This window comes from Aspergillus tanneri (genome assembly GCF_003426965.1).
Source record: "Aspergillus tanneri strain NIH1004 chromosome Unknown AapTan_9_pilon_pilon_pilon, whole genome shotgun sequence".
In the NCBI taxonomy this organism is placed as follows: Eukaryota; Fungi; Ascomycota; class Eurotiomycetes; order Eurotiales; family Aspergillaceae; genus Aspergillus; species Aspergillus tanneri.
The window spans coordinates 662,258-1,130,157 of NW_022984636.1; the positions used below are offsets into that span (position 1 = coordinate 662,258).

Sequence of the window (467,900 nt, forward strand, 5' to 3'; positions counted from 1 at the left end):
TTCATCCCGACTACTATTCCCTAGGCCCTCTGTCGTGGTCCTCGACTCCTTCATGCTAGTATATCCGCAGCACTCTTGGCTTTCCACTTCCACCTTTTTTCTAAGATCAGTCGTCTTGTACCTTTCTATTTTATGTCTACTAGCGCAGAGAAAACCAAACCATCACACATCTAGAGGCTGAGGCAGATGTGTAAGATCTGGTGGAAAGCACCAGGGAATAATATGATGCGGGTGGCAAAATTGAGCAAAACCTCCGTAATATGGGCAGGCTTGTTAGAAAACACGAGAATATTACCTGTTTGGTGGTATATCTATAAAGTAGAGTTTGCTCTAGTAGTTTGTTGAAGTTAATAATATATAAATATATATATATACATAGTATATTTTATAAGCGCTTAGATATAATACTTACTTATTTTTAATAATTTGATCCTCTTCCGATAAAAATGTAGACAGTATTATTATTCTTAGGTTAAGCAAGTAACAATCTACAGTAACGTTTAACTGTATTACAGGCTACGTCTGTCTATTGTTGCTCGGCCTATTTTTCTGGTGATGTTTTATATTAGGCAGCGCGGCAATAACTTAACGTAACCGGTAAGCGAGCCGGACATGTAAGCCAGCCGGACACCACTGTATGCAATACTAATTCGTGTTTTTTAGGACCCTAATATCTCAGCCACTATTAGAAATATAGTACTGAAGCTAAGTCCTATATATTATGTACATAGTACATGGTTCTCTTTTCTTTTATTTAAAATTTATAAATCATTCCTAGCCTACAATACAGATTTAACTTAAATACAACTGTATTTAAAATCCTTATATTGTAATATACAGAAATATGCACTATATACAGTTCTTGGTTTACTATCTATGTATAGTCCATTATATTAGTCTATGCAATAAAATTCAAGGCATCTCAATATGTTGTTGTTGAGATATTATGATTCTTGAATGTGGCATGTAATATGGCATACAGTGGTGTCCGGCTGGCTTACATGTCCGGCTCGCTTACCGGTTACGTTAAATTTATGGTAATATTGATTATTCAGCACCTTTCTCAGTCAAATGTTGTTGATGATCCAACATCATCGGATCGCGTATTTTCCTACATTAGTTAGTTTGCATTCTTCACCTCGCCTTTATAAATGCGAGATGTTTTGGTAGTTTAGTTGAATCAGAGACCTAATTCAATGAAGGATATCGCGATACTTGCGAATACGCGTATTATTTGCGGAGTATGGTTCACAGTGTTTTACCACTACCCGTCTCCTCCAGCTCACCGCCCGGCAGACCCCCTACGGAGGGTCTGCCCAGTTCAACGCAATTCCCGGCTCAACGCAAAAAAATCAATATATTCAAAACACCTTGTATTTGAAGCCATTCCCACCATCAAACCATGAAGTCAACTATAAAGAGAAGAGGCCATTGTTAAAGGCTCTACACGTGTACGAAGCTCAAAAAAAGAAAAATCGCGTACAAATATTGCAAAATTGCGCGTGATCATGGGATCAGCTATCACCGGCTTCATAGAAGAATTCAAGGCAAAAAGAGCAAAATCACACGGAAACCGGCTAACCAACTCCTCGATCCTGCCCAATATGAAGCCTTATTTGATTATATTGATCGATATGACGACGTTGGGGCTCCAATTAGTATACCTGCCATTCCAGATATCATGTGGTCGTGAGGGACTACCTCATCCTGTATGTCTGTTAGCAGCCCACTACAAGGCATTATGCTATGCCATGGAGCAGCGGATAGGGCATCAGTTCTTTCGCCTGAACCATCATGCGTGGCCGATGATTGTTCTTGGGCCGGAGGAGGCCCGAGTCTAGGTGTAACAGTATGGTCCTCGGTAGACGGGACGGAATATTTTCAATCTTCCTCTGCTTTGGGAGCATCTTAAATGCAGCGGAAGCATTTGCTTCGAGCAGGCAACGCTTGTCTGGTAGTTATGATGCTGGTGCAAGTGGAAAAGGAACAGGCCGCCGTAGTTGACGGGGATCAGAATGGGTGATGTTCGGTCTGATTAGGAGCCACACTGGAGAGTCAGGGCTCTGCTGAGGTGCAGGATCACTGCTGTCTCCTGCAGCTGCTTGCGTGAAGCCCATGTCTGTTGTATCCTGGTACAGTAGCAAAGCTGACAACCCAGTGGAGGATTATTTTTGACTTGCATGTAATGCTTCTTTATAGGATGGCATATTTATTTTCTTGCGCGTTGGGAAGAGACTGTGACTTGATTGAGAACCCAGCCACACGGGAAAAAATAAAAATAAAAATAAATGGAGGCCAAATCAGGTTAGAAAAGGAAAAAAGGGCCCTAGGAAATCGTCCGGGAGAACAATCATTTCAGAGAACTTTGCCCCTCGTCCATTGGCATACCGGCGGTAGACGACGAACCTTGCCTGTAGTGCAGGAGGGCACGGTGAGCGCCCTCAGATTCAGCAGCCCAGGGATTTCCATTGACTACACTGTTGCAGCGGAATGTCCCCCACCTGCAGTTTGGAATCCAGTCTAGTTTGCTACTGAACGGCATAGACATGGTCTGAACAGCCGCGCAGGTGTAAGATGGTATAGCCCGGTGTTAAATATTGGCATCTACACCCACAAAGCTCTCTTAGCGGTTCTTGTATGGTGTCTGCGCAATCCTCTTGCATCCAGAGGGCGGGAGAATCAGTTTTCTGCATGCCATCTGTTCCACTGTACGTATCGAATAGTTTATATGTACATTTTTAGGCTAACAATGGTTGCATGGTGCGATCTTGGGATGCTGAAAATTTTTCTTAGTCCACCATGATGCCTCTTCTGGCGTTCCCAGTCGAGATCCTCGGCTTAGTACTCGAGAACGTGAGCCGTCGAGCCCCTTCCCTCCTGACGAAGCGGAATCGCCCTAAGGCTCTGCACTGACGAAGCAGCAGTTGAATATTTGCGACCTTTGGAATGTCTACGACAGCTGTGAGGCACTCCGACTCTCCTCGGCGCGCTACCTCTTCCGTGCCTTGGAGATCCGCTTCGACAGGGCATACCCAGCCGTTCTGAACTCCCGGCCATTTCCACTGTCGCCCAATCGCCTATTGAAGATGGTGACACAATGGTCTTTATATGTTCGAAAGGTTGATGTCTGGGGCGACGAGGACTTTCTTCAACAGGAATTTCTTGACGTCTTGGCCACTCTTGTCAATCTCCGTACTTTCAGGTCAGTCTTACCCAAGTGCCCAAGACCATTGTCCGCTTGCCGGGGCTCATTATGCCGCAGTATCAGCTACCCCCCCAGCCTGGCCAGCTTTCAGACGCTTCTGGTGCGGCTGGGCGCGCTTCCGTCGTTGCGCAGCCTGAGTGTGGATTTCATGTCCCCGCGGATCTGGACGGTTCCGGTGACTTTTAACCACCTGCGGCAACTGCATCTCTTCTGCATCGAACACGAACCCGGGCTGTGTATCCTTCCGTCGCTTCCTGTCCTAGAAGCGCTGGCGTTGAATTTTTGCTGCTACTGTTTAGAGCGCCTGAGACATGGAGAGGGGCCCTGTACCATGCTCCAGTTTCACCAATTCCCGCAGCTCCACTCCTTGTCGATATCGGGCGCGCAGCGGGGAAGCGTCATCTGGCGCGGACGAGCTTCCCAGCTTCGGAGACTTGAAATCACCTTCTCCAACGGAATAGATTTGCATAGTTGGCTGACCTGTGTTGGAATAAATCTCGAGGAACTCTACATCTCTGACTGTGGGTTTGTGAAGGAGAACAGCCTGGCATCCTTGGTCGCGTTTCCTGCTCTCAGGCATGTGCGGATATTGGACTCTGTATCTGGCCTCTCCTCATTCTCTTCCTGCGCGGAGGTGCCATCGTCGACAGAGCTCTGTTTGCGGATATACCCTAACGATTTTGAAGACCTTGACGACTGGTCGCTCATCTGGAAGCTTCTGGCACGGAACCCGGTATTCCTTAGCTTAGCTGGCTCCCGGACCCTTCGATACCCGTTGGATCCAACTTCCCGTTTATCTCAAATCACATCACAGCCCCAGGTACGACTCGAGGGGCGTAACTGGCCGCGCAGTTGCTGCCAAGGCTAATAATCACCACGTAAGTAGACTCTTGTCTCGCTGCTGGGATCTAGCTCATAGAGGCAAACTTAAAGAGAGGGCTGACGAACACGGAACGATGGGCACCTGGGTGAGGCGTCGAGCCTGTATGATTGGACTTCGAACGCCTGATGTTGAGACCAATACAGAAATTGCGGTTGTGGCTCGCTTGACCGGAAGAGATACCTAGACACTAGCTTGTTATGTACTGTGGCGTGGGTTGGAGGGCTACCCAACCAGCTTCTCTCTTCAGCAGGCGGGGGTTGTGAAACAGAACAGATAGAAATATAGTTGGCTGCTCCCCTTGAGCTGGCTGTTTATAAGTACAGATATAAGAAGCATCTTTACACATAGAAAGATATCATGAGTTCGAGGTTGTATTTTGGTACTGCTCTGAAGATATACTATGCGTCGAGAACAGGGAAAGTTCTCAACCTGGTTAGCTTCGATGTTAAAGCTGCTTGTAACAGGGTGGCATACGATATTCTTCTCTTAATGCTACGAGAGAGGAGGATCCCAGAAGTAATGGTCCAGCGGGTCTCTAGCTTTTGCGCGGACCGCCGAACGAGCTACACCTTCAGTTTTTGGAGGAAATGCCGATCGAACACGCCGGACTACCACAGGGACCCCCACTATCTCCTGTTGGATATTCGGCTAGTCCCGAAGAGGAAAAAGAGCACGATCGGTAAAAGGATTATATTTGAACGTGTTGTGGAATTAAGGAGAAGTGGTGCGCAGGGAGCTATTCTATCAGCTACAGGCCAACTAGCCTAACTAGGAAGTAGATGTCCTTCGGTGGAAATACCAGGAATCACAGTATCTCAATCAACTGAGTCTCTTGCATTCCTATCTAGGTGCTCAACTAACTAAAGGATTGAGGGGTAGAATGGATCGGTAGATATTTCCGCACCGCCAAGTCGGGCGGATTATAGTGTTTCCGTAACAATTGCCTCCAGTTCCCTTGTGGGTCGGAGACACCGCCGTCGCACCACGACTGGAAGTCAAGCTGCTTGTAGTCATAATAGATAAAGAGCTACAGTTCAGATTGCACGTAGCTCTTGCAGCGAAAAAGGGCCTCATGACGGTTTTAGCGTTGAGGAGACTCAAAGACCTTACTCCAGCAGCGGCTAAGCAGTTATTTACATCTGCTGTGTTGCGCCCACAGGGTAGAGACTATAGCCCTACTGTGGGTGACTTCTGCCTTCAACATCATTCAAAGAACTGCCGCCCAATGCATCATAGAAGCATTCCGTATGGTGTCCGGCAGGCGGAAGCGGCCATTGGGCCAACGGACATCAGCCTTCAGAAAAGTGTCGTCCCCTTCACCTATCGCCAAATATGGAGACCATCAAGCCTTTTGCGCTTGGCCCATGGCAGCGGAGCCTCTCCTATGTCATGTACACCTCTGCAAAGGCGTCGGAGTCGCTGCAACCGAGGCGAAGCCATCGGGCTGATATGTTAATGTCCACAGCTCTAGCCTCCGAGGCACTGTCAGGAATGGGATAAAAGCCGTGGCCAACAAGGCCATCGTCCACTCGAATTTTCAAACAGTGGGGAAGGATACCGTCATAAATGTATATTTCTCCCAACTAGGCGCAATCTAGGAAGCAGTCACCCATGTGAAAAACGATGCTCTCCCGGATTTTAATGTTACCATCAATAGTTCGCGCCACCTCACTAATAACCGCAGTGTCCTGGCGAAGCCACACCACCAGAGCGGATAAAGTATTTTAACGGCTATCAGGCTATCACTCTCGAGGTGCACCACCTACTAGAGACCGGAATTAAACTTGAATTGCATTGGATACCTCCACATGCCACAGCAGACGATCTGAGAGAGTTCCGACGGCCCGCACACCGCCCAGCGACTCCCCCACTGTCCCAGCGCGGGCGCGAGTGCAGTTGAAATCAGCAGCGTGGCGGAAGACCCGTCAAAACATCTAGAAATTTCATGTGCCGGAGTTTGGGAGAGCAGGTAGCGGGAGATATACATGGCTCCTCGACGCCGCTTTGCCCGGGCGTCATAGTTGTTATACAACTATCTGACCCATAGAAGATGTCGATCTTGGCGCAGCTCCACATATGTATAAGCGCCACTCCCGACTGAACTCCTGTCAAATAATATGGCCTTTGGTGGACCAGAATCATGTGACTAGATAGGGTAAAACCTCCGCGGAGCACACAACGAAAACAACAGAGGAATCAACATAATCAAGAAGACCCAACCAGCTCAATTCATTCAAATAAGACCTCTTTACCAATCGTACTCTATTTCCTCTTCGGGATTAGCCGTATATCTGATAACTCCTTCCTCCATCGTATTCGAAGAGCGGACAGCGAGACCTGCGCTTGTGGCAACGGCAAGGTAACCGTGCAACACTTCCTATTTGAATGTAGGAAATGGGATCATCTCCGTCGAGCAGTCACTCGGGTAATGGGATCACGGGTTGGTGATCTTCGTACACATTGGGCGGTCGGTCTAGTCAGCTTCTCCCGGACGGTAAACTGGTTGATGGCGATCCACAACTAAACCTAATTTAGAGGTCATAAAAGCAATTTTAGAGATGGTATAAAAAACAGTGAGGTTGTCAACAACTCAGGATTAGTTCAGGAGGAAGGAAGAAATGAAGGAACAAAAACAAGTCATAAAATAAGACGACTACGCGGGGTTACTTTGGGAGAGGGATGCCTGATTAAAACTGTACATATTAACCAAATTGGTGTGCTAATATAGGACTCGTAGATATCACTGCTACTCTGGGGGCTACATGCAGCCTAAGGCCGTGAAAAGCCTGACGAATCAAGTCAAATCAGATCAGATCAAATCAAACCTACCGAACAAGGCTACCACCTAGCCGTGGCACCCACAGGATTTGTCGCGGGACACAGGTTAATCCGGAAGTAAACCTAACTCTTTCTGCTCGTCCCTCGGCCTAGCCTCGCGGTAGTTCGGTGGCGGTGGCCGTCGCCTTTGCCTCCCTTGAACTCCAACTGATAGCCTTCATCAATATGCCTCACAAGATAACTCTGGCAAAGGTAACAAACTATCCACTTTATTATATTGTATCACAGTTCCACGAATATAACAATCTGAATGGTCAATCAAAATGGCCAAAAGAAGATTGGCCAAGATAAAATCCAGGTAGGGATCCAGGTAAAACACCAGGAGCCCTTAGGAGTGATGGGCGTGGCTCAATGGGTGCAGAGTGTGATACTCTAGAGCCTTAGTGTGAGATTTGTCCGTCGCATGCAACCTGCTAGGTATTTCGGAATTGGAGGTGAGCTGCGACGACGGGTTCCTTCAGCAACCACATCCCCTACAGTCTCTGGGGCCTGATCCCGCGTCCACCCCGATGCGAGGCCAGCAGTGGAAGGACTCTCCATGTCAGCACACTTGATCGGTAAAAAGTCGACACATTGCGGAATGACAAAACGCGGCAGATGTGCGGGCATGATCCAACAGCTTAGGGGGACATCGGTTACGTGGGCCATTTCGAGAGTGACGTAAAGGCCCGCCTCAGGGAGCAGAACACAGTGATGGAGGAGGTAGAATACGATTCTCTCTCGGGAGATGCAGTCATGGAAGCGGTTTCTCAGTGAGAGATAGTCCATAGTGGCCAGGGACCTTCTTCTACACTTTTTCTGGTCTCAGAGCCTGCTAAGCGACAGCGTCTCGGGTTATTCTACGTCACTTTTTTGACTCTGGGTTCATCGAATATTCGGGGCATTTCCTGATGATCTATCTAATCATCCAAATTCATAGCCTCACAAGAGCTGTTGGAGAGTTACACGAAGAAATCCGCTCCGCCACCAAAACACGATTGATTACCTGTTCCCCCCCCTTCGCTATAGTGTCTGTTGAGACTGTTTACTCGTATATTCTATGGTTAGGTGTCCAATTCAATGGTAGTAGAAGCCAGAACCAGTGCGCATCCCAGTAGGCTCAAGAGTATAACAGCCAATTTTATCTTTATATAACACATACAGTATCTACGTATGTAGGAGAATAAAAGAATAGATGATGGTGGAATTGACCGGGTTTTAAATTGCGTCAGGCCCGCTATTACTCGGAATTTACAGCAGCTGCAACGTAACAGCCCTTACCCCTAGCACTTATAGTAGAGATATCAGTAGTATTTATGCTCCTGTCCTATGTTGAAACTTTTACTTTCTTTTCCGCTTTTTCCTACAGTATCCAAAAATAGAGTGCAGGTTTCCCTTTCTTAACCAGGCAGCTTACTTTAGCACGAACCAGAAGTTCACGGGCAAATACTTATTCTGCATTACATTTATAAGGTCACCAATAGGCCGAGATGCCCAAACCCAAATATATTACTTTTACGAGTGCGGACAATGTCGATATTACTGTCGGTAAGAGCTTAAACATTTTGACACTCCACCAGATCAGTTGATCGGTTTATTCCAGACTCGAGTCTTTGCATTGATGAGTGACTAATATCCAACTTCTGTATCCAGAGCTTGATACCGCGAAACAATCTCTTCTCATTAAGGATATGCTAGATGATCTGGGCAATCTGTGTGAGATAGAAGAAGCCATACCAATCCCGAACGTAAGGCAGCTTACTCTCCTTTCTCGCCGCTGTGTTCAATTTTGAAGAATACACGATGACATTCAATCATTCGCTCGCCACAGGCCAGTGAATCAGTGTTGAAAAAGGTCTTTGAATGGTGTGATTATCACAAACACGACTCTACACCTGACGATGTTAATGATGTTTACTGTGAGGAAATCAATGCATGGGACCAGAACTTCCTGCAGGTTGACCAGGAAATGCTTTTTGAGATCATACTTGTATGCACATGTTACTTTGCGGCAAAGCATCGGAATCGCCTGTTAATGCCAGATTTGCATATGATAGGCAGCAAACTACCTTGATATCAGGAAGCTGCTGGATCTCTGTTGCAAGACCGTTGCCAATATAATCAGGGGCAAATCCGCCGACGAAATCTGCACAATCTTCCATATTCCAAACGATTACACACTGGAAGAAAAAGAGCAAATCCGTCGTGAGAACGAATGGGAAGAGGAGTAAGTGAACTTATTCCTTACTTTCGATATAGTTATCACTAGCTGCCTGTCTGTGGAATACTTGTTGAAGCTGCCGTACAGATCTGATTACGAAAGTATTGGTAGGATGTCCTGACTCGGCTGTTCAGTAGGATGAAAATGCTAATTCGCATTGGGTCTACCTGGGATGAGCACTTTATTATAGGGTGTAAGCTTGTCTCGATTTTGTGTATATAAGTGTGATGTCAAATTCCCGTGTTTAGACATATATATCTTGGAAACCTCATTGTCATGCCAGCCGTTTGGATTAGCCCTGCCCTTCTAGTCTTGGTCTGCATCTAATGCCTTGTCGGCAAGGTTTTGAAGGCCCGACGTTTTCTTGCAGAAAATCTTGTTTGACACATCGTAGAGATCATCGCTAACCCCATGAGGACGATAATTGGGTGGTATCTTAGAGGTCGCCGTTACGAGTACTGCTCGTGGATATTACCGCGGGCTGCATTGGCCGGGAAGTACAAGAAACAGGGCCTCGTTGCTCAGTCATATTTCGCACGGTTTCCCCAGAGAGCAGCAGCAGCTCCTTTCTTGCCTATCCTGATTAGCGAATTGTCATTTCGATTCCTCTGCAGATTATTGGCATATTGGGCCCGTTTGTTGCGGCGGAGAATCCTGATACTGCGATCCCAAGTACTTCAGAAATTCGAGCAGGCATAAATAGTTGCAGTGTCTGATACTCTGTGCAAGAATATCCACTTTAGCCATTTGGCATAAATTTAGTGATTTGCGGTCCATACTGAGAATTAATGGAGAAAGAGAGGTGCCTGCTGTAGGAAGGAAAATGAATATGCAACCTAGTAGTCCTCAGAAATTCACGAGGCTTGACACTAACTTTTCAGAATTTATTTTTTCCGGGGCTTAATTTGCAAGCATATAGTTAGGATATATAGATGGAATATTGGATAATATGGTTTTATTAGCGAGATATAGTTAGTACTTGTCGACCATAAAATTATGCGTATCGATCCTTCATTGAATTAGGTCTCTGATTCAACTAAACTATCAAAATATCTCGCGTTTATAAAGGCGAGGTAAACAAACGAAAAATGTAAACTAACTCATACAGGAAATATACGCGATCTGATGATGTTGTATCATCAACCATTTGACTGAGAAAGGTGCTGAACAATTGAATATTACCATAATTGTCGACCGTACTTATAGTTAATCAAAAGTCGGCTATCTCGGCCACTATTTCGCAGTCAGATACCGTACCACAGGGCTATTATCCAAGTATTCTTATTCTGCTAAATATTATCAGCGAGCTATCTCTAAAAAGCCTACGAATATTGGTAGAATTTGTTCCGAGCGCGGTCTCCGTATAAATAGAAAATAAGTGGAATAGAGGCCAAGAGGATGCCAACGCATCCCAGAAGTGTACATGCCCACTCTGCACCTAGAGTTTCAAACTGCATCATTTAGTTTAATCTTTCCACTACAGGGTGCGCGGAACCCACCATAGAGACGGAGAAAAGTGGGAATGCAGCGCCAGCGATGGAGCTCAGGAATGCATGAGCCGCCAGCGCGGATGCAGCCCTGTGCGTTTCTCAGTAAGAACATTCCGCCAACAAGGACCATTGGTGATACCCACCTAGTTGGGTGTGTGTCAATCAAGTATGAGATTGAGGGAAGGAACATGGTCAGCTGTCCAAATCCTGTGAAAAAGCCGGATGTAGTGGGCATAATCCACGAGAATGTATGATCGTAGCCCGACCATCCTAGCCACAAAAGACCGGCGGCAAGGGAAATGGCCCCTGGGATAGCAATGGGAAGATGCCATTCAGGGGCCATAGCTTTATTTTTCTGTTTCAATTTGCGCGAGAACCATGGCTGAAATGCAAGTACCGCAAGGGCTCCGAAGAATTGGCCAACCACTATCGCGATATATGGTAATGCCCCAGTGCCAGGATTCATGCCGCGGATTTGCTGGAAAATCACATAGTACGCGGTCAGAAGCCAGTACAGCAGACCATACATAAACGACCCAAAGATGCTCATCCCCAACACGATAGGATCAAATGCTAACATCTTAAACGGCAGCGACAAGTAAGTATCAAGCAGGCTGCGGATGTTTACCGACACCTCATGCTCTGCGATTATGAGCTGGCTCTGTTCCCCTATCCCACTCTTGTGGCGAAGCCGGCCCGCTTTGGAAACCAGAATAATGGGAGGATAAGTCTCGTGGAAAGTGGTCATCAAGAGGAGGCTGATTGCACCGCCCAGGATAGCTGGAAGGAATGCCGTCCAGCGCCAGCCAAGGGCAGCATCCATCACTATAAATCCACCGATAAAAGGTGCAACAAGTGTGCTGATAAATGTAGTGACGCAGAAATTAGCAACTATTGCCGCTCGTTTCGGAAAAGAGGAGAGGTCTGCTAGAGTAGCACCAGCGAGTGTTAGAGGGCCAGCACCAAAGAGCCCCGCACAGTATCTGAAAATCAGAAGAACAGAGAGGCTTGGAGCAAGCCCGATTACGAATATGAACACGGTGAATCCAACCATGGAAACCACCAGCGGGGTGCGTCTTCCATGGAGCTCGGAGAAAGGGACCCAGCATAGTGGTCCAAAGGCAAACCCCAACACATAGAGAGAAATACCCAACATTCCAACCTCTCTCCCAACACCAAAGAGGACCATCACATCAGGTATTGTGGCGAAAAATATACTGCTTGCGATGATCACAGTCAGGGCCGCTACCCCCAGTAGTGCGAGGGTGTAGACCCTGTATTTATTGTTAGTAACTAGACTAGCTGCAAGCCATTATTCTCTTTTTATATTTCCCACCCCTTTTATTGAGCTTGGGGGCGACTTACTTCTTGGCCAAGGGCCAGTTCAAGGGGTTAAGGGGGTCATTTGGATCGGTAAATTCCACGTACTCGATACCCATTGTGCTATAACTGCAGGTATTTGCAAGTGTAGTTGGGAGTATCTACCTTTTGGAATGTGTATATTCAGGAGCATAGTACTGTACATACGTGTGGCTTAAATACCAGGCCTCTTTAGTTCTATTACGAGATTGCGGCAAGACGACATGTCATTAGAGGAGCATCTGCATGCGACACCAGAGGCTACGCTAAAATCTTAAATCGACGGTGGATGAATAACTAACGTAATCGGACACCGAGTGTCCGATTTTTTTCCCGCAGCATCACCAACAATTGCAGATTACTCTACACTATCCGCATTATCAAATGGAGGATATTCTTATGATAGGAGAATCCTCCTGGCTCTTAATGCACTTCAAAAAGGTCAATTTTCATTTACCCCAAAGGCAGCAGCAGCATTTGATGAATCAACGAACACTCCGAAGACATCTTAAAGGTGTCTCTGTATGTACGCGCAGATACAGGAGCAAAAAACTATCAGAAACTGAATAATCTACTCTATCAGCATGGAGTCTTTACATGTACTAACGTGGCTTGCCCCCGGGGCCTAAGATTGTTGAATATTTAGCAGGATTACTATTCTCTGCACGGCTATCCTCCTCCGAACCATCCCCAGCACCCCTTAGCTAAAAATGTGTAAACCGGTTTGTTAAGCGTCATCCAGAGCTTTGCTCTAAATATAATCAGAAGTATAACTATCAACGTGCAAGATGTGAAGAACCAGAGCTTATTCGGAACTGGTTTAAGGTCTTTAATGAGACCAGACAAAGTATGGGATTCTAGATGAAGATATCTACAACATGGATGAGGCAGGCTTCCAGATGGGCATGACATAAACTGCAAAGCTTATCTGCAGCTCAGAACAAGAGAAAGCCGAGCAAAAGAACTACAACCAGAGAATCGTGAATGGGTGACTTCAATTCTGTGTAATTCTACTAGATGGGATTTGCCTACACAGATTATCCTGAGTGGACAGAAACACCAAGCTCAGTGGTATTCCTCAATTCCACAAGATTTTCGGATTAGTCTGAGGATGGATGGACAACAAATGAGCTTGGTTTTGAATGGCTTCAAGAGGTTTTTGAAAAGAATACAGCTTTAAAAACTAAGAGACCATACCGGTTGTTAATTCTTGATGGCCATTCTAGCCACGCAACTGCAGAATTTGATTAATTCTGTACAGAGAGAAAGATTATTCCTTTCTATAAGCCTCCTCAATCTTCACATCTTTTACAACCACTTGATGTGAGCTGCTTTTCTCCATTATAAAAGAAATAAGGCCAGAGTATTGCAGAGATGACGCAGGGAGGGGTTCACTCAATCTGCAAGAATAACTTTTTACATCTCTAATATCCAGAGTGGATTTACAGCAACTGGGTAATCCCTCTTAATCCACAGAGAGCACTTTTAAAGCTTTCTATTAAGCTACAAACAAAAATACCAACACCTCCATCTACAGCACATAGTGATGAATTATTTGGCTCTGGGAAGGCATCAGCAGATCTCTACCAACTTCAACAAAAGAAGCGAATCAAATGCCTCCAAACCAAGCAAAATGAGATATTCCCCCCGACAATTACCCAGGCAGTTGACAAGATGATCAAAGGTGCAGAGATTAGCATGCAGGGGGAAGTTCTAGTACAATATGAGGTACGTACATCAGCTTCGGATACTCCAGCAAAAAAATGAATAAAGGAAAGAAAGCACCTCGGAAAATCAAGCTCTCTAGGATCGCCGCCGTATCTATTCCCCCAAAGAAATCATCTTAACGAACTGAGCATGCTTCTGAGCTGACATTGCCTTCGTTAAGCCCTCTGCAGGCATTCTCGCCGTCTCGATCCATTTGACTTGAATACTACGCGCCTGAACTTCCTGGCAAAGCCAGTGGTGATGGGAGTTCACATATCTTAGCTGAGCTACCAATCTAGGGTCTTCGTTGGTCAGGAGTCTGATCTTCTGCTGGTTGTGCATAAAATAGAGATCTTTTGTTGCATATCCAACTCACTTACGTTGAATACATAAGCCTTTCCACCAAAATACGTTCTTAGCTGCAGCTGAAATAGCTAAGACTTCTGCTTTAATGGTTGAAGTTATCCCTGTGTTCTACTTAGTGTTGCGCCAATCTAACTGTCCTCCATATAGCTGGCAGATATAGCCTTCTGACCTCTTCCGGTCTAGATTGTCTGCATATGCCGCATCACCTGCCATAACCAAACTCTCTCAAGTGCGGCTCAAAATGCCCGAATATTCGATTCCTAGGCTACCTGTCCCTTATAAATGCTGAATGACACTGTTAGTGGCAATAAAATGAGTAGGGCCAGGATTAGTTAGAAATTCTGCAAGCTCTGAGCAGGGCTTTGAAACATCTGGTCGTGTCATTGTTATAGGATATACTAGTAGTAAGGTTGATTCAATTGTCTAATAAAACGATAGGCTCTGTGCATTAGAGGTCTGTCCATAGTATGGCTCCAACTCTTCCAAATTCAGCATAGGTGACGCGGTATTTTGTTCGATTCTAGATACACGCGGTTGCAAAAAAGGTGCACGAGTCTGATAGGATTGATTGGTGAAACCGTTAGGCTTAGCCATCTAGGGACTAGCTCCCTTGTCAAGAAAGAATCAAAGACAGTAAGTCTCTTGCACCGTTTTTGCAACAGTCTGAGTATCGTTTAGCTATTGCCAAGGGCTGAGCCCGTAGAACCTATAAGATAGGTTATGTATAAAAAGGAATCGTTGAAGAAGGGAAGAAAGGAAGAGGAAAATGAGCGGTAAACAAATAAGTTGGAAATAAGTTGGAAAGTCACGTGACGTGGGTCGTGGGCCGATGGGCTAAAGGTGCTAACAGGGCTAACAGGGCTAATAGGGTTAAAAGGGACACTAGGGACAATAGGGACTGTTGTGAATCTACAGTAGGAATTGACATTGAATAGAGTGAACTAAGCCATTGAATTGGATGAGCGAACTTAGTTAGTATACAGGAATTTCGTCTGTGGGAAAACATCTATTAGTGGCGGACCATCTGACCACCCACCGCCTTTCCGCCGGCAGATGGTCCGCCACTAATATAAGCGAGGACTTCGCCGATCCTTCGGGTAATCCTTCGGGCCGATCCTATATTCATAACAGGGACAATAGGGACAGTAGGGACAGTAGGGACAGTAGGGACAATAGGGGCAATAGGGACAATAGGGACATTGGCCCGAGACGTCAAATGGGCTCCAGCCCTTTACAGTTATCTTCTCAATATATGCGCCCTGAACGAACCACAGCTTCCTTGCCTCGCGATCTTCTATAATTCTAACTTCAAGGAAGGTATCTGCCTCTCTGAGCTCTCGGGGCTTATATTTCTTACTCTTCTCCTTAATCTTCTGAACAATGTGGTCTACCTTGTCTTTTTGTTCTTCCATTATAATACCATAATAAGGTCACCAACGGAAAAATATAATAATCACTCGTTCACCTGGTTCAATCCTAAGGTTTTCCATGTTGCTGCAGGGAGCGGGGTGCACGCCGAAGGCCATATAAAGCTCTCCTGGCAAAGTCCGCCTTGTTTAAATCCATCTGGATATTCCACAAATACAGTCTCATCTAGTTCTGAATTTATACAGTTAAGGCATTCATAACATCATACTGCGCAATGTCTAGATCCCCCGCAGTCTGCGAGTGCTATTAAGGTACGAAACGTTTTCGCAGCTAAAGTTGCAGCTGACTTACCATCCCCAGTCACTCTCCGCAGGTCCCCCTGCACGTAAAGACTTGCCTCACAATGTTTAAGCACTTCGTTCACGTCAAATTTATATGCATATACCCATATAGGCGGCAAAATCTGCGCTGATTGCTGCGGGCGAGTCAATGATACAAAAGTGCCCATTCATCAAGCGATTGCAATTCTGATCGGGCTGCTTGCATAAACCCATTCCATAATGGATGGCTTTACATCATTTTCGATGTCTTTAGTGGTGAAGATCTTTTGCATTTTGTATAGGCTCTTTACTTCTCTGTTGAAATGTTGTAAAGAAGGCATGGTAATTGGCAGACACCTCTTGTTCATCATCTCATCATCTCTATCCTTTTTCTTGCGTGGTTGTCTATGATACTTAGTGGTCACGTAATCGTCTCGATCATTACGTAGTTTAGGCTGTCTTAAAGGTCTTCCATTGGCTCGAATTGCAATATCTTGATTGCCGGGCATCTGTCCGCCAATTGCGCGTTAGTCCTGCAGGCCCCAATCCTGCAATACCTCAGCTAATTGGCTCCCTATTTGATCATTCTCTTCGTCCTCATAATCATTATCATGACTTATCTCAATAACCTGACGTTGTTGAGGTGGTTCAGGTTCTACTCATGACCCAGGTAGTTGATGTCTCCGTGGTTGTGGTGTTGGAGTTGGATCAGGCGTTGGAATACGGTTTTCATATGACCGTTCATTCACTTCTTCAGTGCAGCTTTCGGTCATTTCTTGCATGTTCTGATCACCTGCGCAAAGTTCAAGCACCGTTACCTTGACCTCCGTAGTCACATCTCTATATAGGAGATCAATAGTTGGCTCCGGCTCAGCTTCAGGCATTAGCTGACCGGAATCAGCTCCTTTCATCGTTTGAACAGGTGGTTGCGGAAGACCTTTCTCCAGTAGGTCCTCCAGGAAAGGCTCATTCGGGCCATACAAGCGATCTTCATCAAATTCAACATTTCTTTCTTTATGGACTCAAGTCCTCTATCTTTTTAAGAAGTGCGACTAGATAAGATTATTAAAGGACATGAAATGATATGGCTCTCTACAAGAAGCTATTCTTGCACATGAAAAAGTGCGCGATTTACAAGCTGCAAATAAGCAAAAATCAAACTAAAAGCAACCTAAGCGGCAGACAGCTACTACAGAGTGTCTTGCTACTAACAAAGCGCTGTAGTATATGTATACAACGTCGGAATAAGCTCCAATAGCCCAAGATATCATACTAGTAGATGCATGGCCATCTACAGTTCAGCAATGCGTACGGCCACCAAAGTGTTCTGGCTGCAGTAATCGGGGTCATAAAATCAATAAATGCCTTAGGTATTGTAGTAAATTTTTTTTTATATACATATGCAGATTTTTGGGCGTTTTGCATGGCTGCTTTTTCACCGATCGTAGAGGTGCAGGAGAGATGGCTGACTCCCTTTCCGATTACGTTACAGATCAGACCCTCGCCCGAGTAAAAGCTGGATCACAAAAATGGGACTCTGGTGCTGTAACTCTCGTACGCTCAATATTAGCATTTATGGGAACCAAAGAAGCCCTTCCGGGCGTCATGGTTGGTGTTTGAGAAGATAAGGGTTTTTGACGCCGTTGACTCGACCGACTCCATAGCGCGAGTACAATTATTCAAACTTTGACCAAGAACTATAAATACTAACAAGAAATAGTAAGAAAACAAGAACCAAAACCCTTCCTTAGTCATTGCTGTTCACTCCATCTGTCTCGCATCGCAGCCTAGTCCGGATGTTTTCTATCGGTGACTGGGCGTTAAAGGGCCACTTGCACTATATCGTTTTTTTATAAGGCATATTATCATCTGCATAGAAGCAATGACCACGATGAGGATGAGTGCCAGTTGGTATGAAAAATGAACAGCGCCTTTCGGCGAGTTTAGAAACTCGCCATGGAGCCTGTCTACCTGTAGGTATGTGGTGTCTGGGTGTGTCGAACGTGCATTATCAGGGTTTTTACGCGGGGTGTCGTCGATGACACGGTGAAATACGGGGTTTTGCTCATCAACACCCGGAATCGGAGGACGATATTCTGCACTTTGCACGGATTGATCACTTTGAGCTTGTCCTTCAAGCCATCGCTCATAATCAGTCTTGGGCCTCCACTGCTTCGGAAAGCGTGATCTTTCTCCCAGTACTCGAGCCATTGTATAGCACAGCGTACAGTCCCCAGCTGGACTTGGCTGTAAGGTCGAAAAGTTAGCCTTCGGGTTCTAAGTATAGAAAAACAACACTTACTCGCTTCATTCGGTGTATATTAGAAAGTTTAGAAGCAGCTTGAAGTTTTGGAGAGCAAATATAGGGCATACGTTGACCCTCTTCAACTCGCCCTAAATCGCGCGGCAACGAACAGCAACTAAAGTCCGAGGATATTGATAACATTAGGCAACCAATAAAACTTGGACAGCACGGGCAGACGAACTTAGGGATTACTATATTGAGTTTTTGTCAGACCATCTAAATTATTGGTTAATATTAGGTAGGATAATATCGACCAAAATGGGTCTGGCATCCGCTCGGTTCGACTTTGTTCCTTTGTTTGATTCAGATAGTCAGAGACAATACTTTTCAATATAGAAAGATCCTTATCCATAGATCAGTGATACATACTAATTAGCTCATACGCGGATTCAGCTGGCCGACAACTAGTGTGACACATCCAGGTCACGCTAGTCAAGCATAGCATATGACTTAAGTCCCATCTTGGTGTAGTAAAAGTCCTTCCGAATGGAAACCTAGAGTTCGCGGCCACCAAGATTGGACAAACAGAAGAACTCTACCAATAGGATAATTTGTATCAGCCCAGGGAATGCGGCTTTTGTCACAAGATTGACATCACAGTGTTGATATGCCCCTTCATGATGTATGTTTCTAGAGATTTCTTGTCGATATAAATTACCTCAATTTGAGAGATTACACGTTTTCGCGCTCATATTTAACATATTCGGAAATCATTGGTGATAGAGAAACATCGGAATTCGCGACCCGATGACTCCTAGCGACTTGGCGAGCGCTCAGCATCATCCCACTGAATCTCTTCCATTTTCCTTTAGATAGAGAAGAAGTAGAGAGAGGAAGCACGTTGGTGAGCGCGTTGGTTGCGCAGTCAATACATTTATTACTGTTATTCTCCCTAGTAGACTACCGGCGTGTACTGTAGCTGGTATAGTGTTCTTCTGCCACTCATTCTTTCCCCTGAGCGAATGATCGTAACAATTGGTGTGGCGATTATCCTGCTGTCAAGCGAGCTCCTACACACATGTAAGTAGGCAAGACTTGCATAGTTTAGGAGATCAGCCCTTTATTATATCGATTTCAGATAGTCATATTATGAATATAATTGGTTGAATAGAATAGGACCAATTTCGATATTGACAGTTGTTCCTTTTTTGCCCTACAACTTCTTGTTAAATCTACACCTAGCTCTCAAATGACTGGGTATTTTTTTATTATTTATTATAAAGTCAATATCAACATTGGAATAATTACAGCTCTGATTCGGAGGCGAAATTTCACGGTTAAGTGTTTGCCGTATCCACAAGTCGTTAGGATTCTAATCCAACATTTTAGATCGCTTGGTGTCCTTAGATTGATGCGTACTCGGCATTTGTGTGAAGAACTTAATATAGTACCAAACAATTCATAAATTTGTATGTCAGCCATGCCATACGTATGCACTTGATTTTCTAGGCAGGTCAAACCCACCCCCCACCCCTTTTCCGTTTCGAGTTGCACTACGCTCAAATAGAGACTGTCGCCAACATGAGCGCTGTTGATGGGAACCCACAGAAGGCACCACCATTGGATAGTTGACTTTGTTGAGATGGAAAAACAGATGGTCGCTCAGACTTGGAAATAATACCATTCGTGACGGAATAGTTGGCGCCATGTTAAAAAGGCTACGGTTAGGTTAGGATCCCCGTTTAGTCATAAAGAGGCCAATTGATAGTATTATTGACGTAGGACGGTTGATAAGTGAGGACATACTGGGTCCTCAAGGAGCTACCAAAGTTCGACTTCATCGGTTCTCCTGGCTTACCAGCATCGCTATAGGTGAGCACAGTAGACGATTTACAGTTGATGACGTAACAGCGCCACCAACTCTAACTAACAACGTAGTTGTTAGATATATGACTAGTCCCGAAGAGGAAATAGAGTACGATTAGTGAAAAGGTCTTATTTGAATGAATTGAGCTGGTTGGGCTCTTCTTGATTATTCTTCTTGGTTATTCTTGATTGATTATTTTGTTGTGTGCTCCACCGGGGGGTTTACCCCGATCCAGTCACATGATTCTGGTCCACCAACGCCCATATTATTTGACAGTAGTCTATTACGTAGTTAGCTATTGTTGTGAAAACCTTGACAGGGTTCACGGTGCACAGGGGAAATGGAGAATAGGGCAGGAGAAGCTATACCAGCTGCACGCACGTAGCCTACTAAGGAGCGTATATATTCAACTAGATATATATCCAACGTCTCATCTAGATGCCACACTATCTATTCTCTTCTCTGGGATAGAGGATTCGGGGGTTGACACCGTTGTGTGTAGCCAAGGCGCTAGGGAGGAATCGGTCGGAATACCACTTCTTCAACAGCTATTAGTGGCCGGCGGAAAGGCGGTGGGTGGTCAGATGGTCCGCCACTAATATAAGCTACCACCCGATTGTATGATTGCAATTAGTGATAATGGCTGGACCAACAATATTCTCGGTTTTCTTTGGCTTAAAGAGATGTTTAATCAGCATACTAAAGCATCGGTTAAGGGTGTATACCGATTGCTTATACTGGACGGGACAAAGAAGTTACGCAAAGTGCAGAATTTGATTATGATAGATCGGGATCTGATGACTCCTCGCCGTGGCGAGCGCTCATCGTTATCCCCCTGAATCGCTTCCATTCCTTAAGATAGTACAGAGTGACTAAGGAGTGAAAGATAGAGCACGTTGGCGAGCGCGTTGATTGTGCAGTCAATACAGTTGTTATTGTTATTCTCCCTAGTAGGCTACCGGCGTGACGTAGTGTTCTTCTGCCACCCATTCCTTCCCCTGAGCGAATGATTATAGCAATGAATTTGTATTCTATTCGGGACAAGCCGGATATCTGACAAATCCGTTCGACCTTTTGTGACAAAATTCTAGGAACGGAGCCAGAAATCGATCTGATCATTAGCCTTTTTCTGGATCAGACGCAGGACAGATATTTCTCAGCGGATATGCCCTACGAGATGAGTAACTATATCAAGTGCTATATCTGTGCCGTCCCGTGACCCACTAGCGAAGGTACAAACTCCATTTTATAGTAAAGCCCCTCAAGTTTTACCGTGATAGGATATATTAATATTTTTTAGAATGATGTTTCTAATATATACATGCTGACATGTGCGAGAACGTCAAAGTTATGTCTATATCTTTATAGAGTTGTCGCATGTGACAGTGGGATTCTATGCTAAATCCTCCTTATCATCATCCTTGAGTTATTCTTTTCGTAATTTATATCGATGGGTTTAACCCCGGGAAACAATATGCTGCTTAAAAAGGGCCTCACACAATCCGGCCAATACTTTCCATCAGGAACCTAGGTTGCTTTTTCCACTATCTAGGAATGTTGAGATAGGGCCTAAGTAGAAAAGCATCATCCATTGCCCCAGTTGTCCACCACCAGCATTTGCACCCGGTAGGAACGACAGCCAATATGCCACCAAAATTCAACCCGAGTCCACCAGCAACGATAGAGTCGCTGCCCGTGGAGATCATCCAGATGATATATGTATGTGCGTTGGAGCCCAACCTTGCTCGGGCATCCCCTCTTATTGCCAAAGCGGTATCCGAGAAGATGTTCTATGATATCTTCTTGATGCATGCATTCTGGTATGATCCTCACGGTATTATTACTACTGGATCTCAGTCGTCCTCCACGCAGGGGGAACAGATGGCTGTAAATGCACGATCCGATCCTGGTGCTTTGCCAGATTGGTACCAACAACTCTCCTTCGATGAACAACGTCGACTGCAAGCCCAGGTGACCAACTGCCGCTGGTTCACTCCGAGTCGATTCCAGGAAGCCATTCAGAGCTTGTTTCAGTGGACATACCGATCTGTCACCTGCCATTCAATTAACCTGGATGCCAGACCCCTATCAACTCCGGCAACTGTTGTTCAATTTTGGCGGGAGTCAATTTGGCACGTGCGCCCTCTCCCAGGGCAGGGCGAGCCCCATACAATGCTAGGCCATGAAAAACTCCTTCGAATACCGCTAATCCGTCTCTTCAATATCCCTACCAAGATCCTTCGCGGCCCTTGGGATAAAGACCGGATCGACCTGCTGAGAACTCTCCATTTGGAGCTGCTCAGGCTGCTTTGGTGGCGTTGCACGAGGAGTGTTGCCGAGCAGCCGCAGTTGCCCCGGCCAACTTTGGACAAAGATGAATGCTTCCAAGGCATGGAAGACGCCATCATTGAGCAGCAGGAAACCGCGCTTCTTCACCTCCTTCGGTTTTTCGAACTTTTGGGATCCACCCATGACCAGGCCGGCCAAACCTACCGCCCTGTACTTCCGGAGAGCCTCTATCGCAGCGCCATCCTGCACCACCCAGCCGATTCCACCTTCCTGTTGCCACTCATTGAAGCTAGTGCAACCTCCTTGCCGGACATACCAGAGGTCCACTGCTGGGCAGCCGCCGCTCGCGATCGTGGCGACCCTTTAGGTGTGAGCGTACCGGAAATTTTGGAGTTAAATCACCTGCGAAAAGAGACCTCCTTGAACTACTGCCAGCGTATTTTGGGCCACATACTGGTAAAGCTGGTGCATCTACTTGGAAGCCTAGGCGACCGCTGGCGCCAAAGAAGTCGTTCGTGAAGAGTCTCTTCTAGGTGTTGGCATACTGTATCGCTCACATAATACAGTGTTAGTTTCCATTATATAACTACAGAGCAAACAGAGGTCATATTTATGTACCTACGATTTGATACTCCTGGCCCTAAGTATAGAGTGATCTACATGAGGAAGATAAAGATGGATTGTGCATTGAAGAACTAAGGACATCCTCCGTTCCCTAACGTTTACATACATTTTAAGATGGTGGAGTACAGCAGTAGTATAACTATGGTACGCATAAGAACGTTAAGGTATTGTACTGAAGATGCTCCTCCTTGTACGTATGGTGGAAGGTAGACACCCTGGCGGAGCTTCCTGCTTATGGCTCGTTCTCTCCCGCGCAGAGGGGAACTGGATCGGTCGTCCCGAGATAGTCGGCTTTATTGTTGGTGTCCGCAATAGAATGTAGCTTCCGGATTTCTTGCATTCTTATCATCAGCCATCCTTCCAATGCTGATAGCCTGCTAGACTTACAATGATCAATATAGCCCCTTACGTAACCTCTTGCTTGAGCTGATTGTTTTCATTGGTAAGTCCTTTAATTGTTTTCAGGGAGGCCTTGGTTGTTCGTTGGATGCCGTTGAGCTTTCCAGTTGCGCTACTCATGTCAGCAAGCGCGTCAGCCAGTCTCTGGCGGGCTCTATTCTCGAGTCGAACAGGCTGGTGGGATGTCGGGGGGACCTTGCTTGGATGTCTACGTGTATCAGAGGTGTGTAATATATCTCATGAGCTCGTAGCTATATGTCATTAGGATGCTAATCTCCCTAAACATGAAGCTCGGGGAGAAATAATCTTATACTGTATAAATAAAATGATGTGGCACGCATTAATCTCTCGCCCTCTGTTTTTTTCCTTTTCTTTTCTTTCTTTTTTCCTTCTTTTATTTTTTGATTCTCGCTGTTCTATATATATCTCCAGTTCTATTTTTTTTTATAATAAAGCTACGCCGGGGGGTCCGTGGAGAGTTTGCCAAAATGCAGTTTCCACATAGAATTACTCCTCAATATTGTGAATCAAGGCTCGATAATGTAGAAGAGTTTCACAATAGATTCTAGATCCAGGTGTTTATTGTGCATATAAATCCTCAAAATTTTCAAATGTGAATACGACAACTCAATCTTCCTCTGAATCACAACACTCAAATTGCTCCTGGCCTAGAAATACGTAAGTATTTGGTGGAAAATATGTTATATGTATGTATACGTCATGAGACCCGTACTTGACCATACGGAAATACAGAGGGTTATGCACGAAGGGTGGGGGATCCGCGTGATGACATGTACCTCACGCCGTACGTTTAAGTTATTCAGCTGGCCGAGAGATTTCTGTTCGATTTTCTGGGGGGTCTGAAGTAATTGTATTCAGAAGGATTGCCTGCCCAACCCCTCTATGAGAGATATTGGGTATATATTTCCCATGATGCCCCAATCTGGACTGGTTTAGCCCGTGACAATTAGACATTAAATGCAACACCTTTAAACCAGGTTTGACTAGCCAATTGAAATTCAGAGATTAAAATTCCACTGACACCCATGTTAGCTCCCTGGTCTCTCTCTTCCTTACCCCGTCTTGAGGCATCGCTTGGGGCATCGCTTGAGGCATGAACATGGCATCGTTGGGGGGTATTTCTTGCCTTGAGGCCTTGTTTGATGTTTTATTCGATGCCTCGTTCGGTGTCTTATTTAATGCCTCGTCAGATGTCTGATTCATGCCTGTTCGATGTCTGAAGCAATGTCTTGTTTGATGCTTTATATACTATTTGACCACCTCCCTGGTAACCCGAGGCATCCAGATGCCTAGACTAGAAATGGCATAAAAATATGTTCAGCATGTACAAAATATGTACCTGCTGAGGGGGTGTGTCAGATAAAGCAGATATACCATTATTATGTGCAAAATTGAAACAGCGCTACTTTTTCTGGTATAGTGGTATATCTGACAAATGTGTACAGAGGCAAGCTTACCAAGCTTCCAAGCGGACATCTTCATGGAAGCTTGAATCATTGTATTTAGTCTAGCGACGTTTATCCAATATATATACAACATTTCAAAGACACATTCCTAATCCAATATTGAATATTACAGAAGAAAACCGACGTTTTTATTAGCGTCAATCAAAGACAGGACCAAACAAGTGTTGTGTATCTTACAACACTGCCTCCACTCGTTGGCATGATCATGTCCAAGATGGATCTACATCACATTGTCACGATTCAGGGCAGTGGCATGTCATAGGTGCAGGGCTACTATCGCTAGATGCCGAGTTGGCTATATTTAGGTTTGTAGGAGAAGCATCTTCGGTTTTGCCACGGCTTCCGCCCGTTCCTGATGCAACTGACGCGGCTGGAGATGCTGGTGGCATACTCGGATCCATGTAGGGACCGCCGCCAGCCGGCAACGACCACGATCCATTATCGATCGGCCCAGAAGCTGAAGTCGTACCTATCATCGCGGTGGATGTACTACGGCCTGCCATGTTGCTCTGCCTGGGACTGGTAATATGGGCCGGCGTCCCTGTTGAGGCAGTTATTATAGCAGTCGAAAACCTGGAAGCACCTAACCGATTCCTGTAGTGATTCTTGCTACAGACCGAAACGATCCGGTTCTCAGTCACACGCGATATAACCCCCCGTTCGGACAGCGCAGGCGGGACGACAAGGACGCTATAACACGTCACATTGCTGCTGGTAAAGGTGAGTTTACCCGAACCGGTGGGAACATCGGGGCTGAGAGAGACCTGCTGGATTAAGTCCTCACCCGCCAAGCAGTTACCCGTATAGAAGGGCGGGAAGTTGATCATTCGGGGCAGGTCATCGAAGGTAAGCGTGGCATATGCCAATTCCGTGTCCAGTGGGGCCCGCCCTATCTGAGTCATTTGGCCAGGAGTGAGGACCAGCTCAAGGCCCGCAGTGGCACAATTCGTATAGTTAGCTCCGGCAAGGCCAATAATACCGGCAAGGAGAATAGAAAAGGAAACCGATTTCATCATGTAGGCTGAAAGTAGAGGAAGCCTCGAGTATAGTGCGGGCTGGAGATTACGGCTAAATAGTATCCTGATCGCTTCCTCTGCGGCTAAAAACAGATGCCGACTGCGTTGTTGCAATATTAGCTTAAGATCAAGAACCCTTACATTGAATACTAGAGATGTAACGCCAGATGGGCCAAAGATGCCTGGATTGAACGATCAAATCGATACCATGCCTGTGCATTATTTAGCAGTAAAAAGGCATATTCCCTCTAAAAGCAGCTGCGTCAGAGTTTATTGGCCGCCACCATCTGCATAGTAGAATCCCACCAGTATAGCTAGACTCGAGTTCCATGCACCGTATCTTCTTGAAAGGAACGTATGTATATGGTGGAAATAACAGGAAAAATCATGGCGTACTGATCAGAACAGACGTCTGATATTGTTTCGACCAATAATACATACTTGTTCTACTGTACCACTTTGCGTATTCAGCCCCACCAAATAGGTCTGACATAATGGTATTTAGATATGTCCTACGGTAAGCACAATCATAACCGGTATAGCATTTGCTATGGGCTCTATGGGCTATATATGCCTTTACCCCTCATCCCCTCAGCGGGTTCTTGTTCAAAAACCCCACTATAGGCAGGGGTTCCGTGTCGACTACTGCATGAATATATTTAGTAATGCCTTGCGACGATGTTCCAAGGTGCTAAGATGAAGACTTTTCTTAAATACGTCTAAAAACTGGAGCCAGCTACACATAGAACTGACTAAAGTCTAGATAGCTTGGGTTAACCGGTAAACTGGATACGCTGGAATAGTCCAATGATGCATGGTATATATTAAGGATACGACCGGCTAAGGTGGAGATGTTTAGTCCCGTGCCTACGGCGAAAGTGTCATTGGCACAAGGGCATATAGTTCGTATTGACCGTTCCCTGGGACGAACAACAACGATGGGCGGATATAATATCGCTCAGTAAATTTGCGGGATAGGAATATTAAGAGAGCCATCAAGTCCCCACATTGTAGCCAGAACTACCGGGGCTTGCTCAAAAAATCATGCGGACTACCTCTTGACATGCAAGTTGTAACAGATTTAGGCTTGCCGACTAGCAACGTATGTATGACTATTATGTCTAGTTGAATAAACCCTATAAATGGCCGTCCCAGACGTATATTACATCTACAGGTCTTGCAGAATGAGCCGTAAGAAATACTAATCAAGCGAATCCTATCCAAGTGAGATCAGGACAGTACCTTCAGAAAGCGATATCACGGATTGACGAAGAAGGCATATGAACTGGGGTCCATTGTGGTCAAGACAAATTTCCTCTTCGTGCGCAACCAGGCTACGGAAAGGGTTTGACTCTACAGACGAGCGTTTATCACAGATTATGCAGTAGTAAAATTAGCCGAGGAGATAGGCAGGGACCATTCGGCCCTATTGGCACGAAAATTGTAACCATCCCTCAAAATGCAGCGCTACAACTGAGCCTTCCAAAATAACTCGACGATAGTAGCCGATATTATGTAATTTCAATAGTCTTTTAGGGACAAGATAAGCAGTCAAAGCTCACTACGGCCCATATTCTATAGATATGCTTAGAGAGCAAAAAATAGTACTTCTGCAGGTTATCTATGGCGCTATATTCTGTGACGAAATTTCATAGCGTTTAACGTAGCCTACGTGCCTGTAAATAATGGATATTTCTGTTAAAATATAAGGAATTTTCCAGATTGGAATAGCCTATCTCAGCGAATGTTGTTTGTGGCCCTTATCATTATGTATAGTTAATGTCGACCAAAGTGAGCTAATATTACAATATTACTTACCTTTAGCATTCTCTCGGTCCGACTTTATTCCTTTGTTTTCACCTTTTTATCCAATTCTCCCAGATAGATTCAGATAGTTAGAGACCTCAAGAGACCTTATCCCTTTCAATACAGATCCATATTATTATGATCGGTGATACTAGCTCAGACGCGTATTCAGCCGACCGACATTAGAAATGTAGAGTTGGAAATGGTATGTACACAGCTATTTGGCCATTAGATTAGATTCCAGCTGAACAAACATTTTAGACTTCTTGAAGAGAATTTTGCATAGAAGCAGTACACTAAAAATGAGCAGTCCTTCCCATTTATTGACACAGCTGATTACGTTCGTAGTGTAGCTGAACATTGTTTCGTTCTACGTACAATAGAAACATAACACTGTTTATCTTGGGAACAGCGGGATTTATATAGCGTTAAAGTTAAAGGACTTCAAGTTCTTGCTTCAATGGTGAAGCACCTGCATAGCTAAACGCTTCAAAGTTGGGATGCAACAGGTTAATAGAACTTTGAACTGAATCTGGAGAACAAGAGCCCAGGGTTAGTTATTCGAACGCTACCCTTAAAAGATAGAATCAGTGACGTTTAGGGATGTTCAAATTGAATAAGGAAATCGATCGGATTAAAAACAAAGCCATAAACATAAGGCGACTATGAGATGCATCAGGCTTTACCTGGTCCGCTTTTTGTTGGCTTGCAAAAATGCTTCAGAGTACACCAATTTTCAAGACAGGGTAGAAGAGCCGCTCTAAATGGCATCCACTCTGATTTATAGTGTTCTACTGTGAGCAGGATGCTGTATGCTTGGTTATTTTGTTACTTCCAGGCCCCTGGTACGCATCTCCGGTCCCTCCGTCAGCATTAATTTGCCTAACCTTATAACACACGATGATTGCTATCGCCCACACTGCAGAAATTATTAGGATTGCCTCCGTCTCTGGAATAGCCTTACCCTGTCTTTTCGTGAATGGCGAACGGCTTGGTACGGCATAGTATAGCAGTAACAGGGGAATCAAGGGGATAAGAAATAACACTAGTATAATGACAGATGAAGCCACAGTTAAGCGCTGCTTCCATCGCCGTGGCCGACTGACCGTCAATGCTAGAAGGAGCAGGCCATCTGCTAGGAAGATAAGGCAAACACCTGTACACAGTGGCCCATTGATCAGTCCCGGCGTGATATATTCCGCAACGCTTATGAAGAAGCTCAGCTGGCTGCCCAGTGCCTCGAGGGCTTCTCGTGGGAGGATCGACGAGTCAAATGGCAATTGGTGATCACAAGCCCAGGCATTTTGATCCCCGCTACCGGAACAGACTTGCTGTGTTCCCAGAGAGAATCCTATTGTCGCGTTTGCTTTCTTGAGTGCAGATTGGGCAGCTGCCTCCATGGTCTTGACAGCATTTTGTGCTGTGCTGATTACAGTTTCTACCTGGTCCGCTGCGTGGCCGGCTGCTTCCTGTGCGCTATCTGCAATCTGGCCTCCTGTGTGTGATACATCATCTGCGACTGGAACGCTCAGTCCCTTCTTTTTGGTGGGATGTAAGAGGTTCGACAGATGTAGCTACGCTAAATGTTATTCCATGATTTCTCATCAATTCTTTTTATTAATCTTGTGAGTGGACACTACCGTACCGTTACAGTCACAATCCCAGATTTTTTGTTGTCATATTCTCCACATATCTTACATACTAACCCGAGGCATGCCAAAGTCGAACAAAGGACGAGGAGTAGAAGTATGACGAAGAAAAGGTCCGATATTTTGCGATTTCCCATGAACGCTAAAAGTTGGCCTGATCGCTGCACATTCACTCATTTATAATGGGGATTCCCACGTCCCTATTTTAGGCGCAAAACTGCCGTATGGATTTACCCTGGGTGTCGTACGCTTAAAGTAGACGTTGGTACACGCAGACTCCTTCTACCCCTGTTTCTTGCAATCGACTACAGGTAATCGTGCGTGCTTTTGTGCCCCGCACCGTTCTTCGGGGGTGTTGGTGCGCTGTAGCTAGGTGCCGATTGTGAAGCTATTCATAGTGCCAGCGACCTATATATCTCCTCCAGGATCGGTTCTGGAAACACTATAATCCGCCGGACATGGCGGTGCGGAGTATCTGACAATCCATCCTTCCCCTAAACCCTTTAGTTAGTTGAACACCTTGAGGTTGCGCACTGAAAACCTCTAGATAGGAATGCAAGAGACTCAGTTGGATGAGATACTATGATTCTTGTTGGTGTTTCCACAGGTGACATCTATTTCTTGTTTAGGCTAATGGTTGGCCTGTAGCTGATAGAATAGCTCCCTGCGCATCAATGGAGAAACATCGGGATTCGGGATGATCTGATGACTCCAGACTCCTAGCGCCTTGGCAAGCGCTCAGTATCATCCCCTAAATCGTTTCCATTCCTTTAGATAGTAGCGAAGAAAAGAGAGAGAGCAAGAGAGCACGTTGGTGAGCGCTTTGGTTGCGCAGACAATACATTTATTATTGTTATTCTACCTAGTAAGCTACCGGCGTGTAGCTGGCATAGTGTTCTTCTGCCATCCATCCTTCCCCTGAGCGAAAATGATCATAACACTTATTTATGAACTGCACACACAAAACAAATCGATTCCGCATGCCTCTGCTTGGTATTGTCGGCTCAACTGCAACTAATTTAACGTTTTATGTTGGTTTTAGCTTACAGTATACAAATGAGCGGCAGGAAGCATATGAATTCATTCTTTCATGTATTCGATCATTATATGCAAATTCATATAATTTCTGGCCCGCTACTTGTTAACAAGGATCAAGCGCTAATCCACGCAATTTCTCATATATTTTCACTTGCACACTGTCTTATCTGCATTTGGCATATACATAAATCAAAACATTTACGCTAAAGCGAAACCTCTTTTGCGCAAAGGGATCGCTTACGTTGACGATGATGAGGAATTTAGGCAGGCAATTGAAGCTGCATGGGAAGATCTATCATCTTTTGGTCTCTTGTTATTTTTGCAAAGGATTTGGATGAGTATCTCTCTCAATGGGATCAATTTCGTACTGAATATGAGCGGTTTCCCACCCTTATTCGGTATATTAAGTCCGAATGACTTAATACAGATACAGTCTCACGATTTCTTGCATGTTGGACAAACAGAGCATTAATTTTGGCAATATTGCTACGTCCCGTGTTGAATTGGCTTACTGGCTTTTAAAACGTGATTTAGATGCCTCTACTATAGACCTTCTCTCCGTGATTCAGTTATTTGAGCGTACAGTTGAAAATCAGAGTTGTGCAATTAATGAAAAGCTTCAAAATGACCTAATTAGAAAGCAAATTGCAATTCTAAACGTGCAGCCACTATCCGCAATGTTTTGCATAAAGTATCAACCTTTGCATTATACCAGGCATACTATCCACTAAATGCGGCCTAAGCCTAGCCCTGCGTGAAGCACCAAGACGTTATTCACTGTTGATCCACAACATAGTGATTTTCCCACATTTGCTGTACATACGATAGAATTCTTTCTTCTTTCTTTACGTTTGATTTTTCGTTAGATTGCCACCTTAGATATAATCTATCCATTTTATCAAGGTGTACCGGTTCATCACAATTAGGGTGACATCAGATCGTAGAGGGAAGCGAAATAATTTCGTCGGAAATGCGTACGGATTAGCCAAGTTATCCTTGCCAGTAGTGGAAATCAAGTTATCATACTCTATGTATTTGAACGTTCAATGTCGTGGCTTAGATGCGTTTCATGAGATGCTCATTGACTCACAAATCTGCCATGATGAACATATGTGCTACTTTCCTCCTGAAGTTTTGCCTCGTAGGTAGAACAGAAGGAATGATGGCCGCAATTCCCCGTTGCATTAATTTATGCCATCTGATGTTCCTCAGGGCGGATGAAAGCAGCAAGGTGATCGAACAGCTGCACCCAACCAGTTGCCTAATATAGGGAACGATATATCATTTATATCTTAGACTACTATACTGTAACTACCATACAGTACTTGCCGGTATGGTTTTCTCGGCTTAGGCAACCACCTAAGATGCAGACCATTACTTCCTCACTATCGTTTTATTTACATTAAGTGCATAAAGGGGGGAAATGGTGAAAAACTTTACGGGATATGATATATTGAGCCTACATACTCAGGCTCACCCCTCTGTTCAGGCCCTGCTCAGTGATAGTGATCAGCTCAGTGATCAGCTAAGGCGGCTCAGGGCATGCGTAGGTCTACTCAGTGAGCAAAAAGCAGCGAGAGGTGGGCACTAAAGTCTTCGAGCTGTGTAGAGAATCGAGTTCGTATATGTGTATATTGTGTATGCCTAAATAAAAGAGATATAGATGAAAAGACCTCATTTGTATAACTAAGACCTGATATGCCCATCATAAGAAGAATCCCCATCATCCTCATCATAAGAAGAATCCCCATCATCCTCATCATAAGAAGAATCCCCATCATACTCATCATAAGAAGAATCCCCATCATCCTCATCATAAGAAGAATCCCCATCATCCTCATCATAAGAAGAATCCCCATCATCCTCATCATAAGAAGAATCCCCATCATACTCATCATCATCATCATCCTCATCATCATTATCATCATCATCCTTATCATCATCATACTCATCATCATCATCATCCTTATCATCATCATCGTTACCAACTTCATCAACCATAGCATACGAATTATACGAATCATACGAACCAAGCTCCAGTCGCCATATGCCTGGACTAACAAATTTCAGTCCTTTAAAACCAGAAGTACCATATTCCAAATCAAACTTGTAGAGAAGGGCGTTGTTGTATCTCTTGTGGTTGCTGTATCTCTTGTGGTTGCTGTATCTCTTGTGGATGTTGTATCTCTTGTGGATGGCGCCTAAGACACCTTCAATAGTCCTCGAAAATATGTGTAATGGTTCAATATCCTCACCCTTACGATTGATAAGTATAACGGTTACGGGGCCATGAAAGATCTCTGTGATGAGTCTGACGTGTCTTTGTTTGTGTTCATCGTAAATATTGAGAGCATATCCGACGGTCGTTGCATCAGGGGGATCGAGGATATTCCATTCAATCCCCCGTAGCTTATCTTCCTTATCGCTCATGTAAAGATTAAAGTCAAACAGGAAAGGTTGAAGATCGGAGATGGGTTTAATTGTTTCAAGAAAGGAAACCCGCTCAGCTAGCAGTTTCAGCTTTTTGTCCAAAGCATATTCGGTGGTCTTTGCATCATCATCACTGGCATATTGGGCATGCCCAACGCTCGCCAGTAGCTTATCTTCATTATCGCTCATGTAAAGATCGAAGTTAGCCAGGACAGGTTGAACATCGGAGATAGGTTTAATCGCTTCAAGCAAGGAAAACCGCTCAACTAGCAGGTCCAGCTTTCCGTCAAGCTCGTACAATTCTTCACGGACCGTGGAATTTTGCATCCTGAGGAGTTGGAAAGGTACAGTAACCAGTGTAGTAAGGAGATTGGTAGTAGCTTTATAGACCACATCATGGTCGAGTGTTATATTCTGGTACACCTTAAAATAGATATTGCAATACCAGCTACTATTAATAAATTTAGGGACTTGGTGGTGCTAAGAATGAGTGCCAATCTAAACCTCTTATTCGATGGCAGCACCTTACAGTACTGTACATGGTTGAATGCACACCCTTAAGTTAACTATATTTGCAAACTAGCTTTATGCATATATCCCCAAAAATGTATAGTATGTATACCAAACCGGAAGCGGCGTGGAGGCGATGGGCCGAGTATAGTGTTCTTCTGCCACCCATTCCTCCCCCTGAGCGAATGATCATAATTCATAACACTATCCTTCAACTGACAGCTGCCTCCTTAGACTGCATTATAGACTGAAATGGCCTTTTATCCTGTACTGTACTGTACCTTATTCTTTTTCCCTTTTTTCTTTCCTCTTTTTCTTTCCAACTACATCTTGTACTGTACGAGATAACATGGTACTACGTTTCTCCCAGGCTAGCCTTCTATCCTGTACAGTATGACCCAAGAGTTACGAATTCAAATTAAGCCTGAACTTGCCCTCCATTAGCGTAAATTTCTGCCTGGATAATAATTTGCTACTCGACCTTTTTGTTGTGTAACATATCAGGTGCAATAATAGGCTCATTTGATATAGAGAATTCTGGCCAAGTAACAAACGAATCTATATCTACATTTGTACTATATTTTTGAAAGAGCAATAGAGATGGAGCAGTCGAAGATTGGAAAGCAGAATGTGTGGACATCAGTATTATCTGGGAGAGCAGATTGGTTTCCTCGAAGATGGACCGCTCATAATCGGGCCATCGTTCATGCAGCAATTCAATTCGAGGAAGGACGACAAGAAGGGCCAGCTGACCCAGATTTTGGAATTCCTGCGGTTTATTAGTGTTAAGCTTTATTTCTCAAACAAGAAAAGAAAAGAAAAGAAAAGAAGTATGATTAAACATTCTTATGCTTACATGCTGGATCAGGATCCTTGGATCCAGGACATCCTCCTCAGGTAGCCGGAAATTTGATCGATTCATACCAGAGTTTAGCGGCATAGCCTAAAAGTGACAGTGTGACTTGAATTTTGTGAGACAATACTTTCTTAGTGAAAAAACGATGGTATCTGTTGTTTGGCCAATGTTGAGGAAGATGGACTTGTTTGTTGGCAGGTCGTAAAAGTGAGACAGTTATAGGTGTTTTATATTTATTCGATGGGCTTCTGCTGAGGTAAAGAAACTGGACGTGGAGATGATTTGGCTTCCATATATGTGTTTTTTGGGGGGGGGGGGGGGGGGGGGAGTCTTTTAAGGGACGTGATCTAATTACCAACTCACCTCAGGTTCTCCCCCTCAATTTCCACCTAGTCCGAAAGAGGAAGAAGGTTTTGTTCGCAGGCCCCAAAGGCGCCTTCCCCTTCAATCGGATATTAAGCAATTGCTTCAAAAAAGAATATTCCGACTCCCCATATAAAATCGGCTAGGATCCAGCTAATTCATAGTATTTCTGGCTATTTTTGAACCAATCAGAGCTCGCCATTTAGAATTCAACACGACCAACCATGTACTACTCTAATCAATGTACTAATTTATTTGTCACCCAGCCACGCTGCTGGGCGGCCACGAGTACGTCTGGCTTCGCCGGAGGTCTTTACCTTCCTGATCTCCAGTAACTTCCTCATCTCCCTCGCTCTGTAACTGAATATTGACTTCTTCTTGAGTGTTACTAGTTACTGTACCGCTGGTCCTCCTCCATGTCCACCTTTTTGACTTGATTGATTTAACTGACTCCCACGACCACGACCACCTCGCTGTCCTTTTTTGACCAGGTTTATAGCCTCGCCCATGCGGTAGTTCTTCCTGAGCTAACACATACTTAAATGCCGATGGATCTCTAGTAGTTGCTGTATCTTGAGAGGCTGGCTGAGAGGCTGGTAGTTGAGAAGCGGCCCTTATCTGAGCTGGTGTTGGTTGATTGGTTGCCCCAGCTGGCCTCCCCTTAGCTTTCACAACCTGCGGTTTCAACGCTAGATCTTGTGGATTAAATGGAGGAAGATCTTCTCTGGGGTAGAGATACCACTGATAGTGGAACTCATGAATATGTAGTGATGATTTCATCTCATAGTGTTGCTTGATAGTATAAATACATGGCATTCCTAGTGTACGCTTGGCCACCCCAGTACACTCTGAATTAAATGGTTTCTTGCCTTCACCATTAACCGGGAGGTATAGATCCATCATCTTCCAAACCTCTGTGAGTGCGTATGTTGATACTGTACCTTGCCAATAACTAAAGGAAAAAGAAAGTGCATTAGTTGAGTAGAATTTGTTATCTTCTATCTCCTGCTGTACTTTCTCATGTTGGTACTTAACCGTGTTCTCAAACGCCTGTATTGCTCCTAGAGGATCATGCCGGGAGTTCTGAAGACCTTTCTTTGAAATCCAATGAGCTCCTTCATTCCTTGTAGTTTTCGGTCCAAGGTAAATATATTGGTTTGTATAACAACTAAAAAGTGCTGAGCAGTTTCGTCCTCCATACATTCTATTTAAAGGCAAATAAGAACCTCACTCCAGGTATTTGCGCTGTATTTAGCCTTAAATATTGCACATTCTTCATCCTTCTCCTCTGTGGGTTGGTAACATTTATAAAGTAGCTTAAAAAGATTTTCCATGCAGCTCTACCTTATTTCTTATATTGAGGGTCCTGGAGTGCTAACTCTGGTGTCTTATATTTATACTGTATAACTTCTAGTTGGAGAATTGGCTGTACATGCTCAAGGATGTTTTTTTGATATGCCAAATACAGAGTATTTGATTCCTAAATAGAAATTTTTTTGAAGACTTTGTAACAGTCCCTTATCTTTATCAATAACAAAAGTCCTTGGGTAAGCAATATTAACCTGTTCGATTAATTTATTTATACTTTCCAAAACAAAGTCATACGACTCTTAAAGTCATACGACTCTTCTGGTTCGGTAATCGGTATTTTGTTGTAGAATTCAGGGGAAGTATCACAGGCTGAATCTGTAACTTACTATATAGGGCGCTAGATGCGACTGATCTTCGATCAGTCGTCTTGTACCTTTTTATATGGTCAAGTGGTTTTATCTCTACTAGCGCAGAGACAACCAAACCATCACAGGAAGTGATGCGCAGGGAGCTATTCTATCAGCTAACTTTACAGGCCAACTAGCCTAACTAGGAAGTAGATGTCATTCAGTGTAAACACCGGGAATCACAGTATCCGAACCAACTGAGTCTCTTGCATTCCTAGAGTATCTGGGTGCTCAACTGTCTAAAGGATTGAGGGGTTGGATGGATCGTCAGATACTTCCGCACCGCCAAGTCAGGCGGATTATAGTGTTTCCGTAACACTCTTATTCGCTCGTTATCAAATAGTATAGAATCCTCAGGAGATGTTTAGCGTAGACTAATACCCAACATCCTAACCGGACATTCAGCTCCAATCACGCAGGCATGTTCCCTTTGCCAAAGATAAATTAGGAGTTACTTTAAAATATTGATCTGGTTATTGTAGTGGAGGAACACGGGGGAGTGGCACGTGACAGTTGTATTTTGTTGGAAGCGATTGCTTGTTCTATTGAAAGGGTGGCCGGATGGCCGCTACTACTAGAAGCTAGCTTACATAAATGATGACTAAGCGAGGTCGAAACCGGGGGCAGGCGCCCATGCTTGGCAATATGCTCTAACACCTTCCACCTTGGACGAGGTGAGAATTGGGGGGGTCGGTAGATCACGTCCCTCTTTTAATGGTAATAGAAGTCATGTTTTCATATCTCGTTACGTACATCGAATGCAACGCACATTTAAGGGTGCTTATATCATAGGACTTGATTCAAGCCCTCTTTACTAAAACTCATACCACACACATGGCCTGTGTGCTTTGCGTACCAAGTGACGGCTCAGTCGGATCTTGACACAACACGTTATGCTCTGCAAAATGGGTGAGCGTTCACTGCCAGTCTCTGGGAGTCATATTCATCTTCTTCGGGAACTGTATCGAGTCGACGTGTGTAACTGACAGTTTGCCAATTTTCCGAGGAACTAGAGCCAGATCCCAGACAACTTGAAATGCAGTCCATATATTCCAGCAGCTCGTCGTAGATATCCGCGATCTCGGGCCATTGATAGGGCTGTACCTTCCGGAAGACTCCCTGCACAGCGTTTAATGCTGTGTTTGAAATCGGTAGGTAGTCAGGCACCGAGCCTAGTCCATCCAATGTATAAAGAATGAAACCCACAAAAGACAGAAACACAGATTGAAAGTCCCTGTTTCCGTCCCATAAACTTGAGAAGGCTTTATCCGAACACTGTCCAAGGTGGGACCTCCACTTTGCGCTTTGGAAAAATTGGAGTTCTCTATCCACCACGCTCAACGCGAGTATGGCGAGATTTTTAAATTCGGCGGGATGATCCATTGCCAGGTTCTAGCATACTACACACTTTCAAAATTCCCGCAGTTTCTTTAGAAATGTTGTTTATAAGACCTCAGACACATGTTCCACGCTCCCAGCAACGTGGGTATGCTTGAGCTGCTATTTTCGTAAACAAGGGCGTTTCTATTGATAGAAGAGTGGAGGAATCTATTTTTAACCTTCTAGACATTTTGATTTCAGTAGGTGAGTGGTTGTTAGGCTGGCTAATACTGTATATCAAGATTGTTCTAGAAATAGATATGAGTAAATATTTACAGAAATAGGCTTATTCTTATTTAAAAACGTAGGTAGAATGGTTCACATACTACGTAGAAGTGCTCGAATGTACTAACCGAAGCATGGCATTAAAAGAAATGCTGGACGATAGAACACACAAAGACGACGACGATTCCTCTAACACCTATAGCCGGTTGGAACGCCAATCGCGATTATTGCAGAAATTGGCATCCTGGCAAAATTCCTCCATGTCGACGAAAAACCTGGAGAAGTATGAAGCCTTAAGAGAGGAAACTTGTTTTAACCTCAAATTAATGTGGGGGGACTTGTTGGGCTCCTCGTATGAAGCTCTATCTGGGGACACTAGCCGCTCAAGGCAGTGGGACTAAGTCATCTGTTCCATATTCAACATTAATGCTTGTTGAAGAAGTGGTATTCGGAACCGATTCCTTCCTAGCGCCTTGGCTACGCACAACAGTGTCAACCCCCAACTCCTCTATCCCAGTTAAGAAGAGAAGAGAGGAGTGTGGCATATAGATGAGACGTTGAATATATACGCTCCTTAGTAGGCTACGTTCTCCTACACTATTCCCCATTTCCCCTGTGCACGGTGGACCGTATCGAGTTTTTCACAACAATGCTCTATTAGTAAATACAAGTATTTATAAATCAAACTACTCTATTATTATATGCACATGTGCAGCAGTATACATATGTGACAAAGCATACTGTATGTAAATCAATCTTAATAGAATGCAATTCGTCTCTGGAACGACTGTCTACGTTGATACTGAAGTCCAAAACTAGTCTACAATATCCCGAGTATTTAGACAACTAGGTCTGAGTTGGAAAAGGAGATTGGATGGAGAGAATGAAAGTATCCTCGTCTTGTCTAAGACATGTTCACTCCTATACATAGCTAACACTGATGGCCTCACATCTATCAGAGCTGGCTGTTAAGGCATCTGGAGGTAGCCTCTAGGTGTAGCCTATAAGTCCTAGAAGGATATTGGCGAGTGCCTCAGAGCGGTAGGGCCTCAAACAACCTAAATCACCGACTGCTGCTCCATATTTTATTCTAAAAACGCATAAGAGTGTCAACTATGCCTCTCTTTTTCTCCTCATTTGTCGACTCTATTTTATAGTTACCCTTGCTAATTGTAGACATGGACATGCACTTCTGGGTCGTCTGTAAGATTGCCAAAGTGTTAGTTACCCTTGTAATACATATAATTTGGGGAGTTGCCCTTCTATGATACCTTTCAATTGTGGCTCATGCCACTAGCTATTTTCTCCTACTTTTGGAGTATTTTTGATGGAGGAAAATTTTTCGGAATACTCGTTCCTCTAATCTGATTTGCCTGACCCGAGGGTGGTCACCATAGAATGGCTTTTGGATAAAGGATATTGGCTTGCTGAACATAGCTTGACTAATTCATTTTACAATGAAATTCTCGGCAGCCTACCAAGTATTTAAGTTAGAAATAAGGGAACTTGCATGACTGATAATCTGCGAGGAACGCTATTTATTACACATCCTGAAACGATTGGATTTATATGTACATCCATACAAAGAATATATGGATTTAACTGTAATCACTAAAGGCAGACTTTGTGGATGAAAAAAAGTGCTGCCCATTTTCAGTGCAATATTGCATTATCCAGGGCCCTTCATCGGGCAGTAGTGTAATAAGGGCCTAAATTGGGCTTCTTCCCTGGAGAAATTGGCGGAATATTGCTTGCCGAAGGTTATAGATGTCCTGCCGTTGAATAAGTGAACTCTTACCCTCATCATGGAGTATTCGGAGTATTTGATAGTCCTTGATTTATTAATGGCTTAATTCGATTTTCCTTCCAAGTTATCTCCTTCCTCGGGTATATTAGATGGGTACTGGAAGAAGAAGATGCATGGTTATTGTTTTTATTGGACTACTAAAGTCCATTTGGTTGTAAGCGTTGAATATCCAATTAGAATGCTGAAAGGACATCCAATTCGTCGAGATTTGGCCTCTCGGATACCATTAGATTGGGAAGGGCGCTTTCCACCTCGGTCACAGCAAAGATAATGCATATTCAACTCCTTTTGGATTCTTATTTCTCCTTTGAATAACAACTGGTTGAACTGCAAATCCATATTGTTGTGTGATGGTTTGGTTGTCTCTGCGGTAGTAGAGATAAAACCACTTGACCATATAAAAAGGTACAAGACGACTGATCTTCGATCAGTCGCATCTAGCGCCCTATATAGTATGTTACAGGTTCAGCCTGTGACATGTTGGGCGTGTAATTCAGCAGCAATTTCTGCCTCCTCGGCAGTATTATATTCCCTACCAGATTCCGGTGGAGGAATACACTCAGTAGTGTTAGCCAATGGGGTCTTCGCTAGGTAGGTGGTCCATTTTGTTGCTTGTATTTTATTAAACTTATCCCTAGATTCAACCATTTTCAATATAACTAGTTATTTCCTATGTGGGATCCGGATATGACTAATACTACACAGGTGTAAATAATATTTGCCAAGACATTATATTTAACATTATTCCTACTTAGTGACATATGCAAATATCATATGCACCAGGCTTGGCAATGATTAATCCGAACATTATCAATTTGATTACAGTGATTTTATGTAAGATTTGTATTTTTAGCCTTACCTTATGCTTAAATACAGTAAAAGTTTATACTATAAATAAACATATTTTATAAGTACTATAAAAAAATAACTAGTTTTTATTCGATTACTAAATCTTCGTCCGGTTCATATTTCTCCAACGTTCGCTTCTCAATATTTTTATCATGTTTCACATGACCTTGTATCCATTCAAGGATAATTCCTGCCTGGTATTTGATTCTGATGATATCTGCACAGAACTCTAAGTTTGATACGTTTAGATCGAATGAGGACATCTCTTGAAGCAGGTTCATCGCATATTTCAGATTGGTTGTTTCAATCTCATGGCAATCACATTGTGTCGCTTTTTCCGCCGTACTTTTTGTAGAGCGAGGCTGATAATGCGTAGAATCTTTCATGCTGCGTAACCTATGGTTCTTCCTTTTCCATCAGTATTTGGAGAATAACAAGTATTACAGACTTACTACAGTACCTTTCCTCTTCTCCACATATGGCGTTTACCAAAGGGCGTTTTAGACTTCCATACCTTTCTATGAGATTTCTTCTATGGTAAAGTTAGGTATTCGGGGGTCTAAACATCAACTCTCTGTGGTACGTACCATTGATCGTGTAACTACAGCCATTTTGGGATTTCTATAGAATGGCTGTTATAGATAATGTTTGAACCAGGCAATTTACTATAGCAGTTAAGCTAACCGTCGAAAATAATACACCAGTGAAATGGAACTCGGGGAATGGTGATATAGCAAGACCCAGCGAGGACCAAGCGAAAGCCTTGGCTATTATTTCTCCATGGAACTTCTATGGAGACCGGTGACCGAATCGTTAGCAAAATAGCACGAGAATGTGACGTAGAAACTTTAAGTATTATTCCTTGACAGCTATATTGTTTGAACACGTAACCGGTCGGGTCCGTCGGGATAGTCATTCCCCATTAGACATGCCTGCTTCTAGCCTAGTGATGACAAAATTAAATTAGGTTACGTAAGTTCGACTGCCATTTAGTTAACTAAATAAATTGTCGGCCAGCTGAATACGCGTATGAGCTAGTATCACTGATCTATGGATAAGGATCCATCTATATTGAAAGGTATGGTCTCTGACTACTGTAGAACTGAATAAAAATAGGTCAACAAAGAAACAAAGTCAGACCAAGAGGATGCTGAATAATCAATAATATAGACCCATTTTGGTCGACATAAATTAATTAACTATCGCCTTCTTGAAGACTTATGTCATTATTAATGTTCGTAACACAGGTAGAATGCTGAGAACCTAACCAGGCTGGATTGCTTTATTTAGCTTATTTGTTCTTACGTACTGTAGAACTCAAATGCGTGCAGGTGTGGCCTATTTCAGTTAGAAAACAGAGTGCCCGGATCATGGTCGACTGCGCGCGTTTTATTTTTTTTTTTAAAAAAAAAACTTCACAAACCAGAACAACCCGTGCGTCCCTGCCAACGAGGTCCTATGCATATTCTTTCAAGTCCCTTCATATAGCCCAAATCCCAAGTGCCCGGTCCAGTCTGAATTTTTTTCGGTGGCCATTAACATATACGTTATTCAGCAGCGTCAGGTGACTCACCAATGGCTTCGTTGTCTCTTCGCGTTGCCATTGACTTCGGTACAGTAGCTTACCCGCTGCTACCGCATGGTCCGCGACGTCTCCTAAAATCTGAGTTCCACGGCTACCAAAAGACGAGTGAAGAGCTCTCAGCTACATGCGCACGGCTGAGGAATGGGTGGATTTTTGGACCGCATGCTGCCCACGGCGCCCAGGCCGGTATATTCTCCCACATCATGCTCGGCATCTGTGGTCGAGGCCCAGAATATGCTAGACCCCTCCAGGGCGCCTTTAGTAGAGCATCGAATCTTTGGGGAGCAAACGACAATCTGACCTCTTTACTGGCTGGTCTCTTCCAATTCATATTGGCGACTTTGGAGAAGGATGCCTCAAACTCTTTAGGCCATGAAATCGAGCTAGACGGAAGACGCTTTCAGGGTCTTATCAAGCAATGCTGGGTCACATACCCTGCCCGACACAACAAGGGACTGAAACTTGCCCAGGTCGAGGCATCCCTGAGCGCCAGATTCACGGTTGTTGATGGGCTCCCCGAGCCACTCACAACCGCCCATCTTGTCATTCTGAATGGGACAGTTAAAGGGTGTCCGGCAATCATAGTGATAGTCGACTGTGGTGGTGGGAGCTGCGTCCGTCGTCCTACACAGAATATGTATACGATACAGCGGCTAACTGCGAGGGCAGGATCCAGTGACAGTCCATGTCAACCGGGAGCAGCGCATTTCTCAAGTCTGCCCAACGAACGGTGAGTTTAATTGTTCCTCTCCCGTTAACTTAGCAGGGGTGCGGCTGACATAAGCTAGGCATTGGCAAGGGCGGGAAGGTAGTTAATGAGAGCGGGGTGGTTTGGCTGAAAACACTTTCAGAACTCTCCCCTGATTGGGAAGGCGTCTCAAAGGGTTTCGACGTTTGTAAGAAGGCATTTAGTGGGAGGAACGACCTCGAACTATGTCTCCAAGACCTTACGATCCATTTGGCCGCGTAAGTTTGATTAGGCCGTTTCCTGATATACCGCTACTAATGAAGTATATATTAGGGATCGGATGAAATATTTCTACCACATTTTGGTATCTTCTGTGAACCGCCTGGCCTTACATCAATGTCGTAGCGCGACAGAGGAAGAGTTTTTACCTGATTACTTTCTGCTGTGTGGAGGACCATCCCAGAATCGATGGTTTCGGCCAGAAGTGTTTGCACGGATTCAGGATCAATTTGCAACCACAGCATGTCACATAGTCCAGGAGTAAGTGCGGTTCTGAATGCGTTTTATATTGCTATTTTTAGTATTATTTTCCGACATCAAGTCCGCCCTATTCCTCCATTCCCTACCATCCCCTTCTCTGACCTTTGCCTTAGGCCTAGTGCTATTCCACTTGGAGCGTTGGCTTATACAGAAAATTCACTTAGTGCGATCGGAATTGCAGAAACTAATTTAGGACTTCTATACCTCGAAGACCAGACGCCCCAGGACCGAACTTTGAAGAGGCGGATGACCCTCCCAGCCACCGCCCGGGTTATTGAAAAGGTGAGCATACAATAACAACAAAAGATATTCTTCCCGGATTGTATAGCCTAATGGAACCTATGCATCCTAGGGTGAAGTCGCTACGCAGCAGAAGTCCGTCTTGTTCGTCAAGCAAGTATACTGCCATGGGGCGGCCCGACCGAATCGAGTCATATACATGGATGTTTATCAAACCAACCCATATTTTGAACGGCACAAGATGCTAGTAAATAGCAGAATTGATTGGAACTGCAAAACCACGCATCCACTAACCCTGGATAGGATTGTGATTACGAGAAATCTGGGGACAGTTGAGGCACATATCCCACACGATATTCTGTTTCCAACGGGTTCCAGCCACAGATATATAGAGGAGTACTTCTTGTGTTCAGTGAAAGTGATGGACCAACTTCGGAAACTAACCTTTTTCCTTGTGGATGCAAGGGGTGAGACACACGAGCTGCAGACAGCTCCTGTTGCGGCCGCGTGCCGGGGCGATCCATCAGAGATCAGGGGGAATGAAAGTCTGACCACTGAAGCGTACCAAGGCGAGGACCCCTATAAAGAAGACCATACTATGCTGCCTCTTCCTGGGAGTCATGAAAAAGCGAGGAAGCGTGTTCGCTTTCTGGAAACTGGGGGTGGTGATCCGCATCAGGAAAGGAAGAAACGCAGGCGACTACAAGCACGCCCGGTTGGTTTGCGTCAGAAGGCCGAAAAAGGGGCAGCTCAGGGTTAGATTACGACACTTTCAACATACAGGATAGCGGGCTCCGTCTGGCTGACACTTTCCCTCCTAGAGTTTGTTCAGCCCTATCGAAGAACCGCGCGCCCGGCTCTGGTTCCGCAGTCTGGTCAAGACAGTAGGCAGTTGGTTAGCTCCCTGAACAACAATGAGGACTTAGCCCAACAGCCCAACGATGCGAGTACGGAAGGTTGTCTCCGATTTCTTGTGCAATCTAAGATTCCTCGTGCTAATGGCTTTCACAGCCCGGCAGTTTTCTCAACGACTTGCGCCTTTTGCGGAACGTCCTCTCCAGGCGGATCCCTGGAAGTTGACAGCCATGCTGGTGCGGTTGGAAGCCGCAAGTGACGAAGAGTGCTGGCAGTTTCAAGATTGTGGAGTGCCGGAGCTTTTGCAAAGGCTTCGCTTCAGGATCCTTCCGGACGATGAGGCTTATTGTTTTACCTCGCGGCTTGACCAGCTTTTAAACCGATTCAGCTCTGCCTAAGATGCCCCGACTAACTATTGCTCACTAATAGATGGTCCTGTAGAGAATCAGTAGCACCGAGCACCACGGTGTGATGATCCTGTACACCTTGGTAAAATGGATAGACTATATCTAAGGTGGCGATCTAACGAAACATCAAACTTAGAGAAGGAAGGAAGGAGGAAAGAATTCTATCCTACAGGAAATGTGGGGAAATCTCTATGTTATGGGATCAACAATGAATAACTTCTCAGTGCTTCAGGCAGGGTTGGGCTTAGGCCCTGACACATAGTCTCAGCACGATTATGCGGTTGTTACCTGTTGTGAACCAACTGTAGGTCATAGGAATTGATATTAAATAGAGAGAACTCAGCTATTGATTTGTATGAGAGTACTTTGTCTACCAAAGTGGGCCAATATATTAACCATTACTCAGTATCCACTCGGTAACTACGACTTTAACTATTCCTTTGTTTTTCACCTTTTATTCAATTCTCCCAGATAGATTCAGATAGTTAGAGACCACAAGAGACCTTATCCTTTTCGATCCAGATCCATATCCTTATATGATCGACGATACTAGCCCATACGCGTATTCAGCTGACCGACATTAGTACGTATACAGGAATTCATCTATGGGAAGACATATATACTGTGGTATACCACAGTAAGCGCGTACTTCGCCGATCATTCGGATAATCCCGCGGGCCCATCCTATATTCATAACACTACCAACCAGCCGGGAATGGTCACCTCGGGTTGTGACAAATTGCTTAAAACATAAAATATTCCCTGTCCTACAGTTTGCAGGATATTGCACTGGATATCAGACAATGGATAGCACACTATATATCTGCCAGATCTAGACCTCTGAATACGAAGGATTTATCCATCCCATATTTGGAAAGCGGCACTTGGGAAATGCGTGGTGTCTAATGGGAATGCTCTCGGGTTTGACATTCACCGCGAAAAGATGCTCGCGCGCGCCAACGGCTCACTAGAGGCACTCAAAAGCATATTGGAATCCACTTGCGGTGGCTCGCTGGCCGCACTGCGCAGTATATCCTGCGCAGTGGTCATCCCCCAGCTCCTGTAAGTTATGGAGTGACAGCGTGGTATAGCCCGGTCACAAGGCGCATACCTGCCCCCGAGTTCAACAAGATCAAAAACGCGCAGCAATTGTTATCAGCGGAGTTTTTAAAGGTACTACTGCAGTGGCCTTGGACACGGAGCTTTACCTGCTCCCGATTGGCCTACAAATGCAACAAACATCGAAGAAGCGGCTATTTGGTTAAAAATTGGCCCAGCTTTTGCATGCCCAGAGGGCTTGAGGGTAAAAAGAACAACAGAAGAAATGCGGCACGGAGGTAAAACTCCCTTGGAAGCGCTTAAGTGGACGAAAACTACAGTTCTTGCACTAACAGAGTGCTGTAAAGCAACAGAAAAGTGGGAGACAAGAAAATCTTTTGTCTTAGCACCATTGGAGGCCTCGATTCGGTGTGTTATCGAGCCACACGAGACGGCGCTAAACGTACACCTCGGGCCAGGGAAGCAGGCAAGGGAATTAGCGAGCGTTGGAAACTCGCTGTCTACTATGTACGCTAGCACTAATAGTAGCGTATAGATTACATATGCTTAAACAGCTACCTCGAAATGGTCTGTCTTATCGACAGCAGTACATGTGGGTGTTCAAGGGATGGACGGTTGTGAGGGGAGACTGTCAAATATTCTCTCTTCTACTGTCATTTATGGGGGAGAGGTGAGCGAAGCCATGGGCTCAAAGCATGGAGACCTCTCATATGCACCAGGAGGAAGATCTAGCGAAACGTTACGAGATGGTCAATCAGTTGATATGTAAGCAAGAATCATGAAACCGAATTCGGAACTTAAGCTGCTGAAGCACTAGAAACCTAAGCTTATAAGTGAGCTACAGTACAGTACAGTTCCGTACAATATGAGACCGCGTCTGATTTCGCGTTTCACTAACTATTCTGTGGCCGGAAACAGATCGACGGCCAGTACTATAGTTATAAAACTTGTACAGTATACATACATTTTTGGGGATATATGCATAAAGCTAGTTTTGCAAATATAGTTAACTAGGGGGTATGCATTCAGCCATGTAAACGAGAGGTTTAAATTGGCATTCATTCTTAGCACCACCAAGTCCCTAAATTTATTAATAGTAGCTGGTATTGCAATATCTATTTTAAGGTGCACCAGAATATAACACTCGACCACGATGTGGTCTATAAAGCTACTACCAATCTCCTTACTACACTGGTTACTGTACCTTTCCAACTCCTCAGGATGCAAAATTCCACGGTCCGTGAAGAATTGTACGAGCTTGACGGAAAGCTGGACCTGTTATCTGAGCTCGTTTCCTTTCTTAAAACAATTAACCCCAACTCCGATGTTCAACCCCCCCGGAAGTGTGACTTTAAACTTTACATGAGGGATAAGGAAGATAAGCTAGAGGGGATTGAATGGAACATCTCCCAAACACCTAACAAAGAGACTGTCAAGCTTACTCCAAATTACACACTCAAGACAGATATCTTTCATGGCCCCATAAGAATTATGCTTCCCGATAACATGGGTGAGATGCTTGAATTATTACCAGTACAGGAGACGTCTATTGAAGGTGTCTTAGGCGTCATCTGCGAGAGATACAGAGTCCTTAATAGTAGGATTGGTGGTGCTATACATATTGGAGATCTGGTTATGTTTGAGAAACTGAAATATGTTTGCCCAGGCACATGGCAAGTGGAACTTACTCAGTAACTCCATATGAAATTGCACATACTATAGCACATGATGATATCCGGTCTTAGTCTTACGATAGTTATACAAATGAGGTCTTTTATCCATACAGTATATCTTTTAGGCATATACAATACATATACAAATGAACTTGATTTTCTACACTGTAAAGGGCTGGAGCCCGTTTGACCTCTCGGGCCAATGTCCCTGTTGGCCCTTTCGGCCCTCGATGTTGGAACATCGGGTTATCCCTCTGCTCCGGGTGCCGGTCTGCACTGTCTTAGTCAGCATCTGTTATGTAAAATTTAGTTATTTAGCCTAGTTCGTGGGTGCCTCCGTACCCCCTGAATCCCAGACTCCTTCATGCTTCCAAGTTCCAACACTCGATCCATGTCACGTGACTTTACCTTGTTGTTGGACTTGGAGCATTTACCGCCAAGCACTGGCGCCGTGCGTTCGACCTCGCTTAGTCATCATTTATGTAAGCTAGAATATATCTGTAGCGACTAACTAGTTACCGTGGCCACCCCTTCAATAGAATAAGCAATAGCTTCCAACACTTATTTTCCTCTTCCCTTATTCGCTTCCCCAACGATTCCTTTCTGTACATAGCCTATCCTATTAATATAGGTTCTACGGGTTCAGCCCCCCCCTGACATACACAGCTCGAAGGCTGTTCCTGTCAGTTTTATTCTAACCTCTCGCTGCCTTGCTCACTGAGTAGACCTACGCACGCCCTGAGAGGCCTGAAGCTGTATCCTTAACGTTCTCGGAGACCTCAACCTATGTACACCACCGTACACCCAAGCGGCCCAATATTACTCATTATTCAGCAGCCCCTCGGTGCGACTTTGTTCCTTTGTTTTTCACCACTTTATTCAGTTCTCCCATATAGATTCAGATAGTTATGTAGAGATCTAAGAGACCCTACATTTCAATATAATAGCTCATACGCGTATTCAGTTGACCGCCCGTATGGTACGCTAGGTTGGTCCACGTAACAGCCGTCTCGCAACCCCCAACATGGAGCTTGACCAGTGTACACAGTGAATAAGAGGGAAATGGTAGAACTCCGAAGGAGTAGGTCAAGGAAAAACTCTTAGACAGTTCGAAAGTTGTGGGCTCTGAGCCCACGAGTTCTTGGTAGGAGAGAAGACAACATTCCCTTTACAGTATGCAACTGCACTCTGTGGTCTGCAAGAAGGTTGTTGATTGTCTATTACCTCTTCGAACGAGGACTTAAGATAATAGTTATCCATACGAATGTCACGTACCAATCTCTCTAGTTCCTCCACTACAACAGATGTGACACGCAACCCCCCCCAAAAAAAGGCCTCACCATCTGCAACCACGCTTGTGTTGCTACGGCTGTAGCGGGCAGGGTCCGCAAAATGCTCGAGCCCGTATACTGGGCACTCGCGATATTGTGTACTGTCAAATAATATGTAGCGGGCAGGGCCTGCAAAGTGCTCGAGCCCGTACTGTATACCGGGCACTCGCGAGGTCGTGTAGAACTCCCCCGGTCACGTGATCTCGTTTACCTCGCACACACATTTACCTGTTCGGCCGCCGCGGCCGCAGATAGAAGCTCTTCAGCGAGTTCTTTTAGTCCAAATCTATTATATAGGTTGAATCGGCTACTAGCCCGTGACATAATAGGGGCGTTGGTGGACCAGGATCATGTGACTAGATCGGGGTAAAACCCCCGCGGAGTACACAAAAAAATGATCAATCAAGAATAACCAAAAGAGAATAATCAAGAAGAGCCCAACCAGCTCAATTCATTCAAATAAGACCTTTTTACCAATGGTATTCTATTTCCTCTTCTGCACTAGCCGTATATCTGACACTAACTTAACTAACCTAGCTTATATAAATGATGACTAAGCGAGGTCGGGGGAGGTGCCCATATATAGCCGTATGCTCCAACGGTGTCACGGAGTTGACCCCTGAAGGATTCCCTCCTTCCTCTCTTCGTGCTTAGTTTTCTTCCTAATATCAATCAATATCATCTACGGTTGATCCCTTACAAACAGGTTATTCGCTACACGTGATGAACCTAGGGTTAGTGCTAGAAGGTCTAGAGACCGAGTCATGCGCATGTTAGCCCTTGCAGCGCCATTCGCTAGAAAAATGCAATGGGAGCGTCACTATTTAATACTTGGCGCCTCCGGCAAATCTCTTCTCGTACTGGACAATTTGGCGGGTCTTTGTCGAAACAGGTCCGCAAGTTATCATCCAAAGTCTGCCCCTTACTGTCTACCGAGATTCGTGCACAGCTTTCCCGCAAGGTGCGACGCTGTTCGTCTTCGCTAATACGGAGGGCATCATTAGGAAACCAGATCACGACTCTTCCCACTCGCCATGCCTTATGCTCGAACGTAATGTATTGCTGCTGGGCCTTTGGAAATGCATCATGGGTCTCTGCTTGTAACAATGACGAGTTGGGAGAAAGCGGCAAATACTTGAGCAATGGATTCATCGCTCGGTTTAACGATATCTGATACCCGATGGTGAGAAGCAAGATGCCCGCCATTAGACCGCCTTGAACCTGGCCACTTGCAGCTCCCTGCTCGTCACAGACCAGGAAGAACATCCCTACCAGACATAACTCCATCACATATAAGCCGGTAAACAGCTGGTTGATGGCACGTGGAAAGAGGAGCCCACCAGTGTCGAGCCTAAATCGGACAACAAACAGGGTGTTGTAGCGGTACACTAGGAGGAAGAGCCCGAAGGTCAGGACATTAAACACCACAATGAGTGGAGCGATAATGCAGTAAATCAGGCCTAAATACCTAACAAAAAATAGACCGACAAAAGTTAACGTAGAGCCACAAATCAAAAAAATGAAGAAATGGGAAAGCAAAACGTCAGAATACGTTAAAGTGAGAAACAAGCAGAAAATAAAGCCGAAAATAGAAATTAAAATAATGATAAGAGTGGGACGCGATCAGGGCTCAAAACCACTCACCAATGCAAGCCAGTGTTGTGTAGAGTGGGAAGAATGTCCCCCACTGGACCTCGTTCAGTTCCCGGGTGCGTCTCCACTTCTGACGCGCTGTGCTGTCCCACAACGGTGAGAGAACTAGCCATTTAATCAGCCGGACAAGTTGCGCCAACTCACCGGCACTGATCGACAAGGCCTGGAGAATCATATAGGACAGGAAATAGTTGCTTGCCTTGGGCACATTCTGGGCTAAAAGAGTTGGCCAGCTGGTCACCTCGGTGGCACTCTGGTAGATCGTTGAGAAGCTGCAGGAGACCGAGACGATCAGAAACAGCTGGACGAAGAGGAAGCCGAAGTAATATTGCTGCATCATCAACTCGACCTCCGTTCCGGTAGCGAGACCCTGAAGACGGCATAGGCATCGGAGCAACATGGGTAGCAGCGCCATAAGGAGAGCCAGGCAGACGCCCGGCAGCAGGCCCTGGGCCGTGGATATGAACCAGGTCGGCAGCGTGTCGATCCAGGCCAGCCACGGAAACGCCCCAGCCAGATAGGAGAGCTGCGAAAGGAAACCCGTCCAGGCGACCAGGACCGCCCCGACTACAAGGATTGCCATCATCGCAGTCGCGCAACAGACCTGGCGCACGGAGAGCCCCCACCATCCAATGGGCAAGTTTCCCCAGATCACATCATCTGGCGTCCAAACTAGCCGGGGTATCAGCTGTTGTGGCCGGCCGTAGCCGACTAATTGGCAGGCCATATGAGCTGCCACCGGCCGGTTGAACTGGATGAATGCTGAGTTGGATGGAAGGTTCCTTTTCTGCTGCGCCCTGATATCGTCGGTCAGCCTCCTGATCTCCGCTCGACAATAATCAATTGTGTCTGTCTTCTTCCACGGCCGCCACCACCTCCACTGGCCATCCCAGACAGGAAACCTCATTCTCGGTCTATCCCCTGACCGGATGTAGGAGGACCATGCTGGTAATGGTGATGGTGATGGTGATGGTGATGACGATGGCAACTGGGTTACCCCGCTCCGATGCCTCCGAGAAGCCCGGTGACATTGGACGATCAACGCCGTCTCGGCAACCTCCAGCTTCTCTGCCAACCACGCACGCCGGTCGACCTTTTGGGCCAACTCATCCAAATAGTCACGGTTGACCCAGATCCTCCGGATGCCCCCGGGGAGGGCATCGTACAGCCGGTGCAGCTGGCCTTCGGGGGACTTTGCTCTGGCCATCCACTCTTCCGGGATTGCTGTCACCAGAATCGTGCTGGTGGCCGTCCGCGGGTCCCTCAGGTACGCATGCCGATGGCGGATGTAAACCCGGAGTTCCACGTAGAACATGATGCATGTCCCCACAATGGCAATTATGGCCAGGAGAAAGTGCGCCCAGTAACGATCCGTATGCCGAGGCTCGATATTCCCCCATGCCAGCTGGTCCAGGCCGGTGACATTCCAGCGAGGGCCACTGTCGCCGTCATCCTCGTGGTGAGTGCCCTTGCCCCCGACGGCATTCAACGGGAGGAGTACCGGGAGGAGAAGAACGAGAAGGCCAGCGAAGATCTTGAAGAGCATGGCCAGATATCGTAGGAAGAAAAAGGCGTCCAGGCCGCATCGTTCGATGATCTCCCTGTCGGAGATCTTCCAGAGGTGAGCCACCAGCTGAAACAGGTTCGTAGGGGGGAACTCCGCGCGCTCGCTTTCGGGAACAAGGTGTGTTCGAGGTTGACTTATCGGTAAGTAAGCATGCCATTGGAAGTGAAACAAAAACGTTACCTGATATCGAGCAGGTAGACTTACTAGATCATGCGAAGTCGATCCTTGCACAAGACGAAAACAGCGATCTCGGCGGCAAAAATCAAGGCGCCCGTCGCAATGGACGCGCCAAACGTCTTGAGGGTCATTCCCTCACTCTGGTGCGCGATGCCCGTGACACGATCCAGTCCATTCGCCAGGTTCGCATCCATGTATACGGGCTGCCAGTGTCTACTAACCCCGGGGGGTTGATAGGGGGCATGATTATATGCGGCAGGACAATCTGTGCCCAGGCTAAAAATAGCTCTTTGACTGAACTATACAGGTCATCTGCAATCCCGTAGTCCAACCCGGTTTGACCAGGGTTTGTTCCCCTCTATTGAAGAAACATGAGACCAAACTGCTCTGAACTTAACTATGCCGCCTCGGTGATAATTCGAGAGGGCGTTTTATAAAGAAATTCTTCGTCTTCCAGGAACTCGAACAGTGTCCAAATAGTCGATAACATATCCAAAGAGTTTTGGGGGTATTGTTGGATGAGAATAGGAGTGGTCGGAAGATAAGTTCTGTAAACGTAGGAATGGCTATAAGCTTCATACGTTCTTTCCCAGCCTTTTTTTTTTTAACTGTTAAGAGCCACTATTTTAGAAATAGAAATAACAGTTGCCTTTGCGCCCCACACTGCCCTTGTATCACAGGCTATGTAACCAACTCAGTCTATACATAATAGATTTGGACCAAGAGAACTCGCTGAGGAGCTTCTAGCTAGAGCCCAGGCGGCCGAACAGGTATAGTCCTTGGCCAAAAGTCCTCATAACCGCGCTAAGCATTCAGTCACGTCAACCAACGCGTAAAAAAAAGCCCTCTTTTTTGTTGAGAATCTCGGGGAAGAAGCTATGTCGTGAGGTGCTAGGATAGCGGTGACTGGATAGTATATTGAAACTATCGGTGCGATCTAGTATCGCATGGTGAGTATCTTCTTCTATCTAGGAGAGAGAGCGTAGATAAACGCTTCCTTATGTCTACGTGTCCCTTAGCCCCTTAGCCCCTTGCGTGTGATATGTCAGATGGCTTCAGGACTAGGATACCCGAAGGTGCCTTAGGCATCATGGTTTTCAACATTTTTTTAAATCACCAACCATGACCCCAAAAAGGACTCAAAGGAGTCCTTTTAGCGATAATATTAAGCGCAATCGGGAGCTGGATCAAACTGAGAGAGCTTATATACAGTGCATTTTACGAAGGAGGAGTACAACAAAGCGCTAGAATCGACCCCTCCAAACCATTTTATGCCAACGCTGAACTAAATATCTTCAAGGCAGGATTTCAACCCCCACCCCCGATCCGGTCTGCCGAAAATCTATATAGATAGAGACAAAGAGTTGATGATTCGAGTAATTACAGAAGATCCTTTATTGCCTATAAAGAGGTACGAGAAAAGCTTTGTGATTCCGCACCGATCACTATACCTAATTGTTAAAGAGTCTGGTTATAGCAAATGGAGAGCTCAAAAACGCCCCAAATTAACACCAGAAGTGGCCAGGCTGGTTTTCCATACACTAATACCCGTTTCCATCCATACTCGGTATGGATTATTATGGACGGTCCATTCTAATACCTATTCCATACCGAGACTACCACGGGAGGGCCTGAACCCCATCCCACAAACACCTGTCAGAATAAACTAGTCCAGATTGGGACATCATGTGAATATATATACCCAATACTCCTCATAGAGGGGTTGGGCAGACAATCCTTCTGAATACAACCACTTCAGAGCGCCCAGAAGAACGCGGAGCGGGGAGGCCTTCACGCCATCAGAAAGCACGGGTCGGGTTACTACCCGAGAGGTGTGGAGACTCGTCAGCACCCTGAAAGATATAGTTCTGTCAGATATACGGCTAATCCCGAAGAGGAAATAGAGTACGATTGGTGAAAAGGTCTTATTTGAATGAATTGAGCTGGTTGGGCTCTTCTTGATTATTCTTCTTGGTTATTCTTGATTGATTATTTTGTTGTGTGCTCCACGGGGGTTTTACCCCGATCCAGTCACATGATTCTGGTCCACCAACGGCCATATTATTTGACACACCCCTCAGATTCGAACCTTTCCTTCCAATTTCAGCAACCTTGAAGCTATTCCGGGTCGAATCTGACATTCAGTCATATCCGTTCAGTGTTTCCATCAATCCTTTTGACTCCAGAGATGTCCCGAAGTCCTAGCTGATCCACAAACGGCTCGAATTTCTGCCGTGGCAGTGCTTTAGTGAGTCCATCTGCCAGCATCTTGTCTGTTGGTGTGTAGCTGACTTGGATTCTTCCTTCCAGAGCTTCCTGCCTGAGCCAATGATTATGGATATCCACGTGTCGAAGCCTTGTCTGAAGTCGGTTTATATCTTTATGCACAAGCCGGATTGTTTGGAGATTGTCACAGAAGATTTGAATCCGTTGGTCCTTCTTTCTCTTATCCAGTTGAACTCCAAGCTCTTTAAGCAGTCTGCTGATGAATATTCCTTCTCCAGCTGCGTGGGACAACGCTAGAAGCTCTGCCTCAGTGGTAGAAGTAGTCACCGTTGCCTGCTTGTTGGCCCTCCATCCTACTACTCCTCCAAACAACTGCATTATATATCCTTGCGAACTCTTTCGATCCTCCTTGTTATCCGCAAACGAAGCATCGCTGTACAGGATGAAGTCATCTCCACCCCCAGTTGCAGCGCTAGGTCTTTCGTTCGTTTAAGGTATAAAAGGACGCGGTCAGCCGCAGCATGGTGTTCGTCGCTTGGATTGGTAAGAAAGCGGGATAATTTGGACACTGCAAAGGCTATGTCTGGTCGTGTGGTGACTGCTGTGTACATTAAGGAACCGTTACTTCTTCTGATAATCTCTGAATACTTTGGCGTGTGGTCTTGTCCGGTGTAGATAATAAGCTCATCTCTGGTTATTGGGACAGTATCTGAGGTTCTTGAATCCGCTAGGTTAGCAATCTTCTCTATATAAGAGGATTGACTTAGCCATATAATTCTTTTCTCCCGATCCCGGATTATCTCTATACCAAGAAACCACTGCAGTTTATCTCCGCCAGTCATCTTGTACTGGTTTTGGAGCTGATTAACAATTTGGTCCAGTATCTCTTGATTCTTGCAGCCCTTTTGGTATGCAAAGATTATGTCGTCAACATAGAAGAATACTAGAATACCATTTTTAATCATGCAACATGGTTCATGAGGAATAGGATTAAATCCTAGGTCTTGAAGGGATTTCTTGAAGTGCTTTTGCCATAGCAATGGTGATTGCCTCAGTCCAAACAGGGCCCTTTTAAGCTTCAGGATTATACCTGGCTTTTGGTATCCTGGTGGCATCTGCATAAAGACATCCTCATCGATATCTGCATAGACAAAGGCATTGGTAATGTCATATTGCACCAATTCCAAGTCAAATCTTGCAGCTGTAGCCATTAGGATTCGGAATGATTGTATAGCCAGTGTTGAAGCACGAAAGATCTTCTGTTTTCCTTTCTTGTTGGTCGCCGCGTACAACCAGACGGGCCTTGCACTTTTGCAGTCTTCCTTTCTGGTCAAACTTGTACGCGTACACCCATTTGCAATCCAGGATTTGCCTGCCTTTGCATTTAGGATTATGCCGGCTTATTTCTTGCCATGTACACATATCCTCATGTCCCTTAAGATGATCTTTTTCAGCCTGCTTGAACTGTTCGCCAAGTGGATGATTAATAAGATCTCTGTGGTGGACTGGCTTAGGTGGCAAATCTCTGTGGTGCAAATCCTTTTCAGGTTGTCGAAGTAATCGTTCTGATTGTGCCTTGGTTGTTCTCTCTCCGGGTCGTTTCGGTTGAATTAATGGTGCAGCCAAAAACGATGCTTTCCATGCAGCTAAGTGCGATGATTCTTGATTAGATCTAGCTGGGGAACCAATAGCTAATAGCGAAGCTGGTTGTAGATATTCTGGCGTCTCCGGTGGTGTTGGATAGACTAGGTCTTCAGCATCTTTCTGACCTATTTCTTCCGCCAAATCCATAGCTGATTGTGCCATATCCACCAGAAAGTCTAAAGAATCAAAATATCCAACTACTTGCTCTTCTTGTTGGCTTGGTGGCGACATAGACTCTTCGGGAACCTCAATATTCTTGATCATCTGGTTGAAATCTTGGATGGATATCTGCCGGAATTGATCCTGCATGATTGCTAGTTCGGACAGATCCCCAGAGAACTGCTCGTCTTCATTGAATATCACATCTCTTGTACGGATGACTCGGTTTAGGCGTGGAATCCAGATTCGGTAGATATTAGTGGAATCATATCCAACTAGATATCCAATATGCGCTCTTGGATTGAATCTCTGTTTCCGGTTTGACTTCTTCAGTGCTTCTGTGGTCATGGCGAAGGCTTTGCATCCATATACTTTTAGATGCGCTTGCTGAGGCTTTCTGTCATGGATTACCATGCCGTCTTGGTGCGCAACGTAGGTATGGAATCGATCGAAAGGCGTTTTCCAATTGGTTTGGTACTGAGGTGTTCGATTGGAAAGATAGACTGATGCACGTACAATCTCCGGCCATAGAAATGCAGGTAATCTAGCATGTTCCCGCATTGCTCGAGCCTTATCCTTTATTACACCCCTGAGCGCTCTGCACCACCGTTTTGAGCACTTGTATAAGGTGCGGAGGGCTCAATCTTTATAAAATAAGGATCTGACTGCAGAAAGGCTGCAATGCGAGGCTTTTGGCCCACAGTTTCATTGTCACATTCAATAACCTGAACCTTTATATCCATTCGCCCAAGTGTTCCAAGTAAATGCCTCAAAGCGTGGATAATTGAGTCAGCCGTTCGGTCCTCTAGGTAGTAATCCCAGATAAAACCTGACCACCGATCAGTTGCTAGCATCAAGCTTTTCCAACCACCATAGCCAGCTTCGAAGTCATGGAAATCAATGGCTAGGCGTTGACCCGGTCCCTCTATAAAATCCGATGGAATTCTGCTAACCTGACGCTTTTAGCTTTGCAATCCCGCAGGCGTCGCATTCCACTGTTGTCGGTCCACCTCTAATCCTTGCTCCTTTAGTTGAATTGACTAGATGCTCCAAGGTAAGAGGTCCAGGATGTCCAAGTCGAAGGTGCCATTGGTATGCATCTGCCCGTGCAGATCTTGGTGTAGAATGGAACGATGATTGAAAGCGGTTTCGGCGATTAAAAAGACTTCCTCTTGTTATATTCATGGGAAGGTATTCAATCACAAACTGGTCGAACTGGTCTTCAATCTGCGCAATCGGTCGATTATCTTGATGTCGGAGGATGTTTTGCTCTGGTCGATTATCCCACCATATTCCGGCCTTATGCAACTGGCGTAGAGACACTAAATTGCAAGCCATCTTGGGACAGAAAGCAACATCTTGGAGGTGCAGTATTGACTTCTTTCCACCTAATCTAACCTGAATATCCACATTGCCATATCCATGGATCTCCACCTTTGAATCTCCGGCCCATATAAAGTCACCTGGTTGTGCGGTTTGAAAGTCGTTGAATCGAGTGATTTCATTAAAGATATGGATAGTGGATCCGGAGTCAAGAATAGCTGAATTCTTTAATGGATAGGTATCCGGTAATGTCGCAAATGAAGCTGGAATTCTTCCAATCTGTCGTTCAAGTAGTCAATCTTGATTCCTCAAGCTCTTCCACTCTTCAACCTCTTTGGCAAATTCCTTGTCTGTTTGAAGCAGATGATTAATAAATCTCCTAATTACAGCACGTTCCTTAAATCCTTTAGGGGCCTCTTGAGGAAAAAGATAGAAACAGGCCTTCCATTCATGCATTTGCCCACATGCTTTGCAAGCTACCTTTGTCTTCTTGGCTATATTGCAGCTCTCGAGATTATTAGGCTTTTGCTTGCGCTTCTGGGTATAGCTTTGACCTTTTGGTGCGTGATTCAATTCCGTGCCTTCAGTCTTAGCTTCTTCAGCATCAAAGGTTGGACCAAATGACCCTTTGGCAATATTGCTGCTCTGTTGAATCAATTTGGTATCCAAACCTTTTCGGAAGTCTTGTGCTACCAGTCTGAATGTCAGGTTGTCTGATTCAATATCCTTACTCTTAGCAATCTCATATGAGGTTGCCCATACCGGGTTTAAAGTCCGTACAGCATTCAGGAAATCCTCAATCCAGTCACTTGTGGTTGCAGCCACTGCAATTCTAGCTTTTTCGGCCTTGTGCATTGCTTCTTCCCAATTGTTTAACCAGGTAAGTACATCCCGAGGTCTTGTGACAGGTTTAATGGCCTTTTATACGCTTCGCGGGCAAGTTTCTTGACTGTGGCATCATCAATTCCCACCCGTTGCTTTAGTTTGGCGTACCATTCCTTCATCGAATCCTCTGGATCGCAGCAATATTCATACACTTGTGGAGAAATAGTCTTCTGCATCCACTCCCGCAGTTTGCTTAGTTCAGTTTGTTGAAGAATATAGTCGTCACGAAGGCTTTTGTAAACAGTCCAAGCAAATTGTCGATCAGCAAGGGAGGTAGGATTTGTTGATCGTGTACTTCCAGCTGGTGGTGCCAAAGTGTCATCGGTAGGTGGTGCTGGCTTTAAAATTTCTTGTTCATCGCCAGTAATAATTCCCCATAAATTCTTGCCTCTGGCTAAACCTTCAAACTGCGTGTTCCATTCCTTCCAATTCTCTTGGGTTTTCAAAAGGACGGTATTCTGCGTGGACATTTCGTTCGGAGGAAATAAAGTTTCGACCGGTGGATAGCTGAGCTGTATAAGCCGTGGTTCGCTGTATAGGTAGTTTTTGAGCGAATGAGACTCTTAATTGTCAGATATACGGCTAATCCCGAAGAGGAAATAGAGTACGATTGGTGAAAAGGTCTTATTTGAATGTAATTGAGCTTGGGTTGGGTCTCTTCTTGTATTTATTCTTTCTTGGTTATTCTTGATTGATTATTTTGTTGTGTGCTCCACGGGGGTTTTACCCCGATCCAGTCACATGATTCTGGTCCACCAACGGCCATATTATTTGACAAGTTCTTAGCCAAAAGTTTGAATAATCACGCTAAGCTCCCGGTCGCGTCAACCAACGCGTCAAAAAACCTCATCTTTTCAAACACCAACCATGACGCCTAGAAGGCCACCGTTGAGTCCTTTTAGTGCTAATATTAAGCGCTATCAGCAGCTTGATCCGAAGGAACGAGCATATATACAAGGACTTTACCATGGTGGCAGAAAACCTACTGAAATTGCAAGGCTTCTGAACCGGCCCCTTCAAACTATTTACACTACGCTGAACCGAGCATCTTTAAGACAGGATTTTGAAGCCCAACCACGCTCCGGTCGTCCAAAAACCTATACAGATAGAGACAAGCGCCTGGTCATTCGTTTGATCCAGAAAGATCCGTTCATTACCTACGCGGATGTCCAGAAAACACTTAATTTAACAATCTCACGCAATACACTATACCGCATTATTAAAGAGTCTGGATATGGCAAATGGAGGGCTCAAAAGCGCCCGAGATTAACACCAGAGGTAGCTAAGCTTCGATATAACTGGGCAATGGAGTATAAATCACCGATAAGGATTGGGCTAAGATTATCTGGTCGGACGAGTGCTCGGTTGAAATGGGATCCGGCCACCGCCCACAAGTATGTGTTTCGGCTTAATCTTTTTGGTAAAAAGTGGAAAACCGAGTACATACAGCCATATAAGAAAGGGAAAGGAGTCCGCGTGATGGCTGGGCAGCTATTTGGGCAAAAAACGCAGTGATCTTGTTCGTTGGAGGGGATTTTGAAGCTAAAAAGAATGGCTATACTGCAAACTCTTATCTTGCTCTATTAGAGGAATTACTGCCATCTATCTGGGAACCTGGTCTTATTTTCATGCACGACAATGCTCGCATTCATTCAGCGAAAAAGGTTACAACATGATTACAAGATAATAGTATAAAAGTAATGGAATGGCCGCCATACTCTCCGGATTTAAACCCGATTGAACACATGTGGTTTCCACCCAAAGAAGGCGTCTTCGATGTGAATCCCAACATTGAATACTGCAAAGGAGCAACTGAGAAGAAGGAAGATATCTTATGGGACGCTTTATAACAGTCATGGAGCCAAATCCGCGAGGATATTCAAGATGCTTTAATAAAGAGTATGAAAAAGCGTGTTGAGGCGGTTTTGGAGGCAAAGGGGTGGTATACCAAATATTAACTGATTTTGGCGCTTTTTTTGCATATTTTTATAAAATTTGGTCATTTTTCTCAATATATCTATGCTCAAATTAATATAAAACCTCATGTGTTGCAAAATATATATATTTTTGTATGGGGGGTGAACCATGGTTGGGTTGCCCCGCGACCAAATTATGCAAACTTTAATTCCCGACTGTATTATCAATCACCAATCCAGACTCATCGAATCCACCAAGGCGGAGATCCTAGAAATCAAACACGACCAGAATATCCCTCCGATCAGAATGAGAAGCTCCAGGATGAAATCAGAGCCTGAGGGAGCGAGTTGAAACCCTGACGCCGGTGACCCCAACCAGGTCTTTGGTTGAGGTGGCGGCCACCGCCAATAATGGTTCTCTCCAGCCAAGCCATCAACCCGAGAAAGAACGATTGCGTCCGAATAATCACCCAAAGATCCTTTGTGGACCCAAGAGATAACGACAATAGTGACGGAAACACCTTCGGGCGATACCTCCCTACCGATACTGCCAACACCTACATCCGTACTGCGCTGCTAAACACCTCCGCCACGCAAGACGCCGAGGTCGCCGGCATTGGGACTACTAAGACGGGTTATGTTACTCGTTTCAAAGACCCAGAATCGACTGAAGCAGCCCGCAATAACACAGGATGGCTGAATGAACTAGGGAACAGCACGAAAATAGTGAAACCACGGTTTGGGGTAGTTGTCCACCGTACCCCGACAGAGGATTTCGACTTGGAGAACGTAAGCGCTTTGGCCATTGAGAAAATCATAGAAGAAAACAATCTGGTGGAACACGGCTTCCGGATCGAAGAGGTGGCATGGCTCAAGAGGAAGGACAAGGCGTTAGGGAAATTTGCATCTCTCGCTATCTGGTTCGACTCTGCGGAAGGAGCCGAATATATCTTGAATAATGGCCTCCTAGTTGGCCAGAGGTACATTGGCAGCGTAAGCAGCGTAGATCGCCGAGAGATCAAGAAAAAGAGATGCTTCCGGTGCCAACGTTTCGGACACCTAGCATGGTCGTGCAAGGAAACACCAAGTGTGGACACTGTGCCGGCCAACACGAGCGGCAACGATGCCCCTGGGGGTTAGAGCCCGATGCCTCGATTGCAGCGGCGAACACCCAACCGGTGATCGACAGTGTCCTACCCCGGGCTTATCAACGACCACCATAGCCAAAACCTGGATGTACAACCGTCTATCACCACCTATCAAACACACGTTAATCACAGCGCCTGGCGCCTATATCGACCGACCATCGAGACTGACGCAGTTCGGTTTCGTAGTCTGGTCTATGTTAATCGGAGAATCTCGACCTCATCATATTGGCAAATCCCCTGTGAGCACCCAGATTTAACCGCAATAAGATCTGGACGGCAGACTCCCAGATGCTTCTCTATTCAGTTTATCTCCCACCCGTCCCGTTATACACTTCCAACGAGGAGTCGGTGGAATCAGCACTCACAGCAATTCAGAACACAATAACCACTGCTCTCCGGGACGAGTATAGATCAACGAGCGTAGTCCTCGCGGGAGACTTTAACCGCCACCACCCGATCTGGGGTGGCGGCCATATTCAGCCGCAGTTTATTGAGGATGGAAGCGAATTAATCAATTTCTTCCAGGCGAATGGCCTACACAGCTGCCTCCCTCGAGGAACGGCGACCTTCTGGTCTCTCAGCAACCCAGGGAGGAACTCCACCATCGACCAGACGGTAACAAACCGGCCAGATCCACTTATCAAGTGCCATCTCTACCATGATAACTACGGGTCAGATCAACGTGCCACGTATTCGGAATGGAACCTGAGAGTCCAGCGTAAGCCTACCGCAAAGGCGAAGAAGGCCTTTGACCGCGCAGACTGGGACAGTATCGCCAGCGAGGTGCTTCAGCAGATGGGCCCGTGGAAAGAGGTGAAAATCAGACCGGCGCTAGACGAGGTAGTGGAAAGGTCCACGGAAGCGACTGCATCGACAGTGGACAGACACACCCCTAACCTACTACCAATACCATATTCCAAGCGCTGGTTCATGCCAAATCTCAAAATCCAACAGACCCAGGTTAATCAATTACGCCGGAAGTGGCAAGAGAACTGTGCAGAGCTCGGGCGAGAGCATGCACGCTCAGCGACCCTCTTTCAGGAGATGCAACAAAAACGACGTGCATGGACTGGAACGATTGAGAAAGCCAAAGCATCACATTGGAATCAGTTCCTGGACAAAGCCGGGGAAGGAAAGCTCTGGGAAGCGGCACATACATGAAACCACGAGAGACCTGGGGGTGCATTCCGACCTTGAAAGTGGATGCAGACGAGCTCACAGAGAATGAAGACAAAGCTCAGACTTTTCTGGACACTTGAGTAGGCTCTTAGTCGGTCGTCCTGTTCTTGACAATTCCTTGCCCTACTTGGCTTTTGACTCCGCCCTGACCCTTAGTTTAGCCGCCGATTGTAGCACGGCCAGTTGTTGTCGTCGTAAGGGTCACTGCGTGCCTGGCAAGCTGATCGGCTGCCTAGTTCCTAGTTCCCAGGCATCCACTGCAGTGTTACATGGATGCCTTGCTCTTCACATCAACGGAGCAGCTCCAAATATCTCCATAGGATATCCTGTCCAGAGAGTAACCGAGGTCACCTGATCGCTTTTAGGGCCGGCTGGCTGTCTGAGAATACCGGCACCCTATTGTAGAGGCAACTCGTCTAGCACTGCATCCTGTGACTGACACGGTTTCGTATCTCTAGTCTTATCTGGATACTTGGTAACTCGGCGTATGCAGTGGTCGTAGTTCCTGAGCCAAGATAGTTGGTTGTTTGGGTCAGCTAACTGCTGCAGCGCCAAAAAAGAATAAGCCCAGGCTGTAGGTTAAAAAATGTCACCTGCTTCTGGAATTTAAATCCCAGTGGTCAAAATAACGCGGTATCTTATAAGCGGGGTAAATAATAAAAAAATAAACTTCTTCAATTTAACTATAGTAATACTACAGAATTCCATAAGTGGTATGAAATTTTACAGCCTGTTAGCTATGTACGAGTATAGTGAGACTTTCCAATCGCCAATTGCAGACTCATGTCACCAGCTGAACGTGGTCTAATTCCCACCACTTGAAAGACGCTGGATCAACTTTCTCTGATTTATCTCCTGTACATAGGTATACCTCAATATACTCAAAAAACCTGCTTAGAACTCTACCGGGACCAGCTTGCGTGGGGAGTGGTCGATCCCGTTTCTTGGCTGCTTCGAAACATGCCAATAATCCTGTTCTGAGTATGGGCGTTTAAGACCCGTGCTTTTCCATTGTCGAAGATCCGAGCTGGAAAGTTGATGATTAATAAGACAGTTGACTGAGAGAGGAAGGCCGCTTATTTGGCTGCGTCTTCCATCCCCTACTTGGAGCTCGATATTGAGAGCCTCTTCAAGGCTTGACAGCATCACTGTGACTTGGAGCGGTGTGATGGTCTTATATTGCCAGCCGTGGATCCAAAAACAAGCGTCACGCAGGTACTCCTGCAACTGCATGGAGACAAGCACGTCGTCCTCCCAGCGCGAAACAACCGCCAATGTTACGTGGTACACGCCAGCCTTGTCATCAAAAATAGGTCTAGAAGTGATGATAGGGTAGAAAAGCGAGGAAACGAGAGAAAGGCGAAGACGTTTCCCCCGAGATACCTGTGTAGGATCTTGAGCCATCCGCTCCCTGGTCATACGTTTGAGTCGCGGTATAGCGGATGCATCGTCCAGAGCGACTACAGGACATGGGAGGGTTGGATTAATGCGGTGGTGCCGTTCCATTTCGAGATCGCTCAGTTGCGAGACAAAACGGTCGTAGAGAAGCTCGGCATCAAAAGTCCGGGAAACACATTTGGCCACACGACGCAGCCACCGTGGCACTAGGGACTGCCAGGAAATCCGGACAGTATGGGCATTATTGCTCTGTCCGAACCGGCCAGTCCCGAAGCTTGCGGCGTAGTCGGGCATCTGTCCTCTCGACAAGCGATTGGCCTCAATCCGGGCAACTGCCGAGGGGTTGTTGGCTACGAATCCGCCGTCTTGCAACCCCCTCAAGGGAAGGAAGTAGGAAGGGGCCGCACAGCTGGCGGCAATGCTGCATGCGTGCGTGCGCGCTATGCTTAGCCCGTGGACATGATAATCAGGAAGGGCCTCAGTACTTACGACTCTCGGACAGATTCGGGAGGGCTCACGGAGCTGGCCTGTTCCACACCAGTTAGTTTTGCTGGAGAATACGATCGTGAGAGCCAGAGCCGGCCGCTAAAGTCGGTGGCTGTGATGACAACCCGGAGGACATCAGGCGACTCGTCACAGTAGCCATAGAGAGGTGCAGAGCCAAATCCTCTCTGTAGAGCTGCATATAACGGTTCTTCACTATACTTTATACCTTTCCAGATCCGGCGCAGGGCTCGAGGGGCGATTGTCATAAATGTTAGTCTGTAGAAGACTTGACGGGCTGTTTTCGAGAACTCCTTGATACAGCGCTTCAGGGGCCATTTCCGAATGCCCAAAGCCGCTGCGATGATGGAGCCTATGGAGTGTCTTAGGTCAGCGGCAAGCCTGGGCTGGCCATTGTATAGTATGCACTTGACCTGGAAAGAGACTACATACCGGTGCTGGTGCCAACAATCAGATCGAAGTAGTGATGCGCCTGCAATTTCAACGGCAGCTCTCGGACAAGACTGTCCAAAGACACGAGAGACACAATGCCCAGCGTCCCGCCACCATCAAAGCAGGCGATGCGGAGCCCAGCCTGTGGTGGGCGCAACCGGACTTGGCGGTTGACGATTGCATCACAGGCCGGGCAGCGTTGGAAGAATGAAACACACTCAAAGGGATGGCGGCGGAAGGAATGCTTCCATGCATCCCGTTCGCACAGGCCGTGGCCGCAGCGGAGAAAGACAAGAGGCCGATCCCATACGCACGCACAGCACAAGGAGCGTTCCGGCAGATGTGCCCAGAGTGTTCTCACATGCTCTGTAATTTGGAGATCCCAGTTTGTCATTGCCTGCAGGATAGCATTAGAGAGTGCTACTGATGTGATACCTTGGGCCCACTCAGAGCGCTTGGAGGCCAGGCGGAGGCCTTCATCGCACAACGGACGATAGACGGCATGGAATGCCTCACATGCAGGAAATCCTTCATGGAGTATGTTAGAACTGTATTTTGGAAATATGCATGCATATGTGTGTTTGTGTGTGTGAGTGTATAAAAAGTCGTCACTTACTATGTGGCATCTGGCTTGCATCTTCTATAAACAGCTTCGCAAGGAGAGGCCCCATAAAATCACTGAGAGATCGGTCCTGGTTCCCTAGGCATAGCCAATCCCCAAGTAGACTTTGCTGGCTTCGTGATTGCCCAGGCCAGATATCCTCCCTCAGGGCGCCTACAAAATTAAACGATCCGCCCAGTGCTTCAGTGTGGCTGTAGAACTTTTCTACGAGGCGTGTAAGTGTCCTAAGGTTCCACAAGTGTCCACGGTTCTCCCTCTGTCCCCGTGCAAGTTGTAAGATGTCTAATGACTGCAAACAAGCGCTTAGTGCTACAGCTTCTCTTCTCAGAGTTGTGGCCCGGACATAGGTCCGCGAGAGTAATCGGTCTAGGGCTTTGGCTGTCTTCCAGATGGGGCCGGTGCATTGTTCCTGCAGCTTTTGCCAACATTGCTGTCTCGTTGTGCTCATTACGTTGTAGAGCACTCCGTCCCCGTCGCGTGTCGAGTCGCTATCATCAACTAAAATAACAAAAAATGGCCCTTCTTCTGGTGCGATGTGGTCCGTTAGAGTCCAGGCACAGATTTCGTCAATTGCCCAATGCAGGCTTGGCACAAGTATGCAAAGCACATCGCTGAAGACCCAAGAAACGTGACGGATAAAACTCCCCGTAGTTTTGCTCTCTTTCAGCCAGACTCTTTGCTTCTCCCGGGCTCTCCTTTCCTGCATGCCATTTGCACATGGTTCTGTCCAGCCTAAAGTATTGAGGACAATGTCTTGGTTTCCGCATTTCTCCAGCGACGTCCTTAGCTCTCTGGGCTTGATGCAGCGCTGAGCATCCTGACTATCAATCACTGTCACTACACCAGGCTTACTCCTTTCAAGAGAGCGCTCTTTGTCAGGCCCTTCAAACGGAGCATATATGTCGATCCAATCACCCTCCACACTTATCCAAGGTACTGGAGCCATCTGGTTACAACGTTGCAATACTTTCGGTAGAGGAAGTATTCTATATCCTAATTAATATTCCATTTCTCAAGCCCCAAAATTGCCTGCTCGTATTTTAGGTGACCTCTACTGCCCAAAATTATGGTCATCAAATATAGCGGCTCTTTCTTTGGGTGGGGAGACGGGAGTGCTCAAAAGGGGTGCAAAAGCCTCCTAATTTGGGTGCGTCCTTAAAGGGCGGCTTTGATTTCTCTTCATTTCTGAACATTTACATATCTATTTTAACCCTCCAACATGTAACTGAACATAGGGTCAATGTTGATGTCTTCCGGAAATCGTACAATAGCTAATTTCATGGAGACTATCCACCGGTAGAAATAATACCACCAGTAATTCGGACGTTTGTCTTCGTTTACATGTACATACATTTTTCCAGCGGAAAAGATTTTTTTTCTACAAGACATGCTCCAATACAAAGCGCCCGTATGGCTAGATTAACTAAACACAGCACTGAGCCTGGTACATTTCATACCGTGTATATCACTATGTTAAAAGGAACTAGCCACGGGAATATCTAATTTTAATTCCAACGTTCCGTTCCCGATTCCCGCCAAGTACGTCCCATCCTTAACATGTATGGTAGAAGAGGATGGAATTTTCGGGGGCAGTTACTGGAAGGTGCACGTACGTCGGGGCCCAGAAATCTGCTGTAGATGATGTATACAGGCATCCTGCAAGAACTCACCGCGCTCCGGTCGTGCGATCATGGAGGCCGATACCGTGGCCCATCCCAGCTGTTCGGCCTCCTTGACAGGGTCATTGGACAAGAGAAGATGATCAATCGCAGCCAAGCCAAATGTCAGGACGGAGAAGACCCACTCGTCTACGAAGGCGTTAGCTGTCTTAGCGACTGTACACCCCCGCCCGAACGCGGTACTGTCCACCACACAGAGGATAGAAACCTACCGACCACGTCCTCATCCCACGCCCGTGGGTAACGATCTCGAAGAAGACTCCTAACTTTCCACCGCAGTTGCCGTCGAAAAAGATTCCAGATCCACAGCATCATCATGGTTTCACTCGCGGAGAGATTACCATGGTTGCCCTTGCCGAAGCTCTCAGGTGCTAGGTCCAGGACCTCACTGTTCCGGCACCATTCCGAGATGGTGCAGCTGGGAGGGAGGTGCGCTCGGGCACCTCCAGCGAGCCATTCCTGTTGGCCCTCCAAGTCGCCCGCGCGGCCTTTCCCGCAACCAAAGATCCGGCAGAATGTCCAGATGCGCAGACATGCATCATGCACTGCAACAAGGGCTTCTTCGTGGTGGTAAAGGTAGTTTTGCTCTTCGGCGGTGAAGACCGCCCCGATCAATCGCGCCATTACGCAAGCTTCGTAGGCATAGTGGGCCAGGTAATTGGTGGGTGTGACGGTAGGGGCTGGTTGGTCCTTAGTGGTTATGCACCTCAAGTATTCCATGGTGCCCGGGCTGGTCCAGGGCAGGCCCATCTCACGAAGCTCCCACGCCGGCGGGCACATTCTCCACAGTGCTCCGCGGATCAGGGGCATGGCGTTGGCTTGGTAGGCCGTGTAGAAATCCTTGTTCAGGAGCCGGACACTCTCAAGCGTCTGCAGGTCAGGCACGGCCTCCAGAATCCGCAGCGCCACACCCGGAACGAACATCGACAGCAGTGTTCCTTCCAATGCCGTCCATACGTGGTCCAAGTCTGGACTGTGGTTCTGACTCTGGTCCCCTCCTGTCAGACAATTATCGATGCTCGTGAGGCGTAAGTTCTCCCAGCATCCGGCTGGGGTTTCCAGAGGCGATGGGTTCGTCCTCAGAGAATCAGCCTGCAATGTCACCGTGCTGCCAGCAACATTCCCCCATGGTTCAGTAGAGATATGATAAATATCTGTCTTATATTTTTCTATGCAATTGCTGCTAACATCTTGAGTGTTCTTGTGGGCGCTCCGCACAATGGGGGAGGAAAAAACATGGTCCCTCTCCCTCTGTGTGTGTTCACTATTCAGGGCATCACTATTCAGGGCAACACGATGTGGCAATGGACGGGAGAAATCGGGTTGCAAGGCACAGGACCAGAGCATTGGTGATCACGTCGTTACTGCTACTGGGGCTATTCGAGGATGTGAGTTAAATTTATGACTCCCTTCTTCCTAGCAGAACGGACACGCTTCTCCAATTTTTTGTCGTCCCTTCTAAAAATAGATCCAATATAAGGCTTCCTTGTAGATTCTAGTCCATCGCCAACAAGCTCGCTACGTCCGAAATTCCCCCTCCGCCATGTTCCCTTAGTAGCCGTTCTACACCTCTACGGTCCGTGCTTTCCCTCGAGACTGGGCGTTTCCTGCTTTCTGTCAGAATCTCATCCGGAATACCCATAACCAAATGACTCAATGCTGCCGTTGCCCCATCAATTTCCAACACGGCGCAGTTCATAGTATACATTTCAAAGTTACCCTGTAAATTGAACCAGGTCCAAGCAAAAGTGCCTCGCCATTGAGCTGCGTCTGCTGAGATCTGAAACCGTACTCCGATTGAAGAGGACAGTCACATCGACAGGATCACCTTGAACGTGTGTCCGTTCATAGCTCAAGGATGTCTGACATGAGCCACCGCCATGACAACATCATATTATATGATTGGCCAGCGGTGTATTTTGCGGTGTGGTGTGTTAACTGGCTCAATTCAGGATGCCAACTCAAAATCGCGTCAGAAATTTTCTAGCGCCTAAGAAGGTGTTCTTGTTAAGCATCTAAATAAGCTCAGTGAATAGGGACTCCCACCCAGTCCCCAAATAGTAAAAAATATTGCAGAGGAGTTGGCAAAAACCGAGATAAGTTTCGTGTACTGTATCTACGCACCATAGATTATCAATGAAAAGTCGCGGATAATTTAAGGTATTTTCATGACATCTTCAGCCTGGTAAGATCTAATTTTTTGGGGTTTTTTTTATAGTATTGTGTCGCTTTATGTTAAATTGTGTTGCCCTTATGCCACGGGCCAACGATTTTTATCTAGCTCCAGGAAAAGATACAAAAACACAACATCATCACTCCCTCAAATGTTTATAATTGTGATGAGAAGGGACTTGGTATCGGTCTCCATTGCTCAGCCAAGCTGTTGTCTCTGTCAAGGCGTTCGAAATTGGGCAGTTGATTGGGGCAAGTCAAGATGGCAACGGTGAGTTTAATACACTTATTGTGTGCACCTGAGCAGATGGCCCGTCTCTGCCACCTGCTTTAATCTATAGAGCAGAGTTGAATAGCTTGCAGGATACTTGGATAGAGGATTTTGGCCATTCTAAGCTCAGGCATTCTTCTCCACTTCGAAAGGGTGTAGATCGCTTTTATCGACGTATTATTCGCAAGAACTTGACGGTTGGCTGGCCAACAGCCAAGGAAATTCCAGATGTCGAAGTGACATTTCTGGAAAATATTTCAAAGGGCTTGGAATGTGCATTTACATCTGAAAATATTCTGGGACGGTGGCGAACATTTAATCATAGAAGGTTATTAGCAAAAATTCCTCGCGACAATCCCCTACACCATCTCAATCACCCTCTATACTATCTATCTGTAAAAGTCTCCAGGGTCTCTACACTCAATGAGATTGATTGTACGTCAGCTCCAAAAGGAAGTGGGCGCTAATTCTTCTAAAATTTCAGCGCTTGCACGTTACAGTATTATAAAAAGATGTGTACTAGGTGTAAGACCTTGGAACGCGAAAATCGTGGCCTGATTGTCTTATTTCAAGAAAGAAAAAAGCATCGTAAGCGAGGCAAGCCTTTTAATGCATCTGAATGGGTGTAATGCCACCGCAGATTATTCTTGCGGGTGAGAATCACCAATCTCAATGGTATAAAAATTTACAGAAGACTATCGCAGCTCTATGAGTAAGAATGGATGGATAAATGACAATGTAGGCTTAGATTGTCTACTAAATTGCTTTGATCCGTATACAACGCCATGTACAGTTGGGAGACGCCGTGTTTTAGTTATAGATGGACATAGTAGCCATGCTACTGCAGAGTTTGATAAACTGTGTACAGATAAAAGGGTTTACTGTATTCCTGTCTATTTACCTCCTCAGTCTTCTCATCATCTACAGCCCACTAGATCTGAGCTGCTTCTCACCATTGGAGTACCTTTACGGCCAAAGTATTGCAGAGATGATACGGCAAGGAATCCACTCTATTAAGAAACAAGGCTTTTTGGCTATCTATTCTTCAGTTCATCTCCAAGCTTTGTCATTATCAAATATACGAAGTGGCTTCAAGCAACAACTGGTCTTGTTCCACTACGACCAGAGACTGTTCTTTCAAAGCTTGATATTCAGCTTAAAACACCAACTCCACCGCCCACAGAACATAACAATGAGCCTTTTGAAATTGGAAAGACCCCCGCAAATCTACATCAACTAGAACAGCAGAAAAAGCGGATTCAGCTCCTTCGAGGCAAACTATCTACCTCTCCAACCGTTGTACATCAAGCTATGGATAAGAAAAGTGCAGGTTACAATGCAGAATGCTCTCCAAGCAAAACAGGCACTTCGTCAGCTTCAGGAAGGTAATAATTATCAAAACCAGAAGGAGACAGCACCTCGAATCTTTATACAGAGTGGGAAAGCCTAACAGGGGAAGAAGGACAGCAAAAAGCGCTTGAGCAAGAGATGCTAAAGCAGAATTTAAAAGCACCACGAAGGCCACCAACCTGCAGTAATTGTGGTAAACAAGGTCATAATAAGCTCAAGTGTCCTATTAAATAATGTCATCTTGATTATACCATTAAATCCCTATTTTGTTGAGATATTAATTAATTAAAGGCCGTTTAGTAGGGAAGTGACCACCTGGTAGCCGATTACGTGTAATATCCTTTACGAGGGAAATTTAATCCTAGATTATCGAATCGATGAATTAGCAAGTCAATTCTTCCACGGTACAAAAGCAAAGTGCTGAAACACGAAAAAACAAAAAAAAAAAAGGGAGGGGGGAAATGCCATTGCCAAAAAAAGTGCTCGCCATACAATAACCTACTTCTGCCGCATTTCCATGTGCGCGGTTGATAACTGTTGTGGAACTCAGGGGGAAATGGGGCGTAGGGAGCTATTCTATCAACTACAGGCCAACTAGCCTAATTAGGAAGTAGATGTCATTCAGTGGAAACACCAGGAATCGCAGTATCTCAACCAACTGAGCCTAAAAGATTCAGGGGTTGAATCGATCGTCAGATACTCCGCACCGCCAAGTCGGGCGGATTATAGTGTTTCCGTAACAATAACGATAGCATATTGTTAACCGTTGGAGAGACCGAGAGATCCGCGATGGCACTGATCCGAAAAAATACGTCGCATCCGTACTGAACGTTGGCCCCAGCAATGAGCAGACACCTCTTCGTGGTGCCGGGGATGAATACGCAGGCAGTTTGTGGTGGTGCTGCTTGAGGAAACTAAGTGGTGGTCTGGGATGGCTGAACGCGACGCGACAAGCAGACAACAACACCAACGACGAATAGCCAAGATGCCTGTCTACCACCTTGTCTCGCTGTAATCAATGAACTGAAGATGTCTGCCGGTTTCATGTCTTATCTTGCTAGGATCAACCCAATGGTTAACACTATAATCGTTAGTGGGCGATGACTAGACCTCCGCTGTCCTGGTCTATCGCGACATCTACACTAGAGCCAACACGTTCTCCAACATTACTGCCTCATGGTTCTAAGGCTATATATACAATGGCTTCGGCAAAAGAGATACTTCAATTCCTTTCTCTTCATGTGTTCAGTTGCTGTCTGTGGTTCTGATAGTGCTATCACAATCGATACATACAAGAAAGGTTCTTCCGGTGTGGTCTTCTTCGTGCTTCCGCTCAATTGCTCGCAGTGGTTTCCAGTGGAACATAACAATCGTTACAACAAAATACTCTTGGTGTTGTCTCCAACGTGACTCTGTCTACTGTAAACTTATTGGTCATGGTCTTTAGTGATCTACAGCTCAACTAGTCGCTCTAACGTGTCTCAGTTAAATGGCTATATACGAATTCCTCACCAGGGATCGGGCGAAAAGGTTTATTGGAAACCTCTCTCTAAGGCTTTCCTATGTTTCCATATTTTGTGATTTAGTTTGATTTTGCTCTGTTTCTCTTTGTTTCTCTTCAGGGATTCGCGAAAGCCGCGGTCCAGAGGGGCCGCGTAGCTTATAACCAAGGCACCAACTAGTTACGTATGGGACGCATCATCTGTAGCTTATATTTACGCAAACGGAAATGCGTACAACGTATGATGGCTTAGACGAGTAGCTAGTTATGCATGCGAAGCATCATCGGTAGCTTATATTTACGCAAACGGAACTGCGTACAACGTAACCTGATGGCTGATTACCAAATACATAATTACGGCGGACTGAATCGAGCAGTGTGGACAAAAGTGTATTTTTCAAAAATTTCATATTACCACTACCCCCAGGTGTCAAGTAAAATATTGTTTGTCAAGGGCTGAACCCGTAGTACCTATAGGCAGCAACCGATAGCAGTACGGTAGGGGAGAGATGGCATGAGAGATGGGACCAGGAAAGGGACGCAAGGGGTGAAAGAAAACATTGTAGATGACCTTTCCAACCATGTGAAGAACGGCCTGGATATCATCCCGTAAACCGAACCAGAAAGAACAGGCGGGAGAAAGGCGAAGTTGCATACTATAACAACGACCGTCACCACCAAGCTGCGCGTCTGGTCCATCAAGAACGCCATAACGAAAGGCTGTATACACCTTTCAACCCGTCCTATGACAATGCCAAGCAAGCCAAATCGAGTCCGTCTAGGTTACTAGACAGTCTCTGAGGATCCCTATAGACAGATGGAAGAGACGGAGAAGAAGAATTGCTTGCCGGCGGATTGGAAGACATATTAATTTTAAACGAGGTTATTCTTAGCCGGTCAGGTAAACATAGGTACTGTACAGTTTCGGACTGAAGGCCTCAATTTAGGCGCAAGAAGCTACGTCTAGTTGCAGCGCCTGGTTAAGATATCCCTCCCTGGTCTTTGTCTCCTCCCCTTTTAAGGGCAAGCTGTATCCGCTCTATAGATATTCTCTCCGTGTATCCGGACTCATTCAGTCCAATCCAAAAAGGAAGCCCTTAACATGGATCAGGCGACTCATCATTTCCAACAGTGTGTAACTCAAGTCGATGTGGAACATGAGAGCGCTCTTCACGTAACCTGTATAGCAGTGGAGACTCCACAAACAGTTCCCCCAAGCACGGCTGGCTTTCTTTCTGGCGGTAGCCAACAGCTTAGGAGTATTACTACATGCAACGACGAGGATATGAAGCGTAGCAAAGGGGCACCTGATACTCCCAGGAACTTGACCTCTACAACCCTGAATTGCCTGGAGACACTGAACACCAATGCGGTCGGCATCGACACCACCCAAAGTCCCCTAGCAAGCTCAGTGGATGCAAACCCACAAAGACTTTGGGACACACCGGACCGGTACATAGATTATAAAAAGCAATCGACTAAAACAAAAGCTCCACATTCTGTGGAGGCGATCGCACGGGGCGCTTTGCGCGAAGATCTCGAGCAGTTCCTGGAGCGATGCTGGGACTCTCTCTATCTAGACGAACTGTATGAAACCGGGACCAACGTTTTAGGGATTTACGCTCTCAAAGAACTGGCGTCCGATAAGGGACCATTCCGTTCGCTGCGAATGTCTGTCGCTCTCCTGCGTAATCATATTCACTTTGAAGGAATCTTAAGTAACGAGAAACGTCTCCTGGAGAGTGGCATCCAGGTGCGCAGAGGCCGCCAAAAGAACGTGGAAATCGCATATGATAAGTACCTAGAGGAGACATGCTCAGTGCCGCCGCCTGACAACAAGGCTCAGGAGAGAAGAAAATGTAAACTTAGGGACCAGCGGCGTTACGCGAACCGATGGCTCACTCTAATCAACGGGGTGCCTTGCTGTAAGCGTAAGCCCGCTGTCCCCGGACTCGGACCGGGGTTATTACTTGTATGCAGCGATTGGCTAGCGAATACCGTGTAAGGCAATCTCGAGTGCAGTGGCTACTACAGTAGGGGCCACAAAGCTTTCACGGCTAACATTTTGTATACAGGTGGAATACACACTACAATAATGATTTCATCGAAAAGATGCTATCCTATATTCAGGACAATCGACCGGATATGGTGAGAGCATGCCATGTGATGAACGAGCCTGTTCGGAATTTAATAGGGCATGGGACGGTGTGCGAGCCATCTCAGAGGATAGTAGACAAGCACACAAATCTTGATCAAATCCTTCAACAGCTGCAGCCATGTCTCACGAATTCTATTTCTATTAAGGCACGCCTTTGATTGTCACGGCTCAATCTAGGACAGGATATCTTCATATAACAAATGAATCTATTCCCACTAACTTGGTAGCTCTTCAACGAGAATATCAAATATGTAGAGGTGAGGAAGAATGGATGGATCAATACATACAATGTTAGTTGTGACTTGTGGGGTGTTGTGGAATTCAGGGGAAGTGATGCGCAGGGAGCTATTCTATCAGCTACAGGCCAACTTAGCCTAATTAGGAAGTAGATGTCATTCAGTGGAAACACCAGGAATCACAGTATCTCAACCAACTGAGTCTCTTGCATTCCTGTCTAGGTGCTCTACTCCAGACCTTGGGTGCTCAACTATCTAAAGGATTCAGGGGTTGAATCGATCCGATCGTCAGATACTCTGCACCGCCAAGTCGGGCGGATTAACTATAGTATTTCCGTAATATGGGGAAACCAGAAGATCACATGACCCAGGTGACAAGGTCATCATATTAATCCCACAATATAGAGATTTTCCCACATTTCCTGTACGATACTGTAGAATTCTTTCTTTCTTCGTTCCTTCTCTACGTTTGATGTTTCGTTTGATTGCGACCTTAGATATAATCAATCTATTTTAGCAAGGTGTACAGGATCATCACACCTTTAATTCCTTTATTTTCCAGTCAATCTCTTCGTTTCTAGTTAAAAATTGGAGAAAATGGAGAAAATGGAGAAAGTACTGAAACTAAATATTAATATTTATGAAGTCTAAATTTGTAGCCAGTGAATGGAAAGTGAGACCTAGGAGAATACAGTACAGTACTACTGTATAAGGAAAGTGAGAGAAATAAGAGAAATGAGAGTCATTGTGACCACCGATAGATTCTCCTAGGCTTAGGCATTTCATATGCCAGACAAGCGCGTAAAAGTATGTCATCAAGAGCACCGAGATGTCCTCTTGAGCCTGGTATTGTATAGCCTGAATACATTATCGGGACAGAAATCGGGGCAGAATCGACAGCACGACCAATGCGGCATACGCTGTTCCAATTTAGTGTCAAATCCCACCAGAATCCAAGATATATACTTGCCCTGAAAAAGCAGCCTTGCTGGGTCTGGTGATGAGGGCGTGCAATTCCGACAGCAACAATTTTCCTGCGCTGTTCTGCCACTTTGATACACTGATATACACCTCCTACGCATGCTAAAGTAAATGCAGTTCAATCTGGACAGTGATCACAGGAGAACTTATATGGACGTGTAAATTAAGGCACCTATATCCGGCTATCGAGGTCTATTCCGAGTGAGCAGCAACCGGCCAGAGAAGGCAAAAATAGAATTCGCCTTATATACCATATACTGACCAGAGTTTGATTTGAAAATTTTTAGGAAAAAGATTTAGGGATCTTAAACTTAATTTAATCTAGTTAATAGACTAGCTCCAAGAAGGAACAAAATCATGGACACCTACTATGCCTTCTTGCCGAGCAACGTCTTTGTAAACTCCGGCCCAAGGGAAATAAATGGTCGAGGACGATGGCGGACTGGGTGGTTATCTTCACTGGGCGGATTACAGTATAGTATTTCCATAACAGAAACAAATGTTACCAATACTCGTAGGCTCGTTAGAGAAGATTCGCTGATAATACTCAGCAGCATATGAATGCTTGGGAGGTATGTATGTACTGTAGATTTCTGGTACGGTAGTTGAGTGCGAAATTGTGACGGAGGTACTTTAGAAACGAAAATCAGAGCCGACTTTAAATAATTATATCTGGTTAATAAATTATCAGCTAATGTTCCCATCCATAAACCCTTAATTATACTTTCAAATTAAGCTCTAGACAGGAATACTCAAAACTAGTGTCATGTATCGTAGTGAATTTCTGAGGACTACTGGGTTACACATGTTTATTCCTTTCTACAGAAGTCATCTCCCTTTCCATATAGATTCTCAGCATGGGCCGAAATCACCAAATTTGTATCAATTGTCAAAAGGGGAAATCCTTGCACAAAGGATCGAACACTGGAGCCATTTAGGCCGCCTTGAATTCCTGGATTCTCCGCCGTGGTAACCGTGCCCAATATGCCAACTATTTGCAGAGGGAGTCGAAATGACAATCTGTTAACCAGGATAGGCACCGCAGGAATTGCTGCTGCTTTTCGGCAAGCCGTGTGAAATGTCTCGACACAAGCTACGAGGTCGCGTACTTCGTACTTCCAAGCCAAGGCCGCCCACGGTAATACCAGCAACCAGTACTTATACACCAGTTGGGCCATCCCACCGTTTAACGCTGGCCACATGGATGGTCAGTAGGCGCAACCAATCCATACTCGAAGGCTCAGCGCGGAACTTGCCAGATGCGCCGGGAAACAGCTGGTTCCACTAAAGGGTGACCCCGGAAGCGCTGAGAATTGTCTGACCGTGAACATCTTCCGCCCTTGTGGGATGCAAGGGAGAAAACTGCCTGTCGCTGTGTATATCCATGGAGAGAGCTTACAATCGCAGCTCGGGGATGGGTTTTCACGACACTGCTCCACAGTGACTTTTGCTGATAGTAGGGTGCACAATACTGCGTCTATGCTGGGATGATCTGCGGAGCCATTTACCGGCGTCTCTTTAATTACCGTGTGCTGCGTCCTATGTTAAGGTCTTTGGGGCATCGCTTTAACGTTACCAGACTAGGAGCGCTCGAATTTCTTCCATCGTCTATTACGGCCCAGGAAGGTCTTTGAACCTCGGCCTGCATGATCAAATTCTCCAGCTGAACTGGGTCCACTACAATATTGAGGACTTGAGGGCCAACGTATCGCAGGTGACGTTATTCAGCGTATCAGTAGGAGCTCATTCAGGGCGGACAGAGCGAGCACGTTGACACTCTATGGCTGATTTCCACAGAGTGTATATTATGTTATGAACACATAGCTCGAAGATAAGCTGTTCCATCGCACAATCATCGAGCCCGGCGCCGCCACATCGCGTGCCGTACATCCGCCCAATGCCAGCCTTCATAAGGACCAGTTCTGCCGGTTCGTGCATGTGTCCGGCAGCGGCAATATTCCTGACCAGGAAATCTTCAGCTGTCTGCGTCAACGGCCCCTGGATGAAATCATCAATGCCTTCTTAGCCGTCATCGATAGATACAACCCGTCTTTGCGCCGCGAGTTCCAATCCGCCATCTACGGTGATCTCATCGCGCAACGCCCCGATGACGTGTGGAATTCCTGCCAATGGAACAAGATACCTATCCTAACTGGATTCAACATTAATGAAGGCACTACTATGTGCCTCAATATCTCCAAGTCCGAGGAGTTCACAGCGTTCTTCCGTACCCTTCTTCCCGCTTTCTGGGATGAAAATCTCAAGACCATTGACTCCCTATACCCACCCGGCACGGGATCCGTCTTCCTTTGCCTGGAAACGACAATTCCGTTGGTCCGCAGTATAAGCGTGTCGAGGCCGCGTACAGGCGGTATGCATATCTGTGCCCCTGTGCAGTTAGCAAAAGACGAGTGGAGTCGCCGAGAATATGGCTTTTGGTGGACCAAGACAGGGTTATCAGACTAACTGCACCATGGATGTGTACAGAGTGAAGTGGCATTAGATCGTTAAGTTATATACGACTTGCGGCCGATGGAGTTGACGTCTCTCGGCTCTTGAGTAACACTGTTGGCCCCATGCCCCACTATCGTTTTCAATTCCCGTTGCAAATGGCGCTAGAGATGTGTGCCGAGCTCAAGTCGATGGGCTCCTCGCTAGTGTCTATCAAGGAAATGGAGGGCACCGAAGCGCTGGCGAACCTTTGTGCACGTCAGGACAAGGTGATTCAGTGGTTGATGATTGAAATGAAGAATACGGCAAAGGAAGCCGACGCGAGCATTGATGTCCTTCTTGAAGCGCGCAAGGCCCAGGTGGCCAGGTTAGAATACTACCTCACACTCACGGGGTGTGACGACTAGGTCCGTCCCCAATGACCCAAGATTGAGAGGATATCGCGAAGTCGATCGAGAAGCCGACGGCAGACGATCTTCGAACGACGTCCCACGAGAAGCTCCCGCGGCTCCTAACTGAAAAGCCACCGTTCTCGATATCGCGGCGAGTGTCATCATGATCATATCGGACATCAACGAGGCGGCGGAGACCCTCGGCGTCGGAGTCTCCATCGATCCCGTCACAAAGAACATGTGCGGCCATGCTGATCACATCCAACGTCATGCGTTTCCAAACAGATACTGACGTCCCAGATGAGGGAGATGTGCGAGCGCGTTATCCAGCTCCAGCAGCAGCAGGCCGACTATACGCGGGACACGGAGGCATGACTCAAGACAAAGAACAGCAGGGAGCAGCTCTACGGGTGGTGTAATTGGGCGTTGGCAGTTAAATTTAGTTACAGTACTGTACCACTTCTGCGGAGCAGGTGCGAATGAGGTAAAAGTTCGCTGAAAACTTGAATTGATCGGGGGATATTCAATTTGTGGTGTAATTGTATGCCGAGCGGAAGCTAAACAGGTCCGATGGGGTTCCGCACGCGGGGTATCCCGACACTTCAAAGACACCTGAAAATTCAGCAAAGGAAGAGCGTCACTCCCACCGGTCCTAGGAGGCCAGAAGTGAGGCACTCAAGCGCAATCTACACCGATACTCATCCTTGATTTGTCTTACTGAGGGACAGCAATGGAAGGTCATGAACCAGGAAGTCCGAAAGCTGATCGACAGCCGGGAAGAAATTATCAACCACCAGACCGGAGTTATTGAATCAGCCTGAATTGAAATCCAAGAGGTCAGAACTGGACAGCAGGAGCTGAAAGACCAGAACATAGAACTACAGGAGGAGATTCAGGCCATTCGAGGGCAAATCGAGGCGCGACCTGCGAACAACCACCCAGCCAAGACATGTGCAGAAGTGGCATCCAATGCCCCCCATTCCACAGCGCTCTGGACACCATTGAAAGCGATGAAAACCGGTTCACACGATACCTACCAATAGAGAGCGCCAATTCACATATTAGGGCGGCCCTACTAAATGCGAAAACCACAAAGGACGTGCAGGTAGCCGGAATTGGAACAATCAAAATAGGATACATTGTTAGATTTAAGGATGCTCAGTTAGCCGATACAGCTCGTAACAACACAGAATGGCTTGGGGAAGTGGGTAAAGACGCGAAGCTGGTGGGAAAGCGGTTTGGTATGGTGATCCACCGCATCCCTACTGAAGACTTCAATTTGGAAGCAAACAAGGCACGACGAATAGAGACTGTTGAAGTAATAAGATCCTTGCATCCTTTATTATCAATGTGGAATGCAATAGGATCCAAAGGCGCAGGGTAGATCTCCATCTTGTTAAGTAGGCGACGTAGCTATTAAGTTTCCCGAGCTGCGTCCGACGCCGCCATATATTCTGCCTCATTGGATAATAAGGTAATAGATGTTTGTTTGGCAGATCGCTATAATATTAGAGCACCGGCTAAAAGTACGATATAGCCTGATACTGACAATTATAATAAGGACCTCCCCAGTCCGAATGGTATAAACTAGTGGTTGCGGTAGGGGTCCATTTAACATGCGAAAGGTATACCCCGTGTATAAAATCTTTAAATATCGAATTAAGTGTTTGGCCGCTCCGAATCCTTTCTAGTAGGGGCCTTGTTAAATTACGCTAGCAAGCTCGCGATACATATAATATCTGGACGGGTTCTTAAGGCATGGAAGAAAACGACCTAGCTGCTCGGGGTTACCAGGTGGAAGACATAGCATGGCTCAGGAGAACAGATAAACCACAGGTAACTAGGGTACGATGGGCGTCTGGCTCAACACAGCTGAAGTTGCTGAATGGATCATCCACAACGGTCTCCAGGGGGACAGCGATATATTAGAAGCATTGAACCATACCAAATTAAAAGGAAACGATGCTTCCGATGCCAAAAATATGGCCATCCGGCATGGTCATGTTAGGAACCGGCAAGGTGCGGGCACTGCGCGGGCAGCCACGTACAGTGGCACTGCACTCCAGAGGTCAGAGGTAAATGCCTGGGGTGCAATGGAGAACATCCGACTGGAGACCACAGATGCCAAACCCCCCTTAACGGAGACCTGCAATATTAAAACGAAACCTACGCATGCTACAGTTGAACATTATAAAAGTCTAGGCCATGCACGGAGGCATTGGTCAATGATACAAATCCCCAAAGCCTTGAAATTCTTCTTATACACGAACCACCAATCTCAGCATTCCAAATGTATGTGAACCACAGCGCCTGGGGTGCCTATCAGCCACATACGCAGACATGAACACAAGGAAAAGGACCCTACTTTATGTTAATAGGAGAATCTCGACAGCATCACACCGCCAAATTAAATTCAATTATCTAGATGTCACGCAGTCAAGATATAGACCACAGAGATGCAGATGCTCCTATTTTCCATTTATATCCCACCTGTGGAACTCTTTCAGTTGCGGGTAATTATTTCCATACGGCCTATACTCGACGAAATACATCCCATGATTCAGGCGCACAGCCAAGAAAGCAGACAGTCAAGAGTTGTCCTAGCGGGGGACCTTAATCATCACCACCCACCCTGGAGACAAACCCAGTGCACCAGGTGTTCATGGAACAGGCGCGGCGCAGGAGCTAATCAACTTCTTCCAGAATCGCGGAATGCGATGGTGCCTCCCTCGAGGCACGCCAACATACTGGTCCTTAAGCCATCCTGGAAAGAAGTCTACAATCGAACTTACTGTAAGAGACTCCCCTAAAAAAAGTGTTTAAATGCTACCTGTACCATGAAAACTATAGATCTGACCACCAAGCGACCTACTCCGAGTAAAAAATGTATGACCGAGCAGACTGAGCCAAGATCGGACAGATGGTGCAAACGGCCCTCGAGCTATGGCCAATTATTACCTCTAAAGCTGAACTTGACCACACAGTTGGAAGGCTAGTCTCGTCTATTCCCCAAGCAATTGAACAGGATACACATTTAGCAAGATTTTAGCCCTACTCCAAACGATGGTTCACCCCCGAGCTAAAGATACACCAAGCGGAGGCAAACCGCGCTCGACGGAGCAAGAGAGCTGCGTTGTCCGAGGCGGCCAAGATCCCTACTTATTACTTCTGTTTGAAGAAATGCGTCGCAAACGCAGCGCTTGGACAAGAGTGATTGAAAAGACAAAAACCATGCACTGGAGGGAATTCCTGGATAAAGCAGGTGAAGGCGAACAGCCCGCAGTTCTCGGTGAAGAAAGACAGGCGCTTAGCCATTCAGCAGCGAGATGGTCGATACGCACCCGGTACTGCATAGTCAGGCTTGCCCAGCTTTTACAGGACTACTATCTTAGCTTGCTTGAGCAACTTTATGAATTGAGGTGGAAGAAACATGTCCAACAAGCAGTGAAGCGAGCTACAAAGGTAAATATCACGATGTGTGGTCTGAGACACTCCAGCCCAAAATAGATGAGGCAATTATATCGAGCGTGTGGGGCCCCATCGTGGACTACGCATCGACAGTCTGGCACTATCCACAGAAAAACAAAACACAGCTTGAAGCCCTCCGCACGATACAGAAGGCCACACTAATCCGAATCGTGCCCGCATTTAAGACAGTTGTAACACAGACATTGGAGGTGGAAACATACACGGTGCTAACCCACTTAAGGCTCCAACAACAGGTACAAAATACTGTCGCTAGTCTGCACACACTCCCTAGCGACCACCCGATACGTGAGGTGCTAGAGAGAGCCCGAAGATGGAGTCGCAATGCAGTGCTGAGGTTTCGTTTCCCTCTTGCACAGATAATGAAGACCATGAATCTCGAGCGACTTCAGGCTATCGAAATTATCGACCCAAAGGGGCTGGCACCATGGACCCCGCCGGTATTTGTAGAGATTGACATCGAACCAGATTGACAAAAGGCTAAAGAGAAAAGCCACCTCCCTGCAGACAACTACAAGTACAATCATCTATTCAGATGCAGTTGGGCAGCATAACCAACTCGGCGCTGAAGCGGTAGCCTAGATTCGAACTTGGAATAGTTCCACTCTAATGACTTTGCGAAGACATAGGTGATGAGTTTTCTAATATGCGTCCATAGGCATTTCCACACCAGTATTGGGATGCTATCCTCCCCGGAGCGGTTGACACTTTCGCCCTTGTAACTGCTTGGTAGACTTCGTGTTCTGTAAGCGGCTCCCTTGGAATTCATCCCTTTGTGCCATGACCGTGTTCTCACGGGGTTTATCCATCTTCGGGAGAAACGACTCCATCAGGACCTCGGCTTTGTCTTCATTCTCTGTGCGTCTGAAAGCCCTGGGAATCCCAGCCATTGCTCGGCGCTGGATCCAAAGCTTCATGGAACACCACACCGCGAGCATCGGCTTCGGTGACTTTGAGACCTGTTACCCCCCTAGATAATGCAGGGTTAGCCAAGCATTCCCACTGTCGCCAAATTCTCTTCACACTCTTCAACTTGGTCCTAGTAGACCAGAGGGTAGATTACCATGGCGGCGCATCAACCTTTATTGACGACTACTTCCGCTTGCGTACTGGCCGATAGGCGGAAGACAACCTCCAGAAGATCCAGGAAGAGGATATCCAATGAATTGAAACATGGTCAGGGGCTTGTTTTGCAGCTGATAAAACCGAGTTAATCCATGTTACAAGAAAGAAAGGAGAGAAGGGCAAAGGGCAAATCATCATGCAAGGCAATATAATCAAACCTTCTAGCACAGCCAGGCTCCTCCTTAAAATATTCCACAGGGCAGGGAGACCTTCGGCAGCAAATCGGAAACCAGCAACAATTCTCTGTGACAGTATGTCAGCACTGCAGGCTATCACAACACTAGCGGATTATCTATTCCACTCTACAGACTGCAAGAGAATCAAAAGGGTGAGGTTTTTCCCTCCTTCAATGGATCCGGGGCATTGCAACGATCCCGAGAACGATGCAGAGGACCATTAGCCAAAGAGGCCGTGGATCGAAAGGCACGCACCCATTCCCGACGCTTGGTCTCGCGAGAAGGAGGGTTTATTCGGGAGCAGATTCTAAAGAAGTGGGGCGGGAAATAGAACTCATCTAATAAAGGTGAATATCTCCGCCGAATCGATAACTCGCTGCCCTCCATTCACGCCCAACAAGTATATGACTGTTACCTCGTAACAGAGCCTACTTACTAACATAACTACGAACCGGTCACTTGTGGCATGCTCCCCATGGCAAATGCCATCGTTTGCGTGAGGATAATAAATGTGAATGCGGTGCGAAAGAGACCTTGGTCCATGTTCTCGTGGACTACCCTAATTTAAGGGCCCCTCGACTAAAGCTACGGCAAGAGGTTGGCGCAGGATTTAACGACCATCCCTCTAGGAGCAAAGGGTCTACAAGTGAAGAAGGCAAGCCGAGCGGCTCCGACCAAAGGAGCAGCCTTAGCGTTGTGCTAGAGTTCGCAGAAACATCCGGTATGTTTCGCAGCCGCGAGCCCATCAGGCCGCCATGACCAGAAACAAGGCAAATAGGGCACGACAGGCCTTGTCGAGGCTCTAAATTTGTTTGCATGAAGCGGTACATTGTAAATAGATACTCAAGGATCGTAATAGTTGTAGTTGCCTATATCACCGTAGGCGAGGGGTCAGGGCAAATGAAATCATCCATCCATGGTGTACCTCTTCCCCAGCGATGGGCAGACACCTCTTCGTGGTGCTGGGGACGAGTAGCCAAGCAGTATTTGTGTGTGATGCTGCTTGATGGCAAAGATCTGCCCAAAGGATGAAAATGGTGGTCTGGGATGGTAGGATGGCGATCCCGACGCGTCCGGGAAAATGCTGACAAGTAGACAAGCAGTACAAACTGCAAGGCATCCACGGTCTAGGCGCAGAGTCTAACAGACTTGGTACAACACAAATCCTTGCCTAAATGACAGATGAGTGTATTTCCTATACCAACCCCCCTGGCACATGTTAATTTCCAGCCTACTAGTATAATTCCGTACGGTTCGTCCTTCCATATAAAGTTATCCCTCCTAGGCGGCATTCATTGCATCTTATTTATACCTTCTCTCTCCTGTGTATCCTAAAATCAAACTGATAAATATAAACGGCTATGCTTTCGATGAAAACCCACTACCTCACCTTGACTCTCACAGTTATTCTAACCATAGCCATAAACCAGGTGAGTAAGCCAGACTCGAAGATGCTTCCGAACATGAAAAGTTCTAAGATGATTCTTGCAGCTGGGTATGGGCCAACATAAATATGTCCTATCCGATACAGAAGAAAAACTACCATGGTATAAAGAGCACCTGGGCTTTGTCAAGGACTGCGTGGATGGGCTAGAGTCTGCTGAGGAGCTCTGTGGCACGAGCTGGTTTTGCTTTCGCCGCTGGCAGGAACAGTATAGTAGCTGTGAGGCTTGTATTTCAGCCCGACGGTCATAAACTCAGAGGGTTCAGTTTGGCTGAATGTTATTGTATTAATCTCCCACGGCTGGTCACCTCCGTTTTGGCTATGGTCTTGCTGTCTATTTGGACTTGTTCTTCTCTTCTTTTCTAGTTATTCACTGTATCGAAATCTTGACGCGATCTTAGTCGCAGGAGCAATTTTGCTCACGACTCCAACAGCTCGGCACTGGTGCCGCCCCATTAACCTTGGTTGATTCTACTTCGTAGCAATATTCCCAATGGATGACGCTGATCTGAATACGACGGTATTTGCAGAGCTAGAGGCCGTGACAACCACACTAAGACCCTAAGCTTATTCCTGCCAGCCTTGGAAGTAAGCCGTCCTCCACATATAGAAAATATCTGTTCAGACTTTTTGTTTATTTAATTTGTTGCCCTTTCTGCCTGCCATTCCAACAAGAATGGAGTTGTGCTGTATTTAAGAATCGATCTTGCTTTCACAATTCTAGCCTTATCCCTGTGCAGCAGTTTTCGTTGATACTACGCCTGGATACAGAACTTCTAGCTACAACATTTTTATTGCATCAGTTGCCATATCCATGAACGGCTGATGGGATGAAATAAAAGTCTAGCAAAGGTAGTGCCACATGTCCAACCGAGAGCTGGAAAGTCAATATTGGTCCTCAGTCTAAGCAATTTAGTGTACAAGCACTGACGAGCGAACCCAAAACATTATATGTTATCTTTCCTTTTTTGATAGCAGTATAATAATATAGGGACCGATTTTTGTTTCTTTATAAGTGCGGGCGAAAAGACGCGTTAGCACCTTCTGAAACTGGAATGTAGATTTCAATATGCAGTTATAGACATTATTATAAACACTATGACATTCATCTTGCCACTTCCACGCTTCTATTTAAATGATGACTACCTAAGCAAGGGAGCTAAATCCCAAGGACTGTGGCCGTAGATAAGGACCATCTGTATCGACCAGAAATTGTGGTGTAGTAAAATTCAAGGCCACGATGGTGAGAAACACACTCTTTCGTTACATATGATTTATATCGAGCCAGAAGGTCAGTAGAAGTAACTCCTTTCTAATACATAAAATTGAAGTGGGCAGCGAGTGCAGTACCCTCAACGAGGACGGCTGTGGAACGAGTGGTTAGCCCTCCATTCTCGAATAAAAACAAGCAAAACACTTACGTCGACCAAATCGCTTCGGGAGCTCCATGACAAGCATATCCTCATCACCTTTGTTATCCGGCCAGGTGTTAAAATAACTGTCCACAATGTCATCCCCCAGGACTACAAGGACATTAATCCGAATCCGCTCCCCATGCATGTTCCACGGCGGCTAAAATCGGTACAAAATCATCTAGTTGCCCTCCAGGTTCTCAAGAAGTGGTCAGGTGGTCCGCCACTAATAACTCTCGTAAGTTGGACCCCACATCTCGTAGGTCACGTGCGATACTGGTGTACGGTTCAGTGCCCTGTCGTCCAGGACACGCAGCCACCAATGCCCTTGTGCCGGGGAATCATTTCGCAAGGGCCACTCGTAGTCTTCCGGGCCAACTCAGTAAGGGTAGTCAGAGGAGCCCCACGAAGGATTCACAGATACATCGAATCGTCTCTTCCAAGATGTATCCTGTATTTCGGGAAATTATGGGAGTGGTGCACCTATATGGTAGTGAAGAAAGCTCAGTGGCGGGTTATTGATGATATTTGCTGAAACAGCAAAGCTATCGGAGCGACTTAGTTTGGTGGTGACTATTCGTGGGATGGCTTCGTCTGCAAGCCAGATCTGATCCCAAGATTCGTCAGTAAGAACGTCTCCTATCCAATAGAACCGTAAAGACCATATGGCAAACAATCTTCCACATGAATCTCCTCTCCATCTGCACCTACTTACCACATTGTCATCAATCTTTACATACATGATACCTTGCTTGATAGGCTTCCATATTATTGTTTATTCTGGTCATCCAACCACTTTTCCTAAGTTAAGTTGTCTCATAACGTGGAGAACGGAGAAGTATTTCGTCCAATATACAAGATCGTCCTCGTTGTCAGTGTTAACGATCCAGACAACATTTTCTAGCCATCCACCATTATCTACCAAATTTTTCCGTACGCCCAATAGCTAGCATCAAACAACACTCGTGGGACGGAATGGAGGGGGCTCACTTCAACATAACAACTCATAGACTCGACATGATCACGGCGGCCATAGAAAACAATCCCACTGATTATTAAATTTTCAGGCTTTGCAAGCTTTGAAACTGGTTGTAATATATCCGGAGACTGTTTCATCAGCCATGGAGCATGCGGAATTGGGAACCAAATGGATTTTGCATACGCGATCAGCATAAAGGCGATAACGAACGACAACAAGAGGGAAATCAGGAGACACTGTCACAGTCTCGGAAAGGACGAGCTCGGGAAAATTGGATTGAAGATGAGAATCCAACAAACGCTGGCAAAATTGATATCGTGAAACCAGCATCTGTTCCAGTACAAATTAATCAAAGAAAAAAATAAAAAAGTCTCGATGAGCACCTATACGTGACTCTCTGCGCGGCCGCTCATACATCCTTGCCAGTTTCCTCGCCAGTTTCCTTGCGACTTGGCGCGCGAACGACCACTGGACAGTCCACATCCGCTCCCTCTGCGTAAAACCGATCCAGCCCACAAGTCCCATTGGTCCACCGGCTGCAGGTGGGTGATGTGTTGTCCCGCGCACGGTCTGTGTTACTGTGAGATGCCACGCACCTGCTCACCACTCAGCGGTTGGCGTGGCATCTACGGGCGATGGAGCCACACGGAGATAGAGTGCGGTGCTGGGAAGGGAGATCCTTGCTTCTACGCACTTTTTACCGGGGGGAGGGGGACGCCCTATCTGTATATACAAATGGGACAACAGGGACAACGGGGTTAACAGGTGTTATGAATATGGGATCGGCCCGAAGGATTACCCGAACGATCGGCGAAGTCCTCGCTTATAAATGTCTTCCCACAGACGAAATTCCTGTATACTAACTAAGTTTGCTCATCCAATTCAATGGCTTAGTTCACTCTATTCAATGCCAATTCCTCTGACCTACTGTAGATTCACAACAACAGGGATAACAGGGACAATATGGTTAATGGGGTCACGTAGCGTCCGTCACAAGAATGTGCAACTTCAGTACCTAGCTCCGCGTGCTCAGCGGCGGCCGCACGCCACCTCTGCAACTCATATTGCTCGTCTTTGCCGTCACCGCAATCCGGCGTACATGATTGGCCCGCTTATTGCAGTCACATGACCCGTCGAAGTATGAGAACCCACGCTTCTTCCGTTTTCCCCATTTACTTACTTTCTTCCCAGCGATTCCTCTTCGTGTATACTGTATCTAGTCGTTAGATAGCAAGGCATCTCGCCCCTTTACATGGATTTATAGTAAGCTTGCTGGCTGATATACTGCATTCCCTTAACTATGATCTCGCGGGATACGTGCTCTCAATATAAAGATAATTATATCACGTTATTCTGCTCTCTCATAATACTGAGATGCTGCGCTGGATTAGTTCATTGCCCTAGATGCTCTGTGACTACCCATTGGTGGGGATTGGATATAATAGAATTGCCAAAGAATAACTGTAATATCAGGATTTTTTGCACAGGTCTGGCTTCTACACCCCGACTCATCTCTTCCCGTGTCTTCGATACAGTCCTTTTCACCCTGCCTCATAGATAGTTATCCAGGCTGAAGATACACTGGTTAAGGTTATTATAGCGGTGTTTAGCGCCCTCCAAACTACAAGGGAAACGACTGGTAAACAGTTTCTGTGTAAATAGGTAGTTGTTAGACCTCTAATTATCTTGTTACGGAAACACTGTAATCCCGCCCTACTTGGCGGTGCGGAAATATCTAACGATCCATTCTACCCCTCAATCCTTTAGTTAGAAGAACACCTCAATGAGAATATAGGGAACCGCTTAGTAGGCCCAGTTGGTTGAGATACTGCGACTCCTGGTGTTTCCACTGAATGACATCTACTTCCTAATTAGGCTAGTTGGCCTGTAGCTGATAGAATAGCTCCCTGCGTATCACTTCCCCTGAATTCCACAACATATCTAAATGGTTCTTCAGCTTATTACCTTTGTCGAGATGGTAATATCTATACATTCCGTGTCCAATGAAGTTCTCGGCGCTCACCGTCATAGTTGTTAATTTGCTATAGCCTGCCATGGTCGACCTCGAAATGAGAATTTTATAACAAAGAATATTTTGACTTTTCCGCTTCTTCCTTTTTAGTGAACCCGGGGGTGGGGCTATTGAACTTCTAGTATGGGCTACGCTATTAGTCTAACTAGCCCTTAAAGGAAATTAAGTGGAACTTTGGCGCAGCTCACCTACGGAGTACACAGTACACACGATATGCTTAGTTAGGCATTAGTACGCCCCTGACCCTGACTGTGGGGACTGTAGTAGCATCTTCCTCTGAGAGCTTGGACGGAAAAGGAGTCGGGATCACCAGCCGCGGCCTGCCTCCTCCCCATCGGAGCCCCTGATATAGTTGCTAATAAGAGATATTTTAATATGAAGTACAGCGGACAATTTCCGGGGACAAAATAATAGATCCGCCATCCAACACATACAGTACAGTGTTTATTGCATTGCTGCGGTATTTTAATCCCCCCAACACCTTGGCTGGCGGGTGGGGTTTGCTCGCAAAGAATGGATCAAAGAAAAAGAAAAAGAAAAGGAAAGAGAAAAAAAAAAAATACGTTAAGCCCACAAACTGCACTATAGCCAGCTACGTGGCCGAAGAGTCAGTGAGGCAGGAGTGACTACCGAATGTAGTAAGGAGTGATGAGCTAAGCATTGTGGCCTTTTTAATGTCCAAAGTTCATTCAAACACATAGGGCGTACCTGAACGGGCCATAGTATTTTTGAGGGCCGAGGGCCATTTGTTGTGTGTAAATTCCTGAATGATTTATTAATCGGCCATTTAAGAAGGGTTCGGTAGTGGCCGAGATAGGTTAGAGTGTCGGGTGGGGAAAGAGACACATAATTATCTAGCTTGCCCGAGATGGGCATTTGAAGTGCTTAATAGTATGGTGAAGTGACGGGGCTATTGGGTGAGGGAATTATAAACAGCGCGCTGGGCACCCTTCACATTGAAGGATGATAGGGAAATTGTTTGAAGGATAATTTTTATAAGCAGCTCGTTTAAAGTTGAAGCATCAAGAGTGGAAAAATATGGGGTATATACACCTACGAGAAACATGGAGATAGAAGACGGCTTGAGGGAGTGATTAAAGGGGCTAAGGAAAGTGGAAAGGGAGGCGCTGATGAGGGGTTTTAGGGGATATGTGGCGGAAGTGGTTGATTGTATAAAGGGGTGTACTATCTGGCATGGTTATATATGTTGGATGGGGAGTAGTTTAGGAGGTAGAGGAAAAGTGGGATATATAAGGGTGTTAGATAAAGATACGGATGGAATCATTGAGAGAGATCAAGATGTTGGAGATTATAGTCAGTACTGATAGGGCATTGGATGAGATAGGGAAGTGGGGGAATAGGGATAAGTGGCGTGGACGGCATAAAGTGTATAATTTGGTATTGAGAGAATAGGGAAGTAGTCTATGGAGGGAAGTGCTGGTAGTGGGGGATGGAGAGAAATAAAGGGTAATCAAGGATGTATTGTGAGTATGACTCTAGGACGATGGTGTCCGTACACAACCGCCTAGTTATAACAAGTCACAATAAATAAATATAGAATAAACTGCTCCACTTTGCAGTGGAGCAGGGTCTCTAACTGTCTATCACGTAACTAAATTAACTGGTAACGTAATCGGTAAGCGAGCGCCGCATTGAAGGCGAGCGCCGCACTTCTGTACTCCATATAAAATGGTACTCTTTGAAACCTTAATATCTCAACCACAAGTAGATATAGAAACATCTTGATAAGATAGTAACATATATATGAACTCTAAAAGGGTGTTTTTATATTTTCATGTTTTTAGGTAGTTTTCTTGGCTTTAAATACTAGGACAACTGAAAGTATAAAAAATACAGCTGTAATTTATCTTACCTGGAGAAATATTCATTCTGAAATTTCTCTGCTTAATATATATATACACAGTATTATATTATACTGTATATTTAATTTTATGTCCCCTAGGTGCTTTATTGTTGAGATATTAGACTCTCAAAAAGTGTCATTTTATATGGAATACAGAGGTGCGGCGCTCGCTTACCGATTACGTTAGTAAACTAGTTAACGTAACCGGAAAGCGAGTCGGACACGCAACCGAGTCGGACACCTTTGTATTGCATATAAATCGACACTTTTTAGGACCTCAATATCTCAACCCATATTATAGTTATGCTGCTAATAATGAAATACTGCCTAATATATATGTGCTGTAAAAGCTTATATATTTTATTTAGAATTTTTAATATTTTTTCTAGCATGCAATACAGTATAATTTTAAATACAACTGTATTTCAAGCTCATCCTTTGTAATATAAGGAAATAGAAACTCTATGGTGCCCTAGGCTTAGTATCTGCATATATACTATTATATCATTTTATATTATAAATATTAGGCCCTCCTGATATGTTGTTGTTGAGTTATTGATGTCCTAAAAAGTGTTGATTTATATGCAATACAAAGGTGTCCGACTCGGTTGCGTGTCCGACTCGCTTTCCGGTTACGTTACAGTAAATGGATTATTAACTAAGCCATGAAAGCTTACAGATCCAGCTGTGCTGGATGCAAAGCAGTTTGAACCTCGGGCCAGTGCAGCAGGGGAGTTGGCGCAATGGAACTGGCTGTCCATCGTGCACACCAGTACTAACAGCAGCGCACAGATTACATATGGTTAAACATCTACCTCGAAATGGCTTGTCTTATCGACAGCACTACTTGTGGGTGTGCAAGGGATGGATGGCTCTAAGTGGAGACTGTCAAATATCTAAAATTGATTCATTTTATGGGGATGTGAGCGAAGTCATGGGCTCAAAATATGGAGACCTCTCGTATGCACCAGGAGGGAGATCGAGCGAAACGTTACGAGATGGTCAACTAGTTAATAAGCTAGAATTAATTGACAGTTATACACTCCGGTCTACGCTTCGTGGCAGGTACAGGGCGGTTTGGCAACGGAACAGAAAGGCAAAAAAAAAAAAAAGAAAGAAAGAAAGAAAGAAAGAAAGAAAGAAATGAATGTACATATCTAGCTTAACTACACCGTAAATATTTACTAAGGGGGTACATGCGGCATTTGGCCGCGAAACGCCGAGGAATAGTGCTACCACTCCATTCTTAACATACTGTATTTCAATATATACACTACTAGTGTTAGTTGATAGAGAAACATCGGAATTCAGGACTCGATGACTCCTAGCGCCTTGGCGAGCGCTCAGCGCCCTGAATCGCTTCCATTCCTTTAGAAAGTAGAAGAAGAAGATAGACAGAGCACGCAGGTGAGCGTTGGTTGCGTTGTCAGTACATTTATTATTGTTATTCTCCCTTGTAGGCTACCGGCGTGTAGCTAGTATAGTGTTCTTCTGCCCCCATTCCTTCCCCAGAGCGAATGATCATAACCGTAGTAATATTGCCAAGCTACAATGGCAAATGGAGACATGCCGAACGGTTTTAAACAAATACAACTGTGCAGCAACAGCAGGATCGCTGGAAAGAAAAGGTCACTAAGCACCTCACATATCAACAGCGAATTGGCATCCTTTGGACATAGCATATTACTGTGTCATTCAAGGGTATTGAAGAAAGCTAAGGAGTGGTGTGTGGGTGTTGAGGGGGCGGGGGGCCTTCGGCTTTGCTATACATAACTGGAAATCGGGGCTATAGAGTATTATATTCATAGCCGGTAAATAATCTTGGGTTGCTTTCTGTATTATTTTGGATCGCAAATCACGAGGACGTGTGGAACGATTTTAATAATATATACTTCACTCAGCGCGAGTATTGCCTTGAGGTTGGTTGACATATATTCCTCTTAAGTCGGATTTGCCGACCGTCTTAGGAAATAGAAGTGAGCGATTGATGGCTGGTCTTAATGTGCAGTCATGATTGGCCTGGAATGTACATACGGTTGGGGAAGAGCTTCTGGGTTACCTTCCTGGGTACCTTTCCTACGTATAAATTGACCATAGCAACCCCGATATTCCGTCAATGTGTAGAAGAAATTAATTTTTCACACTACATGTTACTACCGTCGTATATAATGTGATATGATTGATTGGCTACCAACTTAGGTCTTCTAGAGAGCAAGGACAAGCCACTCTATTTAAACTACATTTTGAAATTTAAGGCGCCTTTTGGTTGACCATGGAGCTTCCGAATCTAGAGCTGTGAGTCTTCCGTCCATATCGTACGGTATGACCGAAACAAGGATTGACTTGAACCAGATCCCAATCCCCGGACCTAGAGATGTCTCCAAAAGCTACTGTAAGGATACCCATAGTCTGTTGATAAGTCATCTAATTGGCGGATACCCCAATCTAGGCGTTGGATAGACGGAGAAAAGCAAACATGCTGTCCCAGCGTAAACACCGTGCAAAGCAAAAGGAGGCCCTGGGGGATCTGAAAGACATGATCTGGTCTCTTGCTGCAGATATTCGGGACATGAAGCAGGAAGGTGATTCTAGAATCAAGGACCTTCATAAGACGCTGAATCAACTCCAAGACACAATCCAGGAGACCCAGCAGATGACCACTACGTTGGTCAACACGGTCACCCAGCTTCAGGTTACCCTCGAGAAAGTACACCAGGACATTGCCTCTGACAAAAGAGGCACAGAGGATGTATGGTTGGGGAAAGGAAAAGCCGAGATTTCAATGGCTCGTGACACACCTAGACGAGCGCATCCGCCGCATCCGCCGCATCCGCCCGCACTCAGTGTGATGCCTCCGTACCAGAACTTTCGTTTCAACTCTTATGGTATGCTGCCAGCTACATACAATCGTAGTAACTATCTGTTGTTTATATGGTAATAATGTCGATGCTGACAGGTTCGGCGAATATAGATCCTACACTATTCACACCTATATCAACGCCAATGTCCGCGCAGAATCATGACCCGTCGAATCTTGGGGCACCTATGACTTTTTTGCCAAATACAAAAGCTGTGGTCAAGGTTGACCATCCGGAAGGGAAAGCGCATTAAGGGTCTGCTATATTTTCCTTTCTGTACCTCTCTTTTTTTTGGGATCCTTTCATGTGAGATAGAAGTGGTGTTTTCCGGCTATATAATCCCCCTATATTGGAGGTCGTATTTTCGCCCGTTTAAGATTGATACTATGGACACAGATAGGAGCCAATAAAAGCAGCAAATACTAGGGCCTTCCAGTGCCCCCCACCGCCTTCATCCTGAAGACGGTGATTACATCGCTTATTCCAGTCAAACCTGTTCCTGTCGGACCTTGCTGCATATGAATAAAGGGTGTATCTGTTGAATTCTGAAGGGGGTGGGGGCGCTGGAAAGCACTAACATTGAATTAGGTCTCTGATTCAACTAAACTACCAAAACATCTCGCATTTATAAAGGCGAGGTAAACAAATGAAGAATGCAAACTAACTAATATAGGAAATATACGCGATCCGATGATGTTGGATCATCAACAACATTTGACTGAGAAAGGTGCTGAATAATCAATATTACCATAATTGTCGACACATTATAACTAACTAGTTAACTATTCGCATCTTCTGTCTTCTGACCTGAACTCTCGAAGGTCAGCGATTAGCTCCGCAATATACATGATCCTATCTTCCCTCCCATATAGACACACCCCTTCGTACCATAGCGCACCATTCAGTTACCGACCCCACGCATAACAGAGCTATAGATCAGCCACAGGCCGATCCTTACCTTAAATAGGAAGTAAATGTTATCTATGGAAAGACCAGGATAACAGTATCTATCTAGTGTCTTCAGTGCTCAACCTCAATGTGCTCAACTAAACTAAAGCATTCAGGGGTAGAATGGATTTTCAGATACTTCGCACCGCCTAGTAGGGCGGGTCATATTGTTTTCGTAACAAAAGTATTCAACATTCAAGATCATGGGCGATGGCGTCTTTGTTCTCTATCGAGGCTTTAACGGTGATGTCCTCCTACAATTCAACGTCTTTACAGGAGATCCAACATAATTTTCCGATCAGCCCGTACGTCGCAACGGTGAGATACGCTCTACTATGTGTATTTCTGTTACGGAAACACTATAATCCGCCCGACTTGGCGGTGTGGAGTATCTGACGACCGATTCAACCCCTGAATCCTTTAGATAGTTGAGTACCTAGGTAGGAATGTAAGAGATTCAATTGGTTGAGATATTGTGATTCCTGGTGTTTCCACCGAAGGACATCTACTTCCTAGTTAGGCTAGTTAGCCTGTAACTGATAGAATAGCTCCCTGCGCATCACTTCCCCTGAATTCCACAACAGTTTCTACCTGTCCAATGGTTGCTTGCAGCTGCCTGCGCGAAAATATGAGACTTTCACAGGCTACCTTCTTGATCTTACTCAAAATCGACCACCCTCCTGGTAGGAGGCAAAGATATCAAGTCTTTGACTCAGAGCCAAAATCTGTATACCGACAGACCGGGGGCTGTGATCGACAACTTAGACGAGATCACAGGCCTGAAAGATCGAGTTAGAAATTACCAGCTCGAAAGACTGTTCGCATAAAGCTAGCGTGCGTCTCTTTTTGGACTGCCCTATCTTAACGAAAGGCTGCGCGGTCTCGTAGTCAGCGATAGTTGGACAGGGCCGTCATCCATGGATTATGGTAGCACCTCTGAACCACTTGATACATTTAACGATTTCCAAAGAGTGATGAATAGCGCTAAGAAATTTTCGTAGAACAGGTCATACCACTCGGCGTTTTGTAGAATTATCCTAGCATATGCAAATTTAAAACACCGAAGACAGTTTACCGATGCATCCTTGATCATGAAGATGTTATAACCTATTTGTTGTCAAATAATATGGCCGTTGGTGGATGTTGGAACATCGGGTTATCCCTCTGCTCCGGGTGCCGGTCTGCACTGTCTTAGTCAGCATCTGTTATGTAAATTTATTTAGCCTAGTTCGTAGGTGCGTCCGTACCCCCTGAATCCCAGACTCCTTCATGCTTCCAACAGTGGACCAGAATCATATGACTATATTGGGGTAAAAGTCCCGCGGAGCACACGACGAAATAATCATCAAGAATAACCAAGAAGAATAATCAAGATGAGCACAACCAGCTCAATTCGTTCGAATAAGACCTTTTTGCCAATCGTACTCTATTTCCTCTTCGGGACTAGCCGAATATCTGACATATGTTTTTGTCTAGGAGTGTTGGTGAACAAATTTCTTCTTGTTGCGGAAACACTATAATCCGCCCGACTTGGGGGTGCGCACTGCGGAATATCTGACGATCAATTCAACCCCTGAATCCTTTAGTTAGTTGAGCACCTAAGATTTAGAGTGGAATACCTCAATGAGAATATATGGAACCACTTAGAAGGCTCAGTTGGTTAAGATTCAGCGATTCCTGGTGTTTCCACTGAATGACATATACTTCCTCCTTAGGCTAATGGTTGGCCTGCAGCTGATCTATAGCTCCCTTCGCATCACTTCCCCTGAGTTCCACAACACTTCATTCCGACAAGGGTTATTAAAATTCCATTCCCCATTAAACAACACACTCGGGAAGGCCCAGAGCCCGAAGAACCGCTAGCGACCTTTGAGTGGGCGCAAATGTCATCAGTCGCCGACCGGCTATTGACAAAAAAGACAAATGATTGCCGAAAGAGAGTCTACAGTTGACCCTCTGTACAGACTTCGTAATTATGATAACCTTTCTGAGCCCAGGTGGATGGAAAAGGTGTATGTTCGTGGCTTTGCAAGCACGCTCTATGTAGCGCAGTGTTCGCCAAATACGTGTAAACCAAATATTTGAACTTTACCTGCATCTCAGTGGACGGCGATTAAAACCAGCCGTTAAACTTGACATATTTAAATCTTGCTGCTTTTTGGTCTCTACTGCACAGGTGCGGGCGAATCCGGGGTCACATGGGGGGACCTGTTCTACAGAGGTCCTATATACAGGCGTAGCCTGCGACAATCCAGAAAATAGAAGACATTCTTAAAAGCGGTCTTGAGCGAGTGGGTGCCTCTAGAGGCCAAAGTACTAGTCCTATCATTTTCACTATTATTAGAGAAAAAACTCGGCGGAGGCGACTAAACTCTGGCTTCGAATTTTTATTAATAATAGGTTTTAGAGGGAACTACTGATAGGTTAAGTATTATCAGCCTGTCTTCCCCTTGCCCAGGCGAAAGTCATACGCACCATACAGTACTAATTTAGATGCTCACAACTTGCAAAGTCACAGCACTGACAGAATTCCTGCCACCTTAGCTGCTCATTGTTGCGTCACTGTTGAATGAAATAAGCTCGACTGGGAATAGGTGACAAACATTCCTAACTATCTCATGTTTTTACACGTTATGTTGTGTGGGCAACTGATACTTATATTTATGTAGACAGCCTTAATGTGAATTGGTTATTTTCGCTACACGTTTATTATAAATTTTAAGTACTGTACACTAAAAATAAAGCAAACACGGAGCAAGGCATTAGAAAAGCACACTAGAACGGCTCAAAAAGTATTGGCCGAGGTAAGTCAAAGAAATCCAAAGAAAAAGTATAGTCAAATATCCACGTAGCTATTCCATCACTGGCGTTGAGAGTAGGTATACCGCTCAGTCCAATATTGTAGTATGCGACCCCAGGCCCGCTGTAGGGACGTTGTGAGCTATTAAGGAATATGCCCCCGATCGATGACTTATACGCATGAGATGACGGACGTTCCTGTAGGACTCTCGCTACTACACGCTTTGTACGTTAACTATTAGCCTTGGCGAGTAACATAACAAGCAGGAGCTGCATTTACATGATGATTAAGCCATACATATAGCTAGCGTAAAACAAGAGATGATCTAAAACAGACTCTGCTTCAGACACTTGATTCGTGATGTCTGGGAGATCTATGGGCCATATACTGGTATAGACGTGTAGACAGCAATTTCCTGTTGACCCCTTATCGTAGTAGAGGAAGATTGTCTAGCTAACCCAACAGTTACAGTATATATTTCTTCATAATATGACTCCAATGAGAGAGCCATATTAATGAGAACTATATTAAAAAGTCGAGGTGCCCAGCTTCCAGACTCCGATATCCTTATAGCAGCAGGACACCAATATCATCATGTCATTTGTTGTTTTTATGCCTTCCTTCTCTATTACAATTCAGATGCAATAAAGATCGGGCTTCAATTAATCTATTTCTATACGGGATTTCTGCATATAAAGCTCTGTAGTTTGAAAAGATCGAGTCGCGGATCACAGCATATATACACATTAGAGCATGTGTTCATACAAAGAGTTGCCTGCAAGAGTGGGTGGCTTCTTTGACCCCGAAAACTCCTAGAGGGAATTGTTATTACGTGTATGGCGTGTGTTACCTTGTAGGGCAATGATTGTCTCTGGTTTTCAGGGTCAAACGGGTCACCCGCTTTTCAGATCCTTTCCCTTCCCATTTCCACAACCACTTTGCACCGTTGTCTGAATAGTACCTAAATTTGCAGTGTATCATACTAAGCATTAAAATATAAACTATGTATGTATTCTGTATGCCCCGTTTTGGTCAATGTATGCCTATAAAAGTATAACAATAGAGGATGGTTTCCCCCTGAATACCAGGATGTCCAGTAAGTGAGCTTTCTAGCAGTTATTAACTACACAGTTTTATCCTGTAATCTACCTTAGCAAGAAATCATCGACCTACATAAGAGTACTGTATACATACAGGCATTCCGCTAGTGAAAAGTAGTATTGCTAATAGGGTAGCATCGCGTCGGCGCGACAATAACGTGAAGAGGCCTCGGTTAGGGACGCCAACTGTCGCAGGCTACGCCTGTATATTGCTTGGCTTCGCCTTCGCCGCAATTGGCGCACATGATTGGCCCGCTTATTGCATGACCCCTCGTGGTACAAGAACGCACGCTTCTTCCCTCTCTTCCCCTTTTACTTTCTTCCTCCCAGCGATTCCTCTTTGTGTATATCTGGTCGTTGGATGGCAAGGCATCTCGCCCCTTTAAACCAACTATGTCTCCTGAGTATGGGAATTCTTTATTAAGAGAAAGATTATACTGTACCCATGGATTCTGTCAGCTTTGAAAATAAAAAGAAAATTTTATCCTTTCTACAGTATTGCAACCCATAGCTGTGAATCTATTTGGCCATGACGACACTAGTCAAGATTTCTGAGGGGAGCTCACTACAGTAGAGACAGAGTGCCCTGTACAGTAATAACGCAATACAAATTAAGAGTTTGGCAAAAAAATTAGGGAGCACCAGCTATTTCGTTCTTACTCTTAACATGGCCCACCACTTTCGAACAGAGTACTTTCGTACAATACAGTAAGAAAAAGTAGACCATTTATTTCTATAAGCTTAATCAAAGCACATTACTTCTAAGAATCGATTCAGATTCGATCCTAATTGAACTATTTCCAGGGAGCGATTTCCCAAATTTAAGCTTCCAAGTGATCTCTATATTATTGTCAAGGTGCTACATCCAAGATCCCCACTCAGGCACGGAACATAGTTGTTCCGGAGCCGGGGGTCAACATGACTCCTGAAGGTAGACTAGCGTACAATACACAATCCATCACCTCAACAATTATATATATATATCTAGTATGTATATTTCTATTTCTGAAATCCGTGCCTTGTAAAAGGGCCAAAAAAGGGGGAATGCGAAGGATACATACTGTATAAACCTTGCACCAGTCCTACGTTTACTCGTCCTCCCACCACTGCTATTCTCACCCCCTTGTATTCCCTAAACTCTTCGAATACGTTATCTATTTGGACTTTGCCCAGTTCCCGGAAGATGAAGAATTTCTTTACATATCTGGCCAGCTGTGTGAACATGGAACTCTAGTAATTATGAGTTACCGGACTTTGTGGGTCATGGCATGATCTAGCATCTGATGGTGATATTGCTATATTGATGTACGGTCTGAAAACCTGGATATTACCGTTATGGAGTTGGTTCAGCAGCTAAATAATGGCCAGCGACGTCACTTTGAACAAGTTGTTGCGGCTGTAGAAAGTGGTAATGCAGCCAGATTTTTGTTTAATGTCCTAGAGGGACTGAGAAGACCTTCCTATAGGTTATAGGGTGCTTTACTAAATAGTTAACTGGTTGTCAAATAATAAGGCCGTGGGCGGACCGGATTCATGCGACTAACCCCCCCCAAAAAAAAAAACGGAGAACACAACAAAAATAATGATCAGGAAGAGCTCAACCAACTCAATTCATTCAAATAAGACCTTTTTACCAATCGTACTCTATTTCCTCTTCGGGACTGGCCGTATCTGACAACAACTAGTTAACTTACTAAGAACTACATAATAATGACTAAGCAAGGTCGAATGGCGCAGGGGCGATATGCTCCAACAACCAACCTAGTGCGAGTATCTTTATTGGTGGCCTCAGTCGTGCCCTCTGTTGTACCAGCTAATGGGCATAGATACGGGATGTGAGCTAGCTGATGCTCTCTTGGATGACGCATAGTCATTATAGCTATCAGTTTAAAGCTGTGAGAATATGTACTTATATCTCCTGGGTTATATCCAAGCTGCGGATATACTGTACGGATAATACTCCATTCCTGCATGGCGGCGGGAGCAATCTGGAATCTGCTGCCAATATCCAACCCTCCCCATCGGATTGTGTATATGTATTCTGTTGTCCTCCTATCGTACATTTTCACCTGCACGTTATAGACCCAAGACATGAGCGCGTCCTAAGTTTCCCATCTACAAAATCTCGACAAGGTGTCAATGCATCCCGTTGTCTCACTAACTTGGCTTCGGGATAGGTATATCAAGACCATGTGGCTCTCTTTCCAACCCGCTCATATGTGTTGACTATCTTAAAGGAATATCTATAAACTCTACTCACGGCCTAGTCTAGTGCCACATCAGCTGACTGCTTTCTTATTTAGGGGCGAGTTGTCCAATTGTCCGACTAGACTTAGGTCCTAGTTTTGGTCGTAGTGAAATTTGACCAGCCAACCTGCGAGAGTATCCGAAATGCCTAGGGCACCAAAGTTCTCTTTTGGTTGTCGATGATGCTGCCGGTGGCTCATGATGCCCGCCAAATCCCCTGAATGTGAGTACATTGCTGCCAGTAGCCCAGCAGATCCCACAATAACCATCGTCAAAACGTGTGCATCCAAAGTTCTGACTACAATCATGACAGGTAGCGCCTGGGTCAGGAAGTAGTCGAGGGGGTGCGCATAAACCACTGCAAATGGGGATGGTTTGTGGAAGGCGTGGTGGTTGAAGTGAATCAGGGCATACAATGGTCGAGTGTGCATCAGACGATGTAGTACGTAGAAAATGATGTCGAACAAAAGCACGGCGGCGGTAATATGCGTCGCGACTTCAAAAATGGGTGGCCAGTCGGTTGATACTCGGCTCAGCGTTTTCCGGGGAAACGGTGCGTCTCTGGGTCGCCCGATGAGCACGGTTAACCAGACCCCTCCAATCACCCCTACTGCGATGTGAACAATAGCTAACTGGAGGGAGCTCCGAGTCTTTTCTCCTCGGTTAATAGTTATATAGACAGCGTAGCCAATATAAACGGCCAGCTGAGTGGCTGCAATGATGCACGTCTCGATCACAAGAGGTGGAAGCTGCTTGGCTGCCATGACGAAGCAGCAGTATTCCCGCCACAAAGGCCAACGGTAGAGCAATGGAGAAAAGAAACGGCAAGAGGGACGTGGAATGTGTTATGTTGCAAGAAGCGCGAACATCTTACATTTATCTCAATTAAATTATGTCTAACTTACCATTTAGGTCTGTTTTTAGCCTGTGCGCTCACATAACATTTTGAAAAGAGTTTTATAAAGGGGTCACTCGTCCATATACGAATCTTTATATGCATGTCATAATTTGTGGGGTGCGCGTGATAAATCCCCTCTCACACCACGACAAGCAATAATAACTACCAGAGCCTTGGAGTAAATTCCCGGGAATGGAGCCAAAAATTGATCTGATTATTAACCTTTTTCCTGGATGAGGCGCAGGAAAGACCCGACTCAGTGGATGAGCTTTACGAGACGAGTGACTATGTCAAGTATTGTCGGCAGTTTTCAGAAACTCTTATGTCGGGCCTCTTACTGATGTCTAGCGCGTCCAAGAATCGTGGGGCAGGCATAATGAGCCGGATCACAGTTTCCAAGGCCTCCTGTATGTTGTAGGGGGAAGCGGTCACCAAAGTTTCTGGTAACACCGATTTAAACGGACTACAGTACTTCGCATGTATGCAAACTCGGTTTTATAATAAAGCTCCTCAAGTTTTGTAGTGATGGGATATATAATAGATATCTTCGGAATGTGTTGCATACTCATACAGTTACGCTGACCGTTGGGAAGGGATTTCCCATGGGAAATCGAAATGTGATTCCGTTCCCTTAAAATCGGGACGATTTTTTTTAAAAATTTTATATAATCTAGTTACTGTATGCTGGCCACGATATACTCGCGTATTTAGCAAAGTGCACGTTCAACACATAATCTTCGGATTTGGCGCAATTTCAAGATACATACGTGTGGACTCCTGGCTTATCCATTCGATTTCTCTGCAATAATCAGCCTGGGACATCTGGGAATCTGTGCAAAGAGCCTCCCTCAGTCTACTCTAGAATCTATATATTGCTACAACTATCGAAAAGAGATGGCCATTAACCGAGGAGAAGGCTTGCTGAGGTGGCCGAATTCAAAGTCATTGAGCACACTGAGGATCTCTCTGAGACCCAAATGCTCTTTAAAGGGACTTCGATGCCTCCCTTTTTCTTTCAAAGAAATATACTGTACCCAACTTGACTTCTACTGTACCTGGTTGATAACCTTCATCATGACCGGAAAACCTCGATTGGAAAAGCCCCGTCGATCAGAGAGCGCCCAGGCCAAAACGCAATAAAGAAGTAGGCTTAAGAAGAGCGTCTTTAAAAAGACAGCTCAATACAGTCTAGAGTGCAAATCCGATGTATTTGTAATAATGAGAACTAGGAAAAATGCCAGCGTTTTATTTTTGATTCGTCTGTGTCAGAACACTGTCTACCTTCGATGCCGGAGCTACTGAGTAGGCATATGCATCCTAAGTTCATTGCAGTTTTAACGGAGTTAGAATGCATATGTACAGTACTACACGACACCAATAAATGAGAGTCTGGAAGTCATTATCTCTGACTATGACGATCGTATGCCATCGGATCAAAAACACTACAATTTAAATACATAGGAGCTCCACTGAGAAAGATCGAGTGTAAGGCAGTTGCTTGGTGCTAACTGTTTTCTGTATTCACATGATGACTAGCTGTTTTCGATACGACTCGGCGGAATGAGTTCATTGCCGCAAATGGAAAGTAGTATGTTCAGTGAATGTATATTAAGTATTTACTTCAGCGAACTCTGGTTGAGTACTAGAGTTTCCATCTCCATTCACATGAATGCTTAGTTCAGGATTGCCAGAAGCCCTTATGCGCCGGGAATGCCAGGGGAAGCTAAAAAGGCATTCAATTTCTTATCCCTAGCCTTTCTTGAGAGAGTAACTTATTGTTGTTTTATTTTTATTTTCGTCCCCCCCTTTTTTTTTTTTTTTTTTTAAATTCTTTTTCCTGATACTGTAACTACAGACACACTGTTTAACAGCTTTTTTTTTTTTTTTGTTCCCCGTCCTTTTTTTTTTTTTTTTTTTTTTTATTTCCCCTGATCTTATTCAACATTTTTTTTTTTTTTATTCCCCCTGTGCTTTTTATTTTGTTTTTGTCCCCCCGATCTACTCTGTACACGGACATTGTTCAACACCCTTTTTTTTTTTTTTTTTTTTTTTTTGGCTAATCCCGCCTCTCCTTTTACAGCATTTTTTTTTTTAATTTCCCTCCTGTCAAGGGCTGAACCCATAGAACCTATACGATAGGTTATGTACAAAGAGGAATCATTGAAGAAGGGAAAAGGAAAAGGAAAATGAGCGGTAAACAAACAAGGGGAGTAGTCACGTGACGTGGATCGAGGGCCAATTGGCCAAAGGTGCCAACAGGGCCAACAGGGACAGTAGGGACAGTAGGGACAATAGGGACAGTAGGGACGATAGGGACATTGGCCCGAGATCTTAACACTGTTCAACACTTTTTTTTTTTTATTTTCATCCATCTTTTTTTACTTTTTTTTCTCTTCCTAATTATTGAAGCTTTATTCATCCCGGATGACTAATACGTATAGTGCCTGACGAATATGGCGACGACACGTAGGCACTCCGAAGTCATGATCCCAGATCATACGATGTGGAATCGTATGATATGGGATCCCACGGCAGTGCACTGGAAGACCTCGGTAGACACTAGGTTAAACGGTCTGCTACTTAAGTAGCAGACCAGATAGGGGAACACTTTAAGGATAGCTTAGGCAATACATTCCTTCAGAAGACTCAATAGACTTCCCTCGGTTCACCCCAGGGCCGCCATCACGGCGGCCCCTGGGGGCCCCCGTCCCCTATTCGACTGTCCCTACAGCTCATAGTGTTCTACTACCTCGTCCAGTCCCTTACCTAACCGGCCGTGTGATGAGCGATATTGCATTATTCATAGCTTCCAACACCTTACGCTTTTTATTCTGACATACTATGTGTACCATCCTACTAGCTCTTGGCTTAGAGCTGGGTGCGGGGTGAAAATACGTACCGTCGATTGATTTTGATCGAATTCTTTCTCTAACAATCCAACACAATCGTCCTGGTCGCAGCCGGTCATTATGGAAGCTCAACTGGCAGTCTTTCACCGAGACATTCCCGAAGCCTTATCGAACGAATGCTAGTACATACGCATGTGATGTATGCACCTACAGGGGGATGCAAAAAGTGTTAAGCCCCCCAGTCTGTACATACTCCGCCTACCTAGCAGCTCGTCAAATTCTGCCGGTCAAAACCTTTAAGTTTGTACATATACCAACCATTTGCTTCAATAACTTCCTTTACACGGTGAGACATTGTCTCACATAATATAATTGATTTATGTAGAGAGAGATTCATATACTCGTCTGCATGTTTTGGTATGGAGGTAGAATAGGTAGGCGGCAGGGCGGAGGGGGGCTAACACTTTTTGCGTCCCACTGTAGCACACTTTTCGGGCTCCAATGTCCCTGGCATCTATGAACCGAAGTATGCGCGCATCTTCGATGTCTTCATGCGTGAGGTATGCGCACGAATAAAAATTGTCCTCGTGGCTCTGCCGCCAAATTCTCTTCCCTTTTCATAAGAAGTGTGATTGATATCCGGCCGAGGATCAGTCGGACTCAAAAAAGGTCCTAGTTGCTCTCTGGCCCCCAACAGTTAATTTACTGCCATTTATTTGAGGTTGAACTAGCAGACGGACCTGTGGTTTAGACCCTAGATCAGAAAAAGGGCCAGCCATGTTCGATCACATCAAGACTATGGGAGAGACAGTATAACAATCTCTGTATGTGAATAAATCCTGATAAGGAGTGTGAACTGTGACAAGCAGAAGTATTTAGTCTGCTATCTGCAGTGCCACCGTTCTTTTCCTTCTCTACTTGAAGATTTAGCGATTTCTGGTGTTCTAAAGTAAGCCGAAACTGTATTCTGCTTCATGGAATGACTGGGCCTTGGTCGATAGCCTTCGGAAACTTTTCGACTGAACAAAATGTGGGCAATGGGGCTCCTCCATGGAGAGCGGAAGAAACCATTTTAAGAGCCAAGTCAAATAATTTCAGCCCTCCTTCCCTTGCTTTGATCCATATGTTGGTCTATGACTTGAGAATGTTGGTCCTCTCACTCGTTCACAGTCAACCTTACTCTTGCGTGAGACCAAAAATTCTGTTTATGCTTACCAGGTCAACAGGATGTGTCTTAACAGACCAGTCTCTGGCCAGATTGCCATATTGGGTATAGTGTTGTTATGACAGACAGATTGCTATATCAAGATGTAGTAGTACTTTTAAGAGACCAGGAACTGGTTAGATTGCTATATTAGGCTTAGTACTCTTAAGAGACCAGGCACTGGTTAGATTGCTATATTTAGGCTTAGTATTCTTAAGAGATCAGGCACTGCCCAGATCGCCATATTAGGATTAATATTCTTAGGATACCAGGTGCGGGCCAGATCGCCAAATTTAGTTTACTGTTTTTGAGTGAACAAGAACTGGTGCGGTTACCAAACTCGGTTTACTCTTTTTGAGAACCATGAACTGGTCAGATCACCAGACTGGGTTTAGGGCCTCTGACCTTCGTGGTACCGATAAGACCGACACGGACACAAGGAAAGCAGGGTAAGGCTCGGTCTACAAACGAAGGTTGGGGTCAGAATCGTGCCTCGCGAATAATTATATACGATCATGTGATCTTTGTTGTCAGAGATATAACCGAAGTAAAACTGCCTGGCGAGAATAGCATACATAGTGTTACGGTCTGGGCGTCTGGTAATCACCGAGTCATTTGTTTCCTGTATAATCCTGGTCTGTAGGGATTCAACTAGGTGATATGCTGCATTCCGAGATACTAGCTTTTATGCCAAGTTCCTTCGGGAATCGGCCGGCGTCTTTATATACAGCGGCTCGAGTAGCGCTGTATTTGGTATCCTGTTGTTCCACAGTTAGCCAGTGTTGGTCTATCGGCAGATTATTAAGGTTGATATCCTAGTTTGTTAATATTGTAGTCGATGCACTACTCTTAGCAGTGGACACAGTAAAGTTCAGTTCTCTCTTCAATATAGATGGGCTAAAAAGGCAACGATCGCAGTTTTGCAGTCGCTCATCTGTCTGATCTTGCCGTAAGTCTTGCTCTCTGAGGGATAGGGCATCTGGGCCCCCTACCAGTTTTCCTGGTCGATAATATATAAAATTATATCTGTAAGCAAAGCGGCCCATCGCATTTGTCGTTCATTTAACCGTTGTAGTTTTGTGAAGTAATTCAAGTTTTTATGGCCTGTTAGTATGTGAAAATTATTAACACTGAATAGTTCTGGTTCCTATTCATTTAGTGTATTAAAATGGCTAATAATTCCTTGTCGTTTTACCTGTAGCCTATCTGGAGGAGTCGGCTTCGACAATAGTATCTCTTTCTGGGCTAAACAGCATAAGAATAGGGGCGGTGGTAAACATAGTCTTTAGTTGCTAGAAGGCCTTCTCAATAATTCTGTTCATCTAAACTCATGCCATTTCTGCATTAATTGATTTAACGGTGCAGCGATATCCGCATAATTCCTCATAAAACGACGATAGAAGTTAGCGAACCCCAAAAAATGATCGCACAATCTTGACAGTCGTGGGGGCAGCCCATTCCAGTGTTGCTTTAACTTTAACAGAGTCCACGCGTACGACCTTACCAGCTTCAACAATAAATCCCAAATACCTGGTACTTATAACTTCAAACTCGCACTTGTCAATGTCCAATTGTAGTTCTGTCTTTGTAGTTGTTCCAATACCTTGCTAACATGGCTTCGGTGTTCGATGAGTGACCCGGATGAGAAGATTAATATATCACTGTATGCCGAAGTAAACTCGTCTAGAAGTCACGCAGAATCTAATTAATATACCATTGAAACGTGCTTGGGCCATTGGCTAAGCCAAAAGGTGTTAAGGTGTTACTAGCGATACATAAAGGCCGAACCTGGTCCGGAAGGCTGTTATCCATTCGTCTCCTGGTGAGATCCGGATCTTATGGAATACAGCAATAACATCGAGCTTGGTGAACCAGCGTGCTTTTGTAATCCGTTCCAGTGTTTCGTTAATTAAATGGAGTGGATATCGGTCCTTCTTTGTAATTACATTTAGACCTCGGTAATCACAACAAAGCGTAGTCCTCCTCCTGGTTTCTTTACTAGAAGAACCGGGGCTGCGGCAGATGAGTTCCTGACTCGTATAAACTTCTTGTCCAATAGTTCTAAAAGGGTCTTCCTGAGAACTAGTAATTCATCATGAGACATGCTGTATAACGGTCCATGTGGAAGTTCGCGAGTATTTCCATTTTCATCTTTTTCCAGTTCGATTTTATGGTCGACTCCAGCTGCACGGTGCGGTGGGAGCTTGTCAGCTTCTTCGCGGCTAAATACCGGGATGGTGGTAGTGCTGCCAGCTTAATTCTAGAGTTGGTGCATTTCTTAACTGTAAATATGCTTTCTCAATATCTTTCAAGCTCGCAGTAAAGACTTGTATCTTCTTCCTTCCCTGGCCCCCACATGTTGAAGGAGTTGGCATTAGTAGGAGCAATATTAGGGGTTCCAGTTTGGTGGTATTCGCTACTAACTTCGGTTCCTGTGCATTGGAAGACTATCTCTTATCTATCCGTAGATATATTAGCTCTTTGAGAGATTAGCCATGGGAGCCCCAGTATAATATCGTGGCCTATATCAGTCGGGGCCACGTAGAGGAATATCCTTTTTTGGCAATGGCCCCCAACATCCAGAGACATATAAGCTACCTCAGAAACGCAAATTACTCTCTGGGGCCTCCAATGAAAGATTTTTTTTTTTTTTTTCCATCTTTCAGTGGGCACATTTTCAGCTGATGGATTTAGTCTCTACGGCACCATTCATTCCCCAGTTACTAAAAATAAAAATAGATAACCACTTCAATGCAATTCTAAGTTAAACAGGATACATAAAAGACACACTCATCCCTTTTCAAAAATCCTAAGGGTAACTCTCATTTTACACACTCTTATTGTATTACCCATTGCTCTCCCTCTTTGTAACGATGCATATACATTTGATATCCCTTACTTTGTTTGCGACAACCATCTCAATCTCCCGGGCTGCTCTATCATCTGCCCAGAGTAGCTGCCAGCTGGACTGGGGCCAGTGCGTGATTAGCAATAATGGAGGGCTGTGCTGCTATTGCTCTGGCGATAAAGAGCTCCATGATTGTATTAATCTGACTCACTGTGTAGCAAACGATGGCGGAAACTTGCATGGACGTGTAAAGTATGTTATCAGCTACTCACTCATTAGATTAGAGTGGTATAATATGCTAACCTTATAAAGTGGAGAGTTTCTATCATCATGTCACATGGGTGTTTCTTTAGCACAGTTGCCTACCCTCCGCGCAATTTGCAAGCCGAATAATGAAGAAACATCAATCAGTCTAGGTATAATCTGGACTTACTAATCCATCTTCCCTTTCGTACCTGTTAAGGCTTTGCTGACTCTTAATGTACTAGAATCGATCATTGATTTTAAGGGCGATAAGCTGTCATGCTATGGGAAAACGTGGAAGTATATAACCTAGCTGATTTATACAATACTTAAGAGCCCATTTTCAAATCCTACTATATTAATCCGTATGCTACCATTGCTGTCTCTCGTAGGTATTAGCCGTAGCACACCTACGTAGGCCGCAACGAAATTTCGCAGCCCAACGCAACTTCTGAAGTTATTCAGCTATTTTTCATCACCACGAACATGCCTGAGCAATATATCGAAGTTGAAAAACGTATTATTAAGGCCTACGAAGCAGTCAGGCTCACAAAAAAAACTCAACATCGCAGCTACTGCCCGTGATTTTTAAGTGCCAGTCACGCGGCTTCGGGTAGGTTTCAACGGCCGCGACTCTCGATCAGCTCGTACGATCACCAAGCGATTAAATTAATCGCAAGAGGATGCCTTAGTTCAGTGGATTCGGCAGCTTGATTCAGTTAATCTTTCTCCCACTGCAAGCACAATTGCTCAATGTGCGAATGCTATAATCGCCCGAAGCACGAAGCCAAATCAACTCCCGCCTCCACCAGTTGATAAAACATAGGCCTATTGCTTTATACAACGCTTCCTCGTGATTTAACGCTTGTTAAGCAAAAGCCAATCGAGTGTAAGCGAATGGAGGCCGAGGATATTGGAATTGTCTCTATTTTGTGTGATAAACTTCAGCCATTTATTGAGAGAATACCACCAATATCTATAATTTTGACAAAACTGGCCTTCAAATCGTTCAAGGGAAAGCTCAGAAGGTCGTTACTAGCTCGGCATCTTGTAAAAAAGCATCAAAGATAGCTACATACAGGCCACGCGGGCCAGACAATTAATACTATTAAGTGTATCTCAGCGGCCCGCGAAGTAGTTCCTGCCTATTTTATTATTATAGGGGAGCACCACATAGAGAGGTGGTATCATGACCAGCTAACTATTCCTGGTAATTATCGATTCGCGCTCTCGCCAAAGGGCTATACTAATGGCGGGATTGCCCTTGATTGGCTTCGGTTTTTTTGATTTTCACACGAAGAAAAATAGTACAGTATTAAAAATGAGGAGCGACTTCTTTTTTTTTGACAGCCATCGATCACATGTCAAATATGGATTTCTACAATTTTGCGAGCAAAAAAATATTATACCCTTCGCCTTGTCCCACATACTACTCATCTTACTCAGCTACTGACAGCAAGCCATTTCTTACATTTAAAGCACATTTTCGAAATAAAAATAACCAGTTGGTTCGTGGGAGGGATCAGTTAACGATAAACATGATTTTTCGAGATATTGCAGAGGTCTGAGATGAGTCATTTAAATCTCATACAATTAGACATTCCTTTGCAGGTCGAGGCATTTATCCGTGGGACTTATCAAAAGTTATCCAGCCACTTATCGCAGAAGGTCTAACTCAAGTGGCCTGATAGCGAGCGTAACACACCTCCACTAAGCTCTAGTCTCACAGTATCTCCAGTTCTTACTCGAAGTGCACAAAAAAGTGTTGAGGAACCCAAGAAACTTCTTTAAAAATGAGATTAATCCTCAGCCTAGGAGCTGACTCGAGCAGTACTTTCGACGTGACCAAATCGCAGCCGAGCTTATCGCTCAAAATCAAGCCGATTTAAAGCAGCTTCTCACTCTTTCTGAGGCTCAAAAGCCTAAATTAAATTTTGAGGTCTAGGCATTAGGTCCTACAGTATTAATAAATCCGACGCTACGCATAAAATTGGGGAGCGAGATGAAAAAGAAGCCCAAAGGGGAACCAAACGAAAGGGAAAGGCCGCAGCTTTGCAGCCAGCTCACGCACAACAAGATCCTTTCGCGAATCTTATACCGGATCAGTGGGATCCTACAGATACGCAGCTTCTGCCTGCAATTTGAAAGAACTGCCTAGGCACCTCTTTCTTGTCCTTCTGGCACTTATTGGCTACCTGACGTCGATCGATGCAGTTCATCCCTTAATAAGCTATTTGCTGCATAGAAATCTCATAGCCTTTATAGCTTTTTCGAGCAAAGTATCAGCAATCGATGGAAAAAAGCCTTGGTTTTAAATTATAGGAAGTTGCTCTTTTTATGGATTTCCCTGATAAATATTATAAGGTGTTTTTCCCATGCAATTGTAGTCCTAGGACCTTGCGGCTAGAGATAGCCCTGGACAGGTCTTTCTTTGGTAAAAAAAGTATAGTACAGTAACATACTGTATGTAAGGAAAATGTTCCAGTCTCACCTGAATTTCTCTTCGATTCATTGCTCTAGTTCTGGCTGGCATGTTCGGGCACACTAATAAAGGTTTAGCACACAAGTACATAGATTGGAAATGGCCCAGTTAATACGACATTTCCCCCCCTGCCTGGCAAACTCCTTTACTCTTTGATACGTGTCAGAGTAGATTAAAATTAACTCCTATGACGTGTACATTCATACATGCTCAGGATTTTTGCTCAAGCATCACTTTATTTCATAATAGGAGGTCACACCCAATGGTGTAGGACTTGAAAGCTTACGTGTGTAGGATTGCTGGCCCAATATAGGTTCTGAATATTCCATGTCGTCTCTCTCGTTTTTATTTTATTTTAATATTTGTTCCCGTTAATGTAAAAGTTGAGGTAAAAACACTAATATATCTAAGGAATACCAGGCCACTGCGCCTAACTTTCGGTATAGAGCTTATAGGACTTGAAGTCAAGGAAGTAGAAGGCTGATCTATACTAACTAAGGAAAATCGCATACGTTGATTCAGCCGTATGAGAACATGTATGCAGTTGTAGTTATTACTCCGGACGATAAGCCTTATTACATTATTACATGGGTGATCAGCTACTGTATGTCCAAGGCAAATTTTCGTAATACATCTGAGAGAATAACCGGCAACGAACAGGCAACAGGCAGGGTATCTCATGGCGGTGATCACAAATTCGTCCGATGGAAACACTACGACCATTGCAGAAAGGCTGTGGGGCATCTGCGGCCAGCTCCCTACAATAGCTATTTAATCAAACAGGATAGTTCAAGAAACAAGAGGGAAAAAATGGCCTTTTTGCAACGAATACCAACGGCCTTACGTTTACAGAGATCCTATACCACGTCAAATGCGGGTGCTACATGCGAGCACTTTTGATTTTTCCGAAAGGCGTCCAGCCAACTCGTGTCTCTGTCAGCCAACGCAATGGAATTCCTCCAGGAGCACGGCATTATCCAGGTGTATCTGTTCCGTGGGGATCTGCGTTGTCGCCGACATGTGCAATGTGACCAGATTCCTCTGACATTCTTTCCTACCCAGGTGCTGGAACTGGGACACGATACGGCTCTCCTGGTATACCGGAGTGAGGAATCGGCCGCAGTCGGTGCAGACCTGGATCGGCTTCAGCAAGCTGTGGAGGAAGGAGGCCCTCTGATCCAGGTCAGGCCATTGCAGAGCCCGCTTCGCCCAGATATGCTCGGGCTCAATGAGTGCGCCAAATGGCTCTCTTTTGAAATTTATCCTTCTGCGTTAGATTGGTCATCGGTAGGTCGACCACCTACGCCCATCGTCCGCTTGAAGGCCGAGGCATGTCGGTCGCTGCGATATGCCATCGCAGTGTCAGGGGTGCCATCCTGCTCGATCAATTTCGGGGATTGGTACCTGGACGGCGGCCTTCAGGCACTGCCGAGGCTTCCTAGCACCCTGAAAGAGCTGGAAATTGAAGGATTGCGGGGTATTTTTTCACGCCCTGCTCTACCCACCACCGTTCCTCAGTCATCGACATCCTATCTATGGGCACAGGACCTCTGCACGAAGTTCAGTTTTCTTCAACGATTGAAGTTGACAAACTGCCACTGCTCACCGCCGGACATTGCCAATCTCCGGGAATGGCTACCTAATGTTTCTATCGTTGAGATACGCCGTGGACTACCAACGACCTTCACGGGCTTGCAGTCCGAGTGGGTTTACCAAAAGGGGCCTGTAGTCTCCGCTGAGCTCATCTCTCGTTCGGCTTTACTCCAGCACCCAGATCTATCCCACATCATCGTTAACTCCCTGAAGACGATCATTGGGTGGTATCTTAGAGGTCACCGCTACGAGTATTGCTTACGGGTATTACCGTGGGCGGCCTTGGCCGCGAAGCACAAAAAAGGGGACCTTGTTGCTCGTGTCGAGACATATTTCGCACAGTTTGCCAATGAACAGCAGCAACTCCTGCAGTGTCTATCCTGGTTAACGGATTGCCATTCCGATTCCCTCTGCAGGTTGTTGGCATATTGGGCCCGTTTGCCACGGCGGAGGATCCTGACACTGGGATCTCATGTGCTCCGGGAATTCGAGCAGGCCTAGGAGCTGTCGTGTCTGATACTCAGTGTATGAATTTCTACTGTACCTTTTTGGCATTGGACTTAAATTTAGTGGCTGGCGGTTCTGGGAATGGAGATGCCTTCTGGAGAAGGAAAATGAATATGTGCAACCCAGTATTCCTCAGAATTTCACCACGAGATTTGACATAGTACCACTACTTTTAGTATTCTTGCCCCGGGCTTAGTTTGGAATGTATAATTAAGATTTATAGCGGAATAGTGGCTAATATAATTTTATTACCTAAATATAGCTAGTACTTGTATTCAGTTCGGCTGTGGGTTTTGTATGTACATCGCTGTCACTATTCACAGTCAAACATCGTACCAGAAAGTTATCATCCAAGTAGTCATATCTGCTCAAAATGTATCGGCGAACTACCTCTAACAAGCCAGCCTACGAGTATTGGTATGTATCATTCCCTAGAGCGTGGTCACCTTATAGATAGAAAATAAGTGGATCAGTGACCAGGAGAATACCAACACATCCCAGAAGTGCAGGCCCACCCTACACCTAAGGTTTCAAACTGCATTACTTAGATTGTTCTTTCCAGTACTGGGGGCGCAGAACCCACCATAGAGACGGAAAAAAGTGCGACTGCAGCGCCTGTGATGGACCGCGGCAAGGTGTGAGCTGCCAGTGCGGATGTTACCCTATGCCTTTCTGAGTAAGCATCCCACCAACAAGCGCCAGTGGCAACACTACCTAGTTGGGTGCGCATCGGCCAGGTATGAGACCGATGGGAGGAACATGGCCAGCTGTCCAAATCCGATAAAATGGCCAGATGTGCTGGGAAAAGTCCATGGGAGAGTATGATCGTAGCCGGACCATCCTAGCCATAAAGCCCGACGGGAATCGCCCCTGGAATAGCAATGGGGAAATGCCATCAGGGCCATAGATTTATTTTTCTGTTTCAATCTACCCGAGAGCCATGGCTGAGATGCAAGTACCGCGAAGGCTCCTAAGTACTGGCCAACCAAAATAGCGATGTATGGTAAACCCCCCAATGTCAGAGGTCGTGGATTTGCTGGAAAATCACATAGTACGCGCTTAGAAGCCAGTATATCAGGCTATATATAATTGCTCGATATCAACGGCACAATCTGGTCAAACGCCAGCATCTTGAACGGCAGCGACAAGTAAGCATCAACCAGGCTGCGGATATTTACAGACACCTCATGCTCTGCGATTATGGACTTTTAAGTCCTCGTTCAAAGAGGTAATAGACAATCAACAACCTTCTTGCAGACCGCGGAGCGCGGTTGCATAAAGTGAATGTTGACTTCTCTCCTACCAGGAACTTGTGGGTGGGCTCAGGGCCCACAAGTTCCGAACTGTCTAAGAGTGTCTACTTGACCTACTCCTTCGGAGTCCTACTCTTTCCCTCTCATTCACTACCGCCCTTCATTTCAGAGAAGCGGAAAGGTCTGCTAACACAGCGCTGGCGAGTGTTAGGGACAGGCACCAAAAAGGTCCGCAAAGCATCTGAAAATCAGAAGAACAGGGAGGCTCGGAGCAAGTCCAATTATGAACGTGAACACGGTGAATCCAACCATGGAAACCACCAGCGGTGTGTCTTTCACGGAGCTCAGAGAAAGGGGCTCAGCATAGTGGTCCAAAAGCTTACCCAGCACATACTGTGGTATAACCAGGTAACTTCGTTAAGTCGTTCCAATTATTACGTTAAAATCTTATCGAGCGGTGAGCTCTATATTTCAATACCACCTGACTAATTAGACTATTGATGAAGCCATCCAAAACAACGCGAGGACACCAACCTGTGATATTCTGTACACCTTGGTAAATGGATAGATTATATCTAAAGTGGCGATCTAACGAAACATCAAATGTAGAGAAGGAAGGAAGGAAGGAAGGAAGAAAGAATTCCGTCATACAGTATAGGAAATGTGGGAAAATCTCTATGTTGTGGGTTCAACAGTGAATAATGTCTTGTGCCTCAGGCAGGGTTCGGCCCAGGCCCTGACGTGGAACGTTTGTGTTGGGATAGTGTAGGGGCGGGCCGGCTGCAAGTGCGGCCATAACTTAGGGGTAGATAGGGACTGCACTTTAGTTTAGGATTAAAGGATTTGTATCTTTTCCTGTGGCTTTGTATTTTCCTTTTACAGATCTTGCTGTCCAGCTTTAATTTCTTGGATATCTGCTCTGGCCGATTTAATGATAATATTTTGGTGTGCGATGGTTTTCTTTAGGTTGGTGATCCGATTACTGGTATTATCTGGCACGTTAAAATCCAGAAGTGACATCGCTGTGCTTTGTGTATGTGTTCTTGTCCTGACCCTATGGGCTGGTGCCAGCCTAGGCTTGTCATTATTCCTTGCTGAGGTTTCAGGCATCCATGGGCTGTTTTCGGGATTCCCGACGGGCGGAATCGCCATCGGGCCGTGATTAGCTTCCGCTTGGCACACAACCACAACCACAATGTGTGATTTGGATATTGTCAGATATACGGCTAATCCTGAAGAGGAAATAGAGTACGATTGGCGAAAAGGTCTTATTTGAATGAATTGAGCTGGTTGGGCTCTTCTTGATTGCGTTGATTATTCTGTTGTTTTCGTTGTGTGCTCCGCGGAGGTTTTACCCTATCTAGTCACATGATTCTGGTCCACCAAAGGCCATATTATTTGACAGATATCTGTCAGAATAAACTAGTCCAGATTGGGACATCATGTGAATATATATACACTCATAGAGGGTTTGGGCAGACAATCCTTCCGAATACAACCACTTCAGACCCCCAGAAAATCGAACAATATCCAGCGATCAATTCGCTATATATCGAGGGACTGTGTCCTTCCACCGAATCGAATACCGTCCGTACTGTCTATTTATCCCTCAGTGTTCTCGATTCTTACACTGGATTGCAAAAACGGTGCTCTGATAAAGTCCGCCACTACTACGCTTGCCTTTGTCCCTCGCATCAGCGATTCCTAGCCTCCATCTAGACACCGGTATAATCTTTCTGTCGAGCTCCCTTCGTAATTACATTAGCAGGCTGGTCAGAGTTGGACATGCCATAAGCAGATGTTTGGGCGTTTGGTCGTCCAGTTCGGTTCGCGAAATTTTATACGGCTGATTCTCCCCATAAACACTTGTATAAGCACTTAGCTGGTTACCTTTCGGAGGCTCCCCAGCACCGCAGGACGCCCTTCTCTGGCGCCTTGAGCAGTCGCTTAGTTGGTCGTCCTGCCCTTGCCCGTTGCCATGCCCTTGGACACTTTTGCCTTTGACTCGTCCCTGATCCTGCGCTTAGTAGGCCATTACAGCATGACTAGTTGTTGTTCTTGTAAGGGTCCTCGTTGCGCTGTATTCTTGGCGAGCTGGTCAGCTGCCTCATTCCCAGGCATGCCCTGATGGGCCAGGGTCCACCGCAGTGTCACCCAGATTTTTTGCCCTTCACACCGACGGAGCAGCTCTAAGCATTCCCGTATGATCTCCTGTCCAGAGGCTAATCGAGTCCGATGGAGCGCTTTCAGAGCCGCATAGCTGCCAGGGAATATCTAGTTCGACACTATTTCAAATGACTTACTCCTAAAGGAAAATTGGAACAAAATCAATTTTGTGATCTCGCACTCGTAGAAGTAGATGAGAGAATTGATTGAAATAACTCTTGGGTCGGGTATTTACTATAATTGTACTGTAACATCAAGACTACCGCCAGGAGGACAGGGAAACTTAGGATAAACAATCGTAAGTGATCATTAGTGAAGCGGATAAAGCTAAGTTGCCTCTATTTTCTTTACCCGCACTTCCTTTTAAACCCTCCCTCCCCTTTTCCTTTTTTAACCAAACAAGGCTTGCGCAAGGCGACATCGGTTAAAAGCAGCTCACAACAGGAAAGGGACTACATAAAGTCCGAGAAAAATTAGTCAATTATTAATTGCGGATCCACATAAATAGTGGTCCTATTTACCAACCTAGTTCCGCCTGTCACGATTAATTTTGCACTGGACGCAATGAACCCTAAAATTCTTACACAATATCTACTGGCAACAACGGATGTAATCAGTGATGGGGAATTGAAGATAGTAAGAGAAAATATGTTTTAATACATCATAGTTAGTACTGACACCTACCAAGACAGGGATCAGCTGCCAATCGACAAAGTACGATATTCAGAAATATGAAATCATTCATCCTATACATTTCCTTCAGAAGCACCAGTTCAGCTACCGGTACAAAACCGGCTGCTCCAATATTGCTACATGGAAAGAGGCAGGTGTTTATCTGTGTCATGAAGTATGTCGAGATTTAGTTTGTATTGATCTTGGAGAATACTATTCTAACTTGTTGACAGGGGCCGAATGCCATAATGGTTGACTCGAGGGAGATAGGCAGACTTGCAGAAGTTGGTAACAACGTTTGTCCGGCTTCACTATCTACCGTGAAAATATGGACAGATCAGGATGTGGTTGTACACTTATCGAAGCCGTTTTGATGTAGTCTTAATACTGTAGATCGGAGTCATCGGACTGAGTGCTTGCGATTAATCTTATTGCGCTTTACCTCTATTACCGTGTGTGAGAGCTCCTGGACAATGGCGCCTCTAGGACGGGGCAGTCACCAATTCATTTACTAGACGACAGTAATAGGAATGGCATGTGAATGATGCAGCAGACACCAGCGGATTTGTAGTCGATGAATGCTGTAAACACGATGTAGAAAATACGTCGCATGCATTGTCCGTGCAATTCAAATCCTACCCATCGTCTTCAGCATATAATTCCATGGCCGCCAGGCCTATCGGTTCGGTGGCTGGCCGGTTCTCGGAACTGAAGGTGGCCTCTGAGGCGTCAGACACCTGGCTGGGCCGATGCGGCTGGCGCGGCCCTTCCCGATCGCCAACATGGCCCACGAGGAAGGGCCGCGTACTGGAGAGGCTGGACACTGTTAGTGATGCGCTAGTCGGTTGGGCGCGGAATCAAATTCTCTGGCTGAAGTGGTCAATAGGGGCGAGACGAAGCCGTAGCTGGAGGCATCGCTCGCCGTCGGACTGGGCGAGGGGTTGTTGAACGGGGTCGACAGTTCAACGGGAGGGGCGGTACTGTGGTCTAGCAGTCAGATATATATCAATACATAAGTAGGGAGGGAGAATACCGTGCATCTCGTAGATGAGATTGCTGTCTGCCTCGATGGTTCGCGGCGAAGTGGCTGTGACGACGGACTGATCGATCGGCGGACTTATTCGGATGCTACGTTTAGTAACTACCGACGCCGTCGTGCCCGTCAATTTGGGCCCATCCTCTATCCCCGGCTTGTCCGCGTACATCCATCGCATGATATGCGATTTCTTGCCCTCGCTCGTCATCTGCGATCCACGGCGCGCATGACGACGACGACGGAAACACCAGAGGGCAACGGCACTCCCGACGAGCAGCAGCCCCAGGACGACACTGATTATGGCACCGGGCCGCCAAGTGTGGACTTCTTGTCGGCACGGCGGAGACGGTGCGGGTAGAAGTGCTGCCGTTGTCGGTGCGGTTGTAGGATACCACGAGGAGATAGTTTTGGTGTATCAGGAGGCGAAGATGTCCTTGAGGAAGGAACTGGTCCACGACTTGGACGCCTTCTGGTCGGCATCTCCTTGCGCACTGTGATCGTTAGTATATCTATGCGGATACATATAGTTACGAAGAGACAGACAAGACGTACTCCCGCCAATGCGTGCGGATACTAGATCAGGCACTTTGTAGTCATTCCATTTCTCTGTATCGTATTCATCCTGGAACTGACCCGTGCTGAGGTCAGAAGACTTGCACGATGCCCCCATCCAGACAGTCGGTCGCAGTACTATAGACGCCTCCTAGGACGAGCGTCTTGTCCGGGTAGGGCTTGACACAGCGATGTCCACGACATCAAGTGTTAGAACTGGCCGAGCACCCCCATGAATTCGGCATGTAGCGTATCGCCTGCGGGTTGGACATCAGTGCGTCATAGCCAGATGTGTGGACCTGAATCCTATGTGCGGCGATCCTATTTAGCACCTCCTTGCGTACGACAGTATGCAGCAGACACTCTAGGAGGACATGCTTCACCGTCTGCAATCTTTCTTTTGATCGCTCTCGGAAGCTTTGATCTTGTGGAGGAAGTTCGCTAATTGAATTTTCAATGTTTCGCATATGCATGATAACAGACGCGTACGGCTTTGTGTTTGATTTATTGGGGGGTCTGAAGTGGTTGTATTCAGAAGGATTGTCAGCCCAACCCCTCTGAGAGGAGTATTGGGTATATATATTCACGTGATGTCCCAATATGGACTAGCTTTATTCTGACACTTTGGTAAGCCGCCGTAGAGCCTCGCCGTAGACTTGTTCGAAGCCTTGATCAGCTGCCGTAGGTATCGGCTTAGCCTGTTTTTCTGTCTCCCACTGTTTTTTCCAACGTGTCTGTATATGTGGACGCATCGCGGGATTGGCCTCGGCCGCTAGCCATATAATTCCTCTACGGAATTGTTTGCCCACGTCAGCTGCAGCTTCCTTGGCGGCCTCATCGGCCGCCTCGTTTCCGGGGACACCGACGTGCGTGGGAATCCACCGTATCGTGAACTCCGGTGCTGAATCCTGGAGTCGGAGTCGCCGTGCTTCCATGGCTTTGAAGGGCACCGAGTATGTCTTTCAGCATGGGCTGGTGGGTCGTTGTTTGAGCCCTTGGGCCTCCTCGAGTATGTGAGCTGCTAGCGTGATAATCTCCGTTTCCGCTGGGGCTTTGTGTTTAACCTCATGCATGTGGGATCACGGATAGAAGGAGGCTTGCGGCTCGGTGGGGTGGGCTCGAAGAACGGAGATTGAACGGATTCAATCAATCACTTCTGCATCATTTTTATCGCGGGAGACCTGAGGCGTCTTCATATCGCGCACCTTAGCCCTAGCGGGATTGTGCACCTACTTGATTAGGCACCATACAGGTCATAGTTCATTAGGATCGGCGGAGAACAGGGGTGATGGTCGTCTGGCTCCTACTGCTGAAGGGACTGGTCCGCGTTAAATGTCTCTGGCTTGGTGGTGCAAGGAATGCGTCTGAGGACGTGATTTGGCTGATCTCCAGGAATATTGGCTATCAGGGGACAAGTTCCGGGAGTGAGCCATCTGAGCCTTATGACATTGGATCCGGGAGGACTTTGACGAAGAGCAAGCATTTCCGGATATTGAGGCACAGCTATCTGGCACCAGGGTCGAGGAGGTTGAATCGACCTCGGACAATATACATCTACTCCAGTTGCATCTTTTTGCACCCGGAACGCCTGTCTTACAGGTTATATAAATTAGTATAGGAATCGGTGTGGTGGCATTACAGCCAAGTCTTCTGGCGTCGCTCATGTCTTTTGAAGCATAGCTCCGTATGTACATATTATACCACTGAGTTCGATAGGTTGACAGAATGAATTCACGCCGAGGTCCAATAAATACATCCACCAGGTTCAATTACCGCATGGGCCTGAATCACTCTTGGATACGTATTTTTCTACCTCTACTCACCCATCACAAGGCGAAATAATCGACACTGAGAGAATAATCGGGTGGACCAACTGGTCTTTTGGTAGTCCTGATAATATCGCATGGAATGAAAATTAGGCGAAAAGTCGGTGTGAGGTCACAAAATTTTGGTGAGAGACGTTGCAATCCGTCTAGGTTGTAGTTAGACGGGGATGAGAGAAGACGAGGTGACACCTGCCGAAAGAGTGGTCTAGAAGGACGACCTATGTGGACTCTGAGACGTTTCAAGTGAAAGTCGGCATGTACTTTGTGAGGATTGTATAGGTCTTATTAACCGAAATGCTTTATATCCATTGCCCATCTTACGTTGCAAAGAAGGGCCCCAAAGGGGAAGCTAGTGTTGTTGTTCAGAACGAAGCGTACGAAGCGTTAATTACGCTTCGTTCTGATCTTTACCATCACCAATCAGCAAAAGCGACGGATTCGTGAAACGGAAAGTAGGACACTAATTTGTCTGTTTTAGTACCCACCAGCCAAAATGGCAGCGGATTACTGGAGCAACGGATGAGATCTAAGCGGCAAAGTCGTTGGCTGTAATCTACGGAGAACAATCATTTCTATTAAGGTTATGGATTTCTGCCAGGCAGGCGCCCCCCCCAAAATACTCCATCACAAACCAGGTTGGTGATGGCCACTCATCCAACAGCAATCAGAATGTCTGTCGGGGAGATGCGGGTGTTGCGCCGGCGCCTTAAAAAGAGCAACGACTACGAGAAAAGGAGCGACTCCGAGAGCAAGCCAAACAAGCACAGATAAAAGAACAGCGAATATAAGAAGCTGAGCAGTAAACGCGGGTCCAACCCAACATACTACACTTCCCGAGTTCCTTGAAGCTCGCCATGTGCATTTATTTCTCGGCATAACCGTACAGGAAGTCAAAATATTATCGACGAAGGGACCCCGGAAAATGCAGACAACAACTCTGTCCGATAAGAGCCTGGAATGGAAGATATTTCCGCAGGAGCAGAGAGAATCCACGTTCTCTATATATTGACACCGAACAGTATCTTTGTTCGAGCCTGTGTTGACCAGAAACATGGCACCAAAATCAGCACCAAGGTCCGGCGCACTCGGAGTTGATGAAAAACTAAAAACATGTATTCGCGAGGGGCGCACAGCAAGACTTTTAGGTGCTCCAGGTGGCTGAAGGAGATGCGATCTTCTTCTCAGTCGGATCGAATGGAGTTTTCTACGTAACCTGTGAGGTGCAAGCATCCGGCAGTTGCTGGAATCGGACAGATCTTTCCTCGTCCATGCTGAATACAACGATCCATGAGGTAGGGGCCAGGGGGTTTGTTGTTTCACATAATCCAAATACACTGGCAATTGATGTGGCCCTTGTGGTGAGCACAAATGTGCCATGGCGGTGATTCACTCTATCTATCCGCAACAATGCGATCTCCAGTAATGGATGGGACAGGGCGTTTCCTGGACAAGCCTTCCTTTCGATGCAGGCGGCCCAGCTCCATCGCCGAGAGTGGAGGCAAAGTCTACTCCGTGATCTCGATTCTGTCCGTGCCGTGATCGGTGCGATTGAGTTTGTATTAACACAATTTCCCAGCCGGATCCAATGTATCGCTGCTGATGGATGGATAGTGCAGCCGTTGTTTATTTTTTAAAGGCACAAAGTTTATCGAAAGCTGGTACGATCACCCTGATCTACCAGACTTTTGGACTGGTTTCATCTCAGTGGGGTGGGCTACCCCGCAAGTAAGGCAGATTTTCTCGCTGATATCGTCAACATACGAAACAAGACTTTTAACCAACAAATTATCCGAAATTTTTCTTTTAAATCTGAAAAAAAAAAAAAAAAAAAAAAAAAAAAAAAAAAAAAAAAAGAGAAAGCTCACGAAGATATTAATGCTAAATTTAATACTAATAGTCCTAACCGGCGGAAGGCGGTGGGTGGTCGGAACCGCCACTGATATAAAGAAACAGCAGAGGAGCGCTTAGTATGATGAGCGGTATAGTTAGCCGAATATAGGTAAGAGAGATACAAGTCTCTCGGAAGCGTCAAATTACTAAGAGAGATTCCAAAGCTTAGCGACTCCGGTATACTTAGTATAAAAGATGCCAATCGATCAATAAAGGCTATAAAAGAGAAAGAGGCTGTATCCATGCCCTTTGGTGACACCCACCGCTTCCGCTTTTGGGTGCACCACGGTTAACCGGAACCCACTAAACACCGTCATATTTTGAAGATTCGCTTACAACCAGCTATTTCAACCACCCAACATGACCAAATCTGCCGATTTTGATGAATCTCGCATGGCCCAAGCCTGCAAATTGGCTCTGGCCCAAAAGAAGCCAAATATTGCGAAGATTGCGCGTGAATTGGGCGTGTCTCGCACTACCCTGGCCGATCGCGTTAAAAAGGCTAAATCGCCTCCTACACCCACTACACCGCTGAAAAATGCCCTTTCGCCATACCAGGAGAAAGCCTTGACTAATTAGATAGTTAAAATGTATAGCTGGAATCTACCACCCACTGCGGGGGTTATCCAGGCGTGGGCGAATCGCGCACTTGAGCGAGCGGGCCGGGATAGACAGGTTAGCAAAATGTGGGCGTATCGCTTTGAAGCACGTCTCCCAAAGCACCTAAATCTTGCCCCAGTGAGGCAGAAGACTAAAGAGAAGAAGCGAATCCAAGCCGAAGATGCAGGGTTTCTTGCGCACTGGTATGACCAGCTTGCAATTCTTCTCCGTGGTGTCCCCGCACGGCTAGTATATAACTTTGATGACTGCGGCTTCCAACCTGGTCAAGGACAATCGCGAAAGGTTATCGGTTCTAAATTATCTTGCCCTGACCTTGCTAAAACTAAGAAAGGCGAGACTATCACTGCCGTCGAATGTATTAGTGCTGATGGCTGGCTTATGGATCCGTTTTTTATATTTAAAAGCAGCGGGAAGAACTTTATGGAGACCTGGTTTTATGGTAGCGAATACCTTCCACATAATACTTGCACTGCACTCTCACCAAATGGCTGGATTTCTGATGAATTAGCGCTAGCCTGGCTAGGCTATTTTATTACTGCTACTGCCGACCGTACGAAAAGGGGAGAAAAGCGCTATCTTATATTCGATGGCCATGGCGCGCATCTTACCCTCGAATTTCTACAGAAATGCGAGGATAATTCAATTATCCCCTTCGGGTTTCTACCTCATTCAACACATCTTTGCCAGCCACTTGACGGCAAGCCTTTCTTGAATTATAAGCAGCAATTTCGGCTTATGAATAATGAGCTATCTTTCTGGGGTGGCCAGCCGTGCGGGAAGGCAGATTTCCTACAGATAATTGGCCCGATTCGATCAAAGACCTTTAGCCAACGAATTATTCGTGAATCTTTTAAAGATCGTGGAATCTGGCCGGTTGATGGTAGTAAGATTATTAAAAATCTTACAAATTAGCTAGTAATTCCTGATCTACATGCACCAGAACTTCGGTCGGCTATACATACACCATCTCCACCACCAAATCTCTCGTCTTCTAGAGTGGAAAATAGCCCTCCAAATACTATTAAAGCGCTCGAGAAGAATCAGGCAAAGATAATAAAGCATCTCGATTCTCTATCGGAGAAAGCGCAGCGAGATCTTACCAGAATCCTCGCTCACCAGCGTGAGAAGCTTGAGGAGCTTGCCATGACCCAGGATACGATTCGGCGAATCAGATATGTACAAGAGCCAGTACGTCGCCAATATACTAAGCGACAGGTTAAGCCGCTTAGCCAAGATGGTATATTAAAGCCTCGCGATGCAAATCGATCAATTCGTGCTAGAAAGGAGAAAGAGATGGCTGCGGAGAAGAGGAAGCTGGCTAAGCAGTTTAAAAAGGCGAATGGTTTTAAACCCACACAGAGGCCTGCGGAGGATATTCAGCGGGCAATTGAGAATGAGATGCAAGCGAGAGAGCAGGGAGAGCCTTTTTTTATTGATAACTAGCTAGTTGGTTGAGTAATTGTACGATTTCTTCAAAATATGACGGTGTTTAGTGGGTTCCGGTTAACTGTGGTGCAACCAAAAGCGGAAGCGGTGGGTGTCACCAAAGGGCATGGATACAAAAGAAGAAATTGGGTAAGCAATGGGAAAAAAGTATGCGGCTAATTGCCACCATGGCGCTTACAGGGGAGAATCCTATATTTTCTGATGCAGCAGTGGCAGCGCTACAAGATAATCAGGTTCTTTGGATAGATACTCAAGGTGAAAGTCGATAGATGATGGGGGAGCATCAATTTTGTTCTATCGGTGTGCATTGTTCTACTGGTGTGGTGCACTAATAGGTATAAAGGTCAAATCAATTGTAGACGATTGCTCTTGTCGCTCCCGGGTCACAGTCCCCTCCTCGGTTGTCTGCACCAAATTATACTCGTCCGTGGCCTCTAAGATCTCCTCTGCCTCTCAGTCGATCCTCGTCCCAGGACCCCCGTGCGGGATGATGTGCGTTAAGATCCCTTAGGGCTACCTGCTCGGCGTCCCTGTCGTGTTGGCGAAGATACTGCAGTTGCTGGCGCAGTCTTTCCACTTTTCCGCTCCGCGGCTTAATGTATATGTTATGCACATATAGATTACCCCCCCGGCTCTTGTATATCTTCCACCATAGTAGGAGACAGTTCTCACTGTCCAGCTCGCTGGATCAATCTTTTTAGACACGAAGAGATACCCCGGGTGTGTTCTTCGCCTTCGTAGTTCCTGGCTCTGGGGTAAATAAGTTAATGTGTTGTTTCGGTTATCCGGTTGGCCCATGGCTCTTGGATAGCCATTACATCCGCCTTCAAGACCCTCTTGTCTCGGGGGAAAGGTCGCCATGACACACTCCCGGGATTTGTGCGCGTTATCTCGCAGCTGTTTTCCATGTTAGCGTCAATTAGCTCTATAGCTGATCTTTCTTCTCCCTCGCTATCCTCCGGTTGCGGCATCCCGGCCAACGGCGCAGGTAGGAGGAGCGGCTACTGGTGCGCGCCTTCAATTGTTTCCAAGTCTCGCATGTCGTCCACGCGCTTTCTCTTCTGCGGGCGTATTAGTCGGTCATGGTCTGTCATAATCGAGGCAAGATCCCCTAGCCGCTGCGAGCGGTGTAGCCTGGTCGACTGCATAGCCGTAATTATCTGGTTGGCCTGTTCAATCTGTTGCCCCTCAAGCAGGTTATTATCCTGCGCCGAAGAGACGGGTTTCTACGGCCTCCCTCGAGTTCGTTTTGCTTGTCTGTGTCCCCGGTGACGCGTGCCGGGATGGTGCTAACTCCAAATATAGTGCCGTTGGAGACGGTCCCGTTGTTCACGGGCTCCTGTTGAAAGAAAGGCTGTTCAATTGGAGTGAGCAACAAAAGACAAGAAGATAAAGGCAGAAAGCCATAAGCAAAAGATCAGTTACGAGAAAATAGTAAAGGGAAATGTTACGGAAACACTATAATCCGCCCGACTTGGCGGTGCGGGGTATCTGACGATCGATTCAACCCCTGAATCCTTTAGATAGTTGAACACCTTAATGAGGATATAGGGAACCGCTTAGTAGGCTCAGTCGATTGAGATACTGCGATTCCTGGTGTTTCCACTGAATGACATCTACTTCCTAGTTAGGCTAGTTGGCCTGTAGCTGATAGAATAGCTCCCGGCGCATAACTTCCCCTGAATTCCACAACAGGAAAAGAGAGGAAGTTTCGAATGTCCCGGCTGTCCCTAAATAAAAGAAATGTTAGGTTCTATACCTATATGGAGTGTAGTAAGCCGCCCTCATTACCATATGGGGGGTTATGCGCGGCGAAAGCGATGGAAGGGCCCATAGTGCAATTTTAACGTGTCCTGAGCAGACTAAAAGAGGTGAGTTGATTAGTGAGTGCTCCAGGAGTGCTCCGGGAGCGTGGACTAAGTAGGGGTGAGTAGGGAGTGAGCGCTAAGTGATGTATACTGAGCAAAAAGCCACATGAGATCCGATGACTAATATTAATACGTGATCCTACTGGCTAAAAGGGCATTTAAAACAGCCTCGGTGGGCTGCCGTTTTTGGCCGCCGATACCATCAACTAGCGTTGGGACGTTAGAGACCTTAAGAGATTTATCCTTTTCAATCCAGATCCATATTCTTATTTGATCGGTGATACTAGCTCATACCGACATTGGATTAGGACATTTGGCACATAACCTGCCTTGAAAATAAAAAGATATTCAACCAATCATAATGTAAGACAGAAGGACAAGGGTGGTAGAGGTGAATAGGTCAGGTGCTTCACTTACAAAAACGAGCCAGCTGTTTTATCTAGATTTACGCCGTCAGGGGCAAAAACCCTGCTTGTTGGTCGACCGCCGTGTCGGTTTCATAGGTGTCACCCCTCGTATCCTCATACTCACTCTCCGCCATCTCGACGGGCCCGTGTTTGGTAGTGACCTGTCTAGCTGTCCTTGATAGTGGCTACTCCTTTTTGGTGGCCAGCGTGTACTGTTTCCTGGCTTTCGTTGGGCTTTCGATATTCGGCCTTGGTTGGCAATAGAGCCTGACAGCAATTGGTGCAAACTCTCTGCCCACAAAGGGCAAGGTTTATTTCTCTGTGGCATAGAGTGTGTCGGGCTACTTGTGCTAGTCCAATTCAAATAAGACAGAAAGCAAGACACAGAGATAAAATTTTGGCCGTTAAAAGGAGGTAGATGTTATCCGGAATCGGCGTAAAATCATAGAGTTGGGCAGGAGAAATATTGGAGTGAAAGCAGGATATGGATATCCCCCATTCCGTGCGCTGAAAGAACAAGATGTGAAGTAGCATTATTATACCGCAACCCTCCGTACAACTCCCTGGAGATAGGGTCTGGACGTACGTTTGGTCTGTCAGAGCTGGAAGCCAGTTTCGATTTTGGCATCGCGGTTCTTTGACCTTCGACTAAGTCATAATCGTAGCTTTCGCATTGCAAGTTTTCTGGCTGGCTTTGATTTGCGGACTTTTTCCTTGTTGAAGCTGATAGTTTTGCACGCATACACACACTCTCTCTCTTTCTCTCTCCTGTTACGCCCATACAGAGTCCCTTACAACCCTCGCGCAGTTCTACCTAGGTGTCTATCGAGATAAACGCTCGAAAATTGGTACACGAAACCCTCAAGAGATTAGGGCTTAGCAGGGCAGCAGGTTCCTAAAGGCATCATCATAAATATGAGAATGCACCCCTTGACGAGGAAAATGCTGACAAATATGTGCGAAACAACCCCCCCCCTTTTTCTTTCTTTCTTTCTTTTTTTTTTTTTACAGGTTCTGGTCAATCATGCTGGGTACCTTATGCATGCAGACACCCTGACCACATACCCGGGGCCACATTCGCTGCGTGAGAATGTCGGCCTGTTGGATACAAAATTTACGGATGCGCGACACAGATGCAGACTGTCAGGGGGAAAATTGGATGGTCTTGTTGCTATCACTTCGTTCTACCTAATGGAGGCTGAGATATATAAGTACGTATAGTCAATCGGTATCTTTAGAAACTTTTACGTACCAAAGATCCTGGCCCTGTTTGATATGATGACTTACAACGTGAATGAGAACCAAGCGCTTGCAGATCCGGCCCTGCTGGACAAGATCGATAGACTGTTCGTGCAATGTGGGCGAATGCGTCGATCTTCCCCAGCTAGTTGTAGTTGGAGACCAATCAAGCGGTACAAGTCCTGTCTTGGAAGGGCTTACGAGATTAGCTTCCCGCGAGACAGCGGTCTTTGCACGAGATTTGCCACACAAATATTTTTTCGGCGGAAGAAGGGACTGAAAGAACGATCACGGCTTCTATAATTCCCGAACCCAACATAGATAGCAAGTGCTTCACAGCTGAGGGAATGGGTGGCTCCAGATATACAATCCACGGCGGCAGAATCTTTCTCGAAGGCCATGGTAGAGGTGAGCAGAATCGATGAGACAAATTTGAAGCTTATAGATAATCTGTTAGGCTCACGTTCTGATGGGACTTTCAACAACCAAAGACGATGGCTTGCCTCCTCCACTAGTATTCTACGGTTGGAGATTTGTGGCCTCAAAAAAGATAACCTCAGTGTAATTGATGTGCCCGGTATCTTTGGGAAGACAACGCCGGGATTGACTACGAAAGACGACAAAGCCATGGTCCGTGATATGGTACAAGGGTATATTCGTTCTACAATACTCACAATTATACCGGGGAATGTCGATGTCACACAAACGCTCGCAGAGCCTTTCCACCGGTAACCATGCCTACCTTCTGGAGAGTGCTTTATCATTGACAATAAACATAGGTACGGTCTGAGATCAGCGAAGCTGAAAGCCTGTCAAGACCACCTCCAGACACTTGGAGCAGAACGTCAGACTCCGAGCAGCAAACAAGTTATCTACTTGATATAATTTTATTATTTCAAGGCATCACATCTCATGCACTTAATTTGAACTATAGTTCGCATGATGATTTTGAGAAAGATGAAATCCTTCGACTGGCTACGAGGGTTGTTAGCAGACATGACCTCTTCGCCGATGATATATCTCTGTTGAGCCACGAATATGACTTCAGAATCGACGCTGCTCAGGAATCAGATATATCGGAGTCTATTGCTTTAGATCGGAACGAAACCTCTGGATCTAACTTTTTGGCGACAAGAAGACTAGACAATATACCTGACATAGATCAGAGTCAGGTGAAGCTGTGCAGCCTCTCCGCGGAGACATATGTCCATGGATTGAGGAACAATATCGTGATTCACTCGGATTTGAGATTGGAATATTCTAGTTCGTTCTTCTTTCGACGCTAATGAAAAAACAATCATCAAAGTGGACGGCTCTCTCAGATGGATATGTCAGTGATATCATTGCCATGGTACACGGATATATCATCACGCTATTAAGCCTGGCCTGCACTGACCCGCGCGTATGTTGCAATTCACTATCCATTCTGATGGACAAGCTCCTAGAGAAGTATCAAAAGGTGGTTCAGAAAGTAGAGTTTCTTCTTTTCATGAGCGGCCAGGCACGCCGATGACATTGAATCACTATCTTAACGGCACTTGAAAAACGGTATGACGATGCCTTTGAGTATGCTGTTTGCCTAAGTTTGCTAATCCTTCACAGTCGACAAGATCGACTAAACTGAATAATAGAAGAAAGGGTATGTAGTGATTGCTTCCATGGAAAATTGGTGTGAGTAGATTATCTTTATCGTCCGCAACATAAGAGCAATACAGAACATACAATACAGGATCTCCCTGGCATCCTTCGATCCTATTACAAAGTAGCTAGAAAGTGGTTTGTTGACAATATTTAATATTACTTAGTCTACAGATCGCAGAGCACTATGAAGCTGTTCTCATCATCTCTTGTCAGCAATCTTGCTAGAGAACAGCTCGAGGAAATTGCAGGTGAGGAATCAGTGATAAGGCGGAAACAGAAACAGTTTTCGAAGGAGATTGGAGACTTGCAAGCGGCAAGGAATATTTTGCTCTAATGGTTGTTAGAGCTTTATTACGATATGCTTTTAATGGTTCCTAAGGTATGAAGGTAACTACTTCCCAGTTTATTAAATCTGTGTACAGACTGATCGACGCTATATGCTGCGGTCGGAGAACTGCTTTCTCCTTTTCTTTTAAGTGTATGAAGAAAATTATACATTTCCTAGATTCATGGATACTAGTTCAATACGTGAAGTGACATGTCGCTAATTCCGACCATGGAGTGATGGCGGTAGTGGAAGACGGCATGGGCAAGGGAGAAAAGGGCGAGGCGATCATAATATTATGGTGCATAGGCGAATGAAAGGGACTCCCGGATTAGGAAATGTAATGTTACAAGGTGAAATGTGGCTTTGATACTGAAAATGTGATATGGAAGCAGACCGTCCCTACAATCTTCCAGGATCAAGAGATTATTCCTTTCCAGATTGGGAGAGTGTGAATTGTCACCGGCACAGATACAAGACATCCTCGAAAATTCCTTATCAGACATCAGTCCTGAAGCCCAAGACATGCTGCCGGCTCCGACCTGGCGACTAAGGCGGGCCTCACTTGTGTGCGACAAATTGTAGAAGCTGACTTGTCTCCGCGCTAATACTGTGGTACATCTTGTTTAATTCTTATGCTGTCCACTTCCTTCGTTTAATTACGGAGGAGATTCTGAATTCCCTTATACCTGAGGCTGCGGTAGGGACCATCTATAATGTTATAATATATTTAGCCCAATGGCTATCGTGGAGTTAAATTTCTTGAAAAGATAGTAGGCTATCTAGTCCAATTGAAGTCCGAAAGGGACAATCGCGATCTAAACAGCGTAAGGAAAATTCTATCGAAGGTAACAGCGGTGCTCCCCAAAATCCTGAGCTTGCATCAAGGGGCAGCGATCAGAACGGTGCTAAAGAAAGCCGTATAGCAGCTGTGCAATCGCTTTGACCTAGGACATTTTGGCAATATGGATGTTATCTCTGATCTCCGCGTGGCCAGAGAGAACACCCTCAAGATTAGAGATATTGTCCGCATGGGTGATGCGGCATTGCACTTTCCACGACGAATAAAAGCCGATCTCTGGACATTAGAATCTCTCTTGCAGCAGGTTTCAGGGAATCCCACCATCACAGTTGATTTCCCTGAGCTCTGTGGTCTGGGTCGACACCACGATAATGATCATTCTTTGATTTCCAACCTTTGAATTCTGCCCACGTTCTCCTAAATCTGGCGCAGCCTACGATCGGATTTCTTCCAACCTGTCATCCTTACATTCACCAAATAAACAGCACCAAACAGGCGTCCTTCGGCTCCTGGATTCCCAGTTTCGTCTGCTGCGCGGGGACATATCCGGTGTGCTTCGAGACGCTGTTCGCCCTATTTCATCATTGGGATTGATCGTGCATGGTACCAACTGGGGCGAGAAGCGAAGACTCGTACGAAACAAGAGCCCCACGCCTATCCGCATATATTATCACGCCTAGGTCAGAAAGGTCAAACAATATGTGTATGCTGGAACCACGACAGATATTGTTGAATGGAAAAAAATTGTTTCCTTGTATCAATCGATATGCCATGATGACCGTGCCCGCTTTCTCTTAAATGTCGTGCCCCAATACACCTGCACCCTGCTTCTACACTAAAGTGTTTATTGAAGGAGAGTGTGCAGCAGTATCGACGAAAGCTTAGAGTGAGTGAGTTTGACATGGACAAAACAGCTGCCATTCTACAGTTGATGCGTCAAATGTTGGCATTCCGGCAAGAAGAACGACCAAAAGCCAGTGGTCCTCACCATCAGACAATAAATAAGACGGAACTCGGACCTCGTAAACAACAGGTGTTTTCATGATCTTAACATAAAAGTTGGATGCATTATATCAATCATTTTTTTTTCAGGTAGCACCTTTAGATCCTCAGTTGCACGTTGAAAGACATCTTGTTAACCTAGAAGATTACCGTATCAGTTTAATTGAGATCTAGACACCTTTTTGGCCGAAGGGGAAAGTTCGACACATCTTTTACCTATGTATAGAATCTGTTGCTTCTTTTCTGTCGACCAAAGTCGGCCAATATATTACACATTATTCAGCATCCGCTCGGTCCGACTTTGTTTCCCTTTTCTTTTCACCTTTTTATTCAGTTCTCCCAGATAGATTTGTATAGATAGAAACTGTATACTTTTCAATGCAGATCTATATTATTATATAATTGTCGATAGTAGCTAATACACGTATTCAGCTAACACGGGCTGATCGCCCTTCTCGAAGCCTGAGCTTTCTAAGCGAGATCGTCAGCAGCGAGATAAGTCTAGTAGTATAGGTTCCAGACGACGATGTCCATCCACTCGTAGAGCTGCTCCCTGCTGTACTTTGTCTTGAGCCATGCCTCCGTGTCCCGCGTATAATCGGCCCGCGGCTGCTAGAGCTGGGTATCGCGCTCGCACATCTCGACCCTCATCTGGGACGTCCTGTTTGGAAACGCATGACGTTGGATGTGATCAGCATGGCCGCACATGTTCTATGTGACGGGATCGATGGAGACTCCGACGCCAAGGGTCTCCGCCGCCTCGTTGATGTCCGATATGATCATGATGACACTCGCCGCGATATCGAGAACGGTGGCTTTTCAGTTAGGAGCCGCGGGAGCTTCTCGTGGGACGTCGTTCGAAGATCGTCTGCCGTCGGCTTCTCGATCGACTTCGCGATATCCTCTCAATCTTGGGTCATTGGGGACGGACCTAGTCGTCACACCCCGTGAGTGTGAGGTAGTATTCTAACCTGGCCACCTGGGCCTTGCGCGCTTCAAGAAGGACATCAATGCTCGCGTCGGCTTCCTTTGCCGTATTCTTCATTTCAATCATCAACCACTGAATCACCTTGTCCTGACATGCACAAAGGTTCGCCAGCGCTTCGGTGCCCTTCATTTCCTTGATGGACACTAGCGAGGAGCCCATCGACTTGAGCTCGGCACACATCTCTAGCGCCATTTGCAACAGGAATTGAAAACGATAGTTGGGCATGGGGCCAACAGTGTTACTTAAGAGCTGAGAGACGTCAACTCCATCGGCCGCGGCCCGGCCGAACATGCCAGGATCCAGGGGCGACTCGAAGAGTGCGAGGCTTCAAAAGACGCTGTTGATATCCTGGTCATTGCAGATCTTGAAGAGACGGTCGTCTATGAGATTCCGGAGCTCGATGAGCTTGGGATTAGTGGGAACGCAGAAATACGTAGTCTTCAGGGTGCCGGTGAGACTCAAGGGGCCGTTCGCCTTGGCGCCGCCACTTCTCGATGCCGGGTCGCTGAAGAAGGGGAAGTCCAGCTCCATGTCGAAGGCGGCGTTGGAGAAGTCGTCAAAGACCTTGTCCAGATCTGCGTAGGACTTGTACGTCGGCTCCGCGAACCTGGGAACACGTACCAGCGCCGAGCTAAAGACGTGCGACGCTTCGACGTAGCATTGGATGGCGAACGGCAGAGCCTCGAGCGTATTCTGCCGGAAGTAGACGTCGCTGCTTGCCACCAGGATCTCAATGTGCTTGATGATGATCCTCCTTGAAGGGAGGGAAGAGCCAGCCAGCGGGCGAGGCTGGTCCCGTCTACTGTTGGATCGAAGACAAAGTGTGCCACCTGGAGGGCGAGGTCTTTCTGCCGGTTGACCTGAAGCCTCTTCATGAGCAGCATAACAGCGTGCGCGCCGAGCTCCCAGTTGTAGATGGCATAGGGAGTCGAGAGCTCGTGGACCGGACCGTTGCGTTTCCCGAAGGCGAGGTACGTGTCGTCCGCCGGCACGTTGGCGAGAAAGGCATAGGCCTGGTCGAGTCTGTCGTACGTCGTTGACATGGACACGAGGTCCCGGTCGAACGTGCGCTGGAACACGTCGGACACAAAGGTGCTGGTGGAAGCGATGGGCGGGTACGTGACGTACGAGATGGTACTCTCCGTGGTGACAATGTCCTGGATAAAGCCGGTCGCGTTCTTGACCAGCGAATCGTTGAAGGACAGCGTCCATTGCACGTCCTTCCTGGGGATGTTGTCCACAAGCTTGGTGACTATAATTGCCCAGCAGCGGCTCCCGGCCGCCCGCCCCTCTGCCGATGGATATACCGTTTGTCGCTGACCTTTTCCATGTGATGCAACATCTTCACGAAGATGGTCGGGATGGTGGATCGCCAGAGCTTCTTAAAGGGATCAGGTAAGGTTGGATGATACGCTGAGGTCAGCTAGGATGACCTGCGATCCGCGCATCTCGAAGCGACAAACGACCTAGCGGATAGTTGAGGTACCGAGGCTGCCGGTTTTCCTGCTGGTTTTCCTGCTGGCCATCCCCTGCCCCTGCATCGGTCCGCCGCTCCACATCGATGACTAAAATACTGGGGCTCGGTGCGGGAACGTTACTTGGCAACAGCACAACAGCAAAGGTGGGACCGGGACCTGTCAGAATATACTAGTCGAGTTTGGGACATCATGGGAAATATATACAATCACTGCAGACCCCCCAATAAATCGAACAGGACCTCACCGTCAATCTTGGTCCAGGGCTGCCAGTATATCTTGATCCCCCTGTCCGTGGGACCCGGCACAATGCCGAGCGTGCGATAGTAGTAGATGTATGGCGCGGTCCTTGTGCGAGGAAATGGAACATGCTGTTCCAGTTCTCGGCCTTCTTCCACAGTTAGGCCTGCACGTCAAGATCCGCTATCGCGTCGACGCCATCGATCACCTTGGCACTGTCGAGGTCGTTCTGCAGGATGCCTGACTCGAGCGCCCTGAACACTTCGGCCTTGTCGTCGCGCAGGGTTGCGTCCAGCCAGTTTTCCGGATAGAGGAAGACCTTGCGGTTCGCGTCCCCCAGCCTGTAGCCCTCCATCCACTTCCAGCGGTCTACGTTGACCGTGTTGCTCGAGACCTGCTCCGCCTTCTCCAGCCCGAGGATGCACCGTGGAAATGCCCTGCTTGATGTGTGACGTCTGCAGACACATGCTTATCTGCACGTCGATGAGGAGGAACTTGAACAGCCCGTCCGCGCCTGTGATGCCTCTGCCCGAATGTAACGATGCTGTAGGTATTTCACCATCGCGACGCGCTGGTTCCGCCGCAGTCCGCTGTTCACCTGCGTCCGGATCCGCGCCATTTGCCGAGCGCGGTGTCGACTGCAAGAGCAGCCGAATCTGGGCCGCGTTCTCGCAGTCAGCGGACGCAGTAGGTGGGAGTACCGGTGTCGCTAGAGCGAATAAGAGCTTGAGAGTCAGCCCAGGCACTTCCATGCAATCCATGAATGCGACGCGGTCCAGTAGCTGTTCTAGTTCTGCCGTTCGCCGGAAAAACTCGATCTTCTGCTGCTCACTCTGACCCGAGAACCTCCGACCCAGATAGTCTGCAATCGGCGATGCAGAGATATCCGTGAGTCCAGCGAGCTTGCTGACCAGGGTTCCATCATGGGCGATCTCTGAGTCCATTTCATGAAGCCCAGGAGAGATGCAGGCCCATTAGCCCTGCGAGACAGCTCCCTGTAGCTCTGCAGAAGCTGTACTTCCTTGTAATCGATCTTTCCCCAGTCAATGGAAAGGTCGGTATCGGACGACTGGCGTTGGAAAAATTACACGTCTTCCAGGCTCAACTTGAAGCTAGTAGATAGATTGTCAGTCCGATCGCAGGGTACTCTGTGCAAGGACAATGGTGTCGTGCGCAAGAAAAGCGCCGAAGGAAAAAGGTTGACTGGGACTCCACTGAATCGAATAGGAGCACCCCGCCAACCCGCCGCTGTCGGAGCGGCGCAAGCTGTACGCCTGTCTGTTCAAGAGATGGACTTGGTTTGACATCCACCCACCTGCACCTTTGTCGAAAACGAGGGCGCGTATCGGGCACGAAGAAGCGGTACAAGTGTGTGGACATGGGACTGAAGATTGAAGATTACATCTGACGAGACTTTCCGAGAGTAGCCTCGTTTGAAGCTGCGAGGCCACTCAGGATATCCAGAAGAGCTTTCGGGTTGGAGACGTGTCCTGCGACTTAGGTCCACGGACGGTCCCCGGCAAGAGACTCAGCACAGCAGCATTCGAGTCTGGGAAAAGGGGCGTGAGAGATTGCAGCACAGCATCACTGGCCAGCCGAGCTTGAAGCAGCCCTATGACGTGTTGCAGGAAGAACACGTGCCGGGCATTCAGCGTCTTCTCGCGCGCAATGGCCTTCTCGTCGTTGGTCCCTATCGGGTCGGGCTACTCGAAGAAGACCTTATGTGCTTCTTCGGTATTGCAAGAGAAGTACGGGAGCAGAACACTCTGGTATAGCATTGAGTCCTCGGTTAGGGGTGTCCCGGGAAGCACTAAGGTTATATAAGGTTCAGTAAGGCGTGAACAACTTCGTCGCCGCAGGAAGGCTGCAATCGGGCAAACTTGCTCTCAATAAATGCTGCGGCTAGGTGTGCGGTCGTAGGATCGAATAGTTCAGCGGAAGTAGCCGCGGCGTTAGATGGCGCAGTTGTCGTCGTGTCCTTGTCGACTGCCAGCAGCGCCTCCTTGTTGGTATGGATGTTGACCATGATGTCCGACGCGGCGCATGCGACTTGCTGGGTCGAGAGCTCTCACACGCATGGCCCTGTCGTTGCCGGTGAGGAAAAGCAGTTGCTCTAAGCTTATGCCGCCATTTGCACGCTGCTGGAACTGCTTGATTATGTCGAGTGCCGCCTGAGGGCTCACAAAAGCGGACTTGCTCGGATCCAGCAACGCCTGGAACCCTTCACAGTAAGCCGGTTCCATCGCGAGCATGTGACAGAAGACCGATATGCGGTATATACCAGTCACGTTGGCCAGGTCAAGCTTGTTGTTGTAAATTTTCGCAGCAGCGACAATCGGCCAAGAAGCCCCCTTCAGTCAGCCTGGATGCCGCCAGCAGCGGCGCGCGGTTCGCCTTCAGACTTGCGCTCGCCGCGAGGTATCGCCCTTGATCATCCCGTCCAAGCACGGGGTTATACCGGCCGGCCTTGCCTTTCAGGAAGAGCGTGCGTAGAGCGACCTATACTCATTCGTGTCCATGAGGCCCCAGAGAGGCATTGAAGACCTCGACCGCCGTTAGAGTCGATATGCGCTGCACCACCGCCATTTCAGTGATGGTCTGCGCTGCGACACATGCCGTTCGTTGCGTCGCCGGCGCCAAAGGAAACGACAACGTAGTCGAGATCTTGCAACGTCCACCCGGTCTTGCGCCAGAGCCGGATGCATGATTGCAAGACCCTACAATCCGGCTACGTCAGCGGCGCGTCTGCTTTGTCCGGTGGCGCAGTCTCAGGCACTTGAGCTTGCCGGAAAAGGTGGGTGAGCAGCCCGCGTTCTCGAGCACGAGCTGGCCCTGGAGCAGTCTCGCCCTGAGAAGCTCCAGCAGTTGCTCGACTGTCATCTCCGCCTGGCGGAGCAGCTGGCCCTTACGAACGACAGCCCCAGCTCTTTCTCCTCGGACAGCATGAGCCGGTCTGCCGTCTATCGGTCATCCGCCTCGTAGTCCCAGTACTGCCCCGTGTGCCTAACGGTCCTATTTTTGGATGTACACCTCTTCTTGCATGCTCGGGTCGTATACCGCCTTGAAGAAGTCGAGCGAGAACATGGAGGAGTTTATGACTGCGACGTAATCTGCAGGGGACAGCCCAAGATGCTCGGCGGTACACACGCTCTCCAACATGTTTTTAGCTAGTCTGAGCATCTCAGGGGTAGGAGAAGTGACTCCATCCCCTGCTGCCGGAAACAGCCGGGACTCTGAACCAAACAGCGCCACCACCTCTGATAGCGATGTGTTGAGATGCGAGAAGAAGAGGCGCTGGAGTTCAAGCGCCTAGCTATAAGGAACACAGTGAGACGAAACGTCTGCGCGGCAATCTGATCGTGGTAGACGCGTAGTCCGTGTGCTCCGGCTCCGTGAGTGACATGGTTGGTCTTGGTCTGTTATGTTAACCCCTGGATCGGTACTGGCGATTGCGGGACCAGGCTGCCGACATTTTTGATGAAAGATTCCATCACTCCATTGGCAAGGTCGCAGCTGCAGAGTCAACTGGTCCGGTCGTCGGGCAGCAAGCTTGTCAAGGAGACTTGGAGAGGTTGGCTTGGTGGAATCGCTAGGGGTGTTTTTAAGCATCTGGAGAAGGTTAACGAAATAGGCCGCCGGACTGGTGACAGGCCCCAATCGTGGCATTGCCAAAGATCTTCAAGTAGCTCATTACCCACTTCGTGGGGGCTGCAGCCGGTGCCGCCAAAGAAGTTGACGGAGCTGGATCTGACTGGTCAAGGCGGCGAGCGAGACATCGATTCTAGACGCCAGGGGTGCCGTGCACATCTGCTCGTTGTGCATGCCCACGAGCGTGGCGTGCTCCTGGACGGTGGCGGCCCATTGCGTGACGAACGAGTACCTCGGCGTGTGGGCGATCTGGTGGGCTGACGTAAAAGATGACTACAGGAGTCGCACCAGGGCCTGCAGTCTTTGGAGATTTCGGAAGAAGGCCTTGAGCGTCTCGACGTCGGTGTTCTCCCCGGCACTTGGTACTTCAGCCATGCCGAGAAGGTTGTCTGTCGGGTCCTGACCTATGTTGAACCCTTTGGAAACGGCCGTATCGAGCAGCTTGACCACCTCTATCTTGATTTCCACCAGTGTTACGGTGGTGTGTCCAGCCAACACCAAGCTGTAGATGGTCGCCGTTGGCTGCTCAGCAAACAGTCTCATCTGGAACTCCTGAACACCGGCTCCAGCGCGGCTGAGAAGAATGCTGTAATACCGTGTAGCATCTGAGATCAAGACCTGTTTCAGTTCCCAGAACAGGCTGGCTAGCTTGACATGACCAGCAGTCATGGTAAGAAATCGAGTAAATGCGCATCGTCGAAGCCCATGACGGTACGCATTCCTCGACATTTGGGGCCGGTGGAAATTGAATGCATTGGCACAAGGCATATGGCGTGGGGCTCTTTTGACTGCAGTTGTTCGGAGACGATCAGGGCGGATCTGCCATCAGGATTTGGGCTGACTTGCTACTTGAACTCTGTTTACCAGTGGACCGGCAACAAATAGTAGTTCAAGGTGCCTAGCGGGGAGACTGGTAGTGTCCTCAGAGAAATCTTTTCCCTCTAAGGACGGTCATTAATGGTGGATATCTACGTGCGGGATCTACTGTCCTTCAAGGCATTGTGAGGCGTAGTTGTTCTCCCAGGTGTGCAGAACAGCAGATTGACTTCTGTCGAGCTAACAGAACCTATGGGCTTACATAGTTAATGTGCATTCCAGATTCCCTACCGCTGATAAATGGCGGCTGTAAATTTAGAAGAGCCAACATGTGTTTGATCAATGGCTACTTTGTCGGTTCTGGGCAGCAGCCTTGTCAGGATACTAATGATTACTTTAACAATTTTATCTCTTCGTTCGTGGAATTTGTTGAGCAATCATGTCCTGGCCGCAGTCATACCGCTTTGGTTCGGATGGACCGACTGTAATGCGGGCTGGATATTTATATATAGCAATATGCTCCCTGGTCAACGAATTACTTCGCATTCGGGACTCGTTTATCCTTTTTTCAAGAATCTAGGCTCGAGTCAGGGCCCCAGATCTGTTGGGTTCCTCGCAAAAGTATTCGTCACGCATTCGGATCAGCCATCCGGACCAACTATTCGCTTAGCCATGGTGACCTGGAAGGCCCTGTATCGGACTTGTTTGTTCTATGTTGGGCTAGCTGAAGGGGTGGAATATTCTCCTCGACCTGTAATGCGGTCCATTTGGCCTTGAACGGGGTCTTGACAGCTGGCTGTGTTGCAATCAATGGCACTCATTTCAACAGCCAGTTGGACTTGGGATCATGCTCCGCTAACCGTCGGGGCAAGTCTAGCCAAAAGGTAGGCTGTGGATGTGCCATTTAAATAATGACATGATATACTGACCCACTTGGATAGCGGGAACGCATTCTTTCATTGCGGTGGGTGTCTCGCCAGGATGAATTCATCTGTTTCGCCATCTACGATCTCCAGTGCTTGCCCTTGGGGCGACGGGACGAATATCCAGGCAACTGATTTGGTTACGGAAATCTCATATCCGATATATTTTTATCCAATTAACGTGACCTGTTTCCAGATGCCATGATCTACAACCATGACAGAGTACTGGGTTGCTTTGGTAACGAAAAGAGCTCGTCATTAAATGCAGTGGAAGCGGTAGAGTGGGTTGCACACAACATCAGGGAGGATAGAAAGGGAGAAGCGCATAGTATCTCGTGTTAATCGCTATGCTATAATAACGTAACCACTTTTTCTTGAATGTCGTGCTCTAGTGCACCTGTATGGATTCCTTACTCCTCCCCGGAAACTTTTGTGCAAAATGTCTCGCCACCTCCGACCAAGCTAGGCTTTGATCCTCTCTAAGCCTTACCAAACGACGGTCTTCTTCTATAGACCAGGGTAGGCCCTTTCTTGTGGGATAATTGTTGTGGGCGTGAGCTGGTTTGCCGATTAAGATTTAGTAGTCGCAGTCAAAATCATCTGCCATTGGCGTGTTAAGATCAAGACTACTGCGCAGATATGGTACTCATGTCCGGAGACGTAGAAACACAATGTAATAAAGCACTATGAAACAGCCAAGACAAGAATTGTAGTCGATCTTCAACTGACATGGCCAAGAACTGACAACGAAAGGCGGGAAAAGCAAGATTCTTGCGGCGTTTAGTGCCTGATTGAAAGCTTCGCCACTCTTGGGTACTGGAGATCAAGCATCACCATGTCCTCTGCACCATGCTGGCTTGACTGAAAGGGCGCACCTGTAATGGGAAAGCGAGGGCTCTGTGACAGATATCCATCTATGACAGCAGGATCCTGACTTGCTTGGATGTGCTCAATATCCGGGAAGATAATATTATTTATTATGGCAGGATCAATATTCTCGGCGCCTAGTAGGACTTGCCCCAGCAAAGTGTTCTCAGAGTCGAAGGCTTGGGAGTAAGGATCGGCGGAGGTTGTTCGCCCCAAATCCTCTGGCTCATGTCGAGTGGTTCGAGCGTCCGAATGCAGGCTACTATCCAAGCAAACCTCCACCGGCGGGTGGGCAGAAAGGGGATACCATTTAGGTTTATGGAAATAGAACTTCGAAGACTTTGAGATAGTACCGCTAGGAATTGGGGGGTAGGGGTGGGTTTTAAGAGTCATTAAGAAGGACTTGGATAAGATCAGGCAGTAGCTGAGCCTCGTCTTGGAACGGACCCCGTAGTCGAATGGCCTTAAGAAGAAACCTCGTATTCGCCATGCCAAAAGCAAAAAGTGTATAGGGCTGGAGGTTTGTTGGGAATATGGGGTTAGAGACCTCAGTAAAGTCCAATAGGGAAACAAGGGCCAGGGATTGGACGTACGGGGCACTGGGGAGGGTAAGAGGACATGAATTGGATACAGAATTCTAATCTTGCTGTTTTAAATTTTCATGTGCTAGGATAATTCTATTTGAACGGGAAAGTGGTATCTTTTATAATCGATGATTGTACAAAGCGAATCGCCTTCCGCTGTCGCAATCTACGCCTGTATATTGCTCGCCTTCGCCTTCGCCGACATGACCCCTCGTAGTATGAGAGCTTAACGCTTCTTCCCTCTTCGCTTTTACTTCCTTCCCCCCAGCGATTCCTCTTTGTGTATACGTAGTCATTAGATAGCAAGGCATTTTGCCCCTTTACATCCGCACCGTTTTAATTTGGCCTTAGAGATCACGTAATAATCAAAATACGTGCAGGTAACTCTATGATAGCTTCACTTAAGTTCTGTTGGGTTGAGAGTGAATCAACCTGCCTCTTGTTTCTTCCGAGACGCTAAGCTTATCCTGGTCTGATATCAGTGCATGAGACCGCGCGGATCGTCGGATGCTCACTCTTAGAGAGCACAGCTCGTTTATCAATAAGAGTCGCAGCTGCGTTCGATTGCGGAAGGGGGTTCCACTGGCAGTCGGGCAGGCACCAAGAATGCATTTCGGTTCGGGATTTGAACGAGGCAGGCGAAGAAACAAGAAGTATGTAACCAAATAGTTCTTAAAAACTCCACTGCATTCATTTTTCTCGAAGAGTGTCCAGACAACAGATATTTAGGCTTAGGGTGTTGGCCGGTCTGTTTGTTACATCCCTTTGCTAGAAGGGCTGTTCTAATTATAACGATCAACAGTTCTGGGAAGCTTTCATTGGGCTAACTTCTGGAACCTAAATTTTACTCCAATTTTTAGAAATTAGTGGCAGCGTTCAACTGTGTGGAGCTAATCTTACGGCTTGAACATCTCCACGTGATCCTTCTAGATAGTTCGGAATGGTACTGTCCAACGCATAAGCCGTTCCCTGCATCAACAAAGCGAGTGATACGATACCAGAGGTTGGAGACACGATGCTAGGTGCACACGGAACGGTGGATATGTTCTCGCCCTGACCATGCTGGTTATCAACACAAGTACGAGTAAATCTATATACCATTCGAGAATGGTGTTGTGTACATGACGTGCAATACACCATCCAACAGATCTCTAACATAGAGAGGAACCTTCCTTCCCCCCCCCCACGCCTCACTGCATTGTTTCTAACTGGATTCTTTGAGACGATGAGTTCTCCAATATATGGCTTGTCCTGATACATTACTTCACTGGCTAGAGACTTTTCTTCACCGGCTAAAGAAGCTTCTGAGAGAACTATGAGCCTCGAACAGAAGCTACCCCTATTCCCATACCTTCTCTTGGGGGGAGGATATGGACCTTAACTTTCCACCTCCTTCTTCAGGACACTATCAAGCCCAGTAACCCAAGCAGGGGGGCTGGTGTGATAAAGCACCAAGTTTCTCGATCCTATTAACAGTTAGGGCTCTTAGTATACATTGGGCATCCCTGCCGGACGACCGAAACGATATGTTGCTAGCATATCCAGATATATCATATATTAATACAATACCACATTACCTAGGACTAGTGTGGCTTGGCTAGGAATCCATTTGGTAAGTCTCTTTTAGGACAACATGGTTGGCTTGGAAAGGCAGTGCCACGCCCTTAAAGAGATTATCTAGAAGCCATCGATAAGGGTCATTGCCCCTAATGTCTTCGAGGTTTCAGGTCTGACGCCTCATACCGTCATTTCCGGGAACAGCAGGATGAACAAGGGCCTGGATATTGTTCAGTTGGATCGAAGTCTTGAAGCCAGGTATTTTGTATCTTGCTGGAGGCAGTTTGGTAGATAAGACCTGGGGATAATGAGGTCCCATCCGCACAAATACAGGCAATTGAGGTTATCCATTCACGATTCCCATCCTGAAGCCGTTGCTGAATGCCATCCTTCTCGAATTGCTGCTTGGAGAAGATCCTTTTGGCTTTTGAAAGGATACCAATAAGAAAGCCTTTTTCATCCATATTGTAGATATTCTCCTTCTGGATGTTGTATTCATCGATTTTCTGGGCCAGCAACTCGAAATATAAAGCATATTTAAAGGCTGAATCAGCCTTCTTTCGTGAAGAGTCCATACCGGTTGTATAGCGAGAGACAAGGTCCTCCTGGTGTCTCTTTATAAAGCGGGTTGCCCAGTTCTTTCCTGGTGGCTTTTTTACCATTTCCTCTGCAAAATTCCTTATCATTGAAGCAGAGACATATAAGCCTTTGCTAGAGAGCCCATTGATCCATCTAACTAGCGATTTTTCTTGTTGGTGGGTGACAATTGCTGTTCTTCGTGATGGTCCTTCCTGAAGCCTTGAAGCCCTTTATGATGCCTTGACAGGGTTACTCGGTGCACACCATGCTTTTTCGCAAAAAAAGTATAATTAGGAACTTCTCCCGGTCCCAACGATTTCAAATCTTCTAACGCTGATTCAATTGATCCCATATTGACAGAGTTATCTGTTATCATGCTTTAAAATCTACGAAACGAAAAGTCGGTGTATACAAAATCGATCGTTTCTTGGTTCCGATCGTTGGGCGGTGAAGTACGGTAAGCAAAACCGAAAATTCATCTTGTATTTAACACAACATTTGAAAATATTATTAAACATTATCATAATGTGCAAAATTAACCATAGAATCTATATACCCCGCTTCTGCCTTAAAATTTGTCGCCAGGTGGCCTTGTGACTCGGCCAGATCGGAGCGACTGAGAAACTGGCCTCCACAGTTTCCTGCAATTGTGTTGAGCGACAGGAGCTGCTTTAGCTGTTAAATTAGTGGGATCACAATTTTGATTTATTAAAGAGTTAGATTCGGTCTTTGCTTTCCCCCTTTTCTTGTCGTTGCGTTGTTGAGCGCCTGTCGCGCGAGGCCGCTTTTGACGGCCCTTATTTTTGTCGCCACTACCGCATCTTTTATGCCCTCTCGCACCAACATTTAAAGCGCTGGTTGCTTGTAACTTGGCTTTTTGAATAGCCTGGCGCTCAGCCTTTCGTACTGCTCTTTCTGCTTCTTGTTTGGTTGCCTCCTTTAACTTCTCTGCTCGCTTAGCTTTGCGCTCTGCAGCACGCTCCGCCTTCTCCTGTGCACGCTGGTCCTGCAATGCCTGGCGTGCTGCAGCCCGTTGTTCTTTCTTTTTAGCAGATTCTCGAGCCTTTTCTTCACGTGCTAAGGCTGTTTGGAGCCGGCGATCTTCAGTAGCTCGCTTGCGCTGCTCGTTGGCCTGTTCCTGTTCAATTTGACGCTGCCGCGCCAGTTCCACTTTTGCTGGACTAAAAAAAAATGGTTGACCACCATTCTCTTCGATATTAAAAAGGCCCATGGCCTTTCTCCGTTTCCCTTGGTTACAAGCCAGATTAAGCGCGGCTAGTAAGTCCCGATTTTCATGTTGTGATATCTCATGTTTTGTGGCCAGTTTCTCTGCGGCGCGTGATAGCTGAGAAACTCGGGGATCTACCAGCCCTTCCTTGCGGAACTGGCGAGCTATTCGCCGAATAGCACGAAGGGAACCTGGAGTCTTTGTTGGCGTATCTGATGATGCAGTCTGCGGCGGGGTAATATCACTTTGGTTGCTAATATGGGACAGTACTTTGTCTGGGTTAAGCGGATGGAGCCCGGTGGCTCGCCAACCTGCCTCGATATTTTTGGCTGTAAATGCCTGATTCCATGCATCCTGAAAGAGGAGCCAAAAGTTCCGTTTCCTAAGATGAATTAACCCTTGGCTAGTCGCCATTAGCTTGTCGCAACTCTGAGTATAATACGTAGATAGGGCGGAAAATAGCCCAACATCTAGTGGTTGAAGACGATGAGTCGAGTGTGGTGGTAATACTGCAAGAAGAATTCGATTCCGATCAGCATAGTCAATAAATTTAAGATTAATATGACTATTATGGCCGTCCAAAATTAAAAGCCGGTAGCCTCGTCCAGCCTTTTGCTTGGTATACTGGTTAAATACACGCTGAAGCCAGTGTAAACCCAGTGCATCACAACTCCAGCCATTTTCAGTACTAGCAAAGAACGCTACTTCGCTTGAATGGTTAAAATCCTCAAGCCAGGACTCCTGCAGGTCATTTGACTCCCCTTTGTAAATAAGGGCTGGTGGAAGGTGGGAGTAGTCGGCACAAATCGCCGCAATTAAGGTAATAAACTCCCGGTTCCCATCTTGGCTTGCTCCAAGAAGTTTCCCACGCCTAAGAGCCTCTCGGGTGACTACTCGCTTGGTGGAGCGAGAGAGCCCGATTTGGAATCCTTTCTCGTCAAAATTATAAACATTTGAGGGGTGGATGTTGTATTTTTCGATCTTCTCGCTGAGCTAGTTAAATCGTGTTAGTATATAATAACCTAACAGAATTTGCTCGCGTATTGTAGCTCGAATCCACGGTAAAAAAGCAATAAAAAGTAATCTTACTAAACTGAAGAAGTGCTGAAAATACCTGGAATTATCAGCGGCCTTCCGCTGATGGTCTATAGTCCGCAAATACAGGCTGTGAAGACGGTCACGGTGTCGCTTGCGGAAGCGGCTCGCCCAGTTAACACCAAGTGTGGTCCCTGCAATTTCCTCGGCGATGTTTTTCAACATTTGAGGGGTAGGTGGGATACCACGGTTGGATAGCTTATTAACATGCTCAATAAGAACTTTCTCCTGGGAACTGGTGAGTTTCTGTCGCGAATAGGAGTTCGCGTCCTGTATTGAGGCTGTTTTGCCTTTGAAGCGGCGCCATAGCGTGGACTTGTCGATATTGTATTTTCTCACAGTTTCTGCATATTTAGGGCGTTCCTGCGATTGTAATTCTAAAATCGCTTTTGCAATATGAGCGTTGTGGTCCATTTCATGGTTGGTTGAAAAAGACGCGTCGGAAGTTGGAAGTTGTTGCATTACGCGGTGCGTTGCATGACCCCGTGATCTACGTTACCCAGCTGCTCCTTCCCCATCGCCAAACAAGCAAGCCAGCGAATACTGCAAACCGATCTCACACCCATCCGCCTCCGTCACCAACGAGATAGATAAACAACGCCGCGCACCGACTTCGCGCAAACCGACTTCGTGCAAACCGACTTCGTGCAAACCGACTTCGTGCAAACCGACTTCGTGCAAACCGACTTCGTGCAAACCGACTTCACGCAGGCCCTTACAAACCGGTTGTCACAGATAACACGTCCTCTAGTTTCTTTTCACATTATCACCAGTAAATAGACTAATGGCACTTGCCCCTTGTCGTTCTGCTACCCTTTAGCTGACCTAATAATATGATCGCTTCATTATCCTGGCGCCGGCCGTTTGCTGGCCATTATTGCTCTTCTGTGGGGCGAAATCTCCACCCCCTCGTTTAGGCGTAAAGACACACTGAGCCCATTAGCTGGTCACATCGCAGAGATGACGAAGACGTGGCTTGTTATTCGCGACGATGGTCATAAAAGAAACCTGGTTGGCGCCTGGCAAAAGTACTAATCATTGCGTAGGAAATATTGGTTGGACAAGCCAATGCCAGAGCAGGGATATGGTCATTCATCCCACCTGGATAGCTACTGGTCTTAGAGGTAACTAAACTGAGTCGTGGACTAGCATGCGTTTGCAATTCGCATGGTAACATCTGCCTCAGTGGCTGTCCTTATTCTAATAACAGCTCGCGTCCAGCGTGGATAAAATAAATATAATGCACTGAACTCCTCCCCCCCCTTCTTACTCCCATCAACTCATATTGTGCTCGAAAAATACTGAATACTGAAACTCAAATCTCAAATCATGATTGCACAAAATAGTGCCCTCACACTGACCTTCAATCATCTCGTATTACCCCCGAGACTACCTGGTCGGCAGGACTCTGAAGCTGAAGCTCAAGACGTCCAAAAGGACCTGGTGCACCGTGTACTCGACGCGCTCGAAAGTCTTAAAGGTAGTCTGGACGAAAAGGCTGCGGTTGCTTGGGAAGCCATTGAGAAAGCGCTTAATATATGCAAGGAAGTGAACCATGATGGATGCATTAATGAGACATCATTGCTCAATGCACTTACAAAGCTGCAGCAGAACAATGCGATTATTTTATACGTCGGTGCACAAAATGCGTGCATCCTTATCAGAAAGCCACAGTGAGTGTATTGAAGTACGAGAATAATTTATGATTTAAGGGGTTATCTGACAGTGATGATGCGTAGTGACGACGAGAAAACAGTCATATTTGAAGCATTCGAAACTTCACCCGCAGCGGAGCCAGTTCTCGCAGCAAAAGGCACTCTACAGTGGGACTTTCCAGGATCGGCAGTGTCTGTTCCGCTCGACGTGTTTGATAATCCAGTATTCCTCAGGAGTCTAGCTGCATTTCTCGAGCGGGCAAGTTGCGAAGTTCTGGATGAATTTACACCCAAAACACGGAAGGCTGGGGCTGAGATTTCCGAAACTCGCGATACAGTTAATCCCGCGATAATCACCCAGTTCCTTATGACACTGCTGCAGTCGAACGGGTGTCGGATATACCCACCAGTACTCCGTAAACGTGTCAAAGATGATGTGTGCTGGGAAAATGCAGAGCTGCCGTGGAGAAGAAGTCCATTCTGGCTTGCCCTCCGAGTGTGCATCCAACGGCTGCTTTACTTGAGTTTGGGAGCTGAACTAGGACGTATACAGTATAAATTCGCAATGTGCACTCTGATGGCGCGCCTATTATCGGATTCTGTCAATACAATCGATCCAGAGCAATGTAATTTCCTCAAGACAAAGCTCTGTCGCCGCCTTGCAAAATTGGAGACGGACAAGCAAAATTCATCTGAGGGTGTGCGGGATGCATATGCACGGGTGTTTGCTACCATTGGGCCATATTGTCAACAGTCAATCAGCAAAGCAACCGCTATCTTTGAAGCAAAATGGAAGTCTTTTAGGAACACGCTTTGCCGACGAATACCGCTGCTTCCAAATCGCGCTGAGGACAAAGACTTAAAGTTGGCGTTGCGGAATAGTTTGGGGTATATGGGACATATCCTTAACCCGTCCCAAGTTTCAACGTGGGTTCAACGTACGGTAGATCCAGCAATGCTTGGGCAGCATTCTAGAAAGGATACCACTGAGCAATTCGGAGCACTGATGACGCGGTACTTCTTACTGGCAGAGAAAGAGCGAGCTATTGAATCCGATGCACGAGACATCCCAGAGAGCAAGGATCGTTGTGAAGCTCTATGTATAGATCTCGCACATCAAATTAATGAATATATTGGTGCTGTTGGGAATGCGTACGACTACGATCCCGAGCAAATAAGTATTTTTGTTCTTAGCATATTCGAGATGTGGATGCATATGGACCGGTGTGCGACAGTCGCATATCCCTTGCTTAAGGACTACCACCCATGGATAAAACCCGAGATGCTGGATGTGCTACTCCTGTCAAGATGGGTTGATATGGAACGCCTTCAGAGGATCCAGCTTTATCTCGATAGACGCTGTACGGAAGCGAAAACGGTCAATATGACTATTTTCACTGATCCAGATGCTGGAGGTTTTACAGATCAATATTTCGACTTGGAGGAAGCTAGAAATATGCGTGCCTTGCAAGGACAAATTGAGACTGCCTCTTTAGCAGCTCGAAATAGGAAGGAGGATGAGTTGCAACGAGTTAATGCGGAATACGAGGATCTTACCGAGAAAAAGGCATCCAGCTCTTGCACTGACCGAAGGCATCCAGATGGGACCCATGATATTAAGGGATGTAGTCATTGTTACTACGGTAGGTGTTGTCGGCGCCTTAAGATAGATGTCCACGAGGACTTTCTACCGCCGGAGAGCAAGCGTGTTGAAAAGAGGGCGATTATTTTCGAACTCTCCTTACCGAAACCTGTGGCGGCCTATCGAAATTCTACATGGAATATTATCACAACGCTCTGCTATCAGGCAGAAGCGTTAGCTTCAGATGAGCCGGAAATGTTGCTTTGTGATTACACCCAGCTGAAAATGTATAGCAGCAGCATCAACAGTAGACGAGGAATTTCTTTAGCGTCTGATACAAAATCATATCTAGGGACACATTACAAATCGAAAAAATTCCCAGTAAAGACTCGAAATGTTTTGCTCCCGTTGGGATTGAAGTTTTCATACTACGACGAAGAACGCAAAATATGGCTGAAGAATTTTCCCAAGGAGCTGACTTTGGCGCATCATTCTGCAATGCATCTACCCAGAAACCTGCCATTTTCAGCCCTCTACGCTTCTTCTGCCTTTGCAGCTGACGGGCCAGGCCCTTCATCATATGCATCCATTGCCAAAATTCCCGAATGCCCATCCAACATCAGCATCCACGAGTTTATTGCACACCAGAATCTTATGGGCGGCAAAAATCGACGTTGGTTTTCGATTCTGTGCGAGCTGGGATCCTCAAATGTTAACTTCAGCCTTCAGGATACGATGGTGCTCTTTCGTCTTCTCGCACTACAGGCTGGACCCAGGTTAAACGCGACCGACGATACATTACGAGCCGTGCATTTCGTGTTTAGGGATTCTAACTTCTGTGACAGGTTAATTGAGCAAATCATGGTACATGTGGAAATGGTATCGTCTAACTGGCGTGAGAGCAATTACATGGAAACCCTGCTTATCTTGACAAACCAGCTTTGCGCTTTCTGCTGTGTGGAATCACGCAGACGAGCGCAAGAACTCCTGTTGACGATTCGGAAAGCCACACTTACTTGGATCACCCTTCTGAGAAGCGAGATGCGCAATGCCCAAGAAGCGGACACTGCAGAAAGAACGGCTAAGTACTGCTTTATATCTACCCTCCTGTGCCGTAGGACATTCGTGCCCCAGGCTCGCAGCAGCTTAGAGCTAGATGCAGAAAGTTTCCGCTGCTTTATTGAGGCGACGCTAGCTATGCAAGAAAGTTTGGTGATCGACCTAAGTAAATTCACACCATGGACGCGCAGTATGCTTGTTCGGGACATCAAGATGATGGAGGCCATGCGCCCTGTACTTCGGGAGTCAGTTATAAAATATCCCGCCAGCTTAGGATTGGCCATTGATGCTTTCTGGCCGAATGTTGTTTCTAACTCGCGATCATATACTGAGTGGGAATTTCTACTACATTCGCACGAGTGGTGGGTTACTTCAACCGTTCAGGCTGCAGAACACACCGAACCCCAAGTTCTGCATTACCATCTACTCGAGGGCCACCTACTCGTGGATGGGCGAGCGATGGGCAAATTGCCAACAGATATTCGGGATTCGGAAAGCTTGAAGGAATTATTTGGCAACCAACGCCTTGTTGCTTTCCCGTCGAGCATGCCCGGAATGAGCTATACGCTTGCGATGGATAAGGACGGTCACCGTGTCCATATAGGATATCGAGAGCAGCAGTTAATTATACGAGCGCAGAAATCTGGTAAATTATTGGAGCTCATTCCTCGCTATGTGTTTGGCTACGGACAATCATCGGATTTACCGGTCCAACTAGTTGATAACTGCGTTCACTGGATGGACATCGAATCTGGAATTGTTGAAATTAGGAGACAACCTCATATTTGGAGAGATAGTGCCTGGACTATAAACGTCCTGACTCGCAGAGTCATGCGGCGACATGTCCATTTGGTTGATCCACATTGCGCTCTTTTCGCCTCGGTGGCACAAATTTTCGAAGATTTTGAACAACCTCATATGCTGATGGTGGTCCAGTCGTTGAAAGGAGCCCTCTCCGTGGAGTTAAAGCGAATGGACCTCACTTTCTATGTTAATAGGAAACGTCTGCTGCAGTGTAAGCAGCTAGCCGCAGAGATAGATCCAAATCAGGATGCAGGTACTCTCTATGGACTCAAAAGCATGCTCATCCTTCGCAATATACACAATCGCTCACAGCGTAGTGTTATCACAATGCTGGGAAGGCCATTCTATGAGCGTCTTGGGATGCACGTTGTTGTTCGAATAGAAAATACTGGTTCCTATGCACGATACACGATTGACAACATCCTCGGGCGTCTCTACAGCCCACCGGAGCCACGGCTTCTGTACAACAAGGCACAACTGCATGCATTGACTTCATTCTTTTTGCCAGACCCCCTTACAGGCCGTACAGGCACAGAAGAAGCATTATCTTGCTTGCAGTCGGGATCTTGCCAACCTTCAACTCCTCTTAACAGGATGCATTTTCAAATACTGGAAACGCTCTCGACTTTGACTCCAAGACGAGAATACTACCCGAAAGGCAGAAAATGCCAGCAGTCGGTGTTCTGGGATCCCAAACTGACGACTACTATCCAGCACGATGGGTACAAAACAGTTGTTGACTCAATCGTGGAGAAATCAGAGATATTGTCTCTATTTCACTTAGAGATTGGAAACCATAACATGGATACGTGGTCTAGTGCTATACACCTCCAAGAACGGGCCCGCTGGAGAAGATCAATCTATGAACGTAGAGGAATATTTTTCGCAGAACCCGATTCACCACAAGATTTGCCATATGCAACGCGAGATGGCTGGACAAGTTCTCGACGCACATCTAATGTGAGTGAAGTTGTGACCTTGCTTAGGAAGCGGCCTTTATCTCTTCGTACGACACCCAAGCTGGTGGAAATATTCCAGAAATGGCCTGTTATTGGTGGATATATTAGTTCTTTTACAACAAGTTCCCTAAATGGGTGTCTAGATATCGATCTTGGTCACGAATGGGGCAGTTTGGTTCTTCTCTGCAGAGACAGCAAACTGGAAGACTCTTACCACCTTATGTTCCTGCTGGGAATCGTTGCGTATAAAAGTGGCGTTGACATGGAAGTCTTGCGATCGATTGTCGCATTTTTTCTGCTGGATGATCTCAAGCAGCTTCAATATCCTCCTTATTCATTGTTCACTGGATTCGAGGCGGGCGAAGAGATCAAACTTGATGCACTAGTCAACCTGGCAATGCCATTTTATGAGCCATACCGAGATCCTCCTATACAAGGAAAGAAAAAGAAAAGGAACAAAACTCTCCAGGAAATCCGTCGGCTGGAGCTCGCTAGGGAGGATCATGAGTTGAGATGTGTCGATGAGTGTCAGAGATTTGCGGCATTGTTGCAAAACCAGTGGCCATGTGCGGAGCCCACTGTAGAAGGGTTTGAATCGACATATCTAAATGTTCATTTGGCTATGAAGGAGATTATTCCCGAGTGGCAAAGATTGTACAAGAACTTGCAGCTGTTTAACTATGTTCAAGAAGTTCAAATGATCCTCGACAAACACTCAGCTCCCATAAATTCTGTTGATGAAAGCCCTACATGTCTGCCATATAAAATATACGGAGACAAAAGGTGTGATTATTCTATTCCTCTCTTAGGGGGGGCGCTTCTGCAAAAGCCAGGGCCTATGATCAACGCATACCACAACTCAGAGAGCCTTAAACAATTGACTAGCGAGACGACCGCAACCATCTGGCAGACTTCGCTTATTAAACCCAAGGCATATATCAAGCCTGAAACAATGGAGATTGAGTCAATTGTCGGTGCTATTATAAATTCAGATTGTCCGGTCCAATTGAAATATGGTCAAGATCTGAAGGGAAGTATTGCTGCACTGAAACTGGTCGAGCGAGAAGCAAAGCAAAAGATCAGCGTGAATACCGATTACTTGGAGGGAGTTAGGTGGTTCAACAATAAAATCCACACAGCTCGCACGTGTGTAGATCAGCATTATAATCAGATTGTCGAGTCCCTATCACATGGAGACTCGAGATTCGTGTGGCTGCAACAGAGCAATCTTTGGCCATGTATAATGCCCTTGTCTATCCTCCAACAGCTTGGATCAAAATCACACTGCTTGTTTGGGCCGGGTATGAAAGACGCGATAATTGCATATGGATTGGCGATTGTTCAGCTACAAAAGCTGATCCGGATGAAGGAAGCCTTTACAAGAAACGACAAGGAAACACTGCACCAAGAGTATAGGAACCGCGGCCATGTTAATTGGCAGCCTTCTGATTATCCGGACTGGCTGCTATTGGAAATTGACGCGAATATGCAGATTCGCGAGGATCAGGCTACCGTGGCCTTAGAAATAATCTCTCCCAGCTCAGGCTCCAACTCCGTTCTGCAAATGAATATGGGTCAAGGAAAGACATCTGTTATTATGCCAATGGTTGCTTCTATACTAGCCGACAGAAAAACACTTACTAGGATTCTAGTACCGAAGGCTCTGTTATCGCAAACTATACAGGTCCTTCAGTCCCGCCTGGGAGGACTCTTGGAAAGAGAGATAACTCATATCCCATTCTCACGACGGACACCAACGGGTACGGACCTTATTAAGAAATACCGTTGGATCCATGAGGATCAATTAAATAAGTCAGCCATCATTGTGGGGATTCCCGAACATGTTTTGTCATTTAAACTTAGCGGGATCCAGCGAATATCCGACTTGAAAATCCCTGAAGCATCCGAAATGGTTGCAGCCCAGTGCTGGATGGATCAAGTTTGCCGTGATATCCTTGACGAGTGTGATTTCACTCTGGCTGTTAAGACACAGCTTATCTATCCAAGTGGTTCACTGCTGTCGGTTGATGGACACCCCAATCGCTGGGAAGTCACTATGGCTGTCCTCGGTCTTGTTGCACATAATCTACATGATCTTGCTCAACAATTCCCACAGAGCATTAACGTTGTGGAACGGACAGCCACAGGATTCCCTGTGGCGTATTTTCTGAGAAAGGATGCCGAAGAGGCCCTGACGCAAAGAATAATAAGTAATATTTGCGGTGGTCAAATATCACTTGTTCCCATTCGGGACTGCACACAGGAAGAGCAAGAAGCAATACGAATCTTCCTCTCTCAGGAACACATAAAATACTCAGTCTCAAAATGTGTTTCAGGACTTTTTCCGGATGCACCCAAGGTCCGGAAGAACATATACCTCCTGCGTGGGCTACTCGTGCATGGTATTTTGCTCCTATGCCTGAAGAAAAGATGGAACGTCCAATACGGACTGCATCCGCGTCGTGATCCCATGGCTGTTCCATTCCATGCCAAAGGCGTCCCCTCTGACCAAGCTGAATGGGGCCATCCCGATGTGTCCATACTTTTCACTTGTCTTGCCTTCTATAACCAAGGCCTTAGCCTGCCTCAACTTCTCCAGAGCTTGCAGGGAATTTTAAGATCTGACGATCCTGCCACAGAGTATGATCGGTGGACCCAGGCATCACTCACATTACCGGAACCATTAAGGCATTGGAACACCATCAACGTCGATGACGAAGGCCAAGTCACCGAGATATGGCGGCATCTTCGCATGAAGATGGTTGTTATTAATCACTTCCTGAAGAATTATGTATTCCCTGCCCACGCGAAACAGTTCAGTGTTAAAGTGCAGGCCTCCGGGTGGGACATTCCTCTGTTTAGCAACAAGACTGTCATGTCTCCAGTTGCTGGGGTCCGGAGGTCGGGGTTGACAAGTGGCTTTAGTGGCACCAATGATAATCGAAGGCTTCTTCCTCTTACGATTAAACAGCAAGATCTTCCTCAGTTGCTACACACCAATGCGGAGGTTCTCACTTACCTCTTGCAGCAGAGAAACCGACTATACCAGCTTGCGGTCACCAAAGATGGTAGCCGATTCTCAGAACTAGACCTCGTCACTTATCTTATGCAAAGGAAGATTAGAGTCCTCATCGACGCGGGGGCTTTTATCCTTGAAATGGATAACCGGACGCTTGTCAGGGCTTGGCTCCAGGAGGATACCCAGGCTCAGGCTGCGATTTACTTCGGACTGGACAATAAGCCCTGGGTCCAGTACCAAAACGGGAAGATTGCTCCGCTTGTAGCAACCCCTTTCGCTGATAACATGGATAATTGTTTGGTCTACTTGGACGAAGCCCATACTAGAGGTACCGATCTAAAGCTGCCGCCTGAAGCTCGTGGGGCGTTAACTCTGGGCTTAAACCAAACGAAAGACCACACGGTCCAAGGTAAAAATCCCTTCTTCATGTCTAATGCTTCTTGTACGTGGAGTGGGTTCTAACGATTTCTGTTAGCTGCAATGAGGCTACGTCAGTTGGGCACAACGCAGTCTGTCACCTTTGTTGCTCCACTGGAGGTGCATCAGAGCATTCTAGATGTTCGTCAGAAAAGTGCAAAGGAACATGTTGATTCATCGGATGTCATTTCCTGGCTTCTCCATCAGACCTGCACGAATACTAGAGACTTGCAGTCTCTATACTTTGCTCAAGGTGCAGATTTCTGTTATCGGATGCAAGCAGTGGAAAGTTATAGGGAGTTCCTAACGAATGTTGATCATCGCAAGGCATATATGGGGTACTTGCAGCAAAGTGAGCAACAGACACTGGAACAGCTGTATGAGCCGAAGTCGGACAAGGAACATGATATAGCAACTTCGTTGGATACCGCCAAATTGCCTCTTAGTGGAAAACTAAGTATTTTTATGGAAGAGCTTAGGGAGAGTCGCCGACAGTCGCATGTGGGTCACGGCTCAGTGACCAGTTCAGCGTTAGAGGAGGTAGAACAAGAGCGAGAGGTTGCTTACGAAATTGAGGAGGAGAAAGAAATGCAACGTCCTCATGCCATGAAAGCGCTGAAATTCCCTGGACTACATAAATCCATTCTTAACTTTTTACAGACTGGAATTCTACAAGATAAAGGTGGCTATATGAATGCATCATATGTCCTAGAATCATCAGAGTTGGGGCTGAAACACAAAATCGACGCTTCAACACTCCTTCCGCAGCTCTACGTTTCGGTAGAGTTCACGAGAACTGTGATGAAGTCGGGTAAAACAAATGATAACTTTATGGTATGAACTATTTTCCTCCACCTTGCCTTGGACTCTCTAATGGATTGTGTATAGCGTCCTGTCAACTGGCTTCTTTGGAGTATCGAGACTGGTGTCGGTATTGTTATTATTCCCGAAGAAGCCGAAGAGGCAATTTCTCTTCTTCGTACAGCTGCAAGGTCACCCGTGCACCTAGTATTATATGCGGCACCATTCACAAAGAGAATGCTACACTTCAACAATCTGGACTACTATGCGTTTCCTAGCCTCCCGACAGGCTGGGTTCCACCAGCATGGCTTCCATTCGAGCTCGGCATTCTAGCAGGACGACTGTACTTTAATTTTTGTGAATATCCTTCTCTGTTGGATCGCCTCCAGTTAGATCCTGAAGATTCATTGAAGACCATGGAGGCCCTTGCTAGAGGCCATTTCAACTTCCTGCAGGAGTGGTTGTCTCTTCGCCGCCAGGGACAGGATATTTCACATACCCCGATGGGATACATATGTCAGGGCTGGCGACTTCGCAGTGACCATCCGTTCTTCTTGACGAAGCGCGCAGAAGGGCCCGACAGTGGTAGTGGCCAATTCGTTCAGGTTCCAAGCTTCGAGGCACAGAGTGACCATGAGGAATTCTTGTACAGTGATGACGATGATGATGATTCAGTTGTGGTAGAGGAAGGATATGATGGGGAATTAGGGGAAGATGAGATTGATCGGCCGTGATTCAGTTTAATATTTACTAACACCAATTTGGAAGCCAGTTTTATCGAAATTATAACTATCTACGGCGGACTGAATCGAGCATGTGGACAAAATCACGTGCTTTCAAAAATTTTATATTGCCACTTCCCGCACGCACACACAATTTCTGATTAGTAATGTATAAATTCTACGTTCAGGCTGATAGCGCCTCAGATGCGCGGCCAAATAGATAGAATATCTTACAAAAGAGCATGATACTGGTGGTGGTAGTGTTAAGGGCTATACCTGTAGTCACCTAAATGTAGGCTAGATACAAAGAGAAATTGCTGGAGAAGGAAAGAAAAAGAATGTAAATATAAAGAGAATGTCGGCTGTTGTGAGTCGTCGCTGACCAATAGAAACAGGAGGGCCCGTTTGGGCAATGGGGGCAATAGGGTCTGTAGAATTATCGAAGGCCGAAATATTGGTAGTCTGAGGTTCTTCCAGCGCCTCAGTTATTTACTAAGTAGCTTCGATCATTCGAAGATATTAGCAATATCGGCAGAGAGAACAGAAGTAATAGAGAGACAGAGAGAGATAGTTGGAGGAGAAAAAGAGAAGAGAGAATAATTTATATACTAGTTAAGCTTGCTAAGTGCATGTAGGTTAAAAAAAGGTGGCCTATGCTAAATTATTATAATATTAAAGCTATTCACAAGTAACATAGTACTATAGTACGCAAGGATAAAAAAAAAAACCGCAGCGCAGACTACTACAACAACGCAATAAAACTCTACATTAAGAAGACACTCGATTGAATCCCGAAGGACTTTTTTTTTTTAATTAAGCGTAGTACCTATATATATATAAGGTAATTAAATATAGCAATTAATATAGTAATCAATGTAGCAATGAATATAGCAATGAATGTAGCAATAAATGTAGCAATGAATGTAGCAATAAATGTAGCAATGAATGTAGCAATAAATATAGCAATAAATGTAGCAATCAATATAGCAAGCAGTAATCAGGGAGAAAATAATACAGTGTTCTATGCAAAACGAGTTTTTTAAACCGAGTTCTTCCAGCAGGGGCATTTATCTCACCACTGTTTTGTTGTTTCATATTCTCCTCGCTGGCAGGGTCTTCTTTTTCTAAAATTTTGTACAAAGTTCTTCAATAGTAGGAAAATCTGGCTGTTAATCGTACCAGGTTCCTCCTTAATCTAATGCTTTCCAAATCTGCTTTAGCTTTCCTGTCTTTTTTTTTGTTCTGGCTCTTTCTTATTCCTGGTTCCTTTTTAATAGGAACTACTTCGATTTGTTCTTTCTTTTTTTTTGGCAGGCATAGGCTTTGGCTTAATATCTATAAAATCAAGATCCTAGCCTCGATAATATATATGTGTATATCCCAAGCCTGTGCTTTTAAATTAAAATTAAAATATTTATTTAAAATTAACGAGAGTGTGCCTTTCTAAATATCTAATAAAAAAATTATAGCACCATGTTTTTTATAGCAATCCTTTGAGAAATTTGTTAATTTAATAATTTTTTGATATTATTTGCAATATCGGGACCCGTTGGAAAAGAACATTAATAAAATATTCTTGTGTTTCGATTGGAGTGTCTGTTAAGTAAGGTTAAACTTCCCTATATAAAAGTTAGAGTTATATATTTTACTATATTATTTAATAAAACTTATTAATTTTCACTATTGCCCCATACTTTTAATTTATATCTTCTGATTTTCCAAGCCAAACTGCAACCCGTAGCCTACATGGCTGAAGACGAGACTCAATTATAGAGGACTTTGTTTAAATTGTGATCCTGATCGTGTACTATGCAGTACAGAGCCTGATTTGGACGAGACGTAGGTACTATTGCTGCGTATAATAGACTCCTGTCGGGCTTTATTCTTTCCCGGTTCCATTCTGCCATAGAGCTACCTTGATAAGGTACGGCACGCTTGGTTTTAATAGCTAGTGGTATTAGGCTAGATAAAAGTTTAATAACCTTAACTGCAGATAGGGGAGTAGTTGGTTTTTAGCAATAAAGGCTTTTGGTCTATTTGTTTTTAGGATTAGCCGCACTGCAGTGAGGACATGCATAATATTCCGCACAGTTAATATTATGCTAATAATTTGCATACTTGGTACAATATTGTGTCCAAGACATATTAAAAGTTCTTGATTAAAAGAGTAGGTAAATAACAAAACGCAAAATATTAGTTAATGTGATATATCTATTTATATATATAGGAAAATACGCGAAATATAATTTTATCCACTAGTCTATTTTAATAACTATAGCCCTATTTTATTAATTAGTATATTAATTACTATATTAACTTATACCGAAGCACTGCTTCCCGATTAGGCCTAGTTATTTTAAAAAGCAAGCTCCCACAACATCTCCATATAAGTAGTTCAAAAAAAAAAAAAATTAATTAATCAAGAAATTAAGCATCCATAAATTATCCAAGAATCGATTATCTCTATAAGCTCTAACAACTTGGACTAGTTTAATAATAACTAAGTATTATTAGGATTCGGTAATATACTTTTAATTAGGTTTAGTCTTGCACACAAAACTAAGTGTCAAGGGCTAAACCTCTATAACCTAATAACTAGGGTGGATACAAAAGGAATCGTCGAAGAGGAAAGAGAAGAGGAAACAGCGATGAGACGATTGCGAAGTAAGGGGGGGAAGTCACATGATAGAGTGTACTAATCAATATACTAATCATGTGGCAGGCGAGGAGAAAGGAAACACGAGGGCTGAGGGCCCGAGTAGGCTGGGGCTCTAGCCCCTTACACTACTCCCCCCTTCCTATATAAGGCCTCCGAAGGAGGCCTAATAGCGAGGCGGGTTGCTGGCGCGGGCTGTAAGCTTTTTCGGAGGTTTCTCGGAAGTATCAGACAAAGTAGAGCGGGCATCGCAGTCTGCGATCCAATGATCATTAGAACCGCAGTAAAGGCATAAATTATTCGCAAGTCGGAAACGGCGGCGGTCAGAGGTGGTGGATTCATGAGAAGAATCAGATAAAACAGGCGAAGCAGCTCGGGCTACTCTCACAGAGCCAACATGAACAGGATTGGGGTTTATTTTAACTGAGTTGACTCGGACCGGATCAGTATCCATTGGGTCTGTATTCGGGGTCAAAGCTGGTTTCGGGGCTGATTTTGGACTAGGACGGGTACGCCGATCGGTACTCTGGACAAGTTCAATATATTCATTATAGGGAAGATCAAAGAGAGAATTATTCGAGTCTTCTAGTATTCGACGGAGATTAGGCCGTAGCCCCGGTGTAGCGTGGTAACACGTGATATATCTGGCCATGAGTTTACATTGGCTTCATATGAAAGTCGTTCAAAACGAGCAAGGTAGGCGATAAGCGATTCGTCATCCCTCTGTTGTATAGAAGTAAAGCGCTGAATAGCCTCCTGCTGTTCCCGTGGGTTATGGCATAGACGCTGAAAAAAAGAGAAAATAACTTCAGGATCCCATAGCTGGTTTTCTTCGGCAGATTGGCGGAGGTGCAGGACAGAAGCTTGCTGAGACTGTTCTAGTCGATCCCATACATAGTCAAAAGCATCAGCTCCTACGAGCTGGTCTGATCGAAGTTTTGCTTTTAATTGACGGGAGCCATGTGCGAAGCGTGTATGGTTTACCGTTAAAGCGAGGCGGATCTGGCAGGCGGGATCTGGGTGTCTGGACGGAAAGAAGCTGCGTACGAAGCTGGTGGACATCTGTTCGGGAAGCATCAAGGTCCGCACGTAGTTGCTGTATTTCATTACGCTGGTTTTGAATATCAAGGCGCTGGTTTTGGAGCTCTTGCTGGAGCTGCTGCACAAGCAGGAGGAGGTGGATTCGGGTCGGACATCGTAAAGATATTCCCATAGACTGGCGGACAGGCAGGCAAGCGGGCGGGCGAGCAGGCAGGCAGGCGAGCGGGCGGACAAGCGGGCAGGCGAGCGGGCAGACAGGCAGACAAGGACGATTCCTAATGTCAAGGGCTAAACCTCTATAACCTAATAACTAGGGTGGATACAAAAGGAATCGTCGAAGAGGAAAGAGAAGAGGAAACAGCGATGAGACGATTGCGAAGTAAGGGGGGAAGTCACATGATAGAGTGTACTAATCAATATACTAATCATGTGGCAGGCGAGGAGAAAGGAAACACGAGGGCTGAGGGCCCGAGTAGGCTGAGGGGCTCTAGCCCCTTACACTAAGATATATTATATACTTAAAAGAATAGTATATTAAAATTATTAGTTTTAAGTGCCTGCTTTATATATAGCTGGACGTCCCTTAATTAATCTTGATCCTTACAAGGATATTATTATTGGAAAGGTTAAAGACAGAGTTTCAGTAGCAAAGATTTCTGATTATCTTTTAAATACATATAATATCTCAGTTGAAACAAAGACAATCCGCCGGCGTTTGTTAGATTGGGAAATTATAATCTGTTCTAAAATACCAGAGGCTGATATAGCACATCTTCGGGCTCGAATTACAATATTATTTTATAACTGTTGCTTGTCAGAAAAATATATTGGAGGTTCTTTAAAAGGAAGGCTATCAAATTACATTATGGCAGCTTGTTCGAATTTGTCGAAAAATAGGTATTTATAAAAAGGTGGATTATTAAAATTAACAAGAGGCTGATTAAATACTTGATAAAATAGTCCAAGAGGAATTAGATAAAAGTATAATTAAGGGATATAGCCATGGTTATCTTTATACATACTTCCGTACACAAATGCATCTTGTTTCCAGGTATGTTAAACTAATTACTATATTAATTATTATATTATACTTACTTTTATTAAAGACCGTCTTTTTGCATTTATATAACAGCTTGATCCAGCAGGGGTTACACGCTGTTTAAATAATCTTTAACGGCACCGTGGAGAATATATAGTGCCTGGACCTAATTATATTTAGTTTATAAATAGATACTGCAAACTATAATATTAGGGAATTAAGATTTACGCAGCTATTAATACATATTCTCGGTATATTATCTAGATTTATATTGGAGTATTAAATTGTACTGCTATTAATATTTTTTAGTAGTATATTTATACTCTTAACACGCAGAAAGTTTTACCTAGATTATACAAGCAGATTAGGGAGTTAAGACACTATTAGTGGCATAGCTTATTATTAGTTTATTTAAAAACATCGACCTGACGCCTTGTTTAATAGCTGCTTTCGCTATGGAACTAGTACTGCAAATATACGGATTAAATCTTGGTGGGGCCAGCTTTCTAAAAGTGAACTTTTTCGATGGCGGGTAAGTATATAATAGCTATTATACTAATAATTATACTAATATAAATAGGATTATTTTCTGGATTTATCTAATAATGGTCTTTATAACTCTACGTCTTTTTCTAATCAGATTGCTATTATAACAATTTATATGCTAATTATTCGAAAACAAGTGCATGTGTTTATATGTATATAGAATGTATATTTTATTTACTGCCAACCAAGACACCCAAATTCTGTATCTGGTTAGCCAGTTAAGCTTTATCACTGGCCAGATAAAGAAATTAAAGATTATAGTTTATCTCCTAATCCTGATCTACTAGAAGAGATTAAAGAGTGTACTGCAGATTATAGTAAGTACAAAATTTAAATATATAAAGAATATAATTGCTAATATATATAAAAAATATAGATGTTAATAAGTATTTACCTTTTAAAACACTAACCTGGTGTAAAATGAAACTTGACGAGCTAGGATTTAACAGAATTAATGCTCAGGATAGCTACAATAATGGTACACGAATTTATGTTAAGGTATATAAACAACTCCGGCATTAACTTCACAGTTATATACTGTCACAAAAAACACCAAAGTTAGGCTTATTAAAAAAACCTACTGGTGCCTGGAACTGGACTGGTTTAGTACAGACTAATATAAATCCTGATAGGATGGATATGGATATGCTTATATATAATAAGGGACTAAATAAAATAGCAGATAGCAACGCATTTACTTTAATTTAATAAATAATATAAAGTTAATATAGTAATTAATATAGTAATTAATTTATACTACTATTTAAAAACAACTAGTTTAGTCTGATAAAAGATAACCTTATTAAAGTCCCTAGGCATGCATTTTGTATAAACTATTTTAAATATAAGCTGTTTTTCCCAAATCCACTCCTTTTTATCTATTTTATTATGCTGAGCAAAATCGTATTTATCCTACTAGAAGTCCGGACCAGGCAATATAATCCAACCAGTAGGATTAAATTATTTTGTGTATTAAAGAGTTCTGAAGCACGCCCAGTCTTCCGAAGTAAAAAAAATATTAGGAGGGTATATAGCTGCTACATTATTAGTTTATTGCATAAACTATTAATATTATTAATATCAATTCTATTTAGCCGTCTGCTTTTTAAATAACTTTCTGGATAGTATCTTTTAGTAGCGAGACAATAAACCAAATTATTTTGTTATAAAATGCCGTGCTAATCTTTCCTTTAATAATCTTTGCGCATTTTCCTGGTTTGTTTATCTGAAACTGTGTTACATAATTTTCAATATATCCTGCTGTACCTCGCTATAAGAATTATATCGTTTATTATATTCTCCCAGGCCGGGTGATTCTGCAAATATTGTAGATAGTCAGTCTAGAATAACCTAAACCTGTCGTACTGCATCGGCTGATGGTTTTTTTAAGTTCTATAGTATAATAATTAGCATAATATACAATATTAGTATAAATACAAATACCTTTCAGCCATTTCGTTGTCTCGTCCATATCAAGCAGCTCCTCCTGGGTTCTGTACAGATTTTTATACTGTAGACTCCTTAATCTTTTTAAATATTAACTGCTGCCCGGTCTGATTCTTTGCCCGCTAATTTCGTAATATTACTTAGCCCTGCTGTTCTTGCCCGTGCTTTTTTAGTTAGGATTATAGATAGATTATTTTCTGCTTTTCTTTTTTTCCCTGCTTGGTCTCAGGTGTAGGACCTGGAATCCCCCATTCTATTTTATATTAGTATAATAATTAGTATATCACTAGATATAGAAATTGTCACCAAGAAATCTTACTTAACTTGTAGTATCCTGGTGGGAGCCGCCGTTCGGCGTGGTGTCCGTGGGATGTTAACTGTAGTATAGACTTAATAAATTTAAGCTAGATACTGGAGCCTGGATAAATGTGGATGGATATCCTTGAATATTAAGAAATAAAGAAAGAAAGGGGATAAAGTAAAAGGTAAATTAAAAAATTTTAAATATATAACTAGCTGTATATTTTTATTACTTTGTTTATATTACCCTTTTAGAAAGTCTTTGTCTTTTTTCACTTTTTTTTCTTCCAGGCCTTCTACCCTTTTTATTTTTTATAATTATTTTGTAATACTACACTGTTTTACTATTTATTTATTTTATTTTATTTTCTTGTCCTTCCGTGCATACTTCATATTATGGCTTGAACCAAAGTCAATGCTCGTACTGCTTCAGGTGGCAAGGCACCCAAGATGGATCTAGAAAGCAGAGCTCGAAAAGGTGCCGGTAAACGCCTTCCAAATCTTCAAGGCCGTCGGGTCAAGATAAAGACTGCTTGTTTAGTAAGAAGAAGGCAAGAAAGTAAGTAGATTACTACACTAATTACTATATTACTAATAGCTAAATTAACTATATTAAAGGAAAAGCTTTGCAGGAGATCAAGAAATACCAAAAGGGCCATAAACTGCTAATTCAAAAGCTACTTTTGCAAGACTCGTTCAAGAGATATGTAAAGAAGTCGCAGGCTGTCCTAGTAAAGGTAAAGAATATTAATAGCAGCAATTAGCAATTAAGGCACTTCAAGAAGCATCCGAGGCAATGCTTGCCACTAAATTTACTAGTATATATACTTTTATAATATACTAATTAATATACTAATTACGAGCATCTAGTGGCCAATTTGGCGGCGATTCATGCCAAGCGCGTGACTATTATGCAGAAGGATATGCACTTGGTACAGAATTTAAGAGAGATTATAACAGGGAGCAAGATGCCTGGCAATCACACCTAGTTTTGTACTTAATATCGCAATTAATTTGGTAATCATTTTTCCTCACTTGATACTAGTTCATTAAAATGTATAATTTTGATGAAGTAAGCAAATTGCACGGATAAATTTAATTACAGTGCGCTACTATTGGGATCAGATGTAGTGGTTTTTGGTCCAGTGAAATAGTTAAGCTCCTGAGCTTGGCTAACATGTACCGTACAAATCAACACACCCGATCCTCACACCAGCTACGTATATCTGATCTCTATCAAGGGCTGAACCCATGGAACCTACAAGATAGGTTATGTACAAGAAGGAATCGTTGAAGAAGGGAAGAAAGGAAGAAGAAAATGAGCGGTAAACAAACAAGGTGGCGAGTCACGTGACATGGATCGAGGGCCAATGGGCCAAAGAGGACAACAGGGCCAAAAGGGACAGTAGGGACAGCAGGGACAGCAGGGACAGTAGGGACAACGGGGACAATAGGGACAGTGGGGACAATAGGGACAACGGGGACAATAGGGACAACGGGGACAATAGGGACAGTGGGGACAATAGGGACAACGGGGACAATAGGGACAACGGGGACAATAGGGACAACGGGGACAATAGGGACAATATGGACAACGGGGACAATGGGGATAATATGGACAACGGGGACAATGGGGATAATATGGACAACGGGGACAATGGGGACAATAGGGACAACAGGGATAATAGGGACATTGGCCCGAGAGGTTAAACGGGCTCTAGCCCTTTGTAATCTCACCAAGATGATACAACCACTCAAAGCAATTATTTTGGGCTAATAAAAGACCTGATTCAATGATTGACCTGATGATAAAGGAAATATTTCTGTGCATATTGTCTGCATACGCATTTATTTCTGCATATGGATTGGTACTCCATATGCATAAAGTCTACAAATGTATTTATTTCTGCGCATGGACTGGTATTCCATAGGCATACAGTCTGCATACGCATGTATTTTTCCGCATGGATTAGTATTCCATACGCATAAAGTATACATACGCATGGTTTTCCACATGGATTAATATTCCATATGCATAAAATCTGCGTACGCATGTTTTTCCACATGGATTGATATTCTATATGCATAAAGTCTACGAATGCATTTATTTCTGCGCACGGATTGGTATTTTATACGCATACAGTCTACACCCGCATGTATTTCTGCGTACGGATTGGTTTCCCATACGCATAAGTATGCACACGCATATGTTTCTGCGTATGGATTAGTTTCCCATATGAATATAGTCTGCGTATGCATTATCTATTCCTAGGGCAGAAAATGCACAAGCCTGACTTAATTATTCTAATAAAGACGAAGACGGCATATGTAGCTAGTATATAAAATATACTCTATTATATGGAATACCTGTGTGAAAATATACGTCTCATCTATATTCCTCTCAGAATATAATAATGCATACCAACTAATATTAATACCAAAACTAAATACCTGACTGATTAGTAACCTTGTGCTTGTTCTACTACCTCAGGCCTAGCCGCCTCATGATTTCGATCGCCTTTGTTTCTGCCTGGCCAGGTATCCTGGCGTGGCACGCATCCTCATTGATTTCTTGGATCCCTTCCCAAGTAATAAGTGTGCAGACTTGCCAAATTTATGAGCTGTGTAGTATCATGAGGGGTTCGGGGTCCACCTGACTGGGCCTGACCCTCAACCCTATTAGCATCCGGAGGGTAAAGTGCCGCCCATCCCCAGGAGTTTCGTGTTCTATGGGTGTCATATTCGGGACGGTGGTTATTTTTCAGGCCGAGTTTTTATTATTATTCCAGTTTTTAATTGGGCGCTTTAACAACTACATTCAACCTCCTCTCTATCAGGGAGCGCTACTATTTAGTTACGGCAAAGACCAACCGTATATAATAGACTCTCCATCCACCTTACTTATCCCTCATTTGCACAAGATCAGCTATTACTCTGGATCAAGCCTAATTTCTTGCATATATCCAATCTTTATTATGGCCCTCCACAATAGACAGACTCCTGCAGAGATTCCCGTGCCTGAAACAGAGGTATGTATAATGTCCTTAATTAGTGTTCGGCGCTGATTTATGATACAAGAATGCTTGCGCAGTGGGTCCTATCAGCTGCCTTATAAAAAACATCCTGGATAGGGAGCAAAAATCCCAGCAATATCAAGAGCAATTGGAGTTGAGGATCAGCCACGACCACAATGCTTATCAGCGTATACGGGAGTACTGTGTTTCCGTTGAAAAGGCAAGGGCGCAGCAAGAGTCTAAACTGGCCGAACTCATCGAAGCTGAGCGGTCTGTATGCCGGAACTTGACACTGGAGAGACAGAAAGTTGAGGACTTGCAGATGCGTCTTGCAAACCAGCGTACAATTAATGGGACCTTGCTGTTTTTACTGGCCCAAACCGGAGACAAAACTCTTACAATGCCAAATATTGAACATGTTCTTCGCGAGAACGAATCGCAACGCGGAATAATTAGTGCACTTCACTCTGCACTACGTGAACGTGATGATATGGTGCACCACCTGCAGATGGCTTTACAAGAGATCTCGCAAGACGGAGGTTTCACAGAGAGCCCTGGATTTGAGTGGGAGCATTCGTCAGATGGAAATGTGTCAGCCGACCCTAGTGATTCAAGCACAGTATCCACTCTGGTAGAGGCAGACAAGGAATCTTGACACGAGCGAGTGCCCCTGGGCATACTGGTGTTGTCATAACTCCCTTAATGTTAGTTTTATTGAAGATGGAAATTAGAGTTACTCCTTTCGTCCTTTTGTACTTTCTGGATCCTCGTAATCTAAACCAGCAGATTAATTCTGCGAAACCTTTTAGTTTCGCAAGTGCCAGGCCTTTCTAGGCCCATGTGAAATAAATTCACACTGTATATATAATCATAGCCGCTTTAACTACCCTTTATGTGTAATAGTTTACATGCTTTGAGAGAAAATTATCATTAGGGTATACACTATTATTAAGCGCAGAATGACTAAAGATTCGGTAAATTTACATGGGCTGAAACTGATGGCTATTGATACTTACTAATAGTAGATCACGGAGCATTTATCGAATGAATTTGAAATGGCCAGTATATTTAGATATAACGTTTATGGGCAGGCAGAGACTGAGGACTACAAAGACCAACTCCAGAATCTAGAGGAAAAAACACTACTACTACAATCCATGCTGCAGCATATCATTGAGCATCAGAAGACAATGGCTCGATACCTGATGGAGGACAGAAATCAAGTTAAGGATCTAAGTTCTCAACAGTATAAAGCAGAGAACCAGTTTGTTCCCATGGAGGATTTTTTTGGAATCTCCACGCCATCACATGTTGTACCCGATCTTGAGAAGACGAAAGTTGTGGGCAGAGATATTGGTTTCTGGGTTGTTTGCTTTTTTATTATTCTTCCCCCTCTTCTACTGCTGTCAGTCATATTTTTTAAGTAGTTTATTAGGTACAGTAAATCAATATCTGGATTGAATAAAGACAAATATTAAGTTTGGTTCAATTGGAGCCCACCAAATTCGGTTACCAGTAACCTTGCGAACTATTTTGGGATCGCAGGGGCAAGAGCGGAATTTAAAGTCCTTACAGTCCTGGTTTACTGAGCAGAGCTTCTCTCAGAAAACCCCTACAAGATATTCCTCTCCCAGCAATGCAGCATTTTCCACGCCGTTCACTCGAAACTATCTCTGAAGAAATCACTCCTGCAGACCATGAAGTCTTACGCCATGGATGCACCACGTCTAGTATTGAAAGACTCCCTTCTCGCTTGCAACAGTCGAAACGAACATCTAAAGACCTTCGCCAGCAGCTTGAGGAGCTTGTCTACGAAGTTAGTTACCTGCGAGCTGAAGTTCAGTGGCACAAAGAATCAAAGAATGCTTTGTTGCAGTTTCAGGAGGAGACTTTTCGAATTTTTCATTTAATGGAGGATGCACTTGTACAGGTTACTGCGAGACTCCGCAACGCAGAGCAGCAGTATTTTAGTCTTATGGGGATGAAGACCAATGAGGTCTACGATGGAGACATGATTTAGAGGGTTTTCGTGATATTTATACTATAGTATATAACGTATAGAATATTAAAATAGTCACAATACATATCCTCCGCCTACTTTCTTAATTATGAAAAACACACAGATTAGGTTACATCACTGGTATAGATAAGTTAATAAAGAAGTCAACCCAGGTCAGAACATTATACTTACTATTGCATCATCTGTTCTCAGGTCCCAATGGGTAACCAACATTGGTATATTTCTTGTATCATGACTTGCGCCATTTATAATTACAATTGAAATCTCGACCTCTCCCGGTTGCAGTGGCTTTTTGAATGCATCAAGAAAAGATCTAGGGCATAGCTTTTGCCAAACCAGGGATATTTTTGGATGGGGTAAAGGATTTTTGAATCTATACATAGCTCAAAGGTCCAGGATGAATTATAAGAAGGATTCTTAACACCTGTGTCAGGTAAATTAGGACTATTTAAAGCTGCGATACCAAAAGGTGTTGCAGTCCTGTGATGAATAAGCAGTATTTTAAAGACTCATACAAAGGTTGCTCCTCACCCGGTAGAGAGAATTAAATCTCTTCCTATACCATAATCTATAAACATATCAAAATGTTTCCAACAGTATTTCAGATTATACCTCTTGTCCTTAGTATTTATGTGGCTTCTGTCTGGGCGCACTTGCAGGTAGAGTTGCCCTTAGATAACCACCTGACTGGTTGTTGACCGTCACGATAGCTTAGGGACCTGCAGGTAATAAATGTCGAGACTAATAGGCTTGAAGGCGGCTTAGGGTATCCCAGGAACTTCAGCAGTAAGTAGAAAGTTCCTTGTTCCTTCGCCTTCTTTCTCTCTTCTGTTTCTTCTCATGGCATCCTCTTCTTTACTCCCCCCTCTTTTATTATTTTTAGCCATAGTGTTATTTCTCATTACCATAACAGGCTCCAACTATTATGGCAGATATTCTATTTTGGACACAAATCCCTCCGCGTTGTTTTGCAACAAGCATCAAAGGGTACCCTTCCAAAAAGACCCCTGGCATCGACTAAGGGCGACGCCAGGTGCTGTGGTATGCGCAGGCTATTCACTTGGCGGCTCATATAAACGGCAGGGTGCGGTTGGATCTGTTTATTGGCACGGCACGTCAATACAGAAAACCCCTGATGATCGAAGTCTATCTGAAGTACTAAAATTCCGCGACGGAGTCAATGGTCAAGGTATGAGAACTCGCAAGGTATAATCTATAAACTAACAAGGCTGTAGTATTAGGAGCCCATGCATACTCTTCCGTCTATCAGAAGTACTGCCCTGCTACATTCCAAATTCCACCCGAGGCAATAGCCGGAGATGTCTATACAATATACTGGATGTGGAATACAACTCAACTAGTAGGAGAAGGTTTCCTGGTGTGTATCCAGTCTAGAAGCAAGTATAAAATAAAGCTGACATTACTAGCTATACACTTCCTGTATTGATATTGAGTTGGTCCCACCTGCACGGGTTAGCTCGTCGACTACTCGTATAGCCTCTACTTTACTGGAATCTACAATCTCGCCTCCACATTGCACATGTGCTCATCATCACCCAAGTTTCCCGGGCCTGTTAAAGACACCGATATCACAATCTACTCAGCATCTAAGGTTATCTATAAGCCAGGCACATTCTTCTCACCAAAAAAGTATAACGGGAACAGAATTTTACTCTCCAAAAGCTACTTCAGGCGGCATTAAATGGCATTCAAAATCTATAAGCACACAGAAAAGTACACTACCAGCTGCTCACCCTGAAAGTATAATTGCACAATCGCCAAGTTGCACTCCCACCTCAACTCCTGGAAAGCATATCTCTTTGTCTTCAATGCATGTGACAAGTACAGAGTTGCTATCCAGAATCAGTCCAACACCACAACAGAGCCTGACTAAGATGGTTAGAGTATATCCTGGCGATTTTACCAAGTTTGAACCTAGATCTCTAGATGCTGCGGTTGGTCAAACCATTTTGTTCTACTCACTAAATGGGTCCTTTTTTATCTATAACGCCACTCTGGAGCATCCATGTGCCGCAGAAACAACATTTGGAGACAATGGACTTAAGTACATATTATACCGGGTAAATTCAGCTGAACCAGTATGGTTCATTGGAGGTCAGCGGGATAACTGGTATTTATGCGACACTTCCACTCACTTTGCTCTAAATCCAGGAAGGAAAAAGAACCAGTTTATTAGCAAAATCAGTAATAATGAAAGGTGGAATATTAGTCTTGTTCCCTTTCAACCTAGCACCACTACAAAAGTGGTAGTGGTTACAGTGACAAACTAAAGCACATTGGCTTCATTGTTTACTCTATCTTCTGCCATCCTGCCCCAAGTATTTAGCTTTTAGTGTACAACACTTGATACTATCGTCCTTGTTTATGCGTAATTAGTTATAAGAAGCTTTAAGAATACTTGCATACCTCTTTCGATTAACTTGTCATTTAAAGATTGTGATGTAGGAGATGTATATATATACTATATTATCAAAATAATTAATTAAGTAGCCTTATATCGCCACGGTTGGAATCGTTATTCAGATGTTGGACTTTCATTGCCAGGTAGAAGCCCCTCTTTGCTGCTGTCAATTATTCTTTTTGACTGTTTCATTAAGCGCAATATGTGAATTAATCTCCATATTGGACGGGTAAATAAGGCAAACATTAAGTTTCTTTCAATAATGATATGACCGGCAAAAGTTGGTTAGGAAACAAACTTGCGAATCATTTTGGTGTCGCAAGGCAAGGTATTTAAATCATTCCCTCTTCCTATTCTAGTTTACCGAGTAGCGCATCTCCAGATACCTGCCTTGCCCCCCGAAAAACAAAACACACTACTGTCCCAGCAAATGTAGCATTTTCCGCGCCATTCATTCAAAACGATCTTTGAAAATCACGCCTGCAGACTCTGAAGTTTTCACCTTGAGTGTATCCTAAAATCAAACTGATAATCATAAAAGCTATGCTTTCCATGAAAACACACTACCTCATCCTAGCTCTCACAGTCGTTCTAACTATAGCCATAAAACAGGTGAGTAAACAAGACTCGACGGTGTACCTGAATATGAAAGAAAGCCTAAGATAATCCTTGTAGCCTGTCATAGGTCAACATAAATATATCCTGTCCCATAGAAAGGAAAAACTACCATGGTACAAAGAGCGCCTTGGCTTTGTCAAGGACTGCGTGGACGGGCTAGATTCTGCTGAGGAGCTCTGCGGCACGAGATGGTTTTGCTTTCGCCATTGGCAGGAACAGTATGTTAGCTGTGAGGCTTGTATTTCTGCCCGGTGGTCATAACTCTGAGGGTTCAGTTTGCTATTGTTACCACACCTACTCTTGATTACTATGAGGAAAATCACATGCCAATATTTTATGGACTTGGCTAGTTCTTGGCTAGTTCTAGCAATTCTAGGGTATACAAGGCTATTAATGGACGAACATATACAGGTCACTGTGAGTTCATGACACAGAGACAGCAATATTTTGGTCATACAGCAATAAAGACCAGTATGGTCCTTGGTGAAGGCAAGATTAAATTTCTAGATGTTTCTGTTATGATAAATCCCAGAAAGTAGTTAAACTAATCACATTCTCTGTACCAATTAACTATGAAAACAAGGTAAACAACTTAAAATAACCAAATTATCAAGGAGTGGCCATGAAACATACAGCAAAAGTAAACCTTTTAAAGGGGCAGCATAAAACAACAGAAGCATCCCATTCCATGAAACAATTGGGCACACTTACTCACAACATTCTTGGAGCATGTCTTTTTTTTTCTTTGGACCATCTCAGTCCACATGCATTGCAGTAGTTTCGTACCCCACTAGGGCCGATCCTCCATACCGGAGATCTCTGGGTATAGCAGCTAGCGCATCCACCTTTTGGCTTTTCTCTGTTTTTGCGTGATTTCGGAGTACGTACACGTTGGGACTGCGTAGGTATGGAGCTCTGCGTTGTAGAGACGGAATTGCTGCATTGGTCGATGCCGTAGCCACTGGTGTCTCTGGTAGCTTGAGCCTTTCTTCGGTCTGGTTGCAAGTTCGATCGTGGCGGGTGGTTAGTCGTTTCTGCTATAATGCATATAATTAGTTAAAGGCAGAGATAACATATAGCTCTTCTTTTTACCTTCTTTCGGGCCTTCAAGAACTATTCTCCGTGAATCAACAATGGTATATATTAGCTTGCGTTCCTTCTCACTGAATGATTGACTAATTGTTTGGATCGATGAGATTAAGTCCTTAAAAGAGACTTGGTGAAAGACGGATTTTAAAATTGCCACATTGTCTGTCAAAAATTTAGACAATGTCCTTTATTAGCGTTGTAATAACGAGCCCTTACCAGATTTTAATGGCTCATTCGAGCAGTTAACCCTTTCCCACAACGACGCTTCAAGAGTTATAATATTTAGAAAACAGTTAATCAGGTGTCTGGCAAGCGTGGAACAAGCCTCTGCTGGAAGAAGAATAAACAGCAGCTCACGATAAACATTCATGTGATATATGCTGGTAAAGTGTGGACAGCCCCCATCGGATAGTTCAGACTGATTCTCTTGCAATATATCCAGAGTGGTCCCAATTCTTAACATTTTGTTTTTCTGAGACAACCATGTTGATGCTTCACCCTGGTCACGGGACTGTATTGCTTTGACTGCCTGAGGAGCAGGTATCTTGGAAATATTAGCCCTAGTTCCTAAATAATTAGACTTGTTTACTCACAATTAATCCATAACTGCTCTCTTTCTCACAACAGCAGCATGATAACAAAGGAAAGTTCCCATAAATTGTGTGTTTATCATTTAAGATGAAAGGGCGTAAGTTTTCACAGCAAGGAGAGCACAGAAATTTAGGCACGGATTGTAGATGGAATTGCTCTCCGAATATGTCAGTTGAACACTGAGGAGTCGATCCTTGCTCGAAGATACCGTGCCCTGAAACATTGGTAAACTATCAGCCACTACGCACAAATTAATACTACAACATACCTATATCGTAGGTCAAACACTGCTTTTGTTCCATAAGATTTATATCATTTGGGGCTTCTTCCTTCTCCCCTAATGGGGCAGACACGGAAATGCTGTTACCCACACTCAGTGAGATAGGAATAGATGGAGAGTCGGCGGTCTTATCTTTGCACATTGGTCAGCAGGTTAGAAAGTGGATAAGGATATTAATACACTCCCACGTACGGTTTATATTGTACCTATGCCGATTCCCATGATACTGGAAGGCGACGTTGAATATATCTTTCAAAACCACAGCCTTTATTTCGAAACCTATTCGTCGTCCAAATATCTCCTGTCCGAGTGGTTCCCTTATCGATTGCCATAGATATGGGTCTACAAAAATATGGGTCAAGAGCTCAGTCCGATCTTTTATGTATTAGCTTATTTCTCTTGGTTTTTCTTCACACTCTCTCGTTTATTTATTTTTTTTTTTTTTAAAAAAAAAAAATCAAACTTCCAGGGCGTCACTGGAGGTCCCACCTTTTTTAAGTAAGTGATCTGGTTCCTTATGACGAACACCAGTCGGCCACCAATTTGGCCTTGCCAAGTCCCCATCCTTGTATGGATGCTTTCTTCTCTTTCCCGGTTCGATGATGTTGATTAGGAACTTTGCAAGCGAGATGCAGGTAAGCGAGTTCAACTTTTGGATATTTTTCATGGTGCTTTCTCTGAATGTGTCTCTGTCCATTGTGTCATAAAGATGGCGCTGAAGTGTGGCTCCATCTCTTAGGGGAAGCATCTCAGTAGCAGTTGGACCGAAGGAGTCAGATGGCTGTATTTGAGGCCATTGATTCTTATCGATGTAGGCCACGGGACAACTCAGTGTTGGGTCCATACTTCTGCTTGCGTGATTTAATACAAAATCCAAGACGTATTATTTTAACGCACAGTCATGAATGATTGAAACGAAAAAATATTGTATGGACACAAAGTAACCATGTGTGATGAAGAAAAAGAAGAAAAGAAAGAAGGTTCAAGTTGGGGAGAAAAAGGAATATTAGTAGAAGCCATGTTGCAAAAGTACTCTAGACACTCATCTTCGACTAAAGTAAGCCTTCCTAGACCTGACAAAGATTTAATACATGGTAGGTTCTCTTTTCAATAGGGCTAGACTTGATTGGATGATATGATCACTGATGTCAAACCCGGGCTACGCTTCTCCTCAATCATATAGACTAGGAAGTGTGGATATCGGGAGGGAGTGTCTACTCCTGTTCCGTTTTTATTTGTGGGTCATTTTATTTAATTAAAGAAACTTTTCTATACTGTAATAGCGATGGTTGATTAGTCTCATAAAATTATGAGGAATATGGAGTTGACTACGAGAGAGTTATTCGCACATTGATAATTTATGTTTTCAGTTATGGGCGGTCCTAATCGTGCCTATACATATTTCAAAAAAAAAAAAAAAAAAAAAAAAAAAAAAGAGAAATAAACCGCACCTTTTTATAATATCGGGTTCGTTAGCCAATTTTGTGTCCACAAGTACTATTATGTACTATTATGGTTACATTTAGAAAAGAACAATCCTTAGGTCTCGACTTTACAAGTAGGGCATACTCAAAAGCAACGATGGATAAGGCACTTCATGATGTCCATCTTAAATAACTGCGGATTACAGGCAAAGAAAAATCCGGAGCTTCTTTAAGGCCTAGGATTGACTTTTTCTCTCCAAGGTCCTTTAATGGAACGATAAACTTATTCCAAATATTTTGTCCAGAGGAAGCACCGGAGCAGCAGCTGAATTAATATTTCCCACCTAGTCGTCCAGAAACCGTATATACAACTTTATTCACTAAGTGCCAAAGTTAGCAAGACATCATAAACTGTATAGGGGTACCTCCCTGCGATTCATGTCCTCCTCAATTCCTTGGCGAAGGGAATCAAACCATTGCTGCATATTGCGGGCGATTAGTACCCGCTCTCTCAACGCCTCGGAAATCATTATAGAGGTCAGCAGTGGACTCTTTGGAAGAAAAATGGTTTACATACTATTAATCCTCGATTACTTTCTTCTTCGCAAAAAACGCAGAGGAATCTCTCAGACAGTTGGATACAGCTGTAGCGTCTACCTTCAAAGATAGCGGGATATAGATATTCATAACAACCACGACACAAGAATGCAATACTAGAAGATGTACTAAGTGCAGTATTCATGGCTGGAAAATCTTTGCCACTGGGAATTTTATGGGCTGAAGTGTTTGAATACGCGAGCAAATACAAGATTTGGACGGAACTTGCTCTGTATTTATAGGAAGAAGGAATTTCTGATCTTATATGCACATGCGAACATTCATCTTCGTCTATATATGTGATGCTATGTCTTAGCCTGGTGGGAAGCATGCACTAGAGGGTAAAATAACGGAATCTTGCCAGCAAAACAAAATATTGATATCGTTCTTGGCAATTATCGGGGAGTGCTATGCTGGTAAACGGATATCCCGGGAAACAACGATATTGCAACTAAAATGGAAACTATGGCCCCATCTGGGACCCTGTTGATGCTACATTCCAAAAAAAAACGCTATACATACACTATTGCAAACTAGCGGTATATGCGTTGGCCCGGAAATCAGACAGTACTGTAATCCTTGTGGCTCACAAGAATGGCAAATGCGTCGTACTGCTTAATCTTGGGCCTATTGCAGGCTGTGATATTGTAGGAAGACTATTCCAAGACGGTATTAGCCTGGCTAGCCCAGTATTGGTGCACTGAGACGATAAAGCTAATATTATCTGCGAGGGTGATCTACTCCTGAGTTCGCGCCTTGCCACGGGCTAGAGCTCCACGCCCCTTGTGACTGGTTTCATTAGTGGATAATTTAGTATGACATAGATGGTAGGCGCTGAGGCTAAAAAGGGGACAGGGACCAAGCGCTCCGGACATAGCTTTCATCCCCCCGACTCCCTCAAAGCGCCATCTCCCAGTTCATTCCTCTTCCCCACTCCTGCGACACACCTGCATGGGCTCCGTTCTCACCTCTTCTCTTACCAAGGACTCAATCCCATTGGATATCCATGGCTGGAGAGATCAAATACACTCGGGCTGTCACCGCTCGTGACATACTAAGTGGTGCATCTAACAAAATAGGGGAATTGACAACATTTTTTGAAAGGGATCAGACATCCCTTATTAACGAGGTCACCCTATATGAAGATCAACAAGACATGCGGACTATCTTCCTTCGGAATAGGCCAAGCAGAGGACGAAAACCCACCATAAGCGAGCTGTTCCAGCGCCTACTAGCTATGAGATCCCTTTCGGTAGCTTATGAGCATTGGCTGGAACACTCGTTAGGACTGCCTCTTGATATATGGTACCATTCTGGACACCCTTCTAATCATGGCTTGTGCAGAACATTTATTCGTGAGCACCGGCTTCCTGACACATCGCAAGCCCGTGGCTGGTTTGAATGCGGTCAAAAGCTTTGCAGGATTGAGCGGGAGGTCGGAATACCTGGAATCTCTGCGGTGATGGTTCCAGTCCTATCAAAGTTTCCCCATTTTTATGAATCGGAAATAGTGAATACTATCCAGCTCCTTAAGGAAGGTGCATACGCTAGGCTGAAAGGCCTTGCTATTAATTTAACATCCGAGTTTATGGGATATTGCAAATTTTATATAGGAACGACCGGTAACGATATCTAGCTATACATTAAATTCAATTGGCTAACCAACTCTTCCTAGAAATCCTCGCAACCGTTCGGCAACCGAGTGATTCCACCATTCAAAACAAGGATAGCAAACAATACGCTAGACCTTCATAAATGGCAGGGCCAGAGGAGACCGGATGTCATCTAGCATTGGACGCTTTGAGAAGCCCTGCCAAACTATTCGTGTCCCACTGTTCGGCGACAGCTGGATATGAAGCCCACCGAAAATAACCAAAACCTCATCGGTTCCAACAACAATCTCATGCGCATCCCTGTTATCTGTATTTCGGAACTGAACCTCAGTCTGGTGATGGGAAGAGGTGTAAAGTTTGAATAGTCCGTTACCCCAGTATGCAGGCTCTCTCAATGGGCGGAAGATAGAGACTGCTTCACGTGATGGATGTGCTCTCATAAACTGCTCTTCATGCTCTCCCGCAGTGCCGGTGAAAAACTCAATAATAGCGGGGCCCTGCTTCTTGATATCCTGAAAACCCATATTCAATAATCTTGCAACAATATTTCGAATCTGTTTAACAAATTAAGTTCTGGGGCTCTTCCAACGCGGGGTGGCAATGATGTACCTGATTGCCTGAGTTAAGGAACCTCTCACACTCAATCCCCCCCTTGCAATACTGGAAAGATTCCATACGGTGCTTTGGACTCTCATTATAAACCCTTTCCGCCTCTCTCACATCTTCTTCCTGGGGTTCTCCATCATGGATACACATGTAACCTAAATGCTCCATCAGATGCTCCGCGTTGAACTCGAAGGCCAGACACCCTGTACCCACGGAGACATTGCCGTGTTCCATGCCCAAGGCTCGATGACTAATTAACGACACGACTATCATACACAGTATGAAGCTTCGCCTTAGAATAAGCAAACCATTGTCCTGAGACCGATTAGACAACTTTATAGTAATTGTTCTTTTACCACCCTGTTATTCTCTGGTGTGTTCATTATGATATACAACACATGCATAGTACAAATTAGCACTATTTGTATAGCTTGACGTGAACACTGCCGTTGCTTTTTAGTCACGGATAGTGTAACGAGTAGGAAACATAAGCACAAATGGACAGAAACTATTGACATAACCAATCTTAATACGAAGCAGGATCGATATTGCTGGTCCAAAGTGTCAACAACATGGAATACAAAGCCGCGTAATCCACGTGCCACTTAGCGGACGAAGACCGTGGTAAATTTAATTAATAATACCACGCAAGTTCAACTATTATGACAGCATCAAAGCCTCAAGAATAGTCTCCAGTGACTCCCATAGAATGACTCCGTTCCATCTTCAGCACATCGTCCTTCTTTACCCACTCCAATCTGATGCTCATCCTCTGCCAGATGTATTCTCTCCTTCCAGTCAGGTTGCCCATAAACAGTCGCCATATAAGTGAACTGGACCCAGTGGTGTATTCCATCAGCTTTAGGAGTGTCCCATGACTTTGTTTGAGCGGTTCCAAAGAATGTTAAGCCAGTAATTCCTGTCTCTTCATTGACCTCGCGTTCAGCAGCTTCAAGCAAGGTCTTGTCGCCGTATTCAACTTGCCCTCCAGCCCCTTCCAAGCACCCAGGGTGGCTGTCACTAGCAGAACGTTTAAGAAGCAGCATGGAACCAGGGGATGTATCTTCATCGATAAGAAGGACATTAACACGCCAGAAACAGGCGATTCCCTGGAATATAAACTGGCAACTAGGAGATTCTAATTTCGAGACGCGAAAGCCAGATAAATCCGTATCAAGGGAAATGTCACTGGACATGGAAGTTACCATTCTCGGCAAAACTTTGAGTATATAAAACAGCTGTTGCGGTTGTATAGAATGAGAGGGAAAGAGAAAGTGGTTGCCACTTGGGAAGAGTAGAACTATTACTCCTACCTGCTTCTCATCGCTTTTATAGTATAGCCTACTTTACCTAGTATTAACTTCCATTCTTCTTTGCAGATCCAGTTCTAGCACCGGCTAACCAATACCATACGAATACCAAGCCCCTTCCTTTAAGTTCAGATAGAACTCTGACAGATTTTATTGCCTTATTCCTGTCTACATCCGAACTAAATTCGATTCAGTGCACTAGCATGCCGCTTCCACCAATATCTCTTGACTGATATGAGGCCCAGTACAGCATAGAAGAAGTAGCAGATAAAATTTTGTTTGAAGGAGATTTTAGTTCAGAAATGTATGTAATCACCTAAAGCCCTCCCAGCACCCTCTATGTGAAGCCAAGGATAAAGTCAATGGTCGGTGCCTAGTGTATACAGTATGGAAGATGTAATATAGGTCTGATCTGGTATAAACAAAGAAGTACTTATGTTAAAAAGATTAAGCGACAAAAGAGACTTGTTGGGGTTAGAGAATGCCGGCCTGTGTCCTGAAGCTATGGATGCAATTAAGGCTAAGCCACTGGGTTTTTAACACGGAAGAGGTAAACAGAGTATAAAAAAAGCCGAATCGCACAAATCATTGTGTACTCCCAAGACCGTTGCAAATTTTATAATCCTTTAATAGCTGTAGACCACGCTCCGACCCGAGAAGCCTCCCCTGTTCAACCTCCATTGGCGCGAACGTAGTATCTTGCACTACCTCCCCTCCCTTGGTGAAATAGCACACACTCTCTTGACGTACTATACAATAATGGGTGCCCCGAACCTTTGCTTTTATGTAGTGCCTGCGAAACACGGAGCGTCCGCCCACTTCAGTCTCTCCGTCCTTTAGTAGAGAGGCTAGCGGATCTATAATCTTGATAAGTGTGCTGTTCCTATATCAGCCATGCATGACAAACCTTGCAAATACGAGTTGGTAGCCTTACGTGACAGGCCAAGGCAATCCAATCGAATCAACATAGATGCAAAAAGGGGATACATAGCTTCGGTAGCATTGGGACTTAATCAAACCAAAAATGCACACGACCGTGAGGAGGGGCAGTGAAATCGCTCAGTACCACTTTATAGGGTAGTCTACAAATGCCAGCTATATGTGGCCTAAATTGTCGCGGAAACGATTCGAAGGACGTATCGACAATAATACTCGGCATTGATGTTCCTGAGTACATTTAGCTAGCAAAACACAGTACCTGTCTCAACGGTGGATGATCATTTTAGAGCAGCATATCCAAACATTCCATCGCCATGAATAGGTCCCTCGCAGCTCGGGGCTAACGATCCCCGGTCAAAAGCTGCAACATCCACTTCCAAAAGAAGTCGAAGATCAAACCCACTAATAGTAGATAAGCAAACTCTATTAGGTTTTTTCGAGATCATAATAAGGATTACCTTGCTTCATTTGCGGGATTGTAGACGGCTAGAATCCTAAGAAACAGTGTAGCTAGCGACTTACGTGTGTACAGACTTAGCGCAGTTTGGACAGAAGCACTAAACCATTTTCTGAAGATCGCACCAAAGCATAACTAGCTCAACAGGTAGGAGACGCCAAGGCGTATTTTCCGCCCACACAGACGATCGCTGCGCAATCCTACGCGAATACCATGTCAATAATAATACGACCACTTTACCTAAAGGAGATGAGATTTTTTCGCGCGAAAAAATCTCATCTCCTTTAGGTAAAGCCTATGAAGTAGGGAAAAGCTCAAGCATTTGCCTGCGGAATGCGGAGTCTCACCGCCTTCAGCCAGGTCGACAGAAATCGATGACTTCCCACGTCCCACTGCATGCTTCTGATTTCACATCGTACCCTTTCTACAAGGACTTCTGTGCCAGTATTTCTCATGTCTAGCTGCATACTAGTTCTAATCATAGATACTGCATGTTACTGACAAATCGAGCTTTTGGAGGATACGGAGTGAACATCTGCGCTCAATTCTCGCCACTACGCAATATCATCGCCGGTACTCCTTAAAGGGCCGCCCGCCAACGCCTGAGTGCCATATTGTGCAACACCTCATTAACTTGGACTTGGTGGAATCCTGGTCACGTGATGAAATTCACTCTGCAAATAAAATTATCATCCACCTGCTATTCCTATACCTTGGCTTTCAAACAGTCTGGGACTGCCTAATATTTGGTACATATTGTTATAATGGCTGGATTTTACTTCTGTGGACAAAAACTGAATGACGAGCTTGTCACATCAATCTCTCGTCTTCTTAACACCGCTGGTGTCCCAGCTCTTCTCTGGGGCAACTATCTATTAACCATCTATGGGGTTCCCACTATTGTTGACGTCAGTACTTTCGCTACAAAAGCCATTATGGAAATAACACTAAATTTTGAACAGGGCGTCGCCTTCGTCGTTCCAGACGCTCTCACAGAAGTCTCCTACTCCGCCCTCTCGAGAGCTGGTTTTCTTACCTGCACACGAAACTCAGACTGCCCACATCAGACATCGTCACGGTGCCCTCCGCCTACTAGACACCTACATATTGATGATGAGCTTACGGTATCGTTGTATCGGAAGTCTGATGTTCTCTGGGAATTACCAGAATTCGGGCTTGTTCCGCATGGGAAAAGCCCCGATATCATGTACGCGTCGGACACTCAGCTTCCATCAGCAAGTCTAGGCCACGGCCGAGGTCGCTTCAACTCTCCACTGTCGCCCGTTCGAATCCCAACCGCTCTCAGATACTGTGAAGCCCTTATCCTTTTGCTATGTCGAGACCGTGGCAGTATCTATGAGGCCTACTGGATGGCAATCTTGACGTATATGCTTGAGTATGTTGATGGAACACCTATTCTTGATGAAAAAGACATGAGAGATGGTTGTAGACATTTTTATCAAGCTCTAAAATCGGGGGATTCAAAAATGTATGTACTTTTGGATAGACTTCGTTATGACTTAAATACGAGGCAGAACATCACGGTCGAGAAGACCTACCAGGCTCGGGTTATCTGAGTTTGATTATTTGTTTCTACGGACGATTCTTCTCTGGTGAACCTTGCATAATAAATAATTAGCCGCCTTCACCAAGCTGAAACCTTGATGATCTTCCCGCTTTCAAAACCTGTAGACTGGGAGAAATAGTAGCCTCTTTGGTTTGATACCACCCTTTTTCCGGTCACCGGGTCTCGAAAGTCACAATTAAAATGCGTGTGCCCAAAAGCCCAAAGTTTAACAATCTCATGCCTCCAGCAGTCTTCGCTTGACAGGTCGGTCATAAATCCAGATGAAATATTACTGTTTCCATGTTTGGGATCGACAGCATTTTCGTGTGTCGAGGGGCTGTAATGAGTCAAAACAATGACACGCCTATCTGGCTCCAGCCGAGATATTGAACTGATTTCTCCATTCAGCCAGGCAAGGTCGGCAATGTGCGCTTCCTGATGTGCTTTAATTGACCAATCACTAATGTGGTAGAAATCGTTTAAGCCAAAACTAACACTTTCCGCCTGCTCATTGACAATGCGCGAGAAAAGTGTGCATCCAAGTATGGTGAGCGTTGGTGAAATGTCGTAGCGTGATCGGTCGAGCAGGACAAGCTTGCCAAGCGTCTCGCTCTTGCAAGGGGAATCACCAATACTGTGTATGAAGCGTTTCACGTCCAACTTGGTCTTAGCCCAATTGCTATGATAGGCTTCATGGTTGCCTAAGACCAGGAAAACAATACGGAAGATCACCAGCTGCTTGCGAAGAAAACGGAAAAACCCCTCATCCTTGACGTAGCCGACATCTCCCAGTAACGCTAAGAACGGCGCCTTTGGACTGATGTTAAAAATATCGTATGCAGCCGGCGACTCTAGATGGAGATCAGATAAAATTTGGAGCTGAATATGTGCCATGGGTGGCTATGTGTGTCACTAACAGGCTCCTGGGATGCAAATCCACGACGTTGGGGGGGGGAAATTGGGAGGGGTGTAGCACCAAATATATTGTCATGCCAGTGCTCTCTCTTGAAAAGCGAATCAGATGACTAGCATTGCCTTTACCAATGAGTTTCCCTAATCATTGCCACTTTAAACACCACCTGCACCAGGATACACATATAAATATGGGCTCTCTTCCGGTTGAAGTATTGAAGATTACATTCTTCTCTCCTCACCTCTACATCTGCTCTATTCTTTAGGCTCGATTTCTATTTATTTCTTTGCCTTACACTGTCTTCTAACCATGTCTGCTCCGTCATTCGCTGAGCTAGAGGAAGCTGCTAGTGCTGTTATTCGCATCTTGAAGTCCTTGCCTGATTTTGCGAATGCTAAGATCGCGGTGATTGGAGGCCTTAGTCTCTGGAAGTATCTTCGAGGCTATCGCACTACTGAGGTTGAATTCTATGTGTGGTCTATGATCTCATTATAGCATCTACTAATTCGGCCTCTTCCCTCTAGGATGTTGACTTCCTCATCACCGTTCAAGGGGCTCCCAAAGTAGTTAAAGATAAGCTGCTTGCTATGTCATCCAGTCCTTTCCAGCAGCAGGCCCAACTCTTTTTCTACAAGGGCCCGAACGGCAAGCTTATACAAATTGATATCACCCCTGATTGGCAGGTAAGCAGTTTGGTAGAAGTCCATCTCAGACCACATAGTAATGCATTATCACAGTCTCCTTATCTACCCTCTGCGGCAACGTCAGTGTTGGCTATTCAGCCCGGGTCTCTCCCATATATCTCAGAAATAGACCTTCTAGTCTTCAAGATAAACTGCTGTGGCTTGCGACCCACCCCGGCGAAAAAGGTGCGTGATGCAGCTGATGCCGCGTCCCTAGCCGACGATCTCAGTTCCAAAGGGTCGATCGTCCTGTCGCCTACTCAAAAGGCTGCTGTTCTCCAGGGGTTGGATGACGTAGCTCAGTTTTCTGGTAGAGAAAAGACCTGGTGGAAGACAAAACTAGCACTAAGTTGACGTGGTAGTTAGCATGCCCATGCCCAGTCTATACCTGGGAATGGTTTGTACCTCGCTCTAACAGTTTATGGTGTTTGGATATTACTGCTCTCTTTTTCATCTACGACCAAATGAACCATGGCTACTTATGAAAACAACAGGCAATATAGCAGATCTCTTATTTCCTGTGTTTTATACTTATTCTCTTATTCTCCTGCTGCGTATGTACCAAATTGAAGTGATGCCAACTTTTCCACTGTACGCTGATATGTTACTTTAGCAGGACTGAACTTTACATATCATTTCCACTGGTCTCTAGTCATGAATTCATTAGTCAATATTAGTAGCTAGATCTATCTATGAGGAAAGAATTGCCTACGAGATAGACGTAGGGCTCCCTTTCGTACCGTTTAAAGTAGGATGCATTCTGCGTTCAATACTGCCGCCTTCAGTATGTTCATCTCATTATAGTGTACTCAGATACTACTCATGATTATCCATATGGTCATCGTGCCATCATGACCTTGAAAACGACTGGGATTGAACACACTATCCAGCTTGTTGCGAGTGTATCCCCCCTTCAGAACGAATGATAAGCAGGTCAGAAATTAGCGACCGTTCCTAAAGTATGATAATGGGTCCTGAGCACAGAATCGTCCAAACTTCTCTAGTACAGCACGGTGTTCATACTAGACCAATAATAAATCACTTCGATACCACATATCCCAACATAACAATGATGAGGTTAGCTTCAGGAAGTTACGTAAATTTGTATTCACAAATTGCTCCAACAATTTGGTCAAGTATGTTGACAATAAAACTAGCTAATCGTCGGGACTCCATCGCTTCCAACACTAATGATACCACGTGACTTTCGGCCCAATTCCTGTACTTCAGGAATCCCCACTACCCCTCATGTGGCAGCAACTTGAATGAACTGTACCACCGATCGAAACGACCCATAAAGTTGTAACAGAAGGTATACCTAAACATTTTTTACTGTATTAGCGATGCTAATTTTTAGAAATTTTGTTCGCAGTTCCCTGGGAGCCTTTCCGTTTCATTTGCAGTCGATTGTCTTCAGAGGACGTCAAGGATGAGCCGCCAACTGTCGGCGAACGCCGAGAAAATTGTCGATGAGATTAGAAACATTATACCGGAGACGGCATCGAAAGACTCGTTTATTTCCAAGAGAGTTTTTCGCCTCACCGCAGAGAATCGTGATATTATGTATGGGGGAGAGCTGCTTACAGAGAAAGTTGGTAGCCTCGTTCAGGAATTGAAAATTCCGAAGGTACGTGTGATCCTATATTGGGTCTACAACAAATTGGCTGAACTTAGTCTAGGACTGGGGATGGGCTATATGGCATTTCCCGTTGGGAAGGACGATTATTAATAAAAATTCGGCGATGTACATTGTCCCATTACCCGACAAAAAATTGATACCGTCAGAGGGGGTTTCGAATAACCTCATTTTTACAACAGACGATGCAAAGTTTAATCCATACGACACAGCGCTTATCTTCATGAAATGAGCAGTCGATATTTCCTGGCGACCTACCGCTTCTCTTCAAGCGGCTTGGCATCGTCAATCAGGCTCCTCGCAAGCCCTCGTGTGGTAGTTAAACAGGATGCACCTGGAAAATGGTGAGATTAGGGGGTAACGGCTCATGCTCCTATTGTCGTCGCTGGAGGAATATAATGATAGTTGCCATATTGGTTGTTACTTATATACCGATCCACTTCGCAGTATGGTAGGCCAGAATGTTGGCCATCTAGGCTTGACTGCTGTTCAGACGCCACGTGACTTGCGGCCAGAGTATTCGATGATGGATCTGACCGCTGACTGGAATCCAGACACTGGGCTCTCTCCCGTGAACTAAGTAAGCTGCAATGCGGGTAATTCTGCGTCGCGCGAAGTTGGGTATCTGTGTCGCTGGAGTTTTCATGCTGTGGCACGGAACCTTGGTTAAAACCTTGCTGGGTTGTAGTTATCATTCCCTCTCCAACTTCTGCAGTTGTACATGTATGTATACGTTGCATAAAAGGCCATATATCAACTTGCATCTGGTCCGGCATGGCTCCATCGAGGTGTTGCTCCGTATGAGCTCCTAGAGGTTGGACATAAGGGTTCGAACTGGTAGGTTGTGTTTCCATAGGTTGATTGTAGTAGTCGATGTTTGAAGACGCAGGTATAGGTATGCGTTGCATAAGAGGCCATATATCAGCTTCCATCTGGTTCGGCATGACCCCACTGAGGTGTGGCTCCATATCAGTCCCAAGAGGTTCGATATAAGGCTGCGGAAATGAAGGACAGTTATTCGTTGGAAATTGGTGGTTACTTGTAGGTTGCATGCCCGCGGACCCACTGCCATATTGGACAACTGTAGATGCAGGTATAGATATACGCTGCATGAGAGGCCATATATCAGCTTCCCTCTGGCCCGGCATGACCGCACTGAGGTGTGGCTCCATATCAGATGTCAGAGGTTGGACAAGATTACTAAGGTCAACTGCAGCACTCTGGTTGGCTGGACTGTGGGAACTCAGTGCAGGTTGGGTTTGAAATGGAGTCCCCACTGCATCGTGCAAACCAATATCGGATTGGGAAGTTCTCTGCACGGATGATTGAGTGGCCAACTCTGTTGCGACTTCATCGCTGCTGACGGTTTGGCAGCTGGCTCGCTCGAATCCGGTTGAATTGCCTTGTAGCTGTTGCCCAACTGGAAGACTTTCCTGTGTGATTGCCTCTTCAACTCTTTTCCATAAATACAAGAAGACACAACCTGCAAATTCATCAATATCTTCGTATAGCTTGTCTGTACGTATGCCGCTATTTTTCAATCGTTCAATCGCCTGGAGCCGATTCCGGCTCTTGTATCCGAGTTTCTCAAGGCTGGTTTCCTTCAGTGACTATAAAACAAAGCATATATCTGTAGCACTCACTAGTTGCTAGTGATATTTTTCGGTAAGAGAAACAATTTGCCCAAATGACGCTCATTCCTAGTATCACCGTCACTAAGGTCTTTGCACAAACAATCGAGTCTTCGTCCAGATTTGCCCCAGCTTTTAATACAATCCTCAATCTGTTCAGAGTTATCATCGACCAGGCCAGATATTGCAATTACTCTTATAACTCTCTTGATATCCTTTGAACGAGCGTACTGATTGCAAACTTTTTCCAACAGTCGGTGAAACATCACCTTCAGGAGTCGTATGCGCATTTCATCCCTCACGTTTCGTTGCTCCAGCTGTTTTAAGAGTTTATATGTTCCCGCAAGTGGATTGTGGAAGCTAAGCTCAGTTGTTCCCTCTTCATGAAAGAAACCCGGAATATTAGATCTCCATTGCCTAACGTCATCTATCAGCTGTTGCAAATTGTCGGACGTGACATCTGCTGGTCGTTGTTTCTGGCTGTTTCTTGTAGTGTGAGAGCTTTTGATCCGATTGCGAAATTTGGCGTGCTTTTTTTTCTGATGGTGGCCTCCGGTTTGGTGAAAGGCTAAGTGCTTCTTTACTTTATATGCTGCAACTGTAGGATTCTCTGGACGTTGCTTCCGGTAACGAGTTACCGCCTTGTAGCTTGCTAGGTAGCCCTTGCGCCTGTAAGCAGCAAGCATAGAAGTTGCTGAATTCTTTTTGTGATTGATAAAACGGGAAGGGCATGTGACTTTGCTTTGCCGAACAGGAGCGATTCGATTTTGGAATGGGTACGGTACTTGCTGCCAAAGTCCATGGAGGTTGTCTACGAACTACCGATTATCAGCACAAATCATCTTGGATAAAAGACGTAAGAAACTCACTTCATTGTCAGAGAGGATCTCTTGGATGTCCTGTCGTCCCTCATAACTTGCTCTAGTCGAAGCCACAATTACCTTGTCAATAACCGCTTTGCTCTGAGAGAGACCCATCTTGGCGAAGGTAAACAGGTAATATTCAGCTCTAGAGATGAGGTTGCTGACCCCGCAGAGGCTACTTACAGTAGGTACATCCATAAATACTCCTTATAACAGGAATAATGTTATTCCATAGTGATCGATCAGATGCCAAGGAGTTTAGTGTATTACCTATGAGATACGCTAAGGAATCAATACCATGCACACTAAGGAGCTGCTGATCCTATGAGCTTCACATTTACGCCTCGTTTATGCAGCCCCTTCAGCTCTGACCTCCTGTGCGGGACATCGCTGTGAAAAATTACAAAAGTCCAGGGACTTATTTTTGTCCAAGCCCTTTTAGGGGAAACCACTTGGCAGCTTGTTAGCTTGAAGCACCAAGTAGCTGGTATTACATTATAAATACTTGCTCATAGCTATTTTATGCACTCTCTGTTGCACGCTTTTCCCTTCATAACTAACTTGGATGGGCTTCGTATCTTGCTTCTGTCATACCCAACAATACCCTCACTAAAATCGATCGCTCACTCAAGACGAGAACTAGCATCTGTGCTAGTGTGGATTAACGTTCGGCTCCTATCGCAGGATCACTGAATTAAGCCAAGCATATCATTGAAAGGTTAATTTTTCATTGCTGGTAAGAAAGGGACTTGCGAATACCCTTTATATAACAATTAAGCGCAACTTCCTCAGCCGCAAAAGGTGAGGCCAGGCCCCAATGCCTGACCCCTACGGAGCAGATTTCTTTTCTTGACCTCGAAATCTGGTAGCGTAGTTCGGCTGCGCGCTGGAGCTTAATTGTATCCCCACTTCCCCCAGGTATAAACAGCGTGTGTCGAATCTCTCTAGCTCCACAAAAACAGTTAATCTTTACCTAATTGATTGCTCCAGGGAAGACAGGAACCGCGGTGTCTCACGGAATGCGATTATGGACAAAGTCTTCGTCCAGCTGCTGTTTGAGCAAATGAACCAAAAGGTCAGTACTGATAAGATACCAGTTACCATGTGGCTTTGGCTGTGGTATCATAATTATGGCAGTAACCGCTGATCTTTAATCTAATTACTACTGAGTCCTCTGTCGCCTAACTTTACTTGCCTCCGTATTCCTTGGAGAAAACTACTTAGGGTAAGTCTTCAGGCGTAACAGAAGTCATCTGTTATAAAGGTGGTTTGCAAGGTGTCTTGTGCATTTTGCACTATCTCACGCATCTAAGACAAAAGCTTAGTTTTCTTTCCTTCGTATTTTGCCATATGGAAATGCCGCTTTTCGTAGCTTATTAACCCAAGGCTTCAGTGGCTTATGATATTCTGTAAATTTGTCCATGGTACTCTCAAAAATATGATCGTCAGAAACGGTTCCTAGTTTAAGCTTAGACAACTCTTCCATGCTCACATAATTCCAGTCGCCGAATTCTCCGACAACTAGGCTTTCCGGACTTTCGTAGTGGATACAGATCCAAAAGAGAACCCAAAAAAAGAATTCTAGAACAACTTGTCACTCAGCAACTGCCCTATGGGCATGAAAACCCTCGTCCCAGTTTTCCCCCATGCTCCTGAAGGCTGGTCTCGTCTCTTATAGAAAACATGCTACTTCCACGTACTATACATACTGAAAAATAAAATCCCAGTTTAATCCTACAGTAGCCAGTTCCAGATTGCCAAAATACAACATATGCACCAGACACCCCCAAGTTTCCTATCCCTAAAAGCGAAATCAAAGACACCACCACCGAAAGAAAGAAATGATCATCAGCAATCAGAAAGCCTCAACGGTATTCCCGATTGGCTGGCCCATATACCACTGGACAAACGTTTTGAAAGCTGCGTTGTTCCCGTGGGTGAAATCATAAATCTTGGTCGGCCGCAAGATCAGAGTATGGTCCCGGAAATATGCTTCAATCACTCGGGCCTTTAGCCCCATAAGTGACAAAATTAAGACCTGTCACATATGTTAGTGCTTAACAGTGAAACATTGGACCAGGGATAAAAGTGGCTAAATAGTTACCGGTGAGACCATCTGACGAATGAATCTTGCTTTCCAAAGCTGCGTAAGCATAATTCGGAGAATCGGAAGCAGCTCGCCGTAAAGGATTGTGGAATCCATGGCGACCAAGTTATTGTACATGACTGCCTTGACGTGTGGGTAGGTAGGACCGTTCAGATCTGTTATATGATAGCACCCAAACTCGGGTTGGTCATGTTTATATAAGCCCTTAAACGGGTAGTCTCCGACACTAGACGCACGTTAGGTGAAGAGCGGCCTTAAGTACGTAGCGGGTTACTTACCACCCGGAAGTCCAAGGGGGTCTCTCCCCTTTGGCGTATGTATCGCAGTAGGAAATATAAGACGAAAGGTGTATATTCATCACATATGCGCGATCGATGGGGCGGGTAAAAGAATGTTCTGTTTCATCATCTAGGCCATTGTAGGGCCCACCAAGAGCATCATCATCAGGATTTGGAACCAAGTGGCCTGGGTAGGGAGCGAAGTAAGATGGTTTATGGGGTGATGATTCATCCAATACCAAGGAATCAACGCGGATATTGAGATGTTTCAGTTGCTGCAGGTCAAATTTATCAACTTCTAAGCCCTTAATGCTCTGCGTTATGTTCTTCAACGCCTCACGCATCTTGCGACGGGTGGGAGATTCGATAGCCGCTAACATGGTGGGGAAGATATGCAACCAACAAAAGAACTTGAGTATTAAATAAAATAGCAGAACCTAGTTTAAATCAATTTGAGTCGATGGAGGGGAAAGGAAGAGGGTTTTTATGTCTTCAAGTTGGCGGGCAGTGAGCCAAGAAAGGATTGAATGTAATGTTTCCAAATTGGATCAACAAACCAAACCTGGCTTGATGCTGGGTTACCCGGCAACCACCAATTAGAGACCACAAGTCAGGTGGACGCGGGGGTCACGTAAGCGCCATGGAATACATCCACAGCCAATCACAGTACATCATAATCAACCACCAAATTAATTGTACTGTATATTGCCAATCAATGTAAAGGACGTAGTTCTTTATGAGACGAGCCTGACAATTCCTCCAGCCATATCCAAAATTCTATCGAACTATTTATAACCCTCAGCACCCCAGCTAAGCTGTACTTGCAGCCAGCATATACGCGCTGATGACGTCCAAGGGGCCCAACAATAGAATCCAAGCCACCAGTCTCGAATTCGCCAGGTTGGCGCCCGGCTATTGCCTGAGACGTAAATAGTAGCAAGTAGAATTGAATATTATTGAGAGTCAGGGGTATAAGAGCGAACAGAGCCAGCGTAAGTCTCCCTGACTGATTGTCCTCTCTTCCAATTAGTTTCTCATATTCGAGGTCATATTCTCTTTGATCACTTTTATTTCGCTTCCCTATTTTCAGAATCTGTGTAGATTACCATATCTGGCATGCTAAACGTACTACCCCGAGATGTCAAGGCTTGGGAGAATGCAATGGCTAAGATGGGTCTCACTGGCCAGACCATACACGGCGCGGAGCTTGCTTCTGCCTCAAAAATTGAGTATGAACAATTCCTGCTCTTTCGTGTACTATGGGTGTCCCGCCGTGTAGAAGACCTGCCGAAAACGCTGCCTGGTATGAGCTTGTTGATCTCAGAGGCGGATACAATGCTAAAAAAATACAACTCATGGCACACATATTGTCGGGGATTCACGCTTCCAAATATTGAAGAAGGAAATTTTGCCGTTGCCCGGAATTATCAGCTTGAGGTTGCAAACACCGAAGATAAAACGGATCCACGGACTCTTGCGACTCCTGTTGCACATCGAACACGTGCCCGTGTGAATGAACTTGGTAGAAAGCTTGCTGGTGTGCGCTTGGAGACACCCTCGAAGTCCACCAATATCTTCGAGACACTAGACATTGAAGATATTGGTCTCGATGATCCTTTTGCTATTCCAGAGACCCCAAATCCAGATACTCCGAGTCCATTCCGGGAGATAACGCCTGCTCCTAAAGAACTGGAGAACGTGCTATACCCTCCTACGAAGGATGAACAGATTGTGAATTGTGCCTTGGTGCTCTTCCTGAATGCTCTGACTATTCATTTCAAATTCGCCAACAACTGGACCTTGCACAGAAGGGCCTTCAAAGCTAACTTTGAGGGGGCTAGTTTTGAAGCAAGGACTGATGGATATCTCAATGATCGCCGAGGCATAGCCAAGGTTATTATCGAGGTGAAACCCGTGACACGATCAAAGAAACCAGCTCTCATCCAAATGCAAGAGAGCGCCCAAATGGTGGCTTGGATTAAAAGTGATGATGAAAAGCCTAATGGGGACGAGAAAATGTATATTTCCTTCCTTCCCTTAAACCGTTTCTACTCCAGAGTAACTCCAAATGCTGGTTTGGGAATAGGCGCATTATTGTCTCCCAAGATCGGCACGAGATATTCCTGACGGTTGCTAAGTACGACGATAACTACATCAAATATTTGGGAGACAAGAATCATCGCAGCGAGTCCCCTTCCTTTATGACTATGTACCAATTCGGCCCCTGGGATACCCTGGATTCCACTCACATGAAATACCTTGGACCTATTCTTTTGGCAATATCCCTCCGTGCAGAAATCGAAGATAGAAAGAACAAGACCTGACCAGGTCAAAGGTTTATTTCTAGCTTTGATAGCATCTGTTATGGAAACACTTGTCAAATATTTGGCTAGTCCCAAAGGGTAAATAGAGTACGATTGGTGAAAAGGTCTTATTTTAAATGAATTGAGCTGGCACGGGCTCTTCTTGATTATACTCTTCTTGGTTCTTCTTGATGATTATTTTGTTGTGTGCTCCGCGGGGGTTTTACCCCGATCTAGTCACATGATTCTGGTCCACCAAGAGCGAGACATAAGGATAGATACAGTTGAGGGTTCGCACACTTATTCAGACAGTAATATTGTAGATCAACGCTGCACCTCAAGCTTGCTGCAAGAGAGAATGCCGATAGTGTTGTGCAGAAGTTTGGTTGTCCTGTCATCCACGCTGGGTGTAAGGAGCTGACTTTTCTTATTTTGATGTTAAAGCCGGGCTCTTTAAGGTCGATGATATTGCTTGATAATTCATATATTTTTGTGCTCGGTTACCTAGATAAAGGATTGATTGAATCCAACCATATTCATGGAAGGGAGAGTATTACAGATGGACTCACCAAGCCGCTTGAAGCGGCCACATTGAAAGGGTTTAGGCAGCATTTGAGATTGGAATTAGAAAATAACAAAGACTAAGACATCTACCTATCCTATCCACTACCCTATTGGGAAATACTCACTCTTAGTGAATGCTGTTATTGATAAATACCACTAGATACCCTCTTTGGGCCTAGGGTGGAAAGTCATTTCTTATAATATCTCCCAGGTTCTTTCCTCCTTTGTTGCCATTTCTCCTCTCCTCTTCATATCCAAATCATTCAAAATAGCCACCTTCTACGATGCCACCGCTCCTTGCTAGCGCCTGCCCCCTGGCTGATGGCCATAATGAGGCCTTCGGGCCCTCCTTCCAAGTTATTGCCGAAGTCACATTGGAATATGCTGACCCCGATGTTCCCGATCAGGAAATTGAGTTTGAATTCATAATGGATTACCACCAAGGCATTTGTGCCTTGTGTGTTATGTACCAGATGGTTTACCTCCTCCCTGGTTTCCTTCCGAGGGCTGTGCCTTGGCACTTGGTAGCGCAGGGGATGGAAATCTGTTACGGTGGCCTACAATGGTCCCTTGATTGGTATCATCCTCTTCGTCATGAGCTAACCCATCCTGGGGGCCATCTTTACTGCTGGTTTACCTTGAGTGATTGTGATCCAGCTCCAGAGCCCGTTAGCCCTTCCCTCCTGCGTCCACCTCCGTAGCGATTAAGGCCCAAACAAGACAACAGTGAAGCTCTATGAAGGCTTACCAAAGCCGTACGCGTTCGTGGTTATACAGACGCGCACAATAAGGATTGGCCTAGCGCACTTCTTCTACAAGATCATGACCTCCGAGAGCTATCGCTTTAGCTGCAGCTAAGGATTGCAAACCCCTATGCATGACCTTCTATAGTGTCCGCTGCACACCGACGCGGGCGAAGAGATGCTGGATACAATCGCCGCACGTGGGATTCAATTCGACACTTCCGACTACGACGCGCTGATATCCAACCCGCAGGCGATAGGCTACATCGCCAAATTCATGCTGCAAAAGTGGGCATTCAGTTAGTTTCAACACGTTGATATTAAACCCAAGCCCCTAGCTAAAGATAACTCGGCTACTAAAGTCACCGAACTGATAGGCCTCGCGGCTATGGAATTAGATGCTGAAGACGATGGGTAGGAGGCACCGGTACGACATCGCCCGCGAGGAATCGTACTAAACAGGATGAAGATGGGGACGAGGGGACCGACGCCGGTGGCCATGCCGGCCACCACATAATGGGATGGTTCAGAGAGAGGGAGCTTCAATTTTAGTTGCGCGCAGCGAGATACTGACTTTGCCTTTGTATATACACTCGTTGGCTATCTTTCTTATGTGAGATTTGTGGGATTTATGTAGCGTTAAATGACCTCGAGTACTTAATCAATGTCTATATTCGACTAATCTGACCCCCCGCTATAAACTTCAAAAGGTATTTTTTTTTCTTACCGGATTACACTTGTAATATACTGGACACTCGCTGCCTTTCTCAATCAACTAAACTGAATATTATAAGAATCTCTGGGGAGGCTACTCGGAGGACAACACGTGCCAGTGTGCTTTATTTTAATGATTATAACTAGCATCAAGAGGATTGTGAATCATACAGCGTAGTCTATCAGCACCTTTACCTCCGCGAGTCTTAGCAAGTTGCCATGTCCAATAGCTTGAATAAACATCCCATCTTCTTTCTGCCATTACATAAGTGCATTATCCAAGCTTTCCGCCCATCTACATACTCCAAAGTTTGCGGTCGAAACGTTGCTCTAGTAGAGCCTGCGCATCACCCGTACATAAATACCTTCCCCTCCTTCGGCTCCTCCTCATCCCTGAAGTATATTCGTAGAAAGGACTAAATCGCAGTGATTACAACTCCAGAATGCTAATTTATAAAGCTACTGGGGCGAAGTGAGAGTCTTGGGCACCAGGAGACAATTGGGTAGAGAATCAAAACAAATGGCGTCCTCGGTGTTTGCAATGTTTATCATAATGGACCTACACTATTTCCGAAAACAGACTGATCAACTTATCCCAATGCTGCCTGTCTAGGCAGCAATATATTGCAAGTTTTTCGTTGGCTATGCTAGCTGCCAAGAGTGCCGGCGTTTGAAGATCTTGATAAGTAGCCAATATTCGAGCAGGTCTAACATAATAGTGGGTATTAGAGTTTTCCGCTGGGTGAGGGGGTGAGCACCACACTGGTTAGAAGAAGGTTCGGAGGTACAATTATCCGGCTCGCCGCCGCTGCCACACGCGCGGTTCGCCAGCGAATTCGAACCCGGTGGGAGAAGCAGTGGGAGAGAGAAAGGGGCGCGAAACCGACACGGCGGTTAATTAAGGCTCCAAACAAGAAGACCATTGAGCTCTATAAAGGGCTCCCAAAGGCATATGCCTCCATAATTATGCAGATGCGCACCATGCGGATTGGACTAGCGCACTTCCTGTACAAGATCAAGGCATCCGAAGGCGACCGGTGTGGCCGCGCGGAGGGCTCGCAGACCCCAAAGCACGTCCTCCTCCAGTGCTCGCTGCGTACCGAGGAGCGGAAGCGGATGTTTAATAAGATCGCCGCACGCGGGATTCAAATAAACCAGACAGACTATGACGCGTTAATGTCTGACCCACAAGCGATTCGCTACGTCGCTGAATTTATGCTGCGAACCGGGGTTCTCGGGCAATTCCAACACGTGGAACTCGACCCCCGGCCGGAAACGACCCGGAAGACCATGACCAGATAGGCCTCGCAGCCATGGAATGAGACGCTGAAGACGATGGGTAGAAGGCCCCAAACAAACCGGGCAGGAGTCAACCCGGCAAAAATCAAAAACAGGAGGCAATACAACAGCTTGGTGAAGCAGGGGACGAAGGGTCATAACGCAGAACTACGACGCTGCTGCGATGTGGCAGGATGGGAGAGGAAGAAAGTACTTTTCGGTTACCTTTCGGTTTAGTTGCGTGTTTTTACATTCAGCGATCTGCTGACTTTCTTTTGTACGCGTTTATGCGAGCATTCGCTACTGTCTTTCTTATGTGGGACTCTATATGGCGTTTAGGACCTCAGGTTCTTGCTTCATTAGGGAAGCACCTGCATAGCTAGACGCTTCAATAGTCGGGCTGCAACAGGTTAATAGAACTTTGAATTGAATTGAATTGAATTGAATTGAATTGAAGATTAACTTCGTTCTCTTTGCAACAGCAGGTTGGCCACAAAGCCTGCAGCCTGACCGAAGCGCTTTGGAAGACTGGTGTTGTTGATGACGAGTGTTAGCCATAGTGGATGAATCTTTTTGAATTGGGAACGTTTGAAGAGGAGCAACGCAAAATGGATCAGGCGTTTATAAGAGGAATGCGGCCTTGTTTTATATCCTGGCCGAGAAAGCCATGAAACACTGTCTGCTTTGAAATCACTGACGGAATATGCTCGAGCTTGTGTATCCTTGATGACTACCTTGATTATGCCCAGCCTACAATCGGTCAGTATAGACCAATGGATCATCTAGTCCGTTCTCATTGCCAAGCAGGACCTACTATCTTGTGCCTACTGACATCAGATAGATAGTGCTGCTCTACCCCGGAAGCTGACCATCTAGTCCTCACGTCCCTCATGGTTAAAAATGGTCGGGCTTTGTCTTATGATCCCTGGCTTTGGTTGCAACCCCGGCATATGTGGTGATAGTATGGCGCATGTTTTCTAGTGGCTTTGCTTTCAAAGCTATGCAAGGCCTTTCACTGCAGGATGGTGAAACGGCGAATGGTGGGTTATGACGAACAACCTATGAAACTTGAAGTTTTCTAAATACAGAACAGAGACAGCCGCCGATTGCAATGCGTTGGCTATCCCACTTCTATCTATCTCTTGCATTTGTAGACAGGTGTATTCCAGCCGGGTTGCAAAAATAGCCTACATCGGAAGTCTGAGATATCTAGTATTATTCACTAGAGAGCACGAGGACCAATTATCCGTCCAGGCAACAAGTTGTGGCCGACCATTTGGTCTTTTGCTATGACAATGATGTGGCCATCTCTGGACGTTAGCTGCAGACTGTCGACTGCGTATTAGCAGTACAACGTGCAGGGTTGTTTATCCATTTACCGACCTGAGAGACTCGTCAGGAATTCAGGAAGGTACGAGGTTTAATCCTATGCTCGTTGATAGTGTCAATCTGTGACCCGACGCCGAGCATGACACTATTCTGGAAACCCCGTCCAAACTCTCGTGAAGCCTAGTATCTGCTAGTGGTGGTTATGTTGACAATGGACGTTGAATCCCTGAGAGCTCTCAGCAATCGCCTGTGAGAAGCCATGTATGTAATGGGCCTCAATGTGACGACATATATACGGGTCTGGGACGGGGGGCTTGCCAAAATCTCACGGAAGTTCAACGTCTCACTCGTGATATGGGCACCTTATTCCATGGTCTATCACTTTCGGAAGCATCTAATAAATTTGCACGTCCAAGCGAGTGGTACCAAAGGACTTTAAGGGTATATGCTAACTACTTTTAGGCTTTGCTGCCAACGGTGGTGTGCAAACCTTTGACCATGATACCAGTAGCTCTACCTATCGCTCTCAGAATACTAGGGAACATTTGCCAGTCACTGAAACGGTCAACAGCACGGCAAAAGTTGATGGTACGTTTGTTCTTGACTTCGGCATATTCATATGTGACTAATGAAAAGTAGCGCAAACCCAAACTACCTGCGATACTGCTTCAATACTCCTACTACCTCTTGGATACATAATTATAAATTATCTTGCCCACAGGTCTGCCCAAGATGGTGTGGAGTTTCTTTGCATCAAGCTGCAGTGGCATTCTCAAGCTGAGCTTGGACGATTTGCTCCGGATATGCTGAACGAGTATATCCACAAACAAGGTCTTTAAGACAGAAGAAATCTCGGACTCATTATAGCCCCTGCATTTAGATCTGTAATTTTTTTATTCCTTGGTTTACTTCCTGATTTGGTCACTGTTAGATGCAATTTCCGGGTTCTTTTATATAACTCTTGTCCTCATTGTCTGTCTACATGTGTAAGGAATATGGATAACCCTAGATCTTGTAGTTCGTAAAATTATCATACAATCTCCAGTCTGTGCCTAGATTCTATTGGCAACGTATGGAAAACAGCATAGGTTCTTGTGCAAAAACATAAACATTTATCCTATGGTAAGCGAATCAACCGCCTCCTTGTTTAGGGTGAACTCTTATATCGAAAGTATGTTTGTGGTTGCTGTTTCCTTGCAGGTATATTTGCATGCGCCAGTCGCCGGGTTGATCCAGTGTTTGGGGTCTGAACAGATAGAAAATCTCTCCGGAAAGGGGGACTTCCTCATAACTCCATTGAGTTGCTGTAATACCACACGTCATGGTTGCTGTAAGCGCCACCTGATCAGGGGCTCTAACAATAATGGGTAAAGAGAAACGCTCGCCTTGAAGAATTTGTGGTGGGGGACGAATAATTACGTCAATTTCCCAGTCTCTATAATATCGCGTGGGATTCCAATTAATCCTTCCGTATCTACTCATGCTTAGAGTCCAGTATCAGTATCGTGATGGATAACTTACTCCCAGCTGATTTTTTTGTATGCATGTACTAGTGAACGACGCAAAGAGCATGATACGTCCGGCAGATGTTCATGAAGGGCGTCTTGTCGAGCAACCGTCGCAGTACGGCCATGTCCCAGAGCAAGTCGGATAGCCCGGTACGGGGAATCAAGTGCGCTATCAAAGATGTAAAGTAGTGCAGCATCATCTTCTGGGCGAAATGGTTTTCTAGACAAACTTGCTTGTCGATGCATCTGACACATATATCCGGCCCAGTAAATCCAAGCTGGGCAGCATCCACATGTCAAGCACGGATGAAATGGCTTTGTTGGGGGATGTACTTGATTTGGTGAACATGCAGACAAGGCTGACTCTCCTATCCCCTGACTTTGTCGTTCCTTCGTTGTGGTATTCTCCAAATCCTGGTCCTGTCTGGGCAAATCGTCCGTAGAATTTAAGAGGAGCTTAATATCCATGATCGATTGTGGTTCAAGGGTGACACAATTCTTCTAGGTCGGGAGGAGGTAGGGTGCTTTTAAGTAGCTTACAAGCGTTGGAAATTGAGCCTGGATAAGCGGCACAGCTTGGTCAGGCTATCATATTATATGTTTACTACAGTGTCTTCGGAGGTTGGACCCACATACTTCTGTCTTGGCAGTAATGCCATGTATGGCTGTAATGTAACTTTTCATATATTTTTATATGGTGTACTTTTGGCAATAAAATTGACACATAAAATTATATATTATCATGGCTCAAACGGCCCAAATATAATCTCAAAAAGTGCAAAGTGAAGCTATACAATGTACTAGAATAGTGGTCCATCTCCTAAATTCTGGCGTTTAGAGAGATACGCCCTAACTCTAGTTTTCTCCGTAAATCCTTTCCTTTATGTCTCTCTTTATATTCGTTTCGTCCTTCCAACAGAATGATCTCTTGAACATGACGGACGAGACGCTCCATCCAATGTTGTATAGTCTCCTGAGGCAGCTCATCCCCAGCACTTTCCCATGCTGATTCTGCAGTTATCTTGTCCACGGAGCTCCTTTTGAAGTTGTACGTTTCTTTAGCCATAAGCACACCCACTCAATTGCCTTAAGATCTGGAGAGTTACCTGGCCAATTTAGGATCTTTTCAACGCCATGACGATTAAATACAGTCTTTTGAAAGTGATAGCGGTGAGAAGAGTCTCATCCTCTGGTACAATTAATAGTATTCGGACGCTCGATCATGCATTCTTTAGTACAGAGCTTTTTTTTAGAAAAGAGGATTTTCTCCTTTTTCTCTTTTTTTCTTTTTTAATGTTAACCTTCTCTTCCTTCTCTTTCTTAATAGGAATGTCATCATTGTACAATGCAAGATAGCCCTCTAATTACCAAGGAGTTTTGATAGTCTCTCTCACCATTGGCCGTACAATATTCAAACCAAGCAGTTCCCCAATTGCTGGACGTCCGGATAGTGTATAGTTAATAAATATTGGTACTCGTTCTTTAATTTTGGTAGCTAGTCGAAATGTCTTGTCCTCCTCTTTTTTTATAAAGAGGAAGCTGGATTATGCCAGGTAAAAGATCTTCAAAGATAAAATATTCGATAGTATCAACCATATGCGCAGTAGTTCGAATCTGAATTCTATCTTGTTCTAGTTAGCATTAAGTATTTCCTTATAATCTTTACACTAACCGATTTCACTTAATATTCTTGATACTCTTGGATCGTCCGTGTAAATAGCCCGACGATAATATGCCACTGTTGCTTTGTACGAGGTTGGACGAGTGATATGTTGCTGTCTACTCTGGATAATAGCAAATACTGGCTGTCGCTGTGATATACGGGGATAGGAAGAGAATCGTTGGGAGATAGATAATGCATAAGACATACAGGAAAAAGAAGAATTAGTTAAATTAATTAAAATAGAAGGTAAAATACCACAATCAAGACATGCTTTACTTTCTAGATGACGCTGACCTGTTAGGCTATAGAATCTTGACTAAGATGGTGGCATTTTGCAAAGATAATACGAATCTGTACAGATAAAGAGAAACAGAGAGAATAGGAATCCGTACAAGATATAAGAAAAAAAGTCAAGCGCCCCAGCCGGTCAACTTAGTAATCCGGTTGGAAACTAACTAGTTCCTCCTATCCTGGAATTTTTGAATTTGAAGCTCCTCGGTCTCGTGATGATACTAATCTTGACCTTGATTGTATTGGAGTTCCCGAGAAACTTCACTACTTTACACCGCACGCGTAAAGAGGTTTGTAGGGGCGGCCCTCTCCTCGTCGAGCGTCTCGGAGGTAACGTATGGAAAGTGTATGGATGAGAGATAAGAAACTTTATTATTTAATACAGCTTTATGCTTTGGATTTACAGTATTCGTAAGGTATTTCTTATTTAATAACAACAACTACTGCTATATAAAAGTTCTATTCAATGCACTTTCCCTTCACTAAGTACCTGTTAACAGCAGGTTCTAGGGGACTAGGGCATAAAAGGGATTTTGGGAGCATCCAAAGAGAGTTTTTCTTGGTAGGCTATAGAAGCGAAGGTAAACCCTACGTTCATTTCAGGGCATTGCTTTATACCTGAAACTTTTTTATGATAAAATGTGCAACTTATTCATTGACGTTTGGTACCATACAGGAAATGATGTGATCCGAAACTGTTCCGAGACTGGCGGTATAAATACTAGTGTCTCTTATCGGAAGGAATGCAGGGGTTTTCCGAGCCTTCCTTTTCTTGATTTTTACCCACTTGGTTAACTATCTCGATGTCCGAAATGATCCCCTTATCCACCAACTGATACAAAAGATCAAGCACAAAATCTTGACAATTCCAAAGTGAATTATGATCCTGGATGGGGAGATCACTTGCAACTTCTCTAATGCGGCTAACTTTGTCGACATTCACTTTACAAACGTGAAGTTTTTGTGAAGGTAGATCATTTAATCTCTCCGTCTGGTAACGAAATTCGCGATCAGACCATCTGACCTGGAGCAAGTTATCATCCTCTCCCTGGAGTCCGCTAATGAAGAAACTCCAGTGATCATGACTACAGCGATCATGACTACAGCGATCATGACCACAGTGATCATGACCACCACCGTCCTTGAAAATAGCGACGGAAATTTCAGCATCCGACGACATCTTGAGTAAGATCGTATGATTTATATGTGTGAAAATGGACAGGGGTGATTCTAAGTATCGTTAGCGATTTGTGATAGAAGCAACTGCAAAGCACTTACAGAGATATTGCGCAACGGTCACCGAATTGTTTAGAGCACGATGGGGTGCTGAAATGAAAGGGAAAATGGAAATTATGATAGGGGGCACCATGCGATATTTATACGGCTCTCTATATTACACAGGGTGATTTAAATTCACTACTGAAGCTGGTATGGCAGATAGTGTCTTCGGGGTGGGAGGAGGCTTCGACTGGCTTGGAAACAAAGAATAAGTCCGTCTATTGATCGAAACCGGCAGATGGTGACCCCCTTCATAGGAAGATGGACCTGGGATTTGATATTCCATGGAGCTATTCTGTGGTTCAGCTTGCTTGAAATGAGTAGAACATTGATGTTGGATCTCATTGTGCCTGCATGGGAATGAAGGCGAGCGTTCCTGATTATCATCGGGGCTCCTTTCCCAGTCTATTGCGTGGCGCACACTGGTGTAGAGACGCCTTAACCAACATGGAACTACCGCATGCACAAACGGGACACCTAAACAAGTCATAGCGTATCATGAGAAGTACTAATGAGGCTATACAAAAGATCGGAGAAAGTTAGAGCCAAACAGCACCGTCGCGGGACTGGGCAAGAACATGCGGTGAACACTGGGAGTTCATCACGCCCTTATATCTCTGAGAATATACTGCTATACAGAGGATAGGTCCAATAAGATAGTTTCTGAACTGGCGGAAAGCGACAAGATCCTCCGAATCTATCCAAAAGATTAGTTTTGGATGTCTTTAAACTTGGGGTAGGAGCGATATACCTGTTGCCGGAGTTAAGGAATCTTTCACATTCGACCCCACCTTTGCAATACTGGAAACATTCCTTATGATGCTTTGGGTTTTCATTATAGACCCTTTCCACTTCCGTGATATCTTCTTCCCGGGGTTCTCTATCACGAATGCACATGTGACCCAGATGCTCCATCAGATGCGCGGACTTGAACTGGAAGGCCAGACACCCCGTACCCACGGAAACATTGCCGTCCATGGCCAAAGTTCGATGACTAATTAACGACACGGCTAGTTATACACAATTATGAAACGTCGCCTTCGAATGGGCAAAACATTACCCTGAGACAGATTAGACAACTTATAGTAATATGTCCTTCACCACCCTGTGTATATTCTCTTGTGTTAGTTTAATGTAAATATGGAAGCTATTATACTTTGTCCATTATGATATAAGGGACATACATAGTGCAAATTAGCGCTCCTTGTAAGTACAGTATAGCTTGACCTGACACTACCGTCGTATTATAGTACCCCAGCGAAAGTTGTAAGAAACATAAACGCAAACGGGGCAGTGATAACCAATCTACAGTATTAAGAGCCTTTTTGATAGAGCAGGATTGACTCAAGTATCAACCAAATAGAGCGAAACGTTGGCTAGGTCCGCTTGTTACTTAGCGGACGAATGTCATGGTGATTGTAATCGACGCGGCCAATGTCAAAATTATTATCCAAGGCATCAAAGGCCTCGAGGATAGTCTCTAGATGACTTCCACAGAATACACTCCGATCCATCAGCACATCATCCTTCTTTGCCCACACCCGATTCTGACGTCCATCTCCTTCTAGGCGTATTCTTTCCTTCCAGCCAGGCTGCCCATAAACAGTAGCAATATATGTAAACTGGACCCAATGGTGTATCCCATCAACTTCAACAGTATCCGATGACTTTGTCTGAGCAGTTCCAAGGAATGATAAGCCAGTAACTCCTGTCACTTCTTTGACCTTGCGTTCAGCAGCTTCACGCAAGTTTTTGTCGCTGTCTTCGACTTGCCCTCCAACCCCTTCCAAGCACCCAGGATGACTGTCACTGACAGAATGCTTCAAAAGAAACCTGGAACAAGGAGATGTGTTGATATCAACAATAAGGATATTGACCTGCAAAGAACAGACGACTTCCTGGAATATAAACCGGCAATTAGAGCATTCTAAAGTAGAAAAGCGAAAACGAGATAAATCAGTATCAAGAAGATTTTCATGGCTTTTTATAGTATGGCCCTATTCACCTAGTATTACCATCCGTATTCCGCCGGAGGTCCAGCTCTAACACCGGCGATCGAATACCTTACGAGTACCAAGCCCCTTCCTACGTTACATTATTTCCGCCTGAGCTTCGAGCTGAACACGGTGCCGACCAAACCTATATGACTACCCCTTACTGGCATTTTCAGGCAGTCATATGTAGTGATATGTGTGCTGGGCCTTGATTAATTTTATGTATACATAGTTAGGACATGGTTAACTTACATGTGCCATCTAAGATAGGCGACTGCTGAATTTGTATATAGATTCACCACTGTAGATGAAGTAAATCTGGGGCCGTCCCTTTGACGCAGCTGGCTTTTCCGGGTCTTTGAAATTCGTGCACTGCATCACATACCCCTGGTCGCTTAGTATATCACCCACAGAAGCAAGCGGCTGGCTTCCTTGGCACTCTTCAATACGGCATGGGTGTTGGCTCTTTAATAATAGATAGTTGTCGGTCCAAATCTTCTCAAAACCGGGAAAGTCTAGACAATGGAGCGCAGGTACATCCTGGGGACGAAATTGTACATTCACATGTGGCGACTTGTTGGCCATAGTTGATGAAAACCTGAATTTAAAACAAAGGCAGGACCTAATATGAGGCCCAATATATGCAGTATGGAAGATATAATAGGTCTGGCCTGCCCTTATCAAAGTATTCATGATTAAAAAAAAGACAAAAAAGGCTTGTCGGGCATAGAGAGAATTATAAATGCAATCGAGACTCGGGCGCAGGATTCTCTATCTTGGAAGAAACGTAGTAAAACAAAGCGGTATTTCGTTTATTTCATACACCCAAGACGATTGCATATTTTATGATCCTCCAATAGCTGACGACCACGCTCTGACTCGAGAAGCACCCTCTCTTCAACATCTATTAGCTTGAATGCAGTAGCTTGCACTTCCTCCCTGAGATTGATGATATAGCGCCAACTCTCTTGGCGCACCATTCTATAATGGTTATCCCCAACTCTTTCCTTTATGTAGTGTCTGCGAAAAACAGGGCGTCCATCCACTTCAGTCTGTCCATCCTCTAGTAGAGAGGCTAGAGGTTTATCCTCTTCAATCTGCCCATCCTTTGGCTGAGAGACTAGATGATCTAACCTCTATATCGGTCATGCATGGTCAAACCTTGGAAATACGAGTCGGTAGCCTTACGTGAAAGGCCAAGGCAACACAAAAATGGCAACATAGATGCAAAAGAGGGAAGAATAAGTGCAGGGAGTAATATAATAACGCTTATTAAAAGTAGAAAACACGCACTTCTAGGGAGGCAGTACAGTAGAATTTATTAAGCCACGCTGCACTTGCAGATGTCAGAAACTTGAAGGCCAGAGCATTAGAAAGTTTAAGGGATCCAAGACAATGCGAGAATTTGTATCCCATATACGTAGAAAGAAAACTTGCTAATATCAAGCAAGCGCTTAAGTTCAAGTCTCCAAATTCTGTGCGGTCTGAGTATGCGGCACACCCGAAATGCGTTAGACAACTGCTTCGGCATTTTGTAAATAAGGATCAAAAACTGCGTGATTTTACTGCGTTCAAAACATATAGCCTATCACAAGCGAAAGCAAATTGAGAATTTCCACTTTGATGGCATATCTCAATAGAGGATATCAAGGAAATGTCGACCATTTCCTTCTACACTTCTATCTAAATTGCAAGTTCCCGCATCAATTGGCCTAGATTTAACGGACCCGCAGACCCACAGTCATTCAGTGTACGTAGACCCATTAAACCCTTTTCTGAATAGTTTGTCTTTAAAGACAAACTATTCAGAAAAGGGTTTAATGGGCTCCACCAGGTCATCTATGATCGGCAAGGTGTTTCTACAAAGCATGTTGAGCTATATTATGGGCAAGGACAGGATAATACCTGGCCCATTAGCATTGGCGTTACGCACTTGGGCTACTTTGATCTGTAAGTCATATAAGTGGGTGGGTAATTACAGCAATGCAAAAGTGGTTGCATTGTATTTTTGGAATTTAAACGCTGTGTTGCTATTGATGAATTCCATTAGGTACGTACAACAAATAGTTACATACACAGTTGTCACATACACACTTATGGGCCCAGCTTGAACAGTTGATGGTCAAGTACACGCCACTATATTGCTGTTGAAGCATTACACCTACGGAGAAAGAAAGAAAGAAAAGACAAAGTCCCCGAAAACCAGAAAATGAAAATCCGAGAAAAAAAAAAAAAGAAAGGAAAAAACAGACGGGAGTACGGGTCATCTGTTTCGTCCCCCCCTTTTTTTTTTGGCATATTCTAGGATAAACTCCATTGTTGATTGTCAGAGGCTAGCATTCCCAAGTACCACAAGGCAAGCAGCACTGTAAGTCGCGGATGGCTTTCAGTTCCACTTGTATTCCACGGAATGGAGTTAGATAACTCCAATCTGCCGTTATTGTCAAGGCGTCTAATGGCGACAAGCTCACAATCTGTAAGCATATATCCAAATCGAGTCTTATGCTGCTTCATGTAATAGTTGACTTGTGATAACGCTTGTTTGAATTGTCTTCTCTCATACGGGGATGAGCTGTTCCTCAGATCGAGAGACCACTTGAAAGAGGGCTTCAGGTCTCCAGGGACACGGTTCGGCCTAGTTGGAGCTGGGAGAAGCGGGTCGTAGTATGCGGTATCAGGTGTGAACAGGTCTATGATTTGGGCCAAGTTTCCTTCTCCGAAATCCACAACAGTGCGATTGCCGAGTAGATTATTTGTCACCATGTAGTTGAATCCATTGCGAAGTGACCTCCTGACCCTAGAATTCAAATAGAATACGAAGCGTTGTCGAAGACCTACTTCGGAGTTGATTGCTTGAGGCGGCGATGAAGGCATCGGCTCATTTTCGATCCGGCTGTTTCTGAGCATCCCTTGATGTTGCTGTAGGATTGTGTTTAAGTTGAAAGTAGCCCAGTGTCCCACGTACGTGATATCATCAGCGGAATATTTAAGGTTTGTTGTATTATCTTTTGATTGCCCTTGGTCAATGACTGGTAATGTCGGCGGCCCATGTTGCAAGTAAGCGAGAAGAGTAACTTGAGCCATGATAAGTAATAAGAATAGCGCTGCAAATGTAGTCAGGAAAGAAGTTATGTTCATGGCTTCTCTCTCTGTGAAAGGTACCGCGAATTTATATTCTAGGCTCAATGCCGTCTGCCTATAAACGGAGTTTGCTTAGGTGAGGCGCTTACATTGTCTAAGCATGCTGGGCGTCACAAACAGCTACATTTACAGATGGTTAACTGACGTATACGATTTTAGTATTTTTGAAATGTAGGATTGCAAAGTAAGTCTGCGTAACTAGCATACAGATAGATACATAGAAGCAGAGCGCTAGGCTTCCCCACATACTTCCCCACATACTTCCCATAAAATATGCTGTGGGGGTTTGCTTTGCGCTATTCCATAAAGAACCAATTCCGGAATAGGTCTAGCTTCAGCGCCCCTGGAGTCCCAAAATTACTCGATAATCGCATTATAAAGGTTTAATGTTTCGTACCCTTCGTTAAAGGAGCCCTGTCCCCCACATATTCAAACGCCATGGAAATCAGTATATCAGAGGTAGAATATGTTGAGCAGATTAAGAGTTCGGAGTCGTCGTGCATCTTCCACACCCTTTGGCGCGGACAAGAGTGCATCTTGAAAGTGGTACGCAACCAGCCAGACCTTCTAACTTTGGCATCTAACATGTTCCTAGTATCATAGTACCGAAGCATCCCATGCCGATCCCACAGACCGCGAAGTCGATATTTTTAAATGTGAAAGCGTTGCTTATACTCGCCTGAAAACCCATGGTTTATGCGACCGAGGATATGTCCCCGATTTCTATGGCCTGATAAAACAAATCAACCCAATGGAGTGGTCACCTCACCTGAAAGAGTTCGTCGCGGACCGTCTGCGTCCCAACGCTATTTTACTTGAATACGTGCCAAACCTTCGACAGATAGATCTATCTACCTTCTCGGCGGAGAGGGTCTTCAAACTCCGTCAGATCCTTACACAAATCCATGAAGCTCGAGTTTATCATGGGGATGCATATCCACGAAATATGATGGTTCAGGAAGGCTCAGCCAGGGTGGTTTGGGTTGATTTTGATCGTGCTCAGACTTTGCCTTGCGACTCAATCACACCGCGCCAGCAGCAGTGGCTGGATGATGAAAATGAGCTAATGGAATATTTTATTCAAGCTTTGGTAAGGATGATTCAAGGCCATGTTAGTATCAGAGATTAACATAATTTCCCTAGACGGCAGATTTCCGTGACGGCGAGATCAGACGCACATGGACATGTTATTATGAGTATGTAAAACTACACCAACCCCCTAAAACGCACTCTTATTCAAACTTATATAGTAACTTGAGGATAGTGGCATTTATGAACCCCATAAATTCACGACCCGGAACCCAGTTTCGCACTGGGGCTCTAGTAGAATTCCACCCAAAACCGTTTCATAAAGTTGAACAGCGCCTTGCGCTCTGTACCTTTCAGATTAGATAGTGGTCCCCCAAGCTGTGTTTTATTAATAGCAGAACAAAGTTCCTCTTAGCTATGCTGTCCATTATTAATCCCCATGATTACTTCAGAGTTTTTTTTTTTTTCTTTTAAATAAAAATCTTCATATATTTTCCAATTTTCCACTTTCCTTGTACTCAATGTTCAACTAAACATATTGTTGAACCCTACTGGTGAGAAATTCGTTTGGTAGAAAGAGGGCTTCGAGGCGGAGACAAACACTACGCGGCCAGTGCTGAAGCCTGTGTCATGCCAAGATGGAACATAATTTTACCGAAGATGTTGATCCTGTTGTTATCGCCTGCGTATAAGTGATTGCCGCCGCTCTCTGTCCACTTTGGGAATCCCAAAGTTTACCTCCCATATTGTACTACCATATTCTACTATATTATAACAGAATCATAATGGATCCACCGCAGTCACGTGTTTACGGGTGGAATCAGATTTACGGCCAGTATAGAGCCTACGCTTCGCCATTCTACGGCCCGTAGGGCCATCTTTCGGCCGATCTGTAGTTCTATCTCGCGTTATTCTGGCTGGTAAATATGGAATTGGTTGTTATTTATATTCTGCTATACATATAGCCTGCGCTTATGTCCATGCCTAGACGCAAGCGGTCCGTCATTGAACCTGTTCCTACGGATACTAATATTGTTCTTGCTGTAAAACAATCTGTAAAGTCCTTGACTTTTCACGTGTTGCTCCTTTAGGGGCGCAAGCTTCTCAGCAGTTCGCAACATGCTTTACTTGCCGTGTAAGTTGTCTATGCAGCCTTTACAGACCTTTCTGACACTTTTACCGGTTGCTCGACTTCGCCAACACACTGCTTTGGTTGCTCCACAGCTTCACGCCCAGCTTCACGCCCAGTATCCCCTACTGCCTCCGTGCTCCTGCGCCCTGAGTTGCCTCCTCCTGATCTACGGTCCGAAGAACCTCTGCTCTTCCTAGGCCTCGCCGCCGCGTGTTGCACTGAAGGTTCCAGCACTGCTCGCGTTGCGGCTGCTTAAGGATATACAGGAGTTCTCGTGGGCTGTGCCGAACCGGAATGTTACCGGCGCAAGTTCAGTCGCTGTTTAACTGTCTGTTTGTTTACCTATTTTTGCGGTCTTTCTAAATTGGCTTTAGTTGAATGAGTATCGTCTTTCTAACCCTGTACCCCAAGGGTAGTCCCTCCTGCAAACCCTGTTGAAGACGACCCCGACGAGCCGCAAGCGACCCTGATAATGACCCGGCATACGGGGCTTGCACGGTCCTCTCCGCTCGGCTACCGATCTCAGATAATATATAGACCGTTGGATTTGGGCCGATGGATCTAGAGTGTCCATATGCAAGCTTTACACTGGAAGGGTGAACGAGAAAACGGTTCTACACTCCGCAATCCCGTCTTTACAAAGTGTTGCCTTCGTGGTGAAGTGCAACCTCCCCCGTCCGTGAGCCACCATATGAATTAAGCCGCTTATATACTGAAAACACCCCTGAGAATCGGGAATTTCGCCGTAACATCCGCCACTATAATGGCGCGCTGTGTTTCACGTCTATGAATATGAAATCTGACCACCGTACCGCTGGCCAACACGGTCCGGTTCAAATACAGGGCCAATTGGTCCATTTGCAAGGACCGTTACTTGCTGATGAAGGTGACAAGCCGAAGTACGCTCAGCTATGGTTCCACGACCCGGAGGCTGCGAATACTGCTCGCTGTACTTCAGATAAGGTCCTTAATAAATCTATTCTGCAGAAGTTGGACGGTATTCTACGCTGTGTGAGTCCCTTTATCAACATATATAAAACTGCATGGGAACAGTTAGAGGCAGCCGCGGTCCGTTGGACACCTGTACAGGTGCTCCTCGCGCCCTCTCTGCATCTTGAAGTCCTAGAGGGCAATGATCGCCGTCGGTATAATCTTCCAACCGCTGGCGAGGTTGCTGCAGTCTTTCCCCGGCCCGATTTGGGCCCAGAAGACAATAATTTAAACTTTCGCGATGTTGTGTTGCGCCTTCGGCGGCCCGAAGTAGGCTCAGGACTAACTAAAATTAACCCTGCTCACTCTGCTTACATCCCGCTACAGTATCCATTGCTGTTTCCCTACGGTGATGGTGGTTGGCAGTGGGGTCTGCAGCTGCAGAATATGGGCCGCCAGCGCCAAAATGAGCGTCTTACAGCCAGGCTTTTTCATTCGTATCGTCTTTTCACCCGTACCAACCTGTTTAGCTCATGGCTGTGTGCGGGCCGTCTCTGGCAGCAGTATTTAGTTGACGCCTGGGCTACGATCGAGCAGTCCAATTTAGATTGGATTACAAGGCACCAGGATGATATACGGGCCGATTTATACACTGGACTTACTGATGCTCTTGCCCATGCAGATAGGGATGTGGAAGCGACTATTGAATCTGGCCGTAGAGTTATTTTACCATCCAGCCATGTTGGCAGTCCACGTTTTATGCAGCAGCTATATCAGGACACAATGTCAATTTGTCAATATTACGGGCCGCCCTCTTTGTTTATTACATTTACTGCGAACCCGAAATGGAACGAAATTTCACGGGAACTATTGCCCGGCCAGAGCTGGGAGGACCGTCCGGACTTGGTAGCCCGCGTGTTTAACCTAAAACGGACCGAATTTATTCGAGAGTGCATACACGTGGTATTTTCGGTAAATCCTACGGTCGTTTTTTTACATTGAGTACCAGAAGCGTGGCCTCCCACATATGCATTTAGTTCTTTTTTTAGCGGGCCGTGATCGTTTTCTTCAGGCCTTATATTGACGAGATTGTGTGTGCAGAGCTCCCTACCCTGCTAACCCGGAACTATAGAACTCGTAAAGCACATATGATCCACAACCCCTGCGGTCCGGACTTTAATCAAAAGCCCCCTGTTGTGATAAACATCCTGACTCGGGTAATTTATACTGCACCAAGCGGTTCCCAAAGGGCCGTATAATGGAGACACTCCCGCAAGAAAACGGATATCCCCAGTACCGTCGCCGTTGTCTGGGTTCAGGCCAGTTCATTAAAGAGTTACGGGGCCGTTTAATTGAAATTGATGATATATGGGTGGTCCCTTACAATCCGTATCTTTTAAAGCGGTTCAAAGCCCATATTAATGTTGAGATCTGTCGTGGTGTTGAGGTTATTAAATATATTACTAAATATATTTATAAGGGTCCGGACCGTACAACTCTTCACATTGACCTGAACAGTGAGGTCAGCCAGTATCTTGAAGCCCGCTATGTTGGGCCGTCGGAGGCTGTATGGCGTCTTTTAGGTTACCCAGTTCATCAAGAATGGCCGTCAGTACAGGCCCTACAGGTCCATACTCCCGGTGGCCATATAATCCCATACCGTGTCGGCCAGTCTACGGACCAAGTGCGCCAGCTAGCGGAGGATTACCGGACTATATTAATGGGTTACTTTGCTTACAACGCGTATGCGGCCTGTAAAGACCTGCCTTGCTATCTTTACGCCCATATGCCCCAGCATTTTGTGTGGGATTCGTCTGGTAGCCAGCAGGTGTGGAGAGCCCGTAAGGCGGGCTTTGCTGTTGGGCGTATGTATCATTGTCATCCGAACCAGGGTGAGCACTTTTATATACGATTGCTACTAACTGTAAGGGTTGGCTCGATATCCTTTGAGGACCTCCGTACTGTGGATACTGTTGTGTATGACACCTTTAAAGAGGCCTGTAAAGCAATGGGCCTGTTAGATAATGATCGTGAATGGATTGCTGCATTTAACGAGGCGGCTGTTTTGCAACCGGCCACCAACTCCGGAACCTTTTAAGTGTTGCATTGGTCTTCGGGGATGTTACGGAGCCGCATGCGCTCTGGGATCAGTTTAAGGATAGTATTTGTGGTGATCTGGGCCGCAGGATCAACCGAATGGAGAATCCGCCAAGTCTCGAGGACCGTCATTTTGACTACGGGTTGTATTTGCTGTCCGGCAAGTTATCTGAGCACGGTAAGACTCTGAGTGACTATCAGTTACCAGACTTTTGCGGGCCATGGCATGGTATAGCATCCGATCATATTATAACTATGCCCGATCTACGGTCTGAAAGCCTGGGTGTTACCACCGTGGATATGGTACAGCAGCTAAATAATGACCAGAAATCTTGCTTTGAACAAGTCGTTGCAGCTGTAGAACGTCGGGAGGCAGCCAGTTTTTTGTGCAAGGTCCGGGAGGGACTGGAAAGACCTTCCTGTACAGGGCCCTTTACTATCACCTGCGGTCTTTAGGGAAAACAATACTCTGCGTGGCTTCCTCTGGAATTGCCTCCTTACTTCTACCCTACGGCCGTACAGCTCATTCTACTTTCGGTATTCCCCTACAGTTGAATGAAACATCAGTCTCTTCTATTAATATACAGACCGCAAGGGCTCAATTCTTTAAGACTGTGGACTTTGTTATTTGGGATAAGGTGCCCATGCAGCACCGATTAGCTTTTAAACGGTCCATAATTTCCTTACTGATGTCCGTAACGACGAACGACTTTTTGGTGGAATACCATTTTTAATGGGCGGGGACTTTGCCCAAACTCTTCCGGTCGTACCAAGGGCTCCACGGTCCGGTATTACTGGTGCCTGTCTGCAGAGGTCTTTTATATGGCCCCAGTTGACGCTTCTTCATCTTACATCCAATATGCGGCTGCCGCCTACCGGCGTAAATCGGGCTTTTGCAGACTGGCTGAGTTATATGTCTTATAAGAAGGACATGTACGGCTCACTGCAGTTACCTGTATTCCTACAGGATAGGACCGTACAGTCCTTGGAGGAGCTTTGTGAGCGTGTATTTCCCACCGCTTCATTACATGGGCAGCAGGACCCGGATTTCTTTGCGGGCCGTGCTATATTGACCATGCGTAATATCCACCTCGCAGAGCTTAATAACCAGGTTACCGCATCCCTGCCAGGTGATCTGTCGGTCCGTTATTCTGTTGATAAGGCTTTACAGGATAACGTGCATCATGATACAGATGACTATACAACTGAATTCCTGCAGTCGGTTGACCTGCCGGGCCTTCCACCTTCCATTTTGCCCTGAAAAAGAATATGCCTGTTATGTTGCTTCGGAATCTTCGGCCGTCAGAGGGTCTTTGCAATGGAACACGCCTTTTAATTACGGATCTATTACCGCATGTTATCAAGGCGCGGGTGCTTACAGGCGACTACTGTGGGATAGAGCATGTAATCCCGCGCATTACGCTTTATTCAAATGCTGATGAGCTGCCGTTTAAACTATCGCGTACACAGTTTCCGGTCCGTCCATGCTTTGCAATTACTGTAAATAAGTCACAGGGCCAGTCACTGCAGACTGTAGGAATTGATCTACGGGTTCCTGCTTTCTCCCACGGTCAGCTGTATGTGGCCCTCTCCAGAGTTACGGATGTCAAGAATCTGAGCATCCTATTGTCACCGTACGCAAGGACAACCGAAAATGTGGTATGGCCTGAAGTTCTACAATGTCTACAAATCCTACGGTTAGTATTTCCTCTGAACCGTTGACTTCGGGGACCAGCCCCAGGCCGCAGCCTTTATAAAACACTAATCACAGGCCGTAAAACCCCACCCGAAACCCCCTACTCACTCCCGTCTTCGTCGTCCCCTAGGATCTCACGGTCCAGACTGTCAAGGTCTGGATCCCCACCGGCTCGAAACCGGCGTCCTCTGCAAAATCGTCCGCAATTAAGTGCAGCCCGGGCGACGGCCGCAAGGCCAGCCGCAGCCGCGTCGAAATTCGTTGCGGCCATGATAAAAAGCCGGTGTAGCCGGCGGGCATTGCGGATATTAGCAGCGGGGGCAGCGCGACGGACTGTATACGCCCCTAAACGGCCCACTCCCCCCGGTCCCCCTCCTCTGCCTCCTCTTCCTCTTCCTCTTCCTCTTCCTCCTCTTCTTCTTCCACTCCTTCTTCCTCCGGCTGGGCTGTTACGGTCGTTAGCTGATATCCTTACAGACCGAATAGGGTTTACAAACGGCGCAGGGAACAGCGATTTCCACTACTGTTGTAGTGGCAATTTGCACAACTACCACCAAAGCGGCCCGCGGACGAAACGCACAGGGTAAAGGGCCCATAGCCCCGCGCACAATGCGTGCATTGGGTCGTATTTAAGTCCAGTTGCCTGGCCCATGACTGCTTCTGCATTAACGGCTCTGCGGAAGTTTGGTCTGGCCCCAGCGGCCCGGAATTGCGGCTCGCGGACAGCGGGGAAGGTTGATAATTGCCGCATGGCAGAGGAGGTCTGGCCCGTAAAATTGCTGAGGTCGAGGTGCCTGGCCGCCAGCGACCCGGGGGCAGGTCCATCAACTCGGTGGGCCATAGTTGGGTCCGTAAAAAAATCGAAATATTTGACTCAAAAATTTTGCGGATCCGAGTTCTAAATCTACGGGGGGATTGTGGTTCTTTATATATTTCGGGCCTTTCTATTGTTCTACCGATCTGTAAGCCTCTGAATAAGCCCTTTGCATGTCATTGGATAGGTTTTTTTTATATATAAATTCACTACTCCTATTGTTCTTCGCCCTAATTACGGCCTGTTTACGGCTTCATTGTCCACAGTTCTTTGTGTTCGTGTTGATACGGTCCGAATCAATGTCACGTGTAGACCATAATAGGAATAGCGTCGGGCAGACTTCAAGCCGCCGAGCGAAGCGAGGGTTTTAAGGCTTGTTATTTTATCAACCAAATGGGTATCTCTGAGAGTAAGCAATTAGCCGAGAATGTGTTGGTTGCCTGTCAACATGCGGAATTTGAGGGCAAAACTCGGCTGGATGATAGTTCATTCTGGAACTGGAAAGACGAAGTATTTATTCCCTGCCCTTATTGTGCGGCTCCACATATAACAGGTTGTCTCTCCGTAGACCATTATCAAGGCTGTGAAAAGTATCTGCCAACATATCCCTCAAGATATACGTGGTTCTCCCCGCCGGTCTAATCTCCAAAGAGCTATTACGCGTAAAAATGCCGCAGTCAAAATTCCCCAAGTCGTGGAAGACATAGCAGCGAAGCGCGAAATCTTGTTTCCGAATACACAGGCCCTGCAATGCGGGAAAAGAACATCTGAATATCAGCACAGCCGTGAGGGGTCATGTTTTCCCGTGGACTATCTAGTTGACTCCATTGCCGGGTTGTATAAATTGATAACTAGGGTTGAGAAGGATCATGATCTGTGCAAGATCCGCCTCAGGCTCCTTTATGTCATGTTTTACCGCTTGAAACAATGGGTAGAACCTGGAAGTCAACGCCAGTACTACAGCGCAACTAATTTCATAGCGGAGGTCATACTGAACGACAGCTTAAGCAGTGACCCACTCGATAAGATTCATAGTACTGTCCGGGGTTGGATTGGCAAGGGCGAAAGGTACGAGCGATTAGCGAACGACCTTGGCGGACTGGGAGTGTTGTACATTCTCCCTGACTACGGGGGGGAAACTTTGTATGTTAATGGCCATGCTGTGGTTCCTTGCTTCTAACTGGTCTATAGATGGACGAGAGAAGTCCCAAAGACTGCAAGCAACCCAAATCGGATTTCCATGTTAAACCGCTTAAAGCAAGAGGGAATCGTTGGTGAAGCCGTGAAAAGAGGTCTACACGAGTGTGCAGAAGGTGAAATCAATAAGATCCTTGGACCACTTCAACGTTCATTACAGGAGGTGCTGGAACGAAGAGTTCCTCAAGGGCAACTCTATTCAAGGGCAACTCCAAGTCAGTTAAGTCAGAATTCAGAGACTTGTACTGTGGCACAGAATCCTATCATATCGTCGGCGAGTCGAGTTCTTGGTATGTATATACCGGTTTCATATTTAAAGAGGTAAATAATGACATTTCTTTGAAGACGACCAGCACGTTCAACCTCAAGCAAACCCCCAGCAGACTTTTAACCTCACATCCTCCGAGAGTTTAGCTACTACGTCCCCTTCTCAAATGCAAAGCGACCAAGCGACAAACATGTCACAACTTATTCCTCATCCATTGACGCAGAACATGTTTATGGCAGAGATGGATATGCCGCAAATAAACGCTTATGGACACTTCGAGCAACCTATTCCTCACCTATCGACGCAGAACAGTTTGATAGGACAGACGGACATGCCGCAAATTAACGCCTACGGACATTTCGCGCAACCTATTCCTCATCTATCGACGCAAAACAATTTTATAGGACAGACGAACATGCCTCAAATCAGCGCCTATGGATATTTTGAACAAACAATTCCCCATCCTTCGATGCGAAACAACTACGCTGCACAAATCGAAATGCCACAAGTCAGTACCCTCGGCTATCATCCGGAGCCCCTTCATCACACTGTAGATGGCGCTCAGTCCACGAACCATTCTCAGATCAACACAGTGAGTGGACACACGGGAAACGTACCATCGGAACCGCCGGAGCAGGTGTATGCCGTCAACGAACCTCGCCATGGCCAGCCGGGCGATATGTCTGGACATTGTTTTCATTATAACAGTCAAAGTTATGGGAGTCCAATGCTAGTTGCTTCTTAAATTGTTGATTCTAGGCAAAACGGACGTAGTTTAATGACAAGCAATATAACTCCTTCAAGGGGCCGGTGGTGATGGCATCTCATAGCTAACAAAGCTGCCTATTAGTTTTCCTGTTCCTGTTATTCTGATCCTACGAGCGTTCTTAATGATGGCAATCGGACCATCTGCCCAGTCAACCAGTTGTGAGCCATTGTGATGCTCGGCCTCAACCTTGATTTTGCCCATCTCAAAGAACCGGACAATTACAAAGGTGAAGATATTAGGAAGATTCACAAATCCAGCCTCAAGGATTGCAGTGTCCCAAATCACCTTAAGTTCTGTTCCAGCCCTTGCAGATGCTTCTGATAAAACCTGGGCCGCCGTCAGCCGACTCGCATAAATAGACCCGGTCGAACATACTAATGAGTAATTCGCAAAATATGAATCCATAAGCTTCACAACACTCTTGTCCGGCGGCAAAATTTTCGAAAGAGGAGGGCATGTTCTAAGTGTCTTTGCTCGTTGGCTAACGTCGGCCTCTGCATCCGTAAGGAGGCTATCGATCGAGGTTGGGGGCTTTTCAATGTGAACAAGCTTTAACGTTTTTTCTGATCCCTCAGATGACATATCGGTGTTTCTAAATAGAATAATAATAAAGTCCTTTGGATATTGCGTTCAAAAGAAGACGACGTAGAGTTGCTAGGACCAGAATAGGTCAGCTTTACGGCTGCGCATTTCGGGCTCAGATTTTAGACCGACCTGTTCCAAGTCAGTAAAAGAGGAAACAACAGATGAAATACTAAAATAACAGTCACCGAAAGGAAATTTTCACCCCTGCAATATGTCTTCCTATCGAACATGAATAGAGAGTAGTTTAACACCTATGCGGTATGGTAGTAGGTAGAGACTTGATGGGACGAAGAATTTTAGTGGGGTAAAAATATTGGCCCAACGGACACGCAGTTTAATCGCCAGTAACATAACGTCATCCTAATTCTCCCTATAGAAACTAAGCCGAAAAAAATAAAATAATTCATAGAATGGACAATTATTGAATAGAAGCCCTCCTTCTGCTGACTTTTCTTGTTGCACAAGCCCGTGAAAAAAAACCAGATATTTCCTCAAAAAAATAAATGCGTCTTTAACCACGTGACATTATATCTCGTCGTACGGCTAAAGCACACGGGACTTAAAGTGTTGCCCGATAGCTAGTGCGCTATAGGTAAGGGAGGTTCCCCGGAAGAATTATCGAGAAGTAGGATCAGGCAGCAATAGGTTGAGAAGCATTTAATAAGTACTCTTTTTCTAGTTATGTTCTCACCATCGCAATAGTTTGATTGAATTGTATCCTAGTGAGCATATTTTATACTACACAGTCCAGCTGATTGCCCACGATTAATCATGCCTTCTTTGCATCGCCTAAAGTACCTGGATGACATCTCACATGTCGTTCAACTCTTGTCAGAAGCATGAAGGAATTTGAGATCAAGGGGTACAGAGGTAATTATGTGCCTGGTATGTAGGCTAGATACATAAGTTAACCACGCTGTTGCTGACTAAGACAGTTACTGTGCTGTTCTCCTGCATGCCGATAATTCCAAACAAACAGCTTATTCTATGATGCGATACTATATCAACCAAAATTACGATGACAAAACACTCGATTCCTACCGATACGGTGCCTTATGGGTAAATCGATGCATTGCATTACTTCTGCAGGAAGGTTGGGGCCACAGAAGCTGGGAAATATTCCTCCTGCGTGCGTGCAAGAATCCTTTAGCATGAATAACGATCACTGACTGTTCTTTGAAGACGCCCGATCTCCTGCACAATTTGGGCGTTTCGCGGCCTACGACTCCCGTAGCTTTGAGGAAGTCGTGACGAGGATTGGCATGAAACAGGCGAAACGAGTGCCAATATATGAAGAGGGTTGGATCCCCTTCTGCCTTGCTTGTATTGTGAAATCCATCGCTGGAAAGGCTATACAGTATGACCACTTATTCTCGTGAAGTATCAATTTTAACATACTTCCATAGATTGTCAGACACCTGCAAATGCCTTGGCTATGAGCTTGAGATCATTTCTTCCATTCAAAAAATATTCTTTCAGTCTTTTGATCCTTTCGGTTATATGTCCGGGGAAACTTATGCGCGACAGTTTGTGCCTCTCAATCCCTTTGGCGACCACATGTTTATATAAAATCGACCCAAAAGGAAGTCATCTTTCAAAAATTTCCAACAAACAGAAAATCAAGCTCCGGAGTACTCTCAAAGTCACCATATGTTTCAGTATAACAACCAAGGATGATATGGCTTTGCCTCCCATCTTTGACTATTTGTGGTGCACCGCTTATTATGCTGATCGGGATTGTATATAGCTTATCGTCGCGGCTTGGTTCTACTGGTTGGGTAATGGAGAATCGCCACATCGTAAATTTCGAGCCCTACAGATTCGTCAACACGACCTATTGAATGTGGTATAGTATTACCTACTGCAAGGCCCATGTCCTCAAGTAAGGCTTGACGAAGGAGGATATCTTCGTACTGTCATACATTCGATCCCCTCTTTCATTAACAACATAGTCTACCCCTTGTTTTGCAAGTAAAAGCAGTATGACACTTACAAAGAATGGCGCGCCCTCATTCACATAGAATTATTATCGAGTGCAATGTAGTCGGGAAAATATTACAAAAGAAAGAGACATACTAAATATTAAGGAGTCATGGAATAATAACCACGTATGTGGTTAATTGTTTAAGCATTATTTTGAGGGGTAATCCGGCAGTGATGGTGGGGTTCAGGCATGTAATCACTAAAGGTCACATGATCTAGTTGCCCAGAGGACACAACTGAGGTATTAGTGCCGCACCCCCCCGCCTTCGGCTAGGCGGGGGGGTGCGGCACTAATACCGGCAAAGTCTCTAATTGCTCTGACAAACCCTTTCCATCAAGCTCTCACCATCGCAATAGCTCGACTAAGTTGCTCTTGTTTTGATTGCTGATTTATATGAGCCCAGTGAGCATATTTCACACTATACTTGTCCAGCTAATTGCTCTCAATTAATATTTCCTTGTTTCTTGTGGGTCGCTAAATTACCTTGATATCTCACGTGACCCGTTTAAGTTGTCGAACTCGGAGACTCGGGAACTCGGAGTCAGTTAGTCAACGTTATGGATAACTACAGGATGACAAACAAATGCAAACATAAATTGTATACTATCGAGTCTTGGTCTGATTCATAATTAAATGAAAAACTACAGCAAATTATATCCAAATAACTCGTAATTTTGCTTAATTATCTGTATGATTCGGTTTGATCTGCCTGACCGTATATTTCTTAGGCGTTGAACTTTAAGTCTGTACAATAGAATTTGCCTTCGTAACTAGTTAACTAGCAGGTTAGTTATCACATACAGGTGCTGACTAAGACAGTCCGGAGCAGTACTCGCAAGAGGGATAGCCCGATGTTCCAACATCTCTACCCAGAGAGGTATGTATTGATTGGGAATAAATATCGTAGCGTTAAATATTCATCTGTCTTATAAACCTTATTTGCAATCTAATCTATGACCTTTCGAGATCCCGCGTACTCGGTGAGTTGCTGGGGTGAGATGAATCGTCCAAGTGAAGGTTATAGGGATACAGAAAGGTGCAGGGTAGTTTATGTCTGTGTAATCAGTGCCAGGTTTAGAGTTACGCCGATCCTCCATTTAGCCGTTCAGTCGTATGGGTGATGAACTAGGGTAGTATTCACTATCATCGTAACGAACTCGCTTTGTCTCTTCCTCGGATTGAGTATCCGAATCCGGAGTTACAGGTCGGCGACGCTTCTGAACTCCTGGTCGAATCCGGTTGGTAGAGCCCATGTGTCGCTCCTGTGTCTCTTGTCTCGACTCAGCCTGCGAAAGAAAATCACACAGTTTTTTGAGGATATGACAATCTCATGGCGGCACAGGTCTGTATAGTTCTTTATAAGATCCACTGTTGCGAAATCCTTCAGATTTAGCCGCAGAGAGTTTGTTTCTAAGGGCTGGCCATCGTCGGTTCGGAAAATCTAGCCCAGTGAGCAAATATTTCTTAGGAGGGGTAAGAAATGTACCATTTCATTCACCTGGGGAAATGCTTCAAATACCTCTACTCCATCCCGCATGCTATATGCCGGACGCCAGATGGATATAGTCGCTTTTTGCGAGTTTCTATACTCTATATCTAGGCATATCACTGCATTGACGCTACCGTCAGTGCATAAGATATAATCATCGGCAAGGTTCCTGATTTCTCGGCTTTTCTGGGAATAGCAATTTCAATATAATGCCGGAAATTGGGCTTTGTAATGTCCAAATGATGCATCCGGTTCTCGTATGATATACTCCACCTTTCCATTGTTTGTTGTCTCGGGTAGCTTGACTCGTGACGATGCGAAAGGTTTGATTTCTTTTCGCAAATTCAGCCTCAGGATGGGGACTATTTCGTATTATATCTAGCTGGCGTGTTATCTCTCCTACCACTTCTGCACAGAGTATTTCATGAAGGGGTGTAGGCATTCGGATTGTCAAGAATGAGCGAAGTGGATCATAATCGTAGCTGAAGTACTAGTGTTAGTAAGTTTTATCGATCAAAAGACTTATCAAACTAACCGTAATCTGCGCTCAACGTATTTCTCTAGGTCAGCGTCAGACCTTAACCGGTGCAATACCTCCGTGTACGCCTCAGAGGTGAGGGTGTAAACAGCCCAAGAACCCGGTCGGAATCCTTTGCGGTGGCGTTGAAAAGCGTTTAGGATTAAGGATATATTGCCATCGGATTTCCCATCCGTTGGGGAGGTGTTAGGATGGAGCTAACAAAACTCCCAGGGGGGCGTAATATAATCGGCCATGTGATATTGACTTAAACATGGCAGCGTTGACGGTTGGTTAAAACTTGATTGCCAAAACAACTTCGGTAGAGCTCTTCAACCCCGTAGAATACCAAGCTGGTAGTTCTGCTTCGCCGTAACATCCGCCTTGGCATGTGTATTCGGTACCGCCTGCTGTCGGGCGGCAGGTGATCAACCACGCTAATATTGGCCAGCTAAATACGCTAGTATCACTAATCTTATGAATAATATTGCATCTGCAATGAAATGTAACTAGCTATCTGAATCTAGGAGAACTGAAGAAAAGGGTGAAAAATATTGGAATAAAGTACCGAGCGGATGCTGAATAATATATTATATTGACCCACTCTGGTCGACATGTGTAGTTGTTTGCGAGATTGTTCCTCGCATCCATCGCGCCCTTGCTGTTCGTCAGCACTATGGATAGCGCTTAAACAGTAGGACTGACAAGATAATCGTACGCTTATCGATAATATATCTTTCGATCAAGTCACGAATAATAGTACAACCCTCAATGGTTTGGAATTTTGTCGGATATTAGGGCCTTTTTAAAATTTATTGCTGTAAAAATTGCATTCGAGTCTTTACTGAGACAATCCCGGTACATCAACTACACTGAGGTGTCAGTGCCGTGGACCTGAAAGTCTAATAATATTATCTGAAATTCGCTTGTCCAGACCTTACAGGTCCGTGGTGCTCAATCCTGGAACACTCATGTGACGAGCGGCCTATTACTCAAGTTAAACAAAGTGGTTCTTTGTTTTTTACAGCAACTAGCCTCATCAAATATCTTCGGCCTCGGCAGTTCCAAACTCTTTCTTCCCTGAGGTTGCGTTGAAAGTTAAAAGCAGATCATTATTTGCTTGCGCAGTTGGGCTTGATATATGTGACCGGAACTCCGGCATCCTCTAATGCAGTTCGACGGAGGACAATCTGCGTCGCGTATCTAGTGCAAGTTTACTAGCAATGGGAAAAGAAAGTCCGGTTATCCCTTTAAGAAGGGAAGACTTTCCACTTGATTGATCCCCAACAACGACCAATTTCGAAGCGTCAGTTTACACTAAAGCAATTGCAGTAGCCATACCTGGGGAAGAGAGAAGTTGTTATTAATTCCAACTCTCGAAGTTTGTCGATAATGCCGAGAACACGCACACTGCCTTCGTTGTCTGTTATCCACAGCTGGGTGTAAGGAGCTGACTTTTCTCGTCTTGATGTTAGAGCCGGGCTCTTTAACAACAATGATATGGCTTGATCATTATTGTGCTCGATTGCCTGGATAAAGGATTGGTTGAATTTAACCACATTAATGAAAGGCAGAGTATCACAGATGGACTCACCAAGCCGCTTGAAGCGGTTTAGGCAGTGTTTGGTATTGGAAATAACAAAGACTAAAACATCTACCTATCCTATCTATTACCCTATTGGGAAATACTCATTCCCAGTGAATGCTGTTATTGATAGGCGAATGATATTATTGATAAATACCAATAGATACCCTCTTTGGTCCTAGGCTGGAAAGTCTTTTTGTAATATCCCCCAGATTCTCTCCTCCTTTGTTGCCATTTCTCCTCTCCTCTTCATATCCAAATCATTTAAAATAGCCACCTTCTACGATGCCACCGCTCCTTTCTAGCGCCTGCCCCCTGGCTGATGGCCATGATGAGGCCTTCGGGCCCTCCTTCCAAGTTATTGCCGATGTCACGTTGGAATATGCTGACACTAATGTTCCTGATCAGGAAATTGAGTTTGAATTCATTATGGATTACCACGAAGGCATTTGTGCCTTGTGTGTTATGTACCAGATGGTTTATCTCCTGCCTGGCTTCCTTCCGAGAGCTGTGCCTTGGCACTTGGTAGCGCAGGGGATGGAAATCTGTTACGGTGATCTACAATGGTCTTTTGATTGGTATCATCCTCTTTGTCATGAGCTAACCCATCCTGGAGGCCATCTTTACTGCTGGCTTATCTTGCGTGATTGTGATCCGGCTCCGGAGCCTGTTAGCCCTTCCCTCCTGCATCCACCTCCATAGTCCTGAACTGCCTTTTCAAGCTAGACATTTTTCAAAGACGCCAGGTTAAATTGACTATGCTTGACTCTTTGGGATTTTAAAGGGACTAAATAGTCTCCTAACCTAGGCAAGACTGTACTGAACGCTTCGAGTTGTTGGCCAATGGTAATGTATTGTCTGTCATGTTAGGATTAAATTCCCCCAATGCTTGCGCAGCTTACGGATGCTAATATTTTGCTTCACGAGCAGTCGAAAACTGAGGTCTGCAAATACCAACTCCAGAATCTGGGGAAACAATTAAGGCCCAAACAAGACAACATTGAATCTCTTTATAAAGGCTTACCAAAGCCATACGCGTCCGTTATTATACAGACATGCACAACGAGGATTTGCCTAGCGCACTTCCTCTACAAGATCAAGGCCTCCGAGAGCGATTAGTGTGGCTGCAGGGAAGGATTGGAAACCTCTAAGCATGTCCTTCTGTAGTGTCCGCTGCACACCGACGCGCGCAAAGAGATGTTGGATACGATCGCCGCACATGGGATTCAATTCGATACTTCCGACTACGACGCGATGATATCCAACCCGCAGACTATACGCTATATTACTGAATTGGTATTGAACCCGAACCCCTAGCCGAAGATGGCTCGGCTGAAGACACTAAATTTGCCTTTGTATATACACTCGCTGGCTATCTTTCTTATGTGGGATTTGCGGGGTTTATATAGCGTTAAATGACCTCGAGTATCTTTTTCTCCACGGTATCTGTATGACTCGGCTATCGGACGATCTATATCAAACACAAGAGCATCCTCTTCAGTAAAAAAAGGACAGATATTATTTTTCATCGCGGGAGAGGTTCAGCTAAAGTCTTAAGAGGCGTCCATTTTGGGGAGACAGAATTTGCAAAATTCATTGCTCCCATTAATATGGAGTCCCTTGAAGCCGCACTTAGCTTATTAGAATTGTCAGAGTATGCTCGGACTGCCACAGAATATGGCTACAACAAAACCACGTTACGACGCCGCCACCAAGGCAAGCAGCGCTCTCGGCAGGATGCGGACTTTAACCACAAAACACTTTTATTAAAAAGCCAGGAGTGGACGCTAATTAATTACGCAGACAGTAGCATAACCTACGAAACAGAGGATAAAACTGATGCAAATCAACTATATTCGGTGCCTGCAACGAGAATTCTAAGCGTGGAGAGGAAAGAAAGAAGAAGGAATGGGATGATGATATAATTAGGAGATCCGAGATGGCGGAGTTAAAACAAAGCTAGATACAAACAATGCAAACAGGCTACATGGTGAGTTCGTCACACGTATCCCCGGGGCGTTGTTTAGAAGGCGCTATAACTGACAGTCGATATGACTTCGAAGAGCTGGCTGCCAACGACTGCAAATCACTGAATCAAGTACAGGATATTCAAATTCACGAGAAAGCCGAGGACCTCATACGTAATATCCCCCCAGAAGGATACAGGGCGCTCATCGCTAAAAATCGAACGCTGTACTCGGGGCGGCACCTTGGGGCGGTATCTCGATGGACCGCTACCCAAGGGAAAGTTACAGCAGTTTTCCGTCCAGTGGCAGAGCTACCAGCTCTTTGCTACAACGAAACTCCTTGTGGCGGTGTTGACGGATCCGTCGGGAGGGGCATTGCTACCTCCAGTGACCTTAGCTCAGGAGCTTGGTAAAAGAGGCCACGTGGAACTAGGGCCAGATGAGTGGTGGGCACCATCAACGCGGAATCTCTTTGGAGATGATAATGTCGGCAATAGGCTGCCCGCGGCTAGATCGCAATTCTACATTCCAAATGGAGATTGATCAATTTGGAAGCAAGTTACGGCAAAAGCGTGACCGCTTCGGCTTGCTTATAATAGAGAATGTAGACGCCATGGGAAACAAGACCATGTTCGGTAATGATTACGCTCGCCTACGACCGACTCTTATTACCGACGCAAATGGGAACAGAGCCCAGACGGCTCTTAACCCCCTCGGCCGCAGGGTAGGAGTGGCCGTCATGGGCAAAAAGGGGGAGCCTGTTGGAGACAGCCTGGATAAATTCTCAGCCGACCTAACCGAAGATCAATTGCAACAGTTCTTCGGTAATCAGTTGGGAACGGCGGAAGAGCTCCTACAATATGCAGGGCGGCAGACAATATATGGCTCGGGCTGGTTTGGCCAGGAGAAGGTATCTCCAGCATTTCAAGCGGAACTCGTGCGTGACACGCACTACAAGGATGGGCCAGCCCAGATCTCGATTAGCCTCACCTACTTTAGTGGCAATGACAGGGCGACGCAGGGTGTACGTCTGTCTAAAGAGGACCAAGCCAACGAATGGCAGTTGTACAGTGCCCTGGCATCCGACAAAGGGCACGCTGTCAAAGAGTCCGCCATTCTTCAAGCCAACACATGAGTTCTGCTTCCAAACAGATATAGCCGATACACCTGCCACTAGATTTCTGCTGGACCCCCTTGATCGGGTGGTGGGGGTGTTGAACGCCGACCAAACATGGAGTAAATCACGCTTCTCACCGTGGGCTCAAATACACTATGATGCTGTGACACTGTACGCTCGAAGATATTGGGAGCTGCTTCCAAGCATTTGACAGAGTCTCCTACTATCCTACATGGTACTATCAAAGACAGAAATCCGGCACTCCCGAGGAGGAGAAAAAGGCAGCAGCTAAATCATCATGCTATAGCAATACTCCAACGTCCATCTATATAAATATTCTAGGGCAAGAAATCCTCACTGAGCTCGACAATAGTCCCGGGGCATCCGTAGGATCCGACACAGGTATGATGAACGTGGCAATATCTCAGCGCTTACGGATGCACTGGACCGTCCTGTGACGACTACCCGATACGATCTGCTGCTGGGGCCACTACATAGTGTAAACATAGACAGGGGGACCGCTGGCTCCTGTCAGATTGTACTGGCCTGCCAATGCTGGCATGGTCGTCCGGAGGGCCACGGAAACGGACTTCTTATGATCTGCTCAGGAGAGTTGAGGCTGTCAGAGTCCAGCCGGTAAGAACCGACGAATATGAAGCCCTCGTGGTTAAGAACCGATATGGAGAAAGCTTCATGCCAGACCCAGAGGCGAAGAAACTGAGAGGCCAGCTTTACCAAGGTTGCGATCAATCCGGAGCGCAAACCAATATCTACTTTGACTTCAAGGGCAACTATATAGAGTCATCCATCCAATATACCGGGAAGTATGATGACCTTCTTGACTGGTCTGAAGAGGTGAACCTGGCAGCCAGCACGTACAGGACCACATCAACCTTCGATGCGGTGGGCCACACTCTGCATACAGCTACCGCTGGTGGACAAGGTATAAATAACATATTCGAGGTTGCCGGCCGACCGAGGCAGGTAAATGCGGTTGCTACAGACGATGGTCACACTCACACCTCCCATGTTGATAACATTGAGTATTCAGAGGGCGACGAGGTGATGCTGATTGAATACGGGAATGGATCACGAAAGCTTCGCACTTATCATCTACTGACGCGCAGGCTTGCCAGAACCAGTATTACCCTGAATTGATTACCTTGATGTTTTCTGCACCGCGTACCTGGACGACATCCTAATTTATAGCGATAACCCCGAAGCATATAGCGATAACCCCGAAAGTCCTTCGCCGTCTCCGGGACCGAGGTCTGCACCTACCCGTCTCCTCCAGCTCACCGCCCGGCAGGGGTAGATAATTAAATCAAGTATTTCCACATGACTGACGTCCTCCATTTTAGTTAAGGCAAGTTCGCAGCACGTCCCGAATCCAGTCTGCCACTGCATTTAAATCTTCTCGATTGCGACCGCCAAAGACTACGGAGGCAACAGACTCGGACTCTGTGACCTCCGCTGAGAGAGTGATAATCACCTGTCCGGACTCAATCCTCGTAGATAGTGCAGCGTAGATACCTGAAGCTGGCCCGGGAAATGATACAGTTTCCATCCGAGCAAACGGAAGGCCCATGGACATAAAGTGCTTCGAAAAAAGGACGACGCCAATTCCTGCAGCTATACGAGCATTAAGATCCACCACCAGAGGCCGGTCATTACTGTCAAAGATAACATCGATGCCAACCCAGCCCACGTATGAGGACTGTTGCAATGTGCGTGCCACAGCAGCGATCGTGTCTCGTAGACGTCTCTCGAGGTCCTCTTGCGCCTGATAATCGATTATCCCACCCATCCAGATGCCATTCTTGGTGACGACCTGCTCTGTGGCACCCAGGAAACGGGGCTGCGAACTCTCATAGCGACCAACGAAGAAGTTCACCCCGTAGTGTGGTTTTCTAGAACGAACGAACTCAGATATCTGGATATCTTCCCCTCCCCTCTCACGGTATCGGCTGACGGCATCCAGCATTTGCCGCCTTTCTTCCTCAGTAGTCACAATATATGTGCCTTGCCCAGAGCTGCACCGGCAGAATTTAACCACAAAAGGCAGTCGGCGGCCGACAAGGGTGTTTCGCCGATCCTGGTGCAGCAATGAAACCATCTCTAAGAGCGGTGTGGGGATCTCTGGGTGGGTGAGAAACCGCTTATCGTTCAACGTGTATGAGAGCTCGGGTGGTACTGAGCAGTCCTCGCCCACCATCCAAGATTTAGGTCGCCAATAAATCAACTTTTTATCCTTTATCACCATCTTCCGGTCCTTTGCCATATATGGACTATCCAAATCAACATACTGGACCTTTGGATGCTGGTGCTTTGGAAATTGGTCCAATGCTCGTTTGATATTGTCCCGGGAATTGTAAGGAAGATAGAGAATCACATCCGCGGGCCCCACCATGGGCAAGTGCCGGATTGTTCTGGAATTCAGGGCCCATTGTTTGAAACGGGGAAGATTCTCTTCTTCAGAACAGTATATAGAGGGATCCTCATCCTCGACAAACACTCTTTCCCGTGGGAAGTTGTCATGAAGATCGATATGGGTGTAAGTTCGATAGAGGTCCACGACAATTGGCCATGGAAGGTCATGCTTGGTATATAATTCCGCGAGAGTAGTGTCGAGCTCGACAACCATGATAGCAGTGTGACCGGAGACAATTAAGTACGAGGTATAGTTAACGAGAATGTTCAACTCGACGATCGGCGTTGAGAAAAGCGGTTAGAACGTGGACCTTTCTAGATAGCTGATCTATATTTTCAACAGAAATGCGACATTCATCTCCAACTTGGCAATTAAATAATGTTCTGAAAATCAACGTCTGTGAGAAATATGGTATTCCGTATGATTTGTGCTATCATTGCGTCATTTATTATCGACAATTTAACGTGACCGATCACCGAGCTGCGGATCACCAAGCTGCGCACCCACACAAAGCAGCCCTATAAATTGACTAATATCTCAACGAAAAAAAGCGATTTTATTATATAATTAAGACAGCATTATTTACTAGGGCACTTGAGTCTACTATGACCTTTAATTTGAAAATCTACGTGGCAAGTGCGCAGTTTGGTGGGGACCGCGCAGCTCGGTGATGTCACGGCAAGGTCAAGTCGTGGGCCCCGGGCCCACAACCTCGAAGAAATCCCAGATCACCTGATTTCCAGCCCTAGCCCTATTCAATCACGTGATAACACATCCTACACCCTCCCGAAGACCCGAACAACTTGATCTGCCCACGTGACATGCAAGCAGCCCCGCAGGACTGCAACGTTGGGCAAGTGTCTCCTTTTCTTTATATTGTACACTACAAAACTGTGCTCGATGGATAAACTGTTTAGCGTTGGGTCAAGTTAATTAAGAATTAGGAGGTTTATGACTAGTAATTTCCAAAACTAGGTCAATGTTTTAAAGTAATTCCTAATTTATCTTTGGCAAAGAGAACATGCCTGCGTGATTGAAGCTGAATGCCCGATTAAGATGTTGGGTATTAGCCTATGCTAAACATCTCCTTATTATTCTATATTATTTGATAACGAGCGAATAAGAGAATTGATTTCAAGCTACGTACAAATCTCGAAAGAGCAACGTTTGACGCGGGTAGTCGCCAAATATGTTGAATTATGTTGTTCAATTCAGGGGAAACGAGGCGCAGGGAGCTATTCTATCAGCTACAGGCCAACTAATTAGCCTAACTAGGACGTAGATGTCATCCAGTGGAACACCAGGAATCGCAGTATCTCAACCAACTGAGCCTACTAAGCGGTTCCCTATATTCTCATTGAGGTGTTCAACTATCTAAAGGATTCAGGGGTTGAATCGGTCGTCAGATACTCCGTACCGCCAAAGTCGGGCGGATTATAGTGTTTCCGTAACAAATTATAAGACCCCCCATATTTCCTCCTAGGTGGTAGTGTTGAAACAATGAAAGAAAAAGACACCGGACTCATGGCTTTGGCAAATAGCCCCGCAACTTATCTTTTTCGTGATAGAGATAGTTCCCCTGTTCTCTCCATTCTCTCTGATATTTCATTTTAAGTTCGCCATCAACTCGGAAAGGGTAGAAATTCTGGTACTTTGAGAGTGCACCAACATCTCTATATCTGGCATCTCTGGATGTTGTGTTGGTGGTTCTCGTGACTTTCCTGCCTGCGCTAGGCTCGCCTGTTCCCAACTATCTTGCCTGTGCGACGATTGGGAGAAAGGCCCGAGCGGAGGATAATCGGGTTTGAGGTTGTTACGGAAACACTATAATCCGACCGACTTGGCGGTGTGGAAATATCTAACGATCTATTCTACCCCTCAATCCTTTAGTTAGTTGAGCACCCAGATAGGAATGCAAGAGACTCAGTTGGTTGAGATACTGTGATTCCTGGTGTTTCCACTGAATGACATCTACTTCCTAATGTAGTGGAGGAATTCGGGGGATTAGCACGTGACATTTGTATAGATAGCTATTATCTTAAGTCCTCATACGAAGAGGTAATAGACGATCAACAACCTTCTCACAGACCACGGGACGCAGTTGCGTAAAGGGCTTGTTGTCTTTTCTCCTGCCAGGAACTTGTGGGCTCGGGGCCCACAACTTCTGAACTGTCTAAGATTGTCTCCTTGACCTACTCCTTCGGAGTTCTACCATTTCCCTCTCATTCACTAATTAGGCTTAATAGGCTAGTTGGCCTGTAGCTGATAGAATAGCTCCCTGTGTGACGGCAGGCAAATCAGATAGATAAAATCATATTGAGTCCTATATCAAGAATACTAAAGATGGGGAGGAAAGGAAGAAGGTAGAAGGGCGTTGTCATGACGAGCGAGGATATGGCGGGAAGCTTCCCAGCCCTAGCCCTGTGCCCTGAGCCCTTCCTTATCCCAATACGGCCTATCAGTGGCGGTTCCGACCACCCACCGGCGTCCACATGCAAACCGTATAAACATCACGGTCACCGCGTTAACCTGAGCGCGGTGTCCAAGGCCAGGTCGTCACACCCTGCGCCCCGTTTCCCCTGAATTTCACAACATAACGGACAGCACGAGTGCTGTCCTTGCAAATGAAGTATCTCAGTATGGCAGAGTAGTTTCTGGAATAGATCAGAGAAACCAGTGAGATCTGCCTCTCCCAATTAAACTTCCACGGGAATGAAAAGTGGGAAAGGCGGAGACTGCGGATTTGGATTCCATCCACGCGTGCACGGCGAATGGCACCTGAAACTACATGGATATAGTGCCCAAAGGATGTCCCTCTAGGCATGATTACAGGGACATTCCACTTGTCACAGATGTCAAACACTTCCTGGCTAAACGACAAACGGAACTCGCTTAGTTTGGGAAGCTCTCTCTAGGCAGACGACAACATTTGGAAGTCTTTGCCTTTACTGACAAGATAACGTTGCTGGCAGCACATGCGCCCGATTGCATCATAGATAACCATGTAGGATGGGGTTGTGCCGGGCTTTCCGAAGCGATAGTATTCGTCTTTTAGCAACTCAACATAGTAATCGTGTGTAAAGACTCTGGATTTGAAGCAATCGAAATCTATCACCTCTAAAATGTAAGCTCTGATGCAATGAGTGAATGTTGCTCGCGGTGCCTGATTCACTATTGCTGCCTTAAAAGCACCAAGTCCTTCAGATCTCTTAGGTTCCTCGCTCATTTCTTAACTCCTTGCCCTTAATACCTCCTACCTCTTACACTGTCAGCTTGTCAGGTCCTCCTATTCTTGCCGTGTGCTGTTGCCAGTCTGCTCTCTATGCAAGTATAACCTTTCTTCTATCTTTAAGGTTCTCTAGCCCTTTGGAGCTGGGACTGCTCCTCCTGCTCCTAGCCTAAGGCTCTTCTATCCTCTGAAGCTGAATCTGTTCTGAATCTCTTCTGAATCTGAGGTTTTCACTTCCCTTCAGAGTTAAAGCTGCTCTGGGTCTTGAGATCTTTCTATCTCCTTAGACTCTTGATTAAGGCGTTAGAGCTTTTCGGGTCAGTGTGGCTAATTGCGGTCCCCTACAGACACTCCTTGCCTATTTCTCCGCGAAAATGTCCGCTTGCCGCTCCTCTAGTGCTTCTGCTTCCGATGCTGGTGCCTCTGGTCCAGTCTTCTCGCCTGGCTGTCTTGTGTCATGTGAGTCCTTATAAAACCTTTGTGTGTCTTGCTCTGGCTAATATACTCTTGTCTCAGGCGAGGTCGAAACTCCTATTTCCGAAGCTAGTGCTCAGCTTCGTCTTGCTATGTCCCGTTTAGACGATGCTGCCTCCTGCCTGCGCTTGCCCGGTGCTCATTGTGTATCGCCTGCTTTTTCTGTCCATGAGGATTTGTCCACTGGCCATTTGGCATTAGAAGACGCCATTTCTGGTATAAAAGTTGCGCTTGCCCACCTGCGCCAGGCGGAGGATCGGATGACCGGGGCTTGACTGGTGGTTTTTGGGGTTCATTCCCCGCGTCCTCTTAATATGAGCAATGAAACTTCGGTTTTCCTGTTCCTGTTCTACTATCACCACAGTAGTGTAGATGCTCAATAACCGTGCTGAACATTATCCTATCTGCCCCTAAAATATTGAAAAACATCGCCGACGAAATTGCGGGGACCACGCTTGTTGTCAACTGGGTGAGCCGCTTCCGCAAGCGACACCACGACCGTCTCCACAGCTTGTATTTAGACTATATAGACCATCAACGGAAGGCCGCTTATAATTCCAGGTACCGTTCAAACGTTTGTGAAATGATCTATAGCAGCGTAAGTTATACCAGATAGTCGCATTCGCCGAAATAGATCTCTTTTCGGAGTTCTCCTCCCCTTCGGCACAACAAAGATATCCGCATCAAGGCTACCGGTTGAGTGGGCGAAACGGACCTGTGTAAGGGAATGGAAGAGGTTATAGAGATATTCTAAGAAATAATTTATCCAATGCTGACTGAACTCAGTGCGTTTTAGAGCCCGCTCGGGGATAGACCAGCACCCGGGGTGAACTGTGAGTGTCTGCAGGTTATTACCGTGGAAGTTAGTGTCCATACGATCGCGTTGAAGCAGCTCCCCTGTCCCAATCCCATTCTGGACAGCTTCCCGAAGCAGATATTGTGACACCTGCGAAGCTTTTAGCTGTCGCTTACACAAATCGCAAGTCATAATGATGTCCATGTTGTTTTGTAAGAGAGCCAAAGCGGTTGAAGCACAAGAAACGACCCCCGGAGCCCTGCTGCGACCAAGAAGAAACGAATCACGACGCCAAATATTAGTACAATCTAAACCATATTGGAATCCACCGCATTTCTGTCCGCGCTGCAAACTAACATATTACTGGAGATAAATGACGGCCTCGACAGCTATCCTGTAAACTATCAGCAAAGATGGGGGGCCTCGTCGCGCGAATCACTTCGCTGATGCCAAATGCAAACCATCTGGACGGCCCGAATGTGACGAATTGCGAATCACATGGTAACTGATGGCTAAGCTCCCCCAGCCGAGGTTGTTTGGTGAAAAAGATGCTGTCATAATTATCCTTATCTTCCCCTAGAACATGCTCTTTTCCTGACTTGACCTTGCATTACTGGCGCTACAGTCGAACTCGACCATGAATTAGCGGCAGTCGGTCTCCCGATACATTTGGTCTCGGGTTGCGGGTCGTGAACTCTTCACAGTTATTTTGGATATACTTCTGTAATAAGGTAAAGTTGCCCAAATTTCTCGTACATTTATTTTGATAGTATAGGTTATAGTTGTAACCCCGCTATAGTCGAGTATGTCGCTCTAAACTGGCTCACACCTCTTCCCCGTACGGAACCACACAGGAACAGGCAAGTGCACTCGGACAGGGGATAGCCGCATAGGAAGACCGAGCAGTGACAGGCTGACCTCAGGGGAACGAAAGTGTGTTGAATATCAAAATCTTTGGTGCTACTGAGTCCCGGGCGGGAACTATCTACGGGCCGCTGCCGGAACCGCTCGGGAGAGATCCTGAGCCGAATTCCAAAACATACAGGGTTAAGACCGCCGAAAGTTCGCAATGGATCAGCAGACGTCTATCGCCATGTAGCATAGTATCTCTCACAACAGGGATAGAGCCCACTTTTATTGTCACGTTGGTAGTTCGCAAGTTGATACTCTTCCGAGGAGCTTCAGTCGTCCGAGCTTGATATGTGGTGGATCCATATAGGCATTATTCGTCATATAAAACTACCTTGCCTGTATAATCCAGCTCCAAATTTTCGCTCATCTGATACCGAAGAAGGCTATACCCAGTCCTGGTCTCAACCATGACCACTGGAGAGCTGGAAGCACTTAATCCGCCCACGCTAGTTAAAGTTGTCTGCCGCAGTACTGATACCCCATCTCCAGCATACGTCGTAAAAATATCACAGTAAGGGAGATGGATTGTCTCTTTTAGCTTGGTGCCCGTATCTCTCATGGTCACCTTGCGAACTTGCTTACCCTGCGAATTGTAGACATACCAAGTTCTCTCCGCCGTGCTACCTTCCTTGACCCGTTGTGTGGTACAAAAGCGCAAGTGATTATTATAATCCCAAGCCAAAGGATACCCAGCCATATAGATCATGCAGCTATTAAGCCTAGCATCGTCTTCATATCTGTAGCAATCTGTTGTGGAACCAACTTTGGTGCTGATAAGCCTATTATTGGTCATTTCATATGCATACGTTCGCGTCCATGGTGAATATGTAGAGTCATTCAGTGGCTCATGTTTGGTCTCTAGGATATTGCCAGCTAGATCAAACTTCTACGTCTCGTAGTATTCGATCAACTGACTTCCATCCCCAGGAATTGGGTTCCGCTGTCCGAGTACGGGACCATAAGGAATTACACAGATATCAACTTGCTCTCGACCAGTTGCCGAACACAATGGGCCCAATGCGTCATAGATAAATTCTTGATTCGGCTTGATAACCTGATTATTAAAGTACTTGGTTTGCTGAGCTTTGCCGGTCTTTTGGACGATCTTTCCAAGGCAATCATATGTGTAGGAAAGATCCTGCAGGGCTGTATATAGCTCTGGAAAGTCCCGGGGGCGTTGCACAAGCCGAAAGGTATAACTAGTAAGTATTCAAATTGGCCGTAGCGGGTGTTAAACGCGGTGAGCCACTCCTGTCCCTTCTTAACTCGAATCCGATTAAAAGCGTGGACCACGTCGAGCTTGGTAAATACTTTGGCATGTTTTAGACGATTCAGGGTCTCATTTATCAGCGGGATTGGATACCGGTTTTTAATCGTAATTGTCACGGGCTACGCCTGTACATTGCTCGACTTCGCCTTCGCTGCAATCGGCGCACATGATTGGTCCGCTTAGCACAGTCACATGACCCCTTGTAGTATGAGAACGAACGCTTCTTCCCCTTTACTTTCTTCCCCTCAGCAATTCCTCTTTGTGTATATCTAGTTATTAGATAGCAAGGCATTTCGCCCCCTTATAGTTGATAAGAAATCGATGGTTGTCGAAATAGATTATTGATGGATGAAGCAATGAAAACAGGAAGGGAGAAGCGATTTGCTTGATTTAAAGGGGAATCATCAGGCAGAGCACAAGAAGCCTGAAGTGAATATACAGTGGTGATTCCCTTAACTAAAAGGCAATCAGGCAGTCTGATTCCCGAAACGGCCACCCGTCACAGAGGCGATGAATATCCAATGGCCGCAAGACAGTAACTAATGACCGATAAAGGACCAGCGGAGTGACAAGGAGTGAAAGAACTGGGAGGACAATAGGACTCATCACTCACAGTTACTGGAAATGGAAGTAGCGAGGCTAATTGTATTAGGAATTGACATCCTGTATCCCAGCTCACCTCACCATACACTAGAAGACTGTCAACCAAACCAAGTCACGAACCAACCACCCTATCAACAGACGGTGTACGGCACTACCCGCCAATGATGCAATCCAGCGTGTAGCACAGAAGGGACGCGAGGATCCAGGCAGATCCTCACGATAAGTAGGGGAGGATGTGATTCTCTACCCCGGTTGATATTAGGGGTTCGGCCCGAACAGCTAATTCCATACAATGGTGAGAACTGGCGGTGTACGATGAAGGATCCGGAGGATCGAAAGGATCTTATATAGATTTTTAAAATTAAATGGAATCCTCTCTTACGCTGCACCACATATGATTAACGACAGGGATTCTGAGAGACAAGATAATAGCGAGTAATAGATAGATCAGTATTATGCTGCGAAGTGCGTCACAACCATCTTGTCTGCATCCACGACTCTAACATCAGCAATCATCACATTATCCTGCATCAACTCATAGACCGTAGCATTTCCCAGCCCATACTTATCTCCGTCCGCATAGGTGGCACATCCCTCAAACCAGACACGATCAAATTTCACAAACGGCACCGGATTACCCCCAGAATGAAAATCCTCCACCACCCATTCTGCATTCATCCCCGCTAACGTCGCTGTACTTTTCGGCGCTAAAAGCGTCTTAGACACTATCTCTCCGGTATTTCGATTCTCAACCATGCAGACGCCACGATTTGACGCTGTCACATTAACAGAAGTAACAATTACATCTCCTGGGTTGACCTCAAACTCATCATAGTACAGCGCAATGTTTGGATACCACTCATACCAGGCATCAGTGTACGGTTTTCCATCAACCACATACAGATCCACGCCTGTTTGCGGAATCGCAGCAATGTGGGTGGCGCCGTCAATGCCAACCCATGCGGGTGCAGCCTGGTATGTGCTATTGTCGGTTGGGGTTGGGGTTGGGACGGCAATGGTTGCAGAGATGTAAGTGTAAGTTGCGCTGGGGGGTGGGTTCTTAATCACAGCACCGGCCCAGTTGGTGCTGTAGTACTTCCCTTGAAATTCGGGGGTGATATTGTCGGTTACCGCGAGGAGGGGGAGGGGGATTGTCTCAATATTTTGGAGGGGCTTGGAGCGGCGTTGGGATCTGAGGTGGTGGATTTTGTTGGTGAGAGAATTGGATGATGGGGGTGCTTCTAAGGCTGTCCCTAGGTGGAGGACAGCTGTAAAGAGAAGCAAGAGGAGATTCATTGTGGAAATTAGATTGGAGAAGCAAGAACCACTAACTAATGGAGATAAGTGCAGATAAAAGGTTTATGTAGTGCTGGCCGTCGGGTCCGACGGCTCAAGTCCGCTGAATTAATCATGAATACTATTATAATTATAGGCACTAGTTTTCATACAAAGATCCACATGGCTTAGCTGTAATCTACTCATCCGCCCGAACGTCTATAGCCTAGCGTGGACATGATGTACTGCAATACTCAAAAAGACTTAACCAACTCACCATGAACAATAATCGCTCCAGAGCAGACAACCTAATTATATGTTCCTTTAATATTCAGCTTCTTAGTTTTTTCGTATAATATTCTTAGTTATAATACAAAACTATAACGTTACTAGGGCAGACGACAATGCTACATCAACTGAGGAAGCCGTGGTGAAATCTGAACCGCTCCCAATGAATGCTTCCAATATTCCATTCGTAGTTTGGCATCCACTGACATAGTTTACGGTTAATTTGCATCCATCCGACAAAAACGCATGGCCGCAAATACCGCAGTTTCCCCCCGCCTTCTGGAAGATATGATCATAGGCACTATGATAAAGTTAGTAAAGCTTAAGTGGAACCTGGACAGAGGAACAACTTACGCGGCCATTTGCATTCCCTTTATTTGACAGTTGTCCCCTTCAACAAAAACACCACAGCCAAAGCCAGCATTTTTCCCGTCTGTGTAGCAGGTTCCAGAGTTTTTATCTTTGTCCGTGGTTCTGGTTCTGGAGTTAGCCCCATTTGTTGGAGAGAAGAAAGAAACCTACCCGTATACAATATCATCTTTCAGGAAGCTTTTTGCCATATCACAGAATTTGTGTAGATTTTTAAAAGTGCCGCAGCGGATGGATCCTTTGCAATTGTAACCCGTTTCAGTGGCCGTTGGGACAGTAGAGGTTGTTTTCGTCGTCGAAGTGCTGGCTTTGGTAGTGGTCGTGCTGGTGGTAGTGGGATCAAACGCTGATGAATAAAAACTGCTCATCTGATCAAAAAGAGAGCTCGTGAACGATGGATCATCATCCACTTCGTAGTCAATTAGGGAAATAGTGCCTTCGATTAGCCCGTTCTTGTCGACAGTGCTGGTTACGGTTGTTGGCTTAGCAGAGCAAGCAGTAATAGTTTCGCAGCGCTTAGTCACAGTGGTGGTTGAATAGGTTGAGACCGGAGTGACCAGAGCACTGGATATATACTCAATACAGGCATCTGCTTCCTCACTCTTGCAGTCCGAGTCTTCAGGCTTGCAGACTTTTCCAGTACAGACACCGTTGGAGCAACCGGTACCGGAGCATGTCACAATGCGACATAGAGGGCCGGTACAAACGAAGTCAGTGCTGGAGCAATGAGCGCCCAAACAACCCCAGGAAAGACATAAAGGACCGAAGCACCGGCCTGAGCTTCCCCCACCGCCGCCACCATCGCAATCACGGCCAATACAACCGTGGTCCTGGCAACTACTGCCAGTGCAGTGCCCATTGTGGCAGTCAGAACCCGTGCATGCCGTGGGAATGCAGTCATCACCCACACATATCCGGCTCTTGCAGTCACTGCCAGTACAGCCTCTCTCAATACACAGACCATGGTTAGTGCACTTTCCATTTACACATCCAGGCCCAGAACACTTGCTGACTGAAGGAGCATCAGTATCTAGCGGATTAATAAAGCTAGAAGAGCTCTCCATGCCGCAGTCAGATAGACAAGGTCCGTCGCAAAAGCTGTAACATTTATGACCACAATTGGCTTTGCATGTCGGGCCAGGGGGATTACCTTCTGTAAAAGTAACAGTAGGATACTTGCTGGTGTCATCAGTAGTCCAAGGCCACGGGGGAATACTAATGGTGCGAGTCACATAGGGTAAGTGAGTAACGCCTGTCTTATTTAGCGGGTTAGGGTTATCTGTAACCACAACTGGTGGAATCTCAATACTAGGAATAAGAGTTCCCATGCTGGAAGTGACAATGTCACTAATGTTCCAGTTGTAGTAATTAATTGTGTTGGTGGTAATAGGTGGTAGGGGGATGGTAGTCGGCATAATATATCGCGTAATAGTAGAGGTAACGGTTGTAATACTACCAACAGAGATAGTTTTAGTGGTGCTCCACGCTACCTCCAGGGAGGTTGGATAACCCCCTCCAAAATCAATAGTAGTCGGGACATCTAAGACAGACTTGGGGAAGATAATACTAACGGGGGCAATGGCAGTAATGGTAGGCGAATCGCCCAGTACCTCTTGACCCGCATAAAGGATACCAGTTCCATCACTGCCCCCGTCAGCATTAGCACTCCGATAGCTGAAGCAGATGGATTTCGCGCAGAGAGAAGTAGCTGGGCTAGGTAGCGTACAGTTGATATCCGGGGAGGCAGGCCACGACGATCCATATCTATAATCCATGAAATAAGGGTTGACTCCTCAGTGTTTGATAATTTTCGACTATTTGCAATTGATTCCTTTCGAGCAGTAGAGCCATTAAGACGCGTCATTAAGGTTCTTGGAGGGACATCAAATGCCTTAGCTGCAGCAGTTTTAGAAGCAAAAAGGCCTTTTTTATAAGCATCGATAGCTAATTGTACACGGCCTTCTTTCGATTTATCAGCCATGGCTCTGTGGTTGTAATAATAAGAATAATTTGAAAAGCTTCGTGGTGAGCGCGCAGTTTGGTGGGGACCGCGCAGCTCGGTGGTCAGTCACGTTAACTAGTCAGCTCGCCCGAGCTCCTGAATTGAAGAGAATTGTGCCTCGCGAACAATCTCTTCGAAGTCGTGGGCCCGGGGCCCACGACTTGACCTTGACCTTGCCATGACACCGGGAATCCTTTGCTCCACTTGTAGGCCCGTTTACTGCATAACTTCTGGACAGAATATCCGCGAGGGTGTTTTGCTTGCCCGGTCTGTAGCGGATTAAAAAATAGAATCTAGAGAGAAATTCAGACTATCTAGCTTGACGGGCATTTAGTCTCTTCTTGGTCATGAAATATTCCAGTGCCCGGTGGTCTGTGTAGATATCAAATCTATCTGTCCGCTGTAGGCCTTCTAATTCTGCTCTCCATTCCTCCAGGGCACGTATATGGCCAGCATCTCCTTGTCATGGATCTCATAGTTCCTTTCTGGTGGCGACATGGTCTTTGAGAAAAATGCAACGGGTCGCCAATTCCCATCTAAACACTGTTGAGAGAGTACACCAGCTACTACTCCATCAGACGCATCGGTCTCCAGCCGGGCAGGATCCTCCGCGCGGTAATGGCGCAGAATCGGAGCATTTATTAATCGCCTTTTTAATTCATCAAATGCCTCTTGACATGCAGGATCCCATACGAATTCCATGTCATTCTTGGTCAGATAGTGTAGGGGCCGAGCCTTCTTGCCATAATCCTTGATAAATTGCCGATAGAAATTGCAAAAACCTAAAAACGATTGGATCCCCTTTTTTGTAGTTGGCTCCTTCCAACCCTTCAACACCGCGATCTTAGCTGGATCAACCTGGATTCCTTCGGTTGAGATAATGAAACCAAGAAACTTGGTTTTCTTCACATGGAATTCGCATTTATGCAAAGCGGTTTGCAACCCCGCTTCCCGAAGCCGTTGGAGAACTAGTTTTACATGCATTTCATATTCCGCTTTATTCTCGCTGTAGATCAGCAGATCATCAATATAGATAGTCACGAATTTGTCAAGTATATCTAGAAACAGACTATTCATATACCTCTGAAAAGTTGCAGGTCCGTTTGTAAGTCCAAAGGGCATTACCTTGTACTTATACGAGCCATATCGCGTGCGGAAGGTGGTCAGATCTTCCTGCTTGGGATCCATTCTAATTCGGTGAAATCCTTGCCGGATATCAATTTTAGTAAAGATCCTTGCATGGCTAATTCTTTCCATAAATTCGCTAATCAAGGGTAGGGGGTATCGGTCCTTCTTAGTGATAGAGTTTAACTTCCGATAGTCAACACAAAACCGGAGACCACCTCCTGGCTTTAAAGCCATTAGGATGGGTGAAGCGTAGGGTGCGTGACTGGGTTCTATAAATCCTGTTTGGATATTATCCACGACATACCGACGTGCTGCTTCAAGTTCCTCCAGTAATATCTTGTATAGGAGACTATGGCCAACTGTCTCGCTGACTGATTATCTCCTTCTAGGTTAATCCGGTGCAATGGTTCCTTCAAAGGAGGGAGCTTATCAGAGGCCTTTTTTTGAGAAAACGTCGCAATAGTTATGGTAGCGGGCCGGGATACTCTGTCTTATCTCCTCTAGCTCTGGATCCAGATTCAGCTTCAGTTCGATCGTTTTATTAATCTGGAGAGATATTTCACCCCTGTTGCATTAGCGCTTACAAGAGCATCTTACTAAAAAAGAAAGTTCACCTCGCTCCTAAAAGGCATCTTTTTCCGGATGGCTTCCCCGCTTTTCTGAATCTCCTTTTGTTCCAGGATGAGGCAATAATGGATGAAGAGGTGGGAATCTTCCCAAACGCCGTGACTATTGCTAAGTTGTCTGTAGATGAAGCAAGCAATACGGTCCAATCTTCAGGAGTTGGACCAACTTGTTCGCACTGCTGGTAATGTTCGTGACAACTCTCAGTATCTTAGGTTTATTCTGATTTTAATAGGATGTTCGTGAGCACCGGAAGACTTAATAAGATCTGGAGAACTCAGCTCACTCCGCAAAATCCTTCGGCAAATCGGGCGCTCCACGCAACTTCGAAATCATGAGACATTCTTTGCGAACTTCATATCGGTCGATGGGAATAGGCTGTCACCTCCAGCATCAGATTCCTTGGGTTATCACAAAACATTGGGAACTTGAAGACCAAAGTGTTGAAGCTCTGAAACTTTGCTGTCGTATATGGACTAAAATACCAGCTCTTTTTTGGTTAATCAACAAAAACGATGGAAATATTATTCGAAGTTGCTTCACTAACCTCACAAAGATTCGAGAGGTCATTCCGTCACATCACAAAGTTTTGGCTGTTATCATTAATCGGACTGTCCAGATTGAACAGCAGCGTGTTAACGCTTCAAGGTCGACGACCACCGTCCGTAAATTTGCCTCCCGGACAGGCCATCACCTTTCATATACTCTTGACAGATTGACCGATCAACTATGGCCTGACTTAAGCAAGGAGGAGTGGTTGAATAAGAGGGAATGGCTGTCTAGTTATTCTCTTGGTGGCGCAAAATGGGAGCTAATTGAAGACGTTGAGATGATTCTGTCCCTAATCCAGTGCCCTATCAAAAGGTAAGAATCCACAAGCTTGAAAGAACAGGGCTAAGTTTTATTAGTTATGAAGAGCATGGGTGGAAGACAACTAAGATCCAAGCTCTGAATGCATTTATAAGAACCCTCCGTCAGTTCAAGATCAAGGAAGACCTCCGGAGTGCCCTGGATTCGATAATTGCCTACTACTGCAGTCAGGAAAATCACCAAACGGAGCAGCAAGCGCACCCAGCATTAATTACCATTATCCCTGCAAAGTCTCATCGCAAGAAGCGTAAACGTGCGAATGAACCCCAAGGTTCGAAAGACAATTCTACAGCTGATACACAAGATACGCACATCGTGAGAGACATATTATCGAATCCGTCCTCATCTTTTCCGTTTTAGGTAATCCGTTAATCTACTTAAAATAAAAAAAGATGAAGACGGACATACAACAGTCGGGATTCGCTGGTGGTCACCCACCCAACTACTAACAGACCGGCGTGTGGTTTAAGTACGGCTGAGCGGACGGGAAGCCCTGCTTTCCACACCCTATGGTCGTATGTGTCAAACGTAGTTATTATAGTTGTTTATAATCCACTACCACTAGCCGATGATGATGGGCCCTGAGCCAATTGCTACCTTGGGCTCGACAGAAACCACCAGTAATTCCCTGTATAGCCCTATTGAGACCAACATCAATTTCCTGCTCCCATGAGCATGTCATTCCCTTTAGCCCACCTTATGTGCAATGCTATTCTGCCCTGCTTTTTTAAGGCTCGTACTCCAGTATACTTGGATTGAACCAGAGCTCCTTCCTGGATATTTGTCCGAGAATAATTTTGTTACTTCTGACCAAGGCCGCCTCTCATCTCTCCTTAACTTCAGCAGAAGGTCTATCTCCTTGGGTGACCATGGCATGCCCTTCCTGGAGTTTCCTTGGGCCTCGCTTAGGATATGCGGAGTTTGCGAAGACTGATGCTGTTTTGTCGAGCGATTGTTTAGCCGCACATCTCCACAGGTTAGGGAGACATGGTCAGACACACGTGGCAGTGCACCTTCGAACAGCCAAGAAAGAAATTGCAAAGGCTCATCAAGTGACACACATGTGAGCTGAGAACAAAGGGTGGTGAAGCCATTTGCACTTGAAGGTGATAAAGATGGAGCTCGTGGTCTTTTCGAAGGCCGCAAGGTTGATTGTTGTCTTCTTTGCTTGCGCGGTTTTGGCGGTTCGCCGCTCTGAAAACTCTCGCTCCGAGCATTAGAGAATAACGAGTCATCTTGGGTGCTGTGAAAGGAGTGACATTTTTGATTACCCTGGCCGCTTGACTCTTTGGCGGACTCTTTGGCGGAATCTTAGTGGTAGTCTGGTGCATCACTAAAAGTAAGTAGAGGCTCAGGATATGGATATATTGTCCCTGGGATAATAAGGCTATCATCTTGCTGGAAAGGTTGGTGGGGATCTTGAGCCTCCCAGAACCCATTATCAGTGAGGACTGCTGGGTTAATAGGGATGTTGCTCTGCACATCTTGCAGCCTGAAAGGCTCTTCCAAGCTATTGTGCGAACTTGATATACTCGGCGATGATAGATTATCCCTTGGGGTATCTCGCCGAAAGAAACGCAACTCAGTCGGGACATCAGCAATATCTTGGAAATCATGGGGTGGAGTTGGACTCGAATTCGAAGTGTGATGTGCTGGATCTGGATTGTGTGGGGGTGCTGTGCTTTGCTTGAAGTTCCCCTGATATAGTGTATTACCGGAGTTTGGGGAGAGAAGGAGCAATGGGTACTGGATTGCTAGGATTTAAGGATTTATGCAGTGGTAATGACCTGGTATAAGGAGGAATCCATGGCTTGAAGTTGTTCAAGTAAAATGTAGGGAGCATATTGTAGGAAGTAGTGTATTTAGGGGTACATGTAACGGACAAGTAATTGGGGAAGAGAAATGGGTGAGGTGAGAGGAAACAGAAGGAAAGGGCATAGATAATAGATGGCCCCAACGACGCAGGTTTGATTGGCCTTCTTATACTTTTCCCATAATTCTGCCTTCTCACAGGAATCGAGACAAAATATTCTTGTCTCAGTTCCCCTTCTAGGCTGCTAACATGTCTATCTTCATCCAGACCATTTAAAGGCCGATAGCCGTTTGCTTGTGCCAATTACAACCAGTATTTCTAGCTTCCAAGCCTCACACGTCAAACTTACTATTGACCAAATGCTTTCTTTTGACCCGATCTGCAGAGATTGACCTGAGATGAAGGAAATGCGGCAATTTTGCTATTCGATGATAACAAGACAGGGGCTCTGAAGCGAATAAATCCTAGTTAGCCAAGAGAGGATGGTTCCAGAGGGGGGCGATCCAAACCACCGAAGCTAAGCTGACGCCATGGATGCCGTCTCCAGTAGCTATAAGCAGCAGTTTTTTCTTGCATCTTTATATGGTGCTTTACAGAGGCTCTGCATATAAATCCATCACGCGAGTAGAGAGACGTGATAAGACTTAGTAAGGAGAGTAAAACAGAGCCGATGCTGATATCCAAAAAAAAAAGAAATCGATCAAACCGAGCGCAGTGCCGCGTACAATCATCCTAACTGCACCAGTAAAATGGCCCACATCATACTACAAGCAAGAGCACACCTTCAGGTGGCACATTGGGCAGCCAAAAACCAAAGAAGTGACAGTAAGGATTTCCAGATTTACTGGATGGCTTGTCGGTGAGTCCGAAGCTGAAGGGCGAGAACAGCGGGTTGGACGGCGCCATACCGGAAAAGGGCAGTCGCCGGATAACGCGGCATCTTTTGAAAAGGGGGAAGGGGGCAGTGCATCAGGCGAAGGAGACGGGAGGGGGGAAGAAAGGAAGAAGAAAGTGCGTCGTCGTCGTTCAAAGGACTGGTTGGGCTTATATATATCAAGCGGGACTTGTGAGGCGGCAGGGAAAACGGGCAAAAGCGGCGAGAGTCAACGCTATCCCCAAGTGGTATACTCTAGGCTACAACGGGCAGTGTGATGCCCACGGGTGGCAGGCGGTGGCGGGCGGCAGATGAATGGTTCAATGGCGGCCGTTTCCAGCGCCCCGCTAACTGTGTCATCGTATACCGGGACTTTGCGAACATTCAACAACCTAAGAAAGTTGCAATCAGGCGGATCAAGCATGACCAGATAATTAAAGAATGGCCTAGTAAACTGAATCTGCCTTTTTTTTTTTTTTTTTTTTTGAAGATCGTGGACTGTGTTTTACAAGTTTTTATTAATAACGTTTCCAGCTGGGCAAATGTATTGAAGGATAGCCTGGGATAATTTTGCTGCTGTAGAGTACTTGTATTGGGAGAACTCGACAGCTAGAAGCTTCTGTGGTCCAAATTAATAGTTAGCCACCAGATAAGTACCGTGAGGATTAGGCAAGCTGTTGATAGTTGCTAGCCACTTTCGAAGTGAAATTTTAGAACATCCCCACGAGTACACAGGTGGGGCGACCTCGTTCAAATTTTCAGAGGAATCGGTCAAATAAGTTGGTAGTAATAGTGACGTAAACAAGGTCATAAAAGAGGGGTAAAACGAACTCCCCTACACCTAGCAGAAGAAGCAACCTAACAATCTATAATAATAATCACAAGAATGATCATATGTCGATTAATATACAAGAAACCATCTAAAACAATCATTTTAAGCACATTTTCAAGAATAGTGTTGAATGAGAGGGAAATGATAGAACTCCGAAGGAGTAGGTCAAGGAGACAATCTTAGACAGTTCAGAAGTTGTGGGCCCCGAGCCCACAAGTTCCTGGCAGGAGAAAAGACAACATGCCCTTTACGCAATTGCGTCCCGTGGTCTGTGAGAAGGTTGTTGATTGTCTTTTACCTCTTCGTATGAGGACTTAAGATAATAGCTATCCATAGTAGTGTCACGTGCTAATCCCCCGAATTCCTCCACTACAGTGTCTACTTTCCTATTCGGTATTAGCCGAATATCGAACATATTGTAGGTTACTACCTGCCGCCCGACACCGCATGCCACCCAATTTCAACACACCTAGGCTGGCCGTTGGGAGGGATTCGGGATCCCGAGGGAGGTCTGGTCCCGTCCCATATTCCCATAAGGATCCTGGGGGTGGTCCCGAATCCCGTCTCAAGAAAATGGGAAGGGATTCCCATCCCGTGCCAAGCAATATGGGATGGGATTCCCATTACATGGGTTTCGGGATGGGATAATCCCATCCCATGCCAAGAAATATGGGAGGGAAATCCCATCCCTAAATTATAAAAATCTCTTCCCATTTCCCGTCCCATCTCCTAATTAGGTTTAGTATATTTTTAAAGTAGCAGTTTTTAGTAGTAACTATATAGTATATACAGTAATTATTAATCATGTGATTTAGTATGGGACTCGTTCCCATCTAATCCCAAGGGAATTTCCCAAATTCCCATTCCCTTCCCATTAGTAAGTGTGATCCCATTTCTTACCCCAATTCCCATCCAGAAAGAAGGGGGAATCCCAGTGGGAATCTCTTGGCATTCCCTTCCCATTCCCATTCCCATAAAATATTAGAAAATCGTCCCGTTTTTATGGGACGGGAATCCCATCCCGATTTCCCATGGGAATTTCCCTTCCAACGGTCAGGTTACACACCACCGCAATGTCGAAAATAAAGCTTTTGAGCCACATACAATTTAATTATACCGAGATCTTTTTAGGTACTAAACTGAGGTTCTAAAGAAGCTGTGTACAAATTTTAACCGCCCCGAAAGCGATGTGGTAGTCGGACCTGCCTTCCTCGGCGATTTACCGTGATAGAGGCCTCTCCAACAACTTCAGGTGCTGGGACAACAATATCTTCCTGATTCTTTGCTTTTGGAGTTGCCGGAGGATTCTTCTTACATTTCCTGGACTGTTTAAAGTCATTTTGAAGCTGTATATTGGCCTCTTTAGCCAACTGATCCTCTTCCTTCTGGCGTTTCTTTTCCTCCGCTGCTTGGGCACGTATCTCTTAATTAGATGCCCTGATTCTTTTCCTTTTTTAATTAATTGTTGTTTCTTTTTCCTTTTCTAGCTGACGGCGTAGCTTCTCTTCCTTTTTTAAAGCCTTTGAAAGCTGTATTTGCTTCTCTTTTTCTGCTTGAAGATCCCGAGCTTGCTGGATTTTATTAGGAGAATGAATACTGCATTACCATCCTCAGGAGCCCGTAATTCAAACTGTAAAGGCTTTGCACGTTGGCGTCTCTTTTGTTCATTCTGGAGAGCCTTCTGGAGGCCCTATTCGTAGCTTAAGCAGGATATTCTCTGTAGAAATATAATGCATCGTTCGGCTCAACATTTTAGTGTTTTGGTCCCGGAAGTCTGCAAAAAGTTCTCTAAGAAGCTGTTCAATCTTTCTCCAATCCTCTGCTTGTATAACAGACTTAGAGGAACTGCTAGAAGAAGGTCTTTTATCCTCTAACTTGCTAAACCGTGCCAATACCACTTCTAGGATTAAAAGGCCATAACCCAACAGTTCTCCACGCGCTTTCAATATTTCCGGCAGATAAGGCCTTCTTCCAGCTTGGCCAGAATAGCCTGAAGAAATCCCGACTTGGTAATACGGCTTAGGCCTTAGATTCATGAAAAATGCTTCCAATTGACCTCCGTAGGCTGCTGAAAGCGGTCCAAAGATACTGACATCAAGCGGCTGCAAGGAATGCGTAGAATGAGGTGGATAGGTCGCCACAAAAATCTTATTAGCCTCACAGTAGTTTAAAAACTTCATGGTAACATGGGATCCATGGCCATCAAGAATTAAAAGCCTCCAACGCCTCCTAGCTTTGGCCTTTGTTTCCCGGTCAAATATTTGCTGAAGCCATGCAAATCCTAGCTCATCGTTGGTCCAGCCAGAAGGTGAAGATGCAAAGAAACATTTCTGGTTTGTAGTATCAAAATCTTGAAGCCAGGAGTCTTGTAGTTTACCAGATACGGCTTGGTATATCAAACCAGGAGAAGAAAAGTCTGGTCTGCACAAATACACGCAATTGTAGTAATCCACTCCCGATTACCATCCTGTAGGCGTTGCTTGAGGCCTCCTTGCTCATATAATTGTCATCGAAGCCGCATCCTGGGAGACGTTTGACGACGACGAATACAAAGAATCAACTATCCTGCGTCCAGTTGGCACTCTGAATACGCTCCTGGAGGCAGATTTTAGCTCGAGACCCTTGGAAATTAGTTCTCCCGTAGAGCATTACCCGCCTCCTATTGCCCTCTGGATATGTCATGAATCCCGCGTTCATACACTAAAACAATATACCTTAATCCAACATCCTGATTTTCAGAATCTTCCTTCTACTTTAATCCTCGTCGAGATCTTCTGTGGCTAAGTTGCGATATCACGAGTGAAGCCGAGCGCCTAGAGGAACTACAAGCATCGTGTGGGGCTTCACTTGATAACTTTCGGGCTCTCCTTGCTGAGGAAACGGAATGGGAATGAGGTGCGTCTTCCCCCTTGTCCATGGTGTCAGGACCTAGGTCGAACCCTGCCTGAGGCACCAAGTTTGCTTTATTCACTGTTGATCCCACAATGTAGAGAATTCCCACATTTCCTGTATGATAGAATTCTTTCTTCCTTCCTTCCTTCTCTACGTTTGATGTTTCGTTAGATCGCCACCTTAGATAGAATCTATCCATTTTACCAAGGTATACAGGATCATCACACATGGTCGGGCAGGGTTAAGGTGCGAACGCCACCTAGGCCGCGAATAGGCGAATAACACCGCTGATTAGGTGGTGCACACATGGCCCACACATGGCGGGTATATCCGTTCAATTTTTGGCGCACAATGGTTATTTGCACGAAGATATGTGCCGTGAAGGTGCTACAACTCGAGTGGTGCCACCTCACGAACCCTGTATTGACGCTGTCAGGATTCACACCAAATCATCTACAGCCAGAGACACACGCTTATTTTTCTATAAGATTTTAGTATTCAGACTGACGATAAGTGAATATGAAAACAAGCCATGCATAGGTAAGTAACCAATTGAGGGATTTAAAGGATGGATTGCATGTCAAGCGGCTTCCATTTTTCTCTGTACGCAAGAAAGAAGCTTGTGGTTACGTATGCAACCAACAACGGATTATGATGGCTACACATGAGATAGAATAACCCTTCAATCACGTACAATGACTAAAATGATGGTGGTCTGGCGGCTCTGGCCTTATCGCTCAGGCGGTCCAGGGGAGGGTTCCCTTAATCCTTCTATCCCAACCAAGCATTATAATCAAGGCATTGAGCATTCCTCGATTCAGTACGTAGGGTCTCGTTTCGCAAACGGCAACTTTCATGTATGAAAGAGCCGGCACAGAGGACTAAACATGCCTATATTTATCCTCGAGCATGAAGAAATCACAAAGTTGAGAAGTGAGTGGCGTCATGTTGAAGGATCACTCGGACTACCGGTGGTGGTATCATGTACTTAATATCAAATGGATCAACGTTGAGCACTTTATTCCCCAGCCAGCCTATATGCGTGAAACTCCAGATGTCGTTCCAGTTGTGATGGGCTCTGTACACGAGCATTTCACTTGTTGCACATAGATACCAATTACATATTCCCTACGTCCATTATCTTTTTTAGTCCTGTCCGTCTTCATTCACCATCACATTCATCTGCAGCATGTCGCCAAGTAATCACTTTGGTGGCATTCCGAATGGCCACTCTCGGGCCAATGGAACATCCACGAATGGGACAACCATGCAAGCTACATCCAACGGTGCCCATGTAACGGGACCAACGGGGCCACGGGACTTGAGGACTTGAACAATACACCAATCGCCATTTGTGGCATGGGCGTGAGATTACCGGGCGGAATCCGAAGCTCGTCCGACCTCTTTGACTTTCTCGTAGACAAGGGAGACGCCCGAAACATCGTCCCTGAGGATCGATACAATGTCGAAGCCTACTCCATCTGGCGAGGCCGGCACCGTCATCACAAAATACGGATATTACCTAGACCTCGATCTGGCTCAATTTGGCGCTTCCATGTTCGGCATGTCCAACGCTGAACTTTCCACCCTGGATCCCGGCCAACGCCTGCTCCTCGAGGTGACGCGTGAGGCCTTTGAAAGCGCTGGCGAGGCCAATTTTCGAGGGAGGAACATTGGCACCTTTGTTGGGGACTTCACGGAAGACTGGCAAGACTTACAGAACGTCGACCTGCTGAACCACCAGCCGTATTTAATGGTGGGCAAGTCAGATTTTGCGCTTGCGAACCGCCTTGCCTTTGAGTACGATCTATTGGGTCCCAGTGTCAGCATCAAGACGGCCTGTTCCGCAGGCTGAGGCGGTGCACCAGGCTGTATTAACCATCCGCTCAGGCTCATGCCCATCAGCTATAGTAGCCGGCGCCAATGTCATCATCACGCCCCGAACCAGCATCTCCATGTCCATGTTGGGTCTGTTAGCACCCGATGGCAATTGCAAAACGTTTGATGCTAGCGCCAACGGCTTCGCCCGCGGAGAGTCCGTGTGTGCCTTGTATCTTAAGCGCCTCGACCATGCCATCCGCGACGGCAACCCCATCCGCGCCGTCATCCGTGCCTGTGACGGCAACGCAGACGGAGGTGACGGGTCCAGGACCTTTGGCACTCCTAATCCCAAAACGCAGGAGACGCTGATCCGCCAAACATACGCATCCGCAGGGTTGCCACTTGCAGAAACCAAGGTCATCGAACTCCATGGCACCAGAACAGTAGTCGGCGATCCGTTGGAGAGGTCTGCTATTACCAAGTGCTTTGGTGGCGACGAAAAGGTCTACATTGGGTCTGTGAACCAAGTGTTGAAGTCGCTCGAGCATCCGCCCGAGTGGACATTTGAAGGTCTATTGTTGGCCGACGGGGCCGCAAGAATCTGTTCAGCCCTACGGACCGCTCTCAGCCCATATGTGCTGCTGTGCAGGTGGCTTACGTTGATGCTCTTGTTGCATGAAACGTCAAGCCATCCGCCGTTGTTGGGCACTCGAGTAGAGAGGTCGCCGCCGCTTACTCTGCTGGTGTGCTCACGAGGAGAGAGGCGATTATTGCCGCTTACTACCGTGGCTATGCTCGCGCGCGCTGCAAAGGTTGCCGGCGCCATGGCGGCTGTGGGTGTGGGACGCGCCGAGGTTGGACAGCATCTAAAGCCCGGTGTCGTGCTTGCTTGCGAGAACGGCAACGCCAGCTTAACCATCTCCGGTGACCTGAAGGCCGTTGAAGAGACTATGGATAGCCTGAAACAGGCGCATCCCGGTTTATTCGTCTGTCAGCTTCGGGTGCCGATCGCCTACCGTTCTCATCATACAGCAACCATCGGGGACCTCTACAAGTCTCTCGTTGAGCCACATCTTGGGCCAAAGGCCAGTCTGCGGCCGACAGGTGCGCGAGAGCAAAAGCTTAGATGCGCAGTGCTGGCAGCTCAACATCGAGAACCTGGTGCTGTTCCGCACCGCGGTATCGCAGATGTTGGCCGATATGCCTAACACGGCGCACTTGGAGACTAGTCCTCACTCGGCGTTGACGGGTCCCCTTCGACACATATGCAAGGAAACCAACCGCTCAGCTCCCTACACCTCGCTCGCCGAATGTGGTGAAGACGCTTCCCACACCTTCCTTGTGGCTATCGGCAACCTCTACTGTCTCGGCATTATGCCTCAAGTGCCAGTATCCGAAAACGCTTACACTTTGCCCGACCTGTCCACCTATCCGTGGAACAATACCAACTCCTACCTGTCCGAAACCCGTATGACGGCGAGCTAGAGATTCCGCAAGAACCGCAAGCATAAGTTAGTCAGCCATCGTGTCCTGGAGAGCAGCGACGTCAAGCCCGCTGCGGGTTACATTGGCTATTGCAGGAAAGGCCGCATTGCAGCTAACGGGATCAACAACCTACACCGTACAACATGTCAACATCGCGGCTGCAATGCTCCTGGACGAGAGCAAGGGCATCGAGCTCGTGACTACATTGCGGAAGCATTCTCTGACCGCCTCAAATGACAGCAGGTGGTGGGAGTTTTCCATTTCTTCCGAGAATAAGGGGCCTGGACAAAGCAATGCTGGGGCTTGGTCACCGATGGATGTGCCGTGGCCCGTCCCGCTCGGCCGGAAATAGCACCGCTTGCATGAAAGGCCGATTCGAAACGCTGGTATCAGACCCTGTCGAACACCTCTCAACTACAGCAATCGCTTTATTGGGCTAGAGAACGTGACCGCGAGTCCCGTCGATATGAGTGCGTCAGTCAGCATCCCCAATCGACAACACGCCGGCGAGGAGTATGCGCTTCACCCATGCACCCTAGATATTGTCTTACAGTCGTGGTCCGTCGCAGCCACCAAGGCGAGTATCGTAGTCTGGATAAGATGTTCCTCCCCACATTTATTGAGCAATTCTACGTCGGCGCCAGTGGCAGTCGGACGACGCTTCATGTTCGCACCACTGCACAGGAGTCTGCGATGTTGGCGTTGTGTGACTCTTACAACGTCACATATGAAAACGACGTGGCGTTTGTGCTCAATGGATTCCAAGCCACGGGAATGAATGGAGCAATCAAGCAGGAGGCACCTGCAACGAACGCCTGGTCGGTCCAGTGGCATCCGGCTTCTGATTTTGCTCCTCCGTGGACACTGATACGTCCTGCGGGAGACATGACCGCCGGCATTATATTCGCGGAACAGTTTTGCCTACTGTGCGCGGTCGAGATCCAACAAGTGGCAGCTACGGTCACATCTCTTGCACAGCCCTTTTTCAAGCACTTTTTGGCTGGAGTTGCCAATCAATTGGATCGGGTCGATCAGGGCCAGGCCAAGGTTCCCGACTCCGTGGAGCTTAAGGCCCTTGGTCGAGAGGCTCGACTAAGAAAGCTGGTCGAATGGCACGAGCGGAGCAGGGGCAACCCGGTGGAGAACATTGTTGAAGCGCTCTGGCGTGCTTACACCAATATCAAGGGTATTCTTGAAGGTCGACAAGATTTCTTGGACCTTCTCCTCGCCGGCGAAAAGCGTGCAGAAGGTCTACAACGAATACAACGCTTGGTCCGACAACAGAGACTTCTTCCGCGTCCTGGGTCTGAACAAGCCGCAGCTCCGTGTCCTAGAGATAGGCGCTGGCACGGGCAGCCTGACTGCTGTGGTGCTAGAAGCCCTGCACTCCAGCGAGGGGGAGCGCCTATACGGGGACTACACCATCACCGACGTCTCGGCTGGTTTCGTGAACCAAACCAAGGAACGCTTCAGTCAATACCAAAATCTCAAGTTTGCCGTCTGTGACATTACAGCGGATGTGATTGAACAAGGGTTCGAGGCCGCATCGTAGGATTTGATTCTGGCTTCTAACGTAAGTTTTGACTCGGGAACAACCAGCCAATTTGTTGTCGTCTACGTGAGTGAACTGACGTATGGCTATCTAGGTCTTACATGCCACTCCTAATTTGGCCGACACGTTGAAGAGCTGTCGAACACTACTGAAACCGGATGGACAAATGTATTTGCAGGAAGTTTGTTCAGGTACGTCGTCTCCCAAACTACATGCTCTCCAGCTACTAGTAATCAATAGCGAACTGACATATCCTGCTCGCGCACAGATACGAGATATCCCGACCTCATTTTTGGTCTCTTCGAGGGATGGTGGGTCGGAATCGAGGACGGCCGCGTTGATCGTCCAATAATTTCAGAAGACGAATGGGATGTCAGATTGTGACAGAGTGGCTTCCACAGGATCCAGTCCTCCGTCCATGACAACAAGCACCCAGACTTTTTTACTGTCAGCAGCATCGTAGCACGTGCTCGATCTGATGACACTTCCGAGTCTGAAGACGCTGGCACGAGGATCACTCTCCTGAAGCCGAGTGCCGAATTGGGCCAGTTCGGACAAGGTGTGAAGAGCGTGCTCGAGGCCGCGGGATACACCCTAGATGAGTTCATTTGGGGGTCCAAGCTGCCAGACAACCAAGACATCATCTCCCTCATGGACGTCGACGACGAACGCGCTCCCTTGCTGGCGGACATCGGTTCGGAAGACCTGGCAAATTTCATCGATATAGTGGAAGATGTGTCGGGACAGGTGGTGCTTTGGCTGATGCGGTCCGCCCAGACAGAATGCTCTGATCCACACTACGGCAAAATGTTGGGAATGGCAAGATGCATCCGTGGTGAGATGGCCATTGACTTCGTAACCGCCGAGTTGGACAAGCTCGACAAGGAAACGAGCCACGCCGTGGCGCGGATACTAAGCAGTGTACGGCACGTGCAAAAGACGGCAACGAGCCGCGATGGCAGTCTTGACATTGAGTCTGAATACATCTGGCGGAATGGCCAGGTACTCGTGAGCCGGATCCATACGCTGTCCGTCAACAAGGCGCTGTCCGACGCCTCTCCTCCGACCGAAGCCAAGCATCTTACGATAGGACAGCCGGGCATGCTACAGTCCATGTGCTCGACCGGCCATAGGCTCCCATCGCTCGCTGCCGGAGACATCCAGTGCGTATCACCGTCGCGGGTCTGAACTTCCACGATGTTGCTGAGGCGATGGACATCATGGACCCCGACGGGCATTCAGACAGCGACGGTTACCATGGCCTCGGCGACAATGTCAAAGCATGTTGCTATAAGTGAGCGCGTCGTGTTTATGGAGATCCGACGGGTGTTTTCGCCACCGAGATGCAGGTGCCGGCAACATTGGTTGTCCGGGCGCCTGAAAATGTTAGCGACGAGGATGCGGCAGGCTTGATCATCCCATACGCCACCGTCTTGTGGAGTTTTGTCGAGAAGGCCCATGTAATCATGGCCAGAAACTGCTGATTCACAGCGCAGCCGGTGGCGTGGTATTGCCGCCATCCACGTTGCGCGCTGGCTGGGCGCCGACATTTACTGCACCGTGGGCTCGCCAGACAAGGTCGACTTCCTCACCAAGGAGCTGGGCGTTCCACGAGACCGCATCTTCCACTCCCGCGACGACAGCTTCGTGGCGGACGTATTGCGCGTCACAGATGGGACTGGCGTCGACGTCGTCCTTAACTCGCTTCGGGTGAACTGCTCCATGCTTCTTGGAAGTGCGTTGTACCCGAAGGCTGTATGCTTGACCTCGGAAAATGAGACTTCCTGGGCCGTGGTCGCTTGGCCATGCGTCTGTTTGCCGAGAACCTCGCCTTCTTCGGCATCGATTTGGCTGCCCTCGCCGTGCACAACAAGCCCAAGGTGGCGCCGTTGCTGCATCAGATGGTAGAGCTCCTCCGTGGTGGCAAAATCTTCCCGTTGCATCCCACCACAGTATATGGATCGGTCTTTACACCATCGGACAAGCTGCCAGCTCTGCGAGATGTTGCCACTAGATTCAGCGATCTTTTTGTGATGTGCCTGTTGGCGGTAGTGTATCGCTCGCTTGGCTTATCGCCTTTTCTTCCGGAATCCCATTCGGTACGCCAGAGGGCCCTCCTGTTGGTGTCTGGCTCGGTATTGGATTACCCTGCGGTGTGCCCGGTTGGCCTCTTTCTGTAGTTGGTGACAGTGGGGTGTGAAGCCAGGCCGGGAGAGTACCGCGGGATGTTTCCGTGGCGTTGATGCTTCGATATGTTCTTATATGATCTGCCGGATAAACTGGCCGAGCCGTTTGAAGGACACCTTGTACCCTGGTTGTTAAGGAAACTAGTTACTACTGTATCCCGTAGCTTTTTAACATCTATACATCTCCAGTAGCGCTTTGGAAAGGGCCGGCGTTTAACCAGGTGTATGTTAAACTCTATTTCCATAGGGAGGGGGTCCGATAGGCCGAAAACGCTGTGCACGATGCGGACGTATTGGAGTTGGGTTTGGAGGTCCCAGGGGGAGAGACAGAGGTCTAGTGTTGTTCCTACCGCAGTGTCCAGGCCTTCCTGGTCGCTGATGTGCTGCAGTCGTGTGATCATGTCTCCGGGGGTGAGAAGGGGTAGTGGACTCTCCTCAATTATTGTCTTAAGTTCCTTTGCTCGGGCGCGGTTTGTGGGGCTATGGAGCTCTTGCACTTAGCTCGAGAGCTTGACTCCGCAGGGAGCCATGGATGTCTAAAATTTACCACAGCGAAGGCTTAGTGATGGCCAGAGATAAAAGCTCCAATTTCACTTGTTTTACTAATTTCTTTAGCAATTACTTCAGAAAACAGAGAACTAAGGAATATAATAACTTTACAGGTTCCCTCTCTGAACAATCAGTTTCCCACTGTGTGCATAGTTTATGCTGATTTGAATATAACTCGTTCACCATTCTCGCGATGCTACGGCGCACGACGCGCGATCTCCCACGGGCCAAGCTGCCAGGCAAGTGCTTCAACATCCCGTTCAGAAAGACTAACTTTCTCGGACACCTGCACTACAGCTTAGATTTGCACCTAGACGCCGATTAATTGTTTGAACACTTATGATAGAGAAAGATTCTAATCGATGATACCAGACGTAAACTGAGTCCTTCCATTCTTCATTCCATTTGGGCCGGTGCCGCAGGAACACACGTAGGGGAATTGACATGCATGTACCGGAGCGTCCCTGGAGTTAGTGGTTTAAATCCTTCCATTTCTCGCGGTCGTGCATAGTAATAATTCCAGCGTCCACGAGCTGGTGACTCCTTGGCCCGGCGGCTTGGGGAACGGCCTGGCCAAGGAATTCAGCCTAGGCTACTTCATGGCAGGTGAGTGGCTGAGACGCCACGGCTGACCGCAGCTAATTGGTCGTCAGGGGCGGTGAATCGGGAAACCGACAAACCGACCCAGTTGTCTTTTTAGGATGATCCACTCTTCCCGACTCCACTGCGTGCCGAACGGACGTTGAGCACAGCTGCTTTTCCCGAAGACTTCAACTTATTTATAGGTTATATTATGATTTGGTTATCGGAGCCGCTGCCGCTTACATCTCAAGAATTTAGCCATGGCCCGCGCTGATGGGACGTAACCAGGTGGCCTTATCTGTGCTGGACATCTCTGCAGGGGAAAAAGCCCATCGTGCAACCCTGATGCATTCCAACGTCTCCTATTTGATTTCTTCAACAACAAGCGACAGTCCCGGCGCCTGCTCTCTTGGTCGCGTCCGATTATACGCAACGCTATCGGTCGCGGATTGTATAATTCAGAGAAGGCCGAATCACTTCTCTGGCAATATTATAACTGCACCCAGCGGCTTTTCGGGCTGGGCTGTTCGTCGGGACCTTAACCACGACAACTGCAGACGACACAGTCATCTTGACCAACTACAAGGCTATGTCAGTGCGGCCACAAGATGCCGGTAAGCCTGCCTATGTTTTTTTTTTGCCAGTATTTCCGATATATTCGTTCGCTTTTGCTTTTTCTTTTTTTTAAGGCGTCGTAACCAGTCTTGTCCTTGTTCCAATTCTACTGCAATGGATTTATCTAAGTTATCCCGTCCAAACTTCCTAATGAAAAGCTTCCCAAGCAGGGTACCTCTGCTCCTAGCGGGAATTGTCCCACTAACCAATGTCTATGCCGCGCCTGTGCCACGTCGGCGGTCCCAATGTAAGCAAAAACCAACAAGCCTTAGCCAAATCGGGCAACTTGGAGGCGTGTCGCCGGCTAACAGTGGTAGGCTATTCGGTCCATTTGCGCTGTCGACTCTCAGCGACTGCTGGGATGGAGGCCTGGAACATAACCACTCGGCCGGACTCTGCCGACAGGGACCGCGGTTCATATGGCCTTGGCGGCCGCCACTGGGCATTCTCTTGAACACTGGTACTGGCGAAATGGACGAAGAGGCATGCCCACCCCAGACTGGACGACCTCCTCGTTCCCTGGCTCGTAGGCACTTTTTGTGGCCGGTCTTGCATTCGTTTCTCAAGACTATGAACGGCAAAGCACCCTGGTTTCCGGCTCTGGCACCAGACAACGTGCTCAGACCGAGAGTCTGTGTCACGCCTGGACATCCAGCTCTTGGGGCCTGAGCCGCGTCTGGATGCCGCCCACTGCATGGATAATTGGATCCGGCAGACTGCGGCGCAGGGGGCTGGAGATCACGGTCATCGGTGCCTGCTGAGATTGTTGACCCAGGTTTTTTTTTTTTTTTTTTTTTTTTTTTTTTTTTTTTTTTTTTTTTGAGCTGGTGGCCGCCCCGGAACGAGAGGCTGACGGTCAGTTATACCGGTGCAGGGGTGCCATCCGGTGTCGTATTCTGGAGCAGTGTTAGTCAGCGCCCTCCAGCAAGTGGACAAGTTGCAGAAGGAGTACATCATCGCCAACCGGCCACTGCGGACCAGTGCCAGTGAAAACGCAGTGTGCCAGAAGTAAGGGCACTATTGTGTCCCGGTCCAGCTCTCCTTTAACTTTTTGGGTATTATAATAGTGTTGTCGGTTCGGCTGGAAGATGGGGTTGGGTATCCCGTGGGGGAGCTTTTCTACCCTATACGTTGGTTCGTGGATCGCCAAGGGCTATCCCCAATGTTTGGTTTCACTGGCCATTGGTTGGCCTCTCGAGACGATTGTGTGGCATGTGAGAAGCGGCTAATTTCGCGACGTAATCTCTGTTGAGGCAATTGCAGGTCCTGCTGGTGGTTCAGATCGCCCGGTGACCTCTTGCACCGCGCAGCGTGCATCTGTTGTAAATCAGTAATTCCCTGAAAACGGTCCACTCAGAGCCGGTTGGCACTACACCTCCCACGCAAAAGACGTAGCGACCTAGGCTAACTTTGAATAGATTGAATAGTCTCGTTCATTGATACACCTGGACCGACCATGGTTACATATAAACCTATCCTCCACCGGAGATCTAATCGCAACCGTCAAACCTAATGCACGTTAGTCTCCGATGCGGGATTTCAGATCTTCTGTTTCAATCCCCTCTTAAGTCGCCAACAAATCTTGGTCTCTTGAATTAATGATGGCCGTATCAGTTATCTGGCTTGGAGTTGGATAATAGGAGGTCTGAAGAAATGAGCTATTGGAGAGATTGTATATATCTGGAGCTGTACCAATTGTGAACCCAAAAATGCCCAAAATCCCGAAGCATCCGCGGAAAAGATATATTCTCGACCAGTCCCCCTGATACGTATGCCTAAATAAATATCGGCGCCACACATCTTGCTCTGCCTAGAAGATTTCTTTATCAGACTGGTTCTGCGACGGTCTCGCTTCTAGCGAATAGATGCTTGGGTTCTTTAGTAGCCTTGGCCGCTGCGTGCCTGGTATAATCTGCAGCATGGTTACACACATATATAAGCCTTGTCAATCAAATTAATTATTCTATATCGTCCGAAAAGGGATGGGAATGTATCATAGAAGTTGAAAAGCATGTATGCGAAAAGTTATATCTCTCTATATAAGCATCGAGGGCCACGAATTTGGTACGGAGGCCACAATTTCGGATCTGGTGGCAATATCCGCTTTTCAGGGAACAACGCTGCTTTAGCACCCAACCACAGAAAGCGCGTTCCCAGTGGTCTTCTTGCCGCCAACATATATTAACGTTCATAAGATCACTCAACCGACATATTAAATGCATAATTCTGATTCGTACTTCAGAGACATCAGTGAACTCAAGCCAAGCCTAGAAGCGGTATACTTGTTTTCCACGTATCAGTTGGCAATATTTCTGTCTGGGTCGCGACACCAACCGCTTGCACGAAGACCCGAAGATATACGAATTTATAGGTTTCAAAAATGATGGCTTAATATCACTTCTTACTCTGTCAAATCTCTGGGGCGATATAAAAGAAAGACATATCTTCGGGGAGACACCTCCCTGGAAAATAGTCGAAAGAGGAAATTTCAGAGATCTGCAACTTAATATTGCTGCAACCACCAGTGGCCAAATATCAGCAGTGACTAAAGGGTAAGGAGGGTCACCGAGTTCGGGGCCGAAGCCACTAGGAGTGTTCGGAGATTCCTCCTGGCCCTTATCAAAGCTTGTCAGGATCAGAGGTGGGAGTGTGTGAAGTGCTTGGGCCTGGACTCTGGTGACCGGGTGAGGCCATCATGTTATATCGCCTGTTGGTGAGAAGGGAACCCCCACACCGCGAAGTTGTTAATCAGAATGAAGACAGGGGAAGCTTGAAGCGAGACGGCAGTCGGCGTAGCGCCCACGAGTTTGGCTTTCTCTCATTGGGCGATCTCATCAACAGAAAGGCCAGATTAATTGGTGGGAAGAATGAGATAACCTTTTATAGGCTAGCGTTTGGAGCAAGGTTGAAGTGTCTTAGCAAACAAGAACCGCATTCTGATTTGAATGGAAATCCGGCTTTGCGGAATTAAAGCCATCTTCGTGTACGAATGATACGGTCACACCATCATAATCCATAGCGTTGCTTCTCGCGCTCAGAACAGTTAAGATGCTTGTTAAGGCTCTTCTTTGAGCAGGCCCCTCGCTTGCGTTTCTGATGAGGTGAAATGCCAACTAGTTGTAGTCGTCTGGTTTGCAATGTTGCCCACTCAAAGATCAATAAACGTCACCCAACCATGTTGCTGGGTATTGGATCACCATGAAGCACAAGTAGATCGTGAATTGCCTGCAAGTATTTCTCGGCTTGTATTAGTCGATGGCGATCCAGATCATGCCAACTTGCGAGAGTCCTTCCGGCGTAGCTCATGAACATCAGATGAACAATCTCGGCAATGTGTAAGAGAATGGGCAGCGAAGTTGCAGGCAGCCAAGGAAAACTGGAACGGATATTCCTTGGATGGAGCGAGATGTGAATACACATTCGAGCCTCTACAAACTCGATCGGAACACCTTTACCTACAAAGGTATAGCCGTGTGACCACGGCATGATTTTAAAAAAAGCACCCCACGACTTCCGTACACGTGCCCTGATTCGCAGCTGAGGTGCGAATCAGGCTGTGGATTATTGTCTGAGGCTGCCGGTCCAGCCGTCGAATGATTCAATCCCATGGTCTGCGATCCAGACCATCTATCTCCTCTAATGGAGTCCATACAAGTCGCCACCGGATTTGATGGAGCTGATAGTCTCCCAGTAATTGGGGGATTTCTAAAGCTCCATCGACCAACGTCCAAACACATCTTAGATAGAGTGCTAGACGTCCAATATAGTGCTTTGCTTGCGTAAATGGTTGATGCTCGCCAGTCTCTTTTCTTGCTAGACAAGCAAGAACCGGAAAATAAATTCGGTTCTTCGTGCAGACGTTTATAATATCCTTTAGAGATTTCTTATGATCCGTCGTGAGGCTCCACAGATCTTTCATCCACTTAATTACTATTGATAATTCGGGATAGCTACTGGGTGATTGGGATACTTCCAATGATAGTTCAGTACTCCTATATCTTCTTTACCGAGTGGAAAACAGGAGGAAGAGTGAGCTGATGGGGGAGAGGTGTATGTAAACACGCAGGGCTAGTCACTTTTAGAAGATTCAATCTTGCCCAAACACTTAGGGAGAGCCTTGGCTAACTTGCTCCGATAATAGTCTCAGTCTTCGTCCACAAAACTCAATGACCTTGCCCGCGATTATTCCGGTTACTGAAAGTTTTTGCTCCGTATTTACACCCGCAAGAAGATGCAAAACTTCTTGCATATAATGCATCATTTTGCTGCTCGGTCTCTCATTGGCAGCAAGCCAGATAACTGTTTGCTGAGGCGTGGTCTGTAGTGCTACAGCTGTGACAGTATCACCACCCTTGTTTGAGTCACATATCATTGCGATACCATTAATAAACGACCTTCGCAGTTCATCCAGAGTTATCGTTGACGAAAGCGTTAGGATTACTGAACCTAAAAGCTCGTACTGGGTCTATGACACTCACAAGAACGGCGCTCTAACTTTGGATATCGTTGCAGAACCCTTCCAACAGTAATTTGAGTAGCAGGCTTAGCATAGTTTGCTCCAGCAACTGACTACTTTGACGTAATAGCAAGTGAATCTGCACCTGCCAGCGACCGGTAATCACTGGTTCCAGCGATGTTTGTCCTCTCCCCTTTTTTTTCCTTTTTCTTCTTCGCCCTTGACCCACGGGGCATTTCGTTTTTTCTTGCACGTGGCCAGGCTTCGCGGGGCTGGGATGCACTCCCAAGAATTTGCGTGCATATAACTGAGAATGGGATGGCCCATGCCAAAAAAATACTGAGAAGGGGAGAGTTCTTTAATAGTGGAGAGATGAATAGTTATAACGTTATAATGTCATTAAAGTTTTCTGAGAAGGACTGCTGCCAAATCACGGGAGTATAAATACTCTAACTTACTTCTCAAACTGTGGATAGAGTGGCTATTCGTTTCAGAATAAGCGGAATTGAGGCATCATCCAGAACTTGGAGGTTGCATATCACTGGAATACAAACTTGCGGATGCTACAGATGCTACGCTGCTATGGGGACAGTAGGTCAGGAATAGGAAAACAGAAGTTCCATTGCTATTATTAAGTGGACATGGAGAATGCTCTTCCTACAAAAGGGAACACAGGAAACAAAACCCCAAAGCCACCAGTCAGGCCCTGCTCATCCGACTCTCCGCCTGGCAGAGGTGGGCAAGCACAACCTCTATAGCAGAAATGGTGTCTTCTAAGGCCAATGGCCAATAGATATATCCTCATAGATAGAAGAAGCAGGCGACACAGCATGAGCACCGGGTAAGCGTCATCTAGACGTGACATAGCAAACAGTTGATCATTAGCTTCAGCAAGAGGAGTTTCGACCTCGCCTAAGCAGAAGGGTATATTAGCCAGAACAAGACATATACAATCTCGTACTCACCGGACACAGGACAACCGGGAGAGAAAGCCGGGCCAGAGGCAACAGCAGCGGCAGCAAAAGTGCCGGAGTCGCGGCGAGCGGACATTTTCAAAGGAACAAGCAAGGGGGATTATAGGGGACTGTAGTTAGCAAAACTGGGGCTACAACCTCAAAGAGATAGAAAGAACTCATATCCCGCAGCATCTCTAGCTCTGAGGGGGATCAGAAAGCCTCAGATGCAGAACGGCTTCAGCTCCAGAGGACAGAAGAGTCTCAGACCTGGCAAGAGGAGCAATCCCAGCACAAAAAGCCAGATGACCCTAAAGGAAAGGTAGAAGAGAGATTATACGTACTGAATTAACAGACTGGCCATAGCATGCGGCAAGAGCAGAAGGACTGGACAAGCCGGTAGAGTGAGAGGTAAGAGATAAAGGGAGAAAGAGGCTATAAAGTGGGAGATGAACCCAAGAGATCTGAAAGGCTCAACGGCCACCAGGCAGCAATACCAGTGAATCAGGTACCGCCAGCTGAACTTCACTTCAGTACAAGTGAAGTTTAACATAGTGACCTCTGCTTTAACTGCAGAACCACACTACAATACCAATCTTAGACCATTGGAAATGGTAGACATCATTGCTGGGTGCCCCTCAACCGAAGAGGAAGAGAATGAGGTCAAGTTGTGAAGGAATGGAAGATTTTATCAGAGGCTAGCACTGAGGAATGGAAGGTTGGGGGTAGTAAACAGGATTTATCTATGAGTGTTCTATATATTATCTTGATACAAGATATAGTGATATTCTCTTCTACTATATTACCTAGCTGACCGGTTAATTCATCACACACAATGTCTACGGGGATAGAAACCACATTACCGGAATCAGCGATGGCAGAGCAGCAGAAATTCAATTGTTTTTTTGTAGATACTAAAGGGGAAAGCTATAGATAATGAGAATACTGTAACTTCAAAATTGGTCTATTGGTATGGTCACCCAGGCTATACCCACCCAACTTATGACCACATTAGTTGGGTAGGTGACCACCAGCGAACCTGTGCTGTTGTATGTCCTTGTTCAGTAGCTTTTTTTGACTCGTCGGGTTTAGCGCCCTTGCCGCCCTACCATCACACTCCTTCGCGCCTTCACCTGCGCACCCACAAAACGCTGACGTGTCATCACTGTGCCCTCGGTGGGAGCGGAGTAATATTTCACCAGTTACTATTGCAATCCTTGGTCACTTGCTGAGCTGGCCAATTTGCATTTACATTTACACTAGCGGCCAGAGTTGTTTTTGAATATGTTAGGTAACATGACTCCTCTTCCTGGAAAGTGGAACTGTCAGAAATAATAGTGAGTTTTCTTTTATTTCCAAGTGCTGCTAGTTCACATAACCCATCTCCTGTCCCTTGTCTATTCACAAGACGCTTAAAAATATCCAGGGGTCCTCCATAGCATTAGAAACTGGAACGAGTCAATATTGGACCATCTACATTGGACCATCCGTTGTAGATGGTCCAATATTGACTCGCAAAGCTCCTACTAGGAATCGAACCCCGGTATCTCTATATTACTAGGTCTAATGTATTACCACTAGACTATTAGTTTTGTATATACAGAATTTGGATTTTGTGTTAAACCCGCCAAGATTGCTTTCTCTAAATACGCACCAATTAGCTCAGTATTATTACCTCACAAACCCCTAAATTCCGGCTGTCCTTAGCCCCACTTGGGAACTTGACTAGGAACGACTCTACAAATATTAGGACTTGAACACAATATCAATCAGTATAGTTCCATATGTGAATGCCCAAAGGATTTCCCGAGGTGTACGCTGCAAGACCATATCGGCGTAACTTTGCCTCTGCTGGTGGTATCCGATTGATACCATGCTGCATGGTATGTGCCAGCACTACGCATCCAGTTTCATGCCGTTCTCTGGATGAAATTTTATCCTGATACTAAATAGATGAACCTATCGAATGCGTGTGAAGGTGCAAAGAGTGCGAGATACTTCACGGAAGTACTAAATAAGTGACATATTTCAGATCTATTGATTTAACACAAATGGGACGATATGTGCTTGAAGCATGGCAACTAAGAATTGAAACATTTGGACCATATGAATAAAATAACTAAGGTTGTAATAGCCAGATAATTTTTAGAGCTATTAAGATGGCAGTCCATATTAAAGTTGGGAGAAAATCGGGCAGCTACCCAATATCACGTGAATCTTGTTGCTGGCTCAAAACCCCGCTATGCCCCTCAGTCTTAAGCAGCCAGCTACCGCATAACACAAAGAATATCTTATTATGCCCCAAACTATATGGGTAAGTCTGGAGACACGTAGAAGGGCATACTCTTGCTAATGTATTCTTTCTAGGTCATAGATTATTTTAAAACCCAGTATGAGTCGCGAACTCTGGGACAGTGCTAAGAAGATTGTGCAAGAGCTGGGTGAGGAAATCGAGCGCAATGGGCCCAACATCCGTATAGAACAACCAGGCCTCGGCTGGCAATACGGCGGAAAATTCCTTCAGGATAGAACTGAGAGATTGAAAGCAGAAATGAGAACAAAGGGATATAACGTAAGTTTTTCTATTCTCTTCTCTACTTCCTTCGCCTGCTGTATCGTCCAATACCGGCCTAAAGGAGATATCTTCTAACTAGTTGACTCTAGGTCCTCGCCTGTACTGTATTCCACTTCTCCAAAAACGCGAAAATCCTAAACCCAACAAAACATTATATTTTACTACCGATAGAAGGGTCTTCGATGCTCAAACCAACGGAGCGTCCCTTGTCAAAGTTACAAGCACACATTATTCATGACGAACCAGTACTAGAATCAAACGGAGGAGTGAATATGATATGCATGGCGCTAGAAGGGGAGCATGGAGAAAAGAAGGTTGGCAGGGATGTGGAAATAGAGTGTGTTGAGTAGGCAACAATGCGGAATACCAAAACCGTTGATATTATACCTGTATATTAGATGGAAGTGATGGCCCAACAGCATTCTGCCCTTCGAGGTCGAGACCCCGAGAGATATCAGCAGCTCCGTCATTGGTATTGCAGAGGCTATCAAATTGGAACACATCGAATTGAGCGCCGGTCGGAGGATCGGATTGGATATCACTAAATATGGAAGGTATATTTAATCGAGCCGAAGGAGAATCAAAACGAAATATGTTGAATTCGGGAGGATAACAGGATTGAGCGGAAGGAGACTCGAACACATCAAATTCGGGAGGAATCCCGAATTGGGCTTGAGAAGAATCAAATTGAAAGACGTCGAAGTCCGGGGGTTCTCTAGCGACGCGATGAAACGTGTCAGGATCAGGGCAACCATCACCGGTACTAATCGCGGGCGAAGACGTTGAGTCATTGCGATCAGTATATATTTGCTCACTATTATGGCGCCCGGCCAGGGGACCTAATTGAGGGATTCGCACTATCTCGTGAATTGACTTCGAAATATGTCTCTTGGAGTAATCCGTAGGGGCGCGTCTTTTCGCTTGCCGACTGTTTACACAAAAGTTCGTGTTGCCTCGGCGCTTTGGTGGCGACGGGGGTGTTTGCTGACTGTTGAGACCGGTGAATTTGCCATCGTAGTATCTTTGGAATAGGTCCCTTGTAAGGCTATAATCGTATCCAAGAACATCACATATATCAGATAGTCTAGGAGCGTTAGTGGCAACTCTAAATTTTGCTGATCCAAGTGTTTACATACTCAGCCGTGGTACCAGCTAACAATTTAATTATACACGGAATAGAAACGGGGATTCTAGTAGTTTGTTCCGCACCCGAGAACCCCTTTGCTCGCTGCTGTAGTAAATTTAAGAAATATGGCGTGCATTTGTAGCCTGTTTCGGCGTATCGGCCATAGAAATTCGTAGTTTGCCCACCTACTACGTAAGAATCCCGACGAAAAGAAATAAGGCGGACAGCTTTATGGTACCTAACATAACTAGAACTGACTTACCTAATATAAAAATCTCCGGACTTCGTGAGCCCCACGGTGTTATTGAGAGACTTGTGATGCATCGGTTCACCCATCGCGCCCCAGATATAATCTTATCGAGGTTTCGACCTTCCGAGTTCGAAATGTAAAGCCTCATCGCGTCGTGGACCCGGTCTTTCGCTTCGCCTAGACCAAGAGCAACATCACAGAAAGAGACAAAGACAAGTTCCTGAAATCGCGCCAGACATGAAAGGAGCCGTGCCTCATTGTGGGATTTCTTCGTGAACAGAGCATATTTGCGAAGTGCGAGTACAAACCCGGAATCAGGTAGTGGAATGCTAGTAGCATCGGGGCCACCATGGTTACCAATGATGAAGCCATCGACTAGGCTAGATATAACGATTTGGTTATCTCCGAGTCCCATTTCCTGGGCCTTTGTATCTAATGCCTCGATGTTTGGTACCAATGAGAGAAGACGATCCAGCTCTTTCTGCCATCGTTCTTTGCTAGGTCGAAGCCGGTTGCTCTTCTCCGTTTCAAAAGGATCGTACTGGATAATCCGAAGTTGTCGTGATACCATTGTTTCTTCGTCTTCCGAAGTTGGTGGGGTATGCTGGTGACGGTTTCTGCTACTCACATAGGCTGAGTGGGTATGTCCTTCCGTTGAGGGAGGTAGTTTTGCAGGCTGAAGCAAGCCGGACTTTTGAACGATGTCCTCAAGAAAAGATACATATTGAGCGTCGTCGCCCTTGAAATCAAAACGTCTCATGGATGTAGGAGAATGTATGGAACTCGAATGAGTGAGCTACACACTAAGCCCAGGCGAGAGGAATTAAAAGGTTTGGGCATCGGCGGATGAGCAGATCTTTCCCAAATTCGGAACCACCCAGTGAGTTGTGCCTGGAAAGGTTATGCCCCCTATTTTCCAAAATTATCTGGGTTCTACTCGCTAAATGAGACACGACCACTTACTAGATTACAACCCCTCCCCCCCAGAAATTTGCATGCATTAGTAGAAGGCGATAGGAAGCCTTACTGGTTATTATGGAAGGAGTTGGTCCAGGATCAGCCAGGTAGTGTTCCTAATGAGTTGAGTGGGACTGATAAGGAAACCACATTCTTGGTGGGGCAGCGCTTACTTACATTGACACCAATTATATCTTTGTTGTTGAATATTATGTACCTCTTAGTTAACCAGTTAACCTGTCTTTTGACACTGGGTTGGAAGATAATTCCCAGACCTGGGCTACCCCTCCTTTCGAAAATGCTCCTGGCGGCTCCACCTAATTACTCGAACTTATAAAGACCATGATAGCTGCCAGCGACAGCTTTGCTGGAAACACAACTACTTCTAAAGAAACTATTGAGTCCAATAGTTTAAGAGTTTCTATAACCAATATTAATTGTGAGTCATCGAAGGAGATAATGCTGTCAATGCACGGCTTCAATGTTATTGACTAGTTGCCAGATGTGCGAGTGGATTGTATACTTATTCCACTGCGGTGACCTAGGCCGCTACGACCGCGTTCGGCAGCATGCGCCAAATGCCACATGTACCATGGCGACCGCGAATCCCGCGCAGACCATCACGACTGTGTTTATGGCCCGGGAAATATCTGTGCTGCTTGCAACTATCCATCACCGGACAGTGACCTCTAACGTAAGTACTATCTCAGTGTCTACGAAAATAGGGACCAAAAGGGAACAAATAAGTACCTGGTCAGTTACCTCTGCGGTAGTGGAGAAGAATGCTATGTTGAGATATTTAGACAATGTATTCTGGTGGGTCAATATCTAAACAAGAGTATGACTAGTGTGTAACTTAATAGCCACTTCAAGGGTATGTAGGTGGTAACGTAATCTAACACCAAGTGTCCGGGGACACCAAGCGTGTTTTGCTTTTCTCCCCCCCGGAAATCGATTAAGGACCAGAAGAATTCTCCCATCATAAGAATTATCCTCCATTTGATAATATAGATAGTATAGAGGAATTTGCAATCGTTGGTCATGCTGTGGCAAAAGAGCCGGATAACTAACTACTCGGTGTCCGATTACGTCAGTGCGAGTGAAAGTATTATGTAATCTAGGGGCAGCGTCGGACACATATAACTGGTCTATAAAGGGAGAAACTTCCCTCAAATACACCTTACTACTTCAAGAACCCAGCATTTTAAATGGCGTTGCATATCATGGATGAAATCAATCAGGAAGTCCTTAATGTTATTGAAGAGCAGCGCACAGTTCGAATTGTTGTTGATGTTCCTACCAGTATTCTGCATCCTGACGATATTTGAACGCCGCGTCTGGTCTTGTGAGACCCCTGATGGATGGGTGGGAAAGGACCAACACAACGCGGCTCGTCGTTGTTGATGTTTATCCGCGCCATACGTATATTGTGATTGACATCGACAACTGGCGATACGACTACAGAATAGCCCACCGACAAACGTTTCCTTTCCCTGTTTACATCCTCCGCTTCTCTAAACGGGACAAACAATGGACCTTTTTCAGACGTGCAATAGAAGATCAAAAACTCGCTACAACTATTGCAGAGTTACGTCGATGCAATGGGTCGAATCCGACTCCTTTCCTCGCAGACCATATTAGGGGTTCCGTATACCTCTCGCCGCGCATAACCTAGACGACGCGTTGAGGAGTTTGCTTGGAGACAGGAGGTGGCGTTGGCTAATCGAAGTCTTAATGTATTTCTTAATTCGCGTTTCATCGAAAAGTATCATGTCTGTTATCAAAGGTTGCATTTCACTTTGTATCGAACTGCATACGCTAGCCTCACTTTAAAGAGCCAATTGTATATGTATTAACATACTGTATACAGTAGTACTAGTGAATACGTTATAAGACTCGAATATCCATTCATTGTTCACTGCATGTTCTATTCTATGAATGCATTTTGATTATCATCACTGTCAGCCTATTTGGCTTGTCATTATTTCTGACCCTCTATACAAGAACCTATTTTATTTCACACAGTATGTTTCGCCTGAAGACCAGCATCTTCGAATGGATTAAATGTCTTAATTGCGGCTCCAAATTCCTGATCGATATGTCTCCTAGCAGAACTCTAGACCAGGATGATCTAACGCAGCTTGGAGAAGTAACAAACCAATCTCAGTATGACCCACACCGACAGATGTCGATTAGCGAGACTGTTCCCTTTCAGAAAAATAGCCATGGTCATCCCCCAGTGTCTGATCTTCTGGATCAAAACTGCGAGTATAGGCATTGGATATCTGGCGAAATACTGAGTGAAAGCGGACAAGAGTATGACGTGCGGCGTCAAATAATACAATATTCACCAAAAGAATTACCGGTGTCAATTCGCCGAGTTGAAACCAAATGCTATCGGTACCACATCAGACAGCTACTAGGTGATCCTGTTGGGAGGAAGCTACTACTATCCTGGGAAAGCACAAAAAAGGAACCCGATTCATGCAAATATTCTTGTACCTAAGCTAGGAATTTTCTTTTTCTTTTCTTTTCTTTTCTTTTCTTTCTTTCTTTTTTTTTTTTTTTTTTTGAAGTGTGAGAGAGCGAAGATACGGCAAAAAGCAGATGCGCGGTTATTTGTCCCTTATGCTATATAAGAGAGTGATCTTGTTTCTTTAAGCTATTTCTGGGAGTGTCCGAACTTTCTTACATTGTTGATTATTGAGGTATAGACAGTTCTTCCACACCAGCTAATCAGTACTCCTGGGGACATAGAAACATGCCTTCTTCACCTGCAAGTACACTACGGGAGAGTGGCCCCTGGGACCACTTAAGGCATCTTATAGAGAAGGCTGGTGTTCCCTTTGCAGAATGCTTTAGGGAGAGTATGTTGCCAAATTCTCATACTCTACACAACTAACTAGTGTATAGATATTCTTTATGCACCTTAAATTCAATGAGACAGGGGATTATACTCTTTTACCAGTCCTACCTGCAGTTCGTGAGCTCTGCGAAAAATTGTATCCAATGCAGAGGATTACTTATGCAAAAATGTATGCTGCATTGGTAAAGCTCAATTCAGCAGAGGCCTTGAATTACCCACTTGGTCAGCTCATTAATGACAACTTGAGGCGGCAACTTGAGAATGAACAATATCGGGAAATGAATGATGGCAAAATCGCTCGTATTGCCGTTTGTCTCAAGAACGAAGTGCGTGTGTGGGAGCGCCAAGGTCAGTTGTGGATAAAACTGATGCAACCCTGCGAATCGGAATTCTGGACAATTTTCAGCCTTTATATGAAGATACATCAGGAAATTGGATGATTACTGTGTCTTCTCTCGGGTACGGGCCTCAATTCTTCGCGATGGGATCGCTTGACCAGCTTGTTAAGGTACTATTTGAGGTTTCCTAGGAGATTTCTTAGTTTAACATCAAAGACAATCAGACACAATGCAAAGTTTTCGTATTTTTGGTTATAAATATTTATATTTCTGGCTTCATAAGGTTTGATTAACCCAATGTGGTAAGGCGATGGATAACAAATAGCCCGGAACACCCTACGGCGCCACGAGTGTTAAGCCAGGGTGCGAAGCAGGGGAACCACTTTTGGCCAGGTAATAGATTTGAGAGACAAATAAATATAAGCCTATACCTGCTCACATGGTAAAGAGCTGCGTCCAACCGAACTATATAGCCAAGACAGGAATCATTTGTCACGGCAACGTCGATGGAATCGCTCCTAGAACTATTGCTAGTCTTTTGGCTCCTTTTTATTATTGTGGCCCTCCTTTCCTACTGCTGCAGACAGCAATTGGATGGAAGCACGTCTTAGCTTCCCCTGCCCATAACAAGGTTTGAATACGTTTTAGTTTAGGTTGGTCTTATGTCTGAGGCCTAATTATACAATAGTCAATATACATCAAGAAGATAGTGCGGTGCAGCTATGACACAGAAGAAGGAGACAAGCAAGGCAAGATAAACTATAATATCTGATATTAACAATACTGATCAATTTTTAGCATATCTCAGGTTGGAATAATAGACGCGGGGCCTACGATACCACTGGTGTCAAGACACCAGGAGCACCACCTCCGCCTACAGAAGAGATCAAGAATATCGGTATATATTTTACGGACAGCTATTTGTATTGTATGGTTGTACATAGCATAAGCCTCGTGTGTTCTTAAATTTCAGGGCAAACTTTCCCCCCACAATGAGAGCGAGCAGAGGTACAGTAAAAAGCAAAGAATAAGTGCAGCCATTTAATTTTTAAGCTACATAAATCCTTTCCAGCCGGGGCTCAAAAACCATGTGCGCCAATTTTATAGCAGTTAACAAAATATAATTATTACTGCCTTGATTTTGATTCTACTCCTTTCTATTTTAGATAACCTCTTCTGTCAGGAATTATCATACCGTGGCTAGATAAAGTACCCATATATTCTCATGGCAGGACGAAGACAACAATACGACAGTTGACTCAAACCTTCGTCTCCTTATTCAACTTGCTCTTTGTGATACTCAACCTGGGTATTTGGAGATGGGTGGTGGGGGGGTCGAAAAACAAGACCAAAAACCACGAACTGCTCTTGAGCATGAGGTTCGAGAAGAGACTGACCTGTTGAAAATGGGAAGAAAGTGGTAAGGCTTAACTTTATCATCAAAACCAGAGGCCAAGGAAAAAAAAGAATGGCAGAATCGTGTCAAAATAGAGCCTGGTGAATACCAGACATTCAAGTGGGCCAACGTGGAGGACATAGAAAAGACCTGGATTACTGAGGAAGGTAAGGACCAGGTTATTCGCAGTGTGTTTGATATCGTGTCTACTAGCTAGAGGCAAAAGCACCTAGATAGTAAGATGTGAGGCAAGATGATTTTGCCTTTCATGGAGTTAATAACTGGTGCTTGCTTCGCTCGTGCTGTAAATTTTATTAAAGTTGAGTACAGGATATCTTTCCGGATTGTCCACATTCTAGGGTAAAGAAAAAAAGCACGCAGGCAGAAGGGACAAATGGGGATACAGCAGGCAGGAGTGCAGTTATTTTGACTTTGTACTTTTCGTAGTACCATTGCGCGAATCAGGGGTTTCCAGGAGAAGTCCACGACGGTGTGGAGAATGGAAAGTGACAGATCATCGACCTCCATTTGACACCCATCAATTATCCTCTCGCAGCATTCGCTTAGTCCAGTCTAGAACTTGTTTGCAGTCTGTTGGTCCGTTGCCCGAGAATATTCCAGAGCTGTATACTGGAAAAGCGGCACATACGTCTCCAACCCCCCTTTTCCTTACCTTTCTTTTTTTTGTTTTCCCCCTTCCCTTCTACATTTGAGTTATTTAATTATGTAATAAAGGAGCGGAAACCTGCCACCGTACCTTTTACTAGGGCCATGGTGTTGGTAGGGGCTGTACAGAGCCCTTAGTCCACCTTGGTCTGGAACAGAGAGGATAAAGGAAACTCCGATGGCCACCACCAGTGGTTAATGGGGAGTCCAGGTTTCTCTTCCAGCAGACCCTATCATTGGCTCACAGCGTATTGTGGGCAGTTTGTTGGATCTGGACAAAGCACCGAGTATCTTTGCATGCACGCGTGGACGTCTTGCACGGGTGGAAATACCTCAATAGTCGGTAAATTTGACAACAGGATTTGTTCCGCTGTACATTTGCTGATGCGACCCCTATTTGAGACCTGTATTAGGATTTGGCCTTCTCTATAAAGGAGGCGGGTGTCTTCGCAGCTTGCGTCACACCTCAACGGACCAGAACACAACTACTCTAATGGTTTTCAGCATAGACCCAACAAACCTAACACCCGGCATGCTACCGCCGGAGGCAATACTTGAAGCTTTTATCCCAGGATACGGGCCTTTTGCACATTTTGTCTCTTTATTTTTCCAAATCGATATCTCCTCCTACATCATTGTCTTGGCAGCGTCCATGTGTTTCTGGACATTTGCCGCCCCAGCACTTTGGGATAGATTCCAACGGTTCTTTCTGATCTTCGCATCATCGGCCGAGATCCGATACCACGACGACCTATACAATGACATCATGCGCTGGATTTCCATGCAACGAGACTTAAGCCAAACACAGCGTTTTGTGGCTAGTACTAGAGTTAACTTTGTATCACTCTGGGATGAGGATAACGGGGAAAAAGACCTATCTGAAGAAGACCAGCTGCGTTTTGAAAATGACCCACGAGACTTCTGGACAAAACGAAAGTACCTGGACAAGCTTCGGACGATTCGGTGTACACCTGCGCCTCTTGATATGCATTATCTTACCTACAAAGGATGCTGGATCGTTTTCTGTCGTCGGCCGTACAAGGACGTTGGTAGTCCCTGGCTTGCCAATATGGAGAGGTTGTACTTTTACGCCGCCCCGTGGAGAAAACATGTCCTCAAGGGCCTCCTTGATGATATACAGCGGGCATCGATTGAGCACGATAGTGACCACATTGTCATAAAGCGGGCTCTTAAGTTAAAAGGTGATTTTCAATGGACACGCGTGTCTTCCAAAAAACCACGGCCGCTATCGACGATTGTGATTGACCCAGAATGGAAGAAAAGCTTCAGCAAGGATGTCCAGGACTACCTTCACCCCCGCACCCGTCACTGGTACCAGTCCCGTGGCCTCCCTTGTCGGCGGGGTTATCTTTTCTATGGCGCTCCTGGAACAGGTAAATCAAGTCTGTGTTTCGGCATCGCCAGTCTGGTACAACTCGACATTTTCATGGTCAGCCTCAGTGCAAATGGCCTTGACGAAAACAGCCTAGCTTTATTGTTTCAGACTCTTCCCCCGCGGTGTATCGTTCTCTTCGAAGATGTGGACCAGGCCGGCATTCCGAATCGCGGTACTGACAATCTCCCGCAAATGCACGATGAAACAGTTAGTGATGAAAACAGCATTGTTGAGAGCCATCACGAGCGGCCGAGCGGTGTCACACTTTCTGCCTTTCTAAATATTATTGATGGCGTATCCGCACAGGAAGGTCGCATCTTAATCATGACCACCAACCATATCGAACGGCTTGACGAAGCTCTTCTGCGCCCCGGCCGTGTCGATATGAAAGTCCCGTTCAACCATGCAGACCGGCTGGCTATCCAGGAACATTTTCTTGCCTTCTATTTAAAGCCTACAGACACGCTCGTCATGGGAACGCCAACGCCGGATGGCTCTATTCGGCCCTTATCTACACCCGTCTATTCAGAATGGGCGTTAAAGGACATCGTCGACCTAGCGGTCTCGTTCGCCAACCAAGTGCCTCCAGATCAATACACAGCAGCAGCTATTCAAAATTATCTTTTGCAGTATCGGAATGATCCGGTGTCAGCAGTGCGTAACGTGACGGGGTGGTTATTCGATCTTAATTGCGAGACGGATTTGTCAGCTTTCCGCATAGCAGAATCACCGCACCAATTTAAATTCCATGGCACCATCTACTCTGTCAGGGTCAGTGGCTATATATTCTCATGGCAGGACGAAGACAACAATGAGGCAGTTGACTCGGAGAAACCTCGTCTCCTTCTTCTTCAACGTGCTTCTTGTGATACTAACCCTGGGTATTGGGAGGTGGCCGGTGGGGGCGTCGAAAAACAAGACCAAAAACCACGAACTGCTCTTGAGCGTGAGGTTCGAGAAGAGACTGGTCTGCAACTGTCCCGGGTCACCCATCCACTCCCGATTCGGATCTGGACGCAACTCAAGGAAGGCAAGTGGCATAAATACGTTGGCCTTCCATACATCATTGAAGTTGAGGCTTCCAAGCCACGCACAAATAGCCAACGTGTGTCTCCTCCAGGGACAAAACTGGAGGACGCAATACAACTGAATCCTAAAGAGCATCAAGCTTTTGCATGGGTAACAGAAGCTGAGGTGCTCGATGGCAAGTATCAAATGTTCGGAAACCACAAAGAGACTATCCTCAAGGCTTTTGCGGTGATTAAGAGGGGCTCGGTTTAATTCTGAGAGTGAAAACCTGTAGATTATGGCCATTCGTGTTCAACACACTATGGACATCGGCAGACGGGGTGTAGGTATTGTGCTGGAGAATTGTGCTGGGTGGTTTGAATAATGGAACACACGTGAAATTAATGTAAACTTGAGAATCTTAGGCAGTAGTCGCAAAATTTAGGATATCCTCCACACATGTATGTTATAGAAACTGTAAAACCAGTAGCCATAACCTGAAAGGATGTCTCGAGGACTGTGGTATACAGCTATTAGACTGGCAGAAGCATCGTCCCGAATAGTCCATGCTGGGATGTCTGGAAAAGTACTTTTCAGGGGTGAAAAAAAAAAAAAAAAAAAAAAAAATGCAACCCTGCAGGTTAACTCGGAAGTCGAGGCTCAGTCGCAAATTTTGTCAGCTCGGAGGAAGGGGGTAAAAGCATAAATAGGGAATGAATTCCTTCATGCACCTCTACAATAACCCCATTCATTCCTACCACAATCCAAAATGACTGATAATATTACGTGAGTACATTCTAAATAGCTGCGCGGTATTACACTGATAGACTTTCAGTTACCTTATCAATGCTATTCCAAACCTGGCCCCTGAGATAGCCGACTTCTTAGCCTGCCGACTATCTTGGGGGGTAACCTATCAAATAAACCAGCATTTCTTCCGATCTATAAATTTACAATTGTCTAAAGAATTACTCGAAAACACCGATCCCTCCAAATTCCTCACTGGTATTGGTATACGACTTGCTATATCACCGCTGGCATTTACTGTGTCTTTTCCCGACACATATCGCATATTGGAAGCCCTCCATAAAACCATCAGAGGCGTGGATGTTTATGAACCCTGTGCTATAGCGGTTTTGAGAGAGCTTGCCTTGCATGTTATGGAACAACCCAGTCAAGCGTCGAAAGAGTCAACAGAATTTGTCAAGACATGGCTTGAAAAGTTGGATATACCTCCTCATATCTGTATGGCGACTCAATATATCTGGAAATATGGGGAACGACGAATTTCCGGTGCGAGTCATGAGGTGGCTTTTGGACTGGTACTTCCACGGAAAGTGCAGGCAGATTAGTCATGTCAGTCGCAAAGCCTTCTATGATAATAGGCATACTCTAGGCAAATTGCTGCTTATCCTCACCAAAGCCTTTCCGCCTGTGATGGAAGAATGGTTGAGTCATTATTCAAACTCTACCCAATTTAAACACGCATGGGATCTACATTCACTCATAGGGGTGCTCGTTATGTTGGAGAGTTATTTACAAAGGGGTAATTCCGACTCATTCAACTACACCTTTGATATTCTTACAATGGGTATCGAGGGTGCGTTGGGCGAAATAAAGAACGAGGCAAAGACAGATATGCTCTATGGCTATCTTGACTAGCAAGGGGTATCAACTGCTTCTGTAGTGTTTGGACCTTTTTTGGCTATGCTAAAGGAGCAGATTTTGCTCTTGGAGGGTTCTCGAGCCCTTGCATGGGCAACAGAGGATGAGGTGCGAGGTTGCAAGTAGCAAATGTTCGGAAATAACACAGAGACTATCCTCAAGGCTTTTGCGATAGAGAGTGAAAACCTGTAATGACCATTCGTGGTCAACACGCTATGGATATCGGCTCCCACCTCTAGCGTTGCTGTTGAGGTTTTTCTGAAGGCTGAGAGCACCCGGATATGAGCGGTTCCCAGAAGTCGTAGGTGCATTTTGTCCCTGAGTGCCAGACTGTGGATGCGTAGTCTACTACTGGTGTCACGCATGCTTGGTAGAGTTGTCGCATCTGTTCCGGCCGGAGATGTCTTAGTCCTCCCGGTGCTATCCTCAGTTGGTCGTTTAACTGCCTGTTGTGTATGGTCTTTCCATCGCATCTCCTTGTCAAAGATAACCCCAGGAGTTTCGCTGTGTCGGCGGGCTTGATAACCTTGCCATTTATAATAATCTGTCCTACAACGTGTTCTTTCTTGTTCTGGGTCGGGTGGATCGGCTCTGTCATTTCCGCAGCAAACGAGCCCTTTTGCGGAGCCCATGCTTCAGTCCGGGGGATCTACTTTAGGTTCGCCTCTGCCGATGGGCCGGCTCGCTACCGGAAGTAGTCATCGACAAAAGGCAGATGTTCCACCATTGTAATCAACCGGTTGATCTACAAAGTCTGAGTTGAAGAAACCGAAGAGAATGGTGAGAGCGGAGATCCTTGTACTAGACCTGCATTCTCTAATGGTAGGATCGCTGTCTCAAAGTCATCAAATGTGGTACTGGCTTCTCGGCTGTCCATAAAATTTTGAATCCATTGTCGAGCTTTTCATGGGATGCCTTTGGCTCACAGCCGGGCGTCAAGAGTGATCTTATTTACCCCGTTAAATGCGCCTTTTAGATCAAATGCTACAAGCGTGGCCACCTTTGATCGCAGTCACGCTCGACTAATAGCGTTGGCCAGCGCCAGCAAGGCATGTTCTGTGTTGCGTCCCGGTCTGCCTCCAAACTGTGTATCTGGAAGTAGTCTGCCCAGAAGGAAAATCTTCGGGGCATAACAGCCTCTAGTATCTTCCCCAGGGTATTAAGCGGTGGGAAAGGAACAACACAGCACGGCTCGTCGTTGTTGATGTTTATCCGCGCCATACGTATATTGTGATTGACCTGATTTGCGTATACAGTACGCGCCTGTTTCCATTGACTGAGGTACTAGCCCAGTTCCACTGATTTGGTGAAGATCTTGGTGATTATCTCCTTCAGATACGTCCATAGGTGCTTCCACACTAATGTCGGGATTCTATCTTCGCCGGGGTCAGTGGTGCCTTTGGCAACCTTAGTGATCGGTTCCCATGGCAGCCTTTCTGCAGGAGCCGCAAGTTCTTCCTCCTTAGCGTCTGCCATTTTGGGAAAGAATGTTTCCAGGATCAGAATGCTTCAGCCATTTCTTGATTATCCGTTACCTCTTCGGTACCCACTTTGAGCGTTAGGACACTCAAGTAGGCATCTCGCGCCGCATGTAGGTTGCTGCCTTCCATTTCGATAGTTTTTGTCCACTCTCACCTTTTCTGTCGCATGTTCTGGAAGAGGATCTTGGTCGTTAGGTGGCTACCCGTCGCACCGCCTCCCCCCCCCTTTTTGCAGTAGGGGGTCGGCTAACTTCAACGCAAAACACACTTCAACGCAAAACACACTTCAACGCAAAAATCAATTTTTTACTACTTTTGAAGCTATTCCCACCACCACAATCATGGAATCAACATATAAAGTAGAGGAGAATATTATTCAGAAGGCCGTACATGAATACAATAAAAAAAAACCCGAAAATTCGCGCGTTAATATGTCAGAAACTGCGCGTCAATATGGTGTATCCTATCATCGCCTTCGTGCTCGAATCGGTGGTAGAGCAAGCAAATCAACGCGGAAACTGACTCAGCAGCCTATTGATCCTGCTCAGTTTGATGCTTTATATAATCATATTGATCGGTTTGATGACCTAGGCGCTCCGTTAAGTATTAGTGATGTTCAAAAGGCTGCTAATACAATTCTTAAACGAGGCCATATTGATCCTTTAAAACCACCACCAAGAGTCTCCAAAAACCGGGGATATCGCATCCTACGACGGAATCCACAGTATACCAAAGGGAAGCGGCGTGTAATTGAGATGGATCGGCGCGAGGCAGAGAATATTGAAGATATTCTGCAGTAGTACAATCAGTTGCAGCATCAAATTGAGGCGTTTAATATTGCAGATAAAGATATCTGGAATTTTGATGAAACTGGCTTTCGTGTTGGCCAGGGACGCATTGAATCAGTTAGTACTAAGTATCCAAAGCGCAATAACGCTATTGCAAGCGCGTCATCGCGGATACTGGTAAGCAATTGAGTGTGTCAGCTCTACCGGTGACTTAATTCCACCGTTGTTGATTATGCCAGGCAAGGTTCGGCTAGAGGACTGGTATACACAAACCAATCTTCCAGATGATTATATTCTTGAAACCTCTGAATCAGGGTATACAAATGATGAAATTGCATATCTTTGGATTCATCATTTTAACCAGCATACTGCCGGACGCAGGCGACAAAAAGAGAGATATCGCCTTCTTCTTATGGATAACCATGAGTCCCATCTTACTATGGATTTTGTGCGATTCTGTCAAGATCATAAAATTATTTTGTTACCTTTTCCACCCCATTTAACACACCGGTTACAACCGCTTGATTCAGTTCCCTTTCAACAGCTTAAAGCTTGCCACGCCGATGCAGTTAACGCCGTTTCCCGTATAAATGGCAAGCAATATGACAAATTATAATTCCTATATGATATTGATAACATCCGGAAGCAAGCTTTAAAGCCCCGTACAATCCGTGCCGGCTGGCGGGAGGTAGGGATCCGGCCATGGAATCCCATGCATGTCTTGCAACAGATTGGATATACAACAGATATGGAGGAGGAACCTTTGAAAATATATGACGGGGACAATATAATTGAGAATTTTGACCAGCTGGATTCGTTAACTACCGAGAATACTGCAGTAGTGACAACAACTACCACTACCACTACCACTACCGTACAGAGGGCTCCAACGCCACCACTGCAAAATAAAGTGGAAACACCTAAAACACTGTATTCAATTCGTCATCAAATTACTTTACTACGATCCACTAAGAAGGAGCTTTCTCCTACAATTGATCGTATCCTGCGTGGTGCTTTATCCAACGCAGAGAAAAAGAGCCATGTCCGCGGCGGTATTGGATGAAACCTTAGAGGCGCAAAAACAACCATCTAATTCAACCACGCGATCCCGCCGGCAGGTCAAACCAGGTCCTATATATAATTGGCAAGTTCGGCGTCAAATTGACGAGAGAAAAGCAGAGGAAATACGGTCTCGTTATAGAGCTATGCAGAAAGAAAATCGCAAGGGTGCGGAAGCTCTTTTTAAAGCAAATTGGTCAAGATATCGATAAATCACCCACACAATCTTCTGTGGAGCCAGAAAATGAGTCATCTGAATCACTATTTTTATAGATACGCAAGGGGATCGTGGTATACCTTCATCATTTTTATATTAGGCAATATTCATTGATTTTTTCAATATATTATTTTTTTTTTGCGTTGAAGTGTGTTTTGCGTTGAAGTGTAGCCGACCCCTACTGCAAAAAGTGGGGAGGCGGTGCGACGGGTATTGGCTTAACTGGATATGACCTGTCCGGAGCTGTGCTAGAGTAGATGCTTGTATCCTGTTTAGCTGATTGTACAAGGTCTTGGTATGCCCTCCTGGGTTGCATACTGGCTTGCTTTCTTGGCTAGTTGGAGTCCTCGGTTCTCTTTGTCGTTTATTATGTCCATCCTATTGTTAGCCGAATTTTGTCTTGCAGCATTTCTTTAACTTGTTGAGTGATTTGTTCGATAATATGTTGACTCCCCTGGGTATCCTGATTTGTGATTGATTGCAAGCTGGATTGGTTTGTTGAGTAGGCCTTAACATCTATGATCTCTGTCAGGGCTTGATGCCCCTGGAGTAGTCCCCGTGCAAGCTGGAGTGCTTCAAGAATGGCTCCCAGCTGGGCAGTATATAGGTCTATCTGGTAACGTGTCTCTACTGTAGTAGAGACAGATTTTATGGCCTCGATTCCAATCGTCATAGCTAGACCGATCCCAATCAGATTGTTTCGTGCTGATCATAAGACCATTGCTCCAAGCTTCCACAACAAAAGTCACCTGATTATCACATATTCGTCAAGGAGATTTTTGGGTTTGACGTCACTTCTATCCCCGCATCTCTCCTCCTCTTGAGTATACTTGTTGCACGCTAACTTGTGGAATGATGTCTTCGCTGTCGTCTTCTTCTCCCTGAATTGAGCTATGACAGGGTGTGCCCGATGTACTAACTCCCTCTCATGCATATAATACGATACTTCGGTTCCTTCATCGTTGAGAATGGCGGGGTCTACTACACTTCTTGACCTCCCCACTGAAATCCATCAACTCATTGCTCAGTGCCTTAATTTTCCTAGCCTCATTCGACTAAAAATGGTATGCCGGCATTTCCACGCACTGTTCCCCCCACTCAGTCTCGACCAGATGCTGGAAGTGGAGGCCTCCCCGTTTGGCGAGCAGAAAGACCTGTATACATGTCGAGATTGCTTACGTCTACGCCCAAGGTCCAAATTCGCGGACAACAGGGTAAAGAAAAAGAGAGCAAGGTTTGCGGTTGATGCAGGGAGACGATTCTGTGTGGATTGCGGCGTCAATGCTCGTCAAGGCACTACCCGATATACCCGTGGCTCTCACATCATCATACAAGGAGAACAATATGTGATTTGCCGATCTTGCGGGGCCTTCCGTGAGGCTGCAGTAGAAGGAGGCAGGAACATGTCTGAATGTCGGCATTGTCGGTTATTCTCGAGAGAAATCGAACAACGTGCCAAGGAATACAGGGCACGACAGGATAGGGCTAGGCTGCGGGCCGAACAAGCAATGAGAAGGGCCAGAAGCTGTGAGTTGTGGGGTTCAGAATACGAGGATAGTGAGGATGGTATATCTTCTAGCCCTACTTGGAGTGAGATACAAATGGATATGATCCAATCTGAAGCAGACACCTACATGAACAGCCCCAAACCTGGATCCGAATGAGTTTCTTCTTCCACGTGGGATAGCGCAAGCTGGTTTATGTGGATAGTACAAGGAAGACCAGTAGGAGCCGTGCATTAGTTTGCATCGAAATCGTCTTGGAATACGATGGAATTAGGGAACGATACGGTCACATCATCATAATCCATGTCTCAGGTGTCGCTTCTCGCGCTCAAAACAGTTAACATGCATGTTTGGGCTCTTCTCTGAGCAGGCCTCTCGCTTGCGTTTCTGATTAGGTGAAATTTCACCTAGTGGTATTCGTCGGGTTTGCAACGCTGCCCGCTCAAAATCAATAAACATCACCCGTCCATTTTCCTCGACCATGTTGTTGGGTATTGGATCGCCCTGAAGCACGAGTAGATCGTGAATCGCCTGCAAGGATTTCTCGGCTTGTTGAATTAGTCGATCACGATCGAGATTATGTCTGCTTGCAAAGTTCCTTCCGGCGTAACCCATGAACATCAGATGGACCATCTCAGCAATACCATCCTAATAGAATGGGCGACGAAGTCGTAGGCTACCAAGTAGTACTGGCACGGATACCCCTTGGATTGGGGAGAGATGTGAATACACGAGCTCTTCGTGCTTCGAGCCATCCACAAACTCGACTGGTGCACCTTTACCTAGAAAGGTATATCCGTGCGACCACAGTACGATTTTAAAGAGAGCCCCACAAGTCCCGTGGACATGCAGCGATTCGCACCCCAGCTTCGAATCAAGCTGCAGATTATCCCATGAGAGCTGCCGATCCAGCCGACGAATAAGTGTTGTCCGATTCAGTCGATGTCAATCAATTCCATGGTCTGAGACGTTGGGACATTTCCAATCTAATTCTCCTCCCTTGATCAGGCCCAGGAGGCACTGCTGTGTGCAATACTGCTGAGACTTGCCTTTGGAGCGTGAACCTGGCGATTTTTCCACTACTGCTAAGGACGAGGAAGCCGACGGCTGAGGAACGTGGAGTTCTCGGGGTTGTCGACTAGGCGTGTTAGGATCAAAGCCGTCCCCGGCATCATCATCATGACTAAAAGACCTCGAGTTTTGCGAAGAACTACAGGACGCAACGATAGCAGACTTTGACCTGGTCCTTATGGGGATGCACGACAGTATTCGTTCCGACTCTGTGCTGATGTTTAAAGTCGGAAGAAGGAATGTCCTTCTCTGCGATTTCATCCAAAAGATCGTCGTATACCATCTCCCAGGTCTTAGTCTGGTACTGCCGAGGTTGTCCAAGCGATGTCCCGTGTCGGTCTCGTAAAGCGCGGAGAGTGAAAGCAAGTACCTGACCGAGCGCAGTTAAATGAGCGGTTACGCCGTCGGATCCCTGTCCATCCGTTGTTTGTCCAACATCTTCTTCTCACTGACAAGTAGTAATATACGGTGGAAGGGTTATCATAAAGCACAGAAGAAATATAAACGCTTCACCAGTACACCATAGCCATACTCCAGGCCTCCATGAATCATGTAAGAAAATGTTTGGGTGATCACTGCCGCCACAACAGTCGGCAGATGTCTTCTGGTGATTCCTCTTTTTGTAAGCGGAGTACTTCATCAAGATCCATGTCTGAGGTCCAGACTTAATATGGGCGAGAGAACTTTATGGGGGCCTTGTATTCAATAATAAACCCGGGACCTTTCCTCTGGGCCCTTATTATAAACACAAACTGGTCGGCTCGGGGTCGGGGACTCCTCGGCTGTGTAGCGTTCTTGCTTCTTCCTGGCAGCTGAGAGCCTAGCACTGCCCGATTTTGCGGCCAAGCGACCGGAGCGACGTGGCTGCCTTTGAGTTAGGCTCAGAGAACCCATATCCGCCACTATGTTTGACTCGTCTGTTAGGGTATTGGCGTGGTTTTCAAAGGTGACGTCTCCATTCAGACAAAACATTTGTCGAAGTTATGGATTCGCGTGTAGCTGCTTGATAACTGAAGCAACGCGTGATTCAACGGTCTGTCGTTCAAAGTAGCCCAAATCCAGCTCCGAACTTACCATCCTCTCTCGGGCCTCTTTTCCTCGAATCTTGGTCGGTCGGAGTTTACGGTCGGCGTTTACCGGGTCGCCTTTTGTGGACGAGTCTTTGTCTTTCTGGATGGAGAGACCGAGAAATAAGTGCACATGGCAGGCGTCGAGAAATCCGGGAAGCGTTGTTTCTTGTGTCTGGAGCTTCAGTTGTTCCTCAGCTTGCTCTCGGAGTCGCTGTTCTTCTATCTGTGGTCGCTCGGCTTGCTCACGTTGTCGCTGCTCTTCTTCACGTCGTCGCTGCTCTTCTATCTGTGATCGTTCGGCTTGCTCACGTAGTCGTTGCTCTTCTTGTCTGAGACTACACATACCCGGATTCCGCTATTTTATCCAGCACCATATCGAAATGGCAGAATCACAGCTTGACCACCGGCTGCTGCTACCAGATACTAGTAGCTGGTCTACTTGTTTACTATTTATAGCTCGTGCTGCCTTTCCAGCGGCAGCTGCAAGCACTAGCACTCCATAATAAAATGCCTCAGTCTCCCTTTATTTGCGCCCCTGAATCCGGGCGCTGGACCGGCTCCCAATTAAGCAAGATCCTTGACCGAGAACTTTACCACTTTCTGGTTATTAATATGGATCTGGCTACATTCCGCCATATAGCAATTGCTATGTCGCGGGTGCACTTGCTGGTCGAATTTAAGCAAGTGTATAATATTCCAAACGGTCCTGCAGACATCCAGGCCGCCCATATAGTTCTTGGCCAAAAGTCCTCATAATCGCGCTAAGCACCCGGTCGCGTCAACCAACGCGTCAAAAAACCTCATTTCTTTAAACACCAACCATGACCCCAAAAAGGACTCCTTTGAGTCCTTTTAGCAATAATATTAAGCGCAATCGTGAGCTGGATCAAACTGAGAGAGCTTATATACAGGGCCTTTATGAAGGTGGAGTAAAACCTCTTGAAATCTCAAAGCGCTTGAATCGACCCCTCCCAACCATTTATGCCACGCTGAACCGAATATCTTCAAGGCAGGATTTTAACTCCCACCCACGATCTGGTCGGCCGAAAATCTATACAGATAGAGACAAACGCTTGGTAATCCGGTTAATTAAAGAAAATCCTTTTATTACCTATAAGGAGGTACAAGAAAAGCTTGGGGTTGTGATTCCGCACCGATCGCTATACCGGATTGTTAAAGAGTCAGGATATAGTAAATGGAGAGCTCAAAACGCCCCAAATTAACACCGGAAGTAGCGAGACTACGGTATAATTGGGCTTTAAAATATAAAGATTATACCGACAGCGACTGGGACAAGATTGTATGGTCAGATGAGTGTCGGTTGAGCTTGGATCCGGCCCGCGCCACCAATATGTGTTTCGCCTTAATTTACATGGTGAAAAGTGGAAAAAGGAATACATTCAGCCATACAAGAAGGGCAAGGCTATCCGGGTAATGGTCTGGGCAGCTATTTGGGGTAAAAATCGCAGTGATCTTGTACGTTTGGAGCGTGATTTTGAAGCTAAAAAGCATGGGTATACTGCAAAGTCATATCTTGCTCTATTGGACGAGATGTTGCCTACTATTTGGGAACCAGGCTATGTTTTTATGCACGACAACGCTCCCATTCATTCTGCCAAAAGATTACCAAATGGTTGCAAGATAATGCAATTCCTTGCATGGAATGGCCACCAATATTCGCCCGATCTGAACCCCATTGAACACATGTGGTTTCCACTTAAAGAAGGTGTCTACGACTTAAATCCGGACATTGAAAACTGCAAGGGATCGAATGATAAGAAGGAAGAGATTCTATGGGAAGCTTTAGAGCAATCATGGACCTTGATCAGTCAAGATATTCAAAGCGCAATAATAAAGAGTATGAAAGATCGAGTTGAGGCAGTTTTGGAGGCAAAAGGGTGGTATACAAAATACTAAGTAATTTTTCTGCTTTTTTGCATATTTTTATGAATTTTACCATTTATTTAGCATATACTACATTCAAATCAATATAATTGTTTTTTGTGTTGCAAGATATATATATTTTTGTATGGAGGGGTGAACCATGGTTGGGTTGCCCCGCAAACAAATTATACAAACTTTTGCCGGGGACTGTACATCGTGGACATTCGGCCTAACATATGCAAGGCGGAAAACTGAGTGCCCGGGCTTTATAGAGGCCTGGCAACGCGAGTGTCGAAAGATCAGCCGTGCTTGGCACAAATTTCTTGGACTAATCAGGGATTCTAAAATACAAGAAGATACGCAAATACAGGAACAGTATTAGCAGATATCTAAGCAGCGCCGCTCCACCAACACGATGCGTCGCCACCGCCAGTCCAAGCACCCCGGGGACTAATTAACCGCGTGGCAGCCGGTGGAAGAACCCACCCAGTCCCCCTCTCCAGCATCCGGTGAGAGCTGGCAGCCCTTTTTTCCCGCCTGCGCTGGTAGCGCTTTCTTCGCGGTAACGCCACTCGAGCAGAGCGAGCCCGCCCACCAGGCCGCCACGATGACCGCCGCCGAGTTTGTCCAGGCGCAGGTGAACCAGGCGCTTGAGCGGGTGCAGGCCGCCGACGATGTCGCGAACCAAAACGTGACGGCCAACAAGCACGCCACCGAGGTGTCCCCCCGGCTGGAGCTAACCTAGTGGCTAAAATACCTGCAGGGGCACGACTTCGCCGCCAGCGAGCCGCTGCTCGTGCTATTTATTTACCCAGAGTGTCGAGCGGCTGATCCACCGCGCCTGCACCACCGTCGCGGATCGCCGCGTGAACGAGTTCGACCAGACCCGTGTCAACACATTGCTGCAGCGGCCGGCTATCTGGGACCGTCCGATCCAGATCCACCTGAAGCCAGCCACGTACCGGCGCTATATCCGGATCTGCCAGCGCCTGACCTGCTTCGCCTATCACACCAGCCGTCCAGACCAGAGTATCGTGCTCCGCCACCAGCCGACCACCATCCAGCTCGCTGCCGTAGACCGGATGGAGAAATATGTGCTCCGGCTTCATGGGGATAGTGCAAAAGACCAGGCCGAGCTTGACAGTGCGTGTCTGGCGCTATCCATCGCGTTGCTCGACCACACGCTAAAAGGGGACCTCGCTCTTACAAGAAATGATTTTTCCATATGATCAGTCACGTTCAAAGTCCATTTTCAAAGTTTTAGCTCACAAACTCAAACAGGATTATAACATGGCTGCGGTTAGAACACGGTCGGATCGCTTGACCAAGTATCTTCAGGATTTTATCACTGGAAAGCAGACAGTTTAGAATGTCAACGACTTTAAAAAGTTTCGAGGCGATTTTGGACCAGCATGGCTATTCTGTTACTGTCGAGCGTCTCATGGCCAGCAACAGCGCTTTGACCGCCCTTCAGAAGTAACTTCGATTTAATTAGCACGACGGCTGACTTCATTAACTAATGTACGGCAAAGTTATTGCAATACTTGAGCGATCCGGGAATCAAAAGCCTGTGTAACGGACAATTTCTTGAGCGAATTCTCGTCATCATCCTCGAGCCGCGTACTCTTTGGAATGCTTGGATGGAAGCGTTTGCATCCCGAATGCTGGACGACATTGCAACGTGTACGTTGACATGGATAATGACGGGAATTACTAGCACGATCAAGCTCCAGTGGAGTGGATGTAATTGCAGACGTGCAGGCGATGGTGAACGATGGGGCACTGTTTCGTTTTCCCTCTACAAAGCTGCGCCAGCTCGGGCACAAGCAAGCACTTCCTGCAAGTAAAATCTTCCGGAAGTACGATCGATGTGTCCGCATTCACAGCGGGAGGTCATCATGATAACGATTTTTGTGACTTCCGAAAGATTGCCGTTTTTCCAACCTTAGACGAGTTTAGCTGTACTGACAAGCCATTCTTTCGTCGCGCCGAGGATATCGCGGAACTTCCGGGCGACCAACGGGTGGCTGCCTACCTTGACAATCAATTTCACCTTTTGAGAGAGGATATGCTTTCAGAAATACGCGGCGATGTCCATATCTCAAACGGGAGGAAAAAGGAGCGAATATAGACATTCCGCTTGAGGCATCTGTCTGTTCCTCGGCTCTCCTGCGGCAGAGACAATGAAATGCGACTTCATACTTGCTGTCTGGGCGTGAGATATAAGGCAGGCCTCGAGAACTTCAGCCAACTTTCAAAAGAAGAACGCAAAATCTAGTTGAAAACCGGAACTTCGTGAAGCATCAAGCTTATGGTGCTTAATCCGGGGTGCTCAAATTGCGGCCTTCGCAACAATAGAAAGAGATACAGATGCTCTTGTTGCTGAACACCCGATAGAGATGCTCCAGATTGCTGGAGACGAGGCACTCACGAAATTTCTCTTTTATCTCAAGCTATACAGTAACGTAGATTTTGTTGTGGAATTCAGGGGAAGTGGTGCGCAGGGAGCTATTCTATCAACTGCAGGGTAATTAGCCTTACTAGGAAGTAGATGTCGTTTGCTGAAAACACCAGGAATCAACTTTTTTCTATCTAAGGTACTCCTGTAGGAGTCCACTAGCTACTCTATTACTTTTGCTACCTTCAGTTCCCCATGCCACAGTGTGGGTATACAATTACCCACATGGAACATCTCCAAGTTAGAAGTTTGTTTGACTTCTCCATCTCCTAGGTCTATTCATAGAACCGCCCAGCTGTCATGGTCGATCAAAAGAACCAAGGTTCTAAGACATTACAGGGTGGCCTACATCGAGGTGCTGTCTGCATTTAAGTACGCCACGGGCGACTTAGTTCCCTCCCACGGGTATGACTGTGCAGTCGAGGCCAAGGCTGGTACGTCGCCTGGTAAGTGTTTGTTCTCCCCGCCTTGCTATGTTGTGGTTCCAACTTCCTGTTAGTCTTTATGGAGCTTTCCGTAGAGGGGTTCCGGTAACAAACTTCTTGTCGCGGGAATACTATTTCTGTCGGTATTGGAAGGTGGATTAAGACGAGAGTCCCTGTTGAATGTCAACCGGAAACCTGCTAGTACGCAGCTCAGTTAGGAAGTAGTGCTTACTATGTCCCTAGCCCGAGCATGTAGGATTCTATGGTAGATAGTGAGGCCAGTGACCTAAAGCAGAGTCAAATTGACATCCATAGTGAAAGCCCACGTTCGACTAACCACAGTGGTAGTTAATGCCAGTAGCATCCAAACAGGCATCGCAAGAACCATGATGGCTTGTGCTCCCGTTTTCGGGTACTGCGATCAATCCTGTTTGTTACTGGTCCCGCTCCGTGATTGGGCTAATGTTCTATATGCTAGGAGGCGAATAACAGTTGCACTGTATAACAGACAAAGAACACTCGAAGGTAGAACCCTTCTTTCGTGGAGATTAATAGGCTTTCGAAAGAATTGCACGTCTATCGAGACCAGCTACCAAGACCAGAAGAGTTGTTTATATCTTGACCCACGACTATAAGCTTAAAACTCGTGTATAAGTGCACATCGCCCTTGACAGTTTTCCGTTAGAATTATGACGGTACCCACGGAATCCCATGAGGGACCAACGAAACGAGACGCCCATAGAAATGCAACGCTTTCCATGCTTTGAATTGGGGTTCTATAGTACTAAGTCTGAGCTTAGGGAATGAAGCTTGCAGCGGGCTTGATCTGGATCGAGCGGAGTCAATTTGAGGGTGCCCACAGGCTGTTACATAAGGGCAAGGGATAGTTAAAATATGGCCGTCAGTTCCAAATATATGTACGGCATCTTCTGCTGTGGGAGTTTTTTGCAGTATCCGACGTGGAGTCTTACCAACGACTGAAAGACCATCATGTCCATATTTGAAAATCCAGCCACCAGGGACCATGCGTCCAGCATTTACAGCCGCTTCTCTCATACACCGAAGCTCGGGCAATCTGCCTCAGAGACGCCAGTCCCTCTCCCCCTTTCTCATGATCTGCCCGAGATCACTTCTCTCGACCACCAGATTGCACTGGTTCGCGGCTCAACCATTGCCTTGGAAGCTGCTCGAACACGGCTACGATGCGCCAAAACCGACCGTCGACTTTCCTTGCCTGAGCTCCGCGAGGAGAAGCTGCGGCAGTGGGAGCGCCAGGATCACGAGAACCGATTCTACGAGGAGTGTCTGGCGATATTCCACGAGCTCTCCGCGTCGACTATCAGCGTGTCCCAGACCTTGGCGCTGCAGCATTGTTTCGAGCCCGAAGTGAGCTAGAAAGGGAACACGCCTGTGCTAGAAGCGGCGCACAGTCCCCGGGAAGCACTGGAGCACGCGGGAGGCGCAGGCGGAGAACCAATGGAAAGGACAATACAATGTTCCGCGTTTGGGGAGTCCGTCTTCGCGATGAATATGATTCTGGGAGAACAGGAAATGCAGGAGTCTATGATGTCAAGTGTCTAGTTCAAGACGACCCAACTTTCTCAAGTAAACAATTGCCTAGTCTGTTTACGATCGGAGAAATGACGTAAGTACATGCCAGATGAATCCCCGTAACCCCGAGTGCCAGGATTCTATCCCTTCCGAGCTCCCTCTCCCATACCGAGGCAGGGCCGCGCATTCAACGACTCCACTTCCGACACGCACCCTTGTTGCTCCAAATAGGTGGTAGCTTCCTCAAGAGATGGGGATTTCCACCGTCAGCATAAATTGGTTGCTGTATGAACCGCCTCGCCTTTTCCAGCACATCCGGAGGTAGACGGGGAAGAACGCCAGAGATCTGATCCAGGGTAATGGGCCGTCCACGCGACAACCTGGGGATGAGAGTATCCCACCAATGGCATTGGTCGACCCGGGCCGCCACTGCCCAATGCTGCTCATCGGTGGCATAGGGGTACAGCCCAGAAGTGTAAAGGGGCGAAATGCCTTGCTATCTAATAACTAGATATACACAAAGAGGAATCGCTGAAAGGGAGAAGGGAAGGGGAGGAAGTGTGCGTTCTCATACTACAAGGAGTCATGTGACTACGATAAGCGGACCAATCATATGTGTCAATCGCAGCGAAGGTGAAGCCGAGCAACATACAGGCGTAGCCCGTGACAAGAAGAGTTCCACGCAGCGCAGCCGGCTCCATCGTCCGGTAACGCCTCCGTTGCGCGGGAGAGTAGTCTAGGTTGGCAAACAGAAGATCGGGCAGTCTGAGCTGAAACGGCATCCGATGCGGCGACGGCGGGATTGGCCCAGGTCGCTCCACGACTAGCAGGCTATGCTCGCCCAACCATTGGACCAATTGAATCTGCCTGGGGCTAAGGTCAGGACTACTCGTTGTACCCATTCCAGGGTGAATGGTCCGTGGATGCGCAGGTTGGCGAAGGCCGCCTCCATTCGAGTCAGCCCCCACATGCGCGCCCCAGGGCGGCCAAGGTGAATGTGTGGTCCTGCAAGAGCTTGGCTTCTTCGATTCAGATGCGTGCATAGTTTAGTTGGGTTGGAGATAAGTTTGGTAGTACCGTATGGACCTGCTCAAGCCGGAGTGGTGGGCTTAGAGTTGTAGCCGGAGAGATACCAAGGCGCTCGGATGTCTCCATCCTTGTGGGCAGGAGCTGTCTTGCGTCGTAGCTACCCGGTCCTGACTTATAGCATAACTGTGCGGTGGATATCCGCGGTGAAGTAGATAGTGAAAGTATGTACCATCTGCTCCCAAAAGTCTCTATTTATTTTTCTGCTTCATGCACGTAAGCAGCGGTCACTCAATCATCTGTGATAGAATCAGTTGCAATAAGAAACAGTCCAAGATCTCGCAACATAGAACATCGACGGAGTTTTGCCCAGCCGGACCGATACAATACAGCTGGGCAATTTATCCTGTCTGGTTCTATCTGGCGATCGCCCTGGATGTAGGCCTACATTGCGGATACATTAGCTTTTCAGTCAGATATTTTCATCTACTTATTTTGTTCGGCCATAATCATGCTCTACTTTCATATGTCTATTGCTCTATCAATTCTAAAACTTTCCTCACGAGCTCCTGACTGTCCTTTGCCACAACCATTCGCTTCAAATCAGTGGAGATACACTGCTGTAACAGAACAACTACTTGGGAAAACTGGGCAAATTAGGGTATCTCTCCACAATTCTCTGAACCGTGAGGCTTCGGACACTCCACTCGGCGATTCGACTCCTCAGAGGCGCACCGCCGGCCTGTGAGAAAGCTCGAGCGAACTAAGCTGCGCTGTGTTTTTGGGCAAATATGCATCGATAGCTCCCTTCTGGATGAGATGAACCTGTGCGGCATTCGGCATCGCTTCAAGATGCCCTGGGTGTGGCCGGGAGAGTGAACCAGGCGTCTCATCGTAGCTCGCTGGCTGTAGGTGCTGACCGCAGAGCATCTCAGTTGCTATCGCATTCTTCTTTGCTCTTTTTCTGCAGACACTTGGCGCAGCACTGATATTGTGAAGAATATACCAAATATTGCAGTATGTTGATGTTTCGTGTGGCAGTTAGTCTAACCTGGTGCTCTTCATGAACTGATCAGCATAAGGGGGAGCTCAAAATAGCTTGCGCGTTTTTAAGTCAGCCGAAGGCTATTCCGTCGAGTGGAAACAGGCCCGTAGTAAGCAGAGGCAGTTTCTGCTGGACCACAGAACTATTATATGGTGATGAAAAAGTCGCCTCCTGTCGAACCCCTACCATTCCCGCTGAGTATCATAATGCCCTTAACCCATTGGCGCACCCTCGGTCTTGCCAACCTTCCTATATTGTTGCCTGGTCGTCGCTGGCATGATTTCCACCCATTTCCCTACCAGTTCGGCTGCGCCGAACCATGATAAAGTAATGGTTTGCATCTTAGGTGATTACCTGTCAAATAATATGGCCGTTGGTGGACCGGAATCATGTGACTAGATCGGGATAAAACCCCCACGGAGCACACAACAAATCAAGAATACTCTAGAAGAATAATCAAGAAGAGTCCAACCAGCTCAATTCATTCAAACAAGACCATTTCACTAATAGTACTCTATTTCCTCATCGGGACTAGCCGTATATCTGACAACTATCTGTCGACAGTACCACTGCACTAAAAAGATGCCATGACACCAATTCAGGCATGATACTGTATTTTATCCTGGCTGGCACTATCTTTACTCTATTATTCTTAGGACTTGAGGCCATACGTGCTGGATTCCTTGAGGGCAGAAGATTTGTCGACATGGACTCTAATTCGTATCAGCCCGCCGAGGAGGATATCTTGGGTTGGAATGCCGTAAGTTCATACTAAAAGTTTGTGTTTGATCAGGAACTAAGGTGGAACGTGTCCAATCGCACTGTGTAGTCTGGGATATCTCTGCCCAGGGCAGATGAGACAACTACAGTATATCGGGCTTGTGTGGCTCCCATTATGGACTACGCATCGACAATCTGGCATAACCCACTAAAGGACAAGACTTATCATTGGGCTCTCAGCACTGTGCAAAGAACCACACTGATCTAAGTCGTGCCCGCATTTAGGACGGTTGCAACACAAACGTTGGAAGTGGAAACACACCTTGCCAACACATTTAAGGCTCCAACAACGGTCGTAGAATACAGTCGCTAGTTTGTATATACAGAGTAAACAATTAATACACAAATGTCTTGAGAGGGCTAGAAAACGGATTTCGTTTCCCACTGGCTCAGACAATGAGACCAGGAACCTCAAACGGCTTGAGGCTGTAGAAAAGCCGCTGACACCGGGGATCCCTTATGGGAATATTCTACGCCATAAGCCTAGCTCTCAGTATAACGCACAAAATGTGGTGGGACCGTCAAAACAAGTTAGAAGCCAGCAACAATTCTCTGTGATAACATGCCAGCACTGCAGGAAATAAGGAACCCGTCTAACAAGTCAGGTCAGCGGATCGTCTAGGCCATCCTAAGGGCTACAAGAGAATTAAAAGCACGAGAACTTCCCCTTTGCAATCAATGAAACCCGGGGCATTGCGACGATCTGGGGAATGACGAGCGGACCTCCTAGCCAAAGAAGGCGTGCACCCGAAAGGCACGCACCCATTACGACGCTTGGTCTCGCGAGAAAGAGGATTTATTTGAGAACAATTCTAAAGAAGTGGGCACGTGAATGGAACCCATCCAAGAAAGGTGGACATCTCCGTCGAATCAATATCGTGCTACCCTATATCCATGTCCAACGACTATATGACTCGGTAGCTTGTAACTGAGCCTACTTACTAGCACAACTATGGACAGGCCATTCATGGCTCGCTCCCCACGGCAAACTCCATCGTTTTCGTGAGATGACAAATGCGAATGCTGGGCGAAAGAGACAGTTGAGCACGTTCTCGTGGGCTACCCCAAATTGAGGGCCCTGACAGAAGCTACGGAAAGATGCTGGCGGAGGATTTGATGACATCTTATTTTTCTGGGAGCAAAGGGCCAGCGAGGAAAAGAAGACAAACAGAACAGCTTAGGCCAAAGCGGTACTCTAGGTGCAGTGCTGGAGTTCGCGGAAACATCTGGTAGGTTTCGCACCCGCGTGCCCAGGGGCCCGCCATGACGGGAAACAAAGGCAAATAGGCCACTACAGGCCCTGATGACGCTCTAAATTCGTCCGCACCAAGGGTAGGAGCACAAATAGCATGATTCTTTGTCCATCCATTCTTCCACAAGACATTCCTGTTCATCGTTTGCGGATTGGATTTCGACCCTGTTATGGCCTACGAAACAAAGATAGAAATGAAACCAAATCAACTTATTCTGTGCGTGCAACAGAATACTAAGCATGAGGACGGAAGAAAGAGAATAAAGATAGCCAGTCACATAGATGTCTACACATTCTATCATGTCTGACCGCTATCCCTGCAGCCAAAAGTAATAAACCAAACAGGGAGCCCAAACGGACCTCGCTTCAAACTTAATAAACCAAACAGTAAGTGCAAACGGATTTCGCTCCGATCCTAGCATAGCGCCTCTAATACACAGTTGATCTGATTGGGTCGTTCAGACATGACCGCTGTCCATCGCGATTATAAAGAGTCTGGTCCCTTTTTATCTTCCCCGTCTGTCTTTTTCTTATTAAGACCTTTTTCAACATACGAGCAAGGGTTACGCCTTCATCGTATACACCGCCAAAAAAGGATTCGATGCCGCTGGAAAGTGGCCAGGCCCTAAGCGGACTTGGCCTTCGATCATCTAGGATATCTGAACGTCTCAACCAGGTGGACTGTGTCCGCGCCAACGGGGTTGGAGACCATATCCCACTGCCGCAGCTTGTTGTCTGTGGTGATCAGTCGGCAGGGAAGAGCTCTGTCTTGGTGGGGATCAGTGGCATTCCATTTCCTCGTCAGGATGGCCTTTGCACAAGGTTTGCTACCGAAATCATCCTTCGACATGAGCCGAGAGAGCAGCGAACCACAGCCACCATCATACCAAACATGTCGCGAGCGGAAGACGAAAAGACTAGGTTAAGCGCCTTTCGCCGCGACATAAGCGACCTTGCAGACTTGCCTGGCATCATTGACCAGGCTGCAAGCCTTATGGGTGTGAAAGACTCGCCAGCCTTTGCGGCTGACGTGCTCCGCTTAGAGGTTGCCGGCGATACTGGCTTGCATCTGACCCTTGTTGACCTCCCTGGTTTGATCTCCGTCTCTGAAAATGAGGAAGACGTGCAGCTCGTGGGCGATCTGGTCAATTCTTATTTGGAGAATTCACGGACCATTATTCTGGCGTGGTCCCCGCAAGCAGTGATGTGGACACGCAGAGTATCATCCAGCGTGCTCGTCGCTTCGACAAGGATGGCCTCCGGACTGTTGGAATTATTACGAAACCTGACCTCATTAATGATGGCACTGAATCGCGTGTTGCGAAACTGGCCAATAATGCCGATAGGACAAAGTTAAAGCTTGGCTTTTTCCTTCTCAAGAACCCCAAGCCCTCCGAATTGCAGAAGGGCATGACCATGGCGGAACGTCGGAAAGCGGAGCAGCAATTTTTGCGAATGAACCTTGGAAGAAGCTTGGACTCGATCCTTCACGTATCGGAATAGACAATCTGCGGGCATTCATGCAGGACCTCCTCGACCGTCACATCGAGCGCGAATTGCCCAAAGTTCGAAAGGATGTCGCTCAACTGCTAAATAAGATTAACAAGGAATTGATGAATCTTGGGGCGGAACGGACCTCGCCTGCCCAAATACGCATGTACCTCACACGCATCAGCACAGACTTTCAGAACCTAGTGAGGGCAGGAGTTGAAGGAGTATACGGTAGCCGAGACGCATTCTTTCATGAAATCACCAACGAAAATGAATTTCACCGTCTCCGCGCTGTTATTCACATTGAAAATGGAAAATTTTCTAACTATATGAGGGAGCATGGGCAAAAGCGTAGAGTGGTTTCGGCCGAAGACCAGGAAGATGTTGAGCCGGAAAGTGGTCAGATCTTAGTGACCGAGGAGGAAATGTCGATGTGGATCAAGAAGGTGCAGTGACTGTCAATTTCCGAAAGAATGCAACTAACTGCTGCAGATATACTACCGTACTCGAGGCCGAGAACTTCCTGGCAATTATAGCCCGGTCTTATTAGCTGAATTATTTCACGCGCAATCAGCACGTTGGAGTGACATTGCTCGTGACCATGTTAATGTCATTGCGGATTTGGTTTCCCGCTTTGTACAATCTGTTTTGGTCTCTGTTATAAACGATACCGATGTCTGGGAAACCATCTCTCGATCTATTAGCGCCACACTGGATGAGAATGTCAAGGGAGCATTCAATGAACTTGACAAGCTGCTGGAGGACGAGGCTGATCGCCAATCACATACAACCATTATTATACGGATAATGTTGAGAAGGCGCGGAATGACCGTTCCAAGAAAGACCTTGGCACCTCTCTGGACAACGCTATCAACGAAGATTGGAAAGGTCGATTTCACGTTAGCAACTCGTCTTATGAGATCAGTCGGCTTGCGACATCTCTCCAGAATCATCGTGTCATCGTTGATATGGAGGAGCGGGCGTGCTCTGAAGCACAAACTGATCTAGGTGCTTACTATAAGGTTTATCATATATCCCGGATATTTCCATCGCTTTTATTGATTGTATCTTAGGTTGCCATGAAAACCTTTGTCGATAATATCTGCCGCCAAGTTATTGAGAGGCATATTATTAATAAACTCCCGGATGTATTCAGCCCGGTGACTGTCAGTGGCTATTCAGATGAAGATCTACTCTGCCTGGCTGCGGAGTCACCTCAACTTAGTAAACGGCGTGTTGAGGCAACCCAACTAAAAAAGGGCATAGAAGATAGCCTTCGGGAATTGCGTTGATTTTGAATACCTTTGCTGCTCCGGCGGGGTTTCTCCATTGTTGGTTTTCCCCTCTGTTACGCGAATGCGGGAGCGGTTTCTGTACGTATTAGTTTCTTGTCTTTCCGGTCTTTTCTCATAGGACAATGTAACGGTGGCATTTCGATCTTTTTTGGCGAATCGCCATTCTAGGATTGGCACCCAACTACTTAGACAGTAGAAGCAGTTTACACTAGTAAGGTTCATGGTTCAATGCTTCCAGGTGCACATTCAGGCCCCGGGCATCCTTCACACCAGTCCGTTCTCGAATTTGTATCACTACAGATTTGGCCCAGCTTCTGGACGGAATCCCGTACATCACAGGGTATAACGAGAAGTTTCAGAATCCTCCGCTAAGCGATCTCTTCGGTCTGGATATCGGCACGGAGTGGGGAAGATTGGTAAATCTGTGTCGCGATTACAATAATCAGCATCTAGAGGCCATGTTCACATTGGGTACAATCGCATTCGCAGACAATGCGAACATGAGCCTTTGCGAAGTATGGCTGCGATCTGCATCTTGAAAGACGCTAAGGACCTGAAACTGCCACTCCATACAGGATATTCTGGGTTCCAATTGAATGACAAACCCACACAAGAATCTCTAGGAACGTTAATGGACCGCTATCCTGAAATATTGAATGATGGTGCAAGCTTCGACAGGGCTTATAATTTTGTGACAGAATCTGAAGATCTTTGCAGGGATGAGTGCCACGCTCTCGCGAAGAAGCTTCTACAGCAGTGGCCGTGTCCATAACCTTCCAACAGCAACCAAACAGCAACGCACATTGATGTCAATAAGGCCCTCAGCATGGTTCAAGAGGAGTGGTTCCGGCTCTTCCAGAATTTTGAATTTGCACAGACTCTTCTGGATTTCCAAAAAGTCCTTAACCAATATCAGGGTAGATCTAATCCGATGATCTCGGAAATACCTTCACCACGTCTCCTGCAGTATTTCCGCTCCAATTCGAGACGTGGAGATTCCTACAATATCTGACTTGCTTTCAAAGAAAAGGCCCCCTACATATTTCGGCTGAAATATTCTCTATGGTCTACATTGCCAAGACGAGAGCAGTTTGTGAATTCGGCGGCTGATAGCTCTGAGCATGCATCGAATGGCACAGCACGACAAAAACCAGATTCTCCAGAGATTGAAGAGCTTACAAGCATCATCAGAAAACTTGCATCTTCCAAATCTGCTGTACGAACAGCATACGCGAAGAATATGAAGGATAGTCTGGCCGTGCTTTAACATCAATCAACAGAGCACGACACAGAAGAAATTCCCACTCCTGTTAATCTTCCGGCTATTATTTCCAAAGTTCGGAGCCATTTGAGAGAACAACTCGCTGAAATTCGTGCTTTCCTTGCTGTCAACGACAGGCGGTATAAATGGCTACATGCCGCTCAACTATGGCCCTGCTTAATCCCGATAACTGTGCTTCAACAGCTAAGATCAACCAATTGCTATGGCTTTGATTCTAAGATAAAACACGCTCTTTTGAGCTATGGCCTCTCTATAACCCATATGCAACAGCTTTTACGAATCCACGATGCCAGTCTGAAGAACGATGTTCAACGTTTGCAAGACGAGTATAACAACCCTGCACATGAATACTGGCAGCCCAGTGAGTTCCCAGACTGGCTGCTGATGGAGATTGAAGCAAACATGCTTATCCAAAATGTCAAGTCGCTGTTGCGCGAGCAACCATACTTCCAGTGTCGAAATCCAATTCCGTGCTTCAGCTGAACTTGGGGCAAGGTAGGATTCTACAGAGTGGCAAAAACTTTTATTCAAGGTGCACATACTTACGTTATCGATAGGCAAGACTTCTGTAATTATGCCTATGGTGGCGTGTCCCCTAGCCAATGGCCGCAATCTTGCCCGCTTGATTGTACCCAAGGCTCTATTGCTACAGACTGCACAAATTATTCAGTCGCGTCTGGGAGGTCTCTCGTTGGCCGCGAAGTTTGTCATATTCCTTTCTCCGTGAAATCACCAACTGGGGTTTCATCTGTTCAAGAGTACCAAACCCTACATATGGAATCGATGGGTAAATGCGGCATTGTGCTCACCACTCCAGAGCACCTAACTTCTTTTCAAACTTAGTGGGCTTCAGTGTCTCTCGGATTTGCGCCTAGAATCGGCCAGTCGCATAATTTCAATAACGGACTGGCTCACACGAGTTTGTCGGGTTGTTGTTGACGAGTCAGGTTTCTCTTTGGCTGTTAAGACACAGCTAATTTATCCAAGTGGATCACAGCTGCCGCTAGATGGTCACCCTTATCGATGGAAGATCGCCCATGCTTTGTTAAACCTAGTGAAGGAGCATTTAGAGGAAGCCCAACAGGAATTCCCTGAAAGCTTTGAGCTCACAAAGCGTACCAATGATGGTTTTCTATTCATTCATATCCTCCGACCGGATGTGGAATCCTTCATCCATCAGAGACTGGCTGATGATCTGTGTTCCGGCCGAGCATCAATCCTTTCTACACCGGCTGTAGGTCATCAACAAGCACTTCGGAGTTTTATTTCCAATGGTGCAGTTGATCAGTCGGTGGTCACAGCTGCAATGCAAGCGTTCGTTGAACCAGCTGCTATTAAAAAGATGTTTCTTCTCCGCGGGCTACTCGGCCATGGAATCCTTCTGCAGTGCCTAAAAAAGGTGGAACGTGCAGTACGGCTTGCATCCTAATAGGGATCCTGTCGCGGTCCTTTTCTAAGGGAGTCCCTTCCGAACAAGCTGAATGGGGCCACCCTGATGTCGCAATAGTGCTCACCTATCTATCGTTTTATTATAGTGGTCTTAAGCTCGACCAGCTACGCCAGTCTCTTGAGGGGGTCTCCAACTCCGATGATACATCCAGTGAAAATGACCGCTTGACCAGTTATGTAAAAACCTTGCCGGAGTCTTTGAAGCACTGGAATCTGATTAGTACTGACGATGAAGGCCAACTTCGCGAAGTCTGGACCCATTTACGTTATTCAGTGACCGTCATCAACTATTTTGGATAATATGGTGTTTCCAATGCATGCAAGGCACTTTCCACAAAGACTGCAAATGTCTGGATGGGATATTCCATTATTTACTACCGAGGGAAATTCGGTGCTATGCAAGGGTTCCCTGTCGCACGTATTAACCACGGGATTCAGTGGCACGAACGACAACCGTGGGCTTCTTCCTCTGACGATCCGGCAGAATGACTTGCCAGAGTTATTTCACACAAATGCAGAAGTTTTAACATACCTGCTACAGCCGCGGAATCGGCTGTATGTGCTTGCTGCACGCTCACATGGTAAACGCTTATCTGAAATCCAGTTCATCAAGAAGCTTGACATGATGGGCATCCGTATTCTTATAGATGCTGGAGCACACATTTTGGAGCTGGACAACAAAGTTTCGTGCAGAAATGGATGGAAATTGATTATGGTGCTCCAGCAGCAGTTTATTTTGACGCAGGTAGCAAACCTTGGGTGGTGGACCGCAACAACAAGGAGGTCCCCTTATTAGCGTCGCCCTTCGCGGGTAACTTGAGGATTGTCCCTGGGATAATAAGACTATCATCTTGCTGGAAAGGTTGGTGGGGATCTTGAGCCTCCCAGAACCCATCATCGGTGAGGATTGCTGGGTCAGTAGGAATGTTGCTCTGCACATCTTGCAGCCTGAAAGGCTCTTCCAAGCTATAATCCGAACTTGATATACTTGGCGATGATGGATTATCCCTTGGGGTATCTCTCCGAAAGAAACGCAACTCAGTCGGGACGTAGCAACATCTTGGAAATCATGGGGTGGAATTGGACTCGAATTCGAAGTGTGATGTGCTGGATCATGTGGGGGTACTGTGCTTGCTTGAAGTTCCCCCGATGTGGTGTATTGGGTGATGGTGTAGATATCTCCTGTGATTGAGATAGGAGGGTTCAATGATGCACATAGCTGAGTGTTTGCACTGACATGCACGCAAACTTCGGCTAGTGGACGAGCAGGGAGACAATGCTTGGGAGATGGCAATGTAGCCCAGCTCCAGATCTGGAAGACCAGCTTCGACCACACTGCAAATAAATTACAATGGAAACCCCATCACTCAGAATATGCCTTACCCGAGACCACCAGTCCTGAAAAGACTGCAAGTGAGTACCTTCCGTCGTCTCCGGTCAAATTTCCCGTCGCCCAGGCCGTTGAGTGCCCACCCATTCCCTGTCTTGCTGTGCACCTCCCGATATCGCTCGCCGTGAGGATTCTTCGGACTCCGATGTAGACCCTGCTACTTCCGCAGCGGGGGTTCAGCCAAATCACATCCTCTCCCCCAACTCAACGAACGACATTGACACCCCAAACGAACACCCAGCGAAACCAAGGCGGCCAAGCTCATCCTTAGAGAATCAGTTTTGCACGCAGCGGTGCCTTCTAGGACTGCAACAAGGTGGTGCATTGGATGCTCGCTGCCCCAATGTGGAGCTCCATTAGTCCAGCGGACATGGTAACTGATATCAGTGCGGAAGGTTTGGTGCAAATGGACAAGCAGTAGCTGGATGAGAACTTGGACTATGACTGCACTCCGATAGGACGCTGTGGTAGTACGGGCCGCCGTTCAAGGTTACCTGTGCTGCATGCGGTTACACTATTGTCGGCAAAGGAACGATGTTGCGACTTCGGAAGGAGGTGTCGCGTGAAGCAGATATCTATCGTGCTCTTCGGCGCGTACAGGGGTCAGCGGTCCCGGTCTCGCTTGTAGAGATCGACTTGGCCTAGAGCTACCTACATTTTTAATATCGCCATTTCTGCGCCTGAATTTTCTTTTTTTTATTCATGCTGTAACAGTTCTATTTGCAACGACAATTCTCCTAGCACTGGCACTACGTAACAGTGCTCTATTCTCCTTAGCTATTACAATGTCCGTTTTGCCTATTAGACCATAGACTCCCTCCCGCTTATCGTAAAAAGAAGAACAAAATTAATAAGCTCTGGGATCATGTGTAAAACGTGCATAGAAAAGAACTTGCGGCATTTGCTACTGGCACTCGTCGATGTGGATTATGTGGCATAAGAAACGATTATTTTGTCCCTTCCAGCGTGCCTCATTATAAGAACCATACCCAAACGGTTCATGGAATCCGTCTTCGACCGTGAGGTGCATTTCTCAGTATCATTGTCTGACAAAGCCTTGACTCAAATTCCTCATTCCCTGAGGCATAGTAGATAGATGTTAGAATTTTATAATCTCTATACATAGGCAGTCTTAATGACTTATCTATATCCTTTACTCACAGCTTTCCTTCGCCCGATGAAACAAACTCTCTTTGGTTACCGCTATGGTATACTGAAGATTAGCCAGGTTTTTAGGTGACCTAGAGCCTGATGTGAATGATCCATAGCTAGGAAAGCAAAACCTAGCTGATACTAATGGGGCAATTAGTACATCTTCTACGGTACTCTGCCCCCGCCAAGGCATATGAGGATAAGGAAACTCATTGTTAATTGAAGTATATCTGTCTCATGATTCGACGGTAGGATCGAAAGGAAGCCCACACCGTAGTGTTGCAGAATGTCAAGTTTATACCTTCCCTGCATTCTCCATTTCAAGATCCATACCTAGACAGTCCACGGAATCAGGCTTCGACCATAATACATGCGCGCGAAGATGAACTGCTACTGTAGATGTGTCCTAGCTGCTGGTACGTTCCCAATCGGTTTCGCCTGTTGCGAATCTAGGTTTAGCTGAACCTTAGACCAGAAATCGTCAAGTCCAATGCATTGCTAAGAGAGAAATGCTCAAAACGAGAAATTAATAGCTAAATCTACCTTCCGACTACAAGCATGGCCAGGAAAACGACTATTATTACCACATTCTTTGAGAGTGAAGTCCAGGTCCGACATTACTGGATATGTGATCGTATGTAATACAAGTTAAGTGGTAATCCAGAGTGAACTTTGTAGTGCCTGTGCGGTCATTCGCTGTTTAGGGTCGATCATTAACATAGATCGGAGCATTGAAAGGAAATTCTCCTTTTCAACACCACTGAGACACTGTATCCATCTTTCCAGCCTTGCTGGCGGACGTTTAGTGGGGTCCCGGATCTGGAGCCTTTCATCAAAAAATTGTTGTACAATTTTTGGTTTTCCGTCGCTAAGTAAGTCCTGTGGGAATGGGCCGAAGAGTGCATCAATTTCTTCAATATGGTGCTTGGTGTGATAAATCCCTCCAGTCACATCAGTTTTTCCATTAAACATTCGGACAGCATCTAGAAGCTCTGGAAGGAGGGCGCCTAAATTCCAAATATCAACTTCCTTGCCCCATGGTGCCTGCAATATAACCTCTGGTGCACGAAGTAGCTTGGGCTGAATCATCTCCGTGAGGTGCTTTCTCTCCCAGCTCGCTGATCCCCAGTCACAAAGTGCGATGCTTATCTGGGTGAGCTCAGAGGTGTCATTGAAGTTATACTCTCCAAGATTCACAGCTGGTCTGGACACTGAATCTTGCAGGTAACGATCAATAACAGAGAAATCTCTGACTTTTACCATAATATTGTCTTGTTTGATGTCTAAAGGCGAGTACAAAATTAGCGCGATTGCGTAGTTCTTGCACATTCAGTAGCTTCACCCACCAGTATGGATAACCCCCGAGGCGTGTGCATATTCTAAGGCGGAAAGTAGCTGCTTGGTGACTCGCTTCATAATGTGATTAGGAATCTTAGCACCCGCGAAGAAAAAGCTGAAGCCCTTCATATCCTCTGCCATAGGTTCCATCACAAGGCATACGTGACGTCCGAGTTGCCCAATGTGAACAAAATCATCAAGAAGAATGGAAATATGTCGGTAGCCCGGATGATTTGGATTGGCTTTGCAGAGGTGCCTCAAGACATCCAACTCAAACAAGTCGTGTTTGCCGTCATAACAATCTTGTTTCAGTATTTTTATCGCCTTATAAGACGATTCTCTAAAACAATAGATAAGTATTATTTTATAAACCTTTTATATCACAACCTACTTTTGGTCCCTCGTTAACCAGACAGTCGAGTAACGCCCAAATCCAAGTTTTTTCAGAACTTGATATCTATTATGCAAAACTTGGCTGATGTGAACAGGGTCAGCATCAGGGCAATCCCCTTGAGAAGGCATAATTCTTAAGGAGAATTTCCGATCAATACTTGAAAAATAAAGGCCTGATCAGAGTATTAAACCAACTTAAAACCAACACAAACACTTTAACAGAAAGGAGAACAGTGGAAAACTAAAGAAACAAGTACTGCTCTGAACCGGCGATCGCACGTCACATGGATGACTCCACCGCCTTCGCTGTGATCTGCGCCAACTCGGCGTGATTCAGGCTTCAACAACCTTGTCCCGCGCTACATGTACACTACCATTGGTCAGTTTTACTTACCGCCTGCCTTTCTAGGGAAGCGAAGGGTGTGTTGGCTAATAACTAGGTCACGGCATATTAATTCAAAACCACGGTTAGGTTATCTCACAAGTCACATGGGTAACACCTCAGCCTAACCGAGACCGCAATCTCGGAAATGATCGGTTTAAAGCTCATGCAAGGTTTATACCCTCCGTCAAGCTCTGGGTTTGGAAAGCCTGAGCTGATGTGATGAAATGTGACCAGTCGCTTAGTCCGGAAAAATCAAGTTATTACGCTACAAACACGAACCACCCTTGCTAGCCAGTACCATAAAAAGCACTTGGAAAACAATCTTTGGCTTTGCGAACCCTACAATTGGTCCAGGACGCGCTCAACCTCGAAGTCCAAAGCGCCAGATAAGGAGCAATGGCAGAACGAACGCTATGTATATAAGGAAGCTGAAAGAAGTGAATTCCCAGGGCTCTCTAAAGAACACAAGTTGATCAATCTCTCTAAGGCTGTTAAATACAATAATTTATTGAAAATAATCAAAAATTTTGAAGACTGCTACTTTACGATGCCCCTCCAGAAGATTTCCTATTCCAAAGGCCATCAGAAAACCGATTCTGCGGACGCAGCGGTGACTACACATTCTCAGAAACTGGAACATCGAGGAGTGTATGAGGCGCATATTCGATCGGCCCCTACGTAAGACATTCGCCGTTCTTGTTTACTTCGGCTGATAATAAAATAGTGGAAGCTGGCATGGCAACGACAACGACCCACAAGAGCACCTAACTGTGGATTTTAAAAAGGAAGATGGGAGCCATATCACGACCCACCATGTTTACAGACCCGAAGAACCAGCGGCGGAGAATAAGGACCAAAAGTAATGAGGCCTCTGGAAGTCCCAGATCAGGTGTCAAATGGTTAACCAGTGATGGACTGTCGGATGTGTGAACCTTCTAGCACATTTTCGCTCCCCCTTTATCAATGGCTGCGAAGCAATGTCAGTCTTGGTAGATAAACAATGAATTTATAGGTGTTTACTATTAATTCCAACTTGCTTGGATTCTCTTCCCATTATGCCAGATTATCAAAGGTCTTATAGAAAAAAGTTCAAAACAGTGCTGCTAAAATTCTTGACTAGATAGAACACCTTTCTAGTTCAACTAACGTATTTATTATTATTATCAGTCCTTATGTAGAAGAACGTTGGAGATAGAAGTATACTTGGATGTTTCATCTGTGCAGACGCTGTATCATCTTAGTCAGGTTATAGGCCGGGCGACATCGTTCTATGACCTGTGTACAAGATCTTATGGGAGACGGTTATGACGACGGATAGGATGGCTGACTAAGATGGGCCGCGCCGGCCAGGTAGCGTGGCTTGGCACAATTTCAACAGATGTGCATGACTTGAGGTAGATGGAGAAATAATAAACCCCGTTCCGTCTTTCTTATTTTCCCCACTTCATGCCCCTCCAAATTTAGAACCTGACCATGCTTTTTTTTTTTTTTTTTTTATCTTGGGCATTCTTAAAGGTTCTGATACTGCAATGCAAAATCAACACCTTATAATTCGATGGGCTGTATGCAGTGATACCTAATAAACTTGTCCACTTCTTTCCCTGCCATCTACGAAGACTGGACCGCTCTTGCCTGATCGGATGACAGCCCAGTCATACCTAATCCTTCGCCGACCAGGACAGGATTTTTCCAGAAACTCTGCCTAGCTATCCTATGTTTTGGTCCCATTAGATGGGACATAAATGCGAATTGTATAGCAAGATAATCCTGGCACATACAAATACTCTCAGGAGAGCAAGGCAGATTTTTACAGTCACGACAGTGTTCTTGATGATATCTATACCTTCAAACCATTTCCACTGATTTACGGCATACCTCCCTCTGAGCCTGTAAGTCAAAGTTAGTTCTTTCTTTTCTTTTCGGTAAAGTGAACTATTTGCTGAGACGCAAACTTTCCCGGGTGGTTTTTAAGCTAATGGATCATTTTAGCTATGACTGACGAGATACAAAAACACAAATTTGGTTCCATTCCGCGGGACAGCCTTCTGGGGACGATAAACCAGAATGTATGTATTTCTAATGTTGAAGGACACCAGATACGGCTAACTATTTTATAGCTGAAACTTGACAGTTGCGAAAGCATAGAGTGGACTACCCTTCCGAAAGCGACTCGAATAAAACCCCCCCCGAGATCTGTCGCTGTTATTGTCGACGTCACAAAAAGCCAGGGCGCCATTCACATCACAAATGATAGCGGAGCGTACATAGACATGGTTGGAACTGAATTTGCTGGGCATTTGGTGGTCGTCCCCTGGGACAGTACCTGGTGTCTGAGGGGATCTGGATCAATCGAAGTAGGATATGTTATTGGTAAAGATAAAGCATGACGTTAGAATCATTCCACGATCCTTTCTCGATTTATTATTAAGGAATCCGTCAGCTCTTTAGATAGTGGGATTGTGACGAATGATGATTGATATCTATTGTAAGGATCGGTAAGTCGTACTATGCCAGTAATTTGGCCTGGCATTGCCGCGATTTTCTGCAAATCTTCCATGGAGAGCTCATAGACGTCACCGTGAACAGAAGTTAGAGATGTGTCTATCCTGTGTCAGACTCATTCCATGCAGTGAGAGATTAACTACAGTACCTTTATTTACTCCACTCGCAAGGTTTTCGAATACATCGATCTCTAATTCGTTCCACTTTTCGCTAAGCTTAGAAGGCAAGTACACTCGTTCCTCGTCCCTCATATTAGCAATGATAGAAGGCCCCAGGCCAGCTGCACAGAGAACGACTCCGGTGTCACCGAACTTCTTTCTTATGTTCCGCTGGGTCTCCAGATAAGTTATTTTTTGTTTGGCACCTTTTGCATTAACCGGAGGTCGTCCATTAGTGAGAAGCTGAAGAGCCTCGTCGACTCGCTTTTGTTCCGAATCTTTGAGATAGGTTCGGTGATGTGTCAGGTTGGAAAATTTGACGAGTCTAGTGACAGCCTCATCCGCAGTCAGACTGTGGTTAGGCATAATTATGACCTCTTCGTTCTTTGCTAAAATGGCGTAGTGATAAGATGATAAGCCAATTGGGCGGCACTCAGAATTCTAGACGCTTAAATTAAATCCATTCAAATATTGTTGAACGCAAAAGAAAAGAATCAAAAAAAGTTGGATCCAGTTGGAAATAGTTGGAAATAGTTGGAGTTAGTTGGATACTTATGAACTTAATTAGAACCCAACAGAAACTGATAGAACCGCTTGAAACGGCTATTGAGCACGTGACTAGCTAATTCCAGCAATCAGGACCAATGGCAATCGGTATTCTTCCTTGTACTTTCATTTAAATGGCTTTGTTTGTACCTTACGGGTCGTACTTGTAATTTATTGCCACTAAGCTCGAAATCTATAGACTAGATGCGCCTCGTAGTCGAGCATTTGACCTTGCTTTTGAAACCTTTTCATGATAACTTTATGGAGGAGATTCTGGGATGTCGAATCAGATTAGACGTGCATATGCTACGAGTCGCCGGTCTGGTGGAGAAAGCGGCAACCTCAGCTCAGCACCGGAATGGTTATAAATAATGCTCTAGGTATGCTATTTGCATTGGGCATGTATACCTCCCTCGCATTCGTCTTCTATCTGTGTCTTCTGCGTCCACTAAACCCTTCTCACGCTGGCAACTCTTACCTTACTTGCTTCTGAGCAGTAATGGATTGTTTCGCTAGAATAATTCCGCGTTGGAAGGACATGAAAAAAAAACTGGCATTAATTATAAGCAGTGTTCAAAAGGACAAGGTCAGTATCATACTTGCATCATAGATCGCTGGTCTAATAATGGCTTAGGCTATAGTCTTCATTGATGTGGAAAGAGGCGCTGACGATCTGGTGGTGACGATTCGCCGCGGTCTTTTCCCTGACTATCTCCTTTGGAGCGAGCTAAAGTCAATTGGACCGCAAGCAACAAGTGCAGTTGTCTCTGCAGGGTGGAGCTGCAGAGCATTGGACAAGATTGCGGAATCAATACCGAAGGGACGTTTCCTCGAGAAGGAATTGGATCAACTTCGAGAAGAGGCCAGGGACAAGCGTAAGCGGGTTTCTATCCGTAATCCCTCTGATCCAGTTAGCGTCTTTGAATGATGCTGGAGAGGAGCTTTGGAAGCCACAGCGTCTGGAATTAGCTGCATGGATTACACGTAGTCTCCTACTGTATATACCAGAGCTGCGCTAGTCAAGTGTACATCTTATTTTTGCCCCAAAAGGTGCATCTACATGGTGCACAAGCACTATGAAGTGACTCCCTCTCAAAGTTGGAGACAGTACGTTAACTTATCCATGAGTTGGAGGTTAAACGAGAAGATGACCTATTTACCTGGGCTAGTAGATTATTTATTCCTTTGAAACCCCGAAGAATGAAATAATGACCATTCACTCTTCTTCCTGGATAACATGGCTAGCGTGCAAAGACAGTATGACACTCTTAAAGAGATTATACGATAAGGCTCATTTGTCCCCAATGTCTTCAAGGCTTCCCCCGTTCAGATTCCTTATACCGCCACTTTCGAGACGAAAAGGATGAGGTCCATGCTGGCCTGAGTGTGGGAGACACTGACTTTAAAAAGTTCCTCTCCTGCTATCAAAAGGCTCTTAGGGCTTCAATCCCCGCTGAGGAGCTGCCATTTGGCTCTAAGCGCTTCGAGGTCCTGTTTATAGTCAAGCACTATGGACAAGATATTGAGAGTCAGTGTACATCTCCAGACACAACTAGTGACAGTGGTCCTTTGGCCGGTATGTCTTCACTGCTGTAATAAAAACAACAAAACTAATCCACTCTAAGACCCGATGCTTATATCCACCCAGTCAGCATGGCCGCATGAGCTTGATTTACTCTCTGATATAAACCCGGTCTCGATTCCATCCAATTACCTACCGTAAGGCGAAATAACCCACGCTGAGAGCAATATCATGAGCTGGAACAACTGGTCATTTGGCGGCCCTGATGATACCGCATTGAATGAGTGTTAGGCTAAGGATGACATCAAGAAACCAGTCAAGAGTACGGCGGTTATGAAAGGGCTTGTGCGGTATGCTATTCTCACGACTGATCATGCTGGACCAGTCTACTCGAACAGAAACGTAGACGGCTTTGTAAGGATCTTCGACTAACTAGTGATGGTATCCTAGTACTTAATGTGTATTGTAATATTATGTGCTAGGTAGCTGGAGTAACATATTTGGTCGAGCTTTGGATCTTGCTGCCTCCTAAAGATTTCGTTAGTACTGCATCCACAGCCAAGAAACTGCTCTGTTGGGAGAGACAGAAGCGGCCCTGATCTTCCCGCAGCAACCACGTATTGTTTCAAGTGGGGTAAGATGGACTACGTACCGCGTCTTGTGACTAACAGGACAATCTGAAGAGTCGAACTTTTCATAACTCCAACCTGCTGGTATTCCTCCTGTGTTCTAAATGTAAAATGCCTAAGACCGAGAGGCAGTTTAATACTCTGAAGAAGACACCGATCAGATTTCTTTGTCCGAAATGTCTTCGTGGTTTTGCTCGCTCGGATACATTGTATAACCATTTTTGAACGGAGAAAGACGAAACCCACAACGGTCTCGGTATGAGAAAATCCGATTTCAAACCATTTCTTTACTGCTATCAGATGCCCCTCGGGGCTTCAATCCCCGCTCACGACTTGCCGCTAGCCAATAAATGCTTTGATGTTCAGTATGTACAGTACTCGAACACTATGGCGAAGATTTGGACAAGCCCCATAGCAACAACCCATCCACCACAGATCATAGTCAATTGCAGACTGTTAAGATTCATTTTATCTGAGGTATCAAACAGATTAAATTGAAAACTTCTAAGGTCGATTGCACCTGTCTACCAAATTTGTTTGCCTGAACAATTATGCTCTCCCCCATCGCCTGAATTATGCCGCCCCGGTTCATTTCGACCGCCAGCCGCGTAGCCACAAAAATGTCGACAGTGAATGCAGAGATATGGCTTGTAGTTTGCTACCCAGCAGCCAGTTACTAAGGGCTGGAGCAACTGCTCACATTGTCTGCAAGTCCTAGATGATAAGGAAGTGGAAGCTAAAATACTCATTTTTATTCCCCAGATAAACAACTGGTTCGATGGGACGCTTTCTCTGCCAAGGAGAATGAGATAGGACCGGATTGCACGGGCGTTGTTACCCCAAAAACTGAGATTGATGTGCACCTTATTCCCGTCCGGGACCTACTATACAAAGGCATAAGGCTGTGGTGGCTTGACTGTTGATGAAATTCCACTGACTGTATTAACTAGATGGGAACACTCACCCTCCTCCGCACGTATAAACCAACCTTGACTCCCCTGAACATCTCTCAGGCTGTCTACACTGCATTTCGTGTAGATGGACCTGGCTTGATCGGTCGTACGGACATCACCCTTGGCAAGTCTATTTGGGTCAATGGCCAGACCACCCTATCCGCCCGTCTCATTCCCTATCACCAGAGATAGTTGTTGGGCAGAACATTCAAGCTGAAAAGATAAGTCAGCCACCACTTTGTCCAACAATATAATGCCCATATTCAGAATTATTTTTCTATGTTCATATCTTATTATGTAGGAATGGATTGATGTATAGGGCCAAGGCAAGGAGAGCATTAATTATGAACCCTTCACACAGGGTGCGTTGCTGATGACCCCCCAACCACATCCCCCCCCTACCTATTGTTGAAGGGAGTAGAATACGGCACATATAGGCACTAAGATAGTCTTAAAAACTAACCATGAACGATTGTCGCACATATAGATACTTATTATTATTCTCTTCCTTTTGCCGACCTGCCATGGGTACATGCAAGGTAGCATCCAGCAAATAAAAATGAAATTGCAAGATCATCGAAAAGGAGATGAGATACTGTGCATTCACTTATGGAAAAGTACGGTTCAAGAATGTCAGGTTGCTTGACTTTTATTGTTGCAAAGTAATATACATACATATTGTAGTACATATTGCTCGCCATCTCCTACCGAGAAGATGCAAGAAAGTATAAGCCAGATCCATGCTCAAGAAAGCTCACAAGTTTCTTGAATTTGGCCTTAAAAGCCCCTAGCGTCAATTTCCGCTCTGAAAATGCATTGTATCGACTCCAAAGAATCTCACATAGTTGCTCGAGATTCCCTGTTGATCGCGAGAAAAACTCTAGGAGTTCTCGAGGAGGCAGGGCCGCCGTCGGAAAGTTGTGAACTGACGCATTAAAGTGCCAAGTAAGGAGAGAGAGCATAAGTAGCCCATCATAGTTAAGTTTTTCCAAGAAATCTTCAGCGTACTCGTGGAGAAGCTTGTCCTCCGACAGACGACAGACGTCAGCACTGCGGAATCTGCTTTCCCAAAGGGACTGGCAGATATCCAGAAGGGATTTGGCTTCGGGGCTCAGATTAAGCAGGAAGCTCTTACTCTTAAGAGCCAATATTCCCAGACCCCGTAACTGTAAACACTTTAGCGCCAACAGGGCTGGAAAGCGAATCATAGAATCATGCAGAATAACCTTGAACAGTAACATTTAGCAAGCATTATAACAATCTTATGGGCCTTTAACCAACCATGGTAAGCTACCGATTTAAAATCTGTTCAAAGTTCAGTCGTTGCTAGAGAAAAGAATATCAGAGGATAACTAAGCAAGGGGTAACTATGACATCAAAGTAGGGACCTGAAGGCTGCTTTATAGACAGAACACTTATCTTATGTCCTATAATAGGTCAGACAAGACACCTTCCTTCCCCCTAGTGTGGTTGACTATAGACTGATCCAAATTTCATTAGCTGTATCAAAAATATTCCCGTGCTATGTAGTGGTCATCCCATCATGCGCAGCTGCATCCTCCTTGGACCCATTTCCAACATATTCTGATGTATTGAAAATATATGTATTAAAATAACACCTAGGCCGTGTAAAAGCCCTGTGGGAAAGCGGGGAAGTTAGTCCCAACATCCCTTGTCTCTCCTGGTACCACATAGAAACAGTGAGATGCATGAATATTGGCAACCCAAAAGATAAGGAAAGGATGAATAGTCATGCTTTGTTCCCTGGCTAGATGCTCTTACCAGAAAGGATCCAATAAGGTTAAATATCCCAAGGCTAATCGGCCAAGTGACTACCGGTGTTACATACCCACCAGGCGTATTATTGGAGCTCGGCTGTAAAATGAATTCCGAAGGGGTATTTGCTTTTCTAATCAATTAAATTGGGGGAGTGGAACACGCCTGGGAACTTTGACTAACGCGCTGCTGTTAGTAGAGGGTTTTAGGCCGGTCTTTCGTGAAATATAAATTCTCACTATTTGCCCTGGTAGTTCCATACTGGTGAGCCATCTGAATTATTCTCACTGCTCTAGAGGTCCCTCAGAAAATCATAAGCTCTTTCTTGTTTCCTTAAACGTTTGTTTTCTTTACCATGTCTCATACATTGGACTTTGCTTCCCGTTGCAAGCCCGAACTCAAGATAGACTGCATCGAAGTTTATTGTGATCTATCCATGGAAGCTTTACGTACTTGGGATCTCGGAGTTGCGGACCCGTGGAAGTCGGTAGCTTGTCAGAACCACTGGACTCTCATCTTTCATTACGGTCGTCAGAAAGCCGCAGCGACTAAACATAGAGGATATAATCTGAAATGGGTTGACAACATCCTCGCCAAACGCTCTGTAGGTCTCGAGTTTAAGCCCCAACGTTTATGCCCAAGTATGAGAGACTTTGTATACATGGTGGGTGCACATGAATATCCGGACACACTAAACGATGACTGTTCTAGCTTCGTGTAAGTTTAACAATGTGAGAATAAGCACCTACTCCTAACCTAGCACAGATATAATTTCATTAGCAAGTATCAGAAAGAAGGGTATATTGACGGTCCCTTGGAGAATTTAAGAGAGTTACTGTGTAAGTATTAGAATACTGTAATAAACAGCGGAATACTTACGTTCACTGTCCTTTAGTTGCTTCTCCCGAACATGAACGATCTTTCTAGTTACAATACTTGTCAGATCTGATCTCCCAACCATCCTAGACCAAATATACATCTACTTATGACCTTATCTAAAGTAATGGTTCATTATAAGCAGCATCTAGATAGTAATAATATGTGTTGTAGTGACAAGCGTAAAGATCAGCAATTGGGCGATCCATTTTTAGAAGGATCATTTTGTTGGATTACGGTATGTAAGCTATGTAATTGATTGGATTGTTAAATAGTAATTTTTTGGCCAACCCAGTCACCTAGGTTGGCATGATCCACCAAGCCTGGAGTATTACCTGGATACGCCAAGCACATAAGTCTCACGCGGCAAGAGGTGCAAAATAAATAATCCTTCCCGTCAGTAGTGCGACCGGATCATATTTACTACATAGCCGTAGCACACCTACCCACACCGCTTTTCAGTGCTACGGCTAGGCCCCTATGCTCGTCTGTGATCTGCACATCACACCGTTGCGGGAGAGACACGCTCATAGGCCCACCATCTGTTCATTGCCGATCCCCGTTCAAGGCCTCGGCGCGACCAGTGGATATCCTCCCCGTTTAGTCGATGCCCCACTTAGTACAATTTCGCGTTTAGACGATAGAAATCTCCAGCACCGATTCTCTCTTATATGTAAAATCCCCCCGTAAGACGATAGTCGCAGTTAGTCCATGTTATTTTCCTGAAAGTAGGGCATCAAATAAACAGGGGTTGACTTGACTGTAGTGCAGCCACGGGTTCATCCTCAGCAACCCGAGAGTGATATCGAAGGATACACCAAGGAAAACGAACACGAGTGTGCACAGACCTATACCCCAGTCAACGCAGGAACAGAAGACTATGACTGGCGACCACAAGACATCAGTCACACTGTGGTGGAATCCTTTGCACGTCTCGACCTGGCGGGACACATCACGGCGATCAGCACGTTAGAAGGAATAGTGGCGCAGGCACAAAAGAGCTGAAAATAAGCCCTAGATGCCAATCAATGTCTAACTGGCAACATTCGGCCAAGAGCAACCCCACCTGGTGGAGACTGGACATGGCAATCGGGAGAATAGCCTGGTATCTTTGTCTGATATTTAATATCCGCTAACAGGAAGGGGAAGGATCAAGCTCTTACAGAGCATCGTCTTTTATCCCTAAGTGCCTCCAACCTATTCCTCTTCTCATCATGCCATCTGAAGGCTCCACGATTTATTCTCAAGGCTTTAACTTTGGAAGTTTCGTTCTGCATGGGGTGGACAACCGCACAGACCAATATACCTGCAGCGTTACTCTCTATGAGGTGCTCGCAGAAGCTCGGAACTGTCCAACTTTTAAACTTTTCCTCAATTACAACGCCCTCAACCCGGAAGATATCGGGTTTGGCAAGGGCTGGGCCTTTAACCTCTCTCGCTACCAGCATCGTCAGGGCCGAACAATCTCGCTGGTAACCGGCGAGCAGTATCGGGTCTATGACTCCGCGAGCTCCGTGTCACAGACCAAAAGCTCAAAAGCTTCCGCTTGAGAAGCAGGGCTCCAACTATCATGTCATCTACAAGTCCGGACAGCGCAAGATTTTGTCAAACGTCAACAATGTCTACAAGCGGTCTGTTCCTATTAAGATCTTTGCGGCCATCGGCCGATCGCTGAAGCTATCGTGGACGCCTGTACTGTCGGTTCCCCGGCTCACCAAAGTCAGCGATGGGTCGCAGGATTTACTCACCATCAAATGCGAGTCTGGCTCCTCCACAGTCACTTGCCACCCCGAAACTCCCGAGAGCGGTACTTTCGTTCTTACCCAGAAAGACAAGAGACTGTCTCATGTAAAGCTGCCTGGAGATGGCAAGTCTAGCACTGATGCTCAAGGCTGGAATTTTATTTATAAAAAGATTACAAATTTACATCTCCTCAGCCAAGTCACCAGCCCGACTGGCCTAGTTAAGATGATGACCTATAAGCCGACGGGCTTTGTCTTTCCAGAGGTGCCCCTCAGCCACACAGTATATCCTGGCAAAAACAGCCTCCAATCAAAACCTTCTACTCATATTCAGGGAATGACCATCATAACTTCTTGGGGTATGGCGGGGTGAACGACTGGAGTGACAGACGTAACAATATATACTACTCCTCCCCTGCCGATTACAAGTACACTTCGACCGTCCAAGTTAAAGGCGGTGCGACGACCAAATACCCATACAACAAGTTCCATCTAACTCTCAGCATCAAGCGGCAGCATTACACAAAGTGTGCAACAAAGGACGTCACCTACCACGCTGCTGACGGACGGAGGTTTGAAGACCAACCTGCACAGTATTAGCTGCCAAGCCTTGTGGAAACGACGTATGCTAACTTGGCCCTGGACGGAGCTTTTGCTTAAAAGATTTCGTACTCGTTCGACGAGTGGGAAACTCCAACAGAGACAAAATGCCGGATGGAATCACGTCTAGAAATTAGTACTTCCCTGCGACGGGAGAAGAAGGCGGTTGTCCTCCTAACCCACATGGTTTTGTACGATATCTGAAGACTGAAACCAAGGCTTCAATGGGTGGAGGTCCAATCAGGAGTAAAAGGGGTATAAATACGGGCGGCTTGCCTTCTATTTCGGCAGCAGCGAAATACGCCGATTATTTTGTTGTAGCAAAGGAGTAGCAGTCACTAGAGAATGGCAAGCATTTTATGAGCACAGAACACTCCTATGTGAACGATCCAGACTCTGTGGACCATGGCCATGTTCGGCAGCACATTAACAAGCTGAATGGGGAGTACCCAAGTATGCGGTTGTTTGAGTATGGCCATACCCAAGCCCATTGCCTGAAGACAAAGATCAAAATAATGAGCTTCGATGGCCTTGCTGTCCAAAGTGAGGTGGTCTGTAGCCAGTTCACCGGAGCAACTATGAGCCAGGCGGATCAACACAGGGTGCGAGTGGAATCCAAGCACGGTGCAATAGGTCGTGTTGTTAAGGTGAAGATTGGCACAGGCACACTGTATAAAGCAATGCGGAAACACGAATACACCCTTTCTAAGGACGGAAAGGGACTCGAGCTCACCCTGACAGATGCCCGAGGGTACAGGACGCGAATTATACACGATGCGATGGAGAGGAAGTTCCAGTATAATAAATCGGAAAACGGTGGTGCCGGAGACTTCCGTATAGTCCAGCAGCTCAATTATAATGCCCTAGGCCAGTGTACCGATATTAAGGACATTAACTGGATCACTTCCACCGGGACAGAACTCCGCACCAAGAGGATGATGGAATATGATTACTGGGGTCAAGTCTGCAAGACAATTAATCATGCTGGCGTTGCCACCATTTCATCCGTCGATCCAATCCTCCAGGCCAAGACAACCGGCATTGACGGCAAGAGTCTGACCAGGTCCACGACCAAGCATCCGGGCAGGTCATCCAGCTCGCTATTCTTAAGTTAGATGGTACTATATACGGCAATAAAGATTTTGAATTTAACTGCTGGGGCCGTCTAATCAATCAGACCGATACTTTGGGACAGACGACAGAGTACAAGGTAGACAGCTTCAATCGCGTTGTTGAGACTTCATGGCCCGGCGAGTCGTTGTCTATGCAGACCGAGTATGTGCCTCATAGCACATCGCCTATCACGGCTTCGGTGAAGTGCAAAAACCAAACAGAAGGCCTTCGAGACTATGATGGTCTAGATCGTCTTGCACACCAGAGTATTGGTAACGCAGTGGCACTCTTACTTATGCGCCAAATGCGCCATAGCCAAAGCCGATAATCATCTCTAAAGGGAACACGCATGATATGGACTACAAGGCCGCTCCACAGTTCTCCATGACGAGCATGAAGAGTTCCGGCTTTACTGACCCATTCCAGTATAACAATCAGACTGGGGCGGTCCTTCAGATGAGAAACAGCTACAGTACCGTCAGCCGCGAGATGCTAATCTCTGGAAAGCTCGCGTTAGAGAGGATCGAGATGCAGAATAGAGTTCAGCTTAATGCAAAGTCATCCTATTTATTGAATGGGAAGTTGCTCTCCTATGAGGATGGTCACGGTCAGAAGCATACGCTACGTTATGACAAATTTGGGAGACCGACTCAGCTGGTTCCGATCTGCAGTATGACAAAAACGGTTGCTTAACCCAGGATAAAGTCCGGAGAAGCCTGGAGTACGACACCAGGGGCCGTTTAAGGGCTGTGCACGACGCCGCTGGCAAGAAGCTGTGCAGCTACCAGTACGACGCCACTGGAAAGCTTGTATGTTAACAAGTCAATGGGAAGCCGGATACGCATCTCCACTATCGCGGAGTGCTTCTGGTAACCACCAACGGCACCGTCAAACGAGCTTCATCTCAGATAGGAGCACCTACTGGGGCCAGACGTGCAAGGATAGCAAGGGCAATACAGATGCCCAGCTTGGGCCTGTGATGTGAACCAGTCCGTCTTGGCCTCGGTGCAAGCAAAAACACCGCCCAAGTCTCCCAGCGGAAGTACACTCTGTACGGCTTCAGCACAGGAGGATCTCCAATTGGCCTCAATGGCCAGTGGCGCGATCCCATCACGGGGTGGTACCATCTCAGCAATGGTTACCGCGTGTACAATCCAGTCCTGAGGCGCTTCCATTCTCCAGATGGCTGGTGTCCCTTTAAGACAGGAGAGATCAACCCCTACGGGTAATTCCTCAGAGATCCCATCAACCGCTCCGATCCCTCAGGCCGATCCAGCAGCGTCAGTACCAGCTCCCTCGGGCGAATATTAACACTAGCTGGTGTCGGCATACTAGCCAGCATTGCGGCAGGCATCCTCACAGGTGGTGCCTCGCTGGCCATCGAGGTCGGTGTCGCCATCGCTGTGGGCGCGGCTTCAGATGCCGCGGCTGGCATTACCTATGATGCTTTATCGGAACGAGAGTTCCCGACATGAAGTAGCCTCGCTTCCGATGCCGTCTGGGGAGGTGTCGGTGCAGAGGCGGGAGTCCTCGCCGCACGAGCATTGGCAAAGGGCGTCCAGACCCTCGGCAAGGTGGCGGGCAAGCTTTCGAGTGCCTCCAATGACTCTGTAGATATGGCACTCGCCCTGCAAGTCTTGGGAGTCATGAATGAGGAGACCCCGTTGATATATTTCGAGCGGATAGAAGGTAACCCCCCTGCCTGGCGGGGAATCCTTACCCATGGGGCAGAGGGTAAGCTAATGGGCCAGAACACTGGGATTTATGCCGAAGCTCTATTCATGGAGCCTGATAGATTTATTAAGGGCATGAGAGTAGTGGCTCCGCATTTATTGAATCCGGCGCAGCCGTACGGAAGACTCTTTCTCTTTGCCTGTAACAGCGCAAACGGAAGTCCGGCGAGCACTGCACAGACTCTTGCAAATATCCTACAAAAGCAGGTCGTGGGCTATAGTGGAGAACTGAAGGCCTCTTTATCTGCCAGGCTGGGGGGAATACAGTCGTCGAGCGCGTTGGAGAACAAGGGAGGCATCTCCTCTGTATTCCCGAATACAGAGCCATCAGGGTTCCATATTTTTAACCCACGCAGCCGGTGCCGATTCCTGCTGTCCAGGCACTTCTGAATATCCGAAGCTTATATTCTCGATGAGGAGATTGAGAGAAGAATCTGTCTGCTCATTCCAGTCAATGATAGGTTAATTGGACCACGACATATACATCATGCGCTACGACTTGCCTGAGTTGTATATTCGCTTTATCTTGTAATCGCCTTCGGGGAGGACAGGAAGAATAGATATAGGTTTTTGAGCTGCGCTGATAAACTGGGCTTGCCAAACCTTCACTACTTGATTTTATGTTTGGCAATACAACGTATAATGTTGTTTACCCACTGGAATGGCAACCATGATCTACGAATTCTTTTATACCCAGTGTCATATTTTGCTTTTGTCGATTTCGATCATGTATCATATAGCTCTTGGTAGTGCCATAGTTCCATAGCTATTTTGAATCTAGGCCGCGCGCTAATCATTGGGCTCGTTTCTTCTACCTTTTCTTTGTTCCCTCTTCATCTTTCTCAAATCCCTTTAGCCTGCTTATGCTGAGTTTTCTTAGCTCCATTTTTCTTGCTGGAGTTGGTTCCCTAGGACCATCAGCTCTGTATATCCACTAAACGAAGGGGTTGTAAGGTCTTTTTCTTTATTGCATCCATCTGAATCGGCCTATGAAATCTCATGCCTGCTTTTGTTATAAGACACGGAAAGATGACCGAGGTGTGGGTATTGATTCTCCGGCTGAGTTATTGAATGACCCTTGAGAGACATTCAGGGCCGGGTCCATCTTCCCCAGTCTGTAGTGGGCTTCCTTCCGGGACCCGCAGGCTGGTGCTGATAGAAGGGGTTTCCTGCGTGCCGTTCAGGGTAAGGGAGTTTTTCGCGTTGATAAAGAAACTCGCCGCTTTAGTGAGAGTACTTCTCCTGCGCTTCTTCTCGCCAGTCGGACCCTGATCTTCGTTAAGCCGACGGCTGAAGAATCCAGCTCCAGACGGAGAGAATTTCTTCTCACGACTCGGGCTAATGTCTTCGGAGGAGACGGCTAGGGTGCTAATGTCAATGCCGGTTTCCGGAAGTGAGTTCTATCTTATCCTTGGGTAGGCTCGAGAAGCCACTGAACATTCTGTTCAGCAACCCATCCTGCGAAGAGAAGCTGCGTCATTTATTTCCTGCCAGCTTGATTGTGTTCCTTCAACGGGATTGTCAAACAAGACGGGATCGGAGATGGCGGGCAGAAGGCGCCGATGTCAAGCCGGGGTTGGAAGTACAGAGGCAACACTCTCTATTCTGCCTCTTCTCAAGGCCACAAAGAGGTCGTGCAGCTGCCGCTAGAGAAAGGCGCCGATATCAACGAGCGGGATAGGGGGTACGACGACAACGCTCTCCCTGCTGCCTCCTCACAAGGCAACAAGGAGGTCGTCCAGCCACCACTAGAGAAAGGCGCCGGTGTCAACACACAGGGCGGGCTATTCGGCAACGCTCTCCATGCTACCTCTTCAAAAGGCGGGTTCCGGAGTCAATAGCAGGGTCCTGACATAGTATTCTGTGATGAATACAGAAATCAGCCTATCATTACATCACTTATATTTTCTAAATTCTGTTCAAAGGAGGGCCTGGGAGGCGTGGTATATTTATAACTTTAATATATATATGTCGCATAGTTGGAAGGGACTCATAATGTTGGACACCTTTAATATTACTAATTAGCCGGCTTATTTGATGCTGCAGGTGATGACGGATGAATGTCAAGATTAAGGGGAGGAAGAGGAGCAACCACCGTCTTCATTCGGACGCAGCTGTAATGAATTACCGGAAATTCAGAGGATACTTAACTATGGGGCGTTGTCCTTCCGCCGTTGGCACGTCTACAAAGGGATGCTGGAACTCCGGTAATACCTGGCCTGAACAGCATAGGGCGTACCGCTGATGCATGAGTTGCAGCATTAATTGTTGCCGAACATGCCGTATGTCATGGGGATGTCACGGGTACATTGTGGGCAACAATTGAGATCCCTTCCGCATGGCAGCTGGTGTCATAGGCATCTTTTCTGGAGGGTAGAGCTGGTTCACCAGCATAGATGAGTGAGGGTAATAGGGTTGCTGGGCGAGGAGATACCGGCCATTCGCTATGGAAGTATTAATAATCGGAGTCTGGCACAAATGCTCGGATGTTGCATCTTCCGGTTGTCGAGTCTCCGTGCCCGGGGATGCGAGCGATGTTGATGTTTGGTCAGGGTGGTTTTGCGACAAAAGCTACGTGACCGTGTTAGCAACGCCAGGTCTCCATGCGTACATTCCAATCTCACCTTAGTTTGCATGTAGGTTCCTGGCAGACGTATAGCCGCTTCCCAGTGTGAACTCTTCGATGGCGGGCTAGACTTGACGCCTGGAGAGATTTATCAGCAATTGCAGGGATCGAACACAATGACGGAGTCACAAACGTCAGAGAATGCCTTTCGACAACCTTCGTGTTCACAGATGTGAGGCTTTTCCCCAGTGTGGGTTCGGATGTGGACAGTCAATGCGCTGCTTTGAATAAAGCTCTTGCTACAGTCCTTGACTGGGCAGTGATGTGGTCTTTCATTAATGTGTATTCGATAGTGTCTGCAGAGGTCCGATTTGCGGTTGAAAGTCTGTTCGGATATTATTAGACAGACTACTTTCAAATGAATGTAGAGCAAAGTACCTTGCCACAGTACTCCCATGGATAGTTATGATCGCGTCTATTACGCGGTTCCATGTGGTGCCTAGTAATTCTGATGGCAACGCTAGCTGAAAATTAAGGATGTTGATCATTCCTGGGACAATTTTTGGATTTGGAGAATTGATTCGAACCTCTTTGGCTCCGCAAGCAACAAGCCTTGCTAGTTCGAGGGAAAGTGTACAGATGAAGTGACTTCGCACTATACAGATATAAATAATACGTGCATTGAGTGAAAATTATCAGGGACAGATGACTACAAACCAGGTAAACGTACATTTACCTGGTGCACGAAGTACATATGCGAAGGGATATGTTTTGCTCGTTGACATCCCTGCATTCCAATGGCTTGATTTGTCCAGTGGGGCACGATAAGAACGGGTGAACCGTACGTGGTAATGCTGTGCAACAGCAAAATTTCCTTCATCAATATTTGGAAGCATAAAGGGTTGATGCCGGGCAGAATTTTCGGCAAGTCTTCTACACGGCGCTGTGTATGGTCTGGCCTGTGAGATCCATCTTAGCCATTGCATTTTCGCAGGCCTTGACATTTCGGGATAGCATGTTTATCTTGCCAGACATAGTAATTTTAGAAATATGACAACGGAAAAATCAAATAAAATTGGCCAATGAGCGTACAAGCTCGAAGATAAGAAATAAATTAAACAGACTCCTAGATTAATACTTAACACAAGCCTCTTCTGTACCCCATCCTGCCTATCTTGTCGTTTGGCGCACCGCCTCAATTAACTCCAGTGGCCTGTTTACGTGTTGGCTTCACACCATTCTCCGCTGCGTCATTGGTCAAGCGCCAGCATGCCGCCTTTTTCCAGTTGACGATTTTTCTGGAGCCTGTTCGAATGCCTAGAAGGCCTGTTAAGTATTATCCTATAAAAAACATGTCGGGGAGACCGAGCAAGTGTATATAGCTTGGGAAACGTACAGGATTTAAGGAAAGAGTCTGGCAGATCGTATTTTTGAATGACCCAGCCTTGCATTTTGTGGTATTTTGCTCGAACCAGGCATATATGTCCCTAAGTTTTAGTTTGCAGTCTGGTGCGGCCAGCATACATTGCCGAAGAAGCTCTGCATATGTACCGTGAACACGATTCTTGTCTTCGGGTTCTATTTTTCCAGGGCCCTTTCTCCATAGAGTACCGGAGCCGGAAGGCCTGCCTCTCCGCCGTTTTTCAATTCCGCCTGTGGGCTTTTTAGGCCGTAAGGTGGATGCCGGAGAAAGCTTCGTGTGTTGGACTGCGGCAACTGCGTCGATACTATAAGAACAAGATTTTTCAGTGTTAGTTCCACCAGCATCCTTGCACTGTCGGGAGCCCGAAAACCAGCCTGGCTGCGGCTGACGGTTCCCCGTTCCTAACATCCAGGCGTCTAGGATTTTTCTATCACTCGATATTCTGTTCCACCAAATGCATTCCGGTTGTTGCATACAGACAACTTCAGATCCTGAAATGGAAGCTGAAGCAGGGCGGACTTCAGGGCTGTGATATAATCTGCTTACAACTCAGCCAAGTTGCAGTCCACTCGCAGCCTGGCAATGACTTACCATTGCTTGATAACTCAGCCTGCCCGTTAATCTTTTCCAACAGAGTATTGTCCAGTGTTATTTTATCTGAAAACTTGGTAGCAATATGTTGTGTAAGCTTGTGCCAAGTGTTTTCTGGAAGAAGAGAAACCAATAATTGACGATAAAACTGCAAGTGATGTGTATCTCCGAGTAGCGGACCCAATGGTTGGAAAGGCTGCGGTGCTCCTGGGCTATGTGCTTTAGAGGCTTGTGCCTCGCTCTTATTACTTTGAGACAACCACAATGACCACATCTCTTTATCACGAGCTTTCACTATCTGAGCGGCTCGTTGTGCAGGGGTCATGAGGAGGGTTAGTTAACAGCAATCCTAGTTGGTATGGTTTACTTACAAATATGCCATAGTCGCAATTTTCTCTGCAACAAATACACCATTGCTCTCCAATACACCATTGCTCTCCAATACACCATTGCTCTCCAATAATCCATTCATAGTTGACTTGTGCGCCAGGAAAGACGGCTGAACTCAATCTCTTGCAACAATTATGGCACACAAAATATGGGATAGAGATTATCTGTTCACTAAGCATATTTTGAGAGAAATTTGAAGTTTCAGGCTCCTCGATACTAGAAGGTCCGCTGATATGAGGCTGGTATCCTGTTGCACCTAAGGTCTATTTAGCCCTATATGTGCAAGAGAATTAAAAATTTACCCACCCATCCACTCATCATCCAGCATATTCAGACAATCCATTCTCGGTGTAGAATGAATTATTTCCCTTGTTATCCAACCGGACTGTGTGGACATGAAAGATAATTGTTCATCATCCGAGTTTATTGAAGCTTGGCAGCTATGGCAATTGTGGCCCTTGGCGTCCTTCCAGTGAAATCTGGTAAAGATTGTTTGATTTTTTGTGCAAGGAATCAACTTGCCGAAAACTTTTGGGGTAGGGAGAAAGGAAAGATGTATTTTCCATGGGGTGATGGCCTTGTCCCTTTATATACCAATGCGGTGGCCCACTTCTTTGGCTACTTACAAGGGTCAGCGGAAATAGAACATTACCCTAGTGGGTAGCAACTGGCCTATGGCAAGCCATCTATTGCAGTTGTATGTGATGCATTTAAAATTACATTTCTGCTTACAACTACTAGTGATATTTTTGTCGTGACGGATTACCAGCCTAGATATTATATCCCAGTAGTCTGATATCCCTTTAAGTATAAATGTACAAGCTACTGTTTTGCTCCAAAATAAATACAGAAGTGATACTATTAATACAGCAGTTACTTTAACATCAACTAAAGTCACCTCAGTTGTTTGTAGCTGGCTTTAGTCCTGATGTAACTCGGATATTAAACGGCTCTTAGCAAATTATCCAACGCATACTGGAGTGATAGGTACTTACACTTGCAGGAAGCCATTAACTCCTTTCCTAAGAGCCTGACGTGCTGTCGCGCAATCTAGTAAACTGTCTAAGCAGCGCTTCTGGAGTTCATTGTCGAAGAGCTCCAAGCTATATGATTCAAATCCATCGGCCCAGTTCTTGAATATCGCTCTTGCAAGAGGATTGGGACATGTTGGGTCGAGAGGTATGTTGTAGACATGGTCAACCACATTAATAAAGCCATGGCGTCCAAACTCTCTGGAATATAAGAGAGGTAGGTCTAAAAGCGCCCGCTTCTCTGATAGGCATCATGCATGTTGTGGTAGAAATGATGGAGGCCCGTTTTCTTGCCGGATTCTTGCAACCAAATCATGGTATCCCAAATCTCAACCACTCCTACAGGCACACAGCACCTACAATGAGAGTTAGACATATAAAAGTGATAGACATTGTGAGGACTACCGGTAGGCTCCATCCATAAGGCATGTTAAGAGTTGGCAGTCACCACCCAGCGCGCAATGTGGATGATATCTATATTATGAAAGGGAGTGTGCCAGTCCTGCTTAGTAAGGTCATCAATTAAGAACTGGCAGTTGACTGGAACCCTGTTTCAGATTAATTACTCTGGCTAAATAATTTAATACAATCCATACCACTCCTCTTGCATATGAACCAGATCAATCCCATAAACCTAATTAGTCACTCTCATTTCTTGGAAAGGAATCACTTGGGCTTACAAGCGAATGCGGGTTCCTATCAGCTAAAGGGTTTGAAAATTAGCAACTTCATATTGAGAAAACGTCATGGGAAATAAGTACCGAATTCAATAGCCCAGTGGCCAATACCAGTTCTAAGATCAAGCACAGCTCGAGGTGGACTAGCAGGAGTCGGAGACAGCCTGCTCTGAAAGAGCTTGCAAAACAGGAGAAATTGCTCAGCTGTTCATTTGGTTAATAAGCCTTAAGAAATTAAAGTGCACTGACCTTGCCGTTCTTTCTCTATCTTAATATAACCAGGTTAACAACATCCTGGAAAGTGAAGGAATACATACCTCGTCAGCGGGCCAGGGATACTGGTCTTTGCTCGTTGCCGGATAATGCCGTCCGTATTTGTAGATTGTTTCGTATATTGAGCTGACCAGTTCTATCCTAGATCTGCAAAAATCAGAATGGGACCAAACACAGAGCCATGATAGCGAACATATACCCATCATAAAATCCCTCGTCAGATTCATTGGCTTCAAGTGGCTCTGTATCCATTCTTCTAGCAATGACAATTTGGGTGATTTTTACGGATTTAAAGGGTGAACATAGCTAATGACATGAGCTAAACTTGGTATGGGCTTCTCCGCCCCTTTATAAGCTCCCCGCCTGGTACTTATTACCTAACCCCTCCTTACCTTTAATAAAGACTAATACCTCCGAACGAAGCTAATTATTTTTTTTTTTTTTTTTTTTTTTTTTTCTTCTCTCTTTTAAAGCAAGAGCTAAAAAAGATAGAGAGTTTCATTTTTTTTAAAAAAAAAAATAGCATGGTAACTGACACTAAAATAATCCAGTCTTCCTATCTTCGTAAAAAAAAAAGTACAGCCAGTCTAGGATGGATTCACCTGCTACAGTAAAGGTTAGCAGCAAGTCGCAAAATAAGTAGGGGAAACTACCTGCAGGCATCTTGCTCAAGCATTTGGTGTTCATGCTCCAGCTCTTCAATCCGCTTCTTCATTTCACGAGCATCTTGCACGATTTTTGTGAGGTTTTCGGACATCATTAGAGAGGTCAGCAACAGTCACTTTGTTAATTCTTCACTAAATATAGCTCACATACCATTACCCCGTATCCGCATTCTCTCTTACAAAGGGCGCAGAGACGCTTCGCTGGCACGGAAGCGTACTTTTCGCCTCCATTTAAATAAACTCTTAATATGAATTTATGGCAATCCCCACACAAGATACCCTCCTCGGTGGGCTGATAGGAATTGGAGTCCATGTTGACAAATTTCTGCCCTTAAGGAGTTCAGCTCGTAGGGCCACAAGTACTGGGAATAATAGATTAAAGGTAGACATATTCTTATAGCGAGGAAGGTAGGGATAAATACGAAAACCCTAATGTAGTAGGTCGTATTTTTTTAATCTCTTGTGGATGCTCGAGCAAATGCTTGGTTGCCTACATAATACGTGTTCTAGACGTGGCAGACAGCCTACACAAAAGGGAAGAGCACGATGCAGGCCAGTCAGTCTCACGAATCAAATTATTACTTCAATATGATCAGTAACTATCATGGGGTAAAAGTTATATTGACAAGTGGATATACCGGTAGACCCAAACACAGCCAATAATGGGATTTCTGGGCTTGTGGCGGCGCTCCCCAGTATTCAAGTACAGCGAATAGGATCCGAGGCTGGAGTTGTGTGCGAACCCTCTAACTCCAAAGCCTGAAAACTAATCTTGAGGGATCCTACAAATCATCAGGATAAGCGAAAGAGATGGTGGATCAGTACACTGACCGATGTGATAGTTGTACCATGCTTGGTATCCATGACGCCCAACAAGCAGAGGGGACAGGCGCGCAGCCAATCTTAGAATCATCGAACTACCTTTTAATAACTGTATGGCTTTGGCTTCTTCGTCCCGTGGCAAGTGCTGGAGTTTCGGGAATACCGGGAGCAGACACAAGGAGATTCCCGGAACTCCAACACCCTCCTCAATACGGAGAAGGATCTGACCAGACCGTAATGCCTCTCTAACAAATGTAGAGGCCTCTAGCCCTTGGTTGCGCAGAAATTTGCTAACCATGCCGTAGGTCTTTGGGATGACCATACCCCTATCCAACGGTCTATTGTTGGGCCATTGCTCCCTTCCAATGCCAAAGACCTTGAACCCAGTAGTCGATAAAAACTCCTATCCCAGGGGTCTTCTCCACTCATGAACAGAGCAGCTAATCGGATGTCTTGGTCTGGTTTGGGATCGATCCTCAAGACTAACTGGGTGTGGTCCTTTTCAAAATATTTTGAGACGTTATTCAATTGGCGCAGCATGCAATCAAAGATATCCTTTGCCTGGATGATACGCTGGGGCTTCCTTCCCGCCATGGCAGATAGAATGTCCAGCAGCCTGCAAGCTGAAAGAGTCCATTGGAGATCACGGAATCTCGGGGTGAGGGAAGGGACACGCTTTACCAATTTGGGTTAGTTTGCATACACCCTCTACATCCACTTTTCAACCACCAGTGGATGTAAATGGATAGATCGAGGTTACCAATACGGGCTTATCTTACACAAAGAAAGAAATCGTGCTCAAGCCATGAGATCCAGTTATAACTAGTCAAACTTTCATAAACGGAAATGCATAAGGCAATTGGATGTAGGCCCCATTGGGTGGGAAGAAAATCCCACCCAAATCATCTTCATACCACCGTTCGGCGACGGTTGAACAAAGGTCGCCCCTTCAACTGGAAGGACCCAGTATTGCTCGACCACAATCCGGTGAATATATCGCTCAGGCTGGCGGTAAAATTGCTCGAGACTCTGATGATGAGAGCCAGTACAAATCGCAAACAACCCGTTATCCCAGTCGGCATTTCCTGTTAGCGGAATAAAGAAGGAAATCGCATCACGGGTGTGAATGGGGTGTGCTGTCATGAAGTCAAGTAGCGACTTCTGGTCAGACTCGGGAACCGCGACGCACTCCACTATACTGGGCCCCTGCATTATAAGCTCCTCGACTTTTTTCCCGAATCGGGTTTCGAGGTGACGCCTGACCTTTTCAACTTTAGCTAGATCCCGAGAATTCTGGGTGGAGCGTACCTCTAGGTCCGACGTCAGAAACTCCGCACCCGGCAACTTACAGTAATGGAAGGATGGCGCGGTTATTTTTTCGAACTTTTCACAGTCTTGTTCCATTTCCATAACTCCCGTTGGGTTACTGAGGGGGAACCGGGTATAACCATCCCGCTCCATTTCCTCGTGTGCGGATTTACGGACAAAATCCTCGATAATATTGATTTCGGCAGTGTTCTCCATCTAGTTAACTAACCCACAAGCAATATGACTAAGATAGGGAAGAAAGTAAATCCGATCTTGAACGTACACACAGTTCCACGACAAAATCAGCACCTTTATGTACACCGTCAACGTACCAGGTTACCTGATAGATCAAAACCAATTACTCTATAAATACTGCTAAATTTTTTTCCAATTCAGGGAGCTATATACACCAGGTCACCGCCTAGCCGGGGTGTTATGGGCTGGGCAGTTCTTTTGTTTGCAAGGTTGAGAAAATGCTTGTCTCTTCTTTTCACTCCCAGTGCATAGATATTTGAAACATGGAAGCGTGCCATTGGCTTTACAACCGCACCCGTATTCGTAGGTATATTTATAACACATTCTAAACGAGGAGACAAGTCAAACAAGTATCTTACCAGCATATGGGTATACTCACCTTCGGATTTCAAAGATATTAATTTAGGCATTAAGAACCCCCAAAGCTGAAAGACAAATATTAGAGGAATGAAGGCTGGGGCTTTGCGTAAGTAAAGGAAAAGTAGAATATTATAAATATTTATGCTATATTTATAAATACACAAAATTAATTTCAGTCTCATGGGTGTCAAGTAAATATCTATTGTGTTCAAGGTCCCATCCGGCCTCGCTTTTGTTGTCGTCCTAAGCACTGACTATGTAAGGGCATCTTCTGTGCCTGTTTCATGCATTAGTGTGCTTTCAAATGGACGCGGAAGCAAACTCGTACTCTTGTGCAGTATGGTCCAGTCTGGTAACAAGTAACAATATGTACTAATACAATGTGATCAGTTATTTTGGCAGAGCGCACAGCTTAGCGCAGAGGTCTGTGTGGAAGTCCCATCATCCACTATCATAGCTAGTGAGAATAACTCGAAAGGTATACCCTGTACGGTAATCCGTGGAGAGAAGAATCTGTAGTACCGTCAATAGTAAGAAGCCAGAACACATCCTAATGGCGATCCAGATGAATTAAATTTTACCTGCCCGTATAATAATAAGGCAATCATTTATTGCATGGTACAAGAACAACAGTAGCTTGCCATCCCCACCCTTGTAGAAATCCACTAATGCATACTTTGGCAACAGTGTTGCCAAAGTATGCATTAGTGATGCAAAAAATGCAAAAAAAAAAAAGCTAGTCATGTGGGTCACAGCGAGCCGCTTGTTATCAAAATACGTCATCTTACAGAGGAGTTTCATCGAGAACAAGAAACCCGAAATAAAATAACAGGGTGTGTAAATACACAATCCGTCACCCATGGTGATCAAATTCCCAGAGCAGTTTGATGTGATTGGGATCCCGCCTTTCAGATCGATGGCATTGGCTGCTCGCTCACCATGAAAAAGCTCCTACTGGAGATACCAGCTTTGGTCATCAGCCGCAAGCATACCAAGATACCATAATCCAAGTACAGCGGTTAACTTCGGCTCAGATGTTGTCCCATGCACCGTTAATGGAATTGAAGCTGAAAGTTCTAAATTTCCGTTTCGATCAAGCCGCCGGATAGCTACAAACTCGCGATCTGTGAGAATAAAGCTGAAGCGTGTATGGTGCTGTTTCATGTAGAAATTGACCTGAGATAGTGCCTGTTTGAATTCTGTTCGAGTCCTTGGGTTGTCACTAGTTTTCATTTCGAGTGACCACTTGTATGATGGTTTGATGTCTCCAGGAACGCGATTTGGTCTGATATCTGCAGAGAGACTCGGGTCAAAATAGGCGATATCGGGTATGTAGCAGTCAATTATTTGGGCCATTGTTCCAACATCGTAATTTAACACCGTAAGGCCAGAGAGCTGTTGCGTGGATCTCATATATGTAAAACCGCACCGAAGAGAGCGTATGATCCGGTTCGTTAGATAAGCATCGAGCCGGGATCGAACGGCTGCCTCAGAATTAATTGCCCTGGAGGGAGAAGGTGGTACTGGTTCGTTTGGAATCAGTGCAGCCTGTAAGGTTGCTCCAAACCGCTGCTGGATCGTAGAGAGACTGAATGTTGACCAGTGGCCCACATTAGCAATATCGGAAGCCCTATAACGGTCGTTTCGAGTGTTCTGTTTCGACTGTTCTTGGTCGATGATGGGTATGGGTTGAAAGCCATGTTGGAGGTATTCCATAAGGCTCACTTGGTTTGCCATGATATTTGCAGTAAAATTTTTGTTGTTTTAAAACCAACAAATAACAGAGATTGAACGTGAGTAAAATGAAAGAAGAGTCGAATGTGGTCTTCAATACATTTTATATCTAACATCGCGCAGACCGCACGTTTTAATGTAGAATCTGGCTGGCTGATTGTGGTAGGGATAGCGTGCTTGGGGGCATCCATGTACCAGAATAAAAAATGGACCGACTAACACTTCGGTCCAAGAAAAAGTACTCGCCTTGATTTTGACAAGATTTGTAAATCATCACGTTGGTCAAAGTACTTCTTGCCTGAGGCACGAAACTTGAGAAAGCGGTGAGCTTAATTTAAATATTGGCTGCACATCAGCCAAGGGATCACGTCTCCTTGCTTAGTCTGGTCCATCCAGCTGTTCAATTAATACGAAAACAGCCATGTCTGATAATATCGAAGTCAACCCATCAGATGTTGTGTTCTTGCAAACACTAGGGGAGTCAAAATACTCCGTGATTTTTAAGGTGGCTATCCGCGATGAGGTAAAGGTGATGAAAGTGGTTAGTAGTCTGCTATTCGCTTCCTGAATCTTACTGAGCACGTTCAGTATCATGATAGACGCCCATCTGAACACGATTCCCCGGGCTGCGAAGTGAATCCCTTTGTTTGTGAATCTTCGGCGTATCGACGGCTAAAGGAAAAGGGTTTATGCAAAAGGGGCGTCGTTCCTGACTTTTATGGGACAATTGTGAAAATACAACCAAATCTTTGGCCAAGCCTTCACATGTTTTCTGCCGATGTACTGCTTCCGAATGCCATTCTGTTGGAATATATTCCGAATATGCGTCAAATGGATTTATCTATATTTTCAGAGCATCGTCTGAACGAGCTCAACCGCATTCTTCATGATATTCACCGAGCGGGGTTCTTCATGGTGATCCCGATCCCAGGAATATGATGGTTTGCCCTGGTCGTTGCGGAAAACAAGATAGAGTGCTTTGGATTGATTTCGACTCCGCCCAGCTTCTTTCGGAACATAATCTCTCACCGCAACAAAAACGCAGCTCCAGGATGAAAACGAGTTGATGGATTACTTTGTTAAGTCTTTGGTACGTTTCTGGCACCGGTTTAGATAATGTTGACTAATCTTTCTACAGCCTGAAGATTACCGTGAGGGTAGACTTAATCGTACTTGGGTTTACTATTATACTAGGAAATGATGAGGCGGCTGTTTCTTAGCGGGAACGATTCTGATATTTACGTATTATGATCTCTTTTATCTTTTGTAATAATGCTCCCGATTTCATTATCCGTATGTCTTCCGCTGTGATATGCAAAATAATCTAAACGCTGCTCAATGAAGACCGCTGGGTTTGATCATTTTACCATGCGGTAGACAGATTCCCAATCCAGCACGCACGGCCGATCGGGCCAGATTAGAGAACTCGGTGGGTCTGGGTCACGTACTTACCCCACTTGTCAATTACCGGTAATGGCGCTGGTGTTTACGGTCAAATGAAGACAGCCCCCAGTTTCATGTCCATGGGGAACCAACTTCAACTAACACAACCATCTCTTGCAGCAAACCTTGGGGTTATCGAGTGCTCTTGTACAATAATAATGGAATCGCTCGTTCATCCCTGTTTAACATGGGCAGTTGATATGCAGAATGGCAGGCTGAACCTGGGCGATTTTCTTCGACATGTGAGACTCGATCGTATTCTCCAGGAAACCTAGGCTGACAAATTAGGTGACCTGGTTTATCATTCACAACAAGGACCATATACCTCACGACTCCCGACTTTTGTTATCGAATACATTTGGGAAATGTTACAATCCCTCAAGCACCGAATCAAGTCGATTGAGAGCTAATGAGGCTCGAAAACGTATTTCTCAAATAGGAGAGATTGACATCCTGCCCTCCCCTGAACTGCTCTCATCCATTACCGAGTATAAGAGATCTCCGTCCACTTTCTGGACTGCCGAATCTTCAGTAAAATTAGGACCAACCGACTTAGGATCAGCCGAGTTCAGTCGGGACACTGAAGGTCTTTTTCGTTACTTTTACTGGCAAAACAGACGGAATAATATGTTGGAAGTATTGTATCGGGCATTTACTACAACCGCCACATACTTGCTTGTTCAACGATTATGTCAAAATTTCGAGGTGACAAATCTGACGCCCCGAGTCCTACGATATTGCTCCGGATTGGTCACGGACCAGCATGTTACTAAAAAGAGAGAAGACAAAAGGTGGAAGATGACATTAAGGCTGACTACAGGGCTGGTAACGTATGGAACACCTACGCGGGACATTTGGGCGGATACGGTGCATTTTTCCTGATCGGTGTCGTTCCTTCGTGGATGTAAGTTTTCGTACCCGAGTATTCTTCTGTTGGCTGAACATAAAAGGTATGAGATATCCTTGAACAAAAGCGACGACTTGGAATATGTTGTTTCCCATTTTAAATCCATCAAAGTCCAGGAAATGGCAACACATTATGAACTGCAGGATCTCGGCTCACGAATTATATCAGAAGCCACAGGATGTGCCGAACCGTGTTTTCCCCTGAAAGGCCAACTGAGAAATTGAAACGCGCAAAAATAAAGCACCCACTGCTGGCCGTTCAAGAGCCGCCAGAAATGGTGGCGGGAGTGTGCAACAAACGCAAGACACTCTAGGCTCATCGTGTGCGGTTAGCACACGTCAGTCTTCGAAGAAACGAAAGCGAAATTGTCGGCGGCTAGGCGTCAATTTAAACGGTGACCATTTGGAGAATAGCCAAAAATGTGCACAGCAGGTTCATTGAACCAGGCTTCCTTACCACCCACTATGTCTGCACCCGATCCGAGCATTCCAGAAGTGATACAGAGTAATTTCCAGGCCATTGAAGCGGAGCAAATATCGTCAGAAAATTCAGTCTGGAGAATTGAACCTGCCTCAACATCTCCGTTAGAGAGAATCCCATCTCAACCCCACATCAGCAGCGAAGACGCCAATATCTCACATCGAAGGTCTCCCGTCCGCGACGATACTTCATCCTCAATGTTCCATTACTCATCCTTCTCAACGAGCCTCGTTGATACGGATGATGCTATGCAGCACGCAGCCTATCAACACAATGTTTATTCTTTTGTGGGCTCTTCGCCTGATTTCGCTAACACGACTACTTCTCAAACCCACCCATCTGATAATTCCTCTAACGCAAATCCTATTTTGATGGATACAGATGACGCTCTGCAGAATGCAGTCTATCAGTCGCTCACCCACCACGGTTATTCATTCATTGGACCATTGGTTGACTTAACTGGTCAGGTTGATGATGCCAATAATTTACCCTTTCAACCACGTTCATCGAATAATCCCTCGTATGCAAATCCTATCTTAATTGATACAGATGACGCTATGCGGCACACGGCCTATCAACCCCATGTTCATTCTTTTATGAGCTCTTCGCCTCATTTGTCTAATGTAACTGCTTCTCAATCCAGCCCGCCTGATAATTTCCTTTCCATGAGTCCTAATTTGGTCGATACGGATAATGCCTTGCGAGATGGCATATATCAGGCACATGGCAATCCAAGCTTCATTTACTCAAATATCAATAATCTAGCCCCTTCTGATGCCAGGGTAACGGGCACTGTCACCTAGAAGCATTGTATTCAGGTTATCCTTAACAAAATCCAAAATATCGAACAGTGGAGGCTAGTTAATCAAGTATATCCTATAAAATATTGTTAATGGTGTATAAAACGAAAGGATTAATACAAAGAATGAATAAGTCAATTTACACCGAGCATGTGTCATCAGCGTGACTTCAATAATGTGAGTGCTAGAAAACAATCACAAAATCAAAGTGTGGCCTATCCGTACCCTACTCGTATATTATCACCACTGCAGCCAGCTTCCCATTCTCTGAAATATCAATTGTAGATTGGCCGAATACATGATAGTAGCAGTCTGTCTCTATAGCTCTCCCCTCAATTCTCGCAGTACCGTCAATGTGAAGTGGTATCAGTATCGTTGATGACTTTCCAATCGAACTTTGCTGAGGGAAATAAACAAGGCCGCTGGTTTTATATCTCGATATCGGCTTCGGTTTTTTTCGAATGAAACCTATAAGCTTTTAGAAGCCAGAAATAAATGACGGGTAAAAACGCCTCCTAACTTTCGAATATTCGTCTGAATCTAGTACACGTTCCACAATCGGATCAAAACCACGCGTCCGTTGAAATACCGCAATTGTGCTAGATGGCTGGGGACGTAGAGAATGAAAGAAAACAAAAACTTCAGCCCAGCATGTCGCTGTCAGGTTTTAAGTTCGACAGCTTTAGGTATTGCTTTAATAAACTCGTAATTACCCCCGCTCGATGACATAATTAATGATTTCTCTATAACCTCACGACATCAGTTATCTAGGAGTATAAGTTAAAGACATGGATGCAGTTGAATAGTGGGCGATTGTTAACAGTGAATCTTAAGAGGGGTATCCGCGGGGGAAAACTGGAGCTCTTGATATATATAGGTTTTGACCGCCTTCTCATACTGTTGGTGCCCGACAAACTTCAATGTGGACGGCACCCGAAATTCAAAGAGTAATGACTAAGCCACAACATTTGATTTCCATCACTCAACTCAACTTCGAGTACACAGGTCAGGTGGACAGTAAAAAAGATTAAAGTTCGAGTATTCAAGTTCATAAAGAACTATCACGTGACCTGTGATTACACGGGCGCCACTATTTGCACAGGTCAAAATTCTGCCTGCACAAGTCACTAACCCGATTAGGAAACATCTATTTGCACAGGTCAAGACTATACTACATTAGGACGTATCATGTGACCCACAACCTTGAAGGCATCATAGTATGAATGGAAATGCTTTTTATTCGATTCTCTATATAAAAGTGCAACATAGCATGACGCAATTATTAGACATTAATATACCAATTCAGAATACAGTTTGACCAGCCAATCAGAATGCAGATATCAAAATTCCACTAACACCCATGTTAAATCCCCAGATCGTCTGCCCGCTTGCCCCCTCCCTCTACCCTGTCCCCGAGGCATCGCCGGAGATATTCCTTGCCTTGATGCTTCATTCAATGCTTCAAGCGGTGCCTTGTTTGCTGCTTCTTCAGGTCTTGCCTCCACAGATATAGCCGCTGCTGCAATTGCTTTGAGTGCCTCACCTTTCTGAGCAATCCGTACCTCCCGGTCCACTCGCTCATATAATGATAATCCTCGCTTGTTTAAACGGCCGCCGAAGGAAGGCTGTATAAGTGGATCCATTACTAGAAGTCGAGGATCTAGTGACTCTATTGAATAGCCTGTAATCCACCACTGTCGATGAAAGTGGTCCATATTTAATGGCCTCTGGGCATCGACATATTCCTGAATGATATGAATGCATGGAATTCCAAGTGTTACCTGTACTGATTTAGTACAAGGCTTAATTAGCCTCTTGCCAGGGCCTTTCGGAAGGTGGTCCTTATAAATTTTATGAACTTTAAAGAGTGCAAATTAGGATATTTTAAACTTCACATCCCGATAAAGAGGCATATCAAGAGATATAGGCCATCTTATCTTGTTCTCTGTAATCTGCCTCTCTATCTCTGCATCTCTATCAAGCACTGTTCGTTCAAGAGACCGTGTCACTGTTAAAAGGTCTCCTATTGAGGTGTTTAGATCCCTTTTAAAATTATGATGCGCGCCTTCATTTCGAGATGTTGCAGTATTTCCAAAATGAGTATAGGAATTGGTATAGCAATGGAGGAATTTCCTTGCAGTAAAATATTGAAGCCATTCCCTGCTCAGATAGTGTATTAACTCCGGAAAGGAGCTATATATCTGTTTAAATTCTTCCCATCTCTGATTCTTCTCCTCAATTGTTGTTGCAAAGATAACTTGTGTCCATTTTCTTTCTAGGCTTTGAGTCTGCCTATCAATCTCTTCAATTTTTTTTTTTTTGTATCTTGATTTTGAACTGTACGAGCGATCATAGGCTTTGCTTTTTGCTGAAATATTCTTAAGAATATGCCAGATACAGAGAAGATGGCTGCTTTCTGGAAAGAGATGCATAACTGCATTTATTAAAGCCTTCTCTTTATCTGTAAGAATAGCAAGAGGAAGTGGAAGCTGGAGAACCCGGTATACTCTTCGCATTAAAGCTAGAATAAAAGAATAGGTCTCCTCTTGTTCATCACTTAAAAAGCCAAATGCAACGTAAAATGTGCTTCCAGTAGCTGATACACCAACAATATTAAGAAGAGGCATCCTAAACCGGTTGGTTTTATAAGTGCAATCCATACAAAGAATATATAGATTCTTCTTTAGTTGCTGAAGGCACACTTTATGAGTAAGAAATAGTGCAGAAACTCGACCATTTTGAGTAGCAAGCTGCATTATCCAACTTCCTTCATCAGGTAAAATAGAAATTAAGGCCTGCATGGGGCTTCGTCCTGCAAGAAATTGCTTATATATTGCAGCCCGGAGGTTGTATATGTCATGGCGTTGGATAAGAGTATTTTGATCTTCTTGACGGAGTATTCGAATAATCTCTCTCGTTGGTATACCAACTTTAATTAAGGCCTTAATTTGATCCCCTTTCTGCTTGATCTCCTCTCTCCGAATTGAAGGATGTGCAATGGCTGATGATGCCTTATGATTATGATCTTTATTCCGTACAACTAAGGTCCATCTAGCTGTATGTTTTGAGTAGCTAATTCGAATGCTAAAAGGGCAGCCAATTTTTCGAGATTTGGCCTCGCGCTGGCCAGTGGATGTTGAAGCACGCTTTTAACCTTGATCACAGCCAAGATAGACTGCTTCAATAATACCATTGCGGTTCTTGTTGCGTCGAACAACTACTACTGCATAGCCATATTGTAGAGCATGTGCTTTTGCGGCCTTTTCTGCCTCTAAAGCAGTATTGAATTGTGTGCCGGATTCAGGAGAAGGTATTTGAGAAGGAGTATTATCATATGGGAAATGATCCATTTTGTTTGTAATAGTAGTATTATATTTACTTTTATCCCTGGTTTCAACACTTTAAGATAAGTACATATTTCCTAATTGGGATATGACTGGGGACCTGTGTAAATAAAATCCACCCCTTGGTAGAATATTGACCTGTGCAAATAGTGGCGCCCGATTACACAGCCGGATAGCCCAATAGGTTAACCACATGTGTATATACAGCTCACATGAGCTCTCGGAAAGTGCCAAGGTGCTACATCCAAGATCCCCACTCAGGCACGGAACATAGTTGTTCCAGAGTCGGGGGTCAACATGACTCCTGAAGGTAGACTAGCGTATAATAAACAACCCATCACCTCAACAGAAAGACTCAGGGACCAGGGGCTTGCTTGTTCATCCCATCTAACGAATAGTTAGACATTTGTAGATAGCATCAGCCTCAGTAATTTGAGGCCAGATCCAAGAGGCGGAACTTTAGGCGGTAAATTAGTACAGCACAAAACAATTGCAAAAGAAAGTTGGCTAGTAACTAAAGGATCGCGCCTTTGACAGAGATGGGTCGGGATGACGCCACCGCCATATTATCTTGGCAGAAAATAGCTGCCTGCAGCTTGGATAACTCTAATTAGCAAGTCCTTTTCAATTAACTTATATCAAAGCTATCAACCATCGCTATCAAGAGCCCTCTTTCAGATTCATGATTCGGGTGATGGGCTTCCTATTTTTCTGTGGTTACGTGAGTTAATTACATGGACCACGTTTTGTTTTCCGCGTTCTTTTCGTCGAGCCACCTAACGATGGCAGCAAAAGAGTCTTTAAGTTCCCCCTCCCGATCAGAGATCAAATGGCTTTCGTGATTTCAGGTCGACCTGCGACAATTTAGGCCTATCTCGCGCGACAGACTCTTCATCAGTGGGATAGTGAAGGTGCGTACCTAACGTCAGATAAATAAAGACTTCTTCTAATTTTGTATACCTACAAAATCTAGCACTTGATCTTTGTGTCCGCGTAGGAAGCGTCCCTGAAATACGAACCCTGCCATCCGCCAATAGTCGGAAGAGCCTTTTGAGTGATATCTTATGGCTTAATTCTGCTATCAGTTCCGAGGACTATGATATCTACAAACTCATTCCATTGCTTCGTGCGGTCGTTAATAAGGAACCCGATGATATAGTCTGGAATAAGATCTACGCTTCGCTTATCGAATCTACTCCACCGAAACCGCTCCCTAGCCTTAACCAAACACCATACCTACACATCACAAGCAGCTTTTCGAATTCGTCCGAACAGCGTAAGCACGTGGATGCAGTACTGAAGGGGACAGTGGATCAGCAACAGGAAAACAGAGGTTGTATTGCTCTTATTAAGAGGACGCGGGGAAGTCTCTTCCTAGGAAGTGGACACAGGAAATGGAACCCAAAACCACTGGTCAGGTCCCGGTCATCCGACCCTCCGCCTGGCGGAGGTGGGCAAGCGCAACTTCCACAGCAGAAATAGTATCTTCTAAGGCCAAATGACCAGTAGACAAATCCTCATGGACAGAAAAAGCAGGCGACACGGCATGTGCACCGGGCAAGCGCAGGACGGAAGCAGCATCATCTAAACGGGACGCAGCATAAGAAAGTTGGGCACCGGCTTCAGTAAGGGGAGTTTCGATCTCGCCTGAGCAGAAAAGTACATTAGCCAGAGCAAAACACATACAGGCTCTGTAGAGACTCACGAGACACAAGGCAGCCAGGCGAGAAGGCTGGGCCAGAGGCGCCAGCAGCAGCAGAAGCGCCACAGGCACGGCGAGCGGACATTTTCGCGAAGAAATAAGCAAGGGGCGGCTATAGGGACTGTAGTAACACTGGTCCGAAAAGTTCTAGAGCTTTACAGCAGCTCTAGCTCTGAGGGGATCAGAAAGCCTCAGATACAGAACAGCTTCAGCTCCAAAGAGCTAGAGAACCCCAAAGGAAAGATAGACGAGAATTATCTGAAAGAACAGACTGGGAACAGCATGCGGTAAGAGCAGAAGGAATGGACAAGCCGCAAAGTTGAGAGGTGAGAGATAAAAAAAAAAAGGAAGAGGTTGAGAAGTGGGAGAGGAATGAGATCTGAAAGACTCGATATCCACCAGGAGCAGCACCAGTGAATCATGCTCCACCAGCAAAACTTCACTTCAGTACAGGTGAAGCTTAAATCACCCGTGTTTTAGTTCGTAATCTTGTCATAGATGAAGCCCAGAAGTCTAACATAGTTCACTGAAGAACTTTATGTATATGAAGTTCCATACTGCATGTGACGAAACAATTGTGCATTTATCTTTCACACAGCTTCATAATTTTGCACTAACTTAGGTGGCACCTCAACGATGGGCAAAATGTTTATAAAACAAATCACGGTGGTTAAAATACGGGAAACACAGTTCAGTGAAGTATGCATTCTACCCAAATGGCAGACGTACAGAAGATTTTCTTACTGTATACATAGAACTGGTCCAGTGGAAGACGAACAGACCTTGATTGTGAAGTCCTTTTGAGTGCGCTGCGAATGTTTGTTGGCTAGCCGAGCAGAGCGTCGAGGTTGGTCTTTGCGATAGGCTCAAAGAGCTCATATCAGCAACTACTTTGGACTCATCAGAGTATTCTCATGGCTCTCGAAGATTATGTCTCCATTTAGGTAAAAGGTTTGTCGAAGTTGAGTTCAGAAGGTGCAGTGCTAATGGTAGGAACGCTTCTTTATCAATGCTGTCATCCGGGGCGATGGCTAAGGGGTGTAGTGCCTGACGAATATGGCTACCAACATTCGTAAACATCCCACTTATAACCTCTTGGGCACTTGCGGAACCAAAAGGGTCCACAGAACTAAAAGGGTCCGCAAGTGCCAAGCTTTGCTATCGCTGTCACTAAGAGACCTACAAAGAGAGATAAGTCAAAAGTAGTGGCATGATTGAGAAGATAATGGAATAGTCTTGTATTCCCATATAAAAAGTAGCACGATTTAACTTGCGGATATCTATAATATTAATTTAAAAAGCTCAAAAATCTCTCAGCTTATAAAGCTACAGGCTACAATGTAGCACTGTAGATGTCCTTGGAGTTGGGAAATTGTGCGAAAGATTGGCTACCCACGAGAATGACTTCGCTGCTCATTGGAGATCTTATGGCTATTAGCTTTCCTGGAAACCAGAACTGATAGGCTGGCGTTGAGATTGAAGCGCTAAGCACTCAACAAAACGCGCCTTTTGCATACTGGGCGCCGTCATGCATTGTGAAAGTGCTGCCCCGAGAGATAGGATTAAATAATCATAATCTGTCAAAGCTCATAGATATGAGCAAAATTATCCTTCATGGAGTCTTGATTGTATTCCTTGACTATCTTAATTATCTCACATGAAGGTGCTTCCACCTTTGTGGGAGGTCGTTTTACTAGGGCGCTAGGCCTATTTGGTAACATTGCCGCCCATCTGCCGCCCGTCCCCGCCTGCCGCCCGATTGCTCTTACTCACCGACTTTTAGACTTCATGTTTTCAACACCTCCTATCTCAACGAATATGGATCCAATTAAAGCAGCGATAGAAGCAATCAATTCGCTGGAAATTGGCGAATCGATCAATTATACTAAAGTTGCGAAAGAGTTTGATGTTGACCGACATACACTGCGAAGACGTCATCAAGGAAAACAGCAGTCAAGGAAGCAGCAATAGAGGACAGCAACTACTCAACAACCAGCAGGCCAAAACTCTTATCAAATACATCAATGAATTGACAGATCGAGGTCTTTATATCTCACATGAAATGCTGCGGAATTTCGCAAAGGATATTACAGGAAAGAAGCCGGGAAACCACTGGCCGGAGCGATTTTTAAAGCGAATAAAATGATATTGACAGCAATATAACATCAAGTATGGACAAGGCACGCCTCCGCGCCGATTCTACAGCTAAATATGACAAATACTTTAAGATGCTAGCTCAAAAGATTGCACAGTATGAAATTCAGCCGGAGAATATGTACAATATGGATGAAAAAGGCTTTCTTATCGGAATCTTGTAGAAAGGCAAAAGAATTTTTCACGCCGCCAATTTGAGCTAGATGGCTCCAAGAGACGCCTACAAGATAGCTCTAGGGAGTGGATTACTTGTATAGCCTGTATTTGCGCTGACAAGACCTCACTAACCCCGGGATTGATATATCAAGCTGCTTCGGGCAATATTCAAGATTCCTGGGTGCAAGACTTTGATACAGAGAAACACCACTGCTTTTTGCATCATCACCATCTGGTTGGACAAATAACGATCTAGGATACGCATGGCTTACAAATATCTTTAATAGAGAGACTAAAAGTAAAGCACGGCGGCGCTGGAGGCTTTTAGTACTTGATGGCCATGATTCTCATATCAATACACGCTTTCTTAATTACTGTATGGACAACAAGATCTTTGTGATAACCTATCCACCTCATTCTACGCATACTCTGCAGCCTCTTGATGTTAGTATCTTTGCACCGCTTGCCCGGGCGTACAGTGACAATCTGGAGGCATTTTTATATGAATCTCAAGGCTTCTGCAGCCTAAGCAAGCGGGATTTCTTCCGCCTGTTCTTTCCCAGTTGGGAAAGAGCTTTGTCACCAAAAATATTGAATCTGCATGGAAATCTTGCGGCTTAGAACCATGGAACCCGGAGATTGTTTTAAAGCGATTTTACAAAAAGAGGAAGTGAGGCCATCCACCAGCTCTTCAACCCGCTCTATCTTAGCTGCGAATGACTGGCAACGCATTGAAACGAAGCTAGAGCAAGCTGTTGCTAATGTACTTGATAAAAACACCCAGAAGCTTATTGCTACGATGCACAACCTCTGTACAGAGAATATCTTGCTTAAGAATAAATGCAGCGGCCTCGAGAACGCCTTGGTCAATGAAACAAAAAGCGGCGGCAGCGAGGAAAGCCTTTACTCTCTGAGCTTCGCGCTCCTGAAGATGGATATGCAGTATTTTACTCGCCTAATAAAGTTTAGCAAGCGCTGGAACTTCAGGCAGCCAAGGATCGTGAGATAGAGCTTGCTAAAGCTTCAAAAGAGCAAGACAAGCTTCGCCGTCAGCAGGAAAAGGAGGAGAAACAGCGCTTAGTTCAAGAAAGGAAGCGAAATCGAGAAATTCAGCGGTCAAAAAAGCAGCAAGAGATAGAGGCGAAGCAGCGGGAGAAAGAGGAAGCGCGGATCGCTAAGGAGGCCTCTATACAGCTTCAAAATAACTTTAGATCTGTTAAAAAGAGCAAGCCTAAGACAGCTAAGCGTTCTACAGTTCAAAATACTGCAGATATCGCTCCTACGCTGCTTGATGAGGTTGTACAGACCCCTACGCCTACAAACCGTCGAGGCCGGCAGATCCGCCTCCCACAACGCTTTCGTGATGCTTAAAATTTGTATATAGCAACATTAGGACCTCAAGAACACTACACCAAGATATCTATTTAATATACTAATTCTATGTGGCTCAAAAGCTTCATTTTTTGTTAGTGGTGCAGAACGGTGAAATCGGGCGGCAGGCGGGGACGGGCGGCAGATGGGCGGCAACGTTAAGTGGTCGACATAATCCATGTCTCATGCGTCGCTTTTCACGATTGAAACAGTTAAAATTCTTATTTGGACTCTTCTCCCAGGAGCAGATCTCCCGCTTGCGTTTCTGATTAGGTGAATCCCCCCTAGTGGTATTCGCCGGGTTTGCATCGTTGCCCGCTCAAAGTCAGTAAATTACTTTGGACAGCGGAATTGAAGATGCATCGTCAACCATTATCAGCCCAGATGGCTATGAACTCGTTACGGTTCAGCTGGCGGCACAAAAGGTTGTTGATTTTTGGATAGACGAGTTGTATTGCTTTAATATTCAATACTTCCAACCCGAGGGATATTCTTACACCTTGACAACAACTTCAGGTAGGAATTTTAACCCAACTGGCTCATACGAATCTAACAACTGCCATTAGCTTTGACTCAAGCGCCAAGCATTAGTATGTCCGCATTCATGTACCTACTCATGTAGTTTGCTAATCTTCTGTCAGCTGTTCACCGAAAAGAGCGTGTTAACACCCGTTACGTTCCTACACAGAAAGGCTCCTCTTCTTCCACACATAAAAGCAAACGAAAGTCGGCGATTAGACGCTGGCTCAAATGGTGACCATAGAAATACATAAATTTTACACAACAAGAGGCGAATGACCAACAGACCTATGAAATGACACCGCGGCCTGAAATTACCAGTGTCCAACAACCCGTACTATCGAGAAATTTCCAGCGGCAGAATCGGAGCAAATTTTATCTGCCCAACAAGACTACAGCCCTATCGAAACCGAAGAGGGAAATAACGCATTTAATTTACGGCCCCAAGGGGCCAATGCTCTTATTTTAGAGGCACTTGCCTCGGACAAACAGGACCAAACAATTTCGTCGAAGAGCGAGCTGGTTCGCATGTGAACTTTTCCTCTTCTATAAACGGAGGAGACGCCTTGACTCGAGATACTCTAACGTTTAGGCCCTGGGAATTTGGTTCACGTGCAGACCAACTTGAACCCCTGTTAGACTGGTCCGATGAAAATCGACTGGACCGAAATATCAATCTTACTCTCAATCCGGCACTTTTCGTAGACTTCCTGCCAAGTTCGTCGACACCAACCGAATCTCTTCGTCCAGCAGATTTTGTCGACTTCATGTCAAATAACCCTACGTCCCCGGTACGGTCCCTGCAACCTACTGAATTCATTGACTTTTTGTCAAGCCCGCCACTACGTTCGCTTCACCCAACATCCTTCATCGAGTTTTTACCTCCGCCAAGTACGCAGCCGTCATTCAGCCCTGATACGTTCACAAGCATCACTACCAATTCATTGGCAGTTCCGCCAGCGAGAGGTTGCGCGGAATTTCATAACGTACCTCAGCCAGTTCATTACTAATACTGAAATTGCAAATCGATTTCGTGTTGACCGAACAACTCTCTCAAGGTATCACCGCGGAGTTCAGCAGCCAAGAACGCAGCAATATGAAGAGCAGCGATTACTCAACAACCAACAGACCAGAGAGCTTTACTGTACGCATGAGATGCTGAGGAATTTTGCCAAGGAAATTACTGGAACCAAGCCTGGAAAACAGTGGCCAGGCCGCTTTTATAAGAGACACCAGAAAGACCTTATCTCTCACTATGCAACTGGTATTGATTCTGCACGCAAGCGGGCTGATTCTGCATTCAAATACTCTCTGTATTTTGAATATCTGGGCCAGAAGATGAAGGAATATGAGATACAACAGCAGGATATATATAATATGGACGAGAAAGGATTCCTTATTAGTATACTTTCTAAGGCCAAGAGGATCTTTTCTAGGCGTCAATATAACAAAGGAGGCAATACTCAACGCGTTCAGGATGGTAATCGGGAATGGATTACTTCAATTGCTTGTATATGTGCAGATCAAACTGCTTTATCTCCAGGTTTAATTTACCAAGCGTCATCTGGAAAACTTCAAGATACCTGGCTGCAGGACTTTGATCCTGCAGAACACCAATGTTTCTTTGCCTCCTCAGAGACCGGCTGGACCAACGACGACCTCGGATTTGCATGGTTAAAGCAGGTATTTAACCGGGAGACCAAGGCCAAAGCAGGCAGGCGTTGGAGGCTTCTAATCTTAGATAGTCACGGTTCTCATGTTACCATGAAGTTCTTGGACTATTGTGAAACTAATAGGATCCTTGTGGCTACTTATCCGCCTCATTCTACTCATTCCTTGCAACCGCTAGATGTCAGTATCTTTGGGCCGCTTGCAACCGCTTACAGCAATAGTTTGGAGGCATATCTGCAAGAATGCCAGGGCCTAAGCACTATTACGAAGCGGGACTTCTTCAGGCTAGTCTGGCCTGCATGGAAGAAGGCCTTATCTGCAAGAAATATTGAAAGTGCATGGAGATCGGTTGGCTTATAGTCTTTTAATCCTGAAGTTGTATTGGCCCGTTTAAAAAAAAAAAAAATAGAGGACCAACGGCCCTCTTCCAGTGGCTCTTCTAGGTCTGTTTTGCATGCAGAAGATTGGAGAAAGATCGAGCGGCTTATTAGAGAGATTTTTGCAGATATTAAAGATGAAAACACTAAGATGTTAAGCCGTACCATGCACCACCTCTCTACAGAGAATATCTTGCTTAAAATGGAGAATGCAGGCCTCAGAAAGACATGTGAGAATAAGAAGAAGCGCCGCCAGCGTGGAAAGACCTCTGCAGTTTGAAATCCAGGCCCCTAAGGGTGGTGGTGCAGTTTTTACTCTCCAGGGAAAGTCCATCAGGTTCAGTAGCTTGACCAGGAGAAGGCTCTACAAATACAGCTTGCTAAGGCCTCAAAAGAGGAACAGAAGCTACACCGTCAACAGGCAAAGGAAGAGAAACAACGAAAGTTGCAAGAACGGAAGGATATATGGGCCTTTGCACGAGAAGCCCGCCTCCATGAGGCAGAGGGAAAAAAGCTCCAAAAGGAGGAGGAGCGCCTGGCCAAGGAAGCATCTGTACAGCTTCAAAATGACTTCAAAATGGCCAGAATAGGCAAGAAGAAGTCCCCAGCAACATCAAAATTAAAGAACCAAGAAGTTGTTGCTGCCCCAGCGCCTGAAGTTGTTGATGAGGCCCCTCCCATCATGAATCGTCGAGGCAGGCAGATCCGGCTACCACAGCGCTTTCGGAACTAAAAAATAGTTATATAGGCGTATTAGGTGTTCCATTTTATTACTTCAAAAGATCTCTGTATAATTCTAATTGTATGTGGCTCTAAAGCTTCAATTTCAATGTGGTGTTGGTGTTGGGAATTCGGGCGGCAGACAGTAAAAGTACGTTACCCAATATATCTCACAGAGGGGCTGGGCAGAACATCTGTGAACCATAAAATTACGCGCATTCGCAAGTATCGATCCTTCATTGAATTAGGTCTCCTCGAGGTTGTGGGCCCCGGGCCCACGACTTGCTCTTGCCGTGACATTCGCGTTTATAAAGGCGAGGTAAACAAATGAAGAATGCAACAAACTAACTTAGGAAATATATGCGATCTGATGATGTTGTATCATCAACCACCTGACCGAGAAAGGTGCTGAATAATCAATATTACCATAACTTAATTGTCGACAACATCCTTCTGAATACAATGAATTCGGACCCCCCCCCCTCCTTTCCCCAAAAAAGGAACAATTACGGAGGACGTCACTGAAATCCTACCACAATGTCAAAAGGGCAAAGATCTCACGCTATGCCCACGGATAAGCACGACCCCACAAGCTGCGCATTTGTAAAAGAGAGCAAAGTGATATTGCAGATTGAGTATGGCACCACTCCCGAACTTAATGTAGATTGAATTTTCAGTCACGCTCAGCTATAGCAGTTACACTTTTTAACGATTCCATTTCCTCTTTTAACCACCGAATCGATTCATGTTGGTCAAGTGACTCTCCGGACTGATTGAAGATTTCAATCGTATCCACACTTTGAAGTGAACAAAGTTTGCGGAGGCCAGGGTCATTCCTGAAGTCGTCGTAAGATAAACTCGCTATGAGGTCATTCTCAAAATATAGCCGAAGATAATTTAATCGTCTGAAATTCTTGAGAAGCTGAACACATCGTGTAGTATGAAGATTGGGCAGCTTGATACAGCTACTTTCAGCCAAGACATTCTCCATGGATGCCGTGTCACTTCTACTCTCCCAGGTGAAACTGATTGATTCCACATTTTCGCGGCCTACATTGCCAATCGAGACAGCAAACTTTATAAAGTCATCCATATCATTCAATTGGATGAATGTCCTGCGGTAAGTTAGTCCTAGGGCCTCTTCCCGCATTTGTCTATTTACTGCAAGAATGCTGAGGTTGCTCCTGAACGGAAAATAAAGACCACTAGGATCACCTATGCCTCTGACTAGACTGAGCTCACTCGGATATCCGGGGTCACCATCTAACAGATCTGCCCTTGGAATAGCGCATACATAAATCTCATCACGGAGCTCTCTAGGAAGCATAAAGAAATGGGACACCACGTCAGAAGAGTCGCCGTGTGGTAGCTATGAATTCATTTAGCTACGCAATGTAAGCATTGTAAGGCAGAAACTGCGTGAAACTCACATTTGCAACTGACATTGTGGCTAATCCTTCATTTTTGGTTAATTGCAGAGGTAAGTCAAATTCAGAGTCGTAGCTAATATCCGCGATGAAGCTATACTGGCAGGTAACACTTCTGCACTCAAGGATTGTAATACACGGACCGTTGGCAATTTTCTGGGCTCCGGTAAGCCTTAGAGCGGATGAAGGGAGAATATAAGTAACGCACCTGAGTTATACCAGGTTTAGGGAATTTAGGTTCTGAGCCTGGCCCAGACTCTTCTTGATATTTTGTCCTGAAGCATTCGTCAAGCTCATCTCTGGTCTTCTCGTAGACGTTCTTGGGGACCGTTGTAAGGTCAGAATAGAAATGTTGCACATGAGTATCATATAGGGAGGCAACTTTATAGCCTAGCTTTTCCTCCATCTGCTCCAGGGTCATCAGAGCCCTGCGTTTCGCCATATTGAATTTTCAGCTGGGAAACTCTCATTATTGGCAGAGAGTGAGCGAAATACAAGATTGAACGTCGTGACGAGGGGAGCCAAAGAAAAGGACTAAGTTACGTCTGACTTGATAATTATATGTCATCCCCGATGACTCTTTCTTTCATTCTCATTTGTGGGGGATCCCCGTAGTTTACACAGTGATTGGGCACTGTGGAGCAAGAATGGCCAATCAACGGGTCTCTCTATACAAAAGAGGACTAGCTAATTGGCCACTTTTGTTTGGAAGGGAGTAGATTTGGTGGCTGTGGTTTGAGTAAACAAATGTCGCAATATGGATGATCTAAAGGCAAACAACCCATTCTTCCACAAAATTATACGCTAAATACATTTCGAACCACTCGTAATTAATGTCATTGGAGTAGTAAACTGAGGACTCCATCCAGGAACCCTCTTTTCTAATATTATAGGGGGCATATACCGACAGGCTAGTTGATTCCAACAGGCACCCTATGTTGAGGCGACAGGGGATGTGGTGACAAAGAGAAATAATTACAACGGTAGGAGCAGACTGATTGCGAGAATGTCGGATCGCACGATAAGACGACAAATTTGCAGGAGTGGCTCGGGTAACTCGGTGGCAGGTAGGGGAGAGGTGATTTTTCTAATCTGGTTGCCGAAAATGCCCCGCGTTGGACAGCAAAGGGGGTGCTCTAGAAAAGCCAAGAAAGATATTGCGATCATACAAGGACGGGCGCTCTTTCCACTTCTTCTCCCGACAGGGTTTTAGTGGTTTTACCGAGACCTAGTCGATCGTCGCTAGTGCAGTATCGCCATGCTCGCACAGTGATCCTGAGGGGGAATGTTGTGAATCAAGGCTTGATCTGGTAGAAGAGTTTCACAATAGATTCTAGAACCTGATTGATCGGAAATAAATCTGGTGTTCACTCTGTATATAAACCCTGAAGTTTTCAGATGAGAGTATAACAATTTAACCTTCCTCTGAATCACAACACGGGCAATTCCGGAGCTGTGATACCACAGAATAGTTCGGCAACATGTTAGCAATTGTACAATAGCAACAGATGTACAGATGACGCCTGGGTGCACTGTAGATGTAAAAAAAGATAGCTGGATAGATGCTCTTGTCCCAGGCAAGGGCCTCGACAGACGCATGCCGCATGTTCGCTGCCTATGGGGCGGTCGAGACGGCAAGAATGATTTTTTCTTTATAAAAAAAAAAAAAAAAAAAACAAAGAGCGGGTGGAGTATATCTTACTTGAATTTACTTCATGTTACTTGTTTCATCTGTAGCCTTGACCTGAGGAATGGCCCGCAATTCCTATGCGTTGCCTCTTGGACCTTTACCCGCAGGCATGGGTAGAAACCCGACGAAACTCGGCGCTCCTCCTTACGCCCATTTTCAACCTCAAAGGCGTGTCACCGCGCTTCTCTCGCCAACTACCCGCCAATAGTGCCCCTTCCTGCGCAACTCGGTTACTGAGCATGTGTGCCAGTGGCCATAGGGCATGTATTTCCCTGCCAGCCTCAATATCCGCACGAAGGGCAGCCAGCCACCCTGCCGAGCACTTGGCCTCCAGCCGGTAGCCTAGTTCCCCAAGAATTTCCCAAAACTCCCTACATGTCATGCCATCCATAAAATGCGCCTCGATTGTCTCTGCCTCTGCGGCCAATCCAGCGTCAACGACCGTGGTAGCCGTGGTCGCCACGTCGGACAGTGAAAGCCACGCATCAGCCTCGTTGGCATTGTACGCACCTACTCTGATGCACGCTGCCGTTAGCCGCCAGATATAGTCATCGGCGTTGGTGACACCCTCGGTGGGCGTCCCGATGACGAGGCCAGGACTCACAACTGTGGAACGACTTATTGATACACTGCGACGCGCAGCGCGCTTGACCACAGCCTCGGCGACAAACTTAGTCTGGCTATACCCAGTGGCGTTAGTAGCTGAAAGTTCCTTCGCCACATCCTCCTCCCGTTCCTCCCGGGAGTCCCAACGCCGACCGCCAGTTATGTAGATGAACCTTACATGGGAGGCCAAGGAGGGTTGCAACAGCTCCATGGTCGAGCTGACGTTGGTGGCCTCGAGGGCTGCATAACTCTCCACCCAATGCACTGTAGCGCCGTTATGGATGATGACATCAACCATTTTGCCGTCACCGAGTGAATTCCAGCGCACAGGTTCCAGTCCCAAGCGTGGCAGCGACAGGTCACCCGGCCAGACCTCCAGCTTCTCCGCATAGCAGTTACTCCACCAGAGGGCCTTCACAGCCCCGTCGATAGTGCGGCGTCTCGCTGCGTCTTCCGTCTCACCCCGTACGAGGGCAACGACGCAACCGACATCGTGGTGTTCGAGGAGCTGGCGCAGGATTTGTGTGTGCCGATAAAACCGTTGGCGCCAGTGAGGAGGACAGTGAAAGGCTTAATTCTGTACGTAAGCAGCTTGCCATTGGCCCCGTTCAATCTTGCCGGTAATTGTTGGGTAGCAGCAATCTTGGAATCATGTCGGCTGATCCCGACCATGAGGTCGACGGAGATCGAACCATGAGTTGAAAGATGCCCGATCATGGTCGAGGCAGAGCGAGAGCTCGGTGCGTCGGAACGACCCCTTTATGGTACAGCTGGGGGGGCGTCTATATTAGAGACCGAGCAGCCAGCGTACACTCTGGTCCAGAAGATATTCTCGATGCGTCACTCGTGGGCCTTGGCGCACTTCTGTTGTCAAAGACTCCCGAACATAGTGTTCAACTTCTCCAAGCTCGACCCGCTGCCCTCTAATCTTGACTTGGCTATCCTTGCGGCCGACATACGTCAGCCTCCCGTCTTCGTTGTATTGTGCCAGGTCACCTGTCTTATAAAGGCGCCCGTGACGCCCTGGCTGACTATGCGAGCCTTGAAGCAGCCAGTCCGGGTCCTCAATAAATGCCGCCATGGCTTTTTTTAAGTCTTTCAAGTAGCCACGGCCAACAAGCGGCCCTTCGAGCAGCAGTTCACCAATGCATCCTGGTGGTATTAAGCAATCGTGGTCTTCTGGATCAATTTCTGCGTGATATGCATTGTATCGGCCTTCTTTACCCTGATCATAACTGTCGGAAGGTAAAAGATGGCGTGGTACTTCCGAGATAGAAAAGACACAATCTGTCCACTGTCGACCATCGACCCTGAGGTGCTGGCTGCACCGAACCATGTGACCATCTGCTCATAGCGCTAACGGCCCATGATTTCCCCGCCTCGTTCCAACCGCGTTAATAAACAATGGAAGGGTGTGGTTGTAACCAATCGTTCAAATGTTGGAAGCGATGGGAGTCTGGGATTCGGGGGGTACGGGGTGACACAGGAACCAGGCAAAATAGCATAGTTAACTAGCTAACCTAACTTATATTCGCACCCGCGGGCCTGAACTCTTAAAGGCCAGCGATTGGTTCTGCAATATACGTGGTTCTATCTTCTCTCCCATATAGACACCCCCTCTCGCACCGTAGCGCACCATTCAGCTCGTTACCAACCCCACACATAACATGCGATCTTGTCAATATCATATAAAAACTCCAATTTATCATATTTTCACACGGAAACGAGAGACGGAGTTGACTGCAAGACCGTGAGCTAATTTAAGCTGCTGAAAAGGGACGAATCAAGCGGTTGAAGTCGGTGAGTTAGGTGAGGTGGAAAGGATAGTAGTAGAATCCTGTGATCTTGGCAATATTGGACAAATTCAACAGTTAGATGAGCCTCATGATTATCCATTAAAAGGAGCCGATACCGGCCTCGTTGACGTTGGGCAGAGAAATAATTAAAATGATAAAGCCAACTAAATGCAATTGCAATTTATATAGCCTTTTTCAGATACCTCTATGATATAATATCTGGAAGATCTGAAAGAGTATACCAATCCTGCAGGTGGACCTTGCCTGGTATAATTAACACTGGTGGAATCCTCTCACCAGTAGAATTAACACATTCAACTAATGTCACAGTTGTACGGGTTGAAGCGCTTGCAATATCATTGTTTCTTGTAGAACATTGAGTCACAATCGACTCAACACGACCTTGACCGATTCGGAAGCCAGTTTCATCAAAATTCCAGATATCTTCGTGAAGAAGAGAATATATCTCCGTCTGAAGTTGAAGATAATTATACCACTGAGACACCAAGACCTCATCCTCTGCCTCAGCCCGATCAATATAATAACACGCCGTTTTCCTTTAAAATATTGCTTATTTTGTTGCAAGAAGCGGTATGGCCAATTTTTACCAACTTTTGATGGAGCTTTTGATGAATCTTCATGGCTATTCTGCAGAATAGTGTTGGCTACCTTTCGAATGGCAGGTATACTAATTGGAGCCCCAACGTCGTCATATCGATCAGTATAATCAAATAAAGCTTCATATTGGGCAGGATCGAGGCGTTGGTTAGCCGGTTTCCTTGTGATTTTGCTCTTTTTGCCTTGAATTCTTCTATGAAGCCGGTGATAGCTGATCCCATGATCACGCGCATTTTTTTGCAATATTTGTACGCGATTTTTCGTTTTTGAGCTTCGTACACGTGTAGAGCCTTTGAACAATGGCCTCTTCCTCTTTATATGTTGACTTCATGGTTTAGATGGTGGGAATGGCTTCAAATACAAGGTGTTTTGAATATATTGATTTTTTTGCGTTGAGCCGGGAATTGCGTTGAACCGGGGCAGACCCCCACAGGGGTCTGCCGGGCGGTGAGCTGGAGGAGACGGGTAATGCAATCATGAACTAAATTATGAAACAATTTGCTTGACTGTTGAGGTTTAAAATCTCTTGGATCTGGTGAGATGCAATATACACTTGTCGAGGACACTTCGGTGCTTCCGATTGTTGTGAATCATGGCTCGATCTTGCAGAAGAGCTTCAGTCCCGTCTTAGCGCCAAGGCGGGACCACATTCACGGGACTTGTCTAGGACTATCAGCGGACAATCAAAAAAAAAAGATGAGAGCGGCATCCGACAACGGTGAGAAATGCGACGATGCAATCTCGCTAAAACTGGTGAACTCCGGACAAGAACCATACTCCGATTGCAGTGGAAGCAGTAAGCGCATCCCTGAATTGAGCTGGAAACTCAGAAGCGACACATCTACGTGGATACGTCGATTTGGCGTGACGCGGTAGATTACCAGTGCTATTGTGGGGAAATTCCTATCCTAAAAACATTTTGCCCTTTTTTATGAGACGTAGCCACCCAGATAACTAGCCTCCCTCCTAGTAGAATGAGACCCATCTTGCCAATCGATAAATGCGGCCATGCCGCCGACGAATTTAAACGGCCATGAGTTGGGTCTGATAATCTCTGAACTAAAAGCTGATCTGCGTCCGAGCTCTCTCATTCCTATGTCTGACATACGGCGGAAGAATCATCCAAAACTGAAATAATGTTAAGAATGGATAGTTCTTTATGTTGTGCATAGGAAGCCGTATTTAGACTAGGAAAGAGATAGCTTTAGCCAGCGTCCCACTCAGCGCCGATAGCATCCCATGGAACCCAGACAAAGCTCCGGCGCCCTTAAGCACCCGCTAAGCCTAACTGGTCGAGTCATAATTACATACGTTGGGGTCCAAAAAATACAACCAAGTTATAAAGCGCAAAGCCTGTTCTTTTGCCCCGCAAAGAAGTCGGATTTACGCCAGTCACTCATTCAAGCGTCTTGTTCTGTGTGGCCTTCGGAATCACGAGAATCTGGTGCTTGGCAAAGTTTTGTGTCTTCAGCTTCGGCCTTCATTTTCTCTCAAATTTTACATCATGCCAAATGCAGCCATACCCGGTCGGAACCCTGTTGATCTGCCTCGACCAGGAAAGAGACGACGTCTACGATGTGAATTCGACACGATTCTCTCAGTGAGTCGGGCGTCTAACCATAATCCTGCCCCTGGATGACAGGCTAATTGTACTAGGAGTCCGATGGAACGATCGAGGACCATCAGCTTTGCGACCATTTGATCAGCACCACCACGGAATCGAACAAGAGGCTCAGGTCTGAGCTCGCGGAAACACGGAGAGAGCTGGCAAAAGCTCAAGGAGATTATGATGAACTGGAATCTAGTCACTCACAGTGCCCCTACTGGATACAGAGAAATGAGTCTCTTGCTTCTGCTTTGGACGATCGCTGTGAGAAGATCGAGCGAGAGAAAGAAAGGCTCCAGAATTGTGCGATGAGCTCAAAGCTGAGAACCGACGTCTTCGTGGTCAAGGCTGCGACGAAAGCAAGAATATCAAGGGAGAGGAGCTAGATAACATTTAGTTTTTGTTCATGAATGGAAGTTGCATTTAATTCGCAATTTGTTGTTCTTAACACTCTTCATCCGAGCTTCTCACTCGCTGGGAGCCAGCCTTTTGGGAGGCTCTTAATAGGCTATATAGGTTCTGAGATGAGAAGAAAATCATCCAGGCTCTTTTGTTAAAGACCGGGTGGGTGTACACAAGAGGTGGTCTTCTTTTGTCCGGTGAGGGGTGTGTCAGCGTTATCGTCTTATGACAGTACGCGAGGAGTAAATGCAGTTGTCTCTCCCCAGAGCAAGAGCGACTATTTGGCTAGCCACAGGCTGAAGGGTTATAATGGAGAGAGTTGGAAGAAATGAACGCCCGTTATGGACAAGTATACTTGTTACGGAAACACTATAATCCGCCCGACTTGGCGGTGCGGAGTATCTGACGATCGATTCAACCCCTGAATCCTTTAGATAGGTGAACACCTCAATGAGAATATAGGGAACCGCTTAGTAGGCTCAGTTGGTTGAGATACTGTGATTCCTGGTGTTTCCACTGAATGACATCTACTTCCTAATTAGGCTAGTTGGCCTGTAGTTGATAGAATAGCTCCCTACGCCCCATTTCCCCTGAGTTCCACAACAATACTGGTAGCGGTTGCGCTGAAAATGGGAGGATTCGGCGAAGTAGGACGGAAGGCGTGGGTGCATTGACCTTCCTTTCCGAGCAGGTCCCTTTTTATTATGTTCGCATCTCCTTTTTTTTTTTTTTTTGCTTTGTTTTCCTTTTGTCATGTTTGCACTCTGCTTTCATCGCTCATGCTCGATCAGAGATGATCAAATTAGGGACTTGCACTGCGAGCCACAAAGCGGTAGTCCGGTGGGCTGGTGAGCGCCTTCTGGCCTGACAGCACTCTCGCATAGCAGCGTGTATTCAAAGCGAGCTACGTCGGCCAAATGAAGTCATCATCATAAACGCGGGCCCGTCAGTAGACAGGTCCTCAAGCGGACTCATAGGGAAATCTGTACGTGAGAAGTCTGTTGATTAGAAAGCGATCTGGCCGTAGCGGAGACCTCATGCAAGTGCTAGATTGGGATCAGTAGATTCGAAAGAGTAGCTGTCCGCAAGCCGTTTTGGGTTGCCCCCGACTCGGCTGGTAATCTGACCGTGTACACACCTGCCTTGCTGCGCTAACACGAAAGAGCACGAGTACACAGGTCAGGTGCCGCTGCTGTTGGTTAACAGGGGACTTTTCTTTTTCTTTTCCGGAACGGAGCAATCCGGGATCACCGGAGCAATCCATCATCACGTGGTTGCAGATGACGAGGCCTCGTTTTTGTGGTTACAGGTCGGCCGACCTCCCAAAGTTCCCCCCCTAAAGCGAGCCTGAAACCGCTGTGCCTAGGTTTCGACCTCGCTTAGTCATCATTTATGTAAGCTAGTTCTTAGTAGTTTGTAAAGGGGCGAAATGCCTTGCTATCTAATAACTAGATATACACAAAGAGGAATCGCTGAAAGGGAGAAAGTAAAGGGAAGTGTGCGTTCTCATACTACAAGGAGTCATGTGACTACGATAAGCGGACCAATCATATGTGTCAATCGCAGCGAAGGTGAAGCCAAGCAACATACAGGCGTAGCCCGTGACATAGTTAACTAGTTAATACTAGTAGCGGCCACCCGCCGGCCACCCATTCAATAGAACAAGCAATAGCTTCGAACACTAAGCACTTCCCAATTAGGTATAGTCACCTGTGAAACTAGGAGTTTTGCCTGTGTATTTATCAACACCTCCTTAAAACAACAAGAAAGAAATCTGCCATAACTGACCAATAAGAAGCCTGTTTTCTATAGGCCAATGAAATATCTATACTTGGTCTTATGTGGGGACTCTGAAACTAGTTGACACGAAGGAATCGACGGCGGCTTGGCTGATCACCCAGTCGTGCTGGATTGGGTGACCGTCGCGCGACGGTCACCCCTAGCGCTCACCCACTCACTCACCCCCGGTCGCGCGACTTCAGGGCGGCACTGCTCACGTACTTGAGCGAGAAAGGCAATGGTCTTGGCGTCCGTAGTTTTTGCTTGAGGTATAGCTTACGATTATTCTGATAATGACCCTACAACTCAACCGACCTGTAGGCTCAGGATTGGCCAACAATTTTATTTTTAACTCTCAATCATCAGTTCTCACTACGTTCCATGTCAGAACCATGCTTTGTGTCTCGACTTTGTCGTCTTCTTTAGACAATGTGGCAGCAGGTAGGTATACTGGCTTCCTTTTTTTGCGGAACCATCTGAGCCGCGCTGTGGCTGGGGTTATCTGAGGTAGCGGAAACAAATACTGAATACAAAGCAGACAAAATTGTCCGTAAGCCAAAAAAATACAGACAATAGATAACTACTGTGAGTAGCAGAGTACCAAGTATGGTGAAGACTATGGCCAGAGTCATCAGTAATTTTGTTCCGTTTTCAAAACACCTAGACTTACCAGCTATTTGTACCACCAGCATAGCCGGGAATTCATCCCCATACTCTCGAATTGGAAGAGCCAATAGTTGTTCAGTGAATGATAGAGGAACCTGCCTTTAGTGTCAGTATCCATTGGCACCACGGATTACCGAGGGCTCACGTACGAAAAGAGCGGTGATAACTGTGAAGCTATATTTGTTTTGCATGCGACATACTAAGCGCTGCACTCTGCTTGCGTTCTCTTCAAGTTGCATGAAATACTCTAGAGGTTGATGGGAATAATCAGTGCCTTGGACTTCCCCAGTCCTTTTAACACTTGCATTACAGTCCCACCGCAGGATATTATTCATTGCACACTTTGAGCACTCAGAACGTTCCTGATCATGCCGACCTCGTCCAGAATATCGTTTATCTCTACCAGAAGTTTAGCTTCATTTTTAACTTCTGACTGGATTGTTTCGTATGACAATCCGACTGACTTCTCGAATTGCTTGTACCCTTCCATGACTTCACTTGCTAAAAGGATTGACTTAGTAGTACGACGGACCCGACGGGAATACAAGAAAATACCTACAACAGCTGCAATTGCGTGCTCATACACATCGATAATTGACGTTTGTTTCCCCGGAATTGGTTCTTCAATGTGGTTGATGCAGATGCCTGCGATGTTCTCGATGGCATCATCTATCGTTCTAGTCCCTGGAAGCTTCCGCGAAATCTTGTCAGAAATACCCTGACCCTGTAGATTCCATCTATCTGGGAAAGCTGTGATTTTGTTCCTTGAATATGGTTAGTGACAATAATGGAAACCCGCTACTATCTAATAGGGCTTGGGAGGGATGGCACTTTTGTCAATCTTCCAAAGTCAGAGCTCGGGAACCATCAACATCTGTTGATCCCTTCGCAACTTTCCCCCCACTTCATTGGCTAGTTGCAATTGTCCTGGTTTGTTGCAGTAAACAGCCCTCGCAAAGCACGTCTGCAACCTCCAAGTCCTGCAGCTACGCGGGCACCTGAACTTCTCTGGGTTGGTTTCCCTTGTTGTTTCTTGAGATATCTTGTAAGTACTTGTTCATTATTGTGATCCTCCAGTTCTTCTTTCTCCAGAAAGCCATAGCTTGACTCGTCGAGACTGCGTGGAAGATGTAGCCTACAGTCAGACTCGTAACTATCCTTTAGCATAGTCATCTTTTCTGCCTGTTTCAGGTGTACGCTCATTTTATCAGTTTTGGACTCCTTCACCTCTTGCTCCAATTGGCTTCGTTCCTCAGCGCAGTGATTAACATCAATAACAGGAATCTATCAAATTAGTAAGTCACTGAGGGAGACAGAGGGCTTAACTAACAGCCATTGCCGCCCTCTTGTTCGGTCTTCTTTTCTCCGACGGTACCGTGCTCGCAGTCTTCCGGCGGATTGCGGTCCACGTTGCACATGGACTTGGCCAGGTGCTACTCAAATATCAGATCTCTAGTCAATAATACTACAGTAATCATACTTCAGTCCATAATTCCTAGCTGCTCGTCAATATTATCGGCTCTTGAATTATGAACATGCATACTTACATTTGTAGCAGGTAGGTGGAACCACCGCAGCCATTCTGTGGCATGGTTCTGATACTCTTCCGTAAGTATGTCGCCGTACAACATATCAAACACAGTAGGTTTCATAGATGACATCTTCCTTTCACAGCTATCATTTTTCGTCCAGTGAAGCACTACACCTTTGAAATCTTTGCATACTTTTGCTCGTTGATCGTCCGATTCTGAAGGCCGAATTGGTTGGTACGAAGGGGCTGTGTTTGGCCTCTCAATAGATCTGGGCTTTCCTAACAAAAGACGTATATCACGGAAATCAAAAAGCGCTGCAGTTAGCTCCGGGGAGGAGCCAAAGTTATCTACCGCCGTTGGATCACCTCCAGCTTCCAGAAGCCACTCGACTAGTTCGGCGTCTTTGTTTCGCACAGCATAGTGGAGAGGAGTCGCGCCCTCGCTGTCTTTCGAATTAACGTATGCTCCTGCTTCAAGGAGCCTCGCTATAATGGATCTCCTATGCTCGCTTTTTGGTGTACGGACTGCTAAGTGTAAGGGTGCACTTAATTCGGGACCTGTTGCGTTTACGTCTGCACCACTCCTGATAAGTTCTGACATGTTTTTTTCAATTCCCAATGAGCAATGCAATGGCGTACGCTGTTCAGAATCATTTACTCCAACGTTGCCTCCGTGTTGGATGATACTGGATATAATTCTGTGTGCATTTTCGTTATTTGAGGATGCAGCAACGTGTAGAGCAGTCTTGCCGGAGCTATTCTTTGCGTTTGGTTCTACTTTAGCATTTAGGAGCAGTTGGACAATGTTCGAGGAGCCCTTCTCTGCAGCTGTGTGTAACAGGCATCGTTGTTTTATTAGCTTGTGTTGTTTTTGGACTTCAATAAGCTTAAAATTTTCAAAATCTTGTTGAAATCTTATTTGGTTTCCATAATATATGTCCTGTCTGAGTTGTTGAAGAAGTTCTGCAACCTCAGTAACTCAGCGGAATTGGAAGGCTTTACGGTATCTTACCTTCGCTAATTTTTGACCTGTCCATTTCCACAGCCGTAGCGTTGGAAACGAAAAATTCAGATCTTCTTGATATCGAGAAATAATAGTTGGGCCTGTAAATGGGCAAGAAAGTGAAGTACGAGAGTTAATTCCGGTTTTGAGTGGTCCACTAGAATATGTGCAGCAATACTAATTAAGATACTAGTTTATAATGATTTGATAAGACCAGTCAGCTATATGATATTGCCCGATGACCATGTATGTGGTTGGTAGGTTAGAGTTAAAGATGGTGCCGTCTTCTTAAGGTTATTAAATGGTTGCAAAACAGACATCTGAGATGTTCTGTGCACCCTTTGTTACACGACTGTGCCAATTGGCACCCAACATCCTATAATACATCATCCCAATGCCTATAAATTTACACTAAGTCTTTTAGATAATAAGGTTTAATAGGTCCTAGGTTTGAACATGAACAGCAACGTTGTCTAGCCCGTGGGCTTTGCTGATAACGCGAGGAGTTTTGAGAGTGAAGCACTCGGTAAGGATACTACCACAATTTGGACTTTCTTGCCTGGTGGCTAATTTGCAGCATTTAGGAATAAAGCTTAGATTAGCTTTGAACATACCCACTTGTTAGTATCATCTATAGCCACCGCCCATACCACGGTGACAGAAAGATCCAGCGAGGCCTAGGCCGATAAATGTTTTTAAAATGATTATCATGTTGATAAAAGTGTCACTCAGCTGACCAGTGATCCAAGGAGCTAGATGATTATGACAGAATTATGAGTCTCTCAGGGATTCTAGACTCAGCTGTTGAGTCCAGCTTTGTCACCAGATCCTGCAATAGATTTACAAGCTAATATGCACAGGTGAGTCCCCCTCCCAATACATAAGAGATATAATCCCTACTTCCCATAGACCTGTAGTTGTTATTGCTATTTAAATCTTTGCTGAAATAATACGTTCCCTTCTCTTGTCAAGATGAACTCTGGTTTAAGCTTCAAAGTCGAGGAGTGTGGCATAGTATGCGAACTTTTGATTCACTGTAGGCCTTTATACAATATACCTATACCTACTGTTACGGAAACACTATATCCGCCCGACTTGGCGGTGCGGAGTATCTGACGAACGATTCAACCCCTGAATCCTTTAGATAGTTGAACACCTCGATGAGAATAGAGGGAACGGCTTAGTAGGCTCAGTTGACCGAGATACTGCGATTCCTGGTGATTCCACTGAGTGACATCTACTTCCTAGTTAGGTTAGTTGGCCTGTAGCTGATAGAATGGCTCCCTGCGCACCGTTTCCCCTGATTCCACAACACCTACCAAACCGAAGCTGACGCGGACTCAACAGTACAAGGCTGCTAAGATCAACCTCATAGGGTACTAGTAGGCCATTACAACGCACACTAGAGGTTGGCTAACGTACTTCATTATAGGACAATGTCTAATTTCACTACTGTTGGTCCTCTTAAGGGTTCATACCACTTTTACCACAAAGGGGTGAGGTCGCGGCCGGAGTGGGCTTATGCAGAGGCCCGGAGGAGTGTTGAAAGCAACCTTGGCACCTTCATGGCGGGTCTGCCGGATACTACAGCTGTTAGGTGTGGTGATTTTGTAAAAGGTGACCTTGGAGGAACGATTGCACGTCAAGGAGAGTTTTTGAAGCTGCCCTCTGTTACAGGTGCTGGTAGCGACACTAAAAATCGGAACGGTGTAAGGAGTTGGGAGGCCTGGTTCGACCTCCACTATGAAATTTCTATTTTCTTTTTCGATTCCGCACTTGCACCTGCTTTGCCTAAGGGCTATTCAACTGACGAGGTAGATGCCGCTATTAAAGCAGGTACTAATGGGGCAATTGTGTGATCTTATTACTTATGCGGGATGTAATGGCTATGTTTTGAGGCGGACTACAGGATATGGAAAAAGGAAGGAAGTGGAAGTGGAAGGATTAATATCTGTGTACAACTAAGAATGCCATGTGACATATTTGTGATAAAATGGCTCAGCAGGCAAGTTCACCACATTGAGGGCCAGCCAGAACAAGACCGAAGCAAACAGCAAACAAATTCGTCACTGGGCTCGGAGAAGTAACCTCCTTCTTAGAGAACACAGGGTCGTTTCACGGCTGTAGTATAGGTCTTTTCTGGCCTCGCCGCAGTTGGCGTCATGGATTTTCTCTGGCTACTTGTACACTTTCTTCGCCCTAAGTGGGAAACTGTCAGCGAAGCAGCGGAGATGGTAAAGGGCGGGCCAAGAGAGCTATAGAGCGAATTAAAAGGCCGAAACTTTTCTCCCTGCAAGCCGGAGGCTTGATGGATGAAATGGCCAAGAAAAGTACTGTACCCAGTATTTTCAACTCTTCATAAGCTTCCAAGGAACATTGCGCCTCGCCCTCTCGCTGCACGAGGAACCACCAGGGAGTTATCCAACCTTTTTCAGTACCGCTTAACGAGTAGGAAGAGAAAACGGATCTCTACACCATGTCTCATTTGTAGCCCCTAGTCCAGGACTACTGCCGTCACGACGCAAGTCATAGGTAATGAGCAGATAAAAAGCCTATTAAATACGGAACATGAGGGTGCCCAACATGGCGCAAACTGATCTATAACCAAAGTGCAATCAGCAAGGCTGAAGCGAATGGACTTGTGCTATGCATAGACAACCCACAAATATATCCAGCGAAAGCTGGCGTTGACCTTCGTCGTAAATGTGTTCACTGACTTTTATGGTGGAAATAAATCATGTGATGTCTTAGTTGATAAAAATGATGTCCTGGGAAACATATGCCACAGTGTTTAGTAGAGAGATTATTGGCCTGCGTTCAGAAGGTGGTGCAAATGGATGCTGGCTTCGGCCACTAAGTAAAAGGGCGGTGCTCGTGGCTCCGAACGGGGGTTACTGTGATGAGAACCAGTGTGAAAGTTCAAAAGGGCGGCATGTCCTACTACTCCAAGTATTCTTACACTACTCTTGCACATCACGGAAATTGGGCAGTCCAACCCCTCCGCCATGTCGATAACTACGGCGCAAAGGTTTCATCATGGCCTTACCCAAAGGGAAACGAGGCAGAAAAGGGAGCCACTTCAGAAAGCAATGGTGGAAAAGACTGCTACAAAGAGCATCAGGGATACCACCGAGACAGTTGATAGAGGTTCTGGATAAAATCCAGAAATGCCTAACGACAGCCAACCACACAGCCAGAAACGAGTCAGAAGCTAAAACCGCCCTTTTATCGCCCATAACTGATGAGCCGATATAATGTCACCCAGGCGGATCTGATTGCTGGTCTGACAGCGAAAGCAAAGCACAGTACGGAGGAAGAAGCGAGGTGACTATTACCAACACCAAGGACAGCTCCAAGCGAGTCATGAATGAGACCTTTGTCCGCAAATTGGCGCATGCGATGTGCACCTTCTTTGACTGCAAATGTCTCTCCACGGATCGCCGAACCTCCATAACCTGACACCGTCCCCGCGGCATTCGGATTCGAGATGGCGCATAATAAGATCCTGGACTGGGCGTGCGTAATCGATCTCACGGGGATATTGAGGAAAGTATTGAGAAATTTATCAAGGACTCACAGAGTACTGACCTCGTCGGCATCCCTCCCTTTGTGAAGCCTGAACCATTATCATCAAACCCTCTAGCACCTGTTAAGAGCGAGAGCACTGCATTAAGCTCACTGTGGGCATCTGAGATGCAGCTAACTCGGTTTCGTGCAACTTCGGAGCAGGTTGCGGACGATTTTCTCAAAGAGCATGATATCAAGCTGCGACAGTAAAAATATTGATTTCCATCAGAAACGCTTAGATTCTTCTTGAGACTGAGCCTACGAATAGCCCCTATAATTATGTTCTATCTGACTATGATATAGCGATTGATAGGGAGACTGATTCATTTTCATCTTATATCGAAACCTAAATACGTAAACGATCCAGTGGATAGCAATATTTAAACCCACCACGATTTCCCTGGCTGGAACCTATACCATTTTAAATTGCTGAAGTATCCTTCCGATATTAGAGAAGCGCTGGCAGTGCGTATCACCTTTGAATATTAGGCACACTTGACAATTCCTGGAAATACTGGCTATGTACTCGGCTGTTGACACATTTCCTTGATATGTAGAGCATTCTAGAAGTGAGGAACCCCAGCGTGCCTTAGCTCTGCAGCAAGAGTGTGTATCCCGTGTGACTATAGAAATCAGCTAAGTGTCAGGGCCTAGGTCGAACCTTGCCTGAGGCACCAAGTCCGCTTTATTCACTGTTGATTCCACAATGTAGAGATTTCCCACATTTCTTGTACGATAGAATTCTTTCTTCCTTCCTTCTCTACGTTTGATGTTTCGTTAGATCGCCACCTTAGATAGAATCTATCCATTTTACCAACGTGTATAGGATCATCACACTAAGCTCTGGCTTAAAGCAAAAAATTTCATTCTTTCACCCTGCCCCATTTTCACAGCTGGCGTAAGTGGGCTGGGACTGTTCCAGAGGGGCTTCCTTGGGGATCGCTCCCACAGCCACTCAGCCCGAACTGATTGGACATCTCCCATGTATGAAGCATCATAAAGATGATTTTTTGCTCTGCGCTAATAACCTTGCTTACATTCTTGCTTTCCTAATTTAGGTTGAGAGAGATGTCAAGAAGAGCATTTTGCGAGACCAGTAGTTCAACCAGAAGTTCCAGGTCGAACCTGGGATCCTAGGCTCCATTTTCTCCGGCTTCAATTTTCTGACGGCGCTGTCTAATGTGCTTTCGATTCCTTCCGTAAGACATATTGGGTTAATTAAAACTATGGTCTTAGGTCATACTCTGGCATCCACTGCGCTTTTTACTTCCTGTCCCCAGTCAACTCGTTGTCGCTATCATCCTGCTCCTACTTCAAGCAACCTTTATTGATTTCTATCAACCATCGCGACAGACCTTTATATCTCAATCAGTGGGGCCGAAAGAGCGAACTGCAATCCTGGGTACTGTGAATGTGATCCGGACCCTGGCTCATTGTCGACATTGTTTAAGGTTCAAGAGCGACTTAGCTCAGAGAGGTACAATAAGTCCCAAGCTTGGTCTGCCCCTTCTGGAAAGGCGCAGAGGCAGCCGCAAAATATATAAATTTGCTTGCTTCCCATCAGATTACAGACGCTGGCAGCAGGTTTTGTGCACGATTGTTATTTTTCATGAATTATTATAAGCTTTGCGGTGGTTCGAGGAAGAATTAATCTGATGCTTGACACTGTCGCGAATGCATACTATGGGATCTCCAGTCAAGTTGCAGTCAAACAGCGTCGTGACTTTGTGACCGGCCATATGCGACTGGGCAGATGGTGTTGGAGACTTGCGGGTACGATTGGAATTGGCGTGTCGCTGACATTTGGCGATAAACTAGTGACTCTAATGTACGAAATATATTCACGTTTCTAAATAGTTACCCCACCCTAGCGCCTATTAACTCAAACTGCCTTTTTATTATTAACCCCTTTATCTCCTAGGTGAGCGGCTAACAAACACTTGCAGGGTGAATCACAAATTTATTAATGCCTAAATCGATGCTCTTGTTACCTATGTGTCTAATACTCACCCGGGAACCGTCCGCTTATTTCAACGGTTGGAGTCGATCGCGAAGCCACCCATACTTGGCGAATTGCCAATGGATCTTATTGAGGAGATCCAGAACATTAGACCCAGCATTCTAGGGGAATGTGAATTGTCTCATGCGATCACGGAGGATAAGACAGCTTTGGTTAGTCAGTTACGTGAGCGGCCTTGGACAGTCATCGATTCCAACTTCCTTGCAATTAAAAAATAGCCGAGTTTCTCCGCGGCCTTTAACAATGATATCGTTAACAGCCTTTTATAAGTATCTAGAGAGGGTATACAGAATGCGTGTGGATTTTGCTCCGGATAAAATAAAAAGCTTTCTGTTACTAAGCATGCATCAACCTTGACATATCGTATCGTTTGTTATGGAATTGCATATCTAAATATGTAATTCTACTTCTGCAGTTCTTACAAGTGGATTACCGGCCTAATGGCAATTTCGGCCGTACACCTTTGTTTTGGGTAGCCAACACAGGCCATTGTGCATCGTTGAAGTAATAGGCCATCCAAGAATTATTAGACAGACCACTTCCAATGCTGTCCAGGATCAGGACAAGGCACAGTTTCCATACGAAGTTTCTCGTGCTTGCGTTCATTGACGGAACAAGGGTGGGTGGCTCCTCAGCATGGATGAGAGAGTCATCGCTGGGGTGGAGAAGTGGTTCAGTCTCTCTATCACTTTGGTCGTGTACTTCATTCTCACTGTTAGCTATTTTATTTTGGGTCAAATGGCTTTCATACTCTCGGCTAAGGATGACCGATAAGGCGAGCTTCACTAGTCCCATCGCTGCGTATATCCAGAAAACGCAGCGGTATGCATCTACTATTCCCCAGCCTTGATCCTCGAGCAACTGTAACAACCAGCCACACGACAACGTCCCAATCATTGCTCCCCAGGAGCCCAGCATATAGTACCATGAGAGGATCACGTTGTAATTGTGAGCTGGCATTAATTGCGCCATGGCCGATTCTTCCACGGCTTTGAACGGACCGACATCTGCGCCACTGTGGAGGGGAGATGAGATAATCGGTTAATGCTGCAGGGCGAGACTGAACCTGTTGGATATGCCAGGACTTACCTGGGGCTAAACTCCAACGACGCTAGCTCCGAGCAACAACCAGAAATTGTCACAGGTGCGAAGACATATCCACTCATTGCCATCAACAATGATCCCAAGCAAGAACCGCCTGCGCCCCGCGCGGTCGAATACACACTGATGGATAAACTAATAACCACGTCGCCGACTAGAGTCCACGACATGAAAAACCAATCCTCTTTTCTGAATTTCCCAGAGCAGAAAGAAAAATAGATAATACAAGGGTTGATCCTCCAAAGCAAACATGCCACAATTCTCTGCAAGAATAAGTATATCACGTCGCGATGCATGGAGCGGAAGCTGTCCAGACCCGTCAGGGAGACTATCTTACGCCAGAGTCTTGTATGCCACGAGACTGACTCATTCATCGCGTTAAGTATAGCGGGGGCGAGATTAAGGCTGCAAACAACCCGTCCTGGTAGTAGATAGAAGGCGGATGGGGCAGCTGTTAATATAGTAAGTATACAATATAAGCGAGAAAGCAGAGGTGTAGAGAGACGAAGAATTTTTCTTCGACGATGAATAACTTAAGCAGCTGTTGGGCACGAATATGAATAAGATAAATTAAGATTTTTCGCTTACTAACACGATTCACGAATTGAATTTGTTGTAAATTTCGACTTCATTTCATGCCCAGATTTTCTCTGAATATATAATTCTCGCAGTCCTGCTAGCTTCTTTGTGGCCAATGCAATCAATTGACGACCTCAAAGCTGAGGAATTCTTGTTCGAGACGGAAGCAATGGGTAAATTTCTGGAATGTACTTTCAGGTATGTATACGGAAAATCTCTAATCGACCCCTATTCTCGGGTACGCTAGTTACCCCGAGTACATAGTAGGGAGGGCCGTGCACTAGTACTCGGAACGCCCCGGAAGTATTAATAATTTACGACCTGTGTAAAGCCATTAACGTTAAACAGCGTCCATCGACTCGACCGGTTCTAGATTGGGTCACCAAAGGTACGTAAACCGGCCATCTTACAGGATAACCTACCTGCTTAATAGTGTTGGCCGGTGCTTGTTATGAAAAGGTTGCCTGCCGCAAACGAACAGCTGATTCAGTAAATACTTTGGATGCCAAGAAGATCCTCAAGGTGATTGGCCGAAATGAATGCCTAAAGTATTTACTCCGCAGTATACTCCCAGTGTGGATAGCGCCAAGGGGTCTAACATGAAAGATCGTACAACACCTATTCAATCCCCAACCCTTGGCGTCCGCTGAACCATGGAGTGCATACTATAGTAATTCTTGGTCGGTGCGTGCTCAAGGAATGATAATTCATGTAGCTTGACAGTCACCAAGAGTTAATTAAATGCCACAGTCCAAAATAAATCTATCCCTTGGACGATTAGCACCCCTCGCAATGCCATACCGGAAGCTGGAACATAGCGACGACAACAGAATGAGGTGTTAGACATGCCTGTCTACCATTCGGGTGTTCTATTTCTCAGCCCAGTTTCAGACAATAAAATCGAAAATGCTGTACGACTTATATTGCAGGCGGAGCATACCGCAATCATAGATACAAGAATGCGTCTGCTGGGCGCGGAAGATAGTGGCAATCTCGCAATTATTCTGGCTTGCTCACAGCATAAATAGTAGTCAGAAGTACTCTGTCCGTGGGCCAAATCACACCTCTCTGTCTCTATCATCCCAGCTCCTTTTTTTTTTAAGGTCTGTCATTGCGCCAGTGCTTCCTTCCCGCAAAATGTCTGCCCTTCCCCAGCTAAAAGCTCTTGGTGACCCAATCCCCTGACCGAGATCATGCGATATCCGTCCATTTCCCTACATGGGACGACGTCCGCGACTATGGAGCAGGAAAGCCTCGTGTTGCCAACGCTCTTCAAAATGGATATCCAAGATCGCACTTACACAAATATAACCAAGCAGTATGTGACTGGCAAACCCTATTTTTTGTTGTTTTTCTTAATGTAGCTTGAGAGATAGCTTTTTGCCAAATGTGGACGGGAATTTGTCGCCCCATCTGAAGAGTTGGTGTTGTTTTCAGACTATCAGACGGCGGAGGACTGCAAGATATTTATTACTTCTCAAAGAGTTCATTCGGCCAATGCTGCGAACCCTAGAGATGTATTGCTTGTGCTCGTGGAATTTAACAAGGCCCAAGATGCATCCAGCGCCGAGGACATTCTTTTTATTCCTCGACTGTACGGCGTCGTGCACCCCGCCGAATTTCGCAAGGTAAAAATGACGTTTTGGCGACTCACCGGCACGGGGATCTCGTCCCGGTTGGCCGAGTTCTGCCTCAGGAAAGACTTCACAATCACGAGAGTCTCAGAACCACCCTTAAAACAGCCCCCTCCCGCTGAATTGCCAGTCTATGACACAATCCGGAAGAGAGTGGCCGAGTTTCTAAACCGTGCTCCCACTAATCCTGGACGAGCACAGCGCGCAAAAAGCGACGATGTGTATCTTTACCCGTCGGGAATAGCGGCTATTTACCACGTTCATCATGCACTACCGAAATGGCGGGATTCTGATATTATGATGCTGGGCTTTCCTTACGAGCTTACCATCAAGATGATTGAGGCCATGAATGTCCCGCACCGGTTTTGAGCGCTGGAACTGAGGGCGATATTGATGAGCTGGAGAGATTATTGGTTGAAAAGAGTCGCAAAGGTCAGAAGATTCAGTCGGTATGGTGCGAGTGCCCGAATAACCCAATGCTGCGGACTTCAAACCTGAAACGTGTACGGAAACTGGCCAACCAGTATGATTTCACTTTTGTAGTGGATGATACGATCGGAAGCTTTGCGAATGTGGATGTAATTGATGTTGCAGATATTGTTGTGACCTCGCTTTCAAAATATTTCAACGGGTTTGCCGATGTTCTTGCGGGCAGGTGAGTCTCCAAATCCCCCTTCAGGGGACTAAACTTTGCAGGCTTGAAAACTAACACGTTAACACAGCATTTTCCTAAACTCTAACTTTCCACACTACCCGGAGTTGAAGAATGCCTTTAATGCCGAATATACCAATAACCTGTATCTTGCGGACGCGATGCGGCTCGAGCTTAACAGTCGGGGCTACCTCGAGCGTTTTACACAGCAAAACGACACTGCCTCCGCTGTTGACTTCCTATGCCCTTACACGAGTGACGCCAAGAGCACCTTGGCTACAGTCTACTATCCGAAGGTGTGCTGGTCTAAGACAAATTATCAAGATGTCATGCGACCCGCAACTGAGGACTTCACACCAGGATAGTGGGGGTTTTCGTTCTCTAGTTGTACTTTAACTACCGTCGCTGCTGCTTCTGTCCTTTTTTGATAGCCTGCCCTTCTACAAGGGACCGTCTTTTGGAGCTGATATTCCTATCTCTATTCCCTATGTGCAGCTGGTTCTTCAGCAGGAGAAGACCTGGGCTTCGAGCCATGGTTTGAGCGAGACGCTAGTGCGCATTTCAGTTGGAATGGTGGAAAAACATAGCATGTTGGAATGCGTGAAGAAGGCATTGCAGGCAGCAGATGCCACCAGGAATGCCTAACAATAACTTCCATATGCCCGTTATATTACAGTATGTTATGGAGTGAAAGTGGTCGGGCGGTTGCGCTCGTCTTGACTTCGCCCGCACCCCGCCCGTGACCCTCAAAACTCAACCTCATTAACTATTGTATCTGGAGCAGTACATAGTTAATTCTTAGCTTACTTCTATTGCCGCGGCTCTAGTCACCAGTGTAACCTCCGTATTTCCTCCAGAGATATTCTGCAACGTCTGCAGCGCCTACCGTTGTCGTAGCGAACAGGTATGTTAGGGATTATGTCTCAATACATCCTCCTACTGGATGAAGAGATACAGCATGGTTTTGTAATAGTATCATGTGGGTCACAGCATCGGCATGGAGGGAAAATTGCGGGGGAGTATCATCTTAGGGCTCCATCTTAAATAACATTAGCTGGGATAAATACTTATATATCATACATAATACTTTTTTAGTTACTCTAGTTCAGCTGTTATACCACTTGTATAGGGAAGATAGTCGGGCCCGGATATTTCTGAGTGGGACATTCTCCTGGGCTCTGTAACAGGATCCCCTGGGCCAACAATAATCGAGGCATTACCTTAGAATAATGTAATTCACTATTGTGTGCGATTCTAGTAGCAAAGCATGTATTGAACTTCGTTATGCAGCCCACCAGAATTCAACAAATAAAACTCTCTCTTTGCAGCGGATGGAACTGATTCTGCTCATATATAAGCACAATCATCTTGCCATGCCATCAAGATACACCTACACCAAACTTTCCAAGCAATGGACATACCTCGTCTCCGAACTACTACGGTCATTTCATAAACTGGAACTTCTTGAGCAAACCAGTCCATTCGTGCAGCCAGTCATCCTACAGAGATGGGGATTGGGGTGATTGTCCTGGATGGGTATATCAAACTTGCTTTACCGCAGCGAGAGCGCAAAAGCGGAAGGGTTTAGTTCGGAAGCACGCTTCTTTATTATTCAGGCCCGGAACATGGTGTTTGCCCGGGAAAGAAATATCCGAGTGGCGATAAATGTGATCGAAGGCGGGGTCCATTGGACCTTTAAGGGCGAGCCGACTCTAAAATTATTCGGGGGCTCTCCAAGAAAGTCAAGCGTGCAGATAGTTAAAAAATATACTAATTTTAGAGGAAAAATGCAGTTCTGCTCTTGCAACGGTCCAATGTAATTCTAAAGAATATAATGCTCGTGCTAAATGGTTATCGAAGCTCCGGCCCGGGGCGTGCCGATGCGACTGCTATAAAAGTTATTAAAGAGAGCAAGGTATGGATGGAAGGGATCTATAATAGAGCTGCGCATCCAACAGTATCAACAAGGAGGGAACAAGGAGGGAACTAGGATTTTGGTAAATACAGTTCAGCCAGTTGCGTACGCAAGAGAACCAACGGGCTGACTGCAACGGCCGTTCTCCATTTTCGGCGACACCAGAAAATGTTGTGTGACGTTCATCATTTTGTTTTCATAGATGTTGTGTTACACAAGTGGATCCAGTTAGCTCTCAAGGCTGCTTTCGGTAACTCCGGATAATGCGTGTAATGGTAATCACTTTCTTTTTATGGGGAGCTTGTGCTACATCATTGGATCCAGCTAGCTCCAACCCTGGCTTCGGTAACAGCCATTTCATCGCCTATATACAACAATCATCAGGTGGCCTGGACCTCGCATTATGAGACAATCGTTGACGCAAGTTTCATCCATGTACAATGGTGAGACATTGCAACCACAGCATTAACGATATCTTTATCCATCCACCTGTTCCATAATCATTTTACGATCGCTTTTAGTAAATTGATGGTTGTTCTAGAAAACACACCCACTAGCGCAAAACTGTGAATCTGCAATGAGTTTGAAAAGTCGCCTAGGGCGCTTCATTTCAATTCACTTAATCAAAATAACTATGCTATATCCCTTACTTTCTAAGAAAATTGCGAATCATGAGAAGTAACATGGTCTGCTCATAGCAGCGCAAAGTTTGAGGCAGTACCAACCAATATTGCTCGCGACTAAAATTGCAGTAATTATATTGATTGAACATGGCTTGCTCAACAATATGTGGTCAAAGAAGTGGGGCCATTGAACAACCAGCTGTCAAATAATACGACCGTGGGTGGTCTAGAATTATGTGACTAAATTGGGGTAAAACCCCCGTGGAGCATATAACAAAAAATAATAACAAAGAAGAGCAATCAAGAAGAGCCCAACCCAGCTCAATTCATTTAAATAAGACCGTTTTACCTATCGTACTCTATTTCCTCTTCGGGACCAGCCGTATATCTAACACCAGCCAAACCAAGTGGGGATCATCACAGTTTCGAGCGCCCTTCCATTTTTAGTCCTGCTGTACATAATATGTGAAGAAGATGATCATACTATTATTACTTATTACTGGGACTTTTTATGTATCTGGAAAATGGCTCTTCCACGTGCTGATGGCGGCACCTGCCGTTCTTGGTAGTATAGAACTGTCTTGGAACTACAATCTAGAATCCTATGATCTGATGTGAAAGTTTCATCACACAGTAGAGAAGGAACAACTCTTTCCCTTTCCGGCCAAGTATAGGTGCCCTTCAAGCGAGACTTAATCCTTTGGAGCGAAATGTCAACTTTATGATATAGAATGGAACCTAGCTTGGCAATGTAAAGTGTACAGTACGTGTAACACGATATTATTTCATCATAGATGTATCTCTGAAGGTCATAGACTTATGTCTGAGGTCATAGACTTATATCTGCGGCTCTATAACTCAAAATATAAATAAGTCGAACTGATAATATCTAACCCTCTGTTTGTATTACCCGCAAGCTCAGAAGATTTTAATTTTGTTGTGGACGATAATACGACTTCTACTAATAATAAACTCAACATGAAATCCGCTTTCCTTCTCACACTCACGGCTCTTTTAGCTAGCGCTAGTGCCCTAGTCAGGTTTGAGGGGACGTGTAACAAGGGCGAGAACTACTGCGGGCACTATCTTGTGAGGCACAGGGGTTAGCCGTGGATGTTTCATAAATTCCTATGGTCAATTTTGCTAACTGAAAGCAGGCTGGACTTACGGGGACCTTATAGATTCGATCGACAGAAGCGATCTTCCTAGGCCAGCTAGGAATGACCCTGATAATGTTCTTTTCGAATGCACAGCTAGTACCGAAATTTTGGGTTTGGACTATTGCCAATATGGTTGCAAGGAAACTGGACCGTATGGAGGCAACGACTACTGTAGACCTCCTCGCGACTTTTTGAGATGTGAGTATATCCTTTTGGCGCTAAGCAACAAAGTAGCTCTAACTAATAGAGTATTAAAGGGCATCACAATTGAGAAACTAGTTAATACCAAAGGGCGTTATCGGATTTCCACTATTATGCTGTGAAATTACTGTAAGCGTACTTTTTCAATATCAGACAAATCATTGCCTTAGTATGGGTTTTTCTCCTATTTCAGGTTTTCCCCATACTGTTTGCGAATGCAGAGGTTTGGTTGTGTTGTCAACATGTATGTATTTACAACACTCGTGAAACGTTCTGGCGATATGATTAATACCTCAGTGTGGTACTTAAAAAGCCCTAGTACTTATTCAGTAGTAGTAGTAGTAGTAGAATTCATACCCTGACGAGGACCCCTCGCCTTAGGCGATATGCAGGTATCCACTATAGCTATCTTTAAATACTTCTATGTACAGTAAACCATTACTTACGGACGAACTTGGAGCCTCGTCGAGGCCTGTGGTGGCCTTCTTGCCTGGTGTTCTGTTCTGCAGCCCTTCTGACTGCGGTTTTGGTAGGCCTCTTGGAAAGGAAATGGAAAGAATATAAGCAAAACAGGTAGAAAAACAGAATCACAATCGCAAGCAAAAAGAAAAACCATAGGAAATTCAGGGATCACTCAAAGAGATCTTTCCCAGAAGCCATTGCAACCTCCCTCACAAGGGCGGTGGAGACCATTCACAGTTGTCTTGAGTTAGAAATATCAAGTATAGCACCCCACCACACATCACACATCACACACTACACACCATATCAGATTTTGTTGTATACCAGTTGCGTGTGTACCATTTAAAGCCAGGGACAAGCAGTAATACGGACTCTTTTAGAGACCATACTGGGAAGATTTTGTTGTTTCAACTGTAGTTGCACCATTAGGACCGCGGGCGAACAGTTGGAAAGGTGAGGAGACAGGCACCGAAGTATCTCATTTATCGGAACCATTGTGTATATAGCCTCATCATCATCATCATCATCACAAGGCGGGAGGCAGAAGTCGGGGTAGGACTGGAGAAGGGGATGCCGGACGTGAAGATGTCGCGATAGACCCTGGCGAGAGGGGTCTAGAAATCTTCCACGAATTCAGGGCTCAGATGGTAGCCATTGAGTTGATCCTAGTGAGATAAGGTCATGCGACAGGCCTTAGCTATTCTTCATCATCGTTGGTGTGGTTGGTACGGGCTGGATGCGCCTCGAAAATTCACATCACTCGAGTATCAGTAACAGGATAGACCCCGGAACACGTCTAGTCACCGCATATTCGAGGGATCGGCAGGATTCATCAGTTCATCGATTGTAGCGAGGCAAGATGGAAACCAAGCATCTTGGCTATTTGTCGTTGGTGTTGTTCACTGCTTGTCAGAGTTTTCACGGCCACGTCGAAGTCGCGTCCAACCATCCCAGACCACCATTTCCATCTCCTTTGGGCAGATCTTGGTTTCTTCAAGCAGCACCAGACCAAGCTGCTTGAATACTTGTCCCCAGCACCACGTAGAGGTGTCTACCCATCGCTGGGGCACTTATTCAGTAAGATCACATATTAGTGCCATCCAGTGCCCCCCATCGCGAAGGCGGTGGGGGTGCACCACACCGGTAGCCCAATTCACACCGGAAACCAAAATTTGATACTATTCGCACTATCTATCATCTTTCCCCCTTAGAATCTGTTGTGGAATCAGGGGAAACGGGGCGCAGGGAGCTATTCTATCAGCTACAGGCCAACTAGCCTAACTAGGAAATAGATGTCATTCAGTGGAAACACCAGGAATCGCAGTATCTCAACCAACTGAGCCTACTAAGCGGTTCCCTCTATTCTCATTGAGGTGTTCAACTAACTAAAGGATTCAGGGGTTGAATCCGCAAGGAATACTCCGCACCGCCAAGTCGGGCGGATTATAGTGTTTCCGTTACAGAATCTATCCAAAAATTTGTGACGGCAGGCAAATCAGATGGATAAGATCACATTGAGTCCTATATCGAGAATACTAAAGATGGGGAGGAGAGGGAGAAGGTAGAAGGGAGTTGTCATGACGAGCGAGGATATGGTGGAAGGCTGAGCTAGGCTGACCGTTGGGAGGGAATCGGGATCCCGAAAGGGTTCAAGTCCCGTCCCATATTCCCAATGGGAATTAAATTTTAATTCCCTTCCCATGCCAAGCTATTCGGGAAGGGATATTCCCATTCCCTCTTATCTTAAAAATCACGTCCCATTTCCCGTCCCATTTCCCATATGAGAATTTCCCTTGGGAATTAGGATTAGAAAAGGAAATTCCCTTCCCGCTCAGTTAGAGGAAAGGAAATTCCCATCCCATTATGGGAAGTGGGATATTCCCAATAGAAAACGGGAATTTCCCTATAGGATTTTCCTAAATATATCTTCTAACAGATTCAGGTAACAATACTTGGCTAGTTTAAACACGGGAGATGAATTATTATTGAAAGGATGCATAATCAAGAACAAAGAAAAGGTAACAGATTAATGTAACAGTTAATGGCTCAACAACGAGTCTTAAAATGGCGAGTTCTTGCCGCTGGTGGCTGATCATCTAATTCTATGCCAGAGTAATCAAACGTTAATGATTGTGCAAGTATTTTCTCCTTAGTTATTGCCTGACGAGCAACAATATTCTCATGCTTCTGCACAGCCTCCTATCATCCCACTCAACAGAAGATACTATCATTAGCAAGATCTTGATCTATAAGATCGGATTGGCATCTTTGAGGATCATGATTTTTTTTATTGTTGGACCCTGAAGTTTCCCACGGCGGTATTGGCAGATATCACGACCAATATTAAATTGGCGTTCAATAGCGACACCTGTGAGGAATATTGCAAGAATATCACGAGCCATTCGGCAACAGTAGGATAAACCGACTCGATAGATCTCCAATGCTCAAGTATATCAATCTTTGAATACATGAAAGTGGTTGGTAGATAGATATTGTTCCATCTCATTCTGTTGTGTGGTATCTTTTGTGCTGGCCTTTGACGGCAGAATAGGGTATCAATATCCTAGAACAAAGTTAGCAATATGAAAACCAAACTGTTACAAATACTGTTACCTCAATTGGAGAGACATCTCCCTCATCCTCAGGAAGCAATTTTGGAGGCTCAAATTGTAGGTAGTTCTCTTTGTAGAACTGAAGAATCCGGCCTTTCTGATATCGCCGCTCATCCTTTGTCCAGTCATCCTCATGAAATGCATTCATGCGTTGAGTTGGATCAAGAACTGATGCAACTGCATAATAAATACCAAAGTTATTATCAGTCTGTGAGTAGTAACTTGATAATTTATCCTTTGCAGCTTGTAATGCAATTTGGAGAGGTTCCTTCCAATGCCTTTCTTTCTCAGCTTCTCTATATCGTGCCTCCAGATGTTGAAAGAGTCTGTTGTAGATAGGCCATGCTCGATGAATAATAATGCTATGGGAGATAGAGAGTGACTATGTATATTGCCAGAACGGAAATAATATAATAATAATATAACGAATCTGTTTCTATTCATCATCGGTGAGCTCAAGTGCCTGAAGTGTAGGATTATTGCATTTATTAAGGAACTCAGTAAGAGGACCTCGCAATAGTAATGCTCGGATTGCCATATTATATGTTGAATTCCAGCGAGTAGCAACATCCTGGACTATGTGGAGTGGTGGATTCCGAGATTGGACCTTTTGAAAGAGTTCACGACGTTGAGGAGAGGCATTAATTGCGTTTGCAAGTAGTCGAATCTAAGTAGTCAAGATAGTTAGCATACTGTTACTAAATACTGTTACTACTTCACTATAGCACTTACCTTGTGTAATGTCTTTCCAAAAATATCTTTGCGTTTTGAAAGTGTTAATTCGATTCCTTCATCATTAAAAAGAGGAAGGGTCTCATCCAATGATTCAATATTAAGTGCTTGAATAACTCTCTTCGCGACAAGCTGGATAACATGAGCAAGGCAGGGTAGATGGTTCTGCTCTGCTGACCAAGATATATTCTTTAAACTTAGAGACTCTGATAATGATTCACATAGAGTTTTATTATTACTAGCATTGTCTGTAGTAATAACTAACAATTGATCCTCAATACCATGTCTTAAGAAGTTGAAGAACAGTCTCAGCAAAAGAAGAGCCACTATGAACTCCTGCTAGAGGCTCAAACCCAAGAAGAACCTCCTTCCGCTCCCACCGAGATGTTATATAAGAACCAATAACTCCTAGAAATGGAAGATGATTTGGACTTATCCATGCATCCAATGTTAAGGATATTTTCCCTCGAGATGAATATCCTAACAAGATCTTGTCCTGGACTGCCTCAAATTTGCTGTCTAACAGTTTTCGGAGCTTTGTTCAGCGAGGAATATTAATGGTTGGATCAAGGAGAGAAAGGAGACTGATAAATTGAGGACATTCAATAGCTCGGAAGGATAGATTCAGTGCAAGAAATGTTTTAAGAATCTGTTCAGTAATATTGTTATCAGTCTTTGGAGGGATTATTGAAGTACTGCATGATAACTGGGAGTGAGGTCGTTTTCTCTGCTTGCGTGTTTCCCACTAAAACTGTTACTAAATACTGTTACCAAATAATGGGCTGTACTCACTGTGATTATTGATTGCCGTGAATCAGGACTCTGTTTTTTTTTACACTCCCTGCTTTTAAGATGCTTATTCATTCCTGACGTCCCATTGTTATAGTAGATCCCATGCTGAATAATGCTCTGACATGTATGGCATTGAAGATTGAAGAACAGGCTTCCCAGTATAAAGCTCGGCGTGTTGATCAAACTGATCCCATAAATCACCTCGACTTCTGCTTTTATTCCAGTTCGGGTGAGAGAATTTCTCATTTGGCTTGCCGTTAGAAATTCCTATACCAGTAGGTGTTTTCTTCCACCAGTCTGTAAAATCAGAATGGGAGGACTTCTCCCACTTCACATATTCAACGCCGTCAATTGATACAGTTTCAATATTTCCAGAGGGTTTAATATAGGATAAAGGTGTGGGGGAAGAACTCAGATACTGTGGGTTTGAAAATGTCCCTTTAGGATAAAGCAGAACGCAGAGGCTTAGAAGATTGCTTGAAAAGGAGTTACGGAGATTTTCTAGTAAAGCTTAGAGATTGGCTTCTTATAATAATTTTGTAACAGTAGAAAGTAACAGTAAGTATATAAATAATAGAATAAAACCTGATAAAAGAAATTTAAGCAGCAAAGAATAATAAATAGGATAAGAAGTTCTACGGTCGCAGAATCTTAGTGGGAAGCCTGTCTATTATTAGGCCGGGATACATTTATGATCTATCACAAATAGTATCAAACCTCATGTAGCCAACGCGTTTCAATAAACACAATTTTTATAAATAGTCGCGTAATTAGAAGGTACAGAAATAAGTATTTAAGGTTAAACTAGATATTTAGGGAAATTAGCTATGGTGTATTCAGAAAACGCGAGAATATTACGTGTTTAGTGGTATATTTATAAAGTATACTTTGGTCAGTTGTTTCAGAGAGAGATATATTTATATATTATATATAGTATTGCATTTAATATTACATAGACCTGGTGCTTTTTTTATGTTATTTTTGTTTTATTTTTAATTGTTCTCTCCCAATAGGAATTTAAACTTATATTATTTTCCTAAGCTCAAGTACGTAACACTTTGCAGTAACAGCCTGATAAAAAATTGAAAAGATTGTTGATTTTATACTAAACTAGACCATTGAAAAAACTTGCCTCGAGTGACTAATCAACAATAATTGGACTTTCCTAATAACCTACTACTTGTCCTCAAATTCTTCCGAGTCCTCACTTTCTTCCCCCAGATACCTCAACTTCACTACCAGAAAATTCTTCATCATCACCCGCCCAAATTGGTTCAATTGGGGATTTCTGGTTATAGAAATTATGAAGTTCTTGATCCAAGGCCTTACTAGAAGCGCTAATTAATTTTAGTTCATCGCGACCGTGTCTTAAAACTCGTTCTTCAAGAGAATTAACCAGGCAGGACTGGCGATGCTTCCAGAATGAAAGAATAGAATCCTAATTAACGTAAGTGTCTTTTTCTTAATCTGTTACCAAAGATTATTACCTTTGGGGTGGTTATAGTAGCTGGCTTAGAGGAGATCTCAGCCAAAATCTTGCGAGCTGCTTCATGTTCTTTTTTGTAGCTATTACTGCTTCTTTCTGAGCCTCCTGAAGCTGAAGCTGCTTTTCATACCACTCTTTGGACCTCTTAGCATCAAACCTCTCTTGCCATAACTGCGCAAGGGCATTATCCTCAAGCTGTTGTTTCAGTGACTCAGGTGCTGATTTCCTATATATTTCTTAGGCTCCATGGTTGTTACTAAAAGCCGTTACTACATACCAGATTCCAGTTTCCTTGAGCTTTTTAAGACAGTCGAATTTCGCTTTGCGGTCAGCATCATGTCTTTTCTGCAACTCCTTCTCAGGTCCAGTCTTTGCTTGACGACGGTTCCTTGCCTTCACCACTCGTTCAACAGTAGATATTTTGCGAGGCATTGAGAACTGGTGGTAACAGCGCTTGGTAACAAATATAAAGAGAGGGTGGTTAAACTGCAAGCTGGAAAATGAAGAAATTAGATGCTAAGAGTAATAGAGGACCAGGCTAGGAAGAGAATATAAGGTAAGTAAAGAAACAAAGGAGACAAAAGAAAAACAATTGGTTGCCTAGGACTTAGTGAATAAATGAGGTTTTGTTTACTTATTTAACCTTTCTTACCTCCTTTTACTACTAATACATTCTTTTATTTACTCTTCTTGCCTTTGTTGTCTCCTTTCTTCATATCTTTTCACCTCTTTCCTGCATTTTCTTGTTACATTGGTCTGTTACCAGTGATTTTCTTGACAAAATGCCACCAAAAGGTAGAAGGAATACTGGTGGGAAGAGATTACCAGGTCAGATGCTGGAAAACTGCTTAAAAAAGCCCAAGGTACTCAGTGTTAAGGTAAGGGAAGCTTGCTTCTTTAGTAACGAAATATAGTAACAGTTTTTAGCCTTTAAAAGGATAACGATGATTTAAACGAGGCTTTTATTGAACAGTACAAAGCATGGCATGTTCGCGCAGCTGAATGGGTTCTTGAGGAGAATGGTCGTACTGTGGATGATTATACCTCTATTGAACCAGCGCCTGTCCCAGACCTTTCCAACGAGATCCTTCCCAGTAAGTATTAACTAATCTATTTAGTATCATATTTTACTAATAATCGCTTTAGAGTCTGAGCGGGAAATTCGTCACTATGCAACAAACTGGCTTTTTTATTCCCAAATCTAATTTGGACGCCTTGTCCGTGAAGCGTGAAAAAATCACCCCGAGTTTCGTGTGAACCCCAGGTAATTGATGCTCTGCAGGAAGTTACTAAATAAGCATAACTATTTGTTTGCCTGTAAGTAACGGTTTCTAGTAACAGTATAGACTACTAATTTTAATAGGTTCAAATAAACTTACACGTCATGGAAAACGTGCAACTCTTATGGTTGAAGACATGCGTCTTGTTCTCGAGATTATCCAGGAATTTTACAGATGGTTGGCTTGCAACCTCAGGGCCCTTCTAATGCCCCCAAAAAACTTACTACAAAGAAAAGGGAAGCAATCAAACATATTAATACAGATTACATGACACTGCGCTTTTCCTTCGAGATGCTGCTATAGTGGTCATGAAGGTCGTATGCCCCCACGACCATTGACTACATCTCAGATTTTGCAACTTGAGGGAGGACAGTCGTCGCCGTGCTCTTGCTTACCAGAATACTACCGAACAGAATACGAGACATAATAGCTCTTATCAGGACGATACTGTACTCAATTTTGTTACGAACCCAGTTATATTATGGTGCATGATTCTGATATTAATTCAGACGAGGATCCCGAATTCGAGGGTGAAATGGACCTTGATAAATCAGAATCAGACTTAGAGTCAAGCTCTAATTCATCAACGGAATTTGGAGAGCAGGGCGACGGTGAGCAGAGCGAAGGTGGGCAAGGCGACAGTGAGTAGGGTGAGAGTGAGCAAGGCAACAGTGAGCAGGGCGAGAGTGAGTAAAGCGACGGTGCATAGGGACAAGGCTAGTAGGTGACAGATCGGTGGGACTGTTCTATGGTGTTTATATTTTATGTGAATACTGTTACAAAATTCTGTTACTTTAGTTTAAGTTTCATGCCTCACTACTCACTGAATATATGAAGGATTAATAAATGGGTATTATGTACATTAGAAACAAGGTAACAGACTTTAGTAACAGTAAAGGTAGAATCCCAGAAGTTTCCCTTCCCTTGCCAAGACTTTCGGGAAGGGATTCCCATTATATGGGATTCGGGATGGGATATTCCCATTCCCATATACTTAAAAATTCTGGTCCTGTTTGTATCAGGGAGTCCCATGGGATGGGAATCCCTTTAGAAAATAAGAGTATGGGAATTTCCCTCCTAAATTTTTAATGTCCCGAAATAATCCCTTCCCGATCTTGGCACGGGACGGGATATTCCCTTTCCCAAAAATTTCAAAAAAATCGTCCCGATTTTTTGGGAAGGGAATCCCATCCCGATTTCCCATGGGAATTTCCCTTCCCAACGGTCAGCCTGCCCTTGAATGCCGCGGTGATGCCGTGATAATGTTCCTGGGTCAACACCAAACTCTTTCGCAGTTTTTGCATAGTTAACTGATGCATCTGGGCCCGCCGATTCGATTGCTGCTAACGCTGATTCAAGAGGAGTCATATTAAATAAGTTATGAAGTGGTGAAGTTGGTGGGTGCAAATTGCGGTGAGGGGCCAAATCCGGCGGCAGCTGGTAATCTACGTTAAGGTAAAGTGACTGTAGGCGGAAGGCCCCGGAAGGGTAAGCCGATCAGAGGATACCTCTGTCAAGTACCATTGGTACCATTTCCGCATTAGTTATTTGAATTAGCTAATTAATAACCTTAATATAAGCAGATTTTGCTGGTTTATACTTACATTCTTTGCCAAAGCAGTCATTCTTCATAACTGTCTGTATTGCAGGTGTTGAGGTGATGGGTTGTGTATTGTACGCTAGTCTACCTTCAGGAGTCATGTTGACCCCCGGCTCTGGAACAACTATGTTCCGTGCCTGAGTGGGGATCTTGGATGTAGCACCTTGACACAGGTTGTGGGTCAGTGACTGTCAGTGACTGCCAAGCAAATTTTTGGATCGCCCGAGCCATTCCGAATGCCTATCCGACCTGCAACCTGTGGGATGGGAGGATGGATGGATTTGAATCCTGACGTAATCCGGGAATGGCCGGCTGCCCGGAAACATATGATTACACCAGCTATGAACCGCATTCAGAATTACTACCTGGCTACGTCACTTATTAGGTCAACTTTGAAGATTTATATCGGTGACTTTTCGCAGGGTTCGGTTTCTCCAGCACTATCTACTCGATTGCCAACAGTCCGCCTTTTTATCTGCCAACGATTAACGTGTGAATTCAGCAAAAGGATTAGTTTCCACACTCACAAATTGATTATTTAACATGAGACCCCAGTACTTGTACTACCTTCTAACCACAGGTGCTATGGCTCTTGCTGAAGATCAGCACCAACCTGTACAGCTCAGGTTTGCCTCCTTTGTCCTCCAAATAATTTTTAACACTCTAATACCTACTAAAAACTACTGGTTTGGTGGTGTATAGGAAGTAAGTGATCCTTTCTACAAGACTATAAGCTTAGAGTTTTACTAATACCAGTGGTGGGATGGGATATAGTATGTAAGTGATTCCTATAACACAACTATAAGCTTAGAATTTCGCTAATATATAAATGGATGGGATACAGCCTGTAAGTGATTCTGATGGCACAACTATATATATTACTAATACCAGGGGTGGGATGGGATATAGGTTGTAAGTGATTCTGATGGCAGAACTATATATATTTACTAATACGAGGGGCGGGATGGAATATAGGTTGTAAGTGGATTCTGATGACAGAACTATATATATTTACTAATACGAGAGGTGGGATGGAACATAGTACGTAAGTGATTCTGATGGCACAACTATATATATTTACTAATACCAGAGGTGGGATGGGATATAGGGAGTAAGATTCTGATGGCACAACTATATATTTACTCATACCAGAGGTGGGATGGGATATAGGTTGTAAGTGATTCTGATGGCAGAACTATATATATTTACTAATACGAAAGGTGGGATGGGATATAGGGAGTAAGTGATTCTGATGGCAGAACTATATATATTTACTCATACCAGAGGTGGGATGGGATATAGGGAGTAAGTGATTCTGATGGCACAACTATATATTTACTCATACCAGAGGTGGGATGGGATATAGGTTGTAAGTGATTCTGATGGCAGAACTATATATATTTACTAATACGAAAGGTGGGATGGGATATAGGAAGTAAGTGATTCTGTGGCAGAACTATAAAATATTTACTAATACGAAAGGTGGGATGGGATATAGGGAGTAAGTGATTCTGATGGCAGAATTATATATATTTACTAATACCAGAGGTGGGATGGGATATAGCTTGTAAGTGATTCTCATGGCAGAACTATATATAGTCCACTAATACCAGAGGTGGCATGGGATATAGTTTGTAAGTGATTCTGATGGCACAACTATATATATTCCACTAATACCAGAGGTGGCATGGGATCTAGTATGTAAGTGGTTCTGATGGCAGAACTATATATATTCCACTAATACCAGAGGTGGCATGGGATATAGTCTGTAAGTGGTTCTGATGGCAGAACTATATATATTCCACTAATACCAGAGGTGGCATGGGATATAGTCTGTAAGTGGTTCTGATGGCAGTACTATATATATTCCACTAATACCAGAGGTGGCATGGGATATAGTCTGTAAGTGGTTCTGATGGCAGAACTATATATATTTACTCATACCAGAGGTGGCATGGGATATAGGGAGTAAGTGATTCTGATGGCAGTACTATATATATTCCACTAATACCAGAGGTGGCATGGGATATAGTCTGTAAGTGGTTCTGATGGCAGTACTATATATATTTACTCATACCAGAGGTGGGATGGGATATAGGGAGTAAGTGATTCTGATGGCACAACTATATATTTACTCATACCAGAGGTGGGATGGGATATAGGTTGTAAGTGATTCTGATGGCAGAACTATATATATTTACTAATACGAGGGGCGGGATGGAATATAGGGAGTAAGTGATTCTGATGGCAGAACTATATATATTCTACTAATATCAGGGGTGGGATGGGATATAGGAAGTAAGTGATTCTCATGGCAGAACTATACATATTACTAATACCAGAGGTGGGATGGGATATAGTCTGTAAGTGATCCTGATGGCAGAACTATACATATTACTAATACCAGGGGTGGGATGGGATATAGTATGTAAGTGATTCTCATGGCAGAACTATATATATTCTACTAATACCAGAGGTGGCACGGGATATAGTATGTAAGTGGTTCTGATGGCAGAACTATATATATTCTATTAAATACCAGAGGTGGGATGGGATATAGGAAGTAAGTGATTCTTATAACGGAACTATAGATATTTACTAATACCAGGGGTGGGATGGGATATAGGTTGTAAGTGATTCTGATGGCAGAACTATATATATATTACTAATACCAGAGATGCGATGGGATATAGCTTGTAAGTGATTCTGATGGCAGAACTATATATATTTACTAATATCAGGGGTGGGATGGGATATAGGTTGTAAGTGATTCTGATAGCACAACTATATATATTCCACTAATACCAGAGGTGGGATGGGATATAGTATGTAAGCGGTTCTGATGGCAGAACTATATATATTCCACTAATACCAGAGGTGGGATGGGACATAGGAAGTAAGTGGTTCTGATGGCAGAAGTATACATATTTATTAATACCAGACGTGGGATGGGATATAGTCTGTAAGTGATCCTGATGGCAGAACTATACATATTACTAATACCAGGGGTGGCATGGGATATAGTCTGTAAGTGGTTCTGATGGCAGAACTATATATATTCTACTAATGCTAGGGGTGGGATGGGACATAGTCTGTAAGTGATTCTGATGGAACAACTATATATATTTACTAATACCAGAGGTGGCATGGGATGTAGCTTGTAAGTGCTCCTGATGGCAGAACTATACATATTACTAATACCAGGGGTGGCATGGGATATAGCACGTAAGTGATTCTGATAACGAACTATAAGTCTTTTACTAATAATGAATTGGGATGGGATATAGGGAGTAAGTTATTTATACTTTAAGACTATAAGCTTATAGGTTTTACTAATACTAGGCCTGGTGGAATGGGATATAGAATGTAAGTGGTTCTTATAACACAGCTACCAGCTAGCAGTTTTACTAATACCAGGGGTGGGATGGGGTATAGCTTGTGAGTGGCATTATAGAGTGAGAGAATGATTTAATATTACTAAGTAATTGGGAGATAGGCTGTAAGTATTATACCCCTCTAATGTTAATTGTTAATACAATAGTGACTTAAATGAGATATAGCCTGTATGTTGCTCTAAATAAAATTATATACCAACTTATATTTACTTGTCTATGTTGGTTGGCAATAGCCTGTATGTGAAATATATATACATATATTAAGGGCACTATAACCTGGGTGGATGGCATGGCCTTAGATTGTATGTGGCTCTGCTTTATAAACTTTGAGAATTATAAACATCTAACCTGTGTTGGCTGATTTTAATAATATAACACAGACTGTATGTGACTGCAAATACTAAAACTTAAGGTTAAGCCTTACTAATGTGTTTTTTATATGGTATAGAGTGTAAGTTATATTGGTTAAACCTGTGAAAGTATAAAATTACTAACCTACCTTGTTTGGATATCTCAGGCGGTAGGCGGCATATATAAAATATTTTATAAGTAATCTGATATATATCTAGATTATGCCGAGATTGTAAGTGGAATTAATTTATTAGTTTATTGTGCTAATAGCTTTTAACACATATATTCTTTGCATATAGACGGTCAGTCACTATAACCCACTGGGCTAAAACCCAGCTGATATTAACTTTATGGGCAAAAATAGAATGTAGTTCTTTTTATTACTAAAAAATAATAAAAAAAGCTGCTGGCAGGAGCTGACTACATTGAATATAGGCTGTATGTGACTACGATAAAATTGCTGTTAAACTAAATTTGTGGCTTATAAATGCTGGTTGGGTGGAATATAGATTGTGAGTGGATTTAGCTATTAACTGGAACTAGTTATATCTGACCATTTTTGAACTTACCATAGCCCGTATGTGACTGTTGAAATCCGAGTTGAAATCCGAGTTTAAGTAAATATTGCTAAACTTTCTATGTTTATTGGGATATAGGGAGTAAGTTAATGATTTTAACCACAATATTTAACTATAGGAAGCCACGTGGGTTTGGTGTTAGTGGAAATAAATCACTAACAGACATATAGATAGTGAAACCAATCTTGTAAGTGGGTGCGGATACTAAGTGGAACTTGTTATATCTAACCCTTGTTTGTCAAACTTTCTGCAGGCTGTATGTGGCTCTTAGAATTCAAAGTTTATAGCTAAGGGTTGCTAAATTCTGTTATTATGGGACATAGAGTGTAAGTAGAACAGTTTTAATTATAATGTTTAATTAGGGAAGCATGCACATGCTAATTAATATATAGCTGGAAAACAGGATTGTAAGTAGCTCCGGCTACAAAGGAAGGTGTGTTTATAAGGCTGCTAATATAAACATGGTATTATGGATATAGAAAGTAGGTGAAGAATTATCTACTGAAGAATGGCGCTAATATATAATGGTTAACGGAGAAATAGAGTGTAAGCCACTCAGATAAGGATATAACCTATATGGGTTAGCTGCTGCTGTTTGCAAACTAACTGATAAAATAGCTTGTAAGATGGCTCCACCTAAGGAATTATATGGACAGTTACTGACCCAAGATTATTGGACTGGATTCAGGAAGTATGTTTTTCAAAGCAAATACTTAACTAGTATAAATTATCTACTTAAGAATGGCGCTAATATATAATGGTTAACGGAGAAATAGAGTGTAAGCCACTCAGATAAGGATATAACCCATATGGGTTAGCTGCTGCTGTTTGCAAACTAACTGATAAAATAGCTTGTAAGATGGCTCCACCTAAGGTATTATATGGGCTGTCACTGACCCGAGATTATTGGACTGGATTCAGGAAGTATGTATTCCGAAGCAAATACTTAACCAGTATAAGGCATGTATACCATAATGGCATAGCCTGCTAATATATTGGGGAATAATAGATAGTAAGTAGCTCTGATGGGTGTTTCCTGGAAACTGGACAGTTTATTAACTTCGGCACGTAATATAGCCTGTATGTGAATTCCACAAGACTACCTTGAATATTATTATTGTTAAAGGCTGTTGGTTTGGAACATAGGCAGTAAGTGTCCCCTGTTACTATACTGCGATTAATAGATGTTACTGATCTGCTGTGCGCTACAGACTGTAAGAATCAAACCCAAACCTGAGTATTATAAGAAGCAGTGCCTGACCTGTGGGTAATAACTGCAATACAGTGTGTAAGCACCCCCTAGCCATATATAAAAAGAGTTATGATTAGTTAATAATAGGTCTTGTGAGGGATATAGTATGTACGTATCTCCCACTAATTATCTATTAGTTTAAGAAAGAATTGTTAGCTAAGAACAGTGTGTGGAATCCCGCTTTTGGATATAGAATGCAAGTTACCCTTACCCCGAGGCGTTGATGGCCCAGTATATTATATTAACTCGATGGGATATAGTGTGTAAGCCGGATTAGTTAAATACTATAATAACCAGCATCGCTAATTGCCATGGGGGTTTTTGCACAGCTGGTAAGTAACATGCTGTTAATAATAATAGGAGAGAGATCCCGCTAAGTGACGGTTATATAAAAATATAGGTGGTAGGTTAACCACACCTTGCTTTTCAGAATTAAGGCAGCTGTTAACCAAACAATGCGGGCTATATGGGATATAGGAGGTAAGCATATTAAATATATTTCTTCTAGCTATAAAAGTATTTGCTAAGTAATCTGGTTGCTGGGGTGGGAATGCAGTCTGTAAGTAAAATAAACTATCTTGGCTTGCACTTATAACTAATTCCGCTATGCAGGCTGTAAGTATTTCTGTGTCGAATAGCCACAGATAGCTGAAGTATTGCTAATTTAACCCTTGTTGGGATGGGGTAAAGGGAGTAAGTTTCCTAAAAATCTGCTAATGTTTAACTATTGCTAACTACTACCTCCTTATAGTGTGTAAGTATAGCTGAATTAGGCATACACCTTAAAAGTGTGACTCCCGTACTTGTTAACAAAATATAGGGAGTAAGTGGATTTAACTATTTTAATTACAAGAGTATATAGTAGGAACTGACCAGAGCTTGTTTTATAGGTGGTAAGTGGGCTTTAAAACAGTCTCCTAATATAATTATAATTAATTAATCAACACTAATTCGAGGAGAGAGAGGCACATTCGGTATGTATTATTATTAAATCTTAATTAATATTACAGTAATAATATACTTACCAAGAATTGGTTGGATTAACATAGTGTGTATGTGATGCTCTTTAAAAAAGGGCAAGATAATACTTATTTGTGATGACTTATCTCACATAGACTGTAAGTGATATTTCCCAGATAATACCAGAACAGGCCGCTAACTACCAACTATGTTATAGACGGTAGGAAATCTAAATAAATAATCCCGGAGCTAAGTGTGTTACTAACATATACCTTCGTGGTGGGATACAGCGGGCAAGTCTTGCTGAATACAATATATAGCAGAATAGTAATGCTAACAAACACAAACTAACTGTACAGCCTGTGAGTTATCCTTTAACTTATTTGCACTGGCACTACGGTGACACTCACTTGTAATATGTGACTGGGTGTAGACACAGGTAAGTAAGGCATACAATAATATATAGGATTATAAAAGAGTTTTATATATGCTTAATTTATTATAATATAGGTAAGTAGTGCTATTCACCAACCAGTATAATAAATATAAATAATTAGTTTACTTACTCCAGGGGGCATAACACAGATGGTAAGTATATCTGATTATGAGCTGAATAGAATATGCTAGCTACAAGATGACTAACTCCCACAGGTGGTAAGGGGTCCCCAGTATAATATAAACTCTGCCCCTATATGTTAATATACATGTCCTGGGCTAAACACAATAAAGGCTGTAAGTGGCCTTGGTCAAGTCCTATAATTCTGCCATGAAACTGATAATAGTTAGCCCTATGACCATAATGCTCTGGTAAGTCAGGACAACTAAAATTAATTAGACTTGAATATTAAAAGCATATCACTGTTACTAACTTGAAATATTAGTAACAACGTGCAACCGTTATAGTGCGGTCTAGTGGACTCAAGGTATTTTTAACAGTATAGTATCCACCTCCTTCCTATTATTATTTCTTTGTTTTTAATGGCTTTTATGCTAACCATTATCTTATTTTGTCGGATGACTAAACTATGATTATTGGTATTGCTGCAAAGCAGCAGTGGTAGTTCAACACTGTAAGTCCACCTTATTAGGTCGTGTGTATACTAACTTAATAAACAACTAAGACTTTTATTTGGTTGTCAATGCGTTATTGTTACTGGAACTATTGGTTTAACTATTTGTTCGCCTCGGCATGGGTTTTTTTTTCCTAGTATTTCTTGCTAGGTTTTCCCCATGTCTTCTATGCAAATGCAGGGGCAAATGTTGAATGTTTTCTTATATTTTAAGTTGTACAATCAGAATTGAAGATTGTGGTCCACTTTTCTGCACTACTATGTCTACTACTATGGTTTATGACAATGCTGTAACGAATCAACCTGCTTGGGGGCCAGATAGATCAGCCAGTGAGCTGGGTAAGATAGCAGGAGGAATTCGGGATTCCGCCCCTGGCGCCGGGGTTTCTGGTCCCGTCTCATATTCACATGGGATTCTGGGGGTGGACTCAAATCCCGTCTCAAGAAATTGGGAAGGGATTCCCTTTTCGTGGGAAATCGGGATGGGATAATCCCTGTCAGGGCCTGGGCCGAACTCCTGCCTGAGGCACCAAGAGGTTATTCACTGTTGATCCCACAACATGGAGATTTTCCCACATTTCTTGTACGATAGAATTCTTCCTTCCTTCCTTCTCTACGTTTGATTTTTTTCGTTAGATCGCCACCTTAGATAAAATCCATCCAATTTACCAAGGTGTATAGGATCATCACATCCGATTCACAGAAAGGAAATGTTAGTTCGGCTGGCAGGCATATACTATGAATTAGGTGTCAAGGCCACGGACAATCGAGTCTATCGAAGCCAATGTAACCTATCCACGTTAATTGCGTAATACGAGACGCACAGCTCAGGACTAACCGTGCACACACCACCACCCTTTCGGGTGTTGGTGCTCCCTGCCTCAACGGTCCTCCCGGTCTCAACGGTCCTTTTTTTCTTTACTTTTCTACACTACAAGAGCACCACCATGGCAGAGCCATATAAAGAAGTCGAAAAGCGCATTACTAAAGCCTGCAATTCTATTAAAGGCCAAAAAGCCAAATTTCGCGCGTTTAGCCTGTGATTTTCACGTGCCAATACGTCGACTACGGGCTCGCTTTAATGGCCGTCAATCTCGTTCGACTCGCCATTAGCCAACCAGATAACTTAGCGAGGCATAAAAGGCTTGCAGTTATTCAGTGGATCCGGCGGCTTGATTTAATATTTATTTTACCCAACACGAGTATGATTATAGACTGTGCAAACCAGATTTTAAAGCAAAACGAGACCGACGCGGAATCAACGCGGGTACCGTAGGTAAAATACTGGGTGTATAACTTTATTACTGTTCTTTAACACGAGCTCACAACAGCTATTAGCCTTAAAAAAGTAATATAAACATCCTAAAATAAAGCAGCAGCTCTCGTTTACCGGTGTATTAGAATCTTGTCACGCAAAACGCAAAATTAAGGATAGGGCAGCTCGAGAAAGACTTACTCAGGCCCGTTGGAAGAAGAGACAAGCTGATAAACAGGCCAACCAACAACTTATACATAAGGAGGAGCTTGCAAAAAAAGGATTAGGTGAAATTTCACCTCCAGATAATCCTGTTGATCTACTTTTTGGCATGATATGGTCGTGGATCCTGTATAATAGACCAAATAGTTCAAATAAGACCGTTGAGACCGGGAGGACCGTTGAGACCGGGAGCACCAACACCCGGAAGGGTGGTGGTGTGTGCACGGTTAGTTGCCAGAGAAAAACAACTACGCACCCTCCAACCCAACCCTCACATTTGGGGGTATTACGGCAAGCCATTAGGACAAAAGTTTAAAACTAATTTTTCTATCCGGTGACTGAGTTTTTGCCGGCAGAATACAGAATAACATGCTTTGATTTATATTTAATATTCTACTAGGAGAATATAATACAGTATATATCTACTCAGGCTTGCTTAGCTTCACCTATAAAGGCTACTAGTCCTGAGCACCACAAAGAGGTGCAAGCCATTGCCCAGGTAAAAACACAAAAGCACAAAAACGCCGAACGCCATACACCAAACGCCAACCAACGCCGTACGCCAAAAGGGAAGAATACACTTAAACAATAACAATAGCATTCTCTGGAGAAGAACCTGGCGCCGGTAGCGTACGATCCCCAGGAGTGTCTGCAGGGCTACCAACATCATCCAAGGGTGCCTCTGGTTCATCATCTCCTGGATCGTCCTCTCCTCCTGACCGTACGGAGCAGCGACTAGTATGGTCACGCCATTTACAATTGGCACAAGCTCCACCAAAGTGGCCTGGAACCCGGCGACACTCTGGGAATGGACGATAGCCTGGCCGTGCCAGCCTACAGGCCAAACACGGCACGCCTACCGTACGACCGCGAGATTGGATCAGGAGGGCATTTATATATGAAGGACGATGGGATAGGATCTGATATCCAGAGATACACCCCCGTACGAACCGGACATCTTGACCTAGACGGGCCAAAACTGCCTGGCCTGGTAGGCTGTGTACCCAAGGTGCAAGCTGCTGCCCCCCAATAGGGAGAACAGGATCACCCTGGGAGACCTCCACTGCACGGCGCCAAATCTCCTCCAGAGAAGAGCAGGAATAAGGGCAGACATGTTGTACGAAAAAGGGCTGAAAGAGGGGAAACAAGACTGGGTATCTAGAGATAAAAGGAGAAGAGAAGTAAAGGATTAAAAAAGGGGGAAGAAGGCCTTTATATACCTTTACTTATGTTGTACAATAAAGTGAATAAGATTTATAAAAATTAAGTCACAAACATTATTCACACCATATCCAAGCAACAAAATCAAAGTCCATGTTGTGCTGAACGTTCAAGATCTTCCTCAGTCAATTCATGCTGGTTCCTCGTACGATTTGCAATATATTCAAGTGTGTCTGGTGTATTAGACACTGAATCCTCAGACTGAGCCACAGAGAATGATCTTTTCCGAGAAACCTTTGGTTCTGTTTTGACTTTTAATTCTGTTTTAATTTCCTTTTTAATCCCCTTCTTACCCTTTGAAATTTTTTCCTTTTTTATTTGAGACGTCTTCTCCTCTTGTAGAACAGGAACAGGGGTCTCATCTTTTGCAGAAAGGACCTCTCGTACGATAATAACAAAGATGTTAACAGGCTGATTTTGCCCACCCGTACGAAACCATGTTGAAACAAGTTCTTCGATAGTTTGAGGGGAGTCGGCATTTTTAGAGACATATACTGGCTCTAGCTTTGAAACTGATACTGCAAGTCGAAGTTGATCTAAAGGATCTTGTTGAAGCTGTTGACTCATTCCAGGAAAAAGATCATTTGTAATAAAGTCTTCAAAGGATTCAATCGTACGATTCTTGATTTTCATTGATACTTTTTCTAGAAGTTGAATTAGATAAAATAATAAATAGCTAAGCATTATACATACCTAAAGATTTGCACGAAGTAGGAGAATAAAATCCCTCTTCAGTTCTTGACTGTTTTAAAAGGTAAAATAAAACAGTAGCTGAAATAAAGGAGGAAGGAATAACTTGTTTCTTCGTACGAGTGATAGAAGCTTGACGATATTGCTCTGCCCCTTCCGTACGATCATAATGTGTAAAAACCGTTGTTGCAGGAGGTGAATCAGAAAGGTCAATAATATCTATTTTGTTTCTCGTACGAGAAGATTGATGGCTTCGCCTAGCACCACAGCTTCCACATGCCCAGGCATCACCATGTCTCATACCAGTTTTAGGACAAAATGGACTCCAGGATGAATCCATTTTAAACTTTTTGCCGTTTTTGAAGAATAAGTCTTTTTTACATTATTGTACGAAATTTGTGAGATATTTAAGGTAGAGCTCATACCTATTAACAAAAATGCGGTGAGGAAGTAGCGGTGAAGATATATCTCTTCGTACAAAGCTATCTAAGAGAGCTATCCCCAGTATGGTCAAAATCAAAGTCAATTTCTTGAATCTCCTGCTCAGGCTGCCAATTAAAACCACCCGTTGGCTTTGTAGATAAGCTGAGTATTGGTTGAAGCCCACTTTCAATGTGAATCCTTATACGTTGACACAAATCAATAAACATCGTACGATAAGGTGAAAACCGATCATTATCTGAGTACTCAGAAGGGTTATTTGGACTAAAGCCAAGCTCAGAAAGTTGCTTATATACCCAATTATATGTTTCTTGAGGGAGGTATTCATCGGAATCTATAGATTTATTAGTATATTTTATATATAATTAATAAAAAAAACTTACCCCAGGCTTGAACCTCACTCTGTAGAGTCTGTAAAAGGTCTTCATTAAATGAAATACCAAAATCCTGTACACCATCTACAGGGAAATGATAGTTCATATATGGCTTGCCATGAACTAAATGCGGACGAAGCTTTTGTTTCCGAATAGAATGATTATTCCATGTTCGTACGAAGGAAAAAATTTCTGTTCGAAGGATAGGCATATAAATAGCAAAAAGAGCAATCTGAGAAGGTAGATTATCTTGAGAAAAAAGCCCTTCTTCTTGAAGAGATATAAAAAAGTCCTATTAAAGTTAGCTCCTCGTACGAAGAAATAGGGAATAACATCTTACCTTCCAGCGCCAAAGTAAGCCCCTACTCAACTGTAGCCACCAGGCCTCAATTCTTTGATTCGCTGTGCTTGTACCGTATATATAGCAATCTCTAATAGAGACCTCTGGGTTTGTTGATTGTTGAAGCTTATGTTGAGCTTCAGCAAGAAGAGGTGTCTCATTTCCACGATCAGACCGTACGAATCGAGGTGTTTTTTTGGTAACCTGCACAACATCCAAAAACTGCCGCAGAACACTAACAGCCGTACGAGAACTAATGCCGACGTAGACCCAGATAATATATCTTGAATATGCATCAATAGCAGCATAGATCTCAATCCCATAAGGGGCAAGTTTCAGGTAGCCATCAATTAACCATATATAATTAGGCCCTGGAACAATATATGCTCCTCTATGCCGCTGCAAATCATGCAAACGTCTTTGAACCGACGCAGGATTAAGCGTACGATAGATTGAAAAGAGGCGATCCCTAAGGGAAAAAAAATTAATTTTCGGAATCTAATATTCGTACGAAGAGCTTACCGAGCAACCATAAACCCTTGGCTTCGCATATGACGATAAAGCAATTCTTTTCCATAGCCTTCAATTTGGCCTTTTTCAATCTGTTTTTGCAGTTCTTCCATAACATTCTCAACCTGTTGCTGTAAAATCATAGGATTCTTCGTACGACGGTAAAGCCCAAGGTAATGACGGATGTATTTAAGTGTCCGAGGCTTTATATCCCACCCTTCAAGATTTAGTACACGGAGAAGTTCCTTTTCTTCAAGACCTACTTGAAAAAAGAGAACCTTTATCCGTGAATGAAGAACTGTTTCAGACCTTAACGTACGATGCTTTTTATCAACTCCCCAAGTCTTTAAACGGCCATAGATTGTACTCGCTTGAACATCAATTCCATATTGAGCTTCAAGGTATTTCGCAATATCTTTATAAGACTTCTTATTCTTATATAGACTAGTAATCTCAGCTTTATAAGGCTCTAATTCAATAGAAGGACGAGGCATCTTGTAATTGATATAAAGAAACAATTACTCTCAGTTAGATGTTATTATTTTCTTTTATCTTCACCGCTACTTTATTACTATTAGTTAGAGCGGTACAGAAAGCGGTAAAGGGACTTCGGCTAAAAAATTAGTTTTTAAACTTTTGTCCTAATGGCTTGCCGTAGGGTATTGGGTACCGATTCATACATCGTTTTATAGCCCTCTTCAAGCTTAGTCACTTCTCCACTTTTCTTGATACAACAGTCCAACCACGTTCCGTATTTTGATGAAAAAGACTGCGATTTTCGTGTGAAAAATTTTTTTTTTTCGTGTTCCCACGCTCCCGAGCTCGGGCTGCCGAGACCAACCACCAACGCAGTTCCTCTTTTCTGCCTCCCACTGCCGCCACCTCCCACCTCCGACAACACCAACCACCAATATACTGCGACTTTCGAACGGTCCCTGCGGAACACCCTATCTAGGAAAGGAAAGCTCTATAAGTCTATACTTATACCTACTCCTGCACCTACTAGGGGGTTCAAGGAACTTCTAGATAAGCCCTTTACTGTTACATGTGGTTGAAATCTTGATACCCCTGTAATACTTCTGGGCCACTACTAGTTATTCCCTAGGCCTCTACCGGTATAACACCATCACTGTCCTGGAGAAGGATAAGAGGTGGGGACCTAGCTGCCCTGCACACCACAGCAGTTATTCTAGCCTGGTATTCTGCAAAAACAATAAAAACCTTGCCCTTAGTTTACCACTTCTCTTTAAAAAGTGGTGAGATTTTTTCCTGCGTTTTACTCCACCAAAAACAGGAAGCTTGGACTGCCTTGTAGAATTCTCTAGTAGGAAGCCTAAGTTCACCTGAAAGACAAGACTGTGAGCTGTATCCCCAGTACTAGTATACTACTCCTAGGGATACCGTTCTGGAGCTGGTTAGCCCAGAGAGGTATAGGAAAACTAGTATTGGAGCATGTCGCAGGCTACGCCTGTATATTGCTCGGCTTCGCCCTCGCCACAATCGGCGCAGTTGATTGGTCCGCATACCTGGGGTCGTATGAGAACGCACACTTCCTCCCTCTTTATTTCTTCTTCCTTCCTTCAGCGATTCCTCTAGACGTGCGGCAAAACCGCGGTTTTGGGTATCATAGTCAAAACCACAACCGCAGATTTGCGGTTTAACCACGGTTAGCCATGGATAACCGCAAGAAAACCGCACTAGCATAGCTCTCGCTTCTTTAACCAATTCTAGCATATCAGGTGACACTTATGCAGCTTACATACTCTTGTTTTTAATTTGAAGATGCACCTGTTCGTGAGGCCTTGGTCACTATCTTCAGGAAATCGACCCTCTTCACCAATCGATTCAGTGGCAGTTACAAGGGATTATTATATTTTGCTGGGTTCACTTTTTTCGGACAATTACTGAAGCAGTTGGGAGCAATGACAAAAGTTCAGGTGTATGGAGTCGAATGGCCAGCTTAATTGATTGCAAATCTGAAGATGATTATGATCAGTTGTGCAATTTATTGATTGGTAAGTACTTTATAAACACTTACAAAGTAGTTACTGACTGCTTAGAACATGAAAATGAAAAGGTCCAGGCATGGGCGGCCCATAAAAAGACTCCTGTTCTTAAAGCTGGGCTTAACAAAAATTGCTCGAATATCCCAGTATTTATTTATGATTCTATTCGGAATCATACCAATTCAGCTGAACAGTCTCACCATAAAGCCAACGCAGCAGGAAGGCGATTAACGTTAACAGCAGCAATCCAAAAGTAAGTACTTCGTAACTGCTTAACAAGTACTTAAAAAGTAGTTGCTAAATTTTTTTTAGTTCTGCAAAGCTTGATAAACAAGATATTCTGCAATATATAAATCGTACGAACTTTAATATTCATCATTCATATCGAACATCAAACATGGAGACAAACTGTTTAAGACATGTGGCTCGCGAAGGTAAATATATATATATATATATATATATGTATACATATATTATTCTATTTTTAACTAACTATAAACTACTTAAATATAATTAGAGTCTAGAAAACGCCGCTATTCATCATCAACCCATTTGTCTTCAGGGTCGGAACCTGAATTAATACCAAATAGGTCTCAATCGCAACCCAGGGTATCAGGCGCCAGCCGGTAAGTTTTACTCTTTAAGTGCTTTCGAAGTAGTTATTAAGTACTTTATAATCAGTTCAATATCTTCTTCGTCGCAGAGTCTTCGTCGAATTTCTTCACAGAATATATTAAATTCTGAACAACAGTGACAGAACTTCGATCTTCGAGAGCGAGAGCTTCAATTAAAGGAAAAAGAAGAGCGCGTACGAGAAAAGCAGCTTTAAAATAAGGAAAAAGAAGAGCACATACGAGAGAAACAACTTCAAAACGAGGAAAAAGAGCTGGAGCTTATGGAAAGGCGCGCAAGATTACAAAATATAAGCCTTGAGATGTTGTAAACAGCTATGAAGTAGTTAGACAGTGAATGAGAGGGAAATGGTAGAACTCCGAAGGAGTAGGTCAAGGAGGCAATCTTAGGCAGTTCAGAAGTTGTGGGCCCCGAGCCCACAAGTTCCTGGCAGGAGAAAAGACAACATGCCCTTTACGCAACTGCGTCCCGCGGTCTGTGAGAAGGTTGTTGATTGTCTATTACCTCTTCGTATGAGGACTTAAGATAATAGCTATCCATACAAATGTCACGTGCTAATCCCCCGAATTCCTCCACTACAACAGTAGTAAATAACTGGTTTACAAGTACTTAATCATTTTCCTGTTGAGGTGGTGGGTAATGGAGGATGTCATGTATTGAAAAGCTTAGATGCCGTGTAATATAAACCATGAGCGGTAATGGGCATGTGCACTGCTGTCAGAATATATGGGATATTGGTATGGAGGTGAGAATTGAGTATATTCAGAAGGATGTTCTGCCCAACCCCTCTATGAGGAGTGTTGGGTATATATATTCACATGATGTCCCAATATGGACTAGCTTTATTCTGACAACTGCTAGGCATATCACATGACCAGTTTCGGGGCGCCCGACCGCTTGAACAAGGGCGGCTCACCTGTAACCTGGGGGAGAATCGAAGTCATTGACTATAATGCCAAGAAATTATCGATGACAAGCCTGTTTCAACCCGTGGGCGGTTTTATATATAATCTTGACCTGACCCAAACCCAACGGGCTGGGTTGAAAAACCTCAAAAACCCGGCCCAACCCGCGGGCCTAACAAGTCTACTGTCTACATCTGACTTTTCGGATATAGTGACACTTTTGCGTCTACTATCTTATCCAACTCACTGGCTGATCTACTGGCCAAGTTGATTCGTTACAGCATTGTCATAAACCATAGTAGTAGACATAGTAGTGCAGAAAAGTGGACCACAATCTTCAATTCTGATTGTACAACTTAAAATATAAGAAAACATTCAACATTTGCCCCTGCATTTGCATAGAAGACATGGGGAAAACCTAGCAAGAAATACTAGGAAAAAAACCCATGCCGAGGCGAACAAATAGTTAAACCAATAGTTCCAGTAACAATAACGCATTGACAACCAAATAAAAGTCTTAGTTGTTTATTAAGTTAGTATACACACGACCTAATAAGGTGGACTTACAGTGTTGAACTACCACTGCTGCTTTGCAGCAATACCAATAATCATAGTTTAGTCATCCGACAAAATAAGATAATGGTTAGCATAAAAGCCATTAAAAACAAAGAAATAATAATAGGAAGGAGGTGGATACTATACTGTTAAAAATACCTTGAGTCCACTAGACCGCACTATAACGGTTGCACGTTGTTACTAATATTTCAAGTTAGTAACAGTGATATGCTTTTAATATTCAAGTCTAATTAATTTTAGTTGTCCTGACTTACCAGAGCATTATGGTCATAGGGCTAACTATTATCAGTTTCATGGCAGAATTATAGGACTTGACCAAGGCCACTTACAGCCTTTATTGTGTTTAGCCCAGGACATGTATATTAACATATAGGGGCAGAGTTTATATTATACTGGGGACCCCTTACCACCTGTGGGAGTTAGTCATCTTGTAGCTAGCATATTCTATTCAGCTCATAATCAGATATACTTACCATCTGTGTTATGCCCCCTGGAGTAAGTAAACTAATTTTATATTTATTATACTGGTTGGTGAATAGCACTACTTACCTATATTATAATAAATTAAGCATATATAAAACTCTTTTATAATCCTATATATTATTGTATGCCTTACTTACCTGTGTCTACACCCAGTCACATATTACAAGTGAGTGTCACCGTAGTGCCAGTGCAAATAAGTTAAAGGATAACTCACAGGCTGTACAGTTAGTTTGTGTTTGTTAGCATTACTATTCTGCTATATATTGTATTCAGCAAGACTTGCCCGCTGTATCCCACCACGAAGGTATATGTTAGTAACACACTTAGCTCCGGGATTATTTATTTAGATTTCCTACCGTCTATAACATAGTTGGTAGTTAGCGGCCTGTTCTGGTATTATCTGGGAAATATCACTTACAGTCTATGTGCAGATAAGTCATCACAAATAAGTATTATCCTTGCCTTTTTATAAAGAGCATCACATACACACTAAGTCAATCCAACCAATTCTTGGTAAGTATATTATTACTGCAATATTAATTAAGACTTAATAGTAATGCATACAGTCTGTCTCACTCTCCTTGCATTAGTATTGATTAATAAATCATGATTATATTAGAAGACTGTTCTAAAGCCCACTTACCACCTGTAAAACAAGCTCTGGTCAGTTCCTACTATATACTCTTGTAATTAAAATAGTTAAATCCACTTACTCCCTATATTTTGTTAACAAGGTACGGGCGAGTCACACTATTTAAGGTGTATGCCTAATTCAGCTATACTTACACACTATATTAAGGAGATAGTAGTTAGCAATAGTTAAACATTAGCAGATTTTTAGGAAACTTACTCCCTTTACCCCATCCCAACAAGGGTTAAATTAGCAATACTTCAGCTATCTGTGGCTATTCGACACAGAAATACTTACAGCCTGCATAGCGGAATTAGTTATAAGTGCAAGCCAAGATAGTTTATTTTACTTACAGACTGCATTCCCACCCCAGCAACCAGATTACTTAGCAAATACTTTTATAGCTAGAAGAAATATATTTAATATGCTTACCTCCTATATCCCATATAGCCCGCATTGTTTGGTTAACAGCTGCCTTAATTCTGAAAAGCAAGGTGTGGTTAACCTACCACCTATATTTTTATATAACCGTCACTTAGCGGGATCTCTCTCCTATTATTATTAACAGCATGTTACTTACCAGCTGTGCAAAAACCCCCATGGCAATTAGCGATGCTGGTTATTATAGTATTTAACTAATCCGGCTTACACACTATATCCCATCGAGTTAATATAATATACTGGGCCATCAACGCCTCGGGGTAAGAGTAACTTGCATTCTGTATCCAAAAGTGGGATTCCACACACTGTTCTTAGCTAACAATTCTTTTTTAAACTAATAGATAATTAGTGGGAGATACGTACATACTATATCCCTTACAAGAGCTATTATTAACTAATCATAACTCTCTTTATATATAGCAAGGGGGTGCTTACACACTGTATTGTAGTTATTGCTCGCAGGTCAGGCACTGCTTCCTATAATACTCAGGTTTGGGTGTAATTCTTACGTTCTGTGGCACACAGCAGCAGATTAGTAACGTCTATTAATCGCAGTATAGTAACAGGGGACATTTACCGCCTATATTCCAAACCAACAGTATTTAGCAACAATATCCATATTTAAGGTAATCTTGTGGAATTTACATACAGGCTATGTTACGTGCCGAAGTTAATAAACTGTCCAGTTTCTAGGAAACACCCAACAGAGCTACTTACTATCTATTATTCCCCCCCCGAATACATTAGCAGGCTATGCCATTGTGGTATACATATTTTATACTAGTTAAGTATTTGCTTTGAAAAACATACTTCCTAAATCCAGTCCAATAATCTTGGGTCAGTAACTGTCCATATAATTCCTTAGGTGGAGCCATCTTACAAGCTATTTTATTAGTTAGTTTGCAAACAGCAGCAGCTAACCCATATAGGTTATATCCTTATCTGAGTGGCTTACACTCTATTTCTCCGTTAACCATTATATATTAGCGCCATTCTTCAGTAGATAATTCTTCACCTACTTTCTATATCCATAATACCATGTTTATATTAGCAGCCTTATAAACACACCTTCCTTTGTAGCCGGAGCTACTTACAATCCTGTTTTCCAGCTATATATTAATTAGCATGTGCATGCTTCCCTAATTAAACATTATAATTAAAACTGTTCTACTTACACTCTATGTCCCATAATAACAGAATTTAGCAACCCTTAGCTATAAACTTTGAATTCTAAGAGCCACATACAGCCTGCAGAAAGTTTGACAAACAAGGGTTAGATATAACAAGTTCCACTTAGTATCGCACCACTTACAAGATTGGTTTCACTATCTATATGTCTGTTAGTGATTTATTTCCACTAACACCAAACCCACGTGGCTTCCTATAGTTAAATATTGTGGTTAAAATCATTAACTTACTCTCTATATCCCAATAAACATAGAAAGTTTAGCAACGTTTATCAACTCGGATTTCAACAGTCACATACGGGCTATGGTAAGTTCAAAAATGGTCAGATATAACTAGTTCCAGTTAATAGCTAAATCCACTCACAATCTATATTCCACCCAACCAGCATTTATAAGCCACAAATTTAGTTTAACAGCAATTTTATCGTAGTCACATACAGCCTATATTCAATGTAGTCAGCTCCTGCCAGCAGCTTTTTTTATTATTTTTTAGTAATAAAAAGAACTACATTCTATTTTTGCCCATAAAGTTAATATCAGCTGGGTTTTAGCCCAGTGGGTTATAGTGACTGACCGTCTATATGCAAAGAATATATGTGTTAAAAGCTATTAGCACAACAAACTAATAAATTAATTCCACTTACAATCTCGGCATTAATCTAGATATATAATCAGTATTACTTATAAAATATTTTATATAGTGCCGCCTACCGCCTGAGACATCCAAACAAGGTAGGTTAGTAATTTTATACTTTCACAGGTTTAACCAATATAACTTACACTCTATACCATATAAAAAACACATTAGTAAGGCTTAACCTTAAGTTTTAGTATTTGCAGTCACATACAGTCTGTGTTATATTATTAAAATCAGCCAACACAGGTTAGATGTTTATAATTCTCAAAGTTTATAAAGCAGAGCCACATACAATCTAAGGCCATGCCATCCACCCAGGTTATAGTGCCCTTAATATATGTATATATATTTTCACATACAGGCTATATACCAACCAACATAGACAAGTAAATATAAGTTGGTATATAATTTTATTTAGAGCAACATACAGGCTATATCTCATTTAAGTCACTATTTTATTAACAATTAACATTAGAGGGGTATAATACTTACAGCCTATCTCCCAATTACTTAGTAATATTAAATCATTCTCTTACTTTATAATGCCACTCACAAGCTATACCCCATCCCACCCCTGGTATTAGTAAAACTGCTAGCTGGTAGCTGTGTTATAAGAACCACTTACATTCTATATCCCATTCCACCAGGCCTAGTATTAGTAAAACCTATAAGCTTATAGTCTTAAAGTATAAATAACTTACTCCCTATATCCCATCCCAATTCATTATTAGTAAAAGATTATAGTTCGTTATCAGAATCACTTACGTGCTATACCCATGCCACCCCTGGTATTAGTAATATGTATAGTTCTGCCATCAGGACACTTACAAGCTAATCCCATGCCACTCTGGTATTAGTAAATATATATAGTTTCCATCAGAATCACTTACAGTCTATGTCCCATCCCACCCCTAGCATTAGTAGAATATATATAGTTCTGCCATCAGAATCACGTACAGACTATGTCCCATCCAACCTCTGGTATTAGTAATATGTATAGTTCTGCCATCAGGATCACTTACAAGCTATATCCCATCCCACCTCTGGTATTAGTAAATATATATAGTTCTGCCATCAGAATCACTTACAGTCTATGTCTCATCCCACCCCTAGCATTAGTAGAATATATATAGTTCTGCCATCAGAATCACGTACAGACTATGTCCCATGCCACCTCTGGTATTAGTAAATTTATATAATTGTGCCATCAGAACCACTTACTTCCTATGTCCCATCCCACCCCTGGTATTAGTAGAATATATATAGTTCTGCCATCAGAACCTTACCTATATCCCATCCCACCTTGTATTAGTAAATATTATAGTTCTGCCACAGAATCACTTACCTATATCCCATCCCCCCTGTATTAGTAAATATATATAGTTCTGCCATCAGAATCACTTACAACCTATATCCCATCCCACCTCTGGTATTAGTAATATATATATAGTTCTGCCATCAGAATCACTTACAACCTATATCCCATCCCACCCCTGATATTAGTCGAATATATATACTTCTGCCAACAGAATCACTTACTCCCTATATCCCATCCCACCTCTGGTATTAGTCGAATATATATGGTTCTGCCATTAGGACCGCTTACATACTATATCCCATCCCACCTCTGGTATTAGTAAATATATATAGTTCTGCCATCAGAATCACTTACAGTCTATATCCCATCCCACCCTGGTATTAGTAGAATATATATAGTTCTGCCATCGGAACCACTTACTCCCTATATGCCATCCCACCCCTGATATTAGTCGAATATATATACTTCTGCCAACAGAATCACTTACAACCTATATCCCATCCCACCCCTGATATTAGTCGAATATATATACTTCTGCCAAAAGAAGAATCACTTACAGACTATATCCCATGCCACCGCTGGTATTAGTGGAATATATATAGTTCTGCCATTAGAATCACTTACAGTCTATATCCCATCCCACCCTGGTATTAGTAGAATATATATAGTTCTGCCATGAGAATCACTTACAGACTATATCCCATCCCACCCTGGTATTAGTAAATATATATAGTTCTGCCATCGGAACCACTTACTCCCTATATGCCATCCCACCCCTGGTATTAGTAAATATTTATAGTTCTGCCATGATAATCACTTACAGACTATATCCCATCCCACCTCTGGTATTAGTAAAATATACATAGTTCTGCCATGAGAATTACTTACTTCCTATATCCCATCCCACCTCTGGTATTAGTAAAATATACATAGTTCTGCCATCAGAACCACTTACAGACTATGTCCCATCCCGCCTCTGGTATTAGCAAATATATATAGTTCTCCCATCAGAACCACTTACAAACTATATCCCATCCCACCACTGGCATTAGTAAATATATATAGTTGTGCCATCGGAATCACTTACAAACTATATCCCATCCCACCTCTGGTATTAGTAAATATATATAGTTCTGCCATGAGAATCACTTACAAGCTATATCCCACCCCACCTTTCGTATTAGTAAATATATATATAGATCTACCATCAGAACCACTTACTCCCTGTAACCCATCCCACCTTTCGTATTAGTAAATATTTATAGTCCTGCCACAGAATCACTTACAGACTATATCCCATCCCACCCCTGATATTAGTAGAATATATAGACTTCTGGTATGAGAACCACTTACGGTCTATATCCCATCCCACCTCTGGTATTAGTAAATATATATAGTTGTGCCATCAGAATCACTTACAAACTATATCCCATCCCGCCTCTGGCATTAGTAAATATATATAGCTGTGCCATCAGAATCACTTACTCCCTATATCCCATCCCACCGCTGGTATTAGTCGAATATATATGGTTCTGCCATTAGAACCGCTTACAAACTATATCCCATGCCACCTCTGGTATTTGAGTAAATATATATAGTTCTGCCATCAGAATCACTTACAGTCTATATCCCATCCCGCCTCTGGTATTAGTAAATATATATAGTTCTGCCATCAGAATCACTTACAGACTATATCTCATGCCACCTCTGGTATTAGTAAATATATATAGTTGTGCTATCAGAATCACTTACAACCTATGTCCCATCCCACCTCTGGTATTAGTAAATATATATAGTTCTGCCATCAGAATCACTTACAGTCTATATCCCATCCCACCCCTGATATTAGTGGAATATATATATTCTGCCAAGAATCACTTACCTATATCCCATCCCCCTGGTATTAGTAATATATATAGTTCTGCCATAGAATCACTTACAGCTATATCCCATCCACCCTGGTATTAGTAAATATATATAGTTCTGCCATCAGAATCACTTACATACTATGTTCCATCCCGCCCCTCGTATTAGTAAATATATATAGTTGTGCCATCAGAATCCACTTACAACCTATATTCCATCCCGCCCCTCGTATTAGTAAATATATATAGTTCTGTCATCAGAATCACTTACAACCTATATCCCATCCCACCCCCAGTATTAGTAAATATATATAGTTCTGCCATCAGAATCACTTACAGGCTGTATCTCATCCATTTATATATTAGCGAAATTCTAAGCTTATAGTTGTGTTATAGGAATCACTTACATACTATATCCCATCCCACCACTGGTATTAGTAAAACTCTAAGCTTATAGTAAAAGGATCACTACTTCCTATACACCACCAACCAGTAGTTTTTAGTAGGTATTAGAGTGTTAAAAATTATTTGGAGGACAAAGGAGGCAAACCTGAGCTGTACAGGTTGGTGCTGATCTTCAGCAAGAGCCATAGCACCTGTGGTTAGAAGGTAGTACAAGTACTGGGGTCTCATGTTAAATAATCAATTTGTGAGTGTGGAAACTAATCCTTTTGCTGAATTCACACGTTAATCGTTGGCAGATAAAAAGGCGGACTGTTGGCAATCGAGTAGATAGTGCTGGAAAAACCGGACCTGCGAAATCACCGATATAAATCTTCAAAGTTGACCTAATAAGTGACGTAGCCAGGTAGTAATTCTGAATGCGGTTCATAGCTGGTGTAATCATATGTTTCCGGGCAGCCGGCCATTCCCGGATTACGTCAGGATTCAAATCCATCCATCCTCCCATCCCACAGGTTGCAGGTCGGATAGGCATTCGGAATGGCTCGGGCGATCCAAAAATTTGCTTGGCAGTCACATGACAGTCATCTGACCCACAACCTGTGTTGGAGTTAGAGATGTGAAAAAAATTTCAAATTTCGAAATTTCAGGCCAAAATTGAAATTTTTGAAAACTTTTTATTTTTCGGAAAGATTTTTAATCACGTGATTAATATTTATCAAAATATTTCTGTAAAGGGCTGAAGCCCTGTAGTTTACTCGGACCTTTCAGACCTCGTGTTTTCTTCTTTCGTGCGTCACGTGTTGGTATTTCCACCACGTGACTCCCTCTCCATTTTTCTTCTGTTTCGGAATCGCCTCAGTATTGCCTTCCTTTTCCCTCTTCGACGATTCCTCTTGTATCTATCCTATTTATAGGTTATATAGCGGTCTAGCCCGTGACAATTTCCCCAGACAGATCGAGGGCCGATGGGCCAAAGGTGCCAACAGGGCCAAAAGGGACAGTAGGGACAATAGGGACAGTAGGGACATTGGCCCGAGAGGTTAAATAGGCTCCAGCCCTTTACACTCCAAAGGAGTAGGTCAAGGAGACACTCTTAAACAGTTCGGAAGTTGTGGGCCCTGAGCCCACAACTTCCTAGAAGGAGAGAAGACAACATTCCCTTTACGCAACTGCGCCCGAGGTCTGCAAGAAGGTTGTTGATTGTCTATTTCCTCTTTGAACAAGGACTTAAGATAATAGTTATCCATACGACTGTCACATACCAATCCCCTAGTTCCTCCACTACAATATCTTGCCACTAACTTAATAAAAGAAGCGGAGTAACAGGAGTAGGGCTAGTATCTAGGCTGACCGTTGGGAAGGGAAATTCCCATGGGAAATCGGGATGGGATTCCCTCCCAAAAAAATCGGGACGATTTTTTGAAATTTTTGGGAAAGGGTCCAAAGGGAATATCCCGTCCCGTGCCAAGATCGGGAAGGGATTATTTCGGGACATTAAAAATTTAGGAGGGAAATTCCCATATTCTTATTTCTAAAGGCATTCCCATCCCATGGGACTCCCCTGACACAAACGGGACCAGAACTTTTAAGTATATGGGAATGGGAATATCCCATCCCGAATCCCATATAATGGGAATCCCTTCCCGAAAGTCTTGGCAAGGGAAGGGAAACTTCTGGGATTCTACCTTTACTGTTACTAAAGTCTGTTACCTTGTTTCTAATGTACACAATACCCATGTATTGATCCTCCATATATTCAGTGAGTAGTGAGGCATGAAATATAAACTAAAGTAACAGAAGTTCGTAACAGTATTCACATAAAATATAAACACCATAGAACTGTCCCACCGATCTGTCACCTACTAGCCTTGTCCCTATGCACCGTCGCTTTACTCACTCTCGCCCTGCTCACTCTCACCCTCTCACTGTCGCCTTGCCCACCTTCGCTCTGCTCACCGTCGCCCTGCTCTCCAAATTCCGTTGATGAATTAGAGCTTGACTCTAAGTCTGATTCTGATTTATCAAGGTCCATTTCACCCTCGAATTCGGGATCCTCGTCTGAATTAATATCAGAATCATGCACCATAATATAACTGGGTTCGTAACAAAATTGAGTAGCAGTATCGTCCTGATAAGAGCTATTATGTCTCGTATTCTGTTCGGTAGTATTCTGGTAAGCAAGAGCACGGCGACGACTGTCCTCCTCAAGTTGCAAAATCTGAGATGTAGTCAATGGTCGTGGGGGCATACGACCTTCATGACCACTATAGCAGCATCTCGAAGGAAAAGCGCAGTGTCATGTAATCTGTATTAATATGTTTGATTGCTTCCCTTTTCTTTGTAGTAAGTTTTTTGGGGCATTAGAAGGGCCCTGAGGTTGCAAGCCAACCATCTGTGAAGACTGTGAAGATTCCTGGATAATCTTGAGAACAAGACGCATGTCTTCAACCATAAGACTTGCATGTTTTCCATGACGTGTAAGTTTATTTGAACCTATTAAATATTAGTAGTCTATACTGTTACTAGAAACTGTTACTTACAGGCAAACAAATGAGTTATGCTTATTTCAGTAACTTCCTGCAGAGCATCAATTACCTGGGGTTCACACGAAACTCGGGGTGATTTTCTTCACAGCTTCACGGACAAGGCGTCCAAATGTAGATTTGGGAATAAAAAGCCAGTTTGGTTTGCATAGTGACGAATTTCCCGCTCAGACTCTAAAGCGGTTATTAGTAAAATATGTTACTAAATAGATTAGTTAATACTTACTAGGAAGGATCTCGTTGGAAAGGTCTGGGACAGGCGCTGGTTCAATAGAGGTATAATCATCCACAGTACGACCATTCTCCTCAAGAACCCATTCAGCCGCGCGAACATGCCATGCTTTGTACTGTTCAATAAAAGCCTCGTTTAAATCATCGTTATCCTTTTCAAAGGCTAAAACTGTTACTATATTTCGTTACTAAAGAGAGCCAAGCTTCCCTTACCTTGAACACGTGGAGTACGCTTGGGCTTTTTGAAGCAGTTTTTCCAGCAGTCTGACCTGGTAATCTCTTCCCACCAGTATTCCTTCTACCTTTTGGTGGCATTTTGTCAAGAAAATCACTGGTAACAGACCAATGTAACAAGAAAATGCAAGAAAGAGGTGAAAAGATATGAAGAAAGGAGACAACAACGGAAGGCAAGAAGAGTAAAATAAAAGAATGTATCAGTAGTAAAAGGAGGTAAGAAAGATTAAATAAGTAAACAAAACCTCATTTATTCACTAAGTCCTAGGCAACCAATTTTTTTTTTCTCTTTATCTCCTTTGTTTCTTTACTTACCTTATATTCTCTTCCTAGCCTTGTCCTCTATTACTCTTAGCATCTAATTTCTTTATTTTCCAGCCTGCAGTTTAACCACCCTCTCTTTATATTTGTTACCAAGCGCTGTTACCACCAGTTCTCAATGCCTCGCAAAATATCTACTGTTGAACGAGTGGTGAAGGCAAGGAACCGTCGTCAAGCAAAGACTGGCCCTGAGAAGGAGTTGCAGAAAAGACATGATGCTGACCGCAAAGCGAAATTCGACTGTCTTAAAAAGCTCAAGGAAACTGGAATCTGGTATGTAGTAACGGCTTTTAGTAACAACCATGGAGCCTAAGAAATATATAGGAAATCAGCACCTGAGTCACTGAAACAACAGCTTGAGGATAATGCCCTTGCGCAGTTATGGCAAGAGAGGTTTAATGCTAAGAGGTCCAAAGAGTGGTATGAAAAGCAGCTTCAGCTCCAGGAGGCTCAGAAAGAAGCAGCAATAGCTGCAAAAGAACATGAAGCAGCTCGCAAGATTTTGGCTGAGATCTCCTCTAAGCCAGCTACTATAACCACCCCAAAAGTAATAATCTTTGGTAACAGATTAAGAAAAGATACTTACATTAATTAGGATTCTATTCTTTCATGCTGGAGGCATCGCCAGTCCTGCCTGGTTAATTCTCTTGAAGAACGAGTTTTAAGACACGGTCGCGATGAACTGAAATTAATTGGCGCTTCTAGTAAGGCCTTGGATCAAGAACTTAATAATTTCTATAACCAGAAATCCCCAATTGAACCAATTTGGGAGGGTGATGATGAATTTTCTGGTAGTGAAGTTGAGGTATCTGGGGGGGAAGAAAGTGAGGACTCGGAAGAATTTGAGGACAAGTATGTCACGGCGTGAGCATGGTGGAACAACTGGATTCTATTTTGACAAAGACATCGCTTGAAGAGCTTGTAAACTGTTGTGGAACTCAGGGGAAATGGGGCGTAGGGAGCTATTCTATCAGCTACAGGCCAACTAGCCGTCTTAGGAAGTAGATGTCCTTCGGTGGAAACACCAGGAATCACAGTATCTCAACCAACTGAGTCTCTTGCATTCCTATCTAGGTGCTCAAGTATCTAAAGGATTCAGGGGTTGAATCGATCGTCAGATACTCCGCACCGCCAAGTCGGGTGGATTATAGTGTTTCCGTAACACTCCCCTTCGTTCATTACCCCGTAGCCTTTCCATAAATGAATGAAATGAAGCCATACAGACTTCCAAAACAGGAAATAAGACAAAACAATTGCGGAGGGGTGTTGAACGCCTCTAATAATCAATCTGAAGATCCTAGATGTTGCATCCATAGGATCTTAGTTCTCCAACCCATTTAGTTGCAACTTCTTGACCATTTGCTTCAATCCTTCGACCCGTACAGCCTTTGTGAGTCCATCCGCAAGCATTTCAGATGTAGGAATATAAATTGCCTTAATGTCACCATGTTCAATGAAATCCCTGATTGCATGGTATCGGATGCGAATATGCTTGCTCCGCAGGTGATTAACCGGGTTGTTTGCAAGTGCCAAAGCTCCCTGGTTATCAACACCTAATCTAACTGCTCCGCATGGCTTGCGAATAGCTATAAGAAAGTGTCTAATCCAGATTGCATGCTTAGCAGCTTCTGCAGCAGCAATATATTTAGCTTCAGTAGTAGACGTAGCAGTTATGGGCTGCTTTCTACTGCACCAGCTAATCGGTCCTCCGGCCATGCAAAATATGTACGCACTGGTTGAGCGACATTTTGTTGCATTTCCATATGATGAGTCAGAGTGTCCAATTAATCCCATTGTTCCTCCCTCCCCTTTAAGCTATACTTGATGCTATACTTATAGTCTTCTTCACATATCGGAGAATGTGTTTCGATGCTCGAAGATGAATATCCCTGGGTTCTGCAAGATGTTGGCTTAATCTGTTGACATGAAATTGAATGTCTGCTCTGGTTCCACCAGCCAAGTATGTCAAGCATCCAATAATTTTCCTATATTTTTCATGCAGTTCCCGGGTTAGTCTGCGGGAATTTTCATCATTCAGATCAATGCTGGGACTTAATGGAAGATCTTGATCTCTTGAATCTAGCATTCCAAATTCCTCCAAAATAGAGTATGCATAGAACTCCTGGTCAAGCTGGATAAGTCCTTTCCCCAGGTTATCCGAATCCCTAGTATCTTTTGTACCAGACCAGAGTCTTTCATGGGATGAAACTCCTTCAGTTTCCTCTTAGTAGCATCCAGATCATTTGGATCTGTGCTAAAGACTAAGATATCATCCACATATAAGGCTATAATAACTCCGCGGTTATTAATAAAGACTCCCGGGTCTGCCGTGCTTTGCTTGAATCCAATAGATGTGACGAATTCTTTAACCTTTTGGTTCCAAAGGTATGCAGATTGCTTCAGCCCGTACAAGGATTGTAAGAGCTCGCAAACATCATTTGGATTGTGGGATTTTGGATCAATTCCTTCTGGGATCTCCATATAGAGCTCCTTGTCCACTTTTGATCCAACAAAGGCGTTTGTGGCGTCCAGCAAATGAGCTTTTAGATTATATGTTGCAGCTAGTGCAAATAGAATCCGCAAGCTTTCCAATCGTACCACTGGTGCAAAAATCTCTTCAAAATCTAATCCTTCTTGTTGGGAAAAGCCTCGAGCAACAAGGCGTGCCTTGAATCGATCCACACGTCCGTCCGCAGAGTATTTGACATCAAATACCCATTTGGTGGAGATAACCTTTTGGTTGACTGGTTTCTTGACATATCTCCATGTTCCGAAGCGGATTAGGTTGCTCAATTCAGTCCGGATTGCTTCTTTCCATTGGGATCCATGAACAGGATCAGATATTGCTTCCTGGTACGTCTTCGGGATTGGAATCTGTCCGTCGAACTTGCTATTAGCCTTGGCTTTGGTTCTGAAAGCAAACTCATTGTTGTCACCAAGATGAAGCTCTAGCGCTACAGCTAGGTTTGCAACTTCATGGATTCGCTGCAGTTCTGCAGTGGATATGCGCGGAGAAGGTTCTTTTGCTGCCTCCCTCTCTTCTCTGCGCTTCTGGGCACGTGGTTTTCGCCCATATATTGCCTCTGTCTGGTTAAATTCGATTGCCGCTTGCGAAGGTTTTCGAATTCTGCTTGGCCTGCGCAAATCAGAGGTGTTTTCGGGGGTTAGTTGCGACGGCTGCAGTTGCAGTTGCAGTTGCGGTGGTTGAGGGGATTGCTGAATATCTCTCTGCATGTGACCTTCCTGATTCGGTTGGTCAGGTGACAGGTTGTGGTCTTCTTTGTCTGCTTGTTGATCTTCATTTTCAACCTCTTCAACCTCCTCAACCTCTTCAACCTCTGCATCATCAACCTGGTCATCAACCTGTTGACTGTTTTCTGCAGATTCCTTCTCTCCTTGATTCTTATCTGCGTGTCCTGCAGATATATAAGGTATCTGGATGTTTCCTGAGCTGGTTTGAGGCAGCGGTTGCCTCTGCCTATCTTGGCCTTCTCCAAAAGCCTGTTAGTATCTTGACTCTTCCCCAATATCTCTGCTTCCTGGTTCTCTGCTGATAAAACCTTCTTGTCTTCCAGAAAATGGGGTTCGTACTCGATGGATTGTCGATCCTTTCTAGTCATACAGGTAATGACTCCTGCTTGATTCATAGCCAATAAAGACTCCCTCTATTGCTCTTGGTTCAAGCTTATCACCATCCTTTGGTTCCGGTGAAACCAAACTCTGCAGAATGGGGTTCGAAATTTGAGATATCTGGTGGGTGGCCTTTCCAAAGCTCAAACGGGGTTTTCTTGGTGTCTCTAACCTGTATAGTCCTATTCCGTAGGTGGTTTGCCATTTCGATTGCATATGGCCAGTATCCCTTTGGAATATCTGCCCCGATTAGTATTGCCCGAACTATCTCCAATAATAGCCTATTCAATCTCTCTGCAACACCCTTTTGCGGAGGTGTATCTGGCTCAATAAACTCCAATTGAATCCCCAGCTTTTCTGCCCATGTCTTCAATGCATAAAATTCCTTTGCATTGTCTGTGCGTATCACCAGGAGCTTGACTCCTTTCTCCCGCTCCACCTGAGCTAACCATGCTTCTAGAGTCTCCTGGACGGTCTCTACCTTTCGGTCCTTGGTTAGATATACCCATGAAAACCGTGTATGGTCATCTGTCAGTGAAAGATAATGTCTCCATCCCTCTTTGCATTTGGTTTTACTATATGGTCCCCAAAAAAGTCCATATAAACTCGTTGCAGCGGTCTTAACGCTCTTGGAACCTCTTCATGGTTTTGTTTCTTCGCACTTTTGCCTGTATGCAGTCTCACAGGTCTGTAAGCTTTTTATAGCTTCCTTTGCAGTAAGTCCCACTGTTTAATTAACTGCCTGAATCTGGTCCGTCCTGGGTGTCCAAGTCTTCTGTGGATTAGTTCCCAATCCACCTGCTTTATCAGCCTTGCAGTTTCATCCCATTCCTTGCACTCCTGGGACTGAACAGCTAATACATCTTTACTCTTTACCCATCCCAGGTAACTTGTCCGGCCAATATTGTACCCAGTTGCAATAATATTCTCTTTGCCTCGCTTGCGGAAGAATCGGTATCCCTTCTCGGTATGCTCGTTCCAGATGCCATCTGCATACAAAGCTTGCGTTGAAAGCAGGGTCTCTTTCATGCCTGGCACATATAAAGCATTTGGGATTCTCACTGTTTTCCCACTGCTTAAAGATATCTGCATTGTGCCTTTTCCTGCAATCCTTATTGCTTTTCCTGCTGTTCCAAGGGTTCCACCATATCTCTGGTCCAGAGATCTAAAGCTTCTGATGTCTCCGCTTGCCGTACTGGTTGCACCGCTGTCGATTATGGGGTCTCTGCTCCCCTTTAAGCGGTAGGCCTTCTCCTGATCATCCTGATCAATTAGATGCGTAAATTGGTTGCTGATCTGCTCGTTTAAATACACCCTATAGCCTTTCTCATTTGCGGGCTCTTCCTCATCGCTAGATCGCTCTCTATCCGAGTCCTTTTCTTCTTCTGCGAATCTAGCTTTGGCTTTCCGGGACTTTTTTCTTCTTATCCTTCTGCCCGCGGTCTCCTTTCTGCCCGCGGTCTTTCGCATCTCTCTGGGATGATCTCTATTGCCTTTCTCCTTCTTTGGAGCTTTGCAATTCCATTGCCTGGCCTTTTCGCCACAGTTCCAGCATTCTATTTGTTTTGCTCGATTTGCCAACTCGCCAGTAGTCTCGGTACCGGTGTTGCCAGTCTTATTTGACTTCAGCTCCTTTTGTTGCAGTCGGTAAGACTAATCCCCTTTCAAGCACAGCATTGCCAAATAAGGCATCTCTAATAAAGTCATATTCATCCGGTAATCCATCCAAGAAAAATGTTAAGATGGTAAGCTCGTTAAACTTTATTTCACGGTTACTGACTTCATCTAGTTCCGCACTCCATTGCTCCAGCTGCTGAAGAGATGATTCGATATCCATATTGGGATCCTTCTTCCATTGTGATACTCTTCGGAGTGCAATAACCACATCATACTGTGTTATTCTCTCATATCTATTCATTAGATATTTCCAGACTGCACCTGAATTTGTCAAATCGCGTACAGCTGTCTTGTCTTCATCCTGGATATTCTGTTTGATATAGTGTCTTGCTTTCGCATCCAGGGCATTCCAGTCTTCATCCTCCAGCAATTCCTTCAGCTCATCTTGCTTATCCTGCCTAGCCAAGGTTTGCTTCACTGCTTCCCAGCATCTCTGTATACGGCAAAACTCCTCCACTTCTGATTTCCATGTCCGTACGTTTTTCTTGCTCGAGGTCGATATCTTAAATCGTTCTAATCTAACCGTCTCAGAGGTAGGCGCTCGTGGAATTTGGGTCACCATTCTGACTGCTAGTTCGCTCTGGAGTTGTTCACTCGGAATGTCTCTATTCTCTTTAGAAGCCTCTCTTAGCTCCTCTCTAGGGTTTCTACCCTCTTCAGGTTCACTTTCCACCTCAAGGAAATCGCCTGGTAGTGGGATCGCCACGGGATCCTCACTCGATGCGGCGCTCGGGTCTGTACTTGGTCCCTCAGTGTTCTCCCGGCTTGATATAAATCGTCCTGCCCGGGGATCCCGAGCCCTCTCTGACATCTAATCGTTTCGGCGGTAGGAAGGCGTGGTAATATTACCCAACTCCGACTGGTAGATAGGTTGATCGGTCCTAGCCACTGTCCTGGATGTTGAGGACACACACGCTGATGAATAGCTTCACTTGCGTGCTTAGATAGGGTTTGTAAGCCTATATAAGCTCCCGGGGTGCAAAGGCCTGGTTGTTAAGCAGACGCTGCAAACCCGGGCTCATAACCAATGTTGTGGAACTCAGGGGAAATGGGGCGTAGGGAGCTATTCTATCAGCTACAGGGCCGTCCCCAAATTAATCCCCTTTGCAAAAGAATGTATGATCGAGCGTCGAAATACTATTGTATTAGAGGATGGAGCCCCAGCTCATCGCCATCATTTTCAACATACAGTATACAATATCCATAATGTACAACGAATTCTGGATTGGCCAGGGAATTCGCCTGATCTAAATGCAATTGAATTTGCGTGGGCATATCTTACGCGTCGAACAACTTCAAGAGGGGCTCCAAGAGAAAAAGACTGCAGAATCTGCTTGGGTCGCTGCTTGGAATGAGATGCCTCAAGAGGATATACAACACTGGATTGAGCGATTGGTACGCCATATACAGGGTATTATAGAGCTTGAAGGAGGAAATGAATATCAAGAAGGCCGTACAGGGGAGGATAACCGTGACTTTAAAGGTATGCGGCTACGGGGTCATTTATCAAAGCGAAAGGATCTCGGACAGGGTCCTCTCTTTTAGGTGCAAAAACCTTACTTTTTCGGGTCTGAATAGCTTCATTTTTTTTGTATAATAATCTATCTGCTCCTAGAATGCCGTGTCTGGCTGGTCATACAAATTAGTATGGGAATCGGTACGGTGGCATTACAGCTAAGACTTTTAGTGTCGCTCATGACTTTTGAAACACAGCTTCATATTCTTTTCTACTATCTTACCTAGCTGACCGGTTGATCTACCCGACCAAGTAGATTCATCACAGGCCAGGTGTACTGTAGATCACCAACTGCCGCCCGATACCGCCTGCCGCCCAAAATCTTTACTCACCGACTTTACAAACGTAGATGTTTAATTTACCATATCTCATTCAATATGGCTTCAATGGAAGCCGCGTTAGCTGCAATCAATTTGTTGGTACCAGGAGAATGGATTAACTATACTCAAATTGCAAAACGGTTTGGTGTTGATCGATCAACGCTATCAAGGCGTCACCGCGGAGTTCAGCAGCCGAGGGAGGAGCAATATGAAGACCAGCGATTCCTCAACAACCAGCAGGCCAAAGAGCTTGTGTCCTTTATAAATAAGCAATCGGAGCGAGGCCTTTATTATACGCATGAGATGCTACGGAATTTTGCAAAGGAAATTGCTGGAACAAAGCCAGGAAAGAACTGGCCGGGCCGCTTCTTAGAAAGGCATAAAAAGGACCTTATATCTTGCTATACAACTAGTATTGATTCTGCACGCAAGCGGGCTGATCCTGCATTTAAATATGCTTTATACTTTGAGTATCTGGGCCGGAAAATCAAGGAATACAATATACAGCAAGAGGATATGTACAATATGGATGAGAAAGGATTTCTTATTGGGATGCTTCCTAAGGGCAAGAGAATCTTTTCTAGGCAATTATATGAGCAAGGAGGCCTCAAGCAACGCCTACAGGATGGTAATCGGGAGTGGATTACTACAATTGCTTGTATTTGTGCAGACCAGACTTTTCTTTCTCCTGGTTTGATATACCAAGCGGTATCTGGTAAACTACAAGACTCCTGGCTTCAAGATTTTGATACTACAAACCAGCAATGTTTCTTTGCATCTTCACCTTCTGGCTGGACCAAGATGAGCTAGGATTTGCATGGCTTCAGCAAATATTTGACCGGGAAACAAAGGCCAAAGCTAGGAGGCGTTGGAGGCACTTAATTCTTGATGGCCATGGATCCCATGTTACCATGAAGTTTTAAACTACTGTGAGGCTAATAAGATTTTGTGGCGACCTATCCACCTCATTCTACGCATTCCTTGCAGCCGCTTGATGTCAGTGTCTTTGGACCGCTTTCAGCAGCCTACGGAGGTCAATTGGAAGCATTTACATGAATCTCAAGGCCTAAGCCGTATTACCAAGCGGGATTTCTTCAGGCTATTCTGGCCAAGCTGGACGAAGGCCTTATCTGCAGGGAAATATTGAAAGTGCGTGGAGAACTGTTGGGTTATGGCCTTTTAATCCTGAAGTGGTATTGGCACGGTTTAGCAAGTTAGAGGATAAAAGACCTTCTTCTAGCAGTTCCTCTAAGTCTGTTATACAAGCAGAGGATTGGAGAAAGATTGAACAGCTTCTTAGAGAACTTTTTGCAGACTTCCGGGACCAAAACACTAAAATGTTGAGCCGAACGATGCATTATCTTTCTACAGAGAATATCCTGCTTAAGCTACAGAATAGGGACCTCCAGAAGGCTCTCCAGAATGAACAAAAGAGACGCCAACGTGCAAAGCCTTTACAGTTTGAATTACGGGCTCCTGAGGATGGTAATGCAGTATTCCATTCTCCCAATAAAATCCAGCAAGCTCGGGATCTTCAAGCAGAAAAAGAGAAGCAAATACAGCTTTCAAAGGCTTAAAAAAAGGAAGAGAAGCTACGCCGTCAGCTAGAAAAGGAAAAGAAACAACAATCAATTGAAGAAAGGAAAAGAATCAGGGCATCTAATCAAGAGATACGGCCCAAGCAGCGGAGGAAAAGAAACGCCAGAAGGAAGAGGATCGGTTGGCTAAAGAGGCCAATATACAGCTTCAAAATGACTTTAAATAGTCCAGAAAATGCAAGAAGAATCCTCCGGCAACTCCAAAAGCAAAGAATCAGGAAGATATTGTTGTTCCAGCACCTGAAGTTGTTGGAGAGGCCTCTATCACGGTAAATCGCCGAGGAAGGCAGATCCGGCTACCACATCGCTTTCGGAGCGATTAAAATTTGTACATAGCTTCTTTAGAACCTCAGTTTCAGTACCTAAAAAGATCTCGGTATAATTTAAATTGTATGTGGCTCAAAAGCTTCACTTTCGACATTGCGGTGGTGTGTTGAAATTGATGGGCAGGCGGTGTCGGGCGGCAGGTAGTGACCTACAGTACAGTATGGAGATTCTCTAGCAGGCGCTTTTCCCTTCTTCGGGCCTATTTTAATTGAAATTATTATCAATTCCTCCTCGAGAGGCAATTGAATATTCTGACACCCATCCCGTATATAAACCCTCAAGTTTACGATGAGAATAGAACAATTCAATCTTCCCCCGAATTACAACAAACTTGAACAGTTGTGGCGAAATAATAACCGCAGGGACAGGCCGGGACATCGGATATCCTCTTTATATGAACTTGCTTACCGACTTAACCCGTAACCCGATAGAGCCATGTGGGAAAATCCGTATCTATCAAGTGGACGAATTACTGGGCAATCAATATACCAACAAGTTGTCTATGTCAACGCAGAAAGATACATAATATGTAGATCCCATCCAAAAAAAATAAAAATATTTCCTTTTCTCACGCAACTGCCGCTTGAGTAAACTATCGCCTACCCTTCTCTTATCACAGAACACCTGCTCTGTATAATAAAGAATTAACCACCAAGTGAAATTGAATATTGTATAAGCAGCCAAGCGCGCTGGAAGCCTTTGTCTTTCTCATGCTTCAGATCTTTAATAGTCCAAGGCTTAGAAACGTCCAGTTTCCCGAATTGATACGTCCAGTATCTACCCAATTGGCTAGGCGTTCTAGTGCTTTTGTTTTCTGATATCGTCGGGTTGCTGTTTGGCTTGGGTGTGATGAATAGAGTCGTAACGCTCGAGTTGACGGATTTTGCGGTGCGTGCCCAGAAGGGCAGCCTTTGATCGAGATTCCGTAGCGTCGTCGTGCCCGTCAAGCAGATCTGTTGCCATTCAGACGGATAGTCATTGGCCAGGTTGATGGCCAGCACCTTTTTGACTTTCCCATACTCTGAGCCAGTGGAAGGGATGGAGGACTGTGTGGTCCAGTTCTTCACGGCATCGGACGCACTCTTCCCGAGAGGGCCACCTGTCCCGAACGCCGTGTACCGCAGGTGTAGGACGACGTCGGTGATGGAGCTGTAATCGAACTGCCGCAGCGTCTCCGGGAGAGAGATGCGCCAGCTGGAAATGGCGCCAGCGCCCTCGAACGGCCCGTACCGCTCGTTGCCCCTGAAGCCCAGATCCAAGGCACCCGTGTCCTGTATGCCGCTGCTCACGGCGATAGAGGTGATGGGGATGCGGTCGGTCCGAAAGTTGGCGGCTTTCTGGGCATCGTATCCCACTGCACTGGACGAGATGCGATACTTGTGTTGGTTAAGACTGAGGGTGCAGCTGAGGTTGGTGTTTGGCCCAACGATGCATGGGATGGAGACGGCTACCGATACAATGCGCCGGCAGAAGTGGCCAGGGAAATCCAGGTCGAACAGGACTTCCGGGATATCAAACTCCGCGTTGCCCACTTCCTGCAGGGTGAGGAGGGCCAGCGGATTAATCTGGCGGAGAGACACGGTTTTGGCGATCTCGTAATCGTGGGTGTTGGTCTCCCGGTAGACGGCCTCCATGCGCTTCAGGTCCAGCCACAGCTCCTGGCCGGACAACAGACCGTCCGGCGATGTCTCCAAGTACCCGGTGGCGAGGGTTGCGGGCGATGCACCTGACGGATCACCGGTCGTCGATCCGATGGCCAGTTCAAAGTCCAACGCCCGCTTGGCCGTCTTGGCCATCTCCATCGCCATCAGGTAGGTACGGTGAAACAGCGTGCCCACGGCATTGTCCAGGAGAGTATACAGCTCAGTGCTGGTGTATTTAGTCCGCAGCCACTCATCTTCGGCGGCGGCGTTGTCGATCTCCTGCTGCTGGGCCTGCATGTCCGCCTGGGACGTGTCCAGCTGGGCGCGCAGTTGGACGAGATTCTTGTCAATGCGGACCAGTTCGCGCCCAATCGTGTTGGCTTCCAGCCGGCGCTCCTGCAGCTGCTGGATGGCCGTGGCCTTGCGGCCGGCCTTCTCGGCATCATCCGAAGCCCGCTGGCTAAATCCTCTGGAGACCCCGGCCAATGCTTGCAGGAGATTCCCAACATTCTGTCCACCATAAGTCGTATCTCCACCCGCCCCAAGAGGTTGTATTTTGATACCCACTTCGGGGAAGGCAAAGGCCACCGAGGCGGTGGTTTCAATACCGATGGCGCCCAGCATACAGTCGGATGCCTCATCGGCCTTGCTCATTGCTTCCTGCTCGAAGGGAGACATGCGGAAGTCATCCATCCGGGGCTTCTCAATATTTTGGGGTATATCCTGCCAGGTGGCGCCCGTCGCTGGGATTTCCTTAGTGCCGCTGTCGCCAGTTAGGGTCATGAAGTACGCCAGACGCATCTCTTGTTGCTTCCGCGTCTCCTCTAGCACCTCAATGGCCCGATGAACCTCGGCCATTTGCCGCTCTTTCACTCGCAGTACCAGTGCAAGCACGGCCCGCTGATGGCTAGACCTTAGCAGAGAAAGGGCTTCAGTATCTTTTCTTTCCCGGATGCTCAGCCTTTGCTGGCCCGCGGTCTTCAGCTCGCTCACCAGGTCCAGAGCATACGAAATTAACGCGAGGAAGCGACACCGGGGCATCGGACTCTCCAGATCCCGGAGGAAGCCCGCGATACCCCCGCCTCCAGGGCCTTTGGCTCGCTGGAGCGCTCCCGGGTTGATCGGAGGCTCAAATAGCGGCAGAGTTCGCTTGCGTCCGTTGATGTCCATCCCATTCCGGATTTTGTACAGCCGGTCGTCGATCAGGTCTCGGAGGGACATCAACATGGGATTGCCCTGGATGCAGAAATAACCTGTCTTGAGGTAGCCACGTGATGGCTGGTTTATTGGAGTATCGGCGCCGCGTTTCCCCGGGGCCACGTAGTAGGGAAAGTCCAGTTCCAGATCGACGGTAGCATTGGACAGCGCCGTCAGGTACCCCTTCAGGTCATTATAGCACATTACCTTGCGCTTCCCCAGCTGCGGGATCTCCACCGGCTGCGGCCCGAAGACCTGGGATGCCTCTGTGTACATCTGAATTGCCAGCGGGATGCTCTCCAAGGTGTCGCGCCGGAAATACTCGTCCCCCATGGCAATCATCAGCTCAATGTACTTCATGGCAATCCGCTTCATGTAGGCAACTGGGTACGACCGCGCTGCCGCATGGACGTTGCCTCCGCTATCATGCCATTCACTGACTGACTTCTCCTGGTCTGGAGTGAAGGCCGGGTTGCGAACGGAGTCTTGTTGGAATGGGGGAACGACCAGCAGCGGTTGATGTCAGTGCCATCCATGCTGGGGTCGAAGACCAGTCGGATCACTTTCAGTGCCATCTCAAATTGTTGCGTGGCCATCAGCCGCTCAACGATAAGTAACGGGATATGGACGCCCAGTTCCCAGTTGTAGATGGCGAACGGTGCGGCCCGTTCGTGGTAGTGGACGAGTTTGTTGTTGTTTTTCTTCTCAATCCACCGGCCAAATGCGTCTTCGTGGGGATCGTCGCCAGGGGTCTGTAGGTGCTGGACTTGCTTCAGACAGTTGTACACGCGCTCCAAACCGTCTTCCCATCTAGCACTTTCAGCCAACTGGGGGGCCACCCGGTTGAACATGCGGTCGACTCGGAAAAAATGGGTCTCCCGAAGATCAATGTATTGTTCGATGATGGTGGAGGTGGAGATTTCCATCACCAGTGCGCTGGCCGTGTACTGAGAGGGGTAGCTGAAATCCAGCAACCACTCGCCTTTGGCAGAATCGGGAAATGTCGGCGGTTTGCCGACCCTGAAGGTGATGTCTTTTTTGCTTTTTCCATCCTTGTACTGCACTTTCATCTCGTCGGCTGGGTTCCGATTCCGACTTGTGTATCGCGAAAACTTGGTCGAGATGGTCTGCAGCTCCGCTGTTTCTGTCTTATCTACTATGACTTCGGGCACGGGGAGGCCATCCTCTCCTTTGACGAGGATCAGCTCCTGGCCCCGGAGCTGAAAATATCCTAGGTCCCAATGAACAAGTTTAGGGCCCGTCGATTCGGCTGTGGTCTCGAATGTGGTCGTCCATTCGGCTGTGGTCGTCCATTCGGCTGTGACCGTCAAAGGTTTCGCATCGTTGCCGTTATGCGTGATCCAGAACTTGAAATCAGCGACATCGGGCGGATTGTCGACTGGAGGGACCTGCACCTTGATGGCGGACCGGCAGACCGTTTTGGGGGACCACTTTCCGTTGCGCCGCTCAATGAAACCCATGCGAATCTCCCACCAACGGTCCGGATGGGTGCTAGATATTGACTTATTAGCTAGTTCTGAGAATTTTGTGCCTTTTTGTATCTTAGAGCTATCCTTTTGGGTTGCGGTGATTTCGGGAAAAAAGGCATAGAGACGTCCGCGATGGACGGCAGGGATGATATATGACCCCGGCCTCGCAAGCCGCTTCCCATCGGCGCCAGTTTCCTGCACGGGGACGTCGAGGTTCACCCGGGTCCACGAGGACCAAGTGGGTGTCCGCACTTCCCCCCGGCCCTGGCGGATGAACGTATTCCGGTAGTAAAACACTGGCGGCGAGGTCCGTGTGCAAGCAAAGAAGTGGAAGTAGTCCCGCCTTGGTGTCTGCTGCTCCTCGATCACGTAGCATTCCACGCGCAGGTTGGCAATCTCGTTGATGCTGTGCACATAGTCCTTGACGAGACTTGCGATGCTTTCGCGGTCCAGCTTCGCGTGCATCACACCGGACTCGAGCGCCTGGAACTGCTCGGTCTTGTTGTCGCGCAGCGTCGGGTCGGCCCAGTTCTCCGGATACAGGTAAGCCTTGCGATCGGCCTCCCAGAGCCGGTACCGCAGCATGTACTCCAGGACAGCCCGGTTTAGCACCGTGGATCCCACTCCTTTTTCGAACCCGAGTGCACATCGTTGGGCGAACAGCTGGACCGACGAGATAGCCTGCTTAATGCGGGAGGTCTGCAGTCCGGGGCCCATCTGCACATCGATTAGGAAATACCCAAAGAGTTCGTCTGCCTCCCGCAGGCCCTTTTCCGCGGCGTAGGGCGTGGTGAGTAGGTAGTGGGTCAGGGCCGCCCTCTGGGTACTTCGAATGCTGTCGCTAGCATCTGCGAGCGCCGTCCGGCCGCCGGTAGAGGGAGTGGAGAATCGTTTCGACTGGATGGCCATGCGGAGGGCCGCAGCGTTTTTAAAGTCTGCCAGAACCAGGTCCTCCCAGGCCGGTCGGGCCATGTCAAAGAGCGATGTGAGAGAGAGGCTAGGAAGACCGAGGTCCCGAATGAACAGAACCACCCCATGCATCTGCTGGAGAGCCGCCACATCTTGAAATAGCCGAACTAGGTTTGCCATGTCGTATTCCTTGTATCTACATCGGAGATAGTTGGTGCAGAAACTCGGGGGCCATCCGGTCGCGTGGGCCAGATTCTTGGCCAGTTCCCCCCGGACGTCGTCCTGGCCCTCTTGCTTCCCTGGAGCGGAGGAAATGAGCCACTTGTAGAGCGCCAGCAGCGGAAGAGTGGCGCCATTTCGCGTGAACGAGTCCCGGAGCTCTAGATAGTCCTCCAACGCCGTGATCGAGCGGAGGCTTAGGCTGAGCCGTTCGTTCGGTCGGGATAGCTTGAGGATTTGAATGACGCTCCCGAAGTCGCCCTCGGCGGAATGGAGGCGAAACTGGTCGACTAGGAGAGAGATCCGCATCAGGTCTACCATGACCGCCGCCACGAGGTTGACGGTCTCTTCGGCCACTAGTTCGGCCTCGGTAAAAGCGGCCGGCTGGCTACCTTGCTTTGCCTTGTCGGCTCGCCAGCTCAAGTCACCCGCTTGTCCCTTGTAACGCAAGCGGTACCAACGGCCCCCGGTGAGCGGCTGGGTGGTGGCTACCCATTGCGGCCGGCGGTCGTCTTTTTGCTTCTCAAACTTGAGCGGTGCTTCATCCAGCACCGACCCTTTGGGTTCCTCCTCAGCCGTAGACAGGATCTGATAACTGTCCGTGGTCGGTGGACGGAAGTACGCGGAGAGACTACTATCATCAACGAGTGTCGGTAATGGATCTACGACTGTCAGTAATGCATCTATCCCGGACAATTGAGGATTGTCTTCGATCTGAACTAGGTTCTCGAGCGAAAATCGCAGTAACGCCATGTTAAAACTAGGAAATAAAGGCATCAATGACTTCAGGATTGCTTGGCACTGCTGCTCGCGATATCGAGCTGGGAGGAAGGCCTCGAGGAAGACATCCCGTCGGTTCCCGCCAGCTGAGGCTTCCTTAATCTTCTGGTATAGCTCCGTAGCCTCTGTTTTGCCGATGATGCCACTTAGCTGTTCGACAAAGTATTTGGGATCCCCTTCGCTGCCTCTTTGGATGAACCGAACGATTTTCTGTCGGGCCTCAGCGTCGATGATGATTTCGTCCAGCAGGCTGAGTAGAGCATCCTCACTCTTCATTTTCTTCTTGCTCTCTTGCAGCGTGCGGTCATTCAAGCTGGAGCGCAACGACTGGACGATTGTGATCTGCTGGTCGACTGTGGTCCGGCACGCCTCATCGGTTGCACTAGGGACCTTCTTGATCACGAAGAGCAGACGGTCGAGAGTCCAATGGCTCATTGCCGGCTGGCTTGGCGGGTACCCTTCTACGAGGGTCAGTGTTGTGTATGGGTCCAGGAAGGGGTTGAAGTCTTTCGAATACAGCGTCAGGAGTTGGGTGTACGTCTGCGGTGGTATGTTCAGGATCCTGCTGAGCAGCGACACCCGATAGAAGGCTGAGATGTTGGCCAGCGTCAGTTTCACTGGTGATGACAGCCCTAAAGCGACTCGGATCGAGTTAAATTCGGCCGTTGTAAGGTTCAACGCCATCAGAACAGTGGCAATCTCCACCTCCCTGCTTTCTTGAGACTGCATTTCCACCACATGGCCGTCGTCATCCGGCGCGAGCAAGCTGCGGGTCTCCTTTGGGAGAACCGCTGTCCCGAAGAGCTGGTAGTAAAGTGAATTCGACCCGTGAGTGTTGATATCCCCCCAGAACGGCTGGAGCTCGGTAGGGGAGCGCCCAGTGAGGTCCGCTAATCTTTTGACGGCAGCGAGCTTGTCGATAACGGCAGGTGTGATTGTCAACTCCTGGTCTGGTGATACGAAGGTCATCATCACTGCGTCCAGCTCCTCCGTCGGCCATGGCACCTTGCTGTGCAGACGGAGAAAGGCCTGAAGCCGATCGCACGTTGCCACGTTCAGGGGCTGGATCTTCTCTGTATCGCTCCACTGGCGGAGACGCATGTATCGTAGCAGCTCTGAGGGCTCTGGGTCTTTCCCATCGGGCTTTTTCTTGATTTCGATGGCTAACTGCCCTCCTATGTACTTAGTCTGAACGATGCCAAGCAGATCCTGGAAGGCGAGGCCGCTCCGGGGAAGTAATTCGTCTTGGACCATGGTCAACCCTTTATCAGCCGTGATATTGCCAGGGACCATATCCTTGTCGGTCAGGAAGCCCCAATATTGGCACTTGGGCTTGAGGCCAATCGTTTGCTCATACTGATTTTGGGATATGTCCTTCCCACTGAGGCGCTTTACCAGTTCCAGGGGGTAGAACCCTTCCCTGGTGATGGCTACATAGTCTTCATGCTGGAGATTCAGCACTTCAGCAGAGAGAGCATTATCCAAAGTCTGATTCACGTCTGCCACTGGTCCCTTATCCCCAGTAATCGAATAGGGCGACCGAAAAGTCCGCAGCAAGCGGGACCGCGTGACCCCAAGGGTGGTAAGATATGCTCGGGTACTCCAGACAGCCTGGTTGTAGGGGAACGTGTGCAATGGGGACACCACCGGTTGGATGATCTGGCTATAAACTTTGAAATTGGTGTTGTGCGGTTGCATCAAGGAGCCCTCGTTGGTATCTTGGTCGGACGAATTGAATGGTCGAATGTCTGGATTTTTCTTATTGTAAATGTACCACACCACTTCCTCGAGCACTTCATTGACCAGGTCGACATAGGGCACCAGTGCCTTTGTGTTAGCGCAGGACAACTCGAGTTTTCCCAGGTCGGGTCGACGCTCAAAGAGCTTATCCAACAGGGAGAGCTTATTACTGCTTTTCGGTGGTTGCAACCTATGAAGCAGATCGACGAAGAAGGCGGCAGGCCCGGTGAGGGATGTGCACTCCTCGCAGCCCATACTCTCCAAACCAAACATTATACTCAGATTGATCTCCTGCTTCCTCTTGCCGGGTGTAGACTGAGATTCAATAGCAGCGATAGCAATGTCCATAGTGCTTCCCGTGCCGCGTAATGTGAGCGCCCTGGTCGAGAGATGCTCGTTGCGCGACGCAATAAAACAGGCCTGGTTGTAGATACCGTCTGCTCGTTCCTGGGGCACGCCTTGCTCGACAATACAAGGCACAGCGCATGCTCCCTGCCAGGCAATGGAATCAGCAGACACATAGCCACAGTGGATAAGGGCACCGACGTCCGCAGGCTCATTTACCAGAGCCTGCAGCCGCTGCAGAGTACATAAATACGTGATCACTGCGGACCGCTGCTCGCGTGGCACTCCAACAATGGTGGAGAGGTTGCTCTCATCATCAGGATTGCTGATATTTGGAAACACTCTTCGGATGGATAGCCTTCCAATGTCGAAGTTGATGGTCTTCGTCGCTGTCTGAAGGACGGAGAGAACATATTCTTTACACCCCAGAGGCATAACTGGGATTACTCCCGAGCAGATCAAGCCTCGAAGGACGGATGTCGTTTCCTGGGTGAAGAGCTGTTCCCGCAGCCGCATCCAAATCCCCTTATTATTGCTTGAGAGCACTTCGCTATCCATTGGGATAGAGATAACACTCTCGGCAAGTTCTCTTCGTGTCACTGCCGTCTCGAAGGACGCTCCAGCAAGTGGTGGCTGAGAGAAACAAAAGGCGAGAATGGGAACTGAGGAGCTGCTGAGGGTGTAGAGCCATCCGAGTGAGTCCAAATTGGTCCAATCCGGGCTGGATGCGTCAAGTCCAGGACGCACTGCATCAATGGCCGATGTGAGGGAGCGGGTTGTTACCAGCTGGTCCTCAAGTTGTTGGACGAAACTCGTCGATTTGGGGAAGACAAGGGGAAAGACTTCTGAGGAGAGCACTCTCAGGTCTTCGTCTGTTAAGTTGCCAGTAGCCTGTAAAAAAGTTACATTTGTTGGGACAATACAGAAGCAATGGGAATATTCCTCCACTATATTTTCTCTATTCGCTCTTCTGGATAACAAAAATGAACTAACCATTGATTTATTCACACTTGTAGTCGACCTGGAAATATAGGACTTTAAAATATGTGAAAATGTTATAGCGCTTTTTCTTTCAGCTTCTTATTATTCAGATGTAGCGGTGGTACGCAGCCGTCCCGGTTTAATCCACGGCTGACCACTAATCATCCTGGTCCGTACTTAAACTGCATTATTAAACACAATATTCCCAGTATTGGGACAGATGCAACCCTACCCCCAGCGGCTGACTTTATTAGAGTGGAGCTTGGGGAAGGGACATGCATGTCATACATGAATCATACCACTGGAAGTTTCCATTCCTGGATACATTCTACATTCTCCGCCACAGAGCTGTCCCGCCATGGACTTGTCGATCGCTGCTTGTAATCCACTTACGTCCCAGATGCACACAACGTAACCAGTTTTCTAAATTCCGGGCCAGCCAGCTGTGGACGGATCCACTCAGCATTTGTGAATGCATAGTATGTTAATCACAAAAATTACTTTCCCCAAACCAGAGGACACTTTTCTCTGTCATGCGTAACATGTTAGTGTCATTTATTTCCTTCTGCAAACAAAGTCTAGTAGCTTAGGATACGAATTATCCAGTCCGCAAGTTAGCTATGTGCACTTCTATACCCGCACGGTGATCACTAGACTGAAATCATTTAAATATCGTGGACTAGGAACTAAGACAAGCGGGTATGTTGATTAAGCCCAGGTGGCCAACAGGCTTGACCATGAGTAGTGGGCTCCAGAACAGCGTGTATTTCAATATAACATTCTTCTTAACCACGAGATACGAGTCGCCCACTTCCAGTTCGTTATTCCCAACGTCGGAGTTGAGCGGTTCTAGAACAGATCCCAACAGATGTTCGATTAGGATAATTTACTGTTTGCGACGTCTGTGGATGCTGTTGGAAACAAGAACAGGTGGGTCCAGGGCTATGTTCGTTTACGACCTTCGCTGAGTACCAACACAAATGGAAATCAAGCCCTAACTCCGGCAAGAGATGATCCGATGTTACAGCTGTAACAGACAAAGATGCGCTACATAATTTTAAGATTCCTGTGTCCGATGGGTAGTCAGAAAAAGTTTTATATCTCGACTTCCCAGGGTTGGCCTATGTAAAAGTAACCATGGTGCTTCATTGGGCCGTGAAATTCGGTACCAGGTTTTACGTTCACGGTCTGGGTTTTCTGGAACTCTTACCCTTTCCGGTGCCTTGGCACGGGGTGGTTACATATGACATCAGTTGAAGCTGTCAAGGACGCTATCTTTAGTTATGAAATTATAATCTTTTCTTTTCTACTGGAAAGTCTTTGGAGGACGTCGAGAGAAAAGAAGAATAATTGATTACAAGCTAAGGTGTGTGTTTCCTCTAGCCAGTTTAACTGACATATATCCATTCTTTTGTCAACGATAAATTTTTCTATTCAGGTGGTGCTAACATAGACCCATAATAAATCTGTACTATGTATAAGTACAATACTCAGAAGCGGAACAAATGACAGAGGTAAACTCGAGGATGGAACAATATGGTCATATGGACTCCCTACGCAAGCCTGGTGCGGCCTTAAGCTTTGCGATTAACTACTGTTCCGTTCTACAGACAGAAAGTACAGTACGCGGATTCTAAAACCCCACTTAGGAAAATATAACATCTAACTAGAACGAGCCTTTTCTCTAGTTGTAGTATCGCTAGAGTGTCGATATAAGCTAGTATCACCGACTCCATTATGTAGAGCCAACCACTGGTGCCGGTGGTTCTTGTCATTGACGTTAAATTTGTGGACGAAGCTAGAGAAGACAGTATGGATGACGGAAGAGGAGACTTTGTTAGCGTGTGGCTGTAATCTAGTGTAAACATATAATTTCCATTGAAATTGTATTCTAGTGCGAGATATTAGTTTCTGCACGTGGGGCGTTCGGCCGGGTCAAAAAAAGTTACATCTTCAAGCAGCCTGCGCTCCATGAGAAATAGACCGGTGGATTCGCAAAGTCCAACTGTAGGTGCCTGCACGACAGAGAGAACACAGTATATATGTTGTTTACATTATGAAAATAGCAGTTGTCGTATCAGTTTAGTTAGATATCTCCGAGGAAATGGCATTGTCGGTTCGGTATGCTTGTCCATACACCTGTTAAGCCATGTCTCAGCATTTAGTTGACTCCATGACGAGACAGACCAGAGTCACCTGTACATCCTAAGTCCCTAGGACATAGGAGGCCCTTCCTAATTCAGGCGATTGCTCTAGTAACCTCAGTATGTTCTCCATACAAGGCAATAGCCTGTCCGATAAACAGACTACCTTAGAGCCAACATGTTATGCAAACGGATATGGCCTCATGCAAGAAATAGCAAAATGACCTTGGTTTGGTATAACCCTCTTGTTTCTTCCAGCAATACCCGGTATATGGAAATATGCTACAACCAGGTGTTGGAATGCTACGGCATGCGCAACCAATACCGGCTCTGGTACTAAAAAGAATTAACTTCTTTCGCCCGCATATCCGGAAATTTGAATTCGTGCATGTGGAGCTCCGTCTAATCATATATTCTGGCTCATTCCGAGAGCGGCTGTATTTATGTGGAGTCTTTACGGATACTCCGGTCGCCCCGTTTAGAGAACTTATAATGGAATACGTAGTACATGACGTTGGAGCAGGTCTATTTCGCCGTATATCTGTATACAAGGTTAACAGAAGCTCTTTACATTGGGTCGCACTTAATTGCTGTACCGGCCTTTCATACTCTGGTCTTGGTTTGAAATTCCTTATGCGTGTCTACATGTCATACACCATGAGCTGGCTCTGTACCCACTGTAATTGACTCAAACAACGTACATATTATGTGAATGACGTAAGTCCCAAAATTTGCTCCAAAAACTAGCTTGTTTATATGCCCCAGTAACTTGCCACGGTGTGTGCAACCGAATAGAATTTGCTACCAAATACGCGGGATCCTTTCAAGACAAATCTAACCAATGGCCAATCTGCCAAAGACGACAAAACTCCAAAGAACACAATGTATGGCCCCAACTCCTATTGCCACGGAGGATGCCGCGCTGACTGGAAAATAAGTCATACAGAATAATATTCTTCACGCTGCAAGCCATTATTCCGTGTTGTCTACCCACATCACGATCACTGGGCGGTGAATAGGAAGCTTGATTTAGACAATGGCAGTATCCAGGACACGCTCCTCGATCCAAACTGAAAGAGCATCCCTAAACAACCAGAGCTCGTTGAAAGGTGGTGACAGGGATCAAAACTCTCCAGGGCGCCTGCTAGCCGAGGGAGATGGCCGTCGCTCGGCCTCCGAGAAGTTCAATATCAATACTCAGACTGGGGGAGCCTCTTTCAACATCCCTATTCATACGACCCCGGGCCGCAGGGGATTCGGGCCATCACTAGATCTTGTCTATGATTCAGGATCCGCCAGTGCCAATGGTGTCTTCGGTCTGGGATGGCGATTAGAAGGCGTTGACTATGTTACACGGAAGACTTCTCTGGGCATACCGTTATATAATGACGGCGATATATTTGTCCATTCACGTGTGGGGGAGCTAGTGCCTCTGTTGCGCACGAATGGAGCAGATCTTGATGAGGAGGATCGAGACGGATATCGCGTCCGGAGATATAGGCCACGCGTGGAGTCTGACCCGATAAGAATTGAATGCTGGATAAAAAAATCGAACACCAGAGACATGTTTTGGAAAACTGCAACGTCACAGAATACCACAACATTATATGGCAGAACAACAAGCTCTCGGATCTCCTGCTCTGAAAAGGGAATATCTAGCACAGATGACGAGATATTTACATGGTTCTCGTGCGATGTATATGACAGCTTTGGCAACTACATGGTTTATTCTTACAAGTCTGAAGACGGTGCAGGAATGTCTAACTCTGATGTCTGTACCACCCAGCGCTACCTTAAGTCAATCAAATACGGAAATAGGAGACCCAATCGGGACTTGGAAACCTGGGAGGCACAGCTGTTAGACCCGAACAGGGATATAGGTTACTGGATGTTTGAAGTTATTCTCGACTACGGAGAACATAATAAGGAATTTCCCACTACAAAAGCAGTTAATAAATGGGAACTTCGTAACGATCCGTTTTCAATACATACCGGTGGTTTTGAGGTTCGAACATATCGTCTATGTAGTCGAGTGCTCATGTTCCACCACATTCCAGAGGAACTGGAACTTCAGGATTGTTTGGTGGCCTCTACAACTTTTCAGTATGAAACTGAGCCCAAATCAGGGACAACCTTTCTCAAGTCCTGCACAGCCTCGGGCCATACACTAGATGGATGCAAGCAAGACTATTCGACGTTGTCTTTGCCGCTAATGGAGTTCAATTACAACAAACTCCCTGATCTAGAATCACTGCACATTGAAAATCTTGAGCTCAACTTATCTGGATTTTCCTCTGGCAGAGCTAGTTGGGTGGACTTGGACGGTGACGGTGCACCAGGTATTTTGGGGACTTTGCCTGGAGGATGTTACTATCACCCCAACTTAAGCCAAGGGACAAAAACCGAGATTGGCGGACCGACCCTTCAAAACAGCATCCCAAGTGCTATGCAGTCTGAGATGTGGCATTTTGAAGATGTCAAAGCCCGTGGATTTCTGGACTTGGTATCGGCATCGCCCGATGGGAGAGTCCAAGGGTTCTATGGGCGTAGCGAGGATGGCGAATGGGAGCCGTTCGTCCCTTTCAAGTCTTATCCAACACTTGGCCATTCGAAGAATGGGTGGACTAAGTACCAAGTGGACCTTGCCGGTGATGGGCTGGCAGATATCCTGCACAAGCCCCCGAACAACGATAGTGAATGGTTCTGGCACCGTTCTCTGGGTCCGAATGGGTTCGAGGAGGAACGGCGTACAGTCGGAGCACCTAAGCTACCCTCTGAACCAGCGACAGCAATCTTTCTGTGCGACATGTCAGGAGATGGCTTGACGGATATTGTAAGTATCCAAAATGGCAACATCTCCTACTGGCCAAACGCGGGCCATGGGAGATTTGGCCGCCAGGTTGATATGTTAGGACCACCCACCCTGTTAGACCCGGTAAACTTTTCTCCCCTCCGCGTTCGAATGGCCGATATAACGGGCTGGGGAGGTGCCGACTTCATATATTTACTGCCCGAGGGCGGCGCCCTAGTATATTATAACCAATGGGGTACTAGGTGGAGTCGTGAATACCGCCTACCCTTTGTCCCTCCACTAGACCGCTTTGCTCTGACCGACATACTTTCCGTCAACGGAAAGGGTACACAATGTCTATGTTGGACATCAGATGTTCGTGGCCCTTCTGGTAACCAGACAACGACCACGCTGCGAATTATCGACCTGATGGGTGGAGGAAAGCCCGGCTTATTATCCAACACATATAACGGCATGGGCGGGAGGTCAACTATACAATATCGCTCCGCGACTAGCTATTACCTGGAGGCCAAACGGCATGGCCGGCCTTGGACCACGCGGCTGCCCTTCGCCGTCGATTGTGTTAAGAGTATAACATTTATGGACGATGTTGCCCAGACTTCTCATACAACGTACTACACGTATCATAATGGATATTACGATTATAAGGAGCGCCAATTCCGAGGCTTCCAAATTGTCGAGGAAGAGACTATGGAGGATTTTGCAGTAGGCATTACTGGTGCTCAATTTAAACAACCCCCAGTTATCAAGCGCAATTGGTTCTACCTAGGCCTGGAGCGATTGGATCAGGGGACTCTTCTCCCACACAGCTTCCAGATCCAAGGACCTCAGTATAAACCAGTGTCTAGTGCAACGATACCCCAAGGCCTTACTGTAGCGGAAAAACAGGAAGCATACGCAGCACTGGCTGGCCAACCCCGCCGGCAGGAAATATACGGCAGTGGTGATGGGAGCCAGGGACATCTGCCATATACTATATCCGAACAATCATATGTAGTTGTGATTCATCAAAGGGTGCAGAAGGGCAGGCGGGGTATCTTCCGAGTTAACAACCGGGAAGAGCTGCTGACGCTGTATGAGAAGGGCGAAGGACAACCAAGGCTGAAGCACACCTTTGCACTAAAAACAGATGATTTTGGTAACATTGAGAGGCAGGCTATTATTAGCTATGGACACAAGAAAAGCGCACTGGCCACAGTTGAAGACCGCAAAAAACAAGAAGAAACGGCAATCACATATACCGAAATGGCATACACCAATGCAATATTGGAGCCGAAAGAATGTTTTCGCACCCCACTAGTGGCTAAAAGTATCCAGTATTGTGTATATCAAGGCTCCTGCTTGACTAGTGCAATGACCGATGGACGACATATCTGGGAGAAGCTGGCTGCCAACAATTGTAAATTGCTCACTCAGGCTGTCAACTTTCCGGATCCCCCGAAAAACCGTGATTGGAGGGAAAATATTCCTGCAGAAGGATATAAGTCTCTCCACTCCAAGGAAATCTCACTATACCGCCGGCAAGACCTCTCCGCACCCCTGGCCCTAGGAAAATTAGAACCATATTCCATCACACATCAAGTCTATCGGCTTTGTTTTACGAGGCAGCTGATAGACACAACGCCCATCTCGAAGCTAGGTCACATCGAGAATGCGCTAGAGAGCACGGGTTACGTTCAATTGCCTGTCGCCAACGGTGGGCTGATAAATGAATGGTGGTCTCCATCCCCACGTCACGTATTCCAAGTAGATACGCTAGATGCGGCCAACAGTGAACTACTTGTTGCCCGGGCCCAGTTCTTTATTCCAAACATTCAGATTGACCAATTCAGAAACATATTGAAGAAGCAGTTGGATCCCTATAAATTACTGTTTGTGGAGACATTGGATCCTATGGAGAACGCAACTAGAGTAGCATACGACTACTCCTGCTTACAACCCAACCTGGTTATCGATGCAAATGGTAATAGGACTCAATTCGCGCGAGACTCGCTAGGAGTCAGTGTGGGGATTGCCGTTATGGGGAAGGAAAATGAGCCAGTTGGGGATAGTCTTGAGGACTTTGCCATTCAGTTGTCACAGGCAGAAAGAGACGAATTTGTCAAAAATCCATCCGGCCCCATAGCTGCCAAGCTGCTGGGCAAGGCGGGGAGGCGGATAATCTATGACTTTAACTTCTATGAAGAAAGTAGGATACCAGGCTTCCAGGCGGAGCTGGTTCGTGACACCCACTATAGAGATTCAGGTGAGCCTACTCAGATTTCGGTTTATATTAGCTACTTGGGCGGCCAGGGTACAGCAATTCAGAGCACTACATATTCTGGAACTGAGGGAGGCAGTGAATGGCAGTTCGATGGTTTGGAGATCCAGAGCCAGAACGGCCAGCCCGTGAAGCAGTTCTTACCCTTTTTTAAGTCATCCCATAAGTTCTGCTTCCAGTCAGAACAACTAGATAAACCAGCTATTGTTTATTTCAGGGACGGGCTTGCCAGGCTTCATGGTATCCTAAATGCGGATCGCACTTGGAGCAAACACCGATATACTCCATGGATGGAGGAACAGTGGGATGCTGGTGACACTATACTGATCGACGACCCCTCCAAGGACATTGACGTGGGCATCTACTTCCAATTACTGGAACGTAAGCAGTACTACCCTACCTGGCATTCCCAGAAAATGAAGTCGGGGAAGGCCTCGGACAAGTTGGCTGCACAGAAGTCCGAAATCTACAGCAACACCCCAACATCTGTGTATTTGGATGCTCAAGGTCGTGAGGTCCTTTCCGAGCAGCGCAGCAATTTTGCCGTACGACAAACCCGTCAACAATATGATGAGCGGGGGAACTTGTCTGCTCTTTCTGACCCACGCAATCGGATCGTTAGTAGAACTTGGTACGATTACTTAAACCGGCCACTTCACAGTAGCAACATTGACAGTGGGGTCCACTGGTCGCTCTTAGACTGCACAGGAGCTCCATTCGTGTCACAGGCCAACAATGACTGGTGGAAACGAGTAGACTATGATGCTCTGAGGAGAATCAAGTCCATACAGTTAATGCCGCAGTCTGACAAAGAAAACCCAGTTTGCGTCATTCAGAATCAGTATGGGGACGAGAAATACGTGCAGGACGGAGCCAATAAGAACTTGAGGGAGCGGCTTTACCAATGTAAAGATCAATCTGGGGTCGATACTAATTCGCGATTTGACTTCAAGGGCAATTGCATCGAATCGTCCATCCAATATGCAGCGACGTATGATCAACTTTTGGACTGGTCTTTAGAGGATATTAAACTGGAGCCTGAGCTACATATTACCAGGTCGAGCTTCAACGCAATGAACCACGCGGTGTATAGAGCTACCACTGGTAGTCAATATGTTCAAAACAGGTTTGACATCGCCGGTCGTCTAAAGCAAGTGAAGTCGGCCACAACTACAGACAACCCCAGCGCTACCTCCTCTGTTTATGATATCAAGTATTCCGCAGATGATCAAATGACCTCCGTCAGCTACGAGAATGGATCCCAGGCCAAGCACATATACAACGTTCAGACACGGAGGCTGGAGAGAACTATTATTGCAAGAAACAATATAAAAACAGCCTTGCAAGATGTCTCTCTTATATACGATTGCCTTGGGAAAGTTGTCGAAAAAACCGACACCGCACAACAGACAACCTATTTCCGTAACGAAGTCGTCAAACCAAAGCAACAGTTCCAGTACAATTCTTTTGGCCAGCTTTTATCAGCATCTGGTCGAGAGCAGGTTAACCCTTCTAGTGATCGTTTAAATCCATATGCCCCGACTTCGGGAAAAGTGAACACATTAGCCGGCGACGGGAAGCAACTAATTGAGTACTTGGAGTCATATGAGTATGATCTTTCTGGTAATATCTTAGAGATCAAACACGAGCCAGCGAGTAACACCACATATTCAGCATGGACTCGGAAATACACCTATGAGGGGGTAAACAACAGGTTGACCAGCACCCACGTTGGCTCTACCACAGAGCGGTACGAATATAACGGTAACATTGGACTCAATGGCTGCATGACTTCTATAGGTGAACAATCTTTAGGCTGGGACTATAACCATCGGTTACGCTCATTCTCCAAGCAGCGGGTTAGGGATGGCCACACGCCGGAGACAACCTGGTATACCTACAATTCGCAGGGGAAACGAGTTCGCAAGGTCACCGTCCGAGATGGAAAGTCAAAGGTCAAAGAGACTTTTTATCTCCCTCTCTGTGATAGATTTACCTCCTACAAGGGAAATGGTGAGTCCCTGATAAAGAAGACAACCACAAGTGTTGGCAATTTAAGCTCTGCAAGCGCCCCCATGGTCATAATCGAGACCAAGAACCAAAACAACACCAGGACTGGGCAAAGTCTGCTTCGATATCAAATGAGCGAGAATCTGGAACTCGATGATACCTGTAAAGTGATATCCTATGAGGAATACTCTCCATATGGATCCAGCACATATCAAGCTCGGATCACGGAAGCGCCGCGGAAGTATCGATTTGCAAGGTATCAGCGGGATAATGAATCTGGGCTCTATCTCTGCGGCGAGAGATACTACGCACCATGGCTCGGAAGATGGACGTCGGCGGATCCACTTGGTGCTGTAGGTGGGCCGAACCTGTATATCTATGCTGGCGACGACCCGGTCAACTTTGATGACCATCAAGGAACAATGAACCAACAAAGAAACTCTGAGGGTGCCATCCCTAAGACAAAACAGAATGAGAGTGATGGGGAGGGGGGATGGACTCAAGTGAGAAATAAGGGTAATAATAGACCTACCCGGTCAGACAAGGGCCTTCCGGAGGAAAACGCACCCGGGAACAAACTCCCAAATATCGAAAACTTTGAGGGGCACGTAGTTTCGGCCTCAATAAAAGCAGGGCTGAAGGCATTGACGGGTGGAAACACTATTCCACCAATTGAGACTGTGAAAAAGAAGGAGGAAGAAGGTAAAAGACAGGCCCATAATCAAAAATTGAGGTCCGAGAAGAAGATGCCTAAAAAGTCCAAATACATGGCCTATTCGACCAAGTCAGAGAAAACGGCCAAGCCAGAGAATCCCGGTATTGTCAAATTGTCCCCTGCATGATTAATTACTATACTCATTATGAATAGGGTACCCCAAAAAATTCGACAACCGGGATAAATTTTCTTTCGAAATGCCACCCAATTTCGACAAGCGTGATCTCATGGAATTTCCCCTCACCGACCCTGCATTCAAGGAAGGTACAAATCAGGGTTTATATCGAATTATGTAAGCTCGTAATATCCCATAGGGTGTTCAGTTAGAGCTGACAGCTTTTCAGATTTGGGCATCCTAGCAGCTCAGATACCACATCTCGTGATTGGACACCTGTTGGAGTTGTGAAGCATGTCACCACTCCTGCTGGAATTTTGAAGCTTAAGGACTCTCCTGGTGCTAAACGCCCTCCATTAGAGTTAATTGCTACGTACAGTAAGGTAGGACAGACAACTATTCTATTACTTGTCCTTTGCTGATCCTGACAGATGAAAGAATATGTCAAAGTGGAGGGCTAAAGCTAAATTTATATTCAATCTAGCTAGGCCAATTGCAATCTAACAAAAGCTTGAAGATGTGACGGGTGCACATGGTCTGTTTGCATTGCTTGTATGTATGTCGGCACGAGACTGGGTCAACAACTGGATTGCATTTTGACGAAGACATCGCTTGAAGGGCTTGTAAACAGAGCGGCGCGAGGTCAGAACTAAACTATCTACAGGCGGTGAAGGGAGGCAGAACCCGAATCCTGACAATGTATCTGTCAAATAATATGGCCGTTGGTGGATGTTAGGGACCTACCATATTCGGTATGGTCACGTGGCCTCACTTAGTCACCCACCTAGATAGTCAGCTCGCCCGAGCTCCTGAATTGAAGAGAAGTGGAGTACACAGGTCAGGTGCCGCTTCCCAGAAGCCGTCAGCCGGCCCCACTGGTCTTGGCACAAGCGGCGCGGCACCTCACCCTTTAAATACCATACTACAGACAACGAAATTCAATTTCAATTCTCCCTCATAATATTTCTTACCATCGAACATTTTAGCCTACTCTAACTACTTGCTAATTAGTTATTAACTGCTTATACAAACCAAATTAATATGCATGTAGAAGATTCTTAGTTAAGCTTTAGTAAAGTTTCACAAGTCTAATGCAGCAGGCAAGCGATTATTATTAGTGGCAGCAAAGTAAGTAGTTACAAACTAGTTATAAACTAGTTTGTAACCAGTTCATAACCAATTATTAAGTAGTTGCCAATTATACTTTTCTAGTTCTGCAAAGCTTAATAGACAAGTTGTTTTTTAATATATAATTAAACTCGTTTTGGTATTTATTATTCATATCAAACAGCAAATATAGAAGTTAATTATTTACGACATATAGCAAGTGAAGAATATGTATATATATATATTTATTTTATAGTACTATTTACTAACTACTTAATAACTACTTAGAATCATGGAAGCATTGTCGCTCATCTTCAGCTCATTTATTTGTAGATGCACAAAGAATTACAACCTCAACGATCTTAATCCCAGTCACAAAATCCAGGGTAGGTATAAAGCGGTTGTGAACCAGTTGCGAACCAGTTACTAACTGGTTCCTAAGTAGTTTTGTATCATCATCCTCAATGCCTCACAAAGTCTTCGGCGGATCTCCTCGCAAAATATATTAAATATTAAGCAACGACGGGAAGCCCTGGAAGTCCGCGAGATTGAGCTTCGATTAAAACAAAAAGACAAAGGAGCCTCAAAATAAGGGAAAAGAGATAGAGCTTATAGTACGGACGGAAAAATTACGTCAAATGTTGGAAATCAGGATGCCTAAGGCACCTTTGTATATCCTAGTCCCGTAGGGATCTGATATATCGCACGCAAGGGGCTAAAGGACACGTAGACATAAGGAAGCGTTTATCTACGCTTCCTCTCCTATCCGTAGATTGATGAACATACTCACCATGCGATACTAGATCGCACCGATAGTTCAATATACTATCCAGTCACCGCTATCCTAGCACCGGGATCGCCACTAGAAAGTGGCTCCTGGTGTAAGGGGCTAGAGCCCCTCAGCCTACTCGGGCCCTCAGCCCTCGTGTTTCCTTTCTCCTCGCCTGCCACATGATTAGTATATTGATTAGTACACTCTATCATGTGACTTCCCCCCTTACTTCGCAATCGTCTCATCGCTGTTTCCTCTTCTCTTTCCTCTTCGACGATTCCTTTTGTATCCACCCTAGTTATTAGGTTATAGAGGTTTAGCCCTTGACATTAGGAATCGTCCTTGTCTGCCTGTCTGCCCGCTCGCCTGCCCGCTTGTCCGCCCGCTCGCCTGCCTGCCTGCTCGCCCGCCCGCTTGCCTGCCTGTCCGCCAGTCTATGGGAATATCTTTACGATGTCCGACCCGAATCCACTCCTCCTGCTTGTGCAGCAGCTCCAGCAAGAGCTCCAAAACCAGCGCCTTGATATTCAAAACCAGCGTAATGAAATACAGCAACTACGTGCGGACCTTGATGCTTCCCGAACAGATGTCCACCAGCTTCGTACGCAGCTTCTTTCCGTCCAGACACCCAGATCCCGCCTGCCAGATCCGCCTCGCTTTAACGGTAAACCATACACGCTTCGCACATGGCTCCCGTCAATTAAAGCAAAACTTCGATCAGACCAGCTCGTAGGAGCTGATGCTTTTGACTATGTATGGGATCGACTAGAACAGTCTCAGCAAGCTTCTGTCCTGCACCTCCGCCAATCTGCCGAAGAAAACCAGCTATGGGATCCTGAAGTTATTTTCTTTTTTTTCAGCGTCTATGCCATAACCCACGGGAACAGCAGGAGGCTATTCAGCGCTTTACTTCTATACAACAGAGGGATGACGAATCGCTTATCGCCTACCTTGCTCGTTTTGAACGACTTTCATATGAAGCCAATGTAAACTCATGGCCAGATATATCACGTGTTACCACGCTACACCGGGGCTACGGCCTAATCTCCGTCGAATACTAGAAGACTCGAATAATTCTCTCTTTGATCTTCCCTATAATGAATATATTGAACTTGTCCAGAGTACCGATCGGCGTACCCGTCCTAGTCCAAAATCAGCCCCGAAACCAGCTTTGACCCCGAATACAGACCCAATGGATACTGATCCGGTCCGAGTCAACTCAGTTAAAATAAACCCCAATCCTGTTCATGTTGGCTCTGTGAGAGTAGCCCGAGCTGCTTCGCCTGTTTTATCTGATTCTTCTCATGAATCCACCACCTCTGACCGCCGCCGTTTCCGACTTGCGAATAATTTATGCCTTTACTGCGGTTCTAATGATCATTGGATCGCAGACTGCGATGCCCGCTCTACTTTGTCTGATACTTCCGAGAAACCTCCGAAAAAGCTTACAGCCCGCGCCAGCAACCCGCCTCGCTATTAGGCCTCCTTCGGAGGCCTTATATAGGAAGGGGAGTAGTGTAAGGGGCTAGAGCCCCTCAGCCTACTCGGGCCCTCAGCCCTCGTGTTTCCTTTCTCCTCGCCTGCCACATGATTAGTATATTGATTAGTACACTCTATCATGTGACTTCCCCCTTACTTCGCAATCGTCTCATCGCTGTTTCCTCTTCTCTTTCCTCTTCGACGATTCCTTTTGTATCCACCCTAGTTATTAGGTTATAGAGGTTTAGCCCTTGACACCTGGATCCCTAAAAAAAAAAAAAAAAAAAAAAAAAAAAAAAAGGAAAAACAGCAAAAAGAATTGGAATTTCGCATGGTTTAACCCCTTTTATAAGGTCCTCCCCACTCCTAGAATGTCATACTGCTTATTTATGTTCGATTTTACCCACTATGTACGTATCTGTTTGTTAGTTCAAATCCTACCACCCAGGGGTGGTAGGTAGAGCATGCATAGTCTCTGACTGAAAAAATGCTCTATAATATGGAAGAAGAATAATAATAATAATAATAATAATAATAGCTATCCTAGCACCTCACAACGTAGCTTCTTCCCCGAGATTTTCAACATCAAATAAATAATAAAATGTAGTTAAGGCTTTGTATAGGTTAGCTGCCGTGTATTTAAAACTCTGTAGTGTATTTGCCGGAAGCCGTAAAATAGGTCATGTGATTGACTAGCGCGGCGTCTCACCTCTAGAACGGTGCCACCCGACCTGTAACCTGGAGAATTTGTGCCTCGCGAACAGCCCTAGCCCTATTTAATCACGTGATCACCCAGCCTACACCTCTTTTGGGCCGCCCATCCAATAATGGTGTTCCCATTAACTAGAATGCGAAGCGTGGAGAGGAAATTGGATCCGCGGCGGAGCCGTGGATCAACTTCTGTGGGGGGAACACCATCTGCCCACGTGACACACTTCCGAGCTGGAGGTATGTTGGGGCGTAGGGCCCTAACACTACTCCCCTCCTGACCGGCGGCGAGGTCCCCGGGCTTGCAAGGACTAGCTAAAGCTTTATGTACATTGGGTTCAGCAGTGGGCTCAGTCTCAGAGGTATTAGAGGTATTAAAAGCATCAGGGGCAGATAAAGGGTCAGTAGACAGGATATTGTCGAATATACGGCTAGTCCCGAAGAGGGAAATAGAGTACGATTGGTGAAAAGGTCTTATTTGAATGAATTGAGCTGGTTGGGCTCTTCTTGATTATTCTTCTTGGTTTGGTTGTGTGCTCCGCGGAGGTTTTTACCCTATCTAGTCACATGATTATGGTCCACCAAAGGCCGTATTATCTGACAGATATTAAAGTAAGCAGGGGGCCTGGTTTCTTCGGGTATCGAGCACGAAAATTAGCAATCACGTCCCTTGCGTTCTTGAAGTCCTCCCAGGGTTGCCATGGCGGGTTAGCATTCCAATCATCCCATCCTCCCTCGAACAGGGCTTTGTACTGCACCCCATATCGGGTCTGACGGCTGTCAACAATCTCCCGCACCTCCCATTCGGGGTGGGGCTCCGATTCATTAGTTTCGGCGTCCCAAAGCATTACCGGGGCTTGAGGTTCTTCGATTTGGCCCGGGAAGGCATCAACAAGGGCGAGGTAAAGCTTGGAGGGATGAAACACGGGTGTGATACCAGCGGCGAAAGCATATATCAGGTAGGGCGACCTCGTAAGCCTTACCGTCAATAATTCGAGTAATAGCCCAGGGGCCTAAGGTCTTTCGAGCTAGAGACTGGGACTCCCGATGGAGGCAGAAATGCTTAGCATCAACATAGACTCGGTCCCCGATCCGGTACGCGGGGTGTGGTTGGCGGTGGGCGTTGGCTTGCTTGGTGCTTCCTGAGCCCATATAAGCTCGGTGCGTAGGAACTCGTTAACTTGCTTAGTTCGCCTGATCAGTTTATCAGCTGCTTCCATTTCGGGATGGTTGGGAGGGTCAGTTGTCGGTTCGGCTCTAGAATAGGGGTGGTATCCGAAGTTAGCAAAAAAAAGGTGTTATTCCAGTTGCTTCAGATACATGGTCATTAGCCGCTAACTACGCGTCAGGGATAAAATCGGCCCAGTCATCTTGAGCGCAATTTATAAAGGCTCTAAGATAGTTTTTTAGATATTTAATCAGAATCTCTGACTGTCCATTGGTCTGGGGGTGGTAAGCGGTGGATATCTTGCATTTAATCTTGTATTGAAGGCAATAGCGCTTCCAGAAATTAGAGGTAAATGAGCTGCCCCGGTCCAAAACAATTGATTGGGGTAGACCATACTCGGAAAACACACGGCGGTGCATGACCTCAACCAGCTCGCTAACTCCCTTAGTCTTTATTGGTTCAAAGATACGCTTCTTAGTAAGTCGGTCGACAACCACTAGGACATATTTATACTTCCCGCCGCGGCGGCGGCAGGTTGGGAGGTCTTCGATGAAGTCCATGGCTAGGTGGAGCCATTTTCGTTCAGGAATCGGGAGAGGCTTGAGCTGTTTGCCATTCCTGGATCGCTCTAATCTTCTCAGGGTCCATACTAATGCTGTTGGTACTGATAATAAGACCTAAGTATTTAACTTCCTGGGTATCAAATTCGCACTTGTCGACATCTAGGTGCAGACCTCGGTCCCGGAGACGGCGAAGGACTTTCAGAACATGTTTGGTATGTGCTTCAGGGGTATCGCTATAAATTAGGACGTCGTCCAGGTATGCGGTACAGAAGACATCGAGGTAATCAAGCACTGAGTTGTTTATACCCGGGGGCGTTGCACAAGCCAAAGGGCATAACTATACTGCGGCAAAACCATGGACAACCGTGGATAACCAAAACCACAACCGCAAACCGCACTGTGGGCGGTTGTGGTTTTCACTTTGGAAAACCGCGGTTTTTGCGGTTATCCATGGATATGTAAACACTACAAACATGCTGAAACTCGTGACTTTCCCGTGAATGCATAAATTGTGCACTTTTCGCAGTATTTTTGGAGTATCTAATATGTAATAGATACCTATGTCTCTTAATTTAAAACCTTGAAAATACACTTTTAGACCAAATTCGATTTCTTTCCTAAGTCTCTAATATTACAGCTTATCAATCTCAAATCCCTCAGGTAGCTTAGGCTTCTTCCGAACCCTCCCTGACCGCGCCTGCGTCTTCTCCTCAATTGGCATATCCGGAAGTGGGAGACCATTGTGACGGCGCTGTACAACCTGACTATATAAAGCGAGAACAGTTCAAGGACGCTGTCCTTGAATCCTAGTCTTTTGCTCCTGGCGCAGCGGTTTTCTCCGTCGAATGTTCCGATTCGGAGGATCGTGACACTAACCGGGCTCATGTATTAACCAGAACAGGTGTATTGTTAAATTAAAAACAAGAGTATGTAAGCTGCATAAGTGTCACCTATATCCAGATTGGTTAAAGAAGCGAGAGTTATGCTAGTGCGTTTTCTTGCGTTATCATGGTAACCTGGTAAACCGCAAATCTGCGGTTGTGGTTGTGGTTTTCAAAGTGATATCCAAAACCGCAAATTTGCGGTTGTGGTTTTGACTATGATACCCAAAACCGCGGTTTTGCCGCAGTCTAGGTGGTCATAATGTCGTGGTTTCGTCTGTGTTTCTCTCTCCTAAGGACAGACTGTTTACTTTTGGATGGATCAAAAGAGGGATGGCTTAGTATTATTAAAATAATGCCTAGGCAGAAAGAATTCAGGCTCCCTCTACGGAGCTGTGTTTCAAAAGTTGTTGTGAACTCAGGGGAAATGGGGCGTAGGGAGCTATTCTATCAGCTACAGGCCAACTAGCCTAATTAGGAAGTAGATGTCATTCAGTGGAAACACCAGGTGTCAGGACCTAGGTCGAACCCTGCCTGAGGCACCAAGTCTGCTTTATTCACTGTTGATCCCACAATGTAGAGATTTCCCACATTTCCTGTACGATAGAATTCTTCCTTCCTTCCTTCCTTCTCTACGTTTGATGTTTCGTTAGATCGCCACCTTAGATAGAATCTATCCATTTTGCCAAGGTGTACAGGATCATCACACCAGGGATCGCAGTATCTCAACTAACTGAGCCTACTAAGCGGTTCTATATTCTCATTTAGGTGTTCAACTAACTAAAAAGATTGAGGGGTAGAATGGATCGTTAGTTCCGCACCGCCAAGTCGGGCAGATTATAGTGTTTCCGTAACAATTTTCATCTGAAATACAACAGTATGGGATCAATCAAAGGGTTCGAGGCCGACAAGGTCACCGGGAATTATGGCCGCGGAGAATGGGGACATCTCTATTGCCGGTGTGAATAATGCTATCTTTGCCGGTTACAGTAAAGGGAAAATTAATATCAGCCGATCGTCCACGCAAGCGGCTGGAAAGGTGTCTAATTGATCCTAAGCCACTGGGAACAGCACAGTACTGAACCTTGTTACCGTATATAGAAAAACAACGTTAATTTCATACTACAAAAAATCGGTAGAGGAATATTCAAGTGGTTTGCTTGGCAGGATCAGTAAAGAGAGCCCACAGCATAATATTGTACATTATCTTGATTCCTCCGGCCAGTGAGAATGACAGCCATAGCTTGCCACGATCCCCAGGAACCCAGTGATCACTGGCCCCGGGCTCTGAGCCAGGGTCCGGATCACATTCACAGTGCCCAGGATTGCAGTTCGCTCTTTCGGCCCCACTGATTGAGATATAAAGGTCTGTCGCGATGGTTGATGGAAATCAATAAAGGTTGCTCGAAGTAGGAGCAGGATGGTAGCGACAGCGAGTTGACTGGGGACAGGAAGTAAAAGAAGCGCAGTGGATGCCACAGTATGACCTAAGACCATGGTTCTAATTAACCCAATATGTCTTACGGAAGGAACCGCAAGCACATTAGACAGCGCCGTCAGAAAATTGAAGCCGGAGAAAATGGAGCCTAGGATCCCAGGTTCGACCTGGAAGTTCTGGTTGAAGTAATAGGCCATCCAAGAATTATTAGACAGACCACTTCCAATGCTGTCCAGGATCAGGACAAAGCACAGTTTCCATACGAAGTTTCTTGTGCTTGCGTTCATTGAAGGAATAAGGGTGGGTGGCTCCTCAGCATGGATGAGAGAGTTATCGCTTGGGCGGAGAAGTGGTTCAGTCTCTCTATCACTTTGGTCGTGTACTTCATTCTCACTGTCAGCTATTTTATTTTGGGTCAAATGGCTTTCACACTCTCGGCTAAGGATGACCGATAAGGCGAGCTTCACTAGTCCCATCGCTGCGTATATCCAGAAAACGCAGCGGTATGCATCTACTGTTCCCCAGCCTTGATCCTCGAGCAACTGTAACAACCAGCCACACGACAACGTCCCAATCATTGCTCCCCAGGAGCCCAGCATATAGTACCATGAGAGGATCGCGTTGTAATTGTGAGCTGGCATTAATTGCGCCATGGCCGATTCTTCCACGGCTTTGAACGGACCGACATCTGCGCCACTGTGGAGGGGAGATGAGATAATCTGTTAATGCTGCAGGGCGAGATTGAACCTGTTGGATATGCCAGGACTTACCTGGGGCTAACGACTCCAACGACGCTAGCTCCGAGCAACAACCAGAAATTGTCACAGGTGACGAAGACATATCCACTCATTGCCATCAACAATGATCCCAAGGCAAGAACCTGCCTGCGCCCCGCGCGGTCTGAATACACACTGATGGATAAACTAATAACCACGTCGCCGACTAGAGTCCACGACATGAAAAAACCAATCCTCTTTTCTGAATTTCCCAGAGCAGAAAGAAAAATAGATAATACAAGGGTTGATCCTCCAAAAGCAAACATGCGCACAATTCTCTGCAAGAATAAGTATATCACGTCGCGATGCATGGAGTGGAAGCTGTCCAGACCCGTCAGGGAGACAATCTTACGCCAGAGTCTTGTATGCCACGAGACTGACTCATTCATCGCGTTGGTCGTGCGGGCTCTTCTTCATCCGAGTATAGCGGGGCGAGATCAAGGCTGCAAACAACCCGTCCTGGTAGTAGATAGAAGATGGATGGGGCAGCTGTTAATATAGTAAGTATACAATATAGGCGAGAAAGCAGAGGGGTAGAGAGACGATGATTTTCTTCGACGATGAATAACTTAAGCAGCTGTTGGGCACGAATATGAATAAGATAAATTAAGATAAAGTAGTTGGACACCGAGCGGCGCGCCGCTCACTGCTCCGGCTCTCCCTCACCTCCATCTTACTTTAGATATTATTCATACCATTTATCTCCATATAAATGAAATATATTATAAAAAATACGCAGTAGAACTATCTGGTAGGACATTTTAATCGATTATAGCCCTGAATATTGCAATTACTGCATGTGGGAGGCCTTCGCTGGTTTTATACCACTATTCATTGTAAAGGGCGAAATGCCTTGCTATCTAATAACTAGATATACACAAAGAGGAATCGCTGAAAGGGAGAAAGTAAAGGGGAGGAAGTGTGCGTTCTCATACTAATGGGGGCGTAATGCACTTCCCCAAATTTGCGATCAGGTGATATATACTTTCTTAGTCATAAAAGCAACCTTTCCTTTTTCGGTTTCTGTTTATCTTATGCTCGCGTTGCTTGATCCCTATCCTGCCTGTCCCACATACTTCCCTCCCAAGCAATGGATCCTCTTCCTGATCTACCTGAAGAGACTGATAAAATCTTCTGCAGCAAATGCGTGAAATTCTACGGCGTTGATGAATTCAAGTTTAACAAGGACGGGAAGCCACAAAGAACTTGCAAGCGCCATGGTCGAAAACGCGCGTTGGAGCTCGATGACTGGGACAGTTTCACCCGGCTTCTCCGAAATTGGAATAAATTGGCAAGTATCTTTGAGATTGTAGAAATGCAAAGCTTAGACTGGTGGACAAACAGGCTCTTCTAACCTGATCTGAATTGATAGAATCAAGACCAAATACTCGAAGGGAGCTATATTTTTGATTTGGATACTCTACCTGTTAATTTCGGCTCCCTGCGTGCGCTTGAAGTTGCAAATGGCGATGGAGATGACATCGACCGTAACACGCTTCTGCGATCCGAAGTGAACGCGGCGATGCACGACCTGGGTGTAGTGATTTGGAAGGCGGGTGGGTTTCGTTTCCGCCACACGGGAACCAATTTCCAAAGTTTCACGTACAAATACCACTGCTCCCAAGACCTGATGCACGTTAAAAACTATCAGTCTACGGTGGAGGAAGAGAAGCAGCGGGATGGCCGACGAATGGCGCGGTTTCCTTGCCAAAGCAAGCTCAATATACGGCCGTGTTTACAGAGCCGAACGCTATCTCTATCGATCTGTCATCAATGGCACATACCCTATGAAGACATCGAACTGTCACCAGTTGTGCAAGAAGTGATCAATTCGCTTGTATCCACCAAAACTCCGTCCGAAATATACCGTGAGATTCGACAGATTCCAGAAGGAAAACCGGTGACGAGGCATCAAGTGTACTATCTGTGGCAGAAAGCGAATGCAGAGATCTGGCAGCGAGACTTAGATCCCTTCGTCTCGGCCACAATGCTTCTTTCTGAAGACAGTCGCTATCGTGATCACCACGCAGTCTTCACGGCGGGAAACCTGAGGGCATTAGGGTTCTTCGCCTCTGAAACCATTGAAAAGTTGCGGGGATCCGCCCCTCAATTAGTGATGGACTCCACGTTTGGAACCAACAGTGGTGGTATGGACCTATTTGCGGTATTGGCCGAAGTTGAAGGTACTGGAGTTCCGCTTGCATATTGCCTGGTCGAGCTGCTAAAAAGCCTCCTCCTCAGGCCAACCCAGCACAGAAGAAACCCATCCGTGCGGACCCTGGAGCGACGACATACATTCTTCAGCAATTTCTTGAACGACTGAAAAATTTCGGGTTCAATCCAAGATGCGTAGCGATTGACAAGGACTCATCAGAAATTGCCGCAGTCACGGCAGTGTGGTCTGGGGTAAAAGTTCAACTTTGCTACTGGCATGTGAAACGGGCTGTAAGCACAAAGCTCAATTCGTCTAAAAGCACTAACACGCAAAATCACTACCGGCCCGAGGAAGCCCAGAAACTGGTCTCAGATTTGGAGATCTGCTGGGGCTCGTTGCCAATCCGCCGACCGCTGGGCCATCGATTTGGTGATTGCGCCTGCCCATCGAAGGGGATAAAATCGACGAAATTGGTAGACTGGAACCCGCAACCAAGGAGGACCGGGACACAGTTCTAGAAATTTTCTGTCGACATTTTAACCTTCATCCCCTCATTCCTGATTCTAATGGCACATATAAGTCCTCGACGACTTTGCATCGCGAATGTGCGGCCGAGATGCATACGTGGTGTAAGGAACGGGGATATTACCGTCTTTGGGCTTATCTGTATATCAACTGGTACTGTCCCGAACAGTGGAAGCTGTGGGCACGGGCCGCCGATCCTACTGATATCCCAGTGGTGAAAACAACAATGATTGTTGAGTCACACTGGCGAACGCTAAAGCACGACTATCTTCATCGATTCAATCGGCCGCGGGTTGACCTGGTGGTGTGGGTCTTGACGTCGCGAGTTCTCCCGGATGCCGTCCATCGAATGAAAGCTATTTCCAGTGGGCAGTTTCGCATATTCAAAGCTCGATGGAGAGATGCCTTCAAGAAGCAGTGGCGTAAGGAAGCCTGTAAAACCGTGGATCCGGACAAATTAAAAAAGAATACCACACGAATCCAGTTAACTGGGTCTGTGCTTGCAAATCCTTCCTCCACAGTCGCTTCCTTATATGCAAAACACATCGTCTATTGCTTTGAGTTACCCAGTCCAGACTGTTTTGAAACTGTTAGTCGCCAGACAGTCTATCCTTTCTGGAAAGATGAACAATTGATTTTGCGACCTGAGTATGCGCCGAGGGAGGGACTCCGCACTCGAAAACTGCATGGAATCGTTGAAATGCAAGACAGCACCCTATCATCCCTACTATACTCTTCAGAAAGCGAGTCAGAGCAGGATGAGGATGGAGATGATGACCAGGAGGCTGTGCCCATGGAAATCCTCGTCGCAGAATTCAGAGAAGTGATGCAAAATGCGATGAATCTTTTTGAGGATCAAGTAGCAAAGGGAAATGAAAAGTTTGTGGAGAGATTTATAGCTTCTAACCAAATGAATCGTATCTTGGTGGAAGAAGTTAAGCGCCGTCGTAATATGCGAAGCATGCCACGGACTTGGGGAGATGTAAACATCCAGCAACGATGTATTTCAAATAAATTGTTAAATTGCGGGAATTTTTAATTGGAGGATTAAAGTCTTGGCATTTCTATCATGTGATCGCACGGTTGGGGAAGTGCATTACGCACACTTCTCATACTACAAGGAGTCATGTGATTACGATAAGCGGACCAATCATATGTGTCGAACGCAGCGAAGGTGAAGCCGAGCAACATACAGGCGTAGCCCGTGACATTATTTAATATTTACTTCTCCGCACTACCACCTTACCACCTTTCTTCCTCCTCTCTACGCATGAAATTTTCGTTGAGATAGCTCCAATTTCATTAAATTGCTTGGCCATCACAGCCTGTGGATCGTATGGGATAACGTTTTAAAGTCATCGGTGCGGCGTACGATAAACACTGTTGTCGGCAAAAAATGACTTCACAAGTACGGACCCCCACCCTTACCACGTATGAAATTTGGAATTTCATACTTCAAATACGGCATAAAAGCTACACTAAAGTCTAAAAATTAAAGTTTAGTTTACATTAGTTATAAAAGTATTTAATATATTTTATAATTTGTACTGGAAGAAACTTACAGCACTCCTCACTCGACGGAGGGGCGAAAAATAGTCATCATATGTTTGCTGGTAAAGTCTGCTTTGAGGATGACTGTATCTATTTGCGCATGCTACCTCCTTTTGGAGTTCTACTCTGGTCTATCCCGGTGATTTCATTAGTAAGATCCACTGTAGTAGTAGACACTAAAATTCTGCCACTTTACATTGAAATTTCGTAAATGCTATTAAGCGTAATGCCTAGTATCAAATCCAGAGATATATTCAAGCCTAAATACATAAGAGATTAAGGTGTCGGTCAGCTGAATACGCGTATGAGCTAGTATCACCGATTATATAAGAATATGGATATGCATTGAAGAAAAAAATGAGGTCTCTAAGGTCTCTAACTATCTGAATCTATTTGGGAGAGCTGGATGACAAAGGTGAAAACAAAGGAATAAAGTCGGACCGAGCGGATGCTGAATAATGGGTAATATTGGCCCACTTTGGTCGACATAAGGTCAATTGGAATGACGCAATATGGCGACATTAAGGTGTATCTGACCTTAAATGATTGAACAGGCACTGGTTAACGCTGAAGCGGAAAAGCAGTATCTAAAAATTGACATTTCATTATTTTGTATGGCCAACATTTGCAGCAATTACTGCCTCGCACCTGAACTCCATAAAGCCAACAAATTCATTTAAAAAGTTCTCTGGCGCTTCATCCCACGCTCGGCGTGCAACATCACGGAGAGTAGCATAAGTAATATGGCTATCTCTGCAGGTATTGTGAATCCAATAATTCATCCAATTCCATACCATTTTTATAGGATTCAGATCAGGCGAGAAAGCGGGCCAAAAAATGGAAGTCAGCAGCTGTTTGAGAACCATTATGGCCTGGAGCTCCATCTTGCATTAAAAGAAGCTCAGTTTACTCTGTTTAAGTAGGCTAACATAGCAATCTAAAGGCGCCACCCTTTGACAGTAGGTATCTATAGGAATTGTACCCCATGCTTTCTCGGAAAAGACAAGGACCTCTAATAACTCCGTGAAAGGATCCCCAAAACCTCCAACCACGGCGACGTGGTGGCTCAGTACAGAGATAAGCCTCTCCAAGCTCTTCGCCAGCATTTGGGGATAAGTAGTTCTGAAGATGAAGCTCAGCCTGATTACGTCATTTGATACGGTGCTCGATGAGTAGGCTGATGCGATATAGCGTTCCAGGATAGAGCGACCTAATATACCGTCCGAGGAGTTAATACAGAGCGTAGGCCTGGAGAGAGCGTGGGTCGATGAGCTACATACTAAGTGTCGACTAACTACCAGGGGTAGAAGCGATTTGGCGTTGGAGAATCAACACTGTCAATGCATCACCGTGGAGTTCAGTAGTCGAGCAATATGAAGACCAGCGCTTCCTCAACCACCAGCAAGCCAGAAAGCTTGTATTTTTCATAAGTAAGCAATCGGAGCGAGTTCTCTGTTATGCGCATTAGATGCTACGGAATATTTGGCTAAGGAAAATTGCGGGAACAAAGCCAGGAACGAACTGGCCTGGCCGCTTCTTAGAAAGGCATAAAAAGGACCGTATATCTTCCTATACCACTAGTATCGATTCTGAAAGCAAGGGGGCTGTAAGCAGCGCCTACAGGATAGTCATAGGGAGTGGAGACCGGCCCTCTTTTTCTCCTGGTCTGATATACCATGAGGTATCTGGCAAACTATAAGACTCCTAGCTCCAAAAATTTGATGCCACAAACCAGCAATGTTTCTTTGCATCTTTGCCATCTGATTAGACAAATGAAGATCTAGGATTTGCTTTGCTTCAGCAGATATTTGACCTGGTAATAGCGGCCAAATTAGGAGGCGTTGGAGGCCTTTAATTCTTGATGCCCACGGATCTCACATCACCATGAAGTTTTTAAACTAATGTTGAGACAATAAAATCTATGTAGCCACCTATCCTCCTGGCTCTACGTATTTATTGCAACCGCTTGATGCTAGTATTTTTGGACCGCTTTCAGCGGCTTACGGAGATCAATTGGAAGCATGTTCACATGAATCCCAAGGCCTACTCCATATTACCAAATGTATTCTTCATCTCCACAATAAAAGGCTGCTTGGCTATAAATTACGATGGAAAATAATATTTTGTGCCCAGGACTTAGGGAATTAATAGCATTATGCCACCAATGAAGCGTCCAGTACACAATCGCTATCCTTGCTCATGCTATTCCCGCTTTAAGGCCCATTTAAGCCATCGCAACCTGTGCCAATACGTCCACAGAGGCCCGTTCTATTTAATACACCCCTACCCTCTGACAAGTAACCTCAGTTCATTGTTTCATCATGACTGGACAGACTGTCCTTTTTTGCGCCAACGGCTGCCCTTGATTCTTCTGTAGCACGTGTGGCAGCCACATCGGGGACCAGATCCAGGGCCAGGATTTGCGCTGGATCATTTCGAGTGCAATATTCAATATCAGTTAGGATCGAAGTGGTTTATGATCAGCTCATAGCTACGCGCTGACGCTTCTTCCAAGAGTCAGCAAAGTGGAGGTTCCACAGCCACTGGTGAAAGAATATACAAAGTCACCGACTGCGAAAAGGGAAACTGCTTTGCGAATGCTATTGTGGAGACGTGCCTTTTAATTTTGTATCCCACCCTACAGAGCGGTTCTGGTATTCGGGCAAATAGTTGGGTGTCCCCATCAGATATGATACAGTTTCCAGTCTCCCTAGGTCTTTGTCTATCTCCAGTTGGCGTTTCAACTGTATCTCAGTCCACATTGGAGGGTTCATGTCAGTAGAGTCGCGCGCTATCAGTCGCGATTGTCCCACGCATTGCATAGCATCTTGTAAAGGTAACCTGTGTACTTGAAGCTGGACACCAGTTTATATAATCATGCAGTCCCCATGGGTGATTATTTTATAAGACCTCGTCCACTCTGATGGCGTGGTTTGGTTTGTCTACACCGTCAAGCAGTCGACAAAGATCTTCTCACGCAGGGAATGGCCTGATCCAATAACCGACAAAATGAATTGCTAGAGAACCGAGTGGTTCAAACCCTGCATATTAATTAATTATCAATAAAGTACTTGTACATGCGTAGCTTTTGGGCGACTTCGAATAGATCATGATGAGGATAATCCCACACTGCGCGATGAGATTTTCGAATTTGATCTCGGGAGTCGCGCTGAGGAGCTTCAATAGATCCTACGAGCCATAGCCTGGTTGGAATAGTCCTGGCCCGTGGCCATTTTGCTGGCAAGATGCTGTTCGAGATTTGCGACCATGGCGACTCACTGTCCGGAGGCCGCACTATATGGGGTTGAGCTATCTCTTGTCTCGAGACATTAGGGATTATCTGGTTAGCACTTAGACGTACCCGGTCGACGCGAGGCATGGTCTACGGGAAGGAAATCGAGATGTGGTTCTTGTGTAGGTGGTTGCTTATTTGTGAGGAACCATTTCCATCCTTTTGTCTTCAGATAAAGGAACACTATCGGCTATCTCAGTATTGCGAAAGGCACTGGGGCCCGTGTCCTCTTCCTGGGTCATGGCAGAGGCTGTTGTCGTCAACGGATTCTCCCTAGGTTCTGTGGTGGTTCGAATCCGTGGCCGCTCATGTTCGCAACGCGACTTCAGTTTCTTATCATCCCTAGAAGTTATGTCGTTTGTATTCTTACGTTTTTGCTGCCTTCTTCGAATTCGTACTAATTAGCTTCCATTGGTCGCTTTTTGTTTTCCGCTCGGCGCTTTTCCTCCCTGATCCCGCGCACCTGGACAAGCGTAAGAATGCGTACTGTAGAAACGACATGTCTCCTCAGCTTCTTTCTCTCTTTTTTGGCGGTGATAATCTTAGTAAATCCGGCGTTGGTCTCTTCGAGGATTGTAAACTTAGCACTCTTGCGGACCATGGCTTTGTATACTTAGGCAGCCTCCGCGAAGAGCTGTTCTCGCTGGCGCGGTTCTGGACATACTCCTCTAATCGTCCGCAGTATTCTAGCAGTTTTGCATAAACGCGCGGCGTGGGCACAGAGCCTGTAGAGCCTCCTGGACGTGACGGAGGTTGTGGGATGCCAGAGGACGTTGCCAGGTCGCCCGTTGCGTCAGCGTGGGCAATGAGTTGCTTGAGAATTACTTCGGGGTCAGTGGGAACAATCCCAGCTTTCCGGTATGCGGAGCAAGTAGTTTCTACTTTGAATGCCTTTTCACGGGCTACTGAGTCGAATTGGAGGAAGTCATACTTGGAAACGCCACGCAAGCCATATTGCGTGGCTTCGTCCACCTCAACGCGGCAGTAATGGCCAGCGGTGCGAAGCATCCCGCATCAAGCGGTTGCAAGAGATGTGTCGTGTGGAGGTAAACAGAGAGGCAGGATGTTGTAGTCATGACAGAAGCCCAGGAATTCGCTGGTGAGGTGACTGGAATGGCAATCCATGATGAGAAGACGCGTGTGACCCCAGGCTGATTGAACCGTCACCGGTTGGAAAATGGTCCTCAACCACTCAAACCCAAGCTCATGGTCAGCGTATCCATTCGGACTGATCCCAAATGCAGTCCCATTCATGGACTGACGCATTGTAAGGGAATCCTATTGTTCCGATGAGTTTGAGCTTTCCAGAACACGAACGGCGGAATGGCTACCCAGCTGCTGCTGATACATTCAATGACTGTGACCGATTCTCAGTCGCCTGCTTGTTTTATAAACTTTACACGAGAACTGGAAGGGATCCGGACTCGAGCCTTCTCTGATATTCCTAAAATACATCCCTTTTCATCCATGTTGTAGATGTTGCTGCCAAGGATACGGTATTTCTCCTTCACCGACTCGAGCGGTTAAACCATCCTTCCATAGATTCTCGAGTAACACAGTTCCAGCGCTCCTTATCTACTCTTGCACCCATTACACATTTGATTTCTGTGTGTCAATTGGTAAACTTCGTCACCCAATTCTTACCTAGCGGCGACGAATCATCGCCCATTCTTCGACGGATGTGTTCGGCCATTCCACGGACTCGTGACAGTTGAGCAGGAACTCCAAGACGATGGAGCTGAAAATCCATTCAATGAGGACCTTCTCCTCTTCAGCAAGCAAGTTGAATTTTTAACTTTGCGCGTTGGATGCTCTCCCAGCTGCCCGATGATACACGGTGAACACTAGAGCCTCGAGGGTATGGACTGCAGAACTTAACGACGCAAAATGCCCCAAATTGAATGATTCGATGGCTCACGAGTACGAGTTTCCGGCGATGGAGTCCCCATAATTTTACTAATTACATACATTGATTTTTCTAAATCTACAATGGTTGGGTTGGAAATTTTGAAAAAGTGGGATCGAACAATAGGGGTAAACTACGTTTCTCGGATGGGGGTGATTCTTGCTTGGCAGGGAGACCTTCTAGGCAAAAAAAAAAAAAATAAATAAATAAATTAATAAATAGTCAGCTGCAGCCGTCCAATAATTCCCCCATTCTTTGGGATCCCTCACATTCCAGACCACTGTATTCCGTACAGTAACAATATTGTCTCCCACCAATGGGGGGGCCCATCCCCCTCCTTAGACTCATTTCCCTTTGATCGTATGTAGGCTAGTGTATGGGCATTGTAAGAATAGTACATTAATGACTTACGGGCGGTTGATCTGCTTAGTACCTTAGTACTCCGCCTCGTACATTCCTAGCTTCTGCTATCCCTTTGTTATCATCGACGTCCTCTGCTTCTTTTTGTCCCTCTCTCTATGTAGTTTGCTTAGTTTTACCGGTGTGACTTTCTGTATGCCTTTATAATTCTCTACGTGGTTTAGTTATCCTTTGGTGGCTTTCTGACTTCTCCTCTTTTCCCCTCTACACGGCTTCTTTAAAATCTTTTTTTTATTCTTCCACTATCCAAAGTCGTGCAATGTCCAGCTTGCCCTACATCTCTGTTTCAAGTTTGCCCGTAAAGTGGGCTGAATACCAAGCTGTTCACCCTCGATTTCTCAATTAGCCTCCTGGGCGAAAGTCGAATTATTCTCAACTTGGCTCTTTCTGTTCGTTTGTTAGAAATGATACCAGAGTGTCATGGCCCGCTTTGGGCTATTGACGATCTTTCTCGTTGCTTTCAGAGAAAGTGTGTACTTCCATATTCCGTATCAGTTGGCTTTCCCTTGCTTTTAATGCCACGTTGGTGCCAGCTACTTACCTATGCCGTCTGAAATCTAGTTACCTGCAAGTAATTTTTCCCCTTACAGCATGTGGTCTCTCCCTACTATTGATCGTCCTTCGCCTTGTTTACCGTTATGTCGTTGTTCGGAAGATTTTGTTATATAAAGCTGTACATGGTAATGCCACCGCAGATGATACGCAGTGTGTCGGAGTGGTAGAGGAGGAGCTGGTGGAAGAAGCTGATCCAATGCTATCCAAGGCGGCGAAGGCCGAGCTGCTCCAATTCGACGTCGACCGTCCTCGAGGTCAAATCACTTTTATTGCATTGGAGCTTGTTGCTTTAGTAGGTGAAGTGACCAATTTTATTGCCATTCTGTTCACGAATGGCTGGGGTGACCTTGGTAAACTGCCTGCCCTCGTGAAGTTGGTTTCCTGGGGTTACATATTATTCCTGGTGTTGGTTCGATTTCTTTCGATCTTCGGGCTGCATTCATTTCCCAGGCTCTGGGATCACACAGCTGCTTTGTATGGGCTGCAATGGCTCTTTACCGTATTTGTTTTCCGGTCTTCCGTCATCCATCCGATATCAAGGCGTGCATTAAGCTTTAGTGCTATCGAGTTCTTGTTGTCTACCTTTCTCTTTCTTATTGCCTTGACCACTCGTAGAGGGAATAAGACAGTTTTGGTTCCACGTGAAGATGGACTTCAGCCGGCAAGACACTCAACTGCGAGCTTGCTATCTCTTTTCACATTTTCCTGGCTTGACCCTCTCGTCTACAAAGGCTGCAGACAAACTCTTGAGCTCGAAGACGTCTGGAATTTAACGAAGTCCCAGAAGGCCGCAACAGTACTGGAGGGTTTTCGCTGCAAACAGTACAAAGGGTCATTAACCTGGAAGCTCTTGCGTTACTTCGCTGGCACCCTCCTGATGCAAGGTGCATGGACTATCCTTTCGAGCTTTTTCACCTATCTTCCCACAATTCTTCTCAGGGTAATTGTACAATACGTTGAGGATCCGAGGTCCACCACGGCGAATGCTGCCTGGTTGTACGCCATATTGTTGCTTTGTTTCGGAGCGATCCAGGGAATAGCCGATGGACAGGCCCTCTTCATCGGGCGCATGCTCGGCGTGAAACTTCGTGCTATCATTATCGGCGAGATCTATGCCAAAGCCCTTAGACGAAAGGCCGTTGCAGCCGTCGACTCGACGCAAAAGATAACAGACGACTCTCCTACAGGTAACAAAAAGAAGGATGTTTTTTCTTTTGGCCGTAAGAAGAGGGCCGCAACTGATCCGGAAACGAGCCCAGGAGGTGTGAAACCAGAAGCCGAGGACGCGACTCAGCTGGCGAACGTCGGGACGGTCATCAACTTAATGGCGATTGATTCCTTCAAAGTTAGTGAGGTGGGCGCCAATCTACATTTCCTATGGGCTAGCGTGCCAGTGCAGATTATTATCGCTGTCTCACTCTTGTATCGGCTGCTAGGGTTCAGCTCGTTTGCTGGTATTATCATTATGGTCCTATTACTACCCATAAATATCCTCATTGCAAAGCAATTTACGAAGATACAAAACCAGATCCTAAAGGGTACCGATGCACGCATCCACGCTACAAATGAGATCCTCCAAAACATACGCATTATAAGATATTTTGCATGGGAACAGCGGTTCCAGGATATTGTGGATGAAAAGCGAAAAGCGGAACTTAAAGCCTTACGCTTCCGTTACATCCTCTGGTCTGTGATAGCAATAGTCTTTTTTGGGACGCCGATTCTCATTACTTTCGCCTCCTTTTTCCTGTACACCGTTGTTGAGAAGAAGGACTTGACGCCCTCAGTGGCATTCCCTGCCTTGTCCCTGTTCACGCTCCTCCGTGTCCCCCTTGACCAGCTTGCCGACATACTAGCCCACGTTCAAGAATCGAAAGTTTCTCTGGAGCGAGTGGACAAGTATTTGAACGAGGAAGAAACCGATAAGTACGTTCAGTTAGAGCCCGAGGAGATCAGCGAACAGCCTTCTAGGATCGCACTTGACAATGCTACCCTTACCTGGGGTTCTATCAAGGGTCGGTACTGGGATGGTACGCCAGATAAAACCCCTGCCGCGTTCCGTTTAATCGACCTCAATGTATCTTTCCACGTCGGGCGTCTTAATATTATCTCAGGGTCTACGGGCTCAGGGAAGACATCCCTCCTGATGGCTTTAATTGGAGAAATGAAGCTCCTGAAAGGGCGGGTTTGTTTGCCAGGTGGAACTGTTAGCAGGGCAGAGCTTCCAGTGGATCCCCAGACAGGCCTTATAGAAAGCGTTGCATACTGTGCACAGGAAGCGTGGCTCGTGAATGACACTGTAAAGGAAAATATTGTTTTTGCATCTTCATTTAATCAACGGCGCTACAATGCTGTGATCAAAGCAGGCGCTCTGGAACGAGATTTGGCCGTCCTTCATGCTGGTGACCAAACAATGGTTGGGGAGAATGGAGTCAGTCTCTCAGGAGGCCAGAAGCAACGAATTTCTCTCGCACGCGCTATCTATAGTAGAGCCCGGCACATCCTCTTAGATGACTGTCTTAGTGCTGTCGACTCCCATACAGCAAAGCATATCTTCAAAGAAGCTATCGTGGGGTCTTTGATGGTAGACCGCACTTGCATACTTATTACACACAATATTGCCTTGACTGTCCCACACGCACACCATGTTGTTGTTCTTGAGAATGGTAAAATCGCCGCACAGGGCCATCCGGACGAGGTAGCAGCTTCAGGCGCCTTTGGTGACAATCTCCTTAAATCTAGACCAGTCTCCAGATCAAGTTCCCAATGTTCATATCGCAGGCATACGGGTCGGGAAGAACAGCACGAAGAGGACTTAGATACGGCCAACAGTTCTGCTGTCAACAGTTCGACTGATCAGGGTATTAAAGGAAACGATGCGCACCCGAGGCTCGTGGAGTCAAAGGCGGTTGGTAGTGTCCAATGGTCAACTATCAAGATGTACCTTAAGTCTATGGGCTCCTGGTATTACTGGGCCTGTGCTCTGCTTGTCTTCTCGCTGCAGCGGTTAGGCTCGGTGTCCACAAATATTTGGATAAGACAGTGGGCAAATTCCTACCGTACTGAGGCTGCAGTGACTGCAGATGCGGGCAACTATGCTGCGATGACAAATTTGAAATTTCCATCTCTTAACATTGGGGGTGTTCCATGGACTTCAGCCTCAAGCAGCTCTCAACATAGCACGCAGGTATCAATCAGTGCTTCAGCTGATGTGAATGTCTTTTACTATCTTGGTGTTTATGCGCTTCTTGGCGCCGTTTATCTTTTAATCTCGTTTACGAGGGAGGCCGTCCTTTTCTGGGGTTCTCTGCATGCGTCTATGAAAATCCACAATCGTCTTTTGAAGGCTGTGATGCATGCGAAATTCAAGTTCTTTGATTCCACTCCTCTAGGCCAAATAATGAACAGATTCTCAAAGGATGTCGAAGCGGTTGATCAGGAAGTAGCCCCTGTGGTAATTGGTATGCTCCACTTCTTAGCATCGGTTATTATAATCGTGGTTCTTATTTCTGTTATCACACCTGGATTTTTGGTTGCAGCAGTATTCATTACGCTTATCTACTTTACTCTGGGTGCTGTTTACTTGAATTCCTCTCGCGATCTCAAACGACTAGAATCTGTGCAACGGAGTCCTTTATACCAGCAGTTTGGTGAAACGCTCAATGGCATCGTTACCATTCGTGCATATGGCGATGGACCGAGGTTTATCGTGGACAATCACCGTCGGATAAACAACTACAATCGGCCACACTTTTACCTCTGGGCTATTGATCGGTGGCTGGCACTCCGTGTTGATATTACGGGAGCCTCGATATCATTTTTTACTGCCGTTTTCATCATCGCGAACATTGGCAAAGTAGACGCCGGTGCTGCTGGACTTTCATTGACATATGCAGTCACGTTCACAGAGAACGTCTTGTGGCTGGTCCGGCTTTATTCTGAGGTTCAACAAAACATGAACTCCGTTGAGCGCGTAAATGAATATTTAGGTGTTGAGCAAGAAGCGGTGGCGGTCATCGCCGATTCAAGACCACCGGCCAACTGGCCAAGCCATGGCGCAGTCGACTTTTCCAGCTACACCACTCGATATAGGGCTGATCTTGATCCGGTTCTGCAAAACATCTCTTTTACCGTACAAGCTGGTGAGAAAGTTGGCATTGTTGGACGTAATGGTGCTGGCAAAAGCTCGCTTGCTCTTGCTCTTTTCCGTGCGCTTGAAGCAGAGAAGGGACGCATATACATTGACGGCATAGATATCAGTGCTATTGGCTTGAAAGACTTACGAGAGTCAATCACCATTGTTCCTCAAGATCCCACACTTTTCACCGGCACTATACGGAGCAATTTGGATCCGTTTGGTATGTTGACTGATGAACAGATTTTTACTGCACTTCGGCGCGTGCGCTTGATTGGCTCCAGCGCCACAGGGACTACAACCCCCCTGACCGGTATCAAATATCTAGAGCCCAGCACGTTGATATTGAATGGTGCCAATGTGGCTACCCAGGATAATAAGAACATTTTCCTCAGTCTTGAATATCCTGTGTCTGAATCCGGATTGAACCTTTCTCAGGGCCAAAGGCAGTTACTGTGTCTGGCACGTGCGCTTCTCAAGAATCCCAAGGTCTTGATGATGGATGAGGCAACGGCTTCTATCGATTACAGTACCGACAGCAAGATCCAAGAGATGTTACGGGAGCTCCGGGACTGCACAATCATCACGATCGCACACCGGCTGCAAACCATCATCGACTATGATAAGGTGCTGGTACTGGACCACGGCCGCGTTATCGAGTTTGACCATCCCTGGACGCTGATAAACAAGACGGATGGCCTCTTTCGAAGTATATGTGAAAACAGTGGCAACATGGAATTTCTGCTGGATGGAGCGAAGAAGGCATGGGAACAGAAACGTCTAGTAGATGACTCATAGGCCAGCCTTATTATAAGTAATTATATTGACTATTCTTGTTGATTCCAATATCTATTTGGCCTGTTGTGGAAGATAAATGGAAAACAAAGTTTAGGATTTGTGACTCCGCAAATAGAGGGAGTATAGATGCCCGTTCAAAAGCATTCCGCATTGTATCGATTGCTGAAAACACATTCCTCCGGCTTCAGGATATCAGCTCGTTCTTGTAAACAAAGATAAATAACTCTTTACCCGCCCTGAAGATAGCTTCTCAATGTTCTCTTGCTCATTGCTCCTCGAGCGAGCCGACAGGGGGCCCTAGACGGCAAAAACTAAAGGCAAGGAGTTCAGTTGTCGTGCAGAAATGAGGTCAGACAAAAGAGAGATAGGTCTTACGAGGAAGGTGTATGAATATAGCCAGATATGTGGTGCCGATGTTTGTTTCCAACAGTATCCCTATATTCCTGTTGTAAATTGAGGCTCGCTCAAGTATCTATAGAGCTTCATATCTCATACGGAATAAATTCCGTATGGAATCAGGTTGATTGGAAATCAGTCTGATATTCATCTTGTATATAAACCCTCAAGTTTACGAGGAGAATAGAACAATCAATCTTACTCTGAAGCACAACCGCAACAGACACCACAGGCGATTATAATGGCACCATACAACCATATAATGGAGGCAACGACTCGCTGGTAGTGAGGGCCATCAAACATGAGATATACTGAATGATTGGATTTCCTATATAGAAGTAAATTGCACCGCTTGCACATAGCGTATTCAAAACCAAGCAATGGTCCCACAGAGAAGCAAGTATCACGACGGCAAGCATCGCGTTCACGTATATACCGCAAAAAATTCGATAGGACAACAACACAACAGAATGTGTGGTTCAGAATCAATTGACAAGCCACATAGCATCTAGCTAAAGACATTGTTGCATGTGTTCTGTGTGGTTAACCACTTTCATGAATATTCAATCTCGCATTCACTTGGCCTTAATGCGTAGAAGTAATTTCTAGCTATCTGTATTGAAAGACCAGCGGACTTACCTACGGGCCATTTGGTCTGTCTCATCTCTGGTTGAGCTAGGAATATGGTCAGTATTTATAAGGTCGGATATGCCACTAGCCACGGCTTTGGGCTCAGCGCCCACTAAAGTGACTTCTCTCCCTATTGAACGGCCTTATGAATGGTTTGTCTATCAGAGGAGCCAGTCTGATTGGGGGAACAATGAGGTTAACCTTTTACAGACTAGCATTGGTGGCTGAAGTGCCAACCACTCCAAAAAGCGTAAACCAGAAAGGGCGTTTTATTGAACGTCTTTCCTACGTACCGTCTGTTGGAAATGATGCCTCCAAAGGGGACCATTAAACTTGAAACACACAACACGACTATATGAAGAACACAGTTATCATCATGTATGATAGAGTTTTGAGAACCATGTGTGACGGTGCACATGGTCTGTTTGCATTGTTTGTATCTAGTTTTATTTACTTCTCCTCACCGCCCCCTCACCACCTTTCTTTCCCCTCCCTACGCATGAAATTTTCGTTGAGATAGTGTCAAATAATATGGCCGTTGGTGGACCAGAATCATGTGACTGGATCGGGGTAAAACCCCCCGTGGAGCACACAACAAAATAATCAATCAAGAATAACCAAGAAGAATAATCAAGAAGAGCCCAACAAGCTCAATCCATTCAAATAAGACCTTTTCATCAATCGTACTCTATTTCCTCTTCGGGACTAGCCGTATATCTGACAGATAGCACCAATTTCATCAAATTGCTCCGAATTCTCGCGCTATTTTAGCGATATTTGGTGTTTTTTAATTTGCTGGGCAGCTCGGACGGCTTCATCTACACGCCCATCATGAATTTCAGATAATTTAGTCATGTTGGGTGGTTTGTATGGCTTCAAAAAAATACTATTTTAAAAATCTGCCTCTAGGGTGGAAATGCCTGTAGGCCGCCGACCACCCACCGGCGGAAAGGCGGTGGGTGGTCAGGTGGTCCGCCACTAATAGTTGTCAAGGGCTGAACCCGTAGAACCTACAGATAGGTTATGTACAAGAAGGAATCGTTGAAGGAGGGAAGAAAGGAAGAGGAAAATGAGCGGTAAACAAACAAGAATGGGGGCGTAATGCACTTCCCCAAATTTGCGATCAGGTGATATATACTTTCTTAGTCATAAAAGCAACCTTTTCCTTTTTCGGTTTCTGTTTATCTTATGCTCGTCGTTGCTTGATCCCTATCCTGCCTGTCCCACATACTTCCCTCCCAAGCAATGGATCCTCTTCCTGATCTACCTGAAGAGACTGATAAAATCTTCTGCAGCAAATGCGTGAAATTCTACGGCGTTGATGAATTCAAGTTTAACAAGGACGGGAAGCCACAAAGAACTTGCAAGCGCCATGGTCGAAAACGCGCGTTGGAGCTCGATGACTGGGACAGTTTCACCCGGCTTCTCCGAAATTGGAATAAATTGGCAAGTATCTTTGAGATTGTAGAAATGCAAAGCTTAGACTGGTGGACAAACAGGCTCTTCTAACCTGATCTGAATTGATAGAATCAAGACCAAATACTCGAAGGGAGCTATATTTTTGATTTGGATACTCTACCTGTTAATTTCGGCTCCCTGCGTGCGCTTGAAGTTGCAAATGGCGATGGAGATGACATCGACCGTAACACGCTTCTGCGATCCGAAGTGAACGCGGCGATGCACGACCTGGGTGTAGTGATTTGGAAGGCGGGTGGGTTTCGTTTCCGCCACACGGGAACCAATTTCCAAAGTTTCACGTACAAATACCACTGCTCCCAAGACCTGATGCACGTTAAAACTATCAGTCTACGGTGGAGGAAGAGAAGCAGCGGGATGGCCGACGAATGGCGCGGTTTCCTTGCCAAAGCAAGCTCAATATACGGCCGTGTTTACAGAGCCGAACGCTATCTCTATCGATCTGTCATCAATGGCACATACCCTATGAAGACATCGAACTGTCACCAGTTGTGCAAGAAGTGATCAATTCGCTTGTATCCACCAAAACTCCGTCCGAAATATACCGTGAGATTCGACAGATTCCAGAAGGAAAACCGGTGACGAGGCATCAAGTGTACTATCTGTGGCAGAAAGCGAATGCAGAGATCTGGCAGCGAGACTTAGATCCCTTCGTCTCGGCCACAATGCTTCTTTCTGAAGACAGTCGCTATCGTGATCACCACGCAGTCTTCACGGCGGGAAACCTGAGGGCATTAGGGTTCTTCGCCTCTGAAACCATTGAAAAGTTGCGGGGATCCGCCCCTCAAATTAGTGATGGACTCCACGTTTGGAACCAACAGTGGTGGTATGGACCTATTTGCGGTATTGGCCGAAGTTGAAGGTACTGGAGTTCCGCTTGCATATTGCCTGGTCGAGCTGCTAAAGCCTCCTCCTCAGGCCAACCCAGCACAGAAGAAACCCATCCGTGCGGACCCTGGAGCGACGACATACATTCTTCAGCAATTTCTTGAACGACTGAAAAATTTCGGGTTCAATCCAAGATGCGTAGCGATTGACAAGGACTCATCAGAAATTGCCGCAGTCACGGCAGTGTGGTCTGGGGTAAAAGTTCAACTTTGCTACTGGCATGTGAAACGGGCTGTAAGCACAAAGCTCAATTCGTCTAAAAGCACTAACACGCAAAATCACTACCGGCCCGAGGAAGCCCAGAAACTGGTCTCAGATTTGGAGATCTGCTGGGGCTCGTTGCCAATCCGCCGACCGCTGGGCCATCGATTTGGTGATTGCGCCTGCCCATCGAAGGGGATAAAATCGACGAAATTGGTAGACTGGAACCCGCAACCAAGGAGGACCGGGACACAGTTCTAGAAATTTTCTGTCGACATTTTAACCTTCATCCCCTCATTCCTGATTCTAATGGCACATATAAGTCCTCGACGACTTTGCATCGCGAATGTGCGGCCGAGATGCATACGTGGTGTAAGGAACGGGGATATTACCGTCTTTGGGCTTATCTGTATATCAACTGGTACTGTCCCGAACAGTGGAAGCTGTGGGCACGGGCCGCCGATCCTACTGATATCCCAGTGGTGAAAACAACAATGATTGTTGAGTCACACTGGCGAACGCTAAAGCACGACTATCTTCATCGATTCAATCGGCCGCGGGTTGACCTGGTGGTGTGGGTCTTGACGTCGCGAGTTCTCCCGGATGCCGTCCATCGAATGAAAGCTATTTCCAGTGGGCAGTTTCGCATATTCAAAGCTCGATGGAGAGATGCCTTCAAGAAGCAGTGGCGTAAGGAAGCCTGTAAAACCGTGGATCCGGACAAATTAAAAGAATACCACACGAATCCAGTTAACTGGGTCTGTGCTTGCAAATCCTTCCTCCACAGTCGCTTCCTTATATGCAAACACATCGTCTATTGCTTTGAGTTACCCAGTCCAGACTGTTTTGAAACTGTTAGTCGCCAGACAGTCTATCCTTTCTGGAAAGATGAACAATTGATTTTGCGACCTGAGTATGCGCCGAGGGAGGGACTCCGCACTCGAAAACTGCATGGAATCGTTGAAATGCAAGACAGCACCCTATCATCCCTACTATACTCTTCAGAAAGCGAG

The 467,900-nt window shown here is 45.6% G+C and overlaps 107 protein-coding genes across 107 annotated transcripts; 57 read left to right on the forward strand and 50 right to left on the reverse strand.

Moving 5' to 3' along the window:
* Positions 1-2,799: 2,799 nt before the first annotated feature.
* ATNIH1004_011740 (uncharacterized protein) lies at positions 2,800-4,124 on the forward strand (the record flags this gene model as incomplete). Its single annotated transcript, XM_033576302.1, has 4 exons — positions 2,800-2,853; positions 2,925-3,202; positions 3,269-4,025; positions 4,092-4,124. 4 exons carry the CDS (start codon positions 2,800-2,802, stop codon positions 4,122-4,124), a joined length of 1,122 nt encoding a protein of 373 aa, XP_033420966.1.
* A 3,174-nt stretch (positions 4,125-7,298) lies between these two features.
* On the reverse strand, positions 7,299-7,694 carry ATNIH1004_011741 (uncharacterized protein; the record flags this gene model as incomplete). Its single annotated transcript, XM_033576303.1, has 1 exon — positions 7,299-7,694. One exon carries the CDS (start codon positions 7,692-7,694, stop codon positions 7,299-7,301), a length of 396 nt encoding a protein of 131 aa, XP_033420967.1.
* A 701-nt stretch (positions 7,695-8,395) lies between these two features.
* On the forward strand, positions 8,396-9,136 carry ATNIH1004_011742 (SKP1 family protein; the record flags this gene model as incomplete). The annotated part of the gene is made up of 4 exons (XM_033576304.1): positions 8,396-8,453; positions 8,559-8,653; positions 8,737-8,895; positions 8,963-9,136. The coding sequence occupies 4 exons, from the start codon at positions 8,396-8,398 to the stop codon at positions 9,134-9,136; spliced, it is 486 nt and encodes a 161-aa protein (XP_033420968.1).
* Positions 9,137-10,448: 1,312 nt separating this feature from the next.
* Positions 10,449-12,055, reverse strand: ATNIH1004_011743 (uncharacterized protein; the record flags this gene model as incomplete). Its single annotated transcript, XM_033576305.1, has 4 exons — positions 10,449-10,577; positions 10,626-10,704; positions 10,760-11,890; positions 11,982-12,055. The coding sequence occupies 4 exons, from the start codon at positions 12,053-12,055 to the stop codon at positions 10,449-10,451; spliced, it is 1,413 nt and encodes a 470-aa protein (XP_033420969.1).
* Positions 12,056-21,492: 9,437 nt separating this feature from the next.
* ATNIH1004_011744 (uncharacterized protein) lies at positions 21,493-22,656 on the forward strand (the record flags this gene model as incomplete). Its single annotated transcript, XM_033576306.1, has 1 exon — positions 21,493-22,656. One exon carries the CDS (start codon positions 21,493-21,495, stop codon positions 22,654-22,656), a length of 1,164 nt encoding a protein of 387 aa, XP_033420970.1.
* Positions 22,657-24,880: 2,224 nt separating this feature from the next.
* On the reverse strand, positions 24,881-25,663 carry ATNIH1004_011745 (uncharacterized protein; the record flags this gene model as incomplete). The annotated part of the gene is made up of 1 exon (XM_033576307.1): positions 24,881-25,663. One exon carries the CDS (start codon positions 25,661-25,663, stop codon positions 24,881-24,883), a length of 783 nt encoding a protein of 260 aa, XP_033420971.1.
* A 6,179-nt stretch (positions 25,664-31,842) lies between these two features.
* ATNIH1004_011746 (uncharacterized protein) lies at positions 31,843-32,913 on the reverse strand (the record flags this gene model as incomplete). Its single annotated transcript, XM_033576308.1, has 1 exon — positions 31,843-32,913. The coding sequence occupies one exon, from the start codon at positions 32,911-32,913 to the stop codon at positions 31,843-31,845; it is 1,071 nt and encodes a 356-aa protein (XP_033420972.1).
* A 4,011-nt stretch (positions 32,914-36,924) lies between these two features.
* On the reverse strand, positions 36,925-37,416 carry ATNIH1004_011747 (uncharacterized protein; the record flags this gene model as incomplete). Its single annotated transcript, XM_033576309.1, has 1 exon — positions 36,925-37,416. One exon carries the CDS (start codon positions 37,414-37,416, stop codon positions 36,925-36,927), a length of 492 nt encoding a protein of 163 aa, XP_033420973.1.
* Positions 37,417-41,869: 4,453 nt separating this feature from the next.
* ATNIH1004_011748 (uncharacterized protein) lies at positions 41,870-44,600 on the forward strand (the record flags this gene model as incomplete). Its single annotated transcript, XM_033576310.1, has 9 exons — positions 41,870-42,493; positions 42,549-42,609; positions 42,668-42,845; positions 42,901-43,107; positions 43,221-43,389; positions 43,460-43,491; positions 43,813-44,102; positions 44,169-44,294; positions 44,359-44,600. 9 exons carry the CDS (start codon positions 41,870-41,872, stop codon positions 44,598-44,600), a joined length of 1,929 nt encoding a protein of 642 aa, XP_033420974.1.
* Positions 44,601-49,467: 4,867 nt separating this feature from the next.
* On the reverse strand, positions 49,468-52,263 carry ATNIH1004_011749 (uncharacterized protein; the record flags this gene model as incomplete). Its single annotated transcript, XM_033576311.1, has 4 exons — positions 49,468-50,132; positions 50,317-51,122; positions 51,369-52,025; positions 52,097-52,263. The coding sequence occupies 4 exons, from the start codon at positions 52,261-52,263 to the stop codon at positions 49,468-49,470; spliced, it is 2,295 nt and encodes a 764-aa protein (XP_033420975.1).
* Positions 52,264-63,443: 11,180 nt separating this feature from the next.
* On the reverse strand, positions 63,444-66,451 carry ATNIH1004_011750 (uncharacterized protein; the record flags this gene model as incomplete). The annotated part of the gene is made up of 4 exons (XM_033576312.1): positions 63,444-64,368; positions 64,437-64,803; positions 64,884-65,411; positions 65,500-66,451. The coding sequence occupies 4 exons, from the start codon at positions 66,449-66,451 to the stop codon at positions 63,444-63,446; spliced, it is 2,772 nt and encodes a 923-aa protein (XP_033420976.1).
* Positions 66,452-67,098: 647 nt separating this feature from the next.
* On the reverse strand, positions 67,099-68,531 carry ATNIH1004_011751 (uncharacterized protein; the record flags this gene model as incomplete). Its single annotated transcript, XM_033576313.1, has 2 exons — positions 67,099-67,313; positions 67,397-68,531. 2 exons carry the CDS (start codon positions 68,529-68,531, stop codon positions 67,099-67,101), a joined length of 1,350 nt encoding a protein of 449 aa, XP_033420977.1.
* A 5,049-nt stretch (positions 68,532-73,580) lies between these two features.
* ATNIH1004_011752 (uncharacterized protein) lies at positions 73,581-74,483 on the forward strand (the record flags this gene model as incomplete). The annotated part of the gene is made up of 1 exon (XM_033576314.1): positions 73,581-74,483. One exon carries the CDS (start codon positions 73,581-73,583, stop codon positions 74,481-74,483), a length of 903 nt encoding a protein of 300 aa, XP_033420978.1.
* A 2,570-nt stretch (positions 74,484-77,053) lies between these two features.
* Positions 77,054-78,319, forward strand: ATNIH1004_011753 (uncharacterized protein; the record flags this gene model as incomplete). Its single annotated transcript, XM_033576315.1, has 3 exons — positions 77,054-77,060; positions 77,476-77,588; positions 77,678-78,319. The coding sequence occupies 3 exons, from the start codon at positions 77,054-77,056 to the stop codon at positions 78,317-78,319; spliced, it is 762 nt and encodes a 253-aa protein (XP_033420979.1).
* Positions 78,320-78,462: 143 nt separating this feature from the next.
* ATNIH1004_011754 (uncharacterized protein) lies at positions 78,463-79,071 on the forward strand (the record flags this gene model as incomplete). The annotated part of the gene is made up of 3 exons (XM_033576316.1): positions 78,463-78,700; positions 78,828-78,936; positions 79,002-79,071. 3 exons carry the CDS (start codon positions 78,463-78,465, stop codon positions 79,069-79,071), a joined length of 417 nt encoding a protein of 138 aa, XP_033420980.1.
* A 1,475-nt stretch (positions 79,072-80,546) lies between these two features.
* Positions 80,547-80,996, forward strand: ATNIH1004_011755 (uncharacterized protein; the record flags this gene model as incomplete). Its single annotated transcript, XM_033576317.1, has 1 exon — positions 80,547-80,996. The coding sequence occupies one exon, from the start codon at positions 80,547-80,549 to the stop codon at positions 80,994-80,996; it is 450 nt and encodes a 149-aa protein (XP_033420981.1).
* Positions 80,997-86,239: 5,243 nt separating this feature from the next.
* ATNIH1004_011756 (uncharacterized protein) lies at positions 86,240-86,487 on the reverse strand (the record flags this gene model as incomplete). Its single annotated transcript, XM_033576318.1, has 2 exons — positions 86,240-86,292; positions 86,349-86,487. The coding sequence occupies 2 exons, from the start codon at positions 86,485-86,487 to the stop codon at positions 86,240-86,242; spliced, it is 192 nt and encodes a 63-aa protein (XP_033420982.1).
* A 7,203-nt stretch (positions 86,488-93,690) lies between these two features.
* Positions 93,691-94,325, forward strand: ATNIH1004_011757 (uncharacterized protein; the record flags this gene model as incomplete). Its single annotated transcript, XM_033576319.1, has 2 exons — positions 93,691-94,099; positions 94,186-94,325. 2 exons carry the CDS (start codon positions 93,691-93,693, stop codon positions 94,323-94,325), a joined length of 549 nt encoding a protein of 182 aa, XP_033420983.1.
* A 6,934-nt stretch (positions 94,326-101,259) lies between these two features.
* Positions 101,260-101,931, reverse strand: ATNIH1004_011758 (sterol desaturase family protein; the record flags this gene model as incomplete). The annotated part of the gene is made up of 1 exon (XM_033576320.1): positions 101,260-101,931. The coding sequence occupies one exon, from the start codon at positions 101,929-101,931 to the stop codon at positions 101,260-101,262; it is 672 nt and encodes a 223-aa protein (XP_033420984.1).
* Positions 101,932-112,639: 10,708 nt separating this feature from the next.
* ATNIH1004_011759 (uncharacterized protein) lies at positions 112,640-113,785 on the forward strand (the record flags this gene model as incomplete). Its single annotated transcript, XM_033576321.1, has 1 exon — positions 112,640-113,785. One exon carries the CDS (start codon positions 112,640-112,642, stop codon positions 113,783-113,785), a length of 1,146 nt encoding a protein of 381 aa, XP_033420985.1.
* A 3,989-nt stretch (positions 113,786-117,774) lies between these two features.
* Positions 117,775-119,276, forward strand: ATNIH1004_011760 (uncharacterized protein; the record flags this gene model as incomplete). The annotated part of the gene is made up of 6 exons (XM_033576322.1): positions 117,775-117,846; positions 117,899-118,057; positions 118,116-118,178; positions 118,411-118,707; positions 118,769-118,859; positions 118,930-119,276. The coding sequence occupies 6 exons, from the start codon at positions 117,775-117,777 to the stop codon at positions 119,274-119,276; spliced, it is 1,029 nt and encodes a 342-aa protein (XP_033420986.1).
* Positions 119,277-119,333: 57 nt separating this feature from the next.
* Positions 119,334-119,588, reverse strand: ATNIH1004_011761 (uncharacterized protein; the record flags this gene model as incomplete). The annotated part of the gene is made up of 2 exons (XM_033576323.1): positions 119,334-119,401; positions 119,471-119,588. 2 exons carry the CDS (start codon positions 119,586-119,588, stop codon positions 119,334-119,336), a joined length of 186 nt encoding a protein of 61 aa, XP_033420987.1.
* Positions 119,589-133,468: 13,880 nt separating this feature from the next.
* Positions 133,469-133,816, reverse strand: ATNIH1004_011762 (uncharacterized protein; the record flags this gene model as incomplete). Its single annotated transcript, XM_033576324.1, has 1 exon — positions 133,469-133,816. The coding sequence occupies one exon, from the start codon at positions 133,814-133,816 to the stop codon at positions 133,469-133,471; it is 348 nt and encodes a 115-aa protein (XP_033420988.1).
* Positions 133,817-133,852: 36 nt separating this feature from the next.
* ATNIH1004_011763 (uncharacterized protein) lies at positions 133,853-136,184 on the reverse strand (the record flags this gene model as incomplete). Its single annotated transcript, XM_033576325.1, has 5 exons — positions 133,853-134,263; positions 134,329-134,906; positions 134,959-135,159; positions 135,221-135,391; positions 135,449-136,184. 5 exons carry the CDS (start codon positions 136,182-136,184, stop codon positions 133,853-133,855), a joined length of 2,097 nt encoding a protein of 698 aa, XP_033420989.1.
* A 507-nt stretch (positions 136,185-136,691) lies between these two features.
* Positions 136,692-137,492, reverse strand: ATNIH1004_011764 (uncharacterized protein; the record flags this gene model as incomplete). The annotated part of the gene is made up of 2 exons (XM_033576326.1): positions 136,692-136,930; positions 137,291-137,492. The coding sequence occupies 2 exons, from the start codon at positions 137,490-137,492 to the stop codon at positions 136,692-136,694; spliced, it is 441 nt and encodes a 146-aa protein (XP_033420990.1).
* A 1,225-nt stretch (positions 137,493-138,717) lies between these two features.
* On the forward strand, positions 138,718-139,149 carry ATNIH1004_011765 (uncharacterized protein; the record flags this gene model as incomplete). The annotated part of the gene is made up of 1 exon (XM_033576327.1): positions 138,718-139,149. The coding sequence occupies one exon, from the start codon at positions 138,718-138,720 to the stop codon at positions 139,147-139,149; it is 432 nt and encodes a 143-aa protein (XP_033420991.1).
* Positions 139,150-139,161: 12 nt separating this feature from the next.
* ATNIH1004_011766 (uncharacterized protein) lies at positions 139,162-139,617 on the reverse strand (the record flags this gene model as incomplete). The annotated part of the gene is made up of 1 exon (XM_033576328.1): positions 139,162-139,617. One exon carries the CDS (start codon positions 139,615-139,617, stop codon positions 139,162-139,164), a length of 456 nt encoding a protein of 151 aa, XP_033420992.1.
* Positions 139,618-141,407: 1,790 nt separating this feature from the next.
* Positions 141,408-141,887, reverse strand: ATNIH1004_011767 (uncharacterized protein; the record flags this gene model as incomplete). The annotated part of the gene is made up of 1 exon (XM_033576329.1): positions 141,408-141,887. One exon carries the CDS (start codon positions 141,885-141,887, stop codon positions 141,408-141,410), a length of 480 nt encoding a protein of 159 aa, XP_033420993.1.
* Positions 141,888-147,866: 5,979 nt separating this feature from the next.
* Positions 147,867-157,568, forward strand: ATNIH1004_011768 (uncharacterized protein; the record flags this gene model as incomplete). Its single annotated transcript, XM_033576330.1, has 4 exons — positions 147,867-148,210; positions 148,277-156,024; positions 156,091-156,866; positions 156,921-157,568. 4 exons carry the CDS (start codon positions 147,867-147,869, stop codon positions 157,566-157,568), a joined length of 9,516 nt encoding a protein of 3,171 aa, XP_033420994.1.
* Positions 157,569-160,378: 2,810 nt separating this feature from the next.
* On the reverse strand, positions 160,379-161,319 carry ATNIH1004_011769 (uncharacterized protein; the record flags this gene model as incomplete). The annotated part of the gene is made up of 2 exons (XM_033576331.1): positions 160,379-160,738; positions 160,873-161,319. 2 exons carry the CDS (start codon positions 161,317-161,319, stop codon positions 160,379-160,381), a joined length of 807 nt encoding a protein of 268 aa, XP_033420995.1.
* Positions 161,320-167,559: 6,240 nt separating this feature from the next.
* On the forward strand, positions 167,560-168,253 carry ATNIH1004_011770 (uncharacterized protein; the record flags this gene model as incomplete). Its single annotated transcript, XM_033576332.1, has 2 exons — positions 167,560-167,613; positions 167,663-168,253. The coding sequence occupies 2 exons, from the start codon at positions 167,560-167,562 to the stop codon at positions 168,251-168,253; spliced, it is 645 nt and encodes a 214-aa protein (XP_033420996.1).
* Positions 168,254-169,234: 981 nt separating this feature from the next.
* Positions 169,235-169,618, forward strand: ATNIH1004_011771 (uncharacterized protein; the record flags this gene model as incomplete). Its single annotated transcript, XM_033576333.1, has 1 exon — positions 169,235-169,618. One exon carries the CDS (start codon positions 169,235-169,237, stop codon positions 169,616-169,618), a length of 384 nt encoding a protein of 127 aa, XP_033420997.1.
* Positions 169,619-178,380: 8,762 nt separating this feature from the next.
* On the reverse strand, positions 178,381-180,066 carry ATNIH1004_011772 (NUDIX hydrolase; the record flags this gene model as incomplete). Its single annotated transcript, XM_033576334.1, has 3 exons — positions 178,381-178,806; positions 178,862-179,124; positions 179,607-180,066. The coding sequence occupies 3 exons, from the start codon at positions 180,064-180,066 to the stop codon at positions 178,381-178,383; spliced, it is 1,149 nt and encodes a 382-aa protein (XP_033420998.1).
* Positions 180,067-182,328: 2,262 nt separating this feature from the next.
* ATNIH1004_011773 (uncharacterized protein) lies at positions 182,329-183,141 on the forward strand (the record flags this gene model as incomplete). Its single annotated transcript, XM_033576335.1, has 1 exon — positions 182,329-183,141. One exon carries the CDS (start codon positions 182,329-182,331, stop codon positions 183,139-183,141), a length of 813 nt encoding a protein of 270 aa, XP_033420999.1.
* A 68-nt stretch (positions 183,142-183,209) lies between these two features.
* ATNIH1004_011774 (uncharacterized protein) lies at positions 183,210-184,025 on the reverse strand (the record flags this gene model as incomplete). The annotated part of the gene is made up of 1 exon (XM_033576336.1): positions 183,210-184,025. One exon carries the CDS (start codon positions 184,023-184,025, stop codon positions 183,210-183,212), a length of 816 nt encoding a protein of 271 aa, XP_033421000.1.
* Positions 184,026-184,353: 328 nt separating this feature from the next.
* ATNIH1004_011775 (uncharacterized protein) lies at positions 184,354-185,081 on the forward strand (the record flags this gene model as incomplete). The annotated part of the gene is made up of 3 exons (XM_033576337.1): positions 184,354-184,515; positions 184,569-184,727; positions 184,782-185,081. The coding sequence occupies 3 exons, from the start codon at positions 184,354-184,356 to the stop codon at positions 185,079-185,081; spliced, it is 621 nt and encodes a 206-aa protein (XP_033421001.1).
* Positions 185,082-186,156: 1,075 nt separating this feature from the next.
* ATNIH1004_011776 (uncharacterized protein) lies at positions 186,157-186,595 on the forward strand (the record flags this gene model as incomplete). Its single annotated transcript, XM_033576338.1, has 2 exons — positions 186,157-186,354; positions 186,407-186,595. The coding sequence occupies 2 exons, from the start codon at positions 186,157-186,159 to the stop codon at positions 186,593-186,595; spliced, it is 387 nt and encodes a 128-aa protein (XP_033421002.1).
* A 133-nt stretch (positions 186,596-186,728) lies between these two features.
* ATNIH1004_011777 (uncharacterized protein) lies at positions 186,729-188,971 on the reverse strand (the record flags this gene model as incomplete). The annotated part of the gene is made up of 3 exons (XM_033576339.1): positions 186,729-187,956; positions 188,007-188,812; positions 188,864-188,971. The coding sequence occupies 3 exons, from the start codon at positions 188,969-188,971 to the stop codon at positions 186,729-186,731; spliced, it is 2,142 nt and encodes a 713-aa protein (XP_033421003.1).
* Positions 188,972-190,712: 1,741 nt separating this feature from the next.
* ATNIH1004_011778 (uncharacterized protein) lies at positions 190,713-191,622 on the reverse strand (the record flags this gene model as incomplete). Its single annotated transcript, XM_033576340.1, has 3 exons — positions 190,713-190,895; positions 190,962-191,190; positions 191,243-191,622. The coding sequence occupies 3 exons, from the start codon at positions 191,620-191,622 to the stop codon at positions 190,713-190,715; spliced, it is 792 nt and encodes a 263-aa protein (XP_033421004.1).
* Positions 191,623-192,403: 781 nt separating this feature from the next.
* Positions 192,404-193,566, forward strand: ATNIH1004_011779 (uncharacterized protein; the record flags this gene model as incomplete). Its single annotated transcript, XM_033576341.1, has 2 exons — positions 192,404-193,260; positions 193,329-193,566. 2 exons carry the CDS (start codon positions 192,404-192,406, stop codon positions 193,564-193,566), a joined length of 1,095 nt encoding a protein of 364 aa, XP_033421005.1.
* An 827-nt stretch (positions 193,567-194,393) lies between these two features.
* On the forward strand, positions 194,394-194,810 carry ATNIH1004_011780 (uncharacterized protein; the record flags this gene model as incomplete). The annotated part of the gene is made up of 1 exon (XM_033576342.1): positions 194,394-194,810. One exon carries the CDS (start codon positions 194,394-194,396, stop codon positions 194,808-194,810), a length of 417 nt encoding a protein of 138 aa, XP_033421006.1.
* Positions 194,811-194,994: 184 nt separating this feature from the next.
* ATNIH1004_011781 (uncharacterized protein) lies at positions 194,995-195,353 on the reverse strand (the record flags this gene model as incomplete). The annotated part of the gene is made up of 2 exons (XM_033576343.1): positions 194,995-195,132; positions 195,219-195,353. The coding sequence occupies 2 exons, from the start codon at positions 195,351-195,353 to the stop codon at positions 194,995-194,997; spliced, it is 273 nt and encodes a 90-aa protein (XP_033421007.1).
* A 3,088-nt stretch (positions 195,354-198,441) lies between these two features.
* ATNIH1004_011782 (uncharacterized protein) lies at positions 198,442-199,012 on the forward strand (the record flags this gene model as incomplete). The annotated part of the gene is made up of 3 exons (XM_033576344.1): positions 198,442-198,595; positions 198,636-198,761; positions 198,813-199,012. 3 exons carry the CDS (start codon positions 198,442-198,444, stop codon positions 199,010-199,012), a joined length of 480 nt encoding a protein of 159 aa, XP_033421008.1.
* Positions 199,013-202,515: 3,503 nt separating this feature from the next.
* On the forward strand, positions 202,516-202,824 carry ATNIH1004_011783 (uncharacterized protein; the record flags this gene model as incomplete). The annotated part of the gene is made up of 2 exons (XM_033576345.1): positions 202,516-202,592; positions 202,650-202,824. 2 exons carry the CDS (start codon positions 202,516-202,518, stop codon positions 202,822-202,824), a joined length of 252 nt encoding a protein of 83 aa, XP_033421009.1.
* A 4,384-nt stretch (positions 202,825-207,208) lies between these two features.
* On the reverse strand, positions 207,209-207,991 carry ATNIH1004_011784 (uncharacterized protein; the record flags this gene model as incomplete). The annotated part of the gene is made up of 1 exon (XM_033576346.1): positions 207,209-207,991. The coding sequence occupies one exon, from the start codon at positions 207,989-207,991 to the stop codon at positions 207,209-207,211; it is 783 nt and encodes a 260-aa protein (XP_033421010.1).
* A 6,662-nt stretch (positions 207,992-214,653) lies between these two features.
* Positions 214,654-215,203, reverse strand: ATNIH1004_011785 (uncharacterized protein; the record flags this gene model as incomplete). The annotated part of the gene is made up of 2 exons (XM_033576347.1): positions 214,654-214,658; positions 215,041-215,203. 2 exons carry the CDS (start codon positions 215,201-215,203, stop codon positions 214,654-214,656), a joined length of 168 nt encoding a protein of 55 aa, XP_033421011.1.
* A 74-nt stretch (positions 215,204-215,277) lies between these two features.
* ATNIH1004_011786 (uncharacterized protein) lies at positions 215,278-215,773 on the reverse strand (the record flags this gene model as incomplete). Its single annotated transcript, XM_033576348.1, has 2 exons — positions 215,278-215,373; positions 215,513-215,773. The coding sequence occupies 2 exons, from the start codon at positions 215,771-215,773 to the stop codon at positions 215,278-215,280; spliced, it is 357 nt and encodes a 118-aa protein (XP_033421012.1).
* A 366-nt stretch (positions 215,774-216,139) lies between these two features.
* Positions 216,140-217,956, forward strand: ATNIH1004_011787 (uncharacterized protein; the record flags this gene model as incomplete). Its single annotated transcript, XM_033576349.1, has 4 exons — positions 216,140-216,256; positions 216,315-216,889; positions 216,938-217,233; positions 217,289-217,956. The coding sequence occupies 4 exons, from the start codon at positions 216,140-216,142 to the stop codon at positions 217,954-217,956; spliced, it is 1,656 nt and encodes a 551-aa protein (XP_033421013.1).
* Positions 217,957-218,010: 54 nt separating this feature from the next.
* ATNIH1004_011788 (uncharacterized protein) lies at positions 218,011-218,562 on the reverse strand (the record flags this gene model as incomplete). The annotated part of the gene is made up of 2 exons (XM_033576350.1): positions 218,011-218,307; positions 218,356-218,562. 2 exons carry the CDS (start codon positions 218,560-218,562, stop codon positions 218,011-218,013), a joined length of 504 nt encoding a protein of 167 aa, XP_033421014.1.
* A 7,550-nt stretch (positions 218,563-226,112) lies between these two features.
* Positions 226,113-227,242, forward strand: ATNIH1004_011789 (uncharacterized protein; the record flags this gene model as incomplete). Its single annotated transcript, XM_033576351.1, has 3 exons — positions 226,113-226,238; positions 226,297-226,593; positions 226,667-227,242. The coding sequence occupies 3 exons, from the start codon at positions 226,113-226,115 to the stop codon at positions 227,240-227,242; spliced, it is 999 nt and encodes a 332-aa protein (XP_033421015.1).
* A 534-nt stretch (positions 227,243-227,776) lies between these two features.
* ATNIH1004_011790 (uncharacterized protein) lies at positions 227,777-228,382 on the forward strand (the record flags this gene model as incomplete). The annotated part of the gene is made up of 1 exon (XM_033576352.1): positions 227,777-228,382. One exon carries the CDS (start codon positions 227,777-227,779, stop codon positions 228,380-228,382), a length of 606 nt encoding a protein of 201 aa, XP_033421016.1.
* A 199-nt stretch (positions 228,383-228,581) lies between these two features.
* ATNIH1004_011791 (uncharacterized protein) lies at positions 228,582-229,868 on the reverse strand (the record flags this gene model as incomplete). Its single annotated transcript, XM_033576353.1, has 1 exon — positions 228,582-229,868. The coding sequence occupies one exon, from the start codon at positions 229,866-229,868 to the stop codon at positions 228,582-228,584; it is 1,287 nt and encodes a 428-aa protein (XP_033421017.1).
* Positions 229,869-233,258: 3,390 nt separating this feature from the next.
* Positions 233,259-233,633, forward strand: ATNIH1004_011792 (uncharacterized protein; the record flags this gene model as incomplete). Its single annotated transcript, XM_033576354.1, has 2 exons — positions 233,259-233,343; positions 233,401-233,633. The coding sequence occupies 2 exons, from the start codon at positions 233,259-233,261 to the stop codon at positions 233,631-233,633; spliced, it is 318 nt and encodes a 105-aa protein (XP_033421018.1).
* A 3,759-nt stretch (positions 233,634-237,392) lies between these two features.
* Positions 237,393-238,235, reverse strand: ATNIH1004_011793 (A4/G1 family peptidase; the record flags this gene model as incomplete). Its single annotated transcript, XM_033576355.1, has 1 exon — positions 237,393-238,235. The coding sequence occupies one exon, from the start codon at positions 238,233-238,235 to the stop codon at positions 237,393-237,395; it is 843 nt and encodes a 280-aa protein (XP_033421019.1).
* A 386-nt stretch (positions 238,236-238,621) lies between these two features.
* On the reverse strand, positions 238,622-240,646 carry ATNIH1004_011794 (uncharacterized protein; the record flags this gene model as incomplete). Its single annotated transcript, XM_033576356.1, has 4 exons — positions 238,622-238,704; positions 238,763-238,803; positions 238,857-238,976; positions 239,025-240,646. 4 exons carry the CDS (start codon positions 240,644-240,646, stop codon positions 238,622-238,624), a joined length of 1,866 nt encoding a protein of 621 aa, XP_033421020.1.
* Positions 240,647-242,693: 2,047 nt separating this feature from the next.
* ATNIH1004_011795 (uncharacterized protein) lies at positions 242,694-243,855 on the forward strand (the record flags this gene model as incomplete). The annotated part of the gene is made up of 4 exons (XM_033576357.1): positions 242,694-242,705; positions 242,752-242,814; positions 243,182-243,489; positions 243,534-243,855. The coding sequence occupies 4 exons, from the start codon at positions 242,694-242,696 to the stop codon at positions 243,853-243,855; spliced, it is 705 nt and encodes a 234-aa protein (XP_033421021.1).
* Positions 243,856-251,368: 7,513 nt separating this feature from the next.
* ATNIH1004_011796 (uncharacterized protein) lies at positions 251,369-259,708 on the forward strand (the record flags this gene model as incomplete). The annotated part of the gene is made up of 17 exons (XM_033576358.1): positions 251,369-251,747; positions 251,818-252,713; positions 252,760-253,195; positions 253,308-253,543; positions 253,606-254,484; positions 254,534-254,760; positions 254,791-254,830; positions 254,859-254,955; positions 255,033-255,075; positions 255,166-255,927; positions 256,261-256,499; positions 256,544-256,863; positions 258,370-258,532; positions 258,588-258,695; positions 258,826-258,943; positions 259,014-259,326; positions 259,571-259,708. 17 exons carry the CDS (start codon positions 251,369-251,371, stop codon positions 259,706-259,708), a joined length of 5,394 nt encoding a protein of 1,797 aa, XP_033421022.1.
* A 4,075-nt stretch (positions 259,709-263,783) lies between these two features.
* On the reverse strand, positions 263,784-264,202 carry ATNIH1004_011797 (uncharacterized protein; the record flags this gene model as incomplete). Its single annotated transcript, XM_033576359.1, has 2 exons — positions 263,784-264,064; positions 264,118-264,202. 2 exons carry the CDS (start codon positions 264,200-264,202, stop codon positions 263,784-263,786), a joined length of 366 nt encoding a protein of 121 aa, XP_033421023.1.
* Positions 264,203-266,497: 2,295 nt separating this feature from the next.
* Positions 266,498-267,030, forward strand: ATNIH1004_011798 (uncharacterized protein; the record flags this gene model as incomplete). Its single annotated transcript, XM_033576360.1, has 2 exons — positions 266,498-266,677; positions 266,770-267,030. The coding sequence occupies 2 exons, from the start codon at positions 266,498-266,500 to the stop codon at positions 267,028-267,030; spliced, it is 441 nt and encodes a 146-aa protein (XP_033421024.1).
* Positions 267,031-267,061: 31 nt separating this feature from the next.
* ATNIH1004_011799 (uncharacterized protein) lies at positions 267,062-268,816 on the reverse strand (the record flags this gene model as incomplete). Its single annotated transcript, XM_033576361.1, has 3 exons — positions 267,062-267,764; positions 267,817-267,991; positions 268,069-268,816. The coding sequence occupies 3 exons, from the start codon at positions 268,814-268,816 to the stop codon at positions 267,062-267,064; spliced, it is 1,626 nt and encodes a 541-aa protein (XP_033421025.1).
* A 5,956-nt stretch (positions 268,817-274,772) lies between these two features.
* Positions 274,773-276,956, forward strand: ATNIH1004_011800 (uncharacterized protein; the record flags this gene model as incomplete). The annotated part of the gene is made up of 1 exon (XM_033576362.1): positions 274,773-276,956. The coding sequence occupies one exon, from the start codon at positions 274,773-274,775 to the stop codon at positions 276,954-276,956; it is 2,184 nt and encodes a 727-aa protein (XP_033421026.1).
* Positions 276,957-277,452: 496 nt separating this feature from the next.
* ATNIH1004_011801 (uncharacterized protein) lies at positions 277,453-278,035 on the forward strand (the record flags this gene model as incomplete). The annotated part of the gene is made up of 2 exons (XM_033576363.1): positions 277,453-277,469; positions 277,519-278,035. The coding sequence occupies 2 exons, from the start codon at positions 277,453-277,455 to the stop codon at positions 278,033-278,035; spliced, it is 534 nt and encodes a 177-aa protein (XP_033421027.1).
* Positions 278,036-282,954: 4,919 nt separating this feature from the next.
* ATNIH1004_011802 (F-box domain protein) lies at positions 282,955-283,557 on the forward strand (the record flags this gene model as incomplete). The annotated part of the gene is made up of 1 exon (XM_033576364.1): positions 282,955-283,557. One exon carries the CDS (start codon positions 282,955-282,957, stop codon positions 283,555-283,557), a length of 603 nt encoding a protein of 200 aa, XP_033421028.1.
* Positions 283,558-283,692: 135 nt separating this feature from the next.
* Positions 283,693-284,031, reverse strand: ATNIH1004_011803 (uncharacterized protein; the record flags this gene model as incomplete). The annotated part of the gene is made up of 1 exon (XM_033576365.1): positions 283,693-284,031. The coding sequence occupies one exon, from the start codon at positions 284,029-284,031 to the stop codon at positions 283,693-283,695; it is 339 nt and encodes a 112-aa protein (XP_033421029.1).
* A 312-nt stretch (positions 284,032-284,343) lies between these two features.
* Positions 284,344-285,882, reverse strand: ATNIH1004_011804 (uncharacterized protein; the record flags this gene model as incomplete). Its single annotated transcript, XM_033576366.1, has 3 exons — positions 284,344-284,536; positions 284,613-284,881; positions 285,544-285,882. 3 exons carry the CDS (start codon positions 285,880-285,882, stop codon positions 284,344-284,346), a joined length of 801 nt encoding a protein of 266 aa, XP_033421030.1.
* Positions 285,883-288,030: 2,148 nt separating this feature from the next.
* ATNIH1004_011805 (uncharacterized protein) lies at positions 288,031-288,791 on the forward strand (the record flags this gene model as incomplete). Its single annotated transcript, XM_033576367.1, has 3 exons — positions 288,031-288,141; positions 288,239-288,566; positions 288,688-288,791. 3 exons carry the CDS (start codon positions 288,031-288,033, stop codon positions 288,789-288,791), a joined length of 543 nt encoding a protein of 180 aa, XP_033421031.1.
* A 2,505-nt stretch (positions 288,792-291,296) lies between these two features.
* On the forward strand, positions 291,297-291,834 carry ATNIH1004_011806 (uncharacterized protein; the record flags this gene model as incomplete). The annotated part of the gene is made up of 2 exons (XM_033576368.1): positions 291,297-291,692; positions 291,724-291,834. 2 exons carry the CDS (start codon positions 291,297-291,299, stop codon positions 291,832-291,834), a joined length of 507 nt encoding a protein of 168 aa, XP_033421032.1.
* A 606-nt stretch (positions 291,835-292,440) lies between these two features.
* ATNIH1004_011807 (uncharacterized protein) lies at positions 292,441-292,900 on the reverse strand (the record flags this gene model as incomplete). Its single annotated transcript, XM_033576369.1, has 2 exons — positions 292,441-292,448; positions 292,510-292,900. 2 exons carry the CDS (start codon positions 292,898-292,900, stop codon positions 292,441-292,443), a joined length of 399 nt encoding a protein of 132 aa, XP_033421033.1.
* A 3,661-nt stretch (positions 292,901-296,561) lies between these two features.
* Positions 296,562-298,743, forward strand: ATNIH1004_011808 (putative dynamin GTPase; the record flags this gene model as incomplete). The annotated part of the gene is made up of 6 exons (XM_033576370.1): positions 296,562-297,104; positions 297,179-297,451; positions 297,487-297,897; positions 297,944-298,174; positions 298,267-298,473; positions 298,525-298,743. The coding sequence occupies 6 exons, from the start codon at positions 296,562-296,564 to the stop codon at positions 298,741-298,743; spliced, it is 1,884 nt and encodes a 627-aa protein (XP_033421034.1).
* Positions 298,744-299,572: 829 nt separating this feature from the next.
* Positions 299,573-300,013, forward strand: ATNIH1004_011809 (uncharacterized protein; the record flags this gene model as incomplete). The annotated part of the gene is made up of 2 exons (XM_033576371.1): positions 299,573-299,663; positions 299,772-300,013. The coding sequence occupies 2 exons, from the start codon at positions 299,573-299,575 to the stop codon at positions 300,011-300,013; spliced, it is 333 nt and encodes a 110-aa protein (XP_033421035.1).
* A 276-nt stretch (positions 300,014-300,289) lies between these two features.
* On the forward strand, positions 300,290-301,457 carry ATNIH1004_011810 (uncharacterized protein; the record flags this gene model as incomplete). The annotated part of the gene is made up of 4 exons (XM_033576372.1): positions 300,290-300,389; positions 300,452-300,523; positions 300,586-300,730; positions 300,872-301,457. The coding sequence occupies 4 exons, from the start codon at positions 300,290-300,292 to the stop codon at positions 301,455-301,457; spliced, it is 903 nt and encodes a 300-aa protein (XP_033421036.1).
* A 3,210-nt stretch (positions 301,458-304,667) lies between these two features.
* On the reverse strand, positions 304,668-305,498 carry ATNIH1004_011811 (uncharacterized protein; the record flags this gene model as incomplete). Its single annotated transcript, XM_033576373.1, has 2 exons — positions 304,668-305,302; positions 305,366-305,498. 2 exons carry the CDS (start codon positions 305,496-305,498, stop codon positions 304,668-304,670), a joined length of 768 nt encoding a protein of 255 aa, XP_033421037.1.
* A 1,184-nt stretch (positions 305,499-306,682) lies between these two features.
* ATNIH1004_011812 (uncharacterized protein) lies at positions 306,683-306,998 on the forward strand (the record flags this gene model as incomplete). Its single annotated transcript, XM_033576374.1, has 2 exons — positions 306,683-306,813; positions 306,860-306,998. 2 exons carry the CDS (start codon positions 306,683-306,685, stop codon positions 306,996-306,998), a joined length of 270 nt encoding a protein of 89 aa, XP_033421038.1.
* A 1,573-nt stretch (positions 306,999-308,571) lies between these two features.
* ATNIH1004_011813 (uncharacterized protein) lies at positions 308,572-309,161 on the reverse strand (the record flags this gene model as incomplete). Its single annotated transcript, XM_033576375.1, has 3 exons — positions 308,572-308,577; positions 308,642-308,736; positions 308,786-309,161. 3 exons carry the CDS (start codon positions 309,159-309,161, stop codon positions 308,572-308,574), a joined length of 477 nt encoding a protein of 158 aa, XP_033421039.1.
* Positions 309,162-313,149: 3,988 nt separating this feature from the next.
* Positions 313,150-313,729, reverse strand: ATNIH1004_011814 (uncharacterized protein; the record flags this gene model as incomplete). Its single annotated transcript, XM_033576376.1, has 2 exons — positions 313,150-313,671; positions 313,727-313,729. 2 exons carry the CDS (start codon positions 313,727-313,729, stop codon positions 313,150-313,152), a joined length of 525 nt encoding a protein of 174 aa, XP_033421040.1.
* Positions 313,730-314,576: 847 nt separating this feature from the next.
* Positions 314,577-316,102, forward strand: ATNIH1004_011815 (uncharacterized protein; the record flags this gene model as incomplete). Its single annotated transcript, XM_033576377.1, has 3 exons — positions 314,577-314,938; positions 314,987-315,060; positions 315,864-316,102. 3 exons carry the CDS (start codon positions 314,577-314,579, stop codon positions 316,100-316,102), a joined length of 675 nt encoding a protein of 224 aa, XP_033421041.1.
* A 209-nt stretch (positions 316,103-316,311) lies between these two features.
* On the forward strand, positions 316,312-318,554 carry ATNIH1004_011816 (uncharacterized protein; the record flags this gene model as incomplete). Its single annotated transcript, XM_033576378.1, has 3 exons — positions 316,312-316,569; positions 316,637-317,198; positions 317,809-318,554. The coding sequence occupies 3 exons, from the start codon at positions 316,312-316,314 to the stop codon at positions 318,552-318,554; spliced, it is 1,566 nt and encodes a 521-aa protein (XP_033421042.1).
* Positions 318,555-318,906: 352 nt separating this feature from the next.
* Positions 318,907-320,027, forward strand: ATNIH1004_011817 (uncharacterized protein; the record flags this gene model as incomplete). The annotated part of the gene is made up of 4 exons (XM_033576379.1): positions 318,907-319,159; positions 319,207-319,361; positions 319,543-319,603; positions 319,888-320,027. The coding sequence occupies 4 exons, from the start codon at positions 318,907-318,909 to the stop codon at positions 320,025-320,027; spliced, it is 609 nt and encodes a 202-aa protein (XP_033421043.1).
* Positions 320,028-321,349: 1,322 nt separating this feature from the next.
* PTC1_3 (Protein phosphatase 2C 1) lies at positions 321,350-325,190 on the reverse strand (the record flags this gene model as incomplete). Its single annotated transcript, XM_033576380.1, has 6 exons — positions 321,350-321,653; positions 322,606-322,856; positions 322,910-322,989; positions 324,376-324,701; positions 324,755-324,812; positions 324,866-325,190. The coding sequence occupies 6 exons, from the start codon at positions 325,188-325,190 to the stop codon at positions 321,350-321,352; spliced, it is 1,344 nt and encodes a 447-aa protein (XP_033421044.1).
* Positions 325,191-328,600: 3,410 nt separating this feature from the next.
* On the reverse strand, positions 328,601-330,651 carry ATNIH1004_011819 (uncharacterized protein; the record flags this gene model as incomplete). The annotated part of the gene is made up of 6 exons (XM_033576381.1): positions 328,601-328,683; positions 328,733-329,049; positions 329,100-329,346; positions 329,638-330,247; positions 330,315-330,371; positions 330,646-330,651. The coding sequence occupies 6 exons, from the start codon at positions 330,649-330,651 to the stop codon at positions 328,601-328,603; spliced, it is 1,320 nt and encodes a 439-aa protein (XP_033421045.1).
* Positions 330,652-331,597: 946 nt separating this feature from the next.
* Positions 331,598-332,383, reverse strand: ATNIH1004_011820 (uncharacterized protein; the record flags this gene model as incomplete). Its single annotated transcript, XM_033576382.1, has 1 exon — positions 331,598-332,383. The coding sequence occupies one exon, from the start codon at positions 332,381-332,383 to the stop codon at positions 331,598-331,600; it is 786 nt and encodes a 261-aa protein (XP_033421046.1).
* Positions 332,384-332,801: 418 nt separating this feature from the next.
* Positions 332,802-333,319, forward strand: ATNIH1004_011821 (uncharacterized protein; the record flags this gene model as incomplete). Its single annotated transcript, XM_033576383.1, has 2 exons — positions 332,802-332,921; positions 332,969-333,319. 2 exons carry the CDS (start codon positions 332,802-332,804, stop codon positions 333,317-333,319), a joined length of 471 nt encoding a protein of 156 aa, XP_033421047.1.
* Positions 333,320-335,194: 1,875 nt separating this feature from the next.
* ATNIH1004_011822 (uncharacterized protein) lies at positions 335,195-336,013 on the forward strand (the record flags this gene model as incomplete). The annotated part of the gene is made up of 1 exon (XM_033576384.1): positions 335,195-336,013. The coding sequence occupies one exon, from the start codon at positions 335,195-335,197 to the stop codon at positions 336,011-336,013; it is 819 nt and encodes a 272-aa protein (XP_033421048.1).
* Positions 336,014-340,768: 4,755 nt separating this feature from the next.
* Positions 340,769-341,340, reverse strand: ATNIH1004_011823 (uncharacterized protein; the record flags this gene model as incomplete). Its single annotated transcript, XM_033576385.1, has 3 exons — positions 340,769-341,001; positions 341,060-341,168; positions 341,329-341,340. 3 exons carry the CDS (start codon positions 341,338-341,340, stop codon positions 340,769-340,771), a joined length of 354 nt encoding a protein of 117 aa, XP_033421049.1.
* Positions 341,341-347,513: 6,173 nt separating this feature from the next.
* Positions 347,514-348,037, forward strand: ATNIH1004_011824 (uncharacterized protein; the record flags this gene model as incomplete). Its single annotated transcript, XM_033576386.1, has 2 exons — positions 347,514-347,646; positions 347,700-348,037. The coding sequence occupies 2 exons, from the start codon at positions 347,514-347,516 to the stop codon at positions 348,035-348,037; spliced, it is 471 nt and encodes a 156-aa protein (XP_033421050.1).
* A 660-nt stretch (positions 348,038-348,697) lies between these two features.
* ATNIH1004_011825 (uncharacterized protein) lies at positions 348,698-349,893 on the reverse strand (the record flags this gene model as incomplete). The annotated part of the gene is made up of 3 exons (XM_033576387.1): positions 348,698-349,393; positions 349,455-349,607; positions 349,660-349,893. The coding sequence occupies 3 exons, from the start codon at positions 349,891-349,893 to the stop codon at positions 348,698-348,700; spliced, it is 1,083 nt and encodes a 360-aa protein (XP_033421051.1).
* Positions 349,894-351,238: 1,345 nt separating this feature from the next.
* On the reverse strand, positions 351,239-352,828 carry ATNIH1004_011826 (putative secondary metabolism biosynthetic enzyme; the record flags this gene model as incomplete). The annotated part of the gene is made up of 2 exons (XM_033576388.1): positions 351,239-352,255; positions 352,592-352,828. 2 exons carry the CDS (start codon positions 352,826-352,828, stop codon positions 351,239-351,241), a joined length of 1,254 nt encoding a protein of 417 aa, XP_033421052.1.
* A 2,837-nt stretch (positions 352,829-355,665) lies between these two features.
* On the forward strand, positions 355,666-356,153 carry ATNIH1004_011827 (uncharacterized protein; the record flags this gene model as incomplete). The annotated part of the gene is made up of 2 exons (XM_033576389.1): positions 355,666-355,761; positions 355,818-356,153. 2 exons carry the CDS (start codon positions 355,666-355,668, stop codon positions 356,151-356,153), a joined length of 432 nt encoding a protein of 143 aa, XP_033421053.1.
* Positions 356,154-358,303: 2,150 nt separating this feature from the next.
* Positions 358,304-360,746, reverse strand: ATNIH1004_011828 (ankyrin repeat domain-containing protein; the record flags this gene model as incomplete). The annotated part of the gene is made up of 8 exons (XM_033576390.1): positions 358,304-358,320; positions 358,619-358,709; positions 358,764-358,861; positions 358,957-359,115; positions 359,170-359,364; positions 359,945-360,047; positions 360,095-360,109; positions 360,162-360,746. The coding sequence occupies 8 exons, from the start codon at positions 360,744-360,746 to the stop codon at positions 358,304-358,306; spliced, it is 1,263 nt and encodes a 420-aa protein (XP_033421054.1).
* A 1,374-nt stretch (positions 360,747-362,120) lies between these two features.
* ATNIH1004_011829 (uncharacterized protein) lies at positions 362,121-363,007 on the forward strand (the record flags this gene model as incomplete). Its single annotated transcript, XM_033576391.1, has 3 exons — positions 362,121-362,162; positions 362,496-362,524; positions 362,581-363,007. 3 exons carry the CDS (start codon positions 362,121-362,123, stop codon positions 363,005-363,007), a joined length of 498 nt encoding a protein of 165 aa, XP_033421055.1.
* A 1,628-nt stretch (positions 363,008-364,635) lies between these two features.
* ATNIH1004_011830 (uncharacterized protein) lies at positions 364,636-364,925 on the forward strand (the record flags this gene model as incomplete). The annotated part of the gene is made up of 2 exons (XM_033576392.1): positions 364,636-364,664; positions 364,700-364,925. The coding sequence occupies 2 exons, from the start codon at positions 364,636-364,638 to the stop codon at positions 364,923-364,925; spliced, it is 255 nt and encodes an 84-aa protein (XP_033421056.1).
* A 2,239-nt stretch (positions 364,926-367,164) lies between these two features.
* Positions 367,165-368,006, reverse strand: ATNIH1004_011831 (uncharacterized protein; the record flags this gene model as incomplete). Its single annotated transcript, XM_033576393.1, has 2 exons — positions 367,165-367,750; positions 367,825-368,006. 2 exons carry the CDS (start codon positions 368,004-368,006, stop codon positions 367,165-367,167), a joined length of 768 nt encoding a protein of 255 aa, XP_033421057.1.
* A 1,686-nt stretch (positions 368,007-369,692) lies between these two features.
* Positions 369,693-370,418, forward strand: ATNIH1004_011832 (uncharacterized protein; the record flags this gene model as incomplete). The annotated part of the gene is made up of 2 exons (XM_033576394.1): positions 369,693-369,733; positions 369,929-370,418. 2 exons carry the CDS (start codon positions 369,693-369,695, stop codon positions 370,416-370,418), a joined length of 531 nt encoding a protein of 176 aa, XP_033421058.1.
* Positions 370,419-370,525: 107 nt separating this feature from the next.
* On the forward strand, positions 370,526-371,346 carry ATNIH1004_011833 (uncharacterized protein; the record flags this gene model as incomplete). Its single annotated transcript, XM_033576395.1, has 3 exons — positions 370,526-370,704; positions 370,772-370,997; positions 371,197-371,346. The coding sequence occupies 3 exons, from the start codon at positions 370,526-370,528 to the stop codon at positions 371,344-371,346; spliced, it is 555 nt and encodes a 184-aa protein (XP_033421059.1).
* A 9,350-nt stretch (positions 371,347-380,696) lies between these two features.
* Positions 380,697-381,116, reverse strand: ATNIH1004_011834 (uncharacterized protein; the record flags this gene model as incomplete). Its single annotated transcript, XM_033576396.1, has 2 exons — positions 380,697-380,910; positions 380,962-381,116. The coding sequence occupies 2 exons, from the start codon at positions 381,114-381,116 to the stop codon at positions 380,697-380,699; spliced, it is 369 nt and encodes a 122-aa protein (XP_033421060.1).
* A 350-nt stretch (positions 381,117-381,466) lies between these two features.
* ATNIH1004_011835 (uncharacterized protein) lies at positions 381,467-382,613 on the forward strand (the record flags this gene model as incomplete). The annotated part of the gene is made up of 3 exons (XM_033576397.1): positions 381,467-381,562; positions 381,622-381,778; positions 382,474-382,613. 3 exons carry the CDS (start codon positions 381,467-381,469, stop codon positions 382,611-382,613), a joined length of 393 nt encoding a protein of 130 aa, XP_033421061.1.
* A 16,937-nt stretch (positions 382,614-399,550) lies between these two features.
* Positions 399,551-400,038, forward strand: ATNIH1004_011836 (uncharacterized protein; the record flags this gene model as incomplete). Its single annotated transcript, XM_033576398.1, has 2 exons — positions 399,551-399,607; positions 399,724-400,038. The coding sequence occupies 2 exons, from the start codon at positions 399,551-399,553 to the stop codon at positions 400,036-400,038; spliced, it is 372 nt and encodes a 123-aa protein (XP_033421062.1).
* Positions 400,039-409,169: 9,131 nt separating this feature from the next.
* On the reverse strand, positions 409,170-410,399 carry ATNIH1004_011837 (uncharacterized protein; the record flags this gene model as incomplete). The annotated part of the gene is made up of 7 exons (XM_033576399.1): positions 409,170-409,172; positions 409,229-409,528; positions 409,700-409,803; positions 409,851-409,887; positions 409,951-410,027; positions 410,080-410,236; positions 410,298-410,399. The coding sequence occupies 7 exons, from the start codon at positions 410,397-410,399 to the stop codon at positions 409,170-409,172; spliced, it is 780 nt and encodes a 259-aa protein (XP_033421063.1).
* A 358-nt stretch (positions 410,400-410,757) lies between these two features.
* ATNIH1004_011838 (uncharacterized protein) lies at positions 410,758-411,507 on the forward strand (the record flags this gene model as incomplete). Its single annotated transcript, XM_033576400.1, has 3 exons — positions 410,758-410,912; positions 410,964-411,059; positions 411,345-411,507. The coding sequence occupies 3 exons, from the start codon at positions 410,758-410,760 to the stop codon at positions 411,505-411,507; spliced, it is 414 nt and encodes a 137-aa protein (XP_033421064.1).
* Positions 411,508-420,351: 8,844 nt separating this feature from the next.
* Positions 420,352-429,026, reverse strand: ATNIH1004_011839 (uncharacterized protein; the record flags this gene model as incomplete). Its single annotated transcript, XM_033576401.1, has 3 exons — positions 420,352-422,968; positions 423,028-428,921; positions 429,024-429,026. 3 exons carry the CDS (start codon positions 429,024-429,026, stop codon positions 420,352-420,354), a joined length of 8,514 nt encoding a protein of 2,837 aa, XP_033421065.1.
* A 3,165-nt stretch (positions 429,027-432,191) lies between these two features.
* ATNIH1004_011840 (uncharacterized protein) lies at positions 432,192-439,528 on the forward strand (the record flags this gene model as incomplete). The annotated part of the gene is made up of 4 exons (XM_033576402.1): positions 432,192-439,053; positions 439,106-439,244; positions 439,297-439,450; positions 439,499-439,528. 4 exons carry the CDS (start codon positions 432,192-432,194, stop codon positions 439,526-439,528), a joined length of 7,185 nt encoding a protein of 2,394 aa, XP_033421066.1.
* Positions 439,529-441,399: 1,871 nt separating this feature from the next.
* On the forward strand, positions 441,400-442,426 carry ATNIH1004_011841 (uncharacterized protein; the record flags this gene model as incomplete). The annotated part of the gene is made up of 3 exons (XM_033576403.1): positions 441,400-441,786; positions 441,834-441,932; positions 442,067-442,426. 3 exons carry the CDS (start codon positions 441,400-441,402, stop codon positions 442,424-442,426), a joined length of 846 nt encoding a protein of 281 aa, XP_033421067.1.
* Positions 442,427-446,948: 4,522 nt separating this feature from the next.
* ATNIH1004_011842 (uncharacterized protein) lies at positions 446,949-448,141 on the reverse strand (the record flags this gene model as incomplete). Its single annotated transcript, XM_033576404.1, has 2 exons — positions 446,949-447,879; positions 447,954-448,141. The coding sequence occupies 2 exons, from the start codon at positions 448,139-448,141 to the stop codon at positions 446,949-446,951; spliced, it is 1,119 nt and encodes a 372-aa protein (XP_033421068.1).
* A 908-nt stretch (positions 448,142-449,049) lies between these two features.
* On the forward strand, positions 449,050-451,678 carry ATNIH1004_011843 (uncharacterized protein; the record flags this gene model as incomplete). The annotated part of the gene is made up of 4 exons (XM_033576405.1): positions 449,050-449,254; positions 449,339-450,150; positions 450,201-450,404; positions 450,695-451,678. 4 exons carry the CDS (start codon positions 449,050-449,052, stop codon positions 451,676-451,678), a joined length of 2,205 nt encoding a protein of 734 aa, XP_033421069.1.
* A 3,938-nt stretch (positions 451,679-455,616) lies between these two features.
* ATNIH1004_011844 (uncharacterized protein) lies at positions 455,617-456,490 on the reverse strand (the record flags this gene model as incomplete). Its single annotated transcript, XM_033576406.1, has 2 exons — positions 455,617-455,824; positions 456,147-456,490. The coding sequence occupies 2 exons, from the start codon at positions 456,488-456,490 to the stop codon at positions 455,617-455,619; spliced, it is 552 nt and encodes a 183-aa protein (XP_033421070.1).
* Positions 456,491-458,559: 2,069 nt separating this feature from the next.
* Positions 458,560-463,296, forward strand: ATNIH1004_011845 (uncharacterized protein; the record flags this gene model as incomplete). The annotated part of the gene is made up of 1 exon (XM_033576407.1): positions 458,560-463,296. One exon carries the CDS (start codon positions 458,560-458,562, stop codon positions 463,294-463,296), a length of 4,737 nt encoding a protein of 1,578 aa, XP_033421071.1.
* Positions 463,297-465,567: 2,271 nt separating this feature from the next.
* Positions 465,568-467,645, forward strand: ATNIH1004_011846 (uncharacterized protein; the record flags this gene model as incomplete). Its single annotated transcript, XM_033576408.1, has 5 exons — positions 465,568-465,772; positions 465,857-466,033; positions 466,288-466,564; positions 466,620-467,103; positions 467,211-467,645. Coding segments are annotated over 5 exons (1,578 nt in total), but the record flags the coding sequence as incomplete, so codon positions are not given.
* Positions 467,646-467,900: the final 255 nt, after the last annotated feature.